The 542,221-nt window shown below is 62.3% G+C and overlaps 18 protein-coding genes, 3 long non-coding RNA genes and 1 pseudogene across 53 annotated transcripts; 12 read left to right on the top strand and 10 right to left on the bottom strand.

Annotated features, from left to right (window-relative positions):
• The first annotated feature begins 8,930 nt into the window (after positions 1-8,930).
• On the top strand, positions 8,931-13,664 carry SLC22A31 (solute carrier family 22 member 31). 3 transcript variants are annotated; one of them, XM_072946821.1, is made up of 9 exons: positions 8,931-9,268; positions 10,577-10,680; positions 10,788-10,942; positions 11,214-11,382; positions 11,575-11,720; positions 11,815-11,923; positions 12,056-12,270; positions 12,658-12,769; positions 13,203-13,664. In XM_072946821.1, exons 1-9 carry the CDS (start codon positions 8,966-8,968, stop codon positions 13,507-13,509), a joined length of 1,620 nt encoding a protein of 539 aa, XP_072802922.1. In that variant the 5' UTR covers positions 8,931-8,965; the 3' UTR covers positions 13,510-13,664. The 3 variants fall into 3 exon arrangements, with proteins under 3 accessions (XP_072802922.1, XP_072802923.1, XP_072802924.1); XM_072946823.1 differs by having other exon boundaries at positions 9,137-9,268; positions 10,464-10,680; XM_072946822.1 differs by lacking the exon at positions 12,658-12,769.
• Positions 13,665-13,886: 222 nt separating this feature from the next.
• CDH15 (cadherin 15) lies at positions 13,887-30,666 on the bottom strand. 2 transcript variants are annotated; one of them, XM_072945927.1, is made up of 14 exons: positions 30,587-30,666; positions 23,788-23,946; positions 23,428-23,583; positions 22,182-22,326; positions 19,714-19,874; positions 18,776-18,904; positions 18,240-18,425; positions 17,019-17,272; positions 16,281-16,423; positions 15,887-16,123; positions 15,382-15,621; positions 15,154-15,290; positions 14,769-14,936; positions 13,887-14,448 (listed from the first exon to the last, which is right to left on the bottom strand). In XM_072945927.1, the coding sequence occupies exons 1-14, from the start codon at positions 30,626-30,628 to the stop codon at positions 14,248-14,250; spliced, it is 2,358 nt and encodes a 785-aa protein (XP_072802028.1). In that variant the 5' UTR covers positions 30,629-30,666; the 3' UTR covers positions 13,887-14,247. The 2 variants fall into 2 exon arrangements, with proteins under 2 accessions (XP_072802028.1, XP_072802029.1); XM_072945928.1 differs by lacking the exon at positions 15,887-16,123.
• An 8,273-nt stretch (positions 30,667-38,939) lies between these two features.
• ACSF3 (acyl-CoA synthetase family member 3) lies at positions 38,940-75,463 on the bottom strand. 5 transcript variants are annotated; one of them, XM_072946818.1, is made up of 11 exons: positions 75,174-75,463; positions 68,365-69,047; positions 67,022-67,177; positions 61,092-61,246; positions 59,591-59,736; positions 54,378-54,488; positions 53,901-54,013; positions 49,264-49,390; positions 45,148-45,282; positions 44,793-44,904; positions 38,940-41,483 (listed from the first exon to the last, which is right to left on the bottom strand). In XM_072946818.1, exons 1-11 carry the CDS (start codon positions 75,331-75,333, stop codon positions 41,348-41,350), a joined length of 2,034 nt encoding a protein of 677 aa, XP_072802919.1. In that variant the 5' UTR covers positions 75,334-75,463; the 3' UTR covers positions 38,940-41,347. The 5 variants fall into 5 exon arrangements, 4 of the variants coding, with proteins under 4 accessions (XP_072802919.1, XP_072802920.1, XP_072802917.1 ...); XR_012062924.1 differs by having other exon boundaries at positions 41,347-41,483; positions 45,200-45,282; XM_072946819.1 differs by lacking the exon at positions 54,378-54,488.
• On the top strand, positions 75,416-78,554 carry LOC140688143 (uncharacterized). Its single transcript, XR_012062925.1, has 2 exons — positions 75,416-75,538; positions 76,521-78,554. It is a non-coding gene; the product is annotated as an uncharacterized lncRNA (long non-coding RNA).
• A 68,216-nt stretch (positions 78,555-146,770) lies between these two features.
• On the bottom strand, positions 146,771-149,369 carry LOC140687992 (uncharacterized). The gene is made up of 3 exons (XR_012062634.1): positions 149,195-149,369; positions 148,496-148,681; positions 146,771-148,016 (listed from the first exon to the last, which is right to left on the bottom strand). It is a non-coding gene; the product is annotated as an uncharacterized lncRNA (long non-coding RNA).
• Positions 149,370-152,114: 2,745 nt separating this feature from the next.
• CBFA2T3 (CBFA2/RUNX1 partner transcriptional co-repressor 3) lies at positions 152,115-224,581 on the top strand. Of its 7 annotated transcripts, none has more exons than XM_072946807.1 (12): positions 152,115-152,366; positions 205,729-205,875; positions 208,864-208,941; positions 212,870-213,111; positions 213,212-213,301; positions 217,014-217,195; positions 217,856-218,079; positions 220,671-220,756; positions 221,358-221,529; positions 222,000-222,068; positions 222,342-222,532; positions 223,909-224,581. In XM_072946807.1, the coding sequence occupies exons 1-12, from the start codon at positions 152,279-152,281 to the stop codon at positions 224,203-224,205; spliced, it is 1,866 nt and encodes a 621-aa protein (XP_072802908.1). In that variant the 5' UTR covers positions 152,115-152,278; the 3' UTR covers positions 224,206-224,581. The 7 variants fall into 7 exon arrangements, with proteins under 7 accessions (XP_072802908.1, XP_072802910.1, XP_072802913.1 ...); XM_072946812.1 differs by lacking the exon at positions 152,115-152,366 and adding an exon at positions 175,703-175,825; XM_072946810.1 differs by lacking the exon at positions 152,115-152,366 and adding an exon at positions 176,470-176,798.
• Positions 224,582-224,727: 146 nt separating this feature from the next.
• Positions 224,728-234,792, top strand: PABPN1L (PABPN1 like, cytoplasmic). Its single transcript, XM_072946815.1, has 9 exons — positions 224,728-225,940; positions 229,779-230,029; positions 231,651-232,284; positions 232,670-232,808; positions 233,067-233,119; positions 233,560-233,666; positions 233,772-233,859; positions 234,390-234,532; positions 234,610-234,792. Exons 3-9 carry the CDS (start codon positions 232,033-232,035, stop codon positions 234,647-234,649), a joined length of 822 nt encoding a protein of 273 aa, XP_072802916.1. The 5' UTR covers positions 224,728-225,940; positions 229,779-230,029; positions 231,651-232,032; the 3' UTR covers positions 234,650-234,792.
• Positions 234,793-237,134: 2,342 nt separating this feature from the next.
• Positions 237,135-240,937, bottom strand: TRAPPC2L (trafficking protein particle complex subunit 2L). 2 transcript variants are annotated; one of them, XM_031674752.2, is made up of 5 exons: positions 240,819-240,937; positions 239,294-239,466; positions 238,281-238,368; positions 238,082-238,161; positions 237,135-237,316 (listed from the first exon to the last, which is right to left on the bottom strand). In XM_031674752.2, the coding sequence occupies exons 1-5, from the start codon at positions 240,849-240,851 to the stop codon at positions 237,271-237,273; spliced, it is 420 nt and encodes a 139-aa protein (XP_031530612.1). In that variant the 5' UTR covers positions 240,852-240,937; the 3' UTR covers positions 237,135-237,270. The 2 variants fall into 2 exon arrangements, with proteins under 2 accessions (XP_031530612.1, XP_031530613.1); XM_031674753.2 differs by having other exon boundaries at positions 239,294-239,443; positions 240,819-240,882.
• A 24-nt stretch (positions 240,938-240,961) lies between these two features.
• On the top strand, positions 240,962-262,748 carry GALNS (galactosamine (N-acetyl)-6-sulfatase). 3 transcript variants are annotated; one of them, XM_072946805.1, is made up of 15 exons: positions 240,962-241,182; positions 244,999-245,122; positions 245,753-245,827; positions 246,178-246,280; positions 248,546-248,689; positions 249,515-249,581; positions 249,658-249,785; positions 250,016-250,155; positions 251,614-251,717; positions 254,365-254,501; positions 255,158-255,260; positions 257,703-257,824; positions 259,457-259,505; positions 260,025-260,142; positions 261,890-262,748. In XM_072946805.1, exons 1-15 carry the CDS (start codon positions 241,066-241,068, stop codon positions 261,910-261,912), a joined length of 1,554 nt encoding a protein of 517 aa, XP_072802906.1. In that variant the 5' UTR covers positions 240,962-241,065; the 3' UTR covers positions 261,913-262,748. The 3 variants fall into 3 exon arrangements, with proteins under 3 accessions (XP_072802906.1, XP_072802907.1, XP_031530603.1); XM_031674743.2 differs by lacking the exon at positions 259,457-259,505 and having other exon boundaries at positions 240,963-241,182; XM_072946806.1 differs by lacking the exons at positions 245,753-245,827; positions 259,457-259,505.
• A 728-nt stretch (positions 262,749-263,476) lies between these two features.
• Positions 263,477-265,814, top strand: APRT (adenine phosphoribosyltransferase). The gene is made up of 5 exons (XM_006212470.4): positions 263,477-263,617; positions 263,727-263,833; positions 264,868-265,001; positions 265,223-265,301; positions 265,399-265,814. The coding sequence occupies exons 1-5, from the start codon at positions 263,538-263,540 to the stop codon at positions 265,539-265,541; spliced, it is 543 nt and encodes a 180-aa protein (XP_006212532.2). The 5' UTR covers positions 263,477-263,537; the 3' UTR covers positions 265,542-265,814.
• Positions 265,815-265,967: 153 nt separating this feature from the next.
• CDT1 (chromatin licensing and DNA replication factor 1) lies at positions 265,968-270,543 on the bottom strand. Its single transcript, XM_072946800.1, has 10 exons — positions 270,175-270,543; positions 269,613-269,744; positions 269,382-269,536; positions 268,682-268,879; positions 268,460-268,605; positions 268,220-268,320; positions 267,670-267,858; positions 267,293-267,433; positions 267,017-267,218; positions 265,968-266,616 (listed from the first exon to the last, which is right to left on the bottom strand). The coding sequence occupies exons 1-10, from the start codon at positions 270,409-270,411 to the stop codon at positions 266,453-266,455; spliced, it is 1,665 nt and encodes a 554-aa protein (XP_072802901.1). The 5' UTR covers positions 270,412-270,543; the 3' UTR covers positions 265,968-266,452.
• Positions 270,544-280,845: 10,302 nt separating this feature from the next.
• PIEZO1 (piezo type mechanosensitive ion channel component 1 (Er blood group)) lies at positions 280,846-333,915 on the top strand. 8 transcript variants are annotated; one of them, XM_072946795.1, is made up of 51 exons: positions 280,846-281,239; positions 305,316-305,411; positions 310,365-310,487; positions 311,425-311,467; positions 311,571-311,709; positions 314,212-314,383; positions 314,532-314,745; positions 314,851-315,022; positions 315,106-315,219; positions 315,299-315,389; positions 316,014-316,114; positions 316,435-316,695; positions 317,363-317,474; positions 317,557-317,735; positions 317,838-317,986; positions 318,068-318,250; positions 318,606-318,715; positions 318,805-318,959; positions 319,112-319,288; positions 319,832-319,957; positions 320,047-320,247; positions 320,697-320,901; positions 323,873-323,977; positions 324,537-324,690; positions 324,912-325,155; positions 325,223-325,319; positions 325,399-325,570; positions 325,988-326,077; positions 326,149-326,243; positions 326,525-326,596; positions 327,187-327,287; positions 327,594-327,675; positions 327,745-327,801; positions 327,880-328,052; positions 328,138-328,220; positions 328,389-328,583; positions 328,666-328,924; positions 328,993-329,181; positions 329,491-329,743; positions 329,906-330,035; positions 330,118-330,265; positions 330,354-330,568; positions 330,660-330,818; positions 330,897-331,044; positions 332,051-332,239; positions 332,360-332,452; positions 332,540-332,712; positions 332,790-332,912; positions 332,987-333,066; positions 333,153-333,342; positions 333,425-333,915. In XM_072946795.1, the coding sequence occupies exons 1-51, from the start codon at positions 281,176-281,178 to the stop codon at positions 333,672-333,674; spliced, it is 7,506 nt and encodes a 2,501-aa protein (XP_072802896.1). In that variant the 5' UTR covers positions 280,846-281,175; the 3' UTR covers positions 333,675-333,915. The 8 variants fall into 8 exon arrangements, with proteins under 8 accessions (XP_072802896.1, XP_072802893.1, XP_072802894.1 ...); XM_072946792.1 differs by lacking the exon at positions 280,846-281,239 and adding an exon at positions 288,482-288,638 and having other exon boundaries at positions 314,215-314,383; XM_072946793.1 differs by lacking the exon at positions 280,846-281,239 and adding an exon at positions 288,482-288,638 and having other exon boundaries at positions 320,059-320,247.
• On the bottom strand, positions 333,874-341,438 carry CTU2 (cytosolic thiouridylase subunit 2). 2 transcript variants are annotated; one of them, XM_006212473.4, is made up of 15 exons: positions 341,094-341,437; positions 340,388-340,462; positions 338,124-338,202; positions 337,885-337,944; positions 336,759-336,819; positions 336,274-336,383; positions 335,884-336,155; positions 335,624-335,759; positions 335,310-335,441; positions 334,947-335,038; positions 334,725-334,828; positions 334,485-334,623; positions 334,287-334,353; positions 334,149-334,207; positions 333,874-334,053 (listed from the first exon to the last, which is right to left on the bottom strand). In XM_006212473.4, exons 1-15 carry the CDS (start codon positions 341,156-341,158, stop codon positions 333,978-333,980), a joined length of 1,527 nt encoding a protein of 508 aa, XP_006212535.1. In that variant the 5' UTR covers positions 341,159-341,437; the 3' UTR covers positions 333,874-333,977. The 2 variants fall into 2 exon arrangements, 1 of the variants encoding a protein (XP_006212535.1); XR_012062923.1 differs by lacking the exons at positions 333,874-334,053; positions 334,149-334,207 and having other exon boundaries at positions 334,282-334,353; positions 334,485-334,576; positions 334,680-334,828; positions 341,094-341,438.
• A 261-nt stretch (positions 341,439-341,699) lies between these two features.
• Positions 341,700-349,908, top strand: RNF166 (ring finger protein 166). Of its 3 annotated transcripts, none has more exons than XM_072946802.1 (6): positions 341,700-342,315; positions 345,886-346,042; positions 347,404-347,516; positions 347,915-348,014; positions 348,103-348,210; positions 348,999-349,908. In XM_072946802.1, the coding sequence occupies exons 1-6, from the start codon at positions 341,948-341,950 to the stop codon at positions 349,062-349,064; spliced, it is 912 nt and encodes a 303-aa protein (XP_072802903.1). In that variant the 5' UTR covers positions 341,700-341,947; the 3' UTR covers positions 349,065-349,908. The 3 variants fall into 3 exon arrangements, with proteins under 3 accessions (XP_072802903.1, XP_072802902.1, XP_072802904.1); XM_072946801.1 differs by having other exon boundaries at positions 341,729-342,315; positions 347,900-348,014; XM_072946803.1 differs by lacking the exon at positions 341,700-342,315 and adding an exon at positions 342,347-342,621 and having other exon boundaries at positions 347,900-348,014.
• A 4,982-nt stretch (positions 349,909-354,890) lies between these two features.
• On the top strand, positions 354,891-360,246 carry SNAI3 (snail family transcriptional repressor 3). The gene is made up of 3 exons (XM_072945926.1): positions 354,891-354,966; positions 357,710-358,300; positions 360,065-360,246. The coding sequence occupies exons 1-3, from the start codon at positions 354,891-354,893 to the stop codon at positions 360,244-360,246; spliced, it is 849 nt and encodes a 282-aa protein (XP_072802027.1).
• A 9,433-nt stretch (positions 360,247-369,679) lies between these two features.
• On the bottom strand, positions 369,680-372,250 carry LOC140687991 (uncharacterized). The gene is made up of 3 exons (XR_012062633.1): positions 372,149-372,250; positions 370,245-370,365; positions 369,680-370,173 (listed from the first exon to the last, which is right to left on the bottom strand). It is a non-coding gene; the product is annotated as an uncharacterized lncRNA (long non-coding RNA).
• Positions 372,251-374,657: 2,407 nt separating this feature from the next.
• On the top strand, positions 374,658-379,706 carry MVD (mevalonate diphosphate decarboxylase). Its single transcript, XM_006212406.3, has 10 exons — positions 374,658-374,820; positions 374,987-375,057; positions 375,453-375,567; positions 375,818-375,964; positions 376,567-376,766; positions 376,886-376,960; positions 377,071-377,289; positions 377,448-377,563; positions 378,427-378,535; positions 379,049-379,706. Exons 1-10 carry the CDS (start codon positions 374,751-374,753, stop codon positions 379,127-379,129), a joined length of 1,203 nt encoding a protein of 400 aa, XP_006212468.1. The 5' UTR covers positions 374,658-374,750; the 3' UTR covers positions 379,130-379,706.
• An 851-nt stretch (positions 379,707-380,557) lies between these two features.
• CYBA (cytochrome b-245 alpha chain) lies at positions 380,558-386,348 on the top strand. 2 transcript variants are annotated; one of them, XM_006212407.4, is made up of 6 exons: positions 380,558-380,711; positions 383,834-383,903; positions 384,435-384,509; positions 384,706-384,789; positions 385,362-385,443; positions 385,981-386,348. In XM_006212407.4, the coding sequence occupies exons 1-6, from the start codon at positions 380,654-380,656 to the stop codon at positions 386,194-386,196; spliced, it is 585 nt and encodes a 194-aa protein (XP_006212469.1). In that variant the 5' UTR covers positions 380,558-380,653; the 3' UTR covers positions 386,197-386,348. The 2 variants fall into 2 exon arrangements, with proteins under 2 accessions (XP_006212469.1, XP_072802891.1); XM_072946790.1 differs by lacking the exon at positions 383,834-383,903 and having other exon boundaries at positions 384,377-384,509.
• Positions 386,349-388,966: 2,618 nt separating this feature from the next.
• IL17C (interleukin 17C) lies at positions 388,967-393,509 on the bottom strand. The gene is made up of 4 exons (XM_072945932.1): positions 393,444-393,509; positions 390,300-390,393; positions 389,653-390,043; positions 388,967-389,228 (listed from the first exon to the last, which is right to left on the bottom strand). Exons 1-4 carry the CDS (start codon positions 393,507-393,509, stop codon positions 388,967-388,969), a joined length of 813 nt encoding a protein of 270 aa, XP_072802033.1.
• Positions 393,510-395,180: 1,671 nt separating this feature from the next.
• ZC3H18 (zinc finger CCCH-type containing 18) lies at positions 395,181-441,644 on the bottom strand. 3 transcript variants are annotated; one of them, XM_072946788.1, is made up of 20 exons: positions 441,464-441,644; positions 434,645-435,237; positions 428,748-428,832; positions 427,929-427,997; positions 420,674-420,822; positions 420,257-420,349; positions 419,261-419,418; positions 414,833-414,950; positions 413,866-413,877; positions 413,615-413,775; positions 404,528-404,719; positions 403,636-403,761; positions 401,268-401,369; positions 399,973-400,119; positions 399,606-399,665; positions 398,577-398,737; positions 398,213-398,412; positions 397,813-397,909; positions 396,668-396,764; positions 395,181-395,998 (listed from the first exon to the last, which is right to left on the bottom strand). In XM_072946788.1, the coding sequence occupies exons 2-20, from the start codon at positions 435,221-435,223 to the stop codon at positions 395,788-395,790; spliced, it is 2,817 nt and encodes a 938-aa protein (XP_072802889.1). In that variant the 5' UTR covers positions 435,224-435,237; positions 441,464-441,644; the 3' UTR covers positions 395,181-395,787. The 3 variants fall into 3 exon arrangements, with proteins under 3 accessions (XP_072802889.1, XP_072802887.1, XP_072802888.1); XM_072946786.1 differs by having other exon boundaries at positions 413,615-413,877; XM_072946787.1 differs by lacking the exon at positions 427,929-427,997 and having other exon boundaries at positions 413,615-413,877; positions 441,464-441,643.
• Positions 441,645-449,121: 7,477 nt separating this feature from the next.
• Positions 449,122-451,356, top strand: LOC102535772 (thyrotropin-releasing hormone receptor-like; annotated as a pseudogene).
• Positions 451,357-470,247: 18,891 nt separating this feature from the next.
• On the bottom strand, positions 470,248-535,140 carry ZFPM1 (zinc finger protein, FOG family member 1). 4 transcript variants are annotated; one of them, XM_072946783.1, is made up of 10 exons: positions 534,797-535,140; positions 510,273-510,389; positions 507,591-507,725; positions 487,162-487,295; positions 478,206-478,308; positions 476,152-476,361; positions 472,997-473,227; positions 472,626-472,721; positions 472,394-472,540; positions 470,248-472,254 (listed from the first exon to the last, which is right to left on the bottom strand). In XM_072946783.1, exons 1-10 carry the CDS (start codon positions 534,918-534,920, stop codon positions 470,417-470,419), a joined length of 3,135 nt encoding a protein of 1,044 aa, XP_072802884.1. In that variant the 5' UTR covers positions 534,921-535,140; the 3' UTR covers positions 470,248-470,416. The 4 variants fall into 4 exon arrangements, with proteins under 4 accessions (XP_072802884.1, XP_072802883.1, XP_072802885.1 ...); XM_072946782.1 differs by having other exon boundaries at positions 472,997-473,230; positions 534,797-535,139; XM_072946784.1 differs by having other exon boundaries at positions 470,248-472,194; positions 472,997-473,230; positions 534,797-535,138.
• Positions 535,141-542,221: the final 7,081 nt, after the last annotated feature.

Raw genomic sequence — 542,221 nt, 5'->3', positions numbered from 1 at the left:
GCTGTTCAACATAAAGACCCCAAAGCAAAGAGCAGAATAACAAGACAAAGACTTGCAGCTAATATTGAGGCGGGAAGCCCCATAAAAAGACCAGCAGGAGCCCCAGGCAGGACCACTACTCTCCTGCCAGCACCATCGGTTCCCTGGCCCAGAGGCTCTATCTCATTTTTTGCCTCTGAAACGGCTAACTTCTAGGAAAGTGGGCTCCCTCCTGATTGGTCCATTTCCCTCCCTCCTGATTGGTCCGTTTCCCTCCCTCCTGATTGGTCCATTTCCCTCACTCCTGATTGGTTATTTTTCTCCTGCCTAATTGGTCCATTTCTACAAAGCCTGTTCCTAATTAGTCAACTTTCATTATACCTCATTTGCATATGATGTTGCAAAGTGTAAACTGGTAGCCTATAAAAGCCAGTGTAAGCCTATAGATAGGGTCCAGAGCTTGGAATGTTAACTGTTCTGGCCCTGGTGGGGTAATAAACCTGAGTTCTCCAACTCCAAGTGCTTCTCTGGCTGGGTTTCAGGTTGCTGTCACAACTGAGCGGTAACACATTTTTTCTGCAACAGTATGACAAAAATAAAATGAACTCATAAAAACATTGACCTAAAGGCAGAAATAGAAGAAAAAAGAACAAAGAAGAGATGGGACAAGTGGAAGCCAAACAGCAAGGTGACAGACACAGCTAAGCAGTTCAAAGGCCACACTGAGTCCTGACATCCTGAACACCCTATGAAGACACAGACTGTCAACCTGGATTGAAAACCAAAGCCCAACTACACGATGCCTAAAAGAAATACACTTTATTTTTCTTCGAGGTCCCCCCCCCCCCGCTGTGGGGAGGTAATTAGATGTATGTATTTGTTATTTATTTATTTATTTATTTATTTATTTATTTATTTATTTATTTAGTGGAGGGACTGGGGATTGAAGGCAGGAGCCCTGCATGTGCTAAGCACATGATCTACCCCTGAGCTGTACCCTCCCCTGAGAAACACACTTTAAATACAATGACATAAACAAGCTAAAAATTAAAAGATTTGAAAAGCACACCGTACGAATACTTAAAGGACTAGAGGCGGGGTTGTGAAGTTCTCAGATCTAGTTTTCAAAGTCAAAAGAATAAAGTTTAGAGATTGAAATTTTCCTTTTTGTGAACCAAAATTATACTGCATTTCTTATCTGTACAATCCATGAAGTAAAGTTTACTTACCAAAAAAACCCAACAGCAACAACAAAGAAAGCAAGCTAGACGCTGGACTCTGGGCTGTGTTCACATCGAACCAGGCAGGTCTCAGGAAAGTGCACGACCAGGGAGGTGGCTCCCTCCATGATCCAGGGGTCAGTCCACACAGGGGACACAACACCTGTCGGTTCTGTGCACCTAATGGCGGTTTTCAAGATACACGTATCAAAGAGCAATTAAATTGCAGGGAGAAAGACAAATCCATAATTTTAGTCAAAGACTTGAATGCCTCTCTCAACAGCAGACAGGGTGAGTGGGTGGGTCATCAGTTGTACCATTAACCAGAGTGACCTAATGAATACACATAGGGCGCATCACACAGCAAAGTCAGCAGAACACACACGTTTCTCATGTGCGGTGGACGTTCAACAAGATACGCCATACCTTGGTCATAAAAAAGTCCCCCCAAATTCCAAGGATTCAAGTTGCACGAAATACAGCTAACCCTTGGCCACCAGGTGGGTCAGTGGAACTGCGCTCGGGAGCAGCAGAAAGTCTGGGACTCACAGCCTGCCCCCTGCACCCGGCCCCTTCATCTGCGCTTCTGCGGTCAAGGCGGCCCGCGCAGCGCTGCGTGTAAGAAGGCCCTCCCACCAAAAACTGTGTGGTTCGAGGGTCAACTGTATGTTCTTATTTTTACAAATCTATAACAGACGGATTCTTCCAAAATCTCTTTTAAGTTTTGGGAAGTAAATAATGTGCTTCTTTAAAACCCATGGAGCAGAGAAGAGATCAAACGGGAAATCCCAAAGCTGGGCTTTTGAAAAGATCAGTAAGCGTGGTAAGTCCTCAGCCTGACAGCTTGGGCGGAAAACAGCCGAGACACAAGTCAGCGACATCAGGAAAGCCGAGGCAACACCACTGGAGAGTCTCTAGATATCAAAGGAATAATACAAGAGCTTTATCAACAACTTTTATACCAATAAATTCAACCACTTAAGGGAAAGGACAAATTCCTTGAGAGACAAACTATCAAAGCTCATTCATGAATAAACACACTACCTAAATAGTTCTAGATCTATCAAAGACACTGAATGTGCACATATTTCCATTAAAAGAAAAACCCTCCAAACCTTGATGGCTTCACTGGTGAATTCCACCGAACATTTAAGGAAAATATAATACAAATTCCATGTAAAATCTTCCAAAAAATTGAAAAGAAAGGAATATTTTCCAAATCATTCCATGAAGCCAGCATTATCTTGACAACCCAAAGAGGCAAATACAATGCAACAGCACCACAGGTCAACACCCCTGATGAACACAAAGTCAAAAGTTTTAAGCAAAGTTTCAGTAAATCACATTTAACAATATATTAAAAAGATAACACACCATCACTAAATGGGTTTTAGTCCAGAAATTCAAGGTTAGCTTAACATGCAAAATCAATCCACGTAATTCAGTCTGTTGCTGCTGTTGCTGTTTTTAGAGGAGGTACTGGGGCTTGAACCCAGGGCCCAGGACTTGGTAAGCATGTGCTCTGCCATTGAGCTATGCCCTCCCCTCTGTAATTCATTTTTTCCTTAAACAAAGCTTAAAAAACAAAGTGACAACTATACTAAAAGTTTAAAAAGTGACAACGTATATTGATTCAGAAAAGTCCAACATTCACTTGGACTTAAAAGTAAACTAAGATTAAAGATAACTTCCTCCCCTCACCCCAAAACGGCATCTATGAAAAACCCAGCTCTTCATCATCCTTCGTGGTACGCACTGAACCCTCTGCCCCTGCAGTCAGACACAGGACAAGAACAGCCGCTCTCACCACTTCTAGTCAGCGCTGTCCTGGTCACCCAGCCAACACAGCAAGGCCAACAGGAGGAATAAGAGGCACCCAGACTGCTAGGCAGGAGCCGCATTCCAGGCGTCCTGACTCTCTATGTGAAGAGTCGACGCCATCTTGAAAATAAGCTTCTGGATGTGACAGCAACACACAAAGTCCATCACACGTCTGTGAACTACCGCATACGGCCGAACGTGTGGACTTGAATGAAATGAGACAGCCTTCAAGTTTAATGGGGTGACACACCCTGCACGTACCAGGTTTTGGGGAGGACGTGGAACACCGGGCATCCTGGTATACTTATGGTGAAAATATAAAATATCAACTGGTGCAACTGGGAAAAACGCTTCTTAAAAATATACCCACACTGACGGAGTAGGGGCTCCCACGTTCCATGCTCTGTCAAAGCGACAGCTATGCTGGCAAAATCTGTCAGACTCAAGGTTTTCAGATCTCTAGACTGTAATTAAAAATTTTTAACAACTGAGACTGGTTAATGAAGAAATGAGCTGCTGCATTTTGGTGACTTCACAGCAGGGAGAGTGGGCGCTCCAGGAATGGTCCCTCCACCTAAACTGAGCACGCAGGAGCTGGCGCTGTCCTGGAGCGGAGCCGGTGGCCTCAGAGAAGGCGAACCTGGCGGCCCCGCGTTCCGCGCACCGGCCCCGGGGTGGCGGCTCCGTGTCCCCGTGTCCCCACCCCCCGCCCCAGGTTGGCGGCCCTGGTCCCGGAGGGCCTCGCCGAGCACGGCCTCGGCTCACTTTGCCAGGGCAGAGGGTCCTGCTCCCGTCTGACCGCCGTGGGCTGGAGCGGCTCCCTGGACAGGCAAAGGCAGTACTCTGCCTCGGCAGGCCCCCCGCCTTCCGGGGAGCGCACACGTCGGGAAGTCTTCGTCGGGTCGCCGTCGGACAGCGGAGACGGCAGGACAGGGGCCGCAGGCCGCGCAGCAGGCGGAGCCCGGGCACGTCACGGGGGACAGACCCGCCCTTGAGAGCCAGCGGACCTCGAGGAACGAGAGCCCATGGTGTTCAGAGCTACCGCAACCTAGTACTGAGAGAGCCGGCTCTCGACAAAAAGGTGTAAAACGTAGAAAAGTCAGGAGAACGTGTCCCTTCCGCGGGAGGGACAATGTGACAGACGCCACCCCTGAGGGAGCCCAGATCCCGGGGTGCCGGGTCACGGCACTGAGTGCCTGGCTCTCCTGCGTGCGCCGGCCGCAGGGACCTCGGCCGGCCGCTGAAGTCGGCAGGAGAGCGGGGCGGAGGCCCGAAGGCGCTGGGGGCCGCCGCAGAGGGGCGGAGCGAGTCCTGCGACCACGCGGTACGGAACACACCGGGACGGGCGCCGGCAGCCTGCGCGGGCAGGGCGGCCGGCGGGGTCGCACGCGGGGCGGGCAGCCCGGGGCCGCGGCGGAGCCCCTGCGGGCGACAGAGAAGCGGCGGCGCCCCGCGGCGGCGGCCAGGGACGCCCGCGGCGGCGGGAAGCAGCGAGTGCGCGTGCGCGCGCGCCCCGCGCTCTCCGAGCAGCGCACGCCCGAGGGCGGCCCACGGAGCCGCTGCCGGGCTGCGGGGAGGGGCAGGGCGGAGCCAGCGGGAGGGAAGGGCCTCCTCCGCCAGGGGCCGCGCTCAGAGCCAGAAAGCAAGCGCCTGTCAAGGAGCAATGCTGCCTATTCAAGAAAGAGAAGTCAAGACGCTTGCAACAGACCTGCTGCACAGAAAGGCTGAAGGAGCCTGCCGGGTGGAATGCAAGGCCCACGAGCCCACGAGTCCAAGCTGAAAGGACGAGGAACCCCAGTCTCAGGCAACTCGGACGCGGCACGAAGCGCTGAGGCCGAGGGCCTTAAACAACACTTGCTTCTCTCAGCTCTGGAGCCGGGACGACCAAGACCAAGGGGCCGGCAAAAGGCTGATTCCTCGTCGTGTCCACGCGGGATGCAGGGAGCCGGCCTCTCACGTCCCCTCCTGTGGAGCGCGCTGGTCAGCACCAACCGCCTCCCAAGGGGCCGCCTCTAAACGCCGCCTCACGGGGGCCGGGGCTCCGCACACCAGCTCCGGGGGCACAGTCCGTCAACGGCAAACGGCAAAGGGAAAGACATGGGTGAATATAAAAGCCACTGTTACTGCACTAGTTATGGCTTGTAACTCCCTTTTCCCTGTAATATCTAACAAGAAAATGCGCAAAACAGTCATTGCGAATCTTCTGACGCAGCACATGAAGACGCAATCTGAGAAAGAGTGCCCCAGAGGAGGGACAGAGACGCACAGGAGCAGAGCTTCTGCGTATTACGGCATTAACTGGCAGTGTTTAAACAGTACAGAAATGGTATTATTAATGCCATTTAAAGGGCAAATGGCATTCACTTAAATTGTCATAAGATGTTAACTAATCCCCAAGGCAGCCACTAACACATAACTAAATAATATGGAAAAAGAGAAAGGAATCATGATGTTTAAAAACTCAACTAAATGCAAAAACCGACAGTAATGGAAAAACTGAGGAACAAAAAAACCAAGACATACAGAGAACAAATGTAGAAGTAAATGCAAAAGGGAGCCACGGTGGTTTCCTGCTGTCAGACAAAACGGAGGATAACTTAAGAGCTGTTACAAGACAAAGACATTATATTGATGTAACAGGTCAATCCATCAAGAAGCTATAACAATTATAAACATATACATACCAAGCAATGGAACCCCAAAATACATGAGCTAAAAGCCAACAGAAGTGAGGGGAGAAATGGTTCCACAACAATAGCTGGAAACGTCAATCCCCCACTTGCATAATGGATTGAACAACTAGACGGACACTCAGTGGGGACCTGAGAACTTGAACACTGTAAACTCAGTAATCCTAACAGACATGTGCAGAACACTTCACCCATAGCAGCAGCATTAAGCTTCTCCTCAAGTGCCCAGGGAACGCTCCCAATGATAGGCCACTCGTGAGGCCACAACACAAGTCCCAGTCAACTTGAAAAGACTGAAATCACACAAACCTCCTTTTCTGACCGTGCTGGACGAAGTCAGAAATCAGTAACAGGAAAGAGGAAAATTCCAAACATGTGGACATCAAGGAATGCACACCCTTAATCAGTCAAAGAAGAAATCACCAGAGAATTTTAACAGTACTTGGAGACGGCAGCAAATGAGAAACGTACAGGATGCAGCAAATGCAGTGCCGCTGGAGAATCGTACAGCTGTGCATGCCTGTGACATAAAAACCAAGCAAATCAATACCCTGACTTGACCCATAAGGAGCAGGAACAAGGAGTAAGTCGACCCTTGGCCAGGAAGCCAGGAACGACTCAGAGGAGAGAGGAGACACGGAGCAACACCAGCCAAAGAAGCTGCTGCTTTGAAAAGATCGACACAACAGTCAATTCTTCGTACCGACGGAGAAAGAGAGAAGACGCAAGTCACTGAAGTCAGTAGTGAACGAGGGTCATGACTGTGGACTTCACAGAAATAAAGGAAGGTCATACTAAGAATGATGCCAGCACATCAGGAAACCTAGGTGAACTGGACAAAACCTAGAAACACACAAACGACCCAAACTGACCCAAGAAGGAAGAAGATCTGAAGAGACTCTGTCAGGCACCAAAACATCCCAAGGAAGGAAAGCCCAGCAACCAGCGGCTTCACAGGTGAATTCCACCAAACACTGAAGAATCAGCACAGATCCCAGGACAGACAGGCAGACCTGCGGGGTAAAACCGACAGCCAGGTATTAACCACACAGCTGGCTTCATCAAGTGTATCAGCATGATTCAGTGGGGGAAAGAAAGGGGCTTTCAACAAACGGTGTTGGAAAATTTGAGTCTCCACACAGAAGAGAATGAAGCTGAGCCCTTGCCGCACACCAGAACCTGACTCAGACTGGATCAAAGCCCTACATGTAAGAGCTGAGTCTACAAGGCAGTCGGAAGGAAACACAGGTGTGAATCTGGTAACGGCTTCTCACACACAACACCGAAAGCATGAGCCCGAAGAAAAACAGTGAAACTCATCAACATCAAAGAATGTGCATCAAAGAACACTATCAAAAAAGTAAAAAAAATCTACATGATTACAGAACATACTTTCAAGTCATATATCTGATGATGCCTTGTACGTGAAGAACTCTCGTGACTGAACAACAAAAATGCAAACAGCCCAAGTAAAGAAAAACAAAGACTCTGAACAGTGATTTCTCCAGTGACACAAACACAGCCACAGGTCATGAAGAGTTGCTCAGCGTCACCAGCCATCAGGGAAATGCAAATCAGAGCCACAACGAGATACGGCGCATCCACCAGATGGGGATAGTTCTGTTTTGTTTTTGTAAAGAGAAGGTAACAGGTGTTGGCAAGGAGGCTGATGGGAATATAGCTGATGGGAATGTGAAACAGGTGGCCACTGTGGAAGATGGCTCAGTGGTTCCTCAGAAAGTTAAACACAGATTCACCACTCCACCCAGTAATTCCACTCCTAGGAGGACACCCAAAAGAACCAAAAACAGGGGCTCAAACGAACGCCTCCACACAAACGTGCTCAGAAACACTAGTCTCGACAGGCAAACAGTGGAAACCAACGCATCCGTCAACAGACGACCCAAAAAGCAAAACATGCCATCTGTATGAGGGAGTGTCATCCAGCCATACAAGTGAAGGAAACGGAGAAGAGCCGCGAAAACGCTGTTCTAAGTGCGAGAGGCCAGATCCCGAAGGCCACGTGCTGTGGGCTGGTGGCTGCCAGGTGGCTGCGGGAGCGGGAACAGTGCTACCTAACGGGTACTGGGTTTCCTTCCGTGGCGATGGCATTTTGGAACTTGATAAAGTTTGGCAGTACCATAAACGGCTAGTTTTATGTTGTGTGAATTTCACCTCAAAAAAAAAAAGCGTCATCTATAGGACCTCCTGTGTTTTTTTCTCCCTGAGAGAAAGAAAAGGTAGCAAACACGCCTTACCTTGTTCCCGGGAAGGAGGGCCCACCACCAGGACGGCGTCGGTTGCTCCTGCTTATCCCTAAGTGCAGCGTATTCAGAGCCAAACTCACAAAAGCACCAGCGCGGGACAAGGTAACTTCGAAGCTCGTTTTGCAGAATAATCCTACGATAGCCCTCAGATTTCTGGGGCGCAGAACACGGAGTGGGCCTCTCCTTTCCGGACACCACGCTCCGCCGGGGCTGCGGCACCAGAGGCCACGCAGGGCAGGGCGGCCCGAGCGGGACGGTCCGAGCGGGACGGTCCGAGCGGGACGGCCGGAGCCGCTTCCTCCCCGGCTGCAGCGCCGCGGCCGGTCGCCGAGGTGCACGGTGGCCCGGGGTCGGCAGGCCTGGCCCGAGGCTGACGCGGGGCCCTGGCTGTGTCCGGCCCGCGACCCCCGCACGTCCCCCGGCCGCTAGGGCCAGACGCCGGGGCCCCAAGGCCCCCGAGCCGCCTGAGGGAGCGTCCGTCCGGGGCCCGAGGAGCCGAGCGAGACGCTGCCGCCGCTACTGTGGCCTCGCGCTCACCTGAGCGCCCGCTGGCCACGCCCTCGAGGCCTCGCCCCGCGCTAGGACGCCTCGCTGACCACGCCCCCGCGGCCGGGTCCCCGCAGCACCTGCCCGGCCCTCTATGGCCCGCCCCCGCCAGCACCAGGCCCCATCTCTACCGGCCCTGACCCCGCCCCGGCCCGCCCCAGGCCCCGCCCAGAGACCTGCTCGACCTTCCAGGGCCGCGCGCCGCAGGTCGGGTCCCCGCAGGCACGGACCCACTCGGGCCCTGCCCCAGGCCCCGCCCCGCAGGCCCTGGTCCTCTCGGGCCCCGCCCCTGCCCCGCCCCGCAGGCCCTGGTCCTCTCGGGCCCCGCCCCTGCCCCGCCCCGCCGGCCCTGGTCCTCTCGGGCCACGCCCCTGCCCCGCCCCGCACGCACGGTCTCTCCCGGGCCCCCGCCGCGCCGGCCGCTAGAGCGCAGAGGCCACGGATGGAGACGGAGGCGCGGGTGCTGCGCGCGGCGGGCGGCTTCGGCCGGGCCCGGTGCCTGCTGGCCGCCGCCTCGTGGCTGCCGTGCGTGGCGCTAAGGCTGGCGCTGGGCTCGGAGCCGCTGCTCACCGCGCTGCTCGCCCACCACTGCCAGCAGGATCCCGCAGGCGACCCGACCCCCTCCCTGCCGCTGAGCTACCCGGAGCCGGCGCCCGGCGCCCGCCCCAACGGCACGCGACCCTGCCTGGGCGGCTGGCATAACGCGCTCCCCGCCGTCGGCCTGCTCGGCAACCCGGTCACTCAGGTCTTCTGCTCCTGCCCTCGTTCCCTGCCTCTACCTACCCCCCAACCCCGTCCTCTGCTTCCCTGGTCTGCCTCTCCCTTCCTCTGCCCCATCCCTGCCCCATTCCTCAGTTTCCCCCTCCTCTACAACCCCCCACCCCTGCCTTGGTCGACTGGGGCTATTATACTGGGGCTTTCAATGGGGGGTCAGCCCCCTCCTGTCTGAAGGTGCGGCAGGTGCCCTAGTAGGCCTGGTGCCAGGCCTAAAGGCAGAGTCGGGCCTGGAGCTGCCAAGGTGAGTGGGCAGTCTGAGGCAGGGGGAGGAGTTAAGCTGAAGGTTTGAGCAGGTAGGTGCCTAGCAGTCAGCAGGGCCTGGCTTTAACTTCAGCGCCATCACCCTTCTAGCCACCTGTGGTTTTGGGCTGTGCAGGCGTGGAGACTGGGTTCCCAAGACTGAATTATGAGAGCAACTCAGTCAGTTTCATCTTCAAAGAGCAGGCCTCCCATCTGTGAGGTGTGCAGGCTGGACTAGAGGAGGGGGGTGAAGGGGGCTGAAGGCTGCCCATCCCTGCCTCCCTCCCAGCAGCCTCTGCCCCACAGTCCCACTCCCACCCCGAGAGGAAGGGCCCTGGGTGGAGACTGGGACAGTGTTGCCACATCCCTGCCAGGCCCGTCTGGAGCCCGCTGTGGGCTGGGCCTCCTGCTGCTGCCCACCTGTTTGGTGTGGTGACAGGTCAGCGCCCCCCAGCTTTCATAAGCAGTTGGATTTTAAAATAAGAACTCTGATGTAATGTGACCCAAAATGGTATGTTAAACTTGGCGAAAAGGCACAGGAGCCTGGAAGGGTAGGCGGGGAGGTGCAAAGCTGAGGTCAAGGGCCTCTGGCTGGGAAAAGCTAGTGAGCATGGCCCTTAGCTTGTTCTCGGAGTCGCCCTTGAAGTGCCCAGGACAGGGGAGGGGCGGGGGAGGCCTGGGGCCTGGGATCAGGTCAGCGGGGGGCCAGCTGTAGTGGGTAGAGTGATGGCTGGAGGAAGGTGGGTGCACCTCCATCCAGAGAAAGAGGGGGAATCCTGGAAACTCCAGGTCATTACTCCCTGGGGGCTCAGACCAGGAATTGTTCCAATTCCATATGAAAACCGCCAGAGTCAGGAGACCACGCTGTGTGACCTTGAGCAAGTCCCCCGCCTCTCTGGGCCTCAGTCTCCTCTTCTCTCCAGGGAGGGATTGGAGCAGGACATCTAGGGAGCCCTGCTTCCAGCCTGACATCCTGGGAACTCCAGCAAGGGGGGAGGCGTCCTGGCTAGCTGACAGGTGACTGGTGTCCCCTCAGTGGAGCCTTGTGTGTGAGGACGGCTGGACGGGGCCGCTGGGGCCAGTGGAGCACCTCCTGGGCTGGTTGCTGGGCTGTGTCCTCCTGGGCCTGGGCTGTGACCGGTGAGACGCTGCCCCTGCCCTTCCGCCCTGGCGGCCCTCCCCTTGAGCCCCTCCGGGTCCCCTGAGCACTCCTCACCCAAATCCACATGTCCCCTGCTGCACACCAGGTTTGGCCGCCGGCCTGTGTTTGTGGCCTCCCTGGTGCTGGCCACGGGCCTGGGGGCCGGTGAGGTCCTGGCCGCCAGCTTTCCAGCCCTGATGGCTCTGCGGCTGCTTCACGGGGGGGCCTTGGCAGGGGCCTCCCTCGCCCTCTATGTGGCCCGTGAGTGCCCGGGGTGCCTGCTGGAGGGGAGGGGGCAGGTGGGTGGCACGGGAGACCTTTCTGGCACTCCAGTCAAGGGCCCTTCTGGAGGAGGTGGGAGGGGCACTCTTTGTTCTGTGAGCTCTATGTTTTGTGCGCGGGCCTGGTGTCAGCAAGGCGGCAGGTCGGCCTCAGACATCCAGCTCCTGGACAGGGCAGCAACTGGCCGCACAGCCCTGGACAGAGAGCCCTCCGGAGAGGCCTCAGCCTCAGGCCACCTATGTCTGCTCAGGGCTGGAGCTGTGTGACCCGCCTCACCGCCTGGCTTTCTCCATGGGGGCCAGCCTCTTCTCTGTGGCGGGCACTCTGCTGCTGCCCGGCCTGGCCCTGCTTGCGCAAGATTGGCACCTTCTGCAGGGGCTGAGTGCCCTGGTGACGGGAACCCTGCTGCTCTTTTGGGGGTAAGTACGGCGGGAGACGGGTCCATAGCTGCCATGGACGCCACGTGTGTCACTGCCCTCTGACCTCCGTGCAGCACCAGGCGTGTGGGACAGGGACACAGAAAACCATGCGATGTGCCTCCCTGTGGGCTGGGAAGAGGGGAAGGGGCCTTGGCCGCTGCTCTCAAGGGCATCCTCACCCAACCCCCACAGGTCTCCAGCCCTGTTCCCTGAGTCTCCCTGCTGGCTGCTGGCCACAGGGCAGTCAGCCCGAGCCAGGAAGATCTTGTGGCACTTTGCAGAAACCAGCGGTGTGAACCCCGAGGACAGCTCGGAGGAGGAGAGCTCCCTGGCTACTGGTAATGCGCCAGCTGGGAAGAAGGAAGGGGTGCTGGAGGCTGGAGGAAGGTGTCGTCCCCTCATACGCACCCCATTATGTCCCCGGGGCTGCAGAGCTGGACATGCTGTGTGCAGGGAGCCCTCAGCCCCAGCACCACTGGGTCCTGGAGCTCCGGCACACCCGCGTCGCCTGGAGAAATGGACTCATCCTGGGCTTCAGTTCGTGAGGAGGGGAGGGCCTGAGAGGGCATGGGCGGGCTGAGGAGGGGGGTGGTCCTTGCCTTCCCTTTGGGATGAGTCTGGTTGCCATGATCCCTGGCTCTGGCTGGGCCCCTAACTTTGCTGTTCCTCCCAGGCTGATCAGCGGGGGCATCAGAACCAGCTTTCTTTGCAGCCTGACACCAGGGGAGCCCACCTTCTACTGGCCCTACTTCCTAGTGGCCGGCCTGGAGGCAGCAGCCACCATCTTCCTGCTCCTGACGGCTGACCTCTGGGGGCGCCGCCCAGTCCTGCTACTGGGCACCTTGGTCCTGGTCCTGGCGTCCCTGCTGCTTCTTGCGGGGACCCAGTGTAAGTGTGGGGCCCCACAGGCTGACAGGGCTGTTGGGTTCAACCGGGGGTCTGCCCGATGGGGGTGTCGTGGGATCAGACCCCTCCTGGGGCCTTGAGAGAGACGCACAGGGCGCGAGGTGCCGAGATGAGACCACTGTCTCCCGAGTGTGCACCTAGGGAAGCTGAGGCCCCGAGATTTAAGGGCTAGAAGCATTCCACAAGAAGGGGCTTATTGTAAAGGTCTGGGTCAGGCGGGGCAGCCCGCAACTGCTGACCCCCAAGCAAAGGGCACAGGTGCAGAGGCAGAGAGACGGGGAGGGCAGGCTCGCAGCATCCCTGAGACTCGGAGGAGCGGGGCAGGACCCCTGGAGAGCATCATGTGGGCAGCACTCTCCTCCTCCCCAGACCTTCCCAGCTGGACTGTGCTGTCCCTCTCTGTCCTGGGGCTCCTGGCCTCCCAGGCCGTGTCTGCTCTCAGCAGCCTCTTTTCAGCAGAGGTCTTCCCCACAGTGACCAGGTGAGGGGGCCTAGGGCTGGGGGGTGGGGCCCTGCCCACAAGCCCCACTCCCCAGCTCCCTGGTGTTGGCACTGGAGTTTAGAGGTCTCTTCCTGGGTGGCTCGGGGGACAGTGGTGACGTAAAGGCCCACATGTCAGCAGAGGAGTGGAGGCAGGGGGAGGGGAGAAAGCAGCCCGAGGTGGGCGGTCAGAGGGGAGAGCCCCAGAGAGGGTAGAGCTCCAGGGGGAGATCACTTTTCGAGTTTCTAACGAAAAGGACAGAACTTGTTCCAGGGCAGCTCTTCCCTAGACTTTTCGGTTGTTTCCCTGGGGCTCCCACACCTTGGCCCTGCTGAGGGCCACCTCTGGGGCCAGGCCTGCCTGGGGGCACTGGGCACCTGGCACAAGGCTGTGTCTGCAGCCCTTAGGGCCGCCCCACCGTCCTCTCTTGCAGGGGCGCCGGGCTGGGCCTGGTGCTGGGAGCTGGATTGCTGGGCCAGGCCACCTCCCCACTGGCCGACCTGCACAGCCGGCAGGGCTTCTTCCTGCAGCACGTGGTCTTCTCGGCCTTTGCCATCCTCGCCCTGCTCTGTGTCCTGCTGCTGCCCGAGAGTCGTGGTCGCGCGCTGCCCCAGTCACTGCAGGACGCTGACCGCCTGCGCCGCTCCCCGCTCCTCCGGGGAGGCCCCCTCCAGGACCACCTGCCTCTGCTGCCCGCCTCCCAACCCCAGGCCGGGACACAGCTGGCCCAGGAGGGGTGACCAGGCTGCAGACACACCTCCCCTCAGATGGCCACACACCAGTGCAGGCGGAGGGGGTCTCAGGAGGGAGTGAGAGGCCAGCAGGAAGCGGGCCTGGGTTCCCGGGGGCCCTGGTTCCCCCAGTGTGCATGAGGAGGATAAAGGTGACCGTGGAACTTGGCATCCTTGCTGGTTCTTGCCTCAGATGGCACCTGTGGCTGGAGGGGGCTTCTGGTGTCCACCTCCCCTCTGGAGACTCACAACCCGGAACCCAGGGCATCTGTAGCTTCCACCCCATTGGGGGCAGCCTGGGGGCAGCCTGGGGCCAGCCCACAGCTGCAGGCCTGAAGGGACTGAGGTGGACGGAGGCCCTGCTGGTCACCGTGCCAACTGCACGCTGGAGAGACTAGCATGTCTTTAATTCACATTTGCCGGAGGGCGGCTTCCTTCCCTGCAGAGATGAGGTCCACGTGGGCGGGAGGCCGAGCTGGGGATGGGGCCTCTGATACCCCTGGGGGCCATGGACTGGGCAGAGGGGCACTGCCTTCTGGCCGCTCCACTCTGGGCTCTGGGTTCTGACCTCCCCTGCGGGAGCCAGGCTGACCAAGCCCCTGGGTGGGGCCCAGTGCCCTCTGTCCACCTCCGGGGGGGTCAGCTGGGCCTCTCAGCCATACAGCCAAGTGAGGGGTGTCGAGTTGGGTCCTGTGGTCTGCCTCCTGTGTCCAGGGCCCCACCAGAAAGCCCCTCCCCCGTCTGCCCTCACGGGGGCCCATACAAATCAGCCAGCCGGGCGAAGCGCGGGCCCCAGTCCCAGAGGCAGCTGTAGTCCTGATCACCGTCGCCCAGGCTGGAGAGGATGGAGCTCAGCGTCCCCGCCTCGGAGCCGTCGCCCTCGTAGTCGAAGATGAGAGCCGTGTCGTAGGGTGGGACACTGGGGTCACTGTCTGCAGCCTCCAGGCCCTGCGGGAAGGCCTCAGGGCTCAGGGCCAGCTCATGCCAGCGCCAGCCAGCGCGCATGTGTAAAGGGAACAAGGTCCTGCAAAGCAGCCCAGAGCTCGAGGGCAGTGGCTCCTGCCCAAGACGGTGGCATGGAGGGAAGGTTCCCTTCCTCAGGCTAGAAACGCTACCCCCCAAGCCCCCTCACACGTGTCCAGCCGCCCACCCTCCTCACCCCTGGTCCAGCCCAAGGCACATGCCTGAGTCTGCGTGGGGGTGTGGGGTGCGGTGCCCATGCCCTGCCCTTCCAGCCCCTCACCCCTACCTCTACCCAGGGCACCTACCTCGTTGATGAAGTCAGCGATGTCGGAGGGGCTGGTGGGCAGCGTGCGGGCGGCCTGGGGGTGCGCTCTGCCAAATGGGGCATCTCTGCGCAGTGGTGGCCGTCCCAGGGGGGTGCTCAGGGCCACCAGCTCTGCCGGGTGGCGTAGCTGGTCCATGTCATAGGCGTCCTGCGGAGGAACAGCACGCGGGGATTCGGCCACCTCTGTCGCCAGCTGGCGTTTCGTCCACGGGCACCTTCCTGGGGCGGCTTGCGAGGAGGCCGCAGGCCATCTGGGGCCCCTGGGGGCCCCCTCCCACCACTCAGTGCCTGTAACCCGCCCTACCCCGCCCCTCACCTGGTCCCCCTCCCCGCCCCTCCCCTTGGTCCCCCTCCCTGCCCCTCACCTGGTCCTCCTCCCCGCCCCCCTGCTCATCATAGTTGAGGATGTTGTCCCGGAGGTCGTCCTGCAGCCCGTGCAGGAGCCCCTTGTCCCACGACTGCTGCCGGAACCGTGTCAGGAGGGCCACCAGCAGGGCGAGCACTGGGTGGAGAGGCACAGGGCAGAGGTCGGTGGTGGGCAGGGACCATGGGGGCGGGGCGCGGGGGCGGGGTCTGCAGGCGCGGGCACTCACAGAGCAGCAGGATGACGCTGGCCAGCATGATGACCAGGGCGCCCAGGCTGAGGCCCGCACCGCCTGCCCGCAGCGCAGCGGACCCTGGTAGGCAGGCGCCGTCTGGACCGCAGCGGCACACGGTCACGTTCAGGGGCTGCTCGCGCTGCTGGGGCGGCTGTCCTGAGTCTCGGAGCAGCAGGCTGAGGCGGTGCAACCCCTCTTGGACCTGGTGCCGCAGCCGCAGGCGTGCGTGGCTAACTGCGGAGGGCACCTGGGTCAGCGCGCGGTTGTGGGGGCAGGGGTACTGTGTCCGCTGCTGACCCACCTCGCGAGCCCACTCCGCGCCACTTGGCAGCCTGAAGGGTGGAGATCCTGAGATGCTGGGCTTGGGTTTCCCATCCACCCACCGAATGTAATGACTGACCCCTGCCTGGCCTGCAGAGGGAGGCAGCGGGACCACGGTATTGAGTGACCTCGGCCCCAGGTTCCAGGCCTCCGACCCTAGGGGTGTAGGGGGGCTCACCATTAACCTGGCTGAGGCTCCAGTTCTGAGCCAGCTCTGGGATCCTGGGGCTCAGCTGGAAGTGGAAGGGGGCCCCGTGGGGGGGCAGGTCCTCATCCATGGCCCCCAGGAGAAGACCAGAGCCCTGGTCAGGTGCGCTGCACAGGCTGCCCCACGGTGGGGACAGCTCAGGGGCGTGGTCATTGACCTCCAGGATCTCAATGGACAGGGTGCCAGTGGCCGTGCTGGGTGGGGAGGCTGCAGGCAGGAGAGGCTGGTGGGCTCCGAGCCCTATGGAGCCCCACCCACACTGTCAGTCTGTTCAGTGGAGTGCCAGGCTCTCAGCCCCTAGGCAGCAGCAGGGCCCCAGCTGCAGTCAGGGAGCCAGAGAGCCCAGGCCGGGCTCGGTGCTCACCATCGTCTTGGGCCAGGATGATGGCCCTGTACCAGCCGTCCTTGAGGAAGGGCGAAGCGGGGCTGAGCACACGCTGGGTCTGGACCTGGCCGGTGGCCCCGTCCACTTGCAGCCAGTCCTCAGGGTCGTAGTCCTTGGAGTAGCTGTTGGGGAGGAGGGAAGGAGGGCGTGGGGTGGCCCTGGGCCCAGGAGGGACCCCAGAAGTGTGGTCACACGTAGACACAGACATGCCTTTGAGGACAGCCTTAAGCTGGTGTTTCCTTCCCAATCAACAGATGAAGAAACTGAGGCCCAGGGAGGACGGGTGAGCTGCTCAGGGCCCCATGGTCATGGAGCGACAGCCAGCATTCTATGGAGACCGACTCGGACACACAGGGCCGAGGCAGTGGGTAAAACCCAAGGTATTAAAGCCACTCCCATGGGAGCAACAGCTCCCCAGAATGGACAGGGCGAGACACTAAGAGGCTGGCCAACACAGACCGTGGCCATGTCAGTGTGTGCCAGCTGGACCTAGCCCTGCCCTAGGGAGCCAGGTCACGTGAACACACACATGCAGGACAGTACTTGAGAGCCCCTGGACCCTCAGTGACCCACACTCATGAGTCCTCCACCCTCTTGTCCAGGGCCCCACGGGAACCCTCGGGGCACAGGTCCAGGCTCCCTTAGCGGTGCTCCTGCCCTGACCAGGAGATGGAGGCCTGGGACTCAGTTCCCTCTGCTCATGCCTGCGGCCCCTACCTGAGCCTCTGCAGCTGCTGTGTGTCAGGGTCTCGGGCAGAGAAGGTGGCCACAGGGGTTCCTGGCGCTGCACCCTCAGCCAGGCTGGTCCGCAGCGGGTTTTCCTGGAACACGGGCGCCTCGTTGACGTCCCGTACCTGCACGCTGACCCTGGCCTGGCCCCGCTCGGCCCAGGGGGCAGTGGCCTGCAGGGGCGCCTCATTCTGCACCGCCACTCTGAGGTCATACCGCTCACGACGCTCGTAGTCCAGGGGCTGTGGGGAGGGGCAGAGCGCTCAGGACCCTGGAGTGCCTCGCGTCTGGGACACAGGAGGCAGGCGGGCGCTGGAGAGGCCCCCCTGGTGGTGCTGCCACCCCGGTGCATCCTCTGAGCCCCTACGCCCCTTCTCCTTGTAAACTTTGGAAAAATAAAAGTTAAGCAGGACAGAAAGGCACAAAGAGTCATGCAAAAATGACCGAACACACGCCCATCACTCAGAACGAGTTTGTTGTGTGGTCAGTTTTATATCACGTGGCCAGGCTGTCCTCCTCAGTGACTCAAGCACACACCCATCTGGGTGTTGAGAAGAAGGTATTTGGTAGATGTGGTTAAATTAACCTCTATATCGGCTGACTTTAAATAAAGAGGATCACCTCGGACAGCCTGGGTGGGTTTCACCTGTGGTTGAAAGTCTTTAAGAGCAAAGCTGAGACTTCCCTGAGGAGGAACACTGCCTCCAGGCTCCTGGGTTTCCAGCCTGTCCCAACCTTTCGGCCTCCACACTCGCCCGGCCAGGCTCACAGTGGCTGGCATGGGCCAGGCTCTTGCAATAAAGCTCTTTATGTTTCAAAGCCTAAATCTCCATCTCTCTGTGTGTGAGCATGTGTGTGCCTGTGTGTGTGTGTCCACGTGTACACACGTGTCTCCTGCTGGTTTTGTCTCTGGCTTCAGGTCTGGCCGACATGGTGGGTCTGTAATTGTGCACGGTGATCACACGTGTCAGGTGGAAAAGGCTGGGAATAACACACAGGCTCGTGGGGTTGCCCCCTTTCAGCCCTGTTGCCCGTGGCCCGAGCCTGCAGTCCCAGCTCCTGGCCCTCTTGGCTCCATCCCCTTCCTCGGCTCTTCCTGAGGACGCAGAGGGTCCAAACAGGGGTCCAAGGGTGTGAGGAGACCCACCTTCCCCAGCTCGGTGGTGGCAGTGAGACCCCGGCTGGGGGCAGGGCGTGTAACCCACTCACCTTCACCACAGACAGCACGCCCTCGTTGGTCTTGGGGTCTGTGTGGATGGTGAACTGCCTGTCGGGGTCGCCCTCCAGGATGGTGAACCTGGCCACCCAATTCGGGGAGCCTGGCAGGTCCCGGTCCTCCACTGCGAGCCGCCCCACGTCCACTGCGCTGACGGCCTCGGTGGCCTCCACAAAGAACTGCGGGGCCAGCATGTTACCCACGGGGCCCTGCGGGCTCCCACCCTCGGGGAGTCATCCAGGTCCACTGCCCCCGAGGGAGCTCCCTCGGAGGAGCCGTCCCCCCTCGAGGGCAGGGCCAGCCGCTCCCTCCCATGTGGGAGAGCCTGGGGAGTCTGTTTCCCGCCCCAGGGGCTGCAGAGGGGCCTCGGGCGGCTTCTCCCCAGGACCCCCAGCTCCTGACTGTTCACAGGCTCGCAAGTGCCCCCCTCGGCTGGCCTCTGACTGTGGCTCCTGCACCATCCCCAGGACCCCCAGCTACCCCACCCCAACCAGGAGCCCCGGGGGAGGGCAGCCCTGAGTGGCGGCACCTCGTCCCTCGTGAACTCCGGCGCATTGTCATTGACGTCCTCGAGTGTGATGAGGGCTGAGGCGGTGGCGGTGAGGCCCTCTCCAGACATGTCTGCCACCTGCAGGGTCAGATTGTACACGGCGACCACCTGGGGGCACAGTGACAGGGGTAAGAGACCCAAGGGGAGCACGGGGCCAGGGCTGGTTGGCAGGCCAGGCCGGCCACCGCAAGCTCAGCCCTGGCAGGGAGCCCTTGGCGTCAAGGCCCCAGGTGGCTCCAAGCACCTGCCCTGCTCCCAAAGTCTGGGACAAAACATGCTACCTGGTCTCTTGGGGTCGGCCAGAGTCAACAACTGTTGACCCCAGACTCTGCCCCAGCCCGTGCGGGGGTTAAAAGGTCAATTGCCAAGTCGGGTAAGCACTTACAGGGCGCCTTCTGCATGTGGGATGCTGGGTCCCTGCCTGGGAAGCCGGTGCAGTGGCAGAGGGAGGGGACAAATACCACCTAACACAGCCACTGACCAGACGGAGCGCACAGGTGGCCATGGGGAAACCAAGGAGGGCTTCCCAGAGGAGCTGATGCCACACAGAAGGCCAGCAGTGAGGGCTACAGGGACCCCACAGAGGAAGAGCAGGCAGGGACGGCCAGAGGGCAGCTCTTCTCTACAGATCCAAGAGGTGAGGGCCCCACCCCAGGCCAGGGACCCAACTGCGTTGCAGGCAATGGGGTGGGAGAGGTTTTAGGCAGAAAACACACCAAGGGCCTCTCACACCATCTTGGATCCAACCGCTCAACCGACGGGGGAGGGGTTTGCCTTTGGGGGAGGCAGGGGTGTCTCAAGCTGGGTCTGCCTGGAGCCCAGGGCCATGGGATCGGGCCCCCTCCCCGCCGTGGGCCTGCCTGGCGGACACTGGCTGCCCTGCGCCAGCTATCAGGGCAGAGCCGCGGGGGCCTCACCTCGCGGTCCAGGCCCACTTGCACGGTGCGGATCTCCCCCGTGTAGGGGTCAATGCTGAAGAGCTGGGGGCCGCCCTGCTCCAGGATGGAGAACCGCAGGGCTGCGTTGTCGGTCTCCGGGTCATCCGCATCCGTGGCCTCAGCTCTGGTCACGTAGGTGCCTGGGAAGGGCGTGGATGTGTGCGGCAATGCCCGTGGGTGCCAACCCCCAACTCCAGGGCACGTGACCCACTGGTGCCAGGCCCAGGACCCCGTCCAGACTCGTGCTGCTTGTGGGAACGGAAGCGGGGTGTGCGACACACACGCTGACATGGCCTCCCACCAGACACCCAGATGGCCCGACGGGGCCGAGAGCCTGCTGGGGGACCTGGGGCTGCCCTGAACCCCAGCCCCTGGGGAGACAGGGTGGGCTGCCCTCAGCCCCACCTGCAGAGACACACAGCACCCAGGGTCGCACCTGTACCCTGGGGTAACGGGGTGCCAAATCTCAGAACCCGTGCCCACACCTGGTTCCCTTCTGCTGCGATTCAGGCCTGGCACCCCTCGCTCAGGTTACTAAAGTCAACCCAGTGAGGTGGACTGGCCTCGGGCCACCTGGGGAGCAGCCCCGGTAGCTGGGCACCCTTACCCGTGGCTGGGCTCATCCCAGCCCTCCCGGGCACTGACGGGCCCCCCGGGGTGTCCCACTGGGGTCTGATAATGGGCAGAAAATCAAGTCGCCAGCCCAGCCTGAGAAGCCACCTACCAGGTGACTCCTGGCACAATACTGGACCCCAGGGGAAAGCCAAGAACTCTCTGAACAGGCACTTTTCCCGGGGTGCGGGTGAGCATTCCGGAAGCACATCACATGCACTCCGTGAATGAGCAACTGAGCAAACTCCTGGGGTGAGGGAGCCGGGCCCTCACTACCAGAGAGGGGCACCCCAGCTCGGGCCTAGGGGTCTGCCTGGATTTGGGAGGAGCCATTGGTCCTCCGGAGGGTCCACACCGCAGGTGGAGACGGGACTGCTGAGCAGGTGGGACAGGGGAGGGGTTTGCCTTTGGGGAAGGAGCAGGGACCCCCAGAGGCTTGGGGCACAGGAAACACCCACGACCGAGACCTCCCGCCCCCACGTACCCCGGGAGCCCCAGCAGGTGCCGGGCAAGGGTAGTGGCCCTGGGAGGGGCCCCTGGGAGCTGCACGAAAGCAGCGGCCCAACCACCCACGAGACGGTCCGGCCTCCCAACAGCAGGCCACCCCACACTCCCAGCGGCCAGTCTCCACCCAGCCCGTCCTGTTCTTACACACAGAAGAGCAAGAGAAAGGAATAACCCACCCTCAGCCACCAAACGGCCAGCAGAACCAGACCTACAGCCAGCCAGACGCCGGGGCTTCCACCCAGCAGAACTGAAGACACTGTGCTCAGGGTGTCGGGGCCGTAAAGGAGGAGGTGGGCAACTCGCAGAAGAGAGGTGGGGACTGGACAGAGGCAGGACCTCCTCTGCTGCAGAGGCCTTACTGGGCGAGGGAAACCGAGCAAGGTCTTAGATGAGGTGCTACGTGTCAACGCTGACTCCCTGGCTCCGATGGTTACACGGAGTCACTTCAGTGCGTGCAACCCCCGCTGTCCAGAGAGGAAGGTGGGGGGAAAAGGAAAATGGCTAACGTGAACGTGATAAACATCGTATCTCTGTGAAAGGTGTACAGGAATTTTTGCCAACTTTTCTGTGAGTCTGAAATTATGTCAAGATAAAAAAATTAAAAGTAAAAAGTATTGTCATTTTGAGTCTTAAAAAACAAAAATAGGATGAAATAAAATTAACACGCATGGCCAAGGAGAGGCAAGTCTCTGCGGCACGAGACTGTGAGATTTGACCAGGGCCCCTGCGACCAGGGTGGGGAGGGGGCAGAGGGTCCCCGTCCGGAATGAGTATGTCTGCCTGGAACAGAGTCAGGCAAGCAAGACTGTCTTGTGACGATTCCTAAGGCACAGAAGGTTTTGAGCTTTTTGTAATCTAAATGTAGAATTGAGCACAGAGAGGGAGCGTCTGGTGATGGGCACGGGGTCTCCTTCTGGGGGATGAAGATGGTTTTTAGAGGGAGGTGTTGGTGTACAACACTGTGAATGTGCTGAAGTTCATCTTAAAATGGTTAACTGTATGTTAAATAAATTACACCTCAATTTAGAAGGAGGAGAAGAGGGGGAAGGAAGAAAGGGGAGGAGGGGATTCACCATCCACAAATCCTCTCTGCATTCTGGAAGATGGGGGGGTGAGATTTGTATTGAAAGGGGAAGTGACCTGAGTCAAATTCCCTCAGTCCTGGAGGCTGTTTACCCATTTTCAGACTCTCTGACGGACCTAGGGATAGGCCTGGGAAGTTCTTGCTGGAGGGAAATGCTGGACCTCTGACCTATCAAGTGCACGTCTGCAGAAGCTCCCTCCCCCACCAGGAACCAGGGGGTGCGGGGACTGGGCTCCCACCTCACCTGGTGCAGCGCCCTCCAGCACGCGGCCAGTGAACACCTCCTGCCGGAAGACCGGTCTGTTGTCGTTCTGGTCCACAACCACAATCTCCAGGTCTGTGGGCTCCTCCAGGGTGGACCCTCCAAGGTCCAGAGCAAAGGCCCTGAGCTGGTCAAGCAGAGAACAAGGGCTGCACTGTGGCCCCAGTTTTTGGTAGCTCACACAAGGGCAAAAGGGACAGGGAGCAGGGACTCTGTGTCCTGCTGGAAACACTGACTGGAACATGTGAGGAGCTGCAAAGGGTGGGGCACGTGCTGGGCAGACACAGCCCCCCCCACCAAGAGGCACCTGCTTCCTCCTAGCAGGCAGGGCGGCCACCACACTTCCTCTCTTGCTGTGGCCACCAGGGAGCTCACAGCTACATTTCAAGTGCGAGTGAATCATGTTCTCCCTAGTGCTCAGGTCTTGCTCCCTTTTTCTGTATCCAGTTTTGGCTCCTCTTGAAGTGTATTTTATTTCTCTGTACATGTGAAATGTTAAATGAAACCCCCTCTCATCCCTCTGAAGAATGGGTATGACACCCTTTCCTGGGAAGATACGCTAACTCTCTGTGTAAGGGAACCAAGAGCTAGTTCCTAGAGCCTGAGGAAGATTTAGAGCACATCACAGGACAAGGCTGAAGCCCCCTCCCTGGGCAGGCTCAAAACATTTCAGGGGGGCCCCTCTGTGGGGACTCAGGTGAGCTTCGGGCTCCCCTCCATGGCCTCCTGCTCGCCCAGCTCTTACTCCCCTCCCTGCTACCCCTCTCTCTGGCCCCACAATCCCAAGCCCTCCAGCCGCAGGCCCCAGGCTGCCTCCCTCCGTCCCACCTGGACAGTCCCGGGCAGCTACTGCTGGGACTGGGGCCAACACTGCGGGCCCTTCAGCACCACCCCCACCAAGCGCAGCAGGCTCAGGGGAGCACAGGCCGTGGCTGAAGGGAGCTCCACCTGCATCCAGCGGTGCTTTCCTGGGAGGGCTGACGCCCACCCCTGCTGGCTGCCCCCCAACCAGGGCAGCTCTTCTGCCAGATGGTCATAGGATCCTGAACACCCGCCTCCCAAATCCTGCCACCCCCCAAGGGAAGGACACTGGGTCTCACTGGAGGAGCATGTGGCCACCGGCCCCCAGGGGAATGGGAGTCAGGTAGGGGAGGGGAGGGGAGAGGCCAGAGGGAGGGGAGGGGAGGGGAGGGGAGGGGAGGGGAGGGGAGGGGAGGGGAGGGCCCACCCGGAAGCGGTCTGTCTTCTCCCGGTCCAGCACGGCGTTCAGGGACACCTTCCCTGTGAACTTGTCTATGGAGAAGACGCCCCGGGGCTCCTCGTCCACGCCAGGCCCCTGGATGCTGTAGATGACACTGCCCGGCTGCTGCTTGTCCGACTTGATCTGTGGGGCAGGACACGGGCTGGGTTCGCGTCCTCTCCGCAGCCCTTGCCCCTGGGCCAGCTGGGATGGGGTCACTCCGCCTGTGGCCCCAAGGGTGTCCTGTCCTAAAGCTCACACCTTCTGGGCCACCAGGGACGCGCCAGGCTCTGCTCTGCCAGGGGCCTCCCCTCCCCGCCCCGCCCCGCCCCGCCCGCGGCCCCTCACCTGCACCAGGGGGAAGGGCAGGCGCTTGTGGTTCTCGGACACGCTGATGGGAGGGATGACCCAGGCTCTGCGCACGCGGCCCAGTGTGGGGGCTCGGCGCCAGGGGTACAGGGTGCGGGGCCTGCCCAGCCCGGGGACCCCCAGTGACAGGCACAAGCTCTGCAAGAAACACAAGCTGCCATCAGCCAGCGCAGCGTGGGCCCAGAGCGCCCCTCCCCGAGGGCCAGGCCCCGCCCCCGAGAGCCTGGGGCTGGGAGAGGTGGCCTGCAGTGGGGGGGGGGTTGGTGAGTGAGGCAGCTGCTGGGAACAACAGCTGGGCACCCCGTCCCCGCCCCGACCCTTCGTGGGTGGAGTGTGGATAATGGGGTAGGGGCAGGCGAAAGAGGCGGGTGCTCTGGGGACCCTCCCTCCTCCCACAGGGCTGATCTCCAGCAGCGGGGGCAGGGTGGGGGGGTGACACATGGCCACCCCAGCTCTCCTCAGGGACTGAATTCTTGAGGGTTGGTAGAGGTCAACTGGGCCAATGCTTTGGTCCGAAGAGGCTCAGAGAACGGAGGAGCAGCCGTCCACACTGCAGGCCTCCTGGGCCAGGCGGGGAAGTTCACCGGGCCCGTGGAGGGTGAGCTGGGACCTGGGCAGCTGCCCCAGGGGCTGAGTTGGGCAGGTGGGCTGCAGTCGTGAAGCTGACAGGCAGAGGAGGTCGGAAGGAAGGGGCAGCATGGAGTGTTCTGGACGTTCAGCAGCCACCCCGGGCCCCGGGAGCCGTGCCCGCCCCAGCCCGGGCTGTCCCGCAACTGAGGAACCGGGTGCAGCCCCGACACTGTGGCTCCTGGAACCTGGGGCCCTCGGGCACCTCCCCCCCAGCCCCACGTGCCCTGGGGACAAGGTTGCCCCGCGTGCATTGCCCTCTGAAGTCCAACACTGGGGCCTGTGGGCTGCAGAGGTGCAATGGAGGGCGTGGCAGCCCTGCTCCCCAAATCTCCCGTGGTGGGCAGGGACATGCAGACGCACCCCAGGCCCCCCGTCACCACCCACTGAGCTCTGGGCTCAGACCCAGGACCAGGAAGAAGCGTGGGTGCAGTAGGAGGCAGGGCACCTGTGGTGCTGAAACTCTCCCCAGACCCACCGTCAGCTGGGCCCCCCCACTGCAAAATGGGGAAACTGAGGCCCAGAGAAGGAACCCACCTGCCAAACCGAGGGCAGGGCTGGGAGCACCCCAACAAACACCCAGAGATTCCTGGGATGGCCCTGGTTCAAGTACGCGGTCTCTGTAGCCGGTTCCTGGGTTGGGCAGCGGCTGGCCCAAGTGTGGGCTCAGGCCCCATGGTGGCTGGGCACGTATGGGGGCCCTCTATGCTCCCCAAGTCACGAGAAGGGCTGAGGCTGGTGCAGCTCTCAGGGAGAGGGGCACAGAGCCTGGCTGTCGGGGCTGAGAGCAGGCAGAGGGCACTGCTGGGACCTGGCTGGTTTGGCTACAGGAGAAGGTGGGTGACGCACCCTCCTGGCGAACAGGACCCCACTGTCTGCATGTGCAGCTGCCCCTGCCCTGCCCACCCCACCCCCCACCCCCTCTCCCTATCCCCCACCCAAGGCAGAGGAGACACTGCTGCCCAGAACCTCTCCTGGCCCCCTGGGCTCCAGGATCGGCCCTGGGAGCTGGCTGCCCCCATCCAGCCCCCTTCCGGCTCTTCCCCTCCTCAACCCCTCCACCCGCCCCCCAGCCACTTGATCCTGCCACTGGCTCAGCTTTCACTGCCACTCCATGCAGTCGCAGTCCATGGAGAGGCCAAGCCTGGCGCGGGGTCGCTGGTGGCCTCAGAGAAGGAGGGAGTGGTGCCTGGTGAGTGGGGGCTGCTTGGGGGGGGGCAGGGGAGGGAGGAGACACTGTTCTGGGCAACCTCTTCCCTGCACCCTCCTCCGCAGCCTGGGTGTTCTCTGTGCTCAGGGCCGGCCATGTGGGGCCTCGGACACTTTGCAGTAACACCTAAACGAAAGCTGGCCTCCCCCGGTGGCCCCAGATCACCTCCCCAGTCCCTCGTCCTGCCACCTCCCCTGCCATGCCCGGGGCCTGGAGTCCAGGTAGTAGAAAGCCTGGTTTGGAGAAAGGATGTGGTGGTTCCCCAGGCCCTAAACCTCCACACAGCCTGACAGATGGCAACGCCCACCTCCGAGCCTGCCTAGGCAGCTGGCGTCCCACCAAGTCCCCCAGCACAGCACTTCCAGGTCAGCGTGGAGGCCCCGCCAAGCTGGGACATGCCTGACTGTCACAGCGCTTGTGCGGACAGCGTCTGTCTCCTGGGCGTCGCGGGGTAGCCCTGAACTTGGCATTCTCCCCTGCCCTCCTTCCCTGCCATCTCTGCCCCGGTCCCCTGCTCAGCCCCTCTCGGCCCTCACAGCCCCCAGAGAGCAGCAGAGCAAGGGGCGCAGGCCAGCCATGGCCAAACCCCATCGTAGGGGGAGCACCTCTGTGACCCTCAGTGACAACACCCTGACCTCGGTGGGGGTGGTGGGGCTGGGCCTGGGGAGGGGTGGAGGACAGTCTGTAGATGCCCCTTAACCTCAGGCTCTGGGAGGGACACAAGGGACACACTGCCTTGCCCACCTCCGGGCCAGCCCCTACACCCCTGCAGCCCACCAGAGCCCCGGCTGCCCCCTCCCTGCCAGCCGCCTTGGCTGACACTCCAGGACGCCCACCAGCTTGGCACAGGGCCGTGTGGCAGAGGCAGAGCCTGGGAGTCCCGGGTCCCAGACTCTCTGCAGCCCGAGTTCACAGGGTCAGCAGAAGCCACAGAGCCTTGGCAGGGGCCCCTTGCCCAGATCAGAGGCGGCAGTGGGTGGGGAGGCTGGGCTGGGTGGCTGCCAACTTCCGGCTCTCGGGGACAATCCTGTTTGTCCTCTGTCCTCCCACTACCCCCCTCCCAGAAGACGTGGGTGGCTGGGGGTGCCTGGGAGCTGCCTGGAAATCTCAGGACACTGGGTGCCACGTGGACAAAGCCAGCTCGCAGACCCCAGCTCGCGGGCAGAAACATGAAGGCTCCCTGAGCCAACAAGAGCTCACAGACGCGATCCGCCCTCCCTGTCCGCCCTCCTTGGGCCAGAACCAACGGGTCATGGTCCCATGTCCCTCCTTGCGTGCTCGGTGGCACCCTCACGCTCACCCTTGGCCCTGCCCTCAGCCAAGAGCCTGAGAGCCTGAGGGCCCCCAGCCCCGGCCCCCCGCCCCACAGCTGCCGAGTCAGACAGCTCCGCCCTCATATGGGGCTCGTGGGGCCAGGCTGCGTGGCGAGCCCCTCACAGACCCACCGCAGGGCAGGGACGGCGTCTCCCGCCCTGGACCCTGGCTGCCAAGGGCCAGATCTGACCCTGAGCAGCTGGCCGCCTCCTCTCCTCCCACAAGGCCTCCTTCTGGAGGTCTCGCCGACCTCAGGGAAGTTCTGATCCCCTTGGCTCTGTGATCTCACCTCCTCCCTGTTTGGGGGGCAGAGCGACAGGCCCAGGCTTTCAAATTTGACTCATCAGAAGAATCAACCAGGGCCGGCAAACAGGGAGGCCACAAGCTTACCCCAGCCCTACTGACACAGAACTCCCAGGCGGCCCCAGAACCCCCAAGAGGGACGCCAGGCAGGCACAGGGCTCTCAGCGGGGTTTCAGTGCTACAGAGCCCTGACCTCACTCGCACCCCACAGGGAGGTCACCCCACCTTCGGAGGCTCTGCATGGGGGATGGCACTGGGGCCCGTGGTGGGCGTATCCCTACACCCACTCTGTTCAGAAGTGATGGAGAGAAAGTCCCTGAACCCTGGAGAGGCCTGCCAGCTACCCCTTCCCTCTGCAGGGGTCCGTCCTGCCTGGGGGCCTGGGGGCAGCCCACAGGGCTCTCTGCTTCTCTGCATGAGCCCAGGGTGGGAGCAGAACAAAGAATTGTAAGGCAGGGCCTGTCTCCCTGGAGCCTGGGAGGAAGGCCGGATGCCCACCTGCCCTGGGTAGGGATGCTGGTGGCCAGGGAGGCCAGGTGGGAAGGGACTTCCGTCTCCTGCGGCCCTGTGAACGGTGGGCAGGGGATCCACATGCGTCCCGGGTGACTAAAGGGCGAGGGAGCAACTTCTACGACCCTGCTGGGCGCAACAGGGCACACGTTGTGTAACGTGGAGGCTGCAGGGGCTCAGGGAAGGGTTTCTGGGGCCCTGGTGAGCCACGTGGCCTCTGGGAGGTAGACGGGCCGCAGCCACACTCCTGGGGGCTTTACAAGGTGCGAAGACCCCTGGGGCAATGTGGGAAAGTACCCGGAACTGGACGGCCCCACAGCAGACGTGCCTGGTCTCCTCCAGAACAGGCAAGGGAATTAGCCTGCGTTAGTGTGACAGCAACCGGGGTGGCGGAGCAGAGCCAGATCCTGGACTGCTGTCCAAGGCGAGCAGGGCAGCCGGGAGCATGGTGCTCGCCCAGTGGGTGGGGAGGGGCGTGGGCCAGAGCACACAGCAATCTCTCTGCCTCACCATCCTCGCCCCTCCTCTGAAGCTTGCGACAGCTGGAGGGGGCTCCAGGGAGCTGCAGTCGGACAGCTGGGCCCATTCCTGGCATGCCTGATGCCCGCCAGGCCATCCAGGAACGGGGTGGCCTGGATTCCAGCTTCGGGCGGGGGAAGGGGCTCTGGCCTGGGAAGCTGTGGGAGGTCAGGCCAGGGGCTTTTTGCCCACAGTGCACTTCAGCCTCTCCCGCAGTTCGAGCAGACCCCACCCACGTTCCACCAGGCTCCAGGCCTCCCTCCTGCTTCCCAGAATCTGAGAAACCCAAGCCTGGAAGCAGTGTTGGAGGGACGTCCATGCACACAAATGTGAGTTCAGCCATGTGGCTGACCGGAGCCGGGTGCAGGCTCGGAGCCTTGGCAGTGGACCTGGCCCCCTCATCTCTGCCCCTACCCTCCACCACCCGCAGTGGGTGAGGTCCCAGTGTAGGCCCAGCTCCCATGGGGGAGGGCGCCAACCAAGACCAGGTCTGAAAAGACACACTCTCAGCTCCCTGGCTGAGATTTTAGGGGACACAGGCAGGGGCGGGGTGAGGCTCGTCCAGGACCACCAAGCAGGCGATGGATCTGTGCGGTCTGGTCAGCAAGCCCCTCCCCAGGGGCCCCCTTGGCACCTGGGCCGGCCTGCCTTGGAAGCCCCCTGACGGGGAAGTAGGAGTGTCCACGAGGCAGCCGCAGGGCCTGTGTGGCTGGACAGGAGGGACGGGGTGTGAAAGCTGAGCTGGGTGGGGGAGGGCTGGGCAAGGTCCGTGTATTTCGGTGGTGGCCGGTGAACATGAGGACAGGCCTGTCATCTGGTCCCCTGCACACTCCAGCTGTCTGGGAGGGGTGCATTCTGCCACAGCCCTGGGGTGGGGGGCAGAGGAATCTGAGAGGGTTCTACTCCCCTCCCCAGCGGAGACCCCATGGGGCCTGGCGAAGGCATGACATCCCCAGACGCAGCGGTGGGGTCTGCAGGAACACGGTGCCCGGTACACGGGCAGGGGCTGGGAGTGCTGCTCCTGGAGCAAGTGGGGAGGGGGCACTGGAATGTGTAGGGGCCTCTGGGCCCTGCAGGGGCGGCTAGAGGACCCACCACACAGGGTGGCCCCCCAGCAGAGGGCTGAGAATACAGCTCATGGACAGCCAGCTATGCTGGGCTGAGGGTGGCTACGGCCTCGCTGAGCCAGCTGGTCGAGGCAGCGGGGAGCAGCGGGCGCTGTCTCTGTGGGGGCAGTGAAAGGGCCAAAGGCAGGGAGAAGGTGGCCCGAGCTGTGGGGCTGGGGGCCCCAAGGGGCCAGCCGCTGGCAGGTCTGGCTGGAGAGCAGCCAGTCAGCTGCCAGGGGCTGAACCCTGGGCTGGAGAATCAGAGCTGGGGGTCTGGGAATCAGGGGGCTATGCTGGGAAGCCCAGCGCTCCTCGCCAGCGTCCAGCACCGCCTGACGGATCTGGAACTGTTAACAGCAGCCAACGCTCAGCCCTGTGCTCACTGCCTATCGAGTCTAAGAGGCTGGAGACCATCCGTCACGTGCAACCTAGGGGCCCTGGCCTGTGACCCTGGCTCAGCTGGGTCCCCCAAGAGCCATGCGCCCCGCTCCTGGGCCCAACCAGCGCCTGCCCAGCTGCCTGGGGTAAGAGGGCAGGTGGTCCTAGCCCCGGGGCGCCCATGTGGAGAGCTGGGCGGCCTGTGCTTCCTTGCTCCCGTCCGGACCCCTTGCTGCAGAGACCAGGGGCCCGGGGGCTGTGGACCAGCAGGCGGTGTGGAGGGTGGCAGCTGTGTGCTGGCATGGGGCTCCCCAGGGAGCAGGGCACTCCCAAGGGAGAGTGGGTTCCTGGAGGGCAGAGCCTGCAGCTGCCCCTGCTGGTGGGGCACATGGGGGCTCTGACGCCACCCAAGACTAAGGAGGGTCACCCGCCAGCTCGTGGGGGCGTCTCGACGGAATCTAGCCTCCTGGCTTTTCCAGCTGGGGGTGCTCCTGCTGCCCCTCTGCCCTCCCACGAGGCTGAATGCCCCCAGACTCCAGCAGGGCTGAGGGGCGCACCTCCGGAGTGAGAACTGGCCCTCCAGGCGCGCTCCTGGCGGCCCCCCAGCTTGGCTCCCTGTCCTGTCCAGCAGAGGCGGTTACACCCATCCCTACAGCTCGCCCCTGGGACACATCACCCTGGACAGTCCCCGGGCCCCTCAGCCCACCAGCACCCCGACAGGCCAGTGGTCCCGGAGACCACGGCGCCCCACTCGGAAGACTCCGTGCGTCCGTGCACGGGGCGACGAACCCCGCGCGGCGCCGTTCCTTACCTGGGCCAGGAGCCCGAGGGCGAGGAGGAACGCGGCGTCCATGGGCCGGTAGCGCGCGGCAGGCCGAGTGTCCGGCCGGCGGGAGCTGCGCCTCCTGCTCTCCTGCTCGGACGGGACTCAGCTGAGCGACAGCACAAGTGCGCGGGGCGGGCGGGGCCGAGTGAGTGACAGCACGTGTGTGGGGCGGGGCCGGGCCCGGGGCTGAGTGACAGCACGAGTGCGGGGCGGGGCTGGGCGGGGCCCGGGGCTGAGTGACAGCACGAGTGCGGGGCGGGGCTGGGCGGGGCCTGGGGCTGAGTGACAGCACGTGTCGGGAGCGGAGGGGTGGGGGGTTCAGGCAGTGCCCCAGGCCTGATGCCAGGTCAAGTAGTGGAGCAGAAGGACGCCTGTCAGAAAGGCAGCGGTGCGTGTGGGCTGGGCTGGGGACCAGGGTGGAGTCCCTCTTTCATTCTGAGCACACCAGGCAAGCTCCTGCCTCAGGGCCTTTGCACTGGCGATATCCTCGACTGCTCCTGTTCCCCAGAGCATCCCACCCCCACCCCCACTCGCCGCAGGTTCACATTTGCTGTGTTAACTCTGTCGAGATGGAGCCCCCAAGACTGATTGTCCGTACTGACCCCCTGGGCTAGCACGGAGGAAGGACAGGAGCAGACCTGGGCCCAAGCCCAGCCCTGCCCGCCTGCCTAGAAGCCCCTCCTTCCTCCTCGGGTTGGCAGTCACTTGGTTAGTGACTACTTGGTACAGGGTGGAGACTCAAGCCCCTGCACTCCTGGTGCACCTGGGGAGGGAGGGGAGGGAAGAGGGGGCCCTGCGCACCCACATGCTTTCTTCAGGACAGGGAGTGGGGAGTGTCCTGTCCTGCAGCCTGTCTTGTCTGTCGCAGGAGCAGGCACAGGGCCTCTGCTCTCCTGTCCAGATTGCAGGGCAGCCGAGCAGGTGCGGTACCATCTGTGCCCTTGGCCTGCTTGGAAGGAGGCCAGGCGGGGGAGGGGGGCAGTGGCTGTGTCCCTATCACTTACTGCTCCGAGTCTGTAGGCTCTGAGGCCCTCAGGCTGAGCAGGCCCTGGGGCCACGTCCTGCTTCTGGGGCAGGACCCCCAGACCCAGGTGGAGAAGCCGCTGAGCGCTTTGGGTTTCTGCCCGCGGTTCTGGCGCAGCGGGTGAGTGGAAGGGGCAGACGGCCGAGCGCCTGAGTCCCCCTGGCTGACCTCAGGCACTGCTCGCCTCCGGTGAGCCCATCCCTCCTCCGCCTTGCTCTCCGCCATCTGTCTCCTGCTCACCCTCCTGCGTGTGGGGGTCTCCAAGTGGGAGGATAAGCTGGTCCAGTCATGGGGGAGCCCCAAGTGCAGGGAGGGGCCGCTGAGGAAGAGGTGTGGCCCCCAAGTTGATGAGGACCCTCCACGGGCCAGGGCAACCCCAGGGTGGGGACGCAGGCCTGCCGTCCAGTCCTAGCTCTGGCCCTTTGCAGACCTTGGTTTCCTCTTGTGTCCGAGAGACAGAGGGATGGATTCCATGAGCCCCGAGGCCCTGTCTGGCGCTGGTCCACCCCAGGCTGTGAGTGCCAGTTGGCTTTCCTTCCTAAAGAGGGACGGGCCCCTTATGAAGAGCCCACTTGTTTCACGGTGGGCTTGGGGTGACCGACCTGCTGGCGCCCCTGCCCTTCCCAACCCTATTCCCACTTCCGACGTACCAGGCAGCTAACCCCAGGTTCAACCCTTCACCATGGGGGGACCCCCTCGCACCCCCTCCCCTTAGGAGAACCATCCCTCTGGTCCTGCATAGGCGGGGGGGGGGCGGGGGGGCGAGTGGGCGGGGCCCGAGGCGAGAATCTCTCCAGGCGGCCCTGCGGGGAGCTGTCCCCCTCCAACCTCTCCCGTTCATGGATTTTCAGCTTTCTCATGATAAAAAGGGGGGCATCGACCGTTTCAGCAGATAACTGACGCTATTATAACTTTAGAAAAATGATGCAATTATCTACGTTAGAACAATACTATAGTTATACAGTGCGCTAAGACTTACTATGGGAAGTATGCAGAGTCATACAAAATCGCACACAAACACACATCCCCGCCCTAGCCGAGAGCATCGTTACTGGCAGCTGCCCACAGGGCACCTCCACCTGCGTGACCACAGGCACACTGCTGACATCCACAAGGAAACGGTCCTCTGCCCAGGCCAGCGCCTGGTGTCTCGGTCACCTCCCTGTCCAGTCCTCCTGCACACCCAGGCCTTCTCTCTCCCCTCTGCGGCCACCCTCTGTCCAGGCCCTCAACCTGGACCTGGGGCGGGCGGGCAACGCTCCACACAGCCCAACGCCAGAAGGCCTGGGGGCCATGTTCTCTCGTCACCAAGTACTTAATTTCTTCCCTGTGGTGGGGGGATTTAGCATCTGAGAAATGCAGGAAATACACTCGAGCCATTGTTATCAGAAAGGAGCCACAGAAGAGGATATGGAGGAGGGGTCTGTCCCTGGAGGGAAGGCCCCACAGAGTCTTGCTCGGTTACACCCACCCCCACCCCCAGCCCAGGGGGCGCCTGTGGTGCAGGTCCATTTTGCAAGCGAGGGTCAGCTAGGGTCGTGTGGCCAGGTGCTCCCGGAAGCCCAGGTGCTGCCCTCACCCCACATGTGGCCCATCCCTCTGGGGCCCCATTTTACAGGTGAGGCCCTGGAGGCTCGAGGGGGCTGAGGTGACACCACCAATACAAACCGACTGCAGGTCTCAGGCCGTTTCCAAGTTCGAGCCTGGTCTGGAGCTTGGGAGAGAAGGTGGGCAGAGGCAGACGCCTCCCCCTCCCCTCTGCTCCCCCGCCACAGTTCCTGTGCCAGGCCCCTTCCAGGCGCTGGGACGTCAGCCCTGATCGACGTCCTCATAAGGCCGCCCTCCCTGGGGAGTCAGTCAGGCACCAACAGACCCCAATGTGGTGAGGCAGTGAAGGGGGTCCTCTGTGGAGCCAGGCAAAGGTGAGGCAGAGTGGGAAGCGTCCTGCAGGGGCTTCCTGTCCCTTAAATGGGTCCCAGGGTCAGAGGGGACAGTGGGGTGGGCTGGAGTGTGGGGCGTGGAGATTCGGAAGTCCAGGCTGGCGGCCCCTGGGCTCAGCGCCTGGCCGGCCTGGGGAGCGCAGGGTGTCACCGCCCAGGTCCGGGCCGCACGCGCCCTCTGGTGGCCACAGTGCTGTCAGGCGCAGCTTCCAGGATGGCACTGTCAGGTCTGGGGGGCCCTTGTCAGAAGCCAGTGATAAACACACACTGAATGGTCATTCTCAAACTGGTTTTAAAGTTCTGGGTGCTCAAAACACATGGACGGACAGATGGACAGAGACAGAAGATAGAAGAGAAGCTGAGGGGGTGCAGGACCCCCTCCCTGGCCTGCTGGGTCCCCTGGGAATTGGGATTTGGGAACCAGGAGCCCCGGTTCCTCCATCCTGGCCTCCCTGCAGGGCTGTCCCTGAGCGCTGAGCTCTGAGCTCCCAGCTGCTGGGGCTGGGGTCCTCTCCTGACCCATGGCCACTGGCCCAGCAGCCCTGACACCAGCGGTGGAGAGTCTGGCCAGGCGCAGTGGTGGCGGCTCAGCCAAGGCGCCCAGCAGCAGGAGAGCAGGGGTCCTGGCGGCTCCCGCCATGCCTGCTGGCACCAGCAGAGGGCAGTGTGGCTCCAGGAAAGGCCCTGCGAGGGCAGTGGCTGGATCCTCCCACGTGCTGGCCCTTGCAGTCTAGGGAGCATGGCTTCTGCCAAGTGGCACCTTTCTTGCCGAGTCCAATGGCCTGAGCAGAACCCCGAGCTCCCCAGGCCACAGTGAGGACCTGTGAAGTCCAGGGAGCAGGCCTGGCCATAGTGGTGGGCACGCAGGGCCAGAGAACAGAGGTGTCTGGGTTCAGATGGTCAAGTTCTACAGCAATTTGTAAGTGTAACTGTCACTGCCAGAGGGTGGCTTTGATGGAAAAACCCACTCCAGGACACCTTCACCTACTACAGGCCTGCGCCGGGCCCACACACCCCGAGGCCCCAGGGCAGGGCGCAGGCCCGCATCCGGCTCCTTCAGTCTGAGGACCGGGACACAGAGGTGTGGGCCGAGGCCCCCTGAGCTGGGAGGTAGGGAGGGGAGGCACAGGCCCTGTGGCCCAGGAGAGAACCCCTTGCGCGGCACACACACCGGGCACCCCCCTCCCGGCCGGCCTGGCAGGCGCCTGTGCCTGTGGGCGCCGTCTGTGACTGGCCCCAGCCTGGCTCCAGCAGGCGAGCAGGGTTGTCAGGAGGGCTGGGGCGGCACTCCTCACGGAGCTGCCTGGACCCTGGTGGCCCTCGGTTTGCTGTGGGGCTCCTGGGTCTTGAGGGGCGCCCTCAGTGAGTGTCCTGCACACAGGTCATTTTGCAGGGCCTTCATGTCCCTGTCACATACACACCCTGGAGTGTGGCCTGGGTGGGCAGTGGGGAGGGGTCCTTTCTGGAAGAAGCTGGTGGGATGGGCTCCTGGCAAACCAGGCAGTGGCTGTCCTTCCTGGCCTCGGGGAGGGGAGGGGAGGGGAGGCCAGGGGCTGTGCCTGGGAGCTGCTCCTGGGCATCCTTTGCCCAGCACCCCGTCAGAGTGAGCCAGGGCTGGGAGGGGTGGAGGGGTGCTGGCAGGGGAGGGGACACGAGGGGCTGGGGCTCCAGAAGGGGTGTGGGGTCCCTGTGTCCCGCAGGCAGCGCAGCCCCACCCATCCCCCAAGAACCCCGCCCGTTCCAGGGCCGCAGTCTCTCAGTAATATCAAGTGGGCGGGTGAAATATTTGAGAGCAAAGAGCCCCAGGCAGCCACATAAGCCACATTAGTGACCGTTCAGATTAGATCAATCGCTGTAACGTGATCAATTTAGTCTGACGACATTGCCGCCTCTGACATCGGCCTCTGCTCTCCCTGGGGCCGGACAGGCTCTGCCCATAGCCCAGGCCTCCACGTCGGGGAGGAGAAGACAGATACGAGATGGGCAGGCCTCAGGGCCCTTGAGCCCTTGTGGGCAGCCTCTCCCCTCCAGACAGAGGGCCAGGGCAGGGAGGCCAGGGAGAGGCCTGTGCCCAGGTTGTGCAAGAGCAGGTGGACGGTGCGGAAGCCTTCCCACGGCATCCAGGATTGTAGGTCCAGAGTGGGTGGCCTCCTTGCCTCTCTGGAGAGACTTGCACCTTTCAGCCACTCTCCTTGGTGGGTCCTGAATCCCACTGCCTCCTGCAAGCTGGGAGCACGTGGGCACTTGTCCCCGAGTAGGGGTGCCTGGGCCGCCACCTCCAGCCGCTCAGAAGTCCTGGGCGGATGTCCAGGCTGTGCCTACCGCCCTCTGGCCGTGCACCTTCAGGGTGTGCCGGCCTGAGCCCCCACCTCCCCGCTCGACCCCCACAGAGCTGCAGCCCAGAACGTTCCAGAATCCCGTGCACTCTGGTTCCTCCTTCCTGCCAGTGGGCACCCTCGCCCCTCCAGTCCTGTGACCTTTCTGGAAGTGCTCTGATGTGGCCCAGGCCCTGGGGCCCTGGCGTGGGCAGTGAGTAAGTGTCCCCCCGTGTGGACCCGCTGCGGGTGTCGGGGGACAGAGAAGACCTTAGGGCGTCAGAGAAGAGTGGTGTCCTGCAGCCTGCCTGCCTTGAGTGAGGAGACAGAGACTGAGACACGCGGAACAGATTTACCAGAATGAAATCTGTTGAGCCAGTAAATTCAACATCGATTGTAAAACAAAGCCTATTAATTGCTGCATCCAAAACAAAGCAAGAACGTTAGGCCGAGGGCAGGCGCTGGGGGAAGGCTGCGGCCCGCTGCAGCCCCGCCGTGCGCTGGCCGTGGGGACCCCACGCTGCGCGCCCACGAAGGACCACAGACTTTCTTTCATGTATTTTAAAAATTCAAGGTCCTCAAAGAACAGAAATTTAGTTTATTCCAAACAAGCAAACAGAAAAAAGTCAAGAGATTTATTAAGACAACGAAAGAGAAGGCAAAATAACAGACCCCAAGTCCCTCCGGCGGCGGGAGGAGACGCAAACGCGGGTCCAGACAGGTCAACGTTGCAGGAAGTGCACCCACCCGGTCACTGCAGGACGCGTGGGCAGACAGGAGGTAAGAACACCAGTCCTGGTGGCGCTGCTGCCAAAGGACGGAGAAGCCACACGGGGGGTGGTGAGGAGGGACCCAGGGACCGCCGCTTACATACCAACCCCAGAAGCCAGACAGCGGTCCTGGTCTCAGATGAAACGTGACTCCAACACCAGCAGGGTAAAGAGAGGCGCTGACCAACAACCCACCAGGCCCACGGCGAAGAGTACCGCCAGGCAGGGCCCGCAGCACCGCCGCGTGAGGCGGACACGGACGCAGGGCCTGGGCCCAGTGACCAGACCCCAGGAGCCTCCTTCGGAGACACCGGCGGCCCCGCACCGCGGAAGAGGCCCCGAAACACCAGAAGCAAAGGTTCAGACAGACTCTGTTCAGCCGTAGGCCCCAAACAAAAGCGGTCTTGAATTTCAAAGACCTGGAGCCCAGAGGCCGTGCTCTGAGGGTCACAGTGGGACCAGCTGGAGGAGGGTGACTGTGAAGAGATGAAACCGCCCAGCGCCTGGAGCCGGGGTCCTCCCACCAAAGCCTAGAGCAGCCAGGTGGGGGCCGGCCCACCAGCACCGGGGGAGGGCCGGGGGTCAGGAGGCGGGAGGGGGACGAGGGCACAGAGGTAGACCGCGAGGTGAGTGACCGGGAGGACCAGGCAGGCGGGACAGGGATCTTGAGTCGTAAGCGACTCTGTGCCAGTAAATCTGAAACCAGATGAGAGCCCTGTTTTGTAGAAGAGTCGGGTCATAGATGGGGGTGATGACTCTGAATCAACTGGTAACCCTGGAGACGGCGCGGCCCGAGGGGACGGCAGGCCCTGGCGGTCCGGGGCCAGGTTGGCCCTCTTCAGAACCCTAAGCAGGACGCAGGCCTGAGTCCCACATCCAAGCCCGCGGGCAAAAAGTGGGTTGGGATTCAGAGTTTCTCAGCTGTTGGTGATGCGCTCGCGGGGCCCCGCCTGCTCAGGGCGGCAGCCGCTAGGACTCAGCTGGGGCTGGAAGTCCGGGATGTTGGCTCCTGCAGACTCAGCAAAGCTGCGTCCAGTGAGGCTCCCGGCTCCTGACACGGACAAGGGGCTCGGGCCCGTGGAGAGAGCACTGGCCCCACCCACGAGGCGCCCCCAACACCACCACACCAGGGTCGCGTCTCAACACGTGAGTTTCCGGGGTCAAACGTTCAGTCTGCAGCATCTGCCAAATGAGCTTACTGCAAACGCGAGAAAATAAAACCCAAACCAACTTGGTCTTCCGAGCTTTCTGGGTTTGGGGCCCGTAGATGAGCAAGCCACAGGGAACGGGGGTGAGCCGGCCTCCCCCGCCCCGCCCCCGCGACCAGGGAGGGCGTGTCCGGGGGCAGGAGCTCATCTCCACCTCTGAAATCGTTAGGAGCCTGAATTCAGACTAAAGTTGTAAAAGACGGCCAATTTAACAGATAAAAAATGCAAATGAAATTCAGCACTCTGTTCACAATGCATCTTAGCAACGGGCGGCGGCGGGGGCGGGCAGTGGTGGCAAGCGGACCTGTGTGGGTCCGCCTCACTCCCCTGCGGACCACCCTGCCTGGAGACCGCAGCACCCCCTCCCTCTGGTTTTTATTTTACTGGCAATCAGAGCATTGCGGTAAGAGGAGGAATGAGAAATAGGGCTGTGTGAACCAGCAGGAGTCAGGTGGTTGGGGAAGGACTCGGGGCGGCAGGGCTGCAGGGCACAGCTCAACACGCACAGACCATTTCAGTAACAAAGCCATTTGGGATTCCAAGTGAAACTAACGTACCTGGGGCTGACCCTCTCAAAAGACAGGACCCTCACGGAGAAGGTGAAGAAGCCTTCGGGAGCAGGCCTGGTCCCGTCCGAGCCTGGAGGATGTGGTTCCGTAAAGACGGCAGATCTCACCAGATCGATCCACAAATCTGGTCATCTCCCATAAAGATTCCAGCAAGGGTTGGTGTGTGTTTGTTTTAAAGAATTTTAAGCTGCTCTTAAAATTCAGATGCACAAGCGCAGGCCCAGAAGGAGGAGGTGGACGTGGGGCGCGTCCTGGAAGAGAGGTGGGTGGCACGGGGCAGGAGCCTGCACGCCGCCGGATGAGAGCGGCCGCGGTAGGCCAGTGCAGGAGGCGGAAGATTCGGAAAACCATGCCAGGACCGTGAGTTATTCCATCCAGGAGGAATCAGCTCTTTCCAACGAATTAAGGATTTAAATGAGAAAAGCAGAACTTTGTAACTTGTAGAAGATAAGGGAAAATATATTTAAGAGCTTGGAACAGCAAAGGGTTTTCAGACAAGGAAAACTCTAAAAAAGAGGAAGGCATTTTAATACATTAACGTTTTCAAATTCTGCACAACACATACCACTAAACGGCCAGCCACACAAGCCACGTGTATCAGTGGCCGAGCAGAAAATGGGCAAAGCCTGTGAGCAGGCAGCTCAGAGAGTAAACGCGCTCGGGAGACCCCACCTGACCGTCAGAGAAACGTAAATGCGGCTGGGGCTCTGCTGGCTGGCACGCCTGGAGTCTCACCCCCGGGCCCTGGGACATCGGGGGCCGGTGATGAGAGGGTCCACTCCCGGCGGGGCGTCCGCGGCTGTGACACCGCCCGCTGCTGCCCGCTCTGCGAGGGGCTTGGGAGGAAGGTTCCAGGAGGAGCTGGGCCCAGGGGTGCACATCCTCAGGTCCCAAGCGTGAGGCAGCAGGGGCCGTGGCAGGGAGGGGGCACAGAGGACAGAGCGTGGACACCAGGGGCTGTGGTCTTACTGCTGGCCACGAGCCCCAGACCCTGGGATCCCGAGGCCCCAGTGCTGGGGCGGGGATTCGATGCAGAGGCTGGAGCTCTGAGGCTGTGTGGACTCAGAGGTGCGGGGTCTGGTCAGTCCAGCCCCACTTGCCCCCCACCCCTCTACTCTGGGCCTCTCGGTCCTGCTGTTGGCCTGATGGTGCCCGGGGAGCCCCCAGGCAGGAGGCCATGCTGGGGCTGCCAGCTCTGAGGGGGCAAAGGCCTCTACCCTTGGTCAGAGCAGGAGGAGCTCAAGTCAGCACTGGCCTTGACCACAGAGCTGGGCAGAGGGCGAGGAGCCAGGTGGTGCTGGCGCCTGACATTTCTGTGGCTGTTTCCAGCCTGTCCCCTGGGTCTCTCACCTCACCAGGCCCTCCACACCTGCCCACGCGGATGCTGAACTCTGCAGAGACCCGGACACTGGCAGGGTCTACGTCCAGAGAGAGGGATGTGGCAGGCTAGTCCCCCCACTGCAGGGCCTCCCTCTGCTCCAAGGAGGTGGTGTCTGAGGAAAGAGCAGCCCCCCAGGCCCCGGGTCTTCCCTGGGGACCCTCAAGTTGAATCCCATGTGCCCAGGAGCCCCTCAGGGAGGGCAGCCGAGCTGACCATTTCCAGCCAAGCGGAACTTTCCAGAATCCTCAGGACCATCAGCCGTGTCGACTTAGCCAGTGGGCCCTGCCTGGGCTGGACCAGGACCCCTGCAATGAGGAGCGAAAGACAAGCCGGATCTGGGGGTAGTGACAGGGCCGCAGGAGGCAAGGAGCAGGCGGGGCCGGCCGTGCCTCCGAGAAGGGCGTGTTCTAAGGACCAGCTGGCGTCCCAGCCTAGTCTTGTTCTTGGTCGAAGATGACCGTTATTTTTCAGAAAGTATTCGGTATTGATTATGGCATAGAGCAACTAATTACATAAATGTTTTCAGGAATCAAACTTTCAGCATCAAGACAGACACGTGGTCAAACCAGTGGGACCACGCAGAGACCCTGCAACGAGACACCTGAGGCCCCAGGACAGTGGAAGCCGGCGCTCACGGCACCGGGCAAGGCGTCCAGTGCGGTCCCTCCGAGAGGCCAGCCTGCTCTGCAGGTGGGTGACCAGCATGTGTCCAGGCAGGGCAGACGTTCCTTCGAGCACATGCCACATCCAGTCTGGCTTCGGGGAGATCACAGGCCTCGTGAGCACTGGGTGGGGAGTGGTCCCAGCCCCACCTGAGGCCCCTGGGGCTTGGCTCTGTCCCAGGTCCCCAAGACGGGCCTCCCGGGGCACCTCTGCTCTTGGCCGGGGAGGGCGGGGGACCTGGGGTTGGTGGGTGTCTGGGAAGGATGGGGGATGACCAAACGGGGGGGTGTCGTGGAGTGAGCAGCAGAGGGGAGGGGCGGGGTCAAGCGTCAGGGGAGCAGCTGCAGGGCCATTCATGGTTGGCCGCTGGCTACCGTGAGCACCTGGACTCCGTGTGAGGACAGCAGGGTCTGAGCTGAAGCCGCGCTGGGCACCTGGGCACCTGGCCCGTCCCAGAGTCCACCCAGCCCTGGTCCAGGAGGTCCCCCGCTGGGGGCCTGAGGGTCAGGCACTCTGCCCTCTGGTCGCCTGAGCTGCGTCCCCGGCCCTGAAAGCCTAGTGCCGGACGCCCCACCGCCTGCGGCTCCTGTGGAGGGGACACCCCTGCCTGGACACCCATGCCTGCCCCCCAGGCCCACCCGGAAAGACCCCCAGCCTGCATGCCGCGCACGCAGGTGCAGAGAGTGGCCTCCGTGTGCCGTGCGTGTGGACCACATGGGCCCCGGGCGGGGGCACAGGAGGGACGTTTGCTTCTCTGTGGAGCTTTACTGAGTTCCTGGGAGACCAGCTTCCCAGGAGGAAACCTCAGGAGTGCTGAGCACGTGGAGGTGTGCAGATGGGAGAGGCTGGGCAGAGGGGACAGTGACTGCACTCTGGTCAGGCGGGGGCGCCCCGGTCCTGCGGGTACAGCTGCTGGACGAGGTCCCTCTTGTTGACCTTCCCCATCTGGTTCCGCGGGATCTCCTCCACCAGCAAGAGCTCCGAGGGAACTGCGTACGGGGCCAGGACACCTCTGCAGAGACCAGCAGGGCCTGAGTGCAGGGGCCGCGGGCGCAGGGCACCTCCCCAGCGGGATGGGGGACCAGCCTCCGACCCGGGGACGCCATGGTGCACCCCAGGCCCGGCCGCCCCTCTCCTGCCAGCCCCCCGAGACTCCGCCCCAGCACCCCCTCAGCTGGAATGAACCAGTCCCACCCTGCTGCCCTGGCCAGGGGGGCACCTCGCAGACCCCTGGGTACCACCCCTCCCACACCAGAGCCTGGTGCCCAGGCAGGGGGAGGGGCCTGTCAGGGTCCAAGTGCAGGTCTGCAACCTGTACTCCCCCAAGGGGCACTGGCAGACGGTGCTTCCTTCTGAGCGGCCACCCGGTGGGCCCCAGCCCCAGGCCACTCTGGAAAACACTCCTGGGTTTGGACATGGGTCAGCCTCTCCTGAGAAGAGCTGCCTTCTCCTTGCTCGACAACGGCACACGTCCTCAGGCCCTTTTGTAAGGAAACAGCAGACACTCGGGACGGCGGGGCATCGTGACGGCCACCCAGGGCCAGCAGGCGTGGGGCTGCCTCCCTGCTCAGGACGTGTTGTACCAGGAGCCGTGTGGGACGGCAGAGGAGCCCCACCTCTGAGCCTGTGAATAAACAAGGCTCACGGCCTCGGAGCGCTAGGTCCACCTGCCCACAGTCCGCGAGAACCTCGCTGCCTTGGTGGCAACAGCCCGCTCCAGGCCAAAGGTCATGGCAAGGCCCTGCGGCGGGTCGTGGGGGGAGAGGTTGCCGTCTGTGAGCCTGGCAGCCGCCCACCAGGACAGGGCACTCGTGGGGCTAGGGGGGACTTTGCTGGAACGAGCCCCCAGGACTGGCCAAGTGGCCCAAGCATTGCGGCCAGGGAAGCCCTGAGGCCCGACACCTAACCCGCTCCTGGAACGCAGCCACCACGGCCCCTGCGCCCCAGTCTCAGTGCGGGGAGGAGGCAGAGGCGGGCTGCCTGCAGCCACTGGGACGCAGGCTCCTGAGGAACATGGAGGCAGCAGTGGAGCGTGAACTGAAAGAAAACCTGGAATTCCATCTCCAGAGCAAGACTGTTCCAGGAATGAAGGTGAAACTGAAGATTTTCCGACAAAGGAGCTGGGAGCGCCCAGCAGCCCCACTCCACCCACGGGGTCTGCGGCAGAAGGACCCCCAGCCAGCGCCCAGCACGGCAGGAGGGGCCCCAGGGACGGGGTGAGCAACACCTTCCTCGTTAGTCCCCTCTGAGACAGCTGCTTGAGCGAACTATTAGGAACGCAGTGCGGGGTCAACAGCTGAAAAGTAAACCCGAGTGACCAGGGCGCACAGGTGGCGGGGGCGGGGCAGGCCTGGGGCCCCGCAGGCACACGGAGCACAGCGCAGACCCTGGGAAAGAACCCGGAGCTGCAGGCACGGGGAGCAGCCTGCAGGGCCCGGGTCTCCAGCCGCTCGTGACAACAGCGAACCCGCTCTCCCAGGAGGGAGCTCAGCAGCTGGCCTCCTTCCAGGCTCCCTGTGCAGCTTTGAGACAAAGTGAGATCCTGGCCGGGAGCCCAGCAGAGCTGGGCTGTTTGCTAGGAAGCGAGTCTCCCTGTGGGAGACTGCGGCACACAGACGCATCGCTCCCAGGGCTCACCTCCCCGGGAAGGGAGGCGGCCCGACGGGATCTGGACACCAGGTTCCCGAGTCCCGCAGGTGGCGTGTGGGCCCCACGGGGGCATTTCACTTGACGGTCTGGTGGATGGTCCACGTCCCAGCCCCCGGGAAACTGGTGTCGCTACCCAGCCCAAGGCCATGCTCGCTCCCCCCAAGTGTCCTGCTGCCTGGGCTGGGGGTGCTGCTGGCTTCCCTTCGACCCTCACTGGGAGCGTAGCACACGGCGGGGGCCACAGCTCTTTAACCAGGGGGTCAGACGGACCGTGAAAGGGAAAGGCTTATTTTAAGAGACCCCCAAATGGCAGTGATGGAGACACAGAAACAAGGGCTTCACTGAGAGACCCTCCCCGTTTCCCACACTCGGGACACAGCCGCCCTTGCAAAGGGAGACCCCGCCCCTCCCTCCACGAGCTGGGCGGCCTCGGGGTCACTGCCCAGGGCCTCCTGTGTGAGGGCACAAGGCCGGGGCACAGCCACGTGGAGACTGCTGACTGGCCGCCGGCCCAGGACCTTCTCCCCAGAGCCCCACGACCCCACACCCAGCGCTGGCCCAGCCTGGTCTTTCGGGCCCACAGCCGCCACGAAGAGCCCACGCAGAGCCCACGCTGGGTGGACCATGGAGCGGAGGAGCAGGCGTGCAGGCACCACAAGAGGGGTGGGAGGGTTAACGGGCCTGCTTGCGCACAGGACTGAGCGTTCCGCCTTTTATCAAAGCAGCGTCTGATCACAGCGGCCAAGCCGACTGGAACCTTCCCGCCTCTGTGCAGCCGCAAAATTCTGACTGTGATTCTACGAATTCAGGGGAATTGCATTGCCTAGCTGTCTGCCCTGGTAAACAAGGGCTCCTGCCATTCTCAAATTATGCTGTAGAAGCCCAAAATGTGTTCACACCGAGGGGAGGAGGAGCTGGCGGGGGAGAGGGGCAGGGAGGGGGACCTCCTGGGTCTAAAGTAAAGAATCTAGGACATTACAGTGTCTTTCTGAGCCAGAGGGACAGAGCCCCGCGCTTCCCTCAGACCCGCCTCCTGGCCCGCCTGGCCCTTGACAAGGACAGGGCTCCAGGCTCCCCCGGGACTGGCCACCAGCACCGTGGGCTGTGGCAGGGCCAGGGCAGTTCTCAGGGAAGTGTCAGGGTGAGGTGAAGACAAGCCACCAAAAGCATGGTGAGGATGGGGGTGTGGTGCGGGACGGCAAAGGAGGGCTCTGGCCGGGGGCCCGGGTGGACAGCACCTGAAGGCCGTGGTTCTGGCCCAGAGATGGATGAGCATGGAGGCTCCCCACCTCGATCACCCGGTGCCCTGGGGCACACGGGGCCGCCCTGATCTCAGCTCCAGGAATGCGGATCTTCCCTGAAGAGGTTCCTCCCGCACCCAGGAGAGGAAGCACTCGCTGACCGAGGGACCCCGTCCATGGAGAAGTGGCCGTGGAACTCAAAGCCCTGCGGCCGGGGGGTCGGGGGCCCTGTTTCCCTCCGAGTCTCTGTGGCCCGCCGGCGACGGGCCTGATTCCTGTGTCTGTCGCTGCTGTGACCACACAGCTCCCTGGGCCCTTCGTGAGTGAGCGTGTGGTGTGTGTCGGGGAGAGCTCCTTGTGTAAGAACCACGTCACCCGCCCCTCAGGCCCCCACCCCCGAGACCCCGCCAGCCCACCTGCCGGGCCCTTACCTGGCCCACTCTTTGAGCTCTCTGTGGGACAGCGAGTGCCCCTCCCGAAGGGTCACCACTGCAGTGACCCGCTGGCCCCACGTCACATCTGGAACTCCGATCACAGCCACGTCTGGAGGAACAAGGAAGGGGCTCCTGAGAAGCAGTCGAGGCGACCAGTGCAGGTGCAGCAAGGCCGGGAATGTGGGGGAGATGCCCGGGACCCGTGGCCCCTGGGAGAGCCCGCCCAGTGGCCAGAAATGGGGTGCAGCGTCCCTGAGGAGTCCAGGACGGCCCCCTCCACCAGTCCCGCCCCGGACACCCAGTCAACCTGGACTCGTCCATGAGGAGGCCCCAGTTCCCAGACGCCACACACCCGCGATGCTGGGATGGCCCAGCAGGAGCCGCTCCACCTCCAGGGCGCTGACCTTGTAGCCGCCGGTCTTGATGATGTCCACGGACGTGCGGCCACGGATCCAGTAGCTGCCGTCCTTGAACACGGCCGTGTCACCTGGGGAGAGGCTCTGTCAGGAGGCGCCTGGCCCTGGCTGTGGCTCTGAGCCGGTCAGGTGTGCACACGTGAGCCCTGGGCGTCGAGGGCGTCAGGGCCGCTCTGCAACAAGGCGGCAGGCCACAGCAGCGGCTAGGACCTCTGAGAGGCCAACCCAGGAGCCTTGTGGCTGGGTCCCCACGCGGGCGGCAGCATCCCAGGGGAACAGCCGGTGCCCCTCCTGCCCTTTCTCAGGACAGTGGAGTAGGAGACATGAGAGAACTGGGGCCTCTCGCTATCCCTCCCTGGCCTGGCCACGGCAGAGCCCTGGTGGGATGCGGTGTCGCTGTGGCCCCTCTCCTGATGGGGCTCCATGTCACATGCAGTGTCTCGCAGGGAGTCTGACCAAAGGAAGGGATCCTTGTGTCCAGGCTCAGGGCGATGCCTTGGCACCTCCCTTCCCTGGCTGAGCGTGGGAGTGTGCACACACGCATGAGCCCCATGTGCATGGACATGGGAGCGTGTGTGTGAGGGCTGCGTGGCGCTTCACCGCCTGCTCTTAACACACCCCTCGCTTCACGCGAGTTAGCAGCTGGAATAAATCACAAACGTTTTGTGATGCATCACGATGCCCAGCGCAGGAGGTGCCGCCCATCACCTTGCACTCCTGCGACCCGCCGCGCGCGGGGCCCCAGTCTGTTAAACAAGACGGATGGCTGCGCCTGCTCACGGTGCAGCGGGAGGCCGGCCCGAGCTCAGGGCTGCAGGTGTGGCGAGCCATCCTGCCCCGCAGGAAGCGGAGGAAGGGGAGGAGCGGGAAGCTGTTGTGGTCCCTAGACAGCCTGACTGGGCAGGAGGCTGGCCGGTGGGAAAGGACATGGCGTGGAGGGTCAGGTGGGACATGGGGTCTGGATGCGGTCTGTCCTCAGTTCCACGAGGCCCACAGTGGCCCCCCTCCCATCTCTGCTGTGCTGCCCTGGCTCCGGCCACACTGGACGGCTGTTTGGCCTCCTGACAATTTCCCGACCATCGACCACGGGCCCCTTAAATGCACCAGACCAGGTGTCTTGGCCGCCCATCGCCCAGGCGAGGCTGCACTGGCCCTCAGGTCCCTCCAAGGGCCTCCCGACCTTGCTCCCACTGGCTGCTACCTGCTAGGGACCTTGGTTCCATCTTCTCATTCTGTAAATATTGCAAGCCTCCACCACAGGCTGTCTCCTTTGGACGGGCTCTGGGCCCTCCTAACACACAGACCTGCCTGTTGGTGCAAAGTGCCCGCCTCGCAGCACTGAGCGCCTGCTACTTGACAGTTTTCGCCAATTTGGTGAAAAGCAGGCTTTGTCCCTGCATCTGTCTCTTTCTTGACCAGGAAGTGACACACCTTCCGTATTTCCATGGCAGACTGACCTCCTGCGATCGGCTGTGGCTGTGGCCAGCTTTCCTCCTGGGGGGTTGACGGGCTCACGGTCAACGCCACTGCGTGCACACCAGCCAGCTCCTCGGGACCCCGCGCCCTGCAGCCTGGCCTCGGGGACACCCTCCACGTGCGCGCCAGGCCCTCGGTGCCTCCCGCTGCTCTGCTGCACTTTTTTTTTTTACCTTAAATAGCCTTTCATGTTTTTTTCTGGTAATATTACGTGCTTGTTGTGGGAGAAAAAGAGGAAACTCAGCACCGAGACGCCCCCGTTACTGTGCTGGTGGGTTTTCTATCGGTGCTTTTCAACGCCTTCTACCAACGCCCTCGTTTGTCATTAGGTAGGAATGGTTTTACACCACGTCGCTTTTAACATTCAACCATGTGATGAGATCTTCAGAGTGAGTCAGAGATGCTGGTTCTGTTTCCTCGGGTCCAGTTCCCAGCTGCTTTAAAGCACCAAGAAGGCAACAGAAGCTGCATCCGTGTCCCCGCATCCATCCCGTGTCCTCAGCACTGACTGCAGGGTCAGTGTTCAGCCCTGAGGAGCCGGGTCCTGACATCGCTCCCGGCCCCAGGCAGGCTCGGGGGCCCGTGTGTGTGTTGAACAGACTCTCTCCAGGCCTGGGCCCAGTGGTGCTCAGGGGAACGTGGTCTGTGTCGCTGTCAGGGGCCTTTCTGGAGGGAGAGCTCTGACTCCCTCCCTGAGCAGCAGCCGAGACACCTGGGCCTAGCAGTGAGCCCCCTGCTGTTGGGCCCCAGGCTTCTTGTGGGCAGGAGGGTGGTCGTGGCCAGAGCAGGAGGGGCGGCCTCTCTCCTCCCGTCCACACGCGGGAGGCCACTGAGGAGAAGCTGGCTGGACGCGGCCCTCCTGGGGCTAGAACCTGAGCAGCAGGAGGGCTGGCTAGGGAAGGGTTAAGTTGAATTCATCCTGATTTCTATTTAATACCCTGCTGCCCCCCCCCCAACCACCCCCCAGCCTGCGCCAGAGCAGAGCTGGCACCTGCGTGCTGGCTGCAGGCTCCATAGTTTCACAGCCTGTATCGCTAATGGCCTGTGACAAAGGCGCTGGCTTCCCGGCCTCATCCCCAAGAGCCAATTAAACACATATACTCCCTTCCTGTTTGCTGCACATTACAATGAAATTAAACTGAATTTCAAAATCATTTTCTCATAAACACATTTCTTTACAATAATTAATGCATGCTACTCCTTCAGCTGAACCGTTCAGCAGGCCCGGGGCTGACCGCCCCACGCCTCACGCCGGCTCAGGGCTCAGGGAGCCCCGCCAGTGGCAGAACCACAGGCCTGTGCTGCCGGTGCTTTTAAAGAAAAAACTATCCGCAGTTTTTATCTGAATGTAAAAAGAAAAGAAGATGCCACAAAGCAAGTCAGATTTCCAAATCAGGGCAGCCAGAGGCAACAGGAGGGACCATGAGAAGCACAAGTCGCCCAGAAGCAGCATTTCTCACATACGCGCCGGGAGGGTAGTGATGGAGGCTGGCTTGTAAGAATTCGGTGTCTACAAAGGGAAGCCAGATACGCTGCCACGGACGGGGGCCTGGGCTCCCGGGCACGGCCTCTTCTCTGGGGGAGGGCAGAAGGGGGCCCCAAAGCACCGAGACTGTGGGGGTCTCTGCCCCTCAGTGACCTCAGGCCCACGACGGCAGCAGATTGGAGGCCCGCACCTCCCGGAGTTCCTGGGAGTGTCCGTGTGAGCAGCTCCTGCCATGGGGTCTGTGGGGGCCTCAGGGAAAGGGCGCCCCCCTCAGGTGTGCAGGGCATCCCTCATGGCTGCCCCACCTGCACCCCACCTTTCCCCTCAGCTCTGCCACCCACAGAAGAACCTGCGTGAAGGTGCGTTTCTATTAAAAGGCTGGCACGTGATGACGTGTGAACAGTCTTTCCTTCTGGAAAATACTGCTCTGAGACTCTTAGGAAATCGTGCATGTTCGGCACTGGGTGACAAGGACAGGACAAAGTGCCCAGAACTGCACCTCGTAGGTGTCGGGAGCTGCTGCTCCGGTGTGTCCTGGACGAGCACACCCCAGCGTCCGTGCAGCCGTGAACACGAGCGGGGCCAGCAGCCGCTGTTCTGTCCACACCCAGACCAGGCTGCAGGGACCTGCGGGCTCTGGGCGCAGGGCCGGGGAGAGGGCCCTGACGTGGAGGACCGCCGCCTGCCCATGCACCACCCAGGCTCCGCCACACTCCCTGCTCTGGCAGACAGCATGCAAACAGCAGACGCCCAAACCAAGCCGAAAGTAAACCACCTTCTGTCAAAACGGCTTTAACCTGAGCAGGGGAGGGGTTACCAAGCAGGCGAGGTGGGGGTGGGAGGGAGGAGGGTCTCGGATGCAGAGTGCAGAGGTCACTCAGTGGTGGGGTCCTGACCCGCAAGGGGCAGCGGGACCACCAGGTGCAGGGCCGTGGGCTCAGGAGCTTCCTTCCGGGGGGGGGTGCTGTGGGGGTGCAGTCCCCCCCCCCCCGCCTCAGCCCTCGACGGGGCTTCAGGGCATCCTGGTCCAGTGGTTCCTGGTGGCCGAGTCCAGCCCTGTCCCCTACCCCTCTGGGCCCCTCCCTCCTACCTGTTTTGAACCAGCCGCCTGAGGTGAAGGCGTTTTTCGTCTCTTCGGGTTTATCCCAGTACCCATGGAACACGGAGGGCCCCCTGACGAGGAGCTCCCCCTCCACCTCCTCGAAGCCGGGGGTCACCTGTGGTGCAGGCAGGAAATGAGCGTCAGAGGCCAGTCCCTCTCAGGGCTGGGCCGCCCAGCCTTCCAGGCGCCCCACCCCTCGGGGGAGCACACGCTGCTGGAGGCTCTTGTGGGGACGACAACAGGAACGCCAGGAAAGCGCAGGGACCTCGGTGGATGTCACGCGTCAGCACCTGCTGCGCTTGCCCGGCCCCTAGGGGTCCACAGGGTCCTGGCAGGCGGGGACACTCGGTGTTCCCTCTGTGGCCACAGCTGGGGCAGGGAGGAGGCCGGGTCTTACAAGAACCTGAGTCAGGGCCTCTGTGACGCCAGGAAGGGGCCAGCGAGGCGGCCACCAGACACCAGGGCCTCACGCCCATCGTTGTTCTGAGCTAGCAAGGACACCGTGAACCAGGGACCCAGGAGCTCTCCCGTTCTGCTTCGCTCCCCTTGGAGTGAACTTCTCTGGGGGAAGACTCGCCCCCTTTCAGGAGGAGTCAGAGGCCCTTTGAAATGGGCTGTGAAACCGTCTGAGTTGCTCGTCTGAGGCCTGGAAAGAGCTGAATTTCCCCAGGGCGAGGAGAACCACCCGCAGCAGCTCTGCTTGGTTCGCAGAGCAGCCCGGGTCCCACAGAGGGAGCGTTCCCCAGGGCTGGGCTGCACCTCCGGGCCCAGGGGCTCCTGCAGGCAGCCTGCTTGGAGGAGGCGACTGTTTTTTCAACTGAATCACAGACTATTTGAATTTCACCAGTTTCCCCACCATTGTCCTTCATCTGCCCCATGGTCAGCCTGGCCGCGTGGGGGCACACCTGCAGGGCAAAGGCTGGAAAACCAAGTTGACGTGGGAACCGGCCCCAAGGATGGCAGTTCGGGACTCGCAGACTCAAACCAAGTGGATAAGAGTAAAACAAAAACGGTAAAAAACCCAAAAACAACACTCTCAACTGGATGTGAAGACGACTCTGAGTGTCCCAGCACAACATCAAAACGTCCAGGACGCAACACGAAATTACTCAGCACATGAAAAGCCAAGAAAACAACGGCTCTTGTGGGAAAGGCCCCCGAGCACGACGCCGGCGGACGCTTGGGGCGCGAGCGCCTAGAGACGTCACAGTCCGCGCGGTCGCTGTGCCTGACACGCAGGGGCGGCGCCGGAGGAGGGTGGGAGTCAAGTCGCAAGAGAGAAAGAAAAGGCACGAAGCAGAACCAGGTGGAAACGTCAGAACTGAGAGACACGGCAGCCGGAGCAAGGGAGACCTGCCGACGGGCTCAGTGCGAAGCGGAGAGCACAGAGAGCCTGAGGACTGGAGGGTGGGCCCACAGGCACCATCCAGTCTGAACGGAGAAGCGCACGGGGAGGAGCAGCGTCGCGGAGCCCAGGTCAGCGCCGCCGGGGCTCACGCGCCCGCTCCGGACTCCCAGCGGAGGAGAAGCAGGGGGCAGGAAGACGCTTGACAGAGTCTGGCCTGACACTCTCCAAGTCTGGTGAAACACAGACATAAGCTGCAGGAAGCTCAGTGGACCCCAAACAGGACAAGCCCGACACACCCCAAACCAATCACCGAAAACGGGAAGTCACGAAGAACACCCTTGAGAGCAGCCAGACGAGGGTGGGAACGGAGGAAGCAGGCGGCTGCTGACTTCTCGCAGAAACAGCGGAGGCCGGAGACAAGCGCGGTGACATCTCGTAAGGGCTGAAGTAAGTGTCAGCCCAGAATTCCAAATCCAGCGAAAACAACCTTCAGGAATGAAGGGGAAGTAAGAACGTTCTCAGGGGATGAAAAACTAGCAGAATCCGCTGTCAGCAGGTCTGATCTAAAAGAGCACGACAGAATGTTCTTCAGCCAGGAGGGCAACAACACCAGAGCCGACCAGGAAGGCAGGAGTGAAGGGGGGGCAGCGGGACTGGGGCTGCCAGGGGAACGAAATGCACCCCCCACGGTAACGGAGCCAGCCACGCACGAAGGTGTGGCAGCCACCACGTAAAGGGCGGGGGCGGAGCGACCCATGCGGCGACAAGACTCCCTGCTCAACCAGGCTGCAGTCAGGGCCTGAGCCTTCTCCTGGCCCATCGGTGCACTTCCTATAAAACCCAGTTTCAGCAAGAACTCTGCTAAGCCCCCACCGTGACATCTGATCACCCTCATATCTGACTGTGTTCCTCGCCGCCCCCACCCCAGCATCTCCCAGGTGATGTCTGATCACCCCGGCCAGCCTTCAGCAAAGATCCTGTTAGGCCAGTTTAGCCAGAACCCCCCACCCCTGATGTCTCCTCTTAGTAACTGCCCATCTACTGACCCCACGCGCCCCTTGGCTGTGCATCCCCACTTGCGGGCACCGTGCTGGGAGCTGAGCCCCGTCGCTCCCCCTCCTGCAGACCCACTGCAGTGGCCGCCACACGCATCGTGACAGTCCTGAGTGACGTTGGCCTCACCGTCTTTAACGTGTGATGAATCATTTTTTCTTTGACGGTGGTAGGAGTTCTATGTTGTTCTGGAAGTGTCACGATGTTGAATCCAAGTAGGTTTTGAAAAGTGAAGTATGTATGTTATAGTTCCTAGAACTACTACTAAAGACTAACAAAGACTGACATTCAAAAACAACAGATAAATTTAAATAGAATACTAAGAAAATGGCCCCAAAGGGAAGCCAAGCGATGAGAAACTGCGGGACCAGACAGCAAGCAAGCAGCGCACGCGAGGCTTAAATTCAAATGTGTCAAAAACCACATGAAATGCATGCGGTCTACACAGGCCAATTAGAAGACAGACTGGATTAAAAACCATGCGTGGTCCAACCATACGCTGTCTGTAGGAGACGCACGTCAAATACAGTGACACAGCAGGTCAGAAACAAAAGGCTGGAGCAATGTACACCGTGCAAACATCCATCAGGCAAAGCGAAGCGGCTGCACTAACGTCGAACAAAATGAACTCAGCAGCGGAGCATCACCAGCAGCGTCGCAGGATGACAGCAGTCAGCTCACCAAGACACAGCAATTATAAACGTGCCTTCACCAAGCAACAGGCTTTCAAAGTGTGTGACACAAAAACCTGCGGCAGAAACTGACAGTTCCAGCTGGAGAGTTCAACCCGCTCACTTGGTAACAGAACCAGTCGTCAGGGAACCACAGACGGGGGAGACCTGCGCTCCAGCTACCTTCACCGGACGGACATGCACAGAACCACAGAACACACTCTTCTGTGGTTAAACGTTAAACTAGAAATCAATAGCGGAAAAATTTCCAAATACCTGAAAATAAAGAACACACTTCTGAATAGTCCATGAGTCCAAAAGGCTTAGGGAAAATCAGAAAACATTTTGAATTGAATGAAAATTAAAATACAACATGTCAAACATTTAGGGGCAGAGCTAGAGCAACGTTTAGAGGGACGTTCACGTCACTAAATGCATGTGTTACACGAGAGGGAACGTCTCAAATCAATAACCTAAAGTTTGATGTTAAGAAACTAAAGAAAGTGAAAAATAAGTCAAGAGCAAGCAAAAGAAAAGCAACAAAAATAAAAATGGAAACCAATTAAAGTGAAAAGAGAAAAGCAACAGAGAGTTTTTATATTCAATGAATTCAAAAGTTCTTAAAAAAAGTTCAATAAAATGGACAAACTTTCAGCAAGAATAGCAAAGGAAAAAATAGAAGACAAATGATCAGTATGAGGCGTGGGAAGGATATCGCTCCAGACTATGTGGATGTTAAAAGAATAAGGAAACATTATGGAAAACGATACACATAAACCCTTCAATTCCTCAAAAACACAATCTACTGAAACTCGTCCCAAACGCGCCAGGTGACCTGGATGGTCCTATAGCTATTAAAGACATGGGATTAATAGCTAAAACCTTCCAAAAAGGAAAGCTCGAGGCTCTGATGGCTTTATTGGAAATTCTATAAACTACATGCCACCAATTATATACAGTCTCTTGCAGAAAATAGAGGAAGAGGAAACATTTCTCAACTAATTTCGATGCCAGCCTTACCTAGACACACAATTCAGAAAAGACGTTTAAGAATAGGAAGCTATAGACCAAACTCCCGCATGAACATAGACGCAAAAAGCTCAACAAAGCGTTACCACATCAGCCCCAACCCCACGTGAAGAGCAGGACCGGCCATGACCAACTGCGTGAAGTGAGAAGACACTGATTTCATTCATTCTTAGGGGCAGGTTTTCACATTCAGCATCTTTGAAACTGCGCTGTGTCACCACCAGCGGTGACCTGGAACTGGTGAAGGAGGGGATGGCCACGGGCCACGGACGCTGCCCTTTCGCACCCCCGAGACAGCAGCTGCCAGCCTGCGGGCTATGTGGCCTCAGATGTGGAGCAGAGAGTCAGGGTCTTCTGGGACCAAAGCCAAGTCTTCCAGAGAAGTCCCCTCAAGACCCCCCGACATTCAGCACGCCACCTGGGCCCGCACGGCAGGGACGCCACCTCTGCAACAGGCTTGCGGGCGGCAAGGGCCGTGTGGCGGCCCTGGGACCCCCGTGCAGCCGCGAGAACACCGGGCTCACCCTGGTCTCTGTCTCATTCCCTTCCGCGTGGACGATGTAAGGGCAGCCGTCCTTCTGCAGGTTTTCTGAGACAATGCGCACCTCGACGCCAGGCAGCGGGGTCCCCACGGACCCTGTGAGGGGCGGAGAGACACGAGGGAGACGGTCAGCTGTGTTCTGAAGGAGACGGCGGCACCCCCAAGGTGCTGGGTCAGCCTGACTGCACGCACTCGGGTGGGAGGAGCCCCAGGAGCGGAGAGCAGCACCCACGCAGGACACGCAGAGCTGCAGCCGGCACTCCGGACACTCCAGACAGCCCGCAGGCCCCTCGGGAGGGCTGCCCAGCACCTGGGCAGGGTGCAGGGGCCCTACAGTTGCACAGATGAGCGAGGGACTTGGGGGGGAGCTGTGCAGAGCAGCTCCAAGAAGGACGCGTGCAGAGGGCACGCAGGGAGCCAGGGTCCTCACAGCAGGGGTGGCGCCAGCGCCCTGTCTCGCCTGTTAGGTGTTTGCTCAGCATGTTCACCAGTGTGGTGGGCCAGCAGACAAGCCAACGGGGAGCCTGCAGAGGTGAGGGCAGGTGCTGGCTGCACGGAGTCCCCACGGCCACTGCGATAAACAAAGGACAAAGGGCAGAGATTCCAAGACCAAAGGCCCAGCGTCTGAGCATTCCCGCCAGGGTTCCTAGCCCTCTTTATCACGGGAATCAGTGAGCACCTGTCCCAGGAAGCAGACTCAGTGAAGCCCACGAGCCGCTCAGTGTCCTGGGATCCACACTCGTCTCAATCTGGTACGTGCGTCTTGTGTTGCTGGAATGGGGCTAGCCTGTCCTCCTCAGCCTGTCTTCTGTCTGAGGCCCTGAGGGTCCCCACGGCCACCTCCTCTTTCTTCTCTTTCCTCCTCTTCTCCTCTTTTGCCCAAAGATTTAAAAACTCAAGTGAAATCCACATGAGATATTCACTGCAAAGCAGACGATTCAGTGGCAATCAGCACATTCACAGCCATCACCACCATCTAGTTCCAGAACTTTCCATCAGCCCAGAAGGAAGCCAGTCCCGGTGAGCAGTCACACCCCCACCCAAACAACCATTAGCCCGCCTGGTCTGTGGACCTGGCTCGAGCGCACGGTGAGGGCCCTCCCGTCTCTTTCTGCTAGTCATCCACTAGGGCCCAGAGTCTGCAACAGTGCTGGGACACTCAGGATCAGTCAGCCTGCAAGGGGGGCCTGTCCCTTCACATGAAGACCAGAGACGAGAACCAGCTGTGAACGCGGCAGCGTCCAGGCCCTGCCCCCTGGCTGGGCAAGCCAGGCTCCCCGCTGTGGCTGTGCATGACCCCGGTGTGGCCAAGGCCAGCGCAGACCCCACACTCTGGATGAGAGGCCCGCTGCCCCGGCTCTGTCTTCAGTGAAGAGCTCTCTGCTGCCATCTGCACTGCTCCTCCCTGAACCTCACAGTCCGCTGAGGGCCGGCCGGGGCCGCAGCTTTGACTGCTGGACTGCGGACCAGGACTGGCACCTTGTAGACTCCTCCACGGTTTTCAGGCCACTCCCAGTCGCTCCTGTTTTATGGCCAAACTTCAGCAGGCTGACCTTGGTTGTAGCCCTCAGTGACTACAGCACGTGATCATAATTTTGATGTCAGTGTGTGTGAAAGCCACAGGACAAATGTTCCAGGGAGGAACTGGGTGGATGAAGGGCAGGAGAGAAAGGCCGTGTGAGAGGACATGCAGCAGGCTGCACCAGCTGGCACCCCCACATGCTGGGCCAGCCGTCCCCCGCCCTGCGTTCCGAGTCAGGGGGCGGTTTCTTGCTGCTTGAGCGAGGTGTGCTGTGAAATGACTTACTACCTTCTGAGACTGGCAGGGACGGTCTCCCCAGCAGTCTGCCGGGGAGAGAGCACTCCACAGATACACGTAAGCCATCAGGCAGAGTGATCATCTTATCACGAGGCACTTCATCAACTCAGGACAGGCTCTCAAGCAGGACCACCCACCTCACTCAGGAACAAGAGCTGCTCTTCCCTTTCCTCCCGAGCTCTCGTCCCAGCAGCGGGGCGGTGCCTGCCCAGGCCCGAGCCCTCCTGACAGCGAGGCCTCCCAAAGTGTCAGCCCCGTGAAACCGAGCAGGACCTTCGGGGCCCTCCAGGTTCAACAGCCGCTCTGTGTCCCCCATTTCTTGTTTGTCAAAAAGGCTTTTCGTCTCCTAGGCCTTCCCTGAGTTCCAGAGAGCGGACTCAAGCTGCTGCTGATTAGGGAAGTAAGGGAACACAGAAACAAAGGAGAAGCCGTTACGCCGGACAGTTTGAACAATAAATCAGTGCTAAAACAGAATCCTCGTTTCTCCTCGCGGGATGTACACGGCAGTCTGACCCAGACCTCTGAGCTGTGCTCACCCCGGTGGGCGACGGTGACCACGTGCTGAGACCCCAGGCTGGAACCAGAAGGTTGGCTCCTGACACTCCTGGGAGCATCCCCGACCAACTGAGGCGGGAAGCCCCATAAAAAGACTGGCAGGAGCCCCAGGCAGGACCCCTAGGCAGCGCCACTACTCTCCTGACAGCACACCAGGCTCCGTGGCCCAGTGGCCTCATCTCACTTTCTGCCTCTGAAAAGGTTTACTTCTAGGAAAGGGGGACTTACCCCTGAAATTCTATTGGTTCCCTAAGCTAACTCCTGATTGGTCCATTTATAGTACTTCATTTGCCTGGAGCTCACTCCTGATTGGTTACTTCTCTCCCTCCTGATTGGTCCATTTCTACAAAGCTTGTTCCTAATTAGTCAACTTTTGTTATGCCTTATTTGCATATGATGTTGCAAAGTGTAAACTGGCAGCCTCTAAGAGCCTGTGTAAACCTACACACGGGGTGCAGAGCTTGGAGCGTTAACTCCTCTGGGCCCGCTGGCGTAATAAACCTGAGCTCTCCAACTCTCCGAAAGCTGCTTGGTTTCTCACCCGGATCCAGGTTGCTGTCACAACTGAGCTGAAACACCGAGCTGTAACACATTTTTCTGCAACACAACCTGAAGAAAATCATGCAGTCTTGAGCCTCACCCCACGTGTTGCTTCTAAAAGCCATCTGGGACTTCGGGCCTTGAGCACAAGCACCCTACTCTTTGCTTGGTGCCCTACAAATACACCTGTGCTTTCCGTCCCCACAACATGGTGTGAGGAGCTTGGCTTTGCTGCGTGGTGGGTGTGCAGACCCAAGTTTGGTTCACTAATGCCCACACTCGCCTCCCCAGAAGGAAGCAGGCAGGGGCTTAGGTCCAGGCGCTGGGACCACAGGAAGATAGGCGTGGAGAAGGGGGAATCCGCTGTGGCCTCAGGGCAGGGGCGGTGAGGGGCCACCCCATCCTGTACCTCAGTCCTACAAGACTGCTCGTCCCTCTGGTGTGTCCCTGTTCACCCACAACTTCTGTCCAACCTGCTGCAAACTGGGGACGCACCCTAGGTAACTGTAGTCCCTCCCACCCATGGGGACACACCTTATGTAGATACAGCCCCTCCCACCCACGGGGACACACCTCAGGTAGACGGAGCCCCTCCCAACACGGGGAAAAGCCTTACATAAATGCAGCCCCTCCCACCCTATGTAGGCAGAGCCTCGCCCACACGATGTGGTCGTAGCCCAGCCCACCCATGGGGACATAGCCTACGTAATCGTAGCCCCCCCACCTACGAGGACGCACCGCGCGTAGCCAGAACCCCTCCCACACCCCGGGGACGGCGCCCCCTCCAAGTCCCCCAGGGCGGCACGCTGGCTGCACACACAAGGGCTCTCTTTAAATCAGTCAGCAGCTCCCTGGCCCCACGACTTCAGCTGGCCTGCGGCTCCGCCGTGTCCGGGGCTTGCGGGCCCTGCGGCGGGTCTGGGTTGGAGAGAAGGAAGCCGCTCCTGTCCGGGCCCCACGGAGCCCACGTCTGATCTCAGCCTCCAATTAGAGCATCAGGTCCTGCCGGGTGGCTGATTTAGCCGTGCCCCTCGGGTAACTGACCCGGAGCTGCACTCGGCCGCATGCCCCTCGCGCGGTCAGGGAGCCTGCAGTGAGCCCTGGGGTGGTTGGTGCGACCACAGGAGCAGCGCTGTGCCCGGGGAGGAGCCGCCATGTCCTGAGTGTGATGGGGACACAGGCCGGGCTCCCACACGAGTCCAGGGCCTCCGGCTGGAAGGGCCAGGCACGGGAGTCGGGGGCGCAGAGAAGCCCCTCTGCCTGATCTCTCCAGGGACGGTGCTCAGGGGCTTCTTCAGGGGTTCAAGGTTGAGGGCTCCTTCAGACTGAAGACGCCCCGCACGGATGTGAGAGGCCTACGGGGTGCCTGGTGCCCTGTGCGCAGGAGGCGCGCGCGGCCTCTGTGCTGTCCCGCACCGTCTCTGAGTCTGCAGAGGGGCTGCGGCCATAATTTAAGATTCCAGAATTTCTGCCCATAAGCCTGGGGTTTCAAGAGTGTTTGGGCCCCTCCTTCTGCACAGGGGCTGGCCAGGTCTCCGGCCCCTCCACGCACCCCACCCTCCACCTTTCCACAGACGGTCCAGACCCACCCTTTGCCGCTGCGACCCGTCTTTCCAGGTCTAGCCCTCAGCCTGTTTGCTCTCCTTAAGGCCCAGAAGGTTCTCTGTCCATCTCTTGGCCCTTCTCTTCCTCCGGACTCAGCCCGACAGAGGGTGTCACGGTCTGACCACGCAGACACCCACTGTCTGTGTGGCATCCCGGGCCCTCCTGTGTCAGCAGGGTAAGACCCTCCCTGTACCCGGCTGTTCTGTGGGCAGCCTGCAGCTTCTCAGAAAGTTAAGACTCACCTTCTGACCCAGCAAGTGCACTCCGGGGTGTCTCCCCGTGAGAAATACGGACGTGCTCACACAGACCTGCACACATTTACAACAGCCGGGCTGGGAACTGTCCAAAACTAGACACAGCCTTGTGTCCTCCAGTGGTGGCCCGTCCACACCACGGACACTGCCCGGCACAGGGTGCCTCAAGCGCGTCCTGCTGAGAGAAGCCAGACCCAGAAGGAGGTCCCGGAGGCTTCGTCTCCATGTCCCAGAAGCAGCACAGCTCAGGGAGAGAAGCCAGGTCAATGCTCGCCCGGCCTGGGCCGGGGAGGTGCTGACCACAGAAGCGGAGCTCAGAGACCGTGAAACCGCCTCCACGCCGGGAGAGATGGCAGTGACACAGACCTGACGCGGGAAGGGACGCGTGGGTGGACAGGCAGGAGCACAGGTAGAGACGGTTTCACTTTCGCTTCCGAGACACCACTTCTATTTTGGACCAACTGGCGGGGACTGACCGTGGGGGGTGGACAGGGGCCCGGAACAGAACACGTGTGCGTCTCAGGCCTCGGGCTCCGCCTGCAGGCTCCCATCAGGGATCTGCGGCCTGAGGCCTGCGCATGGGATGTCCTAGAGGAGGCTGCGCAGCAAGACCAAGGGCAGCACCGCCCACAGCAGCAGGGCCGCCCAGGCGCGTGCAGGCGGCCAGGCGCAGGCGGGGTGCCGCCATGGCTCCTGCTGCTGCCAGCCTGCGGTGGCAGTTCTCCCGGGGCGGCCCAGTCTGGGCAACAGCGCCCGTGGGAGGCCCTCTGCCAAGCACGTGGCTTCTCGTGGTTCCTGTTATTCCCACCTACTACCCCACCACCCGTCAGGGCAGCCTCCTCCACGCCTGGGCCACCGAGGGCTCAGCGCAGGGGACACGGCTGGCGGGCCTGTGCGTACCTGGCAGGCGAGCTGTGGCCAGGGGGTTGGACAGGGCCATGCCAATCTCCGTCATCCCGTACCTCTCCAGCAGGGTGTGGCCGGTGGCACACTTCCACTTCTCCAGCACGGGCAGGGGCAGCGCAGCTGACCCCGAGACCATCAACCTGCCGGCACAACCACACGCACCTCAGCCTCTCAGGGTGACAGGGCTTCCTCCACGCCCCGCGTCCCCCCACCAGCACTCTTCTCATGGAATTCATGGCGATTTTAGAATGCAACCAGGTCTTCCCAAGGAACGGGCAGCAGAGCAAGAGAAAGTAGTGGCTTTCAGGGTCTTTGGAGGCAGGCTTCGCAATAATCAGCGCTAGTCACAGGTTTAGAAAAGCAAAGCTGAGATAAGGTGGTGACGGATCACCTGGTTTATGCACGAAATGCCACAGGTCCGAGGAGGAAGAGGGGGACGAAAGGAGGCAGCCTACAGTGAGGGCACGCGCGCTTGGGTCCTCCACTCCCTGCCTGGCGCTGCCGGCTCAGCGGCGACAGTGACAGCCACGTGACATCCGAGAGCTGCGGCCTGCACGTGCGCCAGGTCACACCAGCCGTGTGTGCATCTGCCTCTGGCTGGGGCTGGGGCAGTCACCACGCTGCACTAGCTCCCACGGGGGCACAGTCACAAGGACCCGGTCCCCAGAGCCTGGCCGGCGAGGTCCACGGGCCTCTGTCACCCAGAGGCCACTCTGAAAGCCCTCCCTCCAATCTCACTCTCATCTGGGCAGAAGCTGCTACCGGTCCCACTCACATCCTGGCGGCCAGGCGCTGGACGCCTCCCCCTGCAGCTGCCCAGCCCCCGCCCGCCACCCCGTGAAGGCGGGCTGGGCGGGTGGCCGGCAGCAGCAGCCTCAGGGAAGGGCTCCAGGTCCACCGGAGTCTTCACAGAGGAGGAGCCAAGAGCGGTAATGGGAACCAAAGCACAGCAAGACGCAGAATTCCCTCCGGAGGCGGAGGGCCTCCGTGTGCCCCTCCGAAGGGCAGGGTCAGATGCACGGGCCACAAGCCCCTGGAGGGCCCGGGGCTCACGGCCGCGGTGTCAGGGCCTCCCGGGCACGCGCCGCCTGTCGGGCCGCTGGGGACCGACGTGAGCCTCTTGGTGAGCCGCCCCCAGCCGCGGCGGGGGAAGCGGCGGGTCCGCAGGCTCTGAGAACGCGCAGAGCAAACTGCCGCCCCTGAAGGAGCCGGCACGGCCAGCACGCCTGCTGGGCAGGGTCTGCACCAGGGCAGGCGTGGGCTCAGCAAGGATGTCCTCGCCCTCGTCCGTCAGGCTCTCCCACAAGACGGACGGACGGACAGACGGACTCAGAGACGGAACAGCAACGGGGACACAGCAGCCAGGCGGGGACGTGGACGCCGCGGTTTAGGGAACACTGCTTCCCGGGCCTCAGCAGCGCGGACTCAGTAAAAATACGTCCTGTCTGCGGTCGTTAAGGCTTTCTGGGCAAAAAGGTGGACTGTTTTCACTCACCTAATGTTTTCCTCACAGACCGCGCGCACGAAGTCCCGGACGTGAGGCTGGCTGAAGTGTCTGTCGTGATAATCCATCAGCTTGCTGTATATGGTCGGCACGGCCATGAACACGTTCACCCGTGGACTCTGAGAACTCAGGAACTTTTCCCAAACCTGGAGAGAAAACAGAAAAGCGCACAGCACAACGGGCAGGAATCACCCGCGCACAGATGTGCGTGGGCCCCCGGCTCTGGGAGCAGCGCTCTCAGCAGAGGACCCCCTTTTCTTCAGCATCAGGGTCTGTAAGCGGCTCCCACCCTGGCCAGGGGGGTCCTCACTTTAACAGGTGACTTAGCCCCTGGGCTCCTGTGGAGTCACCTGTGCAGGGACATGCACGTCTGGCCTAGGAGACTGAGGAGGAGGAGGAGAGTCAGGGAGGAGCGGGCACTGGGCCCCGGGACTGGACTCAGACCTGCCATCAGGGACGTGGCCCCTCACGCTTTTCCAGCCGCTGGGATGAGAGTGGACGAGGCGGCAAGTGGCCGCCCGCAGGCAGGCAGGAGCGCAACGCTGATGGAGTGGTGACGGCAGACAGGAGTGGACGGCGGCTCCCATGTGGAAACAGAAAATGTGACCCGTACTTGAGGAAAAAAGTCAACAGAAGCAGACCCTTGGAATCCAGATGTCGGAAATATCAGACACAGAATTTCAGGAAATTATAATAAACTATTGAACAGTTTATTAAAGAGTTCAGAGCGAAAGGTAAACAAAATGAGGGGTGACCGAGGGTCTCACTGGAGAAGGGGAGTGCGTGAGAGATCCACGCACCCGGGGAGCGTGCGGTGTGAGGCTGGGGCGCAGGGTGCATGGGACAGGCCAGACGAGCACCAGGACACAGGTCAGACACGAGCCAACCCGAGCGAAGGACAGACGGAAACGGAAAGGGGAGGAGGGCAGCGATACAACGTGCGGATGAGACGCCACAACCTGACAGTCAGGCCTGTCGTCCTGGACGCGGGAAAGAGGCGTGCTCAGCGGGGGGACGGCCACGTCCACGGGCTGGGGGGTCAGTGGAGGGGGATCAGTGGAGGGGCGGCCACGCCCACGGGCTGGGAGGCCCGGCGCTGCTGGGGAGGCACCTCTCCCGAACCCCAGCCAACGTGCTCTGCAGAAGTTGACAAGCTGACCTGCAGTTTCACGGAACAGCAGTGGACACAGAGAGTTTGAACAAACGTGGAAAGGAGTAGGGTGGGGGGACTCACACTTCCTGGCCCCAAAACTTACTCCAAAACACTGGTGATCGACGCATGTGAAGCTGGTGGAAGATCAGACATGCATATCAACAGAGCAGACGAGTCCAGAAATAAATCAATACATTGATGGCCAACTGATTCTGACAGGAGCCAAGTCACTTCAGTGGGGTGATCCTTTCGACAAACAATGCTGAGATGACTGAACAGCCACCTCCAAAAAGACGCACTTTAGACCCTCACCTCACTGTGTGTGAGACTTGGCAAAGTGGGTCAGAGACCTAAATGCATCAGCTAAGACTATAAAGCTTTTAAGAAAAAACAGACGAAAATCTTCAGGATCTCTGGTTCGGTAAAGGCTTCTTAGATGTACCAAAACCGTAAACTAAAATCTAGAAATTGATAAAATGGATTCCATCGAAACTAAAAACGTGTGCTTCAAAAGATACCATGAATAAAATGAAAAAAAAAAAACAAGCCAAATGCAGAGAAGATATCTGCAAACCATCTGCGCGATAAAGGAGGGATCCAGGCCACAGAGAACCCTTACAATTCAGTAATAAGATAAACAGCCCAAGTTAAAAATGGGCAGGAGACCTCAACAGACAGCTCACTGGGGAAGACACGTGGATGCAAGTAAGACCGTGAAGAATGCTCACCGTCCTTAGTCGTCAGGGAAAGACAAGTTTAAACTGCAATGAGACACCATGTCGTATCCACTACAATGACTGTCGTAACGATTTTAAAAACCAACAAACGGGTGTTGGTGAGGACTTGGAGAAACCGGACCCTCATACGCTGCTGGTGAGAATGTGAGCAACACAGCCACTTTGGAAAACAGTCTGGCAGTTTCTTAAAACATGAACAGTAAACGTACCAGACCAACCTGGCAATTCTGCTCCTACGTATCTGCTCAGGGTATCTGCTCAGGGTGAATGAGAAGTGCCCGCAGCAGCGTTATTCCTAACAGACAAGAACTGGAGCCAATCCAAGTGCCCCACAGATGACAAAGAGGCGAACCCGCGGTGGCCCAGCCCACGGTGAAGCGCTCCTCACCAACCAGGCAGCAGGCCTCTAATGCACACGTTGCAGCATGGGCAACAAACGCTCAGAGACACTCCGCAGAGTGCAGAGGTCAGACACACAGTATGCAACGCCACTTACATGCAACGCCCAGAAAAGGACAGAGGACAGCTGGGGGGGGGCGGGGGCTGGAGGTGGAAGCAGGCATTGAGGTAACAGTTGAACAAACCCAGGAAATTTATAACAGTCACTGAATCGTTTACAATAGGTGAATTACATCTCAATGAAGCTGTGTTTTAAAAAGAACACGCAAAGAAAACGTTTTCAGTCAAACACAGCTGGGAGAACTTGTCAGCAGAGCTGCACCTCAAGGACCATCAAAACACTTCGTCAGGGTCACAGGAAACAACCCACAAGGGAAACACAGGACTGCAGGAGCCAGCGAGGAGCCCAGAAGAGGCGCTCTGTGGGCAGTGTTCAGAGCAGCGGCAGCAGCCGTGGGTCGTGAAGGGGAAGGAGGGCGTGGCAAGGACGGGAGGGAGAGGAGCAGCGAGGCTGCCTCTCATAGAAGACTGACGGCACCGATGCGCCGCTCAGCCAAGGGGCTCGGGAAGAGAGAAGGCCCGCTCCCGACGCCAGACGTTAAAGGAGACCTCACTGCAGACCTGAGAGACACTAAAGGGCCGAGGAGAGAAACTGTAAGCCCCTTTGTGCCAATAGATCTGACAGTTTGGACAAAATGCACAATTATTTTAAAAATAAAAATGTACCAAAACCGACACAAAAACCAAAACAAAATATTGTAAGTCCTCTATCTGCTAAAGAAACTGAGTCCTTGATTAAAACCTTCCCAGAAAGGTTGGCCTAGATGGCTTCAGTCGAGTTCTGCCAAACACTTAAGGAAGGAACACCTCTGGCCTCACATGGACTCCCAGAGAGCGAGAAGCGGTGGGGAGGGGCCACCACAGTCCTTTCAAGAACGAGCCAGACTCCGGCACAGAAGCCTGGCAAGGACGTCACGGGAAGACTACAGACCCGTGGTCCTCGTAAACGCAGGTGCAAAGTCCTGACTCAAGCGTTGGGCAGCCAGACCTGGCGGTGTGTAGAAGGGACAGTACGTCATGCCCAGAAAGCGCACTGGGCGACTGCAAGACGAGGGAAGCGGCGACATTAGCAGCTTCCGTGTGGCCAACCTCACTAGCAGAGTATTTGCTCATCTCAGTGATAAACGGATAAAGAAAACCGTTTGTAACATTCAAACCTCTGTAACTAAACCCTCGGGGAACAAGGGGCAGGAGCGTCCGGGAGCTAACGTGGACACAACATGGCGGCCTGCATCATGTCTATCAGTGAGACAGCAACGCTTTCCCCAAGGCTGCGTCACAGTGTCCTCCGTGACCGCTTCCGAGCTACACTTACCGAAATTTAAAGTCTCTTTATCAAAAGACACTACGCAAAGTGTGAAACGACGGACCAGAGACTGGGGGGTGATTCACGGCGTTATTTCTGACGGAGGCCTTTTATCCAGAATGTACACAGAGCACCTGCTGATGGGTTATAACACGACAAACAGCTTGAGTTAAAAGCGGACAAAGGCTTCAAGAGGCAGTTCACAGAGCATCTTCGGACGACCAGCAAGCACGGAAAAGCGCTTGCGTGACGAGAAGCGCGGGCTTCCCGGGGCGGGGAGGTGTGGGCGCCCTCGCTTGCTCGCTCGCGTGCAGCCGGCGGGGCCGGGGCAGGGACAGGCACCTCGGAGAGGGTTTGGCCGTTTCTCCCAGCGTTAAACACGCGTGACCCTGTGACCCAGCAATTCTAACCCTGGCTGTTTTCCTGGAGGAGTGAAAGCGTGCATCCGCAAACAGACACGTGAGGGTGTTCCCCACCGCTTCACTCGTGAAGCCAAAACCTGCAACAAGCCAGATGCCCGTCAGCAGGAGAGTGAATGGACGGCAGCGTGGGGGCCCTGGTGCTGGAAGGAGCTGGCCACTGACACGTGTGCCGGGGAGGCCTCAAAAGCGTGCTCAGGGGAAGGAGGGAGGCACAGAAGCGTGAGGTGCCGTGACTCTGACGCAGGTTTCAGGAGCAGGTCAGCACAGGTGAGAAGAGGTGGCTGCCTGCAGGGGCGACTGCGAGGTGTCACGACAGGGCTGAGCCGATGGGTCACCCAGTGCGGGGAGGGCGTGGAGCCACTGGGCCCCTCATGTTGCTGTGGGAGGACAGAAGGTGCGGCCGCTCCGGAGCCAAAATTAAACATACACCCGGCCTGGTGGGCGCCCAGAACCAGAATGAGCTTTAGGAGAATGTTTACAGCAGCTTCATTCACAACGTCCCTGACTTGAAATGACCCAGTATGGATGGGGCCTGAGAGGCCCGAGCTCTGCCTGCAGCCCCTTCCACGCGCTGCCTGGAAGTCCCACCTGCCTCAGCACGACGCCCACTGCTCAGACCCCAGGATGAACAGCGTCTGGGGCCACAGGTCCGCCAGGCAGCACGCTTCATGAGGGACCCAGAGTCCTGAGCAGGTGCTGGGCCCGAGGGCAGTGCCCCGGCATCCGAGCGCCCACCGCCCAGCCTCTGCCCTCAGAGTCCGCAGGGGAGCGAGCCCCGGCCCCTATATCCTGCCCTGACTCGGTGCCCGCGGCTGGAAACCTCGTCCGTGAGCGACCAGAGGAAGCCGTCTTTGATGAGGGCTCAGTGGAGGCCGGGCAGCCCAGTTAACAACCAGGCTTCACCCTGCGGGGCGAGGGCGGACAGCCCCACCCGTCTTCCAGCTGTCCTCCCAGCCACTGCCCCGCCAGCCAGCCCTGTAGGGCGCTGGCCGCTGTCACCCCACTGCTCCTTGAGCTCTGCTCAGAGGGCCTGAGGCCATCTGGACACCAAGGAGCCTTCTGGTCACCCACACACTGCTTCACACAGACTCCACAGACGAAGCCCGGAGATGCAGTAATGCTCAAGTGGGGTCTTGCTAACATAAGCTTCTAAATGCACAGAACCCTGAAACTCAGGGCTGCAGGCTTTTATCGGCCGCGCGTCAAACGTGCTTCCCTGCTCAGCTCTGCTGCACTTGCAGGAAGCCCTGCGGTTTGTCTGCCTTCTGCGCGCTTCCCCAGAATCCACTCCCGCTGTCACTGTGCCTCAGCTACACAGGCACGAGCTCCATCGAGCGTTAAACCTGCAGAACGCCTTGGGACAGTGAACACCGAGGCCGACAGGCAGAGCCTCCCAGTGTGTGTCACTGCACGTGGCAAAGGGGCTTTGCAGGTGTGATAAGGGTCCTGAGGTAGGGAGGTTGCCCTGGACATGGGGCCGGATGTGGTCACAGGGTCCTCATGCGAGGGAGGCAGGGGAGGGGCGACCGCAGAGGCAGCGGTAGTGTGGGAACACAGAAGCAGAGGCTGGGGGATGCAGTCACAAGGCAAGCCATGTGGGTGCCTCCAGAAGCCAGAAGAGGCCGGGAGTAGATTCTCCCTGGAGCCTCCGGAGAGACGCAAGCCTGCCACACCTTGACGTTACTTAGCTCCGTGAGATTCCAGAACTATGAGAGTAAACCTGCGTTATTCAAGCCCCGGGGGAGGGTCACTTGCTCCCGAGGCAGCAGGAATCCACAACTGGCTGTCCACACCCCTGGGTGGGAGTCCAGATCCAGTGGTGCCAGGAGCCCACCCCGACTTACCAGCTGAGCACTGAACTCGGGCAGCATCACGCAGGTGGCCCCCACCCAGAGAGGACACAGCAGCTTGTTGACCACGCCGTGGACGTGGTGCAGTGGGAGCACGTGGAGGATCACGTCATCCTTCGTCCACGCCCACTTGTGGACCAGCCCCGTCACCTGTGGGACAGTAGCATGGCCTGAGAACGGGAGGGAAGCCACCAACAGACAGGGCTCAGAGGGGCCCCAGCTGCGAAGAGGTGGAGGGGGCTCACTCTCACTGCCCCGCCCGTGGAGGGGGCTCTCTCACTGCCCCGCCCTCAGCGGCGTCTAAAGAAGACAGTAATACACCAAGGCTCTGTCGGCTCTCCCTTAACCTCGCCTGTGCTGGAGCAGGGCCATACGCAGTCAGGGGCTTCAGCCAACCAGGAGCCTTCGACCTGGGGGTCCCAAGGCTCTGCATACACTCAGGGCATTTCTCTCCCGGGTGGTCAGAGGTGTGATTTCGGCTCCCACAGGCCCCGGGATCCAGCCACCCAACCTCCACTGCCTGTCTGACCCCGCGAGTTCCGGCACCTCCCACTGCGAGCACGTCCTCTTGTGTGTGCAGTGACCGCCACGTGCACACGGTGTAGCTGCCCTCCCCCCAGAAATGTGGTCCAGAGATGGCCTCTCCTGATGAGAAGCATGTCTTCTTCCGGGAGACAGAGACAACATGTGACCTCATCGTGCTGCAGCCAGCCCTACTCAGGCACCACTGACTCAGCCTGGGACTGGGCGGCGCGGACCTCTGACCTTCCTCTCGTGGCTCTGAACTTCTACGTCTAGGAGTCTTTATTGCACAGGCTAATGCTTTTTGGAAGCAAGAAGGCTGTAAACTGCAGGTAAATGAAGTGGCTGGGGAGTCTTACAGAGACAGGAACTGAGGCTGTGGGATGCAGAATGATGCCCAGGCCGCGGCAACACGAGGTCCTACTTTCTTGTTTCCCAGACAAGCACGACTCCAGGTGCAGAGGGTGAGTCCTGGACATTCGCGTACGGCAGGTCTCTCTGAAAACCACCTCAGATGGCGTCAGGGGCCCATTCTGTGCTCTGCACGCCTCGGGCCTGGAGCCGCCCAGTGGGCCATAAATGTCCCACTTTGGGCGCTGCATGCCTCAGCCCCTCCCAAGAGCCATCCTACATGGTTAGTGGAGCTGGTGGCCCCACGGCCCCAGGACCCTTCAGTGCTGTGAGGTTCAAGTTGGGCTGGGGGGATGCTGAGAGCTGCGAAGGGCCCTACAGAAAGGTAAATGGACAGAAGGCTGCTGCCCCAGACACGGCACCTGCCGGGGCTGGCCTCCCTGTGGTGGCCCCCGAGCACTCACCGTGGCCCAGATGTTGTGGTGGGTGATCACGACGCCCTTGGGCCTCCCCGTGGTCCCGCTGGTGTAGATGATCATGGCACCCCGGTCTCTCCAGTCCCGCTCCGGCACCTGCTCCTCCCCGGGGTCCTTGTCCGCCCCACAGTAGACTGTGGGTGGGAGGGGCAGGAGCGGGACCCCCAGCTTCCTGACCACCGGGCTCAGCAGCTCCACGTGCTCCTGCCCAGCGAGGACCACGGAGCTGCGGGAGTCCTGGATGAAGTACTCCAGCTCGGCCCGGGGGTGCTTTCTGTAGAGGGGGACGGCGGTGCCCCCACTCATCCACGAGGCCCACTGTGCCACCACGTAGGAGACGTCGTTGGAGCACAGGAAGGAGACCCTCTCCTCCCGGAGGTCCCCGTCGGTGCACGCACGGAGCCTGCAGATCTCCCGGGCCAGGCTGAGGCTGCGGGAGTACAGGTCCCTGTAGGTGTGGCTGCCGTGCTGGTCAGCGAGGGCGACTCTGTCCCCAAAGGCGAGGGCGCGGGTGAACACAGGAGCACTTCTGTTGCCGCGGGCTGCCGGGCCTGTGTGCAGGGGGCTGTGTCCTCCGGGCCTCCAGGGAGCCGGCCGGCGGGAGGCCACGGCACAGACCAGGCGCGGGAGGGACACCCCCACGTGGGGCGGCATGGCGGGGCAGACACCGGCTGGAAGAGAGGACACCACAGGTACTGTCCGGTCCCGTCCTGACCCCAGAGCAACCCGGCAAAGTTGGCTTGGCTCAGTCACGAGGTGACATCCTGAACAGGAGATGCCAGCACTCCCGATACACGCTTCTGGAACTTAAATGACCAATGTTTCGGCATTTTATTTAATCTCATTAGTTTAAGGATTTTAAAAACATACAAGGTTCTAAAGCCAGGAACTAAAGGAAGATCAAGGAGAAGCAAACAGAAGGCAGTGCATTTCAGGTAAACTCTGAATAATGGTTTTTAACAACCTCACCCTGGAAGAAGCCAGGTGAGCGGGGTCAGTACTGAGGGCCACAGAGTGAAGGCGGCGGCCCTCGGGCCACACGGTCTGAACGACGCGGGCCCACTGCCTCGGCGGGGGTTTTGCTGACCACAGCCACGGCGCTCCATGCAGAAATGCGACTGGGGAGGAACAGGAACGGGACGTGGACAAAGGGCCGGGGGGGCCGACTGGAAAGTGACGTGAGGATTTTCGACTGTGTGGGGTCGGCGCCCTCAGCCCTGTGTGGTTCGAGGGTCCCCCTACGCTCCCTGTCCACCAGCAGCGGGGCCTAGAGACCCCGGCGAGCAGAACAGGCACGGGGCCGCCTCCTGCTCTTGGACCCTTGCCCAACTGTGGATGTCGAGGAACTTGTCTTAAATAGAGCAAGTTCACCTTTCTGCAGGGTGTCAGTCTTTTTTAAAAAACTGAAACGTAACTTTTTCCTCTTTCCCCTCAAACCTAACCGCTAAACAGTGACCCAAGAGACCAAACAGTCAGGAAGAAGGAGGGCTCACCACGAGCGCGGTGACCCACGAGTCCACCTGGAAGTCTCCAGAGTGCTGGAGAGCAGGGAGGCCAGGGAAAGGGGCCGCCTGACTCTGCCCTGCTCCAGGACACCTCCCTCCTGGGGCAGCTGCACGGGGCCCGTAACAAGGAAGGGCGCCCACTTTCCGAGCTGCCCCTGCATTGATGGCAGCTTAGAGCTGAAGTTCTCTAAGCTCAAGAGGTCGGGAGCCCACCTGCCATCCCACTGAAGACAGTTCCTTCTGGGGCCCGGAGTCCCCACTGCCACACCCTCCCCACGGCCACGAGTAAGGGTCACCGTGCCTCCCTCTCTGGGAGTGCCCTCAGCCAGAGCAGTGTCCCAGACCCAGCTTTCCAAGTCGTTCGCAGAGGGTTTTCACGAGTATGATCTTGACAGTGATAATACACTCAACACATCACAAGGTATTTTCACCTGTGATTTCACTTTCAACAGCTGGATAAACAGGCAACCACTTTTAGCCCTGCCTCCCCCACGAGGGAAGCCAAGCCACCCAGCTCCTAAGTCAGGGACGAGAGCCCAGCCGGAGCCTCCCCAGCCTCAGCCATCCTTCCCGCCAGAGCCAGCCACGCCGCAGCCCAAGGCTGTCAGAGCCCACGAGGGGACCTGATGCTGCTCATGCAAGGCCTGGGGGTGGGGCGGCGCCCCCTGGTGACGGCCTGGGGAGCAGGCAGCGCGACCCCAGGGGCGCTTCCCCCATCAGAGGCCGATGCAGACGCCCGCCAAGGAGCTGTCCGACAACAGCGTCAAATAAGCCTGTAAACTTCGCCTGGTTCCCATAGGCCCAGCAAAGCAGGAAGGTGGGGGTGCTGGGCGGGCAGCCCGCACGCTGCTTCGAGGGCCTGCTGCTCCGCGCTCGGCATGTTCTCCCCCGAAAACTCTCACTCTTCTTTCATCCACTTGCTACAGAGGAAAACTAACGTGTTATGTCTGTGATGCGTACAGTTTTGCTGTCTGTTCTTAATTCAAACAGCAATCTGCACACAACACTGTACAATGACCCAACCAAACCAACCACCTCACACCAGTAAGCCTGCGGCCCGAGCTCCACTCTGTCCTGAGACCCTCCGCGGGCTGGCACTGGTCCCCTGCAGCTGGGGGCCCCTGGTGGAAGGTCGCCAGCCTCTCGGCCAAGCGGGCGGAAGCCTGGCCCCAGGAGGCACCCTTCTGCCCGCAGGGGCATCAGCGAACCCCCCTCAGCCCTTAAGACTCCAGGGCCCCCACCAGCAATGGGTTCTCTTAACTCCCCGGAGGCCCACGCTCCCCGGGTGGAAGAGGCAGAGTCCACAGAGCCCAGGGGGGCCCTGCGCCTTCCCTGTGCGCGGCGCCTGCAGGAGCCTGAGGCAGGATCGCAGCTGGTTTGGCACCTTCTGGATTCTGCGACTCTAGGGAAGCCTGACCAGAGAAAACAAGAAATGCCGTAAACGTGCGAGGTGTGCCAGTTTCAGAAAGTGAGCTGGTGGAGAGCGAACCAGCAGCTTCAAATGCTTCCTTTTCTCACTTCTAGCACGTTCTTCTCTATCTGCCTCACAGGCGGGAGAAAGGAGAACAGAGAGAACCCGTAACAGCACAGCGACCTGCCCGCACAGGGTCTGGGTCTTGGCGGAGGCCAAACTTGCTGGTGACAATGCTGGAGGTGGCCCGCTGAAGTGACAGCATCCTCCGGGGGCTGAAGCTCTGTGTTGCTGCCACAGACAGACACACGGAGAACAGATGGACGCCAGAAAGCGGCTGCTGCTTCTGCGCCTCTGCCCAGCAGGCGTCAGAGGGCATCAGATGCGATGCCACAGCTGCAGGCGTGAGACGCAGCCAGCTCTGCGTTCCTCCGTGCAGATCAGCTGGCGAGGGGCTGGGAGGGGTGAGCTCGGTGCCTGCCTCCCCAGGCCCCGGGGCTGCACCACACTGGGGTGGGGGCAGTCCACAAAACGCTGGGGCCCGAGCACTCTGAATAGGAACCGGGAGACAGGGCAGAGCCCCACTCTGCCCCCGGCGCGGGGGAGGGTGGGCTCACTGACTTCCGACTCCACGACAGCAAATCTCCAGTGGGCACAGATGGCCGTGGGGGCCGGGCAGTGACAGCAGCACCTCCAAAGGGAGACAGAGATGAAGCCACAGGCCCGAGGCCACAAAGCAGCAGGCCAGGCCTAGCTGCCCCGTGCTCTGAGCTGCTCTGGAACACCACGTGTGACGAGGCGTACCCGAGGGCCAGGTCTGTGACAGGGCGCTGCCCGGAGGGCCCCACACACGTTCACTGGACGGCGCCCCAGTCTAGGGAGGCCCAGAGCGTCGACTCAGCCCCGCAAAGGACACCTAGCAGACCCTTCAAAATAAGACACGGAACCAGCAAAGGCAGGACCTTTGCTCCCACATGTGTGCTTTTAAATGCATCCCAAGGAAATTAGAGGTGCAGGTGGAGTCACGCACAGGGCGCCCCCTGCAGGGTTATTTCTAACATGAAGCCCGGGGCTAAGCTGTGGTCCTGAGGGTCTCAGGACACCGGGGCGCGCACATGTGTGTCAGGCTGGGGCCATGGCCCAGCCCCGGAAGCTCCCACGGTGCTGCCCAGGGACCACAGCACAGAGACAAAAGGAAAACCTCCGGGGGTCACGAGGTGGCACGGCCGCGGGTGACTTTTGCTTTCTTAGTGTTTCTCAATTTTCTCCAGTTTTTCTGCAATGAGCACGTATGACTTCTGTAATCAGATTTTTGAGGTCTAATAAATGATATTTTTAAAAATGACGATACTTCAGCTGCAGCGTTAAAATTTATTTTATTCAAAAAAGATGAAAATATTAAAAATATTTGTTCTGGATGGCAGATCTCCAGGGTAATTGTCTACAGCTCTTTAATTTCTCAAAGTGATAGGAGCCAATAAAAATGAGATAACAGCCTTCATCTTAATTAAAGCGAGTGGTTCACGGAAGGCTTGCGCAGACAGTGAGGAAGGTAGTCCTCACAGAAGCGGTCTGAACGCCCGCTGCACTAGCACCTCTGACTGGCAGCAGACACCTGGCCCTGAGTCTCCTGAGTGTCTGGGAGGTGGTGGGCCGTGAGGGGCTCTCGGCAGGGATGGTGTGGGTCAGACAGGCCCTGGCCTGGCTCCTGCGCAAGTTCCGTATAGGCAGGCCCTCCTGAGAAGGGTGATGTGGCCGAGCTCAGGGTGGGAGGGAGCCTGCCAGGTCAACCTGCAGAGGCCCCGCAGCTGTGCTCACACAGGGTGCTGGTGGGGTGGGTGCTCACCCTGGAGCCTCACTGCAACAGTTTCTTTTCATTTGGGTGAGTACTGCCACTCACCCCCAAAGAGGCTGCACTCATTCACTCTCCCACCAAACATGGGAGCACGGGGCCACTTCTTCAAGAGTCCCCTGGGTGTGTGACCCTGAAACTATTCATTGTCAGTTCTTTCAATACAGAGCTAAACTCTTCCAGGTCACAGGGATCAGGGACTCGCCTTCAACAAGCAAAAAAAATTTGTTCAGAGCAGATGACTGTGTCCTGAGCACCCCCAGTTCCAGAAAGTTCCAGAAAGACAAGAGCCCCCATAGGGAAGGAGCCCACACCTTCCAACCACCAGGCCCCCTCTGGTCCCGGGGCTCCCATCACCCCCAGTGGCACAGCTTGGAGTGATGCTGCCACCAGATAAATGCAATCTGGCCATGGATTCTCCCTGTCTCAGTTAACCGACTTCATAAAACCAGCATCACCCTGCAGCCACATGAAAGAATCCCAGCCAACAGCATAGAAACCTGAATTCTGCTGAGCCAGACACCTTCTCCCAGGAAAGGCTGCCTGCGCAGATTCCGTCAGGAGGCAGAAGCCCAGCTAGAGAGCCGGCAGAGGCCCCTTGGTGTGCCAACCACCAGAGTCTGGGGCCAGACCACCAAGGCCCATGGACCTTTCAGAACACATGCCAACACCAGGAAGGTGACACCTGTCTTTTCCTAACCAGGGTGCTGGTTGAGAGCACAGACTTTACAGAGTCAGAACAGCCCCAGACTGGAACATTCGCTGGCTCTTCCGAGTTTCCTCACCTGGCTAAGCCCTGGATTCCCCATCTGTGGAGGATAACATCAAGACCGGCCACACACGGAGGGGAAACAGTCTCCCCGCCCTCAGTGCTGGGCTCACCAAGGGGCCACGTGCCAAAAATTACTTGATAAGAATGATACTTGCATTCAAATGAAGGTGGCTGGTTTCGAAATGAATAAAATGGCACCTGATGGATCAGCAGCACCTGCCCCCCACCCCCCAGCCCCTGCCTGCTGTCTGCTCCCTGGATGAAGGTGTGGGGTGGGAGCAGTGGCCCACACTCTCCCTCCCATACACGACATCCTTTCAGCAGGGTGCCTGCGGTTTGGGGTTGTTCTCAAAGTCGTATTTTTAAGCAACAGACCTTCACACTGCACTCATGAGTGTGCATTCAAATCAAATAACCAAAAAGGAAAACACAAGCTTAACCCCGTATCCATATTAGGACGTAAGGCGCTGTCTGAGATGCGGTCTGGAGGGACGAAGCCTGCTATCCCATGCCCGCAGTCAATCCACAGCTGCCGTGTGCCTTGAGGAGCGGTTCTGGGATGTGGGTTGGGAAGCAGGGACATGTGAAGACCGCCAGACTTGCTAGACTGCCAGGTTTCACGTCGGAGCCGCGTGGGGGGTGGCAGCGGGAGCTGAAACCCACTGCTGACGACGTCTGTGCTCCTGGGCCCAGCACTGGTGCCTCCCCCACCCTCAACCGTCCCTACCTAGGTCCCCACACAAACACCTCCTCTCCTCAAGCTGGGAACCTACAGACCCCCAGACACGGGATTCCTGTTGCCGTCCTTTCCGCATCTGGCAAACTCCTAACCATCCTTCAAGTTGGCTGCTCTCACGGCCTTTTAAAAACCTCCGACTTAGCATCCAGCCCTTGTTTACAGAGACCGATCCCAGGAGCCGGCCGTCTGCCCCTACGCACCCAGCCCCGCCCACGGAGCAAACGAACAAGGGAGGGGAGGGGACTGCCGGCCCACTGAGGACGGAAGCGGACTCCTTTCAGACACGACCGATCTACTTTCTCTCCAACGGTGGCTGAACCTGGACTCGACGAACTCCAACCCCCCTCCCGGGCCTCCACGTGGTGTCGGCGCTGCTGGCTCCGCGGGGGGCGGGCCGGGCCCCCACGTGACGCGGCACCTGCGCCGGGAGGGGGCGGGGCGCGGGACCCCGCGGGGCCTGGGGGGTGGGGAGCGGGGAGGCACGGCGCGGGGGCTGGGGGGCGGGGCGCGGGATCTACCTCCGCCGGCGGGGCTCGCGCTCGTCCTCCTCCTCCTCCTCGCCGGGTGGGAACCGGAACCGGAACTGCGGCTGCGCGCGCACCCCGCGTCCGTCGCCCCCGCGCGTCCCCCGGCGCGGCGCGGCGCGGCGGCGCGGGTTCCTGCCGCGAACGTTCCCATCGACGGCGCGCGTGGCTGCAGACGGAGCGTCGCGGGCAGAGCCGGTGACGGCGCGTTCCTGGCCCGGGACCTGGCGCCTGCGAGTTAACCGCTCGCGGCCCGAAGCGGGCTGGGAGCCGGCGCCGACCCTAAAGGCGGCTGCAGGTGTTACGCCGGGTGGTGCTGGCCGGAAGGCCGCTCCGCCCAAACGGGCGGTTTCTCCACGGTAAGAAGTAAACCAGCGCTGACGGCGGGGCCGCGGACGCAGAGGGCGCGCCTTCGCGCTGTGCACTTAACAACGCGCGAGCCGAACGTTAAGCGTCGTGCTTTGTTCGGAGGGCCTGGCGCCCGGGAGGTCGGGGAGGAGCCAGAGTACAGGAGGTTTGGGAACGAAGGCCATGCAATCAGAACATCAAAGGATTGGTGTTAATTAAAGAAAACCAGCCATCCCAAGTTAAGGAATTTAGCACTTTTCTCTATAGGAACACGCAGAAGTCTGGGCTCATGGAAATCATTCCTTTCATGTGCACCTGAGTCTCTGGGGCCAGTGTCCTGTGCTTCCACATCCTGAGTTCCCTCCGCCCACCGTCAGGCTGGTGGCAGTGGCTGATGGCTTGGTGGCCACAGCATCCTTCGTGTATTACATGGCAGGCAATATTTTTTATTCACATCGCCCTCCTCCCTCCCCGGCGCCACAGTGGAGGATGCAGAAGCCACTCTGGAGATCCTAGACCCCCAGGCCAGGCTGCTATCCTGGAGGAAGGAGCCAGTAGGGAGCTGAGAGACCTGGATCCGGGCCGAACCAGAACTGGGCCGCTGCCCCCTTGGTGTTGGAAGAGCTAGTCTGGCTCTGGGTGGTGTGTGTTCAGGAGCTCCTGGTGGTGGAGAATGTGATGCCCCAGGGAGAGGGCTGGGAACCTCCCAGAAACAATAAAGTGACTGAGATGGAGATAAGATCTCCGGGCCATCCATGTGGTCCAATAAAACAGCAGCAAAGGCAGAGTAACCACTAGGAGGCTGGGTTCAGACAGCGCTTACAGAGTTGCGATAATGTAGTATGCGTAATTACATGCGATAATGTAGTATGCGTAATGTAAACATCAACATGCAAACATTGACGGTGATCTAACTGCAGACCTGAGGGAGGGGGCGGGTTCAGGAAGGGTTGTGGGGCTGGGGAGAGAGTGAGGCCGCGGTGTCCATCACAGGAGCATACAGTGACAGTGCGACCATGGAGACCACTTGGACACGTGGAGGTAAATATCAAGAGAATCAGGTGCCTCTGATGATTGGGAAGGCAGGGGATTCTTTAAACTGTGTGGATGTGTAGTGTGTGTGCATGTGATGAAACTAAACTAGGCCATAAAATAAGTTTCAATGAGGGAGGGATAGGAAACACATCAAGGGTGTCCACGTGGTCATGTGGCTCCTGTCCACCTTCAGGCAGCCCCTGGCCAGCACTGAGTCACCTCGGCCACTCTCTGCCCTCTGGCCCCCAAACAGTGCCACCCCAGGGGTGTGCCTTCCACCAGGTGCTGTGAATTCAAGAGAAAACAAGGAGACCACACGGCCCGGGAAGTACAGGCATGAAGCTGTGCAGACACACGGAAACTGCTGGCAGCAATCTGCAGATGGATTCAACCAGCATAAAAGAATCCCCTCGCGCCTAAGATTTAAAAGTTGGACCACCAAAGTGTGTTTGCCCTGGGATTTCCCACCATGTCCCTGGACAAGCTCCAAAGGACCGCGTGAAGAAGGGGGATGCTGTCCTCCCAAGAGGCAGGCTCCTGTGATCGCTGACCCCTACCCCGGCCTCACAAGCCCTGGCTGCATGTTGTGTGTGGTCCGGGCAGGCGTGGCTTCGGGGCCTTTACGTTGGTGGAAGCTGGCCCTGCATGTGAAACGCTGGAGGCCCTCTGGGTTATCTGCAGCTCGGAGCTGGGAGATGAGTGCCTCTGTGCCCTTGGTGCACCTGGGGAGCCCAGCTGTCCTGGACTCAAGCTGCCCTTGGGTCTGACCCTGGAGGAGAGCTGACCCAGGAGGGTGTCTCAGGTAGTCAGCCTCAGCAGGGCTGTGGGGTGCTGGCCGATCCACCTGCAACTGCCTCTGGCTAAGAGCCCCGAAAATTCAGGGGAACAGGGCAGGTGTCCAAATGTCTATAAAACGGGGTGACAGCGCCCCACTCCGTGTCTGGCTTAATCCTGCTGGGAGCACCCAGGAGCCAGGACACTTAAAGCTGCTCAGAAACACTAACTGTCATTACTGTCCATCCTTGTCGGTACCGGCAACTTTAGCGCCAGCCCCTCAACAGAGACCCCCGAGCAGGTGCTCAGTCAGTGGAAGACAGACGGGCGGGGTGGCTCCTCTAGAAGGCAGAGGAGGGCCCTGTGGCCTCTGCGTGGGGTGGGTGCTCCTGCCTGCCCGCACCCAGGAGGCAGGCTGAGCCTCCCCACCCGACACCCAGCCCTGAGCCCCTGTCCACTCCCCACCCAGGCTTTCCCAGAGGAAATCCTTGCAGCTGGAGCACGCAGGGAAGCGGTAGGAACCCCGCTCCCTTTCTGTTCACACCTCCAGCTTAATTAGCCCAAACTGCGGGGGGCGTGTGGGTCACACCTTTTCACTTGATGAAAGCAAAGCACAGATGCGCTGGCAGCGGTGTCCTCGCAAAGGGAGCTTCCGCCAACTGCGAGCACGGTGCCTTCCCGCCCGCAGGGACGGCTGTCACACCAGGAAGGGCCTGACGGCACTCAGAGGAAGGACTAGTCGTGGGTCTGCCTGATGTGAGTCGGGCACGACCTGGGTTCCGACCCTGCCTGTGGCCACTGGCCTCCAAGATGCCCCCACGGTCCATGCCTGCACGCAGCCCCGTCCCAACCGAGGAGCTGAGCGGGGCGACGTCGCGACGGGCACCCAGCTTCCTCCTGGCTCTCTGGGATCGGTGGGGGGCACCTGGTGAGGACGCTCAGGGGGCCGCTCGCCCGCAGCCGGGCGAGGAGCCTCCTCAGGAGCAGACCCTCCAGCCCCGTCGACGCCGCCCTGCTGACTCGCCGGCTGTGACCTCACCCGAGGCCAAGACAGAGCCGCCGGCTGAGCCGCTCCTGGATCCCGGACCCGCAGAAGCTGTGACGTAACAAATGTGGCATTTAAAAGTTGTTCAAAGTATAGTGATTTTCATGAAAATGTAATTTATGTAAACGTATAATTTCTTTCTTACAGTTGTTTTGAATGAGTTGATAAGAAAACGTTTGAGTTTTCCTCACTCATTTTAATTTCTAACACGGTAAGGTTTGAGAGCTATTACTCATAAACAGATGCTTACTGGGGTCCCTGGTAGTTTTAAGGCTGTCAAAGAGCCGAGACCCCTCCAGACAGCCGCTGGGCCCCCGGGAGCCAGTGGAGAAGGGAGAGCCTCTGGGTGATGGGCGGCAGGGGGTCAAGAGGAGAAGCCCCAAAGCAGGGCTGTCAGGGAAACAGCGGAGGAGCTGCCTGGATTCGGGGTGACCCGGCCCCACCCCAGCAGGGTCATAGCCCCCAGTTGCGCCTGGGTCTGAAGACAGACCCCAAGGTGGAAAAGGGCTATGGAACACCGACCCCAGAACTGCCCTCTGCACCCGGGTCCCAGCAAGTGTCATGCCTGGGCTGTGGGTCCCTTGGTTAAATCTGAGAGGACCTGCCCAGGGGTCAGACAGGAGGGCAGGCTCTCCTTGGGGTTCTTGGGTCTTATATCCAGATGCCCTGGAGAGGAAGGGACCCCTCACTGGCACAGTGACGGCAAGGAGGAGCGAGGGAGGGGGCTGCCTGGGGTGGGTGGCCGGCAGGGCGGTTCCAGGCCCCCTCCACTCACAGCCACGTGGCCTGGCCTGTTTTCAGGGATCCAGCTGAGGTCCATCAGCCTCCTGGAGCTCAGCTTCGAGGCCCAAACTCACTGCCCACTCCCCATACTGGCCCACGTGCCCTCACTGACCACAGAGCACCCCACACCCCCATAGATCAGGAAACCGCTGGCCACCCATGAGCGCCCAGACAGGCTCTCTCCCCTCATGGCTCCTTGCCCTCGTGAGGCCAAGATGACACAGGCTCCTGACGCAAACAGGCCTCCTCGTTTAGGGCGAAATAACAGGAAATCCCAGGTGAACATGAGAAATGATCTCCAGTTCCATCATGTCCCCCAAACCACCCCCAGCCCCAGCCCTGCCCTCCTTGTGTTCCCCCCCCCCACACACACGTGCAGGCACACACCCGTGCCGCTTCTGTGCTCTTAGCCATGTCCCCCAAAGCACCCTCAGCCCCAGCCCCAGCCCTGCCCTCCCCGTGCCCCCCACAGGCACACATACACATGTGCGCACACACCCGTGCCACTTCTGTGCTCTTAGCCAGGACATCTGTGAGCCTCTCTTTGTTCCTCTCTATCCGAGGCCACGTCAAGGAGACGGGGCCGTGGCCTGAGAAGAAGGAGCATGTGGCCACATGGACGGGGGACGTTCCCTTGCTCTCCGGGCTCAGCTCACTGGCTGGAGCTGGGCCGAGGGCCGGACCCGGCCGGTGTCTGTGCCATTACCGGAGCCAGGCTGACCTCCCTCCCCAAGGTGTGAGCAACAAAACTGACCGCCGTGGCGGCACTGTGGGTGGGGCTGACTGGGAAGGCCCGGCCCCTGTCCAGGACGCCTCCGCCCCAGAGCTGGGAGGAACGACACCACCCAAGCACCAAAACGCGGGTCTCCTGTGGGCTCCCCGCCACGTGTGGCAGCACGGCTGCCAGCTCCACGGAGCAGTTGCGAGGGCGGCTGGGCCCCCCGGTCGCGCGCGCTAGGATGTGGCTACTACTCCCGCGATGACCTGGGATATTTCCTGGTAGCTGGACACAAGCCCTCCTCCCTCCCCCGTGCTCCTCCTCCTCGGGCCCCTGTGCCTCTGCCATCGCCAGCAGCCCCCAGCTCCGCCATGCTCGCTGCACCCGCGGGCCTCCCACCACTGGGCAGCAGCTGCACCTGCCGGGCTAGACGGGGCAGCGGCTTCTGCAAGGGCCCCGGCTGAGGCCCTGTCTGCCGCCCAGTGCCCGGGCCCTGAGCCCTGGGTCTGCCCTCCAGAGAAGGGGCTGCTGGGCCCCCAAAGATCCAGGAGCAGCTCTCAAGAAAGGAAGCCTCACCCAGTTACAAGGCTCCTCCTGGGTCCAGCAGACCCGGCGGCGCTGACAGGAGGGAAGTTCCTGCAGGAGCTGGGGGTGCGGGGGCCAGGTGGCCCCCAGCCAGGAAACGGCTCTTTCCCGGGCGCTGGCACCTGAATAGCTCCCCACAGGCCCTGAACCACCACCAGCCCCACAGTAGGTGGGAGAAGGGGCACCGGGAGGGCTTTGGGCCCGTCCAGGGCACAGCGGCAGCGCCTCAGGAGCCCAGATGGAGGGTCCGAGGAGTGAGGCGTTCGCCCAGTTGACTGACGCAGGAGGACAAGTGGGGTAGCCCGTCTGCGGGTGGGCTGGGTGTTGGGCCAGAGGTGGTGAGGCCAGAAGGAGCTCGACCGCAGAGTGTTCACAGGACGTCCCTGCCGGGACTGAGAGGTGAGCGGAGCAGCCGGTCCCTGGGCCTCAGTGCTTCAGCTGCACAGTGGGGAGACCGGCAGAGCACAGCCCTGCCCCAGACCCTCTCGCCCATTCTGGAGCGGGAGCCCAGGTGCTGGGAGGCTGGGCTCCCCTGCAGGCCCAGCCCGGGCAGGGGCTCCCCAGCGCACCCCCTGCTCACTGCTTTGCGGGAGTGCAGACAGGCCCCCATCACAGCTCACACCTGTGCTCAAGCACGTGCACACGTGCACACACACACAAGCACAAGTTCACACGTGCACACGCGCAAGTACACGCAGGTGGACAAATGCACATGAGGAAGCCTGCTCACACTCACATCCACAGAGAAATGTGCATACCCACATGCACACACACCCAGGACCACACCCCTGTGCGCACACTTCAGGGCTGACCCCTGTGCTCTGTCAATGCTCCAGAGTGAGGCTTGGCCTTACGGTTCTATTTAAAGATGAATAGGGTCTTCTGTGCCCTGTGCTGGTGGCTGACGAGCTGTGCCAGGCACTTCCCATGACAGCTGGGGACAGCCTCCCCGGACGGGCTGTCTGGCCAGCGGCCTTCCATCCGCTGCGTTTCTGACGCAGCTTTGGTGGCTGCAGCCCTGCGCCCTGCTCCTGCTGTGGGGCCCTCGAGTCTGAAAGGACGCCCTGCGGGGGCACAGGGTCAGGCCCAGGGGCGGGGCCTGGTCCAGGCCAAGGATGGCTGGCAGGGGCAGCGTCTCCCGGAGAGCGACAGCCTGTGCCCGACCTGTGCTTCCTGCTCTGACCGCCCCACAGCCTGGGTGCCACAGGCTGCTACCTCCCTGTTCAGGTGAGGCTGCGCCGCCCAGGGCACGAAGCTGAGGGGGAGAGCCCAGTGGTGGGACTCCCACCTTGGCTCTTGAAGTGGCAGCCATCAATGCTCATCAACTGTCCATCAGAGGGGTCCCTCACTAGCCCTCCCTGAGCCAAGCACTCAGGCCACATGCACACACAGCCTCTCCTTGGGTCCCTGGCTGACCGCTGGTGATGGCACCTGCCCACACGATGATGGGGAAGCAGGCCCAGGAGGCTGACAGTTTGCTGAGGGCCATGGCAGGGCAAGGTCTGAGACTTCTGCAGTCCCTCTCCTCCCACCCTGCCTGTGCTTGGCAAGACCATGCAGATCCTTGTCTTCTTGGCCCAGGGAGACTTTCTAGGAGAGGCACTGCACCTCAGTCCATGGAGAAGGAGGTCCTCTGTTTCCACACAGGGAGAAGGCAAGAAAGCCGTGCTTCTCCCCCAGAGCATGGACTTGTTTCTTCTACTGGGAAAAAAATAGTATAACCGATTGTGCTTCTCTTTTTGCCATGGCTGCCAGGAAGCTCAGTCTACCAGCTGTTTAGGTTCTTGTGGTCTGTGTAATGACATCGTGGACATGTTGTGATTTCTCTGTTCCTGGGCTTCCCTTGCATTATTACTTTACTATTTCACATTTCCTTAGAAGCAGCCTCAAACCCTCTGTGGATAAGGTGGGGGTGTACACCCCCACCAGCTGGGTCTGGCAGTTCAGCGGGTCTCCACCCCCAGCCCAGGCGTGAACGAAAGGTTGTGCAGAGCCCAGCTAGTCCCCTTGCCTTCTTCCTTCTCTCACCTGGGAGTACTCGGACATCTCGCAGGCCTCAGCATGGCAGAGCCATGGGCCAGGAGCCGGGGAAGCTGCAGGACGCAGCTGGCTGGAGGCAGAGGCGGGGTGTGCAGGAGCCTGCACAGCGGTGAGGCCACATGGTTTCCTGCCAATCGGCTCCATCCTCAGTTGCCTTGTCCCTTCTCCCGCTCTGTCGGGCCCCTGAGGACAAAGTACCAAGGCCACGGGCCAGGCCCACAGGTGGACCATCCTCAGGTCCTGTCTCTTAATAGCAGATGTTCTATTTTTCTCATTTTGCAGGAAAAATTACCCCAAGATCAGATCAGAGAGGGCAAGCAAGCTGTCTAAGTGCACAGCGACTGGCCCTTTCCCTAGCAGGATGCGACGTGGGATGGTTGGGGTGGAGGCCGGGCCCCGGCAGGGACAGAGGTGGCAGGCGACAACACAGTGAGCAGTGCTGGGAGTCTATGGAGGATGGGGTGGCAGGTGGACCAGACAAGGCACCTGGGCCCCCGCACAGGCCTCAATCTTGGACAGAGAGCTGCCCAAGGCCAGCGGCCAAGGGATTTGTCCATGAGGCCACAGCATTCCCAGGTCCAGGAAGGTCTGAGGTGGCCCAGGGCAGGGCCGTGGAGCTGAGTGGCTAGGGGGTCGAGTGGGGCTCCAGCTCACCCCAGCTCCTCAGAGCAGCTTACCGCTGGGAAAACCAGAGGCCTGGCGAGCTTCCAGGCCGGTCCAGAGCCCAGTTCTACCATTATCTGGACCAGCAGGTAGCTGTGGAGGGGGCCCTTCCCAGCCCACGTCCACCTCAAGGGCCCAGGATGGGCCTGGGCAAGGGATCCCAGGGCCTTGGCTCCAGGCCCCGCCCTGCAGGCCAGCGCTGCCCCACCTTTGGCAGTGCGGCCACCGCAGAGGCCCAGGCCCTGAGAAGGCAGGGTGTTCCGTCCCTGGACCACTTCTGTTCAGCTCCTCCTGCTGGGGCCTGGCCCCGGCCTCCCCTCCAGGTCTCCTCGCTGTTCTCTGTCAGAATGAATCTGAGCTCAGGTCGCTTTGGGCTCAACGCCCCATTTCCAGACCCAGGGCAGAGTCCCTGGGAGATGCGGGCCCTGCTCCATCCAGGCTTCACCCTGAGAGCCTCGGGAGCAAGGAGGCCCTGGGCCCATTCCCAGCCCCGGCCCCCAGCAGGTGTGGGCCGCTCTAGAGGCTGGAGCAGCAGGCAGAGGCGAGGGTGTAGGGCCACGCCAGGAGACTGCTCCCCGCAGCCAGCTCCTCCCGGTCCGGCTCCCAGTGAAGTCGGCTTCCGGGAACAGTTCTCTGATCCTTGTGCTTTTCATTTAAATGCTCCCAGGGCACACGTGCACCGGTAGTAGGGGCGTCCGGATTCAATCCAAACGACAGCTGAGCGGCCTCGGCCCCTCGCCCCGGCCCGCTCCCACGCAGGCGGTGCCGGCCAGTCTGCAGCAGAGACGGCCCTTCTCACTCCTTCCCACCGCCCCACTGGCCCCTCTGTGCCTCTGCCTCCCACGCCCGAGCGCAGGAGGTGGGCCAGACGGTCCTGCGCAGGACCCTGTCCCGTCCCCTCAGGCAGGAGCTGCTGCCCAGGGTGCCGGCACTCGGGAGAGAGCAGGTCAGGCCGATTCCTGGCCCAGGAGGACATCCTCCAGGGAGGTGCAGAGCCGGGAAGCACCTAAGGCCGCGTGTAGACCGCCGGGTCGCCGAGCATGTGGACTGGGCCCTCGGAAGGGACAGGCAGGACAAGTGATGGCGACATTGCGGGCAACTCGCTGAGCTCGGTCTCGAGGTTAACACAGGCCAAGTGAGTGCACACAGCTGCCTGGTGCGGGCCTCTCAGGCCCACAGTGGGTGTTTACAGTTGAGGAGCTGGAGCAGGGGGTGGGGGCCAGCACATGGTGAGCATGACGTGGGGGAACGTGCTGGTGCCACTGCATCAAAGTATAGACAGGCCCCATGGGCGGAGCCTGAGGACGCATCCCAGAGCAGAGGGCAGAGGGGGCCCCTGGTTGGACAGGAGGAGCTGCAGCTGGGGCCTCAGGTGCCCCCAGGTCCGGCGATGGGACAGCAGCCCTGGGAACCGGGAGGAGAGAGACGGCGCTGGGGTCCCGGCTCCGTGGCTCACCACCGCTGCCTCACTGGGTCTCACCTGTGAGGACACCGACCCCCAGGGGTGAGGGGGAGATGAGAACACCTGAACAGGCAGGTTTGACCGACAGCCATCGTTTCTGACCTTCCTCCTGTCTCTCGAGCAGAGGCCCACTGGAAAGGAGAGGCTCAGGGAAGGAGGTGGCGAGGCCAGCCTCCCCAAGCCGATGACACAGGTGAGCCTCTCCTGCCCCAGATGGTCCTCGGGACGAGAAAGCGATGAGGTGGGTGGCGATGGGTGAACGGGCGGAAAGCCCGACTCCCGGCCTAAGAGCCGCAGCCCGAGACTGCTCCGCCCCCACACAGGGCAGCGGGTTCTCCCTGTTGTCCTCTCAGGAGCTGACCCACGCTGCTGGCCTCAGCTCGGACGCACATTGGGAAGCCTGGGGAGCTGGCCCGCAAGGGTTCTGACGGGGCTGGTTCAGCGGGGCCTGTGCCTTGGGACTTCCCGAGTGCACCGGCCGCAGCTGAGAGCCCTGCGTGAGCCCCGAGTTGAGATGGGAACTACCTGGGTCCCTCCCTCGTCTCCCACAGGACCTGGCACCTGGAGATCACCCCTCACTGGCTGGCACGTTGGGCTGTGCGAGTGGCTGGCAACTCCTGCATGGGAGGTGAGGGCCGCAGCTGCCTGCTGGGGTACAGCCTCGAGCTCTGGGAGGGTGGTCGGGGACAGGGCCGCCCCAGTGAGGCCCAGCTGCATAAACAAAGCCACAGCCGGGGGGCAGTGCTGGGTGCGTGTCCTCAGCGCCTGGCTGCCTGCCACACATCTGCCTGCCGCCTGGGCACAAGGCACCCCGCCAGGCCCACAGCACAGGGACTCACGTGGCTGCAGTTCCGGGGCCCAGGCGCTGCTTGGGCATTGCTGGAGTGGTCTGGTCAGCGCCCAGGACCTCCCCAGAGGCTGTCCCTTGCCCACCCTGCAATTTTGCTTTAGCCACTAGGCTCATGGGGAGACACCTCCTCCCAAAAGCCTAGACAAAATTCCCACTGGACGGGCCCCCCTGGGCCAGTCTCTCACGCGTGTGATCCACTTACCCTCACTGACATGCTGCCCTCAGCTGACAGGTGGGGACACTGAGGCTCAGAGAGACCCGGCAGCTGGCCCGGGGCCGCCCAGCAAACCCACGGCAGAGCAGGGTCTGAGCTCAGAGACCCACAGCAGTGCCCGCTCTGCCCCTGGTGTGCCAGTGCGTGGGCAGGTGCCTCCAGCTGCCAGCAAGTATCTGCTGAGAGCAGCGGTGAGGCGGGTGGGCGTGCCCACGGCCCTGTGCGTGGAAGGAGGGCCTCCAAGGTGCGGGGCCAGGTCTGAGCTGCAGGTCTGGCCCGACCCGCTGTGAGACGGTTTATTTATTTGGCCAGCACACGATTACCATTTTAAAATTCGATCTCTTCAGTACGGTGTGACCCTCCGTTCCCCACCCCCCACTTACCTCCTGGTCTGCACCTGGCCATGCCCCCCTTCGCTGTCACTGCTTCTGTCCTTGCCTGGCAAGAGGTATGGGACAGCGGCAGGTGTGAGAGACGGCCGGCCTCCTGTCACCTGCCCCTCCCCTGACCCGGGCGTTCCACACACCCATCCTGCTCCCTTAAAGGTGACGGGCCCCTCGAGATGCAGCGACACGGTCCTGCAGGAGGGAACATTAGCCAGCAGTCACGTGTGCACGTGACACAAAGGGCAGGCTGTGTCGGGAGCGACAGTTGTGAGCTGGAGGGTGATCACTCAAGACCGTCAGGCCAGGAGGGAGTCCCCCCAGAACCCCGACCTGGGGGACCAGCTCCAAGCCCACCCAGCGAGGCTGAGCGGCGGGGCGGGGGCCGGATTCTGCAGCACCCAGGAGCCCACATCTGCTCTCGGCCCCCGGTTTCCCTTATACTGAAACACGGGGTTGGTGAAATCCAGGGTTTCTGTTTTTAACATATAAAACTCTTCGAACCATTTTTCCTTCAAAAAAGTTTTCTTAACACGGAAGCTCAATATTCACTTATTCCAAACAGTACCGACCAGGAACATGTAAATTAGACGCTGGACTTCCCAGGGGCCCGGCTCAGGGGCGCTGGGGGTTTCGCTTGGCCACCCTGGGGCAGCCTCTGCGGGCTGAGGGAGCCCAGGCTGCGCATGCCCGGCCTGGGCTGGCGTCAGACCCTTGCAGCTCGGCCTGGGAGTGCGCGGCGGTGGAGGCGTCTCGCTGGGGGCTGGGGGCTGCGCAGGACCGAGCCCTGCGCCCTCAGCAAGGCGCAGGGGTGCCCGTGCTCAGGGCTCAGCTGTCAACCTCTTGGAATGCGTTGTACTTTTTAAACAAGTGCCCCAATTTTCATTTCCCATGGGCCGCACAGGTGACATAGCTGGTCCTGGCTCAGGCCTCAGTTTCCCCATCTGGAGAAGGGGTGGGGTGGACAGTGCCGCTGCTGTGGGGCTGTTACGCGTGACCCGGGCTGGGCGCTGCCAGGACGCGGGTCGCCGGGATGCACGAGCCACCGCGCGCGGCCCTGCCGCTGCCCCGTCCCTGCAGAGCAGTCTCTCTCTGACGAGCCAACCCAGGTGCCTGGACAGAAGCGGCCCCCACCTGCCCCTGCCAACCCCGCCTGCTGGACCCTCCCGCCCGCCCAGCAATTTCACTTCCCAGTCGGGGTGGGTGGGGGCGGACGGAACATCCCTGCGCCCACGCATTGTCCGCATCCGCTCAGATGTGGCTGGGCTGGGCGGCCTCGGAGCCCAGCGTGCCCGATGGGGCCAGCTGCCAGCACTGGGGCCTGGGCGTCCCTCCTCTCTCACAGGCCGGGGCTGCGGCCCAGCAGATGGTCACTCCCCAGGGGAGGTCAGGCTGCCGAGGTGCCGTGCTGGGGGAGGGGCTGGCTAAGGCTCCAAACCAGGCCCGGGGCCTGGGACGCCCTCCTTGGCCACTGGGCAGGCAGAGTGTGTGTGATCAGCAAGGCTCATCTGGACATACTCTCAACTTCCTGGAAACTTCTGGTCTGAGCTGGGCCGTCTCTCAGGACCTGGCCCTGGCCTCAGGGCTCTTCTGGGTAACGCCTGTAAACTGCAGCCTCTGGATCCTCCTAGAAGGAGGGCTCACAGGCCAGAGGGACACCCTTCTGTGAGAGACAAGGCCTGGTCCCTGACAGATGTGGCCACGGATCTGCTGGGGGACGGAGGACAAGCACTCGCTCTCTATGGGTGGCTGGGGCCCTTCCGGCTCAGGATAGTCATGAGGGCAGCAGTGGCCTGGTTCCCTGCAGGCTGGCTGCCTTGGTCCTGGACCCCCCAGGGGTCTGATGGGGCCCCTGGGGCCAGGCCGTGCCTTTGATGGTCCCAGAGGATCAGACTCTCCCAAACTGAGTGTCCACCAGAGGTTAACTCACACAGGCCTTGGGACCCTCACCCAGCTGAGGGGCAGGGCGGAGCTCTTGGCCCAGCAGCCAGTGGGGTCTTGGGTTTGGTCTGTAGGCAAAGAGGGGCCACTGAAAGGGGTCTGAGAGGGTGTCCTAGAAGAACACCCACGACGTCGCACTGCACTCACATTTAAAGACTGTAAAGCTCAGAAGGTCGGACGTAATGGCACAGAGAAGACAGTAAGTATTTTCTCTTTGAATCACCACGTGGCCTCCCCAGAGGGAGTTCACTCTTAGGGGAGAGGAGGGACAGCTTCCCATTCCCCTGAAACGAAGCCTGTGCAGGGCAGGGAAGGGGCAGGGACCAGAGTGGGGGCAGCTCAGACAGGCCAGCCGTGTTAGGGGCCTCCATTCCCAGTCAGCAGAGAGGCTGAGGTTCAGAGAGGAATACAGCCAGCCAGGGGGCGGCAGGCCTTGGACTCCAACCATCACCTGCCTGTCCGAGCCCCACCCTGCCTAGGGTCCAGTCAGAGGCCCGGTGGGAACAGCCGGACTCCCTGGTGGCCGAGGGGCCATGCCTTCCTGCAGAGCACCTGGGATCCCAGCCGCTGGCTGTTCCCGCCCCCCACCCCCGTGGGAAGCAGAGAGGACGGCCTTACGGGACTTGGGCCTGGGTGGAGGCAGAAACGTGGCTTCTACAGCAGCAAGACTTGGAGCCACTGGAGGTCGGCAAGGCGGCCAGAGCGCCAGGGGAGCCCCTCGCTGAGCTGGCCATGGCTTCCGGGGTCTGGGTCAAGGCTCTTGGGTGGCCTGGGCAGGGCAGGGGTGCCCCTGAGTGACATGTAGCCCCAGCTGCAGCCAGCTGCCCTGCTGTCCCGTGGTCTAGGTCATGAGCCTGGCTTGAATGAAGGCCGGCCCATGCTTCCGGCCCCCGAGCTGCCTACCGGGGTGGCTGTGGGGTGGGAAACTCCCCCGCCATCTCCCTTCCTCTTTCCTCGGGCCTGGCCTGGCTGGCCCACACCTGCACTGCACCCTGCCCGCTGCACGTCCCTCTTCCCAGCCTCTCCGCACTCCGGCCCCTCTCCGTGGCCATCCCAGCCCCAAGGGCTCAGGAGCCAGCGGTCTCCTCCCACCAGTAAGGGGTATGAGCTGAGGCTCCCGCAGGGACCCCTGTACTCCTCCTGGTGCGGGATGGGAGAGCGAAGCCCAGAGCTGGCCTCCGGCCACGTGGCCAGTGAGCAGCCCCACAGGGACCTGGGTTCAGATGGGGGCGCCTGGGGTACTCACAAAGTGTGCACCCACCGCTCAGAGGGAAGGGACGCCAGGCCCGGAGCCGGGGCAGGGGCTGGGCCTCCAGACGCCCCTCCACCTCCTGGTCTCTGCTTTGTGCCTTCACTCCATAACCGGAGAGCCTCCGGTATCTCCAGCCCTTGGGCCAGTGGTCCCAGCCCAGGGGGCCGACGCACCCAGGGACCCACCAGGTGTGGGGAGCAGGCCCTTCATGGCCAGGGGTCCTGGCTCTGTCCTTGGCGTGACGCAGAGCTGCCAGGGACACCATGATGCTACAGATGACGACAGACTCGGAACCTTCACGTCCTGTGGGACCAGCTTTGAGCCAGCCACCAACCATCTCCCCCCTGAACACGCTCTGTGTCCACCCCGCGGCCAGGCCTCACGCTGGCTCCAGACAAGCTCAGAGTGGGGAGGACGTCCTCGACCCCATAAGGACACCTGCAACCAGCCTCTCCCAGCTTCCCTCTGGGCCTTGGAGCGCGCGTCCCATACAGACTCTCAGGGCCGCGTCCCCGGCCCCCTCCCGGCCCCTCCCTCTGTCTAGCTCTTACCAGGCCCACGCCTTCCCTGGGCTTCCTGCCACCGAGGCCCCAGCGACCACGCCTGGGGCACTCTGGTCCTTCTCGTCCCACAGGGTTGAGTCCACCATACCCCCCACCCTGCTCATCTCTGGGGCTCTCTGTGCCCTGGACTCCCAGGACCCCTCCCGGCTCCCCTCCACAGCCTCCTCTCCCCCTGCTCACCCTGAACTATGGGGTCGCCTGGCTCTGAGCCCCCGGGTGGGAGGGGAGGTTCGGAAAGGCGCATTAGAAGCTTGGAGGGTGATGGGCGTGTTTGGTATCTTGGTGGTGGTGATGGTTTTGTGGCTGAATCCAAATGTCAAAACTTAAATCACACATGTTAAACGTGCAGTTTATCCTACGTCAGTCACATTTCAATAAAGCTGTTTAAAAAGTGGTGTCAGTGCCCAGACAGCGGAGGTGGGGCGGCCTGCTGGGACACCACCAGGACTGTGAGGGAGGGGACGGAGGAAGGCCAGGCCGCGGGCAGGCCCTGCTGGGGTGGCCCCGGCGGGGGGGGGGCAAGAGCAGGTGGGACAGGAGCAGAGGCCTGTCACGTGGCAGAGGACCCGCCCGACTGCAGGTGAATCCCCTCACCTCTCCTCGGGTGAAATTAATGACAGCGGACAAATGGTAGACGGTCCTCAGACGAAAAAGACACTTCACACGTAGAGACTAAAGGAATAATCCTCAAAAGTTCCAGACAGAAAAAAACTGCATTAAATTCATCACTTCCTCAAACTAACATGTTCTGAGAAAAGGCAGTACACTCAGAGTTCCAGAAGGAAATGGCTCTGACCCAAGGTTTTCAGTAAAACCAAGGTGCTCTCCTGTGAGCCGGCCGCTGGGAGCGCCTCCCGACTGTGCAATGCTCGGAATCACGCTCCAGTGGGCCCCAGTCCCAGGAGAGACGAGAGGGGACCACCGGGATGAGGACGCAGAGGGGCTGAGGACCCAGGGCAAGGAAATCTACACTTAGAGGCGAACCCAAATGATTACTATGATCTGTTAATAAACAGGCTATACCTGCCATAGACAATTTTAAAAGAAAATCAAATAAGCTAAAACAAATAGCATCAACCAACCTAGCTTCCTTTGACTGAGGTGCTGATAAAAACCAGGGAGGGTGGTGTCGGGGTGGGGGCAGCAGCTGAGGTGGTGGCGGCGGGGGGTGGGGGTGGGGGAGGCGAATTTCCTCCAATCAGGGGGAGAGGGTTCACAACGGATGCAACAATCGGAAACAGAGGAGCTCAAATACGGTTTTTAAATACAGTAACTACAAGAAAATTAAGAACGGGAAGAATCTCTCCCAAGCAACCAGTGAGAATAAATTAAACAAAATACAGTCAATCTTCCAATAGTTGGAAAATGCAGACACACACACAGTAAAAGTGGAGAACAGCTACCCTGAGAAGAGGGGACAGGGTGACGACACGCTTGCCACCAGTTTGGTATTAGTAACTATAAACAGACTGGACGCTTTTTTCTTCTTTAAGACAGAGCCTCTCAGATTCGGTGAAATTTCCAAACCTAACTGCAGCGTGTAAGAAGGGGTCTAAAAGGAAGCAAATCGGAAAGGGTAAAATCGAAGTTAGACAAGACAGACGCGAGGCCAGGACTCGCAAGGCAAAGGAGGGGGGGCGTTCCAGTGCTGAGAGTGGAATGCCACACGCAAAGTCTAAAGAGCGGCAAGAGGGCCTGCTGCTTACTGACGAGGCGTGTGAGCTTACAGAGGGGTTGTTGCAGCCAGCGCCCTGCCCAGTGCTCGCTGACATGTGCTAAGTGGACAAGTAAGTTGCACGGACCACGTACCCAGTGTTCTGACAGCCCTGACGGCAGAGTCCCCAGACCAGCACACGTGGTCTATTTTCAAGGTTTTCTAGTCCATAAGGCCATTCCACCCCTCCAATTAAAGGTTTTATTTTGAGATAAGTAGATCCAGATGCAGCTGTAAGACGTAGCACAAAGACTCTGTGTGGTGCCAGCTTGCAAAATGAGAGCAAAACACACGACTGGGGTGCTGACTTCAGTGCACGCAGGACCCAGGACGCTCCCACCCTCGCCAGCGCTCTGCATGCCACCCTTGGTAGCCTCCTTCCCACTCCCACCTTCTCTTTGACCCCTGGCACAGCGGGTCTGTTCTCCACTGCTGATCGCATAAAGAAGCTGTGGCATATTCATACAATGGAATACTATTCAGCCATAAAAAAGAACGAAATAATGCTATTTGCAGCAACATGAAAGGATCTGGAGATCATCATTCTAAGTGAAGTAAGTCAGAGAAAGAAAAAAACCATATGATATCACTCATATGCGGAATCTTTAAAAAAAGAAAGGAAGAAAAGAAAAAACAAGACACTAATGAACTTACCTACAAAACAGAAACGGACTCACAGACATAGAGAACAAACATGGTTCCTGGGGGGAAAAGGGGTGGGAAGGGATAAACTGGGAGTTCAAGATGTGCAGATACTAACTACTATATATAAAACAGATTTTAAAAAATCAAATTTCTTTTGTACAGCACCGGGAATTATATTCAGCATCTTGTAATAACCTACAATGAAAAGAAGATGAAAACAAATGCACGTATGTACATGCATGACTGAAACATTGTGCTGTCCACCAGAAACTGACACATTGTAACTGACTGTGCTTCAATAAAAGACCAATAAATGTTCTCCATTGCTGGTCACTTCAAGGGTGACTCACACAGGTCCTCCAGGACAGAACCCCTGGGGACTGGCTCTTTTCCACTCAGCAGAAGTCCCCCGCCATCCGTCCACATCGCTGTGTGCGCAGTGGCGTTCGCAGCATGGATGCACCCCAGCTGGTTTAACCATTCGCCTGTTGATGGACATCGGGCTTGCTCCCAGTTTGGGGCTATTGCCAATACAGCTGCCGCGAACACTCCTGTAAGGCTTCAGCGTGAATCCAGGTCTTCATTTCTCTGGAGTAGGTGCCGGAGAGTGCAGTTGCTGGGGCCCGCGGGAGCTGCGTGTCTTGTGTTAGTGTCTTCCTGAGAAGCTGCACCTCGCAGCATGTCTGAGAGATCCAGGTTTTCTGCATTTTTACCAGCGTTTGGTGTAGTCGCATTTTTCATTTTAACCACTCTGATACATGTACAGTGATCTGCTACTATGGTTCTAACTTCCGTTTTCCTAAGACTAAGGATTTGAACATCCTTTCACGTGCTTATCTGCTGTCTCCCCTTTGGCAAAATGTCTGTTCACGTCTTCCTCCCACTTTTTACTCGGACTGTCTGTGTAGTGGGGGTTTGGTATATTCTGTGTCAGATCTGCGGTTTGCAAATATATTGTCCAGGGCGCAGCTTGTCGTCCCAGCCTCTTAACAAGGTTATTTCACAGAGGAGAAACTTCTGATTTTGACCAGGTTCAATTTATGGATTGTGCTTTTGGTGTCAAATCTCATGTTGCCCTAGGAGATTTGCTCCTGTGTTTTTCTTCTAAAAGTTTTATAATTTTCCTTTTGTACACTTAAGTCTGTGATCCATTCTAAGGTTTTTTTTTTTAATTCTGGAAAAGTGCACATAACACACAATTGACCATATTCAAGCACACAACTCAGCAGCATCAAGTCCACTCACCGTGTCCTGCAACCATCACCACCGTCTAGTCTTTTTCCTTCACCCCAAACTCCGGGCCCGTTAAGCAGGCACCCCTGTTCCCCTCTACCTCCAGCCCCTGGCAGCCACAAGTTCCTTCTTCTGTATCTACGGATACGCTTTGAGCTGTTTGGGACAAAGCACGAAGCTTCTACAAAAGCCTGAACTTGCGAAGGTCGAGGCTCCTTTTTTGCCTGCATGGACGTCTACCAGCTCCAGCACCATTTGCTGAAAAGGCCATCTGTCTTCCACCGAACCACCCTCACACCTTCGTCAGGAGTCCGCTGGGCATGTCCGTGGGTCTGCTCCAGTTTCGCCACTAGGTCTCACTGACTTGTGGCCTGTCCCTACACCAGCACCGTGCGGTTTTGAGTCTGTAGCTACATATCAGTCTTTAATATCAGGTGGAATGGTTCCTCCTTTTTTTTTTTCTTGAGTGTTTTTAACCATTTTAGGTCCTTTGACTTTCTGCAAAATTTCAGAATAAGCTTGTTTATGTCTACAGAACACCTTGCTGGGGTTTTGACAGGAATTGTGCTAAATCTGTAGGTCTAAGTAGGAGGAACTGACACTTATGCCGTGTTGATTTTTTCAGTTTTTACTACGCTGACACGGTGTGTCTGCACTTACTTAAATGTCTGATCTCCTTCACTAGCATTCTGAATAGTCAGCATACAGATCTTACAAGGGACTAGTTAAATTGATACCTTCGCATTTCATTGTTTTGGAGTAGTTTTAAACAGATAGTACGGGATTCCAAATCTAACTCAGCAGAAGTTCCCCCGCCGTCCGTCCGCATTGCTGTACGTGCAGGGACGTTCCCGGAGTGGAGTATATATATATATATATATCGTGTATTCTTTTGATTGATCCTTGCATATACTGCAACCTAGTGAACTCACTCACTAGCTCTTATTGTATTCTGTAGAACTCTCTGGGTTTTTTACGCAGACAATCATGTCATATGCAAACAGGAGCAGTTTCAATTCTTCCTTGCTGATCGATGTGCCCTTTCTTTCTTTTCTTGTCTAACTGGCTAGAACTTCCATGACCATGTTGAACAGGGTCAGTAAGAGTGGGATCCTCACCTTGCTCCTGATCTCAGAGAGAAAGATGCGGTCCTGGCCGTCAGGTGTGACGTCGGCGCAGGTTCCCCCAGGTGCCGTCACCACACTGAGGCAGCTCCCCTAATGCTCCCAGCTTGCTGAGCGTCTTACCATGAACAGGTGTTGGATGCTGGCAAGCGCTCCTCCTGGATCTATTGATAGAAGCGCATTTCCCCCTTTTGACGTAAGGTCTAGATTGACTTCCAGATGTTGGGCCAGCCTTGCACGCGGGACAACCCCCCCTGGCTGTGGCGCTCGTTCACTTCTGTGCGAGCTGGGCTTGGCTTGCTGCTATTTTGTTGAGGATTTTTGCACCTAAGTTCATCAGGGATGTTAGTCCGAAGCGCTTCTTTTTTGTGCGTCTTTGGTTTTGGTAACCAGGTAATTCTGGCCTCAAAAACATGCTGAAAGGTGTCTCCCTCTTCTATCTTCTGGAAGAGTCTGAGAAGGACGGGTGTTAATTCTTCCTTAAATGCCTGATAGAACCCTCCAGTGAAACACCTAGACTTGGGAATTTATTTTGGGGGGAGCTTGCAGGCGGTGGTTTCGATTTCCTGGACGGGTACAGGGCTATTCAGATGATCTGTCTCATTTCAGTTGAGTTCTGGTGCCGTGCACTTTTCAAGGAACGAGCCGTTTCTCCCAAGCTGTTGCATGTGTGCACGTGAAGATCTTCCCGGTATGTCTGGATTATCTTCCTAGTGGCTGCAGCATCCACGGTGGTGTCCCCGGTTCACTCCTGACACTGGCCATTTCAGTCTTCTTCCATTTTAGTTTTGTCAGTCCTGCTAGAGTTTTATCAACTTTACAATAAAAATGTGAAAAAAATGGCAGACACAATAGCAGTGGTGACACACCTTGACACCTGTCTCTCAACTTTTGACTAATCAAATTAGGAAAAAAAAAAGCTATTGAGGAACTGAGAAATATTATTAATTAAGTTAATCAAGCAGGTCTAAATTTAAGTTCTGCACCCTACAATCAGGAAACACATTCTTTTCAAGTTCCTCTGCAGCAGGTACTAAGATAAGTCATCTTTTAGGTGACAGAGAAAGTGTCAATGACTAGGGTGAGCAGCTGGTCCTGGGTGCTGAGCATCACAGGGCTGGAGTCGTGGAAAACCCCTCGGCCCCAGCAAGACCAGGACGGTTGGACACTCAGGTATCAATCATCCAGGCAGAGTCCAGAGGCCATAGCACATTAAGTTAATAGCGAAGGGTTTGTTACAATTCCCAGTCGGAACTTAAAACATAACCTAATTGACTATTTTAACACAAAGAAACCAAACCTGTAGCTATGCAGCATCCAGAAAATAGCACAGTAAGTTCCTGGACTGTTGTACCCACGAGCTACAGTGCAAACCGGACTGGAAGGCCTATGCGTGGCCTGAGACATTTTTATGATTAAACTTGGGGTGTAAAGCATTCAAATCAAAAGTTAGAAAAGAGAAACCAAAAGAAAGCAGAAGAAAGATAAAGCAGAAAAAGTAAATAGATTCAGCTGAGAGGTATTTCCTGACTGAACAAAGCAAACAATGAAATAGCTTAACTTCCCAATCTAGTCCAGAAAATAAGAAACTGGGACACAGGGTGGAGCAGAGCAGAGGGTGAGGCGGTCGGTGAGGGGGCCTGGGAAGTCACACGAGGACAGGAAACACGTGCGACTAAAGCTGACCTAAAGAAGCAGAAAATCCAAACAAACCAGCAACCGCAACTAAAGAAGAAACTGGAAAAAATAATCCGTCGCTTCAGGGAGGGCACAGGGCTAGAGGGCTCTACAGGCAGATCCCAGGTACTTATGGAAAACGACCCCCAACGTATTCTACGAGGATAGCTTAACCGCGACGGCAAAGCCAGACAAAGGCAACAGGCAGAGCCAACAGACCTACCCTGGCTGTGAAAGCGACAGGCTGGAAGCAGAGGCTGGAGACTGAGGCCCACAGCGCGGCAGAGCGCGCTGTCCTCGGGGCCCGCACCGCTCACCTCACGCGGAAACCAGGGGCAGACGGCCCCACACCAGGCCGCTCCCGGAGTCCCCCACGTCGACCCGCCAGAGGAGAGAGCCCCGTGCGCAACACGGTCATCCACGGCTTCTTCTGGGGGGCGGCTGTGCTTGCTCGTCATTTTGAAATAAACTTTTCAAACTTATAGAAAACCTGGGGGACCAGTATGAAGAAAGTCCTGGCGCCTCTCACTCGGTCCCCAACTGTGAACACTCCGTGACAGTCACCTACCGCTGTCTCTACTTAAACATCTTACTCCATTTTTCTCAACACTGAGCAGGTTGTGGACGTGATGCCTCTTCACCTCCAAACACGTCTGTGTCGCCTCCTTAGTGAGAACCAACACCGAGCCCGGCGAACTCCCGGCTCCGGCGCCCCGGCCTGCGGTCTCTACGGCACGGCTCGGGCTGCGCGCGCGGCCCGCTGGGGCCCCATCTCCGAGCTCAGGGACCTCGGCCGGTGCGAGGTGTGACGCCGACAAAGTGGTGTCGGGGCTCTGGGAGGCTGCTCACCAGCACACCCCCGTGCCGCCCACCTACCCGGGCCCCCAGCCCGCGGGGCTGTGGTATGGGCGGGGCTTGAGGTGCGGGCCATTGTGCCCAGGTCTCCTGGTTCCCTCACCTGTACGTGGGGGAGCTGCCCGAGCCATGTCTCCTCTCGGGGCTGCTGGGGAAGTGACTGCAGGCCGCGCCCACCCGTGGGGCCCGGAACCCACGGAGCGGCCTGGGTGGTAACCGCCACCCGTCAGGAGCTGGCGCTGGAGGCCCGCCCTGCGCCTCTGGTCAGACCCGCGTGTGGCCAGAACCCTGAGGGGCAACTTGTGGGCAGTCCAGAGAGGCCTCCACCTCGGAGGGCAGCTGTGGACTGGTCAGTCAGCAGTGTGGGGAGGGGAGCTGCCCTGCGCGGGGACCAGCGCCCTGTCTCAGACCTCTCCCTCTGCTGCCTCATGCAGCCACCACCCGCAGCCTGTTCTCCCTCCCGGGACCACGGCCCTGCCCTCACACAGCAACCGGTGTCTTGGGGTCAGCGGCACAGGGCCCGTTAACCTGCAGCACTCAGGCTGCGTGTGTGAGGTGCGAGGGGGGCCCCAGAGAGCATCCCTGCAGAGCTGGCGTTCCAGCAGAGGCCTGGAGGAACGGAGGGGAGCCTTCTGCGTGGACAGAGCCGCCCGTGCCAAGGCCCTGGGGCAGGAGCAGGGTGTGAACCCCAGGAGGAGCAGGAAAGGAGAGGGTGGCTGTGATTCCATCTGTCCCCAGACTCACTGGGCTTGAGGTTTCCTCAAGTCTTTCCAGGCAAATCAGGGCAGGAGGGGACAAAAGACCATGTAACCGGGTTGACCTGAACTGCCCGAGGGGGGAGAGACGGGGCATGTGCCAGGGCCCTGGGGGCAGAATCTCCCCCCATGTTGCTGGTCAGCCCAGCAGAGCTGGGTGGGCTGGGGGTCCCCGGGACTCACAATGACCTGCAAGGCTGGATGGGTGGACCCCGAGACCTCTTCCAACCTCTGGGACCCCAGCAGCGGAAGGGTGGGAGGGCCGTGGAAGGACCCAGGACCCCCCCAACTTGTTCACCCGCAGACGCACTCACCTCCTCCCAGGCACCCGGGGGGTCCACGCACACCCGAGGCACACGTGCCCCTGTGTGTTGACAGCACTGGCCGGCAGGCAGACACGCCCCCCACAGTCACCCTGCGCTCAAACCTGCACCTGCACGTGCTCCCAGGCCCACGGCCTCGCCGAGCCTGTGAGCAGCACTGTCGTGTGCCTGGTAGGCCGAGGCACGGAGGTCACAGAAGGTACACCGCGGTAAGGCCACACCTGGGGAGCTGGGCAAGGACTAGGGCGCTGGTCGGCGTGTCTGCGTGTGCGGTCACCAGACACAGCGCCTGGCTCCGCCCACCGCGCAGCCCCGGGAGTGCCGCTCCTGCAGCCGGCCCACCAGCAGCCCCTGGTGATGGATGAGGCTGAGTCCCACAGGCAGCGGAGCCCTGACCCTGCCCATCCGTCAGCGTGACAGGTGGGGCCTGGGGGCAGCTGGGGGTGGGCAGGTGTTGGGGAGGCTGAGGCCCCGGCAGCCGCACACGTGGGCGTCCCCGGAGGTCAGGGCGTGCAGCTGGGCGGTCAGACCATGGCCGCGGATCGGCCTGCCCTCTGGCGACCTTGTCCTGAGCACGCCGGTCCCAGGCCCACAGTGGATGCCTGGTCACTCATGGTCCCACGATCATGTCTGCTCTCCCTAGCTCAGGGGTCGACGAGCTCACCTGGTCTCTTTCAGCGGGATGTCTGGAGCCTTCCGCCCTCTCTTCCACGTGGGCCAGCTCCACGACCACACCGAGGCGGCAGGTGTCCCCTGGCCTGGCATGGTGGCAGCTGCTACAGTGGCCGTGGGCCTCAGGTCCCCAGCCCCAGGGCGCACTCACCCCGTGGGTGCTGGTGGGTCCACGCAGCAGGAGTAGAGCTCGGTGGGCGGTGGCGTGACCTTGTCCCTCGGGCCAGGACAGGTCCGGCTGGTGTACTGAGCAGCGTCCCATGTCACTGTGACACCTTATTCTTGTAAGAGCAAGTCTGCCCCACCCCAGTCACACCCTGTGTTTCCCAAGGACAGAGCCGCCGGGCCACGTAGAAGGAAGCAGGGGCCAAATCAGCCCCCAAAGGAAGGCAGCCGTGATGCGGCCACAGCACGGAGACGCCTCAGACACCACCGGAGAGAAGCCACGGGCCGAGGTTCTGCGGGCATGGCTCCCAGAGCGGGCCAGGCCCCAGAGGGAACGCGGGCCTGGTGGCGGACTGCGGAGGGCGCCCTCGGGGGACGGGGACGCCCTGGAACGGGACAGAGGCCGTGGCTGCACAGCCGTGGATGTGCTGGATGTCACTGACCTCTGCCCCTCCAAGCCGCGCCAGTGGTGGCTTTTATGTGTATTTTAACACAGTTTGAAAAGGAAGGACCAGAGAAGACTCCCTGAGGCGGGAGGCGTGTGGGTGGCCCTTGAATGAGGCGGCGGCCCCAGGCCTCGCAGGGAGGGACGAGGTGGCTGCACCTCAGCAGGAATGTTCCGGAGCAGCGAGCGGCCGTGTAGAAGGGAGCCCAGTGCGCGCGGAGCGGTGGCAGGACGGGGGCTCTCGGGAGGCCGCTCCTTCAGGGCCTCCCCAGCCTCGGGTCCAGGCCCCCCTGCGGAGAGGAGGCCCCAGCGGCCTCGAAGTCAGAGGTCGCCCGGAGGTCACCTCGGAGCCACACGCCAGCTGGGACCAGGAGCCACCTGGGTGGCGTGGAGGCAGTGCCAACCTGGTCAGCCCAGGCTTGATGACCTGCCCCTGGGGCCGCCGGGCCTCCGCCCCACGAGCGGGTCGCCCTGTGGTGCCTTTTCCTTCCTGCCCACCCAGGGCCCTTCAAGGAGTTTTGAAGCCAATTCAGGTTGTCAGGTGCTGGAATACTTGGGAGCTGAAGAATTAACACACTGAAGAGTGAAGTGCGGCCTGGAGACGGAGGCTAGAAGGGCTCCCGCGAGGCCAAGGCTCGGGGGGGCAGGGGGTTGGCTTGGGTGACCTTTGACCCAGATGGACCCTGGCCAGAGGGCCAGGCCCGGCTCCGGGCGACAGGCAAGCAGAGTGTCCAGGCCCGGCCTGCACCGCCCGCTCCCAGCTGCATCTGGGGGGTGAGGCCTCCGCGGGCTGCTGGCTGACTCGGCTGGGCCTCGGCCCAGCAGGCGCGGTTTTCCCGGGGACGGGAGTAGGGAGGCGGGAGTCCGCTTGGGCTGGCCACTCCGGGCGTCACCGAGGCCTGGCTCCTTCCGGCTCCTTGCTCCACGTCACACGCCTTTCAGAGCAGCGCGGGCGGGAGTGGGCTGCACCTGCCCTACGCCCCTGCGCCCTGGGTCGGCCACCTCCATCTCCTGGGTCAGAAGCAGCCGTGTGCCGACCACGTCGGGTTCTGTTAGCACTGGGGGGCGCTCAGAGCTGGCAGTGGGCCGCGTCCGCCCTGCTGCCCTCTCCGCCGGAGGTCTGACCAGTACCCCCAGTTCCTGTTTGGGGCTGGCCCTGACCTCACGCCCATGTGGAGCCCTACTCTGGCCCCTCAGGCAGACTCGGTTCCCTGACACAGACCACGCGTGTACCCAAAGCCACGTTCCATCACAGCCCACTACCCTGTGGCTCCGGGAAGCCAGTCCTGGGCTGGCCCAGTATGAGGTCCAGAGTCAGCCCTCCACACCAAGCTTCCCTCCGGGAAGGACAGGGTCCAGCGCGGAACTGTAGGCCGGGCGGGTTGCTGCGGCAGGCAGAGGCCGGGGCGGCCAGGCTGGGGTCAAGGGGGACCCAGTTGGAGGCTCTGAAGTGTGGCGGGACTTGAGTTCCTTTTCCTTTTCGGTGGTTTGCGTAAGACGAAGCGATGGCAGGGGAAGCGGGATTCCCCCGCTTGGCGAAGCCTGGCTCTGCCGCGCCACCGGCTGTCTTGGCTGGGGCTGCTCCTGACAGAAGGGACGCGTGTCGTCAGGGGCGGAGGCCTGACGTGTGTGCGTGTGTGTGCAAGAGTACGTGTGTGGGGGTTTAAAACCCAGAAAAAAGGAGCGTGGCTGCACTCAGCTGGGAGAGGCTGGCCGGCTCCGTCCCTGCCACTTCCCCCGAGCTGGCATCGTGGGGACCAGGAGGAGGGAGAGGTGAGGGGATGCTGCCGAGGGGAAGATGGACGCTTGCCACAAACGAGCTGTGGGGCTGGGCGCCTCTCGGGTGCCAGCGGGCACACGGGGCCAAAACTCAGACAAAACCCACAGCAAATTGCTGGCAGCCCGTCCCAGGCAGGCGGCAGCCACTTGGCAGAGGAGCCACGGAGGACCCGTCTGGGAGCAGGCAGATGGAGGCGGTGGCCGGCGGGGCGCAGGTAACAAGCGCGTGGGGCTCATGGGCAGGGGGCCGGGTCTCGGCCTGGGTGCTGGTGACACGGAATGCGGCTTGGGGGGATGGCTGTGTCCACCGGGGGTCCAGGCCAGCCCATTGGCTCTCTCACCCTGGGTTCCCCCAGCACTGCCCTGGTGCAGGAGAGGGTCTGCCCCTGGGGGGACCTGTCTCTCCAGGTGACATAAGAACTGTCCATGCAGAGGAATAGAGCAGGGCTGGCTGGACTGGGGTTGGGGGGCAGCGTGGGGCAGGGGAGCTAGCAGCCACACCCAGGGTCCCAGCACCGCAAGACAGCGCCTCTGGCTCGAGCCCCTCCCTCCAGGGTCTTGTGGCTGCATCACCTCCACCAACGTCCTGCTGGCTCTCAGGGTTCTCTTTGCCCCACTTTTTGGAAGGTGTCCCTAAACTGTCCTTGAATGTCTGTTTCTTCTCACAGGCCAACCCAGGGACTGGGGCAGGGGTTGGGAGGATGGGGGGCAGGGTGACACCTGGAGGGGCTGGGCGGTCCCAAGATCCCCCCTCCCTCCCCACAGCCTGCCTAGCACGCGGTGCCTGTGTGCAGACCCGGGGACCCCAGCCAAGCGTGCCCGTCAGAGGAGCCTGGGCAGCCGTGCAAGGAGCCCAGCTGCCGGGGGCATGGGTGGCGGACTGCTTGGCTGGAGAGGACCTGTGCCGGGGGCTTCAAGGACAAAGCCCTGCTGTGCAGAAAGAGCCAGAGCAGTGGGACAGGCGACTTGGACTCCTGGCGCACGGGGAGGTGGTGGCAGAGGGCAATGGGCAGGCACCTGGCCACCCCTCCCTGGGTGAGACTGGTGGCGACAGGGGAGGGAGCCTCCATGGGCCTCAGCTCGGGGCAAGGAGCAGAAGGGACACCACTGCAGCCCCAGGGGCTCTGGGCTGGACGCTGTCCAGTGTGACGCTTGGAACAGCCAGTGTAGACCCTGAAGTGTGGCAGGAAGGGCCTGGGGCATACATGTGCCTGGGCAGAAGGTGGTGGGGACGCCCATGGCGCCCATGCCTGGGGCAGCAGCAGTCCCAGAGCTGCAGAGTTGGGAGGAGCTTGAAAAGCCAAGTGTGGAGCTCACCTGGGCCAGAGGGGCCCACCTGGGAGGCAGCGAGGGGTCTGGGCTCCAGGCAGTCACTCGGGCAGAGGGAAGGGGCTCCCAGCAGTGGGCCATCCACCTCACCAGGCGGGTAATGGGAGGTCTAAAGAGGGTACCTGGCCCAGCCTCCATCTCCAGGAACTGGGCCAGCAGTGCGTCCCAGCTGGGAGCACTGGGTGGCAGCACTCTGGGGGCTCCTGAGAGCAAGCAAGAGAGCCAGGCCTCTGGCCTCAGTGGGCAGCCCCTTGGTGTGCGGCTGGTGGCACCAGGAGGACCCTGTGGAGAGCCTTCCCAGCTCTGCCAGGGCCATGCCCTGGCTCCAGTGAGAGTCTGCCACGTCACCATCCTGTCCCTAGCCCCCAGGCCTCTCCGTCGCTGGCCCTGACACCCACACCAGCAGGTGAGGTGCTGGCCTGGCCCGGGCGAGCCCTGGTCTGAGCACCCGGCAGGGGATTTAGGAAACCAAGGGGCTTTGGGCAGCCGCGCCTGTCCATGGTTCCCCCAGGGGTGGGTGCAGGGACCCAGGCCCACCACGGCCCCCCCCATCCAGCTCCAGGCAGGCTCTCTCTGCCTCCCTGGGTGGCCCTGGCCCCAGCTCTGTGGCCTCATCTAGAGAGTCAGACCCCGGGTCCAGAGCCCTTCTCTGGTCCCCTGACCCTGAGTGGCTCTGACCTGGCCATGGACCTGGTGGGGCAGGGCGGGCAGGGAGTGGGACTTGTGCTGGGGGGACAAGGAAGCTGATCCAGGACACCTGCCCCCACACCAGCAGGCCTGCGTCCACAGAAACGGGGTGGTGGCCTGAGCCGGCGCAGTGACAGGCAGAGTGGGAGGGACCACCAAGCGGCTGGACACGAGAGCCATCCTCAGCGGCAGAGGAGGCCCCTGCCCCTGCCCACTCCGCATTTCACAGTCCTGCTTCCTGCGCAAGCTCCCGGCCCCCTAGGGACCGGTGTTCCTGGCGGCCGGCACTGCCCTGATGAAATATTCATGGGGTCTTTCTGCCTGTTGACCGAAACGCCTCTGCAGCTCCCCACCCCGCCGAAAGCGAGCCCCGGCCCCCGGCCCCCCGCCCCCGGGAACACGCGGTGCTGCACACACCCGTCCCCCCACGTCAAGCCTTGTTTCACTCTGTGTGGGCACCAGCCACCCCAAGGACAAGCCGCGCTACATCACGGCCCCAGCTGGACAGGGGTCGGCGCTTCCTCCACGTGTTTGCTCTGGTGCCTGCTGGACCCCTGCCCCATGCCCACAGGACCCCCCTTGGCCCACAAAGTCCCACCTGCTATGTGGCGGCCACACTTTGCTCGCCTGTCACCCCCCCACCTACTTGTTTGTCAGTTGAAAACCCACGTGCAGGTTTCCATGCATGGGGACTGGACTCATAACAGAGCAAAATGGACCCAACCCCGTGCTTTGGGCCAGACACAGTGACCCGTCCACGCTGGTCACGGTGGGCACCCCCAGACCCTTGCAAAGTCCATAGAGAACCCAGCTTCTGTCTGCAGCCCGTGAGAGCTCCCAGGTCTCCCCACCAGGTCCCTGAGACACGACAGACAGGGCTGCAGTGGCCGTGCCCTGTCCCCAGCCATGCCTGGTGGGAGCAAGGACGGGGCGGCAGGGGCTCTGGCCAGGGGCCTGGCACCGAGTGGCCTCAGCCTCCGCTCACACAGGTGGACCAGGCGCTCCACGTGCATGGGTCCCAGCCCCTGGCCCCTATCTCAGCCGCTCACACAGGTGGACCAGGCGCCCCACCTGCATGGGTCCCAGGCCCTGGCCCCTATCTCAGCCTTCCATGAGATGAGGGCCCCACTGACCGGGCAGAGCCCCTTGGGATGGCTGCTGGCCACCGTACTATCAGCGCCTGTGAGCGACCTGCTGGCTGAGCCCCGGGCCGATGCTCTCCGATGGTGCCAGGTGCATCCCCGAAGCTCTGAGGCTGGCCGCCCCTCTGCAGCTCCTCGCAGGCCGGGGCCGCACGTGGGGCCCTGGCCCTCCTCTCCCCAGAGCTGACGTGTGCTCCAGTCCTCCTGCCTGGCAGACCTGAGGGGTGTTTGTTTAGGCCAGAGCCGAGGCTCCGGTGGCCCTCCAGCGGGATTGCTGGATGGGAGGTGGGGGCTGGACAGAGGAGAAGGGAGGCCCAGGGCGGCGGCCAGGGTCTCAGTTGGCTCCCACACACCCTCCATGCTGCTGGACGGTCCGCTGAAGTCAGGGACGGGGGCTGGAGAGCGGGCGGGGGCAGCTCGGTGCTGGCTGTGTGACCCTTGTCCTCTCTGGGCCCCACTGTCTCATCTGTAAAACGGGACGGTAGTCCCAGCCATGCTTGAGTTCACGGGGGATGGTGCTTGGCCCCAGTGGCCCCAAGAAAAGCCAGCAGTTGGTGATGGGGCTCCACTCGGCCTGGCCAGCCACTGCCATTGGCCACCCTGGGTCTACACAACTCCTCTGCCACCTCCCCCCGGGGACCACCCTCAGAGGACGGCCCTCACCGAGGAGCCTGATGGAACCTTCTGGTCCAGCGCCCTCCATGAAGGAAGGTGTCACTGGCAGGAAGAGGGTCTCCAGATGGACTCAGTGGCCCTTCCCAGCAGAGCCACCAAGGCTGCCTGACCCTCCTGTGGAGGTTTCCCTCAGTCGAGGGGCCAGTCTGGGGGACCACGCACACCTCACTGGGACCCCACCCCTGGAGAGGCGGGGCAGGGGCTGCAGAAGTTCCGGGGTGGAGGGAAGAGACCGGCAGGCTTGTCCCACCGGGAAGGCAGGGAGGGACCCTGTGGCCCTGGTCTAAGCTGAGGAAAGTGGTGTGTAGAGGGTCTTTAAGGAAGTCCTCCACAAGGTCCAGCTGCCTTCCTGCACTGGCTCCCTCCGCTCAGCGGTCTCCCAGGTCTGGAGTGAGGGCTAGCGGGGCGAGTGGCTGCCGAGACCCCCACGGAGGGAGACTCCATGAGAGTCACTGTGTGAGGGGTCTGAGAGGGCCCTGCTCCGGTCGCAGGCAATGGCCACAGGGAGGCTGTGCCCACTGGGGCCTGAGTTCCCTCCAGGGCTTCCCTGGGCAGCACACACCCCCGGGTGCTCTAAGGAGGAGAACCAGGGCGCTGGCCCCGGGCTCACTCTGCCACACACAGGAGATCCCCGCCATTCCTGCCCAGGAACCACCCAGGCTTCCACGCACAGGAGGTGGGCTGGGGGTGGAGGCGCTGGAGGGGCCAGCCTTGCATCTCTCCCCAAGCAGCCACGAGGTAATGAGCTGTGCATGGAGCGCAGAAGTAATGCACGTTCTGCAGAACAAATGGTGTTAATTTGCACCGCGGCCTGGCGTTGCTGGGCAGGAAGCAGCTGTGCCAGAACCACAGCCACGCGGGGGACTGCTGGGACAAAGCCCCCGGACCACGACCGTCTCCAGAAGAGCTTTCCAGAGTAGCCAGTGCTCATCCTGGGTCAGGAGTGGGGTCTCTCGTGGCGTCAAGGGTGGCCGGCCATCTGGACCCTCTCCTCCAGGAACCCGGGTCACAGCCGGTGGGGCAGACGGCCAGTCCTGCCGTGGACCCTGCGCTCTCAGACCCCCTCCCTGGCGGCCTCGACGACACCCCGCCTCCGGTCTCCCTCCTCACCCGGGGTTCCTCCACGCCGGTCTGTCTGCTCTATTTATTACTGCGGTGGCTGCTCAGAGCTGAGCCTCCTACGAGGTGGTGACGCTGGCGGCTCTCCTCCCTGCCTGACCCGCAAGTGCCTGCCTCCGGGGTCGGGGAAGCTGGGACCACGTGCCACACCCTCATGGGGACGCCATCTCTCGCCTGACCCGATGAACAGTCCCGTGTTCCTGCAGCTCCTTGACCCCGCGACTCCGGAAACCCGGGCTGTGCCTGGGGCAGGTGTGGGGGGCGGGCGTCTGCCTGCCCTGCGGGTCCTCACTGGGCCCGGGGGGCTGTCTCCTCTGCTTCCCCGTCTTGTTTCCTCTCCTCCCCAATGGGGAGGAGGGTCACCTGGGAGCCTTCTGCTGAGGCCAGCACTGGGCCCCCCGAGGCCTTCAGTGAGTGCTTCTGGGGCGATGGACGGACAGACAGATGGACTAACAGGGTCCTGGACTGAGAACCTGACATGAAGGACCGAGGGGAGCATCTGTCCCACAGCCTTACGGTGTGGGTGGGGACGCGGAGGCCCGCACAGGGTCGCGACCTCGCCCGTCACAGCCCTGGGCCTGGACCCACAGGCTCTGCCCACTCCTGCGCCCTCCAGAGCCCGGCCCACACGCCTGCTTCCAGGTAGGGACAGGGGGTCCGCACCCCTCTCTAGCCCAGGTCAGCCCTCGGGCTTGGGGATGCCGAGACCCCAGTCGTTGTCTGTCCTGCCTGGCGAGGGTACCAGGGCCTACCCACTCTTCTAAACCTTCTGCAGTTGCAAAAACCGCTCACATGGGCACTCCTTCCCCTGTGGCTGCCAGCGCGTCCAGCAGAGCAGGGCACCGGCCGTCCTTTCACTGGCTTCTCACTGGGCAGGGGTTCACGCACACGGAGCAGGGGACCAGGCACCAGGAGGCCACGGAGCCCGGCATGAGGCTGTCCTGCAGGCCTTGGAGGCCAGCTGGGAAGACCCACTCAGACAGGGTGGGGGAGGCTAAGCCCACGGCCAGAACAAGGCCGCGGCGGGAGGCCTCCCAGGTGGGGGCTCGGGCGGCCCTTGGTGGGGTGGGTCCTGGGTGGAGGTGGGGAAGAGGCAGGGGAGGGGCACCAAGAGGGGGACAGTGTGTGCAGGAGGAGGCTGCACGGAGGGGTCTTGGGGGCCGGGAGTGGCGGCAGGGAGCCAGAGCAGACACCACCCGCCGTGGGCCCAGGCTGCCTCTGTTCTCCGTTCTCCCCTGTGTGCCACACGCCCACACGCATCCCTTTGGGGGACGAAGTTTAACCTGCAGCTGCTGCATTATAAAACCGCCATGAGAGGTGCTCTGCTGAGAGGGCCCCGAGGGGAGGGCTCTGCTTGCCTGGCCACCCCTGCCCGGGGCCTCGGTGCAGACCCCTGCCCGCTCCAGCCCGCCCAGCAAACGCCCTGCCCCCCCCCCCCCCCCCCCCCGGCACCAGCTGCACAGGGACCTGGAGGGGGGGCTCCTGCTCCTGCTTGTGGATGGGGATGTGGGGTCTGGCTGTGGGGGAAGGGGGACGGTGCATGGGGTCTCTTCGGGGCCCCCTCCCCTCGCCTGGAGCTAGTCCTGGCACCCCTGCCCGAGCGGGGGTCGGGGGGAGTGGAGGCCACTGCCGGGTCACATCTGCCTGCACAGGGGAGCGGCCCCAGCTGCACCAGGAGGGCCAGCGGCATGTCAGCTCCCCGTTCTCACAATCAGTTCAGCACCCTCCCAGCCGAGCAGCAGCCCGCTCGTTTGAATGCATAATTAGCCGGAGCATTCTACCTCGCTGATTTCGAGGCAGGGGAAGGGAGTGGAGGGGGCTGAGGAATTTGCATATTAATTTAGCCCAGGGAGAGAAAAACTGTTTACCACTTCCCTCTCCCAGTCCCTCACAGAGGACTTAACTCTTTCCTGCTTGCTCTCTGGCGTCTTGGGGAGAGGCACGCGTGGGGCGCAGCCAGCCCCCCAAAGGCCCGCCTCACCCAGGCCTCCCACCGCGTCCCACCCTGGGGGCCCCTGCACGGCCGATACAGCTTCGTCTCTCGGCAGAGCCCACGCAGGGCACCTCAAGAGCTAGACACAGAAACTGGTGTCCTGGGGACCTGATGACCCCAGTGCCCCTCCTCACCGCCCCTCACCGTGGTTTTCAGAAGCCAGAGACCCTGCGCCCCCGCAGCCACTCCCTCATCTTCACCTATCGATTTACCCCACAGCCTCCTCGGCACCGAACACCCAGGTCGGCCCAGGGCTGGGGGCCATGGTGGGGCCGTGCCTGCTCCCCCTGCGCCTGAGTGAAAGGCTTGAACCGTGTGCTCACAGAGGGGCGGGACTCTGCAGAGAGCCCGCTGACTTCAGAGGGGACGATGGGCTTCCAGGAGGAGGTGGCATTTGCCCAGGGCCCTGAAGGAGAGGATTTTCGTGGGAAGACAAGGCATCTCGAGTGGCGGAGCTGGTGCAAGGAAGGGCCTGGGGCGGGGCACGTTCAGAGAGCTGGGCTCTTTGCTCTCACAGGATGGGGACTTGTGAGTTCTCAGGAACAGAGGGACGTGAGGGTCCCCGACAACGGACGGAGCAGCGCGTGTGCCCTGGACCCAGCCACGCTGAGCCCATCCAGCTTGCAGAGAATGACAGCTGTGACCCTGGTGTCTTCAGGCAACGCTGCCCCGAGCTACGGTCATGACTCCCACTCAGACCCTCTGCTGTGGTTTCCCCGGAGATGATGCTTAAGGGGTGATTCGCCTCCCGGGTTCCCCGTGGCAGAGACACGTGGACACATCCTCCAGGTCTGGTGGGGACCAGAGAGCTGTAGACGCCAACCAGCTGGCCCCACACTGTGAGGGGACAAGAGTGACCCACGGTCATGCGCCGATGGCAACCAGGAGCCCAGGCTGCCCGCAGGGGACACAGCGTTTTGTAAAGTGCGCGGACACCACCCAAACCACGGTGGTCACGCAGGATCTCGTCACCCTCGGGATGGAGGCAGGGTGCCCGTGTCAGGAAGTGGGCAGGTGGGGCACTTGGGGGCAGCCGTTGGGGGCGCCCTGTAGCTCTCAAGACGTGGGAGGCCAGGCAGAGGGCTGGTCATCGAGGTGGGGGTGGCATCTTCAGGGAGAGCTCAGGCCAGGCCGGCCACACCCCTCCTGAGAGACTCAGTTTCTCCGCTGGCATCACCAGGGGCCTGGCCCCGTCTGAGCTGGGGCAGACATCACTAAACAACTGCAATGCCTCTCCCACAACCCGCGGGAGTTCCAGGAGGCCGCTGGCCGCCAGCTATTTGCCACCTGCAGTCCGCGGCCTCTAAGATGCCCCTCTCAGGGTGAATCCCCGCCCCTACGCGGGTCACCGGTAGCTGTGTGGCTGCCAACACAGAGAGAACCTGGGCCGCAGACCCACGAATGTCCGTCCTGCTCCCACCAAGCTCCCTCGCAGCTGCCAGACCTGCAGCAGCAGGTGAGTGGGGCGCTTCCAGGGCGGCTGCCCGGGAGGCTGGCCCCCATCCCCAGAGGCAAGGGCTGCCCGGCCTCTGCCCTGGGAGCCTCCCCAGCCACACGCTGCTCCGTCCCCACTCAGCGGCGCACTGTGATCAAGAACTTGGGCCTTGGGGCGCACGGCACACGCCCAGTAATGTGGGGACACGTGTTACACCTGAAGCTGGCGGTGCTGAGACCTGCAGAGAGCAACAGCCACAACAAGGGACACAGGGACGCCACCTCCCAGCTCGGGGGCCCAAGGACACAGCATGTGGCCCAGCTCAGGAAGGGGACATGGGGGCGTGGGAGTCAGCCCTCTGCAAAAGCCCACTCGTGCACCAGCAGGCTGGGGAGCTGCGGGCAGGAAGGAGCAGCAGGGCCAAGGACGTGAAGCCGTCCCGAACCAGAGCTGCAGGCCACAGTAGGAGGAGGGGACAGCCACACTGCAGGGACACGCACCCCAGAGCAGCGCAGGGGTCTGGGCCTGGACCAGCCCTCCATCCCCCAATCTGGCCAGGCTCCCAGGCTGGCCCCTCGACATGGACCCTCTGCTGGGGGTGGTCCCATGGAGAAAGGGGCACAGTCACCGTGAGACCCTTTCTCCTCTCAGCCAAGCTGCCCAGACGTGTGCCTGGGGGTGGGAGAAACAGGTACAGCGGGGCTCGGGAACCTGCCCGAGCCCAGTGCAGAGCGGCTGGGCCCGCCTGCGTGCTCAGACCCTCTGGGTCACCCACTGGGAGATTCTGGGGCCCTGGAGAACTCGGGGGGCACAGCCAGGAGCCTGGCTGCTACAGAGGGGTCTGCCACCCTTCCACCCTGGGGCTGGAAGGCAGTCGCTCCAGGGAATTCCACGGGACTGCAGTCACTGCTGCACCCAGAGGCAGAGGGGAGGGACAAAGCCCTGGGGCTGAACCCGACTCACCCAGACCCAAGGTCACCAGCAAGCGGTGGTGATGAGAAGCCCAGGGCTGAGGGCAGAGGGCTCGGCTGTCTTAGGACCCCAGGGAGTGGCCCCGGGGCCCCTCAGGGTGGTCCTGGCGGGCCTCACAGGGAACCCTTGGGCTGACAGGGTCCCACTGCCCGACTGCTGAGGTCCTTCCGGGGTCACTGCCCCACCAGGGTCCGGGAGACCCTCCTGCACCCCTTCCCTCAGGGAGCCCATGAGATGGAGCAGCAGTGGCCTCGAGGGCAGAGCCATGTTGGAGGTGACGTGCTGTCGCTGTGGAGCACAGAGCCCTGAGCATGTGGAGGGGCAGTGGCTGGATGCGCGGAGGGGACAGGCTTATCTCATGAATCAGGATGGCCCTTTGTCTGCCTCCTGCAGCTGCTGTCAGCTCACATCTGCCAGCCAGCTTCGTCTGCTCTGTCACTAAAAGTCCCAGGTCTGACAGGTAGGGAAAATCCCACATCAAAACAACAGCCCAGGGGCCACCCACGCCTCCAGTGGGAGCCCCACTCCCTGTCAGAGGGGCCGGGGTGGGGAGTCCGCACTGTTCCCACTGCTCTGGGGGCAGCTGCTGGGCTGGACAGGTGTTGACCTGCCATCAGCAAAGCAGAACGCCCGGAGACAGAGGCAGAGGGAAGGGATGGAAGAAGAAGGCTCGAGAACCCAGGCAGGGAGACTGGCCCTGGGCTGCAGCTGCACAGTGTGTGGGACGGCGGACACTATGGCAGGTGGCCCAGCACTGCTCTGTGGACAGAAAGGGAAAGCAGACACAAGAGGTGCCACATGCTATGGCCACACGTCGGGACTGACATCGCCTCCCACCTCCACTGGGCATCCTGGAAGAGGCCTCTGGCCGGAAACCAGGCTGCCATCCTTGAGACCCGAGGCCTCCCTGCCCTTCTGGGAGGGGAAGATGCGCCCATGGGGGTCCCCAGGGCCCTGGAAGAAGCCAACATGTCTCTCCTTCCAGAGGAGGCCCTGGTGCTCAACCAGGTGACACGGTCCTGTGGGCACTCAGGCAGGCCACGAGGAAGGACACCAGCCCTGTTCTTCGAGATTTCTCCGTCACTCGCACAAGCCTCCCTTCTGGACCTCTTGGGCCACAACCGTAATTGGCAGTAGGTGGCTGGATGCGCCCGGACTGGGCACGTGGAAGGGCCTGTGAAGTGGGACTGGCCCTGCAGGTCCCCCTGGGGTTCTGTTCTAGCCTAATCTGGCCATGCCCTGGGCTGCAGTGAAGTGGACACCAGCTTCGGTCAGAGATCTGGGCAGTTGGACATATTCCACCACCCTGGGGCCCTCCTGCAGTGTGATAGGGGTGTCAGGACTCAGGGACAGCCTGCCGCTGCGCTCAGCCCGATTTCAGGCCTCTGGGAGCCTGGGCGAGGCGGGTCCCACAGACAGCCCGGGGCCTGGCTGTGCCCAGCTGGGCTCAGAGCCTGGGTCCCTCCCCAGGGGCCGGTGCTCACGTGGCTGTTACATCTGGAGAAAGTTCACAGAAGGCTCAGGAGGGAGGCACCCCCCGCAGCGTGGACGGCCCCTCTCTGAGGACAGGGAGACCTCGGAAAGGCCAGGACCACCCCGCCCTGAGCAGAGGAGCCCGGCGCGCCGAGGGTTAAGCGCTGATTCTGCTTCTGCTTTGGGTGCATAATGTGTTCATTTGCATACTGCAGTGTGCGCTCAATTAAAATGAACTTTTAATTTCTTCTAAGTAAATTACTTCTTGCCGGTACGTGACGCGCACAAATGTCAGAATAATGGGGGAGCCTAAATGAGCTGGGGGTGGAGCGGGGGAGGGGCGCGCTGGGAATAACCCCAGAACATGCGTGTCCACACGCTACACAGACGCGCTGGATGGGAGTACAGCCCGCGGCTGCCACAGCCCAGGCCCCTCCCTGCATGGCGGGCCATTTACACACAGGTTACAGGACCCCACCTGATGTGGACGCAGGCGTTTCCCACCAAGCCTCAGCCTCCCTCTGGCTGCTACTTGTTTACCTTATGAACAAGGAAGTAAGTTTAGAGGCTGGAACAAAGAAACAGAATCAGAGCATGAGAGCTGCTCCCCTGCCCAGGACTGTAGGGAGACCCGGGGTCACCCTCCACCTGGGCCCAGCTCTCCTCCGCACGGCATCTGAGTGGGGAGCAGAGGCAGCAGAGACTGAGGCTCAAAGAGATGACACGGGCCGCCCAGGGCACACAGCTCTGTCCTGGGGTGGGGCACGGGGAGGTCTGCTTGCCTTTCTGTCCTCAACCTGTGAGAAGATGGAAGTGGCATCCACCTTGCACTGACCTGCTGTCCAGGCATGAGAGCGCGTCTGGGTCGTTCAGCACCTTGGAGAGGGCCAGAGCCCAGCCTGGCTCCAGGGATCTGAGCCCGGAGCCCAGGCAGGACCAGTCACCAGCGGGTCTCAGGAGAGGTGGAGGCAACAGACACGCGGGTGCTGGGTCCACACGGATGTGGGAGAGAACGTTGGCTCTGGTACTGGTGGCCTGGGACAAACCATGGGGCCGCCCAACTACCCAGCTGTCTCCTCTGCACCACCTGGGGCTGGGGGCTTCCTGGGGCCATGTTGACCCCTGCCCTGTGCCATGACAAAGCTGCCACCGGGCAGCTCTGTGACCAGTGGCCACCCATGGGACTGGGCCAGAGCCACTGCTGGACGCCCCGCAGAACTGCAGCTCAGATGCTGTGGACCAGTACCCCACCAGCACCAGTGCCTGAGTCCTGGGAAGGCCCACCTTCTCCTCAGGTCCTGGAAGGGCCAAAGGAGAGTCAGTGATGTCGGTAGTGAAACAAGACGTGTGGACACAGGTCCCAGGAGGACGGAGCGCGCCCAGGAGCCGGTGGGCAGGCACGCTGGGCCTGCAGTGCACCTTGTGGCACTTGAAGCGTCTTGTGGCTCTGAGGGAGGGGCACACATTGCTGACAACACCTACAGAAGGTGGTCATGGAGGGCTTCCTGGAGGAGGGCTTGCCTGGAGAACACAGGGGCCAGAAGGGCCCAGGCCACTGCACGGGCGGCAGAGGCACCAGGTTGAAGTGCGCTGCTAGCAGGAATGGCTCATGAGGGGCAAAGGGCACAGATGACCCAGAAACCTCCCAGAGCACCTGGAAGGGGTATGCTAGAAATGACCCAGCTCAGTGCCCACAGGAGGTGGGGCAGAGGACCTGGGGGCCTGAGGCTTTGGTTGGAGCCCCCAAGTTGGGCTGTGGTGCTTCGTCAGCACGGGGGATGCACTGAGGGCAGCAGGTTTTGCATTTACAAATAATTTGTCATTATTTGCAAGCTGTAAGGGAGGCCCTGGGGTCAGCCAGCGGGAGGGCAGATGGGTCCAGGGCCCCGTCCTCTTGTAATGTAGCCTGGGGCACCCAGGGCGCAGACGGAAAGCCCCTGCCCAGCTCTCCCTGGGCAGACGGGGAGACTGCAGCCCAGAGGTCCCCTCAGCCAGTCCCGCGTGGCACAGGTGTGGGAAAGAGGCCTGGCCTGGCGGCAGGGGGGCCAGTCTGCCCGTGCTGGCTGCCATCCAGTGGGGGATGGGTCTCTGCCCCTCCACCTGCCGCCTGGACACCTGTCTCCGTGCAAGGAGGCAGCTGCCCAGTGCCGGAGGTCCCAGAGATGAGCTAACAAGTAGGAGGGAACCAGGGAGGTGGCAGGGCAGAGAGTAAAGGAGAGAAACACTGGGCGGCTAAGCTGGAGAGGCTGCACGCCTGCTCACGGCCCTCCCCTGCTCAGAAACTCTCCGTGGCTCCCCAGTGCCACCCAAGAAGGCCTCAGCTGGCGTCCCTGCATTTGCTCGCCAGGTCCCTGGCCCTGCCTGACTGGATCCTCAGGACCAGCTGAACTGCTGCCTTCCCTAGAGCCTGCCCTGTCCCCAGCAGGGTCCGTCTCTCTTCTGCTCTGCTGACTGTGCCGCCCTCACCCCACAGTTGGAAGACCAGCTGCACAGCGGGCAGCAGGGGCACCCACAGGGTGAGGGGTATCCATCCTGAGCTGAGGGCCACAGTGTCCTCCTTGGGCTGTTGTGATGCTGGGGAGTGTGAGCTCAGACCCTGACCAGCAGATCAGATCGCCCCCCCCAAGTTCCTGCTTCATCCGTGGGGGAGGGGCGTCCTCCTGCCCATCGAGGGATGAGCTCCTGTGCCTTTAAGAGGATGAATCCCACCTCCGGCCCCCTCCCTAGTTGCCATGCCAGTCTCTCCCCCTGGATGGGTTCTGACAATTACCGCTTCCCTGGCAGCTGGGCTGCGCTGCACGCGCGTGCGTGCGTGCGTGCGTGCGTGTGTGTGTGTGTGTGTGTGCGCGCGCGCGCATGCGTGTGTCTCTCCATGCACATGAGGTGACTGGGGCCCAGCTTTCCCCATCGCTGAAATTTACATTGAACCACAAATTAATTTCATAATTTTTTCCTCTCTAATTATGCCAACATCTGCTGCAAAGCCAAGCTGTGCACATGCATTTTAATGTTCTCCCCTTCCTCCTCCTCACAGTGTCTCTGCCCTGAACTTTTCAATAATTATCACCAAGAGAAGATATTGGGTTCCACTGCTCTCGCCTTTCATGGGGGAGGCGGTGGGGGATGAGGGGAGGCAGAGAGAGAGATGGAATGAGAGAAGGAATGGGGAGGACAGAAAAAGACAGGGAATGAGGAAGGAGGGGTGGGAGACGGGCAAGTTAATGAACAGGTCTGTGCATCCAGGCTCCTGGAGGGAGCGCCTGGGTGGGATGGGGGGTGGCTGACGGTTGACTTCTTTGTTGCTGCAGGAGGAGGAGGGGTCTGAAGGGAGGGAGAGAGGAGAGACCAGAAGGTGGGGGAGCGAGGGAAAGAACTTGGGGGGAGGGAGGGGCAGGACCTGGAGGAGAACATGGAGGAGGCACCCTCAGCACCCCAAGAGGGTGGCCACCCTGGGACCAGGGATGTGTCGAGGGGGCGTGTTGGCTCTGCCCGCCCCTCCCTTATGGACAAGCCGCTCGGCTCCTGTCCCCAAAGACAGAGAGACACCATCCAAACAGCTGTTTTCTGCTTCCCGCAAGCACAGGGCAGGGCGTAGGTGTGAGACCCACATTCTCACCAGCCTTCCTGCGGGGCCGGCCCAGTCTTAGGTGCCCTGGCGCCTTCACCATGGGGCATCCTGCAGGCTCCATGCAGGAGAGCTGCCCCGAAATGTGTGTGGGGCCACACCTGACGGGGGGTGCCCACCTCCCCCTGCCACTCCCCCTGCACTGCTGAGACTCGGGGACCAGGCCACCCCCGACGACTCTCCTCCACCTGAACTCAGAGTGAGCATGTGCACACGGTGCAGGCGCACGTGTGAGTGTGCGCACGCGGGCACACACTGGAGGAGAAGTTGGGAAGTCCTCTTTTCCTCTGTGCCCTCTGGCCTGCGTCTCAGCGTGGGGCCAGCGAGGTGGCACTGGGTGAGTGGACCTACCTCCCTGCCTCTCCAGGTCCCCGAGCCCACCCCTTCCCCGCTGCCCCCTTGGCCCTCCACCCTCACTGCTAGGCGCCCCCAGAGCCTCCTACATCCTCTCTCTTCCAGCCCACAGAGGCCGCAGTGGCACCCAGCTCTGACCACGCTGCTGAAAGCTCTCCAGAGCCCCTCACAGCCCTCCAGACCACGTCCGCCCTCCTCCTTCTGGCACCCAAGGCCTTCACCCCAAATCCTCGGCCAGCCCCCAAGGGCACCTGGACACCACGCTCTAGGGCCCCTCCACCTGCTCTGTCCTCTCTCCCTCGAGGGCTTCACAGCTGAGCTCTGCCTCCCTTCTTCTTGAATTTCTTCTGCCCACGCAATTCACGCTTGTACCTCGCAGGGCCCCCGCTGGACACCACTGATGTCTCCCCCCCCCCGCCCCAGTCTCAGAGCTTTCCAAGGACACGGCATCTCCTCTCCAGCCCCAGGGCTTCACAGAGCTGACGTTTGATGGTTTTTGTCAAAAGATGAATAAATGAGTGCCAGAAGTGAACTACGTCACAGAGTTCCCTGGGCCATTTCCTCATGTAAAAAATGAAGGGGTTCTCTTACAGTCGAGGGTTCTCGTCCCCAGGCTTGTCCACTTCCACGTCCACTTCCGCTGCAGCCCAGCTGGGGGTCCACAGCGGAGCAGGAAGAGAACCCTCTGCTCCAGCAACAGTTCAAAAACCCACGTGTGCTGACGCCACGATGTGCAGACTCCACAAAGGGTTTTACAGAGCGCAGGACAGAGACCCTGGCCTTCGAGCTGCTCACTGTCCAGAGGGAGGTGTGCAAACAGCCAACTACGAGGCCCGTGGGAACGTGGCGGGCTCAGTGCGGGGACGCCTCTGCGCCGAGGGCTCAGGGAGGGTGTTGCTGACAGTGCGGCATCTGAACAGGGTCCTGGGGAAGGAGGATGGCTGGGGTGGGACCGGGGTGTCGCCAGGAGGGCACCGTGAATGGAAGGCAGGAGGCTGCCGAAGCAGGGAGTGGGTTTCTGCTTCCCTCTGCGGTCAGCGGGTGTGGGCTGAGCCCCCTGCTCTAAACTGTCACCGAACAGGACAAAGTACGCAGAAACTGTCTTGAGATGTTGCGCAGCAGACAGCCCCACGTCCAGCCCAGCTGCCTGCCTGAAAGCACGTCCCAAGTCAGCACAGGGCAGCAGAGCCCAGCGTGCTCAGCGGCTTGACCAGGGATGAGAGCAGGTCGAAGCTGGGGCTGCCGAGGGGCCTGCAACTTCAGAGCATTGGGATGGGGGGAGCGGTGCAGAGAAGACCCAGAGACCGGCCCGGTTCCCTGAGTCCCTAAAGAGTAAGCCACGCGTGCAGGGCAGGGCCCCATGAGAGCCACCAGGGCTACGAGGTGACTGCAGAGAGAGGAGGGGCCGGGCAGTCCCAACAGCTGCGTGGAGGGCCTGCACCCAGCAGCCAAGAACCACACATCCCAGGAGGAGGGCAAGTCCAGCCTGAGGGCCAGGCCTGCTTGGACCCTGCTCTGGCAGAGCCCCAAGCCAACCCTGGCAGAGCAAGCCGGGCTGCTGGCAAGCTAACTCTGCGGGAAGAAACTGAGCACTCTTCCAGGGACATGGTGTGAGCCAGACCCTCAACAATGTGGGGCTCACAAGGCCCGGCACGCAGCGGAAAACTACCAGACACGCAAAGAAGCAGGAAAACATAGCGAGGAAAAAAGGGCAAAACAGCCCACAGAGCAGACCCAGCAATCACGTGGATGCTTGAGTTACAAAGCAAGAGATAAAACGAAAGAAAGACATGAGTGTCACCTCAGGACAGGAGGCGGGGTGGGGTATATAACAGAAAACGCAGAACCGAAAAACACAGAATCTGAAGTGAAAAATTCCCTGGATGACTCCAACAGCCAACCAGACCAAAGAAGAAATGATTTGTAAGCTTGAAGACAGACCCATAAAGATGACCCAAATTTAAGTACAGAGAGAAAAAAAAAACCTTAAAAAAACTGAACAAAGACCCCCCCCAGTGGCCTGGGAGGCGAGGGCAGTGCAATCCATAAATCAGCTAAGTCCCACGAGAGAAGAGAAGGGGAGTGGAAAAAATACTTGAAGAAATAATCACTGAAAATCTCCTAAATCTGATGAAAAATACCAACCCACAAACCAATAAAACCAAGACGCATAAACTACAACCACCACCACCCTGCGCAGGAGCATCCTGGAGCCACAGCCAAGGGCACCACCTCAGCCAGCAGCCGGAGGGGCAGACACGTCCCAGGGAGCACGGCCGAGAGAGGCCGCCGCCTCACCGGAGCGAGGCGCGCCAGATCGCGGCCCAGAGCTGCCTTCAAAGCGTTAGCACAAGCTGTGAGCCGGAAGTCTGCATCCTGCGAAAAAAATCCCTCAGAAGTGAAAACAAAGAACAGGTATTTCCAACACATCATCAGAAGTGAGTGTGCACTTAGAAGACACAAGATCCGTGAAGCAAAAACTAACAGACTAAGGGGAGAGAAACCCACACACACAGCTGGAGACTCTGACACCCCTCTCTCAGTGACCGAAACCAGCAAGAGATGAGAGGCTGTCTCCAGACGACCCACGCGAAGTCCACGGGGCTCTCCACACAACCGGACAGAAGACACACTTTTTTTTCCAATGCACATGGATTATTCACCATAAAACATGTCCCAATAAAAACGAAAAATTAAAGTGTATTCACACAAAACGTTCTCTCTAACCATAGCGCAACTGGAAATCAATTACTTTAAGATATTTGTAAAAGTACTCCAAATTTTCAGAAATTAAACAAAAAACTTCTACGTAACCCATGAGCAAAACAAATCACAAAGGGAACTGGAAAGTATTTTGAACTAAGTAACAAGAAAACACGGCATCAAAACGTGTGGGCTACAGCGAAAGCAGAGTTTAAAGTGAAAATTACAGCTCAAAATGCTTGGGTTAGAAAACACGAATATTTTAGTAAGTGATCTAAGCTTCCACTTTGAAAACCCAGAAAAGGAACAGCAAACTCAGCTCCAAGTAGAAGGAAGGATTAATAAAGAGCAGGAACCAATGGAGCAGAGACTGAACAAGCACCAGATAAAAATTTTAAACACAAAAGAAGTTCTTTACAAAGATGAATAAAATTGGGGGGAGGGCACAGCTCGTGGCAGAGCCCGTGCTCAGCATGCACACGGTCCTGGGTTCAGTCCCCAGGGCTCCGTCAAATACATAAATAAACCTGCTCACCCCCACCAAAAAAGCCAAGCAAACAAAGATCAGTAAAACTGACAAACCCCTAGCAAAAGCCCTCAAGGGAAAAGAGAGGGAGAGAGAAGGGAAGCAACCCTAGCACCAGGACTGAGAGGCGGCGTCGCCACAGAGCCGAGCGACGGTGAGAGCAGACACGGGGACGTTACAGACGACCTCGTGCCAACAGACCTGACACATAAAGAAAATGGGCCACTGCTTGAAAGACACAAATTACCAAAACTGACACAAGAGGAAACAGAAACTCTGAAGAGAAGTGTATTTGATTTTAAAAAATGAATTCTTAATTAAAACCCTCCCCGAGCGACAACATTGGAGGCTGCTTGGTGCTAGGAAGGGGGTCACCGGGTCTCGCTGAGCAAGGCGTGCGGGAAGGGTGGTGCGAGTCTAATGCTGTCCACCCCACCAGGGGGGCTGTCCCACCGCCTCTCACCCTCAGGCAACCCGGGTCCACAGGTGAGAGGATGAGAGGCTCAGGGAGACTCCAGTTCCTGCCAAAGTCACACGGCAGGAGGCAGGCTCCCCCCAACCCCCATGCGGTGCCCACAGCAGGGAGGCTCCCCCTCCGCCAGCCACACCCTGCACACACACCCTCTTGCTCTCTGCATTTGGAGTCTCCACCTCCTGCCCCTGGAGTTCAGGGGCTCCGCTTCACCGGCCGCACCAGCAACAAGGCAGAACTAGAAACACCCACGCGCACGCACGGCGGCCCTGCAGCTCGCCTGCAAGCCGGGGCATGCGGGGAGGGCACGGGGCGCTACGGTGGCCACACCAGGACAGGCACAGACCAGCCTGAGTGGGAGCCGGGACCGGGCCCACGCTCCCCGGGGCCTTGATGGGACCCAGCAACCCCCGCTGGGAGCAGGGGGTTGAGCTTCTTGAGGTCAGACAGCAGGACCCCGTTCCAGGCCTTAGCGGCTTCTCTTAAAGCTCCTTCATCTCCTACAACTTCCTGGAAAATCTCAAATACAAAGAGGAATCTGTAGCCAACAAATCCTTGCCGCCTTTTCCCTCAGGTGCCAGGAGGCCCGGCGGATCCCAGCGTGAAGGCCGACCTGCCACCTCTTCCTCCGCAGTGTCCTGCTTTCTCCGGCTTCCCAAGCAGGTGGGGCACAAGTGACAAACACTGTTTCTAAAGGAGCCCACCTGTGTGTAGGGTGGACCTTGTGACCCGCTCATCAGTCCTGCCAACACGGAGCCCCTGGGAAGTGCCTTCCGGGCTTGTCCACCCCGCGGCCACCTCTCTCCCCTCAACTCAGCGCCTGCTTCCGGGAGGAGCCCCCAAGGTTGACACTCGGGACCCCCGGGAGGCCCTCTGCTGAGCCCAGCAGCAGCAGGATCCTGGGGACCGTCAGGGACACAGCTGTTCTGCAGCTCCCCTGCCCCGGCTCCAGGCCCCTTCTGCCGGCACCGCCTTTGCCCACATCCCCCCACAGCAAGTCCAGCGCCCCTTCCTACCTCCCCGTGAAGCACACTGCAGGCCTCAGTCCTCACAGGCCATCCTGCCTGGACCCTGGTGAGCAGAGACATGCCTGTGCCCTGGCCAGCACATGGGGCCCTGGACGCCCTGGCCTCCTCGCCAGTGGAGCAGGGCTGCCCGAAGCCCACCATCCCCTTGGGGAGGACGGCGAGGACGGTCATGTTCCACGGGGGCTGGTCGCTGCCAGCCAGGACCCGAGGGCAACCTGGGGGACCCCGCCACCCGCCTCGTCACACCCCCTCGAGTGTCTGCTGTTTTGTTACTGCTGTTAATTCCTCGCCAGGTGGAACCCGGCGCTGTGGGGCTTAATTACGCTGAGCCAGCTGCTGTCAAGTGCAGGGACGTGACGCATGGCAGCGCCAGCCTCGGGCGGGGGACGGGGCCAGGGCGGAGGAGGGCAGGCGCCATGGAGCCCTGGGCCCAGAATGGGATGGGGTCTGAGCGGGGACAGGAAGCCCTGCTGCCAGAGGAGCCCCTGGGGAGGTCCACGGATGTGGTGGGCCAGGCCTCAGCTGGCACCCCAGCCCCGCCGACGCAGAGATCCCAGCTCCGAAGTTTGGAGACCCCAGGACAGAGGGAGGCTTTGCAGGGGGAGCTCTTGTGCTGGGGGAACGAGCGCCAGGGGCCAGTGCTAAGCCCCTGCTGCCCAGATGCTGGACGGCAGCTGCCAGGGAGGGCAGGGCACGCTGTGTGTGCATCTCTGCGTGTGGTGTGTGTGTCTGTGGTGTGTGTGTATTTGTGGGTGTGGTGTGTGTGTGGTATGTCTGTGTGTGTGCTGAACAGTGTGTGCATGAGATTGCCCGCATGGTCAGTCGGCATCTCCCACCCAGCCTTGTTTCTAGGACCAGGCTCACGGCTTCGCTGAGATGAGCAGTGAGTGTCATAGCCCTCAGAGCACCGCTGAGTGGGTCGGCTTCCCAGGACCTGCTGCCGGCTCGGCTGAGGAGGGCAGGGCAGACCCTGGTGACCGAGCAACACCTGGGCGCTCCTGCCCCATCCTGGCGAGCTGAGCTGTCCCCCCAGACGTACAAGGAACCCTACAATTCCACAGATGCAGACAGAAGAACACAGATGGAACAGACCCTTCACAAAGAGATCTCCAAACAGGTGACAGACACGGCCGCTGAAACCCTGGGGACACCGCTCCCACCAAGCCGGTGCCTGCTGACCCCACGCACGGGGGCGGCGGGCTCATAGCCTCGCCATCGTCCTGCAAACCTGGCACCAGCTGGCATTGCCCAGTGCAGAAGTGCCCAGAGGGCTCCATCGCTCTCCTCCCAGACCCTGCCCCGTCCCGCTCCGGCCGCTTCGCAACTCCCACTGAGCTCTCCCAGGGCTGGGGGCTGGACAGCCAGGGTCAAGGTGGTGAGAGCCCCGTCCTGGTTCAGGTCGGCGTCTTCTCACTGTGTCCTCGGGTGGGGAGCACAGGGAGCCGTGTGGGCAGGAACCCATCCACCAGGCTTCAGCCCCACGACCTCCTCGCCCTGAGGCCCCTCCCAACACCATCACTCTGGGGCTGGGGCTCAACTAGGAATTGGGGGCCGCGTCGTGCAGTCTCTGGCCCCACCTGGTAGACATGGGCTCCCTCTGCCTCGCCAGCCCCAACCCTCAACCCTGGGCTGGGTCTCTGGCCTGACAGAAGTTTACCAAGGGGTTGGGGCTCAACTGCTGGAACAAAGCACCCAGAAAACGAAGCCACGTCCCAATCCCTGACCCTGCAGGAAGAGGAGAAAGGGGACAATCACGTCTGCCTCCCGACATATTCTGGTTTCCTGCAAGCTTCGCCAGCAAAACTTCCCTGTGCTCAGGCCACCCCTTAGCGAGGTGAGCAGGCCACCCTGTCCACCACAGGCAGGACGACGTGGGTGGACAGCGAGGCAGGCCCCCGTACTCCTGGCTGCAGCAGCCAGCTTACAATGAGGAAACACTCCCTCCCACACCAAGTCCACAACGCCAGGGCCCGGCGTGGCCTGGCTCTATGGCCCCATGAGGTCAGCCTCCTCTGGGCTGCGGTTTCCCACGGCCCTGTCGCCCTTGTGCACGTCTCACAAGCACAGCCACGGACAGCTTTTGCTCCAGCTGTCTTTTTGAGGATGTCTGTTTAGCAAACGGCCCTGGTAGAGAGAATGTCCCTCCCAGCGGAGGGCAAAGCAGTTTGTGCTCTGGGGTAAGATCCGCAAGATTGCCCGCAGCCCTCATACAGGATTCAGTCTCTGTGCTCGCCGCTCCTGGGACACCCCGCAGGTGCAGCGCCAGCTGGCCTGCGGCCACGGGGACGGAGCTCCTGCTCCGGCTGTGCCGTAGGCGATGAAGCCTTTTGGCTCTGACCCAGGGCCCTCGCATCCCGCAGGCGTCTTCGAACCCAGGGCAGACGCACGGCCTAGCCTCAGAGCCCTCACAGTCCCCGACGCGGGCTGGGAGCGAGACGGCTCAGGCGCTCGGCGCCCGGCCCAGACACGGGAACTCACCCAGGGAGGAAGGTGGCCCGTCTTCCCGTGGGTCTCCCCACGCAGCCGGGAGCGTTTCCAGGAGTGTCCCTGGATTGGGTCCCGTGCCCATTTCCGCACCAGAGTTGACGGTGAGTAAGTGGCGCCAGGACGCGTTCACCCAGGAGGGCCGGCGATGCCGCGACCTCGTGACAGCCGCCAGGGAGGCTCTGCCGTCTCCCTCGCGACGCGAGTCCACGGCAAGGGAGGCCCTCGCTGCGGACGAAGCCCTGAAGCGGCTCCCCCGGTTACGCAGCAGGCCGGGGCGCGGCGGGAACCCCTGCGCCGCCTCCCTCTTGGCGCTGGCAGACGTGTCTTTCCCGTGGCGCCGCCGCCCCGGGGAACGGGAAGGCCCGGCGGGCCGGCCACGCGCCGCGCGCTCGGGGCTCCTGGAGGAGGGCTGGGCGGGCGCCTCCTGCGTGAGGGCCGCGGGGCCGCCTGACCTCGACTCCCGTCTTCCCCGGTGTCACCACCCGGCGGCCCCTCACCAGGACGCGCCCTGCGCCACCCCGGACGCCCTCTGGGCCCCCACCGCTCCCGGAGCCCACCCGAGGCCCCTCCGCGCTAACGGCCTGTGAGGGAAGCAGCAGGGTCGACGCAGCGGCGGCTGAGGGGCCAGCGCCTCGCGCGCGCCCGCACCGGGGCGGGGAGCTCGCCCCGCCCCGCCCCGCCGGGCGACTGCCGCGTCCTGGGCCCAATGAGCACCGCGCGTCGTGCAGTGGAGGCGCTGCCCGAAGTCGCGGCGCAGGTGGACGAGGAAGGGCCCGGGAGGGGGGACGTGCGGCCGCAGACCCGCTGAGGGAGGGGCGCTTTGTCCGGCAGGACACCGCGTTGTGGTCGGCTGCTGCCGTGTGGGACGCAGGGCGCAGGTTCCACCCGGGGAGGTAGTGGGGCCCAGGCCAGCACGGGCGGGAGGAGGCGCCAGGAGCACCGGCGCTGAGCCCCAGGCTGCAGTGATGGGCTCCGTAGGGTTGGGCCGTCCCGCCTCGCCCTGGAGCTCCCTTCTTCCCCTGGGTCTGTCGGCCGCCCTCGTCCCCTCTGTCCTCAGAGGCCCAGAGCCTCCGACGTCTCTGGAAGAGCGAGTCCTCTTCTCCGGCTGCGTGCGCTGGGCTCGTGCAGATGGCCGGGCTTGCCCACCTGCCCGGGTGTGAGCCTCTTAAACTGTATCACGCACCCTCCTCTCAGAAGGCTCCAGGGTCCTTATTGCTCTAAGGGAAAGTCCAGTCCTCACGGGGGTCCCTGCGGCCTGTGCCGGCCTGCAGTGGGTGGCTCTCCTGGAGACTCAGGGGAAGTGACCATGTCCCCTCCTGTGCCTGGCTCTCACCCCCCACCGTGGTCACTTAGAAGGTTCTGGAGTCAGCAAAACCCCCTCCCTCCTCTCTTGGACCCCCCTCATCTCCTAGACCGCCCTCCTCTCCTGGACCCCTCCAGTCAACCCAGCCCCTCCTCTGGCCTCTCCTAGGAAAGGGGAACAGAAATTAGGTCTTGATAGCAAAGGCGGTGCTGTGTCCACCAGGCCGGGTCCTGGGTCCCCCTGCCCGCAGGACGGCCGTACTTCCGACACTTCCTCTCTGTTTGGTGGCCTGGCTGAGCTCTGGATGGAGTGGGGTGGGAAGGATGCAGGCCTGGCCCCTAAAACCCTGTGCTGGAGAGAGTTGTGTCTTGTGACTCTGCCTGTCACCAGGACCTGCCCACCTTCTGTGAAGACAGGTACCTGGTGGGGCCTCGTCTGCGTCCAGAAAGCCCGCTGCAGAGTCAAGTGTCAGCCTGCAGCCTCTCCAGGAAGAGGGAGGAATGGAGGCTGGACAGCAGATCTAAAATGTCCACCTGTTTCTCCCGCGCCTGCTCAAAAGCCATCCTTTTACTCAGACTTGAACCTGTACGTAACAGCAGGAGCAGCAAGCGCGCTCCTGCTGACAGAGAAGACACTCACCCTCTGCCCAGGCTGCATGGCTTTATGCTGTGTTCCCCCGTGACTGCCGTGCAAGCAGACAGTGTCTCACTGAATTTGAAAGCCACGTGCCTTTCATCACCAACTCCACCTTCAGGAGTCCCCTCACATGTTTGCCCAGGGCACCTGGCGTTGTTTGTGGGGACAGAGGACACCCTACACGCTCCTCCCTGAGGAACAAATGTGTGTTAAATACAACAGAAAGCTCAATCTTCAAGAAAATTGGAGAGGGAGGGTACAGCTCAGTGGTAGAGCGTGTGCTTAGCATGCATGAGGTCCTGGGTTCAATCCCCAGCACCTCCATTTTAAGTAAGTAATAAATAAGTCTAATTACCTCCCCTCCCCAAAGAAACAAACAGACAAAAGAAAACTGGAGAAAAAGGACTGGATGTGTCAGAGGAATAGCCAGCCACGCAGCCGGGCTCTGCTGCGCGCTCTCACGCTGTCTGAAGCCCAGAACCACCTGGGGCAGAAACCCTGAGTAAGCCCTGCCCGAAGCACCTCCCGGGGTGGACGCAGAAGCTCCGCCCAGGGCTGCGCTTCTGCCCTGGGCTCGCTGTTCTGAGGGGCTGCCTTCCAGCAGGTGCAGGTGTTAGGTTCCAGACATGCCCGTGGCAGGGGGCTCACACAGTCTCAGTGCCACGTGACGCCCGCCCGTGCACGGCTGTGCCCGAGGGCACAGGGACAAGGGGTGCCTGAGGGTGCCTGCCTGCGCCACGTGCTTTCGTTGTGTTGTTGGCACGTGTTCTCCATTTTATATGAAATTTTTTAATGGGAAGGGTGGCTTCTGCAGGCTCTGCCCTGCTCCAGGAGTGGGATTTCTAGTCAGCGATGACCTTGGAGCGTTATTTAGGATCAGACAGCCCCCCTCTGCGGAGTTTCCACTCAGCCCCCAGGATCAGGTGTTCTGGGGACAGAGGGTGCAGGTGACCCTGGCTGGAGCCGTCTCCCCCCGGCCCGTCCTACTGACAGCCCTGAGCGGTTCAGTCTCACAGCCACACTGGGCCCTGGAGAGACAGCCTCATGGACTCGCGGCCTGAGATTCAGCCCCCACCTGGCAAACAGCTGTGGCCCTGCCTGCTGACACCCTCTCTGGGAGGAATGCATCAGATTCCTGAGAAAGCCCAGCCCAGCAAGCTGGTTCCTAGCGGGGCTCAGACGCAGAAGGCGTCCTTGTCTCCCTCACCCTGCCTGTGAGCCGCCACGCCTCCCAGTGCCACAGGCTCCTCGCCAGGGCCTCTTCTCCGTGAGCCTCGCCAGGCCTCCTCTTCGGGCCACGGACTGATCCGCTCTGAAGGGAAGGCCCTGGACTAGGGCTGTGAGCCAGCACAGTCCCTGGGCTTCTTGTAAATTCAGAGCCCCAAGATCCACCAGCCAGGACAGGGCGGGGCTGGTGAATCTGCGTTTCACAAGCACCTGGCGGCTCTGAGCTGCGCAGTGTGAGGGTCGGGAACCCGGACGGTGACTGAGCGAGTGAGTGCGTCCCTGACACTCTCCTGGCTCTCCAAGCAGCCCGGCCCAGCGGAAGACTGGCAGACTGGCGGGCCTGGTCGGGGCCCCTGCGGGTGTTGGGGGGTGCCTGGCTTCCTCCTTCCACCTCAAGTGCCCACCAGGTGAGCGCTGGGAAGGCTGCCGAGACCAGGCGGAGGCGGCCTGGGCTCTCCCTCGGAAGCCGAGACTAGGCAGGCGTCCTCCCATGGTTCGTTTTTAATTGGACTTAATTATTCTCCACTTAATTGCATTTTTAAAACTCTCCCTGGTGGCTTCTTGATCAGAGGGTCTCTCCTCTCCTCGCTGGGCTGGGAGCTCAGCTCAGGTAGGGGTGAAGAGGTGGAGCCAGGGCTGCGCTGCTTCAGTCCTGTCTGCCCGTCAGCCAGGCAGGCGGATGTGGTCTTCCCGGAGGCCCTCACTCTCCATCCACAGCTCTTGTTCCTCCCACACCCCACCTCCCCAACCCTGGTCAGGCTCCGCCCACTGCCCACCTGGCTATTTCCTCCTTGCTGTCCACCTCCCTCCACTCCTGCCCCTCTCTGCCCAGAAGCCCTCCCCTCCGAACACCGCCATCACCCTCAGAATCCAATCCAGGGCCTCCTTCCCCTCCCCAGATCCACCTCCATCCTCTCCTCCACCCCACAGAGCCCCTCGGGGCTCCCTCCTCCTGTTCTGGCCCTTCCGAGCGTCTGTACCTCTGCAGCTGTGCGCCCCGCCCCTCCCATCCTGCAGCCAAGTGCTCACTCAGCACTGGGAGGCTTGTTGATGAAATGCAGCCCCAGAGGCTTTGTGGAGACTCCCGTGAGGAGACACACCTCCCCACCCTCACATCCAGGCTGGCCTCTGGCCTGCTTTAGCCCACAGGCTGCGGCAGAAGCAGTATCAGGCAAGCTTGGAGCCTGGGCCTCAGCGGCTGTGCAGCCTCCACTTGGCCCCCTTGGAACCGCCCTGAGAGCACCTGGGAAGAGGCTGGTCCCACTCATAGGGGCCTGAGGCACCACGCGGACAGCTGGCTGCACCTGCTGGCCTGTGGGCAAGCCTGTCTTGGCCCATCCAGCCCGACAGTACTTTAGTTGAAGCGGCCAGCCCACAGAGTCACAAGAAACAATAAATTGCTGTTGTTTGAAGCCACTGAGATGTGGGGTGTTTTGTTACGCAGCAGGAGTCAACTGACACACAGCCCAGCAAGCAGTCCTGACTCACCCTCCGTTTAGACCCTGTCTCCCCAACGGTGCCGGCCTCACCGTCTCGCTGGTCCCCATAGAGCTGCATGTGCACGCTGACGCAGATCTGATTCCACTGTTATCCTCTTCAGCAACTCCTGTCAACCGCCAGGGCGGAGTTCAAGCTGCTTGGCCAACCAGCATCAGAGGCCGACTGATTCTGCCCCACATGCCCCTCCTCCTGCACCCCAGCCCCACACTCCATCACCAAGCAGTCCCTACTCCGCAGCCCCGCTGTACCCCGCCCACCGCCTTGTCCCTTCTTGTGCGGGTTCTGCCTGTGGAATGTCCTTCACCAATTTCTCCACCTGACACACTCATCCTCCAAGCCCCATGTGTCCTCACCTTCTCCAAGGAGACCTCCCAGGTCTCCAGACACCCTTGTCCCACAGCCTCACAGCCCTGTCCCCAGAGGCTCTGTCTGTCTGAGTGGTGGCACTGTCCTTACCTCCCAGGCTGAGTCGTCACTCGCACCCTGGGCTGCGGTCCCTGGAGGAAGACATGCTGAGCACCACTCTGTAAACAGATGGGCAGACGCCATCATTTAAGTCATGGGATGCACACAGAGAGGCTGACAGCTCCGTCCTGCACCACCCAGCTCACTTACGCAGTCCCTTGGGTGTGTGTACCCCTGCCTGGAACCCCAACTTAGACTGGAAGCTTGAGGGTGGATACGTGTTGTTCAATTTTGTGCCTCCCCAAGGCCAGTAACCCAGTGAATATCTGTGGGTGGGTGAGTGGATGGAGGTGGGGGTGGTGGTTGGTGGATGGATGGGCGGGTGGGGAGTGGGTGGGTGGATGGGTGTGTGGATGGGAGGTGGGTGTGTGTGTGGGTGCAGCACACCTGTGAGAACAAAGGAGAAGCTTACTTTCCCAAACTGGTAAACTTCTCCTGCAGGATGCCAGCACCTCCGTGGACAGACAGTGTGCCTCCTGTGATACTGAGGAGGGGAGCTGATCCCGCGGCTCCACACGTGCTCCCTCCCTGATGTGGGGGCACGGCTCAGCGCGGCTGTGCCACTTGGGGCATCGGAACATTCGCTGGACCCCTCTGGGCCGAGCCCGTCCACGGGGCAGCCCCTGAGCGCGTTCCTCCCGGGTCTTTTCTGGGCTGCTTGTGCTTCTGGGAAGGAAGCATTTTCAGGAGCGAAGCCTGGTGGGGGTGGGCAGGTGGCAAGTAAGGGCCTACGTCAGCCGCACAGTCTCAGGGAGACGGTTGGCAGTGCTCAGGGCGAGGGCCGGGGAGAACGGTGCCCGAGGAGCCGGGCTGCTGGCCAGCCCTGCAGGCGGCGGGGCTGCCGTGAGGGTCACGGGGTCAGCAGAGGACGCAAACCCCAGGTGTCGTCCCCTCCCTGTGTCTGTCTCACTCTGGAATCCGCTGTGACGTCTGGGAAAGCATCCAGACTAGGAGAGGGGAAGGCGGTCTCCGGCCTCAGCCCTGCAGGTTCCTCGTTCCAGAGCCTAGAACCAGCCACTGGAGCTTGGCCTCGGGTTCCCCACACGGGCCGCCCTCACCCCACCCGCCTCCCGGTGCCGCTCCTGTGGCAGACGTCACTAGGTGATCCCAGTTCTCTTTGCAGCTGGTCTCGAGCCCAGCGTCAGCACCGTTCTTGGCACAGCACTCCGGGGAGGGACTAGGACTCGAGCAGCGTGCAAGGCCACTCCTTGTCCCCCAGTTTCTGAGGCCCCGCCGGCCGGGGCGGGCAGGGTGGGTGACTGTGCCGCCTCCCTCACGACACTGGGCACCTGGGCTCTGGACGGTCTCTTTGGCCCCAGGAAGCGCTGGTGGAGAAAAATGGGTGAGTAACTCTTTATAACTCTAAGTGCCTTCACCTCTGGACCTGGAAGGACACGTGTTGCAGGTGATTCCGACCTCCACACCTGCCCCGACGTGAGCAAAGCTGCTGCTTTGGAAGAGCCCAGCCTCACCACATGCCTGAGGCAGCCCGGGGATGGAGCTCCCAGCCCACAGTGCTCCCTCCCCGCCGTGGCAGCACCGCCCTTCCAGCACCAGACAGCAGCCCCGCAGAGGCTGTCTAACCAGATGCCAGCCTGTGCATGGTCAGCTCGCTGTGACAAGTCCCTGTGTACCTGGGCATAGCTATATGCGCATATCCCTCCCACACACGGGCGCACGCACGCACACATGCAGGCACTGTCTGGACTCGGGTGCAGACCTGCTGAGGACCCACAGGTGGGGCACAGGGGAAGGAGAGGAGGGGCAGCCGATCTATGAAGGATGCCCTCCGTGGAAACCATGGCTGTTGACAAATGAAGCCAAAACAGAAGTTCCTCTCCTTGCCCAGCGATGTCAGAGGGGGTGCCCTCCCCTTGTCCGACCCTCAGCCCGTCTCTGCGTCTCTGCGCTGTCTCCATCTGCACATCCCTCTCCTCTGCTCTCTGTCTTTCCTGGCACTTTCTTGTCCCTCACCCAGCACAGACTGCCTGGCAGAGGCTGGACAGGGTGCCTGGCTCCTGGCTTGGGGGAGGCAGCATCTCCCACAGGACGGTGGTTCAGGGGAGCAGTTCTGGAGGGACCAGGCAAGCTCGTCTTGTGTGATGAGGCTGTGGCCACGGCACCGTAGCTGTGGCACCATTTCTGCCTGGGTGTGATGTGTGCACCATCTGTGTTCTCTCTTTTCAGCCCTGTAGCTGCCTGTGAGGGCAGGACTGTTATGCCCACTTTACAGATGAGGAAACTGAGATTCAGAGCAGGGAGTGACTTGCTCAGGGTCCCACAGCTTGAAAGAAGAGGAGCCAGGAGTTAAGCCCGGCCACGTGGACCCCCGTTTCATGCACCCTCCTTGCAAAGCTAGAGGAATTGGTGGGGTGCTGACCAGTTCTAGGTACCCGCTCACCACCACCTTCACTTTGCACTTGGGACGCTGGGGCCACCTGTTCATCGGAGCCACAGCCTTGTAGAGGAGGCGGGTCTGTCCCAGAACCATGACGGACAGCCCCAGCCACCCAGAACCAGCTCACAGCCTGGCCTGGATGCACCAGTCGGAGCCCCTGACGGGGAGAAGGGCAGAGGCAGGCGGGCCAGCCCAGGCTCCCTGCCCCACTGACACTGCTCTTGAGAGACCGTCCTAGTGCAGGTCTCATTTATTTATAATTCTCATCAATGATGGTTAGTGACGGTGTTTGCACAGAGCTTTCCAGCTGACTAGGAGCTCTGGGTCTGGGGTCTTGGCATTTGCGTATGAATGAAGCCAGATGCAGAAGCAGACCAGCCCTAGGGGGGAGGGGGCGACGGCTCTGCTGTCCCCGAGGACGAGGACAGACGCTGGGGAAAGGCCGCCACCGCCGGCCAGAGGGCAGCTGTCCTCGTGTGCAGGGTCTGGTGCTTCCAAGACTGGGGGGCTCGTCACACCAAAACGAATGCCTGGAGGGCTAGGAGAACTAGGAGCCGGGCCAGCCTCACACTGCGCGTGCTTTCTGAAGCGTTTCGTTTGCGCCCGTCTTCCTTTGCGTGTACCGGCTGCCGTCGGCTTGGCCAGAGGAAAGGAGGCCTCATCCCATCTGCCCTGGGGCCAGAGTGGGCAGGGCGGGGGCTGCACGAGGTCTGACAGCAGCGATGCCCATCTTCTGAGGGCTGGTCCCGTCTGCGCCTGACAGCATCGCTGCTGGGAAGCCCCCGCGTTACAGCTGTTTACAGGAGGCAGACGCTCAGAGAGGAGGGGGACCCGGGAGCGTGGACCTAGAGTGGCTGTGAGCCCTGGGCAAGCAAACGTGTGCAAACAGGAGGCGGGTGAGCGGTGGGGGCCGTGGGCAGGATCAGCTGTCCTTGCACTCACGCGTACGTCCCCCAAACCAGCGTCCCAGTGCTTCCTTCTTCCGTGTGCAATGTACCCTAACTGTTTTTACATGCTGGTCGTAACCCGCAGAGCTGATCTCGCCCACCAGGCTCTGTTACGCCCTGCCGCTGAGCGGCCCTGGAAGGAGCCCAGCCGGAAGGGGTGCCCGGGACAGAGCCCCCTCCGTGGACCTGGAGCTCTGCGCAGGGAAGGGGGCGCCCCCTCTCCCCTCGGGCCTCCCCTTCAGAAGCCTGGCCAAGGTAAGGCTTGACGTGAGAACCTGGGAAGGACCCACATCCGGGGGCAGGGAGGGCGGCCACGAGGAGGGTGGTGGCCCCAGGTGAGAGCAGCCTCGGAGGAGTGTGCCGGGCGGCTCACAGGCCTTTCTTAGGTGCTGGTCGGTGGGACCACCTCACCCACTCACTCGACAAGCTGCCGCCGGGGCTGGAATTCAGCAGCGTCTGCTGGTGTGGGGACGTCACAGGACTCTGCCATGTCCCCAGCCCTGGCCTTGTCAGTGCAGCCCAGCTGGGCACCCACCTGCCCATCCTAGCATCTCTACCTGGCCGTGGGAGCACAGCCAGGAGCGTGCCTCTGGGGGCCTGAGCCAAGAGAGCTGAGCAGGAGCTGTGTGCCGGGTGCTGGGTGCTGGGTGGGTGCTGGGTCCCCAGGGAAAGCTGGGCCTGCTCTTGAGAAGAATCCCCCAGAGTCTCCCCTGGCCCGAGGCCCTGTCTGCCTGGCCCACCTGTTGCCTCTCCTCCCTCTCTGTCTCCATCCCCTGACTCCAGCTACACCAGACTCCACCTCAGGGCCTTTGCACGAGCCAGTCCCGCTGCCTGGGGGGCCTGTCCCTCCACTCCATTTGTCCCACACCTGCTCCTCGTCCACATCACCCCCCTCCCAGGCCCCCAGACCCTAAACGAGGTGCCCCCGCAGTCTTCCTCCTTCACTCAGTAAACATCACCAGACAGCTCCCACGTGCCAGGTGCTGTTCTGAGCTCTGGGGTTGTAGCAGTGGACAATGTGGACAGAAACACCTTTGCCCGAGGTGCCTGTATTATGAGTGTGTGTGTGTGTGTGGGGTGGGGGTGATGCCATTGAGGGGGCAAGGGGTGGTCAAGGAGGGCCTCTCTGAGGAGGGGGCATTGAGCAAAGGCTTAAAGGAGGTGAGAAGGAGCCAGTGGACATCTGGGGGACAAGGGCTCCTAGGAGGCAGGTGCACGTGCAAAGGCCCTGCGCAGAGCAAGCTCGGCATAAAAACAAACTAGTGCCAAGTTCAGGAGAGGAGCTGGGGCCTGTGGGGCGGGCTTCTCACCAAGGAGATGGGAGGGTCCGAGCAGAACGGCTGGGTGGCCCTCATCGCGCCCCCACTCCCCTAGCCCGTCACTGTCCTCTGTCTGTGTGGGGTGTGTTCAGCCTCCATCCTTGCCAGCGGGCTGATGGCTGCTCTCCACACACAAAGGGTCAGGAGGGTGTGGCTGCCCCGGCCTGAGCTCTGCAGAGCCCCCCGGGCCCAGGTCAAGTCCTTCCCATCTGGAATCACTGCAGCCCCCTGCAGACCAGGCTGCTGCTCGCTGGCCTTGTCCCGCAGGTGCACAGGTGTGACCTCTGTGGGCCCCGCCCCTGGCAGATGTGTGGACCCCGCGGCCCCCCTTCCCCTGCAGCTGAAAACCTCACTTGCAAGTGAGCCCGGAGCCGCGGAGACGTCGGCTGAGGAGGGCGAGAGAAGCAGCGTGATGGGTGTCAGGACTTCCCACGGCACCTAAATGCCCGCGAGCGGGTTAATAAGGTTTGGCCCGTGGGCCGCAGGCACGGAGCTGTCTGCGGCGGCGGCGGCTGTGTGAGCGCTGATGCTGGCGGGATTGAGGGCAGGCGGCGCCGCGGCCTTATCTCCCGGCCACAGGCGGCCTGGCCCTTATCAGGCCGGCCCAGCGGTGCAGCTGCGACTTCCAGGGCCCGCGCCCCCCCGCCTCCGTCGCCTGCTTTGTGATCAGAGGAGAAGAAGTTGCTGCCTTGATATTTCCATTTTATCTCTTTTATTTACTTCATTTTAATGTCTTGCAGGGAATATTTCCTTTGCAACGAGGCGAGGCTGTCGGTAGCTTACATCTTTCTGCAGCCCCTGCCCCTTGGCAGGCAGGGAGAAAGGGGAGGAGGAGTGAGGAACAGAGTAAGGGGCTCCTGACCCCCCCACCCCACAGTCTCCTCCGCCCTCCACCTCCTGCACCCCCTTCTCCCTCCCCCTCCTCCTGCTGTGGGGTCCTTCCTGAGTGACTTGCACCCTCCAGATCCAAGTCCTCACCCCTCACCCAGGTCTGGAATTCCCAGCCCCATCCGATGAGGGATGAATTACAAGGAGCCTTAATCCACAGCCCCTGGGGGACCCTGGGCGTTCGTTGCAGGAGCTGGGGACCAGGCGCACCGAGGAACCCAGGAACCAGCCGGTTGGAGCCTCCCTCCCCTCCGCTGGCTCCGCTGATCTGGGGAGACCATTATCTCCCTTCCCCAGATGAGGAAGCCAAGGTTCCGGGAGGTTATCAGTCACCTGGCTCCGTGCTGGCAGCTCATGACCGGGAGAGGAAGTGTGGAGCTGTGGCCAAGGGACCATGTGCACCCGGGCAGGGCTGGCGTCCAGGGGCTCAGCCACGCCGACTCGCGGCGTATCTGCACCCCCTTCCCTCGTCCGTGACACGGGCTGACCATAACATCCCTGGGACCACAATTAACCAGGACAGCGGTGAAGCAGCTCATCAAAGGCCTGGCCTGGGAGGGCAGAGTGGCCGAGCCCCTCTGGGTCCCTGGTTCAGTCCCGTCAGTGCCCCTGTCGGGGGTGGAATAGTCTCCCAAAGTCCCACGCCCACCCCCTAACCCGTCAATGTGGCCCGTGTGGCAAAGGGCACAGCGGTGGTGAAGTCAGGGCTCTGGGGGTGAGACCACCCCGGGCTGGGTGGGCCCACGTCCACTGCCTGAAGTCTTCATGAGAGAGACCCAGCCCCACAGGGAGGGGCCCCATGAGGACAGAGCCAGAGATGCAGGGACACCTGAAGTCCCAGGAGCTGGAATAGGCAGGAAGGACCCTCCCCAGAGCCCCCGGAGGGAGGGGGTCCTGCCCACGCCTGGGCGTCAGACTCTGGCTTCCAGACTGGGCGGGAGTAGACGTCTGCTGTCCTGAACCCCTCCCCGAGACAGGCGCGGTGCCCCCCTGGCTGAGAGCCCCCCAGGCTGGATGGCAGCGTCCAGATTCTCGCCAAGTCCTCAGCAGATGAGCCTGGCGCCTGCTCCTATAGGGAAGGGTTTGCTGCACGAGCACTGAGCCAAGGGGGCAGCCGGGCCTGAGCGCTCAGGACCGCGGAGCTGGGTCCCGCGCACACAGGTGCTGAGCTCAGGGAGCCCAGAGGCTGCCCCCAGCCCCACGGGCACCAGGCTTCCCAGCCCCTGGGGTAGGAGGGCAGCCTCCCAGGGCCCAGCTCCTCCTGGAGGCATCAGGGTAGCGGCTTCAGGAGATGCCCACTGCTCAGCCCTGCACGCCCTGGGGGGGCAGCTGCCCCGTGTGATCTAGCGGCTGTCCCATAGTGACCAGGGACTCCGCGGGGCTCCATGTCCGCAGGGGCATGCGGGCACGGGCCCAGACACCCTGCCATCTTCTTCACAGTGTGAGAACCACAGGCCACCCCAGGAGGGTTTGGGTTGGAAATGGCTATGGTCGTTCTAAAAGCAGGAATCAGAATTTCCCGGAATTCACACTGAAGAACAGCAGGATGGGAACTGACGTGGAGCTGTGTGCCCTCCATCACCGAGAAGAGAAAGGTCACGGGTGACACACTGCTGTGCCGCCGGGAACACAGAGGGTCTGGGGCGAGGAGCCACACGGTCCTGGGCCGCCCTGCCAGGCACGCCCCCATCCAGGCGCACCGGACCCAGAGCCTGGGCACTGCCAGGGCCACCCTCCAGGGGCCTCGGTGGTTGCATCTGGAAAGCAGAGCTGGGCACTCAGATGTACAGACGGAGGGAAGGACGTGGCTCCTGGAGAGCGGCCGGCTCCTCCAAGTCACTGGCCTTGAGGCTTCATCAAAGTTAAAGCCGTGTACTCATCAGAACCCCACTAGGATGACGAAAAGGGAAGCCACAGAGAAACCGCGTGGCATGCACTGGCACGGAACGCGCACTGGTGCTCACAAAGCACTCTTACAGCTTAGGAGTGAATGCGCAAGCAGCCCGGCAAAGTGCGGCCCGAAGCTCAGCCGCGTCAGTGAAAGAAGGCGTAGGATCGGCCAGCAGACACGTGAAAAGACGCTCGCCAGACCTGGTCGCCAGAGAAAGCGCCCCGCGGGCCCCGCAGGCCCTCGCTGCACACCCACTAGAAAGACTAACGTTTTTAAAAACAGATCACAGAAACACTGACAACATCAGACACCGGTGAGGAAGTGGAGCGGCTGGGACTGCCATCCGTGCTGGCGGGGACGTGAAGGGGGAAGGCCCATCTCCTAGAGCCAGGTGCGCACCCCATGCTCTGCCCACATGGTGCTCCAGAATCCTTACAGCACAGAACGAGGGCGAGGTCGGCAATTGAACTGGGGCGGGGGGAGCTGACTGCAAGGAGGGACAAAGTGATGGAAAAGCTCTGTATCCTGGCTGGAGAAATGGGTTACCTGCTGGTTCCCACAGAGCAACTGGCTTAAAATGTGCACATTCTGTTGTATATATACTTCACCAAGATGAAGTCTGCTTTAACAAGTGTCATTGCAGCCTGGGGCAGCTCGCTCTGCTCCGGGCACTGGTCAGCTCTGCTGCAGGGACAGTCCCCGGCTTCGTAGCTCCGGCCTCACACGTTCACATCTCTCTCTTGTTACCAGCTGGCAGTGACAGGCTGGCCGTGGGCTCTCACTGGTCCAGAATCGGCCCCACAGGTCTCAGACAGTCTGGGCTCAGATGAAGAGGTGAGAGGGGGCTGGTGGGAGACTCTGGGGACTCCGGAAGCTGCTGCTTGGCCGTGGCAAACGTCTGTCCCCCCACATTGCACTGGCCACACCAGACACCGCCAGGGCAGGGTGTACCCCGTTTCCAGGGGGCAGAGGTCTTTGGGGTCCAGGCAGGGCTGAGGTATAATCCTGTCCAGGAACGAGTCATGGGAGACTCACCACCCCCACCGAGGGAGGCCCCCCAGGGCTCTGAGCTGGGCTGGGAGGCCAGTGGGCCTGGGAGGGGCCCTGGGCAGAGCCGAGGAGATGAAGGACCCGTGGGTCGGGAACAGCGGTCCTCACAGCACCTGCTGGGGTCCCTCTGCGCAGGGCACTCAGCGGATATTCACTCCTGAGATCACTGCCTGGACCGTGGGGTGGGCGCTGCCTGAGGAGGAGCGGGAAGGACAGACTGGCCACAGGACCTGCCCAAAAGTGTGCAGCGAGCAGAAGGCTGGCGTCAAGTCAAGTCACACTGCATGGCAGGTGTCTGGGGTGTGGGCAGTACAGGTGAGGCTGGGGCCACCGGGGGGCCGGTGCATCATGTCGCCAGCCTCCTGGTCTGCCAGGGATGCTCCGGGCCCCGTGGGATCCTGCCCCGCCTGCCCAGCCCACTGTCAGCCGAGGGCGCTGCCAGGCCAGCCAGCTGTGAGCCCGGATGCTGACGGCCGGGGCCACCACTTCCCATCTGTCTCCGTTTCCAGGTGGCACCTATTTTCAGAGCCAAGTCTTCCCAGCCAGGATGCAAGCAAGGCTTCAGAGCTGTGGGGTGGGCTGGGGCTCGGGGAGCCCACCCCTGGGGAGGCTGGGCCAGGGCCCCCCGCCCGACAGGCTAGCAGGCGGGAGAGGGTGGGCTGCCAGGCCAGCTGCCCCTTCTCCCCCTAGGACCCCTCTCTCTGGCCCCCACCCCGCCTTGGCGCCTTCCTTTCTCTCTGAACTCCAGGACACTGTGCCCCTCTGGGCCCCTCACCACTGCAGAAGGTCCAGGACTCAGCCCTGGGGTCTCCTCATCTCATCTGTGTCCACTCCCTCTCCCCTCTGGCCACTCCCGCATTTGGGGTGCAGGGCTTGTGGGGTCTGGGCTGCAGGCCCGTGTCTCCCACCCACCCCACAGTGTGACTCCCGCTCCTGCCCCATGGCCCCTCCTCCTCCCAGCAGCCCCCTCCCACACACCTCGGGCCACCCCAGTCCCCAGTCCCTCCCACCTGTCAGCTCCGGAGTCAGCCTCTCTCCCCTCCCTGGCACCACCCGGTCCAGTCCCTGCCTTCACCCTGATGACAGCCTCACCCTGGCAAGACCCAGACCCCAAGTGACCTCTGACCTCGCCTCCCAGGCCCCTTCCACTCCGCCCTGGCCTAGAGCACCAAGGCCACCCCGGCCCCGGCCCCCACCGGCTGTGCCCTCTGCCTCCCTCTCTCCCTTCCAGTCTGCTCCCAGGCCTGCTCCCCAGGGAGTCCCCGCAGGCGCCCCCTGCACCCCAGCCCATACCTGCCTGTGTCTCCTCTGTGACTTGTCACCAGCTGGCACAGTGCAGGTTTCACTTCGTGCAGTGTCCCCGGGGCCCAGAGCAGTACTGACACACAGCAGGTGCTTGGCGAATGTCTGTCGAGTTAGTGAGTCTCCATCACGAAGACCAGGAGGGGAGACCGAGGCTCAGGAAGACCCTTCCGGGCATGGAGGGTGGCAACCCCCCAAGGAGAGACCACAGCTGGGGGGCAGGGCCAGAGGGCAGCAGGGGCACGGGAGGTGCCTCCCGCACGGAGGAGGGTCCTGGGTGGACGCAGTGAGGCCCTCGACCACCCAGATTCCCCAGGCCCACTGGCCCTGCAGGTGGTAGTGGCGACGGCCCCCGCTGCCCCTGTCTCCATCCCCTGCTGGCTCAGACCAGTGACCAGGGCAGCCCACCCCGGGAGGCGCCCAGCCTGCTGACGAGGGGCTGGCAGACGAGCCGAGGGGTCGGCTGACAGAAGCCCCTCCCAGCGTTTCCCTGTGTCTCTGGTTGTCTTGAGTTTGGATGTGATGGGCCCGATGTGGGGTCTGGCTGTGTTGCCTTCGTCCTGCCCGCTGTCTGAGCTTCCAGGGCCTCTGGCTTGGTGTCTGTCACTAAGTTTGGAAGGTTCTTGGCCACGATTACTTCAAATATTTCTTCTGCTCTGTCCTTCCTTGCGCTTCCTTCTGATGTTTCGGTTACATGTGTTCCACACCTTGCGATGCTCTGGGTGTTCTGGGCTGGTCGTTCGCTTTTTCCTCTTTCTGTTTCAGTTTAGGAGTTTCCCATTCCTGTTTTCCTTCGTGCTCGCTGCCTCGCCTCGGCCCGAACGAGCCCCTGGCGGCGTTTTCTCTTCCATCGCACGCTGGTTTCTCGAATGTCTTTTTTCTTCTTTCTTGGCATTTGTGCCTCTCTTCTCACCACCCCCCGACCTTCACAGTGTCCACTTCCCCATCACATCCCTCACGGAGTAATCACAGGCACTTTAAACTCCCCGCGCGGGAGACTCGGCGCCTGCGGCACGTCTCGGCTGGGAGCGACGCCTGCTCGGTCTCCTGGGGATGCGTATTCCTTGACCTTTTGCCTGGCTTGCCATTGTTTTCTGTGGAGCGGGCAGGACAGTGGCCTTCTGCCCACGGGCCCTACAGATGCACAAACACGGGGGAAGGATGAGTTTGAGGGGACGTTTGTGTTCCAGTCCCAGTCATAAGGGACAGTCGGCTGAGGAAAGGGGCTACTGGCGTGAGGGAGAAGGACCCAGCCAAGATCGGTGTGGGGCGGAGAGACAGACAAACGAGGGAGACAGAAGTGAGGGGCACCTGTTCGCGCAGAGGTCAGCCCCCTCCGACCTGTGGGCAAGGTCTGAAGCCCTCAGAGGGCCAGCCTGCCCTCCCAGCCTCACGATCAGAACGGTGTAAACCGCAGGTGGGCCACCCGCGGGGCCTGCCCACCTCTCACGTGAGCACCCGGGAAGCTCCGGGCGGCCCAGGTGAGTCGGGGAGACCGGCTGACCCCTCTCAGGCCCTGGCCCGTCCCAGGCTGCAGCTGCTGCTCGGCCCCAAGAGGCCTTGGAAGTCACCCTTAATTTGAGTGCAGGCAGCTCAGTAACGGAAAGTTCATCCCCCCGTGGCCCTGGGCGGGTCCCCCAGGAAGCTGCCCAGCTGGCCCCTCCCAAGCCCACGCAGGAGGCGGACTTGCATCAGCCTGAGGCTGGGGTCCCACAGAAGCGGGCGCCGGGCCGGGGGGCTGCCACTCGGGGCGGGGGGCTCCCGGCGGCCCAGACCAGTGACCTCCCTGGGGGGCGTGCTCAATCAGCGCTGCTGTGACTCCGCCCAGAGCCCATGTGACTGGCCCCACGGCGTGCGAGTGGCTCCTCCAGGGCCTGTCCGGGCCCCACGAGTGAGGCGAGTGAGGACTCTGCATGGCAGGTGCCAGCCGAGCAGCGCCAGGGAGCAGGGGCCTCTGGGCGCCCACAGCCAGATGCTTCTGCGGCCCCAGCTCCAAGAGTCTGAGCCGCGAGCCCCTGTCACCATCCTGCCACATCCCCACACACGCTGGCCCTCTGCGAAGCCAGGGACTTCAGCCATTCTGGGCTGAACTGAGTCTTGTTCAAATTCATTGTGAAGTCCCAACCCCAATTCCTCTGAAGCCGGCCTTATTTGGAGACGGTCTTTGTGGCTGTAGTTAGGCAGATGAGATTATGCAGGTGGGTCTCACCCAGCACGACCAGTGTCCTTACAGAAAGGGGAAATTTGCCCACATGACGGGGCAGAGATGGGGGTGATGCTTCTACGAGACACAGACCATCAGAGCTGCCAGCGAACCAGCAGGAGCTGGGAGAGGCCGGGACAAGACCCCCTCGGTCTCAGAAGGAGCCAGCCCGGCCGGCACCTCGGCCTCGGGCTTCTGGCCTTCAGGACTGCGGGAGAGTGACTTTCTGGGGACGTGTTACATCCGCACCCAGACACTCATACGCATGTCATTGGAGCGGGCTTCGCTGTCAGTGCGGGGCCAGAGCAGGTTCCTAGAGGCCCCCTGGACCTGGCCCCACACCTTTAGTTGCTGAATGGTTGGGGGGGTCTTGGAGGGAGGGGTAGGGTGGAGGGTCCCTGGGGACCCCCAGGGTGCTGGTGCGGCAGTGGCTCACAAGTGTTTCAACATCTTCACAAGGGGAGCAGCTCAGTCCAGTTCTGGGATATTTTCATCAGCCCAAAAGGAAGCCCCTTACATGCTGGCAGCCCCCCCCACCAGAACTCCCCCACCCCTTGTCCCCCACTGGAGCCCCCTCCCTACTCCTCCCCCACCGGCAACCAGGAGTCCACTGTCTGTCTGAGGATCTGCCTCCTCGGGACTTTGTGCAGGTGGCGTCACACGCCACATGGCCTTTGTGTCTGGCTTCTGTCACTCAGCAGGTTTTATGACCAGCGTTTTTGAGTGAAATAGAGTGAAACGGGCAATGTTCGAGCTGGGAAGCCCACCCTTAGGACTCAGCACGTGATCCCCCAGAATCACCAGGAGACTCCTGGGGCACCGAGACATGCGTATGTGGTAGTGGGGGAGCCCGCACGGCTGGGACAGAGTGCAGGAAAGACAGCAGCCCAGGCTGCGCACTGCCGGAAGCTCCCCCGGCGTCAGGGAGAGACAGCGAGGGCCCGACGACGGGGGACCCAGTGCCACGAGCCAGGAGAGGGCTGTGGGTGAGGGCACAGGCACAGGCAGCCACACGGGGCTTGGTCACATGAACGCAGACCTCTCACCCAGCAGTCCCTGGAGCTGAGCAGGTGGGGACCACAGGGGAGCGGGGCCACCTACAGCTCCCGGCCTTAGCTTCCTCTCCAAGCCAGTCCTGTGGCTTCTTCCTCCAGCCCCTTCTCCAGCCCTCCTCTGCCCCTCTGGTCCTGCCCATCCTCAGACTCCCGGGTCACAGCCTCCAGGCTGGTCCCCCGCTTATGCCACTGTCCCGAGGAGGAGCCATCTGCCTCTTCCCTTTCTCTTCTCCTCTTGAAATAGGACCAGTAAAGATGTCGGTAACATGAGGTAGACAGCTCCAGGTATGAGTCTCAAGGAAAGGAAGAAACAGTCACGTTTGTCTCATTCCAACTGCGTCTGAGCAAAGATGCGCAGGAGGTGTGGGAGGGGGCTCCTGGCCCCTGGGGAGGGCTCTGGGCAGAGGGCACCGCAGGTGCAAGTGCCTCGAGCTGGCCCGCCTGGCACCCGGATGCCTCCACCTGCTTTCAGAGCAGCCCCTGGCCCCTTCCCTGCCGTAACCCGGTGGAGGGCTCGCAGGGGGGGCTCAGGGCAGAGGGGCCTGGATAGGCCCAGGGGTTCCCACTCCCAGCTCGTGGGTGAGGCTCTTTGCGGGCCCTGGCCCAGGATGCTCGTCCTGATTGAGGGGGAGCCAGCACCTTCGGGAGGAGGGGGTTGTTTTGGCCAGCAGGCTCCTGGGCCTGGGAGGGGCGACGGAAGGGGGGAAGCAGGCAGCAGGTGCCACTTCTAACAGCCTTGACGGGCTGCCAGTCGCCTCTGAAATACAGAGCACATCTGCGCTCATCAGTTGGCCAACAGATGGGCCCCAGTTTAATATTTTTGGATTCGGTTACACTTGGGGGCTGATATGAACCCACAGAGGGTGCAGGTGTGTGAGCAAAACAGCGCCCTGAGGCAAAGCGGGGTGTGGGGATTGTCCCCGGTGGGCAGAGGGGAGGGGACAGGGACTTGCTTGGGCGAGTACCTGGGAGGCTGGCTGGGGACGCTCCAGGTGCCCCGGGGAAGGAGCCTCCTGCACCTTGGATTTGGCTGCGGATGTGTTATAAGCACCTTGCAAAGTGCGGGACACTGCCGTTCCCGTCCATCCTGGCGGTGACAGCAGGCGGCCAGCAGGGCTGGGCAGGGGGAGATAACTTTGGAGGGAGGCCCAGCAGCGTTGGGTGGGGCCAGCTGGCTGGCGTGGGGCTGATTTTCCCACCAGCAACTGCTTTTGTGACTGAATCATGTCACGGGCAGGAAGGCACCCGCCCCCACGCCTGGTATCTCTGGGGCCACCTTCGTGGCCAGCCCGGGGGGAAGTTCCCAGGAACCGAGATAAGGCTGCGGATACGGCCTTGGACTTGGAGCTCCAACCAGGACCCTGCAGACGGCGACCCTACGGCGACTGTTTGGGATGAGGCCGGGGAGAAGGGGCCGACCAGGTGCCTGGGGCAGCCGGGCAGGAAGACGCCCGTGGCCCAGGCCATGAGTCGGCCAGCAGTAGCAGGCCCGCCCCGCCGGGGCTCTTCCTGCAGAGTGCAGATGGCTTCTTCTCGCAGGCCTGAAACCCAAGCTGACCATAGGGAACCTGAGACCCAGGCCGGCTGGGGAGCCAGCCCAGATCACGGCCATGCAGGCCAGGGCCCAGACGCCAAGGGCTGAGCACGAAGCCACTTCTCCACTGGCACGTGGTGTCTGCTGTGTCCGTCTCGGATCCTATGGCCTTACAAGGCCCTCCTCATTCCGTGCAGATTCCCTTGTTCATGAGGCGCAAGCTACCCGCCTCCTGGGCCCGGGCCCTGCAGCTGGGCTTCTGATTTTCAAGGGCGGGGGTGCCATCCGGGAGGAGCCCTGCCCACGGGGCTGCGGGCCAGCTGGGAGGGAAGACTCACACGTGGTAAAGACACACACACAGACACACACACACACATGTGTAGCCAGACCCAGAGCACCGGCCTCCCGGGCCTTGTCGGGGAGGCTACAATTCACACAGGGCTCCCTTCGCCCCCTCGGCGAGTTCTGATTGATCACCTCCCAGGCGGCCAGCATGGCTCCGGGAGCCCGGCCGTGGGAGGGACGTGGCCATGAGCAGACACACGCCTGCCCTCCATAAGCGTAGGTATCAACATTTGGTGCCTGAAGTAGCAGCTAAAAGAAGCAGGGAATCTCCATTCTAAAAGCAAAATTGAGATTTTCAGGACAAATTTTGAAGCTAGCCTCTTTTAAGCCCTTGGTAGGTGGCAGGCAAAGGAGGAAGGCATCCCTGAGGGTCCCCGTTGTACTAAGGGGACAGCAGGTGCCCCAGCGTGTCCCTGATCAGCAGCAGCAGGGTTGGGTTCGGCCAGGCAGGGCATGTAACCAGAACCAGAAAGCACCTTCACTCTGTAGGTGTGAGTTTGCTCCCCAGCCCCCGGGAGTAAGGAACAACTCACTTCATCTGAGTCCCAGAGAGCTGCCCGGAGCCCCTCGCGAGGACAGGCCCCCAGCCCATCACCGCCCTTCCAGGATGTGTTGTCCACGCCCAGGCCAGCTGTGAAGGGTCCGGCCTGGAGCCCCAGGGCCCAGCAGGGCCCAGGGCGCTATCACTGAGGCAGGGGCTGGTGTCACCCCCTTGACACACCCTCAGCTTCCTACGGTACTGGAGCTGAGTGCCAGCTGAACCCAGGCCTCCACCCTTCCCTCCTAAATCCACACTGCCCCACCTCAGGGAAGCCTCTCCTCTCCTCTGGTCCTGCCACCCCTGCCTCCTTTGAGCCCTGGTCCCCTTCCCTTCCCTCCCAAGTGCACATGGCCATCTTATCCCCTCCCAAAGGGGCTTCACGGGATGTTCCCAGCCTCCCTCGCAGCTTGACACAGCTACAGTTTAGGCAATAAGCTGGAAGCAGAGAACTGCCTGAAGATTTCTGGGAAAGATTTTTCTCCCTGGCTCCTTTTTGTCCTTCTTTAAATGCAGTGGTCAGAAGTCACGATAGTTAGAGCCACAGCAGCCGTTTTGGAGCCATGAGGCAACAAGCCAGCCCTTGGGATGGCAGAGTATAAAGATGGAAGGAGCCAGGGTCCCTGATGGCATCACTGACTCACTGCACCTAGTCCGGCACCACCTTCCCCAGGTTCCCAGAGAATTCATGTGTGTGTTTGATAAGCCACTGTTGGCTAGACAGCCTATTACCTGCAGCTGAAAGCATCCCAGTGGAAATGCAAAATTTAGTACCTGTGAACCCCTGGGCTCAACCTGGTCCACTCCAGCCCTGCCTGGAGGCCAGTGATGGGGAGAGAATGTGAAGAGGAGACCAGGATGGCTCTGCCACTCCCTGCCTGGTGACCTGGGGCCAGTCCTGAAACCACCCCTGCGGGGCCTGTTTCCTCAGTTGAAACTGGACAGGACCCAGCGCCCCTCCACGGCAGCCCAGTCTGAAGTTGCTGCACTGAGCCATCTCCAGGGACATTGCTAGCTCAACTCACCCACGACCTTACAACTAGCACATGGTGAGGGGTTCTCGGGGACCGGGATTATATAAAGACTGCCAGAGCCACAGCTGGAGATGAGCATGGAGGCGGCCTGATGGGTCCTGAGTGGGAAATGGGGAGACCCCAGGGAAGGGTCGGGAGTGTGGGCTTCCCCCGACCCCGTCCAGTCTGAGACCTGATGCCACTCCCGTCTCTCGGGCTCTGCTGGGAGGAGACTCGGTCTGGTGGGGGGAGGAGTGAAATCCTGGGGTCCTCCTGCAGCCAGAGGAGGCAGCTGAGCCCTCCTCCTCCCTAGAGAAAACACATCAAGACAGGACATCTGGTTTACCTGCAGGGCCACAGGCGACCACCTGGTTCTTCCCCGGCCCGGGGCAGAGCCATGAGTGAGCAGAAGTCACCAGGCTGCCCCACGGCCCCCCACTTGCCAGGTGGGGAAAGCGAGGCTCTGGTGGTGACCTGGCGGCCACGAGAGGAAGGGCCTCAGGCTCCAGAAGCCCCAGGGGCCAGGCGGAGAGTGTCTGTCCCGTGCACTCTTCCCTCTTGCCAGTGAGGAGGGGGGCTGCCGGAGAGGAGACAGATGGCCCGGCTTCCTGGCTTCCGCAGAGACGCCCAGGAACAAGACCTCGTCTCCCAGCTCCTCTCACAGCTGAAAATATTTACATCCAAATACGTCCCAATGTGCCATTTTTTTGCCTCAAGCCAGCCTGGGAGTCTGTCCCCCAACCTGGGAGGCAGTTATGCCTGCTTAGGGAGGGCCCCACCTTCCAGGAAAGCTGGTGACAGTTTCACCAGAGGCCAGAGGAAGGAGCACCGGGCACAGGAGGGGACGCAGGTGGGACCCTGGCCTCTGGGTTCTGAAATACCAGGGGGCCAGAGGCCAACCTGCCTGGCGCTCCAGCCTCCAGGCCTTTGCACGTGCAGCAGGCGCTGCTTGCGAGCGCTCCCTGCAGACAGGTGGGTGAGGCACACCCTGGGCGGCTCGCAGCCTTCTCTGCGCCCCCTGCCGGGGCTGCTTCCCTCCCACCCCTCACTCTGTAACGACCTCACGCTTGTGTTGCTTCTTGTCTTGCCGCCCTCCCCTCGTGGTAATGTCAGACCCGGAGGGGTCTGTATCAGCCCCTCAGCACGGAGAGTGGGGCCCAGCTTACAGTAGGCACTCAGTGAGCTACTGTGCGGGGCATGGCATTGGAGTGGGGGCTCCTGCTGGCCCTCCGTGCGCAGTGGGGAGGTCACTCAGGCCACCGGCCTCTGGCTTCCCATCTGTAAAATGGAAATGAGTGCGCAACAGGCCACCACAGTCTGGGGACTTACAGCAAGAGAAACACATCCTCTCGGAGTTCCGGAGGCCACAAGCCCAGAACCCAGTGTCCGCAGGCTGCACCCCACCTCAAGGCTGCGTGGTCCCCACGTAGCCCGTGCTGGAGCCCTGGCCCTCAGCACCTCAGGGCGCGACTGCATTTGAAGATGAGGCTGGGAGGGCGGCCCTGACCCCGTCTGACCCGGGTCTGTATAAGAAGAGACGTGGGCACTCAGGGACTCTGGGACGCAGGCACACGGACCTGCACGGGGGCCGCTCCTGCTGCTTCACTCACAGCCGCCGAAACCCGGAACAGCCAAGACGTCCTTCAAGGTGAGTGGGCACGTAAACCGTGGGACATTCAGACAGTGGGACGTTATTCAGCACTAAAAAAAAAAAAAGAGCTGCCAAGCCGTGAAAAGACGAGAAGGACCCTGAAATGCACGTTACTAAGTGCAAGAAGGCAATCTGAAATGGCAGTGTGATTCCAACCCTGTGACAGTCTGGGAAAGACGAACTATGGAGACAGTAAACAGCTCAGTGGTGGCCGGGGCGGGGGGCGGGGGGGCACCGGGGGAGCTCGGGGGACGTTTAGGGCCGTGCACCCTCGTGTGAGTCTGCACAGTGGGTGCACATATCACACACCACACATTTGTCCAAACCCACAGTACACGCTACACTAAGAGTGACCACGGTGTGGACTGTGGACTCTGGGGATGATGGCCAGGTCCGTCGGTTGCCACAAACGCACCCTTGGTGGGGGCGCAGTGACGGGGGAGGCCGAACGTGTGAGGGAGCAGGTGTGTGGGAAAGCCCTGTGCTGTCCACTCGAGTTTTCTGTGAAGCTAGCACTACTCTAAAAAATTTAATCTATTTAGAAGAAAAAAATAAATCCTGCCCCACAGAGCTGACCTAATGCAGGGACAGGCACTGAACAACATTAGCAGATAAACCTCCAGCCCCTCCTTAAGCTGGTGCCACCCCTGAGGCAGGATGCGGGGGAGGAAGCGGGTCAAAGAGGAATAAGTGACGCCTGTGCCCAGCAGAGGGCTTTCCCCTTCCTCCTCTTTCTGGACCAAACGCACCACCAGGTCGACTAAGCCCACGGCCCCGGGAGTCAGAGGAAACGCAGAGGAGACGCAGTGGCAGCCTGTTGCAGAGATGACAGACGCGGGTGTCTCTGCAGGCAGGCGGCTCAGCCAGAGTCAGAGAGAAAGCAGGACCGGACGGGGCCCTGCCGCAAAGGCGGCTCCCGCCCAGCCCCCACCGGGGGCTCCTCAAAGGGAAAGTGGCCTCAGGGAGGGGTTCTTTCCCCTTTGCAGCATGGCTGCTCAAGGGAGCCGGGCAGGAGGGGGGCAGCTCCCCAGGATCCGGAGGATGAGCACTGCAGGCAGGCGGGCGGGTCCCCAGGAGCGTCCAGGTCACGCAGAGGTGACACTCTCTCAGCGTCCCTTCTGACACCTGGTCTCCTGTTCCCTGGAGTAGACAGACTCCCGGGGCTCGATGCCCCGAGGGGTGGGGGCTGGTGAGGAGCAGAGGGACCAAGGGTTGGGTGGGAGGCACCCTCCACTCTAGCCCCCCAGCCACGCTCCGGGTCTGATGTGCACTCTGCCCAGCCCCCAGCCCCAGCCCCGTGCACCAGCTGGGGATGTGGGCGGGCAGCTCACCCTCTTGGTGACGGTGACAGCGACAGGGACAGGGACGGGGTCTTAGCTTCAGGTACTGAGCAGACTGACGAGACATGTCAGCCGAGCGCAGGGGACTTGGCTGCCATCGCCCTCACTGTCAGCAGTCTTACTTCCGTCCTCAGAGTCTGCTCTGACCAGGCTCAGCCCCGAAGCCATCCTGCTCATGGAGTGAGTGGTGGTCAGAGTGAGAGAAGTGGGCACGGCTCCCCCATTCTGCACCCACCTCTGGCCTGGGAAGCCCCTCCGGGCACAGGCCATCCCGGTCCTGGACCCCAGGGGACACTCTGCACCATGCCTCTGTCTCCCGACGCCTGCCCGGGGCAGCCGGGCCTGGAGCATCCCTTAGCATGCCGGGTCTCCAAAGGTAGTCCTCTCAGGGCTATTTTCCAGTTGAGGAAACTGAGTCCCAGAGAGGTTAAGACACTCGCCCAAGAGCACCCAGCAAAGACAGAGAACATGGCGATGTGACCCTGGAACCCCCAGCACAGCGGGGGCCCCGGACCAGGCAGCGGATGGGAGGGGTCTTCAGGATGAGCTAGATCAGTGGCTCCTTGTGCAGGGGGTCTGTGAACCTGCATGAGGAAAAGGGCATGCCTACCTGTACCACCTCCAACCAAATTTCGCATCTCCTCTTACCGTGAGCATCACGTGTCAGCCACGTCCATGACCTCGGGCCAGCAGGGTCGTCTTCACTGGCCACACATGCAGGCCAACAGCTCTGGACACTGGGAATCCCACAGGGTCCATTCTGGTGTTTGCTCCGTATTTCAGTTGCTGTGACGCCTGAGAATGCAGCTCACACTCATCACGACGAAAGCACGGCTGGACAGAAGCACAGGTAGCAAGAACAGCAGGCTGGTCTCAGCCCGTTGGCTGCTGTTTCTGGACACAGCGGGTTGCTTTGTGATTCCCTGAGCACATTTGTGTTCTGCCAAGAGGCTCATGGGTTTCACCAGATGCTCGAGGTTTCCACAGCACCGGGGTGTTGAGATCACGTGAGGCCGGTTCAGCATTCTCCTAGGGTGTTCCCGGGATGGGCTCCAGCCTCTGGACCCCAAAGCAGAGCTTCCCTCCTCCTGCCAGGAAGCGTGCCCCCTGCGCTGGGACCCACGGAGCCCTGCCTCGCGTGTGCGGAGTTTCGACATGTCAGCCTAGCATGCTCATGGCACCTTCCCTGTGGCCCTGGGTTCGCTCAGCTGCACCCTGACTGGGGATTGCGGGCAGGTGTCCAGCCTGGGCCTCCTCGCCTGTCTGCCCTGAGCGAGCCCACCCTTGTCAACCACACCACCTGGCCATACTTCATTCTTGACCCAGAGGCAGAGGTCAGCCACCTACCTGGCACTGGGTGAGGGGGCGCCGGTTTGTCTGAGCTCACAGGTAGCCCACATCTCCCCACCCGGCTTCCTCTGGGGCTTCCTTGCAACTTATGTCCCTCTCTGGGGAGCTTTGTGCCTGGGGATGTCACCCTGTGAGCCCTGGTCCCTCCTCTCTACAGCAGGCTGGCATGAGATTTGCATAGGATCTTGTTTCCACTAATCTAGCCGTCCATCACCCGTCCACCCACCTTCCCTCCCTTCCACCCCCCTCCCATCCATCCTTCACCCATCCGTCTACCCATCCATCCACCCAGCCATCCATCCACTCACCCATCCACCCACTCACCCACCCATTCCTCCACACATCCCTCCAACCTCTTATCCACTCACTCACCTACCCATCCATCCACCATCCACCCACCCTCCCGTCCATCCGTTCACCCAGCAGTCCTGGGGCCCCTACATGATAGGAGAGGAGACAGAAATCAGACACCCAACCTGATGGGCTTCCCTGCCCACCTCCACCCAGTGCCACCTCCCCACTGTCCTTTGCTGGCCTCCCTCCAGCTCTCTGGCCATCCTCAGAATCAAAAGCCTGGAGGTGTGACCACCTCAAGGCGCTTCTGCCTGGAGCGCACCCCTTCACCTCCCCAGGGGCCGCTCTGCACCCAGCCCCGACACGGTCTCACACCACCTCCCTGACCGCCCCACAGGCCACGTCCACTGGGGCCTCTTGGTTGAATGTCTGTCTCCCATGGGTTCCCAGAGCAGGAGCGGGCTGTCCTGGGCGCCTTGTTCCCCCGTGAAGGCCCTCAACGTGCTGTGCTCGTAGGAAGGAGGGAAGGAGGGGTGGGGGAGGGAAGACCCGCCCCCGTGGTGTGTGCTGGACACAGCAGTCACTGGAGGGAGCAGCACTGAGGCCGGGAGGGGTGGGGGCGCCCCCCTCCCACCACCCTCCCACCCCCCCCTCGCTGCAGCCACTTCCTCCTCAGCCCCTTATCTTGGGGCCGCCCGGCTCCGAAAGCCACAGCCAACGTCTGCTTCCTCCCCTACACCAACTGCCCGGTCTGGGGGGGGCAGGCAGCAGCCATCACCCCCAAGGAGGCCACCACGGGCCGGGCAGCCCCCACACCCGTCTCACGGGCAACTTCCAACCCAACCTCTGTCGGCCCCGCTGATCAGAAAGCCGAGCAGGACGAGAGGCCTCCTCATGACAGCGGAAGTGCCCCATCTGGGGCGCTCCCCACAGGTGCAAGCCACCCCAAACATCTGCCCCCGCTGCGCTGGGCTGCCTTCACGGGGGAGGGGCCGGGCCTCCCCCAGCCCTCTGGCTTCCTGGCTCCGAGAGGCTGCCGCTTGCAGCCTGGAAAACAAGGCCGTCGTGAGCGTCCTGCCAGCGGTGGGAGTCACAGCTGCATCCCTGCACGTGGACCGCGTGGCCGGCCGCGCTCAGCATTCCCCTGCAGGGGCTCCCTCCCAAAGCAGTCTGGGAGCTGGGACCTCTGTGATCACTGCATCCGGCGTGCTGAGAAATTGACCCTGAATCCCACCCTGAGTCAGAGCGTGGGAAACAAGGAGGGGCCCTGAGGACAGCGGTGACGCCCAGGGACTGGCTCCCGGGACCCTCCTCCACACCTGCCTGCGGGGAGGCCATGCGCGTGGCAACCCCTTCCAGGAACGAGCAGGGTCTGTCCCTGCACTGATTCTAGAAGGACGCCCATCTACTGTGACGGGTGGCCTCTGGGGAAAGACACCAGGAGGCGCGGGTTGGGGTTCTTACCTTCTGCACCGCTTGAACGGCCCGCCACGGGGAGGAATTACCTAAAACTCCACTTCAGTTCTATCAACACAGCACAGAAGCCCGAGCATCAGTCTGCTGTCTGTGGGCCGCTCACCTCTGGCCTGTCCGAGGCCCTGAGCCTACAGCCGAGGTCGGGTCCCCAGGGACTGAGGAGGGTGAGGGGCGCACCGCCTCCTTCGAGGGGCCTTCCCCTGGTGGTCACCACCCTCACTATGTGGCTGTCTGAGTGCCTGTGAAGGGTCTCACCTCCTCTTTGCTGGAGGCCCAGTGGGGAGGGGGTTCTAGGCCCCGTCTAGGCCTCTGATCTGAGTGGTGCCTGAGGACCCTGAGTGGTGCCTGGGACTCCTCAGACTGGAGAACAGCCCAAATTCTACTCGTGAGCCCATATCAGCACTGCTCCCCAAGGAATCCGTCAGGAAGTGGGGTAAGGGTCTCCAAGGAGCCCCCAGCTAAGAAGCCAAGCTCAGAGAGGAGGTCTCTGGCCCAGCCCAGCGGGTGAGGACCAGGCCGCAGGGGGAACGCCCTGAGTGGACGAAGGCAGCTCAGAGCGCAGGACCAGGCCAGGACCAGGGCTCACCCAGGGGTCCAGGTCAGGGTCACTCACAGCTGATGCCCATGAACCACTGGCCCTGGAACGGGGGCTCTGAGGAAGTCTGGCTGAGGGCAGGAGGGGACGAGACCCCCAGACCACCCCAGGCTGAAGGCAGGACCAGGTCTGGGCGGGGCAGGGGTGAAAGGCTTGGCCAGGATGAACGTGGTCCCCCAGCTGCTGGCCTGTGTCCCGGCCCCACCCGGGTCAAGGAGACACACCCAGCAGCCAGGCCAGCGGGGCTCAGGGTGGGTGGGGTGTCACTGGCCGGACGGTAGGAGGAAGCTGTTGGAAAGTCAGACGGAGTGGCTGTGAGGAAGGCCGGGCAGGGCCGGGCCCAGATGGTTCCTGTTGGGGAAGCAGGGGCGCAGCTGCAGGCCCGCTTCCCGGCCAGCCCCTATCACAGCGACACAGCTGGCTGCCCCGCAGGCCGCTGCAGACCTTTCCCAGTGGCGCCTCCCCCAGCCCGCCCCCCATCACATCACATGAGCCCCTGCGGCCGCCCGCCCCTTCCCCAGGCTGGCGGGCAGGCTGCTCGGAGGTCCAGGGGGCTGTCGGGGTGACAGAGGCCTCTGGCTACGAGAAACCCCGGGCTGGCAGAGGCCCCTCCTCTCTCCCTTTCTGCCCCACGAGGTCGAGATTGGGAAAGGCACTCAGGGCCGCCCACCCCACAGCAGCATCAGGACTGGTCCCCCTGCTGCACCTCTACCTCCATGTCCCAGGCATCTCCCGTGCTGGAGAGCGGGCTCCCGGCGTCCGCCAGCTGCTCAGCGCCCCGAGGTCCCAGGAAGGGCGGCCCAGGTAAGGGGATGGGGGCAGGGGGAGCAGGCGGCCAGACTGTGACGTCTTTGTGCAACTGCCTGCCCGGCTCTGATGACTCACCTCAAACATCGACTCGTCCTCCGACAGGACACCGTCCGCACAGCTGGGGCAGGTGGCAGGGGGTGGACCCGGCAGGTGCCAGGGCCAGCTGCGGGCCCCACCCAGAGCAAGTGCTGGAGGCGGGGGCTGCCCGGGGCCATCTAAGAGGGGTGGGCTCTGATCTCAGGGAGCAGGGTCCCACGAGTCGGCCAGGGAGAGGGTGTGCAGCCGGATGTGGGATCCTTGAGACTTGCAGGTTGGATGAGGAAACTGAGGCCAGAAGGAGAGGGCCTGGTCCAGGGCCCTGGGAGTCAGTGACGATGGTCCAGGACCCCACCCTGCCCCAGCCCCCACCAAGAAGCGGCCATCCCTGCCAGGGCCCCCACCCTCTGGAGCCAGGGCCAGGGAGATGCGGTCACACAGGGAGGGCCTCCGGTGGGCTGATGACTCTGGAGTGCAGGTGGCTGCCGCCCTCCCTGACACCCCCGACCCCAGCTGCAAGGTCACCTGCCTGGCTCTCCCAGGACTCAAGGGGCCAGCATAGCTACAGGCAGGTGGCCCGGCTCCCCAGCCCATGGCCACGTGGCCCCAGGCCGGGAACACACAGTCCCAGTCTCACTGGGACAGTCACGTCCAGGGTGCAAGCGTGCCCATCACCCCAACCCCAGACAGCTCTGCCTTGTCTGCAGAGGGACTTCCTCTCCTGAGCAGGTCCCCACCTGCCCCGTCCAGGGACCCGTGGGCCAGCCCCCTACGCGGGCTCCGTCAGGCACCTCAGCACGTCCAAGACTAGAAGGCCAGCTTTCCACACCAAAGCAAACATGCTGTTGCCTTTGGCTTCTCCCAAGTGTGGGTGATTCAAAAATGTCTTCAGGGAGGGGCCAGTCACGGGCCCTGGGACGTGGTCATCCTGCCTTCGGGCTAGCCAGTGGCTCTGGTCCTGTCCACCTCCAGCTGGGCACTACACAGCCGCCCCCTCCTTTCCTGGGGTAGCCCCCTCACCCTACTGTCCTGGAATCGGCAGCCCGGTTCTGTCGCTTGCTGCTGTGACCTGGGGCCAGCCCCTCCTCATCTGGGCCTCAGTTTCCCCGGGTGTCAAGCTCTGTCCTTCTGCTCCCTGAAGGGGTCAAGGAGCAGCTCTCAAAAGCCGGGGAGGGAGTGGGGAGGCAGGTGGGGGTGCGTGAGAGCTGCCAGATGCTGTTGTGTGTGGACGGCGAGTGTCAGCCATGGAAGGCATTGTGTGTGGACGGAGGGTGTCAGCCGTGGAAGGGGTCTGAGGCCAGGAGGTGTGCTGCTATGCTTGCAATGACACCCGCGGTGTTTGTCAGGTGCAGGTGCCTGGAGCAGATGGTCTGGGTGGACCTCTGACACACAGCTCCAGCCCCCCGAAGAGGGTACTTCTCACTTGGAGGCTTCAACTGGAGGAGGGAAAGCAATGAGCATTTGGCTAGTGAGTTGGGATAAGGGCTCGCCTGGGCACAGGGTCCCGGTTCTGGGCCCTCTGGCTTTTAGGAGCTCGTGGCCCATCTTCTCTAAGGTACCTGGCCTCGTGGGGTGGGCACAGGCACACGGGAGACATCCTGCTCCCCAGGCTCCTCCGGGGGTCACATGCTGGGCCTTACCGCCAGACACCACCACGATGGAAGTGGCCGGTTAGGCTGGGCTGGGGACAGCCTTGGGGGCCAGGGGCCTGGAATCCAGGGCAGGCCACTGGCAGCACTGCTCCGCCGTGCAGGCTTCCTGCGAGTGCACGAGAAACTCTGAGAGTCCGCTAGGGTCCAGGCAGCTCTAAACTGCACAAAGAGCAGTAGGAAGTAAAGCTTTTAGAGCTGACATAAGAGAGCTGCTCTGTCTGAGGGCGAATGCACAGGGCTTGGCTGCGCTGCCCTCCTGCTGGGGGGAGGGCAGGGGCCAAGGGTGGGGACCCGGACTGCCCAGCCCCATCGTGGCAGAGGACGGGATCGCTCTGGCACCCACAGCATGGTGGGAGCCCTGCGGCATGGCCGGGAGGCAGCGGCGCCATTTAGGGGAGCATTCACTGCACTCAGGTTTCTGAGGTGCTGACTGTGTGCTCTGGGCGCTGGGCCCCCACAAATGAGGTGGGGGCTGGGACACTGACAGCGGTGCCTGAAGCAGAGGGGCCTTGGGGGCAATGTCATCTGACCACTCCAGGGAGAAACTGAGTCAGGCCTGTTCAGTGTCACCGGAGAGGGACAGTGGGGCCCAGGTGGCAGATTTCAGCTGAAGCATGGCCAGCGAGACAGTGAGTGTCCCATCCCCAGAGGAGTCCAGGCAGAGACAGCTGGGGTGTTAGAGGGCACTGGGTAAGGTCCAGGGAGGACCCAGTCCCGTGAGGAGGGCTGAAGGCAGGCCGGGGTTCAGAGGTCAGTGCTGTCACCGAGCGCCTCACCCTCCATCCTCCAGCCTCCTCCTCCGCCTTCAGCTGCCCCAGCTGCAGGGTCTTCTCTGGAACGCTCTCTGCCTGGAATGCCCTTCCCTGCTGTGTCAATGCTCTGGGGCCACTAACAAAATACCACAAACCAGGTGGCTTACAACAAGAGAAGTCCACTCCCGCCCGGTCTGGAGGCCAGAGTCTGAAACCCGCATGTGGGCAGGACCCCCTCCCTCCGGGGGCTCGGGGGAGGGTCCCTCCTGCCTCTGCCCGCTCCTGGGGGCTCCGGGCGTCCTTGGCTGTGCCGCAGCTCCCCAGCCTGTCCCCATCTCCACATGGCTTCCCTTCTGTGTCTCTGTGTTCTCTCCTCTTCCAATGAGGACACTTGCCTTTGGATTTACAGTGACCCCAGTCACCCAGAGCTCCAACCGTCCTGTCTGCTTTCCAGGCAGCAGAACTGGAGGGAGGGGACCCAGAGCCTGCAAGCTGTGTCTGTCAGTCACGGCGAGGGCTTGGGCACATGGCCTCCAGGGCCACAGGGTGCAAGAGGGGAGCCAGGCTACCAGAAGCCCTCATGGTCTCTGCCCCAATCACCCACTGCCCCACTTTCTACACAGCTGAGGCCCCTGGGCCTGTCGGGAGATGGTCAGCTGTGGACACTGATGCGTTCACACAAGGAGTCCCAGGCCATCTAGGGTAGGAGTGTGCCCAGGAGGGCGTCGGAGTTCACAGCCCCGCTCTGAGTGCAGGACCGAGGACAGAGCCCCGTGGTGGCCGTCCACCCGCGTGTCTGCGTGAAGCACTGTGAGTGCTTGTTCGTTTGATTTCTTCTGCACCGTCGCTCCATGCAGGGCGGCAATCCTGTCCCTGCTCTGCTCGCCCTGCCAGCCTGTCTCCACCTCCCGCTCCCCCTCTGGTTGACCACAGAACACTGGAGTCGCCTGTGTCAGGTCGCGGCTCAGGGCGGCCAAGCCCCACATGCTGCTGTGCCTGCCGTCGCTGAAGAAGATACTGAGGTTCTGAGGGGCACACAGCAGGCAAGAGCAGAGGTGTGATTGAGCCCCAGTCTGCTGACCCTGCAGGATGGATGCAGGGCCAGACGGGCATGGGGGCCCATAGAGGGTAGAAGGGCAGCCCAGAAGCCCTGCAGAACAGTGGGTCCTGGCAGGAAACTGGCAACACAACCACGGGGCAACGGAGTGTGGACGCTTGATGAGGAACCACTGACAAAGGTCAAACAGAGCGGCCAGGACAGCACAGAAATCTGGGAGCTGTTACCTCCTGGACTGAGGGATGAAGAGTGGGGAAGAGGAAGGAGCTAAGAGAGGGCTGGGGAGAGGAGGGGACACTGTGGCCGACCAGGGAGTCGGGAAGCTCTCCAGACAGTGGACAGACGGCAGGACGAATGTTCACCCCTCTCCTCTTGCCCCCCATCACCTGAGGCCCCCTGAACACCCCAAGCCAGCCTTCAGGGCACAGAGCACAGGAGAAGGGGGTGTGGCTCTGGGGCAAATGGAGGCTCTGCACTGAGCCTCTGTCCCACGAGGCCTGTGTCGGGACCAACAGTAAGTCTGGGGAGTGAGGACTGTGCTGCAGCCCAGGTCCGGGGGAGAATGGGGCTCCCCTTCCCCCCACCAGCTAACTGTGGGACGTTCTTTCCCTGAGACCTGCAGTTTCCACACCATCCCCATCACACAAGCCTGTGGGGCAAGACTCCTGGGGCGGCCAGCAGAGGACACTGGATACCCATGTCCTCCCCACCCACCCAACAGCAAACCAGAGGCTTGGAAGGCAGAACCACAGGGCAGGGTGCAATCCCCAGGGGTCAGGGTGCAATCCGGGCCAGCTTCCTGAAGGAAGTGGTTCCGCGGGGGCGGCTGAAGGAGGCAAGGAAGACTTTCACTTCTCAAAGCATCTTAACTGCGAAGAAAGGCCTTGGTGTTAACCTCATAAGCCTTCACTTCGCAGGGGAGTCACAGCCCGGGAGAGGCTGAGCTGGTTGGAACCCGGCCAGCGCTCCTTGCCAGAGACAGCCACTCGGATGGGTTTGGGGGGAGCAGGGCAGCCGTGGGGAGGGGAAAAGAGGGGCCACCCCTGGACTTAGGCTCACTCATGTCCTTCACGGGCCAGAGGTGGGACTGCGGTGGTGCTGATGGAACCCTCATCATGAAAACACCTCGTATGCTTTCCAGCGGGCAAGCCTGGGGTGGGGGGAAGTCGGCGACCGTCAGAGGGCAGCCCAGGCGGGAGGAAGCGTCAGTGGCAACCCCATCCAAGAGTTTTTCAGGGAGCAGAGCAGATGCTTCTCGTGGCGCTTTGGGGCATCGCTTTGTCATTACGTCAGAGCAAGCCCAGGAAACAGCAAGTCTGACCCCATCTCCCCCAGGGCTTCTCCCCTCCGCCCACCTCCTGTGCTGACCCCTCTCCCTGCTCTCCAGCCGGGCCTGGCTCCCCCAGGCACCCCCGCTCGGGTGACAGTTCCTCCCCGCGAACCTCCCCCCGAGGGTCTGCATGGCTCCCCCACCCCCCCGCCTCCCCTCGGCCCTCCCTCGAGCTGCAGCCCCCACCACACGTGCCTGGTCCGTTCCCGCTGCAGCTTTCTCCTTCCGTTTATGATTCTATCTGAACACTGGGCATTTTGCAAGGTCACCTGTCTGTCTACCAGCTGCCTCCCTGCGCGGCCCCGCCCTCTGCCTGCTGCGGCCCCCTCAGCACCCAGAGCGGTGCTGCCCTGCTGCCCGGCACTTGATGGATGAACACATCCCTCGTGCAGACCACTCGGCCGCCCCGCACATGGCGCGCCTGCTGACCGCAGTGCGTGGCGGGTCCTCCGTTTATCATCATAGCCGCTGTCAGACAGGACCTGAGGCCCAGAGACAGGGAGCGTCCTAGCGACCTACTGGGTCACACAGAGAGCTGAGTTGGACCTGGGCCTAGGGACAAGGACCAGGCGGCCCCCTCAGTCCCTTCCAGCCCAAGGCATCCTCACGGGAACCGGGGTCCCCTCCGCTGCAGCCTGAGGCCGGGATGGTGCGAGGGCTCACACACGGGGGGGAGGCCGGCCAGCCAAGGTCAGGCTGCCCGCAGACTCGGTGTCTGGTGAGAGCTTCCCCGCCCAGAGCCAGCTCGCTCTCAAACAGCACTTCCAGGGAAGGTCAGGGAAGGGCTGGGAGGCGACAGCCGAGGGTGACCTGACTGCAGGGAGGGGGCAGGTGCCTCCCGCCAGCATGGTGAGTGCTGTCGCCTTGGAAATCCTGACCGGCTGACGGCCCCTTTCTGCCCCTGTCCCTGTGCCCACTGTGCCTGCACACACACCCCCAGCTCTGGAGCCTGAGGGCCGGGTGTCGGGCTGTCATCCGAGGGAGCAGATGGCAGAGTTGCTCCCCGGATGCGGCCACCTCCCCTCCAGGCCAGAGGGCTCAGTGGCACTGCTTGGGGCTGGGCAATCCACAGGTGGCGAGTGGGCTGTGCACCAGGAGGCCTGCCCCTTGGACAGCACAGGTCTCCCAAGGGGACCATGACCTTGAGATGCAGCATGGGGGCAGCAACAGTCAGGACACAGGAGCGGCCTGTGAGGCTGCTGCCCCATGTCTCTCTCAGGCCCTGGAGGGCGGGGACCGGGGGACGGGCAACCCCACGCCGGACTCCTTCCTGTCCCTGGGCACAGCCTCAACCCAATAACCCTTCAAATATGTCATTGACCTGGCTGTAGAGATGAGGACAAATCAGAGAGGTCAAGAGACCTACCCGAGGTCGCACGGTTAGTCACTGGCAGGCCCGGGGCCTTCCTGTCTGCCTGCTGCCCTCCCCGGGAGGAAACACGGCCCAGCTGGGGCTTCAGGCTCTGCGCCCACCACTCCCCATGTGGGAGCCACACCCGGCAGCCCTGCGAGAGCCTACAGTGGGGTCTGCTGCTCCACGCTCGGGACCCCGAGGCAGGTGCTGCCGGGCGCCCCGGCTGACACCGAGATGGGGTACCTCCCCCGCGGAGGCTGGTGGGGCTGCCTGCCTGGTGGGGCCGTCGGGTGGGCCGTCTGTGGGGGCAGCTTTGAAGCCTCTGGAAGAGTGGGCCAGCCCTGCCTCCGGTTAATAACCTGTTGTCCGTGTGCACGCAGACTCTGAGTGCCTACTCGAGCCACTGAGGGTCCGAGGAGGGTGTGGGCCGCTGGGTGGGGCTTACACTCTGCAGGTGCAGAAAGGGTCCCTTCCTGACAGGAAGCAGCGTCGGGCCACCTGCTCCGTGGGGCTCACAGCCTGGAGGGAGGCCGGGCCGAAGGTGCCCACATTAGATGGCAGAGGGTGGGGCTCAGCCCGGTCACAGCCCCTCAGGCCGGGCGGATGACCCGTCCTTGCCCTAATGACGTAGCCAGTGTCTGTGGTGTCCTCTGCCTGGGCGGAGGACAGGGCCCGGGGTCCGGCCTTCACACTGGCAGTGCCCCTTCCCTGGTCCCAGAGGGCTTCACAAACACAGCGGAGAGGACGTGTGGTGCAGGGTGAGGAGGCCCGAGGCGGACAGGAGGTGGGGGGACGCCACGCCGAGGATGAGCCCTCTGAGTAGGGGCCCATCTCCCCGAAACCTCCATCTCAGTTTGCTGTGGCCAGGGAAGTGGGTTGGACCACATCATGGCTGTGGGGGGAGGGCTGGGCTGGAAGCCGGCTCCATCATTGCCCGAGGGCCCCGCAGGCTTGGGCCTTTGTCTGTGACATGAGATGAGAGCCAGCCCCCGAGAGGCTGAGGGGTAGTAAGGGAGGACCCCTGGCCCAGGCCCGGCTTTCTCCCTGCTCCTGGGACCTTGCTGGGACTCTGGCCTGCACGCCCTCCCTGGCCAAGGCCACTTGCCGGGCTAGGAGGGCCCTGTGAGAGGAACGAGGGTTCCCACCCTCAGGCTCCTGGAGCTTCCCCCTTCCCTCCCAAATTGGGGTGCATTCTGAGTGTCGTGGAAAGCCCCGACTTCACAGGCCCTGGGAAAGGAGGGGAGGAGGAGGACGGCCAGCAGGAGGGGCACCTTGCTCCAGGCTGCTGGGTCCCTCGGACGCCAGCCTGACAGCCCAGCTGGCTCGTTCGAGGCTCAGAAGGGCTGGGGCTACGGGGGTCTTCTCACACTGCGCTCTCTTACTAAGGGAAAGGCCCAAGGTTCCCGGGCCCACTCCAAACAAGCCACCAGGCCAGGACACGGGACCCCAGCACTCAGGCCCCGGCGCTCAGAGAGGCCACAATCTGCCCAGTGGGTCGCAGGGCAGCACCTCAGCCTGGAGACCAGGAGGCTCCGGGCACCGGCTTCCGCCCTGTCCCTCCTGTCTCTCAGGGGCCTGAGGAGGGTGCTGCATTGGTGTTCCCTCAGGCTTGGACAGACAGACGTCCGATCCATCCCCACCCCTCCACCACCACGGCATTTTCTAGACCCAGGGTTGGAACCACACATTCTAAAAGCAGGTGACAAAAACTGCAAGTCAGAACAGTCTCGTTTCTGTTCATGGCCCCAGGTGTGCAGCACCCTGTCCCCAAGGCCTGGGAGGCCAGCTGGGGGGTCCCCACTTGGCCGTGGCCCTTAGCCCAGGCTTCCTCGTCTGCAGCACGAGGGGCTGTCCCCACCTGGGGGGCTCTCCGGGCGGGGCCCCCACCCGGGGCTGCACAGCTGGTGGAGGGGAGATGGGAGCAGGCAGCTTCCTGTGGAAACCGAAACAGCCAGGTGCTTCCCCGAGCCCCATCCCTCGGCGACCCAGACACAGCTGGACCAGTCCCGCCGGCCCGCCCGCCACACCACCCACTTTCGGACGAGCGTCCAAGGTCTGGACTGCTCTCCTCACCCACCACCACGACGCGCCCCCGAGCCTCACTCAGGTCACCACCTGCCCCTGCCCCGTGTGGACAAGGCTGGGTGGCCCCGAAGCCCTGCCACCATCTGGGGCTGCCAGTCCATCCCGTGCCACCCTGGCCTGAGATTTCAAATCTGTGGGCAAAAACAGGATGAAAAATACCTTAACTCTCTTTAACTTGAATACATGTGGAATTATTTCCACTTCAGAGAGATCAGATGGAACAGAACACAGCGTTAAAGCCAGTGTCACTGTTTCTCCATGCTCCTCCTCTCTGGTGGCCAGAGCAGGGGACGTTTCACACATGGCTCATGGCCAGGCCTGCTGGCCTGGGTGCTGAGCCCCAGGACCCAGGAGACAGAGGGGACAGGCCCCAGTTGTGCTCCCCGGTCCTGCCATTCCCCTGACTCAGGGCCCATCTTTGATTTAAACTGTGAAAGAATTCGCCCACGCGAGGAAAGCCCCACCCCAGGCAGCGTCGCTCCAGAGCCCGCTTCCCCTCACCTCCGCTTCGCAGTAAAAGGGGTTGTCGATTTGGTGCCCCCGCCCTCGGCGGCTGCCCCACCCTGGGGCGGAGCCACGGCGTCAGAAACCACAGAAATCAGACTGCCGGGCCGGACCCAGCTCGGGTGCCCTGCAGGCCAGGCCCCCCAGCCCCGGCCCATGTCCTCGTCTGCGCAGGGGGGCCGATGTCGGACTTTTATCTGCATGTCTTTCCCGGAGACATCGTGGTTTTCTGTGTTTTCGGTTGTTCCATGAAAGCAACACATTCTAAGCGTCCTTTTGCAATTTCAGGTTTTCTCTCCGCATAATCGGTAACTCGGCACCGGCGCAGGTGGCGCCGCCTTGTCCCTGAGCCCCATGAGCCTAAGCAGGCGGCGAGGGGGCTACGAAGAGACCCCTCTGGGCTCCAGTTGAGAAGGGCCTTTGGTACCTGAGTGTCCAGCCATGGTGTGCGCTGTTTCTGGAGGTCATGCCGGCACATGGCTCCCCGGGGGGGCCCTGATCGCGGAAACTAGCGCCGGCGGGGGCAGTGAGCGGGAGTGGGGCGCTGGCACCTGGGCACCGAGTGCGAGGGACCTTGGCCCGCCTAGTCCTACCCCTTCTGCACGTGGGCTCAGCCGTCATCCCAGGTGAGGCTGTGATGGGGAGTGCAGCAGTGATGATGGGGGGAGAGGCTGGATGGTGTGTCCCGCCACCCTGCTCCGCTCTGCGCTGCACTCATGGCGCCCCTCCCCCGACCCCAGCCCTGCTCCTGCTCTGTCTGCGTTCTGGGGAGGCCTCCAATGTGAAACCTGGGCAGTGGAAAGTCCGGCATGAGTGGGCCCGTGGGCCCGAGGCCTCCCGCTGGGAAACCCCGCTCCTCTGCAGGAAGCCAGAAAAGGGGTTCTGAGCGGTCCCTCCACCACACTAGAAGGAAGAGGCTGCTGGGGGGACTTTTGTGTCTGCCCACTGGCTGGCTGAGCCCCTCCAGGCCTCCCCACACAGAGGCGGCCACCACAGCCTGCCCTGGAGGGGTCAGGAGACTGAGCTGCTGGGGGACACCCCCGTCCTCCCCTTGACAAGGCCAGGAACATGTGACCGAGCCGATCTGGAGCTGGGGCCCAGAGGTCTGCCCGGTGGGGCTGCCCTGGCTGCAGAGGGCGGCAGCTGGGCTGTGCAGGCAGGGCAGGGCGGCTGTCCAGGCATCAGAGCGGCCTTGGGGCGCAGGGGGTCTGTGGGGGCCTGGCAGAGGCCCCATGGGGGTCCCGGGAGGGGTGTTGTAATAGTAAACAGAGGCAGGTTGCTGAGCTCCCCCCGCCCCGTTCCTGCAAGGAAGACGACTTGCCTGCGCACAGCAAAGCCAGTCTCCCGCAGCCGGCTGTGATCACAGCAGGTGCCCAGCAGGGAGGACAGGCAGCTCGCTCACAGAAGCCCCCAACTCCCCGAGGCTGTCGGGGAGGGTTTTCAAAGGCCGTGGAGGGGAGGGGCTTCAGGGGACATGATCAGCATGTGCTCAGTTCTCGGGTGGGTGGGCATCAAGGTGGAGTTCCGACCATCACCCAATCTTTCGGTTTCAGCTGCTCTGGGGTCTACGCGCTTGCGGTCAGCAGTTTTTATCTGGTAGGGGTCTGCTTCCTGCAAAGACAACCGAGGAGTGTGTGTCAGGCCTTTATCTGTGTCTTCCAGGGACCTGGGAGGTCGGTGACTGTGCTGTGTGGCTGGTTTTCAGTCTCGGTTGTTGCCAGTGTCCCCCCCCCCCAACAGCCATGCTTGTTTCTACAACTTCACGGTTCCTAACCATTAACTTCTGAGACTCAGGAGAGGCCTGGGAGACTAAAGCAAAAGCCTTTCCCTTCAAAGGACAGGGGCTTGTACGCAGTTTCACGAACCTCCTTCTAAGCCAAAGGAGGACACGGGGCCCCAGATGATGGTGCCACGGGCCAGCTTGCAACGTCCAAACACCACGGCATAAACAGTCAGAAGTCGTGACGCGTCCAGTGTGCAGTGTACCTTGTGCTGTGCACGTGCTTGGGAACTGTCTTCGTGTCAACCCTGAGGCTGCAGAGTTAGCACCCTGATTGGTGGGAAAGTCACCAGAAAATCGAACTGTCAGGGCTGACCTTCGTCAGCTTGTCTTCAGATGGGCGTGTTATTAAGTGACCCACCGGTCTCTCTTCAGAATTCCAATTCTGATGTAAACAGGTGGATGGCAGACGGATGGACGTTGGGGGGTGGATGGATAGGCGGACAGGGAGAAAAGAAGAAAGTGGGAAGGCAGGAAGGAAAGCGAACCCAAACATCCCAGAGAGTTACAGTGTGATTCTCCCATGAACATACGAGTCCGTGTCAGAGCTGTGTCTCCCTCATTGCTGGGGGAGCCAGGCAGGGAATAAAGGAGAGTCAAGGGCGGATGCAGGGGTGCTCCGTCCCGAAGACGGCCGCCACCCTGAGGCCCCGGACGGAGCCAGTGGAGCGAACGTCTCTACCAGACGTGTGGGTTTCCTGCAAACTAACACCGAGCTTACAGCGTCTGGGACCCAGTCAGTGTAAAGAGCAAGACAGCCAGGCACGTCCCAGGCGGGCCACTGACCTTGGCAGCCTGGCCAGACAGGAGGCCGTAGGCTGTCCTGTCTCTCGTCACTCATTTGGGACTGGAGCTTCCATCAGAGGAAGGCCGGGGAGGCACAGAGACCTGCTGGGTCTTTACACCCTGAGGCGAAGCACTGATGGATTCCGGCTGCAGGGGAGAAGGAAGGTGGGGAAAGCAGAGGTGACAAGGCAGAGTGGCCAGACTGCAGGCCCCGTTTCTTGGCGGAACAATCTGGAAGTCGAGGACCCTGTGGGTTCCTTCAAGCCATCCTGCCCGGGTGCCTGGAAAGCCCTGGGCACACCCCCATCGGGAAGACCCAGACAGCAGACCGAGAGCAGCCTCCTTGCTGCACGGACCAGGGCCCAGGGGACCGGGGAGCTCTCGTCCACTGGCCAACTGAGCCCATCTTCTTTCTGCCGATACCACTGCAAGCAGACTGCCCCCCATGGTGAGATGCGAGGACCCCGCGACCTCTGTGCGGGCCGGGCCTCGAACCCAGTCCTGCCGCCTCCCTGCCCACTCCCTGATACTGGCCTCCGGATTCGGGGGTGGGGGCATTCTCTTCGGGGTCTGAGGTTTGCCTGGCGCAGCGGGTGCTGGAGCATCGCCAGCTGAGAGAGAGTCTGGACGATGCCTGGGGTGCTTGGAGCCTGGATGAACCCTGAGAACATCACACAGGTGGAAAGAGCCAGACACACAGGGCCACATACCACGTGGCGCTCTTCGTACGGAACGTCCACAAGAGGCGACTCGAGAGGGACGGAAAGCAATCAGGCTGCCAGGAGCTGGTGGGGGTGGGGGGCAACTGGTGGCAGCAGGGACAACTGCTGAATTGGTCATTTTAAAATGGGTAAAATGGTAAATTTCATGTTCTGGGTGTTATACCACAATGAAAACAATCTTCACTTTCCTTTTTTTTTTAGAAAGGGCAAAGATGAGCCTTAATCCAGGCCTCAGGGCTCCCGCTAACCCGTCACGTGTCTCCTGCAGCTGTGGGAACCAGCACTGGCCGTGCTCCCGGGCACCCGGTGACCTGACCCTCTCCCTGTGACCCTCGCTTTGGGCTCCCCCGCAGATCTGCTGTGGGGGGTACCCGCCTGCCTGGGCTCCCCACCTCCCTTGCCATTGGGGCCGAGAACCAGGGCCCCTGAGTTCTCCCTTCCGCATACACGGTGGTGTTTGCCTGGGCAGGCTTCGTCCTCCGAGGCACCTCGCACACCTGGGAGCTAGGGCGGGTGCCCCAAGTTCACCTCTGAGCAAGCAGAGCGGACACGTCTGGGGCAGAGGTGCGCCTGTGACCCGGGGGGCGGGTGTGTCCCGCCGGTAACACCAGGCTCTGCAGACGTCCTCACGGGGGTGCAGAGCTCCTCCAGGACCCAAGGAGACGCTGAAGGTGGCGCCACTCCACAGGGCCTGGCGAATGTCAGCCTGAAATGCGGTCCTGAGAAGCCCGACATGTCGCATCCTGTCGTGGGGAACTTTGGGTGACTGGCCACTGACTGGCCCGGCTGCTCCCCTCTTTCAGTCTGTGGCCGGCGTGGCTGGTCAATCACAGAGCCTCCGTGCTGAGCGTGGAGGAGGCCGCAGCTCCCTTCCCAGCACAGCGCTCCTAGCAGCCAGTCCTGCTCGGAGGTGGGTGCTCACTGTTGGCAGGGAACAACCATCCTCCGTCTCCAGCTAGTACTTTCGTCAGATGCAGCGAAAATGCCCCAGTGGGCTCAAACTGCAACAGAAGCTTCCCCCACTCACCCCTGCTTTCTGCACGACTCCTGTCTTCCGACCGGCCTCAGCTGGGATTGCTCTGTCCTGGCGACGAGCCTCGTGGGTTTTCCGAGACCCCTTTGGGCGCCCATCACGGCAGGTTTCAGGAAGTACTGGAGGCACTGGAGCAGGATGAAAATAAGGGGGGCCCCAGAGCCCCAGGACCCAGCCTGCGCCCCACCGCTTGCTCGGACAAGCCCTTGGGCAAGATGTGTCACCTCTCTGGGTTCTGTTACTTCATCCATGAAAAGTCAAATTTCAGGTAAACAATATTTTTGTACAAGTGTGTCGCAAATATCACCTAGGACACACTTATACTAAAACTTATTCACTGTCTATCTGAAATTCAAATTTAACCGAGCATCTGTATTTCTATTTCCTAAATCTGGCAGCCCTGTTCATGAAGGATTTGAACCTTCATGTCTCCAGCAGGATTGCCTGCAGCTGCAGAAAACCTAACTGCAGAATAAGCAGGGTTTGTCTGTCTTTGTCCATGTAACAAAAGCTTGGAGGCGAGTGGTTCAGGCTGGCGCAGCAGCATTTGGCACGCAGGCTTTTTTCGCTCTTTCTCTTCCACTGTCCTCTTACTTGTGGCTTCCTAGCTGCAAAGTGGCTGTGCCACGTCCAGGCATCACATCTGCCTTCCAAGCAGGAAGAAAGCAGAAGAGAGAAGGCACAGAGGACAGAAACTGGGCCACCCCCTTCCTATAAGGAAAAATGAGGCTTCTGTAGAAGCCGAATCATTAGACTTCTGTTTACGTCCACGATGGGGTTCCAGTCCTTACCACCTTCCCAAACCAGGACTTTCTGGCTTCCAATTTCACACCTTCTCTGCTGTTTTCAAACAGCCTCCTGCACCCAAGACCCCACCACCCAGCCCTGGCATCATGAGGGTTCACAACTGAATGTGGGGGAGGTGAGCACACTGCCCACAGCCCAGTGCTAAGAAACCACTGCTGTGTCCCTCATCCACAGGGCCTCCCGAGAGCAGAGGGTGGGAGTGGTGGCTGGGGTCCCGAAGGCTTCTTCTTCTTCTCTCACCCCTGCAGGCATCTATCCAACATCTTCCAAGAGAACATACTCATGCTTGTTAGAATTTGACTGGTCCTTTTAAATAAAGATCCAGCCTTCCCCACCCCCGAAAGGCTGGCTTCTCTCTTTCCGTTTTCTCTCAGTCATCTTTCCAAGCTGCTTGGAGGAGAGAGGAGACCCAGGGTCCCCCGACTTCTCTCTCCTGCACCCCTTCCTTGCCTCTGACGGTCACTGCACCGTGTCCATCCACTTCTGGAGCATTCTCTCCTGGACCTGAACTTAACAGGGGTGACGTGTCCCTGCCCCCTCCTGCCTCTCCTCACCTTCCCTTCAGGACCTCCAGGCCCCCAAGGGCTGGGTGCTGCCCCCACATGGCGACCCCGTGCGCTGCCCCAGCTCACCAGCCTCCTCTCAGACCCTGCGCTTCCCACACCCCTTCCAGGCCGCATCCCTCCCAGCAAACCCACCACCACCTGCCAAGGTGACTCTTAAGTCCGCTCCCAGGACGGATGGCGCCCCTATCCGTCAACGTTCATCAGTGGTCACAGCGCCTACTGTGTGCCCTCGACACCGGCACAGAGCCTGCTCCGCCTGGAGCGGCTGCAAGTAAAGTGATGGGTGAGTGACCCGGACCCCTTTATCAGCAGAAGTGGCCCGGACCCCTCGGGCTGCGTCGTCCACTGCCTGCTGGGGCGCAGACCAGAGACCAAGCACCGCCAGCCCGGGGCAGCGCGGTCAGTCAGCTCACCAATGAGCACCTGGCGGGGCTCCGTGTGTGGAGGCGGGGCTCCGTGTGTGGAGGCGGGGCTCCGTGTGGGGCGGGGCTCCGCGTGGGGGCGGGGCTCCTTGCGGGGGCGGGGCTCCGGCTCCGGGGGCGGGGCCGGCTCTGCCTGGACTCGCTGGAGCCCTCCAAAGGCGGCGGCGGCGGCGGTGGGGAGTGACTGCGCTGGGGTCTCCGGGGGTCCCCAGGCCTTAGGGGGTCCTTCCACAAACAAGCACGCAGTGCCCAAGAAGTTGAGAACGTGAGTGTTTCCAAGTGAAAACCCTTTCTCCTCCTCCGCTGCCGCCCCCCACCCCGCCCGGCTTCGCCCTGCGTCCCCGGATAGAAGTTCTCCTTTCCCTCCACAAGCAGTTCCCCATTCGCAGTGACCACACCGCCCTCAACTTCTCCCCGGAGTTTCAGGTTCTTGGAGTTATTTTAGGTCTTCCTCCCACACGCCTGCGCCCCTCAGCCCTGCCCCTCCGCACAGGCCCTGCGGCACTGCCCCGTCCCCCAGCGCCTCCAACCACTGCTGCCCCCACGCCCGCCCGAGGACACCCCCGCCACCCCGCCCTCTGCCGGCCCCTTCTCCCCGGGAGAGGGGAAAGTGTGCGGTTCAGAAGGTGCCTGAGTTCCCGGTCGGCTCTGATTTTAAAACAGCTATCATGTGAGAACTCACGTAACATACGGTTCACCCATTTAACGTGTACAATTTCAGTGGTTTTCAGTCTGTTCAGAGCTGCGCAACCATCATTACTGGCTAATTTTAGAACATTTTCATCTCCCTGGGCCCCTCAGCAGTCACCTCCCCTCTTCCTGTCTCTTGGATCCGCCTGTTCTGGACGGTTCACACAAATGGGATCCTTGATCGTGCAGTTCTGTGCCTGATTCCTCGCTCGCTGTGATGTTTTCAGACCTCACCCACATCGTAGTGTGAATGGGGACTTCAGTCCTCTTTCTGGCCGAATCGTAATCCCAATCGAATTGTTGGGATTGTGCAGCAAGCAGCCTGGTGTGAACCCAGCCCCACCATCTACACGCTGTTTGTCTCGGCTAGTTACAGCCCCTCTCTGGGCCCTGGGTTGGAGAACAGCCACACAAGGCTGGCATGCGGATTCCGTGGGGGACACGGGTAAAGTGCCCTGAGCAGGCGGGAGGTGACACAGCACTGTTGTCCTACAGGCAGCCCAGCCCGGCCGGTGAGTGTTTGAGACCCAGCCCTGAGAGTCCACAGGACCTTACAGAAGAGGTGTGGGTGGGCCGACTTGGGGGGACCAAGCGTTGCTTCCAGTCTTTCTTGCCACCCATTGTCTCATGAGTGCCCAGGCAGGGCAGGGAAGAGTGGGCGTCCAGAAAGCCCTTCTCTCCCACGGCATCAGGGCAGACCCGGCTCTGTCTCTATCCCACCTCGTGGCTGCTCACAGACCAGCCCCGTGGGCAGGAGGGAAGGTGAGGTGACCCATCAGACCTCTGCTGGGCAGGCTCACTGGCCCTGAGCAACCTGGGACCTCTTGGCAGGAAAAGGCCTCTTGGGGCCACGGTCCCCTTTGGACCCCTGGGGTGATGCCTTGGCACGGAACTGAGATGGGGCCCTGGTGGGTACAGCAGAGAGCCGGGCCTAGACATGGCGTCCCCAACCCTGCTGGGCTCAGTTTCCTTTCTGTGAAATCAGTGCGGGGCCTGGCGAGCTCCGAGGTCTGTCCACCTGTATGATGAACCCCCCTCCCTCCCCAGAGCCAGGGCAGCATGGGCTTCTCTGCACCCTCTGTTGAGGGTCACTGACCCAGGATGGAGGGAGTTCCCCTGGCCACCCTGTGGACAGACTAGGGGACAGAGAGGACAAAGGAGTATCCAGGAAGCCCAGAGGATGAGGGACCCCACCTCCAGGCACACCCTCCCACCTGGTGCCTCGTGCCCTCTGATTGCCCCTGGGGGCGGGGTTTGGGGGATACTGAAGCGCAAGTGGGGAACAGGTGGTTTTGTTTTTTGCGGTGAGGATGCCATTCCGTCAGCCACTCATTCAACAGCAAACACAGTGACGTACTCTTGGCAGAGCCTGAATGTGGGTCCTGGGTCCTTTTACCCCAGGGCATGGTGGAGTCAGGAAGCCAGGGCCACACTACCTCAAGGGGTCCCTCACCTCCTGGGAGAACCAGCAGACACACGAGCAGCTGTGCAATGGGGGGAACTGTGTCATGGTGGTGCAGGAGGGCATTGCCCCCAGACTCAGGGAGAGCAGGGCAGGATTCCTGAGGTGGAGAGAAGCTTTGGGCAGGACCCTCCAGGTGGAGGGGGCTGCGTGTACCTGGGGACCCCGTGGGAGGCAGACTTCATCTTAGGCAGAAGTGACGGCGCCAAATTGGTCTTGCCGGAAGGCTGGAGGACACCTAGCTCCAGCGAGAATAAACGGCCCAGTTGGAGCAGGAGACACAAGTGGGCTTGGAGACCATCCGTTCCGGCCTGCCTGGGCCTCGGGCTGATAAAGGGCCTCAGCGCCGTGACGCTGTAGCGGGTAGGCCGTTCTCATCACTGGCTCACAGAGCTGGTGTGCACGGATGGCCCTCGGGGCCAGGGGAGGCGCAAACCACCTCCTGACAGGGGCCAGGAGGTGGGGGCGTGCAGCCCGGGTACTGTGGTTGTGACAGAAGCCCTGCCCTGGAGCTCAGGCAGACGGGTGTGTTGGCTCAAGGGCAGAACAGGACTAGTTGCAGGGACCCGGGGTCCAGCCAGCATGTGCTCAGGGCAAGCCCTCTCCTGCTCCCCAGCAGATGCCCCGGGCAGCTTTGGGGGTGGCTCCTGGGCAAAGCGGAGAAAGGTCCCCTCCTGGTCTAGCTCCAGAATCCCAGGGAAGGACCTGGGACTGGCCCAGCTGGGTCACATGCTCTCCTCTTGGTCCAGCCAGTGCCGCCGAGGGGGTGAGCTGCCCACCTGGGGCCGAGGAGCAGCCTGTGACCAGAGCAGGGACTGAGAAGCCACAGGCCTGGCCCGGGGCTGCCACCCTGATTGTGTCCAGCAAATGCACTTTGAAAACCAACTGATATCTCTCCTTACCTAACAAAGTGAAAATAAAACAAGAAATGCCTATAAAAAATCCAAACATGCAGATAAAAGGAAGGTGAAAATAACTTAAAATGAGAATGACGACATGTCTCAGAGAGCTGTGTGAAAGTTAAATGAGGTCATGCAGTCATTCAACAGATACTCACTGCAGGTGAACAGTTGTGAGGCCCTGGGGATGCATGGGGAACAGATGGACGCACCCTGCCCTGGGGAAGAGACGTAGAGACCAGGTGAAGCACAGAGAAACGCCGTATGTGCGTGGAGGGAAGACAGGTGCACGTGAGCTCGCGGGAGGGCCCGCCTCCCTGAGCGCTGGGTGTCCCCCCAACCTCCACGGAGGCAGCAGGTGGGCTGTGGGCTGTCACTCAGGCACTGCCCCAGCAGGGGGAGTGCCGCAGCGCAAGGACTGTTTTGTTATCATAAGAGCCTGAGAAATGGGCCTAATGCTCAGGGGAGGTTTCGAAGGAGATCCCTGAAAGTGTATTTCTTCTTTGCCGTGGACCTGTTCATGTACTTTGCTCATTTTTGCTTTGTGTGTTTATATTCTCTGCTTCTCTGTGGATTTATGAACATGGTGCCATAAATCTTTTGGTCCAGTTGTTGGCAGTTACACAGTCAAGTCTGTCCGTCTTTTTCCTGGGTTTCTGGGCTTCCTTTGTTATAAGCAGATACACAGATGACCTGTGTTTTCTTCTAATACTTTTTCACCGTTTTGTTTTTCACATTTTATTCTTCAACACGGTGGAGTCAACTTTTCCAAGTGAAGTAAGGAATGTATCCATTTTTTTCCCCAAATGGGGTCCAGGTGTCCTGCCACCGTCCGTGGGAGAGTGCGTGGCTCTCCGGGGTCTTCAGCGCCACCTCAGCCCAACGGGCCCCCCTCCAGTGTGCACGGAGGTCGCCTTCCCGCTGGGCCTGCTTTCACCTGAAACTGAGCAAAGACGAGAGAGCGAGCCAGGAAGTGGTGTTTGGGCCACACTGCAAACGTGGGGTCCAGCCGGCAACTGTTACTCCGTCTCTGCAGAGGAACCTGAGGCCCTGCGAGCCCAGGCGCTTGCTTTCAGGCTTGTAGAGTGAGGGAAGGGAGGAGTGAATACGTCGGCGAGGACTGCCCCACGTGTGGAAATTGCTGGATCTATTTAGGGCCCGAGGTAACCACTGTGGTCCCAGCACCCTGGCCCACGCCACACATCTTCACTTTTGAGGGCGGCCTTTTCTCTCGGTGAGGAGCCGTACCTGCCTCTTTAGCCCACAGGCCTTCCATCTCCAGTGAGGTTCCGTGTCTCCCCGCAGCCGTCCGGCCTGGGGCACCCCGGTGAGAAGCCTGTGGAAGCCTCCCCTCTCTAACTTCCCAGTAGCTCTCCAGGGCACTGGGAACAGGACACAGGCGGCCACAGAGAAGGCGTCCAGTCCCCGCAGGCAGGAGCCCGCCAAGGGGCCACTGCTGGAGCCCTGCCCTGCCCAGGGTCCTGAGGCCACATCAAAGTCTTGTGGGCAGTGCCCAGCACCTCTGAAGCTGCCTCACTTTTGGTTCCTCCCTGTGATCTGGAAAGCAGATGGGCTGCCCTTCCACGCCTCCTTCCTGTGACCGTCACCCACAGTGTGGCCAGGCTGGCTGGCAGGCCGGCCAGGAGGTGACAGGGTGTGACACGCCAGATAACAGGACGGAAGCCAATGGGGCGGACTGGCAGTGCAGTGCAGCCAAGGGGAGCGTGGGCCGGGCTCACCACCCCCGCTGCCCGAGCCCCACCTCCCCCTGCAGGCTCTCGTCTCCCTGGGCCTCGGTTTCCTCTGCAGAAAGGTGGTTCATAACCTGCACAGGGGTTGTCCCGGGGTATGAATAAGGCATTTTTGAAGCACCTAGCGCTGCACCTGCATGGGTGGGAGACACCAGGTGGCTGCCCTCCCTCCACAGGAGAGCTCCTCGGAGGCCTCCCAGCCAGGGCTGCGCTTGGCCTGGCCAGGAGCTGGGATCTTAGCTGCCTGGCTTTGCACGCAGGATAATTAATGACTTGGCCCAGAGAACTTGACTTCACAATTCTCACAACGTGACTGCCATCCTGATTGTTTACTTGGTGCTCCTTACTGAAGCTTGGGCAGAAGTAAAAACAAATGACCTGGAGTCGATGGGTGGGAGCCCCACAGACGTCTCCCAGGACTCTAGGGTTCCGAGGAGCCCTGGGCCAGGTGGAGGGAACTCCCTGGAGCCCCGTGGAGGAACAGAAGTCCAGCCTGGCCAGTGGCAGGTGTCCTTGCACCCCGCCCACATCTTTAGTCCCTGCTCCCACCCCACACTCCTGTCCCCAACTCCCGTCCCTCACTCCCACCCCACCCCACTCCCACGCCCCGCCCACATCCCCTTGCCCCCACTTCTGTGCACCCCCACTGGCTCCAGACCTCCAGGCATCACCACCGTCATCTGTGTTCCCCCTGCTTGAGAGGACAGGGGTGGGGACTGAGGGTGCCAGGAGCAGCCCCACCAGTAGGGACAGGAGCTGCCGCATGAGTGTGTGTCTTCCCACCTCTCCGGCCCTGGTGGACGGCTGCTTTTGTTGACTCTGTCCCTCCCGGTCTAGCTCCCATTCCACTGCCCAAGCCCCCTGGCAGCGCCTCCCAGCGGTTTCCTGGCCTTTACCTGTTTCCTGCTGGGGTAACCAAATAAGAAGTGCGCGGCCCCTGGGCAAAGCACCTCGCCTCGCAGAGCCCGTTTCCCATTCCCAGAATCCAGGTAGCAGTTCCGCCTGCCCACCTGGGGGCAACCCCACCTGCAGAGCAGGTCCGAACACCCAGGGGGAGCCTGCCTGTGAGCAGCCTGGTACATGCTTTGGGGTCCTGTTTCCCGAATTGTGGCCTTTGACCACACAGAATCACGGGGAGGAAGGGGGTCTGCCAGCCCTCCTCATCCTGTCTCAGGGGAAGGAGCCAGCAGTCAGCAATGGCTTCAGATGAGCTTTTCAGGGGCCCCGTGGTGACAGGCAGAGCTGCTTTTGTGGGTGCAAAGGTGGCCCCCAGCGCAGCCGCACCTGCCTTCCCTGCCCGCTCGCAGGTGCAGTGCACTCCCTGCACAGCCTTACTCTGCAGCCCTGTCTTCCACAGACCGGAAGGCTTAAATATTAATGAAGTCCAACTTACCAAATTTTTCTTTCATAGATCACACTTCTGGTGTTGTATCTCAAAACTCATTGTGCCACCTAGGGAGCTGGGACAATTCAGGTGTCAGAGAAGAGTTTGTTCATGTATTTTTAAGTGGAGAACGGTGGCTATCCCAACCCTGTAGCTCCTAGCCCATCAGCCACCCTTTTATTTTGAAATATCCATGTTTGCTGTGTGTCAGATTTTATGCTCTTCGCAGCTATTTCAACTTCGGCTGCAGGTTTTTAGATGTGACTGAAACATGTTTGAGGAAGCCCATCATTACTCAGAATTATTGTTTTTTTAACATGACGTGATTTCTGTTTTTGTTTTGGGGGGTAATTAGGTTGAATTTTTTTTTAACAAAGGTACTGGGGATTGAACATAGACCCCTGTGCATGCTAAGCACGTGCTACCACTGAGCTGTGCCCTCCCCCGGCTCAGAATTGTTTTTGAGGAGTGGTCTGCAGTGGCTGATGGCCTGGACGCCCGGGCCAGGCTGGCCTGGTGGGACTCCAGCCCTGCTGAAGACCCAGGAATTTGCCTGAGCCGTTTCTAGAGCGAGACACCAGCCCACAGGAGGTGAGGGAGGCGAGCGCGGCGAGGGCATTCAGCCTCCGCCCGTCCGGGGCTGCGTGCCCGTGCAGCCTGCTGGAGCCCCCGTCCCCTCGCCTGTAACACGGGGCTTCCAGTGTCTGGCAGGTGGGTGAGAATTCAGTGCGAAAATGCAGGGCTCATGCTCAGGTCATTGCCTGCCTCGGGCAAACCCTCTTCAGTGTGGCAGCTGCCGCCATGTCCCATCGCGACTTTGCGTGGCCGTCTGGCCCAGTCAGGACAGCGCTTGGTTCTCCCCGGCAGGGGCGTGGGAGCCTTCAGGGTGGCTCAGGGCCCAGAGCGTGGTCTCTGATGATTGCGGTTTTATCCTTGGTGTCTTGGGATCTGTCATGTCTCCAGTGGTTTCCAACACCCTGCTTAGATGAGACATTGCCGTTGGTAATTTAACACAATGACCTGACAGCGCTGTGTGGTTTGTAGGGGCCGAGTTGCAGTGGACCCCAGGCCCAGGTTGGACCCAGCTTCTGCTGATGCTCTGTGGAAGTTTCATGGCTGTTGGGATGGTGTCTATTTCTCTGCCCGGCTGAGAGCCCCTGAGGCTGGCTGCAGGCTGGCTGGCTGCTGCTCAGTGCCTGATCTGGCCTGCCTTTGTGCATATTAACCTCCCTGAAATCTAGAGGCATCTCCAGACGATAACAGGACCATGTTCTTCTTTCTTTCTGGTTCATAAAATAATGTTGCAACTTAAAGTCAACAGTGCCTCAGAGTCCATGAAGTAAAGGAGCTGGTGTTGATAAATATTGGTGCATAAAGTCTGGGATGGTTGTCTTAGATCCACATTCTTCTGTGAAATGGGCTCAGGACAGGAGGAGTCTCGCCCGAGCCCATTCTGAAAGCCAGGCGCCAGACATCTGTGCTGCTTCACCACACTGCTCTGATTTCTACAGAGGCCCAGGAGGTCAAGGGACTGGTGGGGGCCACGTGGCTCGTTGGTGACCCAGACGACGGGCCCATGCCCAGTGCCCCTGCGGGGATGGGGCAGGGGTGTCCCTGCACCTCAGAGCCTTTGCCTTGTGTTCCCTCGGCTTCCTCGGCCCAGCTGGACCCGGTGGGCAGGGCTCAGTCAAGGAGGAGGGTACCTTTCGGCACACTGCCGGAATTTGTACTTGGGAATTGCAGACCGTGGACCTTCACGTGCAGATTTATGCCAAATGAGATGCAAATCAGGGCCCTACTGTTCTGAAGTTCTGGCCTCTGTTTCCTAAGACTGTGACCCTGGGACCTCATCTTGTCCTGAGGAAATACAGTCTATGTGAATTGTGGAGGAAGAAAGAGGAAAGGCAGGGCATCAGCTATGCCGCAAGGCACTTTAGGGAAAGGCAGAGAGTGGGGAGGTAGGCGAGAGTCCCGGCAGGGGGGAGTGCAGCGCTCAGGGGCCGGGGCAGCAGCTTGGGCACCCCTGCAGGTTGACGTTGAAAGAATGGGATGCAGATAAATGCAGAGACAAGCAAATACCCAAGGCCAGAGGCAGTGAGCCGGGATCCTACGCTCCCCCAGTCCGCTCGGTCACTCGGTCAGCGCGGGGCCGAGGCCGCCGGGGCGCGCGGTTCAGGGCGCGGCGGGAGGGCGCCCCCTGCGGGCTGAGCGCGGAGGCGGCCCCGGCCCGGCCCACGCGGCGGGCGGCGGGCGGCGGGCGGCGTGCGGCGGGCAGGGGTGCGCGGCGGTCGGAGGAGGGGCGCTTGCCGCTCGCCTCCCGCCCGGACGCCAGAAGCCGCGGCTCTAAAACTGCGAGGCGGGCGCCCGCCGACTGCTCTGAGGTGGGTGTGCGCGGCGGCGCGCTCAGCGCCAGACCCCCACCAGCCCGCCCAGGGCGCGGCCTGCGGAGCCGGCGGGGGTGGCCGTGGGCCAGGGGCCCGCCGGGCTCCCTGCGCGGCTCCCTCACCGCTCTCCCCGCGGCACCCGCGCCCTACCCACGGCGCCCCGCGCTCCCGCCCACTCAGCGCTCCCGGCTCAGCGGCACCCCACGGTGCCCTCGCGGGCATTCCTGCCTACGGAGCAGCGAGCGTCTCTCTCCACAGCGCCCGCGCTCCCAGCCCGGCCCCCCGCTCACACCCGCCCGCGCAGCCGCCGCACTCCCACTCGCGCTCCCGGCCACCGGCTGCGCCCTAGAGCCCCTGGCCCCCGCGGCTGGCCCGCGCCCTCGGCCGAGCTCTCAGGGCGCGCCCCGGGATCCGCGGGCGCCCGAGTGGCTGGGGCGGCGGGGTCGGCCCTCGGCGTTGGAGTCCCTCTCCCGCGCCGGCCCCGCACGGAACCCTGGCCCCTCTCCGCGGCCGGCGCCCCGGGGCGGAGCTGCGCGCGATGGGCGCCGAGCGGGAGGCAGGTGGCGCGGCGGCGGCGGCGGCGGCGGCGGGGGGGGGCAGGAGGCGGAGGCGGGGCGCGCGGGGCGGGGGCCGCGGGGCCCCGTGAGACGCCGGGGCGAGCGCGCGGCAGCCGGAGCCGTCGCCTGCGAGCCAAAGGCGCGCCGGCCGGAGCGGGCGCGGGCCGCGGAGGCCGGAGACCGCCCGGGGCGGCGTGCGCGCTTTGTTCCCGCGCGGGCAGCCGGGCGGGCGGAGCGAGCGGCCGCCCCGCGCGCCCCGGCCCCGCCGCGCGCCTGAGCCTGGCGCGGCACTAGAAGACAGCGCGCCGATTGCCCCCAAGTTACGGAGGCAGGGGCGGAGTTCGAAGGCAAAGCCGCTTCAGGAGCCGGGTCGCGAGAGTGCGAGCGCCTCCCTTCCTGCGGACCTCCTGACCGTAAGTGCCCCGTCCCGCGCGCTGCCGCCGCTGCCACCCCGAATCCTCCTGCAGCTCCGGTCTCGGAGTCTCCCTGCAGCCGTGCAGAGCGCCCCTTCCCCACTTTGCAAAGTTGGAGTCCAGGTGGGGTGGGGCCAGCCCACTCAGCGCCCTCCCACTGACCGCCCCCTAGGTGAGCCAGGGCCTGACCTGCCAGGGGTGTGGTCAGACGTAAGGTGGGACCTGTTTCTGGAAGGTGGGAAGTCCAGCAAGTTCATTGCGGTGTCCGCACTTCCTGACGAAGAGGCCGGGCCAGGTGGCAGAGGACTGGATGGGGGTGCACAGTGTGACCCTAGGAGAGAGAGAACTGTCTCTGACCTGACTGGGGAGGAGGCCTGCGCTCCCTCTAGCCCCTTTCCCTCTTGTTTTGGTCCCTGGACCTGCCGCCTAGGCAGGGGCGATTAGGCAGCCTTGGGGTTAAGCTGTCTGGAGACCTCAGGAGTCCTGTCTCACTCCCTGTAGGTGGGGGGAAGGTCTTAAACGACCATCCCTGGATCCTGACCGCCTGGGGGCCTCGGGCGCAGCCGGTGGCAGCATTCTGCTCACACGCTTTGGGAACCGTCCATCTGCGTGTTGGGCAGGCCCGGAGCCAGGCTGTGGGAACGGCGGGGAGGGAGGTGTGAGCCGACGTGGAGGGACAGATGGCTGGAAATTCAGCCCTAGACGGGCTTACGTGGAGCAGAAGGCAGCAGAGCTGGTGGCAAGCCACACTCTGAGCCCTGGGCTCTGAACACACAGCCTCAGGCTGTCCCTCCTTCCGCCCCTGGGAGGAGCGTGTGTGCTAGGAGGAGTGGGAGGACCCCTGGCAGGGTGGAGACCCGTGCCGCCCCACCCACCGCATCAAAAAAAAACTACTCCGCCCCACGTGGGCTTAGGCTGACAGCCTTCAGGCCTCTTCCAGAGACCACAGAGAAGACTATTTCCTTTGGGAATAGAGACCTTGTGCTCCTGTGGGTGGCGATCTGAGCAACTGTCAGGCACCGTCGTTGATGGGTGGCCAGGATGCCGAACCATTATGTCTAACTGGGTGTGAGTTTCCGCCCCTGGACCCAGAAACAGGAGGTTCCCAGGGCGGCCACCCTTGGAGGACAGGAGTTGGCCAGGCACAAAGGGAGGGCAGCTGTTCTGTGTCCCTGCGCCGTGGCTCTTGCAAGTTGTAGCAAGGTTTTAGAAACTTCTTGAGGTTGGCACCCTGCGGGGGTCCAGGCAACCCCTGGCGTCCTTTCTCGGGCCGGGGAAGGGGCGGGAAGGCGCTGCCCACACTCCCTGGGCACACTCAGGGAGGACTGGTGCTGTGACAGGCACTGGGGTCTAGCTGTGTCACCCCTCTCCTGCCTTCTGTCCTTGGGGCAGTGGGGGGGCAGGGAGAGGGTTCTGTCCTGTGCGGCCCATAGCTCAGTCCCTGAAGAGCCTGGCTGACTGGGGCTCCGTGGCCAGGCCACTCAAAGGACGAAAGGGAGTGGAGGGCAGGGACGATGAATTCAGGAACAGATGTGGTGTGTGCTCCCTGGGAGCTCGGCAGGCACAGGGCGGGAGGGAATATCACATTAGGACCAGTTTTCCAGCGGAACCTGGCTCTCTCTGGAGGTGCCTTGATCCATGTGTGAGTGGGGGAAGGGAAGTGGTACCTGGTCTCTTGCAGGCCCAGCCAGGACCCTCTGGAGCTGCCTCGGGCCACCCACCAGCCCTTCCTCTGTCACCAGGTTATGCGCGTAATTGAGTTACCACCTCCAGGAAATCTCTCTGATTTGGGTCCACATATTTTCATTTCTGCATGACTGGAAGAAATTAATTTTCCTTCCTACGCAAGGATCTGGAAATGCCGGCAGGCTGGGTCACTAATCCACAAGGTCCAAGCCAGCAAGGCTGTCGCCTGGGGGGCCAGCTTCCAGCACCAGTCCTGGCAGCAGGGGAGGGTGACGTGGGGGGAGGCAGACCCGTGCCACCTGGAGCCGTCGTGGCTCTTGGCCATCAGCCTGTCGAGTCTGAGGTGGCCTTGTTCCTCCTCAGCCTGGCCTCCGCAGTGCTGGGGAACCCTTCTGAGTCCCCATGCCAGTCGGTGTGCATGTGTGCGCACGTGTGTGTTCAGAATCCAGAGCGTGGGCCGGCTGAAGAGCTGGCACACAGTAGGTGCTTCACTAGTGGCACCCTCAGGGGCCACCCCGTCCTGCCCACGGCGCTGCTCTCCCGGCTGGTGGTCTGTCCCCTGCTCACAGCCGCACAAGTCCACGGGCGGACCAGGCTCCCTGCCCGGCCGCACTCAGCGCTCACACTCACTGTCCGAGTCTGCGGGACGGCCTGCCCGGCGGGAGGACTTTCCCGCTTCACAGCTGCCCACAGAGCTGCAGGGTGTCAGCCCCACGAGGGGAGCCTGTGTCGGCCTAGGGCCCTCCCTCCTCCCCCACAGACAGCAGCCCACTGGCCTCCCTTTGTCTGTGGCCCTCGTCCCCAGCCCGCCTGTCAGCGTTCCTCCCACACCTGCAGGGACTGCTGGCGACTTCTGGGTGCTGTCGAGGGGTTCATGCTCCAGATGTGGGAACCCTCACCTGGACACAGCCTCAGGCATACGAGGTGCCGTTGTAACTGACATCAGAGGCGCCACCTGCGGCTGGGGGCCACCTGGGATCAGGGCCAGGGAGGAGGAGCACCTCTGCCCTGTCTGGGTCACACAGGCCCAAGACCAGCCTCTTCCCCCGTCCCATCACCCTGGGCAGAGCTGGGAGGGGGGTCGTTGTCATTTGAGACCCTCTAGAAGCCACTGGACGTTGTCTGGCTGTTATAACAGACTCAGCTTTGCCAGTGGGCGGCTGGTGTTACCTCCCAAACCTCTGGGAGTGGGGTCCTGAACTCTGTAACACATAAAGGTGGGAACGTGGCCACGAGCGCACTTCCTGGACAAAACTGTCTGTGGAAGGTGCTTGTCACCTGTCACTCTGTCCCTGGGTCAGACAGTTGTTCTGGGTGGGGGAGGGGTGATGATGCAGCCCTGACCGGAGCTCACAGGTGGATTGCATTTGACCTCAGGGCGGCCCTGAAGGTGGGTTCCCTTACTGTCCCATTCTCCAGATGAGGACAGGGAGGCTGGGAGAGGCTCAGGAGGCAGGTGGACAGGCCCCTGGAGCTTTCTGCCAAGTTCCAAGTCCAGAGGGCCAGTGCAGGGCTTGTGGGCATGCTTCCCCAGAGGCCCCCAGCGTTCCACGTCCCCGCACCTAGAGTCTCTGTGTCCAAGGGAGGGGCAGGAGGAAGTGGACGCTCATGATTGTTGGGTGTCCATCTAGGATGTGGCGTTTGAGGGCCCAGCTCACTGGGGGCAGCTCAGAGGGGTTGGCAGAGGCTTCTTTTCTGGACCGCGTCTCAGCTCCTAGCATACTGGGTGCCCAGGGGCCGGGCCAGGTGGGCCAGGCACCAGGCCGTGTGTTCTATGGAATCAGGGCTTGCTGGCTCATCCTTGTGGCTCTCCGTGTCCCCAGGACTGTTGGAGACCACAAGTCACACTTCCAGGTCCTCTCTGGGCATCATGTCCCCAGGCTTCTGGGCAAAAGAGGAAGCCCAGTTCTGCTGCTGTGGTTCGCCGAGGCTGGGACCCTGCTTTATCTGGCGGATGAGGCAGTGCTAGGGGCAGGGGCTGCAGATGGCCCAGCGCCCAAGCGCCTTTGGGGGCCGCCTTGAGCCTCAAGCACAAATTCCAGCAGAGGCTTGGCGTCTGGAAACAAACTCCTGGACTGGAAGTCACCCTGTAGCACCAGTAGAAAGACCCAGGCAGGGGTCTGGCGTTCGGGGTGAGGAAGGCGATGACGAGTTAGTTCCCGGTTCCCACTTCTGAGTTCACGGCCACCGGGAGCGTGGGGTGTGCGGCTGGGTGGAGCCTCAGGCGGACGGGCTGTTTGCTGCATTTTCCTGTGGCAGTAAAACAGAAGCGAGGACTTCTGTTCTTCGTCATCCGGGGACCTCGTGGTGAGCCAGATGGGAAGGGAACAAAGGTGCGTTTGGTGCAATGAGGAAGACACCTCTGGGCCCAGGAGCCTGCACCCCACTCTGCTGCTCAGCCCACTCCCGGCTGCCCATCTGTCCTGTTCACTGTCCACGTGCACTTGCAGCCTCCTGGCACTTGGGGTGCTCAGACCCCCAGGCTTCCCCTGAGCACGGAATGTGGTGGACATGGCAGGAGGAGGCTTGGGGAGGGTGTGGCACTGGGCGTTCTTCTGTTTACTTGGGCAGAGAAAAGTCCACAGAGGGGGCAGGGCAGGAGCGCCCTTGCCGTGGGAGCAGGAGACGGGCAGGGGCCGCTTCCAGACCTCCTGGGGCAGGACAGGAGGGCTCCCCGTGCACCCGTTGGCCCTGGGCCCCACTTGGGACCTGCAGGGAAGTGCTCACCCGACAGTCCTGACCTGGGAGCACTCAGGAAAGGAGAGTCCTCATACAGGAAGGCAGGGGAGGTGCTGAGAGGCAGCGGGGGTGGGGGCAGGAGGGGGTGGTACCCTGTGCTGGTGACGGGTCACAACGGGAGGGAGGGCACCGGGCAGCAGAGGACCAGGGGGTGTGGTGGACCTGGGGGGCACTCTGGCCTTTGTCCCTGGAGTCTCAGCCGCCCAGGGAAGCCCCCTGAGCTGGGCTGGGTGGAGTGGGGGCTGGTTGGGTTAGCATTTTGATCATCCTAGGGGACAGATGTGGGGACAGAGGGCCATGAGGAGGCAGTGCCCAGACCCAGACGCTGAGGAGGGCAGGGTGAGCCCAGGGTGGCCTGAGTCCTGGTCAGTCTCTGGATGGTGCGCTTGTCCGGGAGAAGCTCTGCCTCCTTCCCCTGCTCTGCGCCTCTTGCCCGAGTTCCCGGCACTGGCCCGAGAGGCCCCTCCTGCCTGACCGTCAGCATGCTGGTGGAACAAAGCCGGGTGCTTGTACTGAAGATCTGTGCTTCTCTGCAGCCTGCACTCCCTTGTCTGCTGGGGGCGGGGGCCGAGCAGCCAGGAGGTCCCTGGATTGGGGGGAGCAGCTCAGTCCGGGTGCCATGGTGAAGGTCGCCCTCCCCAGGCAGACAGAGGAGGTGTGACTCCCCCCTGACTGTCCTGAGGGCGGCAGCCCTGGGGCCTCGTCCGGGAGCCGCACGGCCAGCCTGGACACCCAGACATGCCGACTCCCACCTGCTCGTCCGGCCCAACTGCACTGCACCCCGTGAGCACTTCGTATGGAGGGTGACCTGGCTCAGGTGGGGACCAGCACAGAAGTTAGGACGGGCCTGCACGACCGAGGGCCCTGCAGCCTGAAGACTGAAGTCAGCATCCACTTTGGGGACCAGCAAAGGCCTCAGATGAGACTTTACCCCCAGGACACCTGTCACCACCACCTACATGGACTGTCCCAGGACGCCTGTCACCACCACCTACATGGACTGTCCCAGGACGCCTGTCACCACCACCTACATGGACTGTCCCAGGACGCCTGTCACCACCACCTACACAGACTGTCCCAGGACGCCTGTCACCACCGTCTTTGTGGGTTTGTTGTAGGGAACCTCGTTTGAGGTGTCAAGGCACCCCAGTTCAAATCTTGGCCCCAGGCGAGCCCTTTGGCATGCCGTGGGGTTTCTTGGAGCCTCAGTTCCCTCTGTGTCCACGTGAAACCTTCTTTTCGGAATCCCCACAGTCATGGTTGTTAACGCCTGGCCGGGGGCCCCGCACAGCACCTGCACGGTCTGGTTGGGTGGACATGGTGCCGTGTCCACGTCGCGGCTGGTCTTGTCAGTAGAGCCCTGGGGGCTTCGAGGTGGAGGGGGCAGACTGGGGGGCAGTCATGAGGTCCGGGCTTGACCTGTGCTCGTGTTACCTGCTCAGAGCCCTTTCATCTGATTCTCAGAGGGGCTGAGACCCCTTCAGACCCCACCAGTCCCTCCCCGCCTCATCTCACAGAGGCCTTTAGCCCAGCCAGGCCTCCAGGTTTATGGGATTATTCGCGCAGCCCCTCCTTGGGACCCCTCCTGGCCCCTAAGGGTGAGGCTCCATATATGGGGTATGTTGGAAGGTCACATGTCACCGGCCTTCCCAGACCTGCCAGCTCTAGGGGAGTGGGAGTTGGCGTCAGCCAGGGAGCCACCCTCCTGCCCACCTAAAGGAATGGGCCCCCAGGTCACCGAGAGCACAGCACCTGGGGAGAGGGAGCCTGTGACACCCCCCCGTTAGCACTGCAGCGAGGAGAGAGGTCAGCCCGGCCCCATCGCCTGCCTGTATCCCTCACATGAGCTCGGGCTCCCCAGCCCTGTGCTGGGGACAGGGACAGGCGACTGGAGGGACCACGTTTGGGGAGAGGCCACGTCCTGCTCACCTCAGTCTCCCCACTGGGTATTTTTTTAAACTGTAAAATACACAGAACGTAAACTTGACCACCTGGACCATTTTTAAGTTCATGGCTTACTGGCATCGAACGCATTCACTGTGTTGTACCACCATCTAATTCCCAAACGTTTCCATCACCCCAGAAAGGAGAGCCCCTCACCCACAGCGCCCCCGCCAAGCCCTGCGACCACCGGTCTGCTTCTGTGTTGGTGGGTCTGCCTTTGGGAGTCTCAGGAGATGACCGGCTTCCGTCACTCGGTGGACAGATTGTGCGGCTCGCACACACTGTCCCACAGGTCGGCGCTTCACACCCTTCTCACGAGTGGTATTCAGTCGCCCGCGTCTGCACATTTTGGGTGTGTCCATCGTCAGCGGACAGACAGCTGGGCCGTGCCCGTTTTCGCGGGTGTGCGTCACCCGCTGTGAGCGCGCGCCTGCACAGTTCTGCGTGGACGTGTGTGTTCCGTTCTCCTGGGGCCGCACCTGGGAGAGTAGATGCTGGGCTGAGTGGCACTCTCGGTTTGACCCGCTGTCCCGTGTCGAGGGATGAATGCACCAGAGGCGCCTCCTGCCCTGCTAGGCCCGGCTTCCCTGTGCTGTGTCACCGGGTCGTGAGGATGGCCACCGCCATCCCTTTGCACTTGTGGCCGTGCCCTGGCCCGGGGTGGTGAGCGCTGTGGCCCACGGGCTGCTGGGCTGCCCCGCCGGGAGCATGGAGGGTGGTTTGGATGGTGGGCCTCGTCTGCCCGCAGGCAGTGCTTGGTTGCCCAGTTACTAGGTCTCTGGCACCTACGTCCCACCTTCAAGTCATGAATAAGATGCTGCACCTGGTCTCCGGCTTCATCCCTGCCCTGCCCTCAACAGGGGAGGCAGTTTGGGGTCCCCATGTAGCAGCTGGAGAGGTCCCCCAAAAGCTATCGTGTGGCCCTTCCAGGGGCAGGTCAGACTGTCACGTGGCTTCAAGGCCACACAGCCCCACACCCCCAACCCCCCCGAAATGTTGACTCTGATCTGCCTTCCCTGTGTTTCCCAAGCGGGTCCCGCCGCCCGCGTGCTCTGCCAACACCTGCGTGGCTCCCACCTTCCCCTCCTTGGGTCGGGCTCAGAGTCCCCTCTGCTGTGAGTCCCCACGGCACACGTCCCTGCCATGCTGTGCCTCCTCCTTCACCCGTCACCGCGTCTCCCTCCTAGGTCAGCTCCGTGAGGGCAGGACTTCTGTCTGTCTGCTCCCCGCAGCCCCAGAACCCAGACGAGCGCCTCACACTCAGAAGGCCCCAGGGAGCAGGAGTGCGTCTCACCTGGGAGCCCCCGCATCTCACAGGCGGCTATGCCCGGGGTCACCGGCTGGCAGGGACGCTCTCGCCGGGAGCCTGGAGAGAGTTGTTTGAACAGCAGGGCTCGTCTGCCTGCAAGCTGTCATTGTGCTTGGTTCCATAAACAGTTATCTCATCTGCTCTCCAGCCCTGGAGTCGGGCTGTGAGTCTTGCCTGCGTGGGGGCCTTGGGGGAGGCGGCCGGGAGCATCCCAGGCAGTTGGCCCTCAAACCTGACCCCGTTCACTCCTAAACAGATGTTTGGGGCGGCTCCCTCCAGGCCAGGCCTGGGCAGTAGCCACAGATTTTCCCAGAGGCAGGAGAGGGCCCCTCCCTGCAGCCCTGTGAGCCAGAAATGCTCCTTAAGAACTGGGGTGAGGACACACCAAGAAGGAACCCGGCTATGACTGCGGTGGACAGACCACCCCGGACTCAGGGGCTGGGCAGCCACGTGCCAGCTTGCGGGTTCTTGGGCTAGGAGTTTGGACAGGGCCCGGTGGGGAGGCTGTGTCTCCACCTCCGTGCACCGAGCCCCTCCACGCGGCCCCTGCATCAGGACGGGGCTGCCCGAGCATAAGGAGCCTGTGTGGCGTGGGTGGAAGGGGCCTGGAGCCCACCTCCTGCGGGAAGAGTTCCAGAAAGTGTCAGGGTGGGCAGTCAGGACAGGCCGGGGGAGGGGGGGCGCAGAACCTGGGGGAGAGGAGGAGAGGGAGTGTGGGTCACTCCAGGTCACCTTTGCCCCCGGTCTCCTGAGCTGAGACTGCCCCCACCCCCGGAGCAGCCGAGAGATTAGGCTGGTCCTCACAGCCTGCCAGGGAGACCAGGCCTCGGGGCCTCTGCAGAGCCACGGCCAGGCTGGCAGCTGGCAGTGTGCCCGCGCCCGTCAGCTGGAGCAGCTGCTGCTCCTGGGCACCCCGGCTCCCACCGCACGTGGGGCAGCAGGTCAGGCGGGGAGGGCCCTGGAGAAAGGCAGATGGACCTTCCCCTCCCAGAGGCACCAGCACCTGCCCCGGCCTCTCTGGACCCAGGACAGAATTCGGATACTCAGGTCCTGGCCAGGGAGCTCGAGGTCGCTAGTTTTCATTTCTCTCCAGACTGGAAAACAATGTAGCTTTCAACGTGCAACAGAAATTCAGTTCCTCAGTCCTCTGAACTCCCCGCGTGGTGAGGGGGGCGCTGACTAAAGCCCCAGCTGCAGGGGCCGCGCTGGCTCCAGGGGGCGCTGGCTGCCCGCCCCGCTCACGTCTGCCCACGGTGCGCCCCTTCCAGCGTGACCCTGGCTTCCGGCTGTTGCTTCTTTCCTGGATGGAGCCCAGGAGGCTGACCCCGGAGCGGGGGTCACTGCTCCCCGGCACCGTCCCTGCCCGGCGGATGTGAAGCGCTGGCACGGAGCTGGGTGTCACGGAGTTGAGACGTACCAGTGATGAGAACACGGCTGGTCAGGCCGTGCCTGCTCGCTCCTCTGATGAGTGGAGGGCGAGGACCTCCTGCGCGTCGGGCGCTGCTTCGGAATCGAGGGGCTGCTGCGCTCTCTGGGGAGAGACAAACAATAGATGTCCCTCGACACGCGGTGTTGTCTCTGCCAGGTGCCGTGGGGTGGGCCTGGGGCTGGGCAGGAGGTCTCTGTCTGTGGCCCTAGGGCTGGCGGGTTCTGTGCCCACTCCGTCCTAATGAAGCTGCCCACAGGCACGCCATCTCAGTGTGACCTACGGCTCGGCCTGGTGGCACTCAGTGGGAGAAAGGTCAGATGCTTGGGGACCAGGCGGGGCATGTGGGGCCGGCTGAGGGCGTTGGCAGCTGAGGGGGAGGTCGTGCAGCCTGCAGAGCCAGAGAGCAGCCTGTGTCACTGCTCTGGTCAGACCTGTGGCTCCCTGGAAGCTTGCTGTGCTGGTTGGTTTGGGGTCTGGACCGGCTCCCTGTACCCACAGCACCTGCCACAGCCGCGGGCTTGTCCCCACTTCACAGAAGGGCAGAGTGAGTCCCGCAAACCCTTTGGAGCATCTGCCGCAGCAGGTGGGCTGGTCCAGTGCAAGGCCTTGGAAAGCAGACAGGTTTTCTGTTTCAGGAGCCACAGACACGCCTGGCCCAGCCCACTAGGGCCAGAGGGGAGACCCTGGCGCCCGCAGCAGCCTTGGTTTTCCCTGCTGTGAAATGGGGAGGTCGCCTCGGAGCCTTGTCACTTGGGATGGGAGGGGCACTTCTCGGGCAGTGGAATGGGAGACTGCCCCCACCCCCGCAGAAAACCCCCAGGGGTGTTTTGACTCAGCAGGGCCCCACCCCCAGATCTCCTTGAGGTTCTGTGAGACCATTTGGTGGAATGAGTCAAAACATCCAGAAGGTTCCGCTCAGGAGGGAGGCGCGGAGCCCGCTCCTCACTCGCCTCCCCCGGAGCAGCTGCCACCGCGGCTGCACGGTGCCGGCCCATCTGCCCGCCTGCTGCTTTCCAGGGCTGGGCGGAGGGCTGCGGCAGGGCTGGAAACAAACCCTCTGCCCGAAGTGGACACAGCCCGATGCTTGGGTTCAGGGGAGTGAGGACTGGCAGGTGAGGCCACTACTGTGTGACCCTGGGCTGGCTCCTGCCCTCTCTGTGCCCCCGGAAGCCGCTCAGCAACGGGTGCAGCAGGTGGACAGTCTGAACCTTGAGTGCCCACTGGCTGGCAGCTTCTCGTTTGGCAAGACTGTCCCTCTGTTATAACTGTCCACCCACAGCCCCTGTCACCATGAGGGGATGCGTTCATCCATTCACACAGAGAGGAGGTCACTGGGGTTTAAACCACCAGGTGTGGCCCTCTCCACGGCAGACGTGGCCTCTGGGGTGCAAGGTCCCTGCGCTTGCCTCTGGTCCTGGGTTGGGGTGGGGCTGGACTTGAGGGTGCCTGTGGTCTGATTTGAAGTCCTGACCAGCGAGTCTGGGTTCCTCCCATATGCGGGCAGGGCCTCGCTGCTGTCTGGACCACGTAGGGCTGCGGACTGCCAGTGAGCATCTCTCGGCCCGAAGGACAGGCCTTGGGGACAGATTCTGCTTCCTGACTCCTCCTCAGAGAGCCTCCCGAGTGTGGGGACGTGGCTCCTGTGAGGCCCAGCCGCCCAGTGCACTGTGCGGAGCTGCCATTAGACGCATTTTATTGCTCAAATTGTCTAGAAGACCCCAGAGAGTGGCTCTGACATTTGCGATGGCCAGGATTGTGGAAGGGGAAATTTCATTGCAGAAGGTCTGAGGAGACCCCATCGGGCGAGGCTGAGCGTGCAGGGCAGGCCCTGACCCCTGAACGCAGCTCAGGAAGCTGCCTGGCAGCACGCAGGGGTTCAGCCTGGTGGCCTGCCTGCAAGAGGAGGCAGGCAGGGAGCAGTGGGGCAGAGAGGCAGGCAGGAAAGCCCAGAAACCCTGCACCCACTTCTCGGGGAAAACACTGAGACCAAGCCAAGAAGGAATCCGCTCACAGCCTGTGGCCAGAAAGCGGACAGATACCTGACTTACACCGGAGGCTGTGCCCACCCACGCCAGCCGCAGCTTGTCTGGGAGACGACAGAACTTTTGAGGGAGCAGGTTGGGTCCAGGAAGCTGTGTGAGCTCAGGCGGGGCCCATGGGGAGCTGCACTGTGGGGTGGGAGCTCCAGCCCTGCCCTTCCCAGCCATGTGCCCGGGCGGTTACTTCTGTCTCGGTTGTCCCGTCTGTAAATGGGGGTGTTAATACATTTTGTCTCATCGCCATCGTGAGATAAGAGAGCAACCTCACGGGGCTGCTGGAAGGATGAGTGAGTGAGTATGTTGTTGGTGGCTTAGCACTGGCTGTTCCCTCCCCCTCTCTGAGGCTGGGACAGGATTCCAGGTGGCGGCTGCCAGCCGGGACCCAGCCTTGAAAGGGGTTTGACCCTAGACTCTGGTCTGTCCGTTTGTGTACTGTCGCTCCAACCCTCAGAGAAGGCCCTGGTGCGGGGAGGCCCCGAGCAGCGCTCCCGGGTGGTGGGGGAGCAGACTGTTGTGGAGTGCTGTGGGTGAGGGGGGGACTGGACCCTATTGCTCCGGCACGTGGGGTACCGCCCCTTCTACCCACCTTGATGCCCGTGGCAGATGTGGCTAATCCACTCCCGTGCCCGTGGCAGACCTCACCAGCCAGTCGGGCACCCCCTTCCCTGTGAGCCCGTCTGAGGCAGCAGCCCCCTCCTCATGGAGCAGCTCTGGCGCCGGCTGTATAACGGGCTTGGTGTGCGAGTGGATGCCTGCTGACCACTCAGGGCGGGTGGGCTCTGAGGGCAGCCAGCAATGACCACCTCAGCTTCTATAAGCCGTGGGCACTGGGGGAGACACAGCATCTGACAGTCACACGTGCCAGTGGGAGGTGGGATGTGCCCCCCAGGGTGGAGCAAGTTCCCTGAGACACCCTCAGAGGGACACTCGGGCGTGGAAGGAGTGGAACCCCCGCTGCCCAGACTGGGCCCCGGCCCGGGGCCCTGGGGGCCCATTGGTGCGCAGACTCGAGGTCCACCCAGACCCAGCTCCTGGGGACCACGTCGGCCCCTGAGCTTGGCAGCGGGGATGCAGACGGTGCTGCCAACGCAGCCCTGAAATCAGAGTCCTGCAGGCGGGGTGATGTGACCTGGAGGGGAGCCGGCCTCCCAGGCCTCCCTGTAAGTGACGGTAGTAACACCTCGTCAACAAGCGTCCCTGGGTCACTCCAAGACGTGTCCTGGGTGCCTCCTGCCTGCTCTGGGCTGGGCTCCAGCGAAGCAGGCAGAAGAGGGCCCTGAAAGGACAGATCAGGACGAAGGCAGTGGAGGAGGAGCAGCCTGCGAGGGGCGGGTGAGGGGTGCGCGTCTGACTGAGCCTGTTTCCCAGCAGGGCCGTTTTGGGGACTCTGATCCCCTCCCCCAGCCCCAGGCCGGCCTTCCTGGACAAGACCCAGGCCTCCATCCCTCTGGCTGCCTCCCTCCCCCAGCAAAATATGGCCAGGACATGAGCAGGGGGTGCCTTAAGGCCCCCTCCTTCCTCTCCAGGGACAATGGTGTGCTAAAGGTGGTGGGTGCAGGAGGGGGCTCCAGCCCCCATCGTGTGAGCCGAGAGCCCCGGGCCCGCACCATCCGGGGGCCCCCAGGAGGACGTGCCCACTCAGCAGCCCCAGATCAGGGAATCCCGGCTGGCACCGCGCCACCACCTCCCTGCCACCCTCATCCACCAGGAGCCAGACACATTCCGGATCCTTGCCAAGTTGGGGGGAGGGCTCCCATTCCTCCCAGCCATCCTTTCTGCTGCCTGCGTGTAATTAACAGAGTAATTAAAAACAGGATGAGTTAATTGGGATTCATTTATGTGGCAGATGTTTTTAATTGAGGCAGGAAACAATTTACCTGTTTACGTAAACAATGGCAAAGGCAGGCTTGTAAAACACATTTTTAAAAATATTTTCCTCCCCCTGCCTAGAAAGGAGAATTGCAATTACTCGGTCTGCCCTGCGCCTCCGTGTGGGAGCAGGCAGGCCCCGCCCGGGGGGTTCACGCCAAGAGGAAACATCTGCACAAAAGGTTTGCTTCCAGAGGCCTCTGTTTCCCTTCAATCCAGAGAAAGGAGGTGTTGTTCTCAGGTTGTGGGGACACTGCTCACGGTGACGCCTCCTCGGATGAATCTTCCTGTCCCCTTAGTGTCACCCCAGGGCCTACTGGGGTTCTGGCCTCCGGACTGGGTGGGCCAGACTAGGGGAAGACCCCCTCCAGCAGGGTGGGGTGGGCAGGGCCTGGAAGGGGTAGGGGACCCCGTCCTGCCAAGCTTGGTGTCCCTTTGGGTGGACACCTTTCCACGTGCATTGCACGGCCACCTTGCTCGTGGTGGCCTGACCAGCCCTGTCCTCTCAGGGTCCCACCGTGTGGCCATCTGGGGTCTGGGACAGAACAGCAGGGCACCCCTCTTGGAGAGCTCAGAGGAGTGCCTTCGAGAAAGCACGTGCTCAGGGGGTCCCCTTTTGTCAATCGGCACTGCTTTAGCGCTTGCTCTGTGCCTGGCTGCTGCCACGTCCTTCTTACTCCTGAGTCTCCTGGTCACTGTCTGGGGCCAGGGGAGCTGATTGTCCCCATTGCGCAGGTGAGCAGACCGAGGCTGAGGACCGAGCACAGCCTCCCGGGCTTGCTGAGAGGCAGAGACTTGTGGGTCACGGGGCAGGCTGACGAGCAGGCACCGTGTCTGCCTCTTCCTGGAGAGTAGACGGCACGGGGCTATAATTACACGGAGTGTCAGGAAGGATCCGAGAGGTTACTTCGAGTCGGGGCTGGGAGGGGTGCAGCGGGGGTTTCCTGTGTGACGACGACAGCCTTATCCGGGGGCCCTGCCAGACCGACCATGGGGCACCTTGCTGACTCTGAGCAGGAAAATAGCAGGGTTCTCGGCCCAGTGTGCGCCGTGGCGCCGGTGACACTCGGCCCAGCGTGCGCAGCTAATGTACGAAGCTCTCTGCCCTGGCAACTGGGGCTCTGGTGCCCTGGGGGTCTGGGCCCCGCCTGCAGTGGGGGGTCTGGGCTGTGCCTTTTGGGTGACATGCACTGGAATTTGTGGAACATTTTGACAGTTCCTGGGGCAAGGAGACGGACCGCCCTGGAATCCACCAGGGAGACGGGCCCTGGGAACACAGCGCCCAGAGGCCTGAGCCCAGGATGCAGGAGAGGCTGGGGCCTGGTCCCCACCCTTCCGGAAGTGGTGCAAGGCCACACTGCCTCCAGGCCTCTCCGGCGCTGCTGGGGTTAAATCATAAAATCAGCCACAGCCCTGGACATCCACGGAGGTAAGCGGAGGCCAGAGCTGTGGGGCCAGCGGCACCTGTGGTGTCCTGGGAGCTCACGGCCTGCACCGGTCCTGTGTGACCTCAGGTGCTGGCCTGGGCCTCTCTGAGCATCCGGCAAGTGATGGCGTCCCCCCTGCTGTGAGCTTTGACCACAAGAGTAACACAGCTGGGAAGCCCCCAGGGGGCCTGCCCTCCTGCCGGTACCAAGTTCTCTGTGAGAGGAAGCGTGAGCTTTCCCGGCGGCGCCCAGCCTCCTCCATGAAGGCAGAAGCAGGTGGACCACCCTGTGAAGCAGGGGCGGGAGGACCAGGGCTGAGGGCTGCTGCCCCCGCAGTGGTGGGGTCTCTGGACCTGGCTTCGTCTCTGGGTGTGCGGGTCAGGGAGGGTCCTGGTCAGTGCCTTCCATGTCCGAGAACTGAGAGGGCGCAGAAGGGGTTGGCTGTGCCTCTGGGGGAGGGCGTGAGACAGACCACAGGCCTCCCCCTCTGCGTCCTAATCCACAGGGTCTCCCTCACTGGGCATCAGGGCAGTGCCCCATCCGGCTGCAACTCAGCTGGATCAGCTGGGGGTTCATCCTTACGGAACCGGGGAGTGAAATGTGGAGGCAAGCCCACCCCCCAGAGCAAAGCCAGCCCAGACCACCTCGTCCGTCCCTGCCTCTCCCGGTGGTGCTCCAGCTGGCCCACATCACCACCGGGGGTCCCTCAGGCCCCGTGGGCAGAGTCCTGGGGGCCACACCCCTCATGTGCCTTGGTCTCATGTCTTGTGAGCGGGTCCTCACAGGCTATACGGTCATAGGGTGGCCACAGGGTGGCCGCGCCGTGGCTGGGAGTTGGCGAGAGACCACTGGGCACTTTGGAGAGACGCCCCGATGGGACGCACAGGGCAAACCGCCGGTCCCTAATTACTACGAGGCGTTCGTATGAGCAGCGTCATGGGTTAAGTTCTGGCAGCATTCCTCTGCAGAGCTCAAGGTGACACGCAGTTGATTTGCGCTTTTTTTCAAACAATGAAAATGCTTTGGGAATCAGTTGGATCTTGGATGGCGCCTTGTTGCCGGTGGAGGAAAACCCTAACTGCTTGGCCTGGGTTTCCAGCCCCGCCAGCCTCGCGCCCAGCCCCACCTTCCCAGGCGGAACTTGGTGTTTGCTGGTTCCCGGAGCTCCAGCTGCCGTTGCGTCGCTGGGGACAGCCGTCTGGCCTCAGGTGTGCAAATCGTGCCACCTTCAGGATCCAGGTGCAGCTTCATGAAGCTCTTAGAAGCACCCCGACCCTCGGCCACCAGCACAGGTGTGCCTGTGGCTGGTGCGGGCCTCCCCACTTTGCTGAACCACGAGCGCCGTCCCTCAGAGGGCAGGCACTGCTAACACCCACGGCCAGATGAGTTCCCGGCATTTCATCAATTCCTTTTTTAAAATAAGCAATCTGGAATAACGTATCTGTTTATTTGCTAAGAGACACTTTGTAATTGTGTATCTGTTGCAGTTACTGTCACATTAATTCAGAGTTGGGGTAGGTGGGTCACCTGCTGGTAAGGTGGCAGGCAGTTTAGTAATAAATCAGGAGGTGGTTTAAAAGCTGGGCTGGTTGGGGAGGGTGCAGAGAGATGGGGGTCTTGCTGCCCTCCCCCCGGACAGTTCCTGTTTCCTTCTAGAGATACTGTGTACATACCAGATCATCTTTTTAAGTACTTTTCAGTATTCTGGGGTGTTCTGCAGCGTTTCCCCCCCAGTGGGAGTTGCACACAGGCACTGCACACGCCCCCTCCCAGTGCTGTCGCAGCCCCTCGGGGGGACACACCTTCTGTTCAGACCCTCAGCTCCAGGAGGCCCAGGAGAGGGGTTCCCAGCCCCGTCATGTCCTAGCCAGGTGTGTGTGAGCAAAGCAGCTTGGCTTAGCAGGCGCTGGCCTGACCCTCACCACATCACTCGCATGTACCTGAGGAAACCAAGGTTCAGAGAGGGAGGTCTGGTCAAGGCCACCCAAATGATGAGACCATGGCTGGACGAGGGCCTGCCTGACCCTAAAACTGGGCTTTTCCCACTACTGTGCGACCTTGTGTAGTGGCCTGTGTGTCATCGCCCCCACCACTTGTGGGCTCCAGGAGGGAGCTCCATCAAGTTTAGGTCACAGCACCACCCAGCTGCTCATCCACCCACCCATCCACCCACTCACCATCCATCCACCCACCATGCGTCCACCCATCCCCCATCCATCCACCCACCATCCATCCATCCGTCCATCCCCCATCCATCCACCCATCCATCCGTGGACCTCCCACTCACCCCCTCATCTCTTTCTGTCTAAGTACCCACACCACCTCATGCCTGCCCAGGCCCTACCATATTTATCGTCACAGCCCACTCACATTCTCTGGGTGTGCCAGCCCGCAGCTGAGCCACTTCCCCTTGGTGGCAGGAGTGCACGGGGGGCTGGGAGAGTGCTCTCAGGGTGCCAGGACTGGTGCTAGGAGAGGAGGGTGCCCCTCCCCCAGCCTGCACCCCCCCCCACGGCGGGGCGGCCCAGATGGCGGGGCGCCTCCCCCACAGCCCTCAGGGAGCTGCTCTTGGCGGCGCAGCTCCAGCAGCTGGGAGAGGAATGTGCTTCCTCTGTGCGCCAGCCGCAGGGTGAGCAGGCAGGACATCTGGATCACGTTTGGGGCTGTCAGAGAGCAAGGAGGTTTCATGGAGGTTTCCATTCCAGCCGCTGTGAGCTCTCCACCCTCCCCGCCTTGTAAGTCCGCTCAGTGGGAGGACACAGCAGAGGACGGGGCTCCTAGACCCTCCTGAGAAGGAAGCCTTGCCCCTCCTCCTGTTCGGGGATCTGCCTTGGGCTGGAGCTCTGGGCTCCTGGGCCCAACCAAGACCCTAGATTCTTCCTGAAAACATGCAGGATGAAATGGCTCTGACCTGCTTTCCACCCAGGAACCGAGGTCAGGTTTGCTTCTCACTCCTCTGCACGTATGTTTATTTGCAAGGTAGACTTACATGTGTTTCCACCGTTTTGAGTTTCCTTATCGTTAGATAGTCGTTTGGGGCACCATTCTTGCTAGTAATCCGGTATTCGAAGTACCACGCGCACACAGAATGGTGCATGGCGTGAACATTCACGGAGCGTGCGGCTAACAGACCGCGTTACCTGCCCTGCCCCAGGCCCCATGCCCAGCCCGGTCGCTGCCTGCCGGGGGACCCTGGCCTTCCTGCCAGGCTCTGAGCTTCATGTAGGTGGAGTCACGTGGCACGTCCCCCTTGGGGTCTGGCGTCGTCCCTCGGCCCTGTGTGTGTGACATCCGGGTGCCTGGGGTGGTGTGTGTCCCTTTTCCTTGCTGTGGAGTGTGCCAGCGAGTGGCTCTGCCGCAGCTCGTGTGCCCCTCGCCCTCTTGACGGTGGCTGGCGAGGACGTGTGCCCCTTGCTGCTGAGGCACACGTGTCGGCACTTCTGCGCTGTGGGTGTGGGTGCCTTGGGCTGGCGGGCTGAAAAGCGGTCTCCAAGAAGAGTGTGCCCACGGCATGATTTCAGGCTTATCGGGTCGCACTGGCTGGAGAATGCATTTGCTTTGCCCTCGGTGGGCTGGTCCCCCTTACAGGCAGTGCGGTGGTGAACTTCCTCCCAGGTCCTGGTCTGCCCGATGACGTCCTCAGTCACAGCCCCTCAGGCGCACTTCCCATCCGAGCCCAGACACTCCCCAGGAGGAACGGGGGCGGAGAGGCAGGAGCCCTGATTCAGTGCAACCAGTCACCTGTAAGATCTGATCGGTGGGTCTCTGAGGGCCCTTCCAGCTCCGAAATGTGCATCTAAGTACCAAAGTGTATCCGTCCGTGACTGCCATGTAACAGGCGACCCAAACCTTCGTGACTTTAAACAGCCACCTTTGTTTGGCTCACAGGTCTTCAGGTGGGTCCTCTGGGCGGTTCTGGTCCTAGCTGGAGTTGCTTTTGGGTCCATGGTCGGCCGCTCTGCTGAGTGTAGCCGGCCCCCCACTGGAGCCTCGGCTGGGACGCCTGGGGTAACTGCCCCATGAGTCTCACCCTCCAGCCGCTGGCCCAGCAGGAGAGCAAGTGGAGCTGACCGCCTCTTGTGTCCAGGCGCAGAGTAGGCTGACGCGACTTCCACGGCATCCTCTTGGCCAGAGCAAGTCTCAAGGCCAGCCTGCATCCAGGAGCTGGGAAACTGACTCCGTCTCTGGGTGGGAAGAGCTCCGGTCACCTTGCAGGGCTGTGAGTCTGGGAGGCAGCAGAGTTGAGGGTGTTTTGTGATGCGTCCGCCTCCCAGGTGGAAGGCAGTCTTTTTAATTTTTTTTACATGGCAGTACTTGGGACTGAACCCACGACCTCCTGCGTGCTGAGCACCTGCTCTGCCACCCACCCTGGAAAGCAGACTGAAGCTGCCATAACCGAGCTGTATTGCTGTGGGACAGGCTCAAAACAGCTCTTGGTCCTCAGGCACACCCAGGAGCACATGTGCTCCTCATGTCCACCCAGGGGAGCTGGCTGCTGGGCCCCAGGCAGGGGGTGGGTCCCCACCAGGTCCCCACCCAGGCTCCCTCCTGCCAAGACACCGAGGCCCCCCGTCCGCCACAAATGAGCGGGATCCAGGTGGCACAAGTGCAGGTGGGCCCCACGGTTTCTCCTGGGTCAGTTGGCACTGCTGGGTCGTGGAGCACCATGCTGACGCCAGGTGTCGGGCACTGGCCTAGAGTGGGCAGTGCACAGAGAGACGAGGCCGTGGCATCAGGGAGACGGGCAGTGAACACAGGACCAACACAACGTGATCGCGGGAGCCGACGAGTGCGCCAAAGACAGCACAGTCAGCTGGTGCAGCACGAGTGGTGAGCAGGCAGCCTCGTAGGCGCCTGGGGAGCAGGGCCCACGGCCAGACACGAGTGTCCGCCTGGGGGCCACGGATCCAGATCAGAAGGGGAGGACGGACCCCTCCTGGAGGGGCCCCTGGGCGGGAGGAGCGCTCTGGTCAGAGGGTGTCTGGCCCAGTTTCACAGCATCTCGGTAGCAGGAGGGTCTCCCCGTCAAGGAAACGGATTCATGAGCTGTTGCTGCTGCTGATGGCGGGCAGCCCGGCCACTGCCGCGCCCTCCCTGTGGCTGCGAGGGGTCTTCCCCGGGCAGTGGGACGTTCTGTTGTGGACTGCCCCCTGGACAGAGGGGACCTGCCCACCCCAGGTGGGCTCTAAGCATCCACAGTGTGGAAGCCTGCCTGGGACCAGCAGGGACGTCGGCCAGAGGCCTGCACACGCGTGGGATCTGCCGAGTGGTGGCCGTGTGACCGGCATGCGCCTGTGTGCCTCAGTGTCCCCATCTGTAACCTCATGGCTTTGTCAGGATGAGGGGGTCTCAGCGCCCACACATAGCAGCTCTCAGCAGAAGGGAGCCCGTTTAAAACCAGAGCTGTGCCCCCTGCCCTCAGTGGGGCCTCCCCTGTGCACAGACACGAGGGGCTTTAGAAGGAGCCGCTGGAAGAGCACATGTCTCATCCGTGCATCTCTCCCCCTGACTCTGTTCGGCAGCTCTGTTCTCATCCCATCTTACAGGTGAGAAAACTGAGGCCCCGGGTAGGAAAGCCATTGACATTCCAGCCGAGAGACCAGGACTGGGGGGTGGAGGAAGGCCAGCCAGAACCTTCCCAACACAGGAGCCATTGCGGCCTTTCCGCTCATGGTCCTCGTCTAAGACCACCCCACCTGGGAAGCGGGCGTCACAGGCCCATTTCACTGATGGGTAAACCGAGGCTCAGTCGTGCTAGGATGACTTCCCTGGTTCACGGGTAACCGTCCCAGGGCAGGCTGGGAACCCAGGTCTCCAGGCTCCCGGCCCCGCAGTGTTGCTATGGAGACCTGCCCTTGTTGCCCGCAGGCCGCCCGGGCTCCCTGTGCAGCGGGAAAGGCCACCCTAGGACCAGGGAAGGCCGGGTGGGGGGATTCAACGGTCGGTTGTGGCTGGAGCGGCCGCGGGGGCGGGAGGGCCGCCCAGGCCGAGGGAGGGAGAATACTCGTCCTGGTGTTTTTGTGTGATCACTGATTCATCGGGCGGCGGAGGCCTTGAGTGAAACCAGATGTGGAAAGCGGCCCAAGTTCCAGCGCCTGGGACTCATTAGCCCCCCGCCCCGACAATTGCGGAGCACTGGGGATCAAAGACAAGCTGTCCCCTGACACTGGCCTGCGGGGGGTGGGGAGTGGTCAGCCTCTTGGTCAAACCCGCCCATCGCGAGGCAGGGGTCCACCCTGTCCTGGAAAGGCGGCAGCCCCCCAGGTCCCTCCACCTGGAAGCCCTGTTTATTGGGGGTCACTGGCCCTTCGGAGATGCAGCTGCTTCCTGGGGTGCACACCCAGTCCCACACACACCCACCCGGAGGCTCTGGAAGAGTTCATGCCCTCCTCTCCTGCCCCGGGAACTTGTCCCTCAGTGGGGGAGATCGCCCAGCTTGCTCGAGATCCCCTGGAGTCCGGGAGCTCTAACTGGACCGCAGGATCTAGGAGGGAAGACTCAAAGGGAGGGGGGGGCACTAAGCAGGGCTGTGGAGGCTAGGTGCCCCTGCGTGAGAGCTGTCTGCCCTGCTCCCCGCCCCTCTGTGAACTGGTGCGGGCCTGGCCCACCTTGCCCAGGCCACACACGGTGGCAGTACGCAATGGTCAGTGGCCTCAGAGGAGGTGAATCTGTCACCACAGGCTGCTTGGGGCCAGTGATGGGGCTGGGCTGGCCTGCAGGCACCAAGGCCTCCGATGGAAGGACTTGCCTGCATCTTACGGCTTCCAAGTTCCCGCCTGACGGTGACAGAGCCAGAAGCCTGCCTGACCATGTGAGCAGAACAGCATCCACCGCTCAGCGGACGCCCTGCGCTCAGGAGGGCTGCTCCGTGGACAAGGGGCCTTCCTCCCACCTCCGTGAGATGTCACTGCTCGGGGGGCGGTGCCCTGTGCTCAGCCGCGCTGCGTTGGCATACTCCAACACGCTGAGGGCCTCCACAGCGTCCACGTCAGACACACCGTTCGTCTTCTGGCCAGTCTTGCGCACGAGGGCTGCCCTGAAGCAGTGCGACATCACCGTGTACCGCCCAGCCTGGTTCCCCCCAAGCACACCGGCTGTCTGTCTCCTCCATGAGTTTGGTGTCGGGCTTATGGGGGGCTTGGGGCTATTTGTAATTAGAAGGGGGCTTTGGGGTTCATAGAGCTGTTGTAATAGGAGGTCTGAGCACAGAGGAAGGGAGGGGAAGAGGTGGGAGGAAGGAAAGCAGGAAATCCTGGCCGGGACACAGTGGCGTGGGAGTCAGGACTCTGCAGCCCACAGCCGGCAGAGCCGGGGTCTTGGATGGCTCCCCTGGCCTCCGACCCCTGGACTTCCTCATCTTCTCAGTGGACAGTGATGCCCAGCTGGACTACGGCTTTGCCACGCAGAGGAGAAGTCCAGGAAGGTGGCAGTGCTCGGGGCCATCGGGGCCTTGGAGGACATGGGGATGAGACCGTGCTGGCAGCATGGGTGACGTGGGTGAGACTGCACAGAGCCCCGAATGCCACACCTGGAGTTTGGACCTGCAAGGAAAGGAAGTGGGGCACCACAGTGGACTCTGGATCCTAGGGGCACCTCCCTCACCGTGACTGGGCCTCGGTGTCCCCATCTGTAAAGTGGGGTGATAGCAGCATCTTCCTGGAGCGCTGGTGTGGGACAAAGGTGGACTCGGGACCTGCTCAGGACCCTGGGTGACCAGCCTGGGCCTGGACGGAGGGGCTGCTTCCCTCAGGCAGATCAGCCCCTGTGTGGGCAGACGTCTTCCTCCAGAAGAGTCTAGCCTGAGTGGGGTGGGGGCGCCGGGGGACAGGCAACTGTGCACCCTCGCTCGGGGCACACCAGCCAGCCGCTGCCCTGCCCCAGGCCTCCCCAAGGACGCCTGGCCCAGGGAGGTTCCCCTCCAGTCCCTGGCCGACTGCACTGGGCTGACCGGCATGGGGTCAGGACTCGCCTCCGCTGAAAGGGAGCTTGTGGGGTGGGGGAGCTGTCACCGCCCTGCTGCCAATGAACCGTGATCTCCCATCCTCTTGGCCATGGTCCCACACATGTCTGCAGAGCTCCTGCTATGTGCCTGGCACTGTTCTGGGCACTCAGTTTCCTAAGAAAGAGTTGCATTTGGGCGAAGATGTGGTGGAGAGTGTGGGAGGTGAGGGTAGAGAGAGGCGGGCGGGTTGCAGGGGACCCTGTGGGCGTGCTCAGGATGTGGGCCGAGGGCACAGGAGACACCTGGTAACGTGGTACCGGCCTTAGGAAATACGTCTTGGGGGCTGGTTTGCCCTCTGGCTCTGAGAAAATCCAGCATATGGTCCACCTTGGCAGGGAGGCCCAGTGCAGGAGCTGGGACTCAGAGACAGGGCCCACGGCGCCCTCTCCTTACCCCGGTGACAGGCTTGGAGGCTGAGGCTGGGGCGGTGTGCCCAGGGCCCACCTGTCCCCAGGGAGGGACTGAGGCACGGGGCTTTTCCTCGGGGTGAGGGCCCCCCACCGAGCCTCCCGTGGGCCTCAGGAACCCCTGCCTGCCTGCGGGTCAGCACAGGAACAGGGTCTGGGGCGCAGTGTCCGCCCCGGGACAGCCAGGCCCTGGGAGCAGCGCCTGGCTGGGCTCCATGGGGGCGCATCCCGAGACCACTTAGCGAGAATGGCGCCAGGGGCCCTGTGCCTGGATTTCCTGCCTCCCAGGCTTGTACCCAAGACCCGGATGACATGCTCAGGGCCAGGCCTGGCTCACAGTCAGGACTCTCATTGGAGCTTGGTTACCTGTCGGTGCCGGCCCACCTTCCCACTTCCCACTCCTGCCGCTTTGTGCGGGTCGAATGAGGTGATGCAGAAATTAGACCACAGAAGCGCACAGCCGGGGACTGCTGGTTCCTCGGCAGCTGGGATGGATGGGGCCATGAGCTTGCTGGTGCTAATGGCCCTTCCCACCAGAGGGTTCTAGAGCCCAGGGCTGGGAGCACTGGGCTGTGGCCAGTTCTCAGCCAGCCAGGGCGGGCTGGGAACACAGGCGGACAGGGACAGTGATGGATGGGGTGGCTTGTTCCAGCACATTCCGTGTTCTTTCCCACTGGCTCCACCCGGCCCTGGAGAGCTGCTTCCTCTGTCGATGGATTAGTGACAGTTAGCTGGGAACTGGATACGCTGTCTGGGAAAGACGCAGGGTCTCCCATGGGCCCTGGGGAGCGCCAGGGTCTGGGAATGTTCTGGAGGGCTGGGAGTGTGGGGCAGTGGGCGGGGCTGCGACAGCGGCTGGGAAGGAAGTCCGGCCTGGATCTGCCTCCGAGGGTTGTGGGAGGGTCTTGAGTTGCCCACTGGGCCCCTGGCCTCCCATCTGCCTGCCTCTGAGCCAGGACCACGGTGAGGGGCCCGGCACCCCGGAGCTGTCCCCTGCCTGCCACCAGCAGGGGCACTGCTGTTCTGGCCGTGGCAGTGTGCGGGGCTCCAGGAGAGCTGAGGGGACTCCAGTCGGCGGCAGGCCCAGGAGAGCCTCACCAGCTTCCGCGTCGCGTCCACTCGTGCCAGGTCGGAGCCTCACTTCTCCAGGGCAGGCCCCGCACTTGCTGTCTGGGGAGGACCAGGGTGCCCACGGCAGTCAGGGTCCCTTGCTGCCAGCGAGGCTGGGAGAGGCGCAGGGGTGCTGTGAGGGGCCCCGTTTCTTCCTGCCGGGAGCTCCCAGATCTGGAATCAGCTGGTGGAGTTGTGAAGACAGTCCTCTCGCTCGCCTGCGTCACCCACTGACTCAGAGCAGCGGCCCCGCCCCAACCATACATCCCAGGCAGTCACCCCTCCGTGTTCTGGTCGGTCCACATAGTGTCCCCTGTTGGCTTCAGAACTTTCTAATCGCCCAGGTGCTTTCAGGGCCCAGGGGCTTGAGGCAGCAACGGAGAGGCCCCAGGCTCAGGCCCTGCTGCCCGTCAGGCTCTTGGGCCCTGAGCAAGCCTCTCGCCCTCCCTGAGCCTCAGCATCGTCGTCTACGAAAGGGGCGCAAGAGCAGGACCTGCATCCTAGAGCTGTTGCTCAGGTGCAGGGAGTCCTCAAGCAAGAACACGGAGCTCCTAGTGAAAGTCGGTCCTCGGGGTCCTGAGCGGTGGGCGGGCTGCTCCGTGTGGGGCACGTGCTACGCCCTCATGGGGACAGTTGGTATTGTCTTATGTTAATCTCACGAGAAAAAGTTAACTGAAAACTTAAGATGCCCATCCAGCTGCCTGGGCCCCGCAATAGTCCTGCCGAATCCTAAAGGGGGGGCTTATGCAGGGGGACCTCGACTTCGGGTGGAAGGCCTTGTGGGGCTGAGGGCCCCAAGTGACCCGAGAATCAGGAGTGGGGGAAACAGTCCCCGGGCGGGTGCGACGGGACTGGTCGAGCTCAGGGCCCAGTGGACGGGGTCAGGGCCTCTCCCAGGTAGCCTGACACCACAGGGGGCCTAAAAGCACTTTCCGGGGAGGGCACAGGGTCCAGCACGGTGCTGTGTGGACGAGCAGGGCCCGGCACCCCGGGACGGAGGACACCTGGGAGTGGATGCTGAGCTGGTGGGGGGCGAGAATGGGGGGAGGGGAAGAGCTTCCTTTGCGGGGCTGGGTGGAGTCTAGACCTTACCAGGACGCCGGGCCAGCTGAGCTGACCCACGCTGACACCCTCAGCAGCCTTGGCTCCCAGCACTCAGCCCCTCCCCAGGCCCCCACCCCCAGCCAGCTCCTGCCCACACTGGCTGATGGGCACAGGGTCCTGCCTGGACAGCCCTATGCTGGCTGCCAGCCAGGCACTGGGGTCATGCAGGAGCTGTCAGGGGTCCGAGCCTCGCGGTGGGAGCGGCCCTTGGCTGGTGCAGGGCCTTGGGAGGGGTTGGGGAGGACGCCCACGGCCAGTTAGAGCAAGGCTGCCCGTCTGGCAGCTTCTCAGCTGTCTGCCCTCGGGCCTTGCAGGCCGGCAGGGCGACGCGCACAGCCTGGAGGAGCGGGGGTGGGTAGGGGGTTGAGGCGTAGGGGGCAGGGGCTGGGGGGCAGGAATCGATAATGATAATTAACAGCTGCCACCGTGGACGGCATGCGGGCGCAGGGGCTGGGCTTCCACTAAGAACCTTCTCCTTGGACCCAGGCTGTCCCCCGGGAGGCGGGCGACAGGTGTACCTGCTTTAGAGAGGAGGGATCTGGCTCAGAGGCAGCCGCGCATCCAGGAGGGAGGGACTCCAGCTCTCTCTGAGCCTGTGCCCTCGCTTGGCCGGCCCCGAGGAGGGCAGCTGTGGTGCATCCACAGCCTCCAGCAGCCCCCATCCTAGAGCCGGAACAGCCAGAGCCCCCGTCTTGCACCTCCAGCCCCTGAGCAGGGAGACCTCGAGAAGTACTCTCAGCTCCCTCCTCCGGGAGGGCTGCCGGTGGGTCCTCATTTTCGTGTCCTGCTCTTGTGTCCGACACACAGAGGTGCCGGCGCAGCCAGAGACCCCGTGTCAGGTAGGCCGAGGAGTGAGGTCATCCCAGGCGGGTCATGTTCCAGGGGAGCTAAGTAGTGGGGCAAGAGACCCCCATGTCAGGGCCCCTTTCCCAAGGATGTGAGGTTGGAGCTGAACCCCTGAGAGGGAAGGAGGAGGGGTCCGGGGTGCCCGGGCTCGGAGCCTGGCACTCTGGGTATAGGGGGAGGGGCCTGGGCCAGGTAGGAGCTGATGAAGCCCCCGGTGCAGTGGAAGCTGCTGGAGGGTGTCAGGCAGGTGGGATGATGTCCTTGGCTGCTGGGCAGAGCCTTCAGTGGCTCCCTACTGCCCGCACAGTGAGCCTGCCCTCCCAGCCTGGCCCGCCCACCTCCTTGATTCCCCTGCACAACTAGAAGCCCTGCACAATTTCCCTCCAGCCTTTGAACTCTCTGTTCCTTGACCACAGTGCTGTTCCTCACCATCTCCACACCAGCTGTGCTCTTTCCCAAGGGCTTCCGTCACTGTCTGCTTTCTGGGGTGGGGTCTGTGCCAAGGGTGGCCTCAGGAGTGGGGTCCTGACATGAATTGCTCCATAAACCTTTCCCGAATCTCAGAGTGCTTGCTGACGCCTATTACACAGGCGTAAAAGCTCAGAGAGGTGAGGTGACTTGCTCTAGGTCACACAGTCAGGAGGCAACAGAGCCAGACTGAAAACAAGATTCCAGAAAGACTCGTGAGGTCTCGTGTATCTGCAGTCCTACTGTGCGCAACACTGGGACCCGGGACCCAGGGCGAGGGGTGGGGCCTGGTAGAGCAGCAGGGTGCTTCCCGCACCCTCAGCCTCCATTCACCTGGGTTTGAATCCCAGAACTGTTGCCTCTTCTGCAGGGAGAGTTCAAGTGAATGACAACCAGGCCTTGAAGCCCTGCAGGCCCTCTAGGCCCTGTGGGGATGCACCCAAGCTTGCTGTGCGCCCTTGGGTGATTACTGCACCTCTCTGTGCCTGTGGAATGGGGCTGGCAGCAGCGCCCTCCCCCGAGGTTGCACAGGAGTGACACGAGCGATGCCCGTCTGCCGTCCGCCTAGCGTGCCTGCGCGTGCGTCTCCTCCGTCCTCCACGGGGCGTGGCGGGGGCGGAGACTCTGCGCAGGGCCTGCTCCCCACCCCTCCCTGGGTGGTGCCGTCCTCATTAAAGGAGCACCGTGAGGGGCGCCAGCGCGGCGGCCCTCGCGGGCTCCCTCCTTGCCCTCAGCCGGGTTTCTCTCCATCTGTTTTTCTGGTTAGTCCCTTCCCTGATGCTCTTGGGAAGTCAGAACAGGCCCCGTGTCCCCAGCGTCCCAGCCTGGCATGCTGAGCGCCTCCCAGGCCTGCCCCAGGGCGGCCTGGTCAGATGAAGGACTGACCTGGCCGGGGCTGTGCCCCAGAGGGTGGCCCGGGACCCACGGTACTGGCCACGTTTGCCTTCTTTGGTTGTCACTGGGGACTGGCCGCTGGCCCTGCCGCCGGGCATGGTGTTGACGGGCCCCACAGCTGCGGCGCATATGTGCCCGGCCGTCAGCCTCCTGACAGGCGGGCGGGGGGGCAGGGCGCCCAGCCGGAGGGAGGCCAGCGGCTGCAGCTGAGTGGACAGCAGGTGCTGCTCGGCCGGGTGGCTCCTGATCACCGGCTGCTTCCCCCTCCGTGGGGTGCAGTGGGGAGTGGGATTCTCCACTCGCACCCTCGGGGCCCTGGCGTGCGGGGGCGCTGTCAGGGCCACCGCCCAGAGCTGCTGGGTGACGGATGTCTCCTCTCTGTAAAGGAGGAGGTGGGGTGATGAGGAGAGGTTTGCAGGGTCTGGGGCATGGATAACGGGAACGCCGTGTGTTTGAGTTGTTACATCCACAGAGGCTGGCTTCCCCCGACGCACGTCTCCACGTCTGCACAGATCACAGGGGACCCCTGGGGGGAAGGATGGGGCGAAACAGAGTGACAGGAACTCCAATCCTAGTGACGGCTGACAGGTGCCGAGCCCCAGCCCCGTCACCCCTGCCCCTGGGGAGACCCCATCGGGGTTCGCAGGACATGTTCAGGGCAGTGGCTGCGGCAGCGTGGCTGCTTGTCACAGGCGGGAACGCCCACCAAGAGCCCAGCCACTGCTGCCAGGTCTTGGTGGCGGCCCCGGGCGCTGGCTGACCCTGAGTTAGGACAGCGGGGCTCACCCCGTCCACCTGCAAAGAATCCGGGGCAGCCGCAGCCTCAGGGCGCGTGTGGCCCATCGGATTCACCCTGAGGCCTTCTCTCTGGGGTCTGTTTTGGGGGCCCAGGGACTCAGGGCCCTGCCAAGCCGTGGTCTCCTCTTGTCATTCCCACAGAGGGTCTCTCCACACGCCCAACCCTTAGCAGAGCCTCAGACCAGGTGGGAATCTTGACGCAGTACCTGAGGCCGGACCCGCTGGTCTGCGGACCACACTTTGGGCAGTCAGGCCGTCCTAGGCAACACAGAAATCGACTGTGTGTTTGGTCTGTTGGACCCAGGAGTCACCTGGGCCAGGAGATGCTGAAAATACAGACTCCTGCCGCCCCCAAAGGGTCTGCTTCCCAGTCTCTCCTGGGAAGACCCCCAGATGAGCCTTTTAGCATCTGGGGGCTCACAGGGCCTACGGTTTCTCCGAGTAGGTACCCCTGATGAAACAGAAATGCAGGGTGTCGGGCCGACCCCAGACCTGCTGAATCAGAACTAGGGGCCGGGAGGCTGCATCTGTCTGCGCACACCCTCCAGGGGAGGCCGCGGCAGCGTGGGAGCCACTGCCGCCCAACTCCCTGGTCTGCAGGAGGGGGGGGCCCAAGCTGCCCCAGTGCCACCTCCACAGTGAGGCCCCCAGGCCTGTTCCGACCCCCAGAGTTCTTGAAGCTGCACCCTCCAGCCCTCCTGAAATGGCTGACCCAAGCTCGCCCTCTGTGGGCAGACCCAGGAGCCACCTGGGCCCCCGGAGCCGGGAGCCAGGTGGGGCTGGCAGCGGGCTGCATGCCCCTGGGCCTGCCTTACTGCGCTTTCTCTCTCCCCTCCCCGCACCGGGGTTGCACCCACAGCGGACAGGAAGGAGAAGGCCGCAGGGATGCCTGACTCCCCAGCCGAGGTGAAGCCGCAGGCCCGGGCCACGCCCCCCAGCATGCCGCCCCCGTCGCCCGCCACATCCCAGGGGGCCACGCGACACCCCTCCCTCACACCCCACACAAGTGAGTAGCCCCAGGGCTGGGCGAGAGGGGCAGGGGGAGGGGCACTTCTGGGGTCCCTGGGGCGGTTCGAGGTCCGAACCTCGTTGTGATGGTGAACGGAGCCAGCCAGCACCGCGGCCCCTCCACCCTGAACCCGTAAGTGCCCCCGCTGGCCTCTGAGAAGGAGGCTCTCATCATGGGTCAGGGCCCACGCTTTGAGCTTCAATCCCCAGCTTGGCTGCTTGGTAGCTGTGTGGTTCTGGGCAAATTTCTTAACTTCTCTGGGCCTGGAGTTCCTCGTCTGTAAAGTCGGGCTGGTCGTGGCCCCTGCCTCACGGAGCTTCTGTGAGGACGATGAGTTAGTGCGGTGGGCACACGGTAAGCATTCCGTCAAGGTTAACAGTCAGACTGGAGCTCAGAGAGGGACAGGACTTCCCCACAGCCATGCAGCAGACAGGTGAATTCTGTTGGGCCTGAGTTCCCTGGAGGGCCAGTCAGAGGCAGCTCTGGCCTTGGAGGAGCTCCACGGCCAGGCCTCAGTGGTGTGAGGGTTGGCTAGGAACGGGATCAGCGGAGCCGCGGCTGCTGGTGACCTGGTGAGCAGCCAGAGCCTCAGGTGGTGTCTCACTGAGCCTGGGCCCTGGGTGGAGCATCGCGGTGCACACAGTGCGTCTGGGCGGGCTTCCGGAGTCCACAGCCACCTCTGGAGCTCTGTTCCTTTGAGTCAGAGAAGTTGGTGTCTCAGTGACTTTGGGTCCTGAGCAGTTGGGAAGGAGACCCCCAGCTTGGGCTGGTGTGGGGGATGGTGTTCCCTGCCCCCAAGCCCAGGGGCTTAGCAGGCATCTCACATGCCTCCCACACCCCCTGGTTCAGAGGCCAGAAAGCCCCACGCTGGGGACCCTTCCCCAGGCTTTGAAACTCAAATGAAGCCCCTCTCTGGGGGAGGAGCCCCAAATTCTCGGCCTGGTGGCTCCTGGCCCCCCCCAGGTCCCTTGGGCTCCACCCTGCCCACCCGGGGTCCACCAGCTCTGCCCAGAGCCCAAGGTGGACTGCAGGGCCTGGCCTGGCCCCCTTAACTCCTGAGTGTGCAGGGCACTGGTCCTGCTGTGAGAGGCCAGGTGGCAGCTCTGTCTGGAGAAAGGGGTCAGGCGGCCCATTGTTCAAGGCCAGGCTGGGCCCCTGGGCGTACGCTGTTGGCTCTGAGCCAGGCTCTGACCACTCCATGGTCTGGTAAATGGGGTGACACCACTTGCTCCCAGGTGTGGCCACCGGAAGGCAGGGGGTCCCTGCACACAGTCAGAGCCTAATAGCCCAACACCCTTCCCTGAGTGTTGCCTGGAGCAGAAGTTTCCAGCTCCTCTCCCCCTGGGGAGGGGCTGAGCCAGCGCCCCCATGTGTGACTGAGACCGGACTGGGCCCGGCCCTGTCCTCCACGCGTCCCGGGTCAGCCTGCACTGGCTGCAGGGAAGGGGCCAAGGGGCTGGGCTCTGTCTCACACCGCTTCCGCCTGGCACCTGCAGCCAGCCGGTCACTACTCCCCTTTCTGAGAAGTCAGTCCTCATCTCAGGCTGATCCACGGGCTAAGTCTCCCCTCGCAAGTAGAGGGGAGGCTGGGCCTGGTTTACCTTCACCAGCGTCTGCTCAGCCCAGGCGAGAAGAGGGGTGTTCCGTGATGGGGCAGTAGCAGCTCCCAAGAAGCAAGGCCACGGGTGCCCCCCCTCAGGATGACGACCCCTGCACTGCGGTCCGGTTCCAAGCAGGAGAGTCCAGCAAGCCATCTGAGCGGCTGGCCGAGGGCTCTGAGCCGGGTCCCCAACCCTGACAGGCACCTCCGTGTTCCAGGAGCCCGTGATCCCGAAAGCACTGGTCTGGGAACCAGATGTTCCAGGTCACGGGCGGCTAACGCCGCCCGGCATGCTTTCATGAGGACAGTGAGCAGATGTGGGCAGCAGGCCTGTGTGTTGCTCGGTTCCCCTCTTCCCGTCCCCACACGCAACTCCCCCCACCACAGGCTCACACTTGTGGGGTCGGCCCAGCCTCCATTCAGAGCATGGAGGTTAGAAGCGGGTCTTTTCTAAGCGGATGCCTCAGTTGCCCCTGACTGCTGGGGCTTTTGTCTGTGGGTAAGGCCGCCTCCACGGTGGCCTCGGATTTGCTCCCTAACCTACGGAATTCCCTGAAAGCAGGGTGGTTAACCACGTCCATCCGAGCACCTAGCTGGCGGCAATGCAAGCAGGCGGGGCCTCTGTGCTCGCCTGCGGAGTCCCGCTTCCCGGCCTGCCTGCTAGCCCTGCTGCCAGAGACTGACCTTGAACCGCGGCCTGAGGGCTGTGGTTTTTCTGGCCTGGGGACAGCCTTGGGCACAAATTCATTTTGGAGTTGAAGCTGTGCTGTGGCCAGGGAGGGGTGGGGGCCTCAGAGAACTCTGCAAAGGGGTGTAAGGAGCTGCTTTGCAACTGGGAGGACCTTCCAAGGGCGAGCGCCCCACCCTGCCCTTGACCACCCACTGTGGACGGGAGGTCCAGTGTCTCCCTACGGTTTCTGCCCCCTTGCTCCATCTCAGACAGATCACCTCTCCCTTTCTGTTTTGGTGTCCCTCCCTTCACAGCAGCACTGTCCTGGGCTTCTCGTCTGTCAGTGGAGACTTTCAGCCCGTCGCCCTGGGCTCCGGGTCCCTGAGGATGGTGTCGAATGAGGTTACCAGGCACCTTCCAGAAAGAGAGCTTTTGAGAGTCAGGGTGTCCCACCCATGCCCATGAGACACCAAAATTCTTGTAGACCCCCTGAGAAGTTCCCACCAGAAATGTAAGAGATCCCCTGATTCAGCCCATTTCACAGAGTAGGAAGCCGAGGCCCCAGAGAAGGGGATGGACTGGCACGAGGTGCTGACAGTGCCGATCCCCAAAACCGCTGTCCAGAGGCAGGGGAAGGGCCGACTGCAGACGCCCCTCAGGGCAGAGTCCCCGCCCAGCCTCCCTCCTCACAGTGTTTTTCTTATTTTGCTTACAGATCAAGAGGACGGACCTGCGGTGTCTCTGCCCCACGGCCGTTTTCATGGCTGCTTAAAATGGTCTATGGTCTGTCTTTGTAAGTAAGATAACAAAAACCACAGGCCTCCCGGGAGGCCCTCCCCCAGCACCCGCTGCCCACCACGGTCTGGTGCTACCCGCCTCCCTGAGGGAGCAGGTGTCCGGGACAGACCCAGGAGAGCGGCGCAGCCAGGGTCCCCCAGTCACAGACCCGCCTTCACCCCCAGTCCTGCCGCTCACAGCTGTGCAGCCTTGGGCAGCTGGACGGCCTCTCTGAGCTTCCTCTTCCCCAGTGCAAAACAGGGCAGGTCACGCAGGCCCGAGTCATGAGATGGTCAAGCGTCAGTGGCAAGTCCATCCACAGCCTGTCTTGAGGGCAGACCCCACTCTTTCCTTTCCAGACACGACATTCTTGCACGGGCACCACCCCCGTGCCTCTGTGTCCCCCACCTAGAACGGAAGTCGTAGCACTCGGAGCTCAGGGCAATCACCAGGGCCCCGCCGGGTGCTTCCAGCGCTCACTGCGAGCTCAGCGGGTGGGCCGCGCTCGGCCGCAGCTGATGGCTGTGAGGGGCGCTGCTCGGCCCGTGAGTGCACCAGTCCGCCCAGGTGTGGCTGCCGCGCGGCCCCCGGGCTCCATCTGAGCGGGAGGGCGGCAAAGCGGCTGTGTGTGAATTCTGTCCTCTTCCTCCGTCTGGGGCTGGCATAGCCTCGGAGCCGCGGTGCTGGCAGGACTGGGTGGTCTGTGTAGGTGAAGAGGATGGTGACTCCCAGGGCCCCAGGCGGGGACAGGGGGTGGTGGGAGGGGCTGTTTTCAGGGCGGCGGCCCAGCCCCACCCCTGCCCAGGCCCGGGGCTGGGGGAGCCGTGGGGGTGCTCGTGTGTGCCCCCAAACCTCGGCCGGGACACGTGTGGTCTATCTTAGTAACACACCTGTTGTGGGAATGAAAGCACTTGTGGCCGGGGTTATTTTCGGCGTCTCTTCAGCAAGCTGCAGAGGCTGCCCGGCAGCCCGCAGGAGGGAGCACGGCAAGCGAGGCCGGCGGGCCGCCGGGAGGACCAGGCGCCCAGGGCAGGCTGGTAAGGGAGCCCGGAGAGGCCGGGCCAGGGGCCAGCGGGTGGGGGCCCAGGCGGAGTGGCACGCCTTAGAAGCCTCTGGAAGGTTCAGACCCCGAGTGACAGCCCAGCTCTGCCATGAGTGACCAGAAGTCCCTGCTGTGGTGAGGTCCCGTGGCAGCGGGCCATCTCCCGGGCTGTCTGGGGTGACCGCCAGTGGCTGTCATCAGTCTTGGCCAGGGCGTGCGTGTCAGCGTCCACTGACGAGTCGGCTAGAGCTGAGCAATGAGAGAAAACTAGCACCAGAGCGGGGGCTTCTGGCCCCAGGACCCCTCGGTCCCGCCACGGAGAGGGTGAGGGACAGGGCTGTCGTGTCCTGCGTCCTGCGTCCGGTTCACTCTGCACCCCAGGGCGACGGGAGGCCCTGGGGCGAGGCACACTCTCCTGCAGGAAGATCCCAGCTCAAAGTGTCTCTTCTGGGTCCTGGAAGAGCTTCTAAGATCCCCCAGCCCTGGGGGCAGACTGATTTCAACCTGCACCATGTCTTCAGGGGAGGGAGTGCTGCGCTGAAGGCCGGTGGAGGATGCTGGGCTCTCCTCCCACAGCCCGTCCCTTCTTGGGAGACAGAGGCAGTCATCTGTTTTGGGGCCAACCCTGGCCTTCAGTCGCAATTCCAAACGTCTGCTAAGTGGGGGCCGGTTACTGACGAGCGATCACCCAGCATGTCAAGGCAATCAGGTCAAGTGTTTCTGGCCACTGCGCGGCTGGATAAGCAGAGAGCATCCGGGGCCAGGCACCTGGCCCTCGGGGTCCTGAATGAAGCCCTACCTCTGGTTCAGGCCAAGGCCCGCTCGCGGATGAGGAAACTGAGGCCAGGGCCCGCATCTCACCCCCAAGGCACGTCTGGTCTGGGCCAGGATGCCAACTCCCGCCCAGGGCTGCGTCTGTCTGCTGCTGAGGGTCTGCTGAGCGCGGGTCAACCAAGGGGTGGGAGGCAACCTTGGGACCCGCGTGGCATCTGCAGTGACGGCGAGCCCCATGGCCTGTGGCTCAGTGAGGGGGGCGTTCACAGGTGTCACTGGTGGTGGGTCAATGGGGACAAGCCAGTCATCAAAACTGGAGGTGCAGGTCATGTCTGGGGAGGCAGCGCCAACCAGGCCGCAGACTGCGGTTCCCAGAAGGGTGGGCCAGTTCCAGAGCCCACGGGTGGATGCTGCAGCCCTCGGGCTGAAGACAGTGAGTGCTGCGTCCCCTAGGCCTGCAGGGGCAGCGGAGGGGGCAACTGGGACCCGGGCATCCGGGCCGTGGGAGAGCCGAGGCCCGGGGGAACGGCAGGCACGCAGCTCCCACCCTTCCAGGCTGGGCGAGGCCAAGGTGGTCAGCAGAGGTCGCCTCCCAGAGCCAGGGCAGGAGGGCGGGAGTGGCAGGCCCACCACGCACATGAGCAGAGGAAACCACGAGCATTCAGGAGCCACTTCCCAGAGCCTAGCTGGCGGCCCCCCTCCCGAGTAAAAGGGCTCCTGCTCCCCCTTCTCCACACACAGGCCCGAGGAGGTGCTGGGGCCTCAGACAAATTCGGCCCTGAGGGAGCAGCGGCTCTGAGCTGTCCTGCATTCCCAGATCCCGCACCCTCTCTACGCCAGACCCAGCAGGAGGGGTAGACGTGGGCCTCGTGGACCAGTTGAGTGAGCGAGAGCTGTGCGCACACGTGTGCCTTGTGTGGGCGTGCACGTGTGTGCCATGAGGGGCTGCGTGTGTGATGTGAGCGTGCATGAGGGGTGTGCCGTGTGCATCTGTGGGTGTGCACATGTACATGGGTGAGTGAGTGCACGTGCGTGTGGCATGCTGTGCAGGTGCAGAGGGAGCACAGAAGGGAGCAGGGTCTGGAGCAGTCGTGGGGCCGTGCCATGTACAGGAGGCGGTGGAGTGGGCAGGCCAGCGTGCACGGGCTGGGTGGGGAGCATGGAGCCCGCCTGGAGCAGGGGCCTGTGCTGTCCACCCACCGAGGGGGTGAGGCTGGAGTGGCCGCTGAGTTTGTGGGATGTGCTCGTGCCTCCCAGAGGCGTCCAGTCCCCTTCCCATGTCCAAGCTCCCTCCACCATCACCGAGGGCCCTGGGAGCCCACGACCTCTGACCTGTCTGCAGGATCTGAGGCCGAGGGAGTGGGGGCAGGCGGCCAGGCACAGGAGGGCGCCCCCAGCCTCTGGGGTGCAGGCTCAGCTGAGGATTACAGTTCGGCCCCAGGAACATTTCACAGCAGCCCTGGCAACTGCCAGTCCTGGGCTGACAGCACGGGTCCGGGACCCCTGCCATCTGCTCCCCGCAGGCCCTCGGGTCACCCTGCCGTCTGCTCCCCGCAGGCCCTCGGGTCACCGGCTCATCCCCCACAGCCGCCTGGGGCCAGGTGCACACACGTCCGCATGTGCAGCAGCCCCAGACAGCCGCCACCCAGTGCCTCCCCTGCCGGCATCCAGCCCCGGTTGTCCTGGGGGGTCGGTTCCCCTGCCCCACCTCACACCCCGTCAGCCTGGCATCAGGGTCCTCATGTGAGTGGTGGCAGCTGTGCAGCCAGTGGGGCATGGCTTGAGGCCATTGCGGCAGAGGTGAGGGGTCACCTGCCTTTTCAGGGGGACAAGGGACTTCTCCTGGGAGGAGGAAAGTGGCTGGCAAATCTCAGTGGTGGAGAAGCCCCTCCACCTGTTCACAGTGGACGCCCCAGCAGGCTGGCCAGGAGGCGTGTCCACCAGGCAGCATGGGGGCCCTGGTGGCCCCTGGGCGTGGAGGGCCTGGCCGTGCCGCCCAGAGCCAACCACAGGGTGCTGAGCCGGGGCTGCGCTCTGCCCCGCCTGCCGGGGCTGCCCCGGTTGCACATCCAGCACGGGGCCCGGGGGGATCTCTGCCGTGTCCTCATGCCTGCCCTCCCCCCCACAGTGATGAACGGCAGCGGCCACTCACCGACGGCCATCCACGGCGCCCCGTGCACGCCCAACGGCTTCAGCAATGGCCCAGCCACCTCGCCCACGGCCTCGCTGCCCGCGCAGCAGCTGCCCCCGGCCTGCGGGGCCCGGCAGCTGAGCAAGCTGAAGCGCTTCCTGGCCGCCCTGCAGCAGTTCGGGGGCGACATCTCCCCGGAGATCGGGGGCCGCGTGCGCACGCTGGTGCTGGGGCTCGTGGTGAGTGGCTGGCGGCCGGGCGGGGCGGGGGGCCCAGGCCGCGCCCCGCCCTCGGCCCGCTGCCCTCCCTGGGCTGAAGCAAGGCGTCGTCTCCCCTCAGAACTCCACACTGACCATCGAGGAGTTCCACGCCCAGCTCCAGGAAGCCACCAACTTCCCTCTGAGGCCCTTCGTCATCCCCTTCCTGAAGGTAAGGCAGACCTACCTCCCCTCGTGCAGGGCCCAGGGAACCCCGAGTCCTTTTCTCTGCCGGCCCGGACCAGGCATTGCTCTCGGCCCACCCGGGGCCCTCAAGGCTCCCCATCCTTCTGGGGAACGGTGCCGAGCTGTCTGGGCCGCTTCCTGCAAACTACTTGCCAGACCAGAGCAGTCAGCCGCCAGCCTGGTCCTCCCAGAGCTCCCAGAGTCATCCCTGTTCTTACTGGCCAAGTTCACCCATCCACTTGACAGCTGTTTTTTGAGCACCTGCTGTATGCCAGCTGACAGTTGCCACGGACTCTGGAGAGGTGGGTGCAGAGCTGCAGGGAGGGAGCTTTTGATGAGGATGGAGGAGGGTGAGGGCGGATAGCAGGGAACAGAGCCTTCCAGGTAGCAAGGGCAGCGTCTGCAGAGGCCCTGTGAGGCAGGGGTGTGCCTGGCAGGTTTGAGGAGCAGTGAGGGGGCTGTGTGGCCGGGACAGAGTGAGGGGAGTGGGACAGTGGACAGACGGAGGCACAGGCAGTGGTGGGTGTTTACGGCAGTGAGCACGCGGATGGGTGAGAGGGTGTCAGATGAAAGGCAGCCGTGTGAGCCTCACGGAAGATAAGCAAGGACCAGGGCCTGTCATCGACACTTGGCGGTGAGCCAGGGCAGCAACAGCAGAGCTTGTGAGCAATGCAGCTTCCCAGGCCCCAGCCCAGACCCACTGAATCGGAACCTGCGCTTTAATGAGGTGCTGAGCAACACTTGTGTGCAAGAACTGGACGGTGCAGGTGCAAGCAGGCTCGGACGTTGGACCAGCGTGCCCACAGCGGCACTTCACAGGCCTTCACTCCCCTCCGAGGGGCGCCCATCGCCTGTGCACCTCCCCGGGTCAGGGTCCCACAGAGCTCACTTGGGAGACCCACGCCTGCCCTGTGGGGCTCTTGTTTCCTGGCTCAAGTGATGCTTCCAGCTGTGGGCCCTGCTCGCCTGCATGGTGGGGCCCTGGTGGGGCTGCCTTCCAGAGGGTCTTGAGGACAGACCAGACCAGACCAGACCAGACGTGCCCAGGGTCAAGCCCTGACCCGCCCCTTAGCCCTGGTTGTCCTGGGCCAACCTAGTTCACCCATGCGTGTCAGTTTCTGCAGCTGTAAAGGGGGAAGGTTCTCAGGCTGCAGGGAGCGATGTGTGGAAGAATCTGGCTCGAGCTCAGTTCACGATGGGCATTGTCATCCGGGGTTTAGACATTCCACAGACGAGCTGTGCTTTGCAAGCCTCCTCGGCAGCCACCCAGGCTGAGCCCCCAGCGGCCCTGTCGAGGTTGGGGGGCCCCACACAGGCACTGCCACCAATCCGGTGAGCATGTGGGAGCCCTTGGGTCCCCACTGGGGGGGGTGGAGCCGAGGCTGGAATCTCTCTCACTCCAAGATCCCCAGCCTTCGGAGGTGTGCCCCCAGCCCACACCTCGTTCCTGGAGGCCCTACTCTTGCCCCCACCTACGCTCCAGCCCCCTGCCCTCCTGCCTACCCCCTGCTCTGCTCACACTGGGCCGGCCAAGGGTTGGGCCCATCTGGCCACTGTTTGCGATTCCTGCTCCTCCTTTCTGCTCTGCTGACTCCAGGCCCCCGTCTTCGGGGACACAATGCACTGCTTATGTCTGATCAGACGTCTGCAGCACACGTCCCGCCCGTGTGAGCTGCCCTGGCTTATCTGAAGAGCAGGAGTGGGGGGGCATCCCGCATCCTGCGCCCAGGCCCACCCCTGTCCCCCCAGGCACACCCCGTGAGGCGTCGGGCAGGACACGCCCGGTATGGCCAGGTGCCTCTGTCGCAGCTGTCACGGGGCTGCCAGCGCCCCGACCGCTGTCCGGGTGAGGGGTCTGCTGGCTGGGTCGCATGCCTGTGACCCCACCCGACAGGACTGTCAAGGACAGAGTTCATTCGTCTGCCTGACCTGGGGCTCCTGGGGTGTGGCCAGTCCTGCTCCCAGGGTTTGTGGCAGGAACTGCAGCTGGCCCTCCAGCTCAGACCCAGCTCCGACCTTGGGCACCTGAAACTTCCACTTCTCAGCCCTCCCCCAGTCCCTGGGGTGTGAAGCCTCCCTTCTCGGGGAGGCTCACAGGAGCCTCTGGCCCATGGTGGGAGGAGCTGGAGCCTCTCAGCTCCAATTGCAGAAGAGACAGAAGTCAGAAAAGTTAAGCAACTTGCCCACGGTCACACAGCACAGCTAGGGCCCATAGTCATGCAGGCTGAGTAACGATGGAGGAGGCACGTGGCAAAGCTAGTGGAAATGTCATAAACCCTCGTTAAAGGGGGGTGTCAGTTCCAGTGACACGTCCCTGCGCTTGTTTGTGCCACCGATTGCCCTCTGGCCTGAGTTCCCATCCGTGAAGGAGGCGGTGTCAGAACCTCCATTCAGGTTGGGGCCACGGGGAGTGGGGCCACGGGGCTCTTGCTCAGTCTGTCAGCATCTCAGTGGCGATGCTACCCGGACACCCCCAGCCCCGGGACAGAATGGGGGCTGCAGCCCCAGAGGGAGGGGAGCCCCCCACAGTCTACCCATCTCTCTGGCCTGGGGTCCCTGTTCCCCCCACTGAGGGCCCCGGGCCCCCCGAACTCGCTCCTGATCCCAACACTGTGCATGGCCAAGGGCTGGGGCTTTCCAGAAGCTGGGAGGTGCTGCCCCACCGGGCCAGCCCTCCCCCTGCGCCGGCTTCCAGCTGGCCTCAGCTGGCCAGGAATCCAGATGTTTCCACCGCCCTGACAGCGCCCAGACCAGCCGTTGCCCACGCGGTCCCCCGCCCTGCTGGCGAGGGAGAAGGAGGGTGTATGGCGTCTTCAGACCTCCCGGGACCTCCTTTCCCAGCTCATGCTCCTAACGTGTTCGACAGATGGCAGGCTGGCCCCTGTTCAGCTATCCAAATAGAAAAACGGGCCTGGCAGCCGGCGCTGCCTGACAGAAACGCCCCAGCTGCCTGGTCGGTCCGTGTGGATGCACTCATGGGGGCTGGGGAGGCAGAGGCGGGCGCAGGCTGCCCGGGCAGCTCTGAGACACCATGAGAAAGTTGGGGAATCGCATTTATTTACAAATACTTAGAACTCTGGCTCTCCCAAGAGGCCTGCCGCTGGGCCTGCATCCAACCCGCACCCCCATGGTGGCTCTGGGAAGACCGTGGAGCCCACCTGCAGCCCCCGCGCACTGGAGGCCCAGAGCCAGGGTGAGGGTGGAGGCCGGAGGTCACAGCGGTTTCACACAGTTGTCACAGGCAGTGCTCTGTGTTCCAGTCCTGTGCCCACCCTGACGTGTCATTCTGTGTCCTGTACTGTGTGGCCTTACCGCAAATGCGGAGCCTGGTCTTCATGTCTGACCACGGAGGTGACACACGTGGCGGCTCAGAGCAGTGCAGACACACAAGCGCACTCTGTTCAAGGCCAGGCTGGGAGCCAGCAGAAGGGGGAGGGCAGGGGCCAGCCCCGGGCGCTTCGTCCTGCACACGTGGGGTCTGCACACGTGGGAGTCCAGGCTGTGGGTTCCAAGTCGCCGTGCACCCTGAGGGGCTTGGTCCCACCTCATTCCCAGGCTGTAGTGGAGGAACTCGAGGCCCAGAGAGGTTGTGCAGCTTGCCCAAAGGCACACAGCAAGGCCAGCCACCAGCCTCCCTGCCTCACTCGGAGCACCTCATGCCCTTACCTCCACGAGCAGTCAACCCTCGCTCCCCACAGGCCAATCTGCCCCTGCTGCAGCGGGAACTCCTGCACTGCGCCCGCCTGGCCAAGCAGACCCCCGCCCAGTACCTGGCCCAGCACGAGCAGCTCCTGCTGGATGCCAGCGCCTCCTCCCCCATCGACTCCTCAGAGCTCCTGCTGGAAGTCAATGAGAACGGCAAGAGGAGGACACCTGACAGGTACCTGGGGAAGGGGAGGGGCCGGCACCCCCCCCCCCCCGCCGCCTGACCAGAGAGCCGCCTGTGGTACCAAAGCTGAGTGGGCGCCCCAGGTCTAAAGCTGAGTGAATGCAGGTCCAAACCCGGTTGTGCTGCGTGGCTGCAGCCACCGGGCCTGTCAAGCAGCGTTGGCTGCAAGGCCGCTGCCCGGCCGAGTTGCTGAGAGGCAGCCCTGTCTGGCGGTGGGGAGGCCTCCCAAGGACTCAGATGCCTGCTGGGAGGACAGGGCGGGGTCTGTCTGGCAGGAATTCCCTGGCTTTTCCCTTCGTGCTGGTCGTGTTCCCCGAGTGCCCGGGAGCCCGTTGTCCCCAAGTGCCTGGGCTGCCCTTGCTGCCGGGCGCCTGCCCTACTGGGGGGGCATCTCCCCACTGCCTCAAGGGGGGCTCGGGCTCCTTGCCTGACCGCTGTGCCCCAGGAGCCCACCCAGCGGGGTCCCCAGTCCCAGAGGAGGAGGGAGGAGGGGGCTGGGCCCCCAGCAGGCAGCTCTTATCTTTCCCGATGCTCATCTGGCTGTGTCTCCCCTCACTGTCTCTCTGCCTGCACCCTCGTCTCCCTCTCACCCCTCTGTCCACGGATCCTGGTCCCATGACCACTGGCCCCCCTGCCTGCTCGTTGGACTAGGACCAAAGAGAACGGGTCAGACCGTGACCCACTGCACCTCGACCACCTCAGCAAACGGCCCTGCACCCTGAGCCCTGCCCAGCGCTACAGCCCCAGCCATGGGCTGCCGCACCCCACACCACCTCCGCACTACCGCCTGGAGGACATGGCCATGGCCCACCACTTCCGTGACTCCTTCCGCCACCTTGACCCCCGGGAGCTGCGGGAGCGCCATCGGCAGCTGGGTGAGAGCACGCTGTGGGGGGTGCCCGCCAGCGGCTGTGTGCCCCACAACACCAGGGGGACAGCTGGTGCTGCCCGGTGCCATATGTCTGGAAAGGACAGACACAAAGGAAATGGGTTCAGAGAAAGGATTTGAACCTCAGAGGCCAGAGGGGAGCCCCACCCAGCTGGGCTGCACCCCAAAGCCTGAGGGACAGCCAGCTTTCCGGGACCTCTGTCCTGGGGGGCAGCCTGACATCCCCCAGCCTCAGGGCTAGGAGGGCCCCTCCCTTGGGGGTGGGTGCTGTGCCCACAGGGGTTCATGTCCTGGGGGCTGGGCAGAGACAGGCACGGGACCTAGGGCTGCTCAGGACGCACCTGTTTACGGGCAAGGTGGGTGGGCGAGGCCTGGCATGAAGGCAGCCCCCAGGTCCCAGGAGCTGCAGCCACTGCCTCCAAGGCCACGCACCCTGAGGGAGAGCAAAGGCTCCCTGAGACTCCTCAGCCCCGAGCGCCACTGACTGTGCACATCCAGCCGTGCCCTCGGGCGAGGAAGTGAGCCCCAAACACCCAGGGAGAGGACAGAGATGAGGGAGGCTGGGGCGCCACGGCATCGCCCCCAGGGCACAGGCTTCCAGCAGGGCTGTGACCTTCCAGCATCGAGACTCCCCAGGTGCCTGGGTGCACCCCTGGTCAGGTGGCTCCGTGCCTCCCTGTGAGCGGGGCCTCACAGCAGCCCTCCCCCAGTGGTGTGAGGGGTTAATACAGGGCCCGGCCCAGCAGTTACTGGTAGTGGAGTAACAGGTCCCAGTGGACCTCGTCCCCACATTAGATGCTTTACTAGGGCTAGGAGGCAGCAGCTTGAAGTGCCTGACACACCTGTGTGACGTGTCTGCACACCCACACCACAGATGGGGAGACTGAGGCCCAGGGGGTATAACATACCCAAAGTCGGCTAGCCACGGCTGTCTGATCTTCTGACCTGCCCCTGTGCTGTATCAAAGGTGGAAAGTCCAGACCCTCCCCTACACCTCCCCCGCATATTGGTGTGGGACAGCCTGGGAGCAGCCTAGGGCACCGATGGGGGACCTAGAGGCAGGGTCAGTGGAGGCCTTGCCCTGTCCAAGGCCGTCTCTCTGCCCCCACCCTGCGGAAGCTTCCAGGGCCCAGGCCCAGGCAGCAGGTGACAGCGTCTGGCTCCCTGCAGCCGGGTCAGGCAGGTGCTAATTCCCACCCGCTTCTGCTAACGCAAAAATAAACGCCAGCTGTCAGAGAGATCTCAGCCACTATTCTGGTTGGGGCACTGGCGCGGGCCCCAGCTCTGTGGACAGCGCCTCCCACCTCTGCTGCAATCTGGGCAGAGGCCTTTCAGGTCTGGGGGCCAAGCAGGCCTAGGTGGACCCCAGCCCAGGGAGTCAGTGCCGGGACACGGTGGGGGTGGGGGGTTGCAGTGTTTGCATAAGCGGAGGAGGAGCCGTTGTGAGGGGGCAGATGCTACCCTGCTGGCTGGCGAGGACTTCTCAGCTCACAGTTCTTTTGTTTCTGATTGCGGGGTAGGGACACCCCTTGTTTCAGCCTCTGGAACTGTACCAGTCAGGGCCTGAGGGCTCAGCTCTGGATAGGGCCAGCCTTGCTTGACCTTGGTCAACGTGTCCCCTTAACCAGCCTGGGTTTCCTCATCCATAAGGTGGAAGTGACAGTAGACCCTTCCCCCCAGAGGCCAACAGAGGGATGAAAGGGTGAAGCGCTTGGCGCAGAGCCCTGCTCTGTACCCGGGGCTCCCCTCCAGCGCACCTCCTCTCCTCACACCCCTGGGAGGCAGGCAGGGTAGGCAAACTGAGCCCACGGGCAGGACAAGGGCCCAGGTCCCACAGGGAATGCGAGTCAGGGCTTCCGGCCTTTCCCAGCCCCACCGTTCCCAGGAGACCACACAGAGACCCGCTCACTCGAGACCCAGCAGATAAGCCAGAGCACGTCCTACCAGGCTGGAGTGCAGCCCAGGGGACACAGAGGTGAACAGGCCACGCCGGCCATGCCCTGCAGACTGACGCCGTCTGTTGGGGGTACTGAAGAAGCAGCGAGGCACCTATAATTACTAAACAACCAGAGATACGTGGGGCTCAGGAAGTCTGAGAGCCCAGGGCTGCCGAGGAGGAAGGGGCCTGTGACCTGGGCTTTGAACGGTGCAGGGGAGTCCAGCTGGCTCCGAGAGAGCAGTAAAGCACGGGCCGAGCCGGGCAGTCACAAGGATGCCCCTTAAGTGAGGTCTGAGGCCACTTCCCAGGCAGCAGGGGTCAGAAAGTGTGGGAGTGGCTGGATTTGCGTGGGAAGCAGGGGGTGGGGGAGGGGAGGCCAAAGCGAGGGACGGGGACCCAAGTCTCTTCCTCCCAGCACGGGAAGAGGCCAGGCCTGTTCGGCCCCCCGAGGGCAGTGCCCGGGGTTCCCGCTTTCACGCTCTCACTGTTCCCCAGGAGGGCACAGCCCATGGGCGGGGCCTGGCACAGGGGGCGGGGCCTGACTGCACAGGGAGGGGCTTCGAAAGGGTAGGTCCTGGAAGCAGGAGGGGGTGGCTAATGAGCAAGGGGCGGGGCCTTAGCGTCCACTCCCCCTGCAGCGGTGCACGGGTCCAGGCCTGAGGAAGTGATTGACCACAGGCTTACGGAGCGCGAGTGGGCGGAGGAATGGAAGCACCTCAACAACGTGAGTGTCGCGGCGGCGGTCGCAGGGCGCACGACGACTCCCGGGCGCTCGGCTCGGCCTGCAGGGGCTGCGGGGGCGGGGCTCGTGTGCGCCCGGCTTTGCCCTGCTCCCCCCAGGCTCAGGCTGCCGGCGGCTTCTGGCCAGCACCTCAGAAGCCTCCGTTCTCAGCCCTCATTAACCTTCCAGAGGAAGGTCCCTTGGCCATAGGGGTGGGACCCCTTCCACCCCATTTTCACGGCCATCCCTGCCACATTTCCTTTCGGGGAGGGGAGCTCATGAGAGGGCGTGTTCCCCGGGACTGCTCGGCGGGGTGGACCACACCCTGAGGGCCGGAAGCCCTGGGTTTGAGCCACCAGTCTGGGGCCCCGGGTGCTGGGGAGTCTGGGTGGAGGCTGGTGGGCCTCCCCAGCCCTGCCCAGCTGCTCAGGTGTCTCCAGGCAGTGGAAGCGGGTGTTCGGCCATCTCCCTGAGCCCCCGTGGGCAGGCCTGGTGGACGCGCTGGCCCAGCCCAGGAGTGTGGGAACATATCCCCAGCAGTCCCCCTCATCCCAGCGGCCACACCCGGCCCTCCTGCTCACGCTGCCTGCCCTCCCGCCCGCAGCTCCTGAACTGCATCATGGACATGGCCGAGAAGACGCGGCGGTCACTCACCGTGCTGCGCCGCTGCCAGGAGGCTGACCGCGAGGAGCTCAACCACTGGATCCGGCGCTGTAGCGGTGCCGAGGACAAGAAGAGCCCCGCGCCCACCGCCCGGCCCCTGCACGGCTCTGCAGGTGTGGAGGGGTCTCAGCTAGGTGTGCACGCGGGCAGGGCACGTGACCGGGCACCGAGGACTAAGGCCGTCACCCACACAGTCAGGGCCCTCACGTGGCCCTGCAGTGATATGGCTAAAACCATCTGACTTGGGGAAGGGGTCTTTTTGCTGCGCAAAGGCGCTGCCTGACCCTTTGGGAAGCCCAGCTCATGGTTCCATTGGGCCAGGGGCTCAGAGCTGGGAGGTCCCCTGGACAATGACCGTGGAAGCAGGCCGAGCACGGCCCAGCTCCCAGCAGAATCCAAGGTCCATTGGTCCCAGGGCATCTTCCTTTCCTGACACTACCCACTCCCACCCCAGCCACGGACACAGGTACCATGGGGACCTCAGGGACCCCCAGGTCACACAAGATCACATACACACCCTGCCCTCATGGCCCGGCTGGGTGTGGCCCCACCCTGAGCGTGATGCTGGCCCTCTGTGTTTCAGACGTCCACCAGGAGTTCATGCCCCGGACCCTCTCTGGCTACATGCCCGAGGAAATCTGGAGGAAGGCTGGTGAGTCGTGGTAGGGGACGGCCCAGGGCCCCAGACCCTCTTGCCATCCGCATCGGTGGAGGGGGGCTCAGCTGGGCCCTCTCGAGGCTTGCTGACTCAGAATCTGGCGGGGGGCTGGGTCTCTGCCCTCCAGGGGACACCCCTCTACCTGACGAGAGGTTCCCCCACGACCCTGCCAGCACATGCACGCGGGACGCCCGCCCCTGGGTGGTGGGCAGGGGACACTCGTCCGGGCCGGCCCACATGCCGACCAGCCTGAGGCGTCCTTTGCAGAGGAGGCAGTGAGCGCGGTGAAGCGGCAGGCCATGTCGGAGCTGCAGAAAGCGGTGTCGGACGCCGAGCGCAAGGCCCACGAGCTCATCAGCACAGAGCGGGCCAAGATGGAGCGGGCCCTGGCCGAGGCCCGGCGGCAGGCCTCCGAGGACGCCCTCACTGTCGTCAACCAGCAGGAGGACTCCAGTGAGGTAGGGCCGCCCGCCTACTCCGCATCCCGTCCCCATCTCCTGGTCCAAGGCTGGAGCCCCAACCTCCCAGCCACGCGAACCAGGGCAGCCCTGGGCCTCTGGACCCCACACGGCCTGGTGAGGCGGGTCTTGTGGGCGTCCCCATCGACAGGTGTGGAAACTGAGGGCTCCAGAGGGTCTGTGGCTCGCCCCAGATGACACTCTAGGAAATAGCAGGGCATCCGTGAAAGCAGAGGCAAGCAGCGGGGAGTCATGCTGGTGCTTGTGTGCCCGGGGGGCTGGGCTGGCCCAGCAGGGCAGCGGGGGGCCCCGGCAGGCTCCAGTCCCCCCTTGTCTGAGAAGCGCTCAGACGACAGAGGAGTCCTGAAGAGGAAGAGGCCTTTTCTAGGGGGCTCCAGGACTGTACGGGGGTGGGGGTGGCACTTCAAAATGCCCTGGGTTGGTCTGTGCCGGGGCTGGCCCCAAGGGAGGGTGTGGAAGAGATGGGCTCCCGTCCCGGTCAGCTCGTGCATCTCTGTACGACTCTTTTCATGGACACTCTCAGCCAGAGCAGAGCAGACCTCACATCCGAGTGGGCAAGGGGGAGCGGGGAAGGTGGGAGGGCACCTGTGGGGCTTCAGGAGTGGACGTGTGTGGGAGGATGGGGTGCCAGGGCAGCCCCCTAGCAGTGCCATCCGAGCAGTCCTGGACGAAGTGGGCTAGCCGGCAGTGACCTGGGGAGCAGCAGGGACCGGCCAGGGCGGGTGGGGCAGCCATGCCTGTGGTGTGGCCCCGCAGGAGGCTCTGGAGGCCGAGTGGGCACTTGGGCCTTTCTGCCTCAGTGGGTTCGGGCCTCCCTGTCCTCCTGCCTGGGCTGCTGCCTCCAGCCTGTGCCTGGAATCCCTGCCCGCCTTCTGCTTGGGTGGCTGGGGTCCTCACTTGTTCCACGGAAGGTGGGCAGAGGCCCAGTGGTTTGGGGAGGTCATGACCACAGCTGCTCAGCCCATGCACCCCATGTCTTTATTCTGCTGGGGCTGCCATGTTCTGATATCGGAGTCCCAGCGAAGCCAGGAGGGATTCCTGGAAGAGGGGAAGGGGCCATGGCTCCCTCCCTCCTGAGGGCTCCGTGGCCCCGTAGGCGTACTGTGAGCCTCACTGGGTGGGCTTGAGCTGTGGGAGCCTGTCCCCCAGCAGCCCAGCCGAGAGGCTGTGCAGGCTGCGGGTCCCCACAAGGTGTGATGCTTTGGAGTTTTCTCTTCTCACTTGGTGGTGCCCTGGCTCGGTCTGTGCAGGTTGGTTTGCAGGGTGGACTTCCCTGTCCTGCAGCCAGGTGGGGTACTCTGGGGAAATGCGGGCCCAGGCTCGGCCGCCCCTGACCATGCCTCCCCCCGATTCAGAGCTGCTGGAACTGCGGGCGCAAGGCCAGCGAGACGTGCAGTGGCTGCAATGCAGCCCGCTACTGCGGCTCCTTCTGCCAGCACAAGGACTGGGAGAAGCACCACCACGTGTGCGGCCAGAGCCTGCAGGGCCCTGCGGCCGTGGCGGCCGACCCGGCGCCGGGACAGCCAGATGCCGCCAGCCTGGGCCCCTGCCTGCCCGCCACCGCCGCCAGCCCCGGCGAGGCCGGCTCCACGGGGCCCTCCCGCCCAGGTTCCCCCAACCCGCCCGGCCCACTGGACGCTGCACCCCGCTGACCCGCCCAGACCCCGGTGCCCGGGCCAAGGGTGGCGCACCCGCCGACCCGCCCAGCCCTGCCCCGGGCCCACTGGACTTGGCCCAGCCCTGGGAGCCCGGCCGTGGGAGTCACTGCTGCTGCTTCTCTCCAAAAGAAAACACAGAACCAACACAGCTGCATTGAAGGCAGCTTCCTCGGCTACCTGTCAGTCACGCAGCGACCTCTCCTCCCATCCTCAGACTCAGAGCCTCCCGGCAAGCTTTAGCCCACGGGACGCTCGCCGGCCAGAGGGTGACCGGCTCCGTCCGCACCCACCTCTCTCTCTCTCTCTGGGGTTTATGTCTTTGTAACTCTCACATACTTTAAATGAAAAAATCTCATTGTTTGGTGGCTTATATTTTCATTGAAGAATTTTGGGGGTTTTGTGGCAAAAGAACTACTCAGTAATGGACAAAGAAAACTGTGGGGATTTCCCCTTCCTGATGAAAAAGGGAAAAAGAAAGCTGTTCTTTCATAGCTGGAGACCTGAGCCGCTGAGTCACCGAAACCACCCCAGGGCTGTGTGGCCAACATGCTGAGGATGGTGAGAAAGAGCTCAATTTCTGACTCAAGAAATATTTTTTTGGTTTCGGACTTTTTTCCTTTAATGTCAAACTCTTTGGCTTTAAGTAGAAATCCAAAAAGTTTTTTTAAAACAGATAAAGGACCACACCTGTAAACTACCTTGCCAGCTAGCCAGCCAAGGACGCCAGACACACCTCTGCTCCCAAGGAGATCCAAAAAGCAGACACAAGAAGTAAGAATCCAAAACTGTTTTGTCACTGCCAAAGTATGTTCTTCACTGTTTGGCTCCACACCTGGGCTTGTTCAGGAGGTCGTGGGTCTTCTCTCTTGCTTGGATTCTGTTTCAGGGGTGTCGGGACATTGGGGTTTGGAGCGTTTTGCCCAACAAGAAGCGACTTCTTTCTTTTCAACTCCACCGCAGCGCCTCCGCCGGGGACGGGCGGGGTGGGCAGCGCGGCCCTGGGCCCCGTATGTGCGCATCTGCGTATGCGCCCGGGGCGCGCCCCGCCGTGTGTCTGCTGGTGTGCGGGGAGGATACCTCGGGCTGTCCTCACGCCCCCGTGAATTCCCATCGCATTTCATTTTCTCCACTCGTGAAAAAAAGTGCTAACATGTCCTTCCCAGAGAGACCGTGATTCGGAGACAAAACTGTGACAATCTTTTGGTTTGATTCTTGACTGCTTTCCCAAGCACAGGAGACAGCACCTGCTGCTTCTCCGCCCCCGCCTCTACCTCTGCTCCCCGGGCCACGAAGCCTCCCCAGCTCATCTTTCCAGCTCAACCCCAGCGTGTCCTGCCACTCCTGTCTTCACACTTTTGCAGAAAAAGAAAACACACACACACACACACACACACACGTACGTGCGCGCGCACGCGCGCGCGCAGTCTGCCCTCCCTGCACCTCCTGGAGACTTGGTCACCTGCGTAAAATCCCGTGTTTCTGTCCAGCTGCTCCTCAGGGGGTGTCTCTCTGAAGTCCCCCCAGTCTGGCCTTGTGCCCCGGCCCCACTCACCTCCCCACAGCGATCTCAAGGAGGGAATAAGGAAATTCTGACCTGTACTCAGTGGGAGAGCAAGTGGCAGACACGGCCCCCGATCTGCGCTTCCCTGCGTGGCTGTGAGAAGTCCCCAGGACTGGAGTGCAGTGGTGACCAGCTACTGAAACCCGGGGCCCCGCCGCGAGGCAAGAAGTCAGTAGCACACGAGAATGTGAATGTACATAGTCCCTGCAGAGGTCCAAATGACCGTGTTCATGAGGGGGTAATAAAGAAGAGATGTTTGCCAAATTAAAAAAATTAAGAGAAACTACGGAAGTATGTAGAGTTAGGGTGATAGGTTTTCAAAGAAATCTGAACGGTGGTCCCACGAGGAGCGCTGGCTTTGTCTGATCGCTGTCGTTGTTCAGAGTGGTAGGAAGTCACCCTTTGAGAATCGAGAGGGAGGACTCCACCCAGCTGCCACAGGGCAGGTGCTGTCCGAACCTGGGCTGACGGGAGCCCCCGCCGACCGCCACCCCGGCAGCCTCCATCCCCCCGCATGGCACCTCAGCCCCCCCCCAAGGCTCCATCTGTGGGTTTCAGAAGAGCAGGGGCCTTGTGGGATTCGGGCTGCCGTGAGGCAGCACGTGCTGTGAAGTAGCCCTGCGTCCCCTTTGACTCTGTTCCCACAAGATTGTGCCGCGGAACAGGCGCTTCCCTGGGCAGGCTGGGGTCTGGGTGAGATGTGAGGCCCTGACGCTGCGACCCTGGGGCAGGGCTGCTGTCCTGAGCCAGGCCTGGGAGGAGCCTGCCACCTGAGGCCCTGCTGCTGGCCTCTGCTTCTCTTCCCCTTGCCGGACCCTTCTTTGGGGACAAGCAAGCACACCAGGGATGGCAGCCAGCTGGTGGCATCTGGCCAGCCCAGCCTGCAGGGCCAGCCCACCGGCTGAGGGTCAGCTGCCCGGCAGCGCCTCCCACCCCAGCTGTTGAGAAGAGATCACTTTCGAGCAGCTGTAAAAGGCCACCTTTCCAGTGTGGGCCCCACATCCCTCTCTTGTCCACCAGGACCTGCCACCAACCAGGGCTGCAACAGCCTGGCACGAGGGGCTGGCCAGGGCGGGCAGACAGAGCCTCTGCCCGCAGAGAGCATCCACAGAGGCGAGCGTGGGTAGTGGTGAGGAGGCTTGCGGTGAGGACCCTGAGGCCCGGAGTGGGTGGGAGGGGGTACCTAGTGGGCACCGTGTCAGCGCGGGCGGCAGGTACGGTCTGGGTCAGACGAAGCAGGTGCTCCCCCCCGCCCCCACCCAGGGTCCCTTTAATGCTCAGCCCCCGTGTGGCCCAAGACCTCACAGCAGAAGCAAACAATGAGTAGCTTTGGTGGGAGGGCGGGGCAGGCAGATCTCTTGCATCCAGGGTTGGACTAGTGGCGGGAAGTATCTAAGTCCATGTTTCACCTGCTTTCGGCCCCTGGAGGACCTGCCTCTCTCATGCCAAGAGGGGTCTGGACAGAAAGGGGCCCAGCCTCCTCTCTCTGCTTGGAGACCATCCTGTCCTGCTCCCGCTCGGGCTTGTCGACTGTCGATGCGTGCGCGAGTGTCTCCTCCTCGTGGGCTGCTGAGATTGGACACACTGGTTACCCCAAAGCTCTGCGGAGTGTGGCAGCTTCTCCTCCTGCTCCGAGGCCAAAGCCAGGACAGGAAGGCCAAGGGAGGCAGGCAGCAGCCAGGGCTCCCAGCCCACTGGCCCAAGCCAGGCTGATGACAGGCGGGGACGGGATGCTGGCGCCGGGGTCTTCGTCCCCGTGGGGAAAGCCCCCTGGTGTGCGAGACCCTCCGACCCTTCCCTCCCCCTCCTCTCTCTGACCTTTCTCTGAGGACGTGTCGCCATCCCCAGGCGGTGTCTGGGGTGTGTCCTGTTCTGTGGGCAAAGACCAGTGTCTCCTATTCCCGCTGTGGACAGGCTGGCACACCCCAGACCCCGTCTGAATAATGAGGGACCCTATCTTCACGGCTCGCCAGGACCAAAGCGAAGCCTTGGGTGTTGCCAGGGCAGAGAGGGGAGCTGGAGAAAGCCTTAGGGTCCAGGAGGGGAAGGGCCGTAGGACAAGAGGAACCGTCCTCCTGGGAAGGGGCCACCCTGTGGCTCAGCAGGTGGGGGTCGCTCATCAGGGCCAGAGAGGCCAGTGGCTGAGGGAGACAGACGGGAGAGGGGCGCTGCTGCTGGCTGCGTCCCCGTGACACCCGGGAGGGGGCCCGGGCAGACCCTGACGGCCTCCTGTTTGCCCATTTTTCCAAGTGCATCCTCAGAATGGCGCTGAAGTCCAGTCCCCGGCATCTGCCCACCTCGCCTGTCCTGGCTCATTGCAGCACAGGGGTCTGGGTATTATTCTGCCCGACCTTTCGGCCCACCTGCAATTACTTACTGATCCTTTTCTTTTGTCAGTGTATCCTGACCAAGCCATTCACCTGTCCACCCATCCAGCCATCTTCCATCCATCCGTCCACCGATCCGTCCACCCACTACTCTACCCCAGCTGTCACTTAACCTCCCATGTATCCTTGCACCGTCCACCTCTCTCCTCCTTCCACTCCTCTGCACACCGGGTGTGTGTCTGTCCACCCATTTTCTGGTCTAACCCACACACAGCCATGCTTGAGTCCATCCCCGCTCCACCCTTCATCTACTGAACGCAGAGTAGCAACACCAGCTCCCTGAGTGATGCAGAGCTGCAGGGGTGCTTTCGAGCCCCCATAACTCAGCCTCCCCTGCCAGTGCCCCAGCCACTGGTCAGCCTAGGCCCTCTCCAGGGACAGAGGTGGGCTGCTGCAGGCATTGTGGGCAGATCAGGCCAACGTCCCAGCAACAGCTCCGGCCAGTCTGGGCCTGCCTGGCAAGTGTGGTGGCCATGGACCAGAGGAGGCGCTGGGAGGCAGCCCATACAGCTGCTCAGGGGCCCTGTGACCGGGGCCACCAGTCGGGGAGAGCACGCTGCCTGGCAAGACCCCGGCAACGCCGGCGAGGCCGCCAGTTCCTCTCCTTGTCACCAGGGGTCACTGCCTGGAGGAGGTGTCCCCAGGGAGGGAGGGGGAAGAAAGAGCCCAGCACTGGCCTCCCCGGACGCCAGTGCTTCTGGACCCCATCTTCTCCCAGGTGCTCAGGAGTGGCTTTGCCTCACTCCCACTCCCATCTTCCACCCTGGGGTCCCAGACGCTGGAAACTCGCCCTCAGAGCTCCGGGTAGGTGCAGACACAGACCCGCGCAGGCTGAATTCAGCTGATGGCAGCCGATGTTTCTGTGACCTTGAGGCCCCGGCCCAGCTGTGGTCCCAGCGGCCTGCTACACCTGTCTCTGGGCTCCCAGGACACACAGGGCACCTTCCAGAAGGGCTGGGAGGCTGCCACTGGATTACAGGAGGAGAAAGTGGAAGGGAGCAGAGGCCGCAGGGAGCCAGACCAGGGATGCGCCTGCTCCTCAGGACGCCTCGCGGACAAGCCCGGGGAGCCAGCCGTCTGTGACAGCAACCTGCACAGGTCCCCCAGCGTTCCAGAGAAGCCCGTCTGCTTGCTTTCTGCTCTTTTCGCTTCGATGCAGCCTGCCCCTGGAGTGCCTCCCAGAAGGCCGGTCACAGCGGCCACGCAGCGTTGGGCCTCAGCTGGAGTCTGGCTTTCGATGCCAGAGTGAAGGATGGGACCCAGCCAGGCCAGCCTTCGGCCCCTCCGCCGGCCAAGGGGGCCGGGGCCCAGCCCCACGCAGCCTCGTGGGGATGGGTTGATTCTCCACTTCTTTCTTTTTCCCTTTATTTTATGTTTTAATTCCCCAAAGCGAGTTGGGCTGAGAACACTGGGTCGTCCTCCTGGGCTGTGCAGGGTCCTGGCGGCCGCCCCCGTGTCCTCTGATGTCTCTGTTTGATCTGAGCACCGGGAGATGGTGCCACTAGGGTCACATGGATTCTGTGCATGTAATAAAGCCGCCCTTGTCCATCTCGGGGCTCTGCCTCTCCTTGGGTTCCCGGAGACTCACTCTAAGTCCGTTTCCCATATTTATTCACCAGATTTGTGTTGGGGGCCTTCTCAGTGCCAGGGAAGAGAGACAAGACCCTGCCCCATGGCGGTGGATGGACAAAGTGACGTCGTGCTGAGGGTGCGCAGGCCCCACAGCCTCCTGAGCGCTCACCAAGTGGGGTGAAGACTGTGTCCTCCATGTGGTCTGGACGACCTTGGACCCCAGATGACACCCATGGCTTCAGGGGCCCTGAGCCTCCCTGCCTGTGGCCGTGTGGGCACCTCGCGCAAGACACTGAGGGTGAGCACCAAGGGAAGGGACACTTTGACCCTAAGGAGCCACAGTGTCACAGTCATGGTGTCCCAGCTCACAGGATAGTCCTGCCCAGAGCAGGTGCCCAGGGCTTGGGCTCTGGGCTCACTGGCGGCCCCTGGGAGGAAGGCATGTTATTAATACTCGGGCCCAGCCTGGAACATGGTGTATTTTGAAAGACGTCACTGGAAAGGCCAGTATGGGGGCGAGGCCATCCCCACGCCAGGCGCTGGCGGGAGCCCCATCCGGGCCTGGTGTGTCAGCAGTCTCGGCACAGGAGAGGATGACCATGATTTTCCATTGCGGAGGTCTGAGCTCAGAGGGAGGCTGGCTGGGCTGGGCCGGAGTCCAGCCGGCTCTTGGCTTGGACACAGCTGCCATGGTGTCCTGCCCTCCACGAGGAGGTAGAGGAAGGGCCCCGGCCAGAGCCCTCCATGGGGCCGTAGCCCACGGTGGGGAGGGGACCTGACTGCCCCACGTTCCAGGGCAAAGACCTGCACGGCTGCACTTCCAGCCTCATCCAGCCAGCCCCGGGCCGAGGCTCTGTCCTCGGTGCAGACGTGGACACTGCCCTTCAGGCACTCTGGCCGGCTGGGGAGACCTAGGGACGTGTAACTTATGTGGGACAGACAGAGGGTAAGGCCCAGGTGCCGTGGCCACAAGAGGGAGAAGGAGCAATCAGGAAGGCTTCCTGGTCGCAGCGGCACAGTGGCAATAGCGCCCCCTGGAGGCTGCTCGTATATGCAAGTACCTACAGCTCTGTGGACACAGGAGAAGAGGGGGTGTCCCAGCAAGGGGGTGGGCAGCAGGTAGGCCATGCCTACAGGCCGGGAGACTGCCCACAGACCACCTTTCCTCAGGGCCCGGGGTCGGGTAGGGGGCACTATGCAGTCTTAGTTCAGCCTTTGCAGAGGTGAGAACAGAGTCAGAGAAGAAAGACAGCTGCAGTGCCCCCCACTTCCTTCCAGGGTGCACGGCGCCCGGGGGTCACAGTCTGCAACCATTCCCTTCCCCAATTCCACGTTCCCAGGAAGAGACCCCGACTGGACTGACTGGGACCCACCAGTTAGGGCCCCGCGGGCAGGCTGTGGGCTGGGGAGGGGGGCAAACCCGCCCAGAGGGGTCCCCAGAAACACATCAGGAGGACGAAGACACAGAAGGAGCTCTCCCAAGATCAAGCCGGGGCGAGAGGAAGCCAGAGCAGCTGCTCAGGGAGGACAGATGGAGCCCAGAGCGCCCCGGGACAACGGCCTGCAGCTGCCCGCGGGAGAGCAAGGGGCAGAGGCCAGGCCTTCACAGACTGCCCTCCGCCCCCAGGATCCGCGGGATCTGCACAGAGTTCACCATCCTGCCCTGCGCCCCGGCAGGATTCTGGATGCATTTAAGTGGTTCCCACCCAAAAGCTGGCCCAGAATGGGGGTGGGGAGGAAAGGGGCCATGGGGAATCAATGAGAGGTCAGGAGGAGGGACAGAGGCGTCTGTCTCCCCTCCAGGCCCCAGGCCACCTGGGCTCTGCCTGACCCAATCTGTGAAGGCTGTCTCAAATGCCACCCCCTCCAGGAAGCCTGCTCTGACCCCATGGGCCCCCTTCCCACTTCCGCACACTCAGGTCATTCGCTTGCGCCTGTGTCATCCTAACTGGGGCTGCCCACTGGAGGTGCGGTGCTGAGTGAGGGACATGGACCGGCGACCCCAGTAGCTTCCTAGCTCCGGAGTTGTGGCAAGTGAGGCTCCACCCCAGCTGTCCCTCTCCACTTTGAGTGTTCTGGGGGGGGCCTGCCCCGTGAGGAGGAGGAGCCCGGGGTAGGGGTCTGGCCTCTGAAGCCTCGGGCCCAGAAGTCAGGGTGGAGGCCCGGCCCTAGCCGGGAAGCTCTGAGGTGCTCTAGTGGGAGCAGCTGGCCTGGGGGAGGGCTTAAAACTCCGGCGGGCGGGCAGGTGCTGGCGTGGAGGTGGGAGCACAGAGGACCTGCCTGCCCTCCTCCCCCATCACCATGTGGCCCTTCCTCAGCCGTGCTCTCTTCCCACCCCCCAGTGAGGCCTGGCTCCAGAAAGCTTCCTCAGACCCTGAGGCCCAGGGCTGGGGGGCCTGGAGCCGGACAGAGAAGACCCCTCTGGGCTCAGGGGGTGGGGGCGGGAAGGAAAGGAAGACAGGGGAAGCGGAGGGAGAGGACGCGGAGGATGCCGGCATCCTGCTGTCTCTGTTGGAGAGGGCGGACCTGGCCGAGTGTCCGGGACCTGACCAGGTAACAGCCACGTGGAGCGCCGGGCAGAGGCTGGCTGGGATCTTAGGAGTCCCAGGGTTCGGGGGCGGGGGTACGGATGGCAGAGCTCGTACCCCAAATGTGAGAGAGCCAATGTCCCCTTGTCCGGAAGAGGGAGTAGGGACGCCCACACCTGCACAGGCTGGGGGGAGGGGCAGGGCAGCTTCTCTGGTCTGGAGGGGGCCTCTGTGTTGGGGGTGGGTTACAAGGGCTTCTCTGCGGGCCCACCTGGCCTTCCCTCTCCCCTTCGAGGAGCCCCCAGCACGACCCTCAGAACGGCAGGGTCAGGCCCACTCCCCTCTGCCCTCCCTCCAGAGGAGCCTGGGGCCGTCGTGCCTCAGGGCTCAGCCTGGGCCTCTGCTGGCAGGAGCTGGAGGCCATCAGACTGAAGCTGTGGGCCATGGAGCAGGCCCAGGGGCAGGAGCCACCTGGGGTGCAGGGCCAGGAGAGGGAAGAGGAGGGCCCCGGGGCTGGGCCAGTCCGGCAGCCGCTGAGCCCTGAGCCAGGTAGGAGCCGGCCATCCAGGCCAACCCCTTCCCCGGGCAGGTGGCCCCCAGTCCTCTGGCAGGCGGCTCTGGCCCCCTCTGCTTGTAAATTGGGGTGGCCGCAAGCTGCTGCAGAACAGTGCTGTCTCCTGGGGAGAGGCCAGGCCTGGCATGGGTCCTTCTAGACAGGCCCCCAAGGGCAACTGTCTCTCCCGAGGGCTGAGGACTGAGCCCCTGCCCAGGGCAAGCCCTGCGGTCCTGAGGCCCCTCTCCCAACAGACACCCCGGCAGAGAAGACGGAGGCCGACCACAGATCCGTCTACGTGGGCAACGTGAGTGGGGAAGGGGAGCGAGACGGGGTCTACAGCTTCCTCGTGGCTCTGAGGATGAGAAGAAGGGACACGTATAGGCAGCAAACTCAAAAGCCACACAGGCCTGGAAGAGAAAATCAGGAGGGCGGGTCCAACGAGGGGGCCGTCCCCAGGAGGGAGCGTGGGCCTGCTGTAGTCAGGCCTGATTTCCCACCAAGGACTGGGATTCGGGATTTCCACATGAATCTCCCAGTTGGCTGATCAACGAGTTCTACTTTAAAAAACCACAGGCCCTTTGCACAGGGCAATAAACTTGGGGAGCATTCATCTGGGTACCCAGTTGGCCCCTGGTGGGGGTGGGGAGCAGAGGCCTCGGGGCCCCATCAACCCCTCTCTACCAAGAAAACGTGCGGAAGCCCCCGGGAGGGTGAGGCCCCCCACACCAGGGCCTGTGCCTGTAGGTGGACTACGGGGGCACAGCCCAGGAGCTGGAGGCCCATTTCAACCACTGTGGGGAGATCCACCGGGTCACCATCCTGTGCGACAAGTTCTCCGGACACCCCAAGGGGTCAGTGCAGGGGCCCTCAGGGAAGGGGCCTCAGGGAGGGGTGGGGGGCCAGGAGATAGAGCCGTGCAGGTGAGCCCTTACCTGCCCTGCCCCGCCCCTCTGCAGCTATGCCTACATAGAGTTTGCCACCGAGAGCTCAGCCCAGGCTGCCGTGGAACTAGACAAGAGTGTCTTCCGAGGCCGGGTCATCAAGGTGTGTGTCCCCCACCAGTCACCGCACGTCGTGGGGTGGGAGGCTCTGCCTGAGCATCTTTGTTAACCCATTAATCCCCAAGGGGCCGGGAGAGGCAGGCACGAAGAGGCTGAGGCACCAACCAAGGACACACAACTGCCCCAGCCTGACACTTCTCCAATCTCCAGTGTGGGTTTGGCCTGGGTGTAGCTCTGGGGAGGCTTCCTTCCCGAACCAGACTGCCCCCTGCAGGAGGAAATGGCTTGACAGAGGCACGTCACATGACCACGGCTGTGGCTGGACTGTTTGGGCCTAAGTGGGGATCTTGAGATGGCTGGGAACAGGTGAGGGTCTGATGCCTCGGGCAGCCCCATGCCTTGGGACCGCCGGGGCCTGGTGGGCGCTGGGGCCTGTGCTCACTTGTCTGTGAGTCTTCCATAGAGAAACCCAGGACGGCTTCCTGGAGGCAGCTTTAGCCCAGAACGCTGCCCTGGGCTGGGGAGGAGGGTGTGAGAACAGGGGTCTCGGGCAGACTCGTCCTTTGCTTCCAGGTGCTGCCCAAAAGGACCAACTTGCCAGGGATCAGCTCCACGGACCGCGGAGGCCTTCGGGGGCACCCAGGCGCCCGGGGGCCACCCTTCACCCACAGCAGCCTCCAGGGCGGGGCCCCTTTCAGACCACGAGGGCGGAACCGGTAGGCGGGCGGGGCCCGGGGGCGGGGCCCCGGGGGGCGGGCCTGGAGGCCGCTCACCTCCGTCTCTCTCCGTGCAGGGGGCGCGGAAGGTTCTCGCCGTGGTGCTCGCCGTACTGAAGGGAGGACCCGACTGGGAGAGCGGGGCTGGGGCTGGGTCGGGAGAGGACAGCGGTGCTGCACGTGGGGCGGGCTACTCCGCGCAGAATAACTGCCCCGGCCCCTTCACTGGGCCGCAGCACGGGCCGCAGCCCGGGACCCAAGCCTCCGCTCCCGAAGCTAGTGCTTCGGGTGCTAGTCGGGGCTCTGCGGGGCACCGGGCCAAGCTGAGGCAGGTGACGCCCAGGCGGCACGGGGTCGGCGCCGGGCTGCCTTTTATAGGAAAGTAGAACTATGTGTCTTAGTGGTAAAGCATAAATTATTAAACTTGAATATTTTTTAAAAGCATATGGCAACAGAGCCTCCTTACTTCCCCTCGCTGGCACGCGGTTTCCCCAGGGGCAGACTCTGCAAAGAAGGCAGGTGATGGGGTGTGGCAAGGGCCTGAGCCCCAGCTCCAAGCACGGCCCACTCACAGCCAGCCGACAGCGCGGGGCCTGCGGCAGCCCCGCCAGACCCGTGCTGCAGGGGCAAGCTTCACTGGGTCTTCACCCCAGGTCTGCTGGCACATGCTCCTCCCTTGCGAGTGACACAGACCCTGCCTGCTCCGTGTGTCCCCGGGCACCTGGCACAGGCCTGGCCCTCCTCAGACTGGGAAGCAGAGGCGTTCTCCATGCTGGCACCGTGACTGTCGTCCCCTCTGACACAGACACGTCAGCTTCCTCCCTGAAGGTACAATGTTGCGCTCTGTCCTCTAACTGCATTCAGGGCTGGGAAAGACGTGGGGTGAGGACTGCAGGCCACCAGGTTCTGGCCTTAAATGACTACTAGCTAGCGAGTCCCTCCCTGGCCTTTTCTGAAGCAACTCTCTTCGCCTTGTAATTTTTTGATTATCAGTTTTTTAAGCCACGAACACAGCTGCTCTGGGCTCCAAGCCACAGGTGGATGGTCCCCAGTCCCAGCGTCCCCTCTCCAGCACCCGCGAAGACAGTGTTCTCTGGGGAGGATGAGAGGACGGGCCTCTTGGCTCTCCATCCAGTCTTCGACTTCCTCACTCAGGCCAGGCTTACACTCCCCTTGTGATCTGGGGTCCGCGTTGGCCCTTGTAGCAGGGAAAAGATGAAGGAACTGCCAGCTGAATCCCCTTTTTAAATCTCTCTCCAGTGCCTCCCAACACCGCCCATTTACATGCCGTAACTGCCTGCCCTTGGGAGGGAGGAAGTGTCTTTTGTCTGGTCATTGTCCCCAACACACCAGGGTTCTGTTAGAAAAGAAGCAAGGAAGAATGGATGTTGGGTTGGCAACATGCAGTCCCTGCCTCAGCCATGACTCAGGCAGGAGAGACCACTACTAAAAGCTCAACCAAAGATTTGAGGTTGGGCTGTGGAGAGAAACCCTGTGTGGGGCAGCCTGCGTCAGAACCAGCACCTGCTTGTCGGCACTTCTGGGCCCCCCGCCCGGTGCGCCAGTCCCATCTGCGGCAGGCGGGGTGGGGGAGACCCGGGACTTGTGTCTGTACACATGCTCCCAGTTCTGTAATCTGAAAAACGAATCCTGTGCTCATAGGAAGGGAAGGAAACCCACAGACAAGCAGATAGAGCACATCCCAGTCCCAGCCCTAGGCCGACGACCCTCACAGCCCCCCACCCCATTTTCAGGGGGTCTGAGCCACCTCCCTCCTGGTCAGAGACCCTCTCTGGAGTGATGGTGGGGGAGAAGGGGGAACAGAGGGACTCACGGTGGTTTTGGGGTATCTGACTCAGGGAAGCCAGCTGAAACGGCGTGGAGCAGAATACGGGTGGGCTCAGACCCGGAGGGTCCTCTTCCACTTCACGAGCCCCGTTCACAAACAACAAACGGCACTAGAACCTGGGCCACCTGATCCCAGAAGGGGCTGTCACCTCAACCATGGTTAACTCGTTAGGGCTGTCACCCAGTGTAGTCACCCCCCGGGTGCCTGGGGGACGGCGGGGAAGGGGGCTCATCTCCTAACGCCCGCCTGGCCCTCGGCCACCCGGAACTGCCGTGCACTAACTGATGGCAGAGGGCTCTTGGAATCTGCTCGTTCGATGCCCAGAAAGCAGGCAGCAGCTGATGAGACGGTGCGGTTATCCCGAGAAGGCTGCCGTCCAAGGCCAGGGGCATGACCAGAAGGAGGAGGGCCCTCCCCAGGAGGGAAGGTTGCAGGCCGACCTGGGTGCCCCTTTAATCCAGCCCTGGGCACCGGAGGCTGACCCCAACAGGCCAGCCCACCTGCTCAGCCACTGGAGGGTGCGGCGGGAGGGACGGTGGAGCAGGGAGCCCTTCTGTCCCCTCGCAGCCTCTCCTGGGCTCCCAGCTCTGCGAGCTCCTGTCACCCTGCTCCCCCTGCCCCTCTGTGCCCAGTGGGGACAACATTCTCTGCTCTGTCTGGTCTCTGACCTCTTCCTTGGCCCTGAAAACTCCCAGGTAAAGTCTCTTTGACTGAGTTAAACCCTCTACTGACACAGAAGGAAAAAGCCAAGCCTGATCTCGCAAGACCTTTAGTGGACACGCAGCGTGCGTGAGGCCCCGCCCCACTGCGGCACATCCATGACACCCGGGAAGAGGTAAAAGGTTATAAATATACATCTGAACAGCAGTTATGTACAGAACGCTTCCCCTCAGCAGACCTGTACCATCATGGACGTCACCATGCTGTCAAAGGCCCTGCAGAAAGAAACAGGTCAGTCAGGGAAGCAGCCCTAGCCACCATCCCCTGCCGGCAGAGACGTCAGTCTCCGGGGTCCAGATGAGTAACCTCGGCCGAGGCCAGGCTGTGTCCTGCCACACCAGGCAGTGGGAATCTGAGCCTCCGGCCTCATTCCTGCACGCTTTCCCGTGGTGCTGCCCTGCCTGGGTCTCCAGGCAAGGCTGGGACCCAGGACGAGCCAGTGTCACCGCTGAGGGATGGCGCCACAGGAAGGGCCTGCTGGCTCCAGGGAGCCCCTCGGGAAGTTTCTGGGAACAGAGGGGATTCCGGGAGCAGGGCTGGAGTGTGTGCACGTGAACACTCCTTTGGGAAGCATCCTTGTGAGGCTAAGTCTGTGTTTACCTGAAGGCCGCTGGGAAGATACCTGCAACCTAACTTCCTAAGTGTCCAAGTTCAACATTACAGACAAAATTGGGCTTTCTCCCAAAATGCTCTTGTCCACATGCCTGGGCCCTCACTGGGATCTGGGTAGGCGCCCAAGCACCTGCTGGGTGCACCTGGGAAGCCAGATGGGCGAGCCTTGTCCCTGCCCCGCTCCCCAACTCCCCTCCAGTCTGTTTTACATGTTGGAGACCCGTGCAGGACTGTGTTTGGAAAAACAGGGTCTTGCTGCTTCAGAATGGCCGCCTCAGAAGAACAGCGCCTGCCGCTTGAAGAGGCCTTCCCTCCCCCTCCCCCCTTCAGCAGGGCAGGGCCCGCCCGGGGCGGGGGGCGTCTCCCACCTGGACTGAATGCGGTCCCCCGGGTTGTAGAAGGGGTTGCACATGACATCTGTGTAGGAGTTGTGCAGCTTCCGGAACATCTGAAAACAAGAGCCAGCACCATGCTGTATCCACACGTGCACACGGCTGCTGCCACACACGTGGCCTCTCGGCATTTCAACGCCTGTGACCGCCGGCGCACCGCCCGCCCTGCACTCACGCTGCGGATCTCGTTGTCTCTCAGCGCCGTGTTGGAGGAGTCCACCACCATGACAAACTTGACCTTGGAATTGGTCACGTAGCCGTATCTGCACAGCTGGTTAGGGAACACGCTCCTGACACAGGGACCCGTGGCGGCCCGAAGGCACCTCGCCGTGCAGTGCACACACGCAGAGGGCCATCTGTGCACGTGCCACAGCTCCTGAGCTGCTTTGGAAAAACATGACAACCAGCTGGGTCCATCCGCAGTGCCAGGACCATGCCGGGTGTGTCTGGACACTTCCCTGGGGCAGCTTCTGGTATTTAGTGGAGGAGCAAAGGGCAGCAGCTAAGCCCTATAATGGCTCAAATTGCAGGATGACCTGCCCTCTTTCTGAATCAATTCCTGCCTTGGGAATGTTAACTGCAAAACCAGAGTTTGCATGAATAAGGCAAATCCTAACTAAGGTGCCCAGACCTCTAAAGGCCACTATTTCATGTGGAACAGTGGCTCCCAGGCATACGACACTGGGTGAGTTACGTTACTGCTTGTGGAAACATCTTTGAACTCCATGGGTTTCGGGCCACTTGTCCCAAGAACTGGTCAAAATTTTACAGTGACTCATGGGGCTGGGCCTGATGGTGACATGAATGAACACCACCCCTTACTCAGGAGATGGTGGCCCCTCTGAGAAGACACAGAGAGGAGTCCTCACAGGCATCAAGTGAGAGAGTCCCTAGTTCTTCCACAAACCCAAGGGACAGGTGCAGACTGTCACAGTTCTCCAGGCAATTCAAGCCTGGCTATTCCCACGTTATCCTCCTCATTAAAGAAAAAAAAATGGGAGGTCCTAGCTGGCCTCGAGCTACTCTAACTCCCCACTGGCCAAAAGCCCACATCTTTTTTCTTTTCCAAGTGATGTGCCTAGATGCCTTCCAAGGGGACCTGCTGCTCCAGCGCACCCCCCAACTACAGGCAGAGCCCCCGATGCGAAGCCCTGCAGAGCGGCCACCCACTGCCAGGCGTGAGGATACACCTTGTAGTCCTCCGTGGGGTAGAGCAGGCCCAGGTAGAGCTCCCTCTGATCCACCAGGGCCTTCCCCATCGCAGAGATCTTCTCATCCACCACGTCCAGGGACGTGTGCACCATGTAGTGGAACTTGAGCTCACTCTCTGTGGGGACGCTGCGGATGTAAAGGGGGTAATTCTGCAAGAAAGGGTGACTTGGCTGAAGTGACGGGAGTCCACCCCATGTGCACTGACACAGGACCCTCAGGAGGGAGGACTGGCCGAGCACCCACACGCTCTCACTGCCTAAAACCACCTGCTCAATGCTACAATCTGTCTTCAGAGAACCTGATCTAGTCTGAGGAGGTTCTCGCCCCATCTGCACAGGAGCATCACTGGGGTGGCCAGGAAGAGGATAGCTCTGAAAAGCGGGTCTGAGTGCAGCCTGACCACCAGCCCTGTCGGGTCACTCACCTTCCACAGCAGGGGGGCCGACTCCTAGCACGTGCTCTCCTCCCGCCCCGAAATACTGGCTGGTTCCCAATACCTGAGCTACTACAGTCTTGTCGCCTGGCAGAGGCACTGCCATGCTCCCGCTCTGAACCCTTCAAGGCTCAGCGCAGGCCTCCTTTCATCTCTCCATAGCCATTTCTGACCGACCTAACCCCGGAGTTATGTGTCCTCCCCAGGCTCCCACAGGCCACAATTCACTGCTTCTGGCCCAAGCCTGGTGCCGCCCAGACACAGTGTACAAGACGTTGTCCCTGGCCTAATGGGGATGACATCGGGTGAAGGAGACAGTCCACAAATCCGTCAACTGATGAACAACGTAGCACGTGCTAAGAGAGAAGCCAACAGGCCAAGAACCTGAGGAGAGGACCACTGCAGAAGCCTGGCCTTACAGAAGGCCCGGGAGGACACCAAGGCTTTGTGCAGCGGGAGCGTGTGGATGGCCACGCAACTCAGTCTTAGGCTTCAGAAACAGTTTCCAGAGAAAATGACACGTGTAGTGGCCAGTGAAGGGGATGGGAGTCCGGGAGGAAGGGAGGGGTCCAGCTGAGAGGCCCGGAGGTGAGAGAGCAGCGCCGGCCGGGGGCGGGGTGGCTACCAGTAATTCCGTTGGTTGAGAGGAGGGTGTCAGTGGTATGGGGAGGGGGGTCATTCAGACGTGATCCCACGGCAACGAGAAGCCACTGAAGAGATTTTAGCCAAGGGTGAGCCACGGTCGGACCTCTGGCTGCTGAGCACAGATAAGCCTGTCAGTCGTCCGGGTGGGCGGAGCAGGATGGACAGAAGCTGGGGAGCAAGAACCAACAGAGCCCGCGGACAGACCGCTGGGCGGAGCGGAGGTCGGGACTGAAGGGGAGGATCCGGCCTGTGCCGGCGGCAGGTGCAGGTCTGGGCGGCGCCTCCCGCGGGCCCGCCCCTGGCCTCCTGGGCTCGGCGAAGCCCCCGGGCCCCCTCCGGAGCCCCCGGGGCTGGGAAGGAGAAGGGGAGGGGAGGCGGAGAGCGAGGCTGGCGCCGGAGCGGCCCGCCCGCCCGCGTACGCACCTCCTTGGCGATCACCGCCACGCACACCGCCATCTTGGAAGCCCGGCCGACGCGTCACGTGACGGCAGCGCCGGTCACGCGGCCGGCCAGGCCCCGCCCACCTGTCTGTCTTCCGAGCAGCCCTGACCCCGCCCCTCCTGTCACTCTGCTGGTCCGGCCCCGCCCCGTCGCCCGGCCGGAAGGGCCTCCCACTTCGACGGCCCGGTTCCCGCGGCTCCGGGGCTCGGCGGCGCTCGGCGTGGTTGCCATGGCGGCGGTTGCTGCGGAGACGAGGTGGCAGCTGCTGCTGGTGCTGAGCGCCGCGGGGCTAGGGGTCACGCTTGCCCCGCAGCCGCCCAACATCCTGCTTCTGGTCATGGACGATGTGAGTGCGCGGCGGGCCGGGCCTCCGGAGGGCTGCGATCGGCCAGGGGTGGGGGCGGCCAGGGGTGAGGGCTCGCGCCTGGCCCTGCCGGTCGCAGCCTGGCTCGTGGGTGAAGCCGAAGTGAGCTGGTCGTGTCCAGTGTCCAGCCAGGAGAAGACCCTCGCGCACTGTTCCCCTCCCCGCCCCTCCCGCGCTGGAAGGACGGAAGGGCAGCCCGCCCCTCCCGCGCTGCGATGCTGGCCGGGCGAGGACCAGCTCCCCTGCACCCCGGCGCACCCCTGCTGCCTCCACTGCTGGGGGCTCTGCCTGAAGGCCTCTTCCCTCTGCTCTCGGTCCGCTGCCAGGGCACCCCTTCCACCTGCTCTTCCTGCGCTGTAGTCTTCTTGGTAAACAGGTGTTAGTACATACGGCGCCAGCCTGAGTTCTGTGAGCCGTTCTAGCAAATTATCCAGCTTTGAGGGGACTGTGGGAACCCCGACTTACAGGTGGCCTGGGACACGGGGTGGCATCTGAAGTGGGGTGGTCTTGTGGGGCTGAGCCCTTGACCCGTGGGCTCTGATGTCGGGCCTGGGTACATAGGCTCAGAACAGAGCTGAGTTGCGGAAGTCCCAGCTGGTGCCCGGAGGCTGCAGAAGTGGTTGAGTGGTAACCCTCCCACACTTGGTGTCAGAAGTGCTGTGAGCAAAAATAGCTCGGAATTCCCCAGAAGACCAGCAGAGACACTCAGTAACCTTTGGACCGAGGCCACGAGCCTCACGTGGCTGCTGCTGGGCTGTCCTGGCTGGTCGGAATTGCGAGGTACTGGTACTGATTTCAAAGACCTCGTATGAGGAAAGGACAAAGTATCTCACGTAATACTATTTATTATTCAAATAATTCTTTATCACAAAACATTAACAACATTCAGATGAGCCTGAATAGGCCGTGGAAACCCGCTGGTAATTGCAGCACCCAGGGATGACACAGACGCGCTGTCTTTAGTCAGAGCTTCGTGTGGACGCAGCGGCTTCCGGAGTGGGCTCTGCACCTCCTGTGCCGCCAGCCCGCCCTGACGGCCAGTCCAGAAACTTTGATTCGTAACCAACGACACGTGGTCTTGGGAACGTTTGCTTCCTGTGCTGGTGTTCAGCCTTCTCAAAGTAGAGGTTCCCGGGCAGGAGGGCTACTTAAGTGTTTGAGTCGTGGGCGGCTGCTGGTCAGCTGAGCACCCAGCCTCTCTGATTTCTGCCCCTCCTGCTTCTTTCCGAGGTGACAGTTCATCAGTGAGCTTTCACACTGCAGGTTTGCTGAGGTGGTAATGTTGTGGGTTTACGGGGCTAATTCAAACCCATCGTGTGCCTGCAACCCCCCGTTTCCCTCTGCCCAGTAATTGTTCTGCTCAGGCCCTGAGTGGCAGAGTGTGACCAGCCTTGGGCATGCCTTACTCCAGGGGGCAGACATAGGGGCCCATCCTCCTGCAGGCCTGGGGTTGGGCCCAGAAACCTGGAACAGCGGGCTGGGAGGCCCCCATGCCAGGCCTCTTCTGTACTGGTTCCTCCTTGTGGCTTTGGGACCCTTTGACAGCTGGGGCCCAGGGAAGTCAGGGAGACCACTGTTCTGCTCAGCAAATGATAGGAATTGACTCAAATTGACTTTAGCAAAAGTGGGAACTGCAGCTGTCCTGAGTAGACAGGCTTCCGGCCGCGGGATCTGAAGGTTTCCCCCTCCACCCCCAGCTCTGTGTCCTCACCGAGCCTGTAGCTTCAGGCCAGGCGGGAGGGGCGCTGCCCTGTTGCGGCTCCTCAGTGCGCCCTCAGGCCGAGTGCAGACCCCTGATAGACGCCAGCTCGTGGACTGGGTTTGGAAGACGCTGAGAAGCGTTTCTGAATGAGCTGACTCAGCTCCATGCTCCAAGGCTGATGGGTGATGGGGACGCGGGGCAGAAGCTCCCTCCCTGGCACCCCTGCCTGGCCAGGCCCAAGCACCATCTGTGTCTCAGTTCCTTGCTTGTAAAACCGAGAAGCTGAAGCTGGGCTGCAGGGAGGAGGGAGCCTGCATTCCCACGGTGGGCCTGTCCAGCCAGTGCGTCTGCCCTGGATCTCCAGACCCTTCCATGGTCTTGACAAGGACACACACAGGACCTGCGTTTCTTTCTTATAATCCTTCATAGCAAGACAGTGTCTGCTCTGCTCCCAAGTCCTGAAGTTCCCACTAAGCAGAGGAGAGGCTGAGGGCAGGAAGGAGACCGTAGCCCTGGGCCCAGCTGACCCTCGCTCCTCGTGCACGTGGACGGGGGTCACACGGGGGCCCCCACCCAGGCTGCTGTGGGGGGTGGTCTCGTTGAACCCTGATGACCCTGCAAGGAGGATGCTAGCATCCCTATTTTTATAGGTAAGAAAGCCAGTCGACAAGTAGCAGAATTTGATGGAGGAGAGTAGAGTTAATGCAGCAGGCCAGTGACTGCCGCCTCAGAAAGGCTCACTTGTAAGCAGGGGGGCCCTTGGCCAGCATCTGGGAACTTACATTTGGGGATTGTTCCCTGGCAAGACGGGCTCCCTTTGTCTAAACTGTTTATGTAAACATTAAGATTTATGCTGAGCCCCGCCTTCCTCCTGGGAGGCGGGATCTGGGCGGTGCCCGGCAGACGGTACCCACCTGACTCTCTGCTGCTCCCGCCTGGGATGTGGGAAGAGGACAGCCCCCTGTGCCCGCGGCGGGGTGGAGCCTGCAGCCTCGGTGCCTCCGATCCCTCTTCCTACCCCATCGGCCGCACCTCTTTCCTGTTGTCACCAAATGGAAAAGCCATTTCAGTGACTTCAAAGCAATCCATCTCCAGAGGGACCAGGCAGCTGGAAGGGTCTTTGAGAGCAGACCGCACGGGCCGAGGGCACAGGCCCCAGTCAGCTCTCAGGCCCGCATGTCAGGATGGCCTAACTCTGGGAGACAGCCGAGGGAGACAGCCACGTCCGGGGGTGCTCGGAGGTGGGGCTCCCCGAGAGGGTGCCCCGTGGTCTGCTGGCCGGTGCAGGGGGCGTTCGTAGTCACAGCCAGACCACGGACCCACCTGGGACCCTCCCAGACAAACCTGCGCACGCAGTCCCCACACGTGGCCTGAGCTGCCAGACCCCGTGAGGCCTGGCCAGCGCGTGCAGACTGTGCAGAGTCCGCCCGGGGTCTGCGCAGCCCCTGGGTCAGCGCCTCGGTGTGCGGGGTCAGGTCGGACCTGGGTCCTCACACAGCCGAGACCTGCTGCGGGGAGGCCTGGCCTCCTTGTCCGTCTGTCTCATCTGTGTCTCTCTCTTATAAGGACACTGGTCGTGGGATTTAGGGCCACCCTGCCCGTGTGGCTTCTTCTTTGCCTGCGTTCCCAACTAGAGTTATGTTCGCAGGCTCTGAGTGGACAAACTAGAAGAGGGCACCGTTATTCAGCCTGATCCCGGCTGGACAGCGCAGTGCTGCTGACCGTGGGTCAGTGACGGACACCTGGGGTGTTTGCTGTGGGGCGGCATGGTCGTGCGGTGTGGGCGCTCCCGCGGTGCCTGGGTGCCGTGCGGCCGGCGCTCTAGGCAGTGAGCTCAGAGAGGGGCGGCGGGTCTCACGGCCTCACTGGGTTCGCCTTGTGGGGCCTCACTGCTGTCCTTAACTCTGAACTCGCGCAGTGGAGCCAGACGGCCTCTCTGTGCGGGAGATGCGGCCGTATGTCTGGTGGCCGGTGACCCGGGAGCACCGCCTGGCGGCTTGCCGCGCACTGAGCTCGCGCTCGGGCGCGTGGGGCTCTGCGGCTCCGGCCATGCACTCTCTGCCTCCCGTCCCACCTCTGCGTGCTTCCTCCTGCAGATGGGGTGGGGCGACCTGGGGGTGTATGGAGAGCCTTCCCGAGAGACCCCGAATTTGGATCAGATGGCGGCGGAAGGGATGCTCTTCCCGAACTTCTACACAGCCAACCCCCTGTGCTCGCCATGTAAGTCCGGTTTGGCTCAGGCCACCGGGATGTGGGGACCTGGGAGGGGGGCAGCAGCCCTGACTCGGGTCTCAGCTCCACCGTTTCCTCCAAGTGCTAGAGGCTGGCAGGTGGGTGTGGCCTTTTCCATTGGCCCCTGGCACGCAGGAGCACCAGGCTCCCTGCAGAGGAGTGGGACCATCAGAGGCCACCAAGAGCCTGGAGGCTGTGAGAATTTTTGAGGCAAAAGAGGCCTCCTTGGTGGTGGCTGTTCATTTATGGAGCAGAGTGCCAGGGCTGGTTCAGGAGAGGCGCTTGGCTGGGGAGGTGGTTCTCAGCCTCGGGTGTGGGGGCCTCGCAGGTGGGGAGGTGGAGTGTCCCCCTCCCTCCCGGGAGAATCACTGATCTCAAAGACCAGTTGTAACCCCAGAGTGGCAGCCACGAGAGGGGTCCTGGGCTGTCCCGGGGAGCCAGGGAGAGTAGCAGTGGGGGGCGTGGGAGATGCTGAGCCGCGGGCCATCCCCGTTCCGGGCTGCACGGTCTGTGCGGGGCCGCGTGCCGCCCAGCTGTCCAGAGGCTGCGGGGACTCAGGGCGCTGCAGGGCCAGGGTCCTGATCCCACTCATGTTTCTGTTGGGTCACCGCCGTGTAGCCAGGGCAGCTCTGCTCACCGGACGCCTGCCCATCCGCACCGGCTTCTACACCAGCAACGGGCACGCCAGGAATGGTAGGCGGTGCCCTCGGGCTGACGGAGGGAGGTTGTCAGCTGCTCCCTCGGGTGACCTTGCCTCTCCCGAGCACACTCGTCATGCAGGGGCCACGACTCCGGCTGGGGTGTGACACGCTGTAAAACAGACTACAGGGTTTCCATCGAAACCGTGTATTTCAGTCGAGCAGGGAAGAAGCAGGGGTGGAGCCTGGCTCCCTCCTGGCCCCTTCCGTGTCCCAGGGGTGGGGAGCATGGCCCGAGAGTCCTGGTGCTGACTGGGAGGAGCGGCTGGAGGAGCCCAGGGCGCCCCTGCCCAGGGCTGTGCCCCTTCGCCCGTGTGTGGCTCACATGCTGCGTTGCCCTCCCAGCCTACACGCCGCAGGAGGTGGTGGGTGGCATCCCCGACTCGGAGCACCTGCTGCCAGAGCTGCTGAGGACAGCCGGCTACGCCAGCAAGATTGTGGGCAAATGGTGAGTCCCCTTGCGCCTGGCTGGGCGCATCCATGCAGGCTCCTCGCTGAACACTAACACACTGGGGCCTCTCGGGCAGGAGGTAGAGTCCCTGAACTCCAGGTGCATTGAGACACAAGAGCGTTCCCGTGAAAGCTGGCGTGGCCGTGCCAGCGGGACCTCGCGTCCCAAGGCTGGGGTGTCGGCTGCCACGCCATCAACAAAGGGGCCACGTTACTGCACACATGCCAGCACAGGGCTCTGTCTGGTGGTGAAACAAAGAAGCAGGCAGAGGGTAGAGGACGGCTGTGTGGTGTGGAGTCATCGGGATCAAATGACCACTCTCGTGAAAGATCATGTCACTGCACACAGTGTCGTGCTGTTTCTCAGGAGTATTAAGCGTCTTCTCTTCTACTCCCTGGGCACAGCCCTAGAGGTCAGTGTGAAGGTCAGACGTCCTCTCTTTCCTCTCCCAAGTGGTGGAGCCCTTGGAGACCAGCAAGCCCACTTCCTACAGGAAGTCCTCCTCGACTTTCCAGTCCTGACTGTCTCTCCTTTGCCCGCTCTGCTTCAACCCCTCTCTCCTGAACCCCTCTGGCACTCACCGGCGTGGCCTTCTCAAGGGCGAGCACCTCATCTGTGCCCCCAGGGACCACTGCTCTGCACAGCTGACAGTCACAGCAACAGGGATTCTGCAGGAACCAGGGGAGGAGTCCCAGAGACTCCTGGTGATCTAGAGTCTGCAGAATGAGGACTTCCTCACTCCTGAGCCGGGTTGGGAGCTGTCCTGCCAAGCAGACGAGCTTGGAGGCGGTGGCGGCGGCAGGAGAGCAGGGCTGACCAGACTGCGGGTCGTGGGAGCCTGCGTGGCTCCAGCAGCAGCGGGAAGGCCTGGGGAGATGGTGGCAGGGGCCGGCCACGAGGCCCACCAGAGCCGTGTCAGGGCTGTGCCCACGGAAGGAGGAGCCCCTGTGATGACCGGTGCTCTGCCCGGCCTGGCCTCCTGTTCACGGTCGCTGACTCGGAGCAGCCATAGCAGGACTGGGAGCCTGTCCCCACGATGGGCTCAGAGCAGGGAAGGAGGCGGCAGGGCCTGGAGAAGCAGCCGGCCTGGACTCAGAGAGATGGGCCAGTGCTGGTGGACAGGCCAGGGGCAGGGCTCTGGGAGGCCTGTGGCAGAGGTCTCAGCCTCTCCTCAGCCGGCAGTGGGGGGGCAGGTCTCAGCGGGTCCTGTCCAGGGCCACAGGGGTGTTGGCAGCTGTGGCTGTGACCGCCTGACCTCAGGCCCCGGCACCACGGATCTGGATCTCCTTGGCCTCACCGGGGCCTGGGCTGGCTGAAGCCTAGGCTCCCGTGGGGCTGCCCGAGTCCTGCGGCTCAGTGTGCTGTCCCTCAGCTCGCCTGCGGGCAGCGCTGACCCACGGCTGCTCTGGGACCTGCACTGTGCACTGACGGCAGAACGTGAGCCGGACCTCCGGGGGTTCCTGTCCGCGGAGGCCCAGGAGCATCGTGCACAGCAGGCTGGGGGGCTTGGACTGTGGCCGGAGGGCAGGCACTGTGTGGGGGGCTGGCCGGGAGGCCTCTGTGGACAGGACTCAGGACAGTTTAGGGCCAGCTGAGACCGAGAGAGGCGTCACCAGCACCCAGACTCCGCGGCTGGTTAGTTCAGTTCTGGCCCCGTCCGGCCCGGCCTCCTCTGCTGTCCCGTGCCGCGTCCTCCCTGACTGAGTGACCGAGCAGTGCAAGGTACCCACGGTGACCTGGGTTCGACCTGACCCGGTGCAGAGCCTCCCTGTGCCACGGCAGGACACTGGCTGCAAGAGGCTTTCTGGACACAGCCCCAGGGAACCTTTCTGCTTCTGGCCCTGAACCCCTGTCCCTAAGCTGCACCTTCTCCAGAGGGAGGCTCCTGTTGTCGGGAGGGCCCAGTGTGAGGAGCTGCAGGGAAGGGGCCTGTGGGCGGGAGCATGGGGCAGGGGCTTCCGACAGGGGGCCTGGGTCTCGGGAACAGCTTGGGCTGTCACCCAAGGGGACAGGCACTTTGCCACGTTCTCTTGTTGTCCCTGCATCCCCACTCCTGCCTAGGGCACCTGCGCTCATGGGACCTGACACTGTCCCAGCCTGGGACCCTCAGCCATCGCCCGGGTGGACCGAGCAGGGAGGGGCGCGGTCTCAGGGCACCCGGGCCCAGCACCCTCTGGGCGCGGGCTGCAGGCTTGTCTCCTTCATCATCCTCTGAAGGTGAGGGTGCCCGCGCGGGTAATTGTTCTGGGTTCTTGTTTCTAGGCACCTGGGCCATAGGCCTCAGTTCCACCCCCTGAAACATGGATTTGACGAGTGGTTCGGGTCCCCCAACTGTCACTTTGGCCCTTACGACAACAAGGCCCGGCCCAACATCCCCGTGTACCGGGACTGGGAGATGGTCGGCAGGTAACAGGCTCCCACTACCGCCCCCCCGCGTCCCAGTGCCCGAGCTCTGCCCTGCCGCCCCCTGTCCTGCTGAGAGCGTGACCTCAGCACTCCCAGGAGCCACACCTGCGTGGGTTTCTGAATGGAGCCACGGACACTCAGAACAAGGCGTGTCACTCAGCTTCCGGCTGCGGCCCCGTCAGCCCGCGGCGGTGGGTCGTGTGCCAGGCCGGGGGAGTGGGGGAGCGCTCGGATGGCCAAAGGGGCCTGCCCTTGCTCTGAGGGGCCCTCTGAGGGGCCGAGGCTGCAGGCCCCGCCTGGTCTGGCCCACGGGCAGCTGTGGGTGGGGCCTTGGTCTTTCTTGAGTTTTGTTTGACTTAAGTTCCCTTTCTTTCTTCCTTTTTTTTTATTGTTTTCATTTTGGTGGAAGCTTGTTATAGGTCCGTGGACCACAGAGCCAGGCCAGCCTTGCTGAGCTGTAGCTCGCACAGCACGGCTCCCCCTTCCGGATAGGCAGCCCCGCCTCCTAGCGCCAGCCGCTGCCCCAGTCCTAGAAAGTCCACGGAGAGGCCCCCCGTTGTCAGTTTGTGCCCCTTCCCCGCCGCCTGCCTGTGCCTGCACAGGGGGCCCGTCTGTCCCCCCGGCATTGGGGTCTCCATGGTGCCAGCCTCAGCCCACCTCGTCCTGGGCAGGCAGTGGCCTCAGGGCCGTGTGTGCTTCCGGTTTGGTTCAGGACAGGAATGCTTCCATCTCTTTCAAACCAGGCCCGTGACTTTGCCTGTGAAGTCGGGGGAGGGGCTTTCCGGCCTCAAAGTCTGATTTCTGTCGGGTCTGTGCTGTTTTCAGATATTACGAAGAATTCCCAATTAACCTGAGGACTGGGGAAGCCAACCTTACCCAGATCTACGTCCAGGTGAGGGCGGCGGTGCTGGGCGGGCTGTAGCGGGGCGGTGGGCCCTGGGCCCAGGAGACACCGTCCTTCTCCGCAGGAGGCGCTGGATTTCATTAAGAGGCAGCAGGCCGCTCGCCGCCCCTTCTTTCTCTACTGGGCCGTCGACGCCACACACGCACCTGTTTACGCCTCCAGGCCCTTCCTGGGCTCCAGCCAGCGTGGGCGGTGAGTCCTTGGCTGCAGGGACCTGGACCCCGGGGCTCGGCTGGGCCGGAGTACCTCCCGGGCAGGGCCCTCGGTACCATTGCAACTTGCGGACAGAGACCGGGCGCTGGCGCCTCTGTGAGGCAGTGGAAGGGGGTCTGAGAACCTGCCTGCGAAGGCCCCGCCTTCGTGGGTCAGCGATCTGCTCCCCCCGGCCCCCACCGAACCCCGGGTCCTCCCCCTCCCCACAGGTACGGGGACGCAGTCCGGGAGATTGACGCCGGCATCGGGAGGGTCCTGCGCCTCCTGCGGGACCTGGGGGTCGCGGAGAACACGTTTGTCTTCTTCACATCTGACAACGGCGCGGCTCTCATCTCCGCACCCAAACAAGGCAGGTGCTGCGAGCAAACCAGGCTCCACCCAGGGCCCTCACACCCTACCCCACCCAGGCCGAGTGTGAGGGGCTCAGCCTGGGGCCAGCCTGGGCCTGGTCGCACAGGAGCCTGGCCCCCATGTCCTGGGGGCACCTCCTCCCTGGCCTTGCTTGGCCCAGGCCTTGTCCCCTCTCCCCAGCTGCCAGGCATCCGGAGGGAGAGCTCAGGGTGCAGGAGGACGCGGCCTTTACCCTGTCCTGGCTCTGCTGTGGACCGGCCCTGGGAGCATGTACTTCCCTGGGCCTCCCCCGTCAGCGCCTCTGTTCTAATCTCAGATGTAACACAGTGGCTGTTCTCCGCGTCTGGACACGCCTGCACCTATTCCTGTGCTGGGGGGGCTCCCTCATTCTCTGGCCGCCAGGCCCACTCCCACCCCTCGGAAGCGCCCTCACCGGGCCTGGGGGGCACGCCCCCACCCCCGCAGTGCTGGCCATGGGGGTCCCCATGCCATGCTCACTCCCAGACCCATCCTGTGTGCCCACGCTGGGCCTACAGGCCCCCAGACCCTGGCCTCCCAGGCCCGTCAGCAAGTCGGGCTTTCCACCGCGTGGAGCGAGGTGGCTGCGCCTGGTCTCGCTGTCCTGTAAGAGTTTCACGTCCCAGTGGTGGCAGGTCTCTTCATCCCTCTCTTCTTGAGAGGCTGGGGCCCTGGCGGGGCCCTGCGCCCCTCAGCTCTGGAAGGAGGGCGGCAGGAAACCCCCGTCCCGCCTGCGTGGGGAGGCCCGGGGGGACCCTGCATCCTCCCAGGGCAGAGGGGCTTCGGGATCTCCAGGGACAGTGACAGTGCTCTGGCCGAGCCTTCCTCCTCTCAGGAACCTTCCTCGGTTCCGGGAGCGACTGGGAGCACGCAGTTAGCCAGGACCAGGGCCGACTGCCCTCCACGCTGCCACGGCATGCTTCCGGGACCCCCTGCTCAGAGTGGGACGTGTCAGGACCCAGGACCTGCTCCCCGGGTGGGACCCAGGGGCCAATGCATTTTACTGGACTCCCCCAGCCCAGGCTCACAGGAGGCACCTGTGCGCAGTGACGTGTAAGTGGCCCGGCACCTGCCAGGCCTGTGGTCGGGACTGTTTCACGGCCGCGCTGAGAGGACTTGTGTCTGTCGCTGACCGTGTGTTCGCGAGCTTGGTTAGTGTGCCGTCGCTCTCCACGGGGCTCGACCTTACAACCGCAGCTCCAGGGCATTTGCCTGGCGAGCCAGCCCCACGTGTTGTGAACTTGAACTTGAGGCCTGACTCAGGCTGGTCCTTCATCTCCATGACGGTCTCGGTGCCTCAGAATTCCAGCAGCCCCACCTCTGATGGGCCGAGCAGGGAGCCAGGTGGACAGACATGTCCCGAGGGTGAGTGCCCGGCAGGGCACCTGTGGCCCTGGAGCCTCGGGTCACGGTCTGAGGGGCAGCTCTTCCTCCCCAGGTGGCAGCAATGGGCCCTTCCTGTGTGGGAAGCAGACCACGTTTGAAGGCGGAATGAGGGAGCCTGCGATCGCGTGGTGGCCTGGCCGCATCCCTGCTGGCCAGGTGAGTCAGAGGCCGGCCTCGTGCCAAGCCTGCGGTCCTCCTGCGGTGCGAAGACTTGGCCCACTTGCTGGCCAGCTCCGTGTCCAGGCAACACTGAGGCCAGAAGCCCGCTCCCCTCCACATGGGCCCCTCTCAGTCCCCTCATCCCCGTGGACAGCCGTGGGCCATGAGAGCTCCATCAGGGGAGGAGGCATCCTGGCCAGCCTCGGGGCTGTCTGGAGCCAGGCGGAGCTGAACGGGCTTGTTCCCTGCAGGGCCTGTCAGGGCCTTGGGTGTGCTCACAGGCACCGGAACCCTGGCGAGGGTGCAGAACCTCTCTTGGCAGTGTGTCTCCCCAGACCACTGCTCGGGACACCCCCAGAGACAGCCTGCTGCGTCCCCACCGCCCTCCCCTCCTCATAGCCCCTCGCTCTGCCCACCCTTGGCCTCGGCCTTCCCTAACCGGGAGCCTGGGTTCTGACCCAAGGCAGGTGTTTGTAAAAGCGCGTGTCACCTTTCTCCCCCGACAAGCTTCCCCGAGAGCCCTGTTCTCAGCACTGGTGTCGGCTCAGTCTCACGGCAGCAGCTCTAGGAAAGGTGTCTGCGTGTCCTGTCGCTGCTGAGACAGTCCCCACGCTCAGTGGCCAGAACAGCACCCTCACCCTCTCAGTCGGGAGGTCGGAGTCCAGCTGGGCCTCACGGGCGGAAGCCCAGGTGTCACAGTCCGGTCCCTCCTGGAGGCTCCAGGGGAGAGTCGTTGAGAGTCGTTTCCTCGTCTTTTCCGGCTTCTGGGCTTGTGGCCCCTTCCTCCATCGCCCAGGGCGGCTGTGGCCAGTCAGGTGTCACCCCGTCACTCTGACTCTGCCCTCCTGCCCCCCCCACTGTTGGGACCCTGGGGTGACACTGGGCCTGCCTGGGGATCCAGGCTCCACGCCCTGTTCTAAGTCAGCTGGTTGGCGGCCTGGAGCCCCCTTTGCTGTGTGAGGAAATGTCCCCAGGCTTGGGGTGTGGATTCTACTGCAGGGGTGTTGTTTTGCCAGCCATCATCACGTTCCCTCCCCACCACCGTCACCACCGTCACCACCACCATCACCATCCCACCTGCTAACCAGCTGAGGCCCCGTGAGAGGAGGGCACATTGGGCCTACCTGCTGGCAGGCAGCAGGTCTAGGAGCTGAGCCTGGGGAGGCCCTCCTCCTCTGCCGCAGCCTCTCCCTCCTGGGACGGTCCCCACGGGACCCTCTCCCCGTCCCCTCTGCCCGTGGGAATCACTGTCTGCCCTCGCCTGCCTGGCTCCCGGCCACCGTGGGCCCTCCCTGCTCCGCCCTCTGCCACGTCCCTGGGGTGCGGGCCTGCGCCCTGTGGAACGGCAGGGGTCTCACTGAGATCACCTGACGTTCATCCTCCCAGCTTCAGGTTCTCAGCGCCCCCTGCACGCCCGGCTGGCGACTTCGTCATCCGTGGCTTTTGATTCAGAGCTGAATCTTGAAGGTGCTGCTGACAGCCTCCGGACTTGCTGCCGCGAGCCCACGGCAGATGGGCTGCGTTTCCTTGAACACACGTTTCCTTGATCAAGGGCTTCTGTGTTTCACACGGGGCCGCTTCCCTGAGCCTCCCGGCTGCTCCGCGCCGGCTCGAGCACGTCAGCTGTGCCCACTTCCCGCGCTGCTCCTTACTTGTTGTGCCAGACGCTGAAAGTAGCTGGAATTATTTTCTTTTGGTCTACAAAAAAGAAGGCAGGAAGGGAGGGAAGCCCCCAGAAGGCAGGGCTGCGGTCACCGTGTCTCACTCCTCCCCCTGCGGAGGCCCCACGGAGCGTGTGACCCACACGCCGAGCTCCGTGCCCTCACTGGACTGCAGGACCAGACGCTGCCGGTGGGCTCGGTCTCCCTGCGGGGTGTCTCCTCGTGGAGGGTCCCCCTGGCTTGGGAAGTGCCAGGCTGGGGGTGACGAGGTCCTGGCTGACAGTGGGCACCCCCCAGACCTGCCAGCGGGCTCCCTGGGTCCTGTCGCTGCCCTGGCCCACGCCCCGAGCCAGACTTTGGGAGCCCGGGCAGCGCTCTCTGAGCACGCAGGGCAGGGGCGTGCGTCCAGGGGGACCTGCGGGCGTGGGGGCTGGCTCTGCGGAGTTGGACCGTTCAGCTTGGTTGGGCACATCCGCCCTCCCGGCAGCGGCCCTCCTCCTCCCGGCGCTGTGCGTGCTGCTCCGGGGCCTCAGTCTTTTCTCCTCCTGCACTCGTGCCTGACTTGGGACGGCCACAGACGGCCCTGCAAGGCAGGGCCTGCGGGCATCTCCCTGGGGGCTGTGTCACCTCCTCCCTTCTGTCTGGTTCGTTCGCAGCCACGGCAGAAGTGAGAGCTTGGGAACCGGGGTGGGACAGGGCCTCAGCTGCCCTGGGGCCAGACGGGCCACTTTGAATCCCGACTCGACCCCTGACCTCCCCTCGGCCACTCTCCATGTGAGGTGTGTGCACACACGTGTTTCTCGGGCAGGGAATTCCTGTGTCCTGTGTGCGTGGACACTGCAGGCTGTGGCCGCGCATGTGTGTAATGCTCACACCACTGCAGACTTGCCTGGCAGCAGAAAGCCATGTGCCGGGGACGTGGCCCTGGCCGACGTCTGCGCCGGGTGGGCATCCTGAGTGCATCTGGGTCGTGTCCATTGCAGGTGAGCCACCAGCTGGGCAGCATCATGGACCTCTTCACCACCAGCCTGTCTGTCGCAGGCCTGGAGCCACCCAGTGACAGGGCCATCGACGGCCTGGACCTCCTCCCGGCCATGCTGCAGGGCCGGCTGATGGACAGGTAGGTTCTGGCCAGGCCCTTGTCCTGCCCCGCACCCAGCACCTGGTATGAAGCCCAGCTGGCCAACAAAGCAGGTGTCCTCCCCCAGCTGGCTGGCAGAGAGGGTGGGACCCGGGGACTTTCTGGCATGAGCCACACAGTGGGGTGGAGGGGCCTGTTCCTGCCTGCGGTGTCCCTCTCCCTGCCTCAGGCCCTCACCAGCTGTCCATGGCCTCAGCAGCCCAGCCTGTCCACCTCTGCGCTGGAAGTCTGTCCAGAGTCAGTTGCTCTAGCCCAAGCTGCTACTGTTTTGCTCAAACAAAATGGGTTTCCTAGGCTGCTGAGAAAGGACGTGAATTCTAAAACGCAAAGAGAGGAGTGGGAGCAGGTGTAGGCTGGGCACGGACGGCTCGCTGTCTGTCTTGTCTTGAAGTCTGGCCTGAGAGCTTGTTCCCACCACCATGGTCCCCCCCAGCCCACCTGCCAGGCCAGGCACCGCCACCCTCACCCGGCCTCCCCAGGGCTGAGGGTGAAGGGTGGCCGTGGGCTCCCCCACAGCCTGGGGGCCTTGGCAGTCCCTGCGTGGTCTCAGCACGGTCGCGTCTGTAGAGCTTCACCCCTGACCTCACTCAGAGGTGGGAGCCTCGCTCACCTCACCCTTCCTGTCCCCATGATAGGCCGATATTCTATTACCGCGGCAACACGTTGATGGCGGTCACCCTTGGCCAGTACAAGGCCCACTTCTGGACCTGGACCAACTCCTGGGAGGAGTTCAGACAGGTAAGGGGCTCAGGCCCTGTGGACTCTGTTCCCCACGACCCGTCCTCCAGGAGGACGCAGGTGACCAGAGCGGTGCCAGAGACCTCTGTGCCCCCAGCTCACGTGTTTACTTGCTGTGGAGGAGTTGGGGGCCATGCGGGAGAGCTGCGAGGACCCCCTCACCCAGGCCATCCAGAGCCTGAGGGGGTGAGGCCTCAGGGCAGCTCAGCCCAGACCCAGGTCTGAAGCCTCGGGGGCCCAGATGGACCCCGCGCCTCCCCCGCCCTCTGCTCTCATCCCGTCACCAGGCCAGCCAGGTGCTCGGTGGCCCTGAGAGGCATGGCGTCTGCTTCCCTGTGCCTGCCCGAGGGCCTGCCGGTGAAATGCTGCTGCCCCAGAGAGCCGGGCACAGCCCGGGGTCCAGAGTCCCATCCCCGTTCCTACCCCACCACTGTGCCCACGCGACTCCCTCCCAGGTCCCTCAGCCCCACCCCTCCCAGCGCCTAGGTCTGCAGACGCAAGAACAGCTTGCTCACATGCCTCAGGTGGAAGGAAGGCCATTTAAGTGAATGAGGAAGCTAAGTGCTGAGGCCCTCGCACAGACTGGGTGCAGGCCGCACGGTTGGTGGTCCCTGGCCTGGAGCCCAGGCGGGGCGGGCAGGCAAGGTGCTGCCGTGGGCGCGTCTGGACCGACACCGCGCCACTGCCTGTGTAGACGCAGGCAGTGTGGTGGCCCTGGGGGACAGCCGTGTGGCCTCACCTCCCCCTCCCCAGGCCCCCTCCCCATCACACACGCCTCCCTCCCTGGGTTTCCGGTGCTGGCTGCTCGAGGGTCGGTGGAGGGGGGTCCAGCCGCGCAGGGGTGGCTGGCGTTCTGGAAGCCACCCCTCGGGCCCCCTTGAGGGCAGGTCTGGTCAGGCCCGCCCTGCACCCAGGCCGGAGTCCAGAGGGCCAGAGCCTCCTGCAGAGAGGGCGATGAGAAGCCTGGAAGGCCCTGCAGGCAGAGCCTAGCCGCCTGCGCGCCCGCCCTGCCCTGACCTCGTCCACGTGGGGTCAGCAAGTGTCAGGAGCTTGGCCGGCGACAGCTCCGCATGGGGCTCCGTGGGGCACACCGCGCCTGGTTCCTGAGGCTTGTCTGTGGGGCCCCCGGGTTGGCTTGGTCTGCAGGCCTCTGTCTTCTTGGGAGATGAAGCCCAGAAAGCCCACTCCTCCACCCCACGCTGGCATCCGGGGCCCCTTGTGGGAGGACAGCTGCCCCGACACAGGGCCCGCGGTGGGTCCACACCTCGTGGCTCCATCCGGATGCCGAGGGGCGCCTGTGTGCAGCTGTGGTGACCCTACTCCCTCCAGGGACCAGAAAGGCCGAGGGGATATGTGAAGTTGGGAGGGAGGGACCCCAAAAACTGTGACAGTGGCAGTGGCCTCTCGGTCATTTACGGGCCCCAGGCCCCAGGGAGACTGGTCCCCCTCCTCCTGGCCCTTCCAGACAACTAATGCAGCCCGGGGCCTGGGGGTGCAGCACAGCTGGGGCTGACTCAGGTCTGGGGTCCCCAGGTGCAGGGCTTTTCTCGACACCAGACCTGGTGCCACTGTCCCCGACAAGCCCCTGACCCTCCTCCCTCGTGGGGCCTGGTGCCCGCACGGCCTGCACTTCTGGACTAAATCCCAGGAGCGCCTAGCAGGCTTGCCCTCCCTCCTTCCCCCCTCGAGAGCCAACGCTGTGGTCACTATGACCGGGTCTGGGCAGGGCTCCCCGCGCCCCTCTGTCTGCTCAGCTGCGATGCCCCCAGGGAAAGGCCTCCCTCCCCAGACACCAGCCGTAAGAGAAGAGCCTTGTGCTAATTAGCGGGATCTTAATTAAATAGTTTATTTGATTTGCATCCAAATTATAATTTGTGTCTTCCGTGTGGACTTGGATTCCTCTCCATTGACTGCTCCGCTTTCTCATGTCAAATGTGATTGTTTCTGCCACCACTGAATCCACTTTTGTCTGCTCCCGGAAGGTCAGAGGATCACCCACTTAGGGCCCACCTGTGGGTCTGATCTTGGCCGCCCTCAACAGCCCAGATCCCAGCCGCTGTCTCGGGAGTCTGCAGTTCAGCGCAGACAAATGGGATTTCAGGGGCTCCCAACTTCCCTGCTTTACTGACTGGCTATTCTCCAGACACACGGGTGTTGGGTGACCGCCCATCGCACTGCACTGGTGCCCGCGGGAGAAGCAAGCGGCATTCGTCTGTCTCCAGCCTCGTTTTAGGGTTCATGTGCATGGTCATGGCACCTCTCCAGACCCTGTAAACAGTGTCCCACGTCGGCTGGAGGCTGGTGCCCAGTGCATCTGGATGGCAGTGCCTGGCTTCGGCCGACTGCCCCTGGACGGCAGCAGGCCTTTCCCTGAGCCAAGTCGGGGAGCCCCAGTGGCAGCCTCCGGGCCAGCTCAGCTGCCCTCCCCACCTCTCATTTCAGGGCGTTGACTTCTGCCCCGGACAGAACATCTCAGGGGTCACCACCCACACGCAGGAAGAGCACACGAAGCTGCCCCTGATCTTCCATCTGGGACGAGACCCAGGGGAGAGGTACCCCCTCAGGTGAGAATGGGGCACGCTGCACCCACCCTGCCCGCCCCGCCCCAGCCCACCCCACCGGGCCTCATGCCCCCTTCTTGCACGGCCTCCAGCGATGGCTGAGGGGAGGGTAAGGGTCCAGGAGCGGGCTGGACGAGGACCTCTCCCCATTGCCCCCCACACCCATGGAGGCAGTGACACCAGCCTGGGTGCCCGTGGGGCTCCTTTGCCTGGGATGGGGCAGCACATCCCGGCGAGGCTCCCAGGGGCCTCTGCTGACACTGGGGCACTCGGGGGACTTCCTTCCTCAGTGGCACCTCCCTGCTGGGGCTTTGTCCAGCTCAGGCCTGGGTCTGTGGGTAGGAGACTCAGATGGTACCATGGATGAAATAGTGTCCCCCACATCTGTCTGCCAGGACCTTGCAGTGTGGCCTTACTTGACCCAGGGACTGCAGAGGTTATCGGTTTAGGTGAGGTCTGAACTTAGGTCAGGGTGGCCCTGAAGCCAATGACTTGTGTCCTTATATTTGAGACACAGATGCAAGGGAGAGGCCGTCTGAGGACAGAGGTAGAGGTCGGAGTGATGTGGCCACAAACCCAGGGACACCCGGAGCCCCCCAGAGCTGGAGGGGCAGGAAGGGCCCTCCGTAGAGGCTCGGGAGGCGGGGTGCGGCCCTGTGACCCCTGATTTCAGACTCTAGACTCCAGGACGAGGATGAATTCCTGCTGCTCGAGCCCCTCCCCCAGCCTGTGGCCATCTGTTGCCAGGGCCCCAGGACACGCACTCAGGCGGGAGCTGGGAGCACCTGTGGTCACCACAAGTCTGGGAGGTCTGAGCCCAGGGCTAGGGCTGGGGGTTAGAACCAGACTGAGTCCAGGGGAGACGCAGCCTGTGAGTCCCGCCCGCCTGGAAGTCACTTTGGAGCCGAGGCCCAGCAGGACCACCTGGAGCAGGCTGCAAGCAGTGGTCCCGCTCCCCAGCCAGCTCCAGCCCAGCGTAGTTTCACAGCCACGCGGATGTCCTCTCCCTCTCGCGTCCCAGCAACACCTGTTGGCTGCCCCTGACTTTTGTCCAGCCAGGCCATGGTGGAGGCACAGTCCCAGCCCCGGCAGCCCCCAAAGCCTTTCTCCCATCTCACAGACAAGGAGTACCTGGGGGAGGAGATAAGGAGAGTCGTCTGAGCCCCGCTGCTGATGGCAGACACACCGAGGTGGCTCCCAGACACAAGTGCCCCCTGGAAGGTGGCAGCAGCAAGCGGGAGCCTGGCCCAAAGCCACGCCCCGCCTCAGCCCCCTCCGAAGTTCACGGCCCTGGGGTCTGTCTCTCAGGGCTGTGGCCAGGACATGGGAACACACCTACCAGTGTGCTCCCAGTAGACCCCCACCCTCACCGTTGGGGGGCACTGCCCTGCCCTAAGGAAAGGGCCCTGCCCAAGAGGCTCCTGACACACCCCTGCTCCCCCGAAGCCTGTGGCCCCACGTACCATGGGGAGACCATACAACTTGCCCGAGGTCACTCTAGGAGGACACAGGGCTCTGGGCAAAATAACCCTGGAGCCGCCGCCTGGCCCTGAAAGGCTCAGATGAGTGCCGGGCCTCCCGAGCGTCCTGCAGGCACTCACACGGAGAAACCCTTCCACCCATGGTGTTGCACAGAATCCTGGAGAGACACGAAACAGGCTGGAGACCTGGTTGTAAAAAGCATGTAGGTTGAATGTGGGGTGGTTGCCACCAACGGAGCAGGGGGTGGGGGGCCCGGGAGCCACACGGTCTCAGGAGCGTTAGAGACATGGGCAGGACCAGCCACTCTGGGGAAACAAAACTAGGCCACGGGGACTACAAGGGACCAAGAGTGAGGACAGAGCCCAGGGCCCGCAGAGGCCTGTGCAGCTTGGGGAGCCCGTGACAACGCCCCTGCTGGAGTGGCTGAAGGGCGGCTGCAGGGTTGCAGCTAGTGTCCCTTGTCACAAGGCTCTGCCTGAACCCTCGTTCACTGGGCAGTTCCCAGGGTGCACGCCTCCCTCTGGGCCGGGCAGGCAGGCAGGTGGGCTGTAGCCCCGGCCGGCTGCTGTAGCTGTCTCCTGCCGGGAGGCTGCTGGAGTGGGCTCCCCGCAGGCCCGGCGCTGGCCCCCCCCCAGCGCCCCCGACCCCTAGCCTCCCTGGGTGGGCTGCCCCACTCGCTGTTCCTCCCTCCACCTGGGTGACCCGGTGCCCTTGCCTGCAGCGTTGCCAGCACCGAGTACCTGGACGCCCTTCACAGAATCACCTCCGTCGTCCGGCAGCACCAGGAAACCTTGGTCCCCGGACAGCCCCAGCTCAACGTGTGCAACCAGGCGGTCATGGTAAGTGGTTTACATGTGGTGGGGGGGGCATCCCAGGGCCGGGTGAGTGCGGTTGCTTCTGCTCTCAACCAGGAGCTGTCGGGGGCCGCACTGAGTTCTGGCAGCCAAATGCCTCGTGGAAGTGCAGCCTTCCCGTCACAGGCAGGGGGACCTCTGGGCAGCATGGCGGGACCCCAGCAGGGAGCGTGCTTCCTAAGGCTGCTGGAGCTGCAGGCTGGATCCCCACTTCCTGCCTGTCTCAGTCCTCACCGCAGTGGTGAGGGGAGCACTTGGCCCTTCTGCAGGTGCAGGACAGGCCAAACCCGTGTGGGAAGTAGGGTGTGGACACGCTGAGTGGATGGCCTGGTGTGCAGCCAGCCCATGGGCCATCTCCCAGCACGGCTGACGCGGGTCCCAGCCCCGACAGACCTCTTTGATACGTGAGGAGCCCGTCCACAAGTCTGTCCCTTAGCTGGGGTCTGTATAGTCCCCTGCTCCACAGAGATGGGTGATCTCATGTCCCCAAGGCAGAAGCTCCAGCAGGACCCCAAAACCCGCAGAGCAAAGCCGGTGGCTTAGCCCGGCTTCTAGCCCATCGGCCCTTCTCCCCCCACACCCAGCTCTCCAGACCCGCCTGGCGCCTGCTCTGTGGGCTGAGTCTCCAGGTAACTCAGAGACCAAGGGGGTCCTAGTGACCTGAGGGGTGAGGAGGAGTGATGGACCTGGACAGGCACTGCCACCACCTCCTGGCCACAGCAGGAACTGTGGCAGCCAGGCCACCCCTGGAACATGTGAAAGTGGGGACCCCCTTCCCCACCAAGTGAGCCAAACGCCCCGGACCAGGGCAGGCTGACCTCCAGGCTCTGAAGCGAGCACCGCCACCAGAGAGGTGCAAGGCCTTCCCCGTGTGTGGACACATGTGGATGTGCAAAGCCCTCCCTAGTCCCCACGCCCTGCCAGGGCTCCTCCATACACAACCCAGGCCAGTGGGTGAGGACTCTGCGTGGTGTCCTCTGCTCTCAGGGACAAGAGCAGGCCCCAGAGCTGCATCAGAAACCCTCCCCAACCCCCAGACTCACAGGCTGGGCCCAGAATCTTCATTCTGCGTGCTCCCGGCCTCTTCCTCTGCTCTGCCTCAAAGGTTGGGAACTGCTTCCTTACCTGAACCTGGCCTGCGTGACCACAGGGCCACCTGCTGCCCCCGGGGGTGGGGGTGGGGGCTTCGCCCATGGCTCTCACTGGCTCTGATGCCCCAATTCAGTAACACACAGATTCTGAGGGTCTGGTGGGGTGGGCAAGTGCCCCCCAGGGTGATTTCGGCACCTCCTGGGTGGGGACACAGCAGAACCAGGAAGGCTCCCTCTTAGGGGCACAAGTGCCCAGTTCTGTTGCCAGGAAAACAGCCACACTGGAGCAGGTCAGTTCTCCCTGGGGCGCTGAGGCCGACACCTGCAAAGCTTTCCATGGGAAGTCTGGCCAGACCCCCTGGAACCCGGCTCCTCCCCTCCCCCAAGACTCAGCTGGGTGACCGGCAAGCCCTGTCGGTGGGAGGCTGTGCGGGGCTGGTGCAGAGCCAGGCGGCTCCTGTGCCGGCCTCAGGCGTTGCGCTGAGCGGCCTCCGGGCGAGGTGGAGACAGAGGTGGTTTCCACGCTGTGGCTGCGCCATCCTGGTCTGGCAGGTCACAGGCCTGGGCAGGGCGGTAGTCTGCAAACTGCTGAGTCCACAGATGCCTGGAATAACTGTTCTCTCTGGATTTTCATTACCCAGAACTGGGCACCCCCCGGCTGTGAAAAGTTAGGGAAGTGCCTGGAACCCCCAGAGTCTGTCCCGGAGAAGTGCTCCTGGCCCCACTAGCGCCTCCTTGGGCTCCAGCCAGGTCCAGGATCTCCAGACCCTGCAAGTGCCGGCGGCTAGGAAGGCTCCGGCCTCAGGGCTGCTGTGCTGGAAGAGCACCAAGTGTCCTGTGCCAGACGGACACCACCTGCTGCGCTTATTTACCTGAGCTGGGCCCTGGAGTTACTCCTCAGTCACTGCCGCCTCAGGCCCAGAGCAGCCCCTGAACTGGATGCTGCCCAGCGGGTCTCAGGACCCCTGTGCGACTCATGCCCTCCCCCTCTGCTCCAACTACCTCCCGGCTGGCCCCGAGTACTTCAGGCCTGGTGTCCAAGGCAGCCATGACAATCCTGTCACCCCTTGGCGCTGTGCAGAGGGGATACCCTGGCATCCCCCACGGTGGGGGACTGGGAACATGAAAGGGAGGAGGCCACGGGCCTCCCTGACCCAGACCCTCCACAGCCAAGTGGGGACAGCTGATGCCACCCCTTCCTTAGAGATCCAAGCCCCCCACGCCTGACCCCAGCACACTCTGGGGCCTGTCTGCCTCACAGCTGCCCTGCCGACCCTCCCCTCGGGCCCAGGGTGGCAGAGCTTAAGGATAAGCCCGTTCACCAGCGAAATCACAAGAGCCCTGTGCAGACTCCAGCGCCCTCGCCCTGAAGGCCCCTGGACCATTTCAACCCCAAGTGGGGCTTCCACTCTGCAGACTGTCGTGCCAAATCTGTACTGGTGTAAGATTGGGGAATTACGAAGAAAACAGTTTTAGAATAAAGGAACACATTTAAGCAGTCTTTTTTTCAAAATGAGATTCTGTTTCGGGGGAAGTTGCCCCCTCTGAGCACCATGGTGGCGGCGAAGTGGGGTGGCACTGCCGCCCCAAGGCTGAGGGAGGGGTGCTGCGGCCGCCCCGGCTAAGCATCCCGTCACTCCCTCCTCCCCACCCTGCCGAGGGTCCAGCCGGGCTGGGAAGGGCTACCTCCCACTGCGGGCCCTGCGGGAGCCGGGCATCAAAGGCCCGGGCTTGCCCCTCTGGCTCGCCCCTCCGCGGGCCGCTGATCCTCCCGGAACTGCTCCCCAGCTCCGGCCCTCCCCTCCAGGCCGCTGCACAGCACTCCCGCTCGGGACCGCTCCGAGCCCGGCCGAGCCCCCTGCGCCCCGTGCGCGCGCCGGCGCCCTCGCACCGCGCAGCAGCTCAGTCAAGACCCGCCCGGGAGGGAAGGAAGAACCGGCGGGGTGAGTGCGGGCCTGCGTGGACGCCGTGTTCCGTCAACCCTGACTCGCACCTGGGCCCCGCGCGAGCGTCCCTGAGGCGGGGACGCCTGTGTTCAGGGGACAAGAAACAAGCACGAGCCTATAGGCAGGTAGCACTTAAGAATCGACGAAAGACAGTACCTCCTGCAGGAGACGGCTGCAGGAGACGGGCGGGCCCCGCCCCCGCCCCGCCCACCCTCCTGCGCAGGCGCGGAGCCTCCGAGTCCACCCGGCCCCGCCCCTGGCGCCCGGCCCCGCCCCCCCCGCAGACGCCCGGCAGCCGAGCGCAGAGCCCGCCCCTCGTGTCCGAGACGCGTGCGGAGCCACGATGGCTGACTCCGAGCTGCAGCTGGTGGCGCGGCGCATCCGCAGCTTCCCCGACTTCCCCATCCCGGGCGTGCTGTTCAGGTACGGGCGGACGGACCGAGGAACGGACGGGGCTCCGTGGCCCGGGCTATGGGGGCGCGGTGGGCTCTGCGTGGGCCCGGGAGTCACCAGGCCTGACCTCGCGTACCAGGGACATCTCGCCCCTCCTGAAGGACCCCGACTCCTTCCGCGCCTCCATCAGCCTCCTGGCGAATCACCTGAAAAGGGCCCACGGCGGCAGGATCGACTACATCGCGGGCAAGTGGAGCGGCGGGCGTCCGCCGGGTCCCCGGTCCCACCCAGGACTCTACTGCGTCTGCCCGGCACCATGAGGGCGCGGTGGCGGGGTCCTTTCTCCTGGGCAGGGCAGACCGGGGGAGGGAGGCCCCACTTCTGCTTGGGGGAGGGCTTTGGGGAGGGTCCTTCAGGGACCTGCCGGAGGCCCCAACGGTGCCTGGGTTGTAAGGACAGACTGGGTATCCGACCCTTTGCAGCCTGAGAGGAGAGACAGGCCCCTCCAGCGGCCTGGGAATGGCCGCAGCCGGGTGGGTGCGGGCGCGAGGCTGCGGGCAGACCCCCCAGGTTCCTGGTCCCCAGCCCTGAACAGGTGGGGCCACACAGCAGCATTTCCCTCGAGGGGTCTGGCCAGAACCCACTGGGTCGAGCATGCTTTCTGGCTGCCTTCTGATAGTGGACGTTAGGCCTCTGCTGTGTGCCACACCCTTTACCCAGTAGCGGGCTTCAGGAAAGCTACTTTCCTGAATCTTGTCTTAGTGAAAGGCAGGTCCCTGTGTTCCCTGAGGGGCCACGGAGGTGGAGCGGGGGTGGGGTGCCCGAGTTGGATCCTTCCCTCACCAGGCTTCCCCATCACGGCTCAGTCCACCACAAGGCATGGCCAGTGCCCAGTCACTGCCTCTTCTTCTGGACTCGGAGTTCCTGGGGAAGACACTGCCTTTAAGGATGACTTAAGTGTCTTTGAAGTTTTATGGTTACCACCAGCCACTGGTGAGCAGCTGAGCTTTGGAGAGGTCAGGTGACTTGCCTGAGGCCATGTAACTATCTACTCAACCTTGTAGGGAGTTTCCAGCATCCAGCAGTCCCTCTGCATGGTAGGTACTCTGTCCACATTCTCCAAGTGGATGGGTGTCATCAGACCTTCAGCTGTAGCCAACAGGGCCATGTGTCTTGTGTCTTGGCGGTGACTGGCTGCCACTGTCCAGCCCTGATCCATGGGGACCCCAATCCTGCTGTGCCATGCGGCTGCCCCCCAACACCCCAGGTTTCCCCGACAGGCCTAGACTCCCGTGGCTTCCTGTTTGGTCCCTCCCTGGCCCAGGAGCTGGGCTTGGGCTGCGTTCTCATCCGAAAGCGAGGGAAGCTGCCAGGCCCCACTGTGTCCGCCTCATACGCCCTGGAATATGGGAAGGTGAGAAGGCTGGGGGCTGCCTCTGTGGCCCCTCCATCCCCGAAAGGAGTCGTGGACTCCAGTGGAGCGGCCATGCTTGGAGTGGACAAGGGCACTGAGGCCGAGAATCTGGGCCAGGCTGACACAGCCAGGAGACTGGGTTGGTTGGAGCAGGGCCCAGGCTCTGCCCTCCCAGGCCACTTTCTGTAAACTGCAGGTCACGTGCCCACCTCCATTCACAGGCTGAGCTGGAAATCCAGAGAGACGCCCTGGAACCAGGACAGAAGGTGGTGGTTGTGGATGACCTGCTGGCCACTGGTGGTGAGGGTCTCCCCCAAGCAAAGAAGCCTGCTGGGGTTGGGGGAGCTTGTCCCTGCCGCCTCTTCCTTCCCCAGCCTCACTCTGTCTCCCCTGCCAGGAACCATGCGCGCAGCCTGTGAACTGCTCGGCCAGCTGCAGGCCGAGGTGCTGGAGTGTGTGAGCCTGGTGGAGCTGACCTCGTTGAAGGGCAGGGAGAAGCTGGGGACCGTGCCCTTCTTCTCGCTCCTGCAGTACAAGTGACCCCAGCCATGGCCCACACCAACTGCAAGGGGAGAGGGCTGGCCTTGGTGGCCAGTGACCCCCCCCCCCCGCACTGGCCAACAGGGGCCCTGGCTGCCCACCTGGACTTTTTCCTGTCCCTGTGGCTGAGTCTCCAGGCAGGTTGCTGCCTGGAGCCCTCCTGTGGGTTCTGGAACTGCCAAGGCCTGGAGCTGGTGGCTGGAGCCAGCCAAACCCAGACCACTACAGGCGTGTCTACAGTGCAGTGAGAATATGAATAAACAACTTTCTAGAGCAGTGTCTCCTTCCCAGTGTCCAGGGTGGAAGGTGCAGAGGCCCCCCCGGCGGGCTGAGCACTTGGTGACATTAGCAGTTGGTGGCTCCCACTGGGGGAGTCCTCTGAGCACAGCAGGGCTTCCCCTGCTGCTGTAACTCGTCACACCCATGTGCAGACTTACAACTTTATCTTACAGCTCTAGAGACCAAGTACAAAAACCAAGGCATGAGTCGCAGGGCTGATTTCTGGAGGCTCCAAGGAGGACCTGGGAGGGCCAGTTCTGGGCTCTCCCAGCTCCTAAAGGCACCTGTGTTCCCCAGGCTCGTGGCCCCTGCCTTCATTTTCCAATCTCAGATTCTGCATGTCTTCCTCTCAAGAGGACCCTGCATCCACCTGGAGATGCCAGGACCACCTGGAGAGCGCATGTGGACAACTGGGAGGGTTATTCCACCAACGGGACCCCCTCCCTGACCCCACTTCCTCGCACCCTGTATACAGGGGGGCCAACAGCACTGGCTGGAGACCCTCAAGCCCAGCAGCCAGCACCCAGGCGACCCTCCTGGGGACTCTGGACAGGGAGAGCAAAGTGCGTCGTCTTCTGAAGGGAGTAAGGCCCAGGCACAGAGGCCAGGCTGTGTCGGCACGCCCAGCAGGCTCACAGGTCTGCCTCTGCACGGGCAAGGCGGGCCAGCCGCGCCGTAACGCCCGCCAGGTCAGCGGTCTTGTCCAGCTTGACGTAGGTGTCAGTGCGGATGCGGTGGAGGCTGAGCCAGTCGGGCAGCAGCTCGGAGAGGAGCTGCACATGTTTCTCCATCTCCCCTGTGGAGGGAGGGGATGTGTGAGGCTGGGCCCGCAACCCATCTCCGCCTCGTGGGTGGACTTGCAGGCCTCCCGTGACAAGGTAGGGAAGGACTCATGCAGTGACCACAGCCCCACCAATGTGACCCCCCGCTGAGCACCACGTGCATCCCAGCCCACAGAGACTGCAGCGGGAGGCCGCCTGCAGCTCAGAGGGACTAGAGGCCTCAGAGGGAACAGACGGTCCTGTGGGGCCTTGGAGCCAGCGAAGGGACCGCAGAGGCAACAGGGCTGGGGGGTGGGGAGGGTGTGCAGGCTCTCGAGCCCAGGGGGCCAGGTGCAGCCTTAGGAGGGGACCCTGAGGGCACTGCGCCCACCCTCTCCCAGGACACAGAGCCCTGGGGAGGGGCCCTGCACACACCGTGGCTCATGGCCATGCTGTAGCTGCCCACCATCCTGGCACAGGCCACCTCCATGGTGAGTGCCGGCTTGCGCTCTGACACGAAGACGTTGCGCAGCACGCGGGCCAGCATGGGCAGACGCTCCAGCTGCTGCAGCCGCTGCTCCTGCTCCGGGCACCTTGTCATCTGTGCCAGCTGCTTCTGTGCCTCCTTGGCCCGGATCTGCAGTGGGCACAGGGCAGTCAGGGGATGTCTGGCCTCACACTCCCCACCCCACCCCCCCGGGGGAAACTCACCCGCTCCAGCAGGGCCTGGGACACCCCCTTCAGGGCTGCAGGCGCAGTGGTCGGTGGGGTGGCCGGCAGCGCCAGGCTGGGGGACCCAGGGCTGCTAGGCTGGGCCGTGCGCAGGGCCAGGTCACTCAGGGCCTTCTCCATCTGGGGCAGGTCAGAGGGGAGAGGGATCAGGGGAGGCTCCTCACGCTCCATCTGCGTGGACCCAAGTCCAGATTCACCCCAGCACATAAGGGGCCTGTGCCCATTGCCCTGGGGCAGAGCCAGCTGTGGGTGGTGTGCCAATCAGGGAGGGCACGTCCCGCCACGGAGACCCACAGCCAAGGGTGGAGCCTGTCAGGTGCCAACTTGGGGGTCAAGCTGCCCCACCCCGGCCTCACCTTGGGTGACATCAGGCTGCGGGCACGGGCCAGCACCTCCTGGGCAGTGGCTACCTTCTCCACGGTGGGCGGCTGGGGCAGCTCAGCTGGCTCGATGTCAGGCACTTCGTCCACGTTGAAGCGGGGGTGCCAGCGTGTCAGCTGGTCCTCAGGCACTTCCATGGGGGGATTCAGGGAGGCCAGGAAGGCCTGTTGTGGGGGACACCAGGTGACCATGGGCATGTCTGTGTGAGGGTGAGTAGGGCTGTCCAGGTTCCTGTCCCAGCTAGGCAACCTTGGGCACAGCATAGAGCACTTCCAGCACCTAGCCAGCCTCCCAGGGCCCGAGGCCATAGCCCCAAGTCCCCTGCTCCTCTGCTAAGAGCCAGGGTCCCCATCCAGCCCCCACCCACCCATCGTAGAAGACGGCGGGGAAGCCTGGTTAGGAGGAGAGCTTTAGAACACAGCCTTGAGGGGAGCCAGTCTCCTGCTGGGTCAGATGGGGCCCTGACGGCAGGGCGCCTCCTACAACTAGGAATGAGCTGTCATCCACCAAGGGCTGCCTGCTCACCCTGTGATGCTCCCGGACACGCGCCACCAGATTCTGGCTGAAGACCTGGCGCCGCTGCAGCAGGCATGATGCCGTGAGCTGGGGGGCTGGGCTGCCAGACTCTGTGGGGAGAGTCCAGGCCTGAGCCCCAGGCCCCATGACCATGGGTCTCGGGCGAGGCCGAGTGCCTGACACCTCAGACCCTCACTTAAAAAACCATGCAGCGTCACGGGCAGGGAAACCGAGGCTCGGTACACTCACGTGGGTCCAGTAGTGGCTCGATGGTAAGCTGGTAATCAGACCTCCTGACGCCATCCTTGAAGGTGGGGAGGCGGCGTTCCTGGCGGAAGCGGTAGGACCCGGGATACACGGTTTTGATTTGGCCCACGTTGTGCTCCTCAAAGCGCCTACGGGACAAGGCTGTGGGGGTCAGAGCTGGGTTGGGGGCACAGACTCCAAGGGCGGACCCTGGCCCCTGCTCACTTGCGCATCATGTCCTGGACGCCCCGCTTGACTTTGGCGAAGGTCACGGTCTCGGAGCGGTTGTGGAGCATGCCCACGATGGTGTCCATGCTGCGGAACATCTCGGCCAGCACCTGGTACTTGTAGGGCAGCACGAGGCCCGGGGGCCCCGGCTGGGCCAGGGCGTGGAAGCGCTGGTAGGCAGGCACCTTCTCTCCACTGCCAGGGAGGGAGCCAGGCCTTGAGTGAAGCACCAGACCCACCCCATCCAGCACCCATCCAGGCAGAGTGGCCGGGGAGACCCCAGGACACACTGCACACCGGTTTACAAAGCCCTGCACACTCACCATCTCCCTATCATGAGCACTGTCAGGGATGGAGACAAAAATGTGGCTTCAAACCCAGCTGTCACCCAGGGAGGTTCCTGGCCACCCCCAGCCCTGGCTTCTTTGTCTCTAAGAGACATATGACGACCAGATGACCAGGGGAGGACAGATGTGGGACCAGGCTGCAAGTACCCAGTAACTCCTGGCCATCAAGATGGTCTCAAGTTCATAAGGCCCACAAGACAGGAACTGGCCCCTCTCATGGATGGAGACTGAGACCAGTCAACTGCACCCACCCCCTGGAAAGAGCAGCCCCTGGCCCTCAGCCCAGAACTGTCAGACCTCCCACCAGCCTGCCCTTTCCTGGGGTGCCTGACTGCCCACCCAGGACTCACCATGGCCCTGCCAGGTACCCCTTGTCTTCCAGTGCACCGGGTTCCCCAGCATCCTTCCTCTGGGCACTTGCCCTCAGCTCCTGCACCCGCGCCCCCAGCTCCTGTGCCCGCTGCAGGCAGGACTTGAGCTCAGAGAGGGTGACCTTTGAGGGGACCTGTGGACACAGGGTGCTGTCAGCCAGCCTGTCACCCCAGGCCAGTGCATATCCCCTACCCTCAGTCCGGCCTCACCTTGTCCTCCCGGGCCTCCAGGCAAGTCAGCTGTGTTGAGAGGGAGTTCTTCGTCTTCTTGCCGGGAGAAGAGTGCTCTGGGGAGCCAGGGGCAGCCGGGAAACTGGGGCCAGTGACCTGGGGACAAGGACCCTAGAAAAGACGGAACGACAAGACCCTGGGTCCACCACCTCGTCAGACAGACACTCTCCTGTCCCCGGCTAACTGGAATACGAACCACTCACGGCCAGGCCTGACCCCTAACCCCGCCTTGCAGACGCCTGACGTTTACCAGCCCGCTGCGCGCCGGCCCTGCCCCAGCTTTGGGCAGACGCTGCACTGCAGCTGTCACAGGAAGTCCTCGGGAGGGGAGGCTACTGGATCCCGCCTACAGGTGCACGTGACCTGGCCCCAGACCCTCCTCCCACTGGGGGCCGCGGTTTACCCTCCGCGCAGGTCTCTCCCGGAGCCCCTCCCCGGCCTGTTCCCTCCCCGCCCCGGACGGCGCACCTCTCCCCCGTCCCCTCCCGCCCATCCCCCTCCCGGCCTGCGTCCCCTTCCCCTCGGCGCCCCGCGCCCTCACCTCGGCGGCCGGCAGCCGCAGCCTCCTGCGCGCAGGCGGCGCGGGCTCGTCGCGCGTAGGCTCGGCGGGCGGGCGGGCGCGCTTGCGGCTGCTGCCGGGGCCGGGGCCCGGGGCCGGGCCGCGGGGCGCAGGCTTGGCGGGGCTCGGGGTGCGCCAGGCCGGCTTGGCCCGCGGCGGCGCGGCGCGGAGCCCGGGACGGCGGCTAGCGAAGAAGTCGGTGAGGCGGCGCTGCGCCATGGCGGGAGCGGGAGCGGGAGCGGGAGCGGGTGCGGGTGCGGGTGCAGCCGGACCTGGAACCGCGGGACCGCGGGCGGAAGTGGCTCCTTTCTTCCCGCCGATTTTCGCGCCGCGGCCTGGCCCCGCCCCGCCGTGGCCGGAACCATCGGTGCGGAGGCCGGGGGGGAGTTGTCAGGAGATGGATGCGCCCGAGCGCGCGCGCGCGGGCCCTCTCGGGCAGCGCCTGCCGCGCATGCGCCGCAGCGCGGTTTTTCCGGGCGGGGCCTGGGGACGTCGGAGGTCTTGGAGTGGTCGTCGCCGTCCTGGTATGGGTGGACGGCGCGGCTCCTCGGGGACGTTAAACCGGTGCTGTCCTGGGAAGGAGAAAAATGCTGCCCTGCTTTCAGCTGAAATTTAAACCAGTAGGTGCCAGGAAGCTGGCGCCGCGCCGCACCGGACCAGGAGGGCGCTGCGCACGTGGCCGCGGGCGGGGTCTCCGCGGGTCCTGGGCCGGGCCCTGCGCCCAGCGTGCAGACCGGCACGCCGAGGCTAGGGAGCGAGCCTGGGGAGTGTTCGGCAGTTAGGCGGGCAGAACGAAACCACAAGATGTGTGAACTGCTCACATCTTTAAGGGTGAACGTTATGATTATATCTCAGGGTGTTATCTTAAAAAGGAAAGTTGCTCTCAGATGGCTGAGTTGGGAAGAAAGAAGTTAGTTTTTAAAACCTCAAGCTTAGGTTACCTGGCGGGATCAGTGCCCGTTTTATTCCTGTCACAGAAGAATGCAGTCAGCCCGGTCCTGAAGTGTGACCACAGGTCTGGGAGGAAAAGAAATCACAGGGTTTGTCTTTGGGACGGGATGAGGGCTGAGAGAGAGGCTTGGCTTTGCCATCTTTTCCAAGGTTTCTGTAAAGAGCGTGAATTGTGCCTTTAAGAAAAAAAGTCAAAGGAACAGAAAACTCAGTCGGCTGATGCTGTTGCTGCTTTCAAAATGACAAGAGTAAGAAAGTTGGGGTTGATGTGACAGGTGGTAGTGGTCATCCTTTCCCGTGTTAATAAAGGGACGCCGTATCTGGACCCCTATTTTGTAAGCAGAAAGTAGCAAGTTATTAGTGGGCCAAAAATCAACTTAGACAGTTACAGGCAGCATTTTTAAGGCTACATTTTGTTACAGTTTTCTTCTGGTGTGTGTGCTCTGAGCCACCAAGTAAAATGTATTTCTTAACCAAAACTGTGGTGGAGGGGGTTGGAGGCAGAAACTGACCTCAGGCAAAGTGGAGCAAGCACTCCTAATCCAAGCCTGCTGTGCATTACAGAGGGAAACCTTGTAGGATTCCAGGGCTACAGTAAGAGCAAGCCACAGGCATAGCCTCTTCTGAAGATGAGCGGCCATAAGGGGACCTTGTAAACTTGGCTCATAGCTGCTCATCAGGAGGGAGCGAGCTGTCTTCTCTGCCAGCAACAAGCTGCTTCCCCAGTCTCTGTTTCACATTTTGAAAACAGAGGAACACCTGGTCTCGGAGAGGTAGGCAGCAGGACCTAACCCCCCTCAGGCTCCCCACCTGCCCTGTATGGATAAGTTGATGTGCAGGATGCGGCCAGGAGGCCTCCCAGATGCCGAGCAGACTCCCCCAGCCTGGAGCCACAGAATGTGGGGCTCCTGCCATCCCGGAGCTGTGGTGGGGGGCCCGAGGCAGGCCCCAGGGTCTCAAGAAGTCCAGGGCGACCACATGGGGAGGGCCCCCCTCCCCCCTGGCACACACCGCCAGGCATGTCCACATTGAGGGGACTCCTTGCTGTGGCTCTTGGCCAGCTCTGGGCACGAGCCTGGAGACAGAAGCGGGTCATAGCACGTCCAGAGTGTGTCGGGGTGAGCTGGACCCAGCACGCTCACTGCACTCTAGCCAGGCCACAGGCCACAGTCCTCAGTGCTCCTTTCCTGCCATATGTCCGCGTGGGCTGGACTTCCTTCATGTGCTCTGACCAGGACCGCTCATCACGGCCGATCGGACGCAGGGCAGCTGTGAGATTCCACGTGTCTCCAGTTCACCCAGACTTTAAAGAGGCGCGAACAGTAAAAGAACACCACTCTTCTCACTGAAAGTTTTTGCCCTGGGAGATAAAATTAGTTTTCATTTTTTAAAGATATGGACTTAACTATTGTTATTTTTCTTGATTTAACACAGAAGTGTGTGGCAACAGGGGCAAGAGTATATGGGGATTTTCTGCATTTTCCACTCAATTTTGCTGAGAACCTAAAACTGTAAAAAAATAAAGTCTGTTAAGAACCCCCCCAAAAATACAGAAGTGTTTCTCAAAAGCCTTAGTTTTAATCCTTAATATGGCCGATACTGTTTTAATTTTTTTTAAATAAAACATTTCAAATCAACTGTACTTCAATTAAAAAGCAAACAAACAAACAACCCATTTAAAATATGGGCAGAAAAACTGAAAAGACATTTTTCCCAAAGAGGAAATGCAGATGGCCAACAAGGACATGAAAAGCTGCCTGACCTCGCCAGTGTCAGGGAAACGCAGGTCAAACTACAGTGAGACACCATCTCACACCTGTCAGGATGGCCATCACCAAAAAGAACACAAATAGCAAATGTTGGCATGGATGTGGAGAAAAGGGAGGCCTTAGACGCCGTTGGTGGGAATGCAAACTGTGCGACCACCATGGGAAACAATATGGAGGTTTTTCAAAAACCTAAAAACAACCACTATGTGGCCCAGCAACTGCACTCCTGGGCATATACCTGAGAAAGACAAAAACATTAATTCAAAAAGACACATACACCCCCTGTTAACAGCAGCACTGTTCCCAATCAGCAGGACAGGCAGGCATCCTAGAGCACATCTGGACAAGTGACGACACAGAAGGTGCAGCACATACATGGGATGGAGCACGGCTCACCCGCAAAAAAAGGAGGATATTTTGCCATTTGTGGCTCTTCATTCACTTTTTTTTTTTTGCAGTTCAAAACCCAGAATTTTATAACAGGCATAAACATTTCCATTGCATCAAAACCAGCAAAATACCCAGAAATAAACTTAACCAAGGAGGCTACCTGTACCCTGGAAACTGTGCAGCACTGACGAAGGAAATTGAAGATGATACAAAGAAATGGAAAGATGTCTTGTGCTCTTGGATTGGAAGAATCAACATTATCAAAATAGTTAACATGGCCACTACTGACAGATGTAACCCACATCGACAAAAGCCCTTAGGGGTCCCCAGTAACTGTTAGAGGTGTACGGCCCGTGAGGCAGAGCTGGGGTCCAATTCCAGAGCTCTGCACGGGCAGCAGCCAGTGGGGTAACACACCTTAAACAAGTTAATCAACAGCCCAGGTAGGCTGGGTGGGAGTGGCACCCCCTCAGAGTCTGGACAGGCAGGGAGCAGGCAGGGCAGCTCTGGGAAGCACAGTGGGGTCCAGCTTGCCGGGGCCCCTGGAGCTGTGGCAGTGAGGGTGATGTGCTGACGGGAGAGGGTGTACACGTCATCGTGGTCTCATAAGTGCACTGGAGGCCTTATGCGGGCAGTATATTGAAAGGCTCCTGGCTGGGACGGAAGTCGGGGTGGAAATGGAGACAGGGAGAGGCTGCTGCAAGCACTCGGGAAAACCCTACGGCTTTGGATTTTTGGGGTGGTGGGTGGGCCCAGGAGCAGGTCAGATGCTGGCTCTTCCGTGGGCCTGCGTGTGTGGCTGTGGACATGTGGCCCCATTGCCCATGAGGACGTCCTGTGGGCCCATGGGGCCAGCCTGCAGGGTGCTGTCTCGAGGGCAGTGCTCAGGGAGCAAGAAGCGATTGGTTGGTAGTCGTGGGGCAGAGCTGGTGTGTCCGACCAGACAGGGAAGGCCCAGCCCAGGACTTTGGGGTCGAAGGGAGGGACGGTGCAGCCAGGGCAAGAGGACTCGGGGTTCCGCAAACGAGTCTGAACTTTCTCTGAGGCTGGCAGGGCGTGAGCGGCCAGCACATTGACAGTAGACCCGTCGGTTGCTGTGTGGAGGCTGGTGTGGGGCCCAAGACCAGGAAGAGGCCGGGGCAGCCCCGCTGCTGAGAGCCCGGCATGGGAAGGGGGCAGGGTGGGCACGCCCCAGCAGGGCCGTCAGCCGACCCGCACAGCTGAGAGGGACTGGCTCCTTCTCGCCCTGTGTCAGGTGGCCTGTGGTGACCGGGAAGGGGGGGCACAGGGGCCCCCTGCCCAGGCCTGTGAGGGGTGCAGCCAGCAAGGCAAGCCCAGGAAGGCGGCCTGAGGAGAGAACCGTCCACTCGTCCGCCCCCAGCCCGACCTGGAGCCTCTGGAGGGAGCTCTGTGCACACCGGCGGCAGTGTGAGCGAGACCCCCGCGCTCCCTGCCCGCTGAGAGCCTGTGCAGCGCGTGCTAGGGGGAAGGGGACGGAGGCGGCCTTTCTGCACAACACAGCTGTGGCTGGCTTTGCCCCGCGTGGTGAGGGTCAGTTCTCCGAGCCCTCTGTCCTGTATCCAGGGGGTACTGGGCTGGTTTCTTTCTGCACTGGGACCAGGACACCTCCGTGGACAGTAGGTCCACAACCTAGACGCTGAGGTAGTGCAGGAGGCCCTCAGCTCGCAGACAGTGGGCGCTCTGCTGCCGAGCACTCCTCTCAGCCCCCTGCGACTGGGCCAGAATTAAAGACCGGCCTGGTGCCAAGGCCGGTGCATCGGGTGTGGAGGCTTGGAGTAACTGAGACGGCCTCCCAGTGAGTGGCGGGTGTCCTGCCGTCAGCATGCCTGCGGGGAGTGGGCGAGGGGCCTGGGGAGCGAGACGGGACGGAGGAGCCGGGGGAAGACGTGTCTCTGTGGGAAGCTGCGGCTCAGTTGCACACGGCTGTCCCCCCAGATCCGAGGAGATCGCATCTCAGAGCTGCCCAGGGGAGAAAGGAGAAGCTTATCCACCAGCTCCCACAGGTCAGAGGTCAGCTACAGTTCCTCTGCATTGTGCACAGGTGGGCACCGTCAGCGTCGGGGACCACAGGCCCTCCTGTCTCCCATGTCTGCCCCTGGCCGGAGTCCCAGGCTGGAGAGGATGCCTCCCACCGGCTCTCCAGCCAGCGCTCTGCTCTCCAGAGCCACCTGCTGCCCACCTGCCCACTGTCACTTGGGGCCGGCAAGGGGTGCTCTCCTCCCTTCCCTGGGCAGCCCCGGGGCCGGTGGTCCGTACCACCCCAGCGATTGCGAGAAAACCAGTCAGAGTGCCAGGACAGACTGCCAGCGGGAACCCAAGAGGCGCTTAGGCTGGAGGTGGTGGGGGGATCCATGCGTCAAACCTCCATCCCAGAGTGCCTGCAAGTGAGGACGGCGCGGGATGTGCCTGGCATCCGCTCCCCTGGCGGTGTGGGTGGAGAAGGGGCCAGGTCGGGGGCAGCCAAGGCCACACACAGGCCAGGCACTTGGCTCTCAGCCTGACCAGGCCCCTGGGAGAGCCAGCCTCTGCGGTGGGCCCAGATGCGGGGGCGCGGTGAGTCAGCATGGCTGGGGGAGGCCAGTGAGCACCCAGAGGGCTGGAGAGCAGGCGGGCCTTGGCCCGAGGCCTGGTCCTCCTCTGCTCCCCCCGTGATGCCGGCCTTGTCCTCCCCTTGTTCCTTCAGAGTGCTGCTGGGGCAATGAGATCTCAGAATTTTCCCTGACATCCAGAGTGAGGCACAGTTAGTATGAGAAACCATCTCCTCCCCCCAGCGCCTTGCTCTGTGTGGCCTGTGGACCCCTGGGAGAAGGGATCCCCTGCATGGGAGGCCCCGGGAGTACCTGAAGCCAGCCTGGGCCTCCCTGTTGCAAGGGCCACCCTGCCCACCCTCGCCCTGGCGTCCCAGGACCTGGCGGACCCTGGGCGAGTGGGCCTGGACTGCCCTTGGGCCTGGCATCCCCTTCTCTGAGCTGTTTCCCCACGTGTTACAAATCCTTTTGTGTCACTGATCTCTAAGACCACTGGTGCCCCCAGGTCCTAATCAATGAGGAGGTGGTGGCCGGCTCACTCGGGCCTCACGTCCCGTCACACGTGCCGGGCACCAGCCTAGGGGTGAGCGAGCCCGTCCCACCCTGAAGATGCCCAGTGGGAGGGGACGCCCCCCTCAACTCTCGCCAGACAAGGAGTCTCTCCACGTTTCCACCCAACGTTAGCCTGTCTCCTCTGTTCCTTCATTCACTTGCTCGGTGGAAGTTTGGTGCTAGACATAACCCTGAAAACTGATGGTAGAAATGATCTCAGTTCACAGGCAGGGCCAGGCCTCCACTCTCAGACCCAGCCTCTGCTCGCGACAGCCCTTCCTGCCCCCGTCCCCACTGCTGCTGCACAGTCCGCCTCACTGCCTTCCCAGGTGGAGATGCAGAAGCACCAGATGCTGGCGTGAGCCCGGCTGCAGAGGGCTGGGCAGAGCCGTCAGTCTCAGCTGAGTGAGAGCCTGTCACCCCCACCCTACCGGTCCCGCTAGCCTGTCAGCCACGGAGGACACAGCAGCTGGTCCACAGGGACTATCAGCCCCACTCGAGTTCGGCCGGCCCCTCCATCAACTGTCCAGCTGGAGTGTGGTTTTACTGCCGAGCTGAGGCTAGGGAAACCGCTGACTCACTTCTAACAGTCGGCTTCACGTGGAGAACACCAGCCACCCATCTGGCCACCTCTCCCCACAGCTCCACCAGCGGGTATGGGTTTGGTGCCCATGCGTTCCTGGTGGCAGCCTGGGAAGGGCTCCCAGCCGCGGGCACCTGCGGCATGTTCCCCAGTAGTAGGTTCCAATTCCCAGCCTCCCCACTCAGCCAGGGCCAGCAGGCAGGTTCCGGACCAAATTGGAGCCATGGATGCAGAACCAGGAGCCACCGCTGACCCTGGTTGGTCACGTCCTGAGCAGGGTCAGAGCCAAATGCTGGGCCTTCTCGCAGACAGGAAGCAGCCATTCGGCCAATTCCAGGTGGGCAGGGGCCAGGAGGGGACGGTTACTTGAGGCCAGTTCTGTGGCTCCCATGGGACACGGCCCCCAGAAGCAGCCAGGCCCGTCCGCCCGGGATCCGCTGGCGGAAGCAGGATTTTTGGGTGTGCTCCTCTGGACCGACTCCTGGTCTTGTTTCCAGGGCAGGAGGGCTGTGGAGACTCAGTGGGAACACACTTGGGGAAATTGAATAATAACCCCCAGTCTCATCAAGTCTCTGGCTGGGAGTCAGGAAAACGATGTTCAGAAGAAACAGAGAACGTGGTTGCCTCTGGGAGGCTCCCAGTGGGAGGAAGATAGCGTGTGGGCTGCTGGAAAATCTTCTCACTATGTGCGTACCTCCCATGGTAGTTGTTTATAGTGGTAAAAATCCATAATATAAAAGTGATTTTTTCAAGTGTGCGACTCAGCGGCATGAAGTAGGTGTGTTATTATGTCACCATCGCCACTGTTCCCTGCATCTTCTCATCATCCTGATAAGAAACTGTGCACCTGTTAAATAATTACTCCCCATTCCCGCCTCGCTCGGCCCCTGGGAACCTGTAATCTAGCTTCTGAAACATCTGCCTCTCCCAGATGTTTCGTGTGAGTGGAATTGTACAAAACGTGTCCGTTTGTGTCTGACTTCTTTCACTTGGCAGAATGTTCCCAAGCTTCACCCGCTTGGAGCAGCATGAGGACCTCCCTTTTTATGGCTGAATAATGTTCCATCGTGTGGACGGACCACATTTAGTTTATCCATTCATCTGTTCACAGGCACTTGTGTTGTTTCCTCTTTAATATGTGAGTTTAGAGACAGGTAGCGATGGTCGTGTAGCCCTTGGGAAAGAGGTAAAGTACCCTCTGATGCCACTCCTGCCCTGGCCTTTCTGGCTCCCTGAGGGACCTCACCCCTCTTGCTCTTCAAGACTCGAGTACCACTTCAGTCAACAAGTGCAGTAGGGGCCCGAGTTGCAGGGTGGTGGGACAGAGATGGCTTTGGGCTTGGAATCAAGAAAATTGGGCACTGGGCCTGACTAGTCCTTTGGCAAATGACTTCCCCTCTTGGCCCATGTGTCCTGGTCTGCAAAGGATTAGACACGTGTTACTCAACAGGCAGATTCCCGCCTCCCCCCCGCCCCAGCCCCCGCCCCTTGCTTGGCAAGTCTGCAGGTCAGGAAGTTCTGCTGCTGAAAATCTGTCCCCACATGTGCTCATTTAAAATTTATTTTGTGAATCGGTGACACATGCACATGGTGAAAAATCAAACACAAAGGGCGTTTCAAAGATGTTTAAATAAAAATAAGTTTAAAAATAAAAATAAAAAGGGCATTTCAGTGATCATTAGGTTTCCCTCCCATCGGACAGTGCAGCCGCACCCTGCTGGCCCGGCCACACCTGTGTGCCCCCCAGAGATGCGGTGTCTGTGCGGATGAGGGCGAGCCTCTGCTTCTCGCAGTTGTAATACTGTGTCTTAGAGATTGTTCCTTATTGCTGCACGGATTGTTGCTTGAATCTAACCGCTTTGAAGTCCTCCGCTGCAGGATACGCTGTGATTTATGTAACGGCTCCCGGATTGGCCACAACAGTCTTTCCCCTGTCTTTTGCTGCTCACAATTCTTGGACACATACTATCTGCTCCTTCCCCGGCCCACCTGCAGGACAAATTCTGTGTTCTGGAGCCAGACTGGAGGGTGGGAGGCTCTGTGAGTCAGGTCCTTGTTGCTGCGGTGGGTCTGGGGGCTGTGGGCCTGCCTGCCTGGGGCTGTCCTCCCCTTGGACTCGCTCTCTGAGTCCTCCTGCCTCCCCCCTCCCCAGACTTTGCTCTTGCGAGAGTCCTTGTAAGGACTTAGCTTAAGGGAGTGGTTTTTAAACTGTTTGCGGTCTTTGCATGTAAACCCTTTGAGCAAACAAGGCCCTGTGCAGGTGGACGTCAGTGTCCCGAGAGGGGCTCCAGCTGACCCCTGGTCACCCCGAGGGCAGGCCAGGCAGAGGACAGGGCGAGGGGAGCCCTAATCCTGATGCCTCCCACCGCTGGCATTCTGGGTGAGCGCCCCTCACCCCGCCTCTCTAGCCCACAGCCCAGGTAAGAATGATGATGGGGGTAACCAAGGGGACTGATGGTAACCCCTCAAGGATGCGTGTTACTTCACGTCAACTTTTACACAGTCTCCTCTTAAATCCTCACAATTCTGCAGCTGGGCACCCACCCCATCCCATAGATGCCCCTGAGGCACCAAGAGGAGACTTGCCTCCTGGGGCATGAGGCCAGCAGCCAGTGGAGCTGCTGGGGGATATCCTTCTGGCACCTCTGTTGACCCTGGCACTGCTCAGAGACCCTGGCTGCAGTCCTTGCCAAGGGACGGCCGCAGGTGGCTAGATTTGGGCCTGAACTTGAGGGTGGTTCCAGCCATCTCTGCAAGAGGCTGAGAACATGCCGTATTTACAGGTGGGTCCTGGAACTCTCAATTAGCTAGACCGCACGTCCCTAGCTCTGACCTTGGGGAGGACCCTAAGGCTACAAGTCTCAAGGGGTCTAGAAAAAGTCCAGGATCAGACATGACTCTGGCCGGGAGTTAAGACAGGAACGAGCAGGCAGAAGGAGAGGCGGGTAGAAAACCAATTAGCATTTAAACACCAGACTTCAGGGAAGTCAGCGTTGTGGGAGGGTCAGGGGCTGTGTTGGAGCTGGCATCCTCAGCCCGCCTGGAGCCGGGCAGTGCGGGCTGCAGACTCTCGGGGTCCCCCGCACCCACCAGGCTCCTCAGTCCCTCACCCAGGACTGAGCCCAGGCACCCTGGTGGGCTCTGCCTCTAACACTGTGTGACCCTCTCCCTTTCTTCTTTCCCAACCCAACTCAAGGGTGGTGAAGGACAGCCTAGGGGGCTTGGGGGAAGTGCCCAGCACAGCCTGGGCTCAGACCCTGCCCTGTCCGCCCCAGGGCAGTTGTCACTTCCCTCCTACAGCAACATGATGAAGGCAGAGCCGGGGGTGGTGGCGGGCGCGAGTGGAAGCGGCCCCCAGCCCCCGGCGGGCTTCGCGGGGCCTCCCACCTGATCCACCGCTCCGCGGTGGCCCTGGCCCTGAGCGCGGGGCCTCCGAGCCACCCCGTGGTCCCCAGGGGGCGCTGCGGGCTCACGTCCGCGGGAGCGAAGCCTCAGCCGCTCCTGCCACGCGGGGCGCAGTTGCGCGTGGGGTGCTGCCCGGGAAAGCCCGGCCTTTAACGAGCGCTCCAGCGGGATCCGCCGGCGGAAAAGTGGCGCCTGCCCGTCCCCACGCGACGCGGAGCTGCAGCGCCTAGGCTGTTGAGACCCGGGGTCTTCCCGGGGCGTGCGCCGCACGGCGGTGTCGGGTCCCTGCCGGCCGGCCGCGTCCAGGAGGGCCGGGGGCGGCGCGCGCCGCGTGGAGCCGCGGAGGGCGCGCCGGAGTGCGCAGGGCCGTCGGGGAGGCGCGGAGGCGGGCACGCCGGGAGGGCGGGGGGCCGAGCCTATAAAGGCCCGCGGGCGGGCCGAGGGAGGAGGGAGCCGCCGAGCCGCGTCCGGCCCAGCTCGGCCTCCGCAAGGAGCCCAGAGCCGCGCGCTGCGCTCCGCCGCGGGGCAGGACTCCCACCGGGGCGAGCGCAGGCCTCGGCCGTCGGCACCCGCGGGGCACGGCGGGCACCGGCCGTAGGAGCAGGAGCAGGAGGGCGCGGAGGCGCTCCCGTCCCCGCCGACCAGCCGGGCCCTGGCCGCGGCGCGCGGCACGTGCGGCGACCCGCCCTGTGCGCCATGGCGCGCGGGCCCCGGATCCCCCGCGCCGCCCCTTAGCGCCGCGGAGGCCGAGCGACCCCGGGCCGGCCCCGCGGGCCCCTCGGGCATGGAGCCGCACGTGCTCGGCGCCGTCCTCTACTGGCTGCTGCTGCCCTTCGCGCTTCTGGCCGGTGAGTCGGGCGGGCGCGGCGGGCGCCGTGCTGGGACAAGGTCTGCGTCCCTGCTCGCAGCCTTCCGGCCCCGCCGCCCAGTGAGGCTGGCCGGGGCTAGGACCGTGCGCGGGCGGGCGCGGAGATTCCCCGGGACGCGCGGCCCTGGGCGCCCGCATTCCAGAAGCATGAGAGCGCCGCGGCGGCCGGGGAGGCCGGGCCCGTCCGAGCGCCAGGCTGGGAGGGCGGCGGCGGGGCGGCGGGCAGATGGCACCCGGGCGCCCACGGGGGCGGGCAGCCAGCGCCCCCAGAGAGGGCGGTTAGGGCCTCCGCCCGGGGCGCTGGGCGTAGGGGCACGGGGGTGGGGTACGGTGCTGGCCCCTCTGGGAGGGGCTGGAGCGCTGGTGAGGGGGGCACGAATCTCTTTTTCTCTTTCGTATTAAAAAAAAAATTGCAAACTTGCATCATGACTTCCTGACCAATCTGGGAGAAGGCGGTCTTCCTGCCTGGAGCTGTTTAATCTGGAGCCTCCGGAGCAGAACTAACGTCGTGCCCTGGGCTCGGCCCCCCTCACCCTTCCCCTTCCCGTCCCCACCCCGTGCGCGACTAGGGAAGGCCCGTGCTCTGGAAAAAAATAGTTTGTGTTCCTCCCTGCCCTTCCTGGTGCCCTGGCTTACTCCGTTGAGCTCTAGTGCTGTGGGAGGGGCCCGCTGGGCTGGGGGTGGGAATGCCCCCCCAGAAGGCTCTGGCATCGAGATATGAGGGTCCCCAACCTTGACATCAGTGCCCGCCGCCTGCCATACCTTCGGTGCCCCTTCCCGAAAGCACGTTGCTTGGTTCTTGTGCCTGGCGGCCCCTCCCCTCTTTGGACACCCCTTCTGGCCTCCCTGTGCCCAGGGCGGGGTGCGGGAGACTCATTCCACCCTTCACATGCCGGCCCTCAGCCCTCACCTCCACTGGGCTGTCTCTACTGGGTGTGAGCTGGAAAGTGGTCTGATTGGATTAATTCACGGAAACGTGGAATGGTTTGCATTGTGAGTCTGCCTGTGGATGGAGGTCTTCCGGACCTCAGTGGGTGGAGGTGTTTTTACTTTTAAAACCTTTCCAGAGCTCCTTCAGTCACTCCAGGTGGGCTCTGCCAACTTCTGTGAAAGGTAGGAGCAGGCTCCAGAGGCCAGGGGACCCAGAGCAGCCTGCTCCCAGACAGTGTTTTGATTTGTAGCAGAGAAAGGTGGTGAAACTTGGGGAAATTTTCAGGACAGGAATCAATGAAAACCATTGAGGTCGGGGAGGAGGGTCTGAGTCAGCCTTGGTGTGGACAGAGCGGCCTGGGATGTGCTCAGGGATGCGTGGTGTCTCTGGAAAACAGACGTTACAGACAAGCCGAACAGACCCAGCGGGAGGCGGTTGGGCTTGGAAGCTCCTGGTGAGCGTCTCAGAGGTGCAGGTTCGCTTCTGAGGGCCCCGCAGCACACCTGCGGCCACTTGGCCTCTGAAGACCGGCAGGGAATTGTTAGGCCTGCCCGGGTGGGGCTCCCTCCGGAGGGCCGCCCTCCCCCAGCGGCGTGGCTTCCTGGGGCAGGGTCGGCAGGCTTTTCCTGCGATGGTCTGCGGAGTAAATATTTTCACATCATGAACTCTTCTGATATTTTTCCCGACTGTTAAAAACTGTAACCGCCACTCCTACCTTGTGGGCTGTGCCAGAACTAGTGGCCGGGCTGGGGTTTGCTGCTTGTGAGAATTAGCCTGGGTTCTCGGGCTCCTGGCTGCCACCCAGGTGGGTGACGGGGGTGGCCCTCTGCTTCTCCGGTCGCAGCGGCGGGCTGGCTCCGGGCTCCCCCCTGCACCATGCTGGAGTCAGCTGGGAGCTTCGCACATGCTGATGACTGATTCTTTGTGTGCTTTACTCAGTTAAACTTAAAACTGCCCCCCAAATAAAGTCTATTAATTAAAAAAAAAAAGGCTGGCGCCCAGGCCACACCCCACGTGGATTCTGTGCCTGGCCGTGGGGCTCGGCCTTTGGTAATTTTTAAGCTTCAGGGCAGGGTGATGTTGAGCTGGCCAAGAGTCCTGCCCTGGAGACTCCTGAGAGTGGGGGCTGGCTCTCCGGTCCGGGGGAGGGGGCCTTGCTGTGTTGCTGTGGGCAAGGCCCAGCTGGCTGCCTTCTGAGCGCCACCTCGCTCTGTGATGAGCTCTGGTAGCAATGGCTAGTTCTGCCGTGTTTTCATAGTGAGTGGTGGGTGCTGGATTAGGCCTTCAGAGGGTGTTAGTCAGACTGGTGCCCTGAGCCGGCTGGTGAGGGTTTGAGTCATCCTGGGGTGCCCCCTCCTCCACGCCACGCCCAGCTGGACTCCCCGACAATCCCACCTCCACCTCCTGGTCATGACAGGGACTCCCCAGCTCCCCCAAGAAGGGTGACGGCCTCAGATGGCTTGCCTGTTGTGCCTGCAGCCCTGGGGAGTCAGGACCCATGGCTGGAAGGTTCTAGAGCGACATCAGGGCAGAACGCTGTGTGATTCCCAGGGAATGGGCCACGCCTCCCGACTCTTGAGCGAAGGGCCATCCAGAAACAAACACTGGCCGCTGGGCAGGTGGTTAGAATGCGGTTAGGGCGCTGGAATTGTGTCAGTGGCTCGGGAAACACGCAGCGCGGTGTTGTGGCTCTGCCTGTCGGATGGGCCTCCTGCCTCGCGGGCCCGCCCACCATGCGCTGGGCGTCACCTGCGCCAGCCTGATTGTCGCTGTCGTGTTACTGTTGAGAATGGGGACACTTCCTCCTTTTCGTAGCGTTTTCACTACCACCATCTCAGTGGGAAGACGGAGGCCTGGGACGGCAGGGCCCTGCTGGGACCCCGGCCTGAGAGTCCCCCCTGGCCGGGGGTGATGCTCAACTAGGTGCTCAGAGCCAGTGGAGAGCCCAGGTCTGTCCCGTCCAGAGGCCTGCAGAGCGAGGGGTGGGGCTTGCTTTCCTGTGCAGCCTTTGGGAGGAGACACTGCCTCCTGCAGGCCCTCAGAAGAGTGAATGAGTCACAGGACGGGGGTGCCTGGCTGATGGGACCTGAGGGGTCAGTGTGTGTGTTTTCAGGAAGGGGCTGGGGTCAGCCTGGGAGCTGAGGACGGGTCACCTGTGGTCATCTCCCTGGCAGCCGGGCCCAGCGGGAAGGGCCCTGCAGAGGAAGTGTGGATGGTGGGGAGGATCTGGATCCTGGCCCCAGGGCTGCCTCCTGGGTGGCGCGCTCCCTCTGAAATGGCACTGCATTTGCTTTCGGGGCTCAGAGACCAAGAGGCAAAGGAGCCCCGCCTGCTCTGAGCACAGCCGCAGGGGACTGCCTTTGGTTTGCAGTGTCGTGAGACAGAACCAGCCACTACAGGAGGCCCCTCCGGCCGCCTCCAGCTGCTCTTGACCACCCTGGTCCTCAGAAACCCCTCTCCTTAGAGTCCAGTGACGCTGGCCTTTTGTCTGTCATCTGCTTTAGAAACACAGAGACAGATATTTTTATGCAGGTTCCTTTCTGTGGAGAGTTTTTCCTTCTGGTTACTGAAGCAGTCTCACTCCTCGACACGGTGAAGACGTGGAGCACTTCAGACGCGGCTTCTGCGAGGCAGCGGCCTTGGGTGCCTGCCTCCCGCTTTCCCTCGGGGGGAGCAGGGGCCGGAGCCTGAGGCTGCGCCGGAGAGGTTGCAGGTGCTCTGGGCTGAGCTCCGTCCCACTCTTGACCTTTGAACCCCTCTGAGTTGAGTTAAGCCTGTTTCCTGGGGGAGTTCATCCACTCCCCCAAGAACACACAGGCAGGAAATGAATCTGGGGATGAAATCTGTTCCTTCCCTGGGCAGGTGAGTCCCACCCCTTCTGTGGGCGGGGTGTTACCTGTGGGAGGGCCTGGGTGGAAGGTCTCAGGGAGCAGAGGGGGGAGGCTGGCTTTGCTGGAGGGGTCTGTGGGTGGCAGCAGCCTCTGCCCTGCGCTGAACTGGCCAGGCCCTCACCCCTCTCTCTGCGCCTCAGTTTCCTTGCCTGTAAATGAGACAATAAAAGCTTCAAGGCTGATCCCAGGTCTCTGATCTCTGCCTCTGGACTGGAGTAGGGGCAGGGCAGCCCTCCCACTCACCGTCCTGGAGGGCCCAGAGCCCCGGAGCGCTTTCCCAGATGTGCCGGCCCAGCCTCAGTGCCGGTGGCCAGCAGCCCGGCTGGGCCTCTGGGGGCCGGAGTGGAAGGCGGCCCACCACCAGGGTCCCCGCACGCAGGTCAGCCCAGCCAGCCTCAGGCAGCTCCCAGGAGGGGGAGGCGTGGTGTGCAGGGCCCGAGGTGTCTGCAGCCGGCAGCCGGCAGCCAGCAGCCGGCCCCCAGCCCCCGAGTGTGACGCCCGCCTGCACGGATTCCTGGGCTCACGTGGGACCTCTCCCAGTCCTCCCAGTTCATTCAAGCGTTCTCTCACCCAGGTCTCACGGGACAGAGCTCTGGACAGGAGCCTAGGTTCTGGTTCAGGGCCAGTGGTGGCGGGCGTGGGAGGGGCCGGGCCAGTTCTCCTTTCTCACCAGGCTGAGGGCTCCTTGCTGTGAAGGCAGGTCTGGGTCCCCCCAGCTCCCGGTGCCTTGTTTCTGTAGGTGTCTTTGCCGCGTTTGTTCACACTTTGCTAAGCACGGATGGAAGGAAACAGGGCAGCTGGTGACCTGTACCCAGCGGTGTGCCCCCAGCAACACCACGCAGAACAAGAGCCCACCCGAGCACGGGGCTGGACAGGCCTGGGGAGACCCGTCTGCTGGAGGGAGAGAGGCGGTCAGCCAGGCTGGGGAGGGGGCAGGATGGCAGATTCAAGGCACCAGACAGGTGCAGCGCCCCCAGGTCGGGCCCTTTGTGGAATGAAGCGAACAGGTGGTCTGGGGAGTGGGGGGCTCTGATGCCCTGGTGGTGGCCAGTCGAGGGTCTGGGTGGGGTGGGATGGGGAGGGCGCGGCAGGAGCAGGGCTGGGGAGGGCTGCGGCTCAATCCCCTCCATCTGCTTTGATGTTTTTAATTTAGATTTAATTACACGAGTGATGTATGAATACTTGTCATGCAGCAGTGAAATGCCAGAGAAGATTAAGATCCTTTTTCACCCCTTTCTCCCCGTTCTCAGGAGAAAGCCTTGGTCAGTGGCCGGGGGCCCAACGCTGCTGTGGTCCCTGCGCGTGGGGTGAGGTGACTCTAGGTCCTGGGGGCCACAGCAGCGCTCCCCCTGCCTGCTCACAGAGGAGCGTGTTTCCAGGGGTGAGCTGGGATCAGGAGCCTCCTGGGCTGGCGGTGAGTCTGGGACCAGGCCTCGGTGGTCCTGAGGGGGTGTGACGGGCAGCCGCCCGGTGACTCCAGGGCACCCTCGGGCCAGCGTGCTTGGCCTCCCCAGTCTCTGCGCCATCGCGGGGCTGTTGCTGAGCGGGCGGGTCGACTTCTCTGGTGTGTTTTAACACCATAATTATAGGGAGTATTTTTGGTTCCCTGTAACGGGGCCAGCTGTTTACCAGGCTCCGACCTGCACTGTTTTTCTCTGTAAGTAAATATAGCCGGGCCTCTGCTTCTGCCCCAGGACAAAGAGGGACCGTGGCCACCTCGGCTGCCTCTTGTGGTTTCCTTTCCCAGTGAACGGGCGGCTGAAACGGGCCCAAGCGCCCGCCAGCTCTGCCAGGGGCCCTGCCTCTGTCCTGACAGCAGGTGGGGGCTCGGGACTCTGCGTGCATCCGGGTCTGTGACCTGAGCACGTGGTGGGGAGCTGTCCCAGCCCCAGAGCTGAGGCTGGGGGAGGCCCATCCCTCCCTGGCTATCCTTGCCTCCCCTGCCCCTTAGTGGCCGTCCCCCTCTGGGGGAACACAGAAGAACAGAATCGCTACGTGTACAGATGGCTTGGGCCTGTGGGAGCAGCCAAAGGTGGTGACTGTGGTCAGGCCAGAGGGGCCTCCTGGGCAGGGGCCCCAGGGAGGGGCCCAGAACCTCCAGCCTCCCCCCCTCCCCCCCTCAATTACTTGATTTTTGTTTATGGTTAAAACACCATTTAAAACAACGCATCGTCCTAACAGCACTAAAGGGAGCTTTTTAAAAGGAAATGCAGCCGCCGCCGCAGCGGCTTCCCCCTCCTCTCCCCTCGCGGACGGCCGGGATGGTAGTGACCACAGGACGCGGCCTCCCAGAGCTCCGAGCAGGCTTGGTGCTGTGTGTCTCTGCCTCCTCCCCCGGGGTGGGGGCGGGTGCTGATTCACCCGAGAGCAGGCCGCCCACGCTGCCCAGGCCCCCGGGTGAGCGCCTCCCAGCAGGCTCGCCTCGTGTCTGGGTGTGGTTGACAAGCTGCCTCTCTGAGTACGAGGTCGCAGGGCCTCAGCTCCCCAGCCCCCTGGAGCACAAGGCCTCGGTCCCCGCGTGCCCGTGTGGGCGGCGGCCCTGACCGCCTCCTCCAGCGGATGGGTCACGTGGGCACACCTGCGTTGCTTTCCCGACTCAGTGTCCACTCGTCATCCCACCTCCTCTGCAGCCTCCATCCATGTCCACGGGCAGACTCGGGACCGCCTTGCCCTCCTGGCCCAGGCTTCTGGCCCTGGGTCTAGGTGTGTCCATGACTGAGTGGCTTTCCAGGGACACCCAAGAGCTGCCCACTTCCCACCACGCACAGTCTGCTGCCTCTGCCTGGCCCGGGGCCCCTGGTTTTCTAGTCTCCCCTGACTTTCCTGTTTTCTGCACGTTTAGTCCTAAGAGGTGAGCAGGTGTGGCGCCGTTTCGTGGATGAGCGCACAGGGGCTTAGGGTGGCGTTACGGGGACAGTGCCCATCGGCGGCAGATCTGCTGGCCCCTGGAGCCAGGGTTCTTGCCCTTGACACTCCTGCCACCCGGGAGCACCGGCCCCATGCTTTCCACGCATCAGCGTTCAGGGGACCTGCAGTTCTTCCTCCGGCTGTGCCTCTTGCCCCCCACACCTCCAGCTTCTTTCTGGTCTCCCAACACCCCGAGCTTGCCCTCGCCCCGGAACCTGCTGGCCGCCCCCTGCCACCACCTGCTGTTGCTGCCCCCTCCTCCCTCCGGCACACTCGGTCATTCTGCCACCTTCTGTCAGTCACTCGCTTGGCAGATGTGCAGAGAACCTGCCTGAGCCAGGCCCTGCCTTAGGGTTCGGGGTCCCGACTGGACCCCCAGAGGAGGACGGTCCTTAGTCCACACTGAGATGTCAGGAGCAAGCAGTGAAGGGCCCAGACCTTAAGTCTCCTGCCTGGTGGGTTGAGAGTTGAGCACCGCCACGTACCAGCTCCCCAAACGAGATGGAGAATGCTTCTGTGCCTGCTGGTCACCCCCACAGCTCTGACTTCTGTCCCCAGGTCGGTTCTGCCAGCACCTGGGGGTCCCTGTTTGAGGAACTGCCAGGCCGTGTGCATCTGTGTTGGCTGCCTTCGCTCCGCACCGAGGTCCTGTGAGTCGCATGTGACCGTGTGTGGCAGTGCTTCCTCAGTTTTGGTGTCGCATCTGCTGACCTGTTCTCCCGTCCTTGCTGGCAAGTGCGTGCCCGGCGGCTGGGTGCCTGCTGCCCCCGGGCGCACACTGGGATTTCATTCACTTCCTGGCGTGGGGTTGCACGCGTTCACCTCGAGGAACTGCTGTCTGTCCTTCTGGCTGTCATTCCTGCTCCTGCGTGGGGAGGTTCCAGGCGCCACACCCTCGCCGGCCGCACGTGGCGTGCCTCTGACTTTGGCTGGTTCGTGGGTGTGAAGTGGTGTCTCCTGAGGCTTCAGTCTGCGTCACCCTGATGCTGGATGGTGTTGATCGCCCGGGGTGTCTCTTCTGTGTCTGTGTCTGAGAGTCTCTCACACAGCCAGGAAGGTCGGGTTGCCCCTTCCTTGTGGACGCCGGCTTTGAACCTCTTTGTCAGCCTTTTGTCCTGTGGGCGCTTTCCCTGCCTGTGGCTTACGGAGCCTGGCCGTCTTTTTGGCGTCCTTTTAAGAGCAGGTGTTTTTAATTTGAAGTCCCGTGAATTGGGATACGCTCTCTTAGTGAGTTAGCTTCCTGCGGGGACGCCCTCCCCGCGCCTGCCTCGCCCTGGGTGCCTGGCCCTTGGGGCCTCCCGCTGTGTTTCCTGACGGGTGGGCCGCTCCTCTTGGGCTGGGCTGGGCTCTCCTGCCTCTGCCTGCTACCCACCCCCTCCCCTGCTGCCTGCCCATCCCTCCGCCTGCTCTCGGGCCTCTAGGCCCCCGTCCTGCCATCTGCAGGCTCTTGTCCTGGGTCGCTGCAGCTGGGGCTGTCACTCTGCCCTCAGTGTGGCCTCCCTGGGCCTCCTGTCGGATGAAGCAGGCTCCTTTCAGCCTCCGGGCCCCCCTCCCTCTTGTTCTCGGGGGCGCAGCGACCATCTATGTGCATGGCCTGTTTTCCCTCCAACTGTTCCCTTCAGATGAACTCCGAGGACAGCACAGTCCGGGCTGTCAGGTGCACGCCGGCCCGGGCATGGTGCCCTGTGTGCCCCGCTGGGGGTCTTCCCACAGAGGAGCCGTCTGGTCCTTGGGCCCTGCCCCTCCGGGACGTCAGCACTGCATTGCCTCCTTCCTATTCTGTCCTCCGGGACCTGGCTCAGCTTGGCAGACTCAAGCCTGTTCCCCTGGCCTGTGCAGCCAGGCTCCCAGCCTGTCCCCCGCCCGGTCCTGAGCGAGCGCGCTCCACCCTGCACTGTCCCACTGTCGGAGTGGCGCCTCTTTGTCCCTCGGCGCTGTTGCCCATCGGCGTCGTTGTGGCCTCGTCGGGGCCAGGGCTGGCCATCGCCGCGAGCTGCAGGTGGGAAGTGGACAGAGGCAGAGTCTGGAACCAGCTGGCTGGGACTGCTCGGGGCCCCACCGGCTCTCAGCCCTGCCCGCTGACCACTCTTGTCCTGCCGCTGGGCTGCATCCCACACCTTACCGGGGTGCAGACCTCTCCAGCCGGGGGAGATGGCCCGCTGGGCCCTAACCTCCAGAAGTCAGGAGCGGTGGAGGGACGGGCAGGGGGTGTGCGTGGCCCAGGGACAGTGGCCTCAGTCCCCATGTGGGCCCAGGAATGGTGCCTGAGGGGCCCCTTGGCGGGCAGCTTTGCTCCGGAGCGGGCTGTGCAATTTGTGCGCTCTGTGACCTCGGCAGGGACCTCTCCAGCCTCTGTTCCCTCTTCCTGGCAAACGGGCAGATGACGTGACCTCGTGAGAACGAGATTAGCACAGGAGCAAAGGGCTCAGCAGGGTCCTAGACACAGGGCAGGCGGTGGGCTCTGGGTCCTGCGTCCCTGTGTCCCTTGCAGAGGAAGCCAGGGGACGCCGGGCCCAGAACCACTGGGCCCTCTTCCTCCCTCTTCCTGCCCTGTTGGGCCGTCCACCACTGCCTAGCCAGACTCTGGCCCTCCGAATCTGGGGGCCTCCAAGTGGCCTCCTGTCCCTGGGGTTGCAGGTGGAGACACTCCAGCTGGGGGGCGCTGACCTCCCCTCCCAGAGCAAGGCCAGGCCTGTGCTGAAAGGGCAGGTCCCAGGCCACACGGGGAGAGCCTGTCTGCACTCCGTGGGGTGTCCCGCCTCCCGCCTGCCCCTCCACACGTCCACCGCTTTCCCTAGAGCGAGGCCCCGCAGCCCCTCCTCAGCCCCTCCCCATCACCTCCCGGGCCCCCAGGACCGGGTGGGCAAACCACATCTCCCGCAGTTCCCTGGGAGGGCCCTGCTGCCCTGCTCTGTCTGCCCCTCCTCCTTGCGGCTGCGGGGGACCAAGGGCTGGAAGCCAGGAGTTACTTGCAGGGGCCAGGGGCCCACGCGGAATTGAGCCCCAGCTGGGAGGAGACCGCTGACCCTCAGGGGCCGGAGGGCGTGTGAGGCAGTCGGAGGACTGATTAGGGTCTCCAGAGGAGGCTCCGGGAAGTCTGGGGGCTGGACAGGCTGTATCACGTTCCAGACCCGAGACACACTTCCAGGAGCCAGTTGGTGTCTTCGGGGTGGCGGCCTGGAGCGGGATGCTGAGGACCTGTGGGATGAGGTGGCCCCTGGGGAGGGCTGTGCTGTCAAGGGGCAGGGTGGGGACAGGTGTGCCTCTGCGGGGTGACCCACGGACATGGACGGGAGCTGCAGGGGTGGCCCCTCAGAGGGGAAGGAGGCCGCTTGTCTTGTGCCTCTCTGCCAGCCAGACTCAGGCTCTCTCCTCACAAGCCTGGCCGTCTGCGGGCGGGACCTCGTGGTGTGAGCATGGCTGCCAGCGGACTCGGCTCCCAGCGCCTGTCCGCTGGTTACTTGTAACTTGAGGCTGGCTTCCTCGCTGCACTGTGTTCTTGGTGGTAGCTCTTGCTGGCGGCTTTCCTAGACTCTGGGCCCATCACAGTTTCTTCACTGGCCCCTGTGCAGAGGGTCCAGGATTCCTGTCCCTCCTTCCAGTTCTGACCGCAAGTGTGTGACCTCAGCCCGTGGAGACACGAGGGGCTGGACCCCAAGGCAGTGGGACTGTCACCACTGGCGGGGTGGTCGTGCAGTGGCTTTGCTTGGAGTCCAGCCTTCTGCCAGGGTGGCCGCAGGACGTCGGGGTGTTGTGGACGGGTGTTTGGGTAGTGTCACCCCTGTGTCACCCCTGCAGATCCTGTCCTGTGCCCGGGTGGGCAGTGAGGGCCGCTGGGGTTGCTCTGGGACCTCCGTCCTGAACACTGTCAGCGGGCGGCTCCGAGGCCCTGCTGTGCTGGGACTCAGGCTCCGGCTTGCCCGGCAGCCGCTTTGAGGCCACGCGGGCCCCCCTCCTCGGCCGGAGCGGCAGGCGGCCTTGAACAGAGTGGTGGGATGGAAGCGCCCCAGGCCGAGCTTCAGCCTCTAGCCTGTCCTGTCAGACGAGTCTCCAAGCCTGGCTCTGCTGCTGGGCGCCCTGCGGGGAGCGACTCGGCCTCTCTGGGCCTGGAGCCTGCACCGCCCCAGCCGTCGCCCTTCCTTCGTGGGGCCTCTCTGTGCCCCAGTAACTCCATCTCTAGTGAGCAAGATTAGCGCCTGCCCTGCCTGACCTCATGGCCCTTGGGGCGACCTGCCAGGTGAGGGGGGCGGTAGTACCTTGTGAGTGCTAGGCGGGCCAGGGCCGCCTCGCCCACGCCCCCGGGCACATCGTCAGGACGCGGGTGCCACCCAGCGCTTTCATCCAGGAGCCCCTGGCTGGAGCCTCCGGGCATGGGGGTGGCCTCACTTGCGGGGAATCCCAGCAGCTTGGTGACGGCTGCCGTGAGGCAGGGGTGGCGGGGTGAGGACACGGGGCTTCAGGCTTGCTCAGGCGGGCGCAGTGGGACCTGCTGGGTCTGGCTGAGTCACGGCTGCTGGTGTCCCCGTGGGCCAGCAGCAGACGCACCGTGCGGCCAACTCCCTGGGCCGCTGGTGGGAGGGCGGTCCCCAGCCCAGGCGGGAAGCGGCTGGCCGGGCAGGTGTGCGTGGAGCCCTGTCCTGGGTGGCGGGCGCCCCTCCGGGCTCTCCCAGCGTGGCAGGCAGGACACGTCTCTGGTGCTCCCCCGCCCCGAGTCCCGCCCCAGGCTCCGGAGGCAGCGGCGCAGGGTCTCAGCTCCCAGGAGATTAAACAGGTTCCACGCCCACAGCTGGGAAGGATAGGAACTGGAGTCCGCGGGCAGCGTGACCTGTGGGGGCACAGGGGACGGGCTGTCCTGGGGCTGCTTGTGCCTGAGGGTCCTGCTCAGGCTCCCGCAGAAGTCCATCCAGCCCAAGGGTGTGAGGGTGGGATTGTGTGTGTGGCCTGCAGGGCAGGTGGGAGGGACCCCAGCCTGCGCACATGTCTGCACAGGGGCGGGGGCACCCCTGGCCTCAGGAACCCTGGAGGTGGAGGGACACCCTGGGGCACCAAGTGGCCCACGTCTCCGGCTCACCTGCCCTCGACTGCAGCAGCTGGACGGGGCATGGGAACCACACAGCCTGTCCACGTGTAGTGGGGACCCAGAGGGACAGGGCGGGGGCCGGCCCAGTGCCGCTTTCGGCCTCTTCCCCCAGGTTGACCCAAGCCTGCAGGTTCCTGGAGGCTCAGCCCTGACTCTTAGAAGCAGGAGAGCCTGCAAGGGTGTCTGTGGTCAGGGCACAGTGATGGGAAGTCCCGGGGCCCCCGGCTTGAGGCAGGTGGCCGGCATCTCCCAGGGCAGCCTTCGGCCTCGGGTGGGCCCAGGCCGGGCCTCTGGGGGCCGTCAGCAAGCTCCCGACCACAGCCTCTGAGGCAGCTGGGGTTGGCGTCCCCACCTCGAGGCGAGGGAACTGAGGCTCAGGTAGCTCACACGGCCACAGAAGTAGGGCCAGGCCTCCGTCCAAGGCTGCTCTGGCACAAGAGCCGCCAGGCCCAGGGGCACATCCTCACCGCTGGGGGTGTCTCTGGCGCTCGGTGACCTGCCACCACGGGTGGCAGCCCGGAGGTGACAGCTGCCCCTATGCTGATGGGCCGAGGCCTCTGGGGGCAGGAAGGGCTGGCTGAGACTGGGGGAGGTGGATGCGAGCTGGCCCACTCCTCGCTGCCAGGAAGGGTCCATCGATCCTGGCCTCCCTGGGGAGGAGGGAGCTGCTAGGATGGAGGCATGGCCCTGGGGGTGGAGCTGGCTCCTGCCTTGCGGGGGCCTGTCTCTCGTGGTCCCTGGGGACCCCCGCCGCTATCTGCTGCTTACTTTGCTGTTAGGAATTAGATTAGTTTTCCATAAAAACAGGATGTGGTGGGTGAGAGGCAGCGCTCAATCTTTTTTGTCACTCTTCTTTTTCCAGGAACTGAATGTATGGCTTCAGCCAGGGCGGCCCTGTCCCTGCCCGCCGCCTCCCCAGGGTGCGGGGACCGTGCTCTCTGCTCTTAAGTGGCTGCTCCTCCTCTGGTCTGGGGAGCTAACTCCATCATCCCGAGCCAGTGGGGACACTTCTGCCGGGTGGTCTGAGAGCCGGGCGGGTGTGGGAGGAGGGGACACTGCGCAGGCTGCTCTGGACAACTGCAGTGCTGGACTGACCCTGGTGATGGCCTGCGCCTCGGCCCCTCCCGCGTGGTGGCCCAGAACCTTGGGGGTTTGAACCTGGGTCTGGAGGGTCCGCTGAATGGAGGAGGGTGTGAGCTGCGGGGCTAGTCTTGGGGAGCCCTGGGCACATCCGGGAAGGCTGGGTTGGGGTGTTAGGGAGTGTGGGTTTGTCCCGTGGGTGATGGGGCCACAGAGAAGGGAGTGTGGAGCTGAGCTCCGGGCCTCCTGGCTCCCCTCCCTCTCTGCTCCTGAGACTCCGGCCTGAGGCTGCTGCTGCTTGCCTGCGGGGATCGGGGGCTGGGGGGTCTGCCCCACAGGTAAAGGCCTGGCTCTGCCACTAGCTGGCTGAGTGGCCTCGGCTTGTGACCTGCGGGGACCTCCGTGGGCACTGTCCCTGCTCTGGGAGCAGACAGTGCTGGGGCCTCCTCCCGCCGTGGGCTTGTCCTGCGAGCGCAGGGCCGGTGCCGTGGCTGAGAGCTGACGGCGCTGCATTGGTGGGGTGAGTTGGGAGGTTCCAGCAAAGCCGGTTACTCCCTCCAGGGGCTTCGTGTCTCAGGAAGCTTCAAAGTGGATTTAAAAGGGGAACAAGCTCCCAGATCCGCTCAAGCCTGTGTTGGACAAGCTGGCGGGGGCGTGGGGGCCTCTGGGTTCTGGGCTCCTGGAGTTGGGTGTGGCCGGGGTGGGCCCCCGGGAGCCCAGGCCGGGGGCACCTGGCTGGCAGGCACGGGCCGGGCCCAGGAAGGCCAGTGCCCGTCAAGGCCACTTTTGTTATTTCCGGACCCAACAGAGCACGGCCACAGGCCCTGATGCCCCCCTGGAAGTGACCCCACGTGGAATTCCAGGGCACACGAGTAGCTCTCTGCTGGAAGGATATTCCACAGTTCACGCGTGCTGCCTTCCGGGGAGGGGAGGGGGCGGGGGGCTAGTGGAGGACCCCCTGGGCCTGGTGGGCGCCGCTCCACCTGGTGAGACGTGCGCTGCCCGAGAGCCGGGTGGGAGCTGACCCCGTTCCCGGGAGGAGTGAGACCTGCTGGTTTCCTATTTCTGAGTCTCTCAGCATCCGAAAAACTCCTGAAAAGGGAGGAAAGAAAGTGAACGTTCCACCAGCCGGTCAGGAGCCTTTCCTGCTGAGGGGAGACTGCAGCCTGCTCCCCGCCCTTTGGAGCCAGGGTTCAAGGCTGGGGAGACCACTGGCGTCCTCCCCGCGGGGGTGGCTGCTCAGAGCCCCGTGGGCTGCATCCCGTTCCAGGGGCTGGTGTCCTGGGGGTGGGGCTGAGCTACCCGCCCAGGCTGGTCATTAGGAGCCGACAGTGTTGATTTTTCCCTTGGTCTCTGTGAGCTGGTTGAACTTCCCAAGCCCACGGGGGGCCCCCGACACCCTGTCCATCCCAGCCCTGTGGTCCCCTGGACCTCAGAGACGGCCAGGTCAGCCTGCTGTTCTCAGTGCGGTAACTTGAAAGCCTGTGCAGTGGCCAGCGTCCTCTAGAGAAGCAGAGCCAGTTGCACGTAGACGGGAAGGTGTGGTGTTTCAAGTAAGATGCAGATACACGTACACACGAGGAGGAGAGAGAAGGAAGGAGCTGGCTCACACAATTGTGGGTCAAGTCTGAAGTTTGCGGGGAGCCCGGCAGGCTGGAAATTCAGGCAAGACGCGATGTTGCAACCCTGACTCCAAATTCCAAAGGACGCTGAAGAATTCCTTCCTCCTTAGGGGCCTGAGGCTCTGCCACCAGGCTTTGCTCTGATTGGCCACACGTTAGGGAGGGTGTCTGCTGTCCCCAGTGCGCCGATCTGTGTCTCGGTGCCCTCACCCTCACAGCAGCTGGAGACTCAGAATTAACTGCCACACCCGGCCTGAAGGCCCGTTACAGAGGCGCCCAGCCCGCCTGCCACTCGAAGAAAACAAGGCTGGGTGTGACGTCTCCGGTCACACCTCCACACTGTCAGGCAGTCCCCTCACCTCTGCACCCTCGTCCAGAATGAAGATACCTGCCAGGTTCCGTCCTCTCCCCAGCTCTGCCGGGCACTCACTCAGTCGCATGTTTTTGGGGCGCTGTCTGGGAACAGTACTGTGTCATGGGACCAGGGCCTGTGGATGTCCCCTCTCTCCAAAGGGGAACCGAGGCGCAGAGCAGGCTGAGCAGGACCTGACACGGTCTCCTGCCACCACGCAGAGGTGGCGGCAGCCTCCCTAGCACCGGGCGGGGTGCCCTGCCCCCCCAGCTCCTGCAGCCCTGGCGGGGGCGGGGCCCTGAAGGGCTCATGGCCTCTCCCTCTCATGGGCAGGCTGCCTCCCTCCAGCCAGTGACCCCGTCCCCGCCTGCCAGCCCAGGGTGGCCAGGCGGCATTCCTCTCCAGGTGCCAGGAAGGGCCCTGGAGAGGGGGCGGGCTGCGACCAGGCTCTGGGCCATTGCACAAGCCAGACCAGACAGGCCAAGGGACTTGGGGTGCTGTGGGCTGGCTGAGTCACTGGGAGGGGGTCTGACTCAGCACCCCAACCTCATGTCCTGGGCCCAGAGCTGGGGCACAGACTCAGGCACGGGTCTGCCGGGGCAGACGCCCGCATTTGACGAGGTGGCCGTCGCCCAAGGGGTGGCTCCCAGAAGGCACCGAGCTGCCCAGGAGCTGTTCGGACCCGGCTGCTCTGGGCCTGCCTTGAAGTGGACGCTGCCTCCACTTGGGGGAGAAACAGGGTGTGGGGAAGGCAGGTCACTGTCCTTCCGGGGGCCCCCGGGTCACGCTGTTGGGCCGGATGCCATGCTTCAGGCCAGGTGTGGCAGGGGGTCCCACGAGCAGTCATCTCGCTGCTGCTTATAGATTGGGAAACCTACGCACCTGTTTCCTTCCAGGCCCCCAGGTAGCCGCCCGTCTGCAGTCACGCCTGCCCGGGTGTGCCATCCCACAGGGCCTGCCCCTGCAGGCCTGCGGAGCCTGGCTTCTGCAGGCGATGCCGATGGCTTGGCCTGGAGCCCCACTGGGAGGGCCACGGCTCTGCAGGGTGGGTTAGCTGTGTCTTGTCACAATTAAGAACTCTCAGGGGGAGGTGGGCTGCCGGCCGGAGGGCTCTGGGAGGGTCCAGTCTGTGCAGGGGGCCTGGGCCCTGTGTCACAGTGAGTCTTACCCCGGCCCCGGCCCGCTGTCGCCGCAGGACCTTTGCACTGGATGTTGCCTGTGGGACCTCAGGGGGCGGCCAGGTCAGGACCGTGCGAGCGGCGCCCGCCCTGCCAGCCCCCCGCCTCCTGTTTTGTGTCCAGACTCTCCCTGTGATCCTTTTAGTGCTTCCCACATAATCCTCAGACCGTGGGGACTGAGGGCAGACCGGGCTCCCTGCTCCTCCTGGCATCCGGGGCTTATGACCACGCCTGACACGCACCTGGCCGGCCCTTGTGTGTGTGATGTGGGGCCTGTGGCAGGTGTGGACCCTCGCTGTGTCCTCTGCAGTAGAGCCACGGGGCCTGAGTGGCTCCAGGTGGGGCCGTGTTGAGGGTGAGGAGGCCCTCGTGTGGTGGTCAGCCTGGGGGGTTCTGAGTGAGGGAGGCTCTCAGCCTGAGAGCCAGGGGGCAGTGTAGGGACAAGGCCTGTGTCCTGGCTCACAAGGGTCCCTGTGCAGCACAGCCTCGTCACCCCATCATTCCCAGGGCAGGGATGGGTCACTTCTCGGAACCCCCACACTGTGGGATGGGGGCCGCCTCTGGAGCCCAGTCAGGTCAACGAGCCTGGAATTCGGGGCAGGAGTGGGAGTGGCCCCAGGTCACAAGCGTCCTTGTTTACCCAGAGCTTAGCCCCATTCACTCTGGAAGAGGCTTCTGGAGTGCGCTGTCCACCCAGGGTCAGGCTCCCTGCACTGCTCCGCATGACGGGGGTCAGGGTGTCACAGCCCCTTCAGGGTTAAGTGGCCTCTGCTTTCTGAGCCACACCTGCCCCTCACGCTCGAGAGAACCCCCACGGGCAGAAGCCCCTCACATGTCTGACATGGGTCCTCACGGTAACCCAGGCCGGGGGGACAGGGCTGGAGCTGCGGTGTCCACTTTCTGGATGAGAGACAGAGGGCCACTCTGGCCAGCCTCGGGCCTCCCCTGCCTCCCGCTGCCCCCTTCACAGAGGACCCCCTGTACTTGGATGGCCAGCAGGGCCCCTCCTGCCTGAGACAGCTGTGCCTGCAGTGGCTGTGTCCCCAGCAAGGATGTCGGTGCCAGCTCCCCGGCTGCACTGGGAACGTGGGAATGGTAACTTGTCGTCCCCCCCGCCCACTACTGTCCTGTCACCACATCCCCAGACAGGCCATCTGTGGACACTCTGGTTGTTGAGGGCTGTCTGTCTGTCCCCTGGGTGTGAGGTGCTCCTCGGGGTGGAGTTGGTGAGCTAGGGGGCAGGGTCCAGGGAAGAGCAGGTGGGACCCAGCTGAGTGGGGCTGGTGTGCGGAGGAACTGGTCAGGGCTGTCTCCAACGGGGCAGTGAGGCTGTTGGGAGGCCCTGAGATGCACATGGGCACCCCAGCTGGGCCCACCGTGCCTCAGGTTCCCCATGTGAAAAATGGCACAGAGCCCGGGGTCAGGCCGTGGCAGTGCCCACCAGGGTGCAGGGAGGCCCTGTGTGTCCTGGTGCCAGTCACGCACAGTGGGGCCTGCCCCTTGTGGTCTAGGGGTGCCGCTCAGCTGGGAGCCCCTTTCCGTGAGGCTGGAGGGTGTCCCGCCCGTCCCTGGGCAGTGTTGGTGGCAGGGATCCAGGAGGAGGGCCTGCACAGGACTGACCTCTGTGAAGAGGCGTCCATGTGGCAGGAGGGCTCCCTGTGCTGGGCACTGGCCTTGGGGACACAGGCTGTCACCTGGCCCTCCAAGCAACCCTGGCTGTGGCCTGTGTCTCAGCCAGGCCCTGAGCTCTAGGTGACCTGCGGAGGGGTCCCCTTGTCAGACCACATCCCAGACAGGGTAGGTGGGGGCGTGTCCGTAACTACCCCTCACCTGCCAGCCCCCTCACCTGCCAGCCGGGACCAACCCTGCAGGTTTGAGGGAGGTCTCCTCCTGCTGGGGGGTGGGGGTGTCTCTGTGCAGGTCCCTCCCTGTGGAATGTGGGCCTGCCCCTGGCCTGGAATCCAGCCCTCTCCACTGAGGAGGGCGTGGTGGGGGCGGGAGCCCTGATCCTTGAGGGGTGGGGAGACAGAGGCCACAACGAACAGTCCAGCTGCAAACAAAGGGCTGTGGGGTGGGGAGAGGTGCTCTTTTCTAGGGGAGCCCCAGGCCTGGCTCTGGGGGAGGGGCTGGCTGACAGCCTGGGAAGGGGGTTCCAGCAACGCTGAGGGTCTTCGGTGAAGGCTGTGCACTGGGGGAGGGGTCTGAGCAGCCTGGAGGGGAGAAGTGCAGAAGCACCCCGGCACCCCTCTGTCTGCCTGCAGTGGGGGACCAAGAGATCAGCGCCTGACCCCTGGGAGCAGCTGTCTGAGCATCCCCACCCTGACCCCGGACCCCTGGCCGGGGCTCCCCTCGTCTGGGCTCCCCCGGCCCGGGCTCCCCCCGCATGGGCAGTGCTGGTTGAGAGCTTGGGCTGAGGTGTTCGAGCCCCCTGTGCTTCATCTGCTGGTCACCTTGGGGAGCCGTCTCCCCCATCTGAAACGGGCCCAGGGGTGCCAGCCTGGGCTCATGTGGGACTTTCCCGGGCAATGCTGGCGCACCTTGGGAGATGCTGGGCTGTGGTTCAGTCCCTTTTCCTGGTGTCCTGTTCATGGCAGCCGCCAGGCCCCCTTGGCCCTGGGCAGTCACCGTAGCCTCACGGAGCTAGCACTGCAGGGAGGGGCCCCGCCCTATGTAGGTCAGGTGAGTTGTCAAGCCAGGTTTCCTGGACACCATGCCGATTAAACCTGGACACCGTGCTAATTAGGCTCTCTGCCAGCACCGTGGTGCCCTGGGCTTCTTGGCCAGGGTCCAAGTAGGTAACACGGTGTCCCTTGGCCCCTCCTACCCGTGGGGCTCCGCGCTCCATCCCGTGTCTCCCAGGAGCCTACGTCCTTGTCTCTGGCCTCCGTTCTCCCACGACCTCAGTCTCTCTCCTGCAGAAGGAAGGGGTGCCTTTGAAGGTCGCTGAGGATTAGAGCGCTTTCGGACTGCGGTGCCCTCTCCATGCCACGTAGTCTGTGCTGGCCCAGGAGGGCCGGGGACCAGCTGTTCCTTCCTGCGCCCTCACCCTCCTCTGCCCTTAGTGCTGGGCAGGAGCAGGCCCACCACGACCCCCTGCGGGCTGTCCAGTGTCTGTCCAGTGAGGGGACCCCCTCCCCAGAGCGGGTGCCTGGGGCAGTGGTGCTGCGGCTGGGACAGGGTCTGGGGCAAGGTCTGGGGCATGTGCCACACGCAGGTGAGGGCAGGTGGCAGTGATCGAGCGGAGGCCGGCTGGTGGGCCTGGTGCCTGAGGCTGTGGGGGGTTCTGGGCGGGCTGCGGCCCCTCAGCTCCCGCCCACCTTCTACGGGCTCAGGGCCCCAGGGTGCCAGGCCGCACTGCCCTGCTGGCCCCAACCGCAGCTCTTGTCCCCAGAGGGTGGGGGCCGTGCAGGGTGGACCAGCTCCCCCTGTGCCCTCGGCCGGCCTCCCCAGCCTTCCTCTTCCAGAAAGCGTGTCTCATCTAACCCTGATCACCTCTGGGTCTGGGTCCGGTCTCTGTACCCTGCCTCGGGGGGCATGGCAGGTGTGGCCCCCTGGGACGGATGGACAGCGGGGGACGGTGAGTGCCGCTGGGCTGCCCCGCTGCCACGACTGTCTCGCCTCTTCCTCCTCTGCGCACCCCACCCGCGCGCTGGCAGCAGCAAACAGGGAAGTGTTTATAGGTTTCTCCTCCAAGCCAAATAAGGCAGAGCGAACAAGCTGGCCGGAGATGCAGCCACTGGGGTCGGGCGGTCAGAGCTCAGATGGGACCCCTGCCCTGGCAGCCGCCCTGGCCTGGCAGCTTTCCCCTGGGGACCCTGAGCCTCTTGCCCCTGGCCTGCCCAGAGGAGCTTCACGCAGCTGGTGGTAGGGCAGGCCTGGGGTGCCCGCCGGGTCAGAGACCCTGGGTCTGGTTCCGAGCTGCCATGTGTCCTGGGGACCCAGATGACTCACATCCTTCCCAGCCTCCGGCCCTTCTGTAAAGGGGAAGCCTGGGCCCGGCAACCCGACGCCGTCTGTGCACCCCGCAGCTTACCTCGCGGTCGGTTCACTTGTTAACAGCCCTGTGATGCGTGAGAACCTTCTCCTTGTGAGAAAGGAGACCTCACAGCAGTGGCCGGGGGCCCTCCTGCCCTGACTCTGCTTGGTGTACGTCTGTCGGGCCTTTTTAGCGTCCACACGCACTGTGTCTGTTCTCGCTTGAGTTTTGTACCAGAGGAATTGTCACGTGGCAGGTGGCGTCTGCGCTGCATGTCCTGCAGGTTGGTTCGCGGTACTGGGCACCGTCTCCACGGCAACAGCTCCCTCGGGGGAGAAACAGAGGCGCAGGGAGGCCCCATCTCCCCGAGACTGAGGCTGTGGCAAGTTTCCTGGCCCCCGGTCCCTGGCACGGACTAGGCCACAGCACCGCCCCCTCCCAGAAGCACTTCCTGACTGCTCAGCCCATGGCCCTTCTCCCCCTTCTCCCTGTGACCCAGCAGCCGGCCAGGCCCACGGGACTCACCCGAGCAGGGGCACAGAGGGGAGAGGAGGAAGTGGCTGTGGGAGCTACAGCAGCCCCTGGGCTCTGGGCTCTCACCCTCCCACCCTTGACCCCGCCTTCTGCCCCCTGGGCCGCCCAGACCCACACCATTTCTGGGGTACCAGCCCCGGTCTCTGGGACTCGGCTGCCTCACCTGCAGAGTAGCGGCCACAGCAGCACCCCTGCATCGCAGGTGCCCAGGGTAGCAACAGCCGTGCTGTGGAGTGTCCACCCCTGTCCATGGTCTTGGGCGTCTGACACCCCCAACCCTGCAGGCCCTGCCCGCATGCCAGGGCGGGACGTCCAGCCAGGCCTGCAGGAGCCCTTTGCTGCGCAGCACGCTAGCTTTCCCTCTGCCCTCACCCCCATCCTATTGTTTCTGGCTCAGGAAAAGGCATGTTTCCCCCATGAGGTCACCAGCCACGGCAGCTCTGATGGGGGAGGTGGGGGTGCCTGTCAGAGCAGGCCCTGTCCCCCTTCTTTGGTCCCCACTTCCTGCCCAGCTGAGTTTCTTCCTTCTGTGCTGGAGCCTGGGGCTGACCCACCCTCCTCTGGCCTTCTCTGAGTCTCAGTCGGCCTTCAAGGCCAGAACAATGCCGCCTCCAGGCAGCCTGCTCTGATACCCTGGGCCTCCTTGGCTTGCAGTCACAGGCCACATTCATGGCACTGAGACCAGCAGCCCCGAGGCCTGTTCCAAAAGCCCTGCTGTGGGGCCAGGAGTCTGGACCTAAGTCCAGGCTGTCCCACCATGAAACCCCTTGAAAACTTGTTTTCTCCCCTGAATAATGGGGATCCCAGAAGTCACCCCGGCCTCCCCATCAAGGCCAGTCTGCCTCTGCTCCTGGTGCCCCTGTGGGCCCAGCAACTCTTCCTCTGCTGGCTGGCCTCTTGCTCCATCCCCAGGCCCTAATGCCAGGGGATGGGCAGGGCAGGCTGGAGATGCACCCCAGTTGCTCTGTCACCCCACCCCCAAGACTGCCCTGCGGGGACTAGAGGCCAGTGGCCCCGCTTTCAGGCTCACATCCCCTGGGCTGCTGTCCGGGCCCTGCCCGCCTGACCACTGCCAGCTTCCTGGCAGCACTGCCTGCAGGGTGGAGTCAGGGAGACCCTCTCACAGCCTGGCTCCGGTGGGCGGGCGGCCACCCTGTGGCCTCAGTTTCCTCATCCAAGTGGGCGGAGGTGCTCGTGTCCCAGGTCAGACCACACTTTCTCTAACTCTCTTCTGTGTCACTGGAGCTGAGCTAGGGCCTCGCACCGGGCTGTCAGCTGTGTGTCTGATGGACAGATGACGGGGGAGGGGGTGGGCCTGTGGTGCCCGGCGACCCTCCCAGAGTGGGGGCAGTGCCTGGCACTGGGGCTGCGAGCCGTGCAGTCCATTCCAAAGTGCCTCCCACGCCCTCTGCCCCTGCCCCTGACTGTGCATCTCTGATTTCCTGCTTCTGGCAGCTGAGCCTCGAGATTCCTTCCCTCCTGCTTGGCCCAGCCCCCCACACCTCCTGGCTCCCCTGGCCAGGCTCGGGCCAGCCCTGCCCCTCTGGTTCTGGTTTCTGAGGCCCTTCGCTGATTTCAGGGGCTGTTGGCCTTTTTGTTTTGGTAAAATTCATGTAAGAAAATTCACCGTCTTAACCACGTTTAAGTGTCCGGTTCAGTGGCATTAAGCACACCCTCAGTATCGTGCAGCCATCCCCTCCGTGTGCGTCTGGAACTCCTCCTGAACGGAAGCCCTCGTCCCTTAAGCACTGGCCCTGCGTGCCTGTCCGGGGCAGGGTCTGCTTACAGAGCCAGGTGGGAGCCAGCAGACACGGTGGGGCCTCGGCTGTCCCTTCTCCTCTGAAGCTGCACGTCTGCCTCCGGGAGGCCCCCCCCTTCTGAACACCATCCCTGGTGCACGTCTGATTGTTCAGTGTTTGGTGTCCCTGGCAGATCAGGACAAGAGTACCACGGGGCAGAGTCCTGCAGGATCGGTGCAGGAGAAAGTTACTTGGGTGGGTGTCCTGGCTGGAGGAGTTCTCACCAGGCTGGTCCCCCTCCCTGGGGACGAGGCTGGGGCTGGCGCTGCGGGGAGGGAAGCAGGGCCCGGTGGGCTGAGAGGTGCAGCTCTGGGTAGCAGAAGGCAACTTCGGAAGCCTTTGCTGTAAGTGCACTTCCCTGCTGCCTCTTGGGCCATATCAGATGGACTTTTTTGTTGTTTCTGTGGAAATGTTTAATTACTGAAAGCTTTAGATTTCTAGTTGAGCCGATCTCTATGGTCAATGTACGTCCTAGCTTTAGGGGTGCTCAGGGAGCAGGAGGCCTGGCGATGTCCAGAAGGGCAGGCAGCCGGACCAGAGCTCAGGGTGCTTCCGAGTCTGTCTCGGGGCCCCAGTGCCGGCCAGTGGTTCCCTCATTGCTGGGTTGCTGGTGGGGGGCATGGGACAGGCCCTGCCACCTGCCCGGGGAGGGGTGGTCTGTATGACCAAGGACATGGCCGGGTTCAGGGCAGCTTGCTGTGGCCCTGGCCGTCTAGACGGCTGCTAAGCAGAGATCTGGCCCTTGCCGGGCTCATGGTCCACGGATGGGGTCTGAGGGGCAGAGCGGAGGTGGGATAGCCGCCCCTCTGCTCGGTCACGACGATCCAGCTGGGAGGTGGGCCGTTCAGGAGGCGCTGGGTCCGTGGTGCGCACCAGCGCCTGCGGCCGTCTGCTCTGTCCTGGCCCGGGCAGGCAGGGCCCGGTCCCCTGGGCCCTCTGCTGGAGCGGAGCGGGCAGGGCCCACACACCGCCACCCTCCTCAGGCCCCCAGGAGAGGCTGAGTGGTCCAGCTCCCCAGTGATGAGACTTGCCCCGGCACCCCCTGACCACCTCAGTTCCCGGGGGGTGGGCGAGGTCCCGTCCCCTCTGCCCTTCCTCAGGATAGTGTCTGCAGTGTGAGACTTGGGGACACGTTGTTGAGCCTTTAAGAGGGAAGGTGGGAGCTAGGCATGGGCGTGACTCCAGGTCTCCGTGCCACGCGGTCCCCCATGGGACGTTCTGGGGGCCCCGCTGTGGCCCGAGTGAGTGCAGTGCTGGGCGGGGCTGCTGGGAAGGGCGCACCTGAGCGTCCGGGAGGCAGAAGAGGGAGGAGGCTCGGAGAGCTGGGCCCCGAAGTCAGCTGTGCTGCGGTGACTGAAGACGTAAAGTCTTACGAAGGAGAAAAGAGCGAGTCAGAACAGTCCACTCTCGGGGTCGGCCCCCAGAGGGGTGAGCCCCGCGGGCGGGTCCCCAGACATGGGCAGACACTAGAGCCCACTTGTCAGACGCGGGTGACAGTGAGGCTGCCCCGAGTGGCAGGTGGCACGTCCCGTGCTGAGTGAGGTCGCTCCCCCGTGCAGGGCGGCGGGCAGCCTCGCGGGGGTCATGAGCACAGCACCTCTGGCAGAGGTATTCGGGGGGTGGTATTCAGGGGGCGCCCGGGGGTGGGCTGCCCCTGCCGTGCGGCCGTGGTGGCTGTGCTGACTGTGGCTCCCGTCTCCCCGCAGCCTGCCTGTTCCGCTTCAACGTGCTCTCACTGGTCTACCTGCTGGTCCTGCTGCTGCTGCCCTGGTTCCCGGGCCCCTCCCGACACAGCATCCGAGGTAAGGAAGGTGGACAGGGCCCCGGCCCGGGGCCGGGGGACTCGGGGTCTGGGTACTCTTCGTCCAGGTTCCCAGGGGAGGGAGCGTTGGGTGCTCCGGCTGACACGTCGGTGGGATGGGCTTTCTTTGTGGTTGAAGAGCCGCAGGTGAAGGATGAGTGGTCCTGAGATCCATTTTCCGCGATGGACCCTTGGCTGGTTTCAGAATCTTTTCTGAGCATATGTCATGGGGCCATGCTGAAGGATGTCCCTGGGGTCCCCATGGGGAGGCTCAGGCCCCGGCGCTGTGGGCTGGGCCGTCTTCCTGCCGGCTCCCTTCCCCGTCCCCCACCCCAACCCCAGCCCTGTGCCCCACCGTGTGGGCCGCCCTGCCCTGCCGTGGGCTCAGGTCCCATGTGAGTTCGCCCAGTGCTTTGCAGGGCCTCACCTTCTCTCCAGCCATCTGGGTAGCTGGGCCCACGGCAGTGTCCACCAGACAGACGGGGTGGGAACCCCATTAGGGTGGCTGTGCCCCCAGGGGGTCTGGACGGGGGGGGGGGCCCAGCACAGGCTCGTTGGAGGGGAGTCAGGAGCAGAGAGGCTTTGCCTGTCCTCAGGGTCCCCGCATAGGCGGCCCCTGCAGAGCGCAGGCAGGTCCCTGTGATGGGAGATGCAGGCAGCTGGCACAGGGGCACAGTGGAAGGGGCCCTCCACTCAGGGCTCCCGCCAGCCGCTCTCAGGGGTCTTTGGGTGTTTCAGTGTCTTGTTTTATTTTATTTTTTATTTTATGTTACTTTACTATTTTCTTGGGGGGGGGTAATTAAGTTTACTTAACTTTTTCTAGAGGAGGTCCTGGGGATTGAACCCAGGACCTCGTGCTACCTAAGCACGCATGCATTCCACCACTGAGCTCTGTCCTCCCCCTTCTCAGTGTCTGTTTTTATCCCAGCTTTCAGTGAGGTCCGGTACCTGGGGACTCGTCCCTGAAGGCAGCTCTGGCCTCCATGGGTCGGGGGGAAGGCTGTCGGGTTGCGGAGGCTGAAGGGAGGCGCCCAGGAAGCAGGGTATGGGCAGCAGGACCCCCGTGCCCAGCAGGGGCAGTGGGACAGCAGCCCAGCAGGCCGAGGGTTTGGCCAAGGCCCGCGCATGCTGCCCCTGGGACGTACCGGCACGGCAGACTGGCTGCTCTGCGGCCTCGGGAGTGTCTGCGTGTCCTGTCGCTGCCGGGACAGTCCCTACAGTGAGTGGCCACAATGACACCCTCACCCTCTCAGTCGGGAGGTCGGAGTCCAGCTGGGCCTCACGGGCGGAAGCCCAGGTGTCACAGTCCGGTCCCTCCTGGAGGCTCCAGGGGAGAGTCGTTGAGAGTCGTTTCCTCGTCTTTTCCGGCTTCTGGGCTTGTGGCCCCTTCCTCCATCGCCCAGGGCGGCTGTGGCCAGTCAGGTGTCACCCCGTCACTCTGACTCTGCCCTCCTGGCCCCCCCCACTGTTGGGACCCTGGGGTGACACTGGGCCTGCCTGGGGATCCAGGCTCCGCGCCCTGTTCTAAGTCAGCTGGTTGGCGGCCTGGAGCCCCCTTTGCTGTGTGAGGAAATGTCCCCAGGCCCCAGGGTTGACGTCTCTGGGGGTGGGGGTGTCATTCTGCCTCCCACAGGGTTGGCCTGTGACATGTGGCGGTAACCCCCACCAGCCCCTTCCTCGCTAGGGGCCCTGGTGCATGGCCCTGACCTTGGAGTGCAGGTAGGGGTCAGGGGGCAGAGGGAGGGGAGGGGCCGCAGCGCAGGCGCAGAGCTGGGAGCCACCGGGGCCCCGGGCCAGACCCCCCCAGCCAGCTGCCGCAGCTGTCCCCTGACGCCCAGCTCAGGCCAGCGGGGGGTGGCTGCTGGGCACAGCCTGTCGCCCAGGCCTCGGAGCCGGTTCCCAGGCCCTCGGCAAGAGCTGCTTGTCCCGTCGATATTTCACGCTCTGCAGCACCGGGGGCACTTCCCTCTAACTGGCAGCGGGAGGACAGGCCCCTGGCCAGGGCCCGAGTCCAGAGCGGGGCAGGGTTAGGGAGCAGCGGAGGTGGCGCCGGGAGTGGCTTGCCGGCCTGACCTCCCCCGTCCATCGTCCATCTGTCCAGCCTCAGAGGCCCTTCAGGAACTGGGAGGCTGCCGGTTTTTCCGGGTGGGAGAGAGGAACATGTGAGGCCTGCCTGCTGGTCCCTGCGCACTTGGCCGCCCATCTATCTTGCGCAGCAGCTGGGCCGTGGCACCGGCCCCTGGTGGAAGGTCTGAGGCTGCCCAGGGCCCCCGGGCACTGACTCCTGGCCCCGTCCCCGTATGGGCTTCCGCCTGACCCCAGCTCCCTGTGCAGGCGGAGTGGGGTCCAGAGGTGTCCACCTCATCGTGTCCTCGGGAAAGCTCCTGCTCCATTGCTTAGCGGGCAAGGGGGCGGCGGGCCAGGGCCACATGCCCTGTGCAGGGCTGGGCAGCGGCACAGCAGAAGCTGCAGGCAGACCCTCAGTCCTCTCCCGGTGGCCTTATTAACTTAGGGACTCAAGCATGGACATGGTGGGGGTCACCTGCCCATGGGGGCGGGGCCTTGTCCTTCCACGGTGTGCCCCGTGCCGTGCGGGCTTCTCCTGTCCTGGTGAGGGACCAGGTCCAAGGACAGGCAGGCAGCCCCTTCCCACAGCTGCAGTGGGTGGTCCAGCGCCCCCGCCGCAGAGGCCCTGCACCACCACCAGTGACACCCACTCCTTCCACCACTGGGGCCGAACCTTGGCGCCCACAGAGGTGGGCTCTAGTGGTCACTTGCCACCCGCTTTATCCCTCCCAGACAATTCAGGGGCCCCATGGCAGCCTGAACCCCCCTCCCCTCTCTCAAGTCAGAGCTGCCCTCTGGCCTCACCCGTCCCTGCAGCCAGCCATCTGTCCCTCCATCCACTGTGTGAATTCACAGGGTAGGACTGCCTCACAGGGTCTGAGGCTGAGCTCAGTGAGGCAGGAGAGTGTCTGGCTTGCCTAGCGGTGTGACTGCATGCCAGGCAAGGCTTGCCTTTGATGGGTCAGTCCAGGCCCCGCTTGCTGGGCGTCAGCCTGGCAGGAGAGGCAGGAAACTGACCTGTGAGGTCCAGATGCCAGCACCCCTTAAAGAGGCACTGGGAGCTCAGGCTCGGGGACCTATTAGAGACGGACACTGGAGGCACTGGTGGGCAGATGGGGTCCCACGGCCACCCCCGGAGAAGAGGGTGAGGTCAGGACGCCAGCCTCAGCCTCCGTTTGTCCCTCACCCCACCTCTGGTCAGTGCGGCCTTGCCCCGGGCACAGGGTCTCGTCTCTGGTGCCTCTCGGACCCCTCTCTGCCTCTCCCCGCTCTGGGTGATTCAGCCCCAGATGGGCAGAGCCACGGCTGCATGGCCAGGGCTCTGTCCCTTTGGCTCTGTGCTGGCTCGTGGTCCAGGCCCCCTTGTGGTCATTCTGAGAAGTGGACTGGGGAGGGGGAACCGTGGGAAAGGAGTTACATCTGACACCTCTGCCAGACAGACAGATGTCCGCGAGGCGCTGGACGGGGAGGCGGTCAGTCAGGAGCCAGGTGAGGGTGTCCTTCTCCTGACCTGTGGGTCCTCGCATGGACGAGGCGCCCATCACGGCAGGAGTGTCACCTGCCAGGCCAGCCCCAGGGGTGGGCCACTTCTGAGTCTGTTCATTCAGCAAATACCGGCTGCCTTCAGACACGGTGAGCGCAGCGGACGTAGGCCCTGGTTTGCAGCCTCTGGGCGGGAGGAAGAGAGCTGGCTTGTTGGTGACCCCATCTGTCCCCGAGCTCCGGGACATCAAGGGAGGGACTGACCGGGCTGGCCTGCAGGTTCTCAGCAGTAAATCATCCAGCAGCGGGTCTGGGGACGTGGGAGGGAGCCGTGGGAGGGAGCTGCCCGCAGCCAGACCCTGGACCCAGGATTTGGGGCTCAGTCAGTGTGTGGGAATCCGACAGTGAATGGAGGTTTCTGGTCCCAGCCACGTACGGGCTGTGAGCTGCCGCCTGCCCACAGAGCAGCAGTGACCCGGGTCCCTGGGTCCTCTCTGAGCACAGGCACCGTTGCCCCACTTTCCCTGAAGCCCACACCCCTGCCCGATGGGCTGAGTCCCGCAGCCTGGGGAGCAGGGTCCAGGCCCAGTTACGGCCACCACGTCCCTCCAGGCATGAGGTGCAGAGAGGGTGCTTGTGTGGGCTGCCCTGCCAGTACTGCCGCTCCTGGGCTCCAGACAGCTTCTCCCTGCACGAGGGGGGCCTGACAGGTGGTGGGGCTTGAGGATGGACGGAATGTGGCCTGTGAGGTGCTTGGATGCACCTGGCACAGGGTGCTGGGCCGACATTTCTGCAGGGACTCATTCCATGGATGCGTTGGAAGCCGTTAGCCTCCCAATACCCCACCAGGAGACGGAGGCTTACCCCTTGAAGAGTCAGGAACCCCCACACACCCACTGATTGCGGTGCGTGGTTCCAGCCCACGCTGAGGGTGAGGCAGTGCCTTCTACCAGGGCTGAGCAGCAGCATGTGCTTGCTGGGTACATGAACAGATCTGGAGGTGGCCCCCTAGCCTGGGGAGCCCTTTCCTTCCTGTGCTGGCTCTGCCCCGCTGCCAGCCTCCACCCCAGGCAGGGGCAAGATCCCAGTGCAGGCAAGCACTGATTCTCTGCTGTGTGACGGTAGTCAGGTCACTTTACCTCTCTGTGCACATTTTCCAGTCTGTGAATTGTGGTGGAGATAGCACCAGCCCGTGGGGCTGCTGTGCATGGTCAGTGGATGGTGTCGGGGGGTGCACTGCATGAGCTCACTGCTGACAGCCCCCCAGGACCTGGCGCTGTGCTGGGTGCGTGTCTTGGGCTGGTGGACACAGCCTGGCCCAGGACTGTTGGCGGGTCTGCCCCCTCCCCATCTGCCTTCAGGTCCAGCTGCGTGCCGGCCTCACTCCTGCCTTCTCTGCCTGCAGGTCACACCGGCCGCCTCCTCCAAGCCCTGCTGGGCTTCAGCCTCCTCTTCCTGGCAGCCCACCTCACCTTCCAGATATGCCTGCACACCGTGCCACGCCTGGACCAGCTTCTGGGGCCTAGCTGTGAGTCACCAAGGGGCCAGGGTCGGGGTGCTGGGGGGCAGCAGGCCTGGGGGAGAGCTGTGGCCTTCCTGAGCAAATGGAGGTCAGGGCAGGGGGTTCTCCCGTTCTCTGGGGGAGGTCACCTCAGCTTCATGGGCTGCCCTGCCTCACCCAGGGGTTCCCCAGCGTGAACCACTGTGATTTCTGTCCCACTGAGGTGGCCTGTGGCCCAGCAATGGGTGGCCGTGGGCCTGGGCTGAGCACCGGCACAAAGCTAATCCCGGAGCCCAGAGGCCAGTTCACAGGGCAGCCCCGGTCTTCCCATGGCTCTGTCACATCTTCCTCCTGTGCCTGCTGGGCCTTAGCCTCTAGGCAGGGTGGCACCAGCAGCCCGCGGTGCCCTGCGCACCCGACACCCTTCACACCCTTTCCCCCATGGATGGAGACTTCAGCTGGCACCGAGCCCCCCCACCCCCACTGACACCAGCGCCCCGATCTTCAGGTGTGGGGACCCTGGACTCCCATCCCCACCCCGTCGTGGGGCCTCCCACCTCCAGGCCCTGCCTGGCTCGTGGTGGGCAGGGTGCTCCGCCCAGCTTCCCGTTTTGATTCTGTGATGGTGGTGCTTTCCCTGCAGGTGACTCGAGGGCCCCCTGGTCCTGGGCCCAAAAAGCAACTGGTCTTGACCGATGGGTCTGGGAGCTGGGCTGAGCCTCCCAGGCCGCTTCTGGCCCCATCATGGCCACCCAGCTAGGCTGTGAAACCTGTGCTGCTGGGCAGAACTAAGGGGCCTTGGATCCACCTGGCCTTCCCTGCCTGGGCCTCAGTTTCCCTCCCAGTATAGGTGTGATTTTGAGGATCCCCGAAGTCTTGGGGCTCCCGAGGGCCTCCTGGTGACAAGGGGGGGCGGTTTCTCAGTCCCCCCCACCTGACCCAGCCCCCCTGGGCCTCTCTGCAGGCAGCACCTGGGACAACATCTCCCGCCACATTGGGGTCACGAGGTAAGAGACCCCAGACTCCCTCAGGCTTCCCAGACCCGAGTGGGGCCCCCCACCGGCGCCCACCCGCCTGAGCTGACCCACGGGCTCTCCCTGCCCTTCCCAGGCTGGACCTGAAGGACATCCCCAACGCCGTCCGCCTGGTGGCCCCCGACCTGGGCATCCTGGTGGTCTCCTCGCTGTGCCTCGGCCTCTGCAGGCGCCTCGCGCGGACGGCCGGGCAGAGCCAGCACGCCCTGGAGCTGGTGAGGGTCTTTTTCTTGACAAATCCAGATGTTTTAGTTGCAAGAGTCTGTGCCCGTCATGAGGGGAGAGCCCATCCCGGGGCAGGGGCAGGGGCAGGGGTGCTGGAATGTAGCATGTCCCTCGCACACACAGGGACCCAGGCCACGTCTGTGCCTTAGGGACTGTTCCCAGAGGAGACTCTTCAGGGCCGCAGGACAGTAGGGAATCAGTGGTGCTGGTCGACGGTCTGGGCCTGTGTCAGAGAGCACTTAGGGACAGATAAACAGATGAATGGACAGACAGGTGTTTGAGAAGCCACGCCCACAGCAGGGGATGGGCACCTGTGGGCTTGTGGACAAGGCTGTGACTGTCCAGGCCCGGAGGCATAAAGCAGGGCCCTGAATCAGAGTCCCCGGAGGGTCCCACCCTGGGGTCTTCCCTTGTTGTCGTCTGAGGTTGAAGGCTCAGTGCCCTCCTGTCCCTGCACGAGGGCTGTGATTTCCAGCCTGATCTGGGTCCCCCATATTTGGCTTCAGCCTCAGTGCAGTAGGACCCTGTCTCCAGGGCTGGGTGGGAGCTGTGACCTGCCAAGGTCCTGGCACAAGAGCTCCCTGCGGGGGAGGGGGGGGCCTGGGATCTGCAGGCCCACGCCTGCAGCCCCAGGGTCCCTTTGTCCAGCGGTCGATGCTTATGGAAATGGGGGCCTCTATCCCTGGAGAGGTCAGGGGGAGGCTCAGTCCCCCTAGTCCTGCAGGGTAAGCTGGCACCCCCGTTTCTGAATGGGGTACAGGGGCCTGGAAGTTGTGCGGTAGCTGGCTCCGCCCTGCTGCCTGCCCTGGAGGCGACCCCCGACTCAGCCAGCCCCCGTCCATCTGCACGGCTTGGGGGCACCAGTGGGCACATGGGCCAGGGCTACCTCTGGTTTCCTCACCAGTAGAACAGCTCTGCTGGGGAGGGCCTGACTTGTTCCCCAAACCCGGGGGTGGGGTGGGAGGAGGTCTGCCCCCTTCTCCTCACTGCCTACTGCCCCTTAAAGCACAGGGCTGCCCTGGTGGCTCCCGGGGGCTGGGTTCTGGCTGAGGGGCGGCCACTGCAGACAGATTTCTGAGCAAGGCAGCAGGGCCCCTCACAGGTGCCCAGCTACAGGCCAGAGCCAGGAGCCGCCGCAGTGCCCCTCTGCACACGGCAGCGCCTGGTGGGGCCACACATATATCCAGCTGCAGGGGCCCAGGGGCCCGCACACGCCCTGACCCTGACGCACACGTCCGTGCCCGCTGTGAGAGGTCGGTTGGGCTGGGTGTGAGGTGCGGCCTGTGGGCTGTGCTGCATCGTGGCTGGAGCCGGGCCTGGCCCGGCTGGGCGCGGCGGGCGGCCCCCAGCACCTGTCTTGCCAGCCAGCAGCTGCCTGCTTCTCCCCTGAGACGCTCACTTCCCACAGGCTGCTCAGAAGCGTTCCCAGGGCCGGGGCCAGGCTGTGGGCGGGGGTGAGCTCAGGCCTGGCTGCGGCCTCTTCCAGCAGCCGGCCCCCCACCCCTTGCATTCCAGGATGCGGTGGGGAATCCCTGGGTACCTCTCTGACCCCAGGAGCCTGGACCACCTGCTCTGATATCCTGGGTCCTGGAGTCCTGCCCCTCCCCTCCTTCCAGGCATGGCTCTATGCCTCCCTGGGGCCTCCCAGCACCCCGCCTGCTTTTGACAGGCAGGAAACAGAGAGGTTAAGTGGCTGGCTAAGTTTGCACAGCAGGAGACTTGGAGGTGGGCTGGGACCAGGTTGCCCGGCTCCTGAGCTCCTGCGCTCAGCCTGGATGCCTTGGGCCACCTTGGCCACCTCGGCCACCCACCAGCCTAGTGCCCGCTTTACAGATGGGACATAGGGGCCTAAGGCATCTGATGCAGTGCCATTTTGTGCCTTGCCCTGGCTCTCCCTGATTCCAGGAAACAGCTTTGTTCTGGAAAACTGTTGAGTCAGGCCGGGGAAACAGGCCCTGGTGGATGTCTGTCCCCGCCCTCACCCTGCAGGCAGGGGGGGAAGGGGCATCCACCGTGTACTTGTGAGGATGGTGCCTTGGGACCAGGGGCAGGGGTATAGAGGCGCTCTGTACTGTAGTCAAGTGCAAAGAGGGGCGTGCACTGCTTTCCTTTTCTCTAAAAATCCCCACCTGGGCCCTCAGGAACCAAACCATGCCAGGCCAGGGGCTCCGGGGACCGACGCAGGAGGCCTGCCCTGTCCCCGCAGGTCCAGGTCCGTGTGGGGAGGTAAAGGCCCTCGAGGGGCTCCGGAAGAGGCTGTGGCTGGCCTGCATGGGTCAGTCATCTCAGCACAAGGACTTGTCAGGAGCGTGTCTTGTGATTACGGTGGGCTGCCTCCAGGCAGGCCTCCAGGGCTGCGAACCTGTGTGAGGGTGTCCACACTCGGGCCATTGGCCCCAGGACCTCAGAGGGTCAGCAGCTGGTGTAGTGGAGGGGTAGGTGGCCCTTCTCCCTCCCCACGTACCTGACCCCTGCCCTCCCCATGACCTCAGCAGGACGATGACAGCAGGGACATGGACACCAGCTCCATGGGGGGGCTGCAGGAAGCCCCCGATCAGCCCTCCAAGCGGAGGTCTTGGCTGGCTGCCCGGTTCCGGATCACAGCCCACTGGCTGCTGGTGGCCGCTGGGCGGACCCTGGCCATCGTGCTGCTCGCGTTAGCAGGTACCACTGGGCGGGGCCGGGGCCCCATCACTGCTGTTGCATCCGGAGGCGTCTTCGTAGCCTGCAAGCCCCCCACTGACCAGCGGGACGGCGGTCAGGCAGCCCTGGCCAGGCTGACCCTGATGAGCACCTCCGCCTGGCCCTGCAGGCATCGCCCACCCCTCAGCCTTCTCCAGTGTCTACTTCCTGGTCTTCCTGGCCCTCTGCACCTGGTGGGCCTGCCACTTCCCCATCAGCCCCCTGGGCTTCAGCGCACTCTGCGTCATGGTGGGCTGCTTCGGTGCCGGCCATCTCCTCTGCCTCTACTGTTACCAGACGCCCCTCGTCCAGGCCGTGCTCCCGCCTGCCAGCATCTGGGCCAGGTGAGGGCTCGCCTGCACAGGCCCCGCCACCGTCTCCCTGGTCCTGCCTGCCTGCCTGGCCCCCATGACCTCAGATGTGGTCACTTACGTGCCTTCTCTGGGCAGGGTGTTCGGTCTCAAGGACTTTGTGGCCCCCACCAACTGCTCCAGCCCCCATGTGCTGGTCCTCAACACCAGCCACGACTGGCCCGTCTACGTGAGCCCCGGCATCCTGCTGCTGCTCTACTACACCGTGACCTCGCTCCTGAAGCTCCGTGCACGCCAGCCGCCAGGCCAGGTCAGCACCCGGGCCAGTGCCCTCTGCTGTCCCGCCCCCTTCAGACCGGGGCTGGGGGCTGAGCTTCCCCCTGTTCTCTGCAGAGGCAGGAGGCGGCCGGGCGCAATGAGGAGCGGGAGGTGGAGCTGACCGAGGTGGACCAGTGGCCCCAGGGCCAGGCCAGGGCTGCAGCTGCCCAGGAGGAGGGGGGCACCCAGGTGAGGCGTCCGGGCTGAGGGGGGGCCAGCGCCCACCTGCCTGCAGGCTGGGCTCACTGGGCTCGGCTCACCCCTGCAGCTCACAGCGCCCCCGCCCACGAGGCTGGACCCCGAGGACAACTGCATCGTGCACGACCTCACCGGCCACAGCCCTGTCCAGCAGCACCCCGGTGAGCACGCCGTAGTGCTGCCCCCTGGTGGTTTCACAGTGCCACCTCTCCAGCTGTGCCCTTCTGGGGCTGCCCCGGCGCAGCCTTGTGGCTGACCGCCCCCGGGACCCTGTGGGGGCTCCAGGTCTTCCACCCCCTCCCCAGAGGACTTGACTGCTCTGCCTCAGGCAGCTTCGGGCCCTGGGAGCTGTGTAGGCGGTGTCCCCAGGGCACGGTTGGGCCTTTTTTTTTTTTTTTTCCTTTTGTCTTGGTTTCTATCTTATGAAGTAGGGGTGAGGCCACTGGCCTCAGGACCTGGCACCTGGGGACGCATGTGCCCCCAGACGTGGGACGGGGGCTGGGCCATCTCGTCCATCCTGTCCCTTCAGAGTCTTAGAAACCAAGTCCTGGAGAGTGGTGAGGACTGGCCAGGGCCCTTTGTTGGTGTTTTCCGCCACCTGCGCCCAGCCGCCATCCCCCATGCCCAACCAACTGCTGAGCGTGGCTCCCTCCTCCCCACTGGGCTGTGGTTCCAGCGTCCTGTCTGTGTTTTAGGGTGTGCGTGAGGGGCTTGGGCCTATGGATGTGGGAGCTTCCCCGGCGGGGGGCCCGCCTTTCTAGTGACCCCTGCCCCCCACCTCTTAGTGCGTCCTAGGCTAACTGAGCCCAAAGAGCCATCTCCGCTGCACGGCCTGGGCCACCTCATCATGGACCAGAGCTATGTGTGCGCCCTCATCGCCATGATGGTGAGTGGCTGCCCCTCTGGCTGGGGCTCCCCCAGGGCTCTCACCACCTTCTGGTGGGGGGTGGCCTGGTGCCTTGTCACCAAAAACGGATGGGGCTGTGACCTGCTGGGCCACGCACCACCCCTGGCTGTGTGTGTGCATGGGTGCACACATGTGGTCAGTGAGTCCTGGGCCGATGCCCCCCTGGGTGGTCGGGGTATGTTTGCTTTCCCGTCTGAGCACCCCGCACCCCAGGACCTGCCAGCTAGTTGGCCTGTGGGAGTGGGTCTGGGTGCCGGGCCAGATGTCCTGTGCAGCCCTGCCCCCACCCTGCCATCCAGGTGTGGAGCATCACCTACCACAGCTGGCTGACCTTCGTGCTGCTGCTCTGGGCCTGCCTCATCTGGACTGTGCGCAGCCGCCACCAGCTGGCCATGCTCTGCTCCCCATTCATCCTGCTCTATGGGCTGGCGCTCTGCAGCCTGCGCTACGTGTGGGCCATGGACCTGCAGCCTGAGCTGCCCACCACCTTGGGCCCCGTCAGCCTGCGCCAGCTGGGGCTGGAGCACACCCGCTACCCCTGCCTGGACCTCGGCGCCATGGTGAGTCCGCCCCAACCCTGACAGCGCTAATGCTGCCCTGGGCTCCTGCCTGGGGACCTGGGACAATGCCTTCCTGTCCACCGTCCAGGTCCCAGTGGAGTGGGCACCTGAGAGGCCAGGGCCCATGTCTGGCTGTCACCACGGGGTGCCCAGGGGCCAGCCCAGAGTGGTTACTCAGAGTGTTTGGCTGGATGAGTCAGTGACGACCTCGTGTTGTCGGGAGGGCTGTCCCCTGTCGCGCTGACGTCCTGCGAGTCTCAGTGAGTCCTGTGCCTCTGCTGCGTCCCCAAGTGAGACAGGTCGTTGCCCCTGGACGCCCACGACCGTGCCGGTCACGTGTCGGTGGTCAGTAGGTTGTATCTCACTGAGAGGCGTGTGAGCCACGTATGTGCAAATGCGGGTGCAAACGCGTGAACCTGTGTGTGCACAGATGTGAACCCACGTTCACCTGTGGGTCTGTGCAGACGTGACCGTGTGTGCGTGAGCTGATGCGGACAAGCGTGTGTGCTTGCACGTGAGCCTGTGTGCGTGTGTGTACCGGACGGGGAGTTCCTGCCTGCAGGGAGGCTGGCTCTTGGGGGCCGGCGGGGACCACCTTCTGCTGTGGTCTTCCCACCCCCAGGGTTGGGGATGCTGGCCCAACAGTGACACTGCCCCCCTTCCCCAGCTGCTGTGCACCCTGACCTTCTGGCTCCTGCTGCGCCGCTTCGTGAAGGAGAAGCTGCTGCGGAGGGCCAGGGCCCCTGCTGTGCTGACGGAGGTCACCGTGGCTGACACAGGTGAGGGGGCGGGGCAGGCGGGGGGCGGGCGCCCCACCCCGGCCCCAAAGCCACACCCCCCGGCCCCTGGCTTGGCCCGCAGAGCCCGCGCGGACGCAGGCGCTGCTGCGGAGCCTGGGGGAGCTGGTGAGGGGCGTCTACGCCAAGTACTGGATCTACGTGTGCGCTGGCATGTTCATCGTGGTCAGCTTCGCTGGGCGCCTGGTCGTCTACAAGATCGTCTACATGTTCCTCTTCCTGCTCTGCCTCACCCTCTTCCAGGTGCGCGGGCGCGGGGTGGTGCGCGGGCAGTGCGCGGGCGGTGCGGGCCGTGTGCGGCGGCCTGGGCCTCGCCGGCCGGCCTCATCACACCCTGTCTGGCAGGTCTACTACAGCCTGTGGCGGAAGCTGCTGCAGCTCTTCTGGTGGCTGGTGGTGGCCTACACAATGCTGGTGCTGGTCGCCGTCTACACCTTCCAGTTCCAGGACTTCCCCGCCTACTGGCGCAACCTGACCGGCCTCACTGACGAGCAGTGAGTCTGGGGCGGGGCGGGGCGGGGCGGGGCGGCGGGGCGGGGCTCCCCGCATGCTGACGCTGCCCCTCGCCTCGCCAGGCTGGGGGACCTGGGCCTGGAGCAGTTCAGCGTGTCGGAGCTCTTCTCCAGCATCCTCATCCCCGGCTTCTTCCTGCTCGCCTGCATCCTGCAGCTGCACTACTTCCACCGGCCCTTCATGCGCCTCACCGACCTGGAGCGCCGCCCCCCGCCCAGCGCCCGCGCCCCGCGCTGGGCCCGCAGGTGCGCCCGCCGCCGCCTCGGAGAGGCGCGTGCTGCAGTCCCCGCTCCTGAGGGGCCGGGGGTCTGCAGGGTGTCCCCCCCGCTCCCCTGAACCAGCACGGAGGACACCCTGTCTGGTGGGATTTGGATGGGGGACGTGGAACAGGGTGACAGCCTGGGCTGCTGCCTTCAGATGAGGGGCCTCAGGCGCTGGATGTCCTCTCTGACCCGCAGGGGTCACGGGGCCACAGGCTCACGGGCAGCTGCAGCACCTACAGCAGGAGTCCCACAGATGGGGGTGGGGCAGGAATGGGAGGGGCCTGTGGGGCCACCCCATAAGTGCAGGTGGGAAGGACACTTTGGGGTCCTGTCCTAGGCAGGACGCGGTGAGCGGGACCCCACTGCTGCAACAGGAGGAAGAGGAGGCCCCCAGGGACGAGGGGCTAGGCACAGCAGGCCCCTCCCAGGCCTCGCAGGCCCCAGAGGGTAAGTACGGGACACAGACACCCCCCCACCCGCCGTGAACCCTGAGAGACTCCGTCCCCCTCCTCACTGTCCTCCCCAACCCACCCCAGCCAGCAAGTGGGGCCTGGTGGCAGAGAGGCTGCTGGACCTGGCCGCCGGCTTCTCAGACGTCCTTGCCCGCGTGCAGATGTTCACGCAGCGCCTGCTGGAGCTGCACGTCGTAAAGCTGGTCGCACTGTACACTGTCTGGGTGGCCCTGAAGGAGGTGAGTGTGGACACGCACTTCCTTGTCTGTAGCAGGGTCACTCAGGGACCCTCGCTGGCCTCCCTGCAGCCTGGGCTGCAGGTCACAGGCACCACGGGGAGGGTGGGGTGCCACTCTGCCCGCCCCCAGCCCATCCACCCGCCTGCCGGCAGGTGTCAGTGATGAACTTCCTGCTGGTGGCGCTCTGGGCCTTCGCCCTGCCCTACCCACGCTTCCGGCCCACGGCCTCCTGCCTGTCCACTGTGTGGACCTGCGTCATCATCGTGTGCAAGATGCTCTACCAGCTCAAGGTCGTCAACCCGCACGAGTACTCCAGCAACTGCACTGAGGTACGGCTGCTGCCTCGTGGCGCCTGAGCCACACGGAGTCTCCCGCGCCCCTGGGGGCCGCCGCTCCAGCCCAGGGCGGAGGACAGGTGCAGAGGGCCTGTCCCTGGGGCCAGGGGCTTCCTGGAGGAGGTGACCTTCCACCTGGTCTGCGGGGGCTCACCCCCAATACCGGGGCGTCCGGGTTCAGAGGAGTGTCCTGACCTGGCTGGCTCCCTGATGGACGTGCGCGTCATGGCGTGAGGGGCGCAGAGGCCCAAGGTCTCCTGGAGAGAAGGGGAAGCCCTGGGGAAGGAGGGGGTCGCCCAGGGAAGCCCCACCCATCACTTTGTCTTCACTACCCCCAGCTCCTGCGGGTGGCTTCCCTGTCCCCAGATACCCTGTCCCCTTCCCCATTAAGGTGGATTGGAGGCAGCACCTCACGTCCCTGGCTGGGGACAGCTATTCTCTGGCCCAGACCAGTCCTCGAGCTGTGGCTGGGGACAGGGAGCGAGGCAGAGTCCAGTTCCTGGCGGGGAACAGGTGCTGACGCCAGCCCTCCCTCAGCCCTTCCCCAACAGCACGAACCTGCAGAAGACGGAGGTCCATGACTCTCTGCTGTACCGGGGCCCCATTGACCCTGCCAACTGGTTTGGGGTGCGGAAGGGCTTCCCAAACCTGGGCTACATCCAGGTGAGCGTGGGGCAGGCAGGCGAGGTGGTCGGGTGCCTGGGGCACAGGGCGAGGGGGCAGGGCAGGGCCTGACTGCTCGTGCTCCCCAGAACCACCTGCAGATCCTGCTGCTGCTGGTGTTCGAGGCCATGGTCTATCGGCGCCAGGAGCACCACCGCCGCTGGCACCAGCTGGGCCCACTGCCCGCCCAGGCCGTCTGCGCTGACGGCACCCGCCAGCAGCTGGACCGGGACCTGCCCAGCTGCCTCAAGTACTTCGTCAACTTCTTCTTCTATAAATTTGGGCTGGAGGTGAGACTGGGCATCGACCCTTACCCACCCCCAACCCCCCCCCCCCGCCGGACAAGACTCAGCCACTGGGGTCCTTCCTGCCCCGAGGGGCCTTCGCTGAGCGTCTGGGATGAGCAGGCCCAGGGGGCCGCTGGGGTGTGGTGATGGGGTGGGACCACCGAGGGTGCCAGGTCCTCCTGGGCTGAGTGTCAGCCCATGCTTGGAGAGGCCTGCAGAGGCTGGGGTGGGGGCTGGGGCTCAGGCCGGAGACAGGGTTGGTCTTGACTCTGCCATGGAACCCCCACCACGGTCCCCACCACCATGGTCCCCCCCTACAGTAGAGACAAGTCCAGCCTCTCCGTCCCTCCAGGAGAGGGGCCTGGGCTGCAGGCCCCCATCCCATGCACGACACCCGCCAGAGGCATTCTAGGCCACCCCCCCCAGCTCCTGCCTGACTCTGCCACCCCCAGATCTGCTTCCTGATGGCTGTGACTGTGATCGGGCAGCGCATGAACTTCATGGTCATCCTGCACGGCTGCTGGCTGGTGGCCATCCTCACGCGCCGGCGCCGTGTGGCCATCGCCCGCCTCTGGCCCAACTACTGCCTCTTCCTGGCGCTCTTTCTGCTGTACCAGTACCTGCTGTGCCTGGGCGTGCCCCCTGCCCTGTGCATCGGTGAGCAGGCACCGGGGTGTGCCGAGCACTGGGGGGGGGCCACCTACCCTGGGGCCCCTCCCCCATCTGCTGGCTGCGGCCGTGCTGACGCTCATGGCGGCAGTTGCCCCCTCCATGGTCACTGCGTTCATTGCTTTCTTCCTGCCCAGCATACTATGTTGAAAAATCTCAATGGGAGGTTGGGGAAGCGGTGTCTGGAGCAGGGGGCAGGACCGAGTCCGTCGGGGTCCGTGCCCAGTTCCCCCGGGGGCCGGTGCCCTCTGTGCTCGGGACAGTGACCCCACACGGCCATCCATTCCTGGATGGTACCCCGGTCTGATACACCGTCCGTGCTCACGGCCTCGTCCTCAGGGCAGTGTCCTGGTGATGGTCTGCTTTGACGGGACCTGACAGGAGGGCTCGGCCGACCTCTTCTCGCAGCTCCTCTGGTCGAGTCCATCCCAGCCCATCTGTGCCCTTCCCACAGTCAGGCCGGGGGGTCTGCAGAAAGCTCTGAATCTGGATTCACGGGTTGTGCCCCAACACTTAGACGTCAGTGGACCCTTCAGCAGAAACGGCCCACGACTGGGGAGCCAGGTGGCCGCGGGGCGTCCAGGGCCCCCGACGGCCCAGCCGCGGGGCTGCCGCTGTGCTGGGTGTCCATGCCCTGCTCCCTCCCTGTGGCCGGTGGGCCTTCGTGAACGGGGCGTTCCCCGTTCGCCATCACTGCTGGCTCGTCGGTTAGTTGGCTTTTGATTTCTCCCCCTTTCCTGTTTCTTGCTGTCAGTGGAGCGGGGGAGGAGCTGGGGGATGAACCCAGGACCTCATGCCTGCTAAGCACGCGCTCTGCCATGGCGCCGCCCCCTCCCCGAGCCCCAGCGGTGCTTTCTGAGTGCGTTGTGACCTGTCTGGGGCTCCCTTGGACGTGCCAAGGCGGCCCCTGGAGCCCTCCCAGACGGCACGTCAGACATCCTCCACCACTGTCTACGTCAGGCTCACAGAGGCTGCAGTCGCCCAGGGAAACGCCCTGTTGGGCGTACAGTCTGAGTTTTGATGAAGGCACGGGCGCGTGACCACTGCGGTCAGACCCTGTGGCCCAAGTCCCTGCCCCTTTGCAGCAGCCCCTCCCTGGCTGCCCGCCTGGCGATCTCTGACTTGACCTTTCCCAAAGTGTCCTAGGGACGGACCCACACGGGGTCGCCTGATTCAGCCAGGCTGCTTCCGGCAGAATAGGCTCGAGACGCCCCGTGCTGTCCCATGTTCGTCTTGTTTAATTCTCTAACTTTTCCGTAGACTTACAGATAGTTACAGAAGCAGAACAGAGCTCCGAAACTCTTCACCCAGTTTCCTAGGGTCAGTGTCAGCCTCTGACATACTTGGAGCCACAGTGGGTGCCAGGCCACCACCTACGGCCGGAGCCCTGGGCCGCGTGGCTCTCCCCAGTCTCGCCCCTGCCGCTGGGGGTCCCAGGCCCCCGACACCCCTGCTGTGTTCCTCAGGCCGCTCCACTCGCCTTGGGCCGGGGCGGTGCCTCTGTCTGCCTGCCTCTTCATCACTCTGGGACTCCTGGGAGCACCAGGCTGCCGTTCCTCCCCCTGCATCGTCCAGTGCTGCTGCTTTAGACCAAGTTACGCACTTTTGGCAAGAGCATGGTGTCACGTGGGGCCAGTGTATCACCCCAGGGGACACGCCTTCATCACCCGGTTACACCCGTCTGCTGCTTGTCACTAGTGCAGGCTTGTTAGGGGACAGGCCTGGAGACCAGGCAGGGGTCTTGTTTCTGTGTGAACTCCTGCCTACTAGCAGCGGGCCCGCCCACAGGGGCGCTCGGGGCTCTCACGGGGACTTCCTATCTCTGCATTTCTTCGTCGGCCGTTGACTGGCGTCTTCCATGAGCGAGGAGCTGCCCCGTCGCCCGCCCTGCTCTGTCCAGTTTTCATTTGCCTGTATGGACTCGGGGCACTTAGGCCTGGGGCTCTGCTCCAGTCCTGTCCCTGGGGTCCTGTCCTTGGCACCGTCCCAGCTGGCCCTGGGAGTCCCCCCGCCCCTGCCCGGTGGACCCTGCTTTCTTCCCTCCACTGGCGGGTGAAATTCAGACGCCCAGCCCCAGCCCTCGCGGTGTGTGTCGCTCTGGGGAGATGCTGCTTCTCTGACCTCTCGGCGGACAGTGTCTTTCTTCAATCAGAACAGTTTCCAGCGTCACTCGGGTGGCTCTGCTCTTCCCCAAGACCTCTGGAAGGTGCGACGTACATGCACCGTCTGGTTCGATTGCTTGTCAGTCTGCGCTCCGCCCTGGGCCCCCCAGCGTCCAGGATGGCTTCGATTTTTAATATAGTAACGTTCTCTCTGTGGTGCCGACCAGCGCATGGAGGCATGTCCACCTCAGTTCTCTGCCCCCTGCCCCGTGACTCCCGCCCTGTGGTTTCCCTTTGCCAGGAGTCACCTAAGTAGGGTCACACAGCCCTGGGGTCTGGCTTCCCTCACTCACGAGCCACAGCCAAGCGCTCCAGGCTGCTGCCCGCGTTCACCCGTGGACGACATCTGGCCGCTGGGGACCAGGTGTTGCGGACACTAGTCGTCTGCCACTGCACAGGTGTCTGTGTGGCCGTGGCTTCCATCTCTCGGGGATGAGTGCCCTGGGAGGCTGTGTCGTCTCTTGTCCGTGCCAGCGTTTTGCGTCGACACCATTTTATTTTAGCCATTCTGTCAGGTGCGCGATGAAGTCTTGTTCTGGCCCACGCCGACCGTGGCCCTCACACAGGGAGGCCTGCCCTGCCAACCTGCCCATCACCCTCCCCGGGCGACCCTCGATTCCTCCCCCAAGGGCTGGGGCACAGTTCGTGTCTGAGACACGCGTCCACGAGAAGCGGGCTCTGGGCCCGGATGCTTGGAGACTCGGGTGGCAGTGGTGTGAGGGCGGCTCCCGTGGGTGCTGGGGACGGGTGGGGGCGGGCCTGGACACACAGGTGACGCACACCCTCCCCCCCCGCAGACTACCCGTGGCGTTGGAGCCGGGCCGTCCCCATGAACTCCGCCCTCATCCAGTGGCTGTACCTGCCCGACTTCTTCAGAGCCCCCAACTCCACCAACCTCATCAGTGAGCACCTGCTGCTGGAGCCCCGCCACACGGGGGGCTGGGTTCCCTTGTGGACGGGCAGTGTGCGAGCGGGGACCCTCCTCTCCAGCCCACGAGGGACGAGGCCCAGGCCTCACCGGCTGGTCCAGCCCTGTAGCTCCCTAGCAGGGGTCTTTGTTCCATGAGTGTGCCCAGTCCTGCAGACAGATCCCATGAGACTGGGGGGCCCACATCACGTGCACCGCTGCACACAGACACGTGCCTGCTCACAGGTGTGGACGCGGGTGTGCAGACTGAAGCCGTGAGGCATGCAGTCAGGCTCCTGTGGGCCTTGTTTGCTGACACGCGTGCAGTGTGTGCAGCCACACGTGCACATGCAGAATGTGTACAGCAGACGTGTTCTCTGACGTCCGTGTGCCTGTCCACACTGTGTGCAGGTGCTGGTGTCCACACAGGTGGATGCTTGCACAACTCCCCCCCCCACACTGCAACCTCTCTCCAGCCAGGGGCCTGAGGGCAGTGCCAGACGTGCCCGGCACTCCCCAGGGTGCAGCCCAGCAGTGCCCCCGTGTGCCCACAGGTGATTTCCTCCTGCTGCTCTGCGCCTCCCAGCAGTGGCAGGTGTTCCTGGCTGAGCGCACGGAGGAGTGGCAGCACATGGCTGGCATCAACACTGACCACCTGGAGCCGCTGCGGGGGGAGCCCAACCCCGTGCCCAACTTCATCCACTGCAGGTGGGTGTCACAGTGGCCAGGACCGGGGCCCCTGGGGCTGCAGAGGTGGCGGGTTGGCAGGGCTGACGGACGTGCCTGGGCTCCAGCAGGACTGAGCCAGGGCAGGCCCTGCCAGCGGCGTCCCCGTGGCCAGGACGAGGGGTGGTCGCTGACCCTGCAGAGGAGGAGGCCTGCAGGGGAGGCCGTGGTGCCCGGGCCCTGCAGTGACGCCCTGCCCACAGGTCCTACCTCGACATGCTGAAGGTGGCCGTCTTCCGCTACCTCTTCTGGCTGGTGCTGGTGGTGGTGTTCGTCACGGGCGCCACGCGCATCAGCGTCTTCGGGCTGGGCTACTTGCTGGCCTGCTTCTACCTGCTGCTGTTTGGGACCAGCTTGCTGCAGAAAGACACGCACTCCCGCCTCGTGCTGTGGGACTGCCTCATCCTCTACAATGTCACCGTCATCATCTCCAAGAACATGCTCTCGGTGAGCCCCGCCCCGCCCCTCCCCACCCTTGCCTCGCCGCCCAGGCTGACCCTCCTGCCACCCCCAGCTCCTGTCCTGTGTCTTCGTGGAGCAGATGCAGAGCAGCTTCTGCTGGGTCATCCAGCTCTTCAGCCTCGTGTGCACTGTCAAAGGCTACCACGACCGTGAGTGGGCGGGGCGGGTGTCCAGGGGTGCAGGGGCGAGCGGCTCCCAGGCCTGACCTGGGCCACTGTCTGTCTGCAGCCAAGGAGATGCTGGGCCGGGACCAGGACTGCCTGCTGCCCGTGGAGGAGGCCGGCGTCCTGTGGGACAGCATCTGCTTCCTGTTCCTGCTGCTGCAGCGCCGCGTCTTCCTCAGCCGCTACTTCCTGCATGTCAGGGCCGAGCTCCAGGCCACTGCCCTGCAGGCCTCCAGGTGGGCCCCTGCCTTGTGTCCCCTTGTCACCACTCTGCAACATGACACGCCACCCACGGGAGGCCTGAGGACCTTGTCACGAGCGTGGTGGTGTGTGGCGTCAGCCCGGCTTTGCCACTGGCTGACATTTAGGCCCCATGTGGCTGCCACGTGGGCCCAAGGGTTCACTCCTCCCTGACTGCGCTTTGGCCAAGGAGCCAGCTAACCTCCTATCCCCCGATTTCGACCCCGTGAGGCTGGGGGCTGCCGGAGGGTCTCCCTCTGACTGCTGCACCTGGTGGCAGGGGGTGTCGAGTGGGGGCCGGCACCGTGGCGTGAGCAGCAGGCCTGGGCAGCTGGGCTGAGCGTGGCTGGTGGGGCGGGGAGGGTCGGGGATCGAGCAGCCAGTGCTGAGTGCCCCGTCCTCTCCCCTCACAGGGGTTTCGCCCTCTATAATGCTGCCAACTTCAAGACCATCGAGCTTCACCGCAGGGCGGAGGAGAAGTCCCTGGCCCAGCTGAAAAGACAGTAGGTGCCGTCCGGGCGGGGCCCCGCGGGCTCTCCGGGCAGCCCGGCACTGAGCCGCCTCCCGCCCGCAGGATGGAGCGCATCCGGGCCAAGCAGGAGAAGCACAGGCAGGGCCGGGCCGGCCGCAGCCGCCCACAGGACTCGCCAGGCCCCAGGCAGGAGCCAGGTGAGCGTGGATGGAGCCTCGGAGGGCCCCGCACCCTGTGTGTCCCCGCCCGCGTCTGTGCCGTGAGCTGTCCCACGGGGCTTCCAGCCCGTCCGCCCTGTGCCGCGTGGTTGCTCTGGCCATCAGTGTCTGTGCGCACTTGTGGGCTGTCCTCTGCTCCCCAGGGTCTACATGTGGCCCCTTTGACGCCTCATGGGCTCCGCGTCTCTCTCTGCTGAGGGGCCGCCTCCCCGGCCCTGCCCCTCCCTGCTGGCTCACGCTCCCCCCCTGCCCTCCCACAGGGCCCGGCAGTCCAGGGGGCGCCTCCCCGCCACAGCGACAGTGGTGGCGGCCCTGGCTGGACCACGCCACAGGTACTGCCCCAACCTGGCCTGCCCTGCCCACCCTCTCAGAGCCACTGTGCGCCAGGCAGCCCCCTCTTGGCTGCCAGCTACCCCTGGGCAGAGGGAGCTGACCTGGCCAGTGCACGCTGTCCCTCCCTGCACCTTCTATGAGCCCTCCATGCGAGCTCTCAGCCTCACGTAGTGAGGGGCCTGGCCCGACCACAGACTCTTTTCTTCTTCCTGTGCTTTTCTGACTCAAGTTGGAGTTTTTGTCGCTAATTGGCAGTGTCTCCCTTTTCCTGGCCCCACCCTACACGTCCCCTCGTCCTGTCTGGTCTCGTCCCAGCTCTTACCTGTGTACTGTGCATGTGCCACCGCCCCTGCCCACCACTCTCTGCCGCCCACCACTGTGGCTGTCTCTCGGGTGAGGGTGGCATGTGGGCCTTGGCCCCGGGGGCCACGGGCTGCTGGGGGCATCCAAGCTGGATGGACAGCACAGCCAGGCCTGTTCCTGGACCCATCCCAAACTGAGGAAACGGTCTAGGGGTCTGGGGGGAGGAGGAGGGGACACAGAGCCCCATCCGTGTCGGGGGCCGGCTCTCACCCCACCATGCCCACAGTCATCCACTCCGGGGACTACTTCCTGTTCGAGTCCGACAGCGAGGAGGAGGAGGAGGCCCAGCCCGAGGACCCCAGGCCGTCAGAACAGAGTGCCTTCCAGGTGAGTGCCTGCTCCCCTGCCGCAGAGGCCTGGGCCTGGGCAGGGCGGCAGGAGGAGTCACACCCAGCACCCTCAAGCCAGGTGGGCGCAGTCATAGGCGGCGGGGAGCCCTTTGCCCAGCGCCTCCCAGGGACCCAACCCTGGCCCCTCAGGCCTATGGTGGCCTGGCCTCCGAGAAGGACACACAGTGGCTGGACACCTGTCATCTTGTCTGCCTCTGGGCCCTTGGTTCTCAGTGTGGGGCCTGGGGCTGAGTGACCGCCCAGGACAGTCGGGGCCCTGGTGCTCACTCGGCATCCCCTGCAGATGGCCTACCAGGCGTGGGTGACCAGTGCCCAAACGGTGCTGAGGGAGCAGCGGCAGGAGCAGACGAGGCAGCTGCCCACGGGTGAGTCTGGCTGCACGGGGTATGGGGGCCCTCAGGGTGCAAGGCGCTGACCAGCATTCCTGTGCCCAGGAGGCGGCCCAGGCCAAGAGGCGGCACCAGCGGAGGGCCTGCAGGACCAGACGGCAGGTGCGTGGGCCCCGGGGCGGGGGCCGGGGTCAGGGTGCCCACGGGCCGCCCTCCAGCGCCGTCCTCCCGCCCTCGTAGGCCGCAGGCATGTGGTACAGCGGGTGCTGAGCGCCCTGCAGTTCCTGTGGGTGCTGGGGCAGGCGCTGGTGGACGGGCTGACACGCTGGCTGCTCACCTTCACACGGCACCACAGCGCCATGAGTGACGTGCTGCGTGCCGAGCGCTACCTGCTCACGCAGGAGCTGCTGAGGGTGAGTGGGCTGTCCCCATGCCCCCCTGTACCCCGCCCCTGTGCCTGCCCCGCCTCCGCTGCCCTGAGCCCCCGGTGCCCTGCAGGGTGGTGAGGTGCGCCGGGATGTGCTGGACCAGCTGTACGTCAGCGAAGTGGAGGCCCGCGATGCCCTGAGCACAGCGTCAAGGTAGAAGTGAGGGTGGGGGCTCAGGCACCCCCCGAGCCCCACCCCACCCGGCCTATTTCCAGGCCCGAAGTGAGGTCCAGCCCAGCCACCCAGCCCCTCGTCCACCAGGGACCTCGAGGTCCTACCCTGCTGCCCCAGAGCCCCCTGGTGACCAGCCCCCTCCCACAGCGGGCTGGGGGCCGAGGAGCCACTGAGCAGTGCAACTGAGGACACCAGCAGCCCCCAAAGCACCGGCTACCACACCCGCAGTAGCGGCAGCGAGGACACGGTTGCTGAGCCGGGGACGTCCCTACTCAGCTCCCGGGAGCTTGCCACCGGCGGCCGCGCCCAAACACGCACGGCCAGCGAGCTGCTCCTGGCCAGGTGGGCGGCAACGGGGTTGGCGGGAGGGCCCGGGCCTCAGGGCGCCCCCAGTGGGCGGCGCCTGAGCCTTGTGCCCCCACAGGCGCCTGCACGTCCCGGAGCTGGAGGCGGCTGAGCAGTTTGCGGCAGGGCAAGGCCGGGCGCTGCGCCTGCTGCGGGCTGGGTACCAGTGCCTGGCCGCCCACTCGGAGTTACTCTGCTACTTCATCATTGTCCTCAACCACATGGTCACGGCCTCGGCCGCCTCGCTCGTGCTGCCCGTGCTGGTCTTCCTGTGGGCCATGCTGTCCATCCCGCGGCCCAGCAAGCGCTTCTGGATGACGGCCATCGTCTTCACGGAGGTGGGCGTCAGCCAGGCGGGGCCGGGTGGGGCCGGGGGCCGCGCCCTGCTGACTGCTGTCCCCTGCAGGTCACCGTGGTCACCAAGTACCTGTTCCAGTTTGGCTTCTTCCCCTGGAACAGCCACGCGGTGCTCCAGCGCCACGAGAACAAGCCCTACTTCCCACCGCGCATCCTGGGGCTGGAGAAGCGCGACGGCTACGTCAGGGGGGATCTGGCGCAGCTCATGGCGCTCTTCTTCCACCGCTCCCAGCTGCTGGTGAGCCCGGCAGGGTGCTCGCGCACGGGCACACATGCACTCACACGCACGGACATGCACGCACAGCCACGTGCACGTTAACACACAAGCACACTTGCACACGCGTGCATGCACACGTACACACGCACAGTACACTCACACACAACATATGCATATACACACACAAAAACACACTCAGTTGTTTTGAACCAGGAGGCAGGTTGGACATCTTACAGCCCAGGATGCACCTGGCCATCTTCTTGGTCTGAGCTCAGCCCAGCGGCACTATGGGGCCTCCTCACCCACCTCCCTCCCTCTGTCCCTCCACAGTGCTACGGCCTCTGGGACCACGAGGACGACCCGCTCTCCAAGGAGCACGACAGAGGCAGTAGGAAGAAGGGGGCTGAGGAGGAGCTGGCCCCACTAGGACCCCAGGAGGAGCCAGGGGTGGCCAGGACTGAGGGCGACATCCAGCTAGAAGTAAGGGACGGGCCCCCTGAGCCCCAAGACAAGAGGCGTATCAGCCTGCGTTTCCGGAGGAGCAGGAGGGAGAGCACAGAACCCAGAGGACAGGCAGCCGTGGGTACGAGGGCCCCCCTGCTGCCCCCCAACCCCGGACACCTGGTGACCCTCTGCTGGTCTATAAAGTGAGGCAGTGGCAGCCCTTTGGGAGGTCTCAGGAGGGTCAGGAGTCCGAGCCTGGCCCCACCCCGCGGGCTCTGTTAGCAGCAGTTGCTCCCCACAGACGCTGAGGACCAGGAGGAGGACGAGGCAGAGGCAGTGGCGGTGGCCTCAAGGAGGAGGAAGCAGCAGAGTTGCCCCCGGGAAAGAGTGAGGGCAGCGGGGGCCCAGCTGCAGAGCTGCTGCCTGTCCCTGTGAGTGACCCCGCAGGGAGCCCGGGCCGGGGGGGTGGGGGGCAGCAGGGCTGCACTGAGCCAGGCCTGCCCACCTGCCCAGAGCCCAGGGCGTCTACCGGCCCCTGCGGAGGTTCTTCCAGGACATCCTGCACACCAAGTACCGCGCGGCCACCGACGTCTACGCCCTCATGTTCCTGGCCGACGTGGTCGATTTCATCATCATCATCTTTGGCTTCTGGGCCTTTGGGGTGAGCCGGGTCTCAGTGCCCCCGGTGAGCGCGGGGCCTGGGGGCCACCCCAACCCAGCACCCCTGACCTCTGCTCTCCCGGCCACAGAAGCACTCAGCGGCCACGGACATCACGTCCTCCCTGTCAGATGACCAGGTGCCTGAGGCCTTCCTCGTCATGCTGCTGGTCCAGTTCAGCACCATGGTCATCGACCGTGCCCTGTACCTGCGCAAGACCGTGCTGGGCAAGCTGGCCTTCCAGGTGGTGCTGGTCCTGGCCATCCACGTCTGGATGTTCTTCGTCCTGCCCGCCGTCACCGAGCGGTGGGTGTGGGCTCGGGAGTGGCCTGGACGCGCGTGCTGTGCGGAGCTCAGGGCTCTGCGGGCGCCCTGACCTGGCTCCCCACCCGTACAGGATGTTCAGCCAGAATGCCGTGGCCCAGCTGTGGTACTTCGTCAAGTGCATCTACTTCGCCCTGTCGGCCTACCAGATCCGCTGTGGCTACCCCACCCGCATCCTCGGCAACTTCCTCACCAAGAAGTACAACCACCTCAACCTGTTCCTCTTCCAGGGGTGAGCGTGGCTGGCCCGGGCGCCGGGGGCAGGGCAGCCCTCCCTCGGGCCCTCCTGATGGTCCCCGGCCTCGCGCAGGTTCCGGCTGGTGCCCTTCCTGGTGGAGCTGCGGGCTGTGATGGACTGGGTGTGGACGGACACCACGCTGTCCCTGTCCAGCTGGATGTGCGTGGAGGACATTTACGCCAATATCTTCATCATCAAGTGCAGCCGCGAGACAGAGAAGGTGAGGGCCGGCTGCTGCCCACACCAGCGTGCGTCCAGTGCATGCCTCTGAAACTTCCTGATGGCCAGAAGGGGCTTCCTCGAGGGGACGGTGGACTCGGCCATGTCAGGGCGGCCACCCACAGAGAGGGCCCCCAGTCACAGGCATGGGGAGCAGGGTGCACGGTAAAACATGAACCAAGTGTTTCTTAGCAGCTACTGTTGTAATTCACGCAGCTGCCCCTGTACCGTGCACAGCTGGGTGGTTCCTAGTGCACCCAGGGTTGCACGCCCGCTGCACAGGAAGCAGCCCCACTCACACTGGCAGCCACCCCCCCCACGCGGACTTGCCCATCCCCGGTGTCCCACATGCACGGCAGCACACGGCACGTGGCCTTTGGTGACTGTTTCCCTCTCGCAGCACGGCGCTCTCCAGGCGCACCCACCTTGCAGTTGTGTCAGAATTCTCTTCACAGCTGAGTAGCTTTCCATTGTGACAAGTCTCAGCTGTGAGAGATGCTGCTGTGGCCATTCCGTCCAGAGCCGCGGCCATAGGTCCCCATGGCTCCTGGGTACACAGCTCAGAGTGGCTGTGGTGCCAGCCCCTCCACCCCCGGGCTCGGCGTCCAGGGACGGGTGGGGCCGTGTGGGGGCTCCAGTCTTGGCGCCAGGCCCCTTCCTGTGCTTGGCCGCTTGCGTAGCTTGTCTGGAGAAGTGTCTGTTGAGGTTTTCGCCAGGTCTTCACCGGGTGGTATCTCACCGTTGTGAGAGTTCTTTCTGGAGCTTGCACACTAGGTTCTTTCAGACAGATTTGCCCTGAAGAGTTTCACCGTTTTTTGGTCTCCTGTTTGAGTTCACTCTGGCCGAGGGTTGAAGGCCCAACTTCACATTTCGGCGTGTGGGTGTCCGGCCATCCTTCCCTCTGGGTGGCCTGGGCACCTGGTCCCCACGTGGGTCTGGCTCTGCAGGGCCACGTAAGGACAGAGGCCCACTTGGCGGGTGACCTGCATCCCCCCTCTGCCCCCCAGAGATACCCACAGCCCAAGGGGCAGAAGAAGAAGAAGGTGGTCAAGTATGGCATGGGTGGCCTGATCATCCTGTTCCTGGTGGCCATCATCTGGTTCCCGCTGCTCTTCATGTCCCTGGTGCGCTCTGTGGTCGGGGTCGTCAACCAGCCCATCGACGTCACTGTCACCCTCAAGCTGGGCGGTTACGAGGTGAGCAGCCTCACCCCCACCTCAGGTGCCCTCCCCTCGAGATCGTGAGGGGCTCTGTGTGACGCTGGTGGCCTGGGGTCCAGAGGCCCCGGCGCCACATCACTGCGTCCCCACCACCAGCCCCTGTTCACCATGAGCGCCCAGCAGCCATCCATCGTGCCCTTCACCGCCCAGGCCTATGAGGAACTGTCCCGGCAGTTTGACCGCGACCCAGTGAGTGCCCCCGCCACATGCGGCTGCCAGGGGTGGGGGTTGGGGGGGCCGGGCTGCCCCGCTGAGGTGGCTGCCCCCCACGTCCAGCTGGCCATGCAGTTCATCAGCCAGTACAGCCCCGAGGACATCGTCACAGCGCACATTGAGGGCAGTTCCGGGGCGCTGTGGCGCATCAGCCCACCGAGCCGGGCGCAGATGAAGCGTGAGCTGCACAATGGCACCGCCGACATCACCCTGCGCCTCACCTGGAACTTCCAGAGGTGCGTCCAGGCTCCAGGGGAGGGGGGATCAGGGGCCACCCAGCTACACTGAGGGTCACACAGCACCCCTGCCCCAGGGACCTGGCCAAGGGCGGCACTGTGGAGTACACCAATGAGAAGCACACTCTGGACCTAACCCCCAACAGCACCGCCCGGCGGCAGCTGGCCAGCCTGCTGGAGGGCACCTCCGACCAGTCCGTGTGAGTAGGGGGTGGGCGGGGGGGCCATGGTGGGGGGCAGGGCCAGGCCTGACCTTCTGGCCTCCTCCCTATAGGGTCATCCCCCACCTCTTCCCTAAGTACATCCGTGCCCCCAACGGACCTGAAGCCAACCCCGTGAAACAGCTACAGCCCAGTGAGTGAGGTGGGGACATGGGGGTGGGGGTGCTGGCCTCAGCCTGGGACGGGTAGGGACCGTGACACCTCCTGGTTCCCACCCAGAGGAGGAGGCTGACTACCTCAGTGTGCGCGTCCAGCTGCGCAGGGAGCGTGTGGGCTCGGGGGCAGCTGGCTTCCTCGAGTGGTGGGTCATCGAGCTGCAAGACTGCCGAGCCAAATGCAACCTGCTGCCCATGGTCATCTTCAGTGACAAGGTCAGCCCACCCAGCCTGGGCTTCCTGGCAGGCTACGGGTGAGTGCGGCGTGCAGTGGGTCAGGCCGGGGCGGGGCCAGGGAGGAGGCCGGACTCTCACTGCCCACCCGCCCGCCCGCAGCATCATGGGTCTCTACGTGTCCATCGTGCTGGTCATCGGCAAGTTTGTGCGTGGCTTCTTCAGCGAAATCTCGCACTCCATCATGTTCGAGGAGTTGCCGTGCGTGGACCGCATCCTTAAGCTCTGCCAGGACATCTTCCTGGTGCGGGAGACGCAGGAGCTGGAGCTGGAGGAGGAGCTGTACGCCAAGCTCATCTTCCTTTACCGCTCACCCGAGACCATGATCAAGTGGACCCGTGAGAAGGAGTAGGGCCACTCCGGCCAAGGCCACCAGCTGACCTGCTCCCGGCCCACGAGAGCTGCTACTGTGCTGTCGGGAGTGAAGCCGCAGCTCCCCCGGCCTGGCGCAGGACTGCCGCCCCTGCCAGCCGTCCCTGTGGGGCCCGGCGCTGCCCAACACCACACACGGCCAGAGGCCCGGCCCTCCCTGCCCCAGGCGTACTGTAGAGTTTTCTAATTAAAACGTTTTTATTTATACATGTGGACAATCACAGGCAGCCTGCCTGTCCTTGCCTGCCCGTTCCGTGCAGGGTGAGGCCCAAGCGCTCTCACCTCAGCTCCCACCGGGCAGCACCTCATCATCGTGGTCCCCCAGCAGATATGCTTGGATCTCCTGCTCGCCCCCAGCCCTGAGGGAAGCCACACGGGAGGAACAGTCCCACAGGTTCACACACCCAGAAGCCTCCCCCCACCGCCCCGGGCTCCCCAGCAGAGCGAACAGTACCTCTGGCTGCGGAGCTGGGCCTCAGCCAGGATGTAGGGCGGCAGGGAGTCCAGGGAGGGCTGTAAGAGAGCCGGGATGGGTGAGGGCCGCGTGGGGCAGGGTGGGGCTGGTCCAGGAGCTGGGAAGGCGTCCACTCACCAGGTCCCTCGCGTTCACACGGCAGCCATAGCACAGCTGCTCCACCACACAGGCTCGGGGGTCCTCCCTGCAGGCAGAGCTAGACCTGTGTGCCTGCTCTCGCCCTCAGTGAGTATCCTGGGGGCCACCCCCACCCCGTGCGGCTGCCAGGTGCTGACCACAGTGGGGACAGGAGGACAGGACGAGGCAGGGACTTACCTCGCACAGCAGCCTTGGGCACCGCCCAGCCCCGGACAACAGCAGAGGGTGGTGGGCGTCCCGGCCTCAGCTTGTGGGCCGGGGGCCTGCATCTGGGAGAGATGTGATGAGGTCTGAGCCCCAAAAGCCGTGGCACTGTCTGGAAGCAGAGAGAAGCTAAGGGGGCCCCGAGGGCTACAGAACCCTAACACCCACCCGTGCGTGGCCCTCCCCCGAGCTCCCACGGAGGCCAGGACAGACCAGCACTGTCGACGTCCAGGGTGCACAGGCAGAGCAGGCAGCGGGGGCCAGGGGGGCTGGCAGCACAGCCTTCCCTGGGGGCCTTGACCAGCTTCTCACTTGTCCTGGGGGGGGGCGGGGGGCAGGGCACTGAGGCACAGCTGGCTGGGGGCCTCCACTCTCAGCTCCTGTCCCAGGTACTGGGATGGAGGGCTTGGAGCCCACACACCCACACACACACACCTGTACACGGTGCTGACGGTGGAGGGGAACTGGGCCTGCAGCCTGAGCAGGAAGGCTTCCATCAGCCGGTGGATGCTGGCCTTCTCGGGGGCCTGGAGCAGACGGGTTGGGGGCCCCGGTCAGAGGGGCAGCCCCCAGGCCTGTTCAGGGGCCACCACTTCTAGGGGGCCACCACTTCTAGAGAGCCCTCACTGTCAAGCACAGATGCTGTTAAATAAAGCACCCAACACAGGTCATCCTGTCCCACTGTCCCCTCGCCCACCTCTGTGACGCCCAACGGGCACCCCCTTCCTCAAGTCTGTCCCCCTAGTGTGCGCTCCACTGGGGCACCAGGTGGAGGCCACCCCGCCGACCCCAGCCCACCTTGGTGTCGACGGCCGGTGTAAAGACAGACGGGACGGCAAACAGGCGGTTGTAGAAGGCGACCTCCTTCAGCGTGTGCTCACGCATTGGCCGCACCACCACCACATCACCATGCCGCTCGTCCGAGAAGCCCTGGGGGAACAGCGTTCCTCAGGACACTCAGCTGACTGGCTCACAGCTCCTCTCTTTCCCTGCCAGCTGGCGGGGGGTCTTTGGCCCCACCCCCACCCCGTGGGAGACCCCAGGACCACTTCATGAATCAAGTGACAGGGGACAGAAGGGTGAGGGTGGGGCCAGAGCAGCCGTGTGCACACCGTGTCCCAGGCGAGGAAGGCCCCTCTCCCAAGTGCCAGGCTGGTCATGAGCTTCACGGCCAGGCGGGTGCAGCTGTCCCCCGCCATCACCTTAGAGTAGCCATGAGTCCGGGCCACGTGCAGGATCAAGTGGGTCCTGCAGAGCACGGCAGGAATCTCAGGGTGGGTAGGACCAGGACCCCGGGGGGAGGGAAGAGAAGGTCTCAGGAACTTGGTGGGGGCGGTCAGGAAGGGACCCCGGGGCAGTGGAGGGGGCTCACCGCAGTGTCTGCAGAAGCTCCTCCTTGGCCGTCAGCGTCTTCACTGAATCGAACAGTCTGGACAGAGCCTCAGTCTGCACAGCTGTGGGGGGCCCGGCCAGACTCTGGGGGCCCTGGGGGCGGGGCTGGCTCCAGGGCTCCTCCCCCCCTGCCCCCAGCACACACTGTTGCTGGAGGAAACTGTCCACGGCCGCCTTGTAGGCACCCTCGGTCCCCACCGACTCTGGCTCCCGGGCAAAGCAGCGTAGCACAGACGGCGGCAAGCCAAACACCTGGCGGGTGGATGGGGAGAGCGTGAGGCCCGGCCCTCCACGTGGGGAAGCAGGCCTTTGGCCCTGTGGACACTGAACAGGCACCTCCAGGGCTCTTGAGCAGGGATGGGCCGCCCACCTCTTCCAAGGCGATGACATGGCTCGGGAAGCCGACATTCTGCAGGACTTGCTCTACCTCCACCAGAGTTCTGGCTCTGTCTTCGGGGCTCCGGCCACAGGCTGCTCCCTCTGGAAAATGCAGAGTAACCACTTTACAGAAGAGGCGCACGCGGGCGGTCAGGGCCGCCACCACTGTGCCCGTGGAGGGGTGGGCAGCAAGTCCTCTCGAGGCCGCTGGGGGCCAAGCCGTCTCCTTGGGGGCGTTTTCAGGGTAGTGGGTTCTCTGACAGTGGGGTGGGAAGGCCCCCTCTGGCTGTGCATTCGGAGTTCTCACCAAGTGCCCCTGGCCCCGTGGTGAGACCTCAGACAAAAGCAGGGCGTTTTGCTGAATCCGGGCGCTAAGTCCAGGGGAACGCCCCCACCAGGGCCCTGCACAAGCCCAGTGCCAGCAGTTGGAGGGGCCGCCCCGAGCGCCAGGGCCTGGGGACAGATACAGACACGTACCGTCGACGTAGATGACTCCTGGCACAAAACGCAGTCTCTTGGCAGAATCTCGACTCAGGCCCTGGAGGGGACAGGACAGGACTTCAGCTCTGCGGCCAGAAGCCACAAGGCGCTGCTGATGGTCTGCTCCCTGTCTGGAAAGAGTACCCTCCTGGACTGCGCTGGTCAGGCCGCTCAGCCCGGGTGCCAGGGAGGCCAGGGGGAGTGGTGGAGAGCGCACAGCAGGACGACGTGCTTCAGAGCAGCCCCGCCGGGAGCGCAGGAGCCCCACAAGTGAACCCTGCCCTTGACAGCCTCCCAGCAACATCCCCAGAGAGGCAGCTGGGTTCCACATGCTCCCCAAGCCCCTGCCTGAGCCCCTCAGACTGCTCAGAGAAACAGACAGTACAACAGAAACGAGGTGTCTCTGGTTGAGGGGAGAGCAATGCACAGGGCACGGCAAGGAGCTGGAGAGGGACGCCGACCTCACACCACCAGGCCAGGCTCAGGGCACGGCGAGGAGCTGGGGAGGGGCGCCGGCCTCATACCACCAGCCCAGGCTCAGGGCACGGTGAGGTGAGAGCAGAAAGCCAACCACAGAAGCACTGCACTGCCCGGAACCCCTGGTACAGATCACACCGTGGCCCCACACCGGGAGTCAGTGCAGGGGTCTGTGTGTCACACCCTGAGCAAGGTCTCCAAGGTGTCCCCTTGCCGTAAGCAGGAGCCCACTTGCCTCCAATGCCCTGAGCTGGGCCTGGGGATGCACTGGGCACAGCCCCACACTCCCCACCAGCCTAGACCTGAGCTGTGCTCCCGGCTCATACCTGCACCCCACCCAGTAGCACCCCTGCGCATGCGGGCCTCCCCTGTATCTTCTCAAGGAAGCCACGTGACCCACACCAGGGCCCATCCCCTTGACGCCCCCAAAACACCTCAAGCATCACTCTGCCAAGGTGCCACACCCATTTTCCAGCCAGTCATAGTCAAGCAAAGGGACGGTGCCAAGCTGGGACACAGCTTCCAGGTCGTGCGCCTCCTGCATGACCCTTGGGCTCCCAGCTGGGGAGTGGGCTGTCAGTGCCAGCCCCCGACCCTGGAACTTGGCCAGATGGCATCCTGGGTGCAGGAAGAGGTAGAGACTCACCTCCAGGACCTGCCAGACCATGGAGCTGGACGAAGGTCCCCCGGACCATGCCAGGAGCACCTGGGGGAGACAGAACATCGCTGGAGACGCTGCACCCACAACATGAAGGCCCACGCTGCCCATGGACATCCCTCCCAGACATGAGTCCGTCCCCATAACCCACAGGTGTGCGCAGGGGAGGGGCTGGAGGGGTGTGGCTGGGACAGGCCACGTGCAGGAAGAGGTGCCCCATACCCTACCTTTTCTCCCGGAAAGATCAGTCGGTTCTTTCCAAGCATGGCCCTGAACTTGTGGACGTAAAACACCTTGAAACAGTCCCTGTAATACAGACCACCAGGAGCTGTGGCAACAGGGCCTCGACCACCAGCTGCCACCAGGACAGGGAAGCGCTGGGCCCCACGTGTGGGGCTGCAGCCCGAGGCTCTGCCAAGCAATGTTTTCTTTCAGCAAAGTCAGCTGTAAAAGCAGTGTCTCGGAGGGAGTGTGCAGCTCAGCGGCAGAGTGCCTACCTAGCGCACGTGAGGTTCTGGGTTCAATCCCCAGTATACCTCCACTGAGTAAGCAAGAAAAAGCACTGTCTCAGCCCTGAGGAGATCTGAAGCTGAGGGGTTCTCACCAGCTGTGGCTGCCCCACAAGGAGCCCCATGCTACACGGGGAGGCCTGCTTAGGTCCCCGCCCCCCCACTTGTAACCAGTGTGAACCACTGCCTGAGGGGCCGGGGGCCCAGGCACCACTTGCACTGCAGCCCTGGGGAAGGGCCAGCTAGTGGGAGAGATGGGCGGATGGACACAGGCTCATACAGGGCAAGGCCACCCCGACCCTTCCCTAAGCAGAGCAGGTGACCCCGTCCCGGAGCCCCAGAGGGAAGCACACCACCTTTGGGGGTACAGGGCAAGCACTGAGCAGGCTGTGGGGTCAAGCGACGAGTGTCCTAAAGCCTCACACTGGCCTCTCGTGTGGTGAGACCATCTGGACCAGAAATGCCTGGGAGGCTCCCACAAACACAGAGGATGACAACTTCCAGGGCAGGGCCTGGGACTCTGCATTCTTGGTAAACCTTCTAGCTGACTAGGTCAGAGGCTGTTGGCCTTGGCCCCACATCAGAATTACTCAGTCCGGCAACATCAGGGTGTGTCAGGTGAGGCCCAGGATCCCACAGGTTTAAGTTTCCCAGCAACCCCAGCAGGCAGCCAAGGTGGAGAACGTTGCCCAGGACCCCCAAGTCTACTTCCTGCTTCCTGTCCAGACATGCTGTCCCCCAACACCAAACACCCAACAGGCCTTTGTGTGCAGTAACTCAATTCAGTGCCTAACGGCAAAATGCCAGGGCCCCAGGTGACCAGCCACAGGAGTGACTCCCAGGTCAGGGCCGGGTAGGCTCCTTCAGCAGACACAGGTGCTCCCAGCATGCACGGGGGCCCTGGGGCTGCTGCATCGGCATCCTCCCTGCCCTGCCGGACTCCTGAGACCACTCTCTCCCGCAAGTCAGGCGAGACCAGGACCCTCACCTTCACTGAGAAAACCTGCTCAAAACCTAGATTCCTGCTGCCCAGACCAGTTTCCCACTTTTTCTCTGGACCAAGCAAGCACGGGCAGGGGGGCTGTGGACCTGGAAACAGACTGCAAAGATCGACATTTCTAGATGCTCTTAAGTGGTTAAAGCAGTGGCTTTTTTGCTTAAAATGTATCCTGGAGACACACACCAAGCTCACTGGACACCTAAGAGGTGGGCAGAGACCAGAACGTTTTGGGAAGACAACTTATTCAGTCCTTTCAGTTTCTCTTCGGGAAACATCCACAAAACAGAATCCAATACTCTTGGAGACCAATTTAAAACGTGAGCCAGTTGCTCACTCACGAAGTACTCAATGCTGTAACAGAGCCTGCAGTGCCACCAGGAACAGGGATAAAACCGGAGACGGGCCCTGCCCTCGGGGAGCTATGAGCCAGTGAACGTGCTCAGACACTGGCCGAGTTAGGATTCAAAGGCATCTCACAGGGCCACAAGAGCGCTTCAGATATAATGGAACACGCTCACGCCCAGGCGTCTCTGGGAACAGGCCTCTCTGCTCCTGTCCAGAGGCCCCCAGAGCGAGGGGAGGCTGGGGCCCTCCTTCCACCCCACCATCTCTCACAAGTAAAACAGGTATCACCTGGAGCGCCTGCCAGAGACGCCAGGACGCTCTAATCTGCCCTTGATGTGTTCCAGCTGCCCCAGAAAAGCTCACCTCGCCTGCACCACAGACCACTTTCACTCCCAACTCTCCCCATGAGCTTCATCAGTGTCTTCCTGTCACCTGTGGCACAGCTCGACGATGTAGTGGTACTCAGAAAGCCGATCAGGAAACCAATCCCCCTCCACACACACAGCACCAGAACGTTACAAGCAAGGGCAAGGTGACGAGATGCTTTCAAAGGCAAGAAACAAAGCCACAGAAACCGTGGCAGTTGTGGCTGCTGAATGAGGCTGCGTTTGCTGGGTCTCCTCACGCCAGGCCTCACCTGCAGAAGGCATCTCCTGCTCGAATCACCACCACAGGTGGGCCTTCCTTGCACTTCACACACTTCTGCTCACGGCTTTGGAGACATGAGGGGAAGAGAACAAGAACACAGATTACACCCCCTCCCAGGGGCGTCAGGCACACGGTGGCCTGTTTTCCACCCCACGCTGGTGTACTAGAGAGATCATATGGCAGGCTGCACCACACAAACCAGGGCTTGTAACTTATCTACACTACCACTGTGAGGAAAAACCAAGGCCCTAGGAAGACTACAGCCTGTTAAAGTTGGCTCAGTGGGCACGTAAAGACCAACTCAGTTTCTCAAGGGCCGAGACAACAAGAGATAACTTGCTCTGTGCGATCCTGGAGAGGAATGGAGCCAGCGAGTGGAAGCGACAAAAAGGCCGACTTTCCTGTAAGAGTAGACAGCTTGGTCAGCGGCGGACCTGCCCCACTGGCTACACGAATTGGAGGTGCAAGCGCGCAGATGGAGCTCCTTCCTGGGGCTTCACCGCTGGCTTGACAGACACTCCCTGGGTGCTGCGGAGCGAGGTCCAGCCCCCGCCTTGAGACTCCAGGGCTCCTGGGCCCCGCCCTCGGGGTTACCCGGGCTTCCCGGAGCGCGGCCCCCGGGACTGACGGAAAAACGCGGGCTGGACCCTCGAGACAGGGCTCGCCGCCGGCGGGAACGGCCGCCCAGCTCTTACCCGGGTCGTGTCAGCGGCGGCTCCTCGGGCGCGGACGCACGGTAGTCCTCGCCCACCTCGCACATGGTTGCGCCGGCTTACTCTGTACGCGGCGGCGGAGCGCACCCTGACTGCGTCACTGAGGCGCCGGCGCCACGTGAGGCACAGGCCAGGGGCGGGCGCTCCCTGACTACGTCACCGAATCGCCGGAGCCCCGTGACGCACGGCCGGGGATGGACGGCCGCTGACTACGTCACAGAGGTACTGGCGCTCCCTGATTGCGTCACAGAGGCGCCGGCACGCCGTGACGCACGGACCGGGGGACGGGTGCTTCCAGGCTACCTGACAGGGACACCAGCGCTGCCTGATTACATCACCGAAGCGCCGGAGACTCATGCACGGGCCGGGGCGGGCGCTCCCTGATTACGTCACAGCGGCGCCGGGGACTAGGGGGCAGGCGCTCTTTTGTTACGTCACTGAGACGCCGGCGCTCCCTGAATACGTCACAAAAGTGCCAGAATCCCATGACACAAGGGCGGGGCGGGCTCTCTGAATACATCAAAGGCGCGCCGGCGCTCGGTGTATACGTCACAGAGGCGCCGGCAACCCGTGACGCACGGGGGAGAGTGCTCGCTGATTGCATCACTAAGACGCCGGCGCCCCTGGCTACGTCACAGATGTACCGCTGCTCCCTGATTACGTCACTGAGACGCCGGTGAACCTGATTACGTCACAGAGGCTTCGGAATTCTGTGAAGCTTGGGCCGCCGGCGAGCGCTCGCTGGCAACGTCACAGATGCGCCGGTACTCAGTGACATAAGGGCCAGAGGCGGGAGCTTCCTGACTACGTCACAGAGACACCAGCGCTTCCTGACTATGCCACCGAGGCGCCGGCCTGGCCGTGACGCACGAGCCGACGGCCGGCGCTCCCTGACTACGTCACCGAGGAGCCGGCGCGGCCGTGACGCGCGGGCCGGGGGCGGGCGCTCGTTACGTCAACCCCGCGCCGTCGCGGCCGTTACACGCAGGCCGGGCCGGGCCGGGCCGGGCCAGGACAGGACAGGGGCGGCGGCGCGGACCGGGCCCGGGATGGCGATGTTCCGCAGCCTGGTGGCCTCGGCTCAGCAGCGGCAGCCGCCTGGCGGGCCCGCGGGCGGTGACAGCGGCCTGGAGGCGCAGTACAGCTGCCCCATCTGCCTGGAGGTCTACCACCGGCCGGTGGCCATCGGCAGCTGCGGCCACACGTGAGTGCGCCGGCCTCCGGGAGGCCGCGGGGTCGGGCGCCGCCGCGGGGAAGGGCTCTGCAGACTCCCCACGCAGCGCCTTTTCTGCATCCATCCGCCTCAGCCCAGCCTCCTGCCCGCCCGCCCCGGGTATTCGATCCGACCCCCAGGTCGGCATATGGGGCCGATCTGCAGCCTTGCCCGGTCTCCGGTGCCCGGGGGCCGTTGACGGCCTCGGCGGGCCTCCCTGGGGACTCAGAGGGCAGCGGGCGCGACCTCTGCGCCGGTTGCCTTCGATCTGATTTCGTGGAGACTGAGTGGGCAGAGGTAAATAAATGACTTGTGACTTTTGCTGTCAACTCTTTTTCGAATCCGCTGTCTGCTTGTCTTGACTGCAGAGGAGAGAAGTTCCCTAAAGTTTAGGCATCGGCTTGTTTGAAGTCTGGTGCTATTTTGTTTTGATGGAGAACTTGGATCACATCGGTCACTGAGCAAGCAGGCAGGCTGGCCCTCGGGATACCAGAAGCCACACACCTTGCTAGGGTTTCCATCTGTGCCATGGCTGGGTTGTTTCAGGAACAGACTCATGAGGATGTGGCTCTTCTCCTAGCCAAGAGCTTCACTCAAGTCTGGGAGCTGCCAGCCTGGTTGGGAGGAGGCCGAGATCAGAGTGTCTGCTCTGCAACTCTCCCTAGCGCTGAATAATACAGCTCTTGAGTGAAATTAGCAGGGTGGAGAGAGGGGGCAGGAGGGCTTGGATGCCAGCAGCGCTGCGGAGGAGGTGGGGCCGAGGTGCACCCAGGCTGGTAGGAGGCCCTGGAACATTTTGCAAACAGAGGTATCTGACCTACGAGGTTCCTGATACAAAGAGGGAGCAGGGAGTTGGAACTGCTTGGGTGTGTGTGTAACGCTCATCACCCAGGGAGGCAGCAGGGATGGTGTCCGGAGCCGGGAAGCGCACACACGCGTGCACACATACACACACGTGCCGACAAGCAGCCCAGGCACGTGCCCACACCGGGAGACTGCCTCAAGGGTGCTTTGCCTGCTTTCTCGTGCTGTTCGTGACCTTTCGGCAGGGGTGGCCTCTGAACAACACTTCTCTCTTGTAAGTGGGTGTTTTAAGGTATGTTTAGCATCTTCCAGCCTATCATTGAGAGACGTGTAGGGCATGTCCCAGGCCTGCTTTTAGAAAGCCTTTCCGAGGCTTTGGGTTGGTACCAACACTCCCCCAGCCCCGGAATGTGGTGTTTCGGGTCTCCTGGTCAGCACAAATCTGTTTTCTCTCCCTTTTTTTCCAAATCAGTCTTTTCTTAAAAGGTGGTTTTCACATTACAGAACTACAGAAGTTGTTGTGAAAGCTTGATCTACAAACCCCCCGCCCCATGCTTTTCTTGGCAGAATCTGACACCTCTCTTTCCGTTTCTAAGGTTAGTTCTGGAGGAACCTCTTCAGCTTCTCCCTTAAAAAGACCTTCTCCCTGGTTCTACCTGCAGGCGTAAACAAACCTCCTGGCTGCTCTGTCTCTGCCTTTCACTTTCCCTAAGTTTCTTGTCCAGTGTTTCAAAGGCATGTGCACAGATGAACAAAAAAAGACTCCGAGGGTTGTGCCTCTCCTTTTACAAGGTTTGCTGGTGGCCTGATTCTGTCCCTCCATGGCTCTCTGACTGGAAGCAGTTTCTTTCCACAAGACACGTTTTCTGATGGTGAGAGCAGCCCTGTCCGGGACCGGCACTTCTGCTCCAGCACCAGGCAGAGGGGCCAGGTTGTAGGGAGGGCTTTCTGGCAGGAGGCCGCTGGTAGGTATTGTAAAAGCGCTCCCAGGAACTCCCCAGGGCCCCAGAGGGAGCCAGTTAACTGTCACAGTCAGGGGACACCCTGGGCAGTGAGCCACATCCAGAACCAGACGCTACCCAGCTGTTTTTAACCCTCTGAGGAAGCCTCCCCCGAGGGCCAGTGTATGTTTGGGGTGGGGCTCTGTCCTGGCTGCGGCTTTATCCTGGCTGCCTCCGGCTTCTGCACCTCTTGTGTCATTCTCTCTGGTCAGCGTGTCACATCTGTCTCCCCGCCTGAGTGTCCCCTCATGCTGTCTGTTAATGAACAGAGGTTGAAGAACATTAAGATGCTCATGTTTAAGGGGACCTGTTGGGAACAGTGATAACAGACGTTTTCTGAATCCTCCCTGTTCAGAGGTCCTGGGAGGCAGATGCTACATGATTCTTTTTGTACAAGGAAAATGGGATCAGAGAGGCTGAGTGGAATTCCCACGCCTCCTGGCAAGGCTGCCAGGCCCTGGCCAGTCTCCCCTCGTCACCTTCAGCAGCTGTGCCCACCCCTTAGCTCCCCACGCTCCTGCAGCAGAGCGTTTCCAGCCCCCTGCCGGGCTGCAGTCAGGCCAGTGAGCTGGCTTCTGTGCTCAGGATCCCGGGCCTCTGTCACTGCACTCTGCTTCCTGAGAGGCCTGGGCCCATGGGCGGCTCACCTGTGTCTGTGCCTGAGTGAGCCGAGACAGGGGGCCAGGACATGAGCGATTAGAAGCCCTCCCAGAAAAGGCTCAGGATGGCTCCAGGCACCGCCCAGCCTGCCAGCTTTCCCAGGTCACTGGTGCAGCTGTGCATGTAGGAGGCTGGGCCAAGAGTGAGGTGTGTTGGCGGTGCCCGTGGGCCTCCAGCTGAAAAGCTGCTTGGCGCCGGCCCCTGGGGCCGGCGGGCGTTGGGGGCCAGCGAGGTGGTGCTGGAAACTAGGCCGCAGGCCAGGTGCTGCGTGGACACCTGATCCCGCCTCCATCTACTCAGGGAGGGACACGAGACCTGCGGGTGGGCCAGGAGGCTAGGTCAGGCAGGGCTGTGTTGCTTCTCGAGACATCAAGCTTTTCTGTCTCCTCCCACTGGGGCACCCTGCGCCCCAACCCGAGGCCCACAATGGCTTGTCCCAAGTGCACTCCTGGGCCTCACCAAACGGCTTTAGGGAGATCCTGTTCCCTCATTTACCCTCGTCCCTCATGACACAACATCTCCAGGGACAGGGCCAAATGGAGCCGGGGCAGGGGGGCCCGGGCACCACCCCTTCTGTCACCATGCCTCTGCTCTGGCCAAGCCAGAGCCCTTCTTGAGTGGGGCGAGGGCACTGTCCCCAGGTTGGTGGCACTCACCCGGCCAACTTTGGCCCTGCCTCATCCAATGAGTCCGCAGCCCTGGGGCCCTGTGGTTTCCTCTCTTGCCACTGTTAGTGATTTTACTTGCCAGAGCTTAGTAGGTGGAGGGTCTCCAGGGTCCCCCATGCTGTCCTGGAGCCCCCTGAGGTGGTGTCATCACCACGTGGCAGTGAGACTGGTAGGCTGAGCCCTGGGCCACCTTCTGCAGCGAGAGCTGCTGCTGGCACAGGGCTGTGGGGCCAGCTCGGGACCTGGGGAGCCACAGCCACAGCTCGGCCTGCATCGCAGGGTCCAGCCGGGGTCTCAAAGCCCACAGCTCGGTGGGGACCTGGGGTCACCTTTTAGCCAGATGGCGTCTGACCAGCCAGCAGGACTCAGGCAGAGTGACCGCTGCCAGAGTGAGCCGCAGCCCTCAGGCCCATGTCCCGCCCCTACAGGTTCTGCGGGGAGTGCCTCCAGCCCTGCCTGCAGGTGCCGTCCCCCCTGTGCCCGCTCTGCCGCCTGCCCTTCGACCCCAAGAAGGTGGACAAGGCCACCCACGTGGAGAAGCAGCTCTCATCCTGCAAGGCGCCCTGCCGGGGCTGCAATAAGAAGGTACCCCCCAGCCCCAGGCCCCTGGCGGGAAGGGCTGGATGGGGCCGCTCTGACCGGGTTCCGCTCACCAGCACGAGGAACTAGGTGCGTGCCTCCCTTCCTGTTGAGCAACTGGCCACTCCCCTGGCTTCTGGCGGGCCTTCCCCCACACTGGGTGGGCCTAGCCTAGGTGCTGAGCTGAAGCCCACCCTGGACACCCAAGTGACCTGCCCCCTGCAGGTGATGCCAGAGGGGAGGGCGGTGGGGACAGCAGGTGGGGCCGCGGGCAGAACTGGGAGGCTGTTCCCTCCGGCAGCAGAGCCCCCCCACCTCACTGCTCCCTCCGGGTGGATGCACTGCCTCCCGCTGGACCCAGCCCAGGAACAGAGTTTGAACTTAGCTTTCAGATTTCACCATCTCTCGGGTTAACGAGTTCTACCGTCTTACCACATAGGAAGCAGCCCCTGGTTGCTCAGTCCTCAAGGTCAAAGATCTGATTGTCCAGGGGCTGCCCTGGGCCTCCTTTGAGCTCCGGTGCTGCCCCCTCCTGGTGGGAGAACAGACCAGGTTCCTGTGTGAGGGGGCCCTGCCCACGGCCTCAGTGCTGTGGTTCTGCCCAGGTGTGCAGGCCGAGGGGCAGGCCTCACCTGGTGCCCAGCCCTGTGCCAGCAGGGCCTCCTCCTGTAACCCAGATGCCTGGCTCAGCCCCTCACTGCTTCCTTGGTTCTATGAACCGGCTTCCTGCTAGTGAGGTGTCTGCCCCCGGCCTCTCAGCACCTTCACCTGGCAGGATCAGTGGCGCCCACTCCCCAGGGAGGGCTGACCGGGCCTGTCCTACCTCCTGGCTCCCTGTCTGCTCACGGGAGCCAGTGCCCCTTCCCTGTGCTGCTCTGAGATGGTCCCACCTTCAGCCAGAGTGGCGGCCGAGAAGGTCCTGTTTTATTTGGTTTTCTACCTCTTGGTAAGGAGTTTGACTGTCTACAAGGACCTTGCCTGTTGGCTCCCGTTACTAGGGTATTTTTTCCCAAATAAACACTCTCCCTGGTCCCTCGTGAGCTGCCCCTCCCTTCCGCAGCTCCCCAGGGACCACAGCAGGGCTGCTCCCATCTAGTGGCTGGTGGCCGACTGCCCCCTGCATGGCTGCAGCTGAGAACTGTGAGCACCAGCTTCTGGTGCAGCTCAGTGGTGCGTCTGGGATCCGGAGTCCCCTTCTCCTGGTGTGTCTTCTCCAGCAGGGGTGCTCGGCCCCCAAGGGAGCCTCCAGAACCCACTTACGCAGCACTGCTGGCTCAGGTGTCAGGAGCTGGACCAGCCTAGCTCGCTGCCAGCGGCTCTTGTCCTCCACTGCCTGACCCCTTCTCTCCTCCGCATCCTCATCCTAGGTGACGCTGGCGAAGATGAGGGTGCACATTTCCTCCTGCGTGAAGGTTCAGGAGCAGATGGCCAACTGTCCGAAGTTCGTCCCCGTGGTGCCCACGTCCCAGCCCATTCCCAGGTAGGCCGCCTCGCCTGGCGCCCAGAGTCTCCACCCTTTGTGGGGCAGCTCCTGGCCAACGTCAAGGGGAAGATGGGAGGGCTGCCATGTCCCCTCTGTGGGGGGGATCACCGCCTGCACATAGGAGACCCAGGAGGGCCCAGGCCAGGCCCACGGTCACCTCCCAGCAGGGGAGTGTGGTCCGCAGACAGGCCAGGACTGGATAGACACTTCCTCTCAGGGCAGGAGGCAGGAGGGCCGGCCTCTGCCACTGGCCCAGCCACGTCTGGGAAGGAGAGGGGCCAGGAGGTGACTAGGTGGGGGCTGCAGTGGGGCGCGCCGAGGAGGGCGGGCCGGCCGGGCTGTTGGGGGGGGGGCACTGCGCTGACCCCGCCCCGCCCCAGTGCCGTGCCCAACAGGTCCACCTTCGCCTGCCCGTACTGCGGCGCCCGCAACCTAGACCAGCAGGAGCTGGTGAAGCACTGTGTGGACAACCACCGCAGCGACCCCAGCCGCGTGGTGAGCCCCCACCCCGACCCCTGCTGGGGTGCAGGGAGTCATGCCCGCCGCAGGCCCTCGGGGCTCACCCTTGCCCGCTGCATTGCAGGTGTGCCCCGTCTGCTCGGCCATGCCCTGGGGCGACCCCAGCTACAAGAGTGCCAACTTCCTACAGCACCTGCTCCACCGGCACAAGTTCTCCTACGACACTTTCGTGGTGGGTGCCCCCCCGCCCTCCGCAGCGTCTGTGGCAGCCGCCTGCGGGGGGGTGCTGGCGGCAGTCAGGTCCATGTGGCCACTAGGGGCCCCGGGGCTCTGGGTCTGTTCACAGCAGGCCCACAGGGGACCCCTCTGTCCTGCGGTCCCTCAGCGCCAGGCCAGCGAGCTCACCTCACCTGGGGCCGTTCTCTGGGAGAGGCACCACCACAGGGGCCCCATCTCCCCAGCTGTGCATGGGGCCTCAGGACAGACACCCCTCTAGAGGGGATGCGTTCCCTCTGGGGCCTGGTAGAGAAGGTTCCACCAGACTCCTGTTGCCTCGAAGACCTCGGCTCTTCCTCTGTGCCCATGGCCTCTGGCCCACAGACCCGCCCCTGCTGTACGGCCTGGCCTGACTCCCACCCCAACCAGCCTCCGGGCCCGTAGGGTCAGCACCCCCCCATCTGTGCCTGGTCCTAATGACTGGAGGCCATGGGGAGCTCTGGCTTCTCGACTTGCCTCAAGACCCTGTTCCTGAGCCTCTCGTTCCATGTGTCCACCCTACACCGTCCACTCAGCCCTCAGTCACTGGGCATGGTGTCTGTGGGCAGCTCACTGCACAGACCTCGGCGGAAGCCAGACACCGTCCCCACAGAGAGGCTGCCTGGTGGCGCCGGGACCCCGTGACCATGCAGGGCTGGAGGGGGGCCGGGGACCTGTATGTGGCAGTGTTGGTCTGTTGGAGGTGACGGGACAGGGAGGAAGCCCTGAGAGGCCACTAGCACAGCCTGGCTCCTTGCCTTCCAGGACTATAGCATCGATGAGGAAGCTGCCTTCCAGGCTGCCCTGGCCCTGTCCCTCTCCGAGAACTGAGGGCACAGCCCTGGACGAGCCCTCCTGCTGGAGGGACAGGGAAGGAGCCTCGAGGGCCGGTGGAGCCTCACTGCGGCAGGAAGGGAGGCCGCCGTCCGGCTGCCAGGGCTCTGCTAAGCGTCGCTGGCTCTGCGGTGCTTTGAGCTGAGCAGGTGGCCTCGCGGGACCGGCCGCGGGACTGAGCACAGCCAGCTGTCTGCGTCTCAAAGCCATGCCGTCCTCTGCTGCCGGGAGGACTGTTGGGGCCTTGCCGCCGAGCAGGGACGCGCGGAGGGGCACCCGGCCCAGCCCTGGCCCGCTGCCCCCCGCACTCGGTACTGGCCTCTGCGGTCCCTCGAGGTCCTGGCACTTTTCTACATCATCCAGCGCGATGACCTTCTCACATTTTTAGAACAAAGATAAAGCAGTCACTCTTCATGCTGCAATCTCCGTGTTTGACTGGGAACAATAGTATTTTTATGGGACGTTTACAAAATTATATTTTTTAAAAAACAATCAGAAGTGAACAATCGCAGGAATGAGCAGGGTCTCGCTGTGTGCAGGGCCGAGGCGGCCACGAGCCTCAGTCACTGCGACATCTCCCTGTGGTAACAACCAGAAGAAAGCCCAGTGTCCAGCCACTCGGGGTGGAGCTGGTCTGCTCCTGGCCTCGGCCCCGCTGTCACTGTCCCAAAGCTGACCATGTGTCCCCCTCCCTCGGCAGGCCCGCCTCCGTGGTGGCGGGGCGCAGCGGCCTGGGCAGCGGCGGGTCGGGCCAGAAAACGCTCGTCAGTGCTCCCGTTTCGTTCATGGCATAAGTTATTTCTGTCTTTTAAAAAAAATTTAAATAAAACATTTCAAAGCATCTCTTGTGTCCTGGACCCATGCGTTTCTTCAGCCAGCATTCAGAGCAGAGGGCTGGAGTCGGGTCACCGGACCGTCCTGCTCAAGGCCCACGGGTGTGCATCCATCCCTGGCGCCCCTGCCCAGGAGGAGCTGAGCCGCCTCCCCCAGGCCCTCTCACCCGCCCATCCGCCCCTCCCTGTGACAAGCTCAGGCCCCGGTTTGCTGGACAGCGGCTCTCACCTCCTTCCTTGTCTGGAGACGGGGTCCGCCTGAGGCCGGCAGGCAGGGTACCCTCCCATGCCGCCCGTTGTCCAGGACCTGTCCCTTCCCCTGGAGCCAGCAGCATGTAGGTCTGGGACACGCAGTGGCTGTGGTTCTGGGCTGTCACTCAGGCCACATCCCACCCCCACTCCCGTTCCCACTGGGACAGCCCCACCTGCAGGGGTTCAACCTGGGCCGTGAGCCCTCAGAGCGGGGCTGCCAGCCACGCCTGTCCACCCCGAGGGCCGCCTGCCGCCTGCCCACCACCTTGGGAAAGGACAGCACTGTTGCCACACGCCCTCGTGGCCCTTGCTGCCCTGGAGGAGGCTCCAGGGCTGTCTGGGCAGGTCCTGACCTCGCCAGTGCCCTCGGGGAGGTGATGCTCCAGCGACTGTCCTCACCCTGTGGGGCCCTGGCAGCCATCACACCACCACAGCGGGGCCCCAGGAGGGAGTAGGAGGAGCCAGGTGCACCTTTTAAGTTGTCTGACACAGGAACAGGCTGTGGCAAGTCCCTGCCTCTGCCCGAGGATGCCTGCCAAGCTCGGCCCCTCCAGGCCCCTCGGTGTGGCCACAGAGGCCAGAGCCACAGGCAGCGTCCAAGCATGTTCTCCATCTCGTCCCTTCCACCCTGGCACACGGGCACATGCCACTCGGCGTCCAGGGGTCCAGGACAGATGGCCCAGCTGGCGGCCATCAGAGTGAACCCGGTGCAGGGGTTGTCCACAAGGGAGCTGGGTCTGGGCAGACCCCACCATGTCAGGTGGGGATGCCTCTGGCTGAACCAGCAGGAAGCTGCCTTCAGTTTGGATGAAACTGCAGCTGGAGCCCAAGGTTGAACCCCTGTGGGTGGGGCTGTCCCAGTGGGAACGGGAGGCTGGGACCACTGCTGGTCGGCGTTCCCCACTCCACAGCCCAGGTCACGGGCCACTAGCTCCAGGCTGGCGTTCCTGGAGCCAAGGTCTCCCTCTCACCGGACATGTGCGAGGACAGACCATCCTCCACAGCACATCTTCGCAGCACAAAGCCAGAAGGCCCTCACACCCACAGGGCCCAGGCCCCGACACCTGGGCGGCCCTGAGTGAGGGCCATACGCCCTCTCCTCCCAAGTCACACAGCAGCAGGGGGAGTCCGCACACAGCGTGCTGCCCAGAAGGCGCCTCTGCGTCCCCGGGGACCTGTGACCTTCACCGTTGGGAAGAGGACAGGTGAGCAGCTCTCCTGGAGGCAGGATGCCTGGAGCAAAGAGCGCCTCCCTGAGGCCGACCAGCTCCCTCCACTAGCCCCAGGACTCCCGAGAATGGGCCACAATTGTCAATCTGGGTCTTGCAGAGCCTCTGACCCAAGCTCTTGGGGCCCCTCTTTCAGGCTCACGCGCCCTGAGGGGGTGGACCGAAGTCCCGGCTCCTGTTTCACAGGTGAAGAAAGAGGTTCTGAAGCCTGCTGACGTGGCCCACGGCCCACTCACGCTTCCTACTCGCTGACACAGCTGGGGTCAGGGCCCTGGGCACCCCTCCCACTGTGCAGACACCGGGCCTGGCACCTCCTTCCATGAGACACCAGGGTGCCCCCAGCCCTGCCCGCTCAGGGGAAGGAGCCTTCATTCACTCACCTCGAGGCACCGGGAGCTGACAAGCCCGAAGGAGAAGAGGAAGCCCGCAGGGCGGGATGGGCTTCGCGGGGTGAAAAGAAAGACTGCGTCCAGCCTCCCCCACCCCAAGCGTGAGGCAAAGGGCCAGCGACTGGGGTGGGAAGGAGGCCCTCACGGCTAAGGTGCGGGCAGCGGGGCGCTGAGGCTAGGCTTCTCCTGAGCGAAGGGCAGAGGAGGCAGGAGCCTGGAGACCCACGTGGACACACATCTCTCGGGTGGCGTCTGCCCCCTGGGACCTCGAGAGGCACTGGGGCGGGGGCGAGCACAGGAGCAGGCGGCTGGAGAGCAATCAGCACCCACGCGGGGTTTTGCTAGAAACTCTTAGCACGTTTGGTGTGTGGATTTAAAGGGCTGTGGTCAGTCTTGAACTGACAGCCTCACCCCAAATCACACCCTCTCCTCAGGGCATCCTGCACCCAGCGACAACTGACACGAGGGAGGAAAGCCGTGGACCCTCACCGCAACCCAGGACGACTCTGAAGGTCTGCCCCGGCCCCTGCAGCCTCGGGGGCCTTGGCCGGCAGGGAGAAGCACGGACCTGACCCCCCGAGGAGCCCAAGCTCCAGGGAGGGCAGGCGGCGACGTGGGACCGTCAGGTATCCCACGGTGACAGGGCAGCCAGCCTTGCGGCCATGGTCCTGCGGTCTCTCCAGCCACCTGCTGGGAACGAGGGAGGGCCCGGCTCCACGTGAGGCCGGGTAAGAGGCTTGGAGAGGGCGCCACGGGGTTCGGAGCACATCCTCTCCTCCAGGCCCTGGGCTCACCCGCTGAAGCCTCACTTCTGTGTCACTCAGGAATAGCTCCTGTGACCTCACACACACAGACGTGTGTGGACACAGACGTGTGTGTCCACACCAGGGTGCAGACCTGCACACACGCTGACGCACATGCACACACAGTGTGTCCCTCCTCGGCCCCCAGGTCACCTTCCGCAGCTCAGCGTCTGGGACTCTGCTGTGCGTCACGGCTGCAGGTGAAGTGCCAGTGTCAGAGGCCCCACATCGCACAGGGTGTGCCCACTGAATCCCAGTTTGAGAACAAGTGTTGCCTCTAACAACCGGGCCCCCAAGGGGACCAGGCAGCTGTGAGCAGTAATGAACCCCCTTCTGGGAGCGACCAAGCACACACTGGCCACCAGTCTGGCCACATGCTGGGGGCTGCAGCACTGGGTCCGAGCTTCCAGAAGTCCATGACCTTGGACAGCCACGGGGATGCCCAGGTCAGGCTGTCCAGCCACGCTCACCCTCCCTCGGCGACCACTCCACACCCTGACACGGGGGCCATGGTAACTGGTGCCGGAGCCCCGGGACAGCTGAGCCCCACTGGCAAGGCGTGGCACTAAGCGCTGTTCCAAGAGTCCCAGGTCAGGCCCACCCGGGGTCTTGTTCTCTCACCTGCTCGTCTGCACCTGAGACACCCCAGGGAAGGGTGTGCCTGGGGCCGTGCTGTGGGGGGGATCCCCATGTCCTCCACTGGTCCTGCTCTGGTCTGGCCTGGACACAGCCCTGTGAGGCACATCCAACAGTGAGCCTGTGAGACCACAGGAGGGCAGTTCTGAGAAGTCGGCAGGGACCTCAGACTTCCCTCCGGTGGCTGCCTGAGGCAGCCCTCCGCAAGGAGCGCTCCACCCCAAAGGTGCCTCAAGGCCCCTGGAGGCCACGGGGGTGCTTCCAGGGTGACAGAGCAGGCTCTCCTCAGCAGTGCTCGGGCACCCCGCTACACCATGGGTGTCTCTCTGGGGATTAAGGAGGGCACCTTGGCCGGAGGCCCGGCCAGCTATCTGCAAGCGTTATCTACATCTCGGGGGGAGAAGGGAGAGAGGGTATAAATGGAAAGTTTGTGAGGCCACGGAACAGGTGAACAAGCAGAAGCCAGCCACATGGCCTCTGACATCCACACGCATGGCAGCGTGGTGCCAGGCCTCGCCCACGAAAGGGACACGTGCCTTCTCGTCTGTGTACCGCCTGTCTGTCCCTCCACGCGCCCTGACCAAGCGGCAGCAGCCGATGCCTCGTGTGAGGCTGGAAGTGCCGGCCCGGCTCCCACTCCCACCACTTCCCAACTTCTCCAAGCCTGTTTCTCTTTGGCAAAACCAAGGGAACGTAAGACACTGCGACACAGGCCCCCCTCCATCTCTCCACAGCTCTTCTGCCCCCAGGCCCACGGTGGCATAAGGGCACCAGGCTTCCACGTGGCGTCTGGGCCGCGAAAGGCAGGTCTGCTGCACAGCCATGGGCGCGTCTGGCGGCTCTCGGGGGTGGCACTGCGTCCCCTGGCCCGGAGGCTGACCTCACAAAATGGCCACATCAGAGGGAACAGACCCCCAGGCTGGGCTCAGCCTTTACGGCACTGAGGACTCCAAGGAACATCGAAAGAGGGACAAGGCTGCTCCAGGTCACAGACCAGGCTGCTGCAGCCAGTACACACGCTGCCCTCTGTGACTCAAGTGTCTGAACCCCTCCAAATTCCAGAATTCCAGGCCGTGCCCTTTCTCCTGCCAAACGAGCTTTCTGGAGACCTGGGGCCAACTCCCAAAGCGCCTTCTCCTCCTGGCCTTCATCCCACCAGGAGAGGCCACTCTCCTCCAGGCCGGGGGACCGCCCCCGGCCCCCCCGCATCCAGGGCCACTCTGGCTCGTCAACTGGGTCAGCTCTGGAGTTCAGGGCTTGTGCTCAGCAATCCTACCTTTGCGGGTCTGGGCTGGAGCAGGGTTCTCCGTGGCTGGGCTCCGCGCACGCTCCCACCGCTGGACGGACTGCGCCGGGCTGGGCTTCTGCCCAGCCCTGACCTCTGCCCTTCAGTCCACGGCGAGTGGGTGCGCCAGGCCCTGGGGTCGGTGTGACTCGCGGCGCGAGCCAAGGAAGTCCCGTGGGTTGGACACGCGGCCACGCGCTCCCTCCCCCGCGGCCCGCGCACCTGTCCTGGGCGTGGCCCGAAACCCCGCCCCGCGGCCCCGCCCCTCCCCGGCCCCGCCGGGTGCTGGTTGGCCGAGGCGGCGCGCTATGCTAATTACCCGATCCTCCAGGCACCTGCGGGCGGCTCTGCCCGCGGGCGCCGGCGGACTCGCCGCGGGACCCGCGCGAGGGCACCATGCCGCGCTCCTTCCTGGTGAAGACGCACTCCAGTCACAGGGTCCCCAATTACGGGCAGCTGGAGACGCAAAGAGGTAGGTGCTGCGGGCTCCCCGCCACCCAGGGCTCCACTCCTGAGCGGCAGGAGGGGCGAGTTCCTCGGAAGCGAGGACACCTGTCCCAGGTGGGAGGAGGGTCCAGAGATCCTGGAGCTAGAAGCAGGAATGTGACCCGCGGGCACCTTGTCCACTTTGGGGATCTGGACCTCGAATCGGGGCAGACTGGGTAAGGTTTCTCTCTCCGCTTAGAGAAATTTCCAGGCCCCCAGTCACCCTGGGGGCTCTCTCCCTATGGCCTCGTGCTCCCATCCCAGCAAAGGGGACATCAGAGTCATTCCTGGTGCAAGAAGTTTGATAGGGTCCCATGGATGTTGGGGAGAGACACAAAGGGTGACCACCAGGCTGTCCTCCAAGGGCCCACCAGAGCATCCTGGCTTGAGCAGTGAGCAGAGGGGACAGGAAGAGTGACCCTGGGGCCCTGTGGTACCCAGGCCCAGCCTGCGTTCCACTGGGCTCCTCCAACGCCTCTTCACACCTTCTCTCCCGCCTCCCCTCACCCCAGTGGAGGTTGCTCAAGGCAGGCTGGGCTACGGGGCTGCAGCTTTCACCCAGGTGGGGAGACGGGCGTCCAGGAACCAGGACAGTCCGCTCATTCCCATTCCCTGCTAGGCACAGGGACATGGGAAGGTCCCAGGGCAAAGGCCTCTCTAGAGTGGTCGAGCCGTCCCCCAGCTCTGCAGCTCCTTGGGGTGAAGCCCCTCTGGGGGACTCGGAGGGGAGGAACATTAGGGAGGCCAGGGCCCCCAGTTGATGCCCTCTCAGAGCCCTTCAGCCCTCTCAGGACTGGGGGGGTGCGGGTGGTGGGGGAGTCCTGGCTGGTGGGTCCCTGAGTCTGGGCTGCCACCAGGGGGCACATTCTAGGGCCAGGATCCTCAGTCACACTTTGAGATCCAGTTAGAGTCACCACCAGCAATCTTATAAAATGAAAAAGAACAGAAGCCGTCAGAGCACAGTGCTCATGGTAAAGGAAAATTTTGTTTCAGATATATATGTGTAATGAAAATTAAATTTACACAAGTCATAGTTTCAAAAGTTCAGAAACCATTGTCTGGAAACTGGTCCCACAGTGTACCCTGCCTTACCCCTGAACGTGCTAGTCTAGGCGGCTGTGCACCAGTGGCTGGAGGAGAGCAGCCTCAGAGCTGCCAGTCCTCCTGCCCCGCTCCCCTCCCTTGCCCCCCACCGGTCGCACCAGCTCTCTTTCTGCCCAGCAGTTACCGCAGGTAGACCTGAGATGCTGGATTTGGGCTTCCCTACTCTTCACTCTTAAATAAGGGCCTTTTTAGGCCTCCCCAGGGAACCCCTGAAGCCAGAGGGGAACTTTGAAGTCTCTTCCCCCATGGATCTGAGCTGCAGAATGAATTAAAAGTCTAGCTAACCCGGGTATCCCCTGGGGAAGCATTTAAAGTACCGGCAGGAGCACACGGTCAGTAGCACCTGGCACTGCTGCCCCTGCCCCAGCCTCCCGCTGCAGTCGGCACAGGCCCCCCGACAGGGGCTTTCTCCACGGTGATGCCTGGGGCCAGGCAGAACCTCCGAGACTTGAGGAAGGTGACTTTTTTTCTCCATAGAGGGGCCTGTTGTGAAGCTTCTCTGTGGAGTGGGGGGTCCTGGACTCTCCGGAAACCCCAGTGCCGTCTCTCCAGAACCTCCCTGGACATCATCTCTCAGCCAGTCACTGTCCAGCCCCCACTTCTGGGAGGACAGAAACCTGGCGTGTTGACTTTGTAGTTGGGAAGACTGGGGTGGAGGACGACGAGTCAGGACGGTGGAGTGTGAGGACCTTCCTTAACTTTCCCGCTTCTCTGCGTCCTCATCAGCGCTTGTAACCGCCTGTTTTCAACCCTACCGGTGCTGGGGCTGTGACGTGGAACCTCCGCGCAGCTGTACGCTGCGGCCCTGACGGCTAGGGGTGTCGAGCGTCGGCTTCTTCCCGCGCTTGTTGGCCGCGTGTGTATCTTCTTTGGAGAAACGTCGGTTCACGTCGTCATGTGTCTTTTTATCGCTCGGTTGTGGGGGTTCTTTGTCCGTTTCTGGACACTAACCCTCCCCAGATGTCTGATTTGCAAGTCTCTTCTCCATTTTGTGGGTTGTCTTTCTCCACGCACAGCCTTGGCACGCTTCTAGAAATGGCCAGGAATTGATGGCAACGCATGAAGGACAAGAAACGAGCTGAGGGCTGTTTGGAGAGCTGGGCTTTGGGGAAACACAGAACTCAGCTCTGCCTGCTGGCCTTTTTGCTCTGGGGGCTCCTGCCACCTGGGTCCAGCATGAGGCGTGCTGGACCACAATTATGGGAGCGAGGCCGGGAGACAGGGGTCCGGGACAGACCATCTTGACTGGAATATCCGCAGGAGCTGTGTCCACCCACATCACGACGGGCGAGGGGTGACCAGGAGATGACTGGAGGCTAGTTAGTTATTGCACACGTTGCCAAGCCCCTTGAGTTAACGCTGCGTGGGTGCCCAGAGGACTCGCCCCGAGCTGGTCCTGAGGTGGGCGGAGGCTTCCTTCCTTGGCCCCTGAGGGCTGCTGCGAGGTGCTTCTCTTTCCCTATTTTTAAAGGGGAACTGAGATTCCTGCTCTGGGCTGCAGCCCACACCCTCACACGGGGCTGCCCAGGGCTTAAACGGCGGGTGTGGGGGTCGCTGGGAATGCCAGTCGGGAACACGCAACACGGGGACTCAGGGCTCACCTGTGTTGTCCTCTCCCCTCCCAGACATCAGTGGTGCCTGTTCTGCCTGCGGGGGGCCAGTGGTGCCCCTCATCTTCCCAGACAAGGTGGCCCCGTCCTCGCCTGGTGACCCTCCCCAGCCCTGGGACCACGCCTCCGTCATCGCTCACACCTCCCTGCCCCTGCTGTGCAACGAGGAAGCTCTGGGGGCTTCAGGGCCAGAAGCCCTGGACGTCAGCCGGGCGGACCCCCGGGCCGGCCGGGCCCTCAGCGCACCCCTCAGAGACAGCCTGAACCACCTCAACCTGCCCCCGCTGCTGGCCCTGCCCATGCGCTGGCCCCCGCTCCTGGGCACAGACGGGGCCCAGACCCCAGGCCGCCTGCTGGGGGCTGAGCAGGCCCTCCACGGCCACAGACCTGCCCACGCGCCGGCCAGGCTGGCCAGGCGCCGGCAGCTGCGGTGCCCCCTGCAGGCCCAGCGCTGTTTCACCTGCCAGTTCTGCGACAAGGAGTATGGCAGCCTGGGCGCTCTCAAGATGCACATCCGGACACACACGCTGCCCTGCCTCTGTGCCGTCTGTGGCAAGGCCTTCTCCAGGCCCTGGCTGCTGCAAGGCCACCTCCGGACCCACACGGGTAGGCGCCAGGGCAGGCGAGGGGCTGGTGGGGCCGGGGCTGGGCCTAGAAAGGAGGGAGGGCCAGGCAGCCAGCCACACAGGGCTTCTGCTTCCCAGCGTCCTAAGGCTGCGGCACAGAGGCCCACACACCCGGGTCTCCCTCGCAGTCCGCAGCCAGGAGTCCACGATCGAGGTGTCGCAGGGCCACAGTCCCTCCAGGTCTGGTGGGGAGGTTCTTCCTGTCTCTCCCGGCCCCTGTGGCCCCAGGTATTCCTTGTGGCCAAGTCACTCCAGTCTCTGCCTCTGTCCCCACACGGCCTGTGTCCACACTGATCTCTTGTCATAACAACACCAGGCACATGGCATTCAGGGCCCATGTACTCCAGTGTGACCTCATCTCAACCTGACAACATCTGCAAAACCCCAGCTTCCAAATAAGGCCACACTCACAGGTACCCAGGTTGAGGACGTGGACGTATTTTTCTGGAGACACGACTCGGCTCACAACACCTGGCTAAGCGCAGGATGGACACTGCTCACAGGCCACGGCCTTCCAGAATTCTGGAGCAGCCGGAGAGGCGAGGAGGCAGAAAGGCCTGGCTTGGGGGTGAGGACCCCACACAGCAGACGAGGAGAGCGGGGTGGTTGTGGAAGAGTCAAGCAGGGGGTGGAGGGCACATCCTTCACCCTGCAGATTACCAGCACTGTCCAGGAAGAGCAGAGGGCCCGGCGGTGCCCAAGGGCAGCCAGTGGCTGAGCTGGACCTCAACCCAGGCCACCATCTTGAGTCCAGGACTTTGTCAAGCACACAGCGAAAGAGTGAGAGACAGGAACAGAGACTCAGCTCTGGGCCTGGCGCTGACGACACACACGTCTTGTCACTGGAGCCTCCCCGACCCTCAGGTCATGGGTCCATGAGTCACAGCCCGGCAGATGACGGAAAGTGGGGTTTTGCAGGAGTCTTTTTCCAGGTTGGAAATCCATCCGGCTTTCCTTGACCCCTCGCAGAGGGTGTCCCCAGGCACCCTGCCACACTGTCAGGGATCCATGCCCTGGGCTGGGATGCAGGCGTCAGGCAGCAAGGACGCAGAGACTGCAGGCTGGTGCCTCCCGGGAGCCTCTAGGGCTGCAGAACCAGAGGCCACTCCACGCCGGCAGAGCTGGACAGATGACGGTCAACAACCCTTCCTTTTAGACTTGCCAGGGTCAGCCTGGGGCCAAGGTCCCAACAGAAGGACCGTGTGCAAATCCCTGGTCACCCTCATGGAGGCGGCCTGGAGGACACGGGACTCCCCCCGGCCCCGAGTGCCTGGCTCTTGTGCAGGGCCCACTTGGAGATGCACTCGGACCCGGGGTCACTCCTTCCAACTACCTGTGTGGCAGATTCTGTGCAAGCCCCATGGGTCCCCTCCACTGGCCTTCAGGGGGCAGGGCAGCTGCCAGGAGGCTCCCAGAGCACCTGCCGCCCAGGGCTGGTGGCAGAGGCCCCAGGAGGGCTCCAGCAGAAGCCGGGTGCCCCAGCCAAGGTCTGTGCAAGCCCTTCACTCTTGCACGACCCCTCGGCCCCAGCATCTCCCCCTGCGGCAAGTGCCAAGGCCCCCGCCCCTTATCTCCGAGGGAGGGGCAAGGAGATGAAGGCATTACAACCTCCACGAGGGACTGAGCGAGCCTCTGCGGTGGGGCACGGGTTACTCACCCGTGAGTCTGGGTGGCCTTCTGCAGTGTTGTCCTGGCCGCTGCAACAGGCCACTCCGAAGGTCACCTGTCCCCTCCCCTCCCACAGGTGAGAAGCCCTACGCCTGCCCTCACTGCAGCAGGGCCTTCGCCGACCGCTCCAACCTGCGGGCCCACCTGCAGACGCACTCGGACACGAAGAAGTACCAGTGCAAGCGCTGTGCCAAGACCTTCTCCCGCATGGCACTCCTGGCGCGGCACGAGGAGTCTGGCGGCTGCCCCGGCCCCTAGAGACGTGAGGGTTTGTGCAGGCGGGGGCAGGGCCTCGCCCCCAGAGCCCACTGCCCCTGGAGGAGCCACGCGTTCTGGGGGGGCGGGGCCCAGCGCGCGCCCAGCGGCGTCTCCTTCCCTGCACGCAGGAGGGGCTCTCTCCTGGGGAGACTTCCACTGAGATGGGAGCCTCCATTCTGCTCCTCCCACTTACGGCTGCTGGGAGACAGGTCTCTGGCACCAGGATGGCTGCCCTCAGGCTGACGGGCAGGGCTGCCCTGGATCCCTCTACTGCAGATGAACAGTCTAGCCGTCCGGTCCACCTTCATGGGCAGAGCCGCCTCGAGGCTCACCTCCATCTGCCTCATGTCACGCGTGCACAGACGCACCCCCCACCTCACTAGGCTGTCCCAAAGATGGAGCAGCAAGAGGACTCACAGCGGGGGGCTTGGGCTATAAAGGGAGTCCCCATGGCCTGCTGTGCTGCCCCGCGGAGGCGCCTGAGCGCCGACAGAGGCCCACCCCCGGCAGGACTTGCGGGTGATCAAGGCTCTTCCGGCCAGTCAGGGAGCACTGCGCTGTGCAGTGGTTATGGGACGGGGCCTAGGCGAGCCAGGTGCCTTCCTCTGGAAGAAGAGGTGAGGATGAGAACGGGGCATGAACCGGCACCGGGCGTGAGGGCGCGAGTGTCTGCAGAGGGAGTCACCTCCCCAAAGTCTAATGCAGAGTCCGTCCCGCACCTGCAGCCCCTCTGCTAAACACACACACACGTCTTCACTGCAGCCTCCTCCGCGAGGTGCCAAGCCCACACCGCCTGCCCACAGTGACCCAGCCTCCCGCCTGCCTGGCCGAGGCCGTGTCGTCCCCCAATCACGCGAGCAGCTGGCCTTTGACCCTGCCTGAGATCCACGCCTTCCCAAGCTGACTCACAGACCAACACGAGACCCCATTTCTTTCTCGCAGGTGGCCTTCCCTCACCCCCAGCCCCCAGGCGGTCACCCAGTGGGCTGCCCTTGCCCCTTGCCAGCAGGTCTGAGCCGCCTGGAGGGTGGCATTCAGGAATGAGGAAGGAGGCCTGAGTCTAACAGAGATGACCGAGTCCTTGACGCCGACAGGGGACACCTGCTCCTCTCTGCAGGAGTGCTGGCCTACAGTCAGCAGTTCCACGCTGGCCCCGGCCAAGTGACAGAGTTAAGCACCTAGGTCCTGGTCCCAGGATGGAGCCACACGGCAAGCAGCAGAGGCCCCGTCTCTCCACTCTGGGCCTCCAGACCTGCCGAGCCCACCAGAACCACGCCGGGCCATGGCATCCACTGCTCTGCAGCCCCAGCCCTGGGCCCCCCACCGGACGTGTCGGGGCTGAAGCCCTGGTGGCTGGTGTGATGACAGCCACTGAAGGGGCGTGGACAAATCCCAGAGCAAACTTGGCCTCGTCATTGGGCTTCTCTGGACCAAGGGTGACCTTGATGAAACTGTCCACCCCGGAGAGCCCCTGCTCCAGCCTGCATCAGACTGTATCTGCCGGTGAAACAAAGATCCTCTGTGAGGAAGTCTCCCTCACATTCCCAGACCTGCTGCCTTCCCCCTACAGGGGTCAGCCTCCCTCGAGGGACAGAGGGCCGGGACCAGAGGCTGGAAATGTGCCGTGTAGCTAACGTGTCAGTCTGCTGGGGCGGCCATAACAAATCCCACCGACCGAGTGCCTTAAACCACAAAAATTCACTCTCCCGCAGTCCTGAAGGCCAGAAGCCCGAGGCCGAGGTGCCGGCCGGGCTGGCTCCTTCTGAGACCGAGGGGGTCTTGTCCCGGCCTCTCCCAGCTCCTGCTGGTTCGCTGGCAGCTCTGATGGTCTGTGTCTCGTAGAAGCATCACCCCCATCTCTGCCCCGTCATGTGGGCAAATTTCCCCTTTCTGTAAGGACACTGGTCGTGCTGGGTGAGACCCACCTGCATAATCTCATCTGCCTAACTACAGCCACAAAGACCGTCTCCAAATAAGGCCGGCTTCTGAGGCACTTGGGGGTTAGGGTTTCGATATGAGAATGAAGGGCACCGTTCACCCTGTAACAGCTGATAAGAACACAGTTTGCCAAGAGATGCCTGGCGGGTCCCTGTACTTGGACTGAAGGAGAAGAATGAATCCTTTGCCCCCAGGCTTCAAAGGGTGGGGAGGGGAGAAGGGGGGCAGTCGGCTTCATGATGCATTTGCTAGAGTGCCTCCTCTGCAAGCACCGCGAGCCCCACTCCCTCCTGAGCACGCCGTCCTGGTCAGGAGCCCAGGAGAGAACGGGCCTCTGCCCTGCACCGTCTCCTGAGGTGCCCGGCCCTCTGCTGTGTGGGGGCGGCCTCTCCAGCCTCTGTAGAAGGCGAGACTCCAACCACGTCTGTGTTGTGCCCGAGCATCTCACTGGACTTTTTTTTTTTAAATGGCATCCAGATGCCTGAAGGAAGCTATATTGTAAATTGTGTTCTATTTCTGAGCCCCAATATCTAAATGAGGCAATGCACCTGTTGGGGACGGAGGAAAGGAATTTCACAGGCTTAAAATAAAGTCCACGTCTGCCCTTCTGTGCCGGCCCATGGAAAATGCTCTTATATTTATATCTGGGCTGGTGGAGGACAGGGTGGCGGAGGATGGGTTGGCAGATGGGGTGAAGGGAGGTCCAGGCACCTGCCAGGGTGCCGACATGGAGTGACGGCGGAGACGCTTCCCTCCGAGCAGGGCGGCTGCACTCAGCATGCCATGTCCCTCCACAGGGCCACTTCCCCACTGGCCACTCAGGCCTTGTGGCTTCCTGCTTCACTGTCCTCGTGGTTTTGTCTGATCACCAGCACTGACCCAGAAGGCTCACTTAAAATTCAGGTTTCTGAACCCCCTCTCAACACCCACAGATGGGAATTGGGAGGGGACCTAACCCCTGCTCACATTCGTCCCAGGTGAGGTGGGCACGGCCAGCTCTTTTCTCAGGGACCACTGTCTGGATCCCCCACATACAGGCTTGCTTTTCTCAACCCATTTTTACACATTACATTTCCACTTTCCTCCCAAAAGAAGGCCTTCTGACTGCGATACCCCAGGCACGCTGCTGGCACCTCTCCGAGGCGGGAGCAGGGCAGAGACAGGAGCCTCAGGACCAGGAGTTGGAAGCAGGCGTTTTGGTGACAGTCCAGCTACATCCGGGTGACAGCAGGAGCCTAAGAAACCTGCAGGATTCTGGACAAGAGGAGAACCACGTAACGAGCTGAGGGTGGGGACGGCGTCTCCACCATGTGAACAGTGCTCCCAGGAGGCGTGTGATGGGCAGTGGACAGAAACCCGCCGGGTGCCGCTTGTGCCCGGGGCGCGAGCGCCTGGCCCCGGGTGCAGGTCCAGGAACAGGGGACGCCCAGGGTCTCAGAGGCCTGGCTCTCTGCCCCGCTCCCCAGGGAGAGAGACCTCCCCACTGAAGCTGCAGGCGCGCTAAGGGTATGGCTTCCCTTCCGAGACCCAGAGTCTTCTATAAATACCATTTTGGCCCAGAATATTCTGGGGGTTCTCTGGGAGTTTGAAAATAGCCCACTGGTTACTATCTATACTCGGAGGGCCCACTCCTGGCCTCCACTGGGTGGCTAAGTATAGCTCCCTGGCAAAGTTCAGTGGAACAAAAGTTTCCAATCTCCATCACCTTGTGCACGAGGAGCCCTGTGGGGAGGGCGCCCGGCTGCTGAGGCTCAGGGGCACGTGGGAGAGGCTGGAGCTGACAGGGGTCTGCCCGGGGTCCTGCAGGCAAACGCAGAGACCTTGCCCGATCTGGACGGAGGCCTCTGGCCCCAGCCCGCAGCTCTGCTGGGCAGGATCCACCACAAAGCCCTGATTTCTGCTCTGGCCTCTGTTCTAGGATTCAGGAGGGACCTGGGAGGCTGAACAGCAGCAGAAATAAGATGTAACTGCCAACTCTAGGGAGACCTGTAACCTTTAACCCCCTGGACGCTATGTCCGACCGCCAAGTGCACCTCTCCTCCCAGCTGCCCCCGCCCAACCCGCTGAGCTGCCCGAGAGCTGGCATGGCCGGCAGAGCGCTGGGGAGGGCAGAAGGGGCGGAGCAGAGCTGGGCATGCTCACCTACGGCACAGCTGAGCTCGCAGGGACGGCGCAGCCAAGACTCGGCACGTTTCCAAAGAGCCACTTGATCCAAAAGCGGTCACAGCATGTCCCTCCCACACAGCGGTCCCCTTCCCACGCACCCACCAAAGCCCCACGTGGAGCAGTGGCAGCAGGGCCGGGCACCGGCACCGCAGGGCCACGCTGAGGAGGCTCGCGAAGACGCAGCACAGTCCTCACCAAAACGGTTCCAGGAAACAGCCATTGTCACAAGACGCTAACGTGGGATGGGCTCGTTACAGCCTTTAAGTGAGTTTAATAAAAATCCTTAAGAAACACCAAGTTTAACTTCTGAAATGGGCACGACGGTGGAAGCCCCCGCACGAGGTCCTCGGCCGTGCGTCAGGGGTCCTGAGACGCACAGCGCCGGCCCCCGAGCCTCACGCCTGACCCGCACGTGTGGACGGGAGCCCCGGGGCCAAAGCAGCGGGTTGGGCGGCGGGAGGAGGGGCTGTGCTCCTCTGGTGCCATCGGTCAGTTATCCGGGGCAGCTCTGCCGCCTGTTTTCTGCTTTCCCCACTGACTCTGGAAACGAGTTCCTCACAGGCGCGTCAGTGAGAGGATGGCCTGGAGCACACGACTCGGAGCCCCACGTTCCCAACCCCGTGTCCAGTCAGCTCCACCTCCGGGGTCGCTCTCAGACCAGCGTCTTCACCTCAACCCTCACGGCCACTGCCAGAGCCCACGTCCTCACAATTCCCCAGCCGGACAACGGAAGACCCCTCCCAGCCCCATCTCCGTCTGCAGTTCAGCCTCCACTCTGCACCCCAAGCAGCCGCACAACCCACTCCCCCGCCCCGTCCCAGCCTCAGACAGGCAGTCTGCCCCGCAGACCCAAGTTCAAGCCCATAAACCTTGGCACCCACACGAGGCCACTTCCTCCCACGAGGCCCTGCTGTGTGGTGGCCGCCTCTGTCTCCCACGTGCCAACCTCTGTCTGACCTGGGACAGGCCCCCCACCAGCATCGAAGGAAGGAGGGAACAGACAGGGAACACGTTAGACGTGGCTCAGTCTAAACAGCCCCCCCCCCGTGCCTAGGCTCATCTTACAGTCGTGGCTCCTCCCACCGCTCGAGAGGGGTCCGCTCTCTTGAGCCCATCACCAGCCCCCAGAGGCCCGCAGGCAGCCTCTGGGGTCTATCCAGGCCACGTGAACCAAGCCCCAGACCTATTCGCTGGCACGGCGTGTGCGGTGTCTGAAAGCAGGTGAGCTGGCTGCAGGCATCCACTGGCGAGGGAGATGCTCCCTGCACTGAGCGGCTCCAGCAGGGACTCCAGGGAGAAGGGGGTGGCGGGGCCTCCCAGCCACGTGTAGGCAGTAAGCGCCAGCGTGTCCGGAGCCCTTGTTTGAGAAAGCTGGAAGCACAGGGGCTGTGTTCTGAACTCCCGATTTCGCCAGATGTACACATGCCTCTGAAAGGGAGCTGCTCTCACCTGAGCGATTCCCTGGGGACGGTAACAAGCAGCAGCCACTGCGGGCGGACGTGGGCGTGGCACCAGCACGACCCCTCCTGCGGCTCCACCCTCCGTGGGGGAAGAGAGCTGCAGCAGCTCATCCACAGCCACACAGCAGGCCCGGGGTAGAGCAGGGATCCAAGCCCTGGCACTCAGGCCCCAGCCTGTAGCCTTGGTCTCTAAACCACGTCCCTGGTGAGAAAGCGATTCTGAGCTTTCCTTTCTCTTGGAAATCAGAAACAGGGCACCAGATCTGGATGGCAGGTACTGCCACTGCCCCGGGGGCCGGGGGTGAGGTGAGGTGGTCAGAGGATGGGCAGGAAGGGGAAGCCGAGGAGATGGGCTGGAGGAAGGGCAGCAGGACCCGCCCAGCGCCTCAGCGGTGACCTGGGTCTGGGAAGCCAGACAGAAAGGCACAGCAAAGAGAGGAAAAGGGAGATCAGAGCCACAGATACAGGGGAGGGTTTGGACAGGCTTCCTGGGAGCCAGCCAGGCTCAGGGACTAAACGGGGTGGCAGGTCACCAGCCTCACGCCTGACACACGGCAGGTGCTGTCAGCGCTCGGCCTCGCAGCTCTGGTCTCTGGAACCACAAGCCTCCAAGGGAAGTTAGGGAGTGGGGCACTGGTAGATGTGGCTGGAAGGCCCCTTGGGGATGCCCACCACCCACAGTTCCCACACAGGGGCTCTGTGCCCACTGTGCCCACACACACGATCACGCCCGCTCTGCTCCCAAGACCGGGAGACGGTGTGCTACCGCCCACGACCCAGCGCCACGACCCAGCGGTCGGAGTCACAGACATTCCTGTCTCACAGTCCTGGAGACGGGCCGTCCAGGTTCAGGTGTCAGAGGCCAGCTCCTCCTGAGGCCTCCCTGGCGGTGGACAGACTGCCGACTCCTGCCTGGTCCTCCAGTGGTCATCCCTCTGTGCGCCTGGGTCCCCTTTTCTTAGCTGTCCCGTCATCGGGGCCACCCTGCTGGCTTCAGCTTCATCTCCTCAGTAAAGACCCCGCCTCCAAACGCAGTCCGTTCTGAGGTCGTCTCTCTACTGGCCCCTCCTGTGCGTCAGCAGTGCCCCCAGGTGACCCTGGCTCCCGGCCAGCCATGCCACCTCCAACAGGCTCTGACAGAAAGGGTTCTGGGGCAAATGGAAGGGTGCTTGGAGGCCAGGACCCAAGAGAGGCCCGGACCCGAGAGAGGCCCACCAGCCCACAGCAGAGAGCAGACCCAAACGCGGTGGGACCTGGCAGCTGGGAGTGGACGAGGGTGGGGTGAGCCACCACAGGAGAATGTCAGGCCCGCGCACCAGTGAACGTGACTCACGCATCAAATACGAGCAGGCCGGGAGGGGCCTCAGCAGCCCCCAGACCGTCTTCACCCTCCTGCCCCGTGTCACCGCCGTGCTCCCACCTCTTCTGGGAAACAACCTGCTGGACAACAAGCGGCTAGAAAAGAAGCCACTCCTAAATTTCCACGAGCTTAATATATTATATTCACACTTGCTTGCTTAAAATGCACATGCTTGCTTTGTTTTAATGTCTGGCGCAATAGATGATCTATAGCACATGTCACGCTAAAGAAAATGTGTGGCGAGTGATCCTGACGTTGACCATAAGGGCACGAAGGAGGGCAGATATTTCCTTAGGGTGAAACAGATGGTCCTGGAAAGCCAGATCGTCCATTAACAGAACTTTGTTCTGGCATGAAAGCTGCTGCTGAACCCAGGGGACGTGCTCGCTATCTCGAGATGTCCCGGAGGCAGCGACAGGATAGACTCAGAAATTCTGCACACCCCCAGGAGAGTGACTGTTCCTGGAAGGGATGGCCTGAAATTCATCAGTGAACCCACAAGCAGAACTTAGCGCTTACCGCAAGGAATGTCTAAAGCCCCCCTCTTTGATCGCATTTTTTTCTGAGCTGTGTACCCCTGATAAATATGACATCGACCCGGCTTTGGGGCTCTGGGTCCACAAGATCGAGTCCCCTGGTCCCACCTTCGCTCTTTGTCTCTTTGTTTCTTAGGTCTTGCATCGCCCGTCCTCAGACACGATCCCGAGCTGCGCTGGACGCAGCTCACCTCAGTTCCAAAAATGAAGGCAGATACTTTCGCAGAAGCGGTCGGCAAAGACGGCGCCTCTGACGCCCAGAGCCAGCCACCCTCAGACAACAGCGAGGACCCGGCTCCCGCCCTCCCTGGGCCCTCAGTTCAAACCAGCCACCCACCTGGGCCTCAGACACAAGGTCCGCATCGTCCGGCCACAGCCCCTGCACGTCCATCAGCGTCCGTGCTGGACGAGCACCAGTGACACTGTCGCCCCGAGCAACGGGCCAGACGCTTCTGCCCCTTCCTAGTCCAATGACCCCTCCCTAGGAACCGCTGACCTGCCTTCTGCCACTATGCATCAGGCGGCATCTCCCAGAATTCTTACGAGTGGAATCCGCCAGGACCTCTTTCCCTCCGTCTCTTGCCCTGGGCCCTCAACGTGCCCCACGCTCTGTTCCCATCTCACTCCTCCGGGCCTCAGACTCTGCTCACTGCCTTCTGCTGTGGGTCCCCATCTTCCGCACAGACCACCACAGTCCACAGACAGCATGTCACAACAGATGACCAGCGCTCCAGACCGTCAGCTCTGCAGATGATCACTGACGCAGACTGAGTCTGCACATGGCCGACACCACGAGCTTCCCTAACCGACAACTGGTGAGACTACACACGACCGCCGACAGTGCCGCCGTCCACCCCAGCCCACGCCACAGCAGAGGGCAAGGTCACAGACCACCACGGTGGCCTGTCGGAGGTCCCCCCACGTGCAGACAGTCCTTGTTCCAACTCGTCCTCGTCACTGATGACCTCTGCTCTCCAGACACAGTGACATCGTGTCATTCTCCAAACAGCCCCCATGCTGGGGGGACCTCAGCCCTTGTCAGCATCTTCAGACAACTTGCTACTGTCAGCTGTGCATTCTGCGCGCTCCCTGCTGTGCTGCAGTTCCAGCTCCACAAGGAGTTTGCCCCGACACAGTGCCTGCTGGAGGGGTTCCCAAAAAAGGTCTGGGAATGGGCAGAGCGGCACACACAACTTCAGCACAATTTAGGACTCAGAAGGCTCCAGAACCTTCCACTGGGTGATTACAGAGAGTGACTTGGCTCCTCCCTGAAGAGGGAGCCAGGGGAAGGGACCCTGAAGGCTGAAAGGACGCAGACCAAGTTGACCTCCCCCAGAGCCCCGTTTCCCCACACATCTATCTCTCCACTCCTGCTACCAACCCCGCTACCCTCCCCTCCTCACTCTCCCAGACGCTCGCAGGTCCTCTGCAGCTGTGTCGCCTCGATGCCAAATCCATCCTGTGAGGAAGTCGGCGTGAGAAGGGCGACGCTCGGATGCGTGCAGGGCTGGGCAGGGACAAGGCCACAGGCAACAGGCCCATCCATCTCCGTGCCCCGCGAGTGGATGCCAGGGGAGGATGCCCTGGGGACGGGGGGTGGCTGGTCCGAGTTCTCCAAATGAGGGTCAGGGGCTGGGGCTTCATTTTCTGGTGCTCCAAGTGACCACATGAACCTGTATTCTTTTACGTTCATTAAGCATTTCTTAATTAAAAGGAAGACTTTTGCAAAAAAAACTATCGCCCTGGAGAAGAAGAGGTCAAGAAGAAATTGGGAGGGGGGCGCCCCTTGCAGCTACGCCTGGGACGTGGTCCAGCCCAAGTGGGGACTGGACTGTCCTCCCTGCGGACACAGCCAGCCCTCAGCTTGGGGCCACTCCACCCAGATCCAGTCTCTCTAGATGGGGATGACTGGGCAGCCTGGGCAGTTCCTGGGTCCTGAGAGGCCAAGCAAGGTGATGCAAAGCTGGGCTCAGGATGTGACTTGGGACCATTATGTTTCAGAGCAGGGTCTACAAGCCAGGGCCCAGACCTAGCCCTGCACCCCTGTGTTTGGGCAGCTCAAGAGCTGAGAGTGATTGTCTGGTAAGAAAACCAAACTGCATGGCAGTGTTATCCACAGTGGTCAAAAGGCAGAAGCAACCCAGTGTCCACTGATGGATGAAACGTGGTCCATCCATGGAACGGAACATCACTCAGCCGCAGAAGTCCTGACGCACTGAGTGGACGAACCACGAGGACGTGATGCTCGGGGAGATGCCAGACACAGACAGACAAATCCTGCGATTCCACTTATATGGGGACCTGGAGGAGTCAGGTTCACAGACACAGGGAGCAGACGGCGGGGGCGGGGCTGGGGGCGTCTGTGCTCAGTGGGGACAGAGTCTCAGTGTAAGAAGATGAGAAGGTTCCAGAGGCTTGGTGGTGAAGGCGGCACGACACCCGGAACGCTGTTACAGATGCTTCCCCTCTGTGAAAAAACACCAAAAAATCGAAGTCCTGCAAACTCCACGGCCTCACATCTCTGAGCCTCTCCCTCACCTGCGGCTGCTCTCCATGCACCACCACACAGGCGAGCCTTCCCACTGCCTCTCCAGGTGGCGGTCCACGCCCGCCAGGTTCCAGAAAAGCCTCACTGCTGAGGGTGTCCGGGGGGAGTGAGCTGAAACAGAAGGGAAAGAAGGGGGAAAAAAGAACATCTCCAAACGAGCACACGCCATCTTTTCAAGGATCTCCTGTCCTGACGCCCGGTAGGTCGCACACGCAGGCCAGGCAGCTGAAGGCACCGAGGACCACCACCCAGGGTCCCTGGTCCCCTCTGTGGGTGGGAGGGGCAGGCGGCTCTGATCCTGCTTCACCGCCCTCGGTGCCCCCCAATGCTCGTGCACCCGGACCTGGCTGGGCAAGCAGGAGGCTCCCCCACGTTCGCCTGCCCGCTGCTGCGGGGCACAAATGGCGGTACCAGTGGGGAAGGGACCCCTTGCCTGGAGGTGACCGTCGGCCCCACACCCGGCTCATACACTGTGCACTGGGCTTCCTTCTTTCCGCCCTGGGCAGCTCATTCTCATCTCCACCCCCACATGAGGGGCCAAGCTGCCACCACCAAGGGAGGGGTCATTTATTCCCTGCCCTTGGCAGTCTGCTGCAGGGACAACTGCTCTGCTGCGGGGAAGAAAGTCACTGCACCACCAGGTCCGCCTGACCCCAGAGCCCCTGGGCTTCCCAGCATCTGTCTTTGCAGCTCAGCGGCCCTGGCCCAGCAACTCCTGTTGGCAGCGCCCGGGGCGCCAGCTGCACAGGCGGGGTCTCAGGACCCCCGACCTGACTCAGACCTGCTCCTAGCAGCCAGCATTTGAGAAACACCATCCCATGTACTCTCTCAACACTGGGAAACCACCACAAATAAAAGGAAATCTGGGAACGCACATCAAAGTCACAATGAACTGGCACTTCACACCCTTTAGGGTGGCAACCATTAAAAAAAAAGATGTGGAGAAACTGGAAGAAGATAACCACGTGCTGTTGGGGATGTAAGACGGTGCAGCTGCTGCAGAGAACAGTCTGGAGGTTCCTCAAAAAGTTAACCAGAGTCACTGTACGGCCCAGCAACTCCGCCGCCACACATTCACCCAAAAGGACAGAAAACAGGAACGTGGAGGCCTGACACCCGTGCTCACAGCAGCACTGCTCCCAGCGGCCAGACGATGGACCCACACGGTGGAATAATACTCAGCCTCAAAAAGGAGACTCTGAAAGGTGCCAGTGTGGACTAACCTCAAAAACACGCTCAGTGAAATAAGGCAGACACAAAAGGACAAATCCTGCAGGACTCCACTTCCATGAGGCCCCCCGAATAACTCAGAGACAGACAGCAGAAAGGTGGCTGCCAGGGGCTGGGGGAGTCAGCATTTGACAGGGACAGAGTCTCACAGTGTGAATGTGCTTAATGGCACTGAGCAACACACTTAAAATGGTTAGGATGGTAAACTTCATGTTATGTGTATTTTGCCACAGTAAAAAAAAAAAATGCTTTGAAACCACGGGCTCCAGGCGGAGGCAGGAGCGGCCCCTGGTTTTCAGCCTGCATCTCAGCCTGGACACCTGGATCCTGACCCCTGGGCATCCCACACCTCCCACCGCCCCCCAAAACACTGGGACAAATCCGAAAGTGTGAGTGCATGTCTTAAAGTTTCTGTCCTTGGTTTATCACGCCCACAGTTATTACTCACATCTATTTGACAAAAAAACAGGAAATAGAAAAAAACACTGACTTCACAGTTATACACCCCAGACACCCTGTGATGAGTCTTGCACATGTGTATAGGCTGACCATTCCGGAGAACTGGGGTGATGGTGTCCACCTTCTTCAATTCAAGGTTCCCTACCAAACGAGAGAGCCCTTGCCCACATGCACACGGTCAGGCGTTTACACCCACGTGGCTCACCTGAGTGCGTGGTTTACACGATCATAACAATGAAAACATTTCACTGCATGGGGGAGGGAGGACTGTGGTCCTGATAGAAGAGAATTCCTCATGTCTACTTGGTGGTATGAACAGATACCGTCTTAACAGGAAAAAAGGAAGGAGAGAAAGGAAGAGAAAAAACAAGCTGTTTACTTAGAAACATGGAGGGAAGTAAGAGATTTGGAAGTGGCTGCCTTTGAGAACCTGGATGGGTGTGTGTGGGGGTCCTGGTAATTGCCCCCTTCAATCACATGCAAGGGGGACGGTCTAGCTGAGTAGCCCTGGGTTCAATCCCCAGGACTGCTGTTAAAAAATAAACAAACCTAATTACCTCCCCCCAAAACAAAACTAATAAATAAATCGTGTGCATGCAACTCGGTCCTCGCCTGTTCCGGTCGCTATAATGAACAATACCCCAGACGAGGGGGCTTCAACAACCACCAGCGAGTTCTCTCAGTTCTGGGGCTGGACGCCCAGGATCAAGGCGGCGACAGGTGCGGTGTCTGGTGAGCGCCCCTTCCTGATTCACGGACGGTGTCTTCTCGCTGTGTCCTCACGTGGGGAAGGGGCGAGGGAGCCGTGGGGTCTCTCTAGGAGGGCTCCAGTCCCATTCACGACGCTCCACCCTCATGACCCCATCACACTGGGGCGTTAAGTTTCAACGTATGAATTTCAGGGGGGACACATTACTTATAAATAGTAAAGCTGAAGTTACCAAGGGGCTGCAGGGTGAAGCACCTAGCGCACCATCTGGCACCAAATAGGTGCAAAATGAACGTGCGTGCTGGCCCTGCCATCATCACCATGGCAGGACACAGATCACCGAGGTTCACGGGTGACCCAGCCTCTGTAGCTCAGAAAATACACGGTGACGCCGTCCAGAGCAATCTACCAGCAGCTCTTCAAAAGAAGTTTCAGTGTCTTTGCATGAAACAGAAAAGTGATTCCAAGAAAAACTTAAAAACAATAACCATCAGAAATGCAACTGTAAACAGTGAGATGCCATCTTTCAGGCATCAGACAGACGAGGTCTGCTGTGCGAGGAAGGTTCGCACGCCTGTGCTTTGGTGGCTAGACTTCAAGCATCTGACGAACTTCCGCAGATGGGACTTGCTCAGCTATCAAAATTACCTCGGGCACATCCTGCGGGGCCCACAACTCCAGGAGTTTCACCTGCAGAAGGACTCATACTTGCACAAAACAGCAGCTTGTGTCAAAAAAATTGGTAACAACCCAGGTGTCCACCAACAGGGGATGTGTTGGACAAGTTACAGAAAGTCTAGATCATCAGAAATGATTTCCAAGAAACCAGTAAGTGGGAAAAAAGCTATTTGCTCCTATGACGTATAAAACATTGATGAAAATACACAGAATTCGTAACACTGGTCCTTCCAGGAACAGAACTGGGGGGCTAGGCCCAAAGTGGGAGACCTTATGTTGCATACTTTTACCTTGACTGAAATCTGAACCATTTTAAAGCTAAAAATAGGAAGAGAGGTTATAGCTCAGGAGTAGAGCGTATGCTTAGCATGCATAAGGTCATGGGTTCAATCCCCAGTATCTCCACTAGAAAAAAAAAAAGACGGCAAAAAAAAAGTGCGCTTGTGAAAAAAAAATTAAGCTGAAAATAAATTTTTACAAAAGGAAGAGAAAATTGGGCGTTACGGTTCAACGGGTAGATGCGGTTTAGGATACTGGATGAGTTCTGGAGACCGAGGGTGGTGGTGGCTGCACAACATTGTCAGTACTTAATGCCACATAATTGTTTGCTTAAAAGTGGTTAAAATGGCACATTTTATGACAGTAAGAGTCAATATAAATGTGGCAACCCGCATTTCAACCGTGAAAAAAAGAACTCTTGCTTACAGGAGCTTCAAAAACGAGAGTGGGGTTTTAAAGCACCAATCTCGGAAGCAGTTCATCCCTTAGCAGCCCCCCCACCCAGGCACCGTTCGGCTCCAGGACTGGGGACCCCGTGGGGACCCTGGGCGGAGGGACGAGGGGAGACCTCAGACTGCGGGGGGACCTCGGGGGGAGAGGAAGGGGGGGACTTCGGGCCGCGGGGCCCGCGTCCTGCCGCGCTGGGAGCGCCTGCCCTTCGGCCGGGCAGGTCACGACGTCTCCGGAGCTGCCGGCCCCGTCCAGTCCGCCCGGGCGGTCGGCCACCCCCCGTCTCGGCCCAGGACGGACCTCGGAGCCCACGGCGCTTACTGCGCTGACCGCGTCCGCCCGGCCGAAGCTCCCCTCAGCTGCACGAGCGGCGCGGTCCCCAAAAAGCCCCCACGCGCCTGCGCCCACCCCGCGCCTGCGCAGAGCGACGCCCGCGCGGACTCCGTGTACGGCCGGATCCCCGCGCCTGCGCAGAACCGGAGCGCCGCCGCGGGCTAGCGGGGGCGGGCTCAGCGTCAGCAGCCCGTCGTCCGATCCAGTTCATTGGCTGTAAAGTGGAGTGTGGGCCAGGCCCGCCGCTGATTGGGCGGCGCGCGGACAGGTGGGGCGGCGCCGACCAACTGCCCGGCCGGCTGCGGCGCGGGTTGGAAAGGCCCGCGGTCGTGGGCTGGGGTCGCGCGGTTCCTCGGCCATGGCCTCGGGGAAGCCGGTCGTGGCGGTGACCTGCACCGCGCCGGTCAACATCGCGGTCATCAAGTACTGTGAGTATGCGGGCCTGGGGGCGCGGTGTTGGGGGGCCTGCGGACGGGGAAACTGGGATTCAGAGGCGCCGGTTTGGGCGGTGGACCCGCCCGCGGGGCGGGTGGGCTGGGCCCCGCTGGCCCCTCGAGTGGACTGACTGGCTTTGCCTCGGGTTGTCTGTTGCAGGGGGAAAGCGGGATGAGAAACTGATCCTGCCCATCAACTCCTCTCTGAGCGTCACTTTGCACCAGGATCAGGTTAGCGTGGACTGCCAGCAAACACCAAAAATATTTACAGAACTTTTGTTTACGAATGGTAGCGACAAACCCGCCGCCAATGAACGGTGTCCGTTCCACCCGCCGCTGTTAGGAATGCTCATCGTGCGCACACGCCTGGTCCTCCTCTGGGGGTCCCTGTCCTTCATTCCCTGTGCCCGGCCCAGTGGCCCTGACGTGGAACGTGGAAACAGGTCGTGCCCTGTGTAGTGGACGCCTGTGTGACATCCCCACTGACCGAGCCTGGCCCGCCTGGGCCTCCACCTCTCTGCTTTCCAGCAAGGCCACTGTCCTGGGTGGGTGACCAGGAGGGACCCTCAGAGAGGAGTGCTTGGCGGGCATCCGCTCCTGAGGTGGCCCTGCGTTTCCCTTCCCAGTTAAAAACCACCACGACGGCCGCCATCAGCAGAGACTTCACGGAGGACCGGATTTGGCTGAACGGCTGCGAGGAGGACATTAGGCAGCCGCGCCTCCAGGCCTGCCTGAAGGAGAGTGAGTGGGGGCCCGGAGCTGCTGGGTCTTCAGGCCGCAGGGGTCCAGGGCACAGATGGTGCTGCTGCCACTTTGCCCGCCACGTCCCATGCCCCAGGGACCGTGGTCGCCTGTCAGCATGGCCAAGTCCGGGCCTGGGTCCTCCCAAGAAGGAAGTCACGGGGAGAGGTTCGGGTGGAGGCCAGCCCCAAGGGTGCTGGCCGACGGCAGGTGGGCGGCTCTGCCCAGCGCCGACTCCTTCTCCCTGTAGTCCGCCGTCTGGCCTGCAAGCGCAGGAGCGGCAGCCCGGAAGACCCACTGCCCCTCAGCCACAGCTGCAAGGTTCACATCGCCTCGGAGAACAACTTCCCCACGGCTGCGGGCCTGGCCTCCTCAGCGGCCGGCTATGCCTGCCTAGGTAGGTGCCCCTCACACCGGCCGTGGCCTGGGTGATCTCGCATGTCTTGAGTGCCGAGATCTCCCGGGGACCCGTGGATGGGACCCTGCACATGGCAGAAACCCCCCAAACCTGCTTAAACTGAGTAGGGGGATTCTGTGGCTTACATAGTGGAATTCCAAGGGGGTACAGCTGGCTCCAGGTTCTGGTCCTCCCACTGGGAGTCCATCTCTCTTGCTCTACACCCCAGCTCTGCCCTCCCTGTGCTGGTTCACTCTCCAGCAGGGCCCCCGACCCCTGCCTGGGGGCAAAGCTGGTCACCACAGCGATGGGCGGTAGGGACACGTCCTCAGAGTCCTGAGACCAGTGACCCAGCAAACCCCCTACACCACCACCCCTCAGAGCTCCTCAGAGAGCTCTGCCTGCCCAGGCCCCCGGGCACGGGCCCCCAGGCCCCTAGCAGGCTTCCAGGGCAGCTGCTCCTTGTAAGTCCTGAGTGCCTGAGCCCACCGTGGGGGATGCCCACCTTGGGAGCTGGGATTCCTTCTCTCCCATGGCTCTGAGCCCAGGACGGACCCCAGCCTGTCTGAGCCTCTCTGCCCTGCCTGCTCCTGTGCCTGCAGCCTACACCCTGGCCCGCGTCTATGGGGTGGAGAGTGACCTCTCGGAAGTGGCCCGCAGGGGCTCGGGCAGCGCCTGCCGCAGCCTGTACGGTGGCTTCGTGGAGTGGCAAATGGGAGAACGGGCTGACGGGAAGGACAGCATTGCCCGGCAGGTGGCCCCTGAGTCACACTGGCCCGAACTCCGAGTCCTCATCCTCGTGGTGAGTGAGACGGCTGTGGAGCGAGGGGCCCCCCTGGCTGGCCCGGCTGAGCTGGGGGTGCAGGAGTGGGGAGGGCGGGGCTTCAGGGCACAGTCCAGGCCGTCTCTCCCTTGGGGCAGGTGAGCGCCGGGAAGAAGCTGACGGGCAGCACCGTGGGCATGCAGACCAGCGTGGAGACTAGCCCCCTGCTCAGGGTGAGGCCTCACTCGGCGGGCGGGCCGGTCCCTGGGGGCCCTGGGAGCCCAGCCCCTCAGCCCCGTAGCCCCAGTGGGCCCACACCATTAGGAGACTGTCTGCCTTGCAGTTCCGCGCCAAGGAGGTGGTGCCGGCCCGCATGGTGGAGATGGCCCGCTGTGTCCGGGAGCGGGACTTCCAGGCCTTCGGCCGGCTGACCATGCAGGACAGCAACCAGTTCCACGCCACCTGCCTGGACACCTTCCCGCCCATATCCTACCTCAGCGACACGTCTCGGCGCATCATCCACCTGGTGCACCGCTTCAATGCCCTCCACGGGCACACCAAGGCAGGCTGGCTGGCACGGGTGGGCTCTGTCTCACTGTGGTTCATTCGGCTGTGTGGCCCCATGTCCAAGCCCCTTGTCCCGAGTGGGTGGGAGTTCGCCTGGCACCTGGGAGTGGGTCTGAGCTGCGGCACCTGGTCACGCTGAACGCATGGTTCCAGGTGGCCTACACATTTGACGCGGGTCCCAATGCTGTAATCTTCACTCTGGATGAGACCGTGGCTGAGTTTGTGGCTGCCGTGAGGCACAGCTTCCCACCTGAGTCGAATGGAGACAAGTGAGTTGTGGGCCGCTGTCCAGGAGGCAGGGGTGGGAGGCGTGGGTTCTCCTCTTCAGGCTGTGGTGGGGGTTGACCCGTGGAGACCACAGGCGGTGTATCCTCAAGGACGCGTCCGTGTGACCTGGACGCTCCTCCGCCCAGCCCAGCCAACCCACACGCAGGCACACACAAACACACGCACGCACGCACACCCACACCCACGCGCACGCATGCCGCCAGTGGCTTCTGTGCAGAGTGCATTTCTTCTCTCCAGCTGTTCTAAGGGGCCCTGTTCTCAGCGTGGGGACACCTGCCCCCTGGGGGTGTGGGGGGCATGTGGAGTCCTTCTGTCCATCACTGTGAGGGGGCAGTGCCCCTTCTAGTGGGAGGTGCTGGATACTACATCCCCACCAGATGGGACAGACCACAGGACCGAGGACAGACCGGCTGGTGTGCCCTCTGGGGGCTCATTGCCTTGGTCACCCTGTGGGTGGTTTGTAGGTTTGTGCTTGAACTGAGGTGTTTTCTTAAGTTCTGCTACCCAACGTGCGTGGCAGTAGCCACAGGCCAGGGCAAGGGGGCAGCACCGAAACCTCCCCTCAGGGACCCCACCAGGCCCCTGGCGTTCCTGCACAGTGCTTAGCGCACGTGGTGAGACACAGGTAACATGAAACGCACCACCAAGCACTTGGGGTGGACAGCCTGGTGGCATTAAGAATATTCAGGGCGGGGCAAGCAGCACTTGTGCATCAGCCCGCAAGAGCCCGTCCTGGTGGCAGTCACAGCCCGAGCCGCGCAGCCACTCTGGGGCTTCCGTCCTGGAGCCGCCTGTCTGCACACCGCGTCTGCGGACCCCGGGCCAGCCTGCCGTTCTCTCCCAGGTTTCTGCAGGGGCTGCCTGTGGAGCCTGCCCTGCTCTCGGACGAGCTTAAAGCTGTGCTGGGCGAGGACCCCGCTCCTGGCGGCATCAAGTACATCATTGCCACCCAGGTGAGCCCCGGCCGCACCCGTCACAGGCCTGTGGGCTCGGCCAGGCTGGGGGCCACTTTGCTGACGGTCAGGTAGCAGGAACCCTGCTCCTCGGGTTTCAAAGCACCCAGTGTTTCCCTCGCTCACTCTCAGTGGACGTGTGAGGGCCCTGTGGTGCGTGGGGCAGCGTTCCTGTGCTGGGGAATGTGGGGGCCTCCAGGTCACCCCACCAGACCAGGTCAGGGTCCTGCTCAGTGGTGGGGCCGGGATTTCCCTTAGATCTGTCTGATTCCAAGACCGTGACCTTGTGCCCCCAGGCCACAGCCCCTATCTTCCATCCCAGGACCTGCTCTCCACCCCAAGCCTGGGCTGTGGAGGCAAGTGCCCAGGGGACCCCATCTCTGCCTGAGGCTTGGGCCCAGGGCCAGCGTCACCATGGGGGCTGTCATCTTCTGATCTGCACTTACCTGGGAGGGCAGGTGCACTCTGCCCCTCCCTGTCACCTGCCCTGACATTAATTTCTGTACCCGCCAGGTAGGACCTGGGCCTCAAGTCCTGGACGACCCTGGTGCTCACCTGCTGGGCCCTGATGGTCTGCCGAAGCCAGCCGCCTGAGCACCCTAGTGGAGCCCCAGCTGCCACTGGGTGAAGGGGCCACTTCACTGGGACTGGGGAGCCGGGTGTGGCGGTCGGCCCACCCTGCTTGTTGGGATTGTGGGTGGCTGCCTCACTCTGGGCCCGGCAATGTGCCATGGCAGAGCTGGGGCAGTGGAGAAACACCTGCAGCCACACAGGCGGTCAGGAGCCCCCCAGTACCTCATCTTCCCCACCTGCACCCACACTTTGCTGAGACGGGAGCCTAGATCAGGAGACAGACGTGGAGGACCAGCCATCCAGGTGGAGCTGCCAGTGCCCCCACCAGTGAAGTGCTCTCTGGCCCTGAACTTGGGCCACCCCCACTGCCCCAGGGAGAAGACGGCCAATCAGTGTCCCCCTTGGGGCTGGAGGACCAGTCACCGTGCAGGGAGCAGCCTCAGGACACCTCCGTGAAGTGTTCCTCCAGACCCTGAGCTTAGGCCCATGTGCCTGCAGTTTCTTCACAGACCAGTGGTGTGTCTGGAGCGGGGCGGGGAGCAGCACCGAGAGGTGGACGGGACTCTGTCTGGCCCCAGAGTAAAGGCAGTGAGCTGGCTCTGCCTGGCGTGCTTTCTCTGAGCCCTTGCGGTCATTCTGCAGTGAGGACTGGGAAGGGGCTGCCGTGGGCTTGGCAGGAGGGGCTGAGGACTCACCTTCCCCCCAGCTCGCCACCCCCCACAGCCCCGGCCACACTGTGACAGACCTGGTCACTGAGGCTCATGGCCTGGGATGTGGTTTGGGGGCAGGAAGGTAGGCGGGCAGTGCCGATTGAGCAGAAGCTGTGGGCCTGTGGGTCTGAAGCACTGGGTCACTCCCTCCTTTGCGTGACCTACTCCATCCGTGTTCCTAGTCCCTCCGCACTGTCCCAGCCAGGCTGGGAGGAGAGGAGGTGGGCACCTGCGCCCTCTGACCTACCTCCTGGCTCCCCTCATTGTCCAGAAAGGGTCAGCTTCCTGCTGCTGGAGAGTCCTGACCTTGACCCAAAGGTGGGGCAGAGGAGGGAGGTGATAGGACAGGACCCTGCCCTCCTACACTCTGGGTTTTCCCAGAAGCTGCACCCTGGGAGCCCCCCAAGACAGTCCTGGTGAGCAGAGGGGCTGCAGCTGCCCACACCTGCACTAGCCCAAGGCCAGATGAGGCGGAGCTGGGCCTGCTCTGACCGCCAGGGAGGGATCCCCATGAGGCCTAGGGGTTCCTGGCCTGAGGCCCTGCTCCCTCTGCAGGGGGGCACCACTGAAGCCAGGGTGGCTGGGTCTCTCCCTGAGCTCCCGGCGGCCCAGGCTCTCATGGAAGGGGTAGGGGCAAGGCTCCTGGGAGCATGGGCCCGCCTGCCTGCTGGCCAGGCCAGTCACCTGGAGCCAGGGTGGGGCGGAGCGAGCAGCAAGGCGGCCCCGGAACTTGGGAAACTCTGGGCGGGGCTGGCAGGAGGCAGGCGGAGCTCAGGCCGCGGGGTCCGAAGGGTCTGAGCCAGTCGGAGGAGCCTTGGGGAGCCGTGCGGCCGCCATGGGGCAGATCGAGTGGGCCATGTGGGCCAACGAGCAGGCGCTGGCATCTGGCCTGAGTGAGTGGGCATCAGGGCTCTGGCACTTGGGGTGGGGGCCGCAGGGACGGCTGAACCTGGGGTGAGGGGCGCCGAAACTTAAACCCTCAGGATTGGCCAGGGCCCAGCAGAGCAAAGCTGAGGGCCAGGAGTCAGCTACCCTAGGCTGTGGGCCGGGGAAGTGGGAAAGGAGCAGGCTGGAGGCAGGGGTGGGGAGCAGGGTCCGGACCAGCCAGAGACCCCAGACTGCAGGTCAGGAAGTGGGAACTGAAGCCTGGGGGTGGGGGCTGAGTCTGGAGCCTTCTGCCAGGGACCTGCAGCCCCGTGGGAAAGGGCCTGGGGCCAGTGTCAGGACAGGCTGCAGCCCTCAGGTTGAGGAGAAGGATTCAGTGCCCTCCTGCCCTGCAGACCCATGCACCCCACCTCCCATCCTCTGTCCCGCTGCCACAGCTGTTCCTGCTTCACTCCTCCACTCACCCCCTGAAAAGAGGAAGTTGAAGCTGGGGGAAGAGGCGTTTTCGCCCCTGGTGGTTTCCGGAGAGTCACCACCCATCGGGTTGGAAAAACCCGGCCTGACCCGCCCCTGTGGCCCCTCCTGTGCTGGTGTGGGGGCTCCTTCCCAGGGGCCCTGGGGTGCAGAGGTGGGCTCCTCCTGCCTCCTGGCCAGGCGCTTGGCCCACGGAGGGGTGACCCTCCCTCTGGGGCCCAGCCCTGGGTCTGCTGAGGAGGGCCCTGTGCACAGTGCTGTAAACGGCCCCCACTGCCCCTCCCTCCCAGCTCCCCAGGTGCTCCTGGGAGGGACGGCAGGGCCCCATCACCCAGCCTTGCTCTGGTCAAGGAGCAGTGGGGTCTGCACTATACACTTAGAAGAGAGACCCAGACACGCCCCCCTCACCCACCAGTGCCAGCTGGGGGCAGAGGAGCTGGCCAAGCTGGGACGGGTAGGGGAGCAGAGACGGGTGAGGTATCCGGCCTGCCCACAGGGCAAGGTCATATTTTGGAGGGTGGTCTCTCCTGGGTCTGGAGTGGCTAAGAACCCAGCAGGTCAGTAGATGGCTCTCCTCATCTCATTTCTGCCCAGAGCTGTCCTTAGCAGACCCCCAGCCCCCAGAAGGAGAGGGTGACTGCAGGCTCTGAGCGTGGAGCTGAGAGGCCTGGATTCCTGTCCCAAGGGTGCAGATGGTACCCCCGTGGTGGCTTCCCTGTTCTCAGCCAACACCCGGGGGGCAGGGCTGTTCTGTGTCCTCTTTACAGTGATGCCCCGACATCCACCATCAGATGGGGCGGCTTGTGGGAAGGTCACCCTTCTGACCTCCTTGGTCTGCCTTTTCCTCCTGACTCAGTATTGACTATAGCCTGGCCTCCTCAGACCAGGCCCCACGAGTGAGATCGCAGCCCCCAGGCCTGTTCTCCCCCTGCCCCCCACCCCTCTCCGGGGCCACCCACCTGGGCTTCCTGTCACGTCCCCCGTCCCAGTTCTCCACTAGCTGAAGTTTATGTCCTCACCTGAGGCCACAGCCCCGTGCCAGCTGAGGCCTGGGTCCCAGCGGGACCCAGCGGCCCTGCACACGCCACCTGCGAGCTTCTCTCTTGCTGATGACCGAGACCCAGGCTGAGGAAGTGGTGTCCCCAGGACGAGTGGACACGGTGCTGCAAGGGCCTGCCCGCAGCGCACAGGGTCCTGGCAGCACAATGAGCCTGAGTGCGCAGCGCAGCCCGAAACCAGCCAATGGCAGCGGGGCTCTGGGGGCTGGAGGGGCTCGGGGGCCTCTCTGGAAAAGGGCTGAAACCAAGCTGCATGCCTGAGGCTGGTGCTGTAAAGGGCTGCCCGCACAGGAAACACCACAAGAGCGCCCCCTCCGAGAAGTGCGCTGTCTGTGCCAGAGCCCAGATGAAGAATGCCACGGGCAAGAGGAAACCTCTGGAAACCCAGGCCTGGGCTGTGCAGGGAATAGGGGCTGCCCTCCCCGACCCTGTGTTGCAAGGACCACCGACCAGGAAGTTCCGGTCCCGGGAAAGGACCACAGAGGGGTGAGCTTCAGCCAGAGCGAAGCTGGGTCCAGGGGGAGGGGCAGCAGCACCAGAGGGAGGACGCAGCGAGTCCGTGTTGACTATAAAGAATGAGTATCACTGGTAACCTGGGGTGAGATTGAAGTGAAACATTCTCAAGTCCATACGTGGTTCAGGAAGAGGGATTTTAAAGTTCCATCAAGTCAGCAAAAGGCAGGCGAAGCAACAAAAGTGCTCATTAAAGGGAAAACATAAAATCAGGTAAGTTTCTCTCTGCAGCCACAGTCAACAAATACGTTAAATTCACTACCATTCATGGTAGCCCCAAACCGGAAGCAACTGACATGTCCCCGAGGCCACAGAACAGGTCACCTGTGGATGATTCAGTCAAAAACTAGTCAGCAAGAGTGACCCACACGAAGGGCCAGGATGACCGCTGACCCCAGAAGAGCCGAGAGAGACTTCCGGGGTGACGGGGACCTTGACTGGGCAAGGTCACATCGGGGGAGTCACACGAAAGTAAAGTTCTCAAGCGTACATGTGCGCCCGTCACGTAGTAATTAAACCTCAGTGAACGGCTGGGGATGTGAGACGCGGGGACAGTGGCGCAGCGATGTGAATGCCCTTCCTGAGCCCCCCTCTGTGAAACGGCTAAAAACGCGGCATTGTGTGTGGTGCTCGTGTTACCGCCCACACAGCATTACTGGGGAGGAAAGACCGAGACCCTCGTGTCCCTGCAGCGACCAGGAGCACAGATCTGAGCCGACGGCTGGGAGAGACAGACTCCATCCGGAGCAGGATGTCAGCACCAGATAGAGCACGGGATACTGGCACGGGGGGAGGGGCGCCCACGGAGCAGTCCCAGGCCCCGACCCCCACCCTGCCTTGGCAGCTCCTTCCGCCCACACGCTGCTCCCAGGGGAAGGCATCCTGACCCCATGCCTACGGCCTCCCCATCACCTGCCAGGGTCTGCATCCGCCTGGGCCCCCTGCCCAGCAAACATGGTGACAGACTCAAGCGCAGCTCCGCGGTGGGCTTGCAGCCCCACTGTGGGAGGGAAGCCCGGGGGAGGTGGCCAGGGCCCCTGCAGGGATGGGGGGCACCTACTGACCTGCTTCTCCTCTGCCCACAGTCCTCATCACGGGGGGCATCGTGGCCACAGCAGGCCAGTTCACCCAGTGGTACCTGGGCACGTACTCCATGTATCCTCCTGCTGCAGACCCCAGGCGGGGTTGGGGGCAGACACACCTCACAGTTTGCAGAGGGCTGCTCACACCTCTGCTCCTCTGCACTCCCAGCGGCGATGGGGAAGGCAGGAGGGTCTCAGAGCAGGAAATGACAGATTTGCCCGGGCTGGGTTCTGGCAAGGATGTGAGGTGTCAGTGGCCCCCAAGGGCTGACAGTGAGGCCTCGGGGATGCTCAGATCCCCCTGCACCCTCTTCTATCAGCCATCCTCCCCAGCCTGCCCAGGCCTGTCCATGAGTGGGCGGGCCTCACTGTCCTCTACCGGCCTAGCGGTTCCAGGTCCTAGGGAAGCCAAGGCAGGTGTAGGGGAGGGAGGGGCTGGGACAGGGAAGGAGGCAGCAAAGTGGCCAGACCTGCTCGAATCCCTCCTGGCTGCTTCCTGGCTGTGTGACTTCAGGCAGCAGCTGCACCTCTCTGTTTTTCTATCAGCAAAGGGGGCTCCCTGTGGCCCGTTAGTCAGCGGGCTCTTCCTTAACTGCAGCTTCAGTGCGGCAGGAGTTCTCATCTGCCTGCTGGAGTACCCCCGGGGGAAGCGGAGCAAGGGCTCCACCATGGAGAGGTGGTAAGTCTCCCCGGCCTGCTCTGGGGTCCTTCCGGGAGCTGGGCAGAGCTCACAGGGCTGGGCGCCTGGCCAGCCACCATGGAGGAGCCTGGTCCCGTCCCTCTGGTGCCCACTCAGCGGGGGTGCTCTGGGCTGGGCGGGTGGTGCTGTGTGCTGAGTAGGACACGGTCTGTCTGCTTCCCCTCTCTTGGCTTAGTGGACAGAAGTACATGACCAGAGTGGTGAAGCTGTTCGGGCCCCTCACCAGGAATTACTACATCCGGGCCTTCCTGCACCTTGGGTGAGTCCCCGTGCCCTCTCAGGGTCAGGAGGCCCCACCTGCGGGCCGCCTGCGCCGCACTGCTTGGGTGGACTGAGCCCCCTCCCGGTCCAGATGCTGTTTCAAACAAGAACCCAGGGCCCGGGTTCTGCCAGAGGTTCCCCAGCCCCGTATCCACTATAACTTGCGGGGTCACCATTCACCCCAACCTCAGTAGCTTAGACCCGGAACCTCAGGGTCCTGGGTTCACTGGGCTCAGCCGGGCAGCTCTGCTCAGCTGCGTCGCATGTATGCAGCTGGGTCACTGCTGGGGAGGCCGTGGCACCCAGCCATTGGCAGCTGCCTGGGTGTCTTCCCAGCGTGCCGGCTGGGGGCCAAGAGCCAGTGTCCCCAGGCTTGTCAACAGACCTGGCTGAGAACAGCTCGGGGGCCCCAAAGTGAGAAGACCAGTCTTTGGCAGGTCAGGGCCCCCCCTGAACACACTTACAGTCTGCTTCGTCCTGCAATTCTGTGGTCTCTGACCAAGGCCTGGGGCTGTGGACTCTCTTCTGACCGCCCTTCTGTCCCCTGCACCCACCCTCGCCCCCCGCCAGGCTGTCGGTACCTGCCGGCTTCCTGCTTGCCACCATCCTGGGGACAGCCTGCTTGGTCATCGCCAGTGGCATCTACCTGCTGGTGAGTAGTGTCCCTGTGGTCAGCCCCATTGGTCCTCAGCAGCCTCAGCCTCGAGGCCGGCCGTGTCCCTGCTCAGGTTGTGGTGGGGACAGGGATGTTGTGGCCTCCGTTAATGGCCCATGCAATGTGCTGGCTGGTCCCCTACACGCCTCCTGTAATCCACACTGTGGCCCTGTAATGGGGGGTGGCAGGGTCCCAACCTTACACAAGGAAGCGGGGGCTCAGAGGGGCCTGGCCTGGCCTGGGAGTCGTTGGTCAGACTTCCCTCTTCCAGTCCAAGGTGCTGTCAGGGGCACTTCCCGGAGCCTGTTAGCCAGGCAGATGCCTCGAGAATGCTCTCCAAGACCTGGGGCTGGGTTTGCCTGGAGCAGAGCTGCAGCAGACGGCCCTTGAGAGGCCTCAGTCACATACCCTCTCTGAGCTGCAGTCCCTTCAGGCCTGTCCTGCCCCTCTCGGCTGTGGGGAGTGCGGGGATGGTGAGACGGGGCGGAGGCTGCCCGAGAGGAGCCTGCGGCCCAGCCCCTCCGTGTCCTGCAGGCGGCCATCCGTGGCGAGCAGTGGACCCCGATCGAGCCCAAGCCCAGGGAGCGGCCACAGGTGGGGGGCACCATCAAGCAGCCGCCCAGCAACCCCCCGCCCCGACCCCCGGCCGAGGCCCGCAAGAAGCCGGGAGAGGAGGCGGCGGCAGCTGCGGGGGTCCCCACAGGTGGCCCCCAGGAAAACCCTGTGCCGGTGACAGACGAGGTGGTGTGACCAGGGCCGGAGCTCCGGCAGCCCCCACGCCCGGGCAAGCCTGTGGCTGCAGCCCCTTCCCTGTTCACCCCCAGCTGCGCGGTCATCTCCTGAGCTGCACTGGAGCCTCAGTGCCTCACTTGTTCCATGAAACACGTATCTGGAACCCCTCGTGCCTGAGTTTCTCCTCTGGAAATGAACGTCCAGGCCTGGGGGAAGGGAGTGTGCGTCCCACGAGCCCCTCAACCTGACCTGCTAGGGCTTTCCTGCTGGAGGACTCCCGGGGGCCAGTGTGCCACAGGCATGTGCCCACTCAGGTCCCGATCCCACCCGGGCACCAGAATTGTTACCAAACCAAACCTGGGTCTGCCCGCCTGTGCGCAGAAAGCCAGCCTATTGGCACTGGGCTGCGGTCCAGGCGAGTGCAGTGCTCACTGCAGGCGCCAAGTGAGGAGCCAACGGCTCACGCTCAGCAGACCCCAACTCCCCAGTGGGTTTCAGGGACTGGTTTTTATTTAATTTTTTGTTGTTTTTTTTGGGGGTGATTAGATTTATTAATTTATTTTAATGGTTCCTGGGTTCCATCCCCAGGACCTCGAACACACTAAGCACACACTCTACCACTGAGCTACACCCTCCCCCCTACCTGGAGGGGTTTTTAGACAGTGAGGGAGGGGGGCTGTGGGGTGTGTGATCAGCAGGCCAACAGACCAAATGTGGTTCCATAACACACACACACCTATACAGCATACACACCGCCCCTCACACCCCCCAACACACACCACAGACACTCACCAGCCGCGGCAGGCCCGGGCGTGGGCCTCCTGGCTCCTGCCTGTCCCACCGCAGCCTGGGAAGCCCCCTCCTCCCCAGGCACCCACTTCCCCCAAGTCTGGAGAAGTCCTGAAGCAGCTCGCCTGCTGCTTGCACCGCTCTGGTGCTTCCAGAGCCAGGGGTCCTAGCCCTTCAGCCTCTGGCCTGGCGTACACCCCGCCCAGGCAGCCAGCACTCAACACTGCACCAGCATCTCTGTCTGGCCCCACCCCAGGAATGGCCACTCTGGCCTTCCAGAAGGTCAGCTAAACTTCAGGCCCCCCTGACTGCCCCTCACGCACCTCACGCCCAATCCTGGCTCCACCATCAGCATAAATCCAGTCGCCCCACTGTTTCTCCCCCACCCCCAGGCCCAGAACTGCCCTGTCCCGTCCAGTGCCCGGCTTAGGGCCCACAAGCTCCCACAGCCCGGGACAGACACCATCTCCACCCCGGCTCCTACTGGGCTGGCCCCCTTCACCCCTCTCCCAGGGCTCCAGCCACACGGACCTCCCTCCACCCCTGAGCACAGGCTCCCCTCTGCCTGGAACACCAGGCCCCGGATGGCCACCCTGGCCGTTCTCAGGGGCCACCTCTTCCCTCCCTGCATCACTGCCCCTGGTTCCTTCACCAGCAGGCCAAGTGCTTTGCTGCCTGCCTTGGGCTGCCGGTCACCCTCAGGGCGGGCGGGGCTGTCTGTTTTGTTCACAGCTCTCCTCCCAGTGCTGGACACACGGCACACACTCAGCCAGTAAGTGCTGAGTGAAGAGCCCCTCCAGGCTCATGACAAAGGCCAACCACCTCCTCCGGGAAGCCTTCTCTGAGACCCTTCCCCTCTTCCCAGGCACTTCCACACAGTGGGTGTCAGTCAGTGGGTGAGGCTGGCGAGGGGTGCAGACCACTGTCCTGCAGCGCCCCAGCCCCACATCAGCCCTGAGTCTCGCCGGGCCTGTGCGCATTGGGGACATGGGGGCTCCACGGAGGGTGGTAGCAAAGCTGGAGCTGCTGAGGCCACACGCTTGGGCCCCTGAACCAGATGCCCCAAAATGCATTCGGACTCAGGACACTCTGGTGAGTGCAGGCTGGGCCCCCACTGCCCCTGCTCTGCAGGTCACAGTGGGGGACGGAAACCCGAGGGGGCATCCAGAGCTGCCTGGGCCTCTCTGCTGGGGCTGGGGGAGTGTGACTCAGCCAGGATGCAGACGGGCCCCCTGAGCCAGCCGACCACCTGGGAAGTCACCCTCAGGGTGCCCGTCCACGGGGCAGGGGGGTGCATCCCCGGGGCCACACCCATGCCCATGAGGAGAGGGCTGGGCTTTGAGAGCAGGGCCCACCCCCTGGCCCCGGAGCCGCTGCATGGCCAAGGGCGCGTCTGGGTTCATGCACAGAACCTTCTGGTGTGGCCCACACCAGACTCTGGGTCAGTAGCTGCCGCTGGGGGACCAGCTGGGTGTGGAGGGCCAGGAAGGGGTGAGGGCGAGGGGTGTGTCCTCACCCACTGGCCCCTGCCATCCAGCACTGTGCTCAGTTTAATAACACGGACTCATACATAAAATAATCACTTTCAGAAACACGGGGTACTTGTGTCTCCTCGGGGCTGGGGAGAGGGAGGCTGAGACCAGGGAGGGGTGGGGGCGAGGAGAGCCCGGGGGCTACCAAGGTGGAAGCAGCCATCAGGACACCTTTTCTGTTGTTGTTTTCAGAAGTTCTAGAAGAGCAAAAATATTCCAGGGTAAACCGTGTCTCCAGGTGGAGCTGGCCAGTGCAGAGTCCCCTCTGGGCCCGACGACATGGTCCTTCCCGGGCCCCATCTCCACTGTCACCTCAGGGCAGAGGCCTGGAGCCTGGGGACCCGCCCAGGAGCCCCAGGGGCACATAAATAACCAATAAATACACATAAATAGGAGGGGCCTCTTGGGGAGTGGTCCCGCTGGCCAGTCCGGGAGCCGAGCCGGCGGTCACCTTGCTGACCTGGCGGTCACCTCGCCGACCTGGGCAGGACGCAGGTGCAGCCCACGGGCACGCGGATGAACTCCGCGTGGAAGGCGAAGGCCCCGGGCGTGGGCGGCCCCGCGGCGGCCGGTGGGCAGGGCCGGCGGCGCAGCACGAGCAGGCTCTGGTGCAGCAGCACAGAGTTGAGCGACGCTGTCTCGTGGCCCGTCTTGGCGTTGATGCAGCCCCTGCACAGGCACTCGGCAAAGGCCAGCTTCTGCGGGTAGCGGCTCTCATCCGTGTCCACGCTGTCAGGGCGGACGGGGTGTCAGGGAGCCTGGGGCGCCCTGGGCTGTGGGGTGGGTGGTGTGGGGTCCCCAGGGGGCTGGGCACGCAGCCAGTGCTCAGTGGGTAACTGCCTGTGTCGCCTGCGGCCCTCCCAGGGCACAGGAGACCCCCCCTCTCCCCACCAGGCCCAGCCCAGCCCCTGCAGGGGCTCAGTAGGGGCTCCCAAATTTCCCCAGGGGACCCTAGTGGCCGAGGGCTGGGGAGGAGCTGGCCGGAGGAGCCCCGCCCCCTGGGTGGGGGGCTGGCCGGACCCAGGTCTGAGGTCCATTGCTGAGCCTATTCAGCAGGTGAAATCACTGAGGCCCAGGGAGGCCCAGAGAGGGGAGGGAGGGGCCCAACGCCACACAGTGGGGACCCCACGCCCAGGGAGCCCCCAGCTCTCACCGGTATCTCCAGGGAGAGATGGAGCGCTGGTGGAGGTCAGCTTCCAGCACCTCCTCTGGCTGCAGCACTGGGCACTGGGCACCAGCCGGGGGCCCCGAATGCCGTCTCCTGCGGCCTGCCGCCTCCAGGCTGGACACGAGGGCTACTGGCAAAGCCTGCTCCCACCTGGCAGCTCGAGCCAGCAGGTGGGGCGGGGCATGGCCCAGGGGCAGCTCCTCTGGCAAGTAGCAGCGGGGAGTCCTGTGGGTGTGGGCGTGGGCCCCTGCCCAGAGTGGGGGGCTGTGGCGAGTCAGGCTGGCGGGCAGCCAGACCAGAAGCAGGAGGCCAGGGATGAGCTGGTGGAGTAGGTGGTGGGTGGTCAGGGGGTGCCCAGGGAAGGGGGCTCTGCTCCCTGTGGAAAGGCAGGGGACAGCCCCCCGCTACAGTGGGAGAACTGAGGCCCAGAGGGACTAGCCCCTCAGCCCACCCTCCCCAGCCCACCCTCCCCAGCCCACCCAGGCTCCTTGACCCCCTTTTGCCCCCAGATTTGGGGGTTCCCGGGACCCTATCCCAACATCTTCAGCCTGGGGTCAGTGAGCCACCAACCATCCAGGGCCAGGAGGCTCCAGCGCAGTGGGCACGTGGGGGAGGCAGTGGCTCAGGCTCACCATCGAACAGCGTCGACTGGGCTCCGGGCTTCAAGCGGCAGTGCACCTGCCTAGGGTTCCAGGCGTAGCTGCAGGCTGACCTGGTGTGGCGGCTCTGGGTGCTCACACGACACCTTTATACCTCAGACCACACCTGGGGAAAATCCGGGCGCCGCTTCCTCCTGGGGGAAGCGCCTGGGCCGGCTTCCTCCTTCCCTCCTGCCACTGTCTCCTCTGCCCAGCCCAGGGTGGGCCATACCCACATCCCTTGCCTTCTCCTCACCCCCCCTCCCTGCCCCTCCCCACCCCCACCTCCCTCCCCAGTCCTCATCCTCACCTCCCCTCGCCCCCTCGTCACCCCCACCCCTCCCCTCCCTCTTCACCCCCACCCTCCCCTCCCTCCTCACCCCCTCCCTCACCCTCAGCCCCCTCCCCTCCCTCCTTACCCCATCCCCACCTAGAGGGACCCTACCCGAGGCAAGTGGAGCTGAGAAGGGGTCCTGCCCATTCTATAGAAGGGTTTCAGGCTGAGTATCCTTCTGCAGCCTGCTTCTTTGATTCTTGCTTCTGAGTCAGCGTGTATGTTTTTGCTGCTCAGACCTGGTGACCTGGGGCAAGGGGCTCGCCCTCGTTAGGTGGCTGACTAGTCCTCCACCAGGGTTGATTCTCTGTCCCTGTTGGTGGACATGAGGCTGGGTCCAGTTTTCATCCGGTGCACCTTGGTGCCTGCCTCCTCTCGCCCTCCAGCAGTGGGTGGTTCCAGAAGACTTGGGGGCTGAGGGCCAGAGAGTGTCTTCAGGATTCTACTTTGGGCTTCTGTGGTTTTAGTCAACAGAAGCGCAAGTCTGAGACGGAAGGCTTGGCAATGCCTTGGAAACTTTGAAGTGCCGTGCCCCCTAAGACGCGTTATAAGGAGACCCCAGGAGCCCACCTGTGCCAACTCAGCGCTGCCAGCTGGGGATGCGGGAGGTGCCTTCGTTAATCTGAGAAGGAGAGAGTTTGGGTCAGATCTTGCAAAGTTTTGAATGCCTCAGGTTTGGACACCATCCTGGGGAGGGTCCACTGGGTCCCAGCCACCCTCCAAGGCTGAAGGCCCTGTCTGCCCTGGTCCTCTCAGATCAAATAATCAAATACGTGTCTGGCTGAGGAGGGTCTGGGGTGGGGAAGGTGGAGTCAACCCGCCTACTGGTCTCTCCTCACCGGCTGGCAGGAGCCAGAGCACACACCATTAAGGCCCCAGTCTCCATGGACAGGGAGACCTGAGATGGGGCTGGGGAAGGCGGTGGGACGCCTGGGCCCTCCCAGTGCCTCGGCTCAGCAGTGTGACTCTGGCCTCAAGCCTGCACCTGTATGGGGGGCTGCCCTGCCCTCCCGGGGCCCAGGTGAGGCAGAAGATGGTTCCCGGCCTCGGTCTGGAGGAAATGTTCCCGCAGCAGGTGCTGTGTCCTGACGGATGGATGAACAGACGGATGGATGAGTCCCCAGGGCTGCTCCTGCCCACAGGTGCCTGCCCACCGCCATCCGCCCTCTGCTCGCACACCTCCTGCAACAGGGAGCTCACCACCTGTATTCGCTTCCTGGGGCGGCCATAGCACAGTACCACAGACTAGGGGGCTTAAAACAACACAAGTTCGATGTCCCCCAGCTCTGGAGGCCAGAGGCCCCAAATCAAAGGGTCAGTTGGGTTGGCTTCTCCTGGGGCCACTGAGAGAGGGTCCTTCCGCCTCTCTCCCAGCTCGCGGTGGCTCCTGGTGACTCTTGGATCCCTGGCTTGTAAACGCATCAGTCCAACCTCTGCCTCCATCTTCACGTGGCCTCTTCCCCCGCGTGTCTCCTTTTCTGTATCTTCTAAAGACACACACCGAAAGCCAGGATGACATCAAGGCCCTGGCCCTGATCACACCTGCAGAGGCCCTTTTCCCAGGTGAAGGCACACTCTTCACAGGCACCAGGGCTAGGACAGCAACATGTTTTGGGGGACACAGCCTAGCCCCTCACCCCCTACCAGGACAGATGCTTGGGTCGAGGAGCACCCTCCTCAGGCTGAGCAGAGGCCTGCCCTCCTGCAGGAGCACCCCTGGCTCTAAGAATTCTCAGCCCCTCCTGCCTTGGCCCAGAAGGCCATGAGCCCCCAGGGAGGAGGGAGGGAGTGTGTGCCCGCCTGGCCCGTCCCAGGTGCGGAGCTGCCTCACAGTGGAGGAAGAGGGCCACCTGGACACCCATTCCATGCCTGGCACCCATGCCTGGGACAGAAGCCAACGAGAAGGAAGAACCTGCAGGCCGGGGAGGAGGCCCTCAGCCACACATTTGCCTCCCTTGGGGCTGGGGTCCCAGCACAATCTTCATGATTGAAAGACTGCAGAGCTCCCTTGCAGGGGGTCCCCACCCAAGGGGCAGGGCCTCAGGTGTCCTGTGTCTGTTCTGAACAGCCCAAAGCAAGTGGGCACACTGGGGACGATTCCAGGGGCTAGTCTTGCGCCCCTTCCTCACCGCTGCCCTGAGCTGCTAGGCGAAGTTGTGGCAGCCACTCTGGAGGACAAATTTCTGGAGGGCACTGGCGCCCTAGCTGAGGTAGAGGGTCCCGCACTGACAGGAAGGACACAGGGTGGGGCCCAGTAGTGCCTCATTCCTTCTGGCAGCCGAGGCAAGTACCAGCCCAGGGTTGAGCAAGACTGGAAAGGTGGCTGCAGGAGGAAGGCTGGAGGGTGTCCTGGAGGAGGTGTCATGGAAGACTCCACCCCTCAAGCCACACCCACTGCATCCCTGCCCATACAGACCACACCCATTTGGCCTCACTCCCAAATCCCCGCCTGGGGAGATGCTGAAGGGGGATGGAGGTGGGTGGAGGCGGGGTAGGAGGGATGGGTGGAGGCCAGACCTCAGGGAATGGGGCACAGGGCTGGTGTAGAGGCAGGGTGAGGGGACTGCGGCTGCTGTAAATCACCAGGGGGCGGGTGTGACCCCCGCCACAAGAAACCCACAGGAACTTAATCTTCATACGAAACTGAGCTGTCTCGTTGGTGCAAGGCGTTCACTAATGACACTCAGTGAGAAAAATTGTAAGTTGAAACAATAGTCTTTTTTTATCCATTCAAGAGCGAGAGGAGAAGAGGCCGAGATGGCTGCAGACCTGAGCACACACGGTTGGAGAGAGGCCGGGCTTGCGGAGGACACCGTGATGGCCCAAGTGCCCGGGTCCTGCTCTCGGCCAGCAGCGTCTGCCGACACCATGACCACGGGCCGGACTGTGGAAGACCTGGCCCCTCCCCTCATGAGAAGGAAACAGAAGGGGTGGGGCCAGGTGCTGGGTGCTGGGTCAGGCGCCACTGGTTCTCACCTGAGGAAGGCCCACTGGAGGTCTGCACTGCTGGGGCCACTCCAGGAGCACTGGGGCAGCTCACAGCTGAGGGCCGGAGCCGACGGGGCAGCCCTGGCCTGAGCTTGGAGAATAAATAAAGGGCTCAGCTGGGTCAGAGTTCCAGGAACAGGAAAGGGCAAGTGCAAAGGCCCTGGGGTGGGAGGAAGGCAAGCAGGCCTGCGCCCTGGAGGGGGGGGGGAGGAGGAGGAGGAGGAGGACTGGAGGAGCAGGAGGTCTGGGACAGTCTGTAAGCAGAGGTGGGACTTAAGGAACTCTGATCATTCCCAACCTTTGCATGTGACCCCCTTGCCAGGACCTCAGCCCTCCCAGGTCAGGCGCCTGCCCCTGGATGGAGAGCTGCTAGTTTAAACTCAGCCTGGGTCCAGGGACTCAGGACTGGAGCTCCCACCCAGGCGTCGGAGGCCCAGTCAGGCCAGCAGGGAAGGGGCTGAGTGCAGAGACCTGCGAGGTGGGCTCACCTGTGGGTTCCCGGCTTCAGAGGCCGTCACTGCCTGGCTGGCAGATGGGGCCCAGTGGCCAGGGGTGCAGAAGGCAGGGACAGGCTGTCACCCGAGGTGTCCTGGATTCTGACTCCATGTCCATAAAGGCCACCCATTCAGAGAATGGGCATTTCCTTAGCACCTGACTTTGACCCGATGGCAAATCAGATAAGTCTTGAAAAATTGCTCAGCACACGCGTGAGGTGGGTGAGGCAAGAGGCATTGCGTGCCAGGCCAAGGGACCGGCGAGGATGGGGCCCTGGAGACCGCCCCTACAGGAGGCCCCTTGGCACGGCCACCTCAGCGGCACTCCGTCCCGCTCCCTCCTCCTGCCCCACATTTTACTGGCCACGCAGCCTTGGGGCAGAGCGCCTCAGAATGCATCCTGTAACTGCACACAGCTCCTCGGGCCACAGCACCAGGCCAGGCCCCGGGCTGCTGCCTCCTGACACGGCCTGGCTAGGCTCTGGGGTGACCGGTCGTCTGCATGTCAAGTCACCCAAGGGCAGTGGAGCTCCGAGGCCCCAGGCCCCACCCTGCAAGTTCAGTCCCCAAGGAAGGAATCTCTTTCTGGTGGTCCTGTCCTGCTGGAGCTCTCCGGGGTGGAGAGAAGGGGCTGTGGTGGGCACTGCACAGGCAGGGGCTCTCAGACCTGCTCCTGCCCTGCAGCGAGACAGCAGAGTGGCCTGGCCAGGGCGTCTCACGTCCGCATGTGGTCGAACCGTCCGCTGAGGCGCTCGCTGAGTGTTGAACTGGGCTTTAGGGCTGCGTTGGGGGGGGGTCCCTGCTCAAGCGCAGGCACCCGGCATTCATGAAGCCCCATCAGACCAGGGCTGGGGGCAGAGGCCCCACACCAGGTCAGGGGAGGTGCGCCGGGCTGACGGCTCCAGGGAACCTCACAGGGGTCTCCCAAGAGGAGCCCCGTCCTCAGGCTCCGTCAGCCAGGGCCCAGGGACCGTCGTGGGGTGGCCTGGCCCTCGCCAAGGGGAGGGTGGAGGTGGGGGGCCCAGGCCCAGGCAAACATCACCACAAGGGCAAAACCGCTGCTTATCAAAATATTTTATTTTAGGAGACCCCTCAAAAAAAGACCTTCCACATCTGACAGACGCCCAACAATACTCTTGGCCTTTTTTTTCCTTTTCTGTATTTTTTTTCCTTTTTAAATCAACTGAAACAATTTGATGCTTAAAATAAAAGACAGGAAGTATTTCCCAATCAGACTTCAGTCAAGAATATATATATTTTTTGATCCTGGGGCGGCGGGGACAGGCAGGACGCTCAGCAGCACTGATGTTCCCGGTGATGGTGGGGGTGGCACGTCGGGGCCCCACATGGCAGCGGGCACCCTGACGAGCAGAGGGAGGAAAAGAGGGTGGGGCTCACGTGGGCGCCCTGGACTCGTAATTGACGTAAAGTCGGCGCCGGTCTGGCAGGACTCCACTCCGGGAGGGGCCGGTTCAGTCTGGGGCTCAGCGTCCTCTTCATTCCGTGTGTGTGGCTTCTCTTCCAGCTGAGGAACTTTTTTTTTTCTTTTTCAATTTTTAAAAAGAATCACAGCCAAAATAAGACATAAACTGCAAAATCCAAAATGGCTGTGCTTACCCTATTTATAAAAACAGGAGCGTCTGTGCCCCGGGAGCAGAGCACGGGCCTACACCTTCCCGGGGATCTTGGCCCGCTTGCGGGCGATGGCGTCCTCCACGGCCTTCAGCTGCTTGAGCAGCTCCTCCCGCCGGGACAGCGTGCTGGCCTTCCCTGACTTGGTGCCGGCGGAGGCGGAGGCCGCGCTGGAGTCCGAGGCTTTGCCAGGCACACTGGTGACCTTGCCAGAGCTCTTGGACTGGGGTGACAATGGGCGCTTCCTGCAGGGGCCGGGAGGCCGTCAAGAGGGTGCGGAGGGCGGCCAGCCCAGGGGCCCGGACCCCAGAAGCTGCGCCCAGGTGGAGGGCACCCCTCCCCAGTGAATGGAGGCCCCCAAGGTGGGAGAGCACTGCCTCCTGACTGCAGCCCTGGTTCTGGCCGTGGGGTTGTGGCCTCCCCACACTCCCTCCCACTCCCCTGTCTGTGGTGCACAGACCGGGAGGGTGAGGGGGCGCAGTGTCCAGGCTCAGCTGGGGCCCCGCTAACTCATCCCCGGCTGCAGTCCTCATCTGCGCCCTACACTGTGGCGAGCCGAAACCCCACACTGCTGTGGGCCAAGGGCCAGGGGTGTGGGGGGGCGTTGTGCCTGTCCGCCTGGTGTCCCCTTCCACTCGGCCCTCAACCCAGAGCCGCAGGTGGCAGGGACTCCAAGCCCACTTCCTGGGAAAAGGAGATCTAGGCTCTACTTCCCATGCCCTGCCCTGCCCCTCTCCCGGCCCTGAGCCGTGTGTTCCAAGACCCACATGGGGGCAGAATAAGACATGAGCCGGGCCATACTCTTGCCTCTGGATCAGAGCCAAGAGCAACAACCCAGCGGCCTCTAGGCCTGCCCATCTGGTGGCAAAGAAGCCAATGTGGTTTGTGCGGGGCACAAGGTGGGGGGCACTCACCTGTCTGGCGGGGCCATGGGTGCCTTGGAATTCTGGCCCCTCTGCCGCTCTGGCTTCGGGGAGCTAAGCCTCCCACCTGACTTCCGGTCCCGAGAACCTGGGTGACACAGGGCGAAGGAAGACCAGGGTCCCAGTTACATGTGACGCCAGCAGCACAGGGGCTGGTGTGGGCCGGCAGGGATGGGGCGGCCTCACCGGGACCAGCGACCCCACCCCAGAGGATTGTGCCAGCTCAGTTCAGTGCCCTTGTTGTCACAGAAAGAGGAAAACGGCAGAGCCAGTAAGAAGGAGGGGAAGGGGAGAACTAACTACGTCAGGAAACACTGAAGCTGAGGCCCAGTGTGGGTGCTGGTTTCTGGAGCAACAGTCCGAACAGGCTGTGGGGCTCTCACCAGCCAACAGCAGGCAGACTAAACCCTCCTTCCCTGCCTCGAAGGAACTCGCTGTGATCCTCAAACAAGGAACAAAAAGGTGTGAGGGCTTGAAAAATACAAGCAAAGCAAAGAAACAGGAGTGTCTGCTGCAGCACCACCCTGCGAGCGTGGGGTCCTGCGTGAGGGCAGATGGGGCTTGGGACCACAGCTGGTGGGCCCAGGCGCTGTGCTTGGGGGCAGTGGCGCCCTCCTGCTCCTGACGGCCCGGGACCTGCACCCCACCTGCCCCTGCTCTGCTGGGCCCTCGCCCTCTGTCTTAGAAAGTAAAGACAGCTTGGCTGAGTCAGATTTTTGCTGGACTCGTGAGAGCCAGCCAGAAAGATGCTGGCTGGGGCTGGGCCAGTGCTTCTGCAGGGGTCGGCACTGCCTCCGCGGCACAGGCTCACGGGCTGGCCTGGAGTTTCCCAGAGGGCATGTGCTTTGAGAAATGGGATCCCAGCCGCACCGGGCTATGGAAAAAAAAAAAAAAACCAATGCCGCTTCTGCTAACTTCTATTTTGGAAAACAGTTATTTCCCATAAAAGATGTTATTTGTGTCAAAACCCAACAGTTCATCACTGTCTCCTTCCTTAGTTTGAGCCTCTCACAGACGGCGGCAGGCGTGGATGGACACGCCCCACCTTATCGGAAGCCCCCCAGGGCCTCAGCACTCCTCAGGGGTGGACGGGGTCCTGGCGCCTGTGCCCTGTCGCCCGGCTCGGGGCGGCTCACCTCGGTCCGGGGACAGGTTAGCCCGCTTGGCGGGAGGGGGGCTCTGCCGGTCCTTGTCTGAGGGCTCGTAGCGCTTCCTGCTCGCTTTGTCAGCAGCCTGCAGCGGCGGGGAGGGTGGCGGTGAGGATGGCCGAGGGAAGTGGGGCCCATGGGACGGGACCCCAGCAGACTCTGCCTCCTGCTTCCCCGTCCCTCAGGGCATTGTGGACACCAACTCAGAGAGACCAAGCCTGTGGCGCCCCGGCCCAGGGCTGCTGTGGCCAGACCCAGGGCAGGGAGCGCTCCCACCACCCCTGGCACTGTCTACTTGTGCCCATGCGCTACTGCCCATGAGGCTGCCCGCCAGGGCAGGACCAGCCAAGGGGTCCCTGGGGCCCAGCACTGCCACCCGCGGCCTCACCTTGTTGAGCAGGGTCAGCTTGATCTCTTTGTGGGCAATGAACGTGCCCTGCTGGGGCTGCCCGGGAGGTGCCTGCTGGGGGGCCGTGGGCTGCTGGGAGGATCTGCTGCCTGCGCTGGGCCTCGAGGGTTTGGGTGGCTGTGTGGACGGATCCCGTTTCCGCTTATCTGCTTTCACACCATCTTCCTTTTTAGATTTTCCTGCCAAAGAGAAACACCCCATCACAGCCTCTGTTCCGGTGAGGCGGCCTCCATGTGCCATTTGGGGGGGGCGGTGGGTAGCGTGTGGTCACTGCACATGGACACCAGCCGCACTGCCACGCACCCTCCTCTGGATCCATGATGCCCAAGACACAGACACGTACCTTTCTCCTTCTTGGTCTGGGCTGGGGTTGGGGACCGCGAGCTGGCTGAGGACACGGGGCTGGCCAGGTCCGCATACATGTCATCCGAGTCCACGCTGTGCGCTGAGCTGCTGCTCGACGTGGCACTGGACACCGAGGAGACGCTGCTCACGCTCAGGGACCTGGACACACACGCACGTCTGCGCCCCATGGCCCCGACCCCAGACTCCCTAGGTCCTGTTCCTGAGGGGTGTGCACCCACCAAGCCTGAAATTTGGGGAGCTTTGGGTGGTTCCCGGGTGCCGTATGGTGAGGGGACATCCATACAGCCGAGATGAGGCCCCTCACACTCTTGATGTCTGTGCTGTGTGCCGGGCAGGGACACGTGATGGAGTGTGACCCAGGGCTGGACACAGAACAGAGTCCTGGCCCAGGGGAAGATGACTGCCTGCATCCACACAGCTCAGGGTGGCACAGACACAGCGGCCGGGCCCCAGGCCGTCACAGCCCACGCTACACAAGGACTTGAGACAAACCGCCGCGCCAGCCTCTGCCGAATCCAGTGACCCGCCCTCCGAGAAGACACCCGTCACCGGGTCCCGAGGTGGGCAGACGCTGGAACGGGGAGGTAACAGTCCAGTTTTTTTAATGTTCAGTCTGTAACACATCCCAGACCTACTTACAAGGACACGGGCAAATGTATGAACTACCTGCTGCACGAAAATGAGAGGAAGCTGGATTCGAGGGACCTAAAGCCTGAGCCCAGACAGTCTTCTCTCTAAACAACTAAACAGCAGAGCTTTCTTCTATCTTTCACAGACTTTTCCCATCGGCTGTTCCCCACGCGCCTGTGCTGGACAGGCTGGGACAGGACCCAGCCCTCTGGCCGGGCTGTGAGCATCGGCCTGGCCTCTTCTTGTCGGGGCTGCTCCGGACCAGCGCCTGGGACCAGTGAGGCAGCCGCGGTGGGCCACAGGCGCCCGAGGGTGGAGGCCACTCACACCCAAGGAGGCCCCTCCTGGCCCGACGGGGGGCAGAGCTGATAATGACCTGGATCTGGAACTGGAGCCGCTGTAGCTGCTGCCGCTGCCGCTGCCACTGACAGTCCGCCTGCAACACAACCAGAGCCCCGCTCTGCTTCCACGGCCTTGGCACACGGCGTTCCTCAGAGCCAGCACACTCGCTGGCTCGGGACGAGTGCTCCACCGGCGACTGGCCACCAGCTGGGCCACGAGCAGGGCTGCTCTCTTCTAAGTACTTTCCCCCCAAGACGGGCACCTCCAGTCGGCTCCCCACCCCACCACCACCCTCCCATTGAGCTCCCAGGGAAACCGAGGCTTGGTGATTGAAGGGTCAAGCCTCGGCTGCCCGGGAGCCTCTCCCCAGCTCTGGAAGGGCCTGACATCAGTGTGCTTACCTCCTGGGGGGGGTCCTGGCCTGACGCTCCCTCCTCCTGGCTTCCCGAGGGTCTCCGGGCTTGGTGGGCTCAGGGACAGGAGCGGCAGTGGTTTTGGGGGCCTGTGGTGGGGCTGGAGCTGGGGCTGGCTTCTTCACCGATTTCTCCCTGTGACGTGAGGGGGAGGTCAGACCAGCCGGGCACATCTTAGGACGTGCAGTGCACGTACACGCTCCCTGTGAGACCCCACACCTCACGGAGCTCACGGCGTCATGCTACTTCCTCACCAAAGGCAGGGCTGGGAGGAAGATGGGCATCTGAAGAGCCCTGGAGGGTCACGGAGAGCCGGGCAAGCTCCCTCAGCAAGGGCCGCACCCCACGGCAGATGCGCACTCCTGGCCAGCCCGCGTGCAGCGGGGTCCTCGGGGGGGCCAGGCACACTCTCACACGGCACAGTCAGGAAAACGGCCACCTAAGCCGCCTGCAGTGTTCGGGTCCCCTGACCACTTGGTGTAGGTGGGTCACAGCAGGGCTGACACCAGCAGGAAACAGCGTCTTGGGCGGAAGTAAGCTGCTCAGCACAGCCTCAGGGCTGAGTCGAAGTCTGTGCTGACCAAGACACAGACGCACGGGCACCCACGTGACGCCACCCGCATAAAGCCTGCGTAGGGCGCAGCCCCGAGGGCTTGAGCGTCCGGGATGCTGGCAGCCCACCCGGAAGTTCAATTCAGACGGCTGCGGCGCCTGGGATGTCAAACGTCAGCACTGGTCACTCTATCAGTGACCCGCTCAGGGTTCTCTAGGCCTGAAGCCCGGAGGCCGACCCCCTCAGGACAGAGACCTGCAGCGGGGCTGCGCGAGACCCGTGCAGGGACGGCCACCATCAGGCTGGCCCTCGTGCTCGGCAGAGCTGCAGGAGTGGGGCCCACTGTCACCCCGGGGGATTGGGGGGGAGGCTGCACCTCGACACTGCTCACAGGTGTCGTAAAGTTTGTGTGCTAAGTTCTAGGCGATTCTGATTCCTCGTGTCGTCACATCTGTTGAAAAGGATCAAGGTGACCAACTCCAGGGGCAGCAAAGAAGGTGAAAGACGAGGAGGCTGGCAGGGCCGCTGCTGCCGTGCCCTCCCCGACCAGGCAGAGCACCGCTGGCCCATGATCCAAGGGGCTCCTACCTCCGGGAGCAGGCTGTCCCCACAGCCACGCAGGGCTGCTGAAGCACAGACACGGCACGTGGCCCACAGCCTCCAGAGCCCAACCCCGGCGCCCTGCCTACCTTCTGGGGCCCAACTGGCGGTGGCACTGGCGAGCACTTACCCTGCCTTGGTGGGAGGCGGAGCTGGTTCCCCCTTGGCTCTCACAGGTCTGTGCGGGGAGGGCGTCGGGGACGGGGATGGGGATGAGGAGAAAGACCGGGACCTGCAGAATGGACGGAGGCGTGAGGGGCCCGAGTGTGGCTCCCAGAGAAGGCCATTGCGGGCGGCCTCTCGTGTGCCTCAGCCAGTGTCTAGTCATCTTCTAAAACACACCCCCAGAGGGGAGAGGAGGTGCTGAGGGACAAACGGGAACCACGCGCCTGCGAGGCTCCAGCAGGCGCGCCAGCAACCTGGCCCGGCCGCGGGGATGAGGAGAACGGGGCCAGCGGTGGCCTCCGCAGCCCCGGGATGCGCCGCCACGTCGCACAGGGGGCTGCTTCCCAGGGCTCCAGGGCTCGCTGGGCTTTCCCCGCTTCGAGCCGCCTGCAGGGTCTGCAGCAGCAGCTGAAATCAGGGCGCCGCTGCGACTGCCACGGACGGAGCCGCACGGGAGAGACGCCCGTTCCCCCTCCTGCCCTCACGTCGCCTCACGCGGCCGCGCTGCCCACGGGGAGGCGGGAAGGCAGACCCGAGGCCCTCCCCGCAGGCTCAGGCGGGGCTGCCCTCGGAGAGCGTGGGGTGGGGCTGGTCCCGGGCATTAGCAGGGAGGTTAGGCAGGACTCAAGTGCACCCGACTCTGAGAGCACTGGGGACGCCTACGCGCAGACGGATGCGGTTCTCGAACGCAGGGCTGGGTCCCCGGGGACTTGCCAGCTGCTTCCCTCGGCAGGGACGGCCCGACCACGCTGGGACGCAGACCCCCCGGGGCTGCAACCCGGGCCCTGACCCCAGAGGCTGATACACACAGGGCCCGCTTCCTGGTCTTTCCCGGTCTCATCAACCGCTCACTCAGAAGGACGACCGCAGGTAAGCCCTGTCACACCCTGGAATTTCCAGAATCCCCAGATTTCTCAGCTTGGCTCCAGGCTTCTTCCCCATAGCTCACCAGCCTTGTTTCTCACGTGAGACCAGACACGGTTTCTCCTGACCTTGATGCTCTGATCAACATCTTTCCTGTCTTCCACCCTGCCTCCTACTGGCAGCCTTCCTGGATTGCCCCTGAACCCCTGGGCACTGTGTAAACACCAGGCAGGAAGGCTGTGAGGCCCTGGGCCCCAGCTGGCCCTCGAGACTTCCCTAGAAAGTGGCCCACCTGCCATCTGATCCTGCAAGACAGAGACATGGCCACCAGACTCAACCGCTTCAATGGTACCATCCTGCTGTCCCAACGCCCTCTACGCTGTCCTAGAGGGGTGCCACTGTGGGCCACAGCCTCGCAGGAGGACCCATCGCTTTACCCCAAGAGTGCTGGCGAGGTGCTCCCCAGGGAAGCAGGCGCGTGTGTTCTGTGTGCAGTTCTGTCCTGTGACAGGATGCGAACGCCTCCTGTCCACACCCCACCGCAGCCCTCTGGGGCAGTAGCACCCGATCCGGGACTTGGGGCCAGGGCCGAGGCAACAACGGAGCTGGAGGGGCGCAGCCCGGGCAGAAGCTCTGGAGTGTCTCCGGGCTGTCGTAGGGGAAACAGCCACACAAGCAGCCCCCCTCTGGCCTTGGGCCTCCCCTGGGTGGGGTCCCCACACGGCGTCTCAGGCTGGCAGGAGGCAGAAAGGGTGAGCAGGATAGGGATGTGGGTGGGAGTGGGGAAGGCGTGTGGCTCTAGGTCTGTGCCGGTGGAGTGCGTGCGGAGGCAGGGGTGTGGTGGGAAGGGCCAAAGCAGCCACTAGCGCGTCAGGACTTCTCCCCTCCTCACACTGACCAGGGCTCGTCCTCCCTCCCAAATAACAACCAGAAATTCTCTAAAATTCCCAGCAGTTTGCCTATTTTCAGGGGAGAAAATGTACACGTTCTGTGATCTTTCTAGAATGGAGCAGCAGCACTTTCTGCAAAGATGGAGATGTTCCGTACCTGAGCACGCCAACCAGGGCTGGTGCACCCTCCCACACCTCCCCTGTGCTGGGATGTGAACTGCCACATGTGGTCGGTGGCCCCCAGTGGACAGTGCAGGGCCGCGGGGGTCACAAGGGCTGGCGCTGACCCCATAGCTGCCTCCTTCATTTTAGCGCACACACCTCCTGAACCAGGCGAGGGCAGAGTGGCTCCTGGGCCCCCTGATGTGTGGCCCTGTGTCAACAACCCCAGCATCTGCTGCTGGTGACTCGGCCTCTTGTTGTGTATCCTCCAGAATTCACCACTCAACCCTGTAACCCAGCGACTGTTCTGCAAACGACTGAGGACCCAGAAGGGCCCTGTCAAGGCAGACCTCCCATCACGCAGGCAACTATGGATGAGCCCACGCTCCCTGCACCCGCAGCACCTCAGGGACGTACCTGGACCGGCTGCCTGAGAACGAGCTGTGTCTGGAAGAGCGGCTGGAGTAGGAGCTGTAGGACGAGGACCGGGATCGGGACCGGGACGAGCCAGAGCCAGAGTAGGATGAGGACCGCGAGGACGACCTGCAGCCCCGAGGGGACGAGAGAGGACAGAGGCCGGTCGTCCGCTGCCCATCCCACCCCCGGCGCCAGTCCTGCTGTCCTTTGCCCAGGCACAGGCCTGGAAGGCACAGCCACACACACAGACACACACCCACCCTCGGGCAGCTTGTGGACACACTGCAGGCCAGTCCCCTGGTTGTGGGAATGGTGTTTAGAAACCAAGATCTGGGTGGCAGGTGTGCTCACTCTTGCTGGTGATGGTTCCTCAGCCCTCAGTGGGTAGCGCCAGGACACCTGTGCCCACACGTGTAGGCGGGTGTGTCTGACGCGGGCAGGGAGTGAACACTTTGAGTCCACAGACACCTGCAGTTCCCGTCCAACTCGGCAGGCTCCTCTCGGCCCTCTTCTGGGCGAGACCCAGCCCTCATCACTCACGGCATTCCCGCTCATTTGTGCAGACCCTGTGTACTCCCAGATTTCAGAGCTGCTGACCCAAACCCGCAGGAGAAGAAGGCGGACTGACGAGATGCCAGGGTCATGCTGGTTCTGGCCTCCTACCTTGCAGCGTCTCTCCCCTGCCCAAATCTGGGGTCCGTTCTGGGTGGCCCGCACCCTGGCTGACCTTGCCGTTTATTCTGGGGGTATGTGAGCCTCACCAACGTGCTCAGCATCAGACCAGTTTGCACCAACACTGCCACTCAGCTACCCCACACCCCCGCTGAGCAGACAGACGCCCGCTCTGTCCCGCTGACACCATCTTCGGGCAGCGGCCGCCAGCGCTCCTCACCTGGAGGAATTGGAGGCAGAGGCCGACGAGGCTGACGTTTTCCGGCGCCGTCGTGCCCGGCTAGGGGAGACCGACACTCCGAGTTTCTTCTTGGGGGACTTGGACCGGCGCCAGGGGTCCTTCCACTCGTCAGCTCTCTTCACCTGGGGCCCCGTGGAGGCTGCCTCCTTCTTTGGCAGCTCAGCTTGACGGCTGAAATCACAGAAAGGTGAGTGGCCTCAGGCCACCTCCTGCCAGACAGCACTGCTGTTTGGTTAGAAAAACTGAGGAGACCTGGAGCTCAGTGGCCTGCCCAGGGGCACCGATGGACGGCAGAGCCCACCACGAACAAGATGGGCAGGCCTGCTCCACGAGAGGCGTCTTTCCATGGGAACACGGCCCCTGACCATGCTGGCACCAGTCCTGCCGGTGCCCGAGTCCCAACCTTCCCCGCGGCACATGCTCTGGGAGGGACAGGACAGGGCGGCCTTCTCTCTGGGGTGGCACCCAGTAGGTGCACAATCAGCGTTCAGCAAGTTCAAGGTGCTGAACAACTACTTGTTTTCAAAAGAGTTAAATACACAGTCCAAGCCTCTGACATCTCTTTTGTTCTCTGAAGTTCTCAAACTCACCCCAAGAACATTCCGATTAGACCCCGGGCCGGAGAGACTGGCGCGGCCCAGGGCGTCAGTCACCGCATGAAAGGTGTGTGCAGGCTGAGGGCCAGCGGGTCAGACCCTGCTGGGCCTCCCAACCAATCTGCCCCCACAGTGGCTGCCTCCGTGGTGGTCACCAGTGGGGCTGCACCCACCAAGGCCTGCGCAGGAAAGCCTCTGTGGTGCCCGCCCCCGCGCGCTGCGGAGGGGGAGCCCCCAGGCCCGAGGGTGCGAGCGGGGACTGGGCCCGGCAGCAGCTCGCAGCACAGCTCTGGGGACGAGGCTCTGCTCCGAGCCACGGTGGCACCCACCCCGCAACACCCCTGCTTTACAAGCCAGAGCACAGGGCCCCACAACAACCACACAGCTCAGCACCAAGGTACCTGCTGGCCTTGTGCCATATTGTTATCAATTAAAAATCACACACAAAGTAAAAAGGAAGTAAAAGCTTGTCATCTTGCTCTCCGGGGACAGCCGCCGTTTAGCACCTCCGCGTCTCCTTCCCGCCTTTTCTCACGTTCCTCGATGAACACATTGAGCACAGCTGGGCGCCCTCCAGGACTCGTGGGCCTCCCGACGGTGCAGCGCCCCACTGTCAGGGGCTACACCGTCCAGACATTGCTCTACTGCTAGCTGTTTCTAACTCTGTGTTTAGAAAACACAGAGATTAAAGCGACCCCTTATATATGTCTTTATGGACTTATTTTTAAGGGCCAACTTTTAAGATGTGGAATCAGTGTGTGGAAGGAAGTGAGCATTTTACAGGTTCTTGCTACTGTCGAATTTTTTCCCTGAGAGTGAAGCCGACTGACACTCAGCACAGCACGGGGCTGGTTTCCGTCCCTCTAACAACTCTGGGTGTCGCGCAGGGTCTGAGGGGAAGCCGCGCTCCCGCCCCGCCTCCGTTTCCTGAAAGGCTTGTGGGCGATGCCACTCTGGGGTAGGTATGTTCTGAGGGGCCGGGCTCTCCCGTTCCTGTCTTATCTCACGCAAGAGTCCCGTCTGTAGGCAAGACCCCAGAGAGTCACAATTGCCAGCGCCCCTCCCCCTCAGAGGCATCTGGGCGCAGCCTGGCCGCCCGACCGCAGGGCAGCTCCAGCTGCTCGGCCGCCCGGCTTGGGAGGAACAGTGTCCTGTGTTTACTCACCTCTTCTCTGACGGGTGTCGGCAAAAGATCACGGTTTTCTTTGTAAAAAATCCTGTTGCTTGGGGGTAGGTTTTTAGTTACTCTAAGTTCTCCACCACCACCATCTAGTTATGTTACATCACAACTCATAAAAATCAACGCCTACTGACATTTTCAGACCTATTCAATCAATCCACCAACTAGCAGGCTCCATGCCTACCATCTGTTAAGGGCCCCACACCAGGAGCAACACTCAACATTCAAAGTCACCCTAAGGACACACTAAGTGAGGCACAAAGTCCCTGACACTTCAGCCCTCAGCCCCGAGAGTCACGGCCCCTCCGCGCATAAGCGTGTCCTGCTGGAGGCGCTGTCCAGGTAGGAAGGAACCCTCCTGATGACTCCAGGTGTCCCAGCCAGCCACGCTGCTTTCACCTTTGCACTTCCTGAGCTGTTCTCGTTCTAAACATGCAACAGGAAATGGAACACCTGGGTCACTAGCCTCTTCATGAGTCATCAGAACGGCCCAGTTCTGTCGACCTGCTGTCCTTCCAGCACAGCACTGAGACCCCGCTGCCGCGGTGGTGGGCAGGACAGAGCCCTGGCCCCTGGCCCCATGACAGCCAGGGAACAAGCATCACTCGTGGCCACAGAGAGGCGGCCACAGCAGGCCTCCACCACCTTTGACAGCCAAGGTTTCCTCACTCACTCTGGGTCTCACAATGAACTGGTGGTCTTAAGAGCACCAGGACGAGGCCAGGAGACGACTCCTCTGGGCTGGGGCCGCGGGCGGACCCAGAGCTCCCATCACCCCTCGGGAGGGCTGGCACCAGCCTGGCGGTGACCCTGGTCAACAAGGGACCCCATTCAGCAAGTCTGTGTTCCCCAAAACGCAGCCAGTTGGGCTCCTGATTTTAATGAGTACAAAGAAAACCAGTTCTGTTTCTGACTCTGTTTCTGCTGTGATTTACTAGGACAAAGCACCCGTGCTTGCTGTGCAGTAAGGATGTAAAACTTCCTTTTAAGATGGATTTAAGGTTAAAAGGTGGAAACATTTTTAAAGTATATAAACGAATGGTACAAGTGGTCCTGATGTAGAAGACCACACGGGCGGTACAGGAAAAAAGTGGGGTTGGGGGGGTCACTGTGTGAAACAAGACGCTCCTGCAGACGCCCAGAGCTTGGTGTTAATGAGTTCGCTGAGCCCGGAAGGGCTCCCCCAGACGTGGGGCCCAAACCAGGAAGAAAAGGTTTCAAACTTGGAGGCAGAGTGCGACCCATCAGTTTTAGACGGCGGCTATTTGGGAAGGATGGCTGAGTGAACAGGCAACAGAGGTCACTGAACACCACTTGGGAACCCTGCTCCTACACTCCCGGGGAGGTGGGAAGAGGCAAGGTCGGGGCACTCCCAGGTCACTCAAAGGACCAGGCAGGAGCCCCATGCTGCCCACTGACCCCACGAAGGGCTCACTCGCTGCCACTGTCCTCACCGCCCCCAGCTCAGCACCCTTGGGGGCGGCAGAAGGTGTCCTGCACCAACCGGTAAGTTGAACACGACCCAGCAGGAGGGGATCAGTGACAGAGAACACCTCTGGCCTCGGCGCCCACGGCCTGGGTCTGTGGGCTGGCGCCTGGCGGCCGCAGAGGACCAAAACTGTCCCTCTGCTGTCTCACCCGACTCAGGAGAGCCTAAAGGGACTTGGAGTACCTGGGAGACAGACAAGCCAGCAACCACACTGCGACGTAAAGCCGCAGGGGCGCCACGCTGTCCCCACAGGCCTCCCACTGAAGCCTGGTGCGCAGGCCGCCACCTCACAATGGGAGGCTGGAGAAGGGCGGAGGAAACCTGCGTGAGTGGGACAGCTGGGAGGGAGGGCCTCGGTCGGCCAGGAACGCTGGCATCAAAGCTGGCAGACAGATTTGGAATTTGCATAAGCCCTTGTGAACAGAAAGGGGAAAACCCCGATCATCTCCGAGCAGAGCCTTGCAGCACACCAGTACAGAGCCTTATCTTCCTGACCCCTGTTCCTTTGTTCAAGGCCACAGGAGGCAGACTCCACGGAGCAAAGGTCAGCTGTGCTGGCCAGGCAGGCGCAGTCAGAGCAAACACGAGAAAGGGCCCTGGTCCCCGCACAGCACCAGGGCAGCGGCGTGAGGCAGCCACGGGGAGGGCGTCTGCAAACTCCACCCTGAGCAGCTGCCCAGTTTGGGGTTAAAGATAAGAAGAGATAAAAAGGAGGAAGGTTCTCTCCTGAAACGGAAGGGTGACACGTCCCACAGGGGGACAGGGAGCAGACCTGGCAGCATGGGGCTTCCCTCCGCCAGGCCCTCTCATGACTTCGCTGGGAGCGGACTTGCTTCTCCTTCCCACTGCTGCATCAGGTTGCCCACAGGTCCCCACGCCCAGTGGCCCTGGGCAGCCTTCATGACCTGTCAGCTGTGAGCAGTCCCTTCCAGTCCCCTGCACACCAGGGCTTCTCCCCAGGAGGCCACGAAGACCTGGGCGAGGGGCACCGGTGTGACAGACCTGTCCGTTTATTCCTTGGATTTGAAAACACATTTGTACTTTATCACAAGTGGCTACAGCTTAAAGAAATGTCACTGCCAACAAAGCTGACATGTAAGTGCCACCTACTAAGACTTTAACTTCCGGGTGAAGAGAAGAAAAAGCCTCAAGTGGTGGGCGGGGCCATCCAGGCGCTGTTCCCCTGGGAGGGCCCGACACCCCGAGAACCACCGCGGCCTCAGCCTTCTGCACCCCACAGCCGAGACTGAGCTCCCACCGGCTCAGCAGAGCTCCCTGATCCAGGACGGCTTCTGTGAGGCCTACCGCACGGCACTACTTAGAGCTGAGCAGGAGGGAGACCAGTGTTATCCTCTCATCTTTGTCAAACAGGCAACTTCTGGACAATTCAGTGGGTAAAGAGTCAAGAAGCTCAAAAACAGGATACACCTTTCCTTGAAAACGCCCTGTGCACAGTGACTTTCACAGAGCTGGGCAAGCCATGGCCAGGACAGATCAGAACGAAGATGAAAAAGATAAGATGAGGTTTATTAAGTTCCTAGGGAGTGAGTTCTTCGCTAACACATGAGTGAGTGTTTTAAAGCGGCACCTCACTGCTGGGGCTCCGACCTCGGTGACCACTGCCAGGAGCACTAAGTATGGGGGCAGAGCTCTGCTGCTGGGAGAGGAGGGGCCAGGCTCCGCAGCTGCCCAGGTGTGACTGTCCGACACACTTGGGGTCAGCGGAGGCGGCAACGCCACCATGGGGTCGAGATGGAGCCCAGCTCGTGGTGGTTAAATTCATGAAATCCCTGAATTCCACACAGAAGGTGTGCACATCACCAGATGGCACTGAAGGTGGTGGTGAGCCACTGCGGCTGGAGGTGAGGCCGAGGGAGGGGCAGCTGCACTCAAGGAAATGTGGAGGAAAAAAGTCTCCAAAAGCAGAGGGAAACCTAACACATATTTTTTGGCAAAGAGACAGCAGAGTCCCACAGACCCGCCAAAGCAGGCCTGAGTGACCATCACTCTCCTCTCCAGGGCAGCAGAAGGCCACACAGCAACCAGCCCTCCGCGGACCATTGGGAACAGTGGCTCCTCCCTGCTGAGGGGCACATGGCCCTCTGAAGAGGGCCCCCAACCTGCCAAGATCCCAGCATGTCTCCAAAAGGAGACCCCCAGGTTAGCACACTTGAGCAGGGCAACTTCCATGGCCCTGGAAGTGACAGTTCCCCAGGCTCCACACCAACAGGCACCCTGAGACGCCGGGCAAAGGCCAGGCTTGGACGAGGGTGAGGAAATGGGAAGCAAGTGCTCCCTTAGGAGGGTCAGCTAATCTCCAAGGAGGTGAGAAGTCTGCTGGACCAACCCCAAGAGGCACCGAACCTCACACTACCTCTGAACGCTTAGTAAGCAGCTTTAAAGATAACAGGCAGTCTGGACAATTCCTGCAGAAAGGCCCCACTTACTATTTATATCTGGAATGAGGTTCATTTGCCTGCGCTGAGGAACAGCCTGATCACTGCCCCAGCTCCACCCGGGAACGCACACCCACTGGCCTGGCTGTAAAGACAAGAGGGAATTCCCCCTATGACGCAGAAGCATTCCTCTACAGAACTGGCTGAAAGGTTCGACTCTAGCCTAAAAATAGCCCAGATCTAGGAGCAGGCAAAATGTCTCAAAAGGCGTAATTACGAAAGGAAAACCTGGACCAGGGAGTGATGTAGTTCCTACAGAAGCACGGCACCTAGCCCTGAGGTGTAGGGAGGAGCTGACATTCCACCTACTACCGGCCCGAGCGCGCCCAGCGCGGCAGGTGAGAGCGCGAGGTGGGGGGCACCTGCTGTCCCACCTGCACCGCGCAGCCAGCGCCACCATGCTGCCCGCTGCGCCTCCCTCACCCTCTCCCGGGGAAAAGGCGTGTTTCAGGAGCTCTTGCTAACTGCGGATGACGCGGGGGACCACCTGCACGCCCACTCCCAGCACGTCCGCTGGACCCTGCAAGTGCTGTTTCCGGCAGGGCGCTCATAGACCGATGGCAGACAGAGGTCTCCCCGGTGGCTCCTTCCGGACGCAGTTAAGCCCATCTCTTACTTCAGGTGAGCGTTCTCTCCGTCAGGCTGCTGATGAAAAAATCCCAACCCGTCAAAGGCTAAGTAAACAAACTCCACTATAAAAGGGCGACGGTATAAAGGGAGCACTGCGGGGAGTGAGCCGCCTCCTGCAGAAATGGTCACACCAGCTCTGCTGGTCAGAGGGAAGGAGGCAGGAGGCCCTGCTGGAAGCTCTGCCCTGGCAAGACCTGACCCTACAGGCTGGCGCTGGGGCTGGGGGGTGGGGTGGGGTGGGGTGGGGTGGGGCGGGTGGTGGGGTTCCAGCCAGGACAGCACATGGACTGCAAGACTCTCGAGACCAGCAAGACAGGCTGAACCCAGACTGAGGGACGAGAGCTCCTCTCTGCTGACGGCATGAGGTGCCGGGGATAGAGGCGCATAGGAGACAAACCAGGCCAGTGGCCGGCGGAGCAGACGGCCCGGTGTGGTGAGCAAAGCTGCACCCGATTTTAGGAAGAACGCAGGAAGTTGAGCTTCCGGAGCCCTGGCCTGCAAGTGCAGCCACGTTCTCAGTGACTCTCCTTCACTTGAAGATCTGTGGTTGTGCAGACACAGTGATCTGCAGCTTAGGGGGCCGAGCCAAGACATGCCACGGCCTTGAAGAAAACCCTCCATTGGAATTTGTATGTACTTCCCTCTAGAGAGGCCAGGCAGCCCTGGAACTGTGAACACAGGCCTCCGTCCCATGAGACAGACTGGTGCCTGGCTTACGCTGGCGCAAGTCTGAGTTTTTGACTTTATGATGGTGGAAAAGTCACATGCATTAAGCAGAAGCCGTTTTTCGAATTTTGTCCTTTCCTGGGCAGTGAGCTATAGCGCCTGCCAGCCATGTGACCAGGAGGGCAAACAACCAGTACGCTTAACAATCCTTCTGGACCCAGACAACCACTGTCTTGCACCTTCAGTACAGTATTCAGCAAATTGCACGAGAGGCTCCACACCTGATGATGCCCAGTACCTTAAGTGTATTAGATGCATTTTCCATGTACGATAGGTTTATTGGGATGTGATCCCTCGAAAGTTGGGGAGGATTTGCGGTGACACACAGAGACACAGCTAGCCTATCCTCCATCAGTCTCTAAAAACACACTTGTGGACAGAAGGGGGTCTGCAGCCAGAGTAAGCATGCTTATAAATCCCAAAACCACCGAAGTGGACGTGCTGATGTGACTCAGAAATCCACGCGTTTACCCGCAGGGACATTTAAGCTGTCACCTGTCCGACTAGGCATCTGGATACACATGGAAACAGAGCCAGTTCATGACTCTGGAAAGCAGAGCACCCATTTATGTCACCTGAGGTAAAAATGCAGGCTGCCACTAAAGCCAAAACTCACTGACGGCATCTGTCAAATGCTCATGAACGCCCTCAGGGCGGGGGATTCGATTCTACAAGGGAAAAAGATGAGGACGGACAAGTGAACACCAGGGGGCTGGGGATGATGAGAGCTGTGACGAAGGAGTGTGGGAACCTCTCTGAGCAGCGAGACAGCCCTGGAGGCAGAGGGAATGGCAGAGCAAAGGCTGGGGCCCACACAGGGACACACAGCCCGTGAGCAGTGAGGAGGCAGTGTGGCTGGCGGGTGTGAACAGAAAGGCACTGAGTCTCTTCCCCCTGGCAGTGCGCCCCCAGGACTGAGCCTAACTGGAGAGAAGGTGTATCTTAGGGGAAAGGGCTTCTATCAAAAAGGGTCTTCAAAGGGACCAGACCAGATCAAAATCCACTCAAATGAATGTATAATTTCAAGATAACTTAAAGAGTGACTACTATAAAATAAAAAGACTCATCGAAATAATCTTTTAAAAACTGAACTAAGAGTTTCACTTTGCCCAGTGCTAGGAAAAAATATAGCAACTTCAGCGAGGTCATTTCACTGCCATCCAGAGGACAGAGAGTCAACACTGGTGCTGACCACAAACTAAAACGGAAGCCTGCAGTCCTGACTTTCACTCTCAGAAACACAACGGCACACGGGACAGGAGCCTGTCAGACGAAAAGGACAATTAGGGATGAGAGCCTGGTTTCGTCAGAACTAACAAACGTGCCCAGCACAACTGCAGGATACAAAGTCAGCATAGAGACCAGCTGTGTTTTTAGACACTAACAACAAGTTATCTGAAAAAGAAATAAAACAATCCTATTTATAACAAAAATAATCAATGGCTTAGGAATAAATTTCCAAAGTGGTGAAAGACCAGTACACTGAAAATTGTAAGACGCTGATGAAACTGAAGACACAGGAAAAGGAAAGATATTCCACGCTCATGACCTGGAAGAACTAATACTGCTATGGGAGTATCGTCCGCACTACGCAGGCCAGCCGGCAGAGCCACCGCAATGACGCAGTCCCTACCCTGATCCCAGAGGCGCCTCTCACAGACACAGAGAGCGCAACCTTGAAGCCTGTGCAGAACCACGAGAGACCCCGCAGCAACAATCTGGCCTGCAAACGGGCGCGCGGCCTGTAAACTGTGTCTCAACAAAGTTGCAACACACACGCAACTTCCTCCAGTTCTACAATTTTCGAACGAGGACCCCCTGTCCCGGCCTAGTACTCAAATATGTTTGGGGCCGTCCTGACCGCGCGCCAGCCCGCGTCCGCGCCGGCAGCTCGCCCGGGGACCGCCGGCAGAACAGCGCGGTGCCAGGAGCCTCCTCCGGCTGCCGCAGCGCCGCGCAGCCCGGGGCGGACGGGAAGCGAGCCCCTACCTGGGCGGCTGCGGGGAGCGGGCCTTGGGCTTCTCCTTCTCCTTCTCGCGCTCCTTCTCCCGGTCGCGGTCGCGGTGCTGTCGGTCCTTCTCGTCCCGCTTGGCGCGCTCCCGCTCCCACTCCTCCTTCCTCCGCTGCCGCTCCTTGTCCCGCTCGCGCTCGCGCTCGCGCTCCCGCTGCCGCCGCTCCCGCTCCCGGTCTCGCTCCCGCTCGCGCTCCCGCTCGCGCTGCCGGTTCTCTCGCTCGCGCTCCCGTTCCCTTTCCTAGTTGAAAAGCCAAACATGGGCACACTTAGGACCGGAAGCGTGGAGAAAACGCAGAGGCGCCAGCGGAGGAGACCGGGACGGACCTGACGCCAACCCAGAGGGACTCCAGGCTGACCACGCCCAGGCCGCGTGCCCAGGCAGGCCTCCCTGGCCTGGCTCTTGTCGCGGGATGCACAGGACCGAGCCTCCACAAAGGCCGGTGGGGACCTGGGCACACGGGGGTGAGGGGGCACATGGCGGTAGGGACACCCCCACAGGTCCTGCTACCTTCAAGGCTGCCCTGACTGGGACCAGGCACCCAGAGCCCCGCAGCCCAGCCCCGCAGCCCTGCCCCGGCAAGAAGGCTGCTCCGCTGGGGAGGGGGGCATGGGAGGGTCAGCCAGGGGCCACCTCTGGCCATAAGCTCACCATGTGATTTGATGGGTGCCCCAGCCAGTCACCTCCCTTGGGTCCTGAAAACTCACGACTGTCACTTTATGCTTAGCACAAAACCCACTAGCCTGCTGCTGACTCATCTCTCCCCGGGGGCAGCTCCTCCCCATCACACTAAAAGCGTACCCTCAGGGACTCACAGGCTGAGGCACAGACCTGCCAGTCGCAGGACAGTCCTCCATTAGACCACCAGGCCTGGCTGGCAGTGGCCAGGTTATGGCAGCGCATGAGGGCAGCTCCGCCCCGTAAAGGTGCTCCCGAGGGGCCTGGAAGAGCCACGCGCTCAAGGAGGGGCACAGGCCCCGCAAATGGTGTCAAACAAGCCAATCGGCAGCTCCAGTGCAAAGACAGCTAGAGCACCGACCACTCTAAGGACGGCTCCGCTCCCGTCACGACAAAGGCAAGCCGTGGATCAGAACCAGCCCCCCTACACCGGTCCGTCTGGGCTTGAGATGGGTCCACGTGCCCACACAGGCCACAGACAAGAGAGGGTGGTCTCGCCGGCCGCGCGGCCGCGTACCCGGTAGCTGTGGTGCGGCTCGGCGTCCGAGTACTGCACCCGGAAGTTCTCGTACTGGCCGCTGCGCCAGAGCCGCTCTATCTCGTAGTCGTAGTAGGGGTCTGCGTACGGCTCCAGCCTGAAAGAGAGCAAGCAGAAGCCAGACTCGTCACTTAGGAACATGGATGCAAAAGTACTACGTGAGTAAGTACTACGCCTTAAAAAATAACACAGCATGGCTCATTGGGATTTATCCCAGGACTGCCAGGCTGAGTCAAGAGCAGAAAATTCATGAACACACTACATGGCAACACAGACCTACAGAGGCCAGTCACAGGACCACATCTAAGGGTGATGTGATGAAAGCTCAATACCCCTTCACAATGAGAACAGGAATGGCACTTTCTTCACATGACAAAGAACATGTATGCACTTTAGGACTCAAGCTGGCACCTCACTTACTACGGACAGGGGAAGCGTCTCCATTCAGGTCGCCCGGTGCCTCCTTCCAAGACAGCCCACCAGAGTGCTGCGGCACTGCCGTGACCAGACAGAGGAACCCGCGAGATTGTCTCATTTTGCAGGTTAAATGATGCTACACATGGAAAACCGAGACACCGCGGTAAAGCGAGTCAAATGGTGAGAAGAGCCCAGTACGGCAGAAAGAGAAAAATGAACACACAGCAACCAACACCCTCGTACACACAGACGATAACCGGTTAGGAGATGGATGGTAGAGAAAACCTCACTTCCAGTAGAGAGAAAAAAAATACTCAGCAAAATACATTCAACCAGAAATGTGTAGAACCTATTTGAGGAAAATTTAACACTCTTGAAAGACACGAGAGCACGTGTGAATACACAAGACGGTGTCTTCGGACAGGACGACTGGAAGTCACCAAAGCCAGCTCTCCCTGTGCTAGTTCACAGACTTAGGGCAGCCAGTAAAACACTGTCTTCATGCAGCTAAGACAACCGATCCTCACATGAAACCCAAGACATGCAAGGCCAGCCAAGGAAACGCTGGGAGAGACACCTTCCGAGGTGTCATGACGTCAGGGGAGGCTGGTGGGCACAGGGGGGCGGCCAGCAGGGAGTCTGGGGCAGGACCGCTGGGCAGCCCTGAGGAGGGCCGAGGGTGCATCTTCCCGCAGGGCCAGAAGCTGGCACACCCACCCAGACGGCCTGCACGGGGGAGCTCTGAGCCCAGCAGCGGAGGACAGGGAAGTGCACTCCCTGCAACAGACGACTGGAGGTTCTTTCGAGCATTTCTGGCTCCAGACCAACCCTCACGCCAGGTGAACGGGTGGGGAAAGCAGAGGTGCCCTCCGTGTGCCATGGTGCGCGTGGCCTTAGCTGGCTGCTTCCTGGGAAACCTCTCCTGTGCTGCCAGGGCCCAGTGGCGAGCCCAGCGCGGGCTCTGCCCAGGGACACAGCCCTTCATGCCCAACGGCCTGCACGCCCCGCAGACGGCACTCAGAGGGAACACGATCCCTGGGCAGATGTCCCCCGTGCCCTTGAGAGCAGAACCAGTACCACTCACCGCCCAGAGCACCCAGAAAGCACTCTCCCCAGTGGCGGTGAGCCATGTGCTCTCTCAAGGAGGGGCGTGGGGGTGAAAGGCCTCTCTCTCTGGGTGTATCTCCATCTCGGGAGACAGCTAACGGGGATGGGCTGAAGCATTTCCCCCCGCCACTGCCCCCAGAACCGAGCCTGGCTTCCTGGCAGCCCGTGGGCCAGGGTCTCGGGAGCAGGTGAGAACCGCTGCCGTGAAAGGCAGGCGGGCAGCAAGCCACTCCTCAGAGGACAGACGGGAAGGGCACGTCCACACACAGTTAGCCCCGGGCACGCGGCCGCAGTCCGGCCCATTTACTGACAAGTGCTGCTCCTGACAGGGCCACCGCCAATGACAGACTCCTCGCAGGGGACACCCCAAGTGTCCCAGGACGCTCGTCTCCTAGGTGGAGACCCCTGGCAGCACCCAGAAGCACCTCGCAGAGGCCTTACAAGATCGACAAGTCTGAAATAAGCGCCTGAGGTGGTGGAAAAGGGGAACCAGGCAGTGTCTGGCTATAAAAGCATTATTTTCACTAAGTGACCTTGTCAGGAATTCTGTTTAATTCGCCCAAGCCCCATTTCCCCAGCCTTCACAGTATCTCAGGACACCCCCTGCAGAGTTCCCGAACCAGTGCCCTTTCCCACGGCTCCCCCCGGCCTGCGCAGCTGCGAGGTGCCAGCACCACCGCACCAAGGCCTTCCACAACAACACTCAGAGCTCCCACCCTCAGAACTCAACGTCAGGCAAGAGGGCAGTGGGAGAAGCGACGGCCCCGCAAGCGACATCAGTGGCTCTCAAACTTTGTGGGCAGCACCTGAGTCTCCCAAGGGCTTGTTAAAAGCAGCAGCTGGCCTCCACTCCAGGACCTTCAGGCCGGGTGTGTCTCACGAGCCCCCACGGGCCACACCTGGAGAACTGCGGCCCCTCCCCTGTGCAGAAGGGCCTGAACTGGGTAAGGACGCCTGGGCACAAAACAGGCCATGCGCGGGGCCCCAGGAAGCGAGAGCTGCTGAGGCTTGGTCCTTCTGAGACTTACGCTGATGGCCCTGGAGCCCCGGCGTCCTTGGCCACCTTCCCACACACCCTGCAGAGCGCGTGCTGCCACCGGCTGTCCCTGTGAGGCCAGCCCGAGCAGCACTGCAGGGCTGGGGAGGCTGGGGTCTCCCCGTGGCGCCTCCCTGCCAGCCCTGCAAGCCCAGCCTCATCGCCTTCTTGGGAGGTGCCAGCACCCCTCCTGCGCCGCCCAAGCCGCAGCCCTTCTCCCAGCTCCCGCAGGGACGGTTCCAACCGCCTTCCTCCCCTCACCCTGGGGGGCAGCGGCCTCTCTGCCCCCGCAGTCACCTAGAAAGCACGTCTTTAGGTTAAACACTCCCTGTTAAAAGAGCCGGGCGGTCTCTGCTGAGTGGACCCTGACTGACACAGCCCTTGCCCTGAGGGTCGTCAGAACAGCTTTCCCGCCAGGCACATGCCAGGTCCTGTTCCCAGAGGTCTGGACTTGCCAGGCTAGGCGTGTCCTATCACAAAACACACAGCAGATGCTGAACAGACAACCAAACACAAGTGAAAACCTGGCTCTAAGGTGGTCTGGTCCTCGGAGGACCCTGCCTGGCGGAGAGGCTGTGGGTGAACACGGGCCGGGGCTGGAGCGCGGCGCCTGGATGGCCGTGGACCTGGGCTGCAGACAGTTCCGTCAGGCACAATCTCAAGGCCCCCACTCCAGCCAGGCTGAGAACAGTGTCAAGGATGGAACTTGAGGTTCCAAGGCCCCTCCCTTCACCACTCACAGTAACCGTACAGTCAGAGAGTGAGGTCCCAGACCGCATCCCGATGTGCTGGCTCCCAGGACGCGTACTGACACCCCCCCCGGGGGGGCAGCACCGTCACTCAAGTTTTACACGAGAAAAAGCTGAGACCTCAAGACTCAAGTCAAGCGAAATGCCCACAGTGACCGGCAGGTGCAGCCCTAACTGCAGCCGCACTACTGCACATGCAGAATTAGAAAACATCCGAGTTCAGCTCTCACGTCCTTGACCTCTAATCCTTCCACCTGAGCCACGACAGGTGTGGCCCTCCCGAGCTTCCTGCCCGCAGAGCGCCTGGCGGGGTGTGGCCTGGAATGCAAGGCCTTGAAACAACCTTGGGGGTCTGGGTCAGCACAACTGAATCTGGAAACACAGGCATGTATGTGTCCCTCTTCCTGAGCCTTTTACTGTCATTTCAGCCAGAAATCAGTGGTTTTTGTTTTCTGGTAGCAAACCCAAGTGCACAGAGTCACTGCAAGACTTAAGACGATGCTGAAACTGGCCGGTGACCAGAGCCCACACCACACTGGCCGCTCAGGAGAGACGTGGCCTGTAATGCCCCTTCCCGGCAGCTGGACTGGTTACACTACACATTTCCTCGAGATCTGACCCAGGTCTCCAACCACATCAACTTCTGCAACCGTGTTTTAAAAAGACCAGCAATAAAATGTCTGGAAGAAATGAGGAAGACGGCATTGACGATGAGGAGGGTCACACCTGTCACACTCCCAGATGTCAGTGACAAACTTTCCTGGGTCCTGGGGAGCTTGGGGAAGGGTGGGGAGGAGCCTTGTGTTACGGGGCTCCAGCTGTTAAAGAACAGCTGTAAAGACTCTCAGATATGATAGGAACCCAAATGGGTGGAAGCCCACCCCAGGCACATGTCCTCCACGGAAGCAAGACGAGGAGGAAAGTCAACTGCACAGTGTCTGAGATGGGTCGGGATGCCGCTCTCAGTGCAGGGAGAGGGACAGGGCTCGGCCCCTACACGCTAGGGGCCACGTGCTGCTGCTCTCAGAGCCCGAGCCCACACAGCAGGGGACAGCTGCGTTCTCTGTCAACGGGGAGGGGGGCCGAAGTGTTCCTTACGCTGTATCTCTGACATCTCTCGTGATGCGGTAATTCCAGTCTCGGAAAACTTCATTTTCTTTGTCAAACTCCCGTTCATCTTCGCCAATGGTCACTGTAAATCTTTTCTCTTCAAAATCAGGTTCCTGTTCTTTTCGAATGGTTGCTTTTTTTAAAACCTACCATTGTAAGAAGAAAGAAGCCAACACGAGTTACTGTTAGGAACACAGAGGGAGTCCTGTCCTGACTTGACCCATGAAGCCTGGGCTGGCGTGGCTGGAGGGCCTTGCAGGAGAGCACGCGTGGCTGATGCGAGCCCAAGCTCTGTGCCGGGGACGGACACGGGACCCACGCGCCTCTCGGGGGGACGGGAGCACGCCGTCCTCGCAGGCACAGCTGCAGCAGCGCTCGGGCAGAGGGGCGGAGCGGGGGCTCCCTACTACTAGTCCGGGTGCCGGAGCAGGGGCTCCAGACACGTGCCCTGGGAGGACAGAGCGGAGAGGTCGGTGAGCGCGTCCCGCAAGAGAGGCCCTGAGCCAGCCAGCCTCAGAGGAAAGCAGGGCCGGGGGCGGGCGGGGCTCTGCCCTAGCCCGTCATCCTGGTGGAGAGAGCAGGCCTGGAGGCCGTGAGCCTGGACCCCCAGGACCGGGAAGCAGCCTGGACTGGGGGTGGGACGAGGGGTGTTCTCTAGGGAGACAGGACCGCGTGCCAGATGCACGGGCCACTCTGGGGAACACTGTGTGCTCTCTAGGGAGCGGCCCAGTGCTGGCTGAGCCACATGCAGGCAGCAGGCCGGGCTCCTGACTGGGCCTCCCCAGCCTATGAGGCTCTGTCATGGCCCAGCAAGCCTCTGAGACAGGCAGATGTCGTTTTCCGCTCTCTACTTCTTCAGAGAAGTGACAGAAACACGCCCTCACTCCAGAGGCCTCACTGAGCTCTGACTGCCGTCCCAGGTCAAAGGCAGGCTTCTTTCGCACACGGGCCGCCACTACTGCCTGTCTGCGCAGGCTCTGTTACCTCCTTTGCGTGCCGGAGTCCTCGCTCCCAGGCGCTCTCGGTGGGGGGCTCTGGAGGGGGTGGAGGCAAAACTTCATCGACTCCCGGCCCACCCTGTTAAGGGACGAGAAGGGAGGAGTTAAGGGATCAAGCAAACTTCCAGACCTCTGAAGAACCAGAGGAGCAGAACACCAGCTAACACGACAGCGGCCACACTGCCCGCTGTCTCCTCCGGGCCTTGCTCTGCCCGACTCGGCTGCCCCGGGGCCAGGGCGCCCTCTGCTGGAGACAACCCGAGCACCGGGGGAGGGGGTGGCTCTGGGGCCCTGGCGCCACAGAGGTCCCTGAGACACAAGGCGTATGAATGTGCTTCATGTTGGAGATTCACAAACAGAGCTTAGATGTGATCTGCCAGCAACGAAAGAGGCGTTCACGCACCCAAGGGCTGGCAGGCATCAGAGGGTGCGGTCCGAGGGGCGGGGCGCCGTTGGGCGGGAAGGGCTCCGCCTTGGTGATGAGGGAGTAGTTGCCCTTGTCGTTGACTCCGGGGTGGATAAACCTGCAGTTCATCCCCCAGGTGCAGTTCCCTACGGAAACAAAAGGCAGGTCAGAAGGGGCCACGGCCCAAGCACTCCAGCACACAGGTCAGCTGCCCACCTGCTCTGCCTGCCGCAGCCTGTGGGGCAGGAGCAGGAGTAGCAGCCACGCGGGGGGCTCGGGATGTGCCAGGCTGCTGGTGGAACCCTCTCCACCCTACAAGGTGCGTGAGCCTGAGTGGGGACGGACCCAAAGACCGGCAACGTCCCATGAGCGCAGGGCAGCAGGCCTGCGAGGTCTGGGCCGACCTGCAAGGAGCACCTCCTAAAGGGGCCGGGTCCCTGCTCCGTAGTCACCATGTGCACAGTTCATTCTCCAGAAAAACAGCAGAATCTGAGAGCCTCCCAGCCAGCCAGGGCGGCCTGAGCTCTGGGCACTGCCCAGCACACAAATGGCCCGGCGAGGCTTGCAGGTGCGCCCACGGGGTCGTTGTTCTGGCTCAGAAGACACTCGTGCTGACACAGAAACCGACAAGCTCTGGGACCTGAGGCCAGCGGTCTGTGCCAGCTCTGAGTGTCTGCGCTTCCCCTATCAACCACGCCAGGGTGTTTCTAATACTTCAAAAAATGTGCCAGAGAGAAAACACATGGACGACTATAATAAACTGGGTGTTTACACTTTACAACAAATGATAAAAAGGTCAACTTTTAGCATTATTCAGCAACAGAACACCAAGATTATTAAAAAAAAAAACCCACTTGACTTTTTAGCACAGAAGGCAGGATGCCTAGTTTTAATTTAGTATGTGAGTGAATCACTGTTTTTAAAATTTAACTTTTTGAATAGGTAATATGTACACAAGTTCAAAAATAAATACGGCATACAATATCTAAGTAGTTTTAAAAAATATTTTCGGAGGGTGGGTATAGCTCAGTGGTGGAGTGCATGAGGTTCTGGGTTCAATCCCTGGTACCTCCTCTAAAAAATAAATAAACCTAATTACCACACACACACCCCAATTTTTTTTTCATTGGGTTAGCATGTAGTTAAATTTTAAATTACCTTTTAATATATATTCACTTTTAAACATGATACTCCACTTGAATATTTGTTTGTATAGTGTAAATTAAAGAGAAATAATCATTTGGTATTTAGGGAAAACGCTGTATCTTACCTTTTAAACATTACGAGTGTTTAAATTTGTATTAAAACCAACTTAAGGGGGAGGCTATAGCTCCATGGTAGAGTGCATGCTTAGCATGCATGAGGTCCTGGGTTCAATTCCCAGTACCTCCTCTAAAAATAAATAAACCTAATTACCGCCCCCTAAACCCCCCAAAACAAAACAAATTAAAAAAAACAACTTAATAATATACTGCTCTGAATTAAATATGAAATAAAGTATGCTTAAAATTACTTCTCTGGGAATGCAAAAATGACTGATCAACTTTTAAAATTACTAAAAGTGTCTGAGAGGTCACATATCTGTCAGAGGCTGGGAAATATACTGGGAAATATACTGGGCTGGGAAATATAGGGGGTTCAAAATCCCGGAGACCCAGAGGTTTTAAAGAAAAAAGACTGTGCAGTCAATACATCTCAATAACAAATTCCAAAACACTATGGGCTACTTCACCACTTGACTCTTAAACAAACTAGTTGAAAAAAATACCAAAAGCTCATTGTACAAAACTCGCAGGTTCAGTAAAGTATTAACAATATAAACCACAGCTTTTCTATAATTTTAAAATCTAAAATATATATGTAGGTGGTGGACAAATGAATGCTATTCTGTTCTTTTTGTATTTAAAACTTCCAAAACAAAACAAAAACCTCAGCTGTGAGCCCACCGATGAGGAAGAACTCTCACCACCCGCTGGCCGGGCAGGGGAGGAGGCGGAGCGGGTGGGTGCGAGGGTGAGTGAGGAGGGAGGGAGGCCCCTGCCCCAGGCTGTGCTAAGGACCACCTGCGCATTTGTCCTGACCCTGACCTCCCACTAGGGGGGAAGACTGCTCCAGGAAGGAGTGTGGCCGGCTGTACACACGAGGACAGGCGTCCCACAAATGCAGGCAAAAAGAGCAGCAAGAACAGTACAATCCCGTCAGCCTTTTAAAAAATGAATTTTTAACTGTGTAGAAAAAAGTCTGGAAGGACACACCCAAACGGTTACCACCTCGATTCTGTCAGTACATGCTACTTTCGTGATTCAAAAAAGCATCTGTTTGGGGAAAAAATTCTCCAGGAAATGGAAGCAAAAATACATTAACTCGTTTTAAAACTGCATCGTCTTCTGCTTCTAAATGAAACTTCACAAACACAAAACTGATGTGGACTGTGATCGAGGCTAGACAAATAAACAGACTTACAATTCTGTAAGGACGCTACACGGGGCGGATGCGAGCCTGGCGGGAGGGCAGGAGAGGAGGCGCGGCTTGCCTGGCGGGTGGGGGGCCAAGCCTCTTCCCCGCATGCACATGGGGCTTCAAAGGCACTGATTAGGTTCTGTTTCTTAACGGAAGTGGGGGGCACATCAGAAATCGCTTCTTTTATTATTCTTTATGTCTGTGTGGCTGTATTATTTTACATGTGAAATATTTCATAATAAAACTAATAAAAGGAGCACACATGAACAAAAGTACCCCAATACTCTAAGAGGCACTCGGTGGCCTCCCGTCTGCAGTGCCCACCAGCCGCAGTGTCGCCCTGCCAGGGGTTGACCCGTCTACCTGCCCATCAGGGCCCCGACCCACTTCTTCCTGCTTACACCACACACTCTGATGAGCCTTGCTTTTTTTCACTAAACAATATTCCTACAAAAAAGGAACCTGCGTGCTCAAAGGCAACAAACCCAAAGTCCATCAGTGAGACACACACAGTCCAAAGAAAGCTCACCTGGGTCTCTCAGCAGAAACTAAGGAACCCAACACAGAGGCGAGAGGAAAGGAAAGCACACCCCACACTGCAGCCCCAGGAGCCCACCTCGCTCACCGAGTGAAGCGTCAGGACAAGAGAAAGTGCCCGTGTCTGCGGGCACACGTGTGAGCGTGGGTGCGCGGTGGCTCCAGACACACGCCCAGAGCCTGCGGGTCTGACTGCCGGCCTGAAGGCACTTACACGCTGCACATCGCTGCACTCCCAGTGCATCCTACAGCAGCTGAGATAACTTTACAATATCTGCTTTCCGTGCAAAACACTTGCTTCACACTAACGTTTTAAACAAAGCCCTCCTTATTTAAATACTCCTTGGTCCTGTTTCCTGTTAGTCTGAATCACTCAGAGTAACAGATACAGGGACTGTCAAAATAAAGTTTAAAGTGCTTCATGGTTTTAAAAAGTACTTCCTGGGGAGGGTATAACTCAAGTGGTAGAGAGCGTGCTTGGCAAACACAAGGTCCTGGGTTCAGTCCCCAGTACCTCCTCTAAAAAAAAAATAAGTAAACCTAATCCCCCCACCAAAATTTTTTTTAAAATACTTCCTACAAGGAAAGTAGAATATATACAAATCTAATAAATAATGAAGGACCAACCCAAGATCTACAAATGCTCACTCTAACAGGCATAAAATCCAACGAACCACGACAAGTGAACCTCGAGTGACAGAGCAAAGGAGCTCAAGCACTTTCCCCTTTCACAGAGAACTGCGGCCAACGGGCAGGCACTGCGGGCATCTCCAGCAGGATCCTGACGCAGTTCAACTTCTTCAAGGAATGTGTTCACTGTGGCAGCCGAAATAATGAAAACAGTTTCTGGGCTGCTTCTTTTACAAAGACTTGAAACCAGCAGTTCTCATAACTTTTTGGTCTCAGGACCCCAAAGAGCCTTTGTAACGATTATATTTGATACTTACTGTGAAAATTAAAACTGAGAACATTTAAGGGCATGAAATATAACATATGTAACTAACGTTAACAATACTTGTTAACATAAGTGTTTTAGGAAAAGATACTTTAAAAACACTCAGGGATGAGCGGCATTATCTTCCTTTTTGCACGTCTCTTTAGTTTTGACGTGAGAATAGGACCCTCAAGCTGGCATCTGTGCTCCATTTGCTGTGATGGGCTGTGTGGTGAAGCAGGCGAGGAGAAGCCAGCCTCACCCAGAGGCACAGCTGGATAGGGTGGGGCGGACGGCCTTTTCAGCAGCCGGCGTGTTGTCTGAGGCTTCGTCATGGTCAGCCGCAGCCCTACCACTGAACTTCTCCGCCTCTTCTACTGAAGTCCACTGGTCCCTCGTGGCCTGGGAATGGCCTTCTCCCCAGGAATGATTTTGTAACACCATGTAACAGTCATTTGGAAAAGTCCTCAAACTCTGCGAAGCTGTCACAGTCTCCAAAATTCTGATTTCACTTGAGAGCCTGAACTTCACCAGCACAGACTGTCAGCTGGTCTCCTGGGCGTGTCCTGGAGGGACCTGGCCCCGAGGCGCGTCCTGGCTCCCATGAGACGCCCCAGCACCTCAGTGAGAGCAGAGGGGCTCCATGCACACTTGTAGTTTCATCACATGGAATATCAAAAGACGTGGTGAGGGGTCTGGCTGAGGTGACGGAAATATTCTAAAGCTGGGTTGAAGTGATGGAAGCACAACTTGGTGAATTAATAAAAATCATCGAATCGTACACTTAAAACGAGTGAATTTTATGGCATGTAAATGAGACCTCAAAAAGTTATTTAAAAGAAGACCTGTACTCCAAGGTAAAGTCTACCTGTGATTCTTCCTGCTCTACCACAGATACTGCCAAACGAGTTCTGCCACCAGTGTGGTCTGAGTCTAACGAGACCTCTGACCGCAGGGGCCCTGAGTCTCAAGGGGTCCACAGAGCACACTTTGAGATCTGCTGCACTGAGCACAAAAGAGAATGCAGGGGTTAAAAAATGTGCAATAAACCATCCCTCCCAAGAAGATACACAAATGGCCAAAAAGCACATGGAAAGATGCTCAGCACCACTAACCACAGGGAAACGACACCACCTCACACCCAGTACGACACTTCCCATGACAAAACCAGAAAACGCCAGGAGTTGACAAGGAGGAGAACCTGAAGCCTGGGTGTGGTGGTGGGGTGCAAATGGTGCACCACCATGGACAACAGTGGGGGGTTCCTCAAAACATTAAAAATACAACTACCACATGACCCAGCAACCCCACTTTTGGGTGTGTACTCAGCAGACTTGAAAGCAGAGTCTTGAACAGACACGTGTGCACCCACATTCGCAGGAGCATCACTCCTGACAGCTGACAGGCAGGAGCAAGCCCTGTGTCCATCGGCGGGTGACGGGTAAGCAGAAAGCGGCCCATCATACGGGGAGTACTATCGGTCTAAAAATGAAATCCTGACACCTGCTACAGCAGGATGAAACTTGAGGACACCATGCTGACTGAAAGAAGCCGATCACAAATGGACAAACCCTGCAAGACTGCACTTACAGCAGGCACCTAGAGAAGTCAGACACAAAGACAGAAAACAGAAGGGCAGGTGCCAAGGATGGTGGGGGCGGGTGCTGAGTCCACGTCTAATGGAGACAGCTGCAGTTTTCCAGGATGGAGAGTTGTGCAGGTGGGCGGTGACAGGAGCCACAATATGAAGGTGCTCAACGCCAATGAACCGGACATTTTAAAATGGGCAGGATGGTAAGTTTTATATTGTGTATTTTACCACAATTTTAAAATTAGGGGAAAGGGAAAGGGAGACTAGGAAGGAGCAGACGCAGGAGGCCGGCCCACAGAACGGGCAGTGCGCTGCCGACAGCCGGAAGATCGGAGACTCCAAGTAGCACCCCCTTTAAGAAAGTGCTGTTTGTGCCTCTTTGGATAGAACTTCACGTCTTGATGACTCAACCTGAACACATGAGAGGTGAAAATACGTCCTAAACAAAGCACTGGTGCTTTAAAATGTTCCACTTTGTACTCCCCAGTGTACTTTGTAGTCAATGGCCACGAACAGCACTGTGTCCATTCGGGCAAAGCAACAGTTAATCTGCAGATCATAACACGTAATAGAAATATAGCTAAAACACTTTTTAAAAACAAAATTTTCAAATTAAGATATAATTCATCTATCCTAAAAGACCCCCACTTAAGTGCACAATTAGTGGGTTTCAGTACTTTCACAAAGTTGTGCAATCATCACCTCTAATTCCAGAACATTCCATCACCCAAAAAGGAAACCTCGTACTCAACGGCTACCCCTTCCCTTCCAGCGCAGACAGTGACGACCTGCTCTGTCTCATGGCCCTGCCGGCCCTGGACGCTCACGGACGTGGACGTGCAACAGGGGCCTTTGAGATGGGCTTCCTTCAACGGGCACAGCCCCCCAGGGCTCCTCCACGTCATGGGGTCAGGCCTCCCACCGCACACATGGATCGTGCTCTGTCTCTCCCCTCACGAGCGAAGGGATGCCCGGATAGCGCCCACTCCGCAGCTGCTGCGGACACTCGCGCCCCAGCCTCCGGGAGGCCTAGGCTTCCGCTCCTCTCCCGACCACCAGGCAGGGGCCGCTGGGTCCGCGGCCGCTGCACACGGCACGCTGAGGGGACGGGCCCCAGGCAGCCGCACCACTGCTGGCTCCCAGCAGCAGGCGCGCGGCTGCCTTCTCCGCATCCTCACCAAACACAACAGACTTCGTTGTATTCCTAAAGTGACTCTCTTGCTGCTGGAGGGAACCGCAGTAGTTTTCTTTCTAGAACGTACTGTGCGCTCGTCGTGTCCTCAGGCTGGCTCTGCGGCCTTCCCGCGTGCACAGGGCACTGGCTACATAGGGAAACCACCATGTGGACATCTGACTCAGATGAGCCAGACTGTCCCCAGTGGCAGAAAGCAGCAGCATGGAAATAGCACAGCCAAGAGGACATGCCCCAAGGATGAGCTGCCCAGGGCCCCCAGCTCCCAGGCATCCTCACCACCAGGCCATCTTGGCACTCAGGACAGGCTCATTCCAGGGCCACCCACAGGATGGGGCTCCAGCGCCCAACGTCCCCGCCCTCCCCGGGCAGGCAGCCGCGCTCCGGTGAGCCTTGGCATGACCACTCTCTGTCCCTCAAAGCCTCCCCCTTCCTTCCGGCTTCACAGCAGGACTCTGGATCCAGAAGAAAGAAGTCTGGCCTCTGGAGCAGAGGGGCTTTGAGGTACTAAAGAGAGGGAACATCGTATATTTTGTACCTTTAACCTGGCCTCTGAATGGTATGGAATTTGGTATTGGTGGAGCAGTGGACAATGGTGTCACAACGTCTGGAAAAGAAGTACAGGAAGCTGTGGTGAACGTTAGGCCGCGTGGGGAGCCGGCTCAGCGGGTAGGTCGTCTAGGGTCAGGGCGAACCACGGGCAAGAGCAAACGCCTTCTGCCAGCGTGTGAGGAGGAGCTACGGCGACGTGCCCACCAGCGCTGCGCCCAGAGCGGCCCTGACACACAGGCTGCCGTCTCCACGCCAAGTCTCCAGGACTTTAATGCCCACTGCTCACCAGCCCTTGTCACAGTGCCACCTGTCACAACTACTTGACTCACTCTGTCCACTTTTCAGGACGGATGGCTGGCTTTCAAAGGCCATGCCTCAGCTATTTCGAGATCCACGCCAGATGAAAGATATGCTTCTGAGACATCTTGCAGGAAAGAGGGAATTGTCCTCACAGAGGTGGGAAAATGTCAAAACTGGCAGCTTGGGGCATGTGGCCTTCTAAAAAGGACCGTTTAGAAAGAGCTGACATTGCCTACAGTAAAGAGGAGGTCTGCGCTGAGCAGCAGGGCCAGGAGCCTTAGCAAGAGATAGGTGGGCTGGCCCGGCTCCGGAGTCCTGAAAGCAGCCTATGAAAGGGTCCACTGTCTGACATCAACGTGCCGCTGCTGCCGCCGCCACCACCATAGGCCCCGAGGACAGCCCTGAGCAGGCCCCAGGGCGCCCGACCAGACTGAACCAGCACCCGTCCTGGGAGAAGCCAGGCCACGTGGACGGGCCATGCCAAGGCTCTCACCCAGACAATTACCTTTCATGAAGAATCGGCAGGTGGGACGAGGCCTCACCTTCCTGTCACTGGGGTCCTTCACTTCACCCTCTTCCAGGTCATCATCCTGAAACAGAGGACAATGTGACTTGAAGAGAGACTTGTCTTAACAAAGGGAAGAGGCGGGAGGGGCATCTACCAACCAGCGTGCTTTCACCAAACCAGAAAGGGTGCGTTCCCGAGGTCCGGGTCCTGGCCACTCACCAGTTCACGTGCATTTCCCAAACCTCATCCACACAACGGGGATGTCTCAGAGCTCACCTCCAAGACTGAGGCACCACACCAAAGGATACTCCTACAAGTTCTGTTAGCAGTTCTGAGCAGGACATGGTTACCCTTCAGGTTTTCAATATTTTGTACAGTAAAACAAAATATTGTATGTCCTTTAAATTAGATGCCTCCCTCTAATTTAAAAGTCTAGGGGCAGGGAGGAGGAAAGTTAGGTGGCTCAGGCCAGTGAGTGGGCCCACCATTAGCTCAGACCTGGGCCCTTCTCTTCTTGTTCTTGGTCCAGAGTTCCTAACCCTGGCTCTAGAGTGACGCAGGAGACTTTAAAGACCAAAGCTTGAGTGGGTCTCTCCCCAGGGATTCCAAAGAGCAGCAGAGAGCTTAGACAAATGCTCTGCACAACCCACCCCTAGCCCCCACTGCCCCAGGGCCATCTGCACCCCAGAGTTGAGACCCTGCACCCCTGGGATCGCCCCTAGCAGACAAGCATCCAGCCACCTGACTGAAATCTGTCAGTATGTCCAGGATGGGGCCCCTCACTGCCCCTTCTCATCCTGTCCAAGGTACCCTAGTACAGTCGATGAAAGGGATCTCAAGCAGGGCGGACCCCACTCCCCCATCTTCCTCAGCACCGCCTCGTCTGAACTATCGCTCTGTCCCAGCTGGCCTGGGGACACTCCCTGACAGGGGTCCACACTTCTGAGCTCTCCACATTGCCGTGACCTTCTCAAGTCCAGCCTGGCCACATTCTAGCCTGGGATGAGGAACAGAGTGACTGTGTGTCAGCAGTCAGGATGCACAGGCAGGGCACCAGATTGGGGTGAAGAGCTGTTTCTGCAGGGATGTTACTCTCCATGTTCACAAGAGCAGAGAGCTGGGGAGCGGTCACCGGGGCTGCCGAGGGTGCCCTGGGATACTCCAAGGCCTAACAGACAAAACAAGCAATAAATCACCCAGCAGTAGAAGGTCCTCACCTGCCAACTAACTGTGTGTTTAGCACGATGGCGTTTCAGGTGATGACAAATAAAAGGAGTACCGGAATCTTAGAGAGTTTCTTGCAAACATAACTCAAGAAAGGGATCTCTGAAGCCAGACTGCCAGCACTTAGCTGTTCCATCAGGTCAGATGTGTGATTAATGGGTAGGAATTCTGACCTGGCGACCCTTGACGATGTGATCGAGAGCAGGGGCCCTAGCGGTCCAGTCAGAAGTAGGCCTGTGGGTCTACAGAAGGCCAGGCGACAAGGACACTGACGACTAGCCTGGGGGGAGAGCGCCAGGCCTGCCACAGTGTGCAAGCCTGGGAGGAACTCCAGCCCACTGGCAGCGTGCCGCTGGGGTGGGCACGAACCAGCATGTTCACCTTGAAGGTCCTTATTTATAGCAGACACGCAGTGGGGAGGCCTGAGTTTGAATCCTGCCTGTGTGACTGCAGATGCCCCGACCCCAAGCCTTGGTCTACCCAATGGGTTGTGCCAGGCTGAAGCCCACCACACGTGGAGCTTGGGCGCAGGGCCCCGTGTACACAGGAGCAGAGAGAGCTCACCCTGGCACAACCACCAGGTCCCACCAGAATCCCCTTGAACCCCAGATTCTGCACCTGCAAAATGGGGTAATAATACAGGCTGTAATCCCTCACTCAAAACCCCTGGAGCCAGACGTGGTTTGGTAATTCAGACGTGTTCCGGCTTTAGAAAGGGGTCTGGAGCAGCTGTCCCCGTCCTGCGGGGGACGAAGCCAACAGCTTGGCACCACTTAGTCCCTCAGGGGCTGCGCTGCACGGCCTCCTTCCTTGATGGAGGCGCAGGCAGTGGCTTCCTTGGCTTCCTCAAGGGGACAGATGCTGGGAAGCATCTGAGTGGCATCCAGCGGAGTGAGTGCAGTGACGTGTCCCCAGGAAGCCTGAGTGGTGCGGGAAGCCCTTTGGCAGAAGATACTATGTATCCAGACACAGAAAGAGCAGGTGCTTCTGAACAGGACAAAACACAAAGTACCACTGCAAGGAAAATGCTTCAAAGCACTTTTATGTGGGTGGACCCAGAGCTATCACTTCTGACCAGGCCACTGTCCTGCCATCTCTGAGAGGCCAGCATACAGTGTGAGAGTCACCGATGAAAGGAAGGGAACAAAACGTACTCCACCCTCTCCTGGGGGATGGCATACTCTCGGGGGCTGAAGTTCTGTTCACCAGATGACAAGTAAGATATAAAAACAGAAACCAAGGAATTGAGCAAAGGAGAGGATGGGGAGACCAGACAGTGGGGCTGGCGTCTGTAAAGGCAAATCAAAGACCCTTGAAGAACATTCGATCTACTCAGCAGCCTCCGAAGGAAGCAGTAGTTCTGGCGAGACGAACCGGAGGCGCTGGTCTAAGAGAGGAAGACCGCGCGCAGCGCAAGGCCACGGTGGTGGCTCCGGCGCTCTTCTGAGAGACACGCAGGGAGCAGAAACAAAACCACACGTTTCTAGTCCTCCTAAGTGTGGCATCCTGCATGGGCACGACTACTGATTAGACAGGGCTCACCGTGGTTCAGGCGTCAGGGTCCTCAGGTCCCCTCGACGCCCCCTCCACAAATAAGCCAGTGCTGCTAACAGCTGGCCCACCACCCTATTTGCAAAATCCCATCCCCACCGCACAAGGAAGTAGCATTTCCAGAAAGGCATCTGCTTCTGAGGGCAGCACACAAAAAACATATAAAGGTAACTCAAGGCCTGAGTTATAAACTGTGGTTTAGACAAAAAAATTTCAAGGGTTTATTGTACAAATTGATGTCATTATCACGGAAACTCTCAGCAGACTAGAAGAGTTGAGGAGGGTGGGGGTGACTCCCTCCCAAACCAGTTCACCTGTCCCAGTGACCCCCAATCTAACCCTAACCTACAAGGAAAAGTGCTTCTGAGTTAAGAGGAGAATAAATCACAGGGCCTTTTAGACTCTTCCACTCAGCTTGCTGTTCCCAGCAATTCTGGGCCTGATGCTATGGGCAGGAAATGGGCAGACAGGCAGGAGGGGCTGCTGGGCACGGAGAAGCTCAGAGGCTTCCGTGAATGTACATCTTCGAGGTATACACTAAACTACACATTTCCTCCTCACAAAAACATCCAGGTAGTTCACCTCTGATACCTGGAAGGTGACAGGGAAAAAGCCCTCTGGGATGGGTACTTCCCACTAGGACCAGAAGCTACCTGGCAGGGACTTGAACTAAAGGGGACTAGACCAAAGCCTGCTGGAAGGAAGCAGGCTGTTCATGGACCCAAGCACACACCTCTAGTTCCCTCTCCATCTTGGGAAAGAAAGATACAAGTGTATGCTTGTGGATACACGGGATCCTGACAGGGAAGGAAGGGCCAGAACCGGGACAGAGAGAGCAGGAAGACGGCCCAGCAGCAGTGATTCAGACGCCAGCTGACGCGTGTCTACGCCGGGCTCTGCCAACGCAGGCTCAGGCTGGTGCTGGTCACCCACGCGCAGTGCCAGACTGCCCTCTGTTCGGAAGGCTCTCCAGTGCAGACGTCCCGCCCACCACCATGCCTCATCTCGATGGCACTCAACTTGGCATGCCCCAGAGCACTGCCTCCAAGGTGCCAGGTGCTAGGGATGGAGGGAGCCAGCCACACAGGGGCCGGACTCGGGAACTCGTGTTCTTGGAGGAGCAGGTGCGGGGAAGCAGCAGAGACACACGCACTAATGGCCTGGTTACTTCAGACTGTGTGTGGAAGCACCACAACGGTGCCCAGGCAGATCTAACAGGAGAGCCAGGGGCGGTAGGCAGGAGGCCTACAGAAAGGAGGTGACACTGAGGCCAGTAATTACAGGGTGTGGAGGAGCCCGCAGTCACAGGCACGGGCAAGAGCAAAAATAACCCAGAGGAGCTCCTGGAAGGCAGGTGCGCTCCTGCGAAGGCCAAAGTCTCCATTCACAGTGCCCAGCCCCGTGCAGGCCCACCGGTCCCCAAGGATGGGGGACAGTTACACCCCCAGTGCGTCACAGTGAGCCTGGCACACCGCGGGGCCCGCAGAGCTGAGTGGAGCTGTTCCAGTTGGGCTGTGGGGGCCTCACTGGAGGTGCCAGGCAGGCACAAGTCCGTTCGACTGGCCAACCAGGCGGGGTCGGTGGGCAAGGGGGCTCCAATGCTGCCCCGGGGGAGACCAACAAAGCTGGACGCGGCAGGAACGCCACGGCGCAGCGAGGCTCAGGTCCCTGCGACTGAACACTGGCAGCAGAGGAGGCGAAGTCTGCTACCATGCGTTCAGCAGCGGAAGCAAGCAGCATCTGCAGCTGGGCCTTCCTAACGGGACACACGGCGCCCAGAACCGCCGGCCACGGCGCCCCCCGCTGCCGGGACCCCTCACCTTCCTAGTGGCTTTTCTCTCCGTAAACTGAAAAATCAAACTCACAGGTGACCTCAACCAGTGACTTCACCTTCCACTCCCAAATTCCACCCAAACTGATTCACTGGAGTCTCTCGGCATCTCTTTCCCTCTGGCAACCCTGCTGCCAGGGTTAACTTTCTAAAGGGAGCTTGGAAAGGAGCTGGAGCTGGCAAAACCTGAGGACAGTTGCATGATCAGGTCTCGACAATACCACTTTCAATAAGATAATATTAAGCAAAGGCTATTAATACGTGAGACCACCTCCTAAACTTAAGTTATGAGAGTATCTAAACCCCTAAGCTTTAACTACACACGCATGCCCCACAAATTCTGTCCCTGTGAACCGACAAGCACGTCTTTTAAGACCAGGCACACGCGTGGCTGTGCGGCACTGCCTCACCTTCCAGGACAGAGCTGCCCGTGAAGCTGCAGCTGCGCGCCTGGACAGCAACCTCTCCCTCCTTAACACAGGGCCCTCCTGAGGGGTACTCCTCAGGCCCACCTCTCTCCACAATGACTCTCAACCAGGATCGCCCCCCAGGATGCTTAACACTCCAGATCCTTTCCCTCTGCTCTGCCTCCCTCTCCCCTCCTTTGAGTACAAGCTTTACTCAGTAGGGCTTCAGGCTCTGCCCCCCAAACTCAACCTCTTAAACGATGGTGATTAAAGTTCTTTCAACAGGATCATCTGTCATAAAAACCCAAACAACCCACATCTAAGATGATCATTACCAGTTACCTTCTCCTTACCCTGAAGGCCAGGTGAATGTAAGTAAGTTCTAAGGATGTGACAGCTTGGTCAAAACCCAAGGTGTTCTGATGCGCAACCCCATTTTATCCAGTGAGGGCCTTTTTAGGGATACTTCCATAGAAGCTGGGGCCCGCATCAGACAAGAGGCCATGGGGCAAAGAAAAAAATGAATAAAAGAACAGACGAAACTGGAAGGAAGGAGTTTTTCAGCCTCAAGAAAATAACAAGAACTGAAACCCACAGAGGTTCTAGTTGACTGCTAACTCAAGTACTACTCTGAGACAGTGAAGACAAAGGGTGAAAACTACTGCCTGTTAAAAAACTCCAGAATTTTAATACGACCAGACGGATGAGCGAGGAGGGCCTGTGGAACTCCCGCCAGCTACCGACTGGCAGTTTCTCAATCCAGCCTATTTCTCCTGGATTTTTAGCACTGCCTGACCCCCACGGCAAGTGCTCCCAGGACAGCCCTCCCCTGCCCCACAGCCCTCCAGCGCGCTCCTCCCTGCCCCTGTCCCCACACTCACGTCGATCTCCCCGTCATCGATCTCCCCGTCGTCATCCTCTTTCTTCCTCTCCTTGGCAGCCTCCAGGGGCTCCCTGTCCTCCACACCAGGGGCACCTGCCTTCCCCTCCTCCCCGGGGGCCCCGTCCCCCCTCTCGTCATCATCCTCGGGCCCGGCCTTCTCGCCGTCGTCCTCCTGCAGGGCGGGGGCCGGCTCCTCGGGGACCTCCTCATCGTAGTCCAGCTCATGCTCGTCCAGCTCCCTGGTGACCGACGAGGCCTCGTCCCTCAGGTCACTGGTGCAGTCTTCCTCCCCGCCGTCCCCCTCCTCCACAGGCGGGGGGCTGGCCAGGCCCCCGCTCAGCTCCTGAGCCTCAGAGTCCTGGTCCTCCTCGTCAGAGTGACTCTCTTCTTCCTCCTGGCTCAGTCCCGGGGCACCGTGGTCCTCATCCTCCAAATCAGAAGCCTTCCCCCCAGCTCCGTCCAAGTCCTGGTCAGACCCACTTTCCCTCAAAATGTCATCGTCCGAGAGCCCCTGCTGCTCCTCTTCTTCGTCCTCCGGAGAGCGAGGGTCCCGTTCAGGGCTCTCGGCCACATCCATCGGTACTCACACTTCTGCAAAAGACAGAGACACAGAGTCACAGCATTTAGCAGAATGGAAGGGAAATCTCGCTCTGGTTTCCCTGGCCCCACACTCACTCCTGACACACAGTCTGCTGGGCCCTGCACAGCTCCTCCAGATCGCACTGCATAGACCACCGCTGCTGGTCACCGCACACAAGGCCTCCACGAGGCGGGACCAGCCGGGAAGAGGCCCGCCTGCCCGCTTTCACAGAGCAGCCCGACGGCTAACAGAAAGTGAGAAATAAGATGTGAACTGCAAGGGCCAGCTTTCTGGATCCCTAGAATGAATTAATTACTTCTGCAATTCAGGAAAACTTGCATTATGCATGAGCTGGTCACACTGAAGGCACGAGCCTGGCCATTGTTCTGAAGAGTCTGAAGGAGAAACCGGGCCCATCTTCAGGAGTTCCCGGGATGCGGGCTGTCTCCCGTTCCTGAACACGCTTCTCCAAGTATGGCCCTGATGGCCACGTCAGAACCACTTGGGATGATCTTTAGAAATGCAGACACTGGGCCTCCCACACACCTGTGTACTGAGGCTGCCAAGGGATGCCCAGAGGCCTCAGTGCACCGTGATTCTGGTAGGATAGTTGAGAATCACCGTTCCAGGACAGGCACGCCGTGGGAAAGGACTCTGGCAGAAAACTTTACATATTTAAGTAGTTTCTTTTTAAAAAGCAAACAAACAAAAAATTTGTCATTTTAGGTTTCATTTCTAGTTTCACTATCTAGACTTAATTACAAAGTAACTGTTTTCTGCTCTTCCCACCTCAGTGTGCAAAGACAGGATGCTGTTCCATTAGTTTTAAATGCAGGCTGCAGAAGTGGGGTAGGAGCGTGTGCGCCTGAAATCAAATTGCCCATAAGTAAACTTTTACCATCCACCATTGCGAGGTGTAGCAAGTAACTGTCTAACCAGTGTGAAGCAACAACAACAGTAAAGGATTCAGTGTTCACCTGATTCTTCAAAATTTTTGATTTAAAATAATGAGTGCCACACTCATACTACTCGGTGCCTCAGTGAGATGTGGAAACACACACGTTTGTGTACTATATAAATAATATAAAGTTATTGTATACATTTATATAAATAAAGATTAAAAATATATCTTTTAAACTTATACTTTCAAAAGAACCTGTGTTTAAAGATGAACATACCAAGAGTTGGTATTTGAATCCACAGTTACATTTTTTTTTGCTGTTAATGGAAATTATTTAAATTCAGCACACACTAGGACAAATCACTTAAAATCCATCATTTATAAGTAAACCAAATGGTTAGCAGTAGTAGACATTTACAAGCCATTCAAAGTCACTTAAAAGCAGACAGTTTTGAAAAGGATTCGCTTTTCAGTTTTCTCATTACCCTATGCAGAGGTAGGACTACTGGAAAGAATCATTACAAACTTGGCCCCAAAGAGGTGTATTTTGCTGCCCCATAGCTTCCTGGCCTCCTTGTCACCACACATGTCACTCCCGCAGCCCAGGGCGATGAGCAAGGGGAGAGTACTACCGAGACAGGGCCGGCTAATGAGGGTTCACAGCCTCAACTCTCACGGACGGCCACGGGGCACCGCAGCACCGGTGCAGATGGGTCCTGGGCTGTGTCACGCCAGACGCAGGAACTCTCACAGAAGGGCAGGGGCTTCTGCTGCCCGGTTGCTTAGGCTGGCAACTGGGACCCTGTGGCCCGGCGGTCACGCCAAAATGCACCGAGCCCCATCACACCACTGCTGGGGACCTGGCAGGTTTAATCCTCAGTGTGCAGTCTAAAGGAAACCCCAGAAACCAAGTTACCTCTTCAGTCAATCAACTGGTAAAAAAAAATTAAGTGTCCCCTTAAACTAGTTTAAAACCCACACAACTGACACTCAAAACTCGTAGCACACCACCTGCTCACAGCACAGAGGCTCGATCCCGGTAACTTGATAACAGCCCCTTCCTGGGGCCCAGGTGCCAACAGGTTTGCACTTGGGTTTCACCGTTATGATTAGGTCCAACCAAAAGGCGCTTTCTCTCCTGGCAAACTGGAATTTAAATTCTAGGGTAAGAAGTGGAAGAAAAAGATCGCCTAACTTCAAATACGTGAGCTCACAGCTGTGGGCCAGCAAAGCAGGCAGTCCATCTGGCAGCTGCCGCGTCTTTGTGGGACAGAGGGGCAGTGCAGCGTGGGGCTCCCGAGCGAGAACCAGAGTCCCAGCTCTCCTGCCTCCCAGCCTTTGGGTCTTGGACGAATGACGCAAACTAGCCAGACCCCAGCTTCTTCATTTGAAGTATGCGGACAGCAGCAGCCGTGTTACGTCCTCGCGCCCATTCGATGAGATGAGCCCTGTAACACGCTCAGCACGTGCTCCACACAGTTCACATGGGATTAACATGCACACAAGTATCGGTAACCCTCAACTTGTGAAACCCACACCCTTTCCCCTCATCAGACTGAGTTCAACTCTCCTGCGGTGCCTGGGAGCAATTCACCCAACAAACCCCAGAACCTAAACGTGCAAGACTATGTCACTAAAACAACCTCTGCAATGAAGTCAACAGGCCCCACATCTGCTGAGAGACTTGTCCTCTGCCAGACACCTGACCCACTCCGTCACAACAACCTTCCAAATAAGTGACGTTCCCCCCAAGAGAGAAGGAAACCTAGGCCACATGGCCACTGGGCGCGGTCCCGGGACTGCATCTCAGAGCTGCTGCCAGAGCGTGTGCCCAGACCCAGAGCTGGATCTACGCGTGAACGGGCTCCTGCTACCTGCTAGGACCCAACCCCAACTGACCGCCACTGTTTCTATAAAATGGGACCTGAATTCCAAACTGACTTTGCAAATTCTTTTCTGGACCACAGTCCTTACATAAACTGGGGGCTTCTACTGAATCAGGAGAGTCTGCCTGCTGTCCTCTCCTCCCTTCTGAAGGTCTGTGCTGAGCCATCCAGCTTCCTACCACAGCCTTTCCAGAACCAAAACCACACACTTTCAGAGATGGAAAAGTGTATGAACTATGTAGACTATTGGTAAAAAGGAGTGATGACCACATGGGAATTGAACTTGGGATGCCAGTCACTAACTTTTTTATTTTAAACCTGTCTGAAGTTTGAACCTTAGGCACTTAAACTAAAGATGAATCAAACAAAAGAAAGCCCCCAAAGGTGCACACCTCTATACTGACACCACAGGAAACGCTGACTCAAATGAAAATCCAAGGCCGCTGTACTGTGCATGGAAAAGAAGTACCCTGAGAGCCTGTTTGTGCCCCCAGTTTGAATGATGGAAACCATGTCAGCAGTCCAAGCACAAGAAAACTTCCCTGCTCTCAAGGGCAGGTTTCAGCATTGACCAGAAAAGAAGATGGAGGAGCGCACAGTCCCGAGTATACCTGCTCCCGTCAAGGGGGCGGGGGACTGGCGCTGTCAAAGGTGCTCAGCCTTTCAGGGAGCATTGGTGGCTTTGAGAATCTGATGACTGGGATGGTTCCTCTCCCAAGAAAAACCTGGAGGTACACCATTTATCTTCCACTTCAGAGAGTTTAAAACTTGAGGTCCACCGTCACCCCCAGATAAAGAACTCTTACCCTTAGCATGTTGTACGTTACTCTATTACATACCCATACTCACCACACTGTACATGACTATCTGTTTGCAAAAGTCTGTAGAGACGCCCCCCTGCCCCTCACGAAGTACCTGTGTGGAAGGGCTCAGACTCACTTGCGTTCCGCGAGCTCAGCAAACGGCTGGCACTTAGTAGCAGAACTACCACATCCATAACTTATTGTCTAAACTCGGGGACGGGTTTGCGACTGAAAGGGGCCACTGTTACCAACCACAACAGGCATGAAAATGGGCTGTCCCGGGCACACCAGAACACACAGGCACCTACAGGAGGCCTTGACAATTTCCTGAGGAAAGGAGTCACATCTCTTTTCTCTATGGGACCTCCTGGGATTTTACAATCTGAGGCCACGCATAGGTGAATATCTCACAGAGGAAACATGTCAGAGAATCTACCTGCTTATCAGAAGCAACCTGAGTCACACTGGCTGCAAACAAGAGGAGTGTCACCGGGGGTCAGGAGATGGTTTCTGTTCCAGGACTCACTCTGGGCAAGTTAATTGGCTCTCTGGGCATCAGCATCCTGCTCTGAGGTGAATTCAATCTGACACACATCTGAGTACATGCTCCCTGTCAGGTGCCAGGAAAAACATGTGGTCTGTTAAGTGCACACAACAAAATGTGGGGGTCCTCTGAGCACGTCTTCACCAGCTCCCAGGCTCACGATTTTTACTCAGTTTGTTCTTCTCACACAATCACCCTGTAACCCAGCATTCTTGGCCAAGTTTAAAACTCTTTAGTCCTTTGATCCACAAGATAGTGAACTTGCCTGGAGAAGAAACTAACACATGTCCGTCATCATGTCTCTAAAGCATACTATGTTTGGCAGACAGCGGCCGGTAAATGCCTCCTGAACAGATGACAAAGCCTCAGTACTTGATAAACCACCTGCTGCACACCAGGAAGAAATGTGAAATAAGCGCCTGGCTTTCAGAAGACCGCCCTACCCTCAGACCCAGAGCGCGTGCCGTCTCATTTCCCAGCAGGCATTCTGGGAGGCACCCTGACTCCCACGGCACTGCTACAGTACAGAACATTTGGGAACTTCTCTTTCCAAGTGACCTTTAGAACCTGCAGAACACTGCCCTGGCACTCTCAGTGGCAGCAAACCTTCCTCCTCTCGAGGCGGGTCACTTTGAGAAACTGCAGGAGGCTGTTCAGAGCCTGGTCTACTAAGTAGGGTGAGTTCCCAAGCCAGATGAGATGATTCTTGGTCAAACATGGGGTGAGACTTGCTTCCTCAGATGGCTTACATATTTACCTCCTAAACCTCCTAGGACTTCTAAAGAGGTTCTGGCAGAGGAGCACCAATGAAATACAAGCATCACCTTCCAGGGTAACAACTTCTGACAGAGCAGTCCCTACGTCAGCGCCCAAGAGCTGGTACATCTGGTTAGAATTCGGATTTGTAACTTCATAGATTTACAACATCCAGAGGAAGTCAAAGTTGGTGACAGAAAGCACCCCAAACTGACCAGGCCTGACACCAAACAACTCCTTGGGGAGGAAGCACTCACCTTAAGATGACCTGTAAAAAAGGGGGAAAACTTCTGCTCTCTGGAATTGATTCCACAGAGCTTTCTTACAATGTTTGATGGTTTCCCATCCAAAACTCAGAAGAGTTCCAGCCTCTGAGACACATCTGACTGGTTTCCAGAGCTGGCTGGGCTCCACACATGTGCTCAGACTGTAAAATCCTCAGGCAGAGACTTCCCTGCCAGGGAAGTGGGAATCAGCCTGGCTCCAGGCTCACCCTGAGAATCCCAACCTCTGCTCTGGGAAAGGACTGCTCCACAGGCAACATGAAAGAGATGAGCCTCAAAATAGAAACAATGAGAGCCATTGCTATGCTTCTAACACTCTCTTCTCCCATTCTTCCCAACGGATCTGAAGACCGACCTACTCTTTCAGAGGTGGAGCTGAACAGCTCATTTAAGATGATTAGCCACTCTACCCGGCAAACTCAGCTGTTACATAAAGTATTCAGGAAAACTTAAGTTTTAGCAGGAGCAGGGCTGGAAGTCCTGAAATCTTCTCCCAGCAAGGACCCGGCAGCCTCTGGGCTCTTAACCAAAGGGGTAAGGAAGTCACTCTGGAGAGTGGCGCGCGTCTTAGGCCACAGCCAACGTCCAACTTGTGGCCGCCAGGAAGCCGAGGGAGCAAGTTGCAGGAGGCTAGGAAAGCTCAAAGCTCCCGAAGAGCCTATCCCCAGCTCGGAGAACGAATCCACGCGCCTCCCTCTGCCGCCCCACGTCTTTGTAGGCGGCAAAGAGCGCTACGCGAATGTCCCGGAAGAGGAATGACAGCTTTGAGAGAATCAACCCCACGGCAGGACGCGGAGGTAGCCGCCGGGCGCTTGGGCTGAGGAGATTTCAGGGACCCTGGCCAGGTCGTCGCGGACGGGAAGCGGGATCGTGCCTGGGTCGGCCTCCCCTTCCAGGGGCTCAAGAGCCACGCTTCGGCCGGTGGGCAGCCTGGAGCGCTCCCCGGAGGCGGAGGCGGCAAGGCTCCGGGGCCTCGGCTCCGCGCCGCCGCCACGCTCCCCGCTCGGCCGCCTCGGCCTCCTCCTCCCGCCGACCCGGCCTCCCAGCCGCCGCCACCGCTTACCTCAGCGCGAGGACGGGGAGGGGGGCCACGGCTCCGCGGGGGTTGGGGCGGTGCGGGGAAGACGTCCCTCGGTCCTTCCGCTCCTCACAGGCTCCGACTTGAGGCGCGACGCGGGCGGAACAAACGGGCTCCACTACCCTCGGGGGCCGGCCATTGTGCGACGTCATCAGGCCGCGACGGTTGTCCTGCGGCCCGGCGGGCTTCCTTGACTCGCCCCGCCCTCCGCCTGCTTCCTTCCGGCCTCCTCGCTGCCGCCTCCGCGAGGCCCCGCCCCCGCGGCGCGCGCCCGCCCGAGCCCGCCACGGCGTAGGCGCGCCTTCGGCCCCGCCCCCCGGGGGGCGGGTCTCTGAGCGCGCGCACCGCCCGATGAGCCGCGGGGAGGGCTGCCCGCGCCACGCGGCCACGTGACGGGCGAGCGCGGGTTCGCGCCAGGCGACTGGCGCTGCGGGCGGGACCCCGCGATCCCGGGGCTCCGAGCTCATCTCTCCGGCGAGCCTGAGGAGCTCCCGCGCCACGGGGCGTGCGCGCCCAGCAAAGAGTTAATCCTGTTCGAGAAATGAGCTTAAAGATCAATGATGAAGCATTTTAAACTGTTCCCGTGGGATTGGCTAGCTCCTCACTCTATTCCACGTATCAGTTCAACACAAACTGACTGTTTTCGAGATACTGAGGTTTAAGTCTCAAAGCCTAAGCATTTTAGACTGTTTCCGGGCGACTAAATAGCTCTTACTTTATCAAATACAATCAGTTCAACACAAAATCTTATCATTTTTTTGAGATGCTGAGTTTAAATGTCAGAGCTTAAACATTTTTAACTGTCGCCAATGTTAAGAAACAATAGGCCCAAAGCGGAGTCACTAACTCCACCAAGACTTAACAGCTCATCTGATGGAAGTTTCAGCCTCTCCCAGGGGTGGAAACTGAAACCCCATCATCCTGGAACTTTCTGGTCAGCACCAAGGAGGTGATCTGCCTAAGAGCCCCTGCCTGCTGTCCCCCCGGGGAAGGTGACTTTGTCTGAACAATGGCCCTCCTAGCGCCTGTGAGAACCTCGGCTTTGCACAGCTCCTAGAGGCCTTTCCACGTGCTAGGTGGGATGCTTTCTGGTTCATAAATTGTTGAATAAAGCTAATTAGATCTTCAGATTAACTCAGCTGAATTTATTTTACACAGCTTTCTTAAAAAATAACCAGCGCAGCATAAAGCTTAATCATTTTTGAGATACTGAGTTTAAATATCAAAGCTTAAAGCGTTTTTGAGTTAAAATTTTAAAAAACATTTTTTACACAATTTTAAGTTATTTGCCATTTAGTTATTACAAAATATTGGCTATATTCCCCATGTCGTACAATACATCCTTGAGCCTGTCTTACACTCCGAAGCTTAACATTTTAAACCATTTCTGTGGGAATAAACAACTCCGCATCTTGCTAAACGTGATCAGCTTAACACAAAGTCACCTTTCCTTGACCAGAAGGACGTCCTGTGGCATTTGGGGCGTGTTTGAAGCCTTCACGGCCTCACAGAACCGTCCCACAGAGGCTCAGAATCTCCCTGCTGGAGGAGGGACCCACACTAGAGGGACCCGGGCTTGGTCGAACACCTTGCTTTCCTTGCCTTAAAACTCTTGGTCATTTTTGAACAAGGGCCCGTGTTTTCATCTTGCACTGGACCCTGCAAATTCTGTGGCTGGCCCTGGGGGTACCTAGGGGTTTGAGAGCCCCATCTCTCTGCTCCAGAGAGCCCGCAGTGAGCACAAAGAAGATCCCCTCCTCAGGGCAGCCCGCCCCATCCAGCCCACTAAGGCAAGTGTCTGCACACAGAGGAGTTGACTGGGCTCCCGCATACTTGCCCGTGTTATCCGTATGAGCAAGGGAAGAAATGAGCGCGTAGACAGAGCTAACCCATGACCCGGCCATGCCACCCCCAGAGCAATGAAACCCTGTACGGGAACGTTCCAGCAGTGTTATTGACAACAGCCGCGGAGTGAAAACAGCCTGGATGTCCTTCAGCAGACGGTGAATCAACAGACTGTGGTCCGTGCATGAAGCAGAATGCTGTTCAGCCCTATGAAAGGGCGACGTCTGTAAAAGAGGAGACACCAGATGCCAGCCCCGGTGGGACACAGAAGGGGGAGGGGCTCTCAGCAGAGCCCGGCCACGCTGGCACCCTGACCCCGGACTCCCACCCACCACAGCCATGAGAAGTTAGTGTGAGTTGTTTAAGCTCCCCGGTGCTTTCTGCTGGTCCCTGCGGTCTTCCCCAGGCGGGCACTTCCCCTTAAGCCCCAGCTGTTGAGCCTCGTCTCCTCAGCTCAGCAAGGCTGTGCCTCCTGCTTCTGTCCCCAAGGCCAGAGTGGTGTGGGGCTCACTTTGTCCCCTGCCTTCCCCAGGGCTTTCCCAGCCGGCCCCCAAGTGCTTCAACGTGTGTGTCTTGATGGTTTTGCCCAGCTTTTGTGGTTGTCGTTAACACAGGTGAGCTCGACACAAGGGCTTTTGACTGAAAGCCGCGCTTGGGAAGTGAGTATGCAGGACGAATCCACCAGAGGACTCACCTCTCCAAGCGGCCCAATGCCCACCAGCCTCCACTGCTGTCTGCGGCTGTCACCAGAGGGCGCGCCAGCCCAGGGTTCTGGGGCCCCGGGCCGGGTGGGCCTCACGCTTCTGGACTTCCACAAGCCATCTGTCCCTGCACTTGCTCCCGGTCGAGTGGTGAGGGGCACGGGAGGGCACCAGCTCGTGCACACACACACCCCTTCATCCAAACTGCCACTCACATCACAGCCCCTACCCAGATGCAGTGAGAGGCTGCAGAGGGGTGGGCTCCACCGTTAGGGGTGTTGACCCCCGTGGGACGCCTGTCCCCTCCAGGCTCCATCCCGACCTCCGAGGGGTCCCAGCACTGATCCCACCCGGCCTCCTTCCCTCCCTGGAGACGTTCGGGGCCACTCTTACGCCCCGCAGAGCAGTGGCCACCTGCCTCCGCTTGTCTGACGAGGTCTGCAGGCCCCCAGGAGGCTGGGGAGGGACTCCCAGGACCCCTCACTGGAGGTTTTGGGCTTCATGTGTTTTTGCCGCCCTGGCACTCGGCAGCGCCTCCACACGCTGGTTCTGGTGAGTGAATGAATGAGTGAATGGATGTGGAACTAAGGGGCGAAGGGCAGCCCAGCTCCCCCCTCGCAGCCTTTAGCAGCAGCCGGAGACTTCTTCCCACGGTGACAGCTTGCACACGGCACTTTCACACCCTGACACCCTCCTGCACCTTGGCCACCAGTAGAGCCCACGGGGCCCATGTGCCACGCCGAGGTGCAACCAACAGCTTCCTGTCTCGGAAAACAAGTTGCCTGTGGTGCTCAGGCTCCAAGACAGCCGCTAGGAACCCCACCCGCCTGCCGCAGGGTTCGCGGCCTTGGGGACCGAGTGTGGGAAGGACCCCGTGATGCAGGTGGCCCTTCTGTGGGGCATCTCCGCACACTTTCTAACTGCAGAATCAATCCACATTTACTAATGCAGACATAGAAAATAAGGTGGCCCAGGATCTGGGTGTGTCCCTGTCCTCTCGGTGACTCTGCGGTTGCAGGGACAGGAGTGGCTGTCCAGCCTGTGGTCGAGGACACCTACTTTGTAGAAGGAGGGATCTGGGTTCAAAGCCCAGCTCTGTCGTTGACTAGCTGTGTGCTTTGAGAAGCTTCCTTGCCTCTGTGAGACTCTGCTTTCTGTTCTGAAAATTGGCAACAGTAACAGTGGCCTCCAGGAGGGGAGGGCTGTGACTGCCACGAGAGGCCGAGGGCTGTGCCCCACGCGGGCCACTTGCTAAGCTCCTGGTGGACGGTTGCTGTGAGACTTGAACACATTTCGCAAACGAGAAAGAGCACTTACCCGCCAGTCAGAGCCCGCCGTTAGCTCGTCGCGCTGCGAACGTCTTTCTGTGTCGATTGATTGCTCCTACGACGTCAGTTTTAATGGCTAGACTTTCTGCTGTGGGGACACAGCACCGAGTCCTTTCCTCTCTGAGTGGACAGCTAAATCGTCAGAGAGCTGTCTCACTAGGAACGAAAGTGGCGGAGGAGGCTGGCTGCACCTGGGGCACCAGGGGGTGGGGACGCAAGAAACTCTGTGCGATGGGGACTGTCCACAGGCAAGTTAGTACGTGAGAACTCAAGGTGGAGGAGGCACTCCCTATGTAGGTGCTGGTCAGCGATGCCTTTTCCCCTCTGGCCGTCTTTTCTGTCTGAGAGAGGAGGAGGGCCTGGAGGACGAGGGAAGTGTGAGATCAAAGACGGGTACTAGTCCCAGCTGGGTGGCTTCAGCACCAGCCAGGAGGACCGCAGTTGGGGGCTGTCCTGGGAGCTGAATTCCTGGGGGAGGGCCATCCTAGAGGAGGCAGGAGAGGAGCCAGAGGTGGGCTGGGCGTGGCAGCAGCAGAAGGGGAGAGACAGGGCAACCCTCTGTCCACCAGGCACCGCTGAGCCCCTCAGGCCCTCCCAGTGCTCCGGGGAGCCCTGTGGGGGCTGGGGTGCTTGTTGGGGGCAGTGGAGACCACAGCCTGCCAAGTGTGCCGTCTCTTCTGTCACCCTTTGCCCTCCCCACCGGTCCTCCCCCTTCTCCACTCATCTTTGTGGTCCTGAGTCCAGCCAGGTCCCGGAAATCCTACTTTCTGGATCAAGCTGATGAAAATGCACTCAGCCAGGACTCTTGGACAGGAGTGTCCACAGCAGTGGTGGCTGTGATTCCCCCAAGCTGAGACCCCCCCCAAGTCCATCGACAGCCTGTAGTGCATGGACACACTGCGGTCCAGTCCTCTAGGGGAGAGTCACACAGCTGAGGGAACGGTGAGCTACTGCACCCACGGCCAGGGTGACTCTCCACCTGCTGACCTCAGTGGAGTGAGCAGGACGCCATCACGTGTGGATCTGGTTACAGAGGCTCCCGGATGGCACAGCAGTGGAAGCCAGCCAGGGTGGGGGTGGTAACTGCGTGCACACTTTATTCACCAACCTTCCTTCATGTTCTGTGTGCCTTTCTCTGAATGTATTCTGTTCCAAAATAAAAATGTAAAAATCAGAAAGACAGCAGGTGTTGGCCTTCCTGGGAGAGAAAGCCACTACAACACGCGTTCAAGGGCCTGCTCCTAGATATTCAATTCAGTGGTCAGGAACCTGCATGCTTACGGGTCCCTCCCGGGTCCTGGGGTGCATGCCTGTGACACACAGCCTGGCCTGGAATCTGCGTTTTAAATGCCTCTGAGGAGCCAGGCCCCTGGCCATTTGGGGGAGACAATTTGGGGACATTCCTGCTGAGGGGCCCCTTCAGGGTCTCTTCCCAAAGGCTAGCCCTCATGGGTACACAGCAGCCCCACCCCAGCAGGAAGGGTGGGGCAGCCCTGCTCCCTGGAGCCTCGAGGCCCGGGCCCCTTCTCTTGAGCCGCCACACACGTCCTGAGCCCCGTCTCCCTGCTGGCACGTGCTGCGGAGGCGCTTGGAGTCCCTTCCCCTCCAGATCGCGGTGGAGTGTCCTCGGAGCGGCCCCCACACCAGAGTCCCTTCCAGATTCCAGACACCCAGCAGCCACCAGGTAATCCCAGCCTGGCCACTCATGGGTAGGGGGACTGGTCCGCACCCTCCCCACCTTTGCCCTGGGTCTCTGCCCCCTCCCGTCCGGCCCGGAGGGCTCGGCTGGCTAGCCCGGTCCTTCCCAGCCTGCCGAACTCGTGGCCTGGGGGAGGCAGGGGGTGCTGCGGTCCTGGGCCTTCTTCTCACGGGGCATCCTGCTGGGGCAGCTGCATCGGCAGGCGCTGGGCCCCGCGGTGTGGGCGGAGGGGCGTGGCGGAGCGGGGAGAAGCTGCGGGGCCCCGTGTCTGGGTGTGCGAGCTCCCGGCACGTATGTACATACGTGTGCGGCCTTGCAGCTGCAGGACCAAGAGCCTTGCCTGTGGGATCGCCTTTCCTCTCTCTCTGTCTCCCTCTGGGAGGAGGAAGAAGGCATTGAGGCTTCGCCAGTAAGTTCTCAGTGCTGCCAAGTTTCTCCTGGGGGCTGGGCTGGGAGACAATGGTCCCAGCTGCCTGCCTGGTGGAACGTCTTGTGGAGAAAGGCTCGCATGCAGGCAGGAGGGAAGAGGGAGGTGGGGAGGGGAGGGTCCCAGAGATGCCAAGGGGCAGGGATGGGTGAGCGCCCCCCCTGCTGCAAGGGGCTTGCACAGCAGGTAGGGAGGCTGCTGGGTTCTGTTCCCCGGGCCATGGGCCTCCAGCAGCAGAAGGGAATTGGAGCCCTTGGAGGGAATTGGAGTTCACAGCGGCTGCTGGGACCCTGGGGCAATTGTCTCCTCCAGCTAAACAGGAGGGTGGCTCATTTTCAGGAGAGTGAGGGGCCACAGGCCACGTGGACCAAGTGTGGGGAGTGCCTGCAGGCGCTGTGGGCACAGGTGTGTGGTGTGTTCTGCATCCTAGTGCACCTGGGCGTGTGAGTGTGGACGGTGCGTGTCTGTGGTTACAGCAGACACCCGTGTTGTGGGGGTGTGGGCGAGTTGTGATGTGCATTTATGTGTGTGCGTTTGGGTCCCTGCGTGTGGGTACAGGTGTGTGTGGGGTGCCCACCTGTGTGTCGGGGTCTGCATGTGTCTGTGCACGGCTGGGTGTGTTGGGTGTGCTGTGCAGGGAGGGGGGTGTGGGTTTGTGAGTGGTGTGTTTCCACATGTTGGTGTGCACAGGGAGTTGTGCTATGTGTGTATTATGGCATGTTGTGTTTTGTGTGTATTGTGTGTGTGTTGTGTGTGTGCACAGGTGTGTGGTCTGTGTCCTGGGGCCACCGCTTCTCTCCCAGCCCTGCCCTGACTCGTGGGAGCTGCAGGGGGCGCCGCTTCCGCCGCGCTGCAGGGGCCTCGGCTCTGCTCGGGACCTGGGTCCGTGCAGCTGATGGGGGGCGTGGCTGCGGAGGTGGGAGTCCAGGCTCTGAGGGAGCTGGCATGTGGTCCTTCTGGCCAGTGACACCAGCAGGGTCAGAGGGCAGAGGGGTGGGTTGTGCGTGGTGTGGGACCGCGCGGGAACCACGACAGGTGGGAGGCTGGCTGGCTCTTCCCGGATCAGGAGCAGAGCCTGTAGGGGCCGAGGCCTGGGGCTCCCGGGGCCCCCGGGCACTTCCGTCTCACTCAGTTCACACAGCTGCCGGCAGCTGGGGAAACAGGCCCCGCATGACTGAAGCCTTAATGTTACCAGTAATAGCAGACATGGGCCCAGAACCAGCCTCCAGGCCCAGAACTTTCCAGGCCCCGCCGTTTCGTGGGAATCTCGCCACGTCCCCGAGAAGCCGGTGCCTCAGTTCTCCCGTTTCACAGCTGAGCTAGCTGGGCTTGGAGATGCTGTGCGGCATCCTAACGACAAAGGGCAGCTGGGCCAGGGCTCGCCGGGCGTTCTTCCGGGTTCAGCCTCCCCGCGAGCTCACGGCTTAGGTCCGACCGTTGTCTGTGTTTACGCACCAGGAGACTGAGGCTTGAAGAGTGGCTGACTCGCAGACACTATTTACAGCAGAGCCCAGAACGGGCACTCCTGGTCCTCTCTCAACCTGACTGAGCAGTCCCGTCCCAAGTGCCGGGTTCCTGCGTGTCCCCGGGGCCAGGCTCTCAGAGCAGGCCGGTGTTCACGGAGGCCCGGCCGCGGGCAGTGGATGCCTCCTGGAGCCCCTCCCCCTCCAGTGCCTGCACAGCCAACACAGAAATCAGGAAGAGGCCGGGAAACACCCAGCAAGGTGCCCCTGGCTTGCAGGGACACTGTCCCAAGCCCTGTCGTGTACAAGGTGGCCTCGGTCTTCCTGTTGCTCCTCGTGTGTGCTGTGGGCATTGCGGGCAATGCCGTGGTGGTCCTGGTGGTGCTGACCACATAGGACATACACACACCCACCGACTGCTACCTGGCTCGCCTGGCCCTGGCTGACCTTGCCGTACTGGTGGCTGCAGGGCTGCCCATCGTCTCCCACAGCTTGGCTGGGCAGTGGGTCTGTGGCTACACTGGCTTCCTGGGCATCAGTGCCTCCTCTTGCTCCGTCCTGGAGTTCACCGTGGAGAGATCGGCGCTCCCGGCCCCTCCTGCATGCCAGGGCTTCCTGGCCGTGATCCTTGGTAAACTGAGGCTGCTCCCCATTTATGGGGGGGAGCCTGTGGGACCCTGGAGTAAACTGGCATCCAGGGTGGGCGAGGGGGCAGGCACCAGGAAGCAGGTTGTCGTCTCACCACAGCTGCTGACTTGCTGCTGGATGCCAAGGCACCCTGCACTTCTCTGGGCTCAGTTTCCCTGCCCGGAATGTGGGCAGTGGACTGGGCACCCTCTCGGGGCTCTTCTGGCTCTGATCTGTACCCCCGAGAGGCAGACAAGCTCTGCTCTTCCGATTCACCTTCTGCCCTCTCCTCTCAAGACTGGCTCCTTGTGTTCTGCAGCCTGAGTCTCCCTCAGCATGGCCACCTCGCTTCCCAGATGGTCATGGCCCTCCAGGTCCCTATAAAAGGGCCAGTTCAACCATCGAGGCCACATTTGGTCCCCAGCGGGGAATCTGATTGGCCGAGCGGGGTCAGTGTCCCCACCGTGGCCCAATCACATGGGCAGGTGGGTGGGTCACATGACCCTGTGGCCCGCAGGTACATCGCCATCTGCCACCGGATGAGGGCACATACCGTGTGCACCTTGGCGCAGGCCAAGCGCATCATGGCAGGCGTCTAGGGGGCCACGTCCACCTACTGCCTGCTCTGGTTCTTCTTGGTGGACCTCGATGTGGACGGGGACCGGGGCCTGTGGTGCAGCTACACGGTGTCCCGCGGCCTTTGCCTGCCCATCTACCTGCTGGACTTCACGGTCTTCTTTGTCACGCCCCTGCTAGTGGCCACCGCCCTCTACGGGCTCATGGCAAGGATCTTATTCCGTGGTTCCCCCCGCCCACTTGCCCCAGCACAGGTGCCAGCATGCGGGCAGAGAGGCCCGGTGGGAGGCAGGAGCCTGGGAGAGGCAGCCCCGCAGGCCTGGTGGGGACGTGACCGGCAGCTGCCCCCGGGCCAGAGGCTTCCCTTCTCCCAGGAAGCAGGTACGAGGTCTCCTGGGATGGGAGGGGCCGGTTTGCCAGAGATGGGGGACGTGGGAGAGGTGTGGGTGCAGGCACAGCACCCGCCCCCCGCACTGGACGTCCCCCTCACAGACATCCCCCCAACCCCCACCAGAATGGGTGCAGGTGGGGCCATTTGGGACAGTGGTGAGCACGAGCAGGCTGCAGGAGAAGCTGGTTCATGGTGTGCGTGCTGTGTGCTCCTTCCCCCTGAGCCCCTGATTTCTCGTCCTTCAAGTGGAGGTGACAACAGCACACTGGGGGGCAGGCCGGTGCAGGGGAGGCAACCAGAGTGCCAGCAGCGGTGCTGTCCACCCGGGCCTCACTGCGGCATCAGGGTCCCAGGGCCCTGTTCCCAGCATCCGGTCTTTGCTCGCTGGGAACCTGAGAGGCCTGGGGGGCAGGGTGCACAAGAGGCTCAGGGCATGGGTATTTACCACCGGAGGTGGGACTGTTTCACGAGCGTATCAACCAGCACAGCCTTGAATGCCGGCCCTGGGTCTCTGCACGGGAAACGTTTAGCACAGCGCCCAGTGGACACGCAGCAGTCGTGTGATTATCTCAGTAACGATCTCATCTCTTACTCAGCAGCCTCGTCCTGGGGCAGCAGCCATGGCTGTGGCTCTGGTGGCATCTGCTTGGCCACCAGCCATGCGGTGGGCCCAGCACCAGTGGCTCCACAGCCCCGCCAGCCCACAGGTCACCGAGGTGCGAGTGGTGGTCGTGCTGCTCTCTGCCATCCTGTGGACGCTCAGCCCCCTGGGGGCCCAGCCTCTCCAGGACCCCTGGGTCCTCCTCTTCTGCCGCACCTGAGTCTACACCAACAGCCCCATCAGCCCCATCAGCCCCATCAGCCCCATCACCTACTGCCTCAGGTCCCAGAAGTCCAGGGCGGTCATGCGGGTGCCAAGGAGAGGAGCCCGGAGGCGCCCAGCCTGCCTCACCACCACCAGCCACGGTGGGTTCTGAGAGACCCCCCCCCGGAAGATGCAGATGGGCAAGAGTGGGGTCGCGGGCCCTCAGGCAGCTGGGCGCCCACCCCAGCAGCAGGGGCCTGGTTTCAGCATCGTCTGAGGGCTGCCCTCCTCCTGCCTGGCTCCTCCTGCCGCCCTTGGTCTGCTCCCTGCTGGGTCCTGTCTGCTGGCGGCTGGCAGGGCCAGGAGAGGGGCAGACACCCCTTTGCCAGTGGCTCTTAGCTCCCAGCTCCCCAGGGACTTCTGTCCCCGCGAGCTAGGACCTGAGGGTGTCCTGGCCAGGGGGGTTCCATAAGGGTAGTGCTCCCGCCTCCAGAAGCGCGGGAGGTGAGGAACGGGAGGCTGGGGGTACCCTAGCCTCCATCGGTGTAGAATTATGACCTTCCACTGCTCCTACGTACCACTTCAAGCACTTTTTCCCAGGTATTACAGGAATGTGCTTCCAGTCTCTGGTGACACCCTGTCAGTCTGGCTGTGGGCAGAGCTGGCATGTGGCATTTTCTAAGGTGGATGGTGCCACACAGAAAGGGCACCCAGCTCCAACCACCGACACCCAGAGACACCTCATGCTGCACCCCCACTGGCTTGGAGGTCTTCTCCAACTGGCCACGCACATGTGCTAAGGACAGCCGGTACCTAAGCCTCCTGCCTCCTTCCCTTTGCGTTCAGCCTGGGTCACAGTCGTCAACAGAGCAGAGTGCTGTGTTTCTTCCAGCACCTCAGCCAGAAGTAGGAAGCCGTTCCTGAGCCCCTCGCCCCCAAGCGTCAAGCTCTGCTCCCGTGAGGCCGGCTTTGACCAGTGCCCCCTTCATCCAGGGCCCACGGGGGAGTTCAGGGTGTGGGCAGGCTTCCACCTCCATCTCTTATCTGGGTGGACACTGCAGCCAAAGGCACTGACAATTCAGGGGGCAGGTGGCAGAAAGTGCCCCCACCCAGCAGCGAGATGTGTTTCTGGGCCAGCTTGGGGGGTGCCCATGGCTCTCAGAACTGCAGGCCCGTTTCCTCCCCTCACTGCCCAGGGACCAGGCTCCCTGTGGAAGTGGGTTCAAAATGGCGGCTGGGACCCAGATCAGCAGTCGTCACCTCTGCTGTGACTTCAAGCGCTAGCAGAGCCTGGGCAGAGGGCCTCATGGGGGCAGCCAGGACCCGGCAGCGCTGGCTCCTGGGTCAAGGGCCCAACAGGCGGCCTGCTGTGTGCTGGCTGGTCCAGCCCCACGCGGGTCGGGGAAAGCGGTGCCTTGACCCGGCCTGGCTGTGGCGCCCAAGCTGGATGCACTGATGCTTGGCCCTCCATAGGTGCACGTGGCTGTCAATCCTCCTGAGCCACCAGTGAGGGGAGAGTGCATGGGTAAGTGGGCATGGCCACTGTACGTGACAGTGCCAGGACAGCGGCCACCTAAGGTGACCAGGGGCCCTGCTGGCCTGTCCACTGGACCCTCCTCCTGGTGGTCCCTACTGACGGTTAGGGGCCCCAGGCCCGGGAAAAGCCCAGTGCACGCAGGACTCACGTTTACCCCAGTGATGACCTGGTCGGGGGGACCTCCACCTGTCCCCCTTTTGCGATGAGGACCCTGAGCCCAGAGACCTTCAGGTGCAGTCACCTGTCCCCCTGTGGGCGCACCTCTGCGATCAGGACAAAGGCTTGGGGCCCTGACCCATCCGCATGCCCTTTGAGATTATTTTCCCCTTGGGCTCCTGTGATGCTCATTAAAGCAGATTTTCCGTGGACACTTGGGAGGAAGTCTGGTGTCCAGAGGTGGCCCAAAGGTGGCCTGCGCAGTGGGGCACCTGTGTGGGGCGGAGGCAGGCGGGAATGAGGGAGTAGGCGGGGCGACAGAGGGGCTGGGTGCAGTGGGCACCTGGGCGTTAGCGTCTCCTGCGGCCGCTGAGGGCCCGGGCCAGGCCTTGGCGTTAGGGGGCCCGGGCCAGGCCTTTGCGTTAGGGGGCCCGCCCTGGCTTCGCTGCTGACGGCTCCAAGCCTTGCAGCCGCGGCCACGCTGGGCAGCGTTCGCTGCTGACTCTGCCCCGCGCCGCACGCTGGCCTGGTCCCTTCTTAACGGCCTCCTGGCGCTGAGGTTACCTCTCCAACCAAACCAAGGCCCAGGCTAGGCTTCGGGTCTCCGCCTGGCATTTCTCGGTACCCCTCCCCCCAACCACCCACGCAGGGCTTGGGAGCCCCCGCCTCCAGTGAAGACAGGGCGGAGGGAGGCTGCTCCCACCAGGGTTCTGGCTGCATTGCCCTGCCGGTTTTGCTGCCTGAACTGTCCCTTTTCCTTTTCTTTCATTGTGTGTGTGCGCGCAGGAACATCTCGTCAACAGGGAGGTTAACTGTTTTACTGTGCCTTATCCAGAACATAGATGACCGTCGGAAAGAAGTTAATTTGGGCACCGCTACCCCCAACCCGCAACAAATGATAAAAGGGAACTTCTGAGGGTTGGAGAGCTCCCCGCTGCTGCTCTGACACCCAGGAGTGAGCCCTCGGCCCCTCGATTTATTTTACGTGCTGCTCTCAGGAGCTTTGCTGGGTGGTCCAGGGTCCCCAGACCTGGTCTGCAGCAGCCTCTCCCTCTGTTTCTGTGTTACTTCTCGAGAGCGAAGCCCCTCCCTTGCTCTACGTCCTGGTTCTCAGGACAGTGGCTCCCACGTGACACCCCCGGGGAGCATGTCAGAACTACCAGTGCGGGGAGGCAGGGTGGGCCAAGCCCAGAGGTCTGGGTGCTTGAGCTGGAGGGGCCAGGGGCTCCTCAGAGGGAGCAGTGCCCTGGGGAGGGACACAAACGCGTGACAACCAACTCCACGCTTAGGGGAATGGCAGGGTGGGGGCACCTGGGCGGGGGACATCCCAGCCACCTGGCTGGGCACCCCCACCCCTTACCTGGGACAGCGCCTGTGACAGGCGGTGCTCCCCATTTACAGCAACAAGGACTGGGCGGTCTGCTCCAGATTCCCACCCCAAGCGGCTAAAAGTGAACGCGCTCGTATGCAACGACGCACACCAGTGGTCCTCTGCCATGGGCCCAGAGATCCCCCCGACCTGAGTGAAACACCCCTGCTGTGCCTAAGAGGTGGAGCCGTCCTGGACGCTTGACCATCGGAGCTGTCGCTGCCACGTGGAGGTGATGCAGCAGCCAGGGTGCGTGCTTCCCAGGAGCAGGCCCACAGTGCTCAGAGAGCGTGCGCAGAGCCACGGGGCCCCGGGGACCGCCTGCGGGTGTCTGGTGTTGGCTCAGCGCCATCCAGAGCTCCCCATCAGCCTGGCTGTCTGATGAGTGTGTGTGGCCCCAGGGTAAATGCCCTTGGGTGTGGCTGCCAAGGGGACAGCACCTGGTGCTGGCTCGTCTGCGGTGAGCAGTGAACCCTGGTGCCTCTTCTCCTGAGCTGTGTCCGCCACTTCCTCCCTCTCTCGCAGGAGGCCGGTGGGGGCAGGAGCAGCCGCGTGCCCCGGCTCTGCGCTGGGTCCCGGGGCAGTGGACTCCTCTAGGAGATGCCAGAGCAGCCAGGGTCCCTGGGGAGCTCCCCTCTGAGCCTGTGCTCCCAGAAAACGGAATTGGGAGCCCCACAAACTTCCTATTTTCCGAACACCCTGAGAGACGGCATCCTGCGAAGACTTCCCTGAATGATGTGGAGGAAGCCCCATCTATGTTCCTCGGGACTCTGTGAGACCCCTGATCCCCCTGGGTGACCTGTGACCAGGCTGGACGCTGACCTCCAGGGCCCTGTTTTTTGTCTCATTGTTGAGTAGCTGCGAATAGAGCTGTTTGTCCCCCAACACCAGCTAGACCGAGAAACAGTCCTGCTCAGCTGACTGAGAGTCCCCTGATTGCCAAACAGGCCCAGCCGTAGCCCGGCCCGTCGCCTGCAGACCACCTGCCTGCCACCTGTCTCCCCTCCCCACAGAAGCCCAGGGCAGAAGCCCCTGCCAGGACGCCCCGCCGGCCCTGGGTCTGCGGCTTGGCTGTCACTGTGGGCCGGGGGGGGGGGCCCAGGGCAGCCTGCGTGTTTCCTGTGACCCTCCCCCACCGCCGTGGGGCCTACAGGTGCGCTCTCTCGGGGTCCACTCAGTTGCTCGCCTTCTGTCTCCTCCCCGAGGCAGCCGGGCAGGCCCCGGGCGCAGAGCTTGCTCTCCCCGACTCGCCTGCGTGTGTCGTGCGTCGGGCGCCCTCGGCGCGTGGCCGGCCCGGCAGTGTCCCAGCTGTCACGGGGCTGAGCGGAGCCGCTGGCGCTTGGAGGACGGCCCAGGGCGGCCCGAAGCCTCCGCGCGCACCGCTGGGCGGCCGTGGAGGTGAGCCCTTCTTCGCGGTTCTTGAGCTGTGTGTGCAGACACGAAGCCCGCTTTGCGGTTGTCTGAAGCCGCCCTGGCCGTTCCGGGGAAGCGGCCGCCGTGCAGCTGAGGAGACAGCTTGGCCTTGGGTGGCGCCTGTGGGGGCCGGTCGCCATCTTGGGGCATCGCGTCCTCATAACCAGCCATTTGGGCTTGGTCCCGGGGCAGCGCACCTCATAGCTATGGCCTTCACTGGGAGCCTCCTTCTCCAGGAAGCCCTGGGGGCCGCCCCCAGCTGGTGGCACCCGTTCCCAACCCCCTTCTCCTCTCCAAACCCCTCCTCTCCCCATCTCTCCCCTCCCCACACCCTAAGACGTCCCCCCGGGGCTCAGCGTTGACTTAGTGACCACACTTCACACGGGTCTCCAGCACTCGTGGGCTAGTGGCGCGTGTGCAGTCAGGCAGCTGGTGGGTGTGGGCCGTCCAGCATGAGCCGTCTCGCCCGGGGCAGTGGGTATGACCGGGGGCCCCGGTGCCAGGCGGAGCTAGGCAGCGGTCAGCCCTGAGACCCAGGCACAGGGAGGAGAGACCACTGGGTCAGCAGCCCTGGGGTCCTCTGGCCCTGACCCTGTCAGCCCCCTCACATTCGTGCTCTGGTTGTGGAGGACCAGAGGGCACCGGGAGTCACATATTAGAGAAATTGTAGAGAAAAACGCCAGGGAACCATCTCCACCAGGGAGGCTGCTTAACGACATGCAAATGTGTGTGGACACAGGTACCTTTAACAGGGTGGGGCTGGCCTGGGCAGGCTGGGTTCTGGAACATTCTCAGACCACCAGGTGCCTGCCCTTCCCATTGCAGGCACAGCACTTTGTCTTCCTCTGACCCCAGGCAGCTTCAGAGCGTCACCCAGGGCGCCTGGGGCTGGCCCTTCCGGGTCTCATGTTTCCGGGAGGCTCCTGTCCCCCTGAACCCACAGTCTGCTCTCGCGGGGGTTGCATCTCCCTCTGTGAGGACTGGGCGCCCACTCCGGCTCTCCCGCCCGCACGTGACAGGAGATGGGGCTCCCGGCCCAGGCCACAGGGCAGCCGCTGGCTCTGCAGGGTGGAAGGGAGGGGGCACCAGGTGGAGCGGCTGGCCGGGCGCCGGGTTGCAGGTGTTCTGATGCGCGTGTCGGGACCCTGGCTTGGAAGGGATTTGGTGATGGAGCAGGAATTGTCCGGGAGGTGCAGTGCTGCCACCTGGCACCCTGGGGAGGGATCCCACCCTGGTGGTCATTGGAGGGGGCCTGGTGCCCGCCTGACCTGTAGCCCGTCCTGTGGTGGAGGTGGGGTGCAGTCTGCTGGTGCGGGGGCCCTGGAGCCTGGGGTTGTGGGCTCCCAGCAGAGGAGGGAATGGGACCAGCAGGCACGGGGAGAGGCGCTGTGCGTAAGAGCAGGAGCGCTAAGCCTGCCAGGGCCTGGCTGCTGTTGTCTGTCCACCCATCTGAGAGAGCTGGGAGCAGGAGCGTCTTGTTGAGCTGGGAGCAGGGAGGATGGTGCAAAGCCCACAGCATCGCGGGTGTGTGTCCCTGAAGCCTGGAGGGCAGTGAGGAGATGAGGCGGGGGAACAGAGCCGTCTGCACACCCGGGCTCCATCCTGTGGAACCCGCCAAGATGCTGTGGGCACTGTCCTCCATGTCCTTCCTCCAGGGACAGGTACACTTGCCCCAGACTCCTGCCCTGTCACGTGTGGGCTGTCCGGAGAGTTAACTGGGCCCCCAGGCGAGTGGGGTGGGGGCTGAGGGGACGGAGCACAGGCCAGTGAGAAGAAGCGCAGAACGGGTGCATCTGCCCCGGATGGTGGTGCAGTGAGAACACAAGGCAGGCGAAGGAGCAGCAGTGTCCTGGGTGGGAGACTGTGGGGGCTGCAGGCCGAGGCTCAGGGTCGCCAGCTGGGGGCAGGTGGGGGCACCAGGCCGGCTGAGCCGCAGGAGAAGCTTGACCCCGGGGTGGGGCTCTGCCGGCCAGGTAGCACGTGACGGGCCCCTGCGAGGTCACTGCTTCCTGGGGAGATGACCCCGCTGCGTCTCCTGCCCCTGGGGCAGGGGTCTGCCCTGGGCGTCATCCTAGGGCCTAGGACAGGAGGCAGGAGAGGCCGCACTGCGGGGGCGGGGGGCTGACTGGGCTCACATCTGCCCCTGGGGTCCTGAGCTGTCTCCGCCCACAGCCCACTAGGACAGGCAGACGCCCTGCCGGGGGTGGGTCAGCCGGGCTCAGCCTGGGCACACGGTGGAACGGGGACCTTAAGAAGGAGTGGGGGCGGGACCCATGCGACACTGTGGAAGGCCTCGGGAAGGCGCTGAGTGAAGGAAGCCAGGTGCGAAGGGCCCGTGTGGTGGGATTCCACTCAGGAAACGTCCAGAACAGGCGAGTCCCAGAGGCGGCAGGTGAGAGGTTGCAGGGGTGGTTGGGTTTGGGGGAGGTGGGGTACGAGTACGGATGGTTCGGGTTTCCTCAGGGGCGATGCCTGGGGCTGAAGCAGAGAAGGGGGTGGCTGCAGGTCACCATGACCACGCTGAATGCCACTGAACTGTCACGTGAACTTTATTTTACCTCGATTAAAATAAAGGGGTGGGGAGAGTGGGCGGGGAGTCTAGGGGACTGAACCCGCCCGCTCCGGGGCTCAGCTACGCGAGGTCCTGGCGCTGGAGTCCTGCCTCCTGCCTGCCCTCGGAGGGTTTAGTGCCTCCAGCTTGTCTTGCTGGGAACAAACTGGGATGTTCGGGGACCCCGGTCCCCTGGGCTAGAACTGGTTTGGGGAGGTTGCGGTGTAACAAGCGTCTGAGGTCCGCAGACGGCTCTCTGCAGGTCAGCCCCAGGCAGCGCCTCCCCTCTGAGCTTGGGCCCCGACTCCCGTCTCCTGGGAGCCCGGCTGCGGAGGACGGGCACGCGGCAGCCTGCAGTGGTTGTCAGCCAGGTCCAGGCCGGAGGGACGGCTGCCCCTGCTTCCCTGGGGTGAGATGCCCCACGGGCTGCAGGACTTTCCTGGCCTGCAGCCTGCCACCCACCTTGCCCAAGGCTGGTGGTGGAGAGAGGTGGTCCCCAGGCCCGCCTTCTGCTGCTGCAGCCCCTCCCAGGGTGCTCCCCCAGAGGCCCCAGCTTCTGCGTCCCGACTCATCGCTGCAGGGACTGTCCTCACCTGCCCCCCCAGAAAGGAGGAGCCCCAGCCCCAGGCCTGCAGCCGCCCGGGGGGGCCCCGGTGCCCACGCCTCACTCAGGGCTCAGGACCCAGGCTCCCTGGCCCAGTGGGGGCTGGCCATGTCTGGCTGCATTCACCTGTCTGGGGGCAGAGTGGACTTGCGGGGGCCCTAGTCCTGGGGTGCGGGGGGTACCCCAAGGTGGACCACACTCCACGGCAGGAGATGGAGGGGCACAGGGGTTCCCACGTTTGAGGGGAGTTTGGGTTGAGGGCCTTGGAGGGGCGGCAGGTGTGTGGGAGTCCTGGGAGGCTAAGAGGGCAAGAGTGGAGGTGGTGGGGCACAGCTGGGGCTCGGCAAGCATGGGGCTCTGGTTGGGCAGAGCTGGCTGCCCACCTCGGGAGGAGGGGGGCCGCTCATGCTTCCTCTGCCGGGTATGGCCCACTGGGCAAGGCTGTGCGGGGGGCAGTGGGCTCTGACCGGAGGCGCCCCGCCCCCGCCTGGCACGCCCCCTCCCCCCAGGCACCAGAAGGTCCCAGAAGTTCTGCTGCTGTTTAACTGAGGGTCCGCCCAAGACGAAATCCCTGACGGTCTGACACAGAGTGAAGTGATTTGCCACTTTCTTGACTGAGCCCTGTTAAAAATCAGAGCCCCGGCTTGGCGAGGGCTTCGGGGAGAGCACACTTTCGGCGGGGGTGGGGGTGGGGGGCAGGGGCAGACGAGCAGGACTGACGTCATGAGGGAGACACGGGCAAGGAGACAGGAGCTGTGAGTGGGTGGGCTCCAGGCTGCCACCGTCACAGGGCGGGCTGTCCTCCCGGATCCGGGTCAGGTGGAGTTTGGTTGCCCCTGTGGGGACGCAGTGGGAACACGGGGGTTTGTTGGGGTTCTTAGGGTTGGGATCAGGAGGGGCCTGTTTTGGTGGTGAGTTGTGCGCCCAACGTGGAAGGGACACGAGCCTGGCCATGGAGGGGGTGGTTGCTGCAGCCTGGCGGGGTGCCTGCCAGCCGGGCGCTATGAGGCTGGGAGGGTCTTCTGTCGCAGGTGTACCCAGTCTCCGGGGAGAGGGCAGGGCTGACTGGTGGGTTCGCGTGTGGGGGGCGATGGGAGGCTCTCCCCAGCACACTGTCGGGTGGCGTGTTGGCTGAGGGGCAGAGCAGGCCGGCGTCAGGGCGTGGGGACCAGAGTCGCAGGGCGGCTGTGTAAGGCAGGAGGACGCCCGTGTCACAGCTCGAAGAGAGTCAGGTTGGTGGGTTCTGAGGAAGCATGTGGAGTCTAAGAAGAGCTAACGGAAGAAGTCGGGTCTGGGAGAGTTTTAGCTCTAGAGCCAGTTCAGTTCAACGCCGTTTTAGCAGGGCATTGCCCCCCCCACCGGAGGACTGGGGCCTGTGAGGGGTACGGACCTTCCGGGAGGTGTCCGGGGCTCTGATGGGCTGTTGGGGGATCTGGGAGCTGAAGGCTGGGCCGCTGTCTGTGGGCTGGCTGGGAGTCCGAGTCGGGGGGACGATGTGTTGTCACAAGACTGAAGAAACAGCCTGGGCCTTTTCTGATGCGGATGGGAAAGCCTCAGTCCAGCCAGCAAAGCAGTCAACTAAGGTCAGAAGATAGTTCAATCTTTTGTCGGGAGGCATGTGGGTGAAAGCCAGCCACCGGCCTTGTCCACGGAGCTGTCCTTGTGCTTGGTGTGTAGGAGCCGCTGGCGGCCTAGCGGCTCCTCAGGGGGTGTTCTGGAACAAGTGCAGGCAAGAGCGACGCGCGGTAAGGTGGTTTAAAGTGGGGGACAGGAAATGCAGGGTTGCTGTCTGGTGGGGGGTGACCGGAGGGCAGCTGAGAGTGGATTTGCCCTAGGATCTGGCTTCCTTGTGATTTGGGGAGCACGATTTCGGGAATGAGCACGAACCATGCCCGAACTGGAGGGCAGCCCTGACTTGGACGTGCGTGTTGCTCACCGCGGGTGTGTGTGGGCTCGGTTGGTGGAAAGGCGGGGAGGAGTTGGGGTGTGTTCTGGGGCTCGACGGCCTCCCTGCGGCCCGCTCTGCATTGGCTCTACAGGGGCGCTGCCTCAGGCTGCGTCGTTTTCTGGGGCTGGGCGTCCTTTGCAAAGGGGCGTAGCTTCGGCCACTGGAAGGAAGGCTGCCTCTGAGAGTCTGTGAGTCAGTTTTCCGTTAGAGACGGGGTTCCGTGTGTGTGGAGTCCCCTTCCTGCCACATGGCGGCGTGGGTGCGAATGGCACGGGACGCACATTTAGGGTGGGTGTGGATATTTCCTTGCTCACCTTTGGTAACGTGAGGGCTCTGGTAAGTGTGATGAGTTCAGCTTGCTGTGAGGTAGGGCGAGGGGCCGGGGGCTTAGCTTTGAGGACGGTGTCCTGTGTAATGACGGCATAGCCTGCTTGGGGACGAAGGTCCTGGAAAGAGCTCCCATCGATAAACCAGGTAGGGGCCTCAGGAAGGGGAGGTCAGAGAGGTGAGAGAAGAGACAGGGAGGGGAGTCTAGCACCTTGAGGCGTGAGTGGCTGGTTGTAAGGGATCCGAGTGAGTTGGTACAAGGTGGTGGGGTTAAGAGGGTACAGTGCTGCAGGGACAGGGAGGGTCCTGGAAGAACGTGGCGTGTATTTGTTGTAAGCAAGAGGGAGAGAGGTCGAGAAGGGCGCGATGGCCGCGTAGGTCTGTGAACTGCGTGAGGAGGACACAAGGAGGGGCTGGCGAAGAGGGAACATTCTGGCTTCGGCTGCCAGGGCTGCAGCGGCACCGAGGGTTTTCGGGCATGGGGACCATCCGGCCACGACGACAGGCCACTGCGCAGGGAGTCTCTCCGAGTGTCTGGCCCAGGACACCAGGGCAGGCTCTGAGTGGCAGTCAGGTGGAGGTGAAAAGGCTTTGTAGGGCTGGGGGGCCCTCGGGTGGGTGCATGCGTTCGGGCCCGCTTTAGTGTTTTGATTGGGCCAGAAATGGGTGTGGTCGGGTCCAGGGGTTCTTGCGGCTCTCCCTCCGCGGCCTGGGAGAGGGGTTCTGTAGGAGGCTGAAGCTGGGGGTCCAGATTCTGAAGTAGCTGGCCAGGCCGAAGAAGGAGAGGAGTTCGGGTCTTGAGCTTGGAAGAGGCGACGTGTCAATGAGGGCTTTCCGTTCTTCGGGAATGGCCTGGAGTGACGGGGTAATGGCGAGCCCAGGATGAGTGACCTGTGGCCGGGACACTGGAGCTTTGGTGGAGGTCACTCGGTACTTGCGGTCGGCGAGGAAGTTTAGTGGTTGGGTAGTATGGGAAATGGAGCGTTCCTTTGAGGGACTGCATAGAAGTAAGCGGTCCACGTATCGTAAGAGAAGGCGAGGGGACGGATCAGGGAGGGAGAGACCAGGGCTTAAGGCTTGGCCAAATAAGCGGGGACTGTCCAGGTCAGCTGTGCTGACCGGGTGGTGTCTGGATCGGGACAGGTAAAGGAGAACGGCTCCGGGGAGGAGGGACTCAGGGGACTGTGAAGAAGGCGTCCTTGAGGTCAAGGACAGGGAAGCGAGTGGCCTGAGGAGGGACATGTGAGAGGAGGTACAGGGACTAGGCACGGTGGGTGGATGGCGACATAGCTTGGTTGGGCCAAACGGTGGGTCCCATTCATCTTTTATGGCGAGAATAGGGGTGCTGTGAGCGACTGTCGGCCGAAGGGGCCCGGCTCTCAGACGACGAGCGATTATGCCTTTAGGCCCTGAGTCCTTGGAGGCCAGAGGGAGCTGTGTCTGACAGACTGTGGTTGAGGGTCTAGGAGGGAGATCGAGGTGGGGGTGTGGTGGGAGGTGACCACGGGCTGTGATGCACCCCGGGTGACCAGGGTCGCCTCAGGAAGAAGGAGAGACCGAGCAGGCATGCTTGAGTTGGGGTGTTTCTTGACAGCAGAGGAGATCAAAGTGGGAGGGGTAAAGATGGATCGCCCCCCATGAGCGTTCGGAGGGCCTCTCAGCCCAGAGTGGAGGCTGGGCAAGCGGGGTCACTAGGAGGGCGTGGGTGAGCTGGGCTGGGCGTAGGGAGCGGAGGAGGGCTGGTTTGCCCTGGTCGTGAAGAAGTGCCGTCAGCGCCCACAGCAGAGGTGGAGGACCTGTGCGACGTCCTTGGGATTCTGGTAAAACAGGATAGGTGGCCCGTGTCCACCAGGCATGATGCAGGTTTACCAGACACCGTCAGAGTTACCCGCGGCTCATTGTGAGGGGTGGGGGTGGGGCAATGGACCCCGGGGCTTGTCGGTCTTCAGTGGCCCGGCCGAGGAGCTGAGTCACGGCAGAGTGGACAGGGATCGGGGTGTGCTCAGGCCAGAGGGGTACTGCCGAGGACGGTCCAGTTTCCAGTGTCCCTTTTGCTTGCAGGGCGGGCAGGGCCCTGGTGGGGGCCTAGGGCTGGGGCAGCGCTTGCCCGACGGGCAGTTTTGCCGCGCCTGAGGCAGGCGCCGGGGGCCCCCAGGTCCTTTGTCTTTGGGAAGACGCTGCCCCTTCTTGTGGGGCCTTCGCCAGCACCTGGCGTTTGGCCTGACCGCGCTTTCCCTTTAAGGCTTTTCCCTCCTCCTCTCTGCTGCTGGAGACCTTGAAGGCCACTTTTATGAGGTCTCGCTGAGGGGTTTGCGGACCGCCTTCTGGTTTTTGTGGGTTTTTCCTGATGTCTGGGCGGACTGGGATGTGAAATGTAGATGAAGGTAAGCGCGGCCCTCCCTGGAATCGGGGTCGGGGCCGGTATAATTTGCGTGGCCTCAGCAAGACGAGGAAGGAAGAGGGCAGGGTTTTCGTCCAGACCTTGGGTGATCTCCTCGCCCTTTTCATAATTAACGGCTCTCAGGGCCGCCTTTCCCACGCCTGTCAGGAGGCAGGTAACGGGATGGGCACGCCCTGGGCGGCCTAGGGAGGCTGCCTGACAGTCTCAGTCGGGGTCTGTCTTGGGGACCGCTGCCGCCGCCGGGGTGATTGTTGGGGCATTGCTGGCGGAGAGTGGCAGCATGGCCCTCAGCTGACACCCAGATACGCCCCGGTCCTCGCGGGAGACGTGAGGGAAGTGAATGTCACGCCAGGCCAGGCCACAGGGCCGGGTGAGATACAGCAGTTCTTTTCTGGAAGGTGACAGGGTCTGCCGAGTACGACCCGCATCGTTTTCAATGGTTGAGAGGTCGGAGAGGGAAAGGGGACACGGACTCAGAGGATGCCATCGGTGCCGGCCACCTCACGGAGGGGTTGTGGAGTCGGGCTGACGGTTGGGTGCGAGATCTCATGTGTGGGGGGGGAGGGGGGCCTCGGCGGAGAGGGTCGGGGTTGTGGAGAGAAGGAGGGGGTTTGTCTTTGCAGCTGAATTCGAATGAGGAAGGATTGGTGGGGGTGAGAGGATTTTCGGGGTCGGCTTTTGTTTTGGGGAGCTGGGGCTGCCGAGGAGGGGGTTCACGTAGGAGGGGGTCTGGTGGGGAGAGCAGGACCGGCAGAGGGAGCGACGAGATCGGAGGCACCAAAAGGCTTGGAGATGGGGGCCCCTGACCACTTCCCATGGCACTGGAGGAAATTGTCGACATCTTTGAGAATGTGCAAATCAAAAGTGCCATTTTTGGGCCATTGGCTGCCATTGTCAAGTTTATATTGTGGCCATGCAGTACTGCCAAGGAAGGCGAGAAGTCTGGGTTTGACCACCTCCTGAAGGTGGAGGTCTCGAATGTGTTGAATCAGCCTAAAGAAGTGTCCTGGGGGCCTTAGGAGGGGCCTGCCCATCGCAGGTGAGCAGTGAGAGAACCCCAGACGGCAGGGAGAGCCCGGCGTCCCCGGCGCTGTCACAGGCTGTCAGCAGACAGAGGCGAGAGCGAAAACGAGGGTGTCCCCAGAGAACCCCGACTGTCGACCGCCCAGTGGTAACCTGGAATGGACTCCTGCCCAGTCGCGGCTTCAGTCAGAGGGAGGAGAGGAGGGGTCCTGGACCCGGGGAGGGGCTCTCAAGTGTTACTTATCGGACAGAAGAGGCCGAGTCACGGACTGCTGCCTGGGGCTGTGCTGCGGTCCATGTGTCACACTTGCCTTGGCCTTTGTGCCTCTCGTGCAGCTGCGGTCAGAACAGGATCTTGGGGTGCACACTCAGAGCCGCTGGTGTAAAAGCACAGGAGGTGTGTGCCCCCTTCTCCCCCCGCCCCCGCTCCCCTGCCGGCCTCTGCAGGGGCCGCTGCCTTCATCTCCCCAGGAGGTGGCTGGAGGGGGGCCGGGCAGCAGCGCCGGTGAAATCCCTTTACCGCGGTTCTCAAACATCCGCCAGGCGAGCTCGCGCTGCTCTCCCCAGGGTGCCCTGGGGCTGCGCTCTGTCCAGTGCAGATGTGAGACATCGCTCAGGGAAGCCCCAGAGAGAGGGCTGAGTCTGGGTGTGTCCAGGTCCGGACCTGGCACACCGGCTGTGCTGGGGGATTCTCAAAATCCGGGGCTCAGTCCTCTGCCACTCTGGCCAGTCTGCCCTGCCCGCTGGTCTTGCTCTCTGCACGAGCCTGTCCCTCTGGGATCCGGGGCCAATCTCAGCATCACTGGATGAGCACCTTGATTCTCCTTTGCCCCAGGGAGAAACAGGCTCAGGTTCTGGGGCTTAGGACGTGGACAGCTTTGGGCCATCACGCTGCCCTCATGCTGTCTGAGCACAAACGGGCACCCTTGTGAACCCACAGTTAGGCGGCACCTGCGTGCTGCATGGCCTCCTGGCATCCTTGTTGAGAGTTCTCGGTGCTGGCTCACAGAGCCAGCCTGTGTCACCCTGAGTGTTGACATGTGATTTCCAGGGAGCTCGGAGCACCTCGGTTTCAAGCAGGACCTGATGAGGTGGCGGGTCCAGCTTTGCCTGCACCTCACCATGACACATGGTGTTCTGTCAGCTGCAGGCGGCCTGTGGGGACGCCGGGATCTCGCACGTTCACATTGTTAAGTGGCAGAGACCTGCCTGTCGGGGGTGTCCCTGCAGAGGCCTTGGGCGCGGGGAAGGTGACATCCAGGGAACCCAGAGAAACCAGCAGAGGGATGTGTCCCAGCCCCCGCCGGGGAACTCCTGTAAGGGTGCTCTTCCTGTGAGATCGCACCGTCAGTGCACCGTCTGCACACGAGAGGCAGGGTGCATGCGTGTGGGTGTGCAAGCGAGTGTGTCTGGCTAGAAGCTTTCCTTCTGCCCAGCATCAAGTCACAGACCCGGGAGACACCCAGCTGTGGACAGAGGACAGGGGCCGCAGGTGTGTTTCGGGTCTCGATCTCCTGCCAAGCCCTCGCCCCGCGCCCTGTTTTCCGCCCGGCTGAGACAGGCAGCTAGAGATCTGGCCACCTGGGGATGGGGGCTCATCCAGGCAGGCAGGGAGCAGCCTGGAGGCACAGCGTCAGGAAGGGTCCCCCGCCTCCTGGGGGTGCTGCCTGGAGCCTCTGTGGGATTGACACCGGGTGTGGCTCCCACTCGCAAGTCCCTGGGTAACTAACGTGATGGGACCCTGTGAAATCTTGGCCAGTTTTCCCAGCGTGTGCCCTTCAGGGTTGGGAGCCGGCAGCGCTCTGCGCGGGGTGCCTTCTGTGTTGGTGGTGGAGCTACAGCACGCACCCCCCACCTTGCTGTTCTCACAGCGTGGCCTGGGCTTAGCCGGCCAGGGCTTCCAAGGGCTCATCCGATGAAGGCTGAAGGCAGAATGGTGTTGGGGTGGAGTGTCTGGAACACCGGGTGGTGAAGCACGCATCCTGAGGGGGGAGGCGTGGTCTCGTCGTCCCAGCCAGGCTCCCAGTGGCTGAGATCCGTCCCAGCTGACAAAGGTCCTGTGTCAAGTCTGTCTCTGTTAGGTTAGAACGGCTCAAACAGTGTCTGAGCACCTGCTGTGCAGGTGTGTCTCAAACTTGCCAGGGAAGAATCTGCTGGGAGCTGATCGACACAGATTCCCAGGCTCCTTCACCAGCTCGGGTGGTGCTGGTGCTGCCGTCTTGGAAAAGTGCTCTTGGCAACCGGGACCACCCACATCCCAGAGAACCACAGTGGTGGGGAGGCTGTCCCCTAGAGGGAAAGCGGCCAGTCTTGGCTGCCCAGGAGCAGACACCCTGGGTCCACTTCTCTAAGCTGCTCCCATGGAGGGCCCCAGGCGAGGGCAGGTCTGTGTGCAAGGCTGGGCCCTGGGTGGGGGGAACCCTGGTCAGAGATCCGAGGTGGCTGAAGCGGCTGAGTGCCTGGCAGGGCAGGGCTGTCTGTGCACCAGGCTGCAATGCTCCTAGCAGTGGCTGGAGCGGTGGGAAGCCACGCCCCTCCCTGAGCCTGTTGTGCCTCCCTGGAGGACAGTGGTGGGAGGGTGGAAGCTGACCTCCAGGGTGGCGGCAGAAGCATCATTCCCAGCACCTAAGGCCAGCTGTGGGATACCCGCAGGAGGTCGGCACCGAGCTTATTGCCGCCTGGTGCCCGCCAGGGCCCTGCCGGGGGCCACTGCCTGCTCCCATGCACCCTGCACCCGGGGCCTGACCGTCAGGCCCCTCCTGCGCTGGCCAGTTATCTCTGCTGCTCCTCCCCTTCTGTGAAGACCAACGTGCCTCCGAACTCTGCCAGGCCGCCTACTAGCACATAGCCCTCCTCCGTGTTCTCACTCCTTCCCTTTGCAGCTGTGATCCCGCCACCTCCCACCACTACCTGCCCCACCTCCCTTCTGCCTCCTCAGGAGACAGGGTGGGCAGCTTGGCCGGCCTGAAGCACCTGTCCCCTGGTCTGCTGCTGACCCCTGGTGCCAGGAATGACCACCAGCGCTTCCTAGAGCCAGGTGTTCCCAGGGGTGTGCAGGGCTGCTGGCAGCAACGACCTGTGGGAGATCTGCACCCAGGACTCTGGGGTTGGGTGGCGGGTGGCCTTGAACATGGACTGTGTGACCTGTGTGCTGAGGACCTGGGACACGGTGTCACCTGGTCAGAGCTGGCCCCGGAGAGGTGCAGCTGGCACAGCATGGGGGGCAGTCAAAGGCAGGAGACCAGTGGAGAACGGGATGGAGGAAGGCGGGGGGAGGGGGCAGCAGATGGGCAGGGTGGGCTTCAGGGGGGCGGCTGTAGACGAGGGGGTTTGGGGGAGAGGAGGTCACCCGTTGTCTCTGCTAGTCCTCTCACTCCCTTGTGACGTCAGTGACCACGTGCCACTCCCTGGGGCCAGGCCATGGATCAGGTGTCCAGGAGGCAGTGGTCAAGGCTGCGAGGTCCATGGGGGAGGGGCAAGAGGTAAGAGAAACTAGATCCCTGGAGGGAGCGCCCTTACAGGAGGAACAGCCAGGTGGTAGGACGGGGGGGTTGGGGCAGGTCTCCAGACAGGCCACCTGGCCGGGGAGCAGACTGTGCCAAGGTGCCTACAGGAGCAGCAAGAAGCCCAGAAGGCCTGCAGCAGGGTGGGGCGCCACCTGGGCTCCCAGCCACCCAGCCAGGCAGCAGCCAGGGCCTCTGGCAGGGTGCGGCCGGGGCGGGGGAGCAGCGGCAGGCGTCCCCGCAGGCAACCAGACGTGCTGGCAGGTTTGGAAGCGGTGGTGGAGAGAGAACCAAGGGGACCTGGGAGCCAGACGGTGGACGGCGGGTGGGCAGAGACGGGTCTGGCGAAATCACAAGTTGCTTCTGATGGTGAGGTGTGCATACGTGAGGGTGCTGCACTGTCACCCACTCCAGGGGCAGATGGTTGATGGTGACATCTGCGCAGACATAGGGAGAAGACGCAGGGGCGAAGGGGGCTGGCTAGGTCTTGGCTTGAGGAGGCGGCAGGGTGTGTGGGAGACGGGGTCCGAGGAGGGCGAAGGGATGCTGGGGGCTGTGGGTGGGCGAGCCCAGCACAGGGGACCTTGAACTGGGCGAGGACAGTAGGTGCCTGCCCTGCATCAGTGGGGGTGTCGGGGGATGGGACAGAGCCCAGTTCCAGGGCCCGGGACCTCCCTGGCACAGGGCTCGGCCTGGCCAGCAGTTCAGGCCTGAGGAGAGGGTCAGGGGTCAGCTCAGGCTCTGGAGCTGCGCTCTCAGAAGGGGCTCCAGGATGGTGGAGCCCCTCCTCCCCCACTAAGGGCATGGAAACTGAAGCCCTTTTCAGTGCAGCACTGCCTCCCACTGGCGTTTGCAGGGATGGGGTGTGCAGGATGCCTGCCTCCCCTTCCAGCATCTGTGCTCACCAGCAGCCAGGGACGGACATGCACTTTGCCTTAGGTTTAACGTTTTGAGAACAGAGCGATGTCGGCCTTTGGTGGCCAGACTCGGGGGTGGAAACTCGAACTCTCCACGCAAATTAATGCAGAACAATGCAAACGAGGAGCAGGACTGAGGGGTCCGTAAGCCTCCCAGTCCCAACCCAGGAGGGCAGAGTCAGGGACGGTCCTTACCAGGAAGGCAGCTCAGCTCCCTGGGGCCCTGGCCTGTCCGGTGGCCCTGCCTGGTCACGGCCTGGTACTTAGGGCCAGCGGAAGGGAGTGTCAGATGGGCCTGAGGACTGTGCTTGTCCAAACCCAGGCTCCCTGGCCTCACCTCTGAGGGCTGGGTGGGAGGGAGCTTGCCTTGAGCTGGAGAGTGAGTCTGGCTACGTGGCAGGAAGCACCTCTGGTATTTGGGGGCAGAGAAAGTCGGTCAGATTGCACTTTAATCTGCAGTAAGGTTCTAGGTAAGATTATATTTGGAAAAGACGCTACTTCAAGCTAAGGGACACCAGGCTGGACGGTGCCCACCGCCACCTTGTTGCCAAGTGGCAAGACCACAAGTTGTGGCTTGGTCGTGACTTATGCTGCCCCCGCAGGGCAGACTGGGGGTGTGTGACATTAGTCCTTGTGCCCACTGCCACCCCCACTCTAGGACAGGCTCCCCCTCGCCCTAGGGGTCGCTGTGGGCCCTGGTGCCCCTCCCTGGTCCACTCTCTTTCCTGGGGCCTGTCTGCTGTTTCGCCCTTCTTCCCCCATCAGCTGGGGCAACCACAGGGCTGCATCCTCCCCCGTGATGCTCCCATTCCCGGAATCCTTGGTGGCCTGTGGCTGTACAGGTGACATCGAGGCCCCAGACCCACGCAGACAGGAGAACTGTAGGCTGGTTAGGACCCAGCTCTTCCCTTTGGTGTCTGGTGATCAAACCAGAGCTTCTGGCTGCGTCCTGGGGTGGTGGGAGCAGTGGACCTAGAAGGGCCGTGCCTGCTCTTCCTGTGCCCCCAAAGGGGCCCAGGGCAGTGCCATCAGCCTGGAGTTGGGCTTCTGACTCCTGTCTGCAGTGGCCTGTGTGTTCTTGGTGGTGGTGCTGGCCATGCGTGCGCCTACCCTGCAGGGCCCCTTTGCTTAGAGAACTAGGCTGCTCCACCACTGTGCTCATCAAACTGAACTTCTTTATTAAGTGCCAAAGGTCCAAGCGGGGTCTGCCCCCTGCAGCCCCTGTGCTGAAGCCTGTGCTTGGAGCGTTTCCCAGGAGCAAGGGTGCCCGGGCCCGTGGCGGCCCCTAGAGAGCAGGCGCGCAGGTTCCACCCTCCGCGCGCGGCGCTCACTTCACGTGCTCGGCCGCGTGCGAGGAGCAATAATACTTCTTGTGGGCGATGAAGGTGGACAGACTGCTGAACTTGATGTTGCACAGGCGGCAGTACCTGTGGTTGCCGTTGGGCACGGGGGCCGCTGACCCCTGGCTGGGGGTCTGCACACCCTTGTCCGAGTGGGAGGGGGGCGCCGGCACAGCTTCAGGGGACGGGGCCGGCGGCGGGCCGGGCCGTGGGCTGCCGGCGGGCGGCTCCCGCAGGTCCTGGCCGTTGAGGCCGTCGCGCTGGGCGGCGGGCGAGGGCGTCCGGGCCTCGGCGCCGGGGCCGGCCGGGGGCTTGCCCAGCAGCAGGCCGTGCGCCAGGCGGAAGTGCTCAATGAGGTCGCCGCGGACTACGCCGTTCGGGGGGCAGTAGGGGCACACGACGGCGGGCGGGTCCTCGGGGGAGGCGCGCAGGCGGCGCAGGGCGGCGGGGCACGAGAACTTCTTGTGCGCCAGGTAGGCCTCTAGGCTGTGGAAGCTCACGCGGCAGGCCGTGCACTCGTGGTAGTCGGCCAGGGCCGGCAGGCCCGGCGCGGGGCCCGGGGTGGCGGCGGCTGGCGTCTGGCGCCGCGGCTTTTTGCTCAGGTCGATGGGGCCTTCGGCAGGATCGGAGCAGCTTCCACCTCCACCTCCGCCTCCACTTCCGCTTCCGGGCCGCGGCGCCGGCGCCGCGGGCGACGTGGGGGCGGGGCCGGGCGGCGTGGAGGAGGGGCCGGGCGCAGCGGGAGGGGCGGGGCCGGCCGGCGACGGGGCGGGGCCGGCCGCGTGCAGCTCGTAGAGCTTGCGGCGCCTGCGCGTTCGCACCGGCGGCGCGGCGGGCGCGGGGGACCCGGGGGTCCCAGCAGGTGCCGGCCGGCGCGGCGGTGGGTCGTGGCGCGAGGCGCAGTAGTAGCGCTTATGCACCGTGTAGGTCTCGTGGCGGCTGAATCGGATGTTGCAGGCCTCGCACAGCGTCCGGCGGGGGTCGTCGTCCTCGTCCGCCCCGCTGCCCGGGCTCAGGCTGCCTTCGCTGCCCCGGCCGCAGGCCTCGGCCTCGGCCTCGGGCGTGACCGCGCTCCTGGCCTCGTCCTCGCGCGTCCCGGGGCCCGGCGACGAGCACGGTGCGTCGGCCTCGGCAGGCGGCGGGGCTGGGGGCGCGCGCGGCGGGGCGGGGGCCGCCTTGGGCCTGCGGGCGGGGGGCCCGTCGTCGGGCGGGCGGCGGCCGGAGCAGTAGAGGCGCTTGTGCACGTAAAAGTTGTTGATGTTGTTGAAGGTGATGTCGCACTCGAAGCACGTGGCGCCCTTGGGAGCCCCCGCGAAGAGGCCAGCCGGAGCGCCCACCCCCGCGCCCGCCTGCAGCCGGCTGTGCACCAGCTCAGACATCTTGGCCAGGATCTCGGAGGCCGGGGGCGCCGCGGGCAACTGCGGCAGAAAGAGCGCGCCGGGCCCCGGGCTGGAGCCGGGTGTGGGGCTGGACAGCTCCGCCTTGACGCGCACCGGGCTGGGGCTGGGCGGCGATGGCGTGCGCGACGGGGCCGGGGGCCCTGGCTCCGCCTCGGGCTCTTCTGCCGCCTCCACCTTGATGCTCCTGGGGGTCGCGGGGGGCTCGCCGCTGCTCCCGTTCTGGGGGGCCGCTCTGGCCTCTCCGTTGGTGGCCTCGGCCAGCGCCTTCCTGTCCAGTCCAGGCGATGGGGCAGTAGCTAGGCCCAGGTCAGCAGAGGCCAAAGGACCGTGCAATGCCGTGTGCTGCTGGAAGCCGGCCAGGCTGTCTGCAGGAAGACCCCAGGGGCCACACTTCAGGGCTGGAGCAGGACCTGCCTGGGCCAGACCTGAGGGCGGGGGAGGGCAGGAAGGGATTGCTGCGCTGGGCAAAGGCTGTGGCTGCCAAGGCCGAGACTGACACCAACCCCCTCTCACGGACTAGCCTGCCTCCCCCTCCCCGGTCCTCAGGGGGCCCCCGGGGCTCACCTGGGGGGAGCTTGGCAGTGGGGTGCCCGGCCCCTGGTGAGTAGATCTCAGCCTTAGAGCCCGGCTGGCAGACCATGTGGTTGGTCACCAGGTGGCTGTAGAGGATGTCCCTTGTGGTGGAGATGAAGCCACAGCTGTGACAGACCCCTGCAGGCAGGCTGTGGTATCAGGACCCTGGGTGGGTGGGCCCCAGAGACGCCCCCTGTCTGACCCCTTCCTGGCTCCCACCTACCGGTCAGTGTGTCTGTGTGCACCTTGAGGTGCCGCTCACAGTTGGCCTTGGTGGTGAAGGCAGATAGGCAGATGAGACACACGAAGGGGCGCTCTCCTGGAACACAGGGCCCATTGAGGGGGTGGGTCCCAAGCCCAGCTGGCCGGGGGCCGCGGCAGGCCATGCGGAGGGCCCTAAACTCAGCCTCCTTGGCCCTTGTTCCCAGGATCTGGCAGGGGCCCAGCCCCAAGCTGGCTGTCCAGGTGGTTGTGGATGGGCCAGGTGCCCTGGGCAGGTGGGAGGACCCCCTCCCAGCACATCCCCGGCTGGTGGGCAACCCCGGGACAGGTGTGTCGAGCCCACATGGTTTTGGTGGGGGTGTGGGGCCTCACCGCTGTGGCTACGCATGTGGATCTCCAGGGAGCTGGCACTGGGACAGCTTTTGCGACATTGGGGGAAGGGGCAGATGCGCTCGTTGGGGTAAGTCTCCTTGGGCTTCTCGTCGGGGACGGCTGTGGCGGGGGATCCGGAGCCCGGGCGGCTGGCACAGTAGTAGAGGAGGTGGGCTTGCAAGTTCCGCTCGCTCCGGTACCAGATGCCGCAGTCCTTGCAGGGGAAGACGTCTTCTGTGGGGGCGAGAGGCAGGCATAGCCTGAAGGGGGCACCCTGGCAGCAGAGGCGGCTGCCTACGACCTGGGGCAGGGCAGTGGGCCCCCTGCAACACGAGGGCTGTGTCTTCTCCCTTATCCCTGGATAGCCCTGCATTCCCTCTCTAGGATGCCACGGGGACAGGTGGGTGGGGTCTGAGCAGCCCCTAGGATGGCCCCCGTGCTGTCTCCCCACAGGCTTTGTGGGGTGCCCACAGAAGGACACACTAGTGGACGCCCAGGGGAACGAGGCTGGGGTCCATGTCGTGATTCTCTATGACCGGGTCAAGGTGAGCGTGTGCACGTGAACGTGCACTGGCCGTGGATGTGAGGGATGGCGTGGAGCTGGCTGCCCGTGGAGAAGACAAGCGTGTGCACACGAAACGGCGTATGGGTGGCCAGGTGCACGTGTCCCCAAGTCCTGGGGCAGGAGGATAAGAGGTGAACGTGGCTCTGGGCAGGCAGAGGATGGAGAGCCTCCCTGAGCCCCCTTACGCCTGATGGCTCCTTGTGTTACTGATAAGGGTCAACATTTGCTGAATGGAGCACATTTGCCCAAGCAGGCTGCCTCTGACTTTTCAGTTTACAGGATTTAGGGTTGCGGGGTCAGATTGCCAGAGGTGAGGATTTCTCTGATGGGGGCTCACTCGCCCTCTGGTTCTCAGCAGAAGGCTAAAGGATGCTCTGTTGTCTGCCCCTGCTCCGTGGGGCTGAACCCAGGGCCTGCAGAGGCCTCGCCCTGTGTCTTGACCTTGACGTGGACTTGGGCCTGGGACTCCTTAATTGTGTTCTAACTTATGCAGGTTCTCATCCCGCTGGTCCGCAGTTACTCAAGGGGTGGTCCTCCTCCACTGGGGGGCTGCCAGGTCTCCGGCTTCTGCCTCCTTCACGGAGCCTAGTACCTGTCTGTCAGGTGAGGTGGCCACCCCTCACGCTCCTCTGCCTGCTGTTTTTCTGGCTCAGACCTCCCCTACTGTGTTGTTTACTTCTGGTTTTCAAGTTCCCTTTTATTTGAGGGCCTCGAGGCAGCTCTGTTCTCTACCAGCTGGGGCCTTGAGGTGGGATCTGGATCCCAGGGGCCAGTGGGGGGTTTCTGTTCATAGCTGCGAGGTCAGCGCTGCAGCCAGCAGCACAGGGCGGGGCCCGGAGCCTCAGCTGCAGGCCTGAAACTTAAGATGCCACGGTCCCACCCGCCCTGAGCTGACCTCAGGCTGACCACCGGCTAGGGCCTGGGGTCCTGCACGGACGCCGTGAGGTTGGTGTTACCTTTACTCCTTTCACGGGGAGAAAACTCAGGCCCAGAGTGGTGGTGTGTCAGGAGTTAACCTGGGTCTGATCAAGCTGATTAACTAAGCTTGAGGGTCTTAAGGCCCTTCTGGGCCACCAGTTGGGGCGGGCCCATGCGGGTTAGGGGTCAATGTCAACAAGACGTCTAGCCCACGAGGACTTCTCAGGTGAAACGCTCTTGGGATGTTGTGGCTCCGAAGTCTCAGACAAAGGGGAGGGAACTTAAGGCCCGGTGAGGCTGCTGGGGCCGGGGCTCCCGGCAGCCCCCAGATGGGCGTGGGGGCAGCCACCACAGGTGGCCTGAGACACCCTTCTGTCTGCGCTTGTCCCCACCCCCTTCCATCTCGGCTGCAACTGTTTGGGTCATGGTAGCCTCCATGCTGACCAGTCCAGGGGTCACATCTCTGCCCTTGGTGTCTACACAGCTGGGCTATGGCAGACTCCTCCCTCAGCTCCCGGATCTGGTGTCTGCAGGTCCCGTCTCTCTGGGGGCCTTGTCCTGCCCAGAGCTGCCCTGGCTCTGACTGCACTCTGAGCCCCAGCACATGTCTCCAGTCGCTGCCTGGGCTCCGCTCTAGTGCCTGGCAGGCGTCTCGGGTCAGAAGGTCGGAGCAGGCTCTCCCTGACTTCCTGCCAGCGACAGGATGGACCAGTGTCCACTCGCACAGCTATGCCAAAGCCCTGGGCCTCGTGCTGCTGCCCCCGCCCCCCAGTGGAGCCCTGTTGGCTCCAGTGCCCCTCTGGCCTCTGCCTTGGTGCCCCCACCTGGTTCAAGCCGTCATCACATTTGACTTGCTTCAAAAGGTCACTTTTCTTCCAATTTTGCAACCCTATGGTCACCACCTAGCAGCTGGGTGATACTAAAACTAAACCGGATCATACCCTTTGCTGCTTGAAAACCCTTGGTGGGGTCATTTCTCTGAGAAGTCCCAGCCCTGGCTGGTCTGCCCTGGCCACAGTGACCACTGTGCAGGACCTGGCATGCAGATCTCAGCTGGCTGTCCTGTCCAGTGGCTTTCCTGAGCACCCGACTGAAGTACCCCTGGCCACTGCCCACGGTGATGGATGGAGCCATACCTGCTCCCGCCTCTGCACCTCGGGGACCCAGGGCCTCACCACCTGGTTGAATATGCACATTACACAATTTTTGGGGAACAAGCGAGTTCTGTCTGATTCTCAGACCCGCTGAGGCTCCTTGTGAGTGAGTCCCCACCCCAGCTGTCCACCCCCCACCCCTGGTGGCTTTGCCCCAGGGGCACTTGGCCCGTGCTTCACACCTCATAGGTGGAGGTGGCACTGGTGTCTAGTGGATGAGGGCAGGGCTGCTCTGGGCACCCCCATGGTGCGTGTGTCAGACATCGAGATGAGAAACCTGCTTCCCACCCTCCCCGGGAGGCACCGGGCAGCCGTGTGCTGGGCCTTCCCCTGCATCCTGCCCCGGCAATGTGTGCAGACCGACCATATGGCCCCTCCTGGGGCCCCCACATCTCTGTTCAGGTCCCAGTGGTGACAGATCTTTGCAGATCCTGAGCTGGGTACCCCCTGCAGCCCTGTGCCTGGGCTGTACTGGCCCCCCGGGAGTGGAGGTGGGGGAGACACGGCAGGTTACTCACTGTTGACGACCGCCGTGGCGAGGATGGACGCCATGCCGGCCTGCTGGGGCAGGAGCTGGATGTCGGTGTGGGAGGGGGCCGGGCCCTCGGGCTCCACGGGTTCCTTCTTCACAGGGTGGCTGGGGGCTCCGTGGGGCTCAGCCATGAGGCGCACACACAACTGTCCACCTGCTGGCACCGGCTTGGTGACCCTGCACCAGAGGGCTTCACCTGTGGTGTAAGGGCATCCGTGATGGAACAGCCACTAGCACCAGCCACCACTGCCACTCATCTGCGAAGACCCCCCACCCAACCATCCATCTACCCTCTGGAACCCCTCCACACTGCCTCATCTTAGAGATAAGGGTTTTTAAGGCTGGCGTGGGGGACGGGCCAGGGAGAGGCCACACCTGGGTTTGCAGCTGTGGCCCGCTGGTTTCCATGGTGCACCCTGCGGCAACTAGGTGGTTCCTCGGGCCTGCTTGCCTTGTGCCCATCTGAGCAGGAGGGCCCTTTTCCAGGAGAGGGGCTGCAGAGCGGCTAGGGAGGGCCTAGTAGCCGCTTGCCTGGCTTTAGAAGGGCCTCCCCACTCCTTGCATCTCAGCTGGCGTGGCTGTTCCCAAGGCGGCCTGCAGAGGGCAGCCTTGGCCAACAGGACCCAGGCTGAACTGCCCACAGGTCCGTCCACCTCCAGTGTCCGGCACCGAGGCTGCCAGGAGACTTCCCCGAGAGGTGCAGGCCTCGCCTGGGCACTGCAGGGACCCTCGTCCTGGCTGGTTAGGTGAGCCTCACTGGCCAGGCCAGAACACTGACTGGGCCACGTCCCAGCCAGGCGGACAGACCCCCCCCCAGCTGATGACCTGCTGCCAACGTCAGGCCCTGCAGTACCTTCTGGCTGCTCTCCGGGTCCTTAGAGCACCCCTCGGTGAGGAGGAGGGGCCGGGGTCCTCTCCCCTACGGAGGGAGAGACAGGCACATGGGCGCCATGCTGGCCCAGGCCTCTGGGGGCGATGGCAGGGCAGGTGGGAAGCCCGGGTCCTGGCTGTGCACCTGCAGCGTGCCAGGATGTAGGCCCCCAGATGGGAGGGGTGGGTGTTGGAGCAGCAGCCTAGCTTGGCTCCCTCCCACCCTAGTGGCCTTTGGCTTTGTCCCAAAACAAGAATGCCCCAGGACACTTGGCCCAATGTGCTTGCGAGGAGATGGTGAGGGTGGTGCCCCTAGAACATCCCCTGAAAATGGAGCCCCCACAGGGGAGTGAGGAGGACTTCCTGTGGGCAGTGGGCGCACGGCCCTCCCAGGTACCCACACTGCAGGGCATGCCCCCTGCTTGGCTGTAGAAGCTATCATGGGTCTGTCTACATCCTCCCCTGGGCCCTGAGCCTCCTTGTCTGTAGTTGGGGGGTCCCTGTAGCCCTGACACCCTGGTCCTCACACGCTGGGAAGGCCATGCTGTGATTTCCTCAGGAGTCAAACCACTGCCTTGGTGTGGACACTGCCCCTGTCCCCATCTGTGTGGCTTAAGCTTTCAACTGAGGAGGTGAGGGGTGGTGAGGACCCCTCTGCTCTCCCTCCTCCCTCCTGGAAGGTGCAGGGATGCAGTGGGGACGTGGGGACATAAGGACATGGGGACGTAGGGGCAGGAGGGCCCAGCTGAATGCCCTGGGCCTGACCAGCTCTTTCCTAGACCTCGTGAAATGCCCTGAAAGGTGCAGGGACCTGTCCTGGGCCCCATAGCCAGATTTGAACATGGCCCTCCTGATCACTCCCTGAGGGGCCAGACTATACCCCCAGCCTAGCCCGCCAGACCCCACCAGCCTGGGTTCCTCGGTGCCCTGGGGAGTCTCCCAGAGGCCCTGAGGGCAGACTGGCTTCCTCGGATGCCTGTCCCCCCTCCCGTGGGCAGATGTCCATCCAGCCCCAGACTGGCATTGATCAGGGCCCTGGGGGAGTGCTGGCTATGGGAGCCAGCCCCTCAACTCGGCCCGGACAGGCCACTTTCTCTTTAAGGGCCACCCCAGGGACAGCCAGCGCCCCCCACATTCCGGAAGGCCATGAGGAAGCGCCAGGATACCAACCCTTCCTGTGGATCTCTGAGTTGGCTTCGGCCTCTGTCAGGGCACGGGGCAGCTTCTTCAGCCAGCAGGTCTCATCCTCCAGCAGCAGGGTCAGGGCCGGGCTCTGGGGGACGGGGGGGGGCAGTCAGCAAGGACTCAGTCGTGCCCTTGGAACACAGCAGGGAAGTGGGGTCCATGTGGGGGAAGCCTGAGGGCCTGCCTGGTGGGGTGGCCAGTCCAGGCTGCAGGCCTGAGTCTTGTCAGGCACTGTGCTGGCAACAGAAGCCAGGGTGTCTTCCACGGATTAAGTGCTCGGTTCTCATGGAGCTTAAGGCCCAGAGAGGTCAAGCAGCTTGCCTGAGGTCACACAGCCAGTGAGCAGCAGAGGGGATTTGCACCCAGATCTCTCTTCGCTCCTTGCTGCCCTGTCCCTGGTGGGCCGCTCGGTGCTGTGGTGCAGCCCATGGGGTGCCCGGACCTGGGCAGGGCACAGGCTCCTCCCACACACACCCCTAGAGGCCCCTAGAATGAACTCTGTGGGTTGCAGCCAGGATCAGCCCAGATGGGTACTTGCATGTCCTCCCCAACAGTGCGGCCCCTCTCCCTGCTGCAGGTCCCCCTTTGTCCAATGCATCCTGGGGCTGGCGCACCTCAAGGAACACCTGCCTGGGCCCAGCAGTCCTCTGAGGTCCCCAGAATCAGCATCTGGCCTCCCTGTGACTCCCAAGACCCGTGTTCGCATGCAGGGTCAGCCCCTCACCCACCTGCCTCGCTGGTGGCCTGGAAAGTGGGCAGTGTCCTCCCATCTCACAGGTGAGGAGGCTGAGGGGAGAGGGGCAGCTCCCTTGGGGTTGCTGGAAGAACGTGGAGGGCGGTGGCCTGATTTCCGGATCCCTGGCCCCCACCAGGCAGCAGAGGAAACACGCCCCCTGTCCCAACATAGCCTGGTGCTGGGAGGGGGCCAGCCCTCGTCACATCAAGGGGACGAGGCACAGAGCCTGGCCCTGTGTGGCCCCAGGAGTTTGGGGTGACCACTGCCACCCCTCAGGCCCAGCCCCAGGGCTGGATGGGTTCTGGATGGCGCCTCTGCCTGGAGGTCCCCACCCTCAGCTGCTGGGCACTGTGGGAAGGCACAGTGCGTTCGTGTCCGAGTATTTTTTTTGTTTTAAGCAAATAAATGCCTTTTATTCAAACCTTGTATATCAGGAACTCTAACAGAAGAGCCAGGGTCACTTGGGGTCACCTAGGGGGGCGAGAGTTGTGCACCCCAGGGACACACATGGCAGTCAGCCAGGACGCTACCATGGTGGGTCGGCTGGGGCAGGCAGTATGTTTCAGGGCGCTCTCTGATGGGTCCAGTCCAAGCCCATGGCGTTACTGGGTTTTGCCTGCAGGGAGCATGTGGGCTCCAGAGCCGGGCATCAGCTCCAGCCCAGGCTTGGCCTCCCTGACTGTGACTTTGGGTAGGGCACTGCCCCTTGACCTGCAGCGGCCTCAGTGCTCCCTGTGTCCTGTCCTCATCCCGTGGCAGACTGGGGCACCCTGGCCAGCGGACCAGCTGCACAGCTCGGTCACGGATCGGTCAAGTGGAGAAGAGCCAGCAAGGGGGTCGTGGGAGCAGAGCCCTGTGGTGCCAGCACCGTGCCTGCCTCCCTGCCCTCCGCATCTCTGCACACAGTGATGCCCCAAGCCCGTGTGCTCCCTCGAATGTCCTGGAGCTGCCACTTGCTCCTGGGGGAGGTCATGTCCCTCTCCGTGACTCAGTTTCCCCCAGGGCACTGAGAGGTAGCAATCTGGGTGAAGCCATGCCTTTGATCTGTGCCCACCTGGCACATGACCTGCACAAGAGAAACAGGAGTTTCGTCCCCTCGCTTCTCCACTCCCTTTGGCCAGCAGAAAACAGAGGGCAGTGGCTGTGTCTTTGGGCCCAGGAGGCTGGTGTCCACTGGGGCACCAGGCCAGCCATCGCCAGATGTCCACTTGGGACAAGTGTCTCCACCAAGGAGGCTGCACGGGGCAGGCTGGTGGCTGGTGGCACCTGCTTTCACAGACAGCCGGCGATTCTGACAGCTGCAGAGCTGGGGGTCCTCACCAGCTGGGGACAAGCTGGGGGCCAAAGTGGAACCAGCAAGGCTGGTGCAGCAGCCAGTGACCAGTGGCTCCCCCAACCCTGCTGGCCGGGGTAGCCGACCAGCAGCTCTCAGCCAGGCAGAGGTGGGGGCCTCCCCGAGTCCCTAATGAATATTAATGAGTGGAGGAGAGAGAAAAAATTAATCTGCCTGATCCTCCGATGGGTGCTGCGGTAACGATATGAAATCTAATTATTCGTCCCAATATTTCTAAACCCTCAAACCGAGACTGACAGCCTCCCGGTCGGTTTAATGCTTATCACTCCCGGGAGCGGCCTGTTCGCGGCGTGATAAAAGCGCCCGCGCACAGCACTGCTGACGCTGCAGAACCCCTCGTCTCCGCGCACGCCCGCCTGAGCGCAGGGGAGACGGCCGGCCGCGCTCCCCCAGCTCTGTGCCTCCTGCAGGGAACGGCCCGTCGCCGGGGGGTTGCCCCAGGCAGGCGGGCTGGGTGCCTGTGAGGACAGCCGAGGAGGAGGGGACGTGGGGACCTGGGGGGGCTTGCACCCTGCACCCCGGGCGGGAAACAGGAGATCCAGGCTTCGACGCCTTAGCCCTTCACCCTCGTTCCCTCAGCCCTGAACACTGGGAGGGGCCTCCCCCTCCCACTTAAAAGGGGAAGGCTGAGACCACCATCTCCAGCCTCCCAACCTGCGCTTGGCTCTAGGGGTGCAGGGGCCAGCACCCCACAGGGAGGGGAGCCGGCCCCGCCCAGCCTGCCGCTGCCCTGTCCCCGGGGCGCAGCACGCACAAGCCAGCTCTGGTCCTGGGCAGCTGGACCACAATGCGTCGGGCTGCTGCAGCCCACCCCCTGCCCCAGGAGCCTGCCTGGGGACTGAGGGCAGATTTCAGACTCTGCTCCCCTGGTGGAGAGGCTGCCAAGTTATTTACTTTCTCCCCTGCCCAGCCCCAGTACCGAGCAGCCCTGGAACAGAAGCCCTGTTCTCTGGTGCTGGAGGCGCCAGGCCAAGGTGGGCCCCCTTCCCGGCTCTGCCATGGGCAGCGGGGTGCGAGCCTGGCCCTTCTGCCGAAACTATTAAAGATGTGTGGCCGCCAGGCACCTTTCCTCCATGGTGCCCCCCAGGCTCATGGCCGGTCTGGGTCCAGCTTGCCCTGGACAGGCCATGTCCAGGCTCGGTAAGAAACTCGGCTGCCTGCCTGGCCTGCAGCACTTGGGGTCGCCATCCCTCCCGACTGCAGGCAGCCCCACCCAGCCCTGGGGTAGCAGGCGGGCACTTTAAATTCTCTGGGTGCATCTGAGAACCCTTGTTGTTCCCCCAACAAAGAGGTCAGTGTCTGGATTCTGTGCCTGCCGATAACCATCAGAAACCCTATCTCCGCCGCATCCGCTGTGACAGCCGCATCTGAGGCTGTTCCCAAACTCTGTTGTGCATTGCACGAAGCAGCATCGCAGGGAGAGGGTGGCCCAGGGCGCCAGACAGCCCTGCAGAAGCCCTCCCCCAGGTCACTGCAGGCACGTCCACAAGAGGTCAGGACTGGGGCTGGGGCGGGCTCTGATCCAGGCCCCACCCATCTGTCCGTCAGCCCATCCTGAGACGCCCCCACCTGCCTCCCACTGACCATTGCGGGAGACAACCACCCCCGCCCCATCTCCCTGAGACCCTGGGAAGAACCCATTTCCCAGGCAAGGAGACTGAGGCCCACAGAGGTGGTGACACCCAAGGCCACCGGAAGCGGCTGCATGCCCACAGGCCGAGAAGCCAGGCCTGAGAGACCTTTGCTGCATCTCTGCAGACTCCCTGTTCCCTCCATCCACTCATTCATGCATTCATTCCCTCCCTCATTTGGTGAACAGCCCCGAGGGCCTGCTGTGTGCCAGCTGCGGGGGCAGTGTGAACAGAACGTGGGCAGAGCTGTGTGGACAGCGGGGCGTGAGGACACCCGGGGAGGACGTGGCCCCAGCCCCTTTCCCTTGGCTCAAAGCAGGGGCCACCGAAGGATGGGCCTCCTCAGTTCTCAGCTGGGGTCTTTCTGGAGTGGACTCCGGGACCCCAAGAGGCCAGTCTGAGTTGACGCTGTGGCCAGAGCCCCTCCACACCCGCAGGGCCTCCTCAATCCTGCGGCACCCCAGCCCCTCCGGCTGCAGGGAGGAGACAGGTGTGGACAGGAAGGGGGCCAGGGACCCAGGGAGGCCAGTGGCGGGTCTCCTGTCTGGGGCTTGTCCCCAGGAGGGAGTCCACCTCTCAGAGAGCCCCATGCTACCCTCTTCTTGGCCATGGGGCTCCAGCCAAGCCCAGACCTGACCATCCCCCAGGGACTGACCTCGGCTGGGCCTGGCCCTGCACACCTGTTAGCTCTGCAGAGCGGGCTGAACGTGGCCCACAAAGATGTGTCCACCTGGAGCCTGGGAACGTGACCGTGTTTGCAAAAAGTCTTTGCAGGTGTGATTAAATGAAGGCTAAGCCAGGTGAAACCACCCCGGGTAGCCAGGTGGGCACTGAATCCAATGACAAGTGTCCTGAGAGGAGGGGGAACACAGGCAGAGGCTGGACTGATTCGTCTCCAAGCCAAGGAGCTCACCAGGGCCCAGAAGCCAGACACAGGCCTGGAACGCAATGTCCCCCGGAGACCCCAGGAGGAGCCACTCTGCCAATACCAGGACTAGGAGAATGTGACTGCGTCAGATGCCCATGTGGGGTCCTCTGTGTCAGCAGCCATACGTGCTAGCCCTCTCTGCCTCAGTTTCCCCATCTGTGTAATGGGGCAGTCGGAACAGCCCCTCACAGCCAAGGTGGGTCAACAGAGTGTCAGTGTGCAGCTCTCGCCCAGGGCCCACTGGGGAAAGACTGCTGTGGTCCTTGGGACAGTTGGTCTGGGCCAGGCCACACCCCAGTTATGTGGGAGGGGAGGGGGCACAGCTGCAGGGCCTTGCCCGTGGGGCCATGGGACCCAGTGGGCTACTGGGTCCCCTGGGTGGGGGACACGGGCTGCAAGAGGCACCTGGGGGCTGGCAGAGCCGGTGAGCAAGGAGGCAGGGGCACGGGCAGGACTGGCCGGCAGACCTGGTCCAGGGCTGGTACCCAGGCCTGACGGCACTGTCAGGGCACATCCACACGTGCTGGGCAGGAACTTCGAGGCTGGACGGCTACGGCCAGCAGCAGGCACCCTAGCACATGGGGAGCAGGACCCCCCGACGTGGGACGCACAAACGTCCCAGCAGGCGAGAGAAGCAGGACACAGAGGGCTCACAGTGCCACCCCGCCCCGTCTGGCAAAGGAGGGCCCGCAGCACCCATCCTGGGCTGGGTGTCTCTGCCGCCCTCTGGCCAGGGCTCAGCCTGCCATGAGGTTTGGCTCCACCAGGCAATGATCGCAGACACCAGCCTTTGGGGCATCCTGCTTGGAGGGCCTCTCGGAGCCCCTGGTGCCCAGGAGGGGGCTGGGGAGGCCCACCGAAGCCCCTCCCGCCACGCTGAGCCCTGGGCGAAGGCTCGCCTGAGGCCCCATGTTGGCCTCCCAGGCAGGGGCGTGCCAGCCAGGGGTCCCTCCCAGCTCTCACTGCTGTCACGGCGGCTTCGTGGCTAAAGGGTGAGCCACAGGGGACGACAGGACAGCCAGGTGGAACAAGGCTGGGGGCCCGTTTGCACACTTGTTCACTCATTGGCTCGTCTGTCCGCCCACCCGTTCATCACACATCCGCTCCCTGCCCCCGACATCCACCCTGAGCACTTCTCTTGTATCTGAGCACAAGGTTTAGAGCTGGCTGGGTTTCCAGCAGCGGAGGCCACAGCTGGATCCAGGGCGGGGGGCCTGCCCCAGGTCAAAGCACACTGGTGCCAGAACCCACTCTCTGCCCTCGGCCGGGCTCTGTGCACTGTGTCCGTCCAGCATGTGTGGGGACTGTCGGGGGAGCCGCCCTGTCCCCCTCTGGCCTGCAAGTGGCCTGGGCCTGAGGGGACCAGTGGAGAAGGGTAACCAGACCCCATGGGTGCCCCCCACTTCCCCCTCCAAGCAGCAGAGACAGGCGGCCTGGGGGTGGGCGCAGGACGACTTGGGGCGGGGTGAGTGGGGGGAGCCAGAACCCACCCACTGAGCTTGATAAGGGGCCTGCTGAAACGTTAGCAAAAATATTTAGACAATAAATGAAGTATCGGAAAAGCAGGCGTATCTTTAAGAAATCAATCATCTTGTACGTGTGTCTGGACACTTGGCGCCAAGGCGGAGATAGCGCATGCTGGGGAGATAAGGGTTAATCAAGGATTTAATTCTGTGCAGATAAAGCCGCAGGGAAGAGCAGGCAGGCCCCTTCCTCCACGGCTCCTCTGCACACGCCTCAGAGGCCGGCTTCTCTGGCCCCAGCTCCCTCGGACGCTATCTCTCTGCCTGGAGAGGGTTTCCAGCCTCGTGCAAGTCTCCCCAGGCTGACCCGCTCCCCAGGCCCCATGAAGACAAAACCTCCAGAGAGGAGGCTGCAGGCGGGAGGGGAGGCCCAGGCAGGGCCCAGGGGGGCCATGGCGGGTGTCTCTGGCCCCCTAGCCCTGGCCTGCAGGGGTCTCTAGGGCTGGGCAGACACAAGTGCCAATTCTCCCTCTGCCTTTTGATCCCAGTGACTTCAGCAAGTCACAAAACCTCTTGGAGCCTCAGTTTCCTCATCTGTAAAGTGGGAGCAGTGGTACCTGCCTCATGGGGGTGGGGTGGAGAAGACAGGGCCAGGTGTGAGGATGTGTGCACAGCAGTGTGTGTGGAGCGAGTCTGGAACACACTCCTGTCCGTCTCAGAAGGGGCTGATTGTCCCCAAGGAGGGAGCAGAGGTGAGAGGTGCAGGCCTCACTCAGAACATGCCAAAGTTCCCAGTCCTTGACCATCCTGCCTTTGTCCGGTTACTGCTTACGGTTTTCTTGACACTCTGGGGGTTCAGGGATGAGCCACTGAGCTCCCATTAACTGTCCCCCAACAGCCTGACTGCTGAAGAGTTGACCGCTGGTTGCATATCTCCAGTGACGGGGAGCTCACTGCCTACAGAGACTGCTCTCAACACCACAGCCTCCCGAAATCTCACTCCTTCCACAGAGCTGAAACCCCTGGGGTTTCTGCTGCTTCCTCCCCGCTTGGAGCCACGGGACAAGAGGGTCACCCCTCCCACAGGGCTGCTGGCTACACTGCCCACTGGCCAGGCCCTGTGGCAAGCACCAGTGCGGGTCACTGCATTTAATCTGCCCGTCTGCCCTGGGGCACCAGCTTCCCCGCTTCACAGACAAGCTGCAGCTCTGCCCACCCTCTCCTCTTTGGGGAGAGTGGAGGGTCTGCAAGCTCAGGCCTCAAGGGCCCTTGAGGGCTTCCTGGGACCCCTGAGTTCCCAAAGGCTGAGGAGACAGAAGCTTGGAGAGGTGGGGCCTGCCTGGGGGCACACAGCAAAATAGCCACAAGGCAGGAGACCCAGGAATCTGGACCCGGCGCCGCAGGGACAGCCTGGCTGGAAGGTGGGTGCCCTTGGAGACTCCCACCGACTTATGAGTGGCCTGGGCAAGCGCCTGCCCCTCTGAGCCTGGCCATTTGGCTGTGATTGGTGCCTGGGTTGCATGTTCGGACGCCTTCAACCTCCTGAGGCCCCAAGCCCCAGCTCCGAGATTGTGACTCAGCATGACCAACAGCCCAGGTTTTAGTGCACACAGGAGTGGGTGGGGGCTGGGAGCGGCAGTCTGAGGGTCTGCAGCTGGGGATTCTGCCCACGGCTCCCCACCAGCCCCATGGACACTGCTGCAGGCCGAGCTCCGGGGGCCTCGGTTTCCTCGGCTGAGTGATGGGGGCTCTGACTGCCAGGTTGGAGCTGGTTAGAGACGTCAGGGCAGCACTTGGCCTCCAGGTGCGGGGGAGCCCTGCCGTCACAGCCCTGCCCCTGCCACTGAAGGCCAACCACAGGCCCATGAGACCTAGCACCACGGGGCGCCTGCCAGCAGTTCGTACCCTAGATCCGGCCACATCTGAATGCCACATCAGGAATCAAAAGGCATGGTGAAGGGCGCCCCCTGGATGCTCGTCACGCACGACTCCTCCCCGCTCCCAGCACAGCGCGGGTGCCCGCTGCACCTCCCCAGTTTGCTTCCCATACATTGATGCCTTTCTTGACTGAAACGTTTTCTAGAAGGAGCCTTGATACCCCCTGAAAGGGGACGCAGGAACTACCTGCCACAGAGGGCAGCTCAGAAGTAGCCTGGGGGGGACTGACATGTGCCGGCGGTGCTCAGATGCCAATGGCGCCCTCTCGCTGTCATCAGGAGGACCCACAGGCACAGAGACGGAAAGGAGCTCACCTTTTGTTGCAGCTGCGCCCAAGCACCCAGAATACCACCTTGCTTACCACCAGGGGTGGCCCCCCAGTGAAGTCCAGTGCCGAGGGGCAGTCCCTGCCCGCCTCCCGCGCCACAGGCCAGATCCAGCCCCCTCACCACGGGCTCCTTATTTCCTCCCCTCGATTGCTTTTTTCCTTCTCTGCCCCACCAACTTCTACTCAACCATAAGGGCCTGTTTAAAAAATCCCTTCTTCCAGGGAGCCCTCCCTGCATCACTTTCAGGTCCCATAGGCCCCACATCATCTCCTCCAGGCAGCCCTCCCTGTATTACCCTGAGGTCCCATAGGCCGCACGTCGCCACCTCCAGACAGCTCTCCCCATGCTCTCAGGCAGTTAACTCCTCCCGGCCCTCCTGGCACCAACCCCTCATGCCCACATCTCCTGACACATTTCACACGGATGGGCAGGAGCTCCTGGGCTGGAGTCCAAACCGGACTTGGCTCAAGGGAGATGAAGGGGCCTATGTCCTCAGCTGGACACTGTCCTGGCCACTGCCCTGCGGCTGGTAGACTGGCTGGCTGGGATCGGGGCTCCTTACCAGTTCTGCCTGCCTGGGGGACGAGGCTCTGGTCTGGATGCTTCCACAGAATGGGCCCCAGGACAGGCCCTCGGCGAGGCTGCATCGAGCCTGCACGCACGTCTGTCCTTCCTGCAGCACCAGCTCCAGCTCGTCTGTGGGGAGAGACGTCAGAGGTGTGAGGAGTGCCCGGCTGCTCAGGTCCAGTCCAGCCCTGCAGCCCTGTCCCCCTGGGAGCGGTCAGGGCTGAGGGCAGAGGAGGGAGGGCAGCCCTGTGCGCCTGGACCCAGGTTACAGGGATGGCGGCTGGTGCGGGGTCTGGGGACCAGGCCAGCCCCTGCGGTGGGACTTTTTCTGGGGGAGGACAGGCTGCAGACGCAGGACAGTGAGGGGCTGCAGCTGGAGCAGAGCAGGCAGGCGCGCAGCTCAGGGGCCAAGGCTGCTCTGCTGGAACACATGTGTCTCGTGCAGCCCAGTGTGCACAAATGGGGCTAGGTCACCCTGCTGCTTACGTCAGTGGGGGGCACAGAGCAGGGGACAAGGACATCGATGAGACCTGCCTCCCACCCCCAGTCCTCCCAGCCCCTTCCCGTTGGCTTGGGCCCCGAATCTGCAGAGCAAGCCTGGGCAGGCAGCTGGGCCTCGGTTTGCCGGTCTACAAGATGGGGACCCCACACGTCCTACTTCTGGGGCTGGTGTGAGGATTGAACGAGTTTATCCCCCTAGCATCTCAGCACAGCACCTGGCAGAGGGGACCAGGCCCAGAGCCACGCTCCCCCGACAAGGCCTTCAGGACAGCCAGCCTGTGCCTGGGTAGCTCTGAAGTCAGCCCCGCCGTCTCCCTGCAGATCAGCAGGGCCCCAGCACGCAGCCCCCGCTCCAGGCCCTCCACGTGCTCCTGGGGAATGTGTGGACCTGGCTCCAGCTGAAGCTAGCTGCCGCCTGTCTGTGTGGCCTGTTGCCCCGCTGAGGGTGTAGGGCTGTCCAGGGGGCACAGCTGCCTTGCTGTGGGCGGGGCCGGGCTCCCAGGTGCCAGCGGCCTGGATGGGGTAGCGGCGTCTGCGGCAGGCCATGCGCAGAACTCTGCCACGTTTCTGCGGACAGATGGGCCTCTACTGTGAGCCCCACCACTGCCTTTGCAGGGGGCAGGGCCGTGGGGTCAGACAGGGTCTGCAGCCGGGCCTCACTGAATGACCTACGTGATCTTGTGACAAGGGCCGAACGGCGGCCCCCAAAAGACACACCCGCCCAGAACCTGTGAATGTGCCCTTATTTGTAAAAAGGGTCTATGCAGCTGGGGTTAATATGGGATCTCAAGATGAGTGTCTGGATTATCTGGTGGCCCTGAAGCCAACGACAAATGTCCCCGTAAGAGACACAGTAAAGGCAGCCACGTGAAGGCAGAGGCAGAGACCTGGAGCGTCCAGAGGGAGTGCAGCTCTGCCCATACCCTGATTTGGGGCTTCTGGCTCCAGACCGTGGGAGAACAGACTTCTGATGCTTTAAGGCACCCAGGTTGTGCACATTTGCCCAGGCCGCCCTGGGAGACTCACACCTGGCAGGTTACCTGCCTCCTTGAGCCTCAGCCTCTTCATTGGACAAGGGGATGATGGTGGCCATGCCCTCAGAGGGCGCTCCCTCCCCAGGCAGGCGGGGCCACCTTGTGCCCTGGGAGCCACCTGGGCCCACAGAGGCCTCACGTGGCCTGGCCTGGCCTGGGCCCCGACTGAGCACTGCTGTGTTGGCCCCACTTCCTGGATCCCCAGTCAGGCAGGCTGTGGCCTTAATGGGCCTGATTATCAGATAACGGCCGGCCTAATGGTAGAGATAACATGTAAATATGCCAGGAGGCCCAGCTAAAATGTCTAACTGGGTCCTTGTCTTCCCCAGGGCAGATAAGATGGCAGGGGACCAGGACGAGGCTAGGGGGCGGCACCCTTTCTCAGCCTCATGGAGAGGCCCGCCCACACGGGGCCGTGTCTTCTGCCAGTGGACCCAGGCATCCTGCCCACAGGCCAGCCCCTCCCCGGGCCCTGTAGGGTGCCCAGTTGGGCACGCAGTCACCTGTTCCTGCTCAGACGGCCCTGTGACGCCCCCCCCCTGACAGACGAGGAAGCCGTGGCCCCCAGAGGGCCTGCTGCTGGCAGCAGGATGCCAGGATCTGAACCCAGGCCCCCTGGCTCCACACGCTGACCTGGGCTCCTGGCCCCTGGCATCCTGGGCGGGTTTGAGGCTCTGGTCCCCCAGCTGGCTGGCCCCAGGGGATGGGCATCTGTAGGGAGAGGCTTTCTAAAGGCAAGCTTGCTGGGCACTCATTTGCTGGTCCAGCTGCCTGATGGGCCCACGCTGTGTCTGAGGCTGGCGGGGAGCCCACCATGGGCTGGGCTTCTGCCCCGCCCACCCCCTCCCATTCCACCAACTCCAAGCAGAGGGGTCAAGGCAGAATCATCCAGAATTCTAATGCCGTGCCCTGCCCCCATCTGGACACAGCTCCCTCTGAGCCTCATGGGAGGCCCTCACTTGGGCCTCAGAATAGGGGTGCCCACGCGCCTCCCTGGGGCCACAGACAAGCCAGGGACAGGCCCTTTCCCTTCCAGTGCCTCGGGCCTGCTCCTGGTCTTGTCGGGCACGAGCCCCCAGCAGGAGCCAGTGCTTTCCTTCGGGGGCCAGTGTCCGCCTTCCCTGAGGTGGGGGACTTGGAATTCAGTTCAGTCTTCCCAGACGGGGGGCCAGGGGATACAGGCGGCTAGCCCAGGTCACTCTGTGGGCAGGAAGGGAAGTGGGTGCAGCCCAGGGCCCCCAGTCTGCCCCTGACTCGGTGCACCTGTGGGATCCCGAGGCCCCTCTCTCAGAGCCCTCACGGCCATGGAGGAAAGGGGCAGAGCCAGTGAGCACCCCCACCCCGCGCACCCACAGGCAAACCGCCATGTTCCCTAATCAGAACCCCAGGCTGGCGGCCTGGCCCCAGATAACAGCATGGCTGCCACTCCGTCTTCTGGGTATCACGCACCACCAGAGACGGGACAGCTTCTGATAAAGGCGGCCGTTCTGCACAACTGGGGGCAGAACCCACCCATTGGGTTGCTGGGGGCTGCTCAAGGCCTGGGAAAGGCAGGGAGACCAGGGATCCAGGGGATGTGGGCTGGGACTGGGCACTGGCCATCATCAGAACCCACCCTCTGGTCCAGGGGAAGCCATCTCAGAGGGGCTATGCATTAGAAAGGTGGCCCTCATGCAGGGCCACAGCAGGTGCCTGGCTTGGTGAGAACATGTCTGGATCTTAGCCGCAGCTCTCCTAGTGCCCTTGTGAGGTGTACAACCTGTGTAACTGTCCATGGTGGCTATGGTGATGTTCCACATCCATCCAGCTCCCAGTTCCTGCCCACCCCCTTGCGTAGTTAAGCAGGTGTTAAAGCCCAGTTAGCACCTACCCAGGGCTCTCTCCCAGCCAGAAGCAAGAATGTATCTAAAAACCAGGCTGGGGTTGGGCAGGGCCACCTACCCATGCAGACTCGGTACCTCATGAGGGCTCAGTTCAAAATTGAGAATGAATGAAAGTATGAATGGGCCAGGAAGGGGCTGGGGGCAGGAGACGCTGAGCTGGCGGTGGGAGCTGGCAAGGAGAGTGACAGACAGGAAGACGGCTATTTTTAAATAGTCTCAGAAAGAGCTGGAGGACCCAGACCGCAGTGGCCGTGGAGATGGTCAGCTCTCAGCCACATCGACAGGAAACCTGGGGCCCAGGGAGGCCCGGGAGTGCTCACGTCGCACTGCGAGCTGAGGCCAGAGGTGGGACCAGAACCCGGTCTCTGGACTCATGGCTCAGCCAGTCACAAAACCCCACGTGGGTGCCGGGGACAGAGATGAGAGAGGCACAGCCTCTGCCCTCAGGAACAACCAGGAAGCAACAGTGTGGCAGCTCCCATGGTGGGCCAGTCGGTGACTTTCCAGTGGAGGCGGCCTCCACTCTGGCAGCCTCCGGTGACCCATGTCTCTGTCTCCTCCTCAGCTCCAGCGAGGCCCCGGTCGCATCCTCCCTGCTCTGCCTCCTGTGGCCTCCGTGTCCGCAGGTGGAGAGTGTGAGGGGATGCCATTCACCCAGGGAACTCAGTACAAACACAATTCTTGGCCTCTGTCTACAGAGTCTTAGCCAAGAGCTTGGCTTACTTTGCAGGGATTCCTCCCAGCCACACTGAAGTTATTCCGCCCAGCGTACAGAGTGGGAGACTGGGGCTCAGAGAGGTTAAGCAACTGGCCCAAGGTACACAGCTGGGAAGTGGGATTTGAACCAGAGCCCCAGAACGCTCGCGGCCAGGGCCTTGACACCCTTCCTGGGTCTTTCTGGACTGAGGCAGGAGGCAACAGAGACGAGAGGGTGGGGAGAGGCTGCTGGAGAGGAGGTGGAGGGCAGCGGGCGGCCAGCCCCTCTCCTGCCCTGTCCTCACGTTCCCATCTGCAGACCGGTCTCCTCTGGTAGGGAGGGCGCCCCACACAGCCAGGTGGACCTCCCCACGGCGGTCAGGTTGTCACTGCGGGCACAGCACTGGGACAAAGACTAATTCATTCCGGCAAACAACCCCACATGTTATTTCCAGAACAAACACGCGTGCCAGGATTCAGTCTCACCCCGAAGCATCTGCGAGGGTCCAGAGGAGAGGCTCAGCCTTTGCATATTTATATGCTTTAAACCTCTGTTTTGGTCTACAAGCCTCTGCTCGTGTCTGGGGGACCAGGGGGAGGAGGCAGGGCTGGGCAAGAGCCACTCCTGGGAGCCCCACGGGGGGCAGCGGCGGGAGAGCTGAGGTCTGGAGTCAGCAGCGGGTGGTCCTGCCTCCACCCAGGGTGCGTGCCAGGCTAGGGGCTGTGAGGGCAGTTAGCGGGGCCACCCCTGCCCTCGGTGCCCAGGCGCGGGGCCCTGCTGGGGCTGCGCTGAGTTTCCCTGAGACTCAGCCTCGGTCCCAGCTCTGCCCCAGCCCTAGAGTGACCACCTTCAACCACACGCATGACGAACAGCGAGGAGGCACTGCTCTGCCCACCCCGTCCTGCCGTGGAGGCCCAGAGAGCTCAAGCAGCCTACTCAAGGTGGCACAGCAAGGGCTGCAGTCACCCTGCCAGACCTGAGCTCCTTCCTGACAGCAGGTCCGGGGCTCCAACCCAGACCATCTGGCCCCAGAGCCCACCGAGCCCAGCCAGTGCAGGCCTCATTCCCCGCCGAGCAACGGCCCGGCAGGCTGGCTTGCGGCTCCACCCCGAGGCAGCCCTGCTGGTTTGCGGGAGTGTCCCTGAGCTTGGGGCTGCCTCCTGCACCCTGCTGGCTGGCCCCTAGAAGGAGGGGCCAGCCTCCTTGCTAACGGCCAGTAGCCTTCAGCGTAAAAGGCCGGCCGCCCTGCGGTCCCTGCCTTGAACAGTGGGCTCTGGGGTTGGCAGGCGGGTGCTCACCTCAGGGTCCCTGCCAGCACCCACTTATCTAATCGGCCTCATCACCCCCGCCCGGCCCCGCCCTGCGGCTCCCGGGGGCCAGCTGGCCCTGGCTTTGTCGGGAGCCAGCCCTATCTCATGGATCGCCCTGTTTGCCTTTGATAAAAGTCACAAAAAAGAGAGAGAAAAGGAGTGAGAGGGAGAGAGGAAACCCCCCAACGGTGAGCAGGCCCCGCCCTGCAGGCTTCTAGAAGTTTCTGAGGGCCTGGGCCCAGACTGGGGCAGGCTGGGCGGCCGTGGGCCCGGAGAATGTGTGTGTCCAGCACGTCTGGCACCAACGTGGAAACCAGGCCAGAGAGGGCGAGTACCTCTCTCAAAGTCACCAGCAAATGGGGCGGGCCCTCCTTCCCCACCTACTCACACGCTCACTCAGTCCCTCCCACTCCAGACTCACCTCACTGGCCCCCACAACCTGGAACCAAGGGTGGCGGGACCCGCTCACGGTCACTGGCTCTCAGGTCCAGCCCCTTTCCCGCAGCCAGCTGGACTGCCCTGACTGGGTGGCATCTGAGGCCCCAGGGGGAGGGGAGGGGTCTGACTGTCCTGCAACTGAGCTGGCCCAGCCCTTCTAGAGGCCTGCACTGTGGGCGGGGGGGCTGCCAGGGGACGACGCTGAGCCCCCGTTAGCCCGAAGCTCCAGGACCGGGCTGGTACTGGGTCATGTCCCTCCCTGTCTGTGGTTTCCTCTCATGTTAAGTGGGGATAGGTCAAGGTCAAATGACGTAACGGGAGAGGGGCTGGAGGGCAGGCCCCGCACGATGAATGCTCAGTGACCAGGGCAGCCAGCGGGGGTCCGGCTGGGCTGCAGCCCTGCGTGATCCTGGCCAGGCTCTCGGCTCCCCCGGGCCTGGGGCCTTAGCCCTAAAACAGACACCACCAGTGCCCGCTATCAGCAGTGATGGGGTTTCCTGAGGCCCAGGTGCGGCGCCACACAGCCACCGGCCCCAGCCTCCACGGCAAGTACCCAGTCCACAGCAGCGGGACGCGGCTGCAGCCACCATCAGCTGCCCACCTGGGTGGCTCTGGCCCCGGCACGCTGGGGCTTCTGCCACCTGTAGGCGGCAGAGACCTGATCATGTGGATACACCAAACAGGGGCCGCGGCAGGCACGGAAGGCACCGCCTAGATGGTTATTGTTGAGGTGAGAGTCGAGAGCCCACCCAGGTGGGGTGGGCACCACTGAGGCCTGGGGGACACCTCCCTTCTGCTCTGTGGCCACGGAGCCTCTGGGCCAGGAGGGAGGGTTTGTCTGCGTGAATGCCATGGCCCTGCTCATGTGAGCTGGCTGAAGGGGGCACATCAGGCCTGGAGAGAAACAGCTGGGGACGGCAAGTTCCTATCAGCTTCTCGGAACATCCCCCTCTGGGCCCCACCCTGCTGGGCCTGTTTTTGCTTCCTGTTTACAGATGTATGACAAGGCCCGGGAACTGGGGACGGAGACCCAAGGCCTGGGGCATGAGGAGGGCTGTGAGGCTGTGCCCGGTGTGTCAGTGAGGTCAAAGTGCACAGCGGCAGTCAGTCCCACAGGAGGCCCACACATCTGCTGGAGTTGGAGCTGGTTCCCCTGCGGGGGCAACCACGAACACCCCCCAGGCGGCTGACGGGCTCGCTGCTGGTCTCTGAGCAGTCCCACCCTCCATGGCAGGAGGAAGGCAGACGTGCCTGTGCAGCCTAGGGCCCCATGACCTGGAGGCCCAGGGCCACAGGGCACTGCCCCGCTAGTGTGTCCCCTGAATCAGGCCACACCTGAATGGCACATCAGGAAGCAAAAAGGGGTGGAGCTTGATCCTAGCGCTGGCTGTCACCAGCGGCTACGGCACCTTTGGACAGACTCAGACTCCCTGTCACAAATCCCAGGCCTCAGGCTCCCATCTGTGAATCGTGGGGACAAAGTGCCAAGAGGACTCGGCTGAAAAGGCTTTGGGGCAAAATCAGGTGGGGTGTGTCTCCCTTTCCCCTGCCAGGCGAGGAAAGCAAGTCTTGGAGACATCGAGGGATTGTCTGAGGTTACAAGGCCAGCAGGCCGCACAGGGGAGTGAAGCCCGGATCCCTCTGAGCTCAGACCCATGACCTCAGCCCGGGCAGTGGGCACGCACTCCCAGCCAGTCTTGGAGCGCTCCGGGCCCGAAGCACAGTCCTGTCTGTGCATCCCAGGCGGGAGCCACCGAGCTGAGCGGGGCAGGAAAAAATCCCGATGCCCGGCCTGCACACAGGCGGTGGCCCGGGACCCTGGCCCCACGGCAGGCAGCAGGGCCAACACGGAAGGGATGATCTGATGTGTGTCCTCCAGATAAGACGGGCGCACACGAATGCTGGCTCAGGAGCAAAGCCACTTGAGTGCTCAGAGGATTAGCGGCTCTTGGGGGCCAGGGTGAGGGTTTCCACCCGGCCTCCAGCCTGAGAATCAGGGGAACCAGGCCCTGCCAGGAGGGCCTGGGCCTGGGAAGGCAGCTGGGGGAGCTGGGGACTGGCTGTCGTGGTTTGAAAATCAGATTTCCCATGTAATCTGGGATCTCTGGCCTCGTGGGGAAGATCGGATGCTGTGACCCAGTGCCGTCTGCTGCCCACTGGACAGAGGACACCTCTGCCTGAGATGACAGTCTCTCCCACGCCTATCCTGGGGGCTGGCCGCAGGGTTGAGCCCCACCTGATTGCTACTGCACTTGTCCACGTTACCGAGTGCCCAGCACAGGGGCTGCGACCGTGGCCATGACCAAGAGCCGGACGGACGCCCACTTCACTGAGGGGAAGTCAGAGGAGTCCCCATAGCGACCCCTGAGGCCACCGTCAGTCCCACCACCACCCGGAGAAGTCTCTGGCTTCTCTGCTGGCCCATGGTGCCACTGCCCAGTCCCCAGTGCGGCTCCCGCTAGCCTCTGCTGGCACCCAGCCCCTGGGTTTCAGGCTGGGGGTGGGTGCAGAGCCTGGGACTCCCTGGAGTGGGGCGTTCACCCTTCTCCTTCCAGGCCAGAGGTTTTCCAAGGGCTTCAAGCCCAGAGCATTCCTTCTTAACAAGTTTCCCACAGACCTGCGCTCACAGTGGCCAGTGGCGGGCACCGGGCTGGAGAGGGCTCCAGAGCTCAGACCCCAAGGACTCCTTTCTAGACGGCCTCTCAGGGTGGGACACACCTGCTCACTGCACCTGCCAGAGGCTCCCTGCCCTGGGATGGGCTGCCCTCTCTGCCTCCCCTCTGCTGACAAGCTCTGCTCAGCGCCGCTGCGTCACACAGGGCCGTCACACAGGCTGGCGAGCCCAGGCTGAGCCTTTCCGGGAGCCGACGGCAGAGGGGGCTCTGATCTGGGCCAGCGGGTGTCAGACATGGTGCCCGCCACAGGGCCTGAGCTGGGAAGGGCCCTCCAGGGGCATGACCCCGGACACCCTGGCCGGGGACCTCAGTGTTCCCGAGTCCCCTCACTCGTGCAGCAGGGGGACCCATAGGCCGGCCCCCTGTCCCCACCAGCTCCACTGTGTCCCAAGCACCCCCCCACCTCTAGTGCCGTATTTTCCGATCTCTCAGTCTCTCCAGGAGAGTGTCTGCGGCCCCTGATGGCTGTGTCCTGAGAGAGCCTGGGCCCTGTACGCCCTGTGAGTACCTGTGTCTAGAGGACAGTGGCAGAGGGCAGAACTGGGGTTGGACACCCGGTCCTACCGACGAGCCGCGGGCCTGGGAGAAGGGCCAGCTGGTCCTGCTGGGGCGGGTGGGGGAGGACTGCGCCGTCCTCTCTGCTTCTGCTCTCCCTGCACTGACTCCTGGGATGCACACAGGCCCAAAGCCTCCTGATCTGCAAAGCGGGGACCTGGGGGTGGGCGCAGAGGGGGACAGCGGGCTTGCCGGGGAGCACAGGCAGGGAGGTGGCCTGGCACTGGAGCCCCGGCCCGGCCCGCACCCCCGCCAGCTGGGGCCTGTGAACTTCTCTTCCTATCTGAGCATCGCTGGAGACTATTGATTTTTTGACACAGAACAACAGCCCATCTTTATCGGGCTGAACCCTGGCCCCAGCTAATGGTGGCGCTGGGACTGCCTGGGAATAACCAGAAGTCAGGGTGGGGCCCGCGCCCCCCTCCAGGGACCTGCTGGATTTCTGCCGGCCCCTTCCCCTCCCCGCCCTGGTCGGAGCCTCCCTGGGCCCCACAGAGCCTGAGAACCACAGCTCCTGGTGCCTCAAAGTGCAAGGCCTCATGGCCTTTCCAGTCTTCTTGAAAAGCTTTAAAAAAAAAAAAGTGCCCTGGGTCTCTGGGCCTCAGGCCCCCTACCTGTGAAATGGGGAGAGGGCCCATCAGCTCCTGGGCCCTGGTAGCTTGGTCTTGGGAGACCCTGAGGCCTGAGAACTGGGGTGGGGGTCCCTGGCCCACCCCGCCCTGCCTCTTCCCGGAGGGGGCGGAAGCAGGGTGTCTGATAAGGTAAAGAAAGCACCTCCTGTGCAAACAGCTTATCTGGCTATCGGCCTGGGTGTCCCGGCCCCTGCCCGTTCTCCAGGGGCCAACACCACCGAGGGGGCCCTTCCTTCCCATCCCGCCTCCTGCTCACCCCGTCTCCGCCTGGCTGGCCCATCCTGCTCCCTGTGTCCCTGGGCCCTGCCCCCAGCCTCAGGCCAGTCTTGTCCTACCCAGACTGGCGGGCGCCCACCCCCACCCCAGGGGCGGCAGCAGGCACAGAGGTCAGCCAACCCCATGGAGATGTCCTGACACCGCACCACCCCCAGGGCCAGCCCCTTAGAGAGTAAGAGGCGCCTTCCAGGGAAGGTGACAGGCCCTGAGCACCAGTGGGTCCTTTATAAACACCCTCGGCTGCTCCGCCCACAAGGGAGGCATGGGCACTTGGGGAGGGGCCTGGGCCGAGGGAAGGCTATGTCTTGCCCAAGCCCCCCTGGCTCTAAACGGGTCCCTGAGGATGACATAACATGAGGGGAGTCCCTGGGGATAGCTTTGCCCCCCTCATAGGCTGTGTGTGCTCGATACACTGCATGGAACCAGCAGACACCTGCTCTCAAGGCACAGATGACTCAGTCCTTGAACCACCTCATGCTCTGGGGGTGGTTACTCCCCCCCTCCTCAGACAAGGAGACCGAGGGTCAGAGAGAACCCAGCCACACAGTGAGGTGGGCAACTGAGTTCAAGCCCAGGCCCGTGACCCCTGTCCAGTGCTCTGTCGTCCTTCCTGCCCCTTGTGGGGAGGCAGGGTAGAACCATGCCTGGGCCAGGGCAGGGGCCTGGGAAAAGTAGGCTTGGAGGACAGAGGGCCTGCTCCCTGCACACAGTGAGCCCAGGCTGGTTGCCACCCCAGACACAGCTCCCTTCTTCTGTGCCTCTGCCCAGGAACCCCAGGGCTCCCCACTAGGCCCCAAATCAAGCACTCTGCTGCCAGCCCAGCTGGGGCCCGTGGTCTGCTCCAGTAGGGGCACCACCTCTGGACGCGGTGCTCACTCCCACCTCCACATACTGCCCATCTCTCAACTGCCAAGGTGACGGCTTGCGCGCTCTGAGACCCAGCGAGTCCTGGGCCTCCAGGGGCGGGGCAGGCAGAACCAGTAAAGACTCAGGAACCGGGCAAGGCAGCGGCGGGGTGGGGCTGTCTCAGTGTTAGCCCCCATCTGCCCTGACTGCCTGTGGCCTCGGGTGCTGGGTGTGGGAGCTGCTGGCGGTGGGTGCGCTTGGGGACAAACAAGCGCGCAAATGCACACGCACGCACGCACGCACAGGCAAAGAGGCAGGGGTGGTGTGCGCAATTTGCTTCTTTTAGAATCATTTCTCCCCTTTCTTGTAGAAACTCTGCAGGCTAGCAAAAATAAAAACTAAATGGCTTGCTGTCTTCAGCAATGACCGCCCCCCCCCCCGCAGCTGTCCAAGCTGAGAGTACTTTTCTGGGTAAATTCCTAGAAGCTGAACTGCTGAGTCAGGACAGGGGCTTCTCAACACCCGGAGGGGCTCGGGCAGCCCGGGGCCGGGGCGGCTCCAGCCTGAGCACCTGCACCTGCGGGAGCGCTCCCCGGGCCGGGGGGGGGGGGGGGGGGGGAGGGGGACGGCCTGGAGCCCACTGCATCTGGCAGCTCCCAGCCCCACGGAGACCACAAGTGACCTGGGATGGCCCAGACAGATGCCGGGGCCACCTGCCTGGGGGAGGAGGGGTGGGTCCAAGGAGGGGCGGCCAAAGAGATTCTCTCTAGAGGGGCGGGGGAGGGGGCCCCCGAGGCAGTGGGACCCCTCCCCCACAACATACAATAAGCCCCCGATAGCATCGCTCATTTCAGGACCTGCTCGGCCCTTTCGGGCAGGATATGACCAGCCCTCAAGCCTATGGCGGCCCCTTTGTCCCATCTCCAGGGACCGATCTTATCGGCGCGTCCACCGCCGCCGTAATGGAAACACACGGTGAGGAAGTAAGTTCTGAGCAGAGATAGAGGACGAATACTAAATAAATAGGGAGCCAGCATGCGTGGCGTGGGGGCCCAGGGGACAGTGTGACATTGGGGTGGGCGGAGCGGCTCCCACCCCGGGGCTGGGAGACCCTCTGCAGCTCTCGAGCCTCGGTCTCCCCACCTGTCAAGTGGGCCTGATGGAGCTCCCTGCTCCCTGCAGGGCTGTGAGGAGGCCTTGCCTGCAGGAGGGCAGCGCTGCCTCAGTTTTCCTCCCAGGACAGGGAGAGCCAGCCCTTGCTGGGGAGGGAACGGCCCGACAGTGGCCCCGCGGTGCCCCAGCGGAGGGCCCCACACTGTGCCCCAGGGCCTATACCATCATGCTCTGTTTGGAGACAGCCACAGCCTCCCACATGCAGCCCTCCTGGTTTCTCCAGACAACCAGAACGTGCCGTCCCCGTCCCACAGGGGAGCAGCCTGGGCCCAGAGAGGGGCGCAGTGGGCCCTGAGGACCCCACTGCAAGAGGTGGCAGCTAGAAGCCAGGTCTGCGCTGGTGCCGGTGGGGGGGCCCCACCAGCCAGGGGGAGCAGGACGGTAACAGTGCTGGTCCCAGGGACCAGGACACACAAGTCCCAGTGACAGCACTGGTAACAGGGCTCTCTCTGGTCCCGGGAAGAGGACCCGCCACCACTAGCAGTGGCATGACAAAGGGGGCAGCCTGCCCTGTCATCCCCTGGGGTCCTCCCAGTGTGCGTCTGTGGCCACTTAACCGGGAGAGGTGAGCTGATGTGCCCTGGGCCACATGGCCAGGCCCTAGTGGGTGTGGTTTGGGCCCAAGGGGAGGACGGGGAAGGAAACTTCTGGAAGGGGCAGCAGGTTCCAGAAGTCCCGGGGGGCTGGGGGGTTTGCATCCCTCTGATGTCCGGGAGGTGCTGGCAGGGCAAGGGCGGACACCCAGACGCCCAGCCTGGGGCGGGGGGTGGGCTGGCCAGGGCAGGAAGCTGGCTGGAGGGCGGAGGAGGAAGCCGGCTCGATTAGCACCCGTGGCTGAGATAGGCCTTCCCGGCCACAGATAGCCACTCCCGGAAGGCGGGTGAGGTCAGCGGGCAGTGCAGGCCTGGGCCCCCACCCGCTGCCAGGGCAGCCAAGGACCTGCACCCCGGCCGCGCTCTCTGCAGGGCACCTTGCTGCCTGGAGCCTCTGCCAGCGGGGAGCCCATGCCCCCCAGGAGGGGCCCAGAGAACCATATGGGGCTGGGCCAGGAGGGGTGGGACTGCAGGCTTCATCATTGCTCGATCGCCCCAACCTCTCTGTGCCTCAGTGACCACATCCGAAACACCAAAATACAGTCTCAGCTTTTTCGCGGGTCTCCTGTGTCTGTCCTTGAACCTCCGCAGTCCACTCACCACATGGCTACCAGCCCTCCCCTCCCTTGCCCCCTTTCCCGGTCGTCCTCACCGCAGGGCCTTTGCACTGGCCATGCAGGTGAGCGGTTTTCCCAGTGTCCGCAGGGCTGGCTCCCCCAGCCTGCTGAGCTCTCCATACGAATCCCCAAGGGTGAGGGGCTCTCCCTTCGGTTCTCAGCCTGTGCTCCTTGCTTAGCCCCCGCCCTCACTGACCCCTCCCTCTGACACGGGCTATGGCTCCAGGATGGCATCAGCTGGTCTGTTTGGCTCATGCTGCATCCCAGGGTCTCTAACGGGGGCCAGCACACAGTAGGTGCTCGATAAATGAAAATGCAAGTGGGTGGCAGGGCAGTCTGATGGGTCGGCCCACTGACCGTCTGCCCCTCTCCAGCTTCTGGCTGCCTGTGTGTCCCTGAGGCCCAGGCCTTTGTCAGGGGTGGAGGTCGAAGTCAGAACTGGGCCAAAGGGTGGCTTCCATCTGGCCAGGGCCGATGGTGCCAGGCGGTCAGCACCTCCAGGGTGAAGAACTGCTAACCACAGCGAGGGGTCAGCAGCCTGGCCCCCAGGGAAGCCATGGCCAGCTCCAGGCCCCAGCTGCCCCTCGGGGGGGGGGGAATGGGGGGGTCTCACTGTGGAGGCCCCTCTGCTCAGGGCTGTTCTGGGGTGTCATGTGTAGCCTGGTGCTCGGGCTCCTAGTGCCCACTGGGCAGTGCAGGAGGTGGCATCTGTGTGGGCCCGGCCAGCCATGGAGAGGTCATGGGCTCACAGCCCCCACCTCAGCCCTGTCCCGGGGGCTCTGCCCACAGGGCCCTGCTCAGAGATGGGTGGCACTGAGCTTTGGTGGTAGACACCGGCCACGGGTTCAGGCCCCTACCCTTGCCTGGGGACTGCTGGCCTGGGAGGGCATCATGGAAAGAACTCAGGGCCCGGGGACATTGGTCAGTCAGCCACCTATGGCCCCTGCTGGCCAAAGCCTGTGACCTCTGAACCCCATTTCCAAGACAACCACCTACAGAACAGGTCCTTCCCCACCACAACCCACCTCCTCCCTCCTCACCCCTGCACTGGTCCCAGACCCAGCCAGGCACACCCGGGCCTCAGGGCTCTCTCCTCTGCTGCGCCCTCCACCTGGTACATTGTCCCTAGACGGCAGCTGGCTCCCCCACTTCTCCGGTCTGTGCTCAAACGTGGCTCAGCAAGGCTGGCCCTGGCCACCCTACTTATTAGGACTGTCCTTTCTTTATTTTATCCCGCGCCTCACCCCCTCGGACATGTGACATTTTTACTGATTATTTACTCTCTCTCTCACTGCCCAGAACAGCAGCTCCCCGAGCGCCTGGACTCTGCTGGCGCCGAGCAGGCACTTGGTACACAGGTGTTTGTTGAGGGCATACACGACCTCCTTCTCTTGCCCACTCCTGGCTGTAGACCCCACCGTCCTTTGGTTCTGAAGCATGTCACGCCACAACACAGTCCCTATTTCTGCCAGCACCTGTCCTCAGCCAACACCTGGGAAGGAAGGATGGCTGACTGTGGGGCCACACAGCTCCCTCCTTGGGACCCCCCTGGTCCTCAAGTCTCGATCTGCACAGCTGTGAGGTGGGGAGGTCGGGATGGGTGTAGGGCCTGCTGGGGGGCCTCAGGGACGTCTGGTGTGGACCCCCTTCCCTGGGACGCCCAGAAGAGGAAGCTCCTAACCAAGCTGCTGGGCCTGGACTCCAGAGCTGGCCCCAGGCTGACCTGCCACCCGCCATCGCCCCTCCTGTGTCCTCCCCCGTCCACTAATGTAAGATAAGCAGGCCTATTGGGCCGCAATGCTGGGCCTGCGACAACGCAAAAGCGCTGAAATGATTTTTTTACACCCACACACATGCCGAGCTGGCAGGAGGGGCGCGTGGCCAGGCTGTATCGGCCCATCTCCCCGGCTGTCCGTCAGGACAGGCCATCCTGCCTCAGCCGCCTGCCCACCACCGCCAGATAACAAACCTTGAGGTTTGCAGAGAGACTCAGGGCAGTGAGATTAGCCAACCAAGAGTGGCCTAGACAGCCAGCGATGGCCCTGCTCACACTCCAGGGGCCAGGATCCCTGGCCTCCAGGAGGTGCCCTGGGCCGGGGGGCAGCGGGCTTTGGTCCCCAAGCAGGGAACAGCAGACAGACACCTCCTCTGGCCCCTCACAGCAGGACTGACCCCCGAGCTCCAAAGATGCCCTTCCCCATTCTCCGAGCAGCAGCTGATCAAACGCCCTGCTTAACACTCTGTCCCCACTTTACAGCCAAGAAAACAGAGGTGTCTCCCTACAGTCTATGGCCCTGAGCCCAACCCTGGCCTTTCCATGTCCTGTCCTCTCTCCAACCCTACTCTGGCCTCAAATGCTCCAGCCATGCCCATGCTAGCCAGATCTCAGGACCTTTGCACGTGCCCACTCCATCCTGAACACCCTCGCCCCACTTTGACTTATCCTTTGGGCCTCATCTTGGGGATGGAGTAGGGGAGGTTTGGGGTCCTCCTATGTTGTTGCCCTGGCCTGACCAGCTGGCTGTCCCCTCTGCTGGCCTGCAGTGCAGGGGGAACATGGCCTGCCTTCCCATCTCTGCTTCTAGGGCTAGAGATGAAGCTGAGGACAAAAAAGGTGACACCTGATGTTTGGCAGTTGGATTCTGTTTTGTAAACAGTAGTCACCAGGGAAGAGTTCTAGGCCCCAAGACAGGTGAAGGAGACCCCACTCCCAGGGCCCTGCTCACACAGCCATGTCACAACCCTGGCCACACCCTTCCTTCCTGGCCCCATGGAGTGCATGCCACCCTCACGGCCACTGGACCAGCCCCTAGAGCTAGTGGGGAGTCCCTGCGAGCCTCTGGGTTCCCCTGCTCAGTCCCCAGCTATGCACAGCATCCCTGGTGGACAGCTTTGCACTCAGGGGCGCCTGGACCACGCTGCCTCCAGACAGGCAGGGGAGAACCACAGAGATGTGCTTGCTTTCGCCTCCCTGGGCCGGGCACAGCGGGCAGGGAGGGCAGAGGAGCGACACCGTCTCTGTCCACCCCCAGGCAATGCCGGACCAGTCATGGGCAGGGGAATCCCCGACAGGCCTGGCTACACAGAGGCTCCCAGACCCCTGGGGGCCCAACCCACTGCAGCCCCTCCCTTCATCTGTTTTCTCACAACCCAGCCAGGCAGGCTGAGGTCACACTGATTGCCACTATGCCACGGGACAGAGGCTCCGACGGGTACCATGAGGTGGGTGACAGGCCCGGGACCCCCAAGCAGTCAGATGGGACCCTCAGGGCTCTCAGTCCTAATGGGGGCTGGCCTGTCTGCCCGCCCTCTGCTTTTCTGGGATGGTGAGTGGGGAGGCGGTGGGATGGGACTTGGTGGCCCCCGCCCTGACGGCCATGGCAGCGCAGCCACCCTCCCAGACGTGCTTTGAGGATCACGGACGATAGCTCTCAGCCATCTGCATAGCAGAATTTTAAGCAGCCAGCCCCTCTAGCGAACAAGGTCATTTCAAAGATAAAAATACCCACTCTCTGGTCCCTGCTGCCCGCCCACTCCCTTCTGGCTGGCAGCTCAAAGGAAGACGAGGGCAAGATGGGGCCAGCGCAGCCTTCAGCCCAACACCCTGCCTCCCTGGGGCTAGTGGCCATCCCCCATGGACCCGAGGCCGGGGTGGGCCCGGTGCTCTGTCCTCATCCATTTCGAGGGCGAGGTGGCTTCTCCTTGTTCTATGGCCACACAGCTTGGCCGACCACGGGATGTGGTGGCTTTCTGCTCGAGAGCGGAGTTCTGGCCATTCAGAGAGCTGCTTCTCCCAACGAACCCACCTGCACCCTCCCCCTGCCCCCTTGTACAGAGGAGCCTGGGCCTCCCGGAGGGATGACAACACTGAGGGGGGCGCTGGCTCTGCACCATAGAGCACATGAGGAAACTGAGGCCCAGAGAGATCAAGTAACCAGCAAAGCTGGACCCAGGCCCGGGCAGGCAGGCTCCTGCCTCTCAGGACAGCTGGGGCCGGAGGGTTCCCACTAGAAGCAGCAACACTGGAGAACTAGCCACCAGCAGCTGACGATGCTCGCAACGTCTGAAAATGAAGACAAGACCCCAAGCACCTCCCGGCTTGTTTTTGGAGCTCTGGGGTTGCCAGGTCGCAGATGGGGTCGGGGGACCTAGTGTGGGTGCAATGACGAGGCCTAGAGATAATAGGCCCTTTGCACATTCCGGGGCCCGCACTCCAGTGTTTATAAAGTCCTTGCGGGTCCAGCACCTCAGCAGGCTTGCAGTGTGTGCCAAGGGCCTCCGGGCAGCAGGGGGCTTGGAGGCTTCCCTTCGGCCCGGTGCCGTGCGGGCGTCTCCCCAGGGCTTTGTGGCCATCTGCCTGGGGCCTTGACCGCTGCAGACAGGGCAGCCTTGCTGCACCCACTGTGCAGCTGGAGAGAGGCACGGAGGCCTAGCCTCCCTGCCGGCTGACGTCACCTGCGCCTGAGCCCCTGTTGTCTCAGCGCCCTTCTCAGGCGGTGGGTCTGACCCGGGGAGGGTTCCTAGGAGACCCATGAGCAGATGCGGCTGGAAAGGAGAGGCAGCGGCGAGCACCTGTGTGGGCCGAGCCCCGGTCTCTGTGAGGTGGCCAGGCCCACCCTCACACCACGCAGATGGGGAACTGAGACTTGGGGCCAGTCACCCCCTAGAGCCAGGCAGGCTGGGGCAGGCCTTCACTTGTCCCCACGGGATGGCGAGGCGGGGGCAGCAGAGATGGACAGACAGACTCAGACAGGGAGCGGGCAGAGGTGCAGATGGACAGGGAGGGGCTGGGGAGCCACGAGGAGCACCAGGCCTGTGGCAGAGGCCCTGGTTGCACACCCTGTCCCCACACATGCTGGCCACTGGGCTGGGCGCTGCCCTTGGGGACGCCGACCCTGTCGCCCCAGCACCAGCACAGCGGCCCCTACAAGATAAGAGCCCACGGGGCGTCTCTGGCTTCCCGGGCGGGCGATAAGTGTGGCCTGTTCAGGGTCTGATAGGGGGCGGCCACCACGGCGGTTGGCTGGCGGCTGCTTATCGGCCCATCGCTGCCCGCTGCACAGAAATGCCTATCTGTGGGGGCCGATAGGGAGCCCCCCAGCCCCCGAAGATGCGAATAGCGCTGGAAGCTCCACGGTGCACCCCAGCCCAAACCACGGCCCCCACAGCCGCTGGCGGCCAGACCTTGCCCAGAGGCCTCCGCTTTCCTGTCTGTGAAATGGGGGTGGTGCTGCTAGCCCCGCAGGGTGGACGGGCCAGCGGAGGATGGCCGTGGCTGGCACCAACACGGGCGTGCCGCTCCCTTTGTTGCTCTGTGTCTGGGTCTCTCCACAAAGGGGAGGGTCGCCTGACACCTGCCGCCTGTGACTGCCCTGCACACTTGTCCCCATGGTCACTCTGTCCAGCTGCGGCTTCCTCAGCCCCACCGCCTGCCCAGGGGCCTATCAGGGTCCCACAGGCACCTGGGTGTCCCTGGAATTCGGGAGCCCATGCCGGAGTCGTGCTGACCCAGTGTCTGGGGGCCTCGCTGCTACTCCATCCTAGAGCTGGGGGGGCTGATGGGGTCAGAGCAGTCTGATCGCAGGGCCCCAGCCCCCACTGCACTGCCCCTGCGCCCAAAAGGCCCCGCCGCCGGTCCCGGACCCCAGCAGGTGGGCGTCCGGCTCAGTTGTGCCGACTGGGCTGGGAGGGCCCCGCGCACCCGGCCAGGCGCTCCTTGCTGTGGACGAGCTTGCTGTCGTCACATCCCTGCCCATCGCTGGGACCCTGAGGCGGGGTGGGGTGGGCACGACATCGCTGTGCTCAACCCGTTCCCAGCCTGGGGACGGCAGAGGGGGCCCCCAGCCTGCCATGCACAGGATGCTCCACACCCAGGCAGCACCACGGCCCACCCAGCAGGCAGAGGCTGGCAGAGCTCAGACTCCCGGTGGAGCAGCGTCACCAACTCGCTTGTGCCCACCAGGCCAGCCCCTCCCTCCCTGGGCCCAGACCCCCACCTATGGTGGGTCTGGGTTGTGTTAAATCAGCAGGGGGACTGGAGGGCACGCAAGCCACCACCCCCACGCAGCACCACGCAGACACCACACGTCCGTCCCAGTACTCTTCCTGACTCCTTGGGATCCCAACGAGGGGTCCACACAGCCACTTGCATCGGACCTGGCAGGAAACCATCTCTGACACCCCGAGAGATCACAGGGGTCCCCTCTGCCCTGGTGAAGTCTTCCCTGACCCCCCCAGCACGGTGAGGCCCTCACATGTGCTTCCTCCCCACTGGCCACCAGCCTCACTAGTGTGAGGGCAGCTCCGGGTCGGTGCACAGCAGGTGCTCAGTACATGCTTGCTAGGCACGCCCACACGCCTGGCCTGGGTGTGCAGCCTCGGTGCCGCCCTCCATTCGCCAAGGACCACGCCCTCCCTCCTCCACCCAGCAGCTCCCATGGGACCGCCCTCGACGACCAGTGCCCTGAGCGGCAGCCCTGGGACCCCACCCCCAAGCTGCCCTGGGTCCCCCAAGCAGCACTAGTTCCAATTAGGAATCACAGAAACAGCAGACACGCCCAGCCTGCCCTGTGCTCGTAAGTGGGTGGAACTGGGGAGCTGCTGGGAGGGGACATCTGGTGGGCCCTCCACAGTCAGAATTCTGGCAGCCTGGGCGGGGGGAGTGCTGGGAGGTGAACCGCCATCAGAGACACTCCCTGTGGTCCAGGGCCTGGCAGACTGGAGCCACCTCCCTCCCACGTGCTGCAGCCACCCCAGGGGTGGGTCCTCTCCCGCCCTGCACAGGCCTGAGCTCCTGGCCCGGCTGGGAAGGCCCAGGCATCCTGGTGGCTCCAGACACACACCCCTACCTCCCTGCCCCTGCTCGGGCTGTTCCCATCTCCCACATGCCCTTCCTCACCCTCACAGCCTGCACCGCTTGCCCAGCCAGGCCGGACTCTGCCGCCTGAGATCATCGGCAGCTTGTCTGCTGCGCAGGGCCTACCTCCAGGGAAGCCGCTGGCCCCACAGGCCAGCTGGACATTGAAACAGGCAGCGCTGGGCCCGATGTTTCACTATCGACCTCCCTGGCCAGCAGGCCAGGCCTGTCCCACCCAAGCCATCAGGGTGGCCGACTCCCAGGACTCCCACAAGGCAGGGCCCCCAAGCCACCCAGGAGAGGTGATGCTGGCAGACCTCGAATGCAGGCGTGCTTACCTGGCCCACCCCAGGGGCTGCTGGCCTCCTCCTCCTCCTCCTCCAGCCTTGTCTCCGGCTCCTGACTCTCCATCTCCTCGAGGCCTCCTGGGGACATGGGGGGCTGTGGCAGTGGTTGGGGTGGAGGACTAGCGTCTGCAGAAGGGAAGACACCAACATGTTCCACTGAGCCTCTGGGCACCAGGTCGCCGGCTCACCCTACCCTGTGGCCAGGAAGGACACCAAGGCCCAAGGTCGCCCCCCAGGCTTGCTCTAAGCAGGGGCTGGCCTTACTTCCCAACTTCCGCCCGCCTTCAGAAGCCCTCGTCCCGCTCGCCGGCTGCAGCAGCAGTAACTGCTCTTCCAGCTGCTGTTAATAATTAGAGCGCAGGGTGGCCTGCCCGGCACGCCCAGGCCAGCGGGCACACGTACGGCCCCAGCTCGCCGGGCTCCCCGGCCGGCAGCGGGGGCCCCTCCGCCAGGCCCCGCACCCAATTCCAGCCCAAAGGGCATATTTGCCTTCCGCACCGGCCCGATAACCACCGCGGTCCCCGGTCGATGAGCTCCCATAACAGCCCCCATGGTGACGTCACGCACCGGGCAGATTATTAATCCCCACGATAAGGGCCGTGATTAACATCGAATAAATCAATCACACAGTATAAAAGTCCTATTATTTTTGGCTATAAATCAAGTGGCTGGCACCCGAGCTCCAGCCACTGCGCGGGAGCCGCGCTGGGCCCGCCTGACAAGCAGATACCGCTCCTGCCGCCTTATCGCGCCCATCGGCGCGTTATCACCACGGCCTGTGCCAGGTGCAGCCCCGCTTGTTTTTCTCCAGCTCCTCCCCGCCCCGCCCCCACCCCCACCCCAGCAGCCCGGCTCCCAGATCAGATAAGGGGCCAGGCTCCTGGGGGCAAAGTCCACCCGAAACCAGCCATTGCCCTTTGGAGAGCGCCCCCCCCCCCCGCCGTCAGTGCGCAGCACCGGATGGTGATGGTGACAGTGATGGGGCCCCCACTGCCTGGGCCACCGGACAGGTGCTCCCCCAGTTACGGATGTGAAGGCCGACAGGCTGGGGAGAGGCTGCCTGCAGCATGGTGGTGGTGACAATGACCGCGGAGATAGTGAGGCCTGCAAACAAGCCCCTGAGGCCAGGCCCCTGACCCTCCACCCTGCCCGCTGTCCCCAGGGAGCCAAGGGTGACTGGAGGCCCGGCTCTGGGTTCAAGTCCCTCTGGCCTGACCTCCTTCTCACTGCACTGCCCTGGTGACACCAGTGGGCCTGCCACTGGGGAAAAGGGCACGGGCCAGCAGGTGTCAGAAGATGGGGCTTGCTGGGCACCTGTGGCCATCCTGAGGCGACTGATGCTCTGACATTGGGACATTCTGGGGATGGGGTCCACAGGGACATTCTGGGGATGGGGTCCACAGGGAGAAGCCCCCTGTCTATCTGGGATCTCAGCCCCCCAATCCCAGCCCTGAGGGGCTCTCCTGCTGTCCCCTGTCTGTCCCACCTCAGGGCCTTTGCATGTGTAGATGTGTGCAGCACAGGCTCCACACGTCCTTCTCTGCTCAGTGCCGCCCCTACCCCATCTCTCCTTCACTCCTGGTCAAGCCACCCACTTACCACCCTCCTAAACAGTCCTGCTTGTGGCCATGTCTCCCCTATTGGACTATGGCCCGGGGCTAACTCAGCTTCTGTACACAGGGCTCGGGGGTACTGGATGGGGTGGGAGCTCGATGCCCACTGCCGACAGGGGGGATGGGGCAGAAGGGGGCTGGGGGCTCACAGCAGGTGACCGGGCAGAGCCCAGACCCCTTGTCCTCCCTCCATGAACCCCTCAGCCTCAGCTCCATCTTCTGGAAAACAAGGGTGAGGGTACTGACCTCCCCCACTGCCTCCAGCTCAGTGAGGCCCCTCCTCCTGGGGTCTTCGGGGGGCACAGCCAGCCCGAGAGACTGGCCCAGCTTTGAAGCCCCGCCAGGGACCTGGCCGGAGCAGGCCTCCTGATGCCAAGCTAATTCACCCTCTGGTGAGCTTGAGGGTCTCTCCTTCCAAGCCCTGTTCTCAGCTTCAGAAGTGCGCCACTAACCCCCCAGAGAGACCGCTACCAGGAGGGCCCAAGGAGAGGCTCCAGGGGCCCGGGGCAGGGCAGGCAGAGGGGAGAGGGGCCAGCCCGAATCCAGACTTCGGGTCAGATCCTGCTCAAGTGCTTGCAGGCTGTGTGACCCTGGCCGAGTCACTTAACCTCTCCAGGCCTCATTCCCATCTGTAAAATGGGCTGAAGTGCCCTAACAGGAGAACCTGCTATGTACTGAGCAGCACATGTGCTGAGGCAGATGACCCTGTTTCACAGTGGGTACACTGAGGCTGGGGGCCGTGATCTTCCCGAGGTCACTCAGTGCCCTTATGACTCCCTGACAACTCTGGACTAGACCTTCCCCATCGGGCCTCGCTCTCCCCTCCTGCACCACGAAGACCCTCCAAAAATGTGTGTGTCACCTCTTCCAGGCCCTCTCAGCCCCCTCCCTGGCCCCAGTGGGCATAGCCAGCCCACAGACACCCGCAAGCTCATGCCCATCTCACAGGTGTGGAAACCGAGTCCTCAGTGGGAAATGGCTCCAGCAACGTCACAGGTGAGGAACGGGGAAGGGGTTGGGGTGCCAGAGCCTGGTCTGTCGCACCCGCCACCCAACTTGCCTGGGCTGGAAGGGCTCTGGAGCTCCGGCTGCCCCGTGGCCTCTGGCTCCAGTGGCTCCAGGAGGCTGGTGTCCGCGGCCTGGGCCTCTTCTCTGGCCTCCATGTCTCCAAGGGAACCTGCGGACACAGCCCGAAGGGAGTCGTGAGGCGGTGTCTGCTCACGGCGCACCCCCGCCGCCGGTCTCCTGACCTGTCCCAGCACAAGCACAGCCCTGGTACCAGGCACAAGGGGGCACGGGCAGGGCTAGGCTGCCCCACATGGTCAGAGTCCTCGAGGGGGCGGCCATTAGCACGGGGGTGACCTCGGGGTCCCCCAAGACTTGGTATGTGAACCTCACCCTTGTATCAACCCCAAGCCCTGCACCGGGTCCAACGCCTGGGGGGTCACCCTGCCTCCCATCCAGCTCACCTACTCTGCAGCCTCTGCTGGCCCCACAGACCTCTCTTCCCTGGACGACGCTCCCAGCCCCTCCCCTCTGCTCCAAGCGTGGGAGCAGCACCAGCCTCCTCTGGGCCGGAGCCCCTGGGGGCTGCAGGAATGCAGGTAGGCACTTGGGCTTCGCAGGGCCCCGGTGCACATCCACAGTCCTGGGCCTCTGCACAGCTATGCCCTGTGCCTGGGACCCACCTCCAGGAAGCCCCACACTCAGGTTCAGTTCTGGGAGCTTGTAGGGGGCAGGCCTGGGGTGGGGGCTGACAAACAGGAAGTGTTCAGAGAACCTGATTAAAGGAATAAGTGGTTGATGGGGCACAGGTGGGCGCACAGGTGTCTGCATTCAGCCTCTGGGGCTGGAGTCCGGCAGGCCTTGGGCCCCCTAAATCCAACCTTCCCTTGAAGGCTTGTGCAGGAAGTGCCCCATGGAGCCCACCCCACAGTGAGAGGGCAGACCGAGTGCAGGCGGCCTGAGTCCAGACCACCTGGGAGGGTCAGAGGGACAGTGCCAGTGCGGTGGACAGAAAGAACAGTGGAGAGCCGCTGTCCCTCCTCAGCCTGCTGCGAGAACTCCCTCGTGCTCCGCTCCATCACTCTCAGCTGGGTCCTCGGGCCCAGACAGGTCCTGGGGGTGGGGCTGCCTCCTGCCCCATCACCTTCCCCAGCTCCACCTGCCCTGCCTCCAGCACCCCGAGCTCCCAGCCGGAGCCCTCTGAATTCTGTCTAGTTCTGGACCCACAGACCCACAGACCCACGCATCCCAGCCTCCCTGGGACACCGCGGAGCTGTAATTACAGGAGGCAGAGGGTGGGCGGGCACTCCCCTCCCCTCCCCTCCCTGTGGCCGGGCTCAGACCACACCGGCCAGCCCTGGGTTGAGCTGCATGATCTCTCGTTCATGTGCCCACACAAGCAGGCTCCGCGGAGGGCTGGGCGCACCCCAGACCAGCCGGACTTGTGCCCCCGGAGGCAGGCGGGAGGCCTGACCCTCTATGGCCTCTGGCACGTAGCGGGCCTAGCCTCTGGCCTGTGGGGCCAGCCCAAGCGGGCACTGCCGGTCACCATGGCCCTGGCAGACAGCACACAGGCCTGGTGTCGGCCTGATTGCGGCCTTTTTCTAGAAGCCCTGGTGTGTCCGTGCCTCACTCAGAGCTGGAGAGGGGATGCCCTGGAGCTGCGGGCCCCTTGTTGATGCCATGGGGCTTCAGGACCTTGGGTATCAGCTCTGGAGAATGGGCGAGAAGCCCCTGCTTTCAGGGGCTGCAGGGAGCAGGGCCCTGGGGCACACAGCTGACGCTTCCCCCACTCACCCAGGTGGGCCTCAGCCACCCAGGGAGGCCCAGAGCTCACGGCGGGTACGTTTATGGGAGAACAAAGACACCTGCTCCGCACAAAGCGTGACAGGAGCGTGGAGAAAGACTGCGGCCGCAGCAATTATCCTGATGCCGCTAATTCATCCAGCACAATTAACCGGCTCTGATAGCGCAGGAGACAACTGCCAACTGGCAAGCGGCTGGGGGTCCACAGGCAGGATGTGCCGGGGTGTGACCGGGCGAATCCCGCCCCGTGTCCGACTCAGCCCACTGGAGCCCCCATGACACTCCCAGGGCCACACGGGGGCACCTGGGTCCCTGCTCCAGCAGGGGCTGGACAGGAAGGTTTCTCCACTGGTGGGGTGACAGTGCTAGGAAGGACCCTGCTTGGCCCCTGTGGGACCCAATCTGCCCAGATACCCCAACTGTGGGCCAGGCCCACCCGTGGCCAGGCAGGTGGTGCTCTGGCTGTGTGACCGCGGGTAAGTCACACCACCTCCCTGTGCTCGGAAGCCTCAACAGCTCCTGCCCCCCAGGACGATGTTCACCTGTGCTGAGCTGTGCTCAGGGCCGGGCGTCACCACCACCAGCCACTGCCACCCACCTCCCAGCAGGGCCTGGGGGTGGGCCTGCCCTGCCCTGCCCCGCAGCCCGTGTGGAAGGTATGTGGGGGAGGGGCGCAGTCCCGGGCAGGCAGATGGGGCGCACAGAGGAACTGTGGAGGGCCGTGGGAGGCGGGCCCTGATGCCAGTCTCGAAGGGCAGGTGTCCTGGGAGCCCCTCGGCACCCCAGTGGTGTCACACTCACTCTGCAGCTGAGCCAACGAAGGCCCAGCAAGGTGGACTGGCCCGCCCATGGCCCTCGGCCGGAAGCCCCTCCACGTGCTGCCCCCCGGACTCTGGTCAGGCCGTTGCCTTCCTCTGCACCAGGCACCCCCCACGCCTCCCCGAGCCCGCGGGCGAGCTGGGCCGAGGCCAACACTGGCCCTGCCGCCGGCGGGGTGAGAGGGCCGGGCACAAGGCCGAGCACCCGTCTGGGGGCGTCCATGGGTGATGACGGTGGTCACGGAGGCCGGGGCCGTGCTGGGCGCGGCCCCCGCTGCCCGGAGCCCCCTGGTTATCACGGCAAGCAGACGCCCCGCAAGCCAACCCGTCTCCCGCTCGTTAAGCCGGACGCTGAAACGGAAATGGAAGCATAATAGCTATTTGATTGGGGGTGAGATATTTTGCATATTGGCTTGGCACTGATAGCGAAATTTCATCAACTCCCTTTTTTCATGCTTTAAAACTGCATTACGGAGACAGGCTCCGTGCCGCACGATGTTCCCGAGTCCCTCCCAAGTCCTGGGCCGGCGACTATTAACAGCCCTCCTGCCTCTGATGCCGAGGCAGCCGGGGGTCCTCCTGCCCCAAAGACACTGGAGCTGTGGCCGAGGAGGGGACGAAATCCCCTGACCGTGGCCCCTGGGTGGACCTGTCTGGCAGGGTGCAAAGGGGGTGGCTGGGAGCACTGGACGGGCGAGAAGCCCCCGCTGGCACCTGCAGACTGCCCGCCCCCTGCCTGGACCCTGCGCCCGACCCCGAGTGTGGGTCTTTCCCCGAGGCCCCGCTCTACGCCTGCCCGCCACACAACCACTTACGCCTCTCGGGGAAAGTCCTTGTATTCCCGGCGCACAGAGGAGGAGCAGCGGTGCGGGCACCTGCCACGCCTCTTCCTGTGTCTGGGTCCGATCCTGACTGCAGGCCCGCTGGTGGGGTGGACTGTGGTGGGCATGCGGCCCTGCTCCTTCCCCACGTCCTGGCCTGCCCGGGGGGCTGTAGAGCTGGGAGGGTGGTGCTGGGCACAGCCTGCAGTGTGCAGCCCCGAGCACCATGGTCTCTTCTCAATCACTTGCTCACTCCTCTTTCTTCATTCACTCATGAAACCGCCCCTGAGTCAATCTCCCTGCACCAGGCCCTGGAGGCCCCGCAGTAGCCAAGACACACCCTCCAAGAAAGAAACACAAACAATGCAAGTGTGGCCACAGCTACCGAGGAGAGGTGGAGGTGCCAGTAGAGGAAGGCTTCCTGAAGGAGGCGACGAGTGACGATCTAGAGCAAGACAGAAGGTTGCCTGCAACTGAGGAGAAGCATTCCAGGCAGAAGGAACAGCAGGACACCGGGGCCCACGGCCTTGTGCAGGCCACACCTCCCCGAGCCTGGTCTCCTCACAGAAAGGGGGCTTGACAGCAGCCTGGGGTCAAGGGTCAGCCAGGCGGTGCTGTGGGTGCTGAGCACAGACCTGTAGTTACTGTTATGACTTGTTATTGTTTCCACTCTCCAGGGAGGTGCTGCACCTGCCCCTCTGGGGGCGGGGCTGGATGGGGCTGCAGGGCCCAGGGGCCTGGCTGGAGGGAGAGGACTGGGGCACCGGGGCCTGGGGAGGCAGTGCGGGCAGGAGACAAAGACCTCCCCCAGGCTGGCCCTGGTCAGCCGGTGGGCGGGAGGGGGCATGGCGCTGCCAGGGAGGACCCTGGCCTCTGGGCGGCACACAGCAGCCGGATAAGGGCCCGATAACAGAGGAATTAGCAACAGATTCAGACTTTCCCACTGCCGGGCAGCAGGGCAGCTCGGGCCACGGTGGGGACACCCCACTCTCCCTGCTTGGCACCCCCAGCAGACTGGGCTGGGTCTGAAGCCTGACCTTGCGGCGGCGGTGGACCGTGAGACCTCTGGTGATGGGGCCCCGCCCAGGCCCCGGCGGACAGGACTCATGCCAGGCTGGGAGGGTCTCTGGTCCAGCTGGTGCCTAAGGACGAGGAAACCAAGGCACTGCGCACAGAAGCGGCCTGGCCCAGACCGCCCGTTGGCTGCCTCCAGCCCTGCGGCCTCACCTCTCGGCCCAGGCCCCTGGGGCCAAGTGACTGGTGCTTCATGCCCGGTTCTAACCAGGAGCCGAACGATTCCAGGCACAGGCGGATGGAGAGAAGCGGGCAGGGGTGGAGAGCCCTCAGCAGGGAGTAGGGACGGGAGCCCAGTGTACGGGGCCTTGGTGAAGGGCAGGGATATCCCATGCCTCACAGCCTCAGGCCTGGCAGAAAGGTGCAGGTTCTGGGCCCAGGGAATGTTACCAAGGCCTAGGAAGAGTCCCATTGGATCAGAGCTTCTTAAAAACTGCGGACACTTAGGGAGGTGGGTTCCCCAGAGCTAACACAGGCACTGCGGGAGGAGGCTGCGGGTCCGGAGGCCTCCTGGGCGCCTGAGGGTCCTCTCCTGCCCGCCCCCCTGCCAGGACGCTGAGGCCCAGCATGCACGTCGGACAATCTCAGTGGGTCCACCTCGTGTCCACTCCCTCCAAACGTGGCCGGATGCTGCCCACTTCCCTCCCTACTGCTGCCCACGTGGGTCCAGGCCCATCAGCACCGGCCCTTCTTGGCTCCGAGGGCCCCACCCCCAGCCCCTCCACTGGCACCCCCGGGAACGAGGACCGAAGTCCTTCTGTCGCCCCCACCCCTCCAGCCACAGGGCCTTGACCCACGCTGCGCCTCTGTGTGCTAAGGGGGTACTGACGGCTGTGAGGACAAGACTCGGGACCCCAGCCGAGCCCAGAAGGGTCTCTGGGCACCGGGAGGCTCAGGTTGGGAGGGGCCCTGCAGGTCCCCACTGTGACCCACCAGTGGCCCTCGTCACCCCAGGATCACTCCCCACTGACAGCCAGGGTGACCACAAAGAGGATGTTGGGGAGAGAGTCTTGGCTTATTTCAGGGGGCGGCCTGCCCCACGGAGGGGAGGGTGAGCATCTGGACTGTATGTGTGCTGGGAGCCTGGGCCCAGACAGCCTCCCATGCTGGTCCTGCCCCCTGACTGTGGGAGTGGCCCTGGGACAGCGCAGCCTAACCCCCGACTTCTCCGCTAAGGGTCAGTTGGGTGGCGCTCGATGCACCCTGCAGCAGAGGCTCACTGCTCCTCCCAGAGCAGCAGACACAAGCCCAGACTCTCTGCCTCTCAGGCCTTGGGGGTCAGGCCCCCATCACGGCTGCAGCTGACTGTTGGCTTGTCTGCCTTTGCTGCCAGGCTGTGAGCTGGACCTGACGCATGCGGCTTCCTAGCCCCACACGTGTGCAGGGCGAGCCCAGAGGTGCTGAGGGACCCGCTGTCCCAAGTAAGCCAGGCCGACCGCCGTCACAATGCCCTCTGGGTCGTCTGAGGGCCTGGGGAGCCCGCGGCACCGAGGAAGAACCTGGGTGCTCGGAGCAGGGCCCAGCAGGGGCCCCATCCTCCAACAAGCAAGAGTGCTGTGACCTACCTCGGCTTTGAACAAATTAAACGTTTTATGGAGCGATCATTCACACACAGTAAAACGTGTGCTGTCAAGCGTCACTCAGCTTCTGGAGGTGTGTTCACTGAAAGCTGGGCGGGACAGTCCCATGCAACCCAGGGAAGACCCAGGCCCAGCCAAGGAAACGCCCACAGCCCAGCCCCTACCTGCTTCTCTCTGAGAGCTTCAGAGGCATCAGGGGCTCAGATCTGGCATCGACCCCCTTTCCCAGCCAGTCCCCCCACACCCGCAGCGGGCCAGCCGTGCACCCTGCTCCACTGTGACAGTCCTGGCCTCCCTGTCCCCCCGCAGACCCCTTCTCTCCTGCCCTGTGAGGGTGTGGAGGGGAGACCTGGGTGCCAAGGACAAAATGAAACATTCCTCCAGGAGACGGCGGACGGGGGACAGGCAAGCCGGCTCCTGGGGATCCACTGTCCCGAGTCCCCAGGCTCCTGTGTGACAGCTGAGCTGAGGGCCACCTCCCAGGGCCCAGGACTCACACTGCCTGGCCACCCAGTTGTCAGCTCCTCCACTCCTGCCCTCGGGCACAGACCCTAAGACTCACTCGCGGTGCAAGTGATTGCCGACCCCCGTCCCCCTGCTGCGCTTGGCTTGCTGGTGGTGCTCACCAGAACCCCTGCGCCAATCCCCCCGCCCCCGTCTTCTGCTTGGGCGGTCTCTCAGACTCTGACTGTGGGCTGAGGCCCACCATGACCTGACCCACGCCAGCACCTTCCCTCCCTGGCTCTGGCGAGGCCGTCCTGGCCTGAACGCTCACCCGGCTGGCACCCCCGACTTCTCACAGCACGACTACTCCACCATCACGTTCTCCGTGTGCGCCCCTGAGAGAGCAGGGCACCCCCAGCCTGGAACGGCACCGGCACACAGTAGGGGCTCAGGGAATACTGGTGACCACGTGACAGGGTGGGGCTCAGAGCCAGGTGGGGCCCCATCGGATAGGGGCTGGGGTGAAGTGGTGGGGGACCTGGGGGAGTCTGGTGTGGTCCCAGAGAGGAGCCTGGGGTCTCAGCCTGCATGTTGGGGGTGTGTGACCAGGGACGGAGCCCCAGGGACCATAAGAGTGCCACTGCCCCCCACCAGCAGAAGATAAGCTGCTGGCCCTGCCTGGGACCTCCGAGGCCTGGGTGAGTGTGGGGGACTCCTAGCTGGGAGGGACAAGATGTGGGGAGATAGGGCGCTGACACCCAGGGGATCCTACACCCGTATGCCACCATCACTTTCTTCTTTGGCCAGCCTGCAACCGACGGGAGGAACTTGCGGAGCTTAACTGCCCCAGCCCCATGGCCACACCCAGACTCCCTGCCCGCATCACCCCTCGGGGCCACACAGGGCAGGAGGGACCATGAGCAGCGCTCGGGGCGGCCTCCACACCAGGCCCCGTTCTAGACAATGGCCCGTGAGGGACTTTTGAGGCTCATAATGACCCTGACAGTGTTACCCCCTCATACAGATGGGAGACCGAGGCACAGAGAGGTCAAGAAGCTTGCCCAAGGCCTCACAGCTAGGAGAGCGGACAGACTGCTCCCCTTTCCTGAGCCCTGCGTTCCCCTGACTGCTCCCACACCTGCTGCCCCTGGTGATAGAGGTGGGGGTGCCTGGAGGTGGTGGCCAGGCCACAGAGGGCACAGGCCAGGGCCCTCCTTGCCATCCAGTGTCCACATTCTTGGGCTCAGCTTCCCACGGTGCCGAGAATAAACCCCAGGCCAGCTGCCTTGGTGCCCCAGCTCCTCGGCCTCTCCACCCACGCCGTCCTCAGCTGCAGCACCCAAACCTTCCAAACTCTTCCCAGATTCTGGGACTTTGCACTGGCAGTTCTGCCTGCCTGGATTTCTTCCCTGCTCACAGCTTAAATAGCGCCTCCTCCAAGAAGCCTTCAGTGACTTCTTCCACTGCCCACCCACCGCTTTCTATCCTGCACCCATCCTGGCCCTTCATGATGTCTGAAGTGTGTCCGCCCCCTACTCTGACCGCTCACCCCCATCGGGACCTGTTTGGTCATGCCTAACCCAGCATGTAGCGGGCACGCACACAGGAGCCTGGGGGAAGAAGTCACAGTGCTCCTGGGAGTCACACTGGGAGGCATCTGTACCTCCTGCAAAACCCTTTCCCACCGACCCTCACAACAGCGCTGTAAAGTTGGTGGGTCTATACCCATTTACCGGATGGGTAAACCAAGGCCTGGGAGGTTCCCTGGGCTCAGAGCCATGTGTCCCAGAGCCTAGCGCTGTCTCAGTTCTGCCTTGTCCTGAATAGCCATGTGGGCAGGTGGCCTGCAGCCCGTGATGGCCCTGGGCGGAGGCTGGTGTGGCTGCTCTCTGCCTCAGTTTCCCCATCTACACAGCAGAGCTGGCTTCCTCATAGGCTACTGCTGATGAGGGACCTGGCAGAACTTAAACTGTTGACGGCTGTGCACACGTGCCTCTGTGGCCTGGCCACCACCTCCAGGCAGTCCCCAGTTCTGTGCTGCCTCCTTGGGCCGCCTCAGGAGCCTCGCCTGCCCGGAGCCTGCCCCCTTTCTCGGGCCAGGGCCAGTGGGCCGGTCCCCAACCTGGGTCCCTGGGGGCAGGGGCCCAGGCGGGGCAAGGGAGAGAGAAAGGGGAGGCGGAGGAGGCGGGAAGAAAGCGCGGGGCCTGAGAAAGCCCAGCCCGGCTGATAGGGGAGAGATTGGTTTCAGCCGGAGCTGTGGGCCTGCCAAGTCCACATCCTATCGGCGGCCTGCACTTACTCCACATTCATCACCGCTGAACTCGGAGACTTTATCAACGGTAGAGGTTGGCGCCATCTCTGGGCCTGGCCACTCCCGGCCCTCCGATGGGCCCGATAGCTGCTGACAGATTACCCGAGATTGTTTCACTCCCGAGAACCGATTACTAATGCTCCGGGGTGGGGGTGCGGGCCGCGTGGCCCGGGTAGGGTGGGGAGTGGCCTGGAGGCCAAGAGCACACTTGGGGTGTGTGGCAAAGACCCTGTGTGTGACGGCGGGGGGAGGTGGCAGGGGCAAGGGCGGCAGTCAAGGCCACGGTGTGCGGCAGGGGCGGCCGAGGCCACGGCAGAGAACCACGAGTGCGAAGGTGGCCAGGAGAAGGAGACGGGGAATAGTGCCCGAGAAAACGGGGGCCGCAGGCTGTGGCGTGATGCTCTCTCCAGATGGGCTGATAAGGGCTGACAGATGGAAGCGGGGGGCCGCGGCTAATGGAGCCGTCGCCGCGTGGCCTGCTCGTCAGATGGATGGAGGCAGATTGCTTCCGGGAAGGGGACGGGGATCCAGTGTGACAAGGCCCTGCCATCTGATAGGCAGGGGCTGGAGACCCCGAGGGGGGACAGGACAGGCGCCAGGGCCCTTCTCGGCTCTCACCCCCAGGGCGGCGGCCCCTCAGGGCCTGTGGCCAGGCACTAGGAGGGCAGGCCTGCCCGGGCTCGTTGCAGACCCAGCCTTCGGGCACGACTGCCCTGGGTCCTGCACTGGGGCTACTGTGACAACGCCCTCGCATCACGAGAACTCCAGGCTCCACTCTGTGCTTTGGGTTTCACTCATGCCATGGTGCTGTGGCCCTGGGGTGGGGGGGCGGTTATCTCTCCTCCTCCAGGCAGGCCTTCCTGATGCACTGCAAGTCAGGAGTGGGATGTTCACTGGGCCTGGGAGACTCTAGTGTCCAGACTTGAAGCCACTAGCCCAGGCAGTTCCCCAGCGCCCCGGGGATGGTGTGCAGCAGGGAGAAAGGAAGGGGCAGGGTCCTTTGGACGGGCCTCCCCCTGGGGAATGTGGTTGGGTTCCAGGCAGCAGACCTTCTCTCTTTCTACTGTACAGACTGGGAGACTGAGGCCCCAAGTGGAGAGGCTTTCCTGGGCCCACGGGAAGTTGGTGGCTGTGCAGGGCCTGAGCCCAGACCTCCTGGCCCAGTGTGTCTCTCATCCCCATGGGGCCCAGAGCCACAGCGTCCAGGAGGCTGGAGGAGGGGGACACCTGGGCTCAAATCCTGCCGGGCAGGCCCCTCCCCAGCCGGAGCCTGTTGGCTTAAATTCATACATAACAGTAGAATGGAGGCTGCTGGGGTTGGGGAGCGGGTGTCAGTGCTAGACAGGGACAGTGTTTCTGATGGACGATGGAAAATTTCTAGCACTGCGCAGCGGTGATGGTTGCACAACCTTGTGAACGTACGTATTGCCGCTGAGTTTCACACTCGACGTGGTTAAAATGGTAAATCTTGAGTTACGTACATTTTGGCACTACATTTTAGCACACACACGCCCATGAAGCACACAGCAGGTGCTGCGTAAGTGCCTGTTCCCTTCCTCGGATTCAGGGACACATACCCCTACTCACAGCGACGCCTTCCCTGCCACGCTGCCTCGGGCCACTTGTCGAATTCAGAGACAAGCCAGGGCTTGCTGGGGTCTGGTCCTGCGTCCACAGATGGGGGCCGGAGACACTGGAGAGCGTGCTGAGTCCAGGGGGGACGCCAGGCGAGCTGACCGGTCCCGGGAACTGTCCCAGGTGAACCTCTCCAGTCAGGGTCCAGCCCTGCTGGTCTCCCACCAAGAGGGTTGAGGCTCCCCTGGTCCCACTGCACTCCCAGCAGCGCAGTGGCCCTCCCCAGCCTCAGGAACCCCCGGCGAGCCAAAGGCGAGCACCAGGCCTGGCCTCTCTCCCACCATCACACCTCATTCCCTCCTCAAGATTCGCCTCTGCTGCTCCCTCTGCCAGGGACGCCCTTCCCCACACACACTGCCACCTGCCTCTGCCCTGTCTCTCTTCCGTCCCTGTTCCCAGGCGGCCAGCCCTGAAGAGGCAGCCCTCAGCCCTGCCTGGGGGCCAGGGTCCTCCCCAGGCTGGAAGGGCTCTGCCCACCACCCACGACCCACCACAGCGCTCACTTGGAGGGGCTGAGTTTTTCTTCCAGCTCCTTTGTTCCTTGGGTTTGCTCTGCTCCCCTGGGACAGGGCCTAGGGTGGGGAGCAGATGTAGAAATCAGTCAAGGGGGTATTTATGGAGCACCTATTGTATGCCATGCGCTGTCCTGGGGGAGACAGAGCTGAGTAGAATGCGGGCCCCTCGTGGAGAGACTTCGAGGCAGGTGTTGGAGAGGTCAGGTCAGGCTGCCCTGGGGCTGTCCTTTCACTCTTGCGTGCTGAGTCCCTCTGACCCTCACACCTCCCACCCCGTGGAAGGACCGTCACCCCAGAGGTGAGGGGCTCAGCCGATGTCTCACGGTGGAAGTCTGGTTCTGGTCCGATGGCCCCCTCCCCATTTCCTCCACCTTGATCTCAGCCCAAACTCCTTCCCTCCTCACCCCTCTGCTATTTTCCACTTATGCATTTTTTGAAAAACGCCCACGCCTGTGGCTGGTTTTCAGGTCACAGAGCCCTGAGGGTGCTGTGGGAGCTGGGGGAGCCTCTGGCCGGGCTCCAGGATGGCAGGGCCTACCTTGGGCCCCACTACGCTGACAAGACATCCCAGGGGGTGCAGAGTGCCTTGGAACACCATGAGAATCTTCCGAAGTTTCATGAAGGCTTCCTACAGACATGGTCTCCTATCACGTAAAGTCCTGAGAACGGGAGCCCTGGAGGACCCCCAGGTTCCAGAATACGTCACAGCCACAAATCGAGCAGGACCCCCACCTGAACAACAGAACGTCCCATGTCAGCCCTTGCTGTATGGATGGGGAAACAGGCCCAGGGAATGCACAGAAACCCTGGGCGGCAGACAGGGCCCAGACGGGGAAGCAGGCCGGGCAAATGGGTGGGGGCCGTGGTTTGTGGGGATGGCGCTGAGGCCCCAGCCCCAGCCTGTGCTACAGGGCCTGGCAGAGTGAGGTTCCAGATGGAAGTCACAGTGGGGGAGGGCAGAGACTGAGGGGACAGCTCGCACAGGGTCTGGAGGTGCCCCAGACACGCAGAGTGGGAGGGGAGCTGGATGGCCTTGAGCCGGCCCGTCCCGCTCTGGAACTTGGTGTTCCCATCTGGGAGTCAGAGCTGGCCACTCTGATCTCAGTCTGTCGGGGTCTGGGCTCTGGGGTTCAGCAGGAGGTCACCCAAAGTCCCGCCTGTCCATCCCCCCCCCCCCCCGTGCCCAGGCCAATGCGAGGCCTGGGCCGGGTTTCCACCACTGGGTAGGTCCTGCTGGGGACAGTGTCCCCACATATTAAGGGTGCCCCTGGAAGAGGCTCCGCCCCCACATGGAGCTCAGCCAATCCCTGGGCCTCACTCCTGCTCATTTGCATGTCCTGTTTCCATTGGCTGAGGACAAGCACAGGTTAGGACCTTGGGACCCTGGCTGTGGTGGTGGGGCCGGGGGCGGGGCCTGGGGCCAGGTTCTGGGGGACACTGGGCTCTGAGGGCCCTGGGCTGGCTCTGGGGAGATCAGGCTCTGGGGAGCCGGGTTATAGGGGTGCCTGGCTCGCGGTGACGTGTCCTAGTCCCATGTCGGGTCCAAAAGGGCCACCTGTCACACGGGGAGAACCTTGGTTACAGTGCACCCTCTTCCTTCTCCTCTAAGGCTCTGTTTAATCCTTTTCCTTCACCCCGTAACAAATGACTCAGGGGGGAAAGACACTGACCCAAGGCCACACAGGCAGGACACAGCAGCACAGCTGGGGCCTCCCCCCAAGTCCTGGCTCCCCACCCCAAGGCTGGGTCCTGCCCTTCAGGGAGGGCCACTTCTTATTTTTAGCCGCCTGGCCAGGGAGGGCTGTTTCCAGCTTCCTCTGCAGAGTGACAACACACCAGTGATGATTTTAAGAGGGCCTGGCCCTCCCCGTTTTGCCCAGATCTAGTGGCACCATTTTCGTGGCTCTGAGTTGGAGGGCGGTGGGCTCACGGGCTGTGCGTGTGCGTGAGTGCGTGTGCGTGGGCTTTTGTGCCTGGCATCTTGGTGGGTGAGATAACAGGAAACAACAGAACTGCCCGGAGCGGCAGGCAGATAGCGGCGATAGGGCTCACCCATCACCAGGGTCGCCGTTCCCTTTTCTTTCTTTCTGGCTGTGGGCAGGGTGAAGCACGCCGCCACCCCCACCCCAAGCTGGGGGCCTCCCTCTCAGGTTCCCTCCCACTGTGGCCGACGTGCCCAGCAGCCGGCCCAGAGCTGCCGGCTGGAAGGGGTCCCGAGTGTCACAGTCACCACTGAGACAGGGCAGGAGAGCACGGGCCCCTGAGAGAGGACCCAGCAAGTGCGTCGTGGGGCCAGGAGTTGAACCCGGGCCTCTCTGGCCTTGAGGCTGGTGGCCTGGAGAGCACTGAGCTCCTGCCTTGAGAAGTCCTGAGAGCCCTGGAGGGCACGGCTAGGCGGGGACAGCCCAGGGGAGACAGTCAGGGTGGGCCAGTGACTCTCAGCCCAGGGTCTGCAGGGCAGGTCTTGGTCTCTCCAGCTCCATTTTACAGATTTGGAAACGGAGGCTCAGAACAGGTGAACACAGAGGGCCCCTTCGCTCCCTCTGCGTTCTCTCTGGCCCTGAGGAAAGCAGAGTGTTGTCTAGGGCCGTAGGAGACATGTTCCGGAACCACCCACATCACCACGCGAGAGCATGAGGGCCTGGGCCCCTCAAACTGGAGCCACCTGCCAAAACCTGCTGAGGAAGAATGCTGGTGGGACCTGAGGAGCGAGTGCAGCAGGCAGGGAAGGCCCTGGGGACCCTCACCCCTATCTGTGTCCCCTAGAGGACCCTACGGCCCGAGGAAGCCCATCACACGGTCTGGAAACAGTACGTCACTTGCCCAACCGCCCACCCCCAAGCCCAGGGGCAGGATTCAAGCCCTGGACACCCCCTTACACACCTGCCCCCTCCCCCGCATATGCAGCCATTTTACTGGAAACAGCCGACTTCCTTTAGAACACTGAAAGAAAATCAAACCCAGAAGACAGAAAGAAACCGACCTTATCACCCAAGGAGCCTGTTTTCTGGGGCAGATGAAATGGCACCCACCTCATTCACCGCTCTAGGACAGGGCTGTGCGGCCCTGAGCAGTCACTCACCCTCTCTGTGCCTGGGCATTTCTCTCCAAAACAGAGGAGGCAGTCCCCTTGGGGCAGTGGAGGCCTGTGGCCACCAACACCCCCGGAACTGCCAGCCAGGATGGAGACCCAGCCCTCGACCAGGCCACTGAGCCAGGTCTCCGAGGCTCCCTCCCGTGCTATGGGACCTGGGCTGCGTTCACCCAAGGCTCCCTCCTGTGCTGCGGGACCCGGGCTGGGTTCACGCCATCTCGGAGGCTTGAGTCCTCTGAGGATAAACGAGGACAGAGGTGCCCCTCCTGGGGCTGCTGGGAGGGCCCTACTGGGTGATGCAGGTCAGGTCCGCGTGCTCGGGAAGGGAGCGATCCACTCATGACGGCTCTCTGTGGGTTACTCTGACTGGGGAGTCCCAGAGCCACCCAGAAATGCCACCAACTGCCCACACCGGTCTCCTGCCTCTGGGATCCCAGAGAAGCTCATTTCCCAAGGATAAAGGGGACGGGGGTTGGGGCGTGGATATGGCCCCAAGCAGCCCCTCAGCCGGGCGGGGCTTTCTGCATCATGGGTGGGCTCGGCTCAGCCACGGCTCCAGAGGGACTGTCACGGCCACGGGGCCCTGGCTTTCCCTGCACAGGCGCCAGACCCCCACAGCTGCCGCACCTGTCCCTCAGCAGGAGGATTAGCCCCACGCAGGCCCTAATCACACTCATCGCAGCATCAGCGCCGGATCTCGGATCAGCTGAAGGAGGCAGCTTTATCCAGACAGACGCAGGGACGGCCCCTCAGCCCCATCTGGGCGCAGCTGTCACACGTGGCAGACAGGTGGGCCTCCGCAGGCAGGGTGGCTGGGGACTGGGCGGGGAGAGCCGGGAGCCCAGCCCCGCCCAGCCCTAACCGGCAGGTGGGGCTCCCTTTGGCCCCTCAACATTTATTGAGCACCTACTGCATAACCAGGCACCGCTGGTTCTAGGGGCCAGGGAGAGAGCAGAGACCCAACTGGGCAAAATCCCGGCATCCTCTCTCCAAGCCTGGGCCCACTGGACACACGAGGGCACTGAGGCCCAGGGATGTGTCCCAGCAGTGAGAGCCCCAGCAGCCGGGCCCAGACGCCCGGCCCTTGTGAGGAGCGAGGGAGGCTTTAATTCCCCGCAGAAGTCTCAGCCCCCAGCCCTCACTCCCTGCAACACGGTTCCTGCCCCTGCTGCTGCCTTTCTGTGTGGAGGCCTCTGCCTTCCCCTCCCCAGCCTGGCCCCTGGACGCTGTCCTTGTACAGAGGCCTGGGAGGTGCAGGCTGGACGTGCCAAGGTTCACAGCGGGCCCGGGGGGCCAGGAGAGGCCCGGAGAGACGGCCCCCGCCCTGCCCACCCCCTCCCTACCTTCTGGTTCAAAAACATAATTTATCTGTGTTTTATCACGAAATCCAGACACTTTAATCAGTGAGCTATGAAGTCAGAATTTCCATTCTTATCTGCGGGAGGAGTGGAAATGGAGGAGATAGGCCGGAGCGATCGCTGGTGGGGAATGTTAATGGGTGGAGAGGCTGGGCTATTGGCCACGGAGACGCCGTATCTCCCCCATTATCAGGGCCGTATCTCGCCCACCATCTCGGCGCAGTAATGGGGCCAGTTCAACTTTCCGAGTTATCACAGGGGCTGAAACCTGCGCCCGCCAGAGGCCCGGACCAGGAGGCGGTTCCGGCGGACCAGGCCTCGGCCGGCAAAGCCAGGAGGGAAAGGGGGCCTGGAAGGGGCCCCCAAGGGCCTGGGTGCCCACCAACCATCGAGACCATGGCAGTGAGTGCAGAGGGGCCCTTCTGCTCTCTGGGAGAATGTTTGGTTTTGTGGAGCTGGGTACGGGCATGTTGTGGGAGGGGAAACTGAGGCAGGAGGCCACCTCAGGGTCCCAGTGGGGCTGTGCCAGGCCCATGAAGTGGAAAAGGTGGATGGTGTGGGGGTACTGTGAGTGGGGCTGGGGTGCGAGCAGCCTGCCCTCCTGCCTTTCGACCCGAAGGGTCCCCCGTCACCCCTGCTGGAAGACTTTTCCAGACCCCAAGCCCCAGGAACAGGAAACACAGTAACAAAACAGCCGGGGGGGGGGGACATCCTGGGGACTCTGTCCCTGCAGGCACAGGCGGAGGCTCAAAGTGTGCTAGGTGCGCCTCTAAGATGCTGAGGCTTCCCGCCTGCCCTCAGGGCCTTACGGGCACGCCGGGGATGGGTCCCCAAGGGCCATTAATGGAACACCTCTGTCCACTCAAGAGGAAGGGGCCCTCAAATCCACTCACTCCCTGGGGAGCCCTGCAGCTGAGGCTCAGGACAGGGCTTCACCCAAGGACCCTGCTGCCCAGATGCCCCGTCTGACCAGGAGCTGCCCTGGCAGGTTTGGCCACTGTGTGCTCCCTGGGTCCAACTTGCAAGGTGGAGAAAAGAGAAGTTAAGGCAGGGGGCTGTGGCAGGTGCAAATAACCGGGGCAGATCGGGAGCGCTGGAGGGACCGAAGTGACGCACCAAGGGGGACCAGAGGGAAGCAGCCCCGGGGAGACTGGGGAAAGGAGAGGTGCCCTCTGTCCTCTACATTGTAACTTTGTCCAGCAACACAGATGATGCAAGGGCTCTGGGCCAGGCAGGACCTCTGCTGTCAGGGCTGACCAGCCTCACTTCCCTGCGAGGTCGGCATCATGGTTCCACTCTGTAGGGGAATCGAGGCCCAGGGAGGCCTACTGACTTGCACTCAGCCCGGTGTCCCCTCGGCATCCCCATCTCGCAGAGGTGGAGGCTGAGGCTTAAGAGGGCAAGGTAACTTCTGTACACCCACAGGGTCTAAGAGCCTCCACCCAGGATTCCAGCCGGTCCTGGCAGTGGTCGTCCGCGGGGAAGCTCCTGCAGCCACTCACATTCAGAGTCCGCACTGTGGCTGGCCCTTCCTCTCCAGGAAGCAGAATGCCTGCCAGGTCTAGGGGTGCCTGGGACATAGGCACCCAGCCCAGGAGCTGGGGCAGGGTTGCATAGATCACCCCATCGGTCCCATTTCTACATTGTTCATGTGCTGTGTGACCCTGGTGCAACAACTCACCCTCTCTGATCCTCCAGTTTTCAGGGTGCAAAATGGTTTGAGAACCCTGACCTCAGTGGGTGTTCGCAGAATCACAGGAGGGGATGCCTGCAAAATGCTTAGAGGGGAGGAGGGCTCCGAGGCTGACTGGCTGGGTCTCTGTCCCCACTCCAGCCCTGGGGTGGGGACTGAGGGAACCAGGAGCACTGGGATCAGGGCTGAGCTCTGATTAGGCCCGGACTCATGGAAGCTGCACACCATCACCTCTTTACAGGAGGGGAAACCAAGCCTCTGAGAGTCCATGGCCGCAGGCTGCCCCGGGCGACCCCGGGGAGGCAGAATGGAGGGACTGGAGGCAGGGGGAGGGGCCTGCCTGTCTGTCTAACCCAGCCCTGGCCCAAGGTCAGCTACCGCATTCCTTCTCAAGCAGGGCCACTGCCTTCTCCCAAGTGGGAGGGAGGTGGTGTGGTGGTGCTGGGCTGAAGAGGCCTCGGAGGACGCAGGGTGACTCAGGATGGCAAGGCAGGTGGCTGGGGGCTGTGTGGGCACTGCCCAGAGAAACCTCGGCCCACCCTGGGGTCTACACACCCAGGTCCTGTGTCACAGGGCTTAGAGCACATCACTGTCTCCCAGAGCCTCAGTTTTCTCACTGGTAAAATGGGTCAATCCATAAGGATGAAGATCCTTGGACAGGAAGGGACTCATGAGACGTGGACGTGGGGCCAGCCTAGCCCAGGGTGTGGCGTAGTCAGGGCGCCCCTACCCACATGTCCCTCCTTCCAAAACTAACACATGAAGGGGAGGAAGGTGGGAAACAGGACTCTGAGTGAAGTGTCCAGCCCTTGGGGCTTCTGGCAAAATATCAGTAATGCAACCAGCAGCTCCCAGAGCCACGACATCCACACGACCCTGGACTGCACTTTACAGTTTGCATCTGGGATCTCACAGACCCCACATACAGGCCCCAGGAGGGAGGTGCGCTTAGGAAGCTCCTGCTTCAAAAGCAGAAACTGAGGCATGAGAGAGGCCACTTGCCCACAGGGTCACAGCAAGGCCAGGACTTAAGGCCGAGTGGCAGCCCCCCATGCAGTGGCCTTCTGCTCTGGAGACGAGATCTGGCCTGCAGCCCAGAGCCCTCAGAGGACAGCCCAAGCCGGGATCTCCGAGCCCCCATGCCATGCTTTGGGGATGGGATGGGGATGGAATCGGGGTCCCAGAGGGAAAGGTCTCTGTCCCAAGCCTGCCCAGTGGCCCCAGGGACAGCTGGGGTGGGTGGGAGCAACATGCCACCAGCAACCAACAGCTGGGGCCCCCATCTGACCTGGGACCCCAGGGGTGCCCCAAACACACTGCTCATTAAGCACCCTCTGGGTCCCAGGCCTCCATGGGCGCTGACGGGCCTCCAGAGTATGCACTCTGTTCCACAGACAGGAAAGCAGGAGACAGCCCCGAGGTCACTCAGCTGGGAGCCGAGGGGCTGGAGCTGAAGTCAGGCCCTCCGTGCTGAGGTGGAAAGTCGGGGGGCAGTGGAGAGTGAGACCAACCACCCCCGTCTCCTCCTCCTCGCCCTGGGGCAGCACTCAGTCCTGGCCTCTTGCCACCTTCACATCCTCATTTGAAAAATGGGGTGTCAGACTGGGACGTGCCGCTGACCTGTGGGCAAGCTGAGGCAGAGAGGGGTACCTCTTTGACACTGCCTGGGCCCTGCCAGGAACACCAAGATGTCCTTCCTGCAGAGACCCCCGCTCCTCCTGGACCCACTCCCCCGGGCTGAGTGGGCCCACTGCTCTCCTGACCTGCCAACTGCTGGCCAGGGATCTTGGGCAAGCCCCTGTTCCGTTCCAGGCCTCCAGCTCCTTATCTGTGAAATGGACCCAGGGACACAGGAGAGTCTGGGGTCCTCTCACTTGGCAGCCTGACCCCACAGCCCTTCACCTCTGGGCTGGCTTGGTCCAGACCCATCCAGAGCTCAGGCAGGGAGATGATGAGGCAGGGTGTCTTAGACAAGTCCCCAGTGTAGCCTCTCCTCTCTGATGAGGAGACCCCAGCCCAGAGTGGGCAAGCAATGTTCCAAGGTTGCACAGCCTGGGTACCCGTCTGGTAAGTTGTAGTGGGAACGGCTTGGGGGACAGGCCAGGCAGGCTGAGGGGCCCACTTCCAGGGCAGGGGCTTTGCATGTGGTTCACTCTCCAATGAGAGTTTGGGAAAAGGGAATTGTCCATCACAGATAAGCTGGAAACCACAGATCTGACTTGACTGATTGACCACAAAGATACTGTTCCTGAGGAGGACGGGGATGGTGACAGCTGTCTCAGGTGACATGTAATTCCTGATGATTCTCACAGCCATGCCTGGGGGGCCACCAGTGTCCTTATCCCCATTCTGCAGATGGGGAAATCGAGGCAAAGCCACTGACGCTGGAAGGGGCTGGGCATTCAATGGACTAAAAGAAGGCAGGGAGAAATCCTCCAAGGGTCAGCTTGAACACACGCCCGGGTTGGGGGTCAGCCCTGATGGGAGCTGCCCCCGACCCCTAGTGCAGGCTCCCCCTCCTCACAGGAACACATGCAGTGCAGCCGGATGGCAGTGGAGCTCCTACTTGTTGGGCCACCTGCCTCGTGCCACAGCTGAGGTCACGGAGGCCGGCACTGTAGGTGTTGCTGCCCCCACTTCTGCAGCCCCCTTCATCTGGGCCACTCCTCCCAGATGCGGTCCCGAGAGCGGACGTGGACGATGGCCTCAGTCTCCCGCTCTGTGAGATGGGGCCGGGGGCAGTGCCAGGAGGACCCAGGGCTATGTGGCCCAGTGGGCAGGAGCCTGGCCAGGCTATGTGCGGGCCCAGGCCTGGGTCTAGGGCTCGGTGATACCAATCGGTGAGGCAACAGCTGCCTCCAGGAGGAGGCCTGTCGATGGCAGATAGGCCGGCCGGGAGTATTATTCACGAGCCCGTCAAGCCCCAGGAACGTCTGGTTGGCATAGAAACAGGAGATAAGGGGTACAATTAATGGCATCGCATTCCCTCCTCCTTTCTTCCCCAACTGACCCATTTAAATCCCAGGCGGGGCTGGTGCCATGCTGGGCTCCCAGTGACCTCTGGGGAGGGCTGGGCAAGTGGGCCAGATGAGGCTGGGGCTCAGGCCCAGGGCAGGGCTGGATGAGGCCCCTGGGACCCTCTCTGCCCAGGAACATGGTAGGAAGGAGGCCGCGGGAGACTCGTGAAGGCAGGGCTGGGGAGAGGCCCCTGGGAGCCTCTGCTCTCAGAGGCCTATTTCACAGATGTGCAGACTGAGACCTGGGGAAGCCCGGGGCAGACAGAGGCAAGAGGACTGTGGGAAAGCAGCATGATGCTCAGAGTGGGGAGTGGGGTGGGGGAATTTCAACTCTGGTTGTCATTTTCTAGGGCGAGAGCCTTAACCTCTCTCTGCTGGTTTCCCCAAAATGTCAACGGTGATAAAAATAGGACCTGCTTTAAGCTAATATGTGGCCTGGCACAGAGTAAGCGCTGTAACTATTAGCTACTATTAATATTATTATTATTATCTAATGAGTGAATGAACCGTCTTCCCTGAGGCCCAGGAATGCAGGAAAACCACAAATGGCCTGGAGCCAGAGAGAAGCCCCAACCTCAGGGGGCGAGGGCTGGGACCCCAGTGCCTGCCCACCAGAGCTCTGCTCAAGGCCAGGTTCAGGGGCTGGCGGTTGTAAGCAAGTCTCTCCCATCTCCAAGGCCCTGGTCCCCGAGGCTCACAGCAGCTTGGCTCTGAGGAGGTGGCCGAGGCCTGTGGAGGCAGGCTCAGGCCCTCCGTCCCCACCCCCAGATGGCAGGCAGCATTACACCCGTTTCTCAGAGGGAAACCCAAGCTGTGGAGGGGAAGGCAGCTTGCCCACGAGGGCCCATCGGGGAGCCAAAGCCCCCTCTTCTCTGCTTCTCTGCCAGCACAGCAGGGCGGTGGGCTGCAGGGTGGCCCCTGGGAACCAGCCGGACTCCCGGGGCCTCCCACTCTTGGGAGGGGAGTGTGAGGGCTCTGTGCAGATATTCCCCCTCAAGTTCATAAAAAGTCAGAGACCACCTCACCCTCTTCCAGCCTAACCCAGGCTCTCCCTGGGACTGGCCCTCCTCAGCTGGCGCTGCCAGCCCCCAGGTGGGCGTCGGGCTGCTGGGGAGAGCGGGCAGGTGCTTCAAAGGTTGGAGTGAATGAGTCATCCTGTGGTCACCAATAACGTGTTTAATCAAACTCTGAGAACGTGAGAAAAACACCCTTGTAGGAGATGGGGCAGCTGTTGGGGCTGGGACTGGTGGGACTTCTGCTGGGAGCCCCTTGCCTGGCTGGCACCTGAGATCCATGGTCCCCGAGGGCCCTCCCACTGCAGAGGGGCTCTGTGACCCCCTCAACATCCCCAGCCTGACCTGGGGTCTTATTCCTGTTCCCATTTTTCAGAGTTGGAAATTGAGACTAGCCTACTGTCCCTGGAGGTGCCCTGATGGCCAGCCTCTTCCTGACCTCACTGGAAGTCCCCCCTTCCAGGTGGCACCCCACCTGCCCCCATCCTACTCCGATTTTCCACAGGACTCTCAGCCTGCCCTGGTTAATTAGCCCACCCCTCCCCAGCTCCCCAGGGACCCAGTGCTTGCACACAGCAAGTGCTCAGTAAAGATTTGCTGAGTGAATCAAGGCAGGTCTGAGAAGACCCTCCCTTCTGATTTGGGGGACCTGCTGAAAAAGATGCCAGCACACTGGGTTCCCCCAACCTCAGCCTGGCAATGGAAACCACTTTGATTTTTTTGTTTTTCCAAGAAAACTCCAAGCAGGTTACACCTACTACTTGCCAGGAACGAACACCAACCCCGAGTTGATTCAAGGGGGAAAACACCGGAGGTCCTTTTGGAGGTGACAACTCCGCCTCTGGCTATCTCACACCATCTAATAGGAATCAGGGGCGAGGTGTCCTCTCCCCTCCCCCTCCGGGCCGGTGCGAAGTCAGTTTTCTTTCATTCTGATGGACTGTACCACCCGCAGGGGGAGGATCAACTTCTTGGCAATTAAGTGTGTTTGGGATGAAAACTCGCCCAGAGGGACCCAGGCACGCACGCCCCCTCCCCGCCTCCCCCACGGGTCCGAAGTCCCCACTCGCCCCAGCCCCAACGCCCCCGCGCGCTGTTGTTGCCTCGAACCTGGCAGGGCCTGGTGGCCAAAGATAAGGCCTCTTATCGCCCTTAGCGATCGCCATCCGGCCGACCGGCCCGGCGCTTATCTCAGCTCACATCGACCCGGGCGGGAGGAAACCTCGGCGGGCCGGGGGCGCCGGGGGTCCCGAGCTGTGCTCCGCCCCGCGCTTCTCGCCAGCGCGCCGGGCCTATCGTCGCAGCCATCTGGCCGGCCAAGGCCGCGCTCCCGCCTCGCCCTCCCCGGCTCCCACGTTTGAAGTTAATAAATGGGAGCGCCTATCGCCGCCGCCATCGGTTGTGCGCCTTATCAGCGCGGCACATCTATCTTCGCGCGGAACAAAAGGCGCACAGAGGCGCGGGCAGCTGCGCCCTGGCTTTGGTGGGGGAGCGGGGGGCGGCGGCCTCAAGAGCTCGGCCCCCTCCCCTCGACACCGCGGCCTCCTCGCAGGTGAGGCCAGCGCGGCGGGCACCCAGCTGCGAGGGCCGTACGCTCAGCCGCGGGCAGAGGGCGGGCGCGCGGGCGCCGCCGCTTGGTGGCAATCAGCGATCGCATCTTAACGCGTCAAGATCTGCCAGGGGGAGGAGGCGCCCGGGGCCGCGAGCTGCAGGGAGGGTGCGCGTCCCCGCCTCCCGGGGCTGGACCCCTCCCCTGTTCTGTTACCGGGAGTGCTGAAAGTGGACAGCGGGGGTTTGCCCATGCACCCGCTTTGGTCCCTGTCCCCAGTGCACACCGTTTGGTCGACCCAGCTGAGCCCCGGCGTTCGCCCAGCTCGCGACCTTATCGGCGCTGGCGATCGGTTCCCAGCCTGCGATCTCCCTGCCCGCGCTATCTGCATTTCTCATCAGGCTGAAACACACACACACACGCACACACGAGAACAGACCGAACAGAGGCGCACGGGGAGGAGGGGAAAAAGAAACCAGAGAACCAGTGCAGATCGGGACCTGTGGGTGGTTTTAATACTTGAGTTGACTTGATAGAAGGCGACTTTCGGAAAACAGGTCCCGCTTGCACTGAGGAGTCGGGTTACGGGAACCCGGATTCATGCTTGCCTTCCCCCTCTGGGACCTCAGGAGTAGACACTCCCCCAGCAGCATGCACATGGGGTCCTGGTGGCAGTGGTCACGTGGAGACAAGAGGCAGTGCTAGGCTGCATGGGCCCCCCTCTTCGCCTCCTGGCTGGCCCCCACGACCCTCCCGTCTGGCCTCAGAGATGTGGCCCCCTAAAGAAAGCACAGTGCCCTGCCCCTGGCTGCAGAGGCGCGAAGTTATGATTGGCGTGGGGTGGGGAGCCTGCTTCCTGTGCACTGCTCTCTCTCCCTCTCTGCCCCTGCTCACGCAGCAGAGCGGCCTGGAGAGTGCGGACTGTTCTTATCGCAGGGCCATGGCAGTGTGGACACAGTGGCTGCCCAGCTGCCCAGGGGAGTGGCCCATGGGCCAGATGAGTGAGAAACTTGGACGCCTGCAGAGGCGACCCTGGCCTAGGACTGAGTCCTAGGAGACCCCTCCCTGACTTGAAGCAGCCCCTCCGTGTTTTTTTTTTTTTGTGTGTGTGTGGGGGTATGTGCCCACAAGCCTCAGATGGCATGGCACATGGCCGGGGAATAAGGAGGGTCAGACTTACAAGAGGCTGTCCCCAGGCACGGGAGGCTCCAGTTGGAAACGCCAGCGACAGGGCACCGGGGTCTGAGTGGCTGGAGTCTAGCGCGCGGGCTGTGGTAGCTGCACCCTCATCCCCCAAGACACTGGGCTCTGCGGTCTGCAGGAGTGGTGGTGGGCGAAGGCTGTCCCTGCCTCATGGCCCTGCACTTCCAAGCGGCCCGAGTGCCCCCTCTCCCTCCCAGGTCTCTTTCTCCCTCTAGATACAAAGCCTGAGAGAGTCAACCTCCCGAGATAAGATCACAATTTCAGCCCGTCCCGACAGAGCGATCTTATCAGGATGGGACTTGCAGAATGGAATATTTTAAACTTTATCTGAGCCCAGATCCGGGTCGCCTTATCGCGGCACCATCTCGGGGATGTAGGGGAGGGACAGGTCGCGAGGTGGTCGCGCCCCCAGCCACTCCGTTCCAGTCCACAGGCGGCCACCCCCTCCAGGCTGGACCCCCGGTGCCCGAGCGGAGACACGGGGGCCTGGCCCGCCGGTGGAGATTAGATTACGGCGCGCTTGGCACACAGAGCGGGGGGCGCGGCGCGGGGTGAAGGTCGCGGGCGCCGCGGGCCGAGGGGGGCGGGCCGGGGGAAGGCCGGCGGGGGCCGGTGGGGGTCGGGGACAGCGGACAAAGTTTGACTCACGCTTGATCTGCCGGGGATTGCTCTGTTTCCTCCTGGACATGTCTCCGGCGCCGCGCGCGCTCCCGGCGGCCGCCTCTAGCCCCTGGCGGGCGGCGGCGGGCGGCGGGGGCGCGGGGCGGCTCATGCCCCCGGCCCCCAGGCTCCGCGGCCGCTGCGGCCGGCGCCCCCAGCCCGCCGCGTCCGGCCCGGCGCCGCTGCGGAGGCCGGAGGCTCGGCCCCGCGCTGAGGGCGCGCGGCCCGCCCGGGGCGGCGGGCGGCGGGCTGCTGCCGGCTCTTCGGCTCCCGCGCAGACGCCGCCGCCGCCGCCGCCGCCGCTCGGCTCTTCTCAATGGAACCTGCGGGCAGCGCGCGGCGAACCGGGCGGCCTCCACCGGGGCGCTCGGGGCGGGCTGGTGGGGCCTGCGCGTCACGGGTGCCGCGCCTCCGGGCCCGCCCCCACCCGCTGGCCCCTCCCCCGCCCGCACAGCGTTGGGCCCGCCCCCGGGCGGATCTTGCTTCCTTGGGGCCCTGACCCCGCCCCGCCGCCCGGCCCCGCCCCCAGGGAGCTGGCCACCCCCGCGAGGCCCCGCCCCCGGCTCTGGGTGGACCTCTGGCCTCCTCGACTCCTCCTTCGGCCCTGCGGCTTTGTCCCCAGGCCCGGCTCAGACTCGGCGACCCACTGCGTCCCGCCACCCGCGGCACCGCGTCCGGGCCTCTCTGGACTCGACCCCCGGCGCCAGCTCCGCAGTCAAGCCCGACCTCACCTGGTTGGCCCCTAGACACCGAGGCCCCGCCCAGGCCACGCCCCAACACCAGGCTCCGTCCCCGCTGCCAGGGACTCTGACTCCCCACTCTGTAACTCCGCCCCCAGGGCCTCAGTCTTGCCCAGAACCCCCAGGCTGTGACCTCCCCGTTCCGCCAACGGATGGGGACAGGGAGGGCCAGATGAGGAGGTCCGAGGCCTTGACGCCCCACATGGTCTTGGATCAGATTTGGGGTGTGGAGCCGGCTCTGGCGGAGGAAGCAGCATCCCCGGGGTTCGCTACCCCTGGCGGCCGTAGCCCCCAGTGGATGGCAAGGGACCACAGATCTCCTCCCCTGGGCTCAGATCTGGCTAGAAATCTGGGAGGGCGCGGAAGCCAGCGGCCCTGACTGCTCCCGCCACAACAGCCCCCCAGGCTTTGCCTCTCTGGGCCTCTTCTCCCCAGGGCGTTCCTCTCCAGGGCGCCCCTGCTGGCCGCCCAGAAAGGAGGCCCTTCTGCGGACTGAGCGAACCCCCCACGCCCCTCCCTGATGGGAACAGTCAGAAGGGAGCCAGGTTCCCAGAGGGTCAGAACTGCCTGTTCCAGCGGTGGAAATGAAGACTTACCCTTCTGTCCATTGGGATGTGTTCAGGGGATCCAGGGGTCCACCACTTTCCAGGGAGGCTCAAGGTCACACAGCATTAGAACTGGCCCTGGGAGCCCAACTGTGTTCTTTTAATATTCTTGGCCTGCATTTGGTCCCTGCCCCCATCCCCTATACTCACAAGAAATAGGAAGTTAGCAGAGCCCAGGGGCTAGTGGGAAGACATTTGCAGAGAGGACGCCTGGACGAGTGTCCAGGAGGCTGGGCCCACCCCACTGAGGACAGATAATCACCACAGCTGCTACATGTGGAGGCTGACTGGGTGCTGAGCGCACTCTGCGGTAAGACCCTCCCCCTCCTTTCTGACTCCTGTGATCTTTGCCACTGCCCCATGGAAGAGGAGAGGGGTTGCCCTCAGAGACTGGGCACTCTCCCCTGCCCTGCTGCTGCTCTCAGGAGGGCCGGAGATGAGCGGGCAGGGCAGGAGGCTGAGGGCTGCCCCTGGACAGACAAGAACACTCAGGCTGGGAGGCCAGGAGACCTACTCCCTGCCCAGGGCCAATGGCTGCAGCCTTCCTACAGCTGCCTGGCGCTATACCCCTTCCCTGGGGAGCAGGGCCCATGGCTGGCTGGTTCGCTCAGCCCAGGGCTCTCACAATATCTGTCAACTGGACAAGGGACCCTGCCTGTCTGGGTTTCCCACTGGGCCTGCTGTCTTCCCAAAGAGGGGCCTCTTCACAGGATGAGGACCTGGCAGTCAGGCACTCAGGGGGATTCCTGGAGGAGGTGCCATGGGCTGGACCTGTGCTGGGTTTGAGGCTCCATGCACAGCAAGTGGCACCCAGGTTGGTGCTGCTGGAGTGGCTGGAGATCTGTGTTGAGGAGGGTTCCAAGGGTCAGCAGGATCGATTAGTGATGTCTGTCTAGGGTGCAGGAGGAGAAGGCTGGCATCACTTTGGTCACTTTAGGCTCCGAGGGGAGAGACACACCCAAGTTGTCCAGGGACTTAGGGGCAGAGGCAGGTCAGAAACAGAGCCTGCTGACCGGGACCCATGACATCATTCTCAGAATAATGAAATAATGAATAATGAAAAGGTGGGGCCCCTTTTCCCAAAATTAAGAATTTCAGGGCAGGGACAGGAGAGCATTAAACCAAGGGTGGGGCTCCATGCACAATCACGGGCCCAAGAAACGCTACGACAGCCCTGGTCCAGGCCTGAGCTGTTTCTGGAGCACTTTGCTTCCGTGCTTTGCCCCCTCTGTCTGCCCTGCAAGGAGCTGCTGTTACCTCCAGGTACAGGTGAGGGAACTGCAGCTTGCTTGTGATGGCTGGCCTGGCTATGTCACAGGTCCTCACTCACACAAGCCCCTATACCCTCAGGGGAAGTCTGCTAATAATGACAATAAACTGAAGAAATTCTGCGGAAGGGAAGGCCTGGTTCAGCCCAGAGCAGGAATGATCACCTTTGCCTGGAGAAGTCAAGGAAGGCTGACTGGAGGAGGTGACAAGTGAGAGGGGTTTTGTAGGAGCCCCTGATCAGATGGGAGAGGAGGAGCAGGGTGTGGGGTTGCTGATGCTGTCCCACTCGGACACCTGTATCCTCCATGGGCTGCCCCTGTGTGTCCACAAGGAGTGCCGAGATTCACATCCAAGTGTCACTAGTAGAACAGAATTGCACTCAATCCGTGTTGGGGGCTGTCAGGCCCACCAAGAAGCTGGGCTGCCCTGACCACAGCCTAGTTATTTCCTGCTTTGCTGGATTTCAAGGCATAATAGCAGGCTCCCTGAAGGCCCCCAGGGAGGTGCCCAGGAAAGCTTGCTGGGGACAGCTCTGGGTGCCCACTTGGGGGCGATGTCATCATCACCATCACCAGCATTTTTTTTCAGCCCTTTTTTGGGGCTGGTTCATAGTGTCTCAGGATGTCCCTGTGCAACTCTACAGTGGTTACGATGTCACAGTCACCCAGGCAGAAGGCGGCAGAGCTGGACGGAGGACACAGCTTCCAAGGCTGCTGTGGTGGTGGTGAAGACACTGAGCCTCAGAGTGGTCCTACAGCGTCTCCATGGCTGAGCTTCCTGTGATCCTGGGCAGTCATCCCTGGCCTGGGCGCCGGGGGAACTGGGTTCAAATCTTGCCTCTGCCATTTTGGAGGGTGTGACCCTGAGTAAGTTCTTTGGTTTCCTCACCTGTAGGTGGGGGTAGGGGACACAACCCCTCAGGGCTCCTCCAGCCTTGATGCCTCTGTGGTTCTAGGCTCGTGTCTGGTCCCTCTCTGCCCTCCGACCTGTAGGCTGGCAGCCTGTGGGCCTGGCTCTGTGCTGCCCCATCCCAGGAGGGCTGCCCAGGCCCATGCAGTGGCTGCGGGTGGGGAGGGGGCTAACTGTGGCTCTGCACTGGTTGTTAGGCTCTGCCCAAGGGAGCCATGGAATATTCTAGAAACTCAAGCAGGATATTGAAGAATGAAGAGAATACTCGAGAGTGGTGAGAGGAGGGCATTCTTGGCTGAGGGAAGAGCAGATGTGAAAGCTGGGAGGGCTGAGAGGTGGGTCTCTGAATGCTTGGGGCTGGGGCAGACTCTGGAGGAGACTGTCCTGAGCCCAGGCCAGGTGAGAAGCCGCTGACTGCCAGGCCGCACCATGCTTTCTGCTTCACTGTCCCCAGCAGTGTCCTTGGCTTCACCTCCTTATAGCTCTGAGATGCCTGTGGGACGCTGTCATCACCCCCAGCCCTGCTCCGAGCCTCCCTCACCATCACCCTGACCACTGCTGGTCGCCCACATCCACTCCCGGCCCTGTTGCAGGCTAAAGCCAGTGGGACCTTCCACAGGGCAACTATGATAATCTCAGGCCCTGCCCTCCTCTTACCTTCTTCTGAACCTCCTTGTCCGTGGGTCCAGGTATCCTGTGGCCACAGGGCCTTTGCATAAGCTGTTCCAGCTGCCAGCTGCTCCCCTTCCTCCCAGTGCCTGGCCCACTCACCCATCCTCAGGGAAGCCACATTAGGCCTCTCCTCTCTGGCCCAGGTGCCTTGTCTACGGCCCTCAGCACTCTGTTACCTTACACTAGTAGTGATAGGAGTGACGTCATGGACGGTTCCTCTGTGTCAGGCCCCGTGCTGAGCCCTCACGTAGGTCAACACACTGTCCACTCATGAGGGCTCTCTAAAGAAGGGACTGTTGGATTCCCATTTGCCAAACAAGGAAACTGGGGCTCAGAGAAGCGAGTCACTTCCCCAAGGCCACAGAGCAGGTGAGCAGCAGAGCCCTAGGAAACGCACACCTGCTGCTCCAGAATGGACCCTGGAGGCTGCGCTGGGGGGGAGGGGCCCAGGCCTTGCTCCCCCCGCTGCCGGTCAGCTCAGGGCCCTGGAGCCTCCGGGCAGCAGTGCCAGGGGCCCATGCCGACGCTTGTCAGCACCAGCTCTGTGAAGGGTTTAATTAACTTCCTGTTTCAATGGGGTTTTAATGAGTTTTAAGCACCACGTGACTCCATAAGGAGGTCAAACAGCAGCAAAGATGTCAAAATAAATTAAGAGAGGAATCGGAGGCAGCCTGTGGGTGGGGCGGGGGTAGCCGGGCAATACGGTGACAACTAGCGGCTGCCTGGGCCCCCGGTGGGCGGGCTGCTGCCCGGGTAGCCCCCGCGGCGGCTGGGGCTGGCTCTGGCCTTGGAGATGGGGCTCCTGCAACTGGGGACCCTGTCTGATCTCTACCAGCCATCCCTCAGATGTCTGGGGGAAGCAGAGGGAGTGAGAGGACAAGCTGTTCTCCCTGCTCAGCGGTCCTCTCTGAAACCGGCAACTCTAACAAGCCACACCCTCTGAGACCCCGGGACACAGAGGCTCTTGCCTGGAGACTGTCCTCAGCGTGAGCGCTGTGCATGCGGCTGCCCAGGTGTGGTCTGCTTACCAGCCGGACACAGACACAAAGAACGATCTGGACGTTTCCCAGTGATGAGAGTGGGGGTCAGGTGCGTTACATCAGCAGACAGGATGCTATCTGCACTTTCTCGTCCCCTCCCCCTGCTCCCTCGCCTCCCCCTCCTCTCCTTCCCACAAACTTGGTTCGGGCTCCCACCATACCATGAAGGTATGACCGACCGGGAACAGCACACAGGATGCATCACTCAGAGTCCAGTAACGGGACAGTAGGATTAAGGAGTGGGCCGTGGGGTCAAACGTGCTGTAACTAAGCAGGCTGGGTATGGGGCACTCTGGGTGCAGCTGCCATCTCAGCAGTGGGTTAGGGAGGCCGCAGACAGGAGGTACCACCTGAACAAAGACCTGAAGAGGGGAGGGAGGGAGGCAACTGGACGGCGGGGGTCAAGGGTCTGGGCCGAGCCAGTGAGAGCCAGCCCGGGTCAATGGGCCACAGACTTACACTGGGAGGGAGCTCAGAGTGTCAGGGCTGCAAGGGTTTTTGGTGATTGTTGTGCCCATTTAATAGGTGGGAAAACCGAGGCCAGAGGGGATAGTGATGAGCATGTGTCTCTTGCCCTAGCCCAGAGCTCTGCTGTCCCTTGGTGCTCACCGAGCCGGCTGAATGCACCGTGCTCCTGCCTGGGGCCCCAGAAATGGTCCTGGGGTCTCTCGGCGGCTGAGATGGAGGTGCGGCTTGTTCAGGCCCTGGAGAGCCCCATCTGCCTTCTCTCGCTGCCTGGGGTTCCAGGGAGGAGGCCTTGGCCTTGAGCTGCAGCCCACAGGGCCGTGCCAGCCAGTTAGTGAGGTAGAAGGGGCTGTGATCCTGGGCACCCAGGCACAGGCGGGCGGAAGGGAGCAACGCCCTGAAGCTTGTCATGGCTGCTCTGGGACTGCCGTCCTACAGGCACAGCAGCAGGACCTGGGGCCGCTGCACCCCCCCCCCCCCCCCCCCGCTGGACAGGTGGAGAAACGGGTCTGCGGGTGTGTGGCTTCAGGGTCAGACCTCCAGAGCCCACTTGCAGGTGACATGGGCAGGCCCCATGGCGTCCAAGTCCTGCCCCCACCACGGGAGGTGCTTCAGGAAGCCCTGACACTGGCCGCTGGTGGCCCTCTGCTCCTTTGAGCCTCGCTGGGGGCCCTGTAGATGCAGATCCTTCCGCCTGTGTGGGCGTGGCCATCTGCACGCTCCTCCTGGGAGGCCGGGCTCTCTGAGGCAGGTGTCTGCGGCCCGGAAGCCCCAGGAAGCCTGCTGTGATACTGCCCTCCAGTCCCGGGCGGATGCGCCCAGGCCGCGAGGCAAGCATCCCTGCGGCGGGGCCTGGGGGACGTGGCCGCCCGCCTGCCGCTCGGCGCCAGCTGCTCCCTCCCGCCGCCCCCCGTCGAGGCAGACCCCCATGTGCCCCCCAGCCTGGCCCCTCTGCCTGCTCCCAGGCACTGTCTTCTCTCTCAGCCCGTCTCCAGGTGGTGGGGCCGAGGGTAGTGGGGTGTCTCTGAGACCTGGTAGGGGACGCAGTTGTATACGCAGCCATTTATGTGGCCTTGCTGCTGACACAGCCCGCCGCGGGGCAGCTGGGGGTGCCCTGCAGTCTGGGGTGAGGGGCACTCTGGCTTCCTAGATGGGGCGAGCTAGGTCCTCAGGCCCAGGCAGAGTGGTCCTGCTCGAGGACATGGGGTGGGGAGGTCCTTCTCAGCTTCCTCAGGTCCTCAGGGAGCTGTGGTCCCTACATGGGGTCTGTGCCCACCCGGACCCTCTCCTGCCCTGTCTGGCCCACTCCCATGGCTCATAAGGGGCCTTTCCGGACGCCCACCCTGGGACCCCTCGAGGGCCAGGTCCCCCAGATGTGCCCCGAGTCACTCATGTGGCTGTGTGTGTGAGAGGCGCGGAGGGGTGCACACGGTGTACAGTAAGCGTGTGTCTCTGGGCCTGTTGGAAAAGTCTGGGGTTTGTGGGTGGGGCTTGGAGGCCAAGGGGAGCTGGCGGGGCCTGTGCCAGCGAATGCTGCCACCTGCTGGCCAGGCTGGTGCGGCCCACACCATGGGTCTAGCAGCCTCAGTGGGGACTCAGGGCCCAGGTGGGGTGGGTTTGCTCACATTTGCCCTGGGAACGTCTTTGTCCCCGATGTCTCTAGCCTCAGACCCCGAAGAGAGGTGACGGCACAGAGTGCCTGGCCGCCCCAGT

The sequence above is a fragment of the Vicugna pacos genome, chromosome 21, assembly GCF_048564905.1.
Source record: "Vicugna pacos chromosome 21, VicPac4, whole genome shotgun sequence".
Classification (NCBI taxonomy): domain Eukaryota; kingdom Metazoa; phylum Chordata; class Mammalia; order Artiodactyla; family Camelidae; genus Vicugna; species Vicugna pacos.
The sequence above is the reverse complement of the archived record's forward strand: the minus strand, read 5'-3'. Positions and strand labels throughout refer to the sequence as shown.

Excerpts from the sequence above, each read along its gene's own strand:
- SLC22A31 (XM_072946821.1), top strand. The coding sequence starts at position 8,966 with ATGGAGACGGAGGCGCGGGTGCTGCGCGCGGCGGGCGGCTTCGGCCGG. Across the intron at positions 9,269-10,576 it reads TCGGCAACCCGGTCACTCAG|TGGAGCCTTGTGTGTGAGGA; the intron begins GTCTTCTGCTCC and ends GTGTCCCCTCAG. Across the intron at positions 11,924-12,055 it reads CTCATCCTGGGCTTCAGTTC|GCTGATCAGCGGGGGCATCA; the intron begins GTGAGGAGGGGA and ends TGTTCCTCCCAG.
- CDH15 (XM_072945927.1), bottom strand. The coding sequence starts at position 30,628 with ATGGACGCCGCGTTCCTCCTCGCCCTCGGGCTCCTGGCCCAG. Across the intron at positions 18,426-18,775 it reads CGGAGTTCACGAGGGACGAG|TTCTTTGTGGAGGCCACCGA; the intron begins GTGCCGCCACTC and ends CTGGCCCCGCAG. Across the intron at positions 14,937-15,153 it reads GGGGCGGGGAGGAGGACCAG|GACGCCTATGACATGGACCA; the intron begins GTGAGGGGCAGG and ends GTTCCTCCGCAG.
- ACSF3 (XM_072946816.1), bottom strand. The coding sequence starts at position 75,333 with ATGGGAACGTTCGCGGCAGGAACCCGCGCCGCCGCGCCGCGCCGCGCC. Across the intron at positions 69,048-75,173 it reads CGCGAGCCCCGCCGGCGGAG|CCGGTGTCTGCCCCGCCATG; the intron begins GTAGATCCCGCG and ends CCTCTCTTCCAG. Across the intron at positions 54,014-54,377 it reads GCTGAGCAAACACCTAACAG|GGTCCGTGGGGACCCCGCTG; the intron begins GCGAGACAGGGC and ends CGCCCCTCACAG.
- CBFA2T3 (XM_072946807.1), top strand. The coding sequence starts at position 152,279 with ATGTCCCAGGCATCTCCCGTGCTGGAGAGCGGGCTCCCGGCGTCCGCC. Across the intron at positions 208,942-212,869 it reads ATGGTCTATGGTCTGTCTTT|TGATGAACGGCAGCGGCCAC; the intron begins GTAAGTAAGATA and ends TCCCCCCCACAG. Across the intron at positions 220,757-221,357 it reads AATGGAAGCACCTCAACAAC|CTCCTGAACTGCATCATGGA; the intron begins GTGAGTGTCGCG and ends TCCCGCCCGCAG.
- PABPN1L (XM_072946815.1), top strand. The coding sequence starts at position 232,033 with ATGTGGCCCTTCCTCAGCCGTGCTCTCTTCCCACCCCCCAGTGAGGCC. Across the intron at positions 232,285-232,669 it reads AGTGTCCGGGACCTGACCAG|GAGCTGGAGGCCATCAGACT; the intron begins GTAACAGCCACG and ends CTCTGCTGGCAG. Across the intron at positions 232,809-233,066 it reads GCCGCTGAGCCCTGAGCCAG|ACACCCCGGCAGAGAAGACG; the intron begins GTAGGAGCCGGC and ends CTCTCCCAACAG.
- TRAPPC2L (XM_031674752.2), bottom strand. The coding sequence starts at position 240,851 with ATGGCGGTGTGCGTGGCGGTGATCGCCAAGGAG. Across the intron at positions 239,467-240,818 it reads TGGCGGTGATCGCCAAGGAG|AATTACCCCCTTTACATCCG; the intron begins GTGCGTACGCGG and ends CCTTTCTTGCAG. Across the intron at positions 238,369-239,293 it reads CCCACGGAGGACTACAAGGT|ATACGGCTACGTGACCAATT; the intron begins GTATCCTCACGC and ends CCAGCTGTGCAG.
- GALNS (XM_031674743.2), top strand. The coding sequence starts at position 241,066 with ATGGCGGCGGTTGCTGCGGAGACGAGGTGGCAGCTGCTGCTGGTGCTG. Across the intron at positions 249,582-249,657 it reads TTACCCAGATCTACGTCCAG|GAGGCGCTGGATTTCATTAA; the intron begins GTGAGGGCGGCG and ends CCTTCTCCGCAG. Across the intron at positions 250,156-251,613 it reads CATCTCCGCACCCAAACAAG|GTGGCAGCAATGGGCCCTTC; the intron begins GCAGGTGCTGCG and ends CTTCCTCCCCAG.
- APRT (XM_006212470.4), top strand. The coding sequence starts at position 263,538 with ATGGCTGACTCCGAGCTGCAGCTGGTGGCGCGGCGCATCCGCAGCTTC. Across the intron at positions 263,618-263,726 it reads ATCCCGGGCGTGCTGTTCAG|GGACATCTCGCCCCTCCTGA; the intron begins GTACGGGCGGAC and ends CTCGCGTACCAG. Across the intron at positions 265,302-265,398 it reads TGACCTGCTGGCCACTGGTG|GAACCATGCGCGCAGCCTGT; the intron begins GTGAGGGTCTCC and ends CTCCCCTGCCAG.
- CDT1 (XM_072946800.1), bottom strand. The coding sequence starts at position 270,411 with ATGGCGCAGCGCCGCCTCACCGACTTCTTCGCTAGCCGCCGTCCCGGG. Across the intron at positions 268,321-268,459 it reads CGAGCCACTACTGGACCCAC|AGTCTGGCAGCCCAGCCCCC; the intron begins GTGAGTGTACCG and ends CTCTCCCCACAG. Across the intron at positions 266,617-267,016 it reads CAGCATGGCCATGAGCCACG|GGGAGATGGAGAAACATGTG; the intron begins GTGTGTGCAGGG and ends CTCCCTCCACAG.
- PIEZO1 (XM_072946791.1), top strand. The coding sequence starts at position 288,497 with ATGCTTCTGTGCCTGCTGGTCACCCCCACAGCTCTGACTTCTGTCCCC. Across the intron at positions 318,960-319,111 it reads TCTGGGTGGCCCTGAAGGAG|GTGTCAGTGATGAACTTCCT; the intron begins GTGAGTGTGGAC and ends GCCTGCCGGCAG. Across the intron at positions 328,221-328,388 it reads GCCCTGAGCACAGCGTCAAG|CGGGCTGGGGGCCGAGGAGC; the intron begins GTAGAAGTGAGG and ends CCCCTCCCACAG.
- CTU2 (XM_006212473.4), bottom strand. The coding sequence starts at position 341,158 with ATGTGCGAGGTGGGCGAGGACTACCGTGCGTCCGCGCCCGAGGAGCCG. Across the intron at positions 338,203-340,387 it reads GCAGGAGATGCCTTCTGCAG|GGACTGTTTCAAGGTGTTTT; the intron begins GTGAGGCCTGGC and ends TCTGTATTACAG. Across the intron at positions 335,760-335,883 it reads GAGCTTCTGCAGACACTGCG|GACCCACTTGATCCTGCACG; the intron begins GTGAGCCCCCTC and ends CGTGCTCTGCAG.
- RNF166 (XM_072946801.1), top strand. The coding sequence starts at position 341,948 with ATGCCACCGAGGCGCCGGCCTGGCCGTGACGCACGAGCCGACGGCCGG. Across the intron at positions 342,316-345,885 it reads ATCGGCAGCTGCGGCCACAC|GTTCTGCGGGGAGTGCCTCC; the intron begins GTGAGTGCGCCG and ends CCGCCCCTACAG. Across the intron at positions 348,211-348,998 it reads TCTCCTACGACACTTTCGTG|GACTATAGCATCGATGAGGA; the intron begins GTGGGTGCCCCC and ends CTTGCCTTCCAG.
- SNAI3 (XM_072945926.1), top strand. The coding sequence starts at position 354,891 with ATGCCGCGCTCCTTCCTGGTGAAGACGCACTCCAGTCACAGGGTCCCC. Across the intron at positions 354,967-357,709 it reads GCAGCTGGAGACGCAAAGAG|ACATCAGTGGTGCCTGTTCT; the intron begins GTAGGTGCTGCG and ends CTCCCCTCCCAG. Across the intron at positions 358,301-360,064 it reads CCACCTCCGGACCCACACGG|GTGAGAAGCCCTACGCCTGC; the intron begins GTAGGCGCCAGG and ends CCCCTCCCACAG.
- MVD (XM_006212406.3), top strand. The coding sequence starts at position 374,751 with ATGGCCTCGGGGAAGCCGGTCGTGGCGGTGACCTGCACCGCGCCGGTC. Across the intron at positions 375,965-376,566 it reads GGCCGGCTATGCCTGCCTAG|CCTACACCCTGGCCCGCGTC; the intron begins GTAGGTGCCCCT and ends CTGTGCCTGCAG. Across the intron at positions 376,961-377,070 it reads AGACTAGCCCCCTGCTCAGG|TTCCGCGCCAAGGAGGTGGT; the intron begins GTGAGGCCTCAC and ends TCTGCCTTGCAG.
- CYBA (XM_006212407.4), top strand. The coding sequence starts at position 380,654 with ATGGGGCAGATCGAGTGGGCCATGTGGGCCAACGAGCAGGCGCTGGCA. Across the intron at positions 383,904-384,434 it reads TACCTGGGCACGTACTCCAT|TGCGGCAGGAGTTCTCATCT; the intron begins GTATCCTCCTGC and ends CTGCAGCTTCAG. Across the intron at positions 384,790-385,361 it reads CGGGCCTTCCTGCACCTTGG|GCTGTCGGTACCTGCCGGCT; the intron begins GTGAGTCCCCGT and ends GCCCCCCGCCAG.
- IL17C (XM_072945932.1), bottom strand. The coding sequence starts at position 393,509 with ATGGTGTCGGCAGACGCTGCTGGCCGAGAGCAGGACCCGGGCACTTGG. Across the intron at positions 390,044-390,299 it reads CCAGTCGACGCTGTTCGATG|GGAGCAGAGCCCCCTTCCCT; the intron begins GTGAGCCTGAGC and ends GCCTTTCCACAG. Across the intron at positions 389,229-389,652 it reads ATCTCTCCCTGGAGATACCG|CGTGGACACGGATGAGAGCC; the intron begins GTGAGAGCTGGG and ends CCGCCCTGACAG.
- ZC3H18 (XM_072946786.1), bottom strand. The coding sequence starts at position 435,223 with ATGGATGTGGCCGAGAGCCCTGAACGGGACCCTCGCTCTCCGGAGGAC. Across the intron at positions 427,998-428,747 it reads CTGCCGATTCTTCATGAAAG|ACGTTGTGACACCATTGTCC; the intron begins GTAATTGTCTGG and ends CTTCTTTTCCAG. Across the intron at positions 396,765-397,812 it reads TAACCTGTCCCCGGACCGAG|GTTCTCGGGACCGGAAGTCA; the intron begins GTGAGCCGCCCC and ends TGTGTCACCCAG.
- ZFPM1 (XM_072946782.1), bottom strand. The coding sequence starts at position 534,920 with ATGAGCCGCCCCGCGCCCCCGCCGCCCGCCGCCGCCCGCCAGGGGCTA. Across the intron at positions 472,722-472,996 it reads CCACATGCGTAGCCACAGCG|GAGAGCGCCCCTTCGTGTGT; the intron begins GTGAGGCCCCAC and ends CCTGTGTTCCAG. Across the intron at positions 472,541-472,625 it reads GCACACAGACACACTGACCG|GGGTCTGTCACAGCTGTGGC; the intron begins GTAGGTGGGAGC and ends GCCTGCCTGCAG.